The following is a 576,716-nucleotide window of genomic DNA, read 5'->3' on the forward strand; positions in this document are numbered from 1 at the left end:
TTTAACTACAAGTGCCTTCATAGCAGCTCTGAAGCGCTTTATAGGGAGAAGAGGTAAACCTACACACACACACATATATAGTGATTGTGGCACTACATTCGTAGGTGCAAATCGAGAGCTCAAAAACATGTTAAAGATAGCGCATCATACTGAACATCGAGATGAAGTTTCTAACTTTCTTAGTTCGTAAGGCATCTCATGGCATTTCAACCCCCCTAGTGCGCCGCATCATGGAGGTCTGTGGGAAGCAGGGGTCAGATCACTGAAACATCACTTATGTCGTATTGTGGGTAACGTGATCCTCAACTTTGAAGAACTTTGCACAGTCTTAGCACAAATTGAAGCCTGTTTAAATTCCCGCCCTCTCACAGCAGCATCAAGTGATCGAAGTGGTCTGTGTGCATTGACTCCTGGCCATTTCTTAATTGGCGGACCATTGGTTGCCTTTCCTGAACCTGACTTAACTAACGTGAAGTTGTCACCACTTGCTAAGTGGCAACTTGTGCAAAAATTAGTGCAGCATTTTTGGCGAAGTCCAGTGAATATCTCGACTCCAACAACGGCCAAAGTGGTGGTGTACTCAAACGAACATTAAGATTGGTGATATGGTAATTCTAAAGGACGACAAAACATCGCCATTACACTGGAAGCTGGCAAGAGTGGTAGACATTCATCCAGGTAGTGACAATCTTGTACGTGTGGCAACAGTGAAAACAACACAAGGACTCATGAAAAGACCAATTGTGAAATTGTGCCCACTTCCTTTCAATCAGTCATATTTTTATATATATATATATATATATATATATATATATATAACTTAATTTTGTTGTATGTGTTGAAATTCAGTGAATTTCAAGGTGGGCGGTATGTTTGGTTCTAGAAAAAAAAAACTGTCAATTCAAGTAGTTGTCGTTTGCCTCAATAGATGGCACGGGAGGTGTCTTCCCGCTGGAGGTTGTTGCCCTTGTAGTTTCTGTTTGAAATGTAGATCACATTCAGTGTGGCGCGCGGCTTTTCTGATCGGTGTAACGGTGTGTGTGTTCGTGTAAATTCAAGTGATCTTACCAAAACCACTAGAAAACATTATATTCTATTATAATCAACTTAAGTATACATCTCTCTTGTTGTCTTGATCCTTTGTAAATAAATTCTCATCGCTGTCTATCAATTATTATTGTGTGTAAGCCGACTCACTCCTCAGGTCGCAAATATATATTCCCACCAAAGTAGAACCCAGAACCATGCACGCAGAAAGCATCCACTTTAGCCAGATGACCACGAAGGGGTATTAAAAAACTGAAATGTACGTACATAGCTTTTACAAACAAATTCAATTTCCTCTAAATCTGAATCACTTTCAGTGTCAGAACTGGAGCTATCAGCTGTGTTGATGACGAAGCTGTCGACTACAGCGTCCACTTGGTCATCCATGTCCCACGTTTTCTTTTCTTCTTTATTTGACTCCATATGAGCTCAATAGGGTTTAGATTGCAATGATATGGAGGTAAACGAACTACAACATAGCCTGCCTCTTCAGCAAGGTCATCTATAATATATTTTTTAATGTTATTTTGAGCATCACCAGCCGCTTGGAGTAATTCAGCCTTAACATTATTTGCGTTAAAATTTGTTGTTCTTTTCCAACCAGAACACAATCTCTTGTTTTCGCCAGGCCTTCGTCGGAAATCTTTGAAGTTGTACACTATGATATGGTGCGTTATCCATTATAATAATACTCCCAGGATGCAATTTTGGGGGAGTACCATCTCAAACCATTGTTTGAAAACATCACCATTCATTTCTTCGTGGTAGTCCCCTGTCTTTTTTTGACTCAAATAGAAGCATACCACAGTCAACGAAACCATCATCACTTCCGATATGTAGAAGTATTAATCGTTTGCCGTTACCTGTGGGATTTCGGAGCCCTAAACTTTGCCCTGACAAAAAAGCCTTCTTTGCTGACGTAACCGTAGAGTCTGCCCACACTTTTTTAGTAGTGTGTCCCTCATTAACCCAAGTTTCATCTAAGTAATAAAACTTACATCCCTCTTCTCTGTAGCGACGCACTTTCTTTCGCCATAATGTAATATCATCTCTTTCAGTAATAATATTTTTGTTACTTCTCTTCACAAATTCGAAGCCGATATCTATTAAAATTTGGTACAAACTTGTTCTTTTCAAGTTAGGCAGATCTGAGTCACTGTTTACTGCTTCAAGAATTTTTGCTAACGTTGGGGGTTCATTAGCAAAGAAAAAACTATGCACTTTAGAACGAATAGCTTTTTTTTTTTTTTTTTTTTAAACAAAATTGTCACACTGATCTAACACAGGCCTAGCACGTTTCCTTTTCTTTCCGCGCACTTTGAACACTCCACCAAGATACTCCCGTCAATTCCGACGTAAGGTCATATAGATCTTTCACAGCTAACTCAGAATACTTTTCACTAAACTTGTTAAACACATTTAGCACTATCTGCTTTTCACCACTGCGTAAAGGCTTCCCTTGTTGGTGTTTCACTACAACACTCGCTGAACCGGGATTCATGTCAGCCATCTTTAAGATTTTAAAAGCAGAACACGCCTTCACAGTTGAATTGGCGCCATAATTACTGCGCATGCTTAGTGTTTATTTCTATTGTTTCATTAACCACACTCGATTGCAGTTTTATTAGATAATCCGTATTATATTTTTGTCATTTATAATAATGTAGCGGTTTTATATGGAGCTTCATAGTAAAAGTAATAACCGAATCATACGAACTATTTTGCGGAGGCGTATAAGCGTCGGTAGGCGAACAGCAAATGAGCGAGATTTAATTTCACGTGGCTTCGTTTATCGCAGTTTAGAGCTTAGGCCGAATAGGGTTTAGGGACATTTCTCGAGCACTACGCATGAGGGTTTATATTCACCCATATCATTTTGTATATGAACATTACGCAAAAATGATGAGAAACGACTGGAAGTTTTCGAAATGTGGATGTGGAAAAGAATAGAGAGAATTAGCTGGGTCAAGCGGCAAATGAAAGAGGGTGTTAGAAATGGTGGGAGGGAGAAAAGAAAATAACAATTTTAGATATTATTCAGAAAATTGTGAGAAACTGGTTGGGTTGGCTAAGAAGGAACTGTATCATAAGGAACGTGGTAGAGGGTATGGTAGCAGGAAAGAGAGGGAGAGGGCAAAGAAGACTACTATTAATAAACGATATCAAAACAGAAAAATCGCACGTGAAGACGAAGAGGTTAGCGGAAGACCATGGAGCATGGAAGTTTTTCGGTTGTGGCAAGTGGCCTGCCAATCACGGCAGAATACCTATGATGATGATGATGATGATGATATTTTGTTCATCTTAATGAAATTATCGATTGTTGTGTGTTTCATTTTTATTTATTTATTTTCATTAAATAGTAATAGCATTCGAGGATTTTACAAAGAAATCTAATTTTCCTGCTGCATGTTCCCTGCGGTACAACTTAAATTCATCAAAAAGCACGTGTGTAACGTGTGCCCTTCTCTCCGTAAGCGTAGAAGTACAGCATTACTAACGAACTCAATTCCTCAATTTTATTTACTGCCGCTTAAGAGTGGAAGAGAACAGAGTATAATGTGCACTACTAAAACTTACTTGTGAAAGACAAAAGTTAAAAACATTTGCTCGGCTGGGTACTATTTTACCAATACATATACAGGATGATTCAAAAAAACGCGGAATTTTCAAAATGAAATAATTTCATGAAAACAAATATTTAAAAGAAAATTATTTAAGCCATTTAGTAGTAAAAATAATGCCATTTTAGAACACATCAGTACAATTTATTTTTTGAAGATGACATCTAGCAGGTGAACTTCTCTACGCAAACATTTCGGCAGTTTGGTTTGATGTAACATCCCAACTGGAATTTCGGCAATTGCTTCTCGTATTTCGGCTTTCAATTATTCTACTGTATAGCAGGTCGACTAAGAAACGCTTGGCTTTTAAGATGACCCCACAAAAAGAAATCACAAGCTGATAAATCAGGGGATCTGGGAGGCCATTGAATGTCACCATTTTTCGAAATTTCACGTTCCCCAAACAATAGACGTACAGCAGCCGTAGATGTTCGTGCTGTGTGGGACGTTGATCCATCTTGTTGTAACCAGGCTGTATCACTAATGTGTGGAAATCTTTGTAGCTGTTGCAGCACAAAGGTTTCAAGCATGGCGACGTAAGGATTCGATGTGACTGTAATCGCATGGTCATCTTCGTCCTCAAAAAAATTAAGGGCCCATCAGAACGTGTGATGACATAGCACACCACACAGTAACTTTGTTGCTGTGCAATAGACACTGGTGTAGCTTCATAGGATTCTCTTGTGACCAATAGGGGCCGCGGTGGCTCAGTGGTAGAGCGTTCACCTCTGGTGCTTGGGGTCCCGGGTTCGATCCCAGCCCCCGCCAAGTGAACTTTGTGGTGGACAAACACCGTGTGCGTGGGTTTTCTCGGGGTTCTTCCGTTTCCTCCCACTTTCTTCATTCCACCATTTCATTCATTACTCATCATCACCGTCTCCTTTAGCCTAACCGGCATAACCGTGGGACGTAAAACAAAGATTTCATTTCTTGTGACCAATAGCTAAAATTTTGATCGCGAAAGTACGTGATAACTAAATGGCAGAGTGTCATTGACAGGCTGGCGTATGTTATTCAGTGTTACCCACTGTTGCCAACACAACTTTCAAAATTTCCCGCTTCTTGAATCACTCCGTCCCATTACATGTCACGTAAATTCCTCGTCTATCACAAACACACAATTTACGAAAAGAACAAATATATTTTTTAAAACAATAAATACAACTTTTACCAACGATTCACATATATAAAACCAGCTTCTGCAAGAAAGCTCCATTATTAATTTTAAAAAATCCTACTCATATATTATTTGTCTAAAATTTGGTTTCTGTATTTGCGTTCCGGCATTCGTATCAAGTGGGCCTTCATCCTTGCTTGCCTTTTCCGCTCCCGTTCCCTCGCTCGTTCTAAAGACGCATACGTTGCGTCTTGCCGTCGTTTCTGCATATTCAGTCGATTCGTCTTCCTTTCTTTCTCCCTGGAAAATACAGAAACCCAGAAAAAAAATCATTACTTATTATGAATATGATTAGAGTCCGAAACTCACAGTAAAATAAACTGTCAAAAAAAGAAAAAAATGGTACACAAAATAGTAATTTACAAAGAATAAAACTAAAACACTAAATATACAGAATAACAGGATAAAAACAGTCGAAAAGCCTTTTCAAAAGTATGTATATCTATATATCTATATCGTTGCACTTATATTTATAATTATAGATATAAGATTACAGGGTGTCTACTAAAATTCCAAAATGAAATTTCGTGACTTTTTCGTGACAGTTTCTTTACCAAATCTCACAATTTCCTAACATTCTCAAGAGCGAATTTGGGTGCAAATTAGGCCGAATTTTCATTCATGCGATAGAAACGTACTTTGCTAGTGATTTAGTAGCGTCTAAAGCCGACAATAGACATTTTTGGTGGTGAATTTTGACGTTTTATAAAACAAAATTTTCCAATATGTACTTACATTTGTACAGATAAAAAAAATCGTGACCCAAAAGCTAAATTTCATGACTTTTTCGTGACCGTTTTCTGATTTCGTGACTTTTTCGTGACTTTCGTGACCGATAGACACCCTGGATTATATCATCTTAAAGATTATATCACTGCACTAAACGTATGCTCTGTTCTGCATGTTCTATTTCTTATTTTGACTGTCTAGGGGCTGACCTAAAGTTATTTGAAAATAACGGCATTTTACTGAAAATCGGCCCAGTAGCAACAGTCTTACATTGTAAAAGGTGTTCGGTCTCCAAAAGGTTAAAGGTGATGTCATGCATTTTGGCGATTTACTGCCCAACGAGGATCTTCTTACAAAGAATGAGAATTTCAGATTACATCATTTTGTAAGAACTTACAAGTTACATATATTAAATTTTGGTAGCTTGCATGGCGTCATAGTTTCCCATCAAGCCGTGTGTCCGTTTTTGAACTTTATATTTCTCAAGAATGGCTTCACCGATTTGAATCAAAATTTGTATCAAGATAAATGCCACCCTGCCAAATGTGGCTGAGGTCGGTTAAGGCGAAAAGCTAAAACTGACAAATGTCTTTAAAATGACGCAAAAGTAGAAGTGATATACAGGGTGTTTCAAAACAGCACTGACAACGTTTGGGAGGTGATTCCTGACACTAAGATAAGACAAAAAGTATAGACTAACCTGGGTGCATAAATGTTTCCTTTCGGAGTTATAGGCTGCCGAAAATATGAATATATATATATGAATTTTAAAGGTCCATAGGTCCAAAATTATGGGATCTACCGTAGTCGGGTCAAGACCACTTAGGAACTAGTATGTGCCCTTTCAAAACATCCATCTTTCAGAATCCTGCCGTACTTCCGTAACAATATTTATAGAAGTAGTTGGTGAGTACTTCAAATTATATACCCGTAGCCAAACTCCCTCTATAAAAATTGTTGCGTGAGTATCTCAGGATTCTGAAACATGGATTTTTAGATGAGGTACATATTAATTCCAAAGTGAAGTCTGGACCCGATTACGGTAGAGCCCATAGTTTTGGAGCTATGGACCTTTAAAGTTAATTTTTTTTTCATATTTTCGGTAGCCTATAACTCCGAAAGGAAGCATTTGTGCACCCATGTTGGTCTTTTTGTCTTCTCTTGGTGTCAGAAATCACCTTCCAAAAATTGTCGGTGTTGTTTTGAAACACCCTATATATATATCTCCTTGGTTGGAGGGGGAGTAACAGGGAAGCCGGCCAAAAGTAGAATCCAACAAAACAAAGTCTACCACGCAAACACACTCAAAAGAATAACAAGCTATTAACCTTTTACGGTAATCGGATGATTACTTTTCTGGTATGAGTTCGGCAACCAATCCTGTTGCCTTCGACTGCCAGACACTAAATGAAGACTTTGGCTTCACGATGCTTCTTGTATTTGTTTAACTTAGTCTTTATCTCAAGAAAACATTGAAGTCAGCAATAACTTTTTAAAAATGATCGTAATCATTTACACCCACTAACCCACAACTTGACAGTACTAATCTATGCACGTAAAAATGAAAGTCACTATGTTTGTGTCTTAATAATTCTTGAACCACCCGACCCATCTCGATCAAATTTTCAACATAGATGAGGTTCGGATTTGGGATGGTCTTTTATCATTTCACTTTGATAGTGCAGCTTAGGGGAGATATATAAAAATGATCAGAAATGACCGATATTATTGGTTGAATCATAGTTTTAAGGGTCGCTGAGATGAACAGTGATACTTCCGATGCCGTTTAAATCCAAATTCAGCTCCCATCAGTACTTCCAAGGGGGGATGGTGACATGTAAAAAAAAAAAAAAAAAACTTCAAAACGACCGATATTAGTGTCAAATTCATAGTTTTTGTGGTCCCTATGTTGACTGGTGATAGTTTATGTCTAAAACAATACGTATTTTCCCCGTGCGAAGAACGAGAATTCTACTAGCGTATACTTAAATAAAACAATCTAAGATGGTTACTATTTACACATCCTTATTTTCTAGGCCACATTTAAGGTTAATGGTTTTGTGTTAACCTCAATAAAATTGTGGCAGACAGTATTTGAATCAATGCATAATTAAAAAAAAAAAAAAAAAGAAAAAGAAAACAAGTGATCAAGCCGAAAACAAATGACAAAATGCCGAATCACATGAACCTCTCTGAAGGAAATTGATAAAGGGTCCCACCGCGTAACCATGCGAAGGTCACTTGACAAGAAAGCTAATCACATAGCCATACTCAAAGAAAATTTGACAAATAAGCACGTCACTTTACCATGGCAAAAGGAAATTTGATAACGTAGCTAATCACGCCAACCTACTTGAAGGAAACTTGACAGAAAAAAAAAAAAAAAACTCTCCACGTGGCTATATACTTACAAGTAATCCCTCTTACAGAACCGTACCCCAAGAAAACTTGAGAAAAACTTCACCGCAGGACCATATCCGAAGAAAACTTTACAGAAAGAAAACCATATAACCATGCCCGGAGGAAAATTCACAGAACAACCCACATGTGATCATTCTCGAATTAAAAAAAAAAAATAAAATAAACTTGACAAGAAGAAATACGCACTGGTACTAGTTAGCATGGAGTAAAGCAACCTAGAGTGCAACGCATATTACCATTATCTTTTAATTTTGCAGCATTTAAAAAAAAAATAATAATTTATAAATTTGAATGAAAAAGATCTGTTACCTGTACGATTGGTTTTCCCTTTGCTTTCGCTTGTTGAGTTTTTCTCTTTCCCGTCTCAGTCTTTCGTCATAGTCTTTTCGGATCAATTTTAAAGTTGCCGAATCCACTGCCAGGAAGTTTAATTGGACAGGCTGGAAAATAACACAACAAAACTTAACAACAATAAAGTGCTATTAATAACACAGTACATAAAATTGTTACTGAATACGTAGCTGTTAAATAACTAAGTAGAATTTTAATTTAACGCTTTGTTAATATACTACCTGACTTAAAGGAGGCCACTGGAAGAGGAAACGAGCAATGATGGAATAACTGGTTAGAAAAGAATGAGAGAAAACGAAATCATTCCATGAAGACCCATAGGCACAATGCTGTCCATCAAGCTCACGTGACTGGATTAAACTATGCATATTCACACTACAGATACGACACCGAGTGAACCATAAAGTACGTTAATGAGCCACCGTGTGAACTATAAAGTACATTAATGAGCCACCGTGTGAACCATAAAGTACATTAATGAGTCACCGCGTCAACCATAAAGTACATTAATGAGCCACCGCGTGAACCATAAAGTACATTAATGAGTCACCGCGTCAACCATAAAGTACATTAATGAGCCACCGCGTGAACCATAAAGTACATTAATGAGTCACCGCGTCAACCATAAAGTACATTAATGAGCCACCGCGTGAACCATAAAGTACATTAATGAGCCACCGTGTGAACCGTGAAGTCCACCATTGGACTACTATGTGAACAAAGGAATACACCATTGAGCCACTGCATAAACCATGGAGTCCACCACTGAGTCACCATGTAAACCATGAAGTACACCATTATGCTACGTGTGAATTATGGAATCCACCACTGACCCACCGTATGAAACAAGGAGTCCACCATTGAGATATCGTGTGAACCATAAAGTCCACCATTGAGATACCATGTAAACCATAGAGTCCATCATTGAGCCACCGTATGAACCATAGAGTCCACTACTGAGCCGCCATGTGAGTCATGGAGATCACCACTGAGCCGCCATGTAAATCATGGAGTCCCCCGTTGATCTATCGTGTGAAACAAGGAGTACACCACTAAACTATCCTCCTTTTAACATAGTTTTAATTTTTGGTCACTGTAACTGTGTATCACTAGTAATGTGTGTGCCAAACAACAATAAATACAATCTGCTACGTAAAAGTGTATTTTTTTTACACAAATAAATCAATAAATAAACCATCTCTTCCACAGAATAAAATCTACAGGATGGTCTGGAAGTGGGCGTACCCCCCTTCAGTTTCAACAGTACAGTGTTAGTTTGGTAGAATGCCTGTACACAGTTACCTTGAAGTCTTAAGAGTCATAAACATCACCATCCATGTCGTAACACAGCTGAATTCGCGCCAAGTTCTCGCAGATGCTTTGCGGAGATACTCCGGAGTCACGAGGGTGACGGCGTGTTCCACAGCTGCTTGTAATTCCTGTGTTGTGTGATATCGAGTGTTTCTTACTTGTTGCTTTATGAAACTCCAGAGAGCATTGTCTGGTGTCGTCAGATCGGAACTTCTTGGAGGCCAGACAAAGGGAGCAGGTGAAGATGCACAACCTCCTCTAATCCAGCGGCCAGGAAACGTCTGATGAAAATGAAATGAAATCTTTGAGTTCTACGTCGCACGGTTATGTCGGTTAGGCTAAAGGAGACGGTGATGAGTAATGAATGAAATGATGGAATGAAGAAAGTGGAAGGGAATGGAAGAACCCCGAGAAAACCCACGCACACGTGTTTGTTTACCACAAAGTTCACTTGGCGGGGACTGGGATTGAACTCGGGACTCCAAGCACCAGAGGTGAATGCTCTACCACTGAGCCACTGCGGCCCCCGAAATGTTTGATAACTGTTACCAAACAGAAATAGAAGAAAACAAATGAACATGGATAGCAATGTTGCCAGATAATGTCAAGCAATGTTACCAAACAAATGTGGGTAAAACCTAAAACCATCAAAAAACACCAAATTAGGCGGACCACACTGTACGTATTACTAAACAACGAACGGCATACGTTTCAGCAGCCATAAAAATACGTTTTCCTCGATTTTTCAGAAACTACGCATTAGAATTTAGAGGCAAGCATGCCATTTTATTAAGCTCGATGTCATTTATCGATTGATATATCAATACGAGGATAACAAAACATGATAAATACATTTGTACACGCAAACAAATTACAATCTTATGAATTACAACTACATAGGTTGGATAAAAAGTAGTGGCAACACTGTTCTCACGTCAGGGGGCTGTCCATCTGCGCCTAGGTCTTCCTAATGGTCTTCTTCCGATTAACCGCTTGCATTCTAGTGACATCCACGTGGATGTCATTAAATGCTCCGCTGCAAAATACCAGTGACATCCATGGGGTGTCATGAAAACGAATCCTTTATTAAGAGTCATCTTAATCCTGGAGATGATGAAATTTTTTAGTGCATGAAAGGCATGAGTTAGTTCTACTATTTTTCGTTAGGTGACAGCACCTTACTGACAAAAAAAAGTCTCAGTAATAGCAGTATTACGGGAGTATTCAATTGCGACACACGTGTGTTTGTTTAGATGATAATCAATTGACAACTTCGAAATCTTATTTCGAGTTCGAAAAAAAAAACTTTGATCTCCGGTCAGTGTTGCCAACCTCAATCACCATAAAATCCCTTCAGAACATCAAAATTTCCCTTTTTTAGTCCAAATGTTCCACAATGCATTAAAAAAAAAAATCAGTAATGTGAATGTTTTCCTCGCGCGTCCACAATAAATATACCCTATCTAACGGTCTAGACAATCTTTTAACAGTAAACGAAAAACTGGTATTACAGCACGCTCATAGGAAAATGATACCTGAAATGCAAGGGGTTAAGTTTAGCTGAGCCCGCTACGCTTAATGACCCTAACGATATTGGGTAAACGGTATAAATTATGGAGTATCTCGTTATGAAGTTTCCGCCATTCCCCATTCCCGTTTCTCTTGGGTCCTAATACTCGTCTTAGGATTTTATTTTCAAATATCTTTAATCTGCATTCTTCCCTTAAAGTAAACGATCATGTTTTGCAACCATACAGTACAACAGGCACAATTATCGTTTTATATATTTTAAGCTTCAAATTCTTCGATAGGATTCGTGAACACCAAAAGATTTGGGACTGAATAACAAGGACGAATTCCCTGTTTTCACTCGATATTAATTTATACAAACTGTTGAATTGAGTTTAACGTCTCGTACAGCAGCGAGGCTATATGAGACGTGGACCTACTGATTAACGTGGAATCTGAACCACATGAGCTCCCGCCAGGAGTAGAACCCGGGTCTCCCACGTCAAAGGCGCGTATGCTAACCGCTTAGCCACGAAGGAGCTCTTATACAAACTGTTATATGATAATAATAATAATAAAATGATGATGTTTTAAGGTAACAGAATGCTTTTGCAGCAATCCACAAAAGTAGAAGTAAATATTCTATCAACTTACTCGCCATTTGTCAGTATCTCTTTTCCCAGTCACTAGCGTTTCCAAAGCAACATCTAATGGTATTCGTGATTCCATTTTGTTGTTTCGGTCCTTCTCATCCACGGAAACATTTCCTTCGAAGATAAGAAACAATTATTATTACAACTGAATTCTCAGGACTAATTATGCATGCTGATGCTAGGAACAAATGAATTCGTAATTTTGCCATTCTTGTAACAGGTGTTTTACTTCCCGTGCAATATATATCAAACGCTAAAATTTTATTTACTATTATTACGAGATTTCCACTTATTTGGGAACACGAATTCCCTGACTTTTCCAAGTTTTTCAGATCACGATTCACAACCTTCCAGGTCTATATATAATGTAAAAAAGCAACTATATTTCTCCCGACCAATGGGTTCCTCATCTACTACGTATGCATGTACACTCATGTCCAAAATTATTGTCGCATGTCTATAAATATGTTGTTATAGAATATAATTTGATGACGAATTCGCCCTGTATTTCTTATAATGCTAGTATGTGTATAATCGACAAAGACATGTATGTGCCAAATTTCATGTCAAAAGAGCAGTAAATAAGAACAATAAAACGAAAATAAAACTTTCTTGTCCATTTAGCAACATTTTGTTTTACTCATTCTAATTTTCGTATTTATAATTCTTTTTCTATGAAATTTATCACAAATATACCTTTCCCGATTATACACATAGTGTCAGTATTAAATGTACCCTGCACAATCATTACCAAATTATATTCTTACAAGAAGACAGTTATAGATATGCGGCAATCATTTTGGACATGAGTGTACATGTACCCAGTGTGTCTGTAAATAGAAAAGTTTTGCAAAACAAAGTAATTTATTTTATAAAATTTCCTCTATCTAATAGCACAGTACAGCATAACGAGAAATACATTCCGAAAAGTAAAAATCCGTACTTAAAATCTCCTGATTTCCGCAGATTTCTACAGCTTTTCATGAAATTCCCTGACCTTTCCAGGACTTTTTACAAATAACTTGAATCCAATAACTTTTCCAGAATTCCCAGGTTGGTAGCAATTTTGTTATTATTGTTGCAACATTCGCTTACAATGTCGCATTTTATTAGCAATTTCCCATATTTCCTAGATAAGACTGCAAGAGCAGATGCTTCAGTGTTACGATAAAGACTGTTGGAGCCTGAGAAAATATAAGCACAGAGGGTTAGAGTGCTATTCGCAGCCACTGTCATAGTAGAGCGTGTTCGGATTAACTTTACATTACTCACTTCTGTCAGTATCCTTACGCATACCGAAAATAGCACTACTACCAACCACGGGAACAAACAGTCTTATTAGCAAATGCTGAAACAAAGAATTCCTCCGTTCCATTCCTGCTCTGCTCAGTCCTCACGCTGTTTATAGATACAACATTAGCTTATAATGGTCACTTAACACATGTTGGTAGGTGTTTTCGTATTATTGCACCGAGGATACTTGATACACTACCATGATGGTGAAGATACAACACCATCCTCTCCATCTTCATCAAAACACTTATAAGCAGTACTACTTTTCGAGCGCATGAAGGCACACTGGAGCGTGTAATGAAAAAGCTTCAGTGTGTGCTATATTACATACTGACAGTCAGTGGTGTACGCATAAGTTCATCAAAGGTGAAGGGGGGTCAAGCTCACAAGTCCATACAATTTCAGGAGTATATATATATATATATATATATATATATATATATATATATATTTGATATGGTGAATGTTTATTTTTGCATATGCTATTGTTCAAGGGGGACACGGTTAAAACCCTAAAATGGTGCTATCCCATTTCAGGTATCCATAGATTTGTAAAAGTTAATTGAAGAAATATCCAATGTTATTTCAACAAAGTAATCAAAACATATGGGGATCTCATTTCTGACAACCTTAAAAATGTTAAAACAATGTAATCCAAACTGTATGCTTATAAGTACGTAATAGTCCAAAAGGAAGCCATAATGAACCGAATTCCTGTGCCAGTAAAGTATGTTAAGAACTAATTCGTAACAATAAAGCTCTGCGACAGGAAACGCATCTAGTAACATTACGAACATAGTGTCCACCATCCTCGTTTACGCGCATACCCACCATCATTAATACACCTACTCCCTATTCACGGATCTCAGCGTGGGCCCATCAGCTTCGCCTTCCCCTTATGCAGATACAATTCATGGCTTTTAAGAGGACACCTAAGAAGGTTCGTTTGTGTTTTCCCCATCGTCGCTTTTACGGCATACGTCATACAAAGTCAAGCCCTAATAAACTGAATCAACCCAGGAATGTACCTCATAACTAACAATTTATAAGGCAGTAGTAGTACATATCGTGGAGAAAAAAAGACCATAATGTATAAATTCAAGTATGGATACCTAAAATTTGATAGGACGCCTGATCCCTTAGGTAAGCCACTGATGGTAATGTTTGTCCAACATTATAGTGTGCTTTGTTTAAGAACTTAAAGTATACATGACCTCATAGACATTCTTTCTTATGAACATTTACACTTTAATCTAGAATTTTCATCTTCGTGCTAGCATATTCTTCATTACCACTGCTTACTAACTACAATATCAAAAATAAAAGGTGCCTTTTATCTTCTCCCCCAATCTTGCAGTTATAAGATCTCTAGTGTTACTTTTTGAAAATTATGTTGGACCCATACACTACTATAATCTAACCTAACTTAACCTAATGTGAACAGAAACTACCGAAATTGTAAAATTTTTAAGAAAAAATAATTGGACCCCTTCTGGTAAACATTGTCCTTACTCACTTTACAAAATATAGCTGAGCGAGTGACATGAGCGAAGGGGGTTAGAAGCCCCGCAGGGCTCGTTGTTTTCTACCTTTACCACAACTTAGGCAAAAACAAGGTAGTTGGTTCTGGAGCTATGAAACGAGTTGGAGAAGATTCTAAATACAAGGCAAAATAAATAAATAAAGTAACACCGTACGTGATACTTTGTTAACAGTCACTGTGTCGAAGGTTTGGTGCTTAGAAGTTTCGAAATGTTCACTTGAAATGTAATTTCGTTGTCCTGATATTGGGTGTGGGACTTGCAATATTTTCTTGTCCACACATTGTTTCAGCAACACGTAATTTGTTGTTCTTTTTTGATCACCAGAAAGCGTTCTGAAAGCTTCATTATGTAAATTAGGGACAATTGGTGTGCCTCGTGTCTTCTGCTGATCATTTATGTTACTATGTTTCTCGTAGTTTATGATCACTAGTGGATCTCGTTCATTGACTTCATTACCTTTTGAATCAACTGGATAAGGATTTGTTCTATTTACACAAGATGTTGGATCAATATATTTTGGTGATATTAAACAATAACCATTACTATTTGTTTCTGCGGAACACGGCACTTGAATAATCTTCACATGCAAGTCTTTTGGCTTTGACTTTACACAATTCATATTCTTTCGTCACTTATTCAAATAACACAAGAAATATTAACATTTAAAACCATGATCACACGTATTCGTTACAACCATTGCAATGCAAAATCAACTATATAATAATACACGTAGCTTGTTTACATTCTTCAGCTGAGGTGTCCAGTCGTCCAGTGATGCCAGTTTTGGAACAGCGAATTTTCCGTCCCAAGCCATAAAATTTCCCGATTAGACGCAAAAATTCCCGCCAACGCCTTATGCAGAGTTGCTTTGATGAATGATTAGCGTTATACTAAAGGCCTGATTACTACAGGAAACATGTTAGTCGAACTCTTTAGTGTGACACTAATCACGCGCCAGAACGACTCTGCATAAGGCCCATACAATTTAAAATACTTAGCGAGGGCCTATGACGTACAGTTGAATTCATTCTCATAGTATAAAAGCCACTATTTACCGTTATTCATGATAAAATTCCAAAGACGCTGGCACAATATTATATATATATATATATATATATATATATATACTTGTACTTATTATTTTCTGTTACTATTTTACTATCCGGACAGACTATCACTTAATATTGCAGCGATTATTCTCTTCAAGTAGCGTAGATTTTTTCTGAAGAAACTGGCACCACTTGAATCACACTATTGAGGATTCAGAAATGGCGGCAAATCGTGTTCGTCGATCGGATCGAATCAAAGGTGAATATCCATATTCCTATTCATATTCATATTTATTTGCCTGTTCAAAGCTTATAATATGAGGACAATCCCCTATTAAGCATTACAGTTGTCAGATATGGTTTACATTCTTTATATATTATCAGTAAGATAGGTTTCCACAGAGTAATAGCTTTTTTCTAACAATAATTCTAACAGAGTATTTCTGAATATCCGTTTTTCGTTAATGTCCTTATACTTTGTTGGTAATTTGTTATATAATTTTATACAATTCATTCTTTATACCTTTACTTGTTTTTCTTTATTTTAAACCAATAAAAATTTCATTTTCACAGATGTGACTTCCTTCATGATCAGGAGCGTCATTTCAGATTTTGCTTGGGGGGGAAAGACCCCTTGATATAAGTAAAATTTCGCGTTTTTCACTGATTTACTACTATTCTATTGATAAAATCTATATATACCTCAAACTCAGGGGGGCAAATGCCCCTCCCTGCCCCTCCCTAAATGACCCCCCTGTTCATGATCCACACCTTATGGCAGGGGCGGATCCAGGACGGACTTCTGGGGGGGCGGTCGGCGGTAATACTGCTACTTTTAAGAGCTCCAAACTTGTTATGGATGGGTTTATTTATATATAAAATAAGAAAGTTTCCTCTTGTGGGGGGGGCGATCGCCCCGATCGCCCCCCTCTGGATTCGCCCCTGCCTTATGGCCACCTAACCTAAGTTGTTGGTTCATGTTTTATGTACTGTAGTTTTTAATGTCATAGATCCACACGCTGTATTTAAACTCAGCCTTCCTAAAGCTAATTTGCACACGTTAATGCTACTACTCACTTAAGAAACATGTTCAAAGGCAATAAATTATAGTAGTTTCTCCCATAATACTACGAGTTTTTTTCAATATCCGTTGAGCCACCAGACGAGAACACATGAGATGACGAAATGGGGACATGACAAAACTGTTTATTGGACGTCCATTCCTTACACCAATAGACACACTGCCATTCAATCATTGTGGAGTACCGAGCATGAAAACATATCGTGTACAATCGAAGTGAACGCCATGTGTGAACCACGTAATATAGTTCCATTTCTCCAGAAGAAATGACATAACACAGCTACAATTTTCACAAATAAGGGCTGCGGAAGGAACTTTTATAAGTGATGACTGTGTGCACGACTGCTGTAGAGAGACTAAAGAAAGGCTTACCAAGGTACACAACGAGGGTAGGAAAATGGAAATCTGTATCGGCGGACAACCTTCATGAACGCATCAAACATGCAGTTCGTGAAAGTCGTAGATTATTTCTGAACTAGCTGAACTCAGCAGCTGCCTGGAGAAATCGAATTATATAATGTAGTTCACACTTGGCGGACGCTTCGATTGCAGTCAATATATTTCCATGGTCGTTACTCCACAATGATTGGACGACAGAGTTTGTGTATGTGTGTGGGAATATGAGCGAGGTCCAATGAACAACTTATCGTATCATAAAGATCCTACTACAGAGTCTGTCTATCGGTGTGGGATATGAGTGATGTTCAATGAACAACTTATCGTATCATAACGATTGAACGACGGAGTCTGTCTACCGGTGTGAGCACGGCGGGCACGCCGGGGGATGAGGGGTACACGTCCCCCAAAAAATTTCCAGGAGGGGATTGTCCCCCCTGAAAATTGGAGAGTGGGATTCTTCCTCAAATATTTCGGCAAAAAGGATGAAATACTGAAATGCGGACGTCGATTGTCAATTAATGATTCATGGAATGGGTAAAGAATTAAAATTTCTTTGAAGAAAATTCTGCAGCAATTACCATTAATTGAAGAACAGAACCTAGCGAGACTGTAGTAGATACATCGAAAATTACCATAAAGCGTGCACATATTCAATTGTAGCGAAAAGAGGGTTTTGAAATATACCTTTATAGAAATGGTAGATTCTAATTGAAGGTGCACAGTTCTTAGCGTGTCTTTTTATTTTGTACAGCTACCGATTTGTGAAAGACTTACAACTTGCTTCCAAACCAGATATATTTCGAATCCCTGTCCTAAAGAGACCTTTTTCTTTGTGTGCGGATGTGGAGATCCTTTGCGTGTTCCAGGCATATAGCCAGGATTTCGTAATTGAGGGGGGGGATCCTTGACATAAAATACTGTGGGTATCACACCAAGGGCTCGATCATTTTAAACTATTTTACTGGCAACGTATATTGGTTCGTTTAGCCTGGATTTCGTAATGGGGGAGGGGTGTGACATGAAACACTGTGATTATCACACCAGGGGCTCGATAAATCTATTCTAAACCATTTTACTTGCAAACTTTTTCTCGTGCTTTTTTGTTTAATTTTTTTTAATTTTTCATTTCTGGTTTCGAAGGGGGTCAGAGCCTTGGCTACGTACCTGCGTGTACTTTCTAACTTCTTCAACTGGGCTATGCGCGCGTGCGGCCCTGTTTTTGAGAGAACTTATTTTACAGCGTGTTTTCTCCGATAATAACGTTGTTTGGATTGCTGTGACAATGTGTGTGACTGTGAATATAACGTTGATCTGAATTTTTCTTATGTTGCTTGTGTTTAGTGTTGTTTTATTGTTCTAAATGGATAAATTTGTCAAAAAAATTGCACTGTGGGCCAAAGTACTGCCATTATTGAAGAAAAGAGGGGGAAAAATTAGTTCAAATGATAGTTCAAGTGACGGAAAACAACCTGAAACTTGCAATGGAATTTCGAATTTCCGTAACAGGTCACCATAACCATCAATGTCTATAGGAGAAACCCCTGAATCTCCATGTTTAGCAAGTAGTTCAGATTTTCTCCACAGTTTGAACTTTTAGAAACCCAATCAGCCTTTAGTGTTACTTACAAACTATTCACAACAGTCTCTGAAAGATCGAACATTGAAATCTGTGCCATCCTGATTCCAGACAGCTTCCTGGCGTCAAGCCAAGCAAAAGTAACGGCATTTTCTGTTTTACTGTATGGACTTCTTGAAAAACAATAAAGAACAAGTTCATTCTAGAAATATGGAAGACGTTTTCACGACTGTTGGATTTTGCAACTGGAAGAAGGCTAAAGAGAAATTCCGTATTCACGAAACTTCAGAATCCGCTACACGCAGACAAAAAATCAAATAGAATAGCAAGTAAACAGACAAATTTCAGATGATCAATTGAAAGCCAGGAAATGTCTCGAAAAAATAATTTCAAGTATACACTATCTTGCGAGCCAAGGACTCGCATTTAGAGGACATGACTCCAGGTCCGGGAATTTCTTTCAGTTGATGAGCTTTCGCTCTGAAGATTTTCCACAGTTGAAGAGCTGGATAGAGTTAAACATGAAGAGATATAATTTCAAAAATTATAAACTCTGGAACAAAATTCTGGAAATCATGGGTCAACAAATTCTTTTTTACATATGTAGCAAAATCAAATCTCAAAACCCTCGTCTGTTCTCTATCATGTGTGATAGTTCCCTGATGTGAGTGGTGAAGAACAATTAAGTATTTGTGCCAGGTGGGTTGATGAAGATCTCTGTCCTGGTATATAAAAAGCCACTAGTGAGTTTATAGCTTCAGTTATTCTAAATGCGATGGTGGGACTCCAGCTTCCCATTGCTCAACTCAGAGAACAAGCTTATGATGGTGCTCGAAATATGAATTGTGCAAATATTGGTGTTCAATCTATCATATATAAATAGCAATCTCTTTCCTTGTACGCACATTGTGGAGCTCACTGTGCTAATCTTGTGATTAAGAAAGCCTGTTGTGCGTCAGAAATACGGTACTGAGAAACACTTTGCAATGGGTTCATTAACTAGGAGTAGTGCTTTTGCAATCACTTACAGTGAGGCCATGATTTTCTGCTCTGATCGAGGCTAATGCCGGTGGTTCCGTGTCAAACATTGTAAACATTAAACCCTTGTGTCCCACTAGGTGGATTTGTAGACTCAATCAAATGACGTTGTTGAACATTATAAAGAAATTCTCTATATGTTAGAAAAGATGAAGATTGAAGGAAATGCCAACACATCTTCAAGATCAACAGCTGGGCTTTTGCGCTTTTTGAAGAAAGATCTACGTTCCTTGGGCTCATAATGGCTAAAGATATTATCAGTAGATTGGAGCTTCTTAACAGGACACTTCAAGGCACACTTTCAGTGTCAAAATGCGAAACAATCATCCCATAAATGAAGGCATGAACATAACTAATATGCTCAGTCACTGACCTTGAATTCAATATGCTGTCTCGAAACATACAGGTACAAGTCAATATCATCGCCCTGAAAACTCCATTAATTTTAATAAATGTTGTAAACAGTACCATAAATAGGATTTTTCGTGCAACTGGAATAGAGCTTATTACTCATTATTGATAGGATTTATCCCAACTTGCAGCACTTTAATTTGTCATGTGACATTTTGACAATTTTGAGGAGGGGTGCAGTGCCATCAGGCCTTCTTTAAATTGGGCTTTCAATGTTGAGTGAAAGGTACTGTCCCCCCAGAAAATTTTTGGTGTGCACGCCTATGGTGTGGGGTATGGGCGAGGTTCAATGAACAACTTATCGTATCATAATAATTTAAGACAGAGTTTGTCTATCGTGTGGAGAATGAACGACGTCCAATGAACAATTTATCCTATCACAATGATTGCGGGACAGAATCTATCTATCGGTGTGCGGAATACACCATGTGGCATTCCCGTTTCGCCATCGCGTGGTTCTCCACAGGTGGTTTAGCGAAAGTTGAAAAAAAATAACTTGTATTATATAAATATAGATGATTTTACGTTTCGTCACACTAGTGTCACCTGTACGAGAATTCTATCAAATACTACTGGCTTGATCTCGACTCTATCCCCCCGAAGTCAGATGAACTTGATATGCGAATGTGAACTTAGTGCCCAACATCGCAACAAGGCTTGTGGAACAATCTCCTAGACAAGTGGAACGCTATTCAACCAAAGGTGTTGCAAAAACTAGTGATGCGGATGCCAAGAATAGTGAAAGCAGTTGCATATGCAAAAGGCGGTTTCTTTGACAAAACGAAAGTGTGAGTAATTTTGTCACAGAATATTATTTCCCTGTAATTTACTTTTGTTCCATAGCTACAGCAATCAATACAGATATATAAATAGTTATATTAATATTTTGTCTCACAATACTTACGTTAAACATCTATTTCATATGTTTGTATCATTGTCCGAACTCCATGAGCGGTAGTGTATGTAAAGCAAACAGCTGCAGGAAGGAACTGAATATGAAGGAAGGAATTCAAATTTCATGATTAATGCAAAGTGTACTGCGAATATGTTATGGGTGAAAGCATTATACAAAGTATTTGAGAATGTCAGGAAAAATATTACAGTATGTTTTAGGTATACAGTAAAACTAAGAAATATTTTGCTTGTTATATTGTTAAATTCAGTTAACTATAAATTTAGCCATAATTTTAGAAGAATATAGCAACTTTTAGCTAGATTTTTAAAAGTCTTTTACATATTTTCTGGAGGCATCTGTTGGCAACACTGGGTACCAGAAACTTCTTCTTTTTTTTTAATTATAAACTCGCTTTCGGAGAGCAAGTCTCATCATGGCGCTTGGATGACTTAATCAACTTCAACTCTGTTTTAAAATTATTTAATGTATGGAAATCATTTTAATTTTTGACATATTTATTTTCGATGTGATTTTGTTTTATATGCGGTTTGTAAAGAAATCATCTAGTACCGCTACAGAAGTGTATTTAACAAATATTTAGCATTGATAAACTTTGTACAGAATCAGGCAATTCGGTTTATCCGTACCATTTTGATTTTGCAGTCTCCACTACAATGGAGAACACAATTTATGGTATTAAAACAATTTCTAGACAAAACAATTTTACAGGCATTGTCGACTAAAGCTCTAGAACAGCGACCGTGGTCAGGACCGGCTCTACCGTATGTGCAACACGTGCACTTGCACTAGGCGGCAAGTTTCGAGGGGCGGTAAAATCTGTCATGACTATATTATTTAAAATAATGTCTTGTTAGAAACAAACTTCATGATGATGGTAGTTACATTTACTAAGCTGACTTTTTATTTAAATACTACATTCGTAAATCATGTTTAGGTCGCATTAGTTTAATGTTACATGGTCAAACAAATCACAGCATAAATTGCTTGTTTGTTGTCAAAGACAAGAAGTCAATTCTCGAATAGTAGCAAACACCTGTTCCATTTAGTTAGATATTATAGTTTGATATGAAAACTATTTTTGTCTTTATCATAAACAAGTTCTTTATCATTGAAGATGGAAATTAGTTTTTATTTTTATTTTTTAACAGATGGAAACTGATATATTGAGATTGAAGCTCGATATTAAATTCTATAGAAAGGATTACAAGCTTTCCTCTGCAGGTGTGTTCGCTTTATCTTTCACTAACATAATAGATTATTATTTAAAGAAAAGAAAGAAAAAGGATACAACAAAATTATATTTGAAGTGTTTAGATCTTTCTGAGTGCGAGTGCTATTTCTCTCCCCTTCGTCGTTCATGCTGGGGTAGAATACTTAAAATTACGGCTTTTAAGATTTGTTCTTTCTGGAGAAAGAGGGGATGGTAGCAAATGATGCCACTGCACTGCGTGGCAAATTGCCTAGGACCGGCCCTGACTCACTGATCTTGAAAGAAGTAACTCACTTTTGGTTCCATGCCCAGAATAATCTTTTCAGAAAATTGGTTCCGGTTCCAGAACTGAAACCCAGAATAAACCAATTTACTTCTATCGGTTTCGTTATCATTAACAACTCTGATGAAGTTCCTTTGGCTTAACATTTTCTGATTTATATTACATAAGTTATTACCTAGTTCTTTAGTTTATTGCTAAATAAGAGAAGCAACGCCTTGATTTTTATTTTTTTAAAAAGAAAAGATGTTAGGCGAATGTATTATTTGCAAGATTTCAAGATTTCTCTGTTTTATTTTCCAATCTTTTGTTTACTTTAAGAAAAAATGTAATTTTTTGTCTTTTTTAAAAAATATACATCTACCTCACTCAAACAAAGAACAAACTTGCAAGTGGCTCATATATCTTCCAATGACAGAAACTTTCGCTATGCAAATTCCTCACTCCACTACTTAAAAAAAAAAACTTCAAACATCGATAAAAGAAAACAACGGGAAAACTTTCGCACTTTGAATTGAAGCATGATAATTCTTCTCGCAACTAGATGTCTGCACTTGAGTTGTAAAATATCACGTTCTTTGTATGCTTGTAGTGATTTATCCTTTTTCAGATGTTCAAACTTTGAAAGGAAGTAATCAATCTTTTAATAATGGCAGGGAAAAAATATATTACTAAAATATAATGATAAAAATCTACATTTTTACTGTTACTGAGGTTTTAAAAAATATATTTTTCTGTCTACGTTTCTTATGTATTTGTACTTTATTCGCACCCCCCATGTAGCGGACCGCCATCATTGGGAAAGGGGTGGAGCTGAGAGGGCGGCTTAATTTCTCATTTATGTATTATCCCTCATTCGCATCTGGTTGCATGCGCTCTCAGCTGCAAATATTGCTACCGGAGGGGCTTGTGGTTGGTGGAAGTAGACGATCCATCCCGGACTGCTGTTGTGTGTGCCGAGTGTTCGTGTTGTCCGATGTTCAAGTCTCTGAAAATATAAAATAAACACTCACAAAAAATCATTAACACATGCAAATTTTTTAAAAAAAATCGTACATTTTGTTCTCTTGTGGCCTGGTGAGGTTATCTTTATGGTTCAGGTTGTTTCTATTATATCCAATCTTGTTTACTTTTTTAGGTTGCTACTTTCTCCGGAACGATGTATTTGTGTTGATGGAAATAGTTTGCTTCAACTTCATTCCCCTTGACTCCGTCGGCCACACGATGATCCTACGGTGAGGGCGTGCTTATAGGATAGCTAGGGGAGTAGCAACCCTTGAACTTTTTTTATGTAAACTCATTGCTACTCCGTCACTAATTCTTACTTTCAGTTTGCCCACACTTCCGGACTACGTGAAGGCTGGTTATTATCGACTTAAGGTCCATACATGTATTTCCAGTCCCCCTGTTTTGCTTCAAATATCAACACTTCGGGCACACCAGCGTCGTGAAATGTGAGTGCTGCTCTGTGTGCGTATTTTGGATTTTTCCAATCATCTTTTCTATAATAAAATTCCTCATATGTGCAGTAATAAAGAATTACAGTTCAAATATTAAGTTCCTCTTAGATATTTGGTGGTAAGTTGTAGGAACCCAGAGACCTAGGGTGACAGGATCCAAGGCTCAGAGACTGAACATCCTAGAGAGGAGGATAAAACTCAGTCAGGCGTTCTAGAGAGTAGTGACGTGTTGCAAAGACCAGGCGTTCTAAAGAGTGATGAGGTGTTCAAAACCCAGGCATCCTAGCAAAGGAGCTTCGGGCCCTTTTGACGCGGGGCCGTTTTGACCGGAGCCCTTTTGACGCGGAGCCGTTTTGACCGGGGCCTTTTTGTCGCGGGGCCGTTTTGACCGGGGCCCTTTTGACGCGGGGCCGTTTTGACTCGGGCCTTTCTGTCCTCGCCCTTTTGTCCGGGCCATTCTGACATGGAATTCTCAGCGACTATGCGTTCTAGAAAGTGATAAAGATAATGCGAGTACGAGACGTCCAAACGAGGGAATTACTCTGAGACCAGGCGTCCTAGAGAGTGAACGTGATGATCAATAGATGAAGTTCGATGGCTTTTGCGGTGTCCTGGCTTCTTTTATCCAGAAATTTTGCTGGCTTCATTAATCTTGATTACTTGACGATCGTTGAAGATGGTTGACTATGTCGTGTTCGTCTGAAGTTGTTTATTGCCAGTAGTCGTGTTGAGAGCATGCATAAGACCTTGTGATATATATATATATATATATATATATATATATATATATATATATATATATATATATATATATATATATATATATATATTGGAGGGCGCCGAATTTCGTGTTTGCCCAAGTGACACAAATCCTAGCTGCGGGTCTGGTTAACACTAGTTGCTCCACTACAAGCGTTGCCTGCGTGCCTGAGATGAATAGACGGCACCACCGTGCAAATAATTTCCCAATTTAAAATTATTGTGACGACTTAATCGCAATTAGGGACTGCATTATTTGAATTTAATTATTTCAAAATAGAACAAGAGGCCTAATTATTACACTATTTATTTAAATTTGAACATGAACATTTGTGTAACTGCAAGTTACTTGATTGACAAACTTAAAAAAGAAGTTAACACAATTACAACTTTTAATTAACGGCGATTTTAATCTATAATATACAGAATTGTTCAAATTGATATTTTTCTCGGACGGGAGGAATGGGGGTATTCACTCACATACTCACCCAGTCATCGCACATACATGCTCTCTCAGTGTGTATATATGTTTATCAAACTTTTCTGAAACCCGTTCCCGGTAACGAAAAAGCTATTTTACGAAAGTTCATTCAGTGGCGTATTAACAAATGAATTGGGAAAATATCTTTCAAATCTTAAAAGCGGTTCAAGGAATTTTAATGAAATTCGATTAAAATCATTTTCGGGTATCAGTAAGCAATTGATATGGCTTTTTTTATATATAATTTATTTTATAAAATTTCTTCTCCAAAGGGGACGATACTTTCAGGGATACTTTTGTCAATCCGCACACCGGAGTACAGCTAGTCGAAGGCTTGCGGGAACAATCTATCTATCTACATAAATAAAAATGAAAGTGGCTGTGTTTGTGACTTAATAACTCTTAAACCACCCGACCGATCTCGGTCAAATTTTCAACATAGATGAGGTTCCCGTCTGAGATGTTTTTTTTTTTACCATTTCACTTTGACGGTGTAACTTAGGAGAGGGGGAGGGGGATATATATAAATGATCGAAAATGACCAATATTAGTGTCGAATCCATAGTTTTGCGGGATCGCTAAGATGAACAGTGACACTTCCAATGCGCTTTAAATCCAAATTCAGCTCCGCAACTTCTGGGAGAGGAGGTATATAAAAATGATCAAAAACAACCGCTATCGGAGAGCGCTTCAGTAGTAGTAAAAAGTGACTGACTAACGGAACATATTACTAATTATTCTTATTTTAATCCCAGCGAAGTGGGTAATTGACGCTAGTTATTGTATCAGACAGCGCTTCAGTAATAGTAAAAAGTGACTGACTAACGGAACATATTACTAATTTTTATTATTTTAATCCCAGCGAAGTGGGTAATTGACGCTAGTTATTGTATCAGACAGCGCTTCAGTAATAGTAAAAAGTGACTGACTAATGGAACATATTACTAATTTTTATTATTTTAATCCCAGCGAAGTGGGTAATTGACGCTAGTTATTGTATCAGACAGCGCTTCAGTAATAGTAAAAAGTGACTGACTAACGGAACATATTACTAATTTTTATTATTTTAATCCCAGCGAAGTGGGTAATTGACGCTAGTTATTGTATCAGACAGCGCTTCAGTAATAGTAAAAAGTGACTGACTAACGGAACATATTACTAATTTTTCTTATTTTAATCCCAGCGAAGTGGGTAATTGACGCTAGTTATTGTATCAGACAGCGCTTCAGTAATAGTAAAAAGTGACTGACTAACGGAACATATTACTAATTATTCTTACTTTAATCCCAGTAAAGCGGGTAATTGACGCTAGTTATTGTATCAGACAGCGCTTCAGTAATAGTAAAAAGTGACTGACTAACGTAACATATTACTAATTTTTATTATTTTAATCCCAGCGAAGTGGGTAATTGACGCTAGTTATTGTATCAGACAGCGCTTCAGTAATAGTAAAAAGTGACTGACTAACGGAACATATTACTAATTATTCTTATTTTAATCCCAGCGAAGTGGGTAATTGACGCTAGTTATTGTATCAGACAGCGCTTCAGTAATAGTAAAAAGTGACTGACTAACGGAACATATTACTAATTATTCTTATTTTAATCCCAGCGAAGCGGGTAATTGACGCTAGTTATTGTATCAGACAGCGCTTCAGTAATAGTAAAAAGTGACTGACTAACGGAACATATTACTAATTTTTATTATTTTAATCCCAGCGAAGTGGGTAATTGACGCTAGTTATTGTATCAGACAGCGCTTCAGTAATAGTAAAAAGTGACTGACTAACGGAACATATTACTAATTTTTCTTATTTTAATCCCAGCGAAGTGGGTAATTGACGCTAGTTATTGTATCAGACAGCACTTCAGTAATAGTAAAAAGTGACTGACTAACGGAACATATTACTTATTTTTATTATTTTAATCCCAGCGAAGTGGGTAATTGACGCTAATTATTGTATCAGACAGCGCTTCAGTAATAGTAAAAAGTGACTGACTAACGGAACATATTACTAATTTTTCTTATTTTAATCCCAGCGAAGTGGGTAATTGACGCTAGTTATTGTATCAGACAGCGCTTCAGTAATAGTAAAAAGTGACTGACTAACGGAACATATTACTAATTTTTATTATTTTAATCCCAGTGAAGTGGGTAATTGACGCTAGTTATTGTATCAGACAGCGCTTCAGTAATAGTAAAAAGTGACTGACTAACGGAACATATTACTAATTTTTATTATTTTAATCCCAGCGAAGTGGGTAATTGACGCTAGTTATTGTATCAGACAGCGCTTCAGTAATAGTAAAAAGTGACTGACTAACGGAACATATTACTAATTATTCTTATTTTAATCCCAGCGAAGTGGGTAATTGACGCTAGTTATTTATCAGACAGCGCTTCAGTAATAGTAAAAAGTGACTGACTAACGGAACATATTACTAATTATTCTTATTTTAATCCCAGTAAAGCGGGTAATTGACGCTAGTTATTGTATCAGACAGCGCTTCAGTAATAGTAAAAAGTGACTGACTAACGTAACATATTACTAATTTTTATTATTTTAATCCCAGCGAAGTGGGTAATTGACGCTAGTTATTGTATCAGACAGCGCTTCAGTAATAGTAAAAAGTGACTGACTAACGGAACATATTACTAATTATTCTTATTTTAATCCCAGCGAAGTGGGTAATTGACGCTAGTTATTGTATCAGACAGCGCTTCAGTAGTAGTAAAAAGTGACTGACTAACGGAACATATTACTAATTATTCTTATTTTAATCCCAGCGAAGCGGGTAATTGACGCTAGTTATTGTATCAGACAGCGCTTCAGTAATAGTAAAAAGTGACTGACTAACGGAACATATTACTAATTTTTATTATTTTAATCCCAGCGAAGTGGGTAATTGACGCTAGTTATTGTATCAGACAGCGCTTCAGTAATAGTAAAAAGTGACTGACTAACGGAACATATTACTAATTTTTCTTATTTTAATCCCAGCGAAGTGGGTAATTGACGCTAGTTATTGTATCAGACAGCACTTCAGTAATAGTAAAAAGTGACTGACTAACGGAACATATTACTAATTATACTTATTTTAATCCCAGTGAAGCGGGTAATTGACGCTAGTTATTGTATCAGACAGCGCTTCAGTAATAGTAAAAAGTGACTGACTAACGGAACATATTACTAATTTTTCTTATTTTAATCCCAGCGAAGTGGGTAATTGACGCTAGTTATTGTATCAGACAGCGCTTCAGTAATAGTAAAAAGTGACTGACTAACGGAACATATTACTAATTATACTTATTTTAATCCCAGTGAAGCGGGTAATTGACGCTAGTTATTGTATCAGACAGCGCTTCAGTAATAGTAAAAAGTGACTGACTAACGGAACATATTACTAATTTTTATTATTTTAATCCCAGCGAAGTGGGTAATTGACGCTAGTTATTGTATCAGACAGCGCTTCAGTAATAGTAAAAAGTGACTGACTAACGGAACATATTACTAATTTTTCTTATTTTAATCCCAGCGAAGTGGGTAATTGACGCTAGTTATTGTATCAGACAGCGCTTCAGTAATAGTAAAAAGTGACTGACTAACGGAACATATTACTAATTTTTCTTATTTTAATCCCAGCGAAGTGGGTAATTGACGCTAGTTATTGTATCAGACAGCGCTTCAGTAATAGTAAAAAGTGACTGACTAACGGAACATATTACTAATTTTTCTTATTATTTAAGCGGGTAATTCATGCTACTTACTAATTTTAGAGAAATATACACAAAGTTATTCATATTTCATGTGCACGTATGTGTTTTCTGAACAGTTGTACTCATGACTGAAACGATTTAATATTACTCATCCGATAGGAGAGAGAGAGAGAGAGAGACAGATAAAGAGAGAAATAGGATCATAATGCACTGGCAAAATGCAACATGAAGCGACGTAATCTCAGCTCCCGGGATGACGTCACCAAGGATGTGATTAATGCCGAAACTTCTTCCTGAATGAGGGCCACGGCAATCGATATATCGAATTCCTCTGATGAATGCTAGCTCTAAGGGGAAATGTTTCATGGCCCTTTTTCCGCAAAGCTTCCTTCGTTTATTTTTTTTAAGTGTAAAGAATGAAAGCAGAAGACGACGAGCTTTTAAAATACTTTATGAAAGAACGCTACATGTATTTGATGTAGATGGATATCGGTATTCGATAACAATACGGTCACTACATTTTCAGCAATTAAGTTATTTTTAGTGTCACAAAGACGATTCACTTTATTTATTTATTTTCCTGTCGGTAACTGTGAGTTCATAGCTTTAAGATACGACAAGTGAGTTTGGACGAGTTATTTATTTATTTATTTATGCCTTCAACAGGGTAAATAACTCTAATTAAAGAATGCTTACAAATACTGCTTACATAAATTAGATTATATCAATAATAAATACAATAAAATAACATACAAATATGATTTACATGTATAGTAAAAATAATAAAACCAAAAATGTAAAAATAAAACAAAGCAATAAAGAGAAACTATCTAAATAAATGGGTATTTACATACAAACAAAAATCTAGCATCGAGTGACCAATAGAGGAGCCAGCAATAGAACGTTTCTGACACTTCGCAACATCAAGGCTTTTTTCGGAAGATTACGTATGCTAAAAGAGACGGTGATAATGAGATAGATAAAATGACGAAAGTAGGAGGAAAGTGGTTAACCTCGAGAAATCCCACACACACGGTGTTTGTTCACCACAAAGCTCACTTCGCGGGAGCTGGGATCGAATCAAGGACTGTACGCACAAGATTTGAGTGATCTACCAGCAGAATTCCATTATCTATCTATCTATCTATCTATCTATCTATTTATCTATCTATCTATCTATCTATCTATCTATATATATATATATATATATATATATATATATATATATATATATATATATATATATATATATATATATATATATATAATGAAAGAATGAAAGTCACTATGTTTTTGATTTGGCACCGCTTGAACCATCCGACTGATCTCGATCAAATTTTCAAAATAGATGGGGTTCAGGCCTTGGATGTTTTTTTTTTTTTATCACTTCACTTTGAGTAGAATTTAGAGGAGGGAGATATTTCAGTGATAGAAAATGATCGAATATTAGTGTCGAATCCATAGTTTTCAGAGTCGCTCAGATGAACAGTGACACTTCCGATACGGTACCGTTTAAATCCAAATTCAGCCCTGTGTATCCAAAATGAAACGTATTCTATCCGTGCGAAGAACGAGTATTCTGCTAGTTTAGTTTATAAATATAGATATACACGTACATTGTTTATTTTTAAAATTGTTTATTATCTTATTTTTTAATGGGCAAATTCAGTTTAAACCTATTCTAAATATACCTCAAACAACACCGTTATTCATACGACGGAAGTTTCTTGTATCGTGTTAACCGCGTTATGCAAGTTACTTCTGTACCAGAATATAAAAAGTACACATGTATATGCAACCCAACTCTCACAGAAGTGTGATGAGGTTATCTACCCCTCAGGGGAAATAAGCTCAAAGAATGTAAAAATCAAATCTACGATCGGATGAAAATGTCAACACTTTCCGAAACATTTTGCCGTCGTGTTTCTGTTTGGGGCTTAAAAGAAAGCAAAAGCAATAGCTTAAGTCGATTTTCTGAAGGTTGAAGGAAAAGGATTCACTAAACAAAACAATATAACATTTCTCAAAGCTAGGAAGAGAGAACATTTTTTCCTGCATATCACTTGCGACCCTCTTTAAGGATGGTCTAAAGCCACAAAAAGTTTGTTTCTGTGATAAGAGATGGCGTTACTATCGCCCTATCTTTTCAATGTTAATTAATATTCACAAAAATGTCTAATAACTTTTACAAATACTGAACTATGTTCTTCACTGTCGGTCTGTTTGAAGATAATGACTATACGCAGCAATTGTTCCGTGCAGATTTTCGAATTGTTGACTCGTTCATTGTTGAGTTCAACTAATTGTTGCAGAGAAATTCAATGCCTCTCCCCTTACCATTTGTTCTAGGACTCTGGAATTTTGGTATTTAGTACAGCATGATGTAGTCTATAGGTTCCAAGGTGACAATTTTTCGACATTTTGTTCTTTCCATTGTTGCAAGCTTTTAATTGTTGCAGAGAAATCCTTTATTTCTCCCGTTATCATTTGTTCTAGGACACTGAAATTCTGGCATTTAGTATAGCGTGATGTAATGTATGAATCACAAGTTGACATTTTTTTAAAATTTTGTTCTTTCCATTGTTGTAAATTTTTAATTGTTGGAGAGTAATCCAATGCTTCTCGAGTTACTGCTTGTTCTAGGACTTTGAAATTCTGGCATTTAGCAAAGAATGTAGTAATGTATGAATATGAAGGCGAAAATTTTATTATGTATTTTCGTTCCCATTGTTGTAACCTTTTAATTGTTGTGGAGAAATCTGATCCCTTTCCCGTTATTGTTTGCACAAGGACAATGAAATTCTGTCACTGAGTACACAATGAAGTAATATATGAACCTCAAGGCGAAAATTTTACAGCATTTTGTTCTTTCCATTGTTGTAAGCTTTTGATTGTTGAAGGAATCCAATGCTTTTCCCGTTATCGTTTATTCTAAGATTCTGAAATTTCGGCATTTGTTATATCGTAATGTAGTGTATGATTCATAAGGTAATCATTTTTCGATATTGTGTTCTTTCCATTGTTGTAAGCTTTTAATTGTTGTAGAGGAATTAGATACCTCTCGCGTCATCGGTTGTTCTAGGTCTCTGAAATTCTGTCATTTAGTACAGGACCAAGTGTTCTATGAGTTTTTAAATGGAAATTTTACTACAATTTATTCTTTCCATTGTTGTAAGTTTGTAAACCAACCATTGTTGTGAACCAACTTAATTTATGCAAAATGTTTTGTTTATTCTGGCTATTATAATAATGGACATATTCAGTTTAACCGAACCCACAGTTTTCCCCCGCTTTCTTTCACATCTGTTTTCTTTCCAAGTGTCCAATTTCGTTTCTCCCTCCAATTCGTTTCACTGTCCTTGAGGGGAGGGATAACATCCTTCTGAAGACACTGGACACGACCGTCTTGTGAGTTTCTCTCTAAACACCAAACACACACACACACACACACAATGTAACTAACTATACAATCACACACATCTTTCTGTTACACATTATATGCGGAAACAAATACCAACCACTCAAAGGTTTCTCAGGAACATTTATGAACAATTTAGAATAATTATGCAACTCTGAAACTGCGATTAGAAAACTTTAGTTTCAAATTTGATAAATACAATCAATACGGTTTTCAAGCGAGCAAATGCAGCTACATGCTATGACAACTCGCCGCGTGTTATTGAGGGGAAACAATATTGTTTCAATGTCTTATTACTGCATCCATAAAACTCATGTAAATGGACTGGATTAGATTGGATAAACCGCTCACCGCTGACAGCAAAAAAACCTTAGAGTTATTTTGTCTTTACACCACTATACTGATCTTATGAAATTATGTAAAAATATTTAACTAAATAAATACATAAAACTAAACCAAGGATTGTTTACACTTGCTTGTTATCTTTAATTAAAAAAGTTATTAATTATATTTCTGAAATTTCCTCAAACACGATTATTTGTATTCAAAAGCCTCATCAGTTAATTTATTAATCTTCCCAAGATTACTCGCAATTAACAATGAATGAAATGCATTTATTTCTTGAAGTGCACTTAGCCTCATCAACTTTTTTTTTTTTTTTAATCGGCTCTTTTTATCGTAGTCCCTTTGTGCGCTGTATGTGCTCGTTTGAGGACACATGTCAAATTTGTGCATTTACTATCAAAAGACAAACTAAAATAAATGTTTTACTCTTCTCCCCTTTTGAATTTCCAAGCCCTTTCTTTGTTCGAGTATTGTTCGTATAAGAATCTGTACACTTTCCCAGCTATATAGACGCTTAGAGACTGAGATCATAAAATTTTAATAAGATAAGTAATCACCTCCAATTTCAATCAATCTTTGTCGCTTGGAGGACGATACGATGGGTCACTGGTAGAGCGCTCACTTCTAGTGTCAGGCGTCCCTGGTTTGATCCCGCCAACGCAAATTTGTGGTGGAAAACACTGTAGCCGCATTTTTCTCGGGGCTTTTCCATTTCCAAAAGCATTCTCATTCCGCCAATTCTATCATGATCATTTACTTCCATTACAGTCACCATGTTTTCTTCTCTTATCGTTACTGGAAAGTAAAAATTATCCAGAAAGCAACCAAACGTTGAATTAAAGCATTACTGAGAAATCGGACTGTTCGATTATGCATATAGCAGTGATGGAATGGGACATGGGCCACTTGGGTCTCGACTTTTGTCTGAGTCGTCCGGGTTCGCTTCTCAGACTCGGTCTGATTCGGTGACTGAACGAACCCGGAGACCCAATCATATCCGGAAACTCGGATACACCTGGTGACTGAGAATCAACCGAAATAGCTCTGCAGAATTACTGCAAAAAATTTATTTATACTTTATTAATGATGTTCACTGCTTGGGCTAGAACATTCATTTGCCCGATTCTTGATGTGTCATTTCTTAATCAATATACCATGTTTTGAATATTTCAAATATAATTTCATGTTTATTCGTCTTCAAGCATGTGGTTTTTGATTGTAGCCTATACAAAAAAAAAAAAAAAAAGAATTAACAAAAACTGATTAACCTCAGCGGTATTTTTTATGTTCTAAACAAGAAGCTTTACAGGTCGATTAATCATTAACGATCTCTCATAAGAGAAACATGTGACTTTTCTTTGCGATTTTCAATGTTGGTACCCTTATAAGCATTGTAGTTATCTTTCAGTGCAACGCTTGACACAAGGAAGCAAACAAGCGAAAAATAAAATTATATTTAGTGAAAAGGCGATAAGAGAGGAGAGAATCAGATTTGTTAGAACTGCATCAGTAGCCTCACACACACTTCTCATGTATATGACAACGTTCCATCTCTGGGTTCTATCGAATCATCGGGTCACTCCGGATGATTGGTTGTGGTTTCTCAGTCATGGGTCTTTCTGGGTCTGATTGCAGTGTGTCTTCCGAGTCACGTTACACGAAATTCGTGACCTATTCCATCAGTGGTAGACTATCTATATGGCAACATCAAACATGTTATAAGAAAAACGAAAAACAGAAATATGGAAAGATATTGAAATATTAAAAAAAAAAATCGAAAACATTGAATATTGAAAATATGAAATACCGAAAACATCGATTCGTAAATATTTCGGTATTGATGTTTAGATATTCGAAAATATCTTATGGATGGATCAATATATCGAAATATCGCACAGCCCTAGTTAGGATGCAGATAAGCATGTAGCCACACGTCTCATATAGACTCGTTCTCACATTTTCCAAACTAACTACAGTGAAACCTGTCAACTTGGCCACCTGCTTATCTTGGCCTAGTTCGTCTTGAACCTGCATTTTCTCATAAGATATTCGTTACTTACTACTCTATAAGTTGGCCACCTGTCTATCTTGGAAGTTGGCCACACTGAACCAATGTTTACCCTATGATGATAATGATAAATTTACCTGCGTATCTTGGCCACGAAAAATACACTTTTGTTATTTTTCTTAACTCTTTCGAATTCCAGAGCTCCCTCGTGGCTAAGCGGTTAGCGTACGCGCCTTTGGCGTGGGAGACCCGGGTTCGATTCCCGGCGGGAGCTCATGTGGTTCGGATTCCACGTTAATCAGTAGGTCCACGTCTCATATAGCCTCGCTGCTGAAAGGGACGCTAAACTAAAATCAACTCAACTCTTTCGAATTCCCATATGAGAGGCAGATGTTCTGTATTGGTTGGGTAATGGAATACACTGTGAGGATCGATCTTTCATGTTGATCTATGCACTAGCCCAGAATCTCAAACTTTCCGATAATGCGGACCCCCTTGCAATGCTAATTTGAAATTTCACATGCTATTAAAAATATACTAATTAGAATTATTACTGACAAGAAAAAGATCAAGAAAAATAATGCAATAAGTAATTTATTCTAAAGATACAAGATTGTTTCCTAGTGAAGGAAATTTCAATTGAAAATACAGTAACTTTCAAGACTAAAAATCATTTTTTTTTAAAAGGGAATTCACTTGATAAACAACGTTCTCAAATCTTTGGGGTCACTAATGTGAGAAATGAAATTCTTTGTTGTTTTTTTTTTCCGTAATTGCATTGAAATCAGTGATAAATTTTCCGATTCATAAAAACATACTCCACTTATTCCTACATCGTTGTTTAGCCGTGATGTGAGATGGAAATTTTTCTTCTATATTTTTCCGGAAAATTTTCCGTTCTTAACAAATGTCAGTGATCAAGTAACAATTCCTCAGTATTTATTGAATTCATGTATAGAAATGTTAAAAAGCGAAAGATTGTTTAAAGAATCTGATAATTTTTATGGCTCAGACAATTTTCAGTACTATGTAGGAACAAGTGAAATTTTTTCATGAATCGAAATATTTTTTGTCTTGTATGGAAAAATTGAAGAACTTTTTATGTCAGAAAATTTTCATAATTTTGAAGCAAAAAGTAAAATAACTTTTTGTGAATCGGAAAGTTTTATTGTTCTGTAGAAACAAGTGAAAAAACTTTTCATAATCGGGACAATTTTGGATATTATGTAAGTGATGTTTGGTGGAAAATTTTCCACTATATCGCTTTTAGAACGCAGCACTAATAGTGCAGCTTTTCATGTTTCTTTTATTGTTTTATTGGAAGAACATCTACACAAATCAGCTTCCTTATTAGTTATATTTCACTTTCTGTTCTGAATGAATATATGAATAAATAAATGTTTATTTCCAGAAAATGGTCAGTATTTGCTTTCATGAGTTACTTATACTCGAATTTCGGTAGTCAAAAATTTACAATAGGCACTTTATATTATTTCTACTTATTTCTAAATGTTGCAGCATGTAGATCTATAAAAGTAGTAAAGCTATGAGAATACCATCTTATGGGTATTAAACTGACGAAATCTAATATTGTAAGATCAAAGGTGGATTTTGAGGGAAGAACGCATTGAAGTTTTTGAAACATTCTTGAAATGAAAAATCGTTAGATTTTCACTTCATGAAACTTTTTAAGACAATATTTATTACTAATAAATTTTACGGCTAAACAACGAAGTAGGAATAAGTGCAGTATATTTTTATGAATCGGAAAATATTTATGACTTTTAATAAATTGGAATTTTAAATAATAAAATGGGATATTTGTACTCTACGAACTCGATGTATGTTCTCTGCACTTCGCACACACACACACACACTCACACATATACACACACACACACACACAAAGAGAGAGAGAGAGAGGAGTTGAATTGAGTTGATTTTGAGTTTAACGTCCCTTTCAGCAGGGAGACTATATAAGACGAGACCAACTGACTAACGTAGAATACGAACTACATGAGCTCCCGCTGGGAATCGAAGCCAGATCTTCCATGCCAAAGCCGTGTATGCTAAACGAATTAGCTCGCAGAGGAAGAGAGAGAGAGAAACAGTGTGTAAAATTTTACTTCCAACTTGAAATATTAGCAAATTTTCCGGTTCCCAAAAGCTAATTTTAAAATTATAATTTGTTGCTGACTACCTTTCCTCTACAGAAATTCAATTTTGTAGCTCTATGTGCAGTTAAATATAGTGGAAAGTTTTCCACCTAACATCACTATACATAATATCCAAAATTGTCTGGGTTAAGAAAAGTTTTTTCCACTTGTTTCTACATCGTGATGAAAATTTTCCGATCTATGAAAATTCCTTTCACTTGTTTCTACAGAGCAATAAAACTTTCCGATTGACAAAAAGTTGTTTTACTTTTTGGTTCAAAATGATGAAAATTTTCCGACATAAAAAGTTCTTCAATTTTTCAATATAAGACAGAAAATATTTCGATTCATGAAAAATTGTTTCACTTGTTCCTACATAGTACTAAAAATTGTCTGAGCCATGAAAATTTTCAAATTCTTTAAAGGATCTTTCACTTTTCAACGTTTCTATACATGAATTCAACCAATTTTATGATTGCTGAGGAATTGTTACTTGGTACTGATTTTTTTTCAAACGGCAAATTTTCCGGAAAAATATAGCAGAAAATTTTCCATCTCACATCACTATGTGGAATGATTTTTGTCACCACCAATCTTAGGTCCGATTCCACATTAAAACGATTTCGCTTTAAAGTTTTAATACTGCAAATAAGTTAAAAGGTCTGCTTGCGTAAGTAAGTGTTAGGGAAAGGCATCAAATGTTGCAATGCCTTTTCAGACAACTCTTCATACTGACAGCACACACACAAACCAATTTGAGTCAAAAGTTACTCGCAGTGGCGGACGTAGGAACATATTTTGGGAGAGGTTTCTCGTAGTTTTTTTTTAATACCTGAATTGGGGGAGGATTGATGTTTATAAGCATAGAAGTGACTAACATTTACTTTGCGAGCTTTCTGCCACTTGAAGATGAAATCCATGAAATTCCGAGGCATCGTACAGTTAATGTACAACTGCTCTTGAAAAAGTGCCCTAACAAAGAAGAAATTTCTCTCACTTGAAGTAGTCCTATATAACCGTTGACCAGCCTCAGGGCAGAAATTTAGTAAAGTAGGAAAACATTTAAATTTACACACGTAGGTATAATTTCTAATTGCTTTCTTTTTAGTAACTGTTTTAGTAACTGAAAAAAATACTTCTTGCCTAACAGGTGTGAGTTCCAATTTATTACAACACATTTCAATTTTTAGGCGTCGCGGACCCCCTGGCTAGATCCCATGACCCCCAGGGATCCGTGGACCCCACTTTGAGAACTACTGCACTAGCCAATCACGCAACACTCAAGCCCCGCTTGTGGTTCGAAATTAATAGTTGGTTCCGTCCTTTATAATTTCTAAGTTGCATTGTTGCATAAGAACGAAAAACACAAAACTTCAAACCCAAACCGATTTTTAAAATTAAATAAGGACATGCTGCATTTAATACTGGAATGTTACGTACAAAATATGAACAAAATCATAATAAACGTTTTCGGAAAATTATTAATACGTCAGAAGAAAACTCACCCCAAAGTGTATACTACTCCTTTCCATGGAAAATAACGTAATATTGTGGGGAAGCTAATAAAATATTTATTTACGAAGTGATTTGCTATAATTTATATATTGATATTTCGTAAATAAGATGCCACTCTAAAATGGACTAACAATTTAGCCACTTCTTTCATTAATTCCAAATATTTGATAATAATTATTGTATCTTCGTAAATACAACACTACTCCCTCTTGCTAATCTTGTCGTTAAAATTATTTTCCATTTCTCTCTCTTTTTCTTATATTGTCTTCATCGTTAAATAGCGTTATGACTCCACACCGATAGTACATGAAGGTTTAAAGGAGTAACGCATTTCAAAACTCCTATGCTGGATAAAGAATTCAAATTTTTGTACTTTACCCGTTAATATATTGTACAGATCAATGGTATACGATATGAACTTGTGTGCCTGAACTCCTCTTTATAACGTTGTGTGTACGCCACTGGGGGTTCTTGTGTTCAATTTGAGTTGTCGTTTATGACATCTTTGATTAAATCTGTGCTGAGCAAATGTATTTCATTGCAAGTCCAGTATCACGTGAAAAAAGACAAGCAATATACTGCAAATACCGAAAAAAAAGTGTTCTCAGCAATCGGCATTTTCGCTATTCAGCGTTCTTTACCAGAAATGGAACGATTAGCTTCAAACTCCTCTTCCGTACAAGCTGCAGTTTACTAGACAGTGGTCAGTGGTGTCAGGTTACTTAGAGGGATGGAAGTATCGAAAAAGAAAATTCCTACGAAGGTCGCAGACAAACGACATCCCACACCCTCTGCCCCATCCTTCGCGAGGGAAAAAAATAAAGAAGGGGAGGTAAACTTCTAACTAATTTTCCAAATTGGGTTCGACAACACTGCCATCTATTTTTGTAAGTTTCGTAAAAACTGAAAGCTATGCCCCCTGCGAACGTAAAATTGTACTTCTTTCTGACGACACTATTTTATCCCTTTAGACTAACCTTAAAATACCCTCCGTTCAATGTATCAGGTGTAAAGAATGTTGTCACATGTCACTTCGAAGAGTTTCAATGAGCCTGGTTATTTTGGGTAGTTATGGTGCACTCCCCTCAAGAAAATCCTGGACCCGACCTTACGTATAAGCTTACCATCATGAAGTGTTTCTGTTGCAACAAATAGGTCTCTTGAATGAAACTGAGTTCTTAATATGCTTTTTGATCTGAAGAAGAGAAAGAGTAGTAGGCAAATTTCAATAATACTTATGCACTAAAACATATAATTACTATTATTTAACATTCTAATATAGACACTTATAAACTTTATGTACATAATCCTATATGATTCAAATACATGTTTTCTAGTGCGACAGATTATCTATTACATACCAAATTAAAGTGACTATGTTTGTAACTTAATAACTCTTGAACCATTAGACTGACCTCGATAAAATCTTCAACATAGATGAGGTTCGGGATGTTTTTTATCATTTTACTTTGAAGGTGCAACTTGGAGGAAGGGGAGAGGGGAAATGACAGATCGGTCATGTCTAATCAATGATTTTCGGGATCGCTGAAATGAACAATGACACTTCCGATGCCGTTTAAAACAAAATTCAGCCCCACAATTTAGAGGAGGGAGGAGATATATAAAAATTATTGAAAATGACCGATATTAGGGTCGAATCGATAGTTTTCGGGGTCACTGAGATGAATAGTGACACTTCCAGCAGTTTAAATCCAAATTCATCCTCATTAGTACTCTAAGGGGGGATGGTGACATATAAAGATAATTGAAAATTACAGATATTAATGTCGAATTCATAGTTTTGGGGCTCCATAAGTTCATTGGTGACAGTTTCTGTGCCCTTTGTGTCCCAAATGAAACGTATTCTCCCCGTGCGAAGAACGGACATTCTGCTAGTCTGTAATAATAAGGAACGGAAGTTTCACATACTTAACACTTTAATATATTTCTCGCTGCTCAAATTTACTCACTTGTGCTGTATATGTGTGTATATGTAAATAAGATCGTATCTCTTTTTCAGTTATTCGAAAAATGTACAAAGAATAAAGACGGATTTTACCTAAAATCAGAAAACTGAAAAATAGAATTAAAACCTGTTGCTTTAAGTACTTTTTCCGTTGGCAAAATACACTTTATATATATATTGCAGACATTTTACAGCAAGTAAGATTACTAGCATCAGGCCAAGAAATAGTTTTTAAATTATATTTTCCAGTTTTTGCCAATATTTACGAACAAATGATTTTTTCTAGCGGATTCAAAATTTCTGGAAATTGTATATACATAACTCAAGGAAGATATCTCTATAAAATATATGTTTGATTTAACATGCATACATACTTGTATTAACTAAAATGATTCTAGTCCCGTTTTAACGCTTCCCTGTCATCAACGAGGAACTTCATAAGATTGCTCAAGATAATTTTAATGCGTCTGTACTAATTAAGCTATCTAGGATTATATTTTAATTTCTTTTGTAGCCATAACTCTATTCTATCACGGTGCTAACTTTAAAGTGTTTGGATGAGCTGTGCACAAAATTTCCTTATTCTAATACAAAAAACATAAGTATTCAGTTATCTTAACTCTAAACTAGTAAATATAAAATAGTTTTCATTTTGAAAGCATAATATAATAATATGTTCGAAAATTTCAATTTTTCCCAAATTTTCCGGTTTTTGCCAAGCTTGGGAAAAACCATAAAAACTGGATTTTTACCCAAAATTTCCGATTTCTTCCAGGCCTTCGCAACACTAGTCTGAACACATAGTGCACTGAACACTACTAACGATGAGCCTCAGCAGCCGACGAACCATCCATGTGCGAAAGTTAACACCAGGACATCGGCAACGACGATTGAAATGAACACGTGACTATCGCCACTGGACCTTGGCGCAGTGACAGAGCGTTGCATTGTCTGTTGAATCCCGATACCTTCTTCATCATGACTATGGGAGGTTGCAAATCCGTCGTGTTCCAAGGGAACAGCTCCTTGACACCTGTGCTGCGGGATGAAGACAAGCTGGCGGCGGCTTAATTATTATCTGAGGAACTTTCATGTGAGTATGCATGTGTCTAGTGGAGCTCGAGCAAGGCACCATGACATCCGAGGCGTATCGCACATTGCTTTCAGCCAACTTAACACCTTCATGACGATCATGTTTCCCAACGGTAGTGGAATTTTTCGACAAGATAATGCACCATGTCACAAGGCCAGGAGTGTGATGGAGTGGTTCGAAGAACACAGGACCAAATGATGTGCTGCTCCCCGACTCGCTGGATCTAAACCCAATCAAACACATCTGGGATGTGATTGAACGTGACGTTAGGGCTCATCGCACCCCTCCCCAGAATTTACAGGAATTAGGTGACCTGTGTGTGCACCTGTGGTGCCAACTCTCTCCAGCGACCTACCAAGGATCATTGCGTGCATGCAAAGGGGTCGTTGTTATCGGTTGGTCGTTGGTCGTTGTTGTCGCCGTTGTTATCCGTGCCAAAGGTCGACATACTGACAATTATGTAGGTAGTCATAAAGGTCTGGCTGATGTGTGTATATTTTGTCTCGACTCGAATTTCGAGACGTCTCGTCTCGAATTCGAGTCGAGTCGAGACAGAAACATGTTTTCGAGTCGAGACATTTTCTCGAGATGAGTCGAGACAGGATGAAATTTCGACTCGACTCGACTCGTGCGCATCCCTAAAGACGGTTATGTGTGCACCTTTCGAACTGCTCACAAACAGGGCAAAGTAACAACACTGATTGGTCCTTAATATGGCGTATGATCACCTCGAACAGCCAACACAGCCTCGCACCTGCGTGGCGTGGATTCAATCAGATTATCGATGAGTTCTGGGGGGATGTTGTGCCACTCATCCAGAAGAGCGATTTCCAGCTCTGAAATAGTTGTTGAAGGTACTGGCATAGCGGCAATTCGTTTGCCAAGCATATCCCAGACATGCTCAATTGGATTGAGATCCGGAGAGTACGCTGGCCAATTCATCCGAGCGATACCCTCAGCTTCCAGCATCTCATCCACTAACCGAGCTCTGTGAGGACAAGCATTGTCATCCATGAAAAGGAACAAATCACCATTGACACCAGCATAAGGAAGAACAAGAGGTTGCTCTCATCCCTATAACTGAGAGCCGTCAAAGAGCCATTTCGTATGATGTGGAGCTCAGTACGCCCACCAATGCAGATTCCTGCCCACACCATCAGTCCACCACCATGATACTGGGATCTTTCTCGCATAAACATGGGGTTGTGTCGTGTTCCACACTCTCTCCAGCTGAAAACACGTTGATTATCAGGTTCCACACTGAATCGAGACTCGTCAGAGAACAAAACATTGCCCCATTTATTGCGTCTCCACCTACGATGTTCCTCCGCCCACACACTTCGATCAACACGGTGTCGTGCAGTTAATGGAACACACAATAGGCCTACGTGCGTAGAGGCCACCTTCTCGAAGGCGATTGCGAACCGTTTGAGTGGATATTGTGCGTCCTGTTGCTGTTCGGATGGCTCGCTGGAGCAGAGTTGCATTTGACGCCGGTTTCTACGGGCTGTTAACAAGAAATAACGATCGTCTCTGGCTGTGGTTGCTCGTGGACGGCCCTGACTTGGTCTTCTTCGAACACTTCCAGTTGTTTGAAAACGATTCCACAATCGGGAAATCACACTTTGTGCCACTCCTATGGCATTTGCCACCTTCCGCTGTGACTGACCAGCTTCCAACCTGCCGATAGCTCGCCATGTCAGCGATTCTGGCAAATCACGTTGTTGCGCCATTTCACTATGTGGTTTTGTGTCGCACTAAACACTCACAACGAGAACAGAGGTATCCTGGAGCTGGAATGTGTAGGCAGCGTCACATTATAAAATGACCTTTGGTAGCGCCACGTCACCGATCACGTGCACAGGTGTTTCAAACGGTTTGTTTGCACGTTGTGCCTTCATGCTAGTCGATTTTAATCTCAACTGGATCAGATACAGTGTTGTCACATTATTTGTAAGAAGTTTTACATGAGTTTCCATCTGATCCCCTATTTTTTTTGACTAGTGTATATGGACAACAATTAATTTACCTTTGAATTCGAACTCTTTTTGAGTTACAGCTTTTCGGGAAAATCAATAATAAAAATTGGTATGCCATTTTAGACCGAATTCCTATACTAATTGTAGCATTATATGATTAATTTTAAGAAGTTGGAGTAAGAAAGTTTAGTGCAGTGGTCCGTATCTTGATTTGTTTTCGTTTTTACAAAAGAAGAGTTTTCAGACCTCTTTTTCTCTTCCTGAGGTTGGATCATGTGTAATGCTAGACCATGAAACACCACTTCTTTCTTTACGATGCAAATCAAGCCAAAACTTGACTACTATTGTAAAACAAAGATATAAAGGATAATATTGCCTGTGTTGGTCTTGAGAAATAACTTTCATGTGTGTGTGTCTTTGATAGATACTACATGTGCCAAGCAGAGTGTGCGCTATACATCTCGTGAAGTATTACCACCGTGTTCGATTGTGAAGAATTGCTGTTTCACACTCTTATGATTTCTGTCATTTACTGAGCGAAAACAACACGTTTCCAATTATTTTCTTACTTCACCCTGTGACTGAATCTTGCTTCTAACACATTAACAACTTCTGAACAAGTGTTGCCAATTTTGTCACTAGATTATTTCCCTGCATGAACTGTCAAAAGTTACTGTTATAAGTAATACGTGCGTAAAGGAATGTGTGTGTGTGTGTGTGTGTGTGTGTGTGTGTGTGTGTGTGTGTAGATGTGTGTGCGTGTGTGTGTGTTTGTCATTAGGAAAAGACGAACAACAATAGTTACAATTTGAAAGATAACAGTGGAATTTGGTAGATAACAGTGGAATCTGCTGTATAATAGTAGAATTTGTTAGACAATAATGGCATTTAGTAGATGACAGTGGAATTTGCTAGCTAACAATTGAATTTCCTAGATAACAGTGAAATTTGCTAGATAACAGCGGAATTTCCTAGATAACAGTCGGATTCTGGTAAACATCAGTGGAATTTGCTAGATAACAGTGGAATTTGATTACAAGTGAAATTTAATAGAAAACAGTGAAGTTTGCTAGATAACAGTGGAATTTGGTATATGACGTTTGAATTTAGTAGATAACAGCAGAATTGGTTATGTAACAATGGAATTTGGTAGATAACAGTGGCATTTCCTAGATAATAGCAAAATTTGCTAGATAATAGTGGAATTTGCTAGATAACCGTGGAATTTGTTAGAAAACAGTGAAATTTCCTAAACAATAGTGAAATTTGGTTGATAATAGTGGAATTTGCTACATAACAGTGGAATTTGCTAGATAACATTGGATTTGGTAGATTACAGTGGAATTTGCTAGAAAACAATGGAATTTGCTAAGTAACAGTGAAATTTGGTAGATAATAGTGAAGTTTCCTAGATAACAATGGAATTTGCTACAAAACCTGTGAAAAGAGTGAAAAGTAATGAAAAGATAGTAGACAACGATCGTCACTGATCCAAAATGCTAGAAGAGTAAAGAACAGTACAATAGAACTCTTTTATTTAATTCAATGTTACTTCAGGGTTCCCACAAGAAATTGAAGATCGATTTCCTTGATATTCCCTGACACAAATTTTTGTTTTCCCTGACATAAATTCTTAAATATAAATGGAAAGATATGTAGTAAGTTCTATACTACACTTTTTTAACGGCCTCCTCCATCCCCCGGGGGCGCGGTGGCTCAGTGGTAGAGCGTTCACCTCCGGTGCTTGGGGACCCTGGTTCGATCCCAGCTTGCACCGTTTGGACTTTATGGTGGACAAAAATCGTGCTCGTGGTTTTTCTCAGAGTTCTCCCGTTTCCTCCCACTTTCTTCATTCCACCATTTCATTCATTTCTCATAATCACCGTCTCCTTTAGCCTAACCAGCATAACCATGGGACATAAAACTCAAAGATTTCATTTCATTTTCCTCCATCCCCATAACCGTCCAACACACTCCTTTAATTATCATTTACATATTTGTTAAGTTCAATATGAATAATTGTTATTTATACAAAATTTATCATGTAAGTATACTCGTATAATAATATATATATGATATAGTACCACATATCTTGACATTGCAAATTAAGACTTTTTTTTTGCTTGAAAAAATAATAATAAGCCATATAATATGCAGTTAAGAATATATTGCCCTGAAACCTAATACTATCAGTCCTAAAATGAAATAAAATGAAACTTTACGTCCCACGATTATGCCGGTTAGGCTAAAGGAGACTGTGATGATGAGAAATGAAAGAAATGAAGAAAGTGGGAGGAAACGGGAGGATCCCGAGAAACCCCCCACACGGTGTTTGTCCACCATAAAGTTCATTTGGAACGAGCAGGGATCGACCCAAGGACCCCATGAACCAAAGATGAGCGCTCTACCGCTAAGCCACCCTGACCCACTATCAGTCCTAATATTTCCAAGTCTGAAACATGTTAATCCTCAAATTTACATTTTTAAACAGAATTTTGTTTTGCTTTCAGTTCTTGAATTTGTTCTACGAGAGCGTCTTGTTCTTGTTTGTAACATAATTCCATTTGTCTCTTCTTTGCTTCCAATTTCTTAACTTCAGCACTTAGTTTTCTTCTTTCACCTTTGATTTTACTTTCTTTTGCACTTTTGATTCGTTTCTGTTTAAAGTATTCGTCATAGCGTCTCCGAGCTGAACGACCTGGGAGAAGCATTCTTCGATCAAAAGGAACAGATTCTACGCCTCCATAGTACATAACTGCATCCAGGGCCGTCACATGGATTGTAAGCGCCCGGGGCGAGAATTATGAAAAACAATCCGAGTTTATTCTATACTCTTAGATTTAAATATGGAATGTAAGATCATAATGTAAGATAAAAGAAGTTGGTATTATGTCATTTTTTTAAAAAAAATGAATGGCTATTGTAGTTAAAACATAAAAGGTAATGAAAATATGTTTTTTTAATTATTGAAATCGAGTGCTATTCTTGCTTATTTTGAACTTGATACACAACAACATAGTAATAGCATAGAATATACAAATAACGATACAAATATTAAAGCCCAATGTGTAAGTGATAACAAAAACTTTGTAATTTTCTGACTTTTGCTAAATATATATATATATATAATATTTTTCTTTCCTTGCAAATAATACATAAATTTTTCAGTAAAGTTATCATAGCGTTGGAATACTAAAGTAACTTTTGCTGGTGACGTTTATAATTATTTGCATTTGCTTCAATTCAATCCTACAATTTTAATTTATATTCAAAATAAAAATGTACGGTTTGTTAATGTATATTCTGCAAGTCAATGTTAATGATACCTTGTTCCAAAGTACTACCATGTAGTATAAAGATCATATAATGATAACATAAAAATACTAATGAATTAAAATAGAAGTGAGCAAAATTAACTGCATAATGACATATCCATACTTGATTCAAACACTAAATGGTATTCTCCTGACTTTTCTGTGAGCAAATGTGGACAATGTCTCCTTGAAATCTAACTTTCTGGCTTCATCATTTTCAATAGCTACTATGGCCAATGAATTAAGTCTTTCCTGGGCCATTATTGTGTGTAAATACGTCTTTATCAGCTTTAACTTACTAAAATGTCAATGGGACAGGCATTCTTACATAAATAGAAAATTATTTTTAAAAAATATATATATTTGTTGGACACGACAACGATTTGTGTTGTTGACATTGTAATAGTTGATAAGGACCCAGTCAGGATTTCGATTCGGAGACACCGGAAAAAGGTGTCTGGGAATACCCCTCCCTTTAGTACACGAGGTCCGACAGTGCACTTCGAAACTTTTTGTAAATTGCATTGTAATGCCTTTTTAAAAACTGCTTTCAATTTAAACCAATATGGGATAGCCTAAATTTGAATTTTTATTCAGATTTCTTTTTCCATTTTAGTGGTGGAATCCTTGAGCCTCCTCCATGGCTACATCCCCGATAGTTAAGAAGCACAGTTGTTGTATGAGGTTAGTACAGAATTAAAGGACTGAAAAAATATTTATTCTGTTATTGGAGCATTTCTTGGACTGAATAGGAATAAAGAAATGTATTGAATTCTACTGAAGTATCTTCAGTTTACACCAAACTGTCATACGGATAAGAAGTAAGTAGTAGCAGATCTTGGTCAGTTTTCCAAAATAAAATCTCTTCTCGCAGAGGGCTGGAGAGAGTTCCCGTTGAATAATCCTAGACGATGTTTTACATTACCTGTAATTTTACTTCACCTTGGCCTGATTATTATTAAAATATCTGAATTAACATTAAATTGTACAAAAATAATTTTTCAACATAATATGAATTCCTTGAATTTTGTTGGTTTGTCGTCTCGGCGCCCCCTTGGTTGCGGCGCCCGGGGCAATCATGCACCCGCCTCTGCGCTACAACAGAACCTTAGATTTGTTTTTTTTTTTACAATATGTGCCTTATTGACTGGGAACTCGTCCTCCAGTGAAACATTGCCGTGGGATGAAATTAAACATATTTTCACAATATATATCACAAATCAGATTTTTTTTATTTCTTGGACATTACCTTTGAAAAGAAGTCATCTAACCTGATGCTGCCCATCTTTTCTTCGTATTCTCTGAAATCAAGAGACCCCTGAATTTCAGTACAGAAAGACATAAATTGACACTTTGCTTTCTCAGGTACAGAATCAGATATTCTGTTATGCACATGCAGTGTTTGTAGGATGCGTTTCATCCTAGTCTGTGAAAGTTCTGGATTGTTCTTTTGTAGCCTGGGGTCCAAAGTTGACAGAACATGTACCAGTTTGTACTTCAGAAGGCTCCTTTTCATAATCTTTTTGACTGTGCCTAGCAAAGAGTTTCGACAGTCAAGCCTGGAAGCTACAAAGATACTTTCAGTTCTTTTAGTAGTTTTTCTGTCTTAAAACCGATGTCCAAGAAGATGAGAAGCCATAGCTTACTTCGATTTCTGCTTTGACATGATTAATACCCCCCACTCTGTCTCACACACAAATACACACACACACACACACACACACACAGTACCTCACTGCCTCAGTACGAAATAGCAAGACTGCATTACTGTCATCATTTGGGAATGCTGTATCATTGTGGTCCTCTTCACATGTCAATCTGTACAATTGCTGGACGAAACAATTTTAGATTGAAAAAAGAATGTTGCACTTGCACATTTACGTTCCTGGACTTTCCATGACATTTTACGCAAAATGCATGATTTCCCTGACCTGTTTTCATTTCCCTGACTTTCCACGATTTTCCAGTATGTGGGAACCCTGTACTTATTTGTTTTTAATTAAAGCTAATTTCATACGTATTCTATGTTTTTAATCACAAAATTACTAAAACATGTAACAAAAGGCATAAAGTAAGATGATTCTGAGGCTTAATTATAATCAGTTTGTCAATGGTAGAAATAATTTCTGTCCTGAAGACAGTTACGAAACGAATTAAGTTCGTTAACTGTGTGTCTACTCAGTGGCGAATTTAGGTTGATGGGGCTCTAAACTATTGAAAAGGGGTCCTTTATACGTCAAGCTATCTTTTCCAGCGATATCACATGTCGCCGTTTTTAGGTTTGAACATATGCTATATGCAAGGGCGCCCATGTTGTGGTTTCCAAGGGGGGGCAAGTATAAGCGACGTTTCAAATAGTTTCAAATTTTGCTGTAACTAATGTAAAAATTCTATTGTGTTTTCGATATTCCCAAGTACAATTTCCTCTAAGGGGGAGGGGCAAGCGCCCCACCTTGCCCCCCTGATGGGCGCCCTTGGCTATATGCTAATTTATGGACCTAGTAGATATCTAAATGGAAACAAGGGCCCATTACAAGCAGGGCTGGGAAGCAGGGGCTCCATCTTTAAGCGGAGCTGGATAACAAGGGCCACATTACAAGTAGGGCTAAGAAATAGAGCCGTATTACTTGCTTCATAAAACCCTAGCACATAACAATACAAAACACCGTTGTTGCATGTGCGTTTTATCTTACTTGCTTTTTCTTGTCACTTGGAAATCAAATTACAATCAGTTTTTTCTTTAAATTTTTTGGGCTCCCAAGCTATATAACTTGTTTAGTTCATACGTAAATCCGGCACTGGGTCTATTGTATATCTTCTGTTCGAAATTTTATCAATTTTCTGACTATCACACTGTCCTTCATGAATTCCCTGTAATAAACACACTAACCGCAATTATAAATTTAATTCTAACCATTTGCAACAAAATTTACTCTCAATTGGCAACATTTGCAATACCCATCTTCCTCAACTTGACAGTAATCTTTTCTACACAGAATATTTTCAAAGAAAAAAGATCTTGTTACTTTTAATGGGACACACAAAAGACAAAACTTGAACACGGATGACAAATCCCTCTTGGGATTTGACAGAAGTTTACAGGAAAGACAAGTTATTAAAACATACAATAATGATGGGGAAGAAAACTTCCGCATTTACCACAAAGTTGTGCTAAGTGCAAAACATGTCGAAACTTTCTTTTTTCTTTCTTTCTTTCTTCACTTGATACTTATAAAACCGATGTCATAAAATATTAACCAAGCTAAAATGACTTTGCTACTATATACAGACACATTTACATTAACTGTGCACTTCCAATATCAGTGATTACTGTCTGCATTTTTTAACGACAAAATATGCAAGGCGTATCTCTGTTCACTGTTCTGAAAACACATGAAATCAATGTTTTCATAATGAACTAGCATCAATTACCCGCTTCGCTGCGTTAAAATAAGAAAAATTAGTAATATGTTCCGTTAGTCAGTCACTTTTTACTATTACTGAAGCGCTGTCTAATACAATAACTAGCGTCAATTACCCGCTTTGCTGGGTTAAAATAAGAAAAGTTAGTAATATGTTCCGTTAGTCAGTCACTTTTTACTATTACTGAAGCGCTGTCTAATACAATAACTAGCGTCAATTACCCGCTTCGCTGGGTTAAAATTAGAAAAATTAGTAATATGTTCCGTTAGTCAATCACTTTTTACTATTACTGAAGCGCTGTCTAATACAATAACTAGCGTCAATTATCCGCTTCGCTGGGTTAAAATAAGAAAAATTAGTAATATGTTCCGTTAGTCAGTCACTTTTTACTATTACTGAAGCGCTGTCGAATACAATAACTAGCGTCAATTACCCGCTTCGCTGGGTTAAAATTAGAAAAATTAGTAATATGTTCCGTTAGTCAATCACTTTTTACTATTACTGAAGCGCTGTCTAATACAATAACTAGCGTCAATTATCCGCTTCGCTGGGTTAAAATAAGAAAAATTAGTAATATATTCCGTTAGTGAATCACTTCTTACTATTACTGAAGCGCTGTCTGATGCAATAACTAGCGTCAATTACCCGCTTCGCTGGGTTAAATTAAGGAAAAATAGTAATACGTTCCGTTACTCAGTCACTTTCTACTATTACTGAAGCACTCTCTGATGTCTGTCATTTTCGATTATTTTTATATATCTTCCCCTAAGTTGCGAGGGTGAATTTGCATTTAAACGGCATCGGAAGTATCACTGCTCATCTCAGCGACCCCAAAAACTATGGATTCGGCACTAATATCGCTCATTTTCGATCATTTTTATATACCTCCCCATCCCCCCAAGTTGTGGGGCTGAATTTGTATTTAAAGACATCGGAAGTATCAGTCTTCATCTCAGCGACCCCGAAAACTATGGACTCGGCACTAATCGGTCATTTTTGGTCATTTTTATATAGCTCCACATCCCTGCAAGTTGTGGGGATGAATTTGTATTTACATGGCATCGAAAGTATCACTCTTCATCTCAGCGACCCTGACAACTATGGGTTCGGCACTAATATCGGTCATTTTAGGTCATTTTATATATCTCCCACTTGTGACCAAGGTGACCAGACGTTTTAGCCGGGACAGTCCCTTTTTTCCAACCGTTATCCCGTTTTTTTCTGATTCTCGAACGGGACGCCTAAATGTCCTGTTTTTAAGTAAAAATGACCTAGGTGTCCCGTACTTATTCAAAATATAAATCGTCAATGGAAATTCTACTCTCTTCCGCACCAATACTCGTTGCCAAGGTTCAGCCGTGTCTAGAACTTCTGAATTTTCAAATGGGAATTGAGTGTTCGTGGTTGAAGTGGGAATTGAGTGGGAATTCTGAGTGTTCTACTAGTTAAAAGAATTGTTGGGTAGAACTTGCAATCGGGACCATTATTTGTTGTGTGGTACACGTAAAGTTAGAAACGGTGTATTATCACTCTTACTTGTGTATTTTGTAAATTAAGAACACTGCTGAGTCCCAAAATGAAATCTGACTGTCAGATATCCTCCCCCCCCCCCGTAGCCGATTCGTATGCGTCCCGTTTTCGCAAATGAAAATTCTAGACACCTTGCACTTGTCCTCTCCTAAGCTGCACCGTCCAAAGTGAAATGATGAAAATCATCCCAGGCCCGAACCTCATCAATGTTGAAAATTTGATCGAGATCGGTCGAGTGGTTCAAGAGTTATTAAGTCACAAACCATAGTCACTTTCATTGTTATTTATATATATATATATATATTTGATTTTTTTTACTTTTGAAAGCGAAGATAAGAGAGAAGTGTGATCATGGTTAGAAAATAAAAATATAATTCAAGAATTTAATGGATTTAACGTTTATGACACCTACATACCGGAATAGTGATTTTGTATGTAAGTAAGTCTGTTTGTCACTCGGCTGGGGGCTATTCTGTTCCGGATCAAATTTTAAATAGAATGCCCCCCTTCTTAACAGCCTATCTTCCAAATTTCAGCAAGCTTTAGAACACGTGCGCGCCCGAAAGATATAAACCGACTTTATTTCTTGTTTTAGGGATCGTTCACGTAACGCGCCAACGGGGGGAGGGGGTTCGACCTCGCGTTACGAAGTGTGACAAGGGAGAGGAGGGGGTTACGTCTTCATTACGTAACGCGTTTTTTTTTTTTTTTTTTGCTGTCATTTTTATTTTTATTCTCACGTTTATATGCAATCTTTCAAACAAACAATTCTGTTCAATTCTTTTCTTTCTTATAAATAAATAACTATTTCTATTGTTTTGGGAAATTGCATACATATAGCCTATATAAATTGAATCATGTGGAAGGAATTCGAAGACGCTACTACACACCAGCGTAACTGGTGACGAACCCTGCGTGTACAATAAAAGTCTGTTTTGTGGCTATCGGAGCATTGCATTCACGGCACACGCTTTTCTGGAGTTAGTTGTTAGTGATCGTAACCATCACTTGAAAATGCCCTCACGTTCAAACTGGTATCGCTATTTCTGAGAATGTTATTTAAAACCTTTGATTTGAATCATTACCCACTCTATTCTTCCAAGGGGTTTCGCATGTGAAAGAGAAGAAATTCTTTTTCGTGAAATAATATTTTCCGCAACGGAACAATCCTCGATTTGCAGAGCAAAATAAGATATTATAAATCTAATTCGTCGGATATTCACCTCGTACTGATTTTTCATTTTTGTATTTGAGTATTTCTGGAGAAATCGAGTTTATTCGAATTCTGGCACTGATTTAGGACAAGAATAATTTGAAAAGGGGTAAACTGAAGTCCAAAGTCCAAAGAGAATGCTCAAAAGTTTGCTCACGAACGATATATCCCTGCTCTTTCACGTGTGCAGTCACTTCGAATCTGTGGTCAACGAGGAAGAGAACTTCTTTGCATCGTCTACGAACTTCAAATACAAGAGGTCAATATTAGATCTGTTTCACCTGCATCTTCCGGCAGCATTTCCTCCTTGCCGATCATCAGTGACCTAAAAGGATGGGTGCGAACTCTTTGGGAAAACGACAGTATCAGAATTAAGACTGATTAATTAAACAACCTAATGGGGTTAAAATATTATTACGGTACTACCATTTTCTATTTCTTTGATTTGTTGGGGAAAACATTATGAGTATATTCAATATACAGGCATTGTGTACCATTAAAAATAGTTTTTTCTCTCGTAATCACCCTCAAAATAAGCAAAATTGGTGAAAAAAGTAAAATCAAAATGTGTTACATAAGCTTTGCTTTACGAAGTGTGACAAGGGGAAGGGAGGGGGTAAAAATTGGTCAAAAATAGCGTTACGTAATATGTGGACGGCCCCTTACTCATCTTTTTAGTTTTCCTAAATTCGTAACTTTTGTGCGGTATTACGACTTAAAAGAAATTGATTTTTTCGGCCCATCCTAATATATATATATGTTTGGCTGCAAACCGGTGGCATTGGCAGCCCTGTCTTCCAACATTCGTTTTGCACAGTTCATTCAGGGTGTAACGAACGTAGTGCGTTTACTTTGAGAGTTCTATTTTTTGCAAAACAAACGTTCTTCTGAATAGTATTTGGACAATGCAGCATGTGTCCCAAAACACTTCCTTGTTGCTTTTTCTACGGCGGTAAAAATACGTTAAGAAATATTTGAGATTCCTTCTGTCTGTATTTCAAACAATTTCCTGTCTCCGCGAGTATTTCTATTTACTAGATATAATTTGTATTTTCTACTGTTAATACTTAAAGAGCTCAGCTTAGGAAGCCCTTCGCTCATATAATTATATTACCTTAAAAGAAATAACTCATCATTCTTTACCAGTGGCGTACGCAGAATTTCATCAAGGAGAGGGGGATTCAAACTCTCAGTTCCATATCCTTTGAAAATAAGCGTTTATATGATAAATAGTATTAGGGCAAAACAGCATTAGGGCTATCATGTACTTTAGTCTGCAAGACATGATAATACATACTTTTCCATCTTAAGATCTACCTATTTTTCCTAAATGGAAGTTTGAGTGATTTAATAATAAAGTTTGATGAAACATTTATAGTTCTTTTTTCCTTTTCTTAAAACCAAAAAGGATAATATATTGTCCCAGCGATTATTTTCTACTGGATAAAAACCTACAATTGTTTTATCTATTTAATTGATTATGGTGGCTCAGACCAACATCTGAATTGCCTGTTTTATACATATGTAATTGTCAGTGTCACTGATAGTACTGTAAAGTCTACACATGGTATCAAAATTCTTGATGTAGATCAGGGGTGTACAACTTGGAACACTGGGCGGGCCAATCACAGAGCACTAAGTGGCGTCGCGAGCCTCACTGTAGGTGTATCATTTTTACGACAGTTGAATGGTATAATATTAAATTATGGAACATGTTCATCGTAATTTACATCACAATAACACAAAACGACTGTTATACTGGTAACCAAAATATTTACTCACTAAAGAAGAGCAGAATGTATTTAGAACTTTGTCGGTACATCTAGCAATCCTTATACCGAGGGAAATTTCCCCCACGTACCTGCGCTTGTCTTCAGGGCGTTATCACGTTTCGCACTGTGTAATCGATGGAAAATTTCCAGTTCACTCATAACAGGTTTTGTAAAAAAAGAAAAATTATAATAATTATTGTTTTCAATAACTGACCAGCGGGCCGGAAGACAGGGTTAGGCGGTCCGCATATGGCCCGCGGGCCGGTTGTTGTACACGGCTGATGTAGATGGTTATCGAAAAAGTGAAGAAAAAATTGAAATAACTCTTGAATAATACTGGGCGCCATTATGGCGCTGAAGTCTCCATCTATGGATATAATGCACGACTAACAAGAAGAAAGCAGACTTTGGTAATTGAACTTCGGGGCCATTTTTTGCAAGGAGATAGTGCATATTTAAAGTGTTCGTATTACAAACTGGGAGAGCGCAATGGCCTAATACAGCAGAGAAACAGCGTCTTAAAGTTTTCGACTATCAACTTGCAAAATATGCACTATCAACTTGCAAAAAATGGCCCCGAAGTTCATTTACCAAAGTATGTTTTCTCCTTGTAAGTATAAAGGAAGTAATTTTCGTTACTTACTATTTAATATTTCTTCATTCGATTGTTTGTTTAAATAGTTAATTGCGTAGACTTATATTTAAGCAGAGAAACCCTTGCCTATCTCTGCAATGTAGGAAAGTAAAGCAATAAAATTCGATCCATTGATATTACGCTTATTTGTATGCATTCTACAATATGAGTATCTTGAAATGAATTTCACTATGCTAAAACGCTGCTGATACTTTTCATAAGGAAAGCAAGTTTTCATTAGCTTTGTTCTTGTTAAGGTGGATCATCAGGTGTTCTCGGTGCTATGCTAAATTCTGTTTGTATAGTGTGGCGTTGCCAGATAGTGTCCAGTGCTTACTTATGCCAGATAATAAAGGAAATTATCAAGGAATTCTGGTTGGATACTTACTGGAGAAATTAATTTTAGACCCTTACCGGAATTCACAGCTAAGTTTCGCTTCTCGAACTGCAACGCGAGAATCCAGAAATTAAACGTACAAGTTTGGCAACAACGCATTATGGCGTTCTGCGCAAGTTTCTTCTCAAAATCTATTTCCTTAAATGTAAATTAATATTAAAATGAAATGTGAAACATAACACGAGAAACGGTCAAACAATATATCTATTTCATAATAAGATTGTTACTTTAAGATACTTTACATATACAAATAAACATTTCATAAAAATGAGCACTTCTAGTAAGATCTAACAGCAAGTGCCATCTTGTGTGCTCATTGTGAAACGAATCTAATATTTTCTTTTATTTGTTACCTTTTTCGATATCAGAAGACACAACCAAATAAATCAGTGCCCTATGTTGTAGCTGAAACATAACTTTATCTTATAGTACAATATTTATAATATGTAACGTTTCATTGCACAGTAGTTAAGGAAATAAGCTAAAATATGTAATATACTGACTTCCGAGTGGTGATGTACCTTAAATGACCAGCCAACACTCGGATACTTCTGGATACAGATTAAGAATATGGACGCCACATTTTGGAAAATTTATAGGTAAAATCTGAGGCGGCCAATCAGCATCTCACATATTAACAGTGTTTTTTTTTATGTTTATATGTGTAGGTTTGCTAGTCTGAAACCATTTCAAGTACCATGTATGATGCGGACGGTTAAAATAAGTGAATACATATGAAAACGGATTGTATCGGATATTATTTCCTGTTGACGGAGTATTTCTGCACAGTATACAAGAGCTGTCTTTGTCTTTACATGTGTAGCGTTAAGGTGAAACAATTACAATTGCTTTAGGAACTCGTATCACTGGAAACCCAGCACTGACCTAACCTAATAATAAAGTTCGCCCGCACTACTCTATTCTATTAATCTAACCAAACCTTCTCTGCTAATTTAACCAAGCCTACTCTACTAACCTAGCCAAAAATTCTCTACTAACCTAATTCTTACTTGTAGTGTGACCATCTAGCACTGGTTTTGTAAATGTTTTTTGTATGGCTTATCTTTTTTTTATGAGATTTTAGTTTCCAAGCATATTATCAACCTGTGTGCAATTATTCGAGTAACGACAAGAAAATAAGTCTAGAGTGCAATAGGATATTATTTAAAATAAGAATAGTGTTTTTTTTAATTACAGTGGCGCCCATGTTCTTAATTCGAATGTAGGAACTAGTAGAATGTGATTAGAATGGATATTTTAATTCAGAAGTCATAGCTGAAGATATTAGTGCTACCACACTTTTTTTTTATTTTGAATGCTGAGTGGAAGGATAACATTGTATGCATGAAAATTTGCATACATCTGAGCATAATACACGTTCAATCGGATATAGTATACGTAAAGCCGCGTCAGTTCCCGAAGGAGCTGGACGCTCATACTTTCAGGGATTATTCATTGAGTATCTACGAACTTACCAAGGGGGTAACAAAGCGACTTTGATTTACTTATCGACTGATACGAAAATAAAAGAGAACGTACCTGTACTTCATATCTGCATGTGTAGTGCCCTTGTACTTTATCTATGACTATGTGTGTGTAAGGGGGGGGGGACTTAACGCATATCGCATGTCTTGTGCACATGGATACTTCTTACTATTGCACTACGTAGAAAATTTATGGTATTTCATGTAGAAGTGGTAATAGAACACAGAAGAAACGCAGATCACGACGTTCTCATGTATACTATTACCGTTCAATCTTTAATTGGAAAGAATCTTTGATACAATATAGAGAAAAGAAAGTACACTATACAAAATGTGATCGTATCTAAAATGACTTCTACATTTTCGTTGCTTTAGAAATACACATTGCATGTTTTCTTACGTGGCTCTTTACAACGTTGGCGACTCTAATGCTTTTCCAGCAAACACACAAAGGCTACACATGAGTGAAATTAAAGCAAGTTTACACTTTCTTCTGGTCATTATTACTATCTAAATGAGATGAAGCGTACCGCAACGAAGAGTCAGTTGGCATGATTCACTGCACACCTGTCACTTGGCTCCTTGCTCTTTGGAAGTTACGCAACCAGCGTTCTTCTTTGTCAGGTGAGAATGTTGTGGTAGGAGCCAACCGAATCTTGTCTCCTTATTAAAAGTTTATTTTATAACTTTTACCACCTGCTTCGTCCTCACTGCCTTAACGAAAAATGCAAGTCACTTTGTGTTGTGATGGGATTCGTTTTTTTTTTTTTGCCCCTTTTTGTTCTTTCTTCTTTTTCTTCTTTGATAAATACTCTATTATTTTAGTTGCTAGTGATGCTGTGCATCGATTCGCTTCTACTTGTAGCTGACCGAATAAGAGGAGAACGACGGAATAGTTTGAAATCAATATACAGGGTGGCCACAAAGTCCCGTTAACTCTGAAAATAAGTAACATACTGTAAAACACTAAATGTACGTAAATAACTAAACGGAAAGAACTGCATGACATGAAGAACAATGCTCTCGACAAGTTTTATTGAGATAGGAAACATTAAGTACTAGGCTAGTCGACAAAGCGTTACCCCCCACAGCGAACGCGGTCTAAGTGGCTGCGCGGTCTAAGTTTCACCAAAGTTGTAAATCATACTATGAGCCAGTCAGGGTTTCCAGGTCTTTTCTTTTCATTTCCCGCGCCAGAAGTGGTAGACCTGGATTCGATTCTAGGCAGGAGGTTATGTGGTTAGGGTCCCAGGTTGAGCTGTAGTTCACGTCTGATGTAGCCTCGCTGATATAGTCGAAAGAGACGAAGCAAGAGGCATTTTTTTTAAAGATATCCTCTGTATCGAAAACAAATATTAGACCCCAATCAATAAATTCCAACATTTACACTACTTTATACTTTACTAGCTATGCACGTGCCTTTGGAGAATGGGGTTCCGGATTCGAATCCTGTGGGAGATCATTGAAAAGTTTCAGCGCATAAAGGTAGTTTAGATTCCACCTTAAACTGTAGGTTCACATCTTGTATAACTTCGGTGCTGAAAGGACCGCTAAATTCCAAGCCACCAAGTATAAAATTTACATCATGATATTTTTAACCAATTCTCTGGTTTAATCTTTTAATTTTTTTCCTCTCATGATTTTGGCTTCTTCTGAAATTCCTACTCTCTACCAGTTTTAGCACCTTATTTTCAGTTTCAGAACAAAGTTGATAAAACACGAGCAGTTACAGTTAAAATAAATAAATAAAATAAAATAAACATATCTTTCCCAGGAATATTTCTAAGCTGCATGGAAAGAAATGTCTGGAAACTGAAACATTATGTGTTTGTTTTACAAAACTAAGTTTCGAAATAATTTGGCAACGTAGTTTTTCGGTCATTTCAAAGACTGGAATGAGAATAAGATGTATTGAATCCCAATTTAAAATTATGGTCTTTGCTGTTTAAAACATTTTCGATATACCTAAGTACCAAATTATTAGAGGTGGCATTTTCCGCCTTTCTACTGTGCACACATCTATGGCTTAGACCATCTAAGGGCAATTGTTCCATCATCCACCCCATAAAATGACGCATAGGCGACCCTGGCCCTTTCGGACTGTTGCGCCTTAAGGTTTGGTATATATTAGGTATATTGGAAGTTGGCACAACTTTAACAAAGTATTTATTATTATTATTACTATTATTATTATTATTATTATTATTATTATTATTATTATTATTATTATTATTATTATTATTATTATTATTATTATTATTCATAGTGAACATCAATTTGGCTCGATGTAGCTCTACTTAACAGTATTAAATGAAATCATAAAATAAGAATATTCTTACCTTCTTCATTCTGAGAATTCCGTTCCATTCCCTCCCAGTCTGGAAGAAATATCGCAGCCACTTCTCTCCACATTTTTATTTTTAAGTCACGATTCATGTAGTTCGGATCTCTTAAATCATATAGGCATTCCTATTTTGTATTTCGATTATAAACGCCTCTGTGTTAAACACACTAACCATGACTGGATATTACACAGGACACGTTTTCAAACACAACTGAAAATTTCTCTTTGTGATTACACTTGTGGTTATCTGTTTGGGGGTGGAGTTCGAGCTTCGGAGATAGGGGCTCAAATTAAAGTTATTTCGTTGTTTCATCTTTTGCCTAAAGCCAAATATTTTGCTTGTAGATTACCATGGCACCAGTTAACTGTCAATCAAGTGTATCACGAGAAATCACCCTATTGTGTTACATAGATTTTTCTGTGATTAGCTAATTTTTCGGAATTTCCTTCTATTTTTGTGAATTTTCTTTTGTTATACACACACATACTTTATAATAGCAGAGTTCCATTCTCTGCACAAAGCGTCTTCCAAGCAGCTGTTTCTTGCTACAATCCCCTTGCCTGGCAACACGTCTTTCTTTCCGTCCTTCCTTTTGAAATCTTTTAAACAGCAGGCGGTCTATTGTTCCGATCTGCACCAAATACGCTCGAGCCGACGTTTTTTCAGCGATTTTATTGCTTTCGCGTTCATGTTGAGCCGCTCAGATTTAAATACATGGTCAGCGTATTTCAAGCATACGCAGGAGCAATAAATGTGCTTTGCGATCGCTTCAAATAGCCGGGGACTAAGTGTCCAAAGGATCAGTCTGTTGACACTCATTCTCATGACAAAGGATAATTACGCCGCCACGTTCTGTGCGATACCGGTATTTTGCGGAGCATTGCAAGTGTAACTTGAGTGAAAGTGTGTTTTACAGCTTCTGTGAGTTTGGCAATGGTATCGTAACGGTGTTGTGCAACAATGTCCTTTATGAATCCCCCATAGCGCATTATCACAGGTGATGAGGTCTGGGTTTCGTGGTGACTAGGCAGGTGGTGAAGGTAGATCCGGACCATCACGGCCAATCCAACGCCCAGGAAAGACTTCCGTAAGATATTCACTTACGGCTAGGACATAGTAGGCAGGTGTTCCATCATGCTGGAACCAGCATGTCTCTTTGATTCCGTGCTCCTCTAAGAGGAGAACAAACCAGTTCTGCGACATGTCCAGGTATCGCTGGCGATTCACAACACTGTCGAAAAAGAAAGACCCAAACACGCTTCTGCCCATATCATCACATGCGGGGAATTCTGTTCCAACTCTTCATAAAAGTGTGGATTGTCCTTGGCAGTGAAGCCATATCTGGCATCTTGGTGCTAGATCTAGCATAATTTACATGCATTTAGCATCTAGCATCTTGACTTTAGCATCTTGGCCAAATCTAGCATAATTTCATTCTTTCCTCTGGAGAACAGAAAAAGAACGAAAATATAGATGGTTCAAGGACCGTCGGGAATTATTCTTTTTAGTTGAAGCGATGGTTGGAGCAATGAAAACCAGTCAGTATTTCCACAGTTGTAATTTATTGTTGAATTCAGAGAAATGTTCAAAAATAGCAAAATGTGACCCTGCAAAACATATTTACTTACCTATAGTTTTATTACTGTCAACTGAAACCTGAATGTGTGGTTATCTGGAATGCTTCTGTCCCTTTCAGTTTACGGCTTGAGAGGGGAGGGATATGAGCGACAGGGGACAGCTAGTAATACACTAAAAGAATGCTTCAGGGCTGTGTCCGAAGCGGCATGTTGTGCATATATTTCTTAAAATGTTACCCATTCATAAAATATAAATTCAACCTTCCTTCTCTATAATGTGTAATTTTCCAATTTATTTCATTATCATTCCTGACAGCGTCATATTAGCTTTGTACTCGAATACAGTTAAAACACTTCGTTAAAATAATGAAGATAAGTAGGGGGCGGGTCTTTAAAATTAGGCTAATTAGGAAAGATAATTTGAAAATCTGGCATAATTTACAAAAATCTAGCATAATTCAGACCCGTGTTTGGCATCATCGCGAGTCTCGAGTGTGGCAACCCTGGTCCTTGGTCGAAAATACCACATTCCATGCGCGAGAACTCCTGCAAATTGCACACTCATCGATAAAGATCACTTTGCCGCGTTTTTTGGTATTGCGTCTAACGTCTGAAGGAGCGCCTTCACTCCGCGATCCATGTCTACGTTTGATATAATTCTTGCACGGAGAAAGATCAATATGGGTGCAGGACTAAGTCTTGTTTCATATGCTTACATTAGAATTTATCAAGGGGTAACGGGTCTTTGTGGCCACCCTGTAGCTTAACAAGACGGTAAACCTAAGGATAATTTATAAAAGAGCACTTGAACAAGATATTATCATAAATAAGAAGAGGTAAAGAAAACAAACTTATTTAGCAGTAAACATTAGCACCGTTTTTTTTAAAATGTAGAATATCATGAGGAATATATATATATATATATATATATATATATATATAGAGAGAGAGAGAGAGAGAGAGAGAGAGAGAGAGAGAGAGAGAGAGAGAGAGAGAGAGAGAGAGAGTACATTCGACCTGGATATGGAAATGAATACAAAAAAGGGTCTTAAGTGTTCCATCAACTGTTGAATTTCTACTGATTCTGAACACGAAATGTGAGAAACACCGCAATGCAACACAAAGCATTGTTATCCCTTTCATTTTCTATTTATATACAGTATTTAGGAAGCTTTCGTGTCACACAGAGAACAAGAAAAAGGAATGTATACAGCCATAGCAGTAGAAACTATATTTTATAAATGTTTTTTATCACATAATTTTAGGTTAACTTTAAAAACATTATATACGTATATATTGATTGATATACAACGGGGATTGTTTTACTGCCAAAGATATATCTACAATGCTTGGCAATTGCTAAGGAACAAAGCTTATATTGATCATTGTCTTTTGTCCATAGGCCTCATAATCTGTATGTTGTTATAATTATAAATATACGGTAGAAGGCGCTATTGAGCCGTTGCGCCCATCAGCAAAGCCAAGCGTGTTTTGAGCATCATCAGGAAAAGATTGCTACATTGAGTCAGTGTTGCCAGGTCTACAGATTTATCTGTACATCTACAGGTTTTTTATAGTTGTTGATATGGGTAACAAGAATTTTTGGTATGATCTACAGATTTTTTTGGTAGTAATTTCTAGTTTTGTATTATTCTATACAACAGACAGCCATACGAAGCTAACGTTTGGTGGTCCTTTTATATTTCTCGTGTTTGTCCGAACAGACCTCAATGAATATCGCCAAGCTACAACATTTGGTATATGTAACGATTAATACATTGTGGTATTACTTTGATTTTCTGTAATAATATTTTAATATGTAACTTCTATGTACAGTATTTAATTAGGACAATGAACTAGAAAACAAAAACAAGTTAAAAAGATGAAACTAAAGCAAAAATGATAATACACTCTTTAAAAAATATCAATGCAAGCGAATGTGCATTTTGTAACGCAAAATGTTTTCTTTTTTAAATAACAGCCGACGTTGTAATTTACTTTTTTTTTTTTTTTTTTTTTTTTTTTTAAGCAACGCTTAGTAGAGTCCGCGAGTTATCAACTGACCTGCAGACGTTGAGCAAGCAATGAAGAACATTCATCTGATGACAAAATCATTTTTAAAAAATCAAAAATGAGAAAAAATAATGAAATAAGGAACCGTTATACTCATGTAAATATTCAGATTTAGATGATTCCGGATTCTTCGTCGATTTTTCGTCTATCTGACATTTGTCGTCATTCTTATTCAGAGACTAACATTTTTACATATGTTTGTTTCTCTGTTGTCAACGATCACGTTTTTAGTTCTACGTCTAAAGGTTCATCGTAATTAGTTTCTGTTTCAATCTCCGATTCGACTGAGTGTGTTTACGATTCAATTAGGTCGTCAGTTCGCATTTAGTTAAAAAAAAAAAAATCGAATCACAAATATCCAGTACCACCGAGGGCAGAGACGAGCAAGTTGCATCTTCGTTAATTAAATGGGGCGTTGCTAAACACACGGCAGAGGCTACAGGTTCATCGCCGCCGATCACGGAACTAATTGCAGAGAAGCTCCAAAAACTGTTAAAGAAACACGATAATAACAGGTTAGTCTTGGTCATATGTGATGTTTTATTCGTTGGCTACTTGTGGTTTTCTGTTAGGTCATACTCAAGAAACATACACTCATCCATTCAGATTAAAATTGACATTGAATCCTTTTAACATGAAAATGCTTGTTTTTATTTTAGTTGCAATGCACAGCAAATAAATGGCTTTTAAGCTGATTAAACTTAACTGCTCACAAAAGAGTAGAGTGGACATCCCTTCCACGCAATGCTATTAAAAGTAAATTTACTTTTCTCGCCCCCCCCCCCTAAACACTTACCGCAGAGAGGTAAGCGAAATATCAGTGGTAACCTACGACATTAACACCATCTATTAACCAGGATTCGAATTAATGGGGTGATTTTCCTCTCTCGTCACACTCGGCTCGTGACAAGTACAAAATGTGTGGGGATATATTTTTCTCTTGTATAAATATGTGAAGACAATTACTAATATTGCAATTAATTACTGCAAACACACTCTTGAAATAGTTCTTTAATGAAATTTCTAATGTGTTAACATGAAAATTTAAAACATTTTATTTCAACGCGTACTATCACCGTTAACTTTAGTATTGTGTTACTGTATAGACGAGTGAGATCAAACATGGCGTGGCGAGTTGTCACTTCCATTAATTACTACAGTAGTTAGTAATGTTGTTATTATTACTTAACTGGTATATGTTAAGAATTATTATTGTTTGCAGTGTAAAATTATAATACCGTATATTTGTATATATTATGCCATTTTTGTTTATATACCCCCTCGTCCGGAAGTTTAATTCGAACACTGCTATTAAAATAAGATAATAATTGTTTAACTATTGTCCATTAGGTGTAGTAGCACCGAATTCAAGCAACTACTTAATATTCGACATTGCATGAAACCAACTGCAAAAAGCATATCGTGCGTGACAACATCAGTAATGACACCAGACCCGTATTCACGTGGGGCTAGGGGGCCGGCTCCCCCTAAATTTTTGATGTCCCCTAAATTTTTCACGGTAGGCTTGCAAATGAACTATAATATGGTGATGAACCATAATATGATTGGATCGCCTCCCACAACTTCTACCGGCCCCCTCCTACATTTTTGGGCTGGTTACCGATCTGAATGACACTAAAGGGAACAGGAGTTCCATTAGTAACATCATTTGCCTCTCGACTGTCCCCACAGACATGTTACATTGTAAGGTAGGACAAGTAATATGTAATTATTATTTTCGGTATACATGAAATAACTGCTCCCCTAAACTGCCTATGCTCTACCGCTTGTCCACCCTAAGAAATTAAAGGTGGCGTCCTCACTGTTAGACATTGGAATGGAATGGGCAAGATTATCAAATTCCGCTCGACAAACGACCGGAAAGGGCAAAACTATCCAATTCATTAAAAAAAAAAAAAAATCGATTATTGCGTGTGTTGATTTGAGATTTATGATGTCTCTGAATGCTGCAAGAAGAAATTACTTCAATTCCTTTGTTTCGGCATTATCTATTAAGTAGGTCTACTGTCTTGAAGAAGTAGCTGAAAACTGTTGTAAGCACACAGACAGAAGAAATAATTTCAGACATTTTAATAAGAGTACGAATTTTAACATATTTTTACGGTAGACATACATATATTTTGGCTCTCTGACCTAGCAACACTGTATTGAGTAAGATTGTAGTACCAAAGAAGCACAATTAAATATAGTAAATGCTGTTATCACTGCAATTCTGTCTTGCAAAGTGAAGAGTCTGTTGGAAGATAGCAGGAAGTGTTCATCTAAGATAGTTCTTCCCAACTTTGTTTACTTGATGCCACCCTTCGTAATTGCCGCTCGTTGTTCCGACCTTTTTTGCGATTTCAAATGCAGCATAGGTATTCACCAGGTGGTAAAGGTCTAGACGGGCCGGAATTTTGAGCACGGGCCCGGACCGGACCGGTCCGTGAATTTATAATGTGAGGCCCGACCGGAGTCCGAAAGATGTTTTAGCATTTAAGCCCGAGCCCGCCCCGAGCTCGTGTGGTGATCAAATGAGCTCGAAATGAACCCGAATTACAGAAACTTAATCATTAATTCAAAATTATATTTTTATTTACAGCAATTAGAGATTTAATTTTGCAGATGTGCTTTAAAAGTTCTCCAGAAAGAACGGTGCAATATACAGTATATCGTTGTACAGTATATTTATAAAGTTAGGTCCGAAAAGGCCCGAGAAATAAGGTTGTATATTTAAAAATTTAGCCTACTGCCCGAGCCCAGCCCGGGCCCAAAGTGATATATGCTCTCTAAGCCCGAGCCCATGCAGACCTCTACCAGGTGGCGTATGCCGATGATCTAAATAGGGGATGATAGGAGAACAATCGAAAGAAATGCAGAGGTCTTATTAAACATACTGCAGGGACATGGGTTGCAGGGACATGGGTTTAGAAGTAAATGCAGAGAAAACGAAATACATGGAAGCTTGTCCAGATCGTATTACTGCACATTATAAATGAGTTAAAATAACAAATAATACTTTCGATAAAGTGAATAATTTCAAATACCTAGGATCAATATTAACAGGAGAAAACCATATTCACGAAGAAATTAAATGTCGACTAAAAGCAGGAAATTCATGTTATTATCCAGTTCAAAATCTTTTGTCATCGTGAATTCTGTCGAGGAATTTGAAGCTTAAAATATATAAAACGATAATCATGCTTGTTGTTCTGTATGGTTGCGAAACGTGATCGCTTACTCTGAGGAAGAACGCAGACTGAAAGTATTTGAGAACAAGATCCTGAGACGAATATCCGGACCCAGGAGGAAGGGGAATCGGGTATGGCTAAACTTCATAATTTATACCGTTTACCAAACATTGTTAGGGCCATCATATCTAGAAGGCACAGGTAAGCAGGTCATGTAGCCAGAATAGAAGAAACTAGGAACTCTTTCAAAGTTTAACTGGAAGTCCAATCGGAAGATGACCATTAGGAAGACCTAAGCGCAGATGGGAGGAAAATATTAAGCTGGATCTCGCAGAGACCTGGGTCCACAATTGCCACCGAGAGGCCATAAACTGGATCCAGTTGGCTAAGGATAGAAGTCAGTGAAGAGTTTTTTTTTTTTTTTTTTTTTTTTTTTTTTTTTTTTTTTTTGTGAACGCGGCATTGAATCTTCGGATTCCATTGGCCATAGAGTTAGTTGGTTAGAAAATAACAGCATAGAATTCTCAAAAAATGAAATGTTTGCGTTTTACATCCCACACCTATGTCGGCTGGGTTAAAGGTTACGATGATGATGAGAAATGAATAAAATGGTGGAATGAAGAAAGTGGGAGGAAACGGGAGAACCCCGAGAAAACCCACGCACACGGTGTTTGTTTACCACAAAGTTCACTTATTTATTTATTTAGAGAAATGTAGGTAACGATACCCATTTACAGTATTTACAAAAACAGATAATAGTAATAATATAAGCAAACAAGTGATAATTTTAATGACTGGTTAATCATCGATTCTGGAATTTAAAGAATTTACTGCTTCCTTAAATTTACTGAAGGACAATCTAAATATATCAATATTTGGATCAACCACACAAAGTTTGTGTGCAGAGGTCACACATGCTCCAACTAGGTGAACTTTTCATCATATTAGTTTTTAATGTTCTACAGTGAAATAAGACTTTAAATTTCAGAAGTTCAAGTAAATGCAACACTTGGATTTTGTTGTTTAAAATTTTATATAGAAGGCAGAGTTACCGAACTTTTCTTCTGCTGTTGGGGGATACAATGTTCAGTTATTTAATAAAACATTAATATGTTTCAAACATTGATACTTGGAGCGAGCTGGGATCGAATCAAGGACCCTATGCACTAGAGGTGATCACTCTACCACAGAACCACCACGGCCCTTATAATTCTCAATAATAATAATAATAATAATAATAATAATAATAATAATAATAATAATAATAATAATAATAATAATAATAATAATAATAATAATAATCTCACCAATTTGTGTTTATAACTAGCAAAACTTCTGCATCTACACATCATTGTAGTCCAGCAATAAGAGCTGGCGTTATAACTGTCAGGTATCTACAATATTCTTGTAACCATATTTAGTCCACTATTTAGTTACCTATTTATTAATACTGAAGAATCTTGAGCTCTTAAAAGGAAACAAATCCAGGACCTTCAGTAGATTCTGTAAAAAATTAACATCATTCTTTGCTTTTGTACTTCTTTTCTTTTTATCATGACTAATTCGAGGGCAGTTTCATAAATTCTAAGCTTTAGACATGTAATACTTTTAGGACATATTTATTGAACCTTCCTATGTTTTCATACCAAATTTGGTATTAATATCGACTTTTATTCTGTTGTTACTAGGGATGGCTACAAAGTTCCGGTTCCGGGGGAAGCGGTTTTCGGGGATCCGGTTTTCAGAACCGGTTCCAGACCTGGATCCGAAGAACCGGTTCCGGAACCGGATCTTCTATAACCGGATCCGTTCAGACCCGAAAACCGGTTCCACCAGGAACCGGTTCTGGCTATCCCTAGTTGTTACAGGTCCAGAAAGACAAAAGGGTAAGCAAAGTGTGACCAAATGAAGAAATTGAAGGCGAGAGATTTTATTGAAAATCTCCACAAGAAAGGTTTAAAGCCGAAAGAGATCCAGGCCGATATGATTGTTACTTTAGGTGATAGTGTCCCATCATACTACACGGTAAAGAAATGAGCAGCTGAATTTAAGTAGAGGAGAACCTTCATTGAAAATGACCCTCAATCAGGATCAGGAAGGACCGTGGAAGCACTAACTCAGGAGAACATTGGCAAAATGCATGAAATTATCATAAATGATCGGCGACTGACCATTAGGCAGATTGCTGAGACAGTAGACGTATTTACTGGAAGCGTTGATGGAATTATCACCCAGCATCTGGGAATGAGCAAGGTTTACGCGAAATAGGTGACAAAACTTTTGACACCTGATCAAAAGGTCACAAGATGCAACATTTCAAGGGACAATTTTCATCTCTTCCGGACAAATCCTGATGCCTTTCCCACTCGATTCATAACAGTAGATGAAACCTGAGTCCACAATTACCATCGGGAGTCCAACCAAAGTGCCAAGCAGTAAAAACATCCCTCATCTACCCCGCCTTCGAAGAAGGCCAAGTCAGTGCCCTCAGCTAAAAAATTAATGGTACAATTATCTGGGATTCGGAATGAACAGTGATGGTGGATTATCTTCCAAAGGGGCAGACAGTAACTGGGAAATACTACGCAAATTCTCTACAACAACTGCAGCATGATAATATTCGGCAGAAGCGTCGTGGGAAACTGTCAGTAGGTGTGCTTTTCCATCAAGACAATGCCCCTAACCACAAATCAGTCATCGTAATGGCAGCAATTCACGATTGTAGCTACGGGTTGGTCTACACTCACTTTATTCGCCTAATTTGACACCTTCTGACTTTCATCTCTTTGTAAAACTCAAAAAGAAGTTGGAAGGTACTCATTTTGACACTCATGATGACGTCATGCATGCCATAGATGAAATTTTACAAGCCTTCGACAAATCAATTTTTATCAGCGGTATTAACGCACTTAAACATCAATGGACAAAATGTGTTGATTTGTCAGGGGACTATGTTGAAAAGTAAAACCATCCATAAACTCTCTGCTGCTCCGTTTATAGGTGGGCGTAGAACTTTGATAACAACCCTCGTATGTAAGAGTGAAAGAGTGACCCAATACTAGACATTTAAAAATTGATGTAAGAAAAGTGATGATAAAGTTCTTTAACTGACACCAGACATGGAGTCATTTTGTACTTTTTCTCTCTCGAAAATGTTATTTTTTTAAAAAAACTAAAATTTCTCGATCGGTCTTCTCAGGTTTCATGTCGTTTATCTTCGTCATTTCTTCTGCTGAATTCTTTTTGGGTTTCTGTTACCGCTCTTCTTTTCTTTCTTTTTTTTATTATTTTTTTGCACTTTCCCTGGAGTGTTGTCAGTTTCAGAGGCAGCGAATTTCCCGTCCACAGCCATGAAATTTCCCGATCAAATGCAAAAAATTTCCTGCCAACTAAAATATAATATATATATATTTCTTCTTATCTTTGGAATAGCAGTGTCGTCTGTGTATGTGCTAAAAAAAAATAATAATAATAATAATAATAATAATAATAATAATAATAATAATAATAATAATAATAATAACTTTATTGTAAGTGTTGAGAACAGCTCATAAGCAAAAATATAGCACTATATTAAAAGCATTATATTATCATTTTAAACAGACCAGAAAATTTATAATATGAATGAATTTATATTAGAGCAAATCATGAATATTAGAATGAATATTACGAGAATGAATATTAGAGCAAATAAAGGCCCTTCTCACCTATTTAAATTATGTTTCAAACTGATTTATAAAACTAGATTAAAATTTAAAAAATAGTTAATTTCATAATATACCAATAACAAAACTATGCAAATTAAAGTTTCATTAAACTACCATTTAAAAGAATGGGTCAACCTTGCTTAAAATTGCATATTCGTCATTAAAAAAAAATCTTTGTCACTTATTGTCATATTTCAACATAAAAGATTGGTTCTTTGGATAAAAAATACACTGAAAATACATAATAACAGTAAAATCAGGATTGGCAGCTTGGATCCCTTGTCATAAAGTTAAAACAGTTTAATAATAATTGCTCTATTATTTCTCTTAACACATTTTAATTTTAAATTGCTGTAAAACGTTACTACTCTTCTTAAGTATTTCACGTATAGAATTTAGTGCTACAAATGTCGATCGATTCCTAACACTATAAATCGGAATTCTTATTCCAATATTTTCTAAGCAATATTCGCTACTATATTTGTTGTCCAATACCATTTAAATAAAGAATTTGAGCATAAATTTCCTCCTTTCCGATAAGGATTGAAGTCCCCGAAAGGTTAACCAATATTCATGACAATCCTTTTTCATTTTACAATAAAGTAATCTTATAAAACTTTATAGAGGGTGTTTCAAAACAACGCCGACAACGTTTGGAAGGTGATTCGTGACATCAAGATAAGGCAAAAAGTATAGACCAACCTGGGTGCACAAATGCTTCCTTTCGGAGTTATAGGCTGCCGAAATCATGAACAATTCAAATTTAAATATCCATAGCTCCAAAACTATGGGGCATAACCGTAGTCGGGTCAAGACTTCACTTAGGAACTACTATATGTCCTGGTTGGTGAGTAGTTCAAATTATATGCCCGTAGCCAAACTCCCTCTATAAAAACTGTTGCGGAAGTATTGCAGGATTTTGAAACATGGATTTTTTTATAGGGCACATATTAGTTCCTAAGTGAAATATTGACCCGACTACGGTAGGTCCCATAGTTTTGGACCTATGGACTTAGAATCCTTTTGGAGATATTTCCAGATGGACAGTTAAATCGCATAAATTTGGAAAATAGATCTTTCGTGGTGAAAACGAAAAAAAAAAAAGAAAGAATTTTCTTTGTGCTGAATGGTTTACTGTTAGAGTTCAGGAACGCTGTAAGAGAGGGAAATGTATAAGAAGTGGGGAGAACAAGTGGAAGAATATTATGTACAGCTCACAGATGACGAGAAGAACCCTAGCAGAAGTAGTGTGACGTAGGTATGGACTCGCCCACTTTTCGTACGGGGGTTTCAAATGACACCACGGAATAGCACACAGATAACTACCCGGAGTAGCAGACGACATCTAAGTATAGACCACACCTCAAAAACCGAAAATGGACTTGACCGTGTCGTTGACCTTTTCTTGCTACCCCTCTTTTAGGGTTCTTCTCGTCATCTGTGAGCTGTAGAGTGGAGGGATAACTTGTTATTCAGCCCGAATGGAGAATGCTCAGTCTAACTGTATGTAAGCTTAGAATTGTCTAGAGTTGCAAGCAGCGCCGCAATTCTGTCTTCAGCATTGGGGGAGGGGGGGTAAGACCGTTCTCATATATTTTTTTTTAAAAAAAAGCGATGTTCAAAATATGTATGAAGTTGAAAAACAATGTTGTGGAGGATCAGGGGAGCAGAGTTGTCTTCAACATTGGGAGGCGGGCAGATTTGAAGTTTATTCTGAAAGGGAGGGGAGGGTGAGACATATATTACGGTAGATGAATCTGATATCTGAGGTGAATCTATTGTATATTATATATTAGGCGATGTAAATGAAGTGGTGGTACATATCAGTATTACAAATCAGTGCCGTGAACACTTTCTGAAATCTGAGTTGAGTTGATTTGATTTTGAGTTTAACGTTCCGTTCAGCAGCGAGGCTATATGAGACGTGGACCTACTGATTAACGTGGAATCCGAACTACATGAGCTCCCTCCGGGAATCGAACCTGGGTCTCCCACGCCAAAGGCGCGTACGCTAACCACACTCTGAAATCTGAATACATGTATATTTATAATTGGTACGTTTCTACTTAGGCATCCACAATAATCCTCATCCACAATGGAGATGAAAATCACATTTCAAATCGAATTATTGGGGGGGGGGACAGTCCCCCGGTTCCAAGATTGAAGGGGACATATCCTCCTCCTCCTCCGGGATTTGCGCCAGTGGTTGCAAGATGTGTAAGTGCGCCACTCCTTAACATCAATCAGTTTTCAACCAACCCTTATAATTCCGTTATTTTGATATACAGTGACTGAACCCCCTAAGTTTGCCTACAAGACAGTGGTAATGCTGTCTTGGCTCGAAAAGTTACCAAGAAAGTCATGTCTCGTCTCGGCGTCTGTTGGAAGAGCTCTGTCACGTCTCATAGCTTGGCACAGAAGTTCTGTCTCGACATGTGGGCAACCCCCCCCCATGTTTTCTTTGCGTTCATGGTTTGGTACCTAGGGTCATTTTGCAGGAGTTAATGGTTACAGTTCTCTCTTGTTTCCTTTTGTGTTTTCCGAGTTTGATCTCAATGTCTTTCTTCCTTCATGATGTCGTTGGCTATGCCTGTTTAGATGAATTAATATATGTTTCTGTGCCGCTACAAATATCTTCTGAAGACCTGGTATTTGTGTGGTCCCCTAGTTAGCGAGAATATAAAAGTTGAAACTTGAACACGATAGATAAACCCTTATCATAACAAAGGGTCCAAAGCTATTTTTAGGAGAATCAAAATTCAACACGAGGGCAAATTATATTAAAATTTGTAGAATCATCCCTAAAATTAGACTAAATTTACAGAATAACTCGGGATACTGGAGAGGGAGAGGTCTAGATACCCAAAACCCGTCCCCTACATGCGTCCCTGGGAAACACCATTAAAACTAAACAAGCCTATTAGATCGTTCAATTTCTTCAATTTTAACAAAATCATAAAGATAGATACCGGTAACTATCATAATGATACGGTGCGTTTAGTGAACAAGGAAATCGTCTACTTTTATATATATATATATATATATATATATATATATATATATATATATATATATATATATATATGTGTGTGTGTTTTGGACATATTTCATCGTTAAGGAGTTTAAAGGAAGGGCTTTAACAATATTACCACACTAACAAAAATGTATTATTCCTATGTCCGATCAAAACTGGAATATGGTGCTGTGATCTGGAAGCCATCGCAACAGCAATACCAACACCGACTGGAAAAGTCCAATCTAAATTTATCAAATACTTGGTATACAATAGAACTGGAATTTATCCATCTTAAGAAAACTATCTAACATTAACAGACAACTTCTGTATCCCTACAGTTGAACACAGGCGAAACGTGATAGATATGATGTTTCTCCGTAAAACGAGTTTAATTGTGCGGATTTGATATCGACACTAAATGTTCATGTTTTGACACTTAAAACTCGTGTTAAAAACTCTGGTATATTTTATTACAATAAAGCAAGGACCAACGTATTTTTTAATCATCAATCTAAAGAATATGTTCTTCTTATAACAAATCATGTATCGAACACAAAGAAATTAACATTTGTAATATAATATGTTCAACAAAATATTGTAAATTTATTTTGTAATACACTGACCTATAATTGGGTTTCTCTCTGTCGTGTTGATGACAAATAAATAAATAAATGAAGATCTCTGTGTGAAGCCCCTTTCAGAATTTAAGAGATTCTGTCCAAATATTACAATTACTCTGATAATTAAAAAAAAAAAAACAATATTAATTCTTCCATGTATTCAACCGTACCGTGCAAATTTATGTCCCTTTTCCCCCAGAAGTTTGGTAATTGACTTTGATTTACTTGTGCTCTTAGAGACCCACATGTTGATATTCGGTTTCGCCGTGTTTCCAGTGATTTTTTTTTTTTTTTTGCGTTCAGTGACCCAAACTAATCTGGCTATCTGCAAGATATTGCCTATTGTACTGTACAATTCCAGTTGCTTTAAACGTTTCAATATTTAAATGATTTGTATAGTTTAAACATTATTTGAACTTGGAAATTCTATAATGGGAGGGAAGATCTAAAGACGTTTGCTACTGATATTAAACTTTATAATGTACACTCATGTCCAAAATGATTGTCGCATATCTATAACAGTCTATTTGTAAGAATATAATTTGATAATGATTCTGCAGGGCATTTTTAATACTGATTATGTGTATAATCGGGAAATGTATATTTGTGGTAAATTTCACAGGAAAAGAATTATAAATACAAAAATTAGAATGAGTAAAACAAAATGTTGCTAAATGGAGAAGAAAGTTTAATCGTCTTATCATTCTTATTTACTGCTCTTTTGACATGAAATTTGCCACATACATGTCTTTACCGATTATACAAATAGGGCCTACTAACATTATAAGAAATACCGGGCGAATTCGTTATCAAATTATATTCATGCAACAACATATTTATAGACATGCGATAATAATTTTGAACATGAGTGTACATATCTGACATACAATAGATTATACAAAATTAATTACACGGTAATTTCACTATTTGGTAATAAGTAATATGATTTTTAAACAGAGTGCGCGTGGGCCCTTTCGTCCAGGAGCCCCGGTGCGTTGCACAGCTTGTTCCACTGACTAGTAAGTGTTACGCTGATATACTTGTGTGTATATAGTGAGTGGAAGAAGATATTGAACGAAACAGAAACCAGGGCTGGCTTTACCATATGTGCAACACTTTCATTTAAACGGGGCGGCAAAATCTGTCATAACTATATTATTTAAAATAAATATTTCTTGTTGAAAACAGTCTTAATGATTATGGTAGTTAAATTTACTAAGCTGACTTTCTATTTGAATACTACATTCATAAATCATGTTTTAGGTCGCATTAGTTTAAGATCACATGGACAGTGCTAAAGCAAATGATCAAACAAATCCCCAAATGTTGCTTGATTGTTGTCAAATACAAGAACTCAATTCTCGAACACTAGTGAATTGCTGTTCCATTTAGGCCTAGTTAGTTATCACGGTTTTGATATGAAAACTAGTCTCGTCTTTGTCATAAACAAGTTCCATATCATAGAAGATGGAAGCATTTTTTTAAAAAATTAACAGATATAGAAGGAAAATCAAGAAATAAAGATAAAAAAGCTAGTTGCATTAGGATTGAAAGCTGATATATTGAGATTGAAGCTCGATATTAAATTTTCCTTTTTTTAAAAAAAAAAAAAGAGATTATCATGTTTCCTCTGCAAATGTGTTTGCTTTATCCTTCACTAACATAATATATTATTATTTAAAGATAAAACAGACACAACAAAATTGTATTTGTAGTGTTTAGGCCTTTCTGAGTGCCAGTGCTCTTTCCTTCCAGTTTGTTGTTCATGATCGGGTAGCATATTTAAAATCTTGGTTCTTTCTGGGAAAGGGGGGCAAATGATACCATTATACGGGGCGGCAAATTGTCTAGGCTCGGCCCTGCCACAAACATACCAGAAAAGTTAAGAATGTCTCAAAAAATGTGCAGCTTATTTTAAAGAAAAATACCCGCCAGTATTCAAAAATTCCCGTTTTGCGAAAAAAATCCCCTACCTGACAGCACTGTTTCCCGTTTCCTCTTTTTCTCTGTTTTCCTCCCTACTCCTATCTTCTCGGTTTGACACTTGCCATCTCGTTGACAGCTTCAGTAAATCGATTATGTTCCACAAACAAACAATCTTTGAAGGTATTTCTTTCCGCTATTGGCTTCTCTATAGATACGAAAGCAAACATTTCAACCGACATTTTAACGATCTGCTCCACCACTCATATCTTTCACAGTAGATTTAAGAGAAAGTAAAATTTATTTACTAACATTTCTTGCTTTGAAACTAAATTAATATAGTTTTACTTTCCTAGTTTGAAAGTCAATTTAAAGAGGGTATATCTATGCTAACTGAAGTCATTATTGTCAAATCGAATTGACGTCTGCTTCGTTGGCGGATGCTTACTCTTTAATGGTAGTTTTAATCAGGGGTAAAAGTGGATCTGAAAAGGTATGGGGATGGTAGGTAGCGGTATGACGTCACGCCGTCCTCCTGCCTATCTTTGCCCATTGTAATTTTTAAGAACTGGGGATACGCCGAACATATTTTTTGGAGGTGGGGGAAGCCGTCCCCGCGTTCCCCGTACTTTTGTCCCTGGTTTCAATACGTTATACCAGCGTTTCCCAACCGGCGTGCCATGGCACACTGGTGTGCCGCGAGGAAATCGAAATAAAATTATTAATTGATGGCAATCAAATTGCAAAACATAGGGGAAAATGTATGTGTTTCACATACTATGAACCTCTACTATGAATCTACAATTTTAATTTTCATACTCAGTTACTTTTCTGTACATTTTTAATGTTGAAAAAAGTATTTGTTATCATTGTTATGACCATTATTGCTTCTTTATTGTTGCAGACTATTCCGTAATATTATTCAATCTTTTCTACAAATTAAACATGCATACAAATGTGTTTTAAAAGTAAAAGAAATTTGTTTGTTCGTTCGTTATTTAGTGATCTTCCTTCTTAGTGAAAGGTTGGATACAGTTTTCGAAAAAGAAAGTGTATTTTTAAAAACTTGAGTCTCATATATCTCATTGCAATTGTTTTGTATTTTTAAATTAGAATGAAAAATAAGCATAATAATTTACCGAAAACCAGTCATCGAGCTTTCTTCTCTGTGAGGAGATCAGTAATCACAGAAATAAATTACCACGGTATTTTATATTTACAAATAATAATAATAATAAATATATCTACATGAGTGTGCCGCGAGAATTCAAGTTATACTTGTAGTGTGCCGCAAGTTGAAAAAGGTTGCGAAACGCTGCTTTATACAATGATTGACTTGTATTTATGCTTGTTTGTCAACAGCGAAGCTGTATAGGACAAGGTCTAATAGAGGTCTGAACGAGCTCGGGCCGTACTCGGCCCTATAAAACATATCTATATCAGTTTGGGCCGGAGCCAGGCTCGGGTAGTGAATTTTAATTATACAACCATATTTCTCGGGCCTAACTTTTGTAAATATACTGACAACGATAGTTATGGGACCGTTGTTTCTAGAGAACTTTTAAAGCACATCTGCAAAATTAAACCTCTAATTGTTGTAAATAAAAATATAATTTTGAGTTAGTTATTAAGTTTCTGTAAATCGGGCTTATTTCGGGCTCATTTGATTATCACACGAACTCGGGTCGGGGTCAAACTGAAAGGCTAAAACATATTTCGGACCCCGGTCAGGCGTCACATAATAAATTAATGGGCCTGGCTAGACTGGGCTGGGCTAAAAATTCCGGTCCGTGCAGACCTCTAGTCTGTAGTTTAAAGTGGGATCCTAGAATTTTCTAAATCCAACAAATTACTTGCAATAATTACTAATTACAAGGTTAGGATCTCGATGATTTTGCGTCTTTTGCACTGGGAAACGTTGCTCATTACAATATAATTTTGTTTCATTAAAGGAGCAGTTCGACTTAGAAAGATGTTTGGGGCAATAGAAAAAGTAAATAATAATAATAATAATAATAATAATAATAATAATAATAATAATAATAATAATAATAATAATAATAATAATAATAATAATAATAATAATAATAATAAAAGAGAGAGAGAGAGAGACGTATTTTTTAAAAATCTTGATAAGCCGTCTTGATCTGATTCTATAGGCGATTGTTTTTGATGAATCGCAAATGATGACGTTACACGTGGGCTACCGAGGAGTCAGCACCCACTCCCTTGTCCGCAGCTGATAAACCTTTAATAGTGCAGTGGATTTTATAAATTATTTTGAGCTCGTTAGCAGTTTTGCTTTGTGTTGAATTCTTGAGGGATGTTTATGTTAGTTGTTTTTTCCTTCAGCAGTAGTATAAAAATATAGAGAGAGCAGTAATTCCGTAATGTTGTGCGAAGTAGAAAATATGCATTAGTACAGTGCGTGCTGTCTGTGAAGTAAGATAGAAATGCCCGACACGTGCTGTGTTTCCGATTGTAATTGTCGAGCGATTAAAGCTGAGAGACATAATTTTATTTATTTATTTATTTATTTATTTATTTATTTATTTATTTATTTATTGTTTTTGTTTTTTACGTTTTCAAGTTGTGAGAAATCACCAAATCGACATAAATTATAGCTCAAGAAAATCAATAGGAAAATTTTTGTGCCAAATAAAAACACTCGTGTTTGTTCCAAACATTTTGAAGAGTCCGATTTCGAGCAGTCATATTTACTGAGAGAGAGAAAAAAACTAATGCCAGGAGAATCATTTACACGTGAAGTGAGAAAGAATGCTGTTCCAAGTAAGGTTTAAGATTCGAGCCATTGAGCAAGGGAAGATGTATGTCCAGTAACCACCATAAAAAAAAAAAAAAAAAAAAAAGTATAAGACGCGATTGCCGATTGTAGTCAAGACGAGGTATTAGAGGGTAATAGCGATGGTGTCACTCATGATTCTGAAGGTACTGCTTTAGAAATAAATGTAAATAGAACTGTTATACAGCTTGAATTGGGGAGTGAAATATACCGGCTTGTAGAAGGAATCAGTGACGATGACAGTGTTCCCCAGGATATTGATTCATCGTTTAATTTTTCTGTATCAGGTGACAATGATTATGAAACGGCTGACAAGGGTTGTTCCGTGGAGAGCGATGCGAATAAAACAAATTTAACCGGTAACTTTTCGTATTCTGGCAAAGTTTACAGATGTTAGACATATTTCATTTTCGCCACATTTCCTCCTCCTGTACATACCTTTAAGCACAAAATTATAGGGTCATCATTAAAAATTGTAACAACATCTGAAAATGAACATACTCATATTTGGGAATAAAGATTAAAGAAAAGGTACTTAGGTGTTGTAGCAATCTCGTCCGCCATCTATTTAAATTGTATTGCTTTCGAAACTTTGTTAGTTAGTTTTGTACAACTCTGAACTTATACTTTGTAGGAAAAACTACGTTTTATAATATAAAAACTTTTGTGCAGCCCATCATCAAAATTAATTTTTATATGCAGATGACATTTCTAAATCTTCGCACGGTTCCGATGTCTGGTTGTCAAAAAATGGACAATACGACTTCTCAGGATTCTCGGTAAAATGTTTTAACACACAGTGTAATGTTTCACGGATTTTCTTTACCACACAAGCTGATATCACTTTTCGTACATTTTTCCTTAGGCATTCCATGAATTGATCCAGTACACGAACTACCTGTAAGCTACAAATCGCCACATAGCATTTGTGTACGATGTCAGCTTATCTTTCACAATTCTGCCTTTTGAGTTTATCATGAATTCTGGCGGTATTTAAAGAATCAATATTTACAATAACACTAGTAAAGTTTTCGTGCAATTTTATACACTCAGTACTTTCTCTGATATTATTTATACCCTATTGTCTCGCTCTCAACACGTATTTTCTTCTTCGGTAGCCATGTAAGAGCAACATCTGCAACCGCACCAGTCAAAGTTTTCGCAAAGACCACGAAAAGAATTATTTTCATTTGTTGTTCTTCCTCCGCTGCACTAGTTCGAGGTTCGAACTGATAAGGCCTGAAGTTGTCAGTCATTGCAATCAGTTCTGGAAAAGGAAATCGCACTTTAGAACACGCCACCGAACCACTCACAAACGAAATGCTTGGCATTGTATGTACGGAATCCTGCTCTCGCAGCTTGACCACGGATCGCGTCTCTTACTCGCTAGCGACTCAACGTATCAAACAAACACCATTCCTTTTAGAATTTTCTCTGGCATTCTGGCATTCTCGTGTAGGAGAATTGGTCCAGACTCCAGGAGGTGTGGACCTTTGCGCCGCAATGCAAGTCGCAAATGGTGTCTGAGGTATGAAGCATAGTATACAGCATTGTCAGTAACGGCCGGTGGAAGTTGATGTTACAGAATAATGCCTTTGTGGTCGTATGACATTATCATCACCTTCATGTTTGCTGGCTCTTGCCTAAGCTTTTTCGGTCGTGGAAATTCTGGGCGGCGCCATTCACTCGACTGACGTTTAATTCAGGCTCGTAGGATCTTCCCCACGATTTGTCACTTGCAATAATGCGTTGGAAGAAGTCATTACCTTCCTCATTCTAACGCTGAAGATATAGGCGCTCACATTGCCACCTATACCACTCTTGAACCTCTGTCAGAGCATGGGGTACCCATCTGGCTGCAATTTTCCGCATGTCAAGATCTTGTGTTAGCATGCGGAACACTGATCCGAAAGAAATGTTCAGCTCCTGCATCAATTCACTACAAGTCCAGCGCCGATCACCGTCAGGCAGTGTACGTAGTCTTGCAAGATGAATTTCGTTCGTAACCGTTCGCATATGCCCTCCACCGTGCATTTTGTCTGTTGACTGTCGTCCCGCCTGAAATGCTGCAACCCATCTCGCCACTATTGGATGCGGCATTGCAGCTTCACAACAGGCCTCTATTAATCCTCTGTGAATCGTCCTAGCATTTCGCTCTCGTGCCATCTGGAATTTGATAAACACGCTGTTCTGCACGCGTGAACGTCGCGTTAGGGCGGTATTTCACACAACAAACACTTTAACAATGTCTACTCGCCACACACACCGTAATATGGGACCGCAGCAGCGTTGAACTGACTCGCACACATCCCCGGAACACACTACGTTCGTAATTTGTCTCCTGCCCACACGACATTCCAATCGTAGCAGTGTTGCCAATTCGAGTTAAATGACCCTCGTATAAAGGAGTTTTGATTAGAAAACCATCAAGACAGATAGGGTAAATATATAAAGAGTTTTGGTTAGTAAACCACAGAGACAGATGAGGTAAATGTATAAAAGAGTTTTGGTTAGAAAACCACAGAGAGAAACAGGGTAAATATATAAAAGAATTTTGGTTAGAAAACCACAGAGACAGACAGAGTAAATACTGTATATAAAGGAGTTTTGGTTGGTAATCAAATTTCCTATTAAACCTTGGAATCAGTGGCGGCGATTGGACGTTAAAAGTGGGGGGGCAAGACACTGATCTGAATATTTGTATATCAATGTTAGTTTACCTGGTTGATGCTAACACTTTGTTTGACAGAAGGTTGTATAACTAATAGGATAATATCCTTTTCAGTTAAAATACTGTATATCTTATTTCATATTCTATTAAGTAGATTGACAAGAGCAACGCAAATAGGTACTAGTCCTTTGTATTGTTAAACAACTAAAGTGTAAGAAGAGGTTTGATTTCTTGATCATGAACATCTTAAAATTATGTCTGGAAAATTTGTGATCAGATTAAATAATTATTTAATAACAAATTTGCAAAACAAATAAATAGAAAGGATAATATTAATCATAGTAATAAATAATGATGCTTGTTTTGCAAAAGTTACATTGAAACCGGGGATTAATGAACAACTTATATTTTTAATTCCACACATGCTATTAAATGTATGTTATTACTCTTAGAAAGACAGTAAGTACTACGAGGGTATGCTACGACATTTAAAGAAATACTTTTGCAACTTCCCGAAATATGTTTGTTTCCATTAAGTGCAGTTTTCACTTTCTTGGAATACATCTAAACTTAGCAATACTTAGAATCACTCCACACTCCAGTTATACAAAATAATTCTGAAACCTAGAATTATGTTCAACTGTAAATTTAATTGTATATACACTCGTACACTCCTAAACACCACTTCACTCGTATATTACACTGCAAAACAGTGGAAAGGTAGAAGTTGTTTCTTATTACTCTGTTTTAATCAATATTCCTTACTATTAGAAAAAAGAAAATACATTTTAGGAACTGTCAAATTTTGTACAACTTGTGAATAACTTGTGAATGACTGTTTTTTTGCGAAATATTATCTCAATTAATTTCAATGTGGCTGAATAACATTAAAGTAAGTACGCTGGAATTATTGCGTTCCAATAGGTTAAATTTTGGACAATTTTCCGTGGCAATTAAAACGCAATTCCTGTAGCTTTCTTCAGGGGGATGTCGTGTTTTGCCTGCATACTAGAAATTTGCCAACCAACACTTTGCTATTACTCGCAGAAGTTTAATTTTTGGTCGGTGAACGTGTATAGTAGTTCTGCGTCTCGGTGTTAATTTTCTCCTCTGAATCTTGTCTTTTACGCATATGCACTGAGAAAAAAAGAATGTAGGTGGCGTACCTAAAAAAGATAGGATACATGCGTAATTCCTGTAGTTTTTGGACTTAACGTAAAGCAGACGTATAACTGAAAACGCATTTTTATAATACTTTCTGTATAAGTGTTTCATCTATACGTACTTTCTGTATGAAACAATGTAGGCGGTCAGGATCTCACATATAAATGGATGTATGTAACATATAGCTGACGAAGGTAACATAAGTATATGCATGTGATATGTGGAAAACTGTTAAATGTCAGACATCCTACAACGGCATGATGTAACATCTAAGTGCAGTGCCTATGTAGCATACTGATAACGTATGCTCCGTACTGATTTCTATAGTAAGCAAGAGGATATCGTATATTTGTACGTACAATATACCGCTGTCCGGATAACGGATTTTTCTCTGTGTGGCATGGGCTCAAATTTTTAGCAGAGCCCTAAAATATTTGTATTTTTTCTTGGAAATTACTGAAGGGATTCTTTTAATTTTTATACCACGCACCCTAGACTAGCTAGTGATGCTACAGAACTCGGATTATTTTTGTAGGTTACATATAAAGCTAATATTTTTTTTTAATTTGAAGAATTTAATTAATGTGATTTTTTTATATTCATCAAACAGTAATTGATGGAAATTAAGGACTATGCTATAATTTTCGTTCCGGAAATAGAGGTACATATGAGTAAGATTTGTGCAAAATTTGGCTACTTTAGCGTTAATAGTTTTTGAGAAAATGATATATGAATGTCCAAATATGCAATTTTGAGAAATTAGAAGTTTAAAATTTACAATAGATTTTCATCAATAAGGAGGATGACAACATTCAGAAAGCACGATAACCATATTCTTCGTCTTCGGCCGTGTCTTCTTCACCCTTCTTACACCTTCTTTTCCTCATTCTTGATTCCTTGGTAAGCTTCCTTGAAATTCACATCTTTTTCAGAACACTTTTTCTTGCTTCACGGCTACTATTAAAACACAGAACAGCATCATATACTGCAGTTTGTACGATTTTTGAACCCGCAAATGTAGTTTTTGGGTATCGTTGCCATATCAGTGCATTGAAACTTTCATTGGGGTTCTGTGTCTTTCCCATGCAAAAAATTTGCAAAAGAGCGGGATCCGGAAGGTTTGATAGCATCCATTACTGCAGCATACAAAGAATGCTTATGTTTATAATGTTCTTTAGTTGCTTGAGATCTGTTATACTCACAGCATTTTTTTTTTTCCTTTGGGACATAGCATATCCGTTGATTTCTCGTCAGTTGAGTATTTATTAAAGTAAGTTGCCCATACTGTTTTCTTCATCTTCTGCGGTTTGTCAACGTCTTCCCTGATTGCTTTCCCATAATATATCTCTAAGTTATCAATTTCGTTGGCACTAAGTTTACTAACACAGGCCAATAACCAGAACAAAGAACTGTGAATGCAGAAAAGTAAACAACAATAAAGTGATCTGTATATTCTTTCCGGAACGACAAAGTAAGCATATATTTACTACATCATTACAGAAGATTGTGATGATAAGACAACCTGAAGGGAACGTCAAAACGGAAAATACATATATTTAAGCCCGACAATACAAAGGAAGCACACAATAATTTGCATTTCTCGAAGGGAATCTCATGTCGTATGAACACGAAACTTCCCGCAATAAAACTTCAAAGAATGTAGATTCCGAAAATACTACTTTTCAAAAATAAAAAAAAATCAACCCCAAACACGGACATCCTCCCTTAACACCACGATAAGAGAAATAACCAATACGTACGGTACTCATGCAACGGCAAATATATGGCGTCATTCTTTTAATAACCAGTAATATATACAATAATTTTACATTCACAAATGAAACTATATACATCAATGGTTCACTTCAAAAAAGTGGGGGGGCAACTGCCCCCCTTTGCCCCCCCTAATCGCCGCCCATGCTTGGAATTATAGGGGAAATGAAGTGATATCTATTGTCGATTAGCATACTTTATAGTGGAATATGGCATACGTCTGAGAAGGAATTATTCATTAGACCCTGGTAATTATTAACCCATTAGTGCCCAGAATTTCCCACTGGTATTTTGAAAAGTTTTTTCGCCTATTTGGTCTTACTAGTACTCGAAAATATATATTAGAATATTTTTGAAAAATATTTATGTTTTTTTCTTGATTTTTTTAGCCCGGCAACTTAAGTTCCCAACAGGCAACATATTCAAAAAAAGGGAACATTTTGAAAAGTTACAATTTTCAAGGAGAAAATACACGGGAAAATCATAACTATCAAAATCAAATCAATCTTTCCTTTACAGACCCTCAATCCTTCCTTCTGGAGTCCTTCAAATCAATCCAGTTGCGTCTTTCTCTTCTAAACACATTGTACCCAAAAAACAGCGCTAATCCCGCATCAATATATTATACAAAGAAAATGCAACAATTCTATAACGAAACAGACTCCAAAGTTACTTTACGGTTACAACTAGCAATGCCAATCCATGAGTTTTTGCGCTATGACGAAAAATTGCCATGGCAACTTAAGTTGCCAAGGGGCAGTAATGGGTTAATGTCTATTAGAAGACCATTTCTGATCCTAGGTTGGATACTCTTCAATTACGCTTATTTGTAGATCTTTAATTAAATAATTAATCAGTTTTCAATTACCGCTTATTAATATCAATTAATTTACATAAACCCTTCTTATTAAGCGACAAGCGAAACATTATTTGGCGCGTAACCAAGCGAGATAACAGTTTTATCAGACCTTGCTGCCACTTTGTAACTCAATGACCTCATCAAAGTTTTATAAGTCATAATTATCTCTACACCATATAAATTAGACTTAAATAAATACTTGCAGTGTGGCAGGGTGCAAGGAGCTTTTATTACGCGGAGGAAATAAAAATGAAGTAATTATAGAAGATAGCAGACAGTGGCGTATTTAAGGGGGCTTCCGGGCTTAAGTTCCCCCCGAAATCTTACTTACTATAGTAAAGTATATGGAATATGTTGCAGAATTTTCACATTTTCAGGCAAAGCTTGCCCCCCGAAAGTTAGCAAAGCCTCCCAAACAAAATCGTAAATACGCCACTGATAGCAGGTAATTCTGTGGCATTTCTATTGTGTTCGCCAAGTAGCTTGGTCAGTCGTCATGCAGAAAGAGGAATAAGAAATACTTCAAGTAGCGTTGCCAACAATATTTTAGCTACGTCCCTACAACTAAATTAAAATGTCCCTACTTTTCACCGAAAAGTCCTTACAGATAATTTTATCTTAAATATTATCATACCAAATACATAATAATGCAATACAAATGTCTTTATATACAATCTTATCATCATCGTAGGTATTGTGCCATTATTGGTAAATCACTTGCAGCAACTGAGAATCTTTCATGTTCTACGGATTTCAGCTAACTTCCTGGTTTTCACTATGATTTTTCTGTTTTGAATCATTCATCAACTTTATTGTGCTGCCAAAATGTCTTGAGCCGTGGCAAAAATGAGAACTAAAGCTCACACCATCACACACCCACGCGTTAAGCCAATAAGGGCTCAGCTGTTGCTAAGCGAGAGAAAGCGAGTGGAATTCCTTCAGCCGATAGCAGCGCTTGCAACGGAAGACTAGGGATCAAGTCAATGTGGCATTTGTATAGCCTCCTTCGCCCCCTCCCTTTCTTTCCTGCCACCAAACCTTGTAGCATATCTCTCATGATACAATTTCTCCTTGCCAATGTCCCAACGAGTTTCTCTTCCTCTTCTCAATAATAACTAAAACTTGTCTTTTCTCCCCCACCACTTTTAACACTCTCGTTTTCTGTTCGATTCAGCTAATTCTCTCCGTTCTTCTTTACACCTATTTCACCGACCTTCCAGTCGTTTTTCATCATTTTTGTGTAATGTCAATGTTTCTGCCCCGTACGCAATGTTTCTGCCAATTCTCAACATGAAGTATTTAAGAGTTTTTTTCTTAACTCTTTATTCAAGGTCCCACAAAATAGACTTCTCTTCCACCTAAAGGCTTCTTTCGCAATTCCTATCCTTGCTTTTATTTCACCTTCACACTTCCTATCACTAATAATACTACCCAGGTATCGAGTGCTAGTTATCCTTTCTATTTTCCCCTCCTACTTCTATATTTAACATCGACCGTTTCGTTCTAACCACTATAGCTTTTGCTTTTCTAACATTTATTTTCATCCTATATTATTCAACGCTCTTCCTCAGATTTTCTAATATCTTATTGATTTTCTCTTGAGATACCACTAAAGCGCCATATCATCTGCAAACCATATACACCTAATGAGTCTATCACCTCCCGAAATGCCATCTTCATTATGTGGGCTCTTTCCCACTATCTCTTTTAGATAGATACTAAATAATGTTGCCGACAGCATTCATGTCGAGCTCCCCTTCTAATTGCACTATCCTTTGTCATTTCCTATAGTATTTTAATTCTTACTTGTTGGTTCATATATAGGTTCCTTGTGAATTTTCGATCTACGCATTCCAATCCATTCTTTAGAGCTCCCAATAATAATTCCCAATTCACGTAGTGAAAAGCCTTTTTGTAGACTTATAAATACAACATATACCTCTTTCCATTTTTTCATACAAAATTTTAACCGATTTCCTATAATAATCCAGTTGCTTCTCTTGTATCCTTACTTCTTCTGAACCCAAACTGTTCCTCCTCAGCTTTTATATTTGTTCTTCCACGTGACTTTCTGTTTAGAATTCGCAGCAAGTTTTTTGCTACATGCGATATGAGACTAATAGTTCAATAATCTTCATATCTCTCTGGGTTTGGTTTCTTCCGGGAGTCTTTAGTACTACACTTCTCTTACTGACTACCTTACCATTCTTATTTTCTCCTGCCATCATAATACCCTCTTGTTTCCTCCGAAGTAGGCCTACCACAGATTTCACATTTCTTCATATTTCCCAACTTTTTCTAATTCTTCTGGCATTTTCTATTGTTAAAAACTCTTTTCTTGCTCTGTCTGTTTTCCTTTGTAACTCGCTTATTTTCCTGTATATCTTTCTGCACTCTGCTGTATCAATCTGTTACCATATCTTGCTTTTCCTCATTTCCTGCAACATCTGTTTTCTGATCCATGGTTTCTTAGCCGTTTCGTGTGAGCGGTTATCTACTACTTCTCCTGCAGCCTTCTGTATGTAACGTTCAGTGGCGTATTTAGGGGGGTGGCTTCCGGGCTTAAGCCCCACCCGAAATCTTACTTACTATAGTAAAGTATATGAAATATCTTGCAGAATTTTCACATTTTCAGGCAAAGCCCCCCCGAAAATTAGCAAAGCCCTCCCCGAAACAAAATCGTAAATACGCCACTGGTAACGTTTAATATGCTTCCCATCGTATATCACTACCTGTACTTACCCTTTTCTCGTTTGGGTATTTCTCTTTATTTCTTACTTCCTTGTTTCTCAACTTTTCAGCATTCAACATCTTGTTGCCTACTTTTCTTCTGCCTACATTTTTCAGTTGAATATCCACTATAATGATGCATTTAGATGCTTAATTGTCACGCTTTAAGAAATTAAAATATCATAGAAAATGCATTACCCACGTAGGGTGTGAATTATTGTTTAAGGAATAATATAGCGTTTATATAAAAGTACATTTATTGAATAATTGCAACGATCACTTTGGATAACTCAAAAAAGGAATAATACAAATGGTATGTACAAAGTTACAATAGAAAATTTGTGTAGTAAAGTGATAGGAGTTTGATTATTAAGGAGGCAGTCCTTGAGCTCCCTCGTGTGTTCATAAATCATGCGTTTTCTTCACACAGCGTTATGCCATGTAATAAGAAGCGCAAAGCACACTTACAGTCCATAGTGTCCTCCTATAATTGTCAGCATTGGACGGGATATCTTAAAGTTTCAAAGATGGCTGTAGTAACCAAACGATGCACTTCGAGTAATCATTGACTGTTCAGATGACGAACGAATGATTGAATAATCCCGAATGATGATGACTGTTTAGAATTACCAGTTTTTATACTAGATCTTAAGTTATTTTGAAGCACACCAAAAGAAAAAAAATATGTTTTTCTTTTTTGTTAAAATAGTCACTCAGAAACTGTTTATGTAATGTTTTTGGTTATTTTGAAAATTCCACTTGCACTCTCGATTCTGATAACAAGGTCAGGGGACTTGTTTTTTTTTAATTTTGTTTTTGGATCAGTTTTAAAGTTACCTTCACGCCAGAAACACAGAATTCACGTAAGTATAACAATTCTTTAACTTTTTTTTATATATATTGCTTATGCCATTGGAACATAATACCGCTTTGGCCAACACAAGGTCACGATCAGGAAAAATGTCAGCCCCGCGAAGCGTTTTCACATTCTTCAAGCTATTCCGATAAGTGTCTTGAATCATAACCAAGTCTATTTCTTATGTTAGCTTCTTTCCTAGTGCTGATTGGGAAACACGGTGGCTCAGAGGTAGAGAGCTTACCTCCGGTGTGTAGAGTCAGGGACGTACGCAGGGGGTGGGTCCTGGGGGTCCGGACCCCCCACGAAATTTCGACTTTTGTGAAAATTTAGAGTAATCTTAGGGGCAATTTTAGAAATTTTAATATAAAATACCCTCATATTGAGTTTGGACTCCCCCCCCGGAAATAAATTCCTACGTACGCTATTGTGTGGAGTCCCTGGTTGCATCTCCAACTAGGTAAGTTTGTGATGGAAAATATTTTGTCCCTAGGTTTTCTTGGGGTACTCCCTTTCCTCCCACTTTCTCATTCCACCAATTCTTCCATCATCATTCACTTCCCTTAACCACCCGTCTCCCTTAGCCTAAAGAGCATAATCGTTAAGCTGACCGATTTCATTAATTTCCGAACCATGAGATTCAACTGGGAATCGAACCATAACCACGAGGAAGTTCATCTATCTTTCTTTTCTATCCGCGTAGTTATCATTAAAGTGTTCTTCTTGTCGTCACCCCTCCCCCTATTACTTAGTTCAACATTGTTCCAAAAGAGAGCACCACTTGCAGCAATCTGCGCCACCTTGCGACTAGGATGTGCAACTAAAGTTGATGGGGATAATGTCAGTGAATGTGCAAAGAGACAAGACTTAAGGCTGTCTCATCTCGAAAAAAAAAATGTATTTATTTATATTGGAAGAGCTTCGTCTCGTCATGAAAATTGTTTTGTCTCGTCTCGTATGAAACGCTATCAATGCCTAGCCGATTAGTACTCGCATATATTAGACGTATGCGGTTAAGTACTTGAAGAAAGCTAGAAGAGCCTTAACTTCACCACATAAAAGATATCAATAAATAAATAATAAACCAGGAGAAGAAATAGAAATTTTATATCCGTGTAGCTGGAAACACTTAACATTCGTAACTGTCAAAGGCAAAATTATTCTGACGTAAGCAATGAAATGTTACTATTTCTAATCACTCATATTGCGAAAACAAATTATAATGAAATTAATACTAAAGAAATATTTATTGCTGTCTTTCAATTCTCAGAAGGCATTTATGTTTAGAGTGGAAAATATTTAATACTACTATTAAAGATTGATTACTACCAAACATATATTTAAACGCAATGTACAGTATTGTTTTAAAAGCACACTTAAACGTATTTCACTAGAAGTCAACTAACGTAACACTGATAAATATCTGCTTTTGTTATTATCTAGGGTGTTTCAATTTCAAAACAACACCGACAACGTTTGGGAGGTGATTCCAGACACCAAGATAAGACAAAGTATAGACCAACCCGGGTGGCACAAATGCTTCCTTTCGTAGTTATAGGCTGCCGAAAATATAAAAAAGTGAACTTTAAAAGTCCATAGCTCCAAAACTATGCGACCTATCGTAGTCGGGTCAAGACTTCACTTAGGAACTAATATGTGCCCTATCCAAAAGTGCATGTTTCAGAATCCTAAAGTACTCACGCAACATTTTTTTATAGAGGGAGTTTGGTTACGGGCATATAATTTGAAATATTCACCAACTACCTCTATAAAAATTGTTGCGGAAGTACCGCAGGATCGTGAAACGTTCATATTTGGATAGACCACATACTGTTCCTAAGTGAAGTCTTGATTCGATTACGGTAGGTCCCATAGTTTTGGAGCTATGGACCCTTAAAGTTATTTTTTTCATATTTTCGGCAGCTTATAACTCCGAAAAGAAGGATTTGTGCACCCAGGTTGGTCTATAATTTTTGTCTCATCTTGGTGTCATGAATCACCTCCCAAATGTTGTCGGTGTTGTTTTGAAACACCCTGTAAAAAATCCACGCTCGCTCACTTCTTGTTCTCAGAAATATACTCGTCAGTATAACTAACTCTATGTCTTATGGAATCCGGAGATTCAATGCCACGTTCACAAAAGCTATCTTTAGCCATCTGCACCTAGTTTCTACTTTGCATTCCTATTTCTGCAAAATCCATCTTAATATATATTGTCCTCCCATTTGCGCCTAGGTCTTCCTAGTGTGTATAGCCACGAACTCACTGACACACACATATTATAAACCTTCGAAACCGCTATACCTAGGAACTTGAAACAGGGGCGGATCCAGGACCGACTTCTTGGGAGGGCGGTGGGTTGTCATAATGCTACTTTTAAGAGCTCCAAACTTTGGGATGGGTTATATATATATATATATATATATATATCAGTGGCGTATTTAGGGGGGGGCTTCCGGGCTTAAGCCCCCCCGAAATCTTACTTACTATAGTAAAGTATATGAAATATCTTGCAGAATTTTCACATTTTCAGGCAAAGCCCTCCCCGAAAGTTAGCAAAGCCCCCCCCCCGAAACAAAATCGTAAATACGCCACTGATATATATTATTGACTTGACTTGAAATTTTATATGAGGGGGGCGCGGTGGCTCAGTGGTAGAGCGTTCACCTCCGGTGCTTGGGGTCCCTGGTTCGATCCCAGCTCGCGCCGTGTGGACTTTGTGGTGGACAAACACCGTGCTCGTGGGTTTTCTCGGGGTTCTCCCGTTTCCTCCCACTTTCTTCATTCCACCATTTCATTCATTTCTCATAATCACCGTCTCCTTTAGCCTAACCGGCATAACCGTGGGACGTAAAACTTAAAGATTTCATTTCATTTTTCATTTGAAATTTTATATGAAATGAAGCGAAATCTTTCGGTTTAACGTCCCACGATTATGCTCTTTAGGTTAAGGGAGACGATGATTAAAGCAAGTGAATAATGATGAAAAAATTGGTGGAATGAGAATGGAAGAGGAAACAAGAGTACCTCGAGAAAATCCACGAACACGCTGTTGTCCACCACAAACTTACTTGATCTGAATCGAACTAAATATCCCATGCGCTAGTGGTAAGAGCTTCGCCACTGAGCCACCGTGGCCCCTGCAATTTTATAAATGTTTTTTTCACATCCTAAGCTGCAGGTAAGGTCTGGTTTCTTGACTCCTAAGAAGAACAAGAGGCATTAAATTTTTGTCTTGCCCTTCATCGATATTCGAAAATATTCAGCCCAAGAACTTGAAATTTTGACTGAACTCTTTTAAACCTGTGACTAAGACGGAAGTTTTCCACCGTAGATTTGTAGTATTCTTGTGTTTCCATACAACATAATTTTTTGCTTGTTTTCCATTCAATTATTGTGCGAAATAATGCTTCTATTGTAACACTATGATTGGCAACATTCGAGCCAAACCTGCTGGTCCAATTTGAAAAATTCCAACACTTTAGATCAAAAACCTATCATGTCCAAGAATTTTGCTCCCTACATTTTTTCGTATCTGCACTCATAACAAAGTTATTCCATGACAGGGGTGTAAATAATGGCCCCGCAGACCCCTCATTGCGGGGGGCCTTAAGCCATCAAGGGGCCCCCAAATCGTGAAGTGGGACTTAGAGAAGGGGCCCCACTCCACACTATCTGCGGGAGGGCCCCCACGCCTTTAGTTACGCCGCTGTTCCATGACTTTTGTTACATACTGTATATAATGTATGTATGAATATAAAAAAGTATATGTGTGCATAATCAACGGGACACAGTAGCCTTTAGGGCAGGGATGCAAATAACCAACAAAATTTTACTAGCCCAAGAAAAAAGCTACTAACTCACATCCTACAACCAATAGAAATCATTTACTTACCTTCGGCATTTTAATAATGAAATTAAAAACTTGTCCGCACCGATGAACCACTTGCTTCGGGCATTCCTGCTTTAGAGGCAGTGGCACTCCCGACCCTCCTTAAATCCATCACTGCTTGAGGCTTGAATTCGCTCTTATTTGGGCTCACTATATTGAGTAGGGCTCCCAGTCACTCGTCCATGAGCTCACTAATTTCGTTGGGGCTAGCACTTGTTCAGTTCGGATTCTGTGCTCTCTGTTCACTTACAGAATTTGCGCTCACAGAACTCGCTGACAATTATTGAACTCGAGTTAAGCCTGCGACTTCCAAGGATGATCGTTTTGAAATCATGGCCTCATGGCATCATTAAAAACTTGTCCGCACCGATGAACCACTTGCTTCGGGCATTCCTGCTTTAGAGGCAGTGGCACTCCCGACCCTCCTTAAATCCATCACTGCTTGAGGCTTGAATTCGCTCTTATTTGGGCTCACTATATTGAGTAGGGCTCCCAGTCACTCGTCCATGAGCTCACTAATTTCGTTGGGGCTAGCACTTGTTCAGTTCGGATTCTGTGCTCTCTGTTCACTTACAGAATTTGCGCTCACAGAACTCGCTGACTCGTTAGACTGAAAAACGAAAGCCATGAGAAATGTAAGTAGTAATGTGGAATACTTTTAGTGTTGCTCACGAGATGGGACACTGCTCGCATCTCGACTCAACTCGATAGCGAGACGACCATAGATTTTTATAACAAGACAGTCTCGAATGCCGTGTGGACTAATATAAGTATATACTGTAGTCCTTACGATCAAGGCTGAAATTTGCATGGTCGAATTTTTGAGCCTAAGTAGAAGCCCAACCCAGGTAATGATATCAACCGGCTCGGTTCAGATCAACTGAGCGGAAAGCTCGAGCCGGCTTGGTTGGGATGAGCCATCGGTTCGAGCCGGCTCGGTTGGGTGAGCTGTTGACTCGGCTCACTTCTCGGTTCGGCTCGATAGCAAATGAGTTGTGAACCGAGCCGTTGACATCACTATACACTGAGAAAAATCCATTATCCGGACAGCGGTATATTGTACAAATACAAGGATTCGTTATGTTTACTAAGGAAATCTGTACGGAGCGTACTTTATCCATATACTACACAGGTACTGCCTTTTACCCGCTTAGATATTACATCATTTCGCTGCAGAATGTCTGACATCTAACAATCTTCTGTATTTTACATACATATACGTATGTTAAGTACTTCAGTTATACGTTATATACGTCCATCTGTACGTGAGATCCAGACCGCCTATAGACACTCTTTCTTTCGCCATGGCTGACGTCATTGAACTACCGTCTTTTGCTTGCGAAACGAGGTTGTTACAATCGGAAAAGAACAGAGGAAGGAAACAAAAACCTGGGTAAGTGCACTAGTTAACTATTACTTTAGTTAAATATTCCATTAATTATATATTCTTTTAGTGTAACTTGCTTTAGTATAGTACTAAGTAAGTAATATAGTTTATGACTACAACTCGTTAATGATTGAGGAGAATGGAATGGGTGAATCTGAATTTTGAGAAATCTTTGAATATTAATGTTTTGAAACATTTTACGTTACAAGGTAGCAAAATGAATGTTATGTGTTTATTCATTCCGTTTTATATGTGACGATTTATTACGTGGTGCAGAGTTACTACAGGACTGCTTAACATAATTGCTAAGAAACCGTTTTCAGCGCGAAAATTCCCTTGTGTAGTGAAGATTTAGGCTTTAGGTCTCTGGGCTTTCGGCATCAATGGCCTTGTTAGCCCGTCACATATGAGGGATGACGTCCCTCGATGAGCACACTATCCGGGTAAAGGAAGGGAAGAAAGGATTGGGGAAGGAAGAAAACGGCCTGGGACCTATATGTTAGGTACCACTCCGGCATTTTCCTGCTGTGAATGAGGAAAACCCAAGGAAATCTCATTCAGGATGGCTGGACTTAAAATCTTTTGATACTTTTTCGACTGAGGAAATCGATCCCCAACGGGATCGAACCCGGGACCGTTCGCACCGAAGGCGAGAGCGTTAGCAACTACGCTACGCGGGGCCACTTGTGTAGTCTAGAAAACTCATTTTTATTAGGATATTTGCATTTTTTTTTTTTACTTTTAGTTTAACGCCCCATGATTGTACATAAACGTAAGTGAGAAGGTGACGATGAGATACATGATAATGGTGGAATCAAGAAAATGTAAGGAAACTGGAAAGTCTTAAGAATAACCACACCTACAGTGTTCACCAAAAGGCTATTTGTCGGGAGCAGGAATCGAACCAGGGACCTAACAGGTCAGAGGTAAGCGCTCTACTACAGAGCTTTCTTTTGTTTAAAGAACTTGTTTACATTGAAATATATATATTTGACGAAGATATTGATATATTTTACAGCCTCACTGAAATTTTAAAAAAAAGTAGTCAGGGAGAGCTTACTTGTCAGGTTTTTATTTTTTAAATTAAATTTGATTTGATTTCTATTTATTTATTTTTGCTTGTTATGTTCCCTAGTTAATTAATGTTTGGGTTACTGAGAATTAAAACCTTTTTAGTATTATTGTTATGGCATCACTTTGGAACCAAAAAGTTTGAATTTTTTTTTTCTTGTGTTTTCATATAGGAAGTTGGTAAGTTTGTGCCTTAGCATTGGTTTGGTTTCTACTGTAGAACGTAATTGAAGGTCATGTTGAGTTGAGTCTTGGCGGGTTTCAGTTCGTGAAGTGTCAGGCACTGATTGTGCCCCTGTCTTCTGTCTGTGATGTTTCCTGGTTTTGGGCAGTGACGTATTTATGTTGAGGAGTACCAACGCAGGCCGCGTAACTACAACACAGCTTCAACACCTACGAGTGCCAGGCGTTTGAATTTCACCCTTCGTTCCGGCGTGACTAATGCAGTATAGTACTAGGTTCAAATTCTATGGCTGGTAAAAACGGTATGGTAAGAAACACAACGTAATAGTTATTAGTTTAATTAGTGTTTCTTCATAGTATTGTTTCACTATTTCTAGAAGGAATTAACTATTAACGAAGTAATGAATAAGCAAAAACACACTTTGATTGACGTTTACGATTTCTCATACTCCATTGAGGATGTTTTGATCCTCAGTTGCGCAAACATCCAGTGTGAGTTTTTTTTTTTTTTTTTTAATTTTTTGTTGCTTACACTGCCTTACAGATGAGGGTTATAGTTAAGGAGCCGTACTTCCCATTTAGGGAAGGACGAGAAACGCCATACTTTCAGGAATTATTCATTGACTATCTAGGACAGCGTTTCCCAACCGGTGCGCCGCGGCACACTGGTGTGCCGTGAATGGGCCGCTAGTGTGCCGCGAGGAAGTCGAAGCAAATTATTAATTCTATAGCAATCAAATTGCAAGACGAAGGAAAAATGTATATTTTTATTTCACATTACTATGAACCTCTACTATGAATCTACAACTTTAAGTTTCATACCGTGTTACTTTTCTGTACATTTTTAATGTTGAAAATATATATTGGTTATCATTGTTGTAACTATTATTGCTTCTTTATTGTTGCAGACTATTTTGTAACTTGAAAATTTAAAATAACATTCAATCCTTTCGACAAATTAAATACATTTGTATTTTAAAAGTAAAAAAGATTTGTTTGTTCGTTCGTTATTTAGTGATCTTACTTCTTAGTGAAAGGTTGGATACAGTTTTCGAACAAGAAAGCTTAGTTTTAAAAACCTGAGTCCAATATTTCATTGCAATTGTTTTATATTTTTAAATTAGAATGAAAAATAAGCATAATAATTTACCACGGGGAAAAAAACAGTGATTGAGCTTTCTTCTCTGTGAGAAGGAGATCAATAATCGCAGAAAAAATACTAGTTTTATATTTACAAATAATAATATCTATGAGTGCGCCGCGAGAATTCAAGTTACATCCCCCCGTAGTGTGCCGCAAGTTGAAAAAGGTTAGGAAACGCTGATCTAGGATGTTAAAAAGCAGGTAATAGACTGAGTTCTTGCCCTTGTACTTAGGGTGTTTAGGTAGTGCAACAATAAGATGTATCCTCGTGCACGGGAGATGAGAAGTACCTGTTCTTAACTATTACCCAGATGGGTTCCCTCGTGGCTAAGTGGTTAGTGTACACGCCTTTGGCGTGGGACACCCGGGTTCGATTCCCGGCCGGAGCTTATGTGGTTCGGATTTCACGTTAATCTGTAAGTCCATGTCTCATACAGCCTTGCTGCTGAAAGGAACGTTAAAATCAACTCAGCACTGCTTTACAGATGCAATTGTTCGATTCCGAGTTTGAATGGAGCTTTTTACGGGCAGGGGGTGACTTTTATATATACAATCCAAGCATTTTAGTTATCAGTCAGTGATGTAATATATATATACAGTAATATATACTGTAATATATATATATACAGTATATATATATATATTACAAAATTGAAAGTGACTAAGTTTATGACTCTCAATCTCTTAGGGCCGCGGTGGCTCAATGGTAGAGCGTTCACCTCTGGTGCTTGGGGTCCCGGGTTCGATCCCAGCTCCCGCCAAATGAACTTTGTGGTGAACAAACACTGCGTGCGTGGGTTTCCTCGGGATTTTCCCGTTTCCTCCCACTTTCTTCATTCCACCATTTCATTCATTGCTCATCATCACCGTCTCCTTTAGCCTAACCGGCATAACCGTGAGACATAAAACTCAAAGATTTCATTTCATTTTCATTTCCATTGTAGCTCTCCCCGCAACCAGTGTTGCCAAAATGTTGACAATAAGTTTGCGAAACGAGAGGTGGCGACTCGAATTTTGGGTGAAAAGTCGCTATAAAAAATAATCGAGAAATTCATTGTCTATAAGCATTGTTTTAAAGTTGTAGATGTAAACTAAACAATATGTTCTACTCACTGCCGCAAATCCCGGGGGGGGATGACGGATACATGTCCCCTCCAATCTTGGAACTGAGGGGGAGTTTTCCCCAATAATCCGATTTGAAATGTGTTTTTTGGGAGAAATTTGATGATTTTTGTCCAATTGCTACAAAGGAACGTGAGATAAAATAGACGTCTCCCAGAATAAGCCTCAAATCTGCAGCTTCCCAATGCTGAAGACAACTCTGATACTCCACAACATTGTTTTTCAACTTCATAACTATTTTGGACGTCGCAAAATAAAAAGTATGGTAACGGTCTTACCCTTCCCCCCCAATGTTGAAGACAGATTTGCGCCGCTGGTTCTACTCACATCTTTGTAAACAGGGCGCAACCAATCCTTGAATTCAGGGATCATTTCAGATTGTTTCGGGTACTTTTGTTCATATTGTGGAGTCAAAATAGTTCCGAAATAATTAACACTACAGTACTTACGTTAAGCAATTTTTTGTAAAAGAAAAACTGCAGAATAATTAAAAGACCCCAAAGAACAAATATAACAAACATCCACATCGCCTTTATTCACGCATCTATAGCTAATCTTTTTGCTATCGGTAAAGATGTATTACGTGTGTCTCTCAACGGAAACTGCGAACTAAAGGACATCAAGTTTGTAGTTCTTCTTCGTTAGAGGACAAGGGCAACATAACAATGCAGGATTGTGGGCCAGTGGGTACGCTGTATTTCCAAACTCTTCATCACTTGCGCTGATTAAAACAAACAAACAGAAAAAAGAACAAACAGAAGCATTATTAGTTCAAAAACTGTTTTGAACTAATAATGCTTCTCTACAGATGAAAATTTTGTTTGCAGCAAAAAGTCGCTAAATGTATAAGTAGCTGAATCGTCATTTAAAAATCACCCATAAAAGTCTCCAATCGGAAAAATTATTCGTAGGGCGACCATACGTCCCGTTTTGACCGGGACAGTCCCGTTTTAGGGGCGTTTCCCGGCCTTCCCGTCAGTAGATGGAAAAAAGTAGTATTCGTCCCATTTTATGTAAATGAAAGAAGTAAATAACAAACCCAGTACCTTTACTCCTTTTAAAAGTATTAATAACAACAAAGAGGCAAAAATTGAACTGAAATTCCCTATATTAAACATACTCTATAGTTCGTAGTACTGCTCGAAAGACAGCAGAGATTTAGCAGTTGGTTGTGTGTTGAACAAACTTCAACGTGTCTTTCCTTTTTCATAAGTACCCGCTCAGTAACAAAGAGAGAGAGAGGGGGAACTCTGATATCAAGGCACTGATAAATGAAATGAAATGAAATTTTTGAGTTTTACGTCCCACGGTTATGCCGATTAGGCTAAAGGAGACGGTGATGATGAGAGATGAATGAAATGGTGGAATGAAGAAAGTGGGAGGAAACGGGAGAACCCCGAGAAAACCCACGCACACGGTGTTTGTACACCACAAAGTTCACTTGGCGGGAGCAGGGTTTGAACCCGGAACCCCAAGCACCAGAGGTGAACGCTCTACCACTGAGCCACCGCGGCCCCAAGGTACTGGTAAGAACAAAGGTAGATCTAAAAGCCAGAACCTATCCCGTTATTAACTGAAAATTTTATGGTCACCCTACGCTATCGTTGAGGTCGAATTCCCCTGATTTAGTGACTTTTCCCAAAATTGGCAACATTGACCCCCACCGAACAACACCAAGTCATCTGTAGCCTAGCAAGCATAATAGTGGGACGTAAAACTTAAAGATTTTATTTCATTTCGAACAACACCCCCAGAAACCTACTGTTATACCATTCCCAAAACACCCTTTTGTACAATTCTCCCTATTCGAAAAAAATTGTAAATAGCAGGGTTCATACATAAATATGGAACTCAATTTCCCTGAATTTTCCAGGTTTTCCAGGTATTAATTTTGCAATTTCCAGGTCTAGTGGAAGAAACTAATAATACGAGAAGACATAAATTTTAAGAATACTATATTTATATATTTGAGAATGGCCACCCTTCTCCCCAATGAACGATTGCAATTAAATATTGAGTCACAAGAAAATAAATAATCAAAACAAATAAAATTTAAGTTGAAAAATATTAAGTTGAGAAGCCTACTAAGGGAATTAATTAAACACTTTTGTTCCATACTTGAATACATTCAAAATATATAAAAATATTGGGTTGGGAAAGAAAAAAGGGCCCGCGAGATTTTAACTGATTCTTGTAGTACTCGACGACAGAAATCGATTACTGAAAGAATTTTCAAAATCGGCGCAGGCAAATATGGAGAAAATCATATTTTCATGTACCTGTTCAAAATGGGGAAGGAAAAAGGGCCCGCGAGATTTTAACTGATTCTTGTAGTACTCAACGAGAGAAATCGACTAGTGAGGGAATTTTCAAAATCGGCGCAGGCAAGCATGAAGAAAAACCCATTTTCATGTACCGGATCAAAATGGGGAAGAGAAAGGGCCGCGAAATTTTAACTGATTCTTGTAGTACTCAACGAGAGAAATCGACTAGTGAAGAAATTTTCAAAATCGGCGCAGGCAAACATGAAGAAAAACGCATTTTCATGTACCGGTTCAAAATGGGGAAGAAAAAAGGGCCCGTGCGATTTTAACTGATTCTTGTAGTACTCGTCGAGAGAAATCGATTAGTGAAGGAATTTTCAAAATCGGCGCAGGCAAACATAGAGAAAATGGCATTTTCATGTACCGGTTCAAAATGGGGAAGGAAAAAGGGCCCGCGAGTTTGAACCGTTACGATGTATGTTCACGAATGTGCTCGTCTTCTCAAATTTAGTTAATTACTATAGCACTGAAACATGTGACACAGAGTCACATTGTGGATGACTCTGCAATCGGCAACCACTGCACATATACTCCTCCAGTCCCACAGTTTTATTATTTCGATCCATTCCTCACGTGCTAACGGCATGGTTTAACATCTGCAAGAAAGAGGTAAATGTAACGTTCAATTGGCAATAGCTTTTCACCAAATTAAGCTGCATGAAATCTGATTGCATATTTGACATACTGAGAAAATTCTAGCCCGTGGCCATATGTATCACATATCCCACCAGTTGATAAAAATTTTGAACACAAAATTACGGTCGTCCGTGTGACGTACTCCCAAAAGGCCTCATGTGTATCACCCACCTCACATTCAATGAAACCACATCCGTGTAGAATTAAGAAAGGAACCTCTTATGATGTATACAGGATGTCTCAAACGTTCCCTGACATAGGGTAACTCTGTTATTATCAGAGTTACGACAAAATGTAAGAGGAAAAACATCTCGAAATATGACGTTTTCAATCTAAAGTGAACACTTTTTTAAAAAATCGGACAAGATGAATGTGCTGTATACTCTTTATGCACCCAATTTTAAATGAAAATGCAACGTTGTCATTTACCTGGACCCACGACATAAGTGAATGAAGTTACTGTTTGAAACGGGGGCTGGCCATCGACATGTTAGCGTAAAAGACAGTAACTTCACTCACTTCTGTTGTGGGTCCAGGTAAATGGCAACGTTGCATTTTCATTTCACATTGGGCGCATAGAGAGTGTACAGCGCAAACGGGTCATCCGATTTTAAAAATTCCTTCACTTTAGATTGAAAACATCATAATTGGATATGCTTTTCCCTCCTACATTCTGTTGTAACTCTGATAATAACAGAGTTACCCTATGTCAGGGGACTTTTGAGACACCCTGTATACCTTATTTAATGTATGTTTGATGTCACTATAACTGTAGTATAATTTAGTTTGTTTAAATTTACAATTTAATACAAGTAGATTCGGATTTACATGCGTAGGATTTTGTATGCATCTAACTAATGAATTCTTTTATTTTTATGCTTAACTTAGTGACTTGGCTTTGGACTGCAACTGATTATTGTAACCCATTATTGCTTGAGAAGAAACAAGATATCCGAATCTTCATTTGGAGAAATCAAAGGTCTATTGGAAAGCTGGGGATTACAATCATTAATTTCTACATTTCAAGGTGCGTAGTAAATTATATATTGTGTTTATTGTTAAATTACTATTATTGGGTTTAGAATCAATGAAGCACTTCATGATATTTTATGGGGATCAAGATGGGTGCCGGATAGATAAGTATTTGAGCGTCAGGCTCTTATTTCTTTTCAATTTAATATTTAATCAATGATTATTTTTCTCCCTCATTATTCCACCAAATCGTATTCCAAGATCATATATCCATTTTTGTTCGATATATCCATATTTTTGATCTCTTTCATATTTCTATATTTTCGATTTTTGATATTGTTTATATTTCGATATTGCTGTATTTTTCGATATTTCGAACAAGTTTCGATAGTTTGTCGACATCGATTATCTATATCTAAATTCGGATATCCCAAAGCCCTATCGAGCACCCTCCGAAATGAAGTTTTTGGCTATGGACCTGATTAGGGATGCGCACGAGACAAGACGAGACAATTTTTGTTACGAAATTCGAGACAAGATAGAGCTTTTCCAATAGAAACGGATCCAGTTTTCGAGACGAGACAACTTTCGCGGCACCTTTTCGAGAGGAGACAACCTCAAATCTTTTCTCTTGCGCATCCCTAGACTTGATCATGAGTTATCAAAAAAAAAAAAAAAAAAAATGTTAATGAGAAATAACATGTAAATACAATATAGGTAGCTAAAACATTTTTGTTTTCATTCTTCAGTAATGCATTGTTATTAATCTCAGGGGGGGGGCGGTGGCTCAGTGGTAGAGCGTTCACCTCCGGTGCTTAGGGTCCCTGGTTCGATCCCAACTCGCGCCGTGTGGACTTTGTGGTGGACAAACACCTTGCTCGTGGGTTTTCTCGGGGTTCTCCCGTTTCCTCCCACTTTGTTCATTCCACCATTTCACTCATTTCTCATTATCACCGTCTCCTTATCCTAACCGGCATAACCGTGGGACGTTAAACTTAAAGATTTCATTTTTTATTAATCTCTGCATTTTATAGTGTATTCTTAAGCTTAAGGTGATGTATAATTAAATTTTGAATTCAGTTAACTTATTTTGTTTCTCAGATTGTTTTTAAAATGTATGTACAATTGTTTATGTTCATTCTCGAGAGTTTAAAGTGACGTATAGTTATTAAACATAGTATTTAATATTGTACTCTTAACGTGGAAGTGATATACAGTTAACTTTTGTATTCAGTTAACATTTTTCTTTCTGAAATTGCTTTAAAAAGTATGTAAAAACGTTTTTATTTTCTTTCTTGAGTGCTAAAAGTGATGCAAAGTTATTAAGCTTACTACTTTATATTGTATTCTCAACCCTAAACTGATACACAGTGCGTTTTTGAATAAATTGTCAAGTTATTTGAGTGATGAACACTGGTAGAAAATCCTGACTACTACTGGAACATTTTGATTTTAAGGTGACGACTACTGGTGCAAGGATTTTAAAATATTGTTTTTCCTTCAAGGGCTACTCCTTTTTGAATTCTGACTACATGGTCACTATAGGAAGGATCAGTGAGTCTTTCCAACTATGGTACAGCTCCGACAGATTCACGATGCTCAGAGAAGAGACAAAATAGTATGTTTTCAAACTTAAAGTGAGAACCACTGGCGTTTTTACCTTGCTATGCAAAAGTAAGTGAGTACTCCAATGGGGTTCCAATGCGGTACCTAATTTCTGCATTTTAGATATATGGAAATACATGTCTCTAAAATGTAAAGAACTGATTTTTTTAGGGGGGGGGGAATAAACTATAGGTATGTGGGGCTTGCATACTTGACGCTACAATTCGGAAATTGAATTAAAATATGACTAACGGCTATCAAGATGTTGTCAAATAAAGGGAGGACCAACACAGTTAAGGGGTTTTCGTGTTAGATGCTAAAATTTCCGAAATCGGTCATGGAAAGTTAATAAACACCAGTAGCAATTTCATCTTAAAGTAATTAGATATCTTCATGGGGTGTTAGAACATCATGGAGTCTACCAAAATTAAATTTTAAAAGCTTTTGAAAATATAATCTGACATTTGTAAACAGTATTTGAAATATGTATTTACCCAAAACTTCCAGCTAGTACATCTAACATCTGGAGAAACACTGTGAAATAAAAGCTTGAAATTTCGGAAACAATTATTGGTCGCAACAAAATTAAATAAGATGGTACTTCTATGGGTTAAATCAGTACCTCAGTACAATTTCGATCGAAAGATTAGTTCAGTCCTAGGTTTTCTTCAGGCAATTCCAAGGGTTCATCGAGCTGTGCAAAAGAATGAAAATTCGCTGTCAATATCTAAGATAGTAAATAAGATATAAGGAATTATATATTTTATGACGTGAAAATAGAGATCTTTATGGATTTGTACTTTTGGGTCTTTCCTAAAAGAAAAAAATTCAGAAAACTACTGTATATACCTTAATAGACAATTCAGTGGGCGGGGACACAGTAGCTTAGTGGTAGGGTATTTAACTAATTTTTTTTTTTTTTTTTTTTTTGCAGAAACTATTGGAGTATTCACTTAACCCATAGAAATACGATCATACTTAACTCCCTATTTAATTTTAAAATTAAATAAAAGGAAATATTTCAGTGTAGCGACCCACGATTATGCATTTTAGTCTCAGGGAGATTATGATTAAAGCAAGTGAATGTTGTTGACAGAATTGATGGAATGCAAAGGTGGGAGGAGAGTACCCCGAGAAAACCCACGAATACGATGTCCACTACAAACTGACTTGGCCGTGGATCGAACCAAGAACCCAATACACCAGAGGTAAGCACTCTACCACTAAGCCACTGTGCCCCCGCCCATTTAATTGTCTATTAAGGTATATACGGTTGTTTTCTGAAATTTCTTCTTCTTACAGCAAATACTCAAAAGTACAAATCCATGTGGGTCTCTATTTTTACGACGTCATAAAATACATAATTCCTTATATCTCGCTTGCTATATTAGATATTGACAAAAAATGTTCACTTTATTTCAGAGCCCGATGAACGCTTGGAATTGTCCAAAGAAAATTTAGAGCTGAATTAATCTTTCGATCGAAATTGTACTGACGAGTCTGAGGTTCTCACTTAACCCATATAAGTACCATCTTATTTAACTTTTGTTAGGATCAATAATTGTTTTCTGAAATTTCAAGATCTAATACGCTTTTATTGTATGGTGTCTCTCTAGCTGCTAGATGTACTAGCTGGAACTTTTAGGTAAATACATATTTCTAATACTCTTTACAAATGTCAAAATATATTTTACAAAACTTTTAAAATTTAATCTTGGTAGACCCCATGATGTTCTTAAACTCCATGGAAATACCTAATTATTTTAAGATGAAATTGCTACTGATGCTTATTAACTTTACATGACCGGTTTCGGAAATTTTACCACCTAACAAGAAAACCCCATAACTATATGGATCCTCCCTTTATTTGACAATATCTTGATAGTCATATTTTAATTAATTTTCTAAATTGTACTGTCTAATATGCAAGCTCCACGTACCTATGGTGTCGCTTTTTATTTCACCATATTTCGGTAACTGTTAGGCGTACCGACTTGCGGTTTCGGTAAACACACACCTCTAACGTTCTTTAAAACGTTATTAAGACATATTTTAGAATATTTAGAAATGAGAGTTCTGGGAATATCATGGTACCCGAAAACCCCCATCAGGGCGTGTGTGTAGTGTATTTAATTGAAACTACTTTTGAGGTTGTTGTAAGCCCTCGTAATTACGTTTCCGAAACTGCACCATCTAGTACGCAAACTCCACAGTTCTGTAGTGTCGCTCTTTATTTTCCCATATCTCGATATCCATAAGGCTTACCGAGTTGAGGTTTTCGGTAAACAGATGTCAGTTCCTTACATTTTAGAGACATATATTTTCATATATCTAAAAAATACAGACATTAGGTACCCCATGGTAGCCCGAACACCATTGAGGTACCCACTTACTTTTGAATGGTAATACATTTTGAGTTGTTGTTCAGCATCAATAAACACTTCATAGTTTTTCTACGTGCAACCCAAAAGTCCATACCTGACCGAACAGATTTTGTCCATTTAATCTCAAAAATGTTAAGATACTTTGTATTGTTAAGTACAACCAAATTAAGCACACTGAATATAACATTTTAAATATTTTCCGATTTTTGTTGCAGGTATTTCGTGCATCAAACCAGGATTCTGCTTGAAAGACAGTCAAAAGAAGCAGTGTAGGTTGTGGCTAAAAGTACGCCCTTTCTGAAGACAGACTCAGTTGTACTTACATTATTTTGTACGAATATATAACCCTAATAAAGATACTGTACTACAAATTATTTCTTTCTTCCATAAATTATAATAAAATATTATCTCTGTTTAAAGAAAATGATTGTTAATGTTAAGTCATTTTAATTCTTTTTCTCTGTAATAAGAACATTATCCCTAGCAATATTTTTTATCTTTGTGCTATTGCGATTGGATGAAGTAAAATTCTATACGAAGCACTATTATTTCAGACATGCATTAATAACTAATGTATTGTTCTGTATGTAAGACAATGTGTATACTGAACATGTCTAGCGAAGGTGTTGTTTTAATACAGAATCTATAACTCAGCTTTTCAGTAGTCAACTTTATTGGGAATCCGAAGAAAGAAGTTAAAAAAAAAAAAAAAAAAAAAAAATGTTGGACTTACCAGCGTGTGTGTGTTCGAATTCTGGACTAATCCAAATTATCCAGAGAAATCATTATATATTTCTTTGTTGCTATTTCAGATGTATCCTTTATCCAAGTCGTATGAAACGGAGACTTCATACATCGCTATACTTTGTATGAACTATGTTCCGTATTTACTTAATCACTTTGTAACTTTCTCTAGTGTTGACAAGGCCGCAGGTGTCAATCGAATAGTTTAGTGTTTCACTCATGTCACCTTGTGACTAAGGTACGTCCTGTCGGTATATATATGGTACTGGGTTCAATTAGCGATAAAATACATTTTTAGCGTTAAACAAATGCAAAAATCTACACGAAATGAGATACCGTGATCTCTGACTTACGGATAACACCAAGCAACTAATGGTACTGAGTGTGATTGAGTTTACTAATTACTATTTGGCTAAAATCAGTGTTCCTTTATCTATAGTTCTTTTCGTGCTTTGAATTGCAAAGTTTGAAATAACCGTTTTAAATTATTGTGTATATATACAAGTATCTTCCGAGTAATTCTGAGAATCATTGCTCTTTCTTTAAGCAATGTATGAGACTGTTAAATTGCTCTTTCCTTAAAATGTTGCACTAAGAAGGATGCATCCAGGAAAGTCCAAATTTGCAGAATGTCTATAGCAGGGAAGAATAAATATGTTTAGTCGATGGCTGCACAACGCCTCCGCTGTCACCACGTTGTCACACAGCGAATACAGCGAACGTTTAAGAGTATTCTGCACTTACTATTAGGTATCGGCCTGGGAACTTTGGCGCATCTACCCAGTCTCCTTCTTGGTGTTTCATTTTTAATGGCGAGTACTGAGTAGGAATAATATTGTAAGCGAATGCGTTTCCGGCTGACACCACACTTTTAATTATTGCGACATTTAAAAAAAAAAAAAACTGTTAATTAAAATGTACAGAGAAGTTATTTCTGGAAAATTCTATTCAGGCCTCTTGTGGTAACAACTGCACTTTAGTAGAAGATACTATTAAGGAAAAGAATGAGGTAAAATAATCTTTATATCGTACAAGCAATGGATGATAACAGCTTAATAAATGATTGTACGTAAATCTTGTTTGAGTTTGAATATAGGATTGTATAAGGCTGTGCATTTTGCATTATTATTGAGGTGCTGCAACTAACTAACTGCAAACCATATGATAAATTCTTACAGTAATATATCACATATTGATTTACTCTGTATGGAAACGAAAATAGTTTAATATATGGTTAACCTCCTTTGTGCCAGGGGCGGATCCAGAGGGGGGCGATCGGGGCGATCGCCCCCTCCCCACAAGAGGAAACTTTCTTATTTTATATATAAATAAACCCATCCATAACAAGTTTGGAGCTCTTAAAAGTAGCAGTATTACCGCCGACCGCCCCCCCCCAGAAGTCCGTCCTGGATCCGCCCCTGCTTTGTGCCCATAATTTTAAAATTAACGCTTGTGTCACTTTTCAACACTTGACTTTGCAGTAGCTTTCCAACGAATTAGCAGGAAGCCCAAACTTATAGGACACCCTGCAGGTAAATACATTTCTTTGGACAGTTTCACTGCTCCAAACTAAGATTTGAAAAGTGTAGTATTGTTAATTTTATTATTATTGGCACAAAGGAGATCAACCATATTTTAAGCTATTTTTGTTTTCATACAGAGTAAAACAATATTTGACAACATTACAGTAAGAATGTATCATGCACTTTGCAGTATGTTGCAGCACTTTAATAATGGTGCACTATACGTACACTCTAGATCCTGCATATGTCCGATCCATACATTACAAGAAGGCAATACGTATTCGATACAGGTAAAATCTGTATATTTCATATGGACAACCTATTAGCTATATACATCCAATCTATACATTACATATGGCCAACCTGTACGCGACATACGTATAATCTATATGCTGCATGCAGACAGTCTGTAAGCTACATATATGCACTCTGTATGGTGCATACGGATATTCTGTATGCTGTATCTGGACAAGCTGTGTGCGACATAAGGAAAATCTGTATAATACATACGTACAATACGTATACTGTATCTAGTCGTACGTATGGGGCACAAGTACAATATAGATGCTGTCTCGGGGTTGAACGCAAGAAACATACGTACAGAACGTATATTGCATACTTCTTGAAATCATGCTCCGTCCTGATAGTCAGTGTATGTCGTCATTATTAACCCACATGCTACATACGACCCTGACGTCACAAAGCTAGATATTACCTCCGTATATACTTGTTACTGCAGATAACGTCACACGAATGACGTCATTGCACTTGTGCAGACAGTACGTATAATACATACTTTTTCAGCTATACGTTTGCTGCAGGATGTTATATACGGTTGTACGTTAAGTCCAGAAACTACAGGAATTACGAATGTAACCTACGTTTTTAAGTATGCCACCTACATTTTTTTTTCTCAGTGTACCCGGGCCGAGTAGTTTTGAACATGTTTGGCTGGCGTTCTATAACTTTTAACAATTTTGGGCTCGAGCCCGAATGCTTGCTCCTTCGGAACTCAAACCCACAACCTCGTAAATGATGTCTTTGCCTCCTGCAGACTTCTCGACGACTGAGGTCGGCAGTCAACTAGTTTTTAGTATTCAGATACAAGCCGCCTATCCTTCATGTTTATACACGGAATTGTTATTAATAATAATAATAATAATAATAATAATAATAATAATAATAATAATAATAATAATAATAATAATAATAATAATAATAATAATAAAGTAGTAGTAGTATCATTGATAATAATTATCTTGTCTATGTAGGATACTTGAAGAGAATACTTGAAACTACACACAGGATTTGGCTCGTTTCGGCTCGACTCGACTCGAAACTCGACCTGAATTCAAGTCTAGTTGGAGGAAAATCTTTGAGCCGAATTCTCGAGTCGAGCTTAAAGATGTCTGTTTCAAGTCGAGTCGAGTTTCAAAGAAAACTCGCTCGTGTTTATCCCCAGTGACTTCGAACATTTTTGACTCATGCTTACTCCGGAACAAAATAGAAACTTACTGGAAGTATTAGAAAACTTCATGAATATGTTTTAACAAAAAAAAAAAAAAAAAAAAAAAAGAAAAGAAAGAAAGAAAAGAAAGAAAATGAAAAAAGAAAAGGGAAAATGATACTGCAATGTTCTTGTGCTGAAAGCATGGAGAGAACTAATGGACGTAGTGTCTTTACCGAGGTATTGGTAATGAATACTTGCTTGACATAACTCATCTGTTCACAGAGAGACCAACCATGGCATATTTAGTGAGCTAGAAAAATTAAAACGTATTGATGTTTCCCGTCATGTCACGTTGTGTAGCTTTTTTGTTTAACAATAACGTGTATCCCACTTGCTACTTTACACCGACATTTTGTACTTGAAAAAACTACTTGAATATTAATGAAGATATCCTAACTGAATTTAGAGATTTCGAGATATAGATATCTTATTATATCAAATAATTTCAATCCTTCCTCCTTTTTCTTCCCATCTCTTTCCTTAGTTTCTAGGACAAATATCAGAAAACACTTAAAAACGTGTTTATTTGTTCGTATTTTAAATCACAAGCCCAAATACAATCGACTCCCGACTATGCAACTCAATGTGGCTGAAGAGCAGCCTAGATAACAAAAAAGCCGGATAGACCGGAGTTCTATAATTACTTACTTTTTGGCTATACCCATACAATTACGAGTTTTGCTGAAAAAGTTTCTGCAATCAATACAATAAAAGACATGAGAAATTCTGGAAATGACTTCAATTTTTTTTTCAAAGTACTATTTAGCTTTTAAGATCGATACACTTTTGCATACTTTCAAACTAGTTTTTAAATCACTTTTTTTTTTTCACTCTGAGAGTACTATCTCAGAAACTGGTGTTCGGAATGCGTCAACAACTACTTCAGTGATTTTTCGCACTTTCAGCAGTTTACAGCTCTGAAAGGAGGCGTTTATCTACTCCTGTTTGTTAGAACATTTTTCTTTCATTTGATATCAGGGGTCACCTGCCAAAATTTTCCGGTGAAGTTACTTTCGACCCTCTATAGGGAATAGTAAAGACTCCACTACATACAGTAACACCAATAGACAGAAACACATCTTAAAAACCGTATCACTTCCTTCGAAGAATATCAAGGTGTGGTTTTACTTTGGCGTTTAATTACAGAAGACAGCCGCGATTTCTCTGCAATATAACTGTAACTTTAGATTAGAGCATTACTGTTAAAATATTTAGTTTGCTTTTATGGTTGAACCATGTCTTCCTGATCAGAATTTCGTAATTTTTAAAGTATTTTTGTACTTTAGTTACAAAATATAGGGTGTTTATTTCGAAGCAAGATTGCCATAAAGTAGGTCTTATGTGTAGCTACTGAGTAGCATTGCCCTGTTATGGTAAAATATCATAAGTATACTCTCAGTAATTACCAACAGTATCGTTGAAATATTTTCCTACAGAGGAAGAAACCGCAAATTAAAAAAATGAAGAAAGAACTTTCGCGGAACGTAGGAGATAAAGTTTCTACAACACTAAATTTGACTGTCCCCTGTTGACGAAGATTAGAAGTATCTAAAGAAGCTACCTGCAAATCATGTATATGAATATTGTATGAAAGCAATAATGTCAATTAAATTATCACTTTAGTTATAATTCGTGCAGATAACGCAATAGAATGCGATTTCATGCAAGCATCCGTTACGTTCGTTGCTTGCGATTTCTACGTGTAGCCAACAGAAAGTTGCGTTACACGTAGAACCGTACTTAAGAGGCCATATTACGGCGAAATTAAAATACCGCTAATTTTACAGTAATTATGTGATATCTTCAAATAGATAACATATAATCGAAAAGTGGAACAAGAGCTCGCTAGACAATATGATTTTACATGAGATACCCTTATCACGACTTACTTACCTGCTTTCGGTTTCCAGCCATTTAGAAAATCGGAATTTATTTTCGCGTTTCTAAATGGTTAGAAACGGAAAGCTACTAGGTGACTCGTGATAATGGTACCTCATGCAAAATAATATTGTCTAGAGCGCTCTTGTTTCACATTTCAATTATCTTTTTTTTTTATTTGAAGATATCACATAATTATTGTAAAATTAGCGGTGGCTGTTCAGCCACATCGCAAGCAAAGAACGCAACGGACGTTAGATCCACATAGATGCGCGAATTACTACTCGTATTTTGTGGTCTTATTCCAGTAAATATTTTTGGAACTTTTATTTATTATAGTTTCGTTACTAAATAGATTTCTTGAGACGGGGATCCTTAAAGATGAGGGAACTCAGTGTATTTGCCCGTTTGCTTCCAGGGCCAGTCAATCCTGCATACAGATTAGGGACACATCCACGAGGAACCAGTTCTGACATCCCCAAAATTCTCAATTCTTTTTAAATAATATACTTGTGTTTTATCTGCAGCAGACGTTTACTCATGAGATCTTTTTTCGTACTACCGTTCCGCAACAAAATTTTTTTACTACACGCCTGTAGACATTGTTTACAGTTGCATGAAAATATTGGACAGATTTATCAAGTTCTCACCTAAATATACTGAATAATCGTTGATAAATGAATTCAATATTTTTTTTAGGAGGAAATTTCTCAACGATATATTAATAAATCACTGCAACTTACTTAGGCTTGAGGGAAGACATGATCACTAGGGTGGAGCGAAAAAATCAAATCTTAGAGTAAATCAAATCAAATGTTTTGGCACCTTCAATAAATTTTGATGTCACGGACTACAGTGAGCTGATATATTGGAAGAAAATGTAAGCTATCTCCCCTTCGAGTGCTCGAAATCTTATCATTTATGTATGACAAGTCTGGTCATGAGTTTGACTTCTTAAATTTTCCATGCCATACTCAGGAAGTTGAAATATGTGTCAAACTTGCCACGGAATCTGCAGGAAAAGTATGTGCACAAGAAAACAGAGATGACTACATTAGAGTAACTTTGCTCTCAAGACTTACAATGCCAAAATTTATTTAAAAAAAAAATCTGAATTTAAGGCAACGTCCTTGACTAAATCAACATAATTTAGCATACCCTAATTGATAGGATGGTTGGGTAATGTGTGGGTGGAACTCGAATTGTAGCCCCCACCTTGTGGCGAGTTCTGGGCCATTTCATGAAGAAAGAACGTTGAGAAATGAGCGAAAAGCTGCAAACTCATTATGAAAATAAAATGTATAAAATCACTCACATTAACGAATTAACAAACACGACTTCACACATCTAAAATAAAGTACTTAGACGCTATAGAAATGAAAAAAACGTAATCTGTATATTTCTTGCGTAAAGGTAAATTTTGGTGTTTTTTAATATTATTTTTTTTTTTCAAAATTTAGGTCGTTTGCACGAACTGAAGATCCAAATTGTGATATTCTCGTTATTTTTCCATTGATTAACACGCGAATACGCAATTTTTGAGCCTTATTAGATTTCAACACTCAAAAATCTGATTTTTTTGTGCGTGTAAAGGCAAATTTTTATGTTTTTTGTCATTTTTTTCAAACTTTAGGCCGTTTGCGCGATCTGAAGATCCAACGTGTGATTTTTCTCTCATTATTTTCCCATTGATTAGCATGCAAATACGCCCTATTAGAATTCGGTACTTGAAAATTTGATTTTTTTTCGCTCCACTCTAATGATCACTTTCTTACTAGTCACATAATAAGGTAGATGTGCACAATTTCGCTACCCACAACTGTTGTGGAAATGTGATGGACGATAACAAAAGGCGTCATTATTTAGACAATCATAGTTAGGGCATGCTACCTACATCGGAGAACTTGACCAAGAGAAGGGACTAAGCAGGAATGTAAGGAAAACATTGTTTGTATTTATGTAACGAACATCTAATAATATAATTTCATTTTTTTTTAAATGTGGTGTATCTTATAAGTTCGTTAGGGTAATTAAAGCCTAGTCAAAGCAGGGGCGGATTCAGGGGGGGGGGCGATCTGTTGAATATTTTAAGGTCATCAGCAAAGAGTAGATTTTTAGAAAATTGAAAGCACTCAGGAAGATCATTTATCGCCAAAATGAAAAGTAGAAGTCCCAGATTCGAGCCTTGAGGGACTCCAGATAGGCCTATTGCGTGGAAGATTTGAGATTTGTGATTTCGATACAGTACAGCTTGTTTACGATTTTGAAGATAGGAACCAAAGTATTGCAGAGTTGATTTCGAGAAGTTAAAGGATCAGTGGTGGACCCAGGGGGTGGCGATCACCCCTCCCCACAGAAGAAGAAACTTTCTTATTTTATATATATATAAATAAAACCCATTCCAGAGTTTGGAGCTCTTAAAAGTAGTTCTAAGTATCAGTATTACAACCCACCGCCCCAAAGAAGTCCGTCCTGGATCCGCACCTAAGTCAAAGTCTAACCTTTCTGTATACAATGCTAAAGTAACAACAATAATTAGATATGCTTGCACTTGACTCGAATGTCTACCGAAAGTCTTTAATATATTTCCACGTCTGTCCTTCCAAGAGGCAAGAAAATCTCAAAACTACTTTATGGATCACCATCAATTTTGGGAAGAACGTAGAAGGTTAAAAGGTAGTAATCGAGTTTGTTTATGGCAAGATATAAACAATCAAAAATCAGTTCTTCATATATTCCTATAGCAGTGATTATGGATAAGCATCCTTGTTTGCTAGACTACCCACGGTACTGTTCAGATTAGCGGGTTCGTATAATGTTCAGGATACAACATACTAATCTGTCCGTGGAATATAGCGCTAAAATTAAAATTGTGAACCGCGTCCAAAAGTAAGTTTTCCTAGGGTGGTAAACAAAGAAGACACAGTGACGTTAAAACATGTATTGTCACAGATAGCACAGGTGGCGCTACTTTTCAAAATATCGGATCAGCCGCCTGTGAGTAGAACCAATTTATGACAGCTGTCTGGCATTGTCCACCTCTATCAAAATGCTTACTGGACAGGTAGGCTACGTCTTAAGGTGTAAGAAGACATGAAAATCGCTCGGAGCAACATTCAGACTATAAGGATGGGTAATCAAACACGTCCAAGTGGAATGACTACCGAAGATTGGTTGTCACTTGCTGCATCTCCCTAGGCAAATTTATTTTCTGGACATTCCTCGTACAAAAGTTTACCAAATCGGGATATGTATTATGTTGACTCTACGGTATAAGAAGAGCCTGAATTCCGTTGATGAATATGTTGAAAAAATAGTGTCACCTGTACTGTATCTGTGGTAATAAATGTTTCAAGGTCACTGTGTCTTTTTTGTATTCATCAGGGAAACTTACTTTCTGAACATGCCTCGTATGGACTTTCAATCAAACTTCTTTACACGCTATACACTCTGATACTGTTATTTGATTTTGATTTTTTAAAAATGCAATGGTTTTAGAATTAAAGAGCCGATGAGGAATTCTCATAACTCATAAGTTTTCTGACGTTTGCTGTCAAGAGCAATTAATTAACTGAAGTATCGGATACAACCTTTATTATGCTGCAGAAGTATGAGAATAATCTCGTCTTTTCCCTAATGAAGTACTTTGCATGCTGTGATGATAGGCGTTGCTTTTAGACAATTTGTGGTTTGTAGGTCAGTGTCAAGTAAAATAATATCAGAAGCAAAAATTGTGGACACAACAAGATTGCGTCCTACTTTTAACACTTGACAAATGATCGACTATAATCCAATCTTTATAAAACAGAAAATAGCTCTGCATCTTTTTAACTTATGCTGTGCGTTCTATATTTACTGTTTCTCAAACGCCTACTTGTTAACAGATCTCAACAAGAATTTAGTTCAAGGTTGAAATTACTCGCTTCTGAGTTTTCTTAATAAAACGTAATGATGATGATGATGATGATAGAAAGAAATGATCTACATATAGAAGACAGTACACAAAGCGCCGCATTAAAGGTAAGTTTTTACACACTAGTTTCTATCAACTGATATTGTCTGCCAAGTAAAACACTTTATTTTTTATTTTATTTTTTTTTTTTTTTTTTAGGTTTAGCGTGCTTTTGACTTAAGTAATAGAGCTAGTCTGGATTGATGTCACAAACATTTTGATTAGGCTCTTTGGTGGATTTAAAGTTTGCCGTTCTGTTCAGCACCAAGGCTGCATGAGACATGAACCTACTGCTTAATGCAGGGGCGGATCCAGGACGGACTTCTGGGGATGACGGTGGGTTGTAATACTGCTACTTAGAGCTACTTTTAAGAGCTCCAAACTCTGTTTTATTTATAAATAAAATAAGAAAGTTCCCTCTTCTGGAGGGGGGAAGTGATTGGGGCGATGGCCCCCCTGGATCCGCCACTGGCTTAATGTGGATATCGTTACCCACAGGCAGGGGTGCCCATCCCCCCCAAAGCTGATGGCGCACTTCCCCCCAAAACTAATAATCTCTTCTCTCCTCAAAACTCAAGTCCTCTAAAAACAATTGCCCAATGTAGCAGTAGTTTTTATAGTACTAGTAATTGTTATTTTTGTTGTTTTTATTTCCTGTAGTAGTATTATAGAATGCTTATAGTAGTAGTAGGGGCAGTTGTAATTATAAAAATGGCATTACTTTTATTAGTAGTCTTGGTAGTGTACAATACTAAATATGTTCTATAAGGATATTGAAGGGTATAAAAACTTCTACACACTGTGTATGGCACAGGTATTCTTTTTTTAAATTAGTAGTATTATTTTTTTCTTTACAAAATATTGATATAATTCCCTTGTACATGAAAAGTAAGACGCAAGTTACAAGTTATTGAGTTTGATACCAAAAGAAAATGTTATCCTCGAAATTAGCCTACAAAAAGAAGTGATATCCAACAAAAAACATTCGTGTAAAAGAGCCAAGTACGAGTGGCCAAGTTCTGATGGACAACAGTTACAAACACTCACTGACTCACTTCAAATTTAGATTTGAAACTTGGCTGTTGTCTGTATGGTTACCACTAGCTCACAATTATGTCAAACTACATTATAATTTTCAACAAACAACATAGGCAGGTTTCAAAGCTAAATTTGAAAGTGATTCCTTGAGTGTTTGTAACTGTTGTTCACCAGAACTTGGCGCCATCCTTTCATATAGCAACTTGCGCGGTACTTTATTCATAGAGTTTCTAAGCAGGGGGTAGGGGGATTCATTCTCGAGATTTAAAAAAAAAAATCGCATCGTGTTCCAATGTTATTCTGACGACAGCAAAATTACTTATTCGACATTAGAGTAAAATTCTTCCCCAATTTTTTTTTATTCCCCCCAATTTTTTTCTCGATGGCACAACTTGTGCCATTAATCCCTCCTGTGTGTGGCCCTTCTCTCTTAAAACGAACCAACCTTTCCTTTCATACGGCTACTTGCGCGGTACTTCATTCATCGAGTATCGAAGCAGGGGGTACGGGGGTTCACCCCGGAAAATTTTTGAAAATTAGCTTCTCAAAATCGTGTTTTAATGCTATTCCGACAGTAAAATTGCTAGTTCGAAAGTAGAGTAAAATCCCTCCCAAAATTTTTCTCAATGGCGCAGCTTGCGCCATACATCCCCCCTGTGGGCGGCCCTGCCCACAGGCAAGAAATTTCTCGCCTTGTTTCGAAAACGAGTTGAGAATCGATACGAAAAGTATCTTTTAAATTCGAGGTTAAATTAGAAACATGAGCAGTGTTGTCTCATTTTGCGTCTAGCGTTACATGATTTACATTATAAATACTGTGAATTGATTGATACAGTGAGTATCCAAACACAATAAAGAGTATTTTTCAAATAGTGGCTAATTTAGGCTGGTGCAGGGGAGACAAGGCCCTCCGTCTTTTAAGGGAAAAAATAATTGAAGTTATTATTTATATGGTTTTGAAAGTTTATAGTAAACAATGCCTTTACTAGCGTCAATTACCCGATTACAAAATTAGTAATATCTTCCGTTAGTCAGTCACTTTTTACTATTACTGAAGCGTTGTATGATGTCGGTCATTTTCGATCATTTTTATATATATATCTCCCTCCTCCCCCTCCCCAAGTTGCGAGGGTGAATTAGGATTTAAACTGCATCGGAAGTGTCACTGTTCATCTCAGTGACCACCAAAACTATGGATTCCACACTAATGTCAGTCATTTTCGATCATTTTTGTATATCTACCCTTCCTCTTCCCCAAGTTGCTGGGTTGAATTTGGATTTAAGTTGCATCGGAAGTGTCACTGTTCATCTGAGCAACCGCAAAAACTATGGATTCGACACAAATATCGGTCATTTTCGATCACTTTATATATATCACGTAAAAAGAGAGAGAGAGAGAGAGAGAGAAAGGTAGATAGATAGACAGATGTACGTTTCGCGTCAAGCTAGTATGTAAACTTCGAAACATTTAAGAGTTACGGGTTTGCGTAAGCATTTAGACGAAAATATTATGACATTCTTTATCCATGTTATAAATGCAAGCCAATTCATTTATAAAATATATATTTCGCTTGATTTTCTCTACGGTATTTAGCAGAGGTTTTATTTTGATTATGTCATTGGTTAAAGTCGGAACCACGCCAGAAAATGAATCAGTTAAATGAATGAATAAGCAATTTCTTATGTTTTCTTTCAGTCGCTGAGGCTGGATGGATGAGTACTTTTATTTCTTCATCAATATGCAAAAGAAGATAATTTGCCAAAAGAAACTTCCAAAATGCCAATCACAGAAGAATCTTTGCTTTATTTCTCTCTCTCTCTCTCTTTTTTTTTTTTTACGTATGTTTGTTTTGATGAATCTCTCTTTTTTTCTATATAGAAAAAGCAAACAAACGAGGCAGAATTATTAAAAGGTTCAGAACAGGGCAGACGGAATTGCGTTTACTTTATGGTGTTGACCGTTTGGCCACAAGAGTAAATCGTGAGATGGATCTCTGAATTGGTTGCCACATATTAAAAGAGCAAGCGTTGATTGACCGAAAACACGTTCGACTTTTGGTTTTCAAAAACTAAAAAGAAAAAAGAAAAAGAAAAGAAAAGAAAAAAAGTACAAACAGAAACATAAATCCTTAAAAAGTTAATTTCGTGTCACATTATAAAAGTAGGGTAGACTTCCAGCATATAAAGATTCAATCCTGAAACCTAAAGTGATAAACTTAGGGTAACCCACGAGACGAGACGAGACGAGATTCCGTCTCCTAAATTTTGTAGAAATCTGGTCTCGTCTCGTTTTGAAAATTTATGAATAAAACTTAAACCCTGATTTTTTTCTTAATTTCATATGGAAGTTTTGAGAATTCTTCCGGTTACGGGAAGTCCGTTGTCGCTATGTGGATACCGTAAGAACCTTTGGCATTAGAATTCCGAATTTGATTTCCGATCGAAGCTCATGTGGATCAGATTCCACGTTAAGCTGTAGGTCCCCCGTCTAATATAGCCTTGCTGCTGAATCGGGTGCTAAACCCAAAATCCAATCCAATCCAATGAGAAGTTTGGGGGTTGCGATGGCTCAGTGGTACAGCGTTCACCTCTGGAGCATGGGACCCTTGCTTCAATCCCAAGTCGCGCCAAGTGAGGTTTGTGATGGACAAACACGGAGTGCGTGGGTTTTCTCGTTTCCTCCCATTTTCTTTATTCCACCATTTCATTCATTTCTCATCACCACCGTCTCCTTTAGAATAGTCGGCATAACCGTGAGACATGCAGATTTCATTTCATTTCATTTCCAAGTTGTTCACAAAAATGTATGATATAGCAACTTTTAAAGACTGTATTTATTATTGGAATGTGTTGTGTAATGGTTTACGAATCTTTAAATGTTGATAAATATTCTTCATTGTGTTCGTATAATCGCTTTATCTATTTATAGTTTAACACCATGAATCATATAAGACTAAAATTGTGCGTGAGATCTGAGACTAGGATGAACTAGTTTTGAGACGAGACTCGTGAAGTTTATCATCTCGTCTCGAAAATGAGACGAGAAATGTATCGTCTCCTAGGTAGCCCTAAAATAGAGGACGTACATAGCTGTATTGTACGACTTTCTGTAACATAACATAGTTTCGAAGTAAAAAAGAACAACACAAACAACATTTAAGATGTTTTACAACGAAAAACAATAACATAATCAAAAGCAAATGGATTTCGTTTCACAGTGTAAAATTGCCGGAAACTTCCAAAACTATGGGGGATTCAATGCTGAAACGAGTGAAACCTGAAAAAGTATATCTTTCGTTTCTGGTTTCAGTTCAGCAGTGAAGTCGCAGACACGATATTCAGTCCATATAAAAACAATTTCTGACTGCCTATTACCGCTTCTGATCTACGGGCTTTAGGATTTTAATTTTGGGTAGGCTCGCTCCCTCGTTTATGGATACATATACACATTTGATTGATTAATGACAGTAGGAAATTACTTTTACCTTAGTGGTTGATGCTATTTATTAAACAAGAATTTTAGGAATGATCCAAAAAAATGGATCAAAAGATTGCGATCTTGGCCAATAATTAGATTTTGGGTCAGGGGTCAAAAAATTTTTAAACGGCTTCTAAATCGGGTTTCCTCATATTTTACGGAATAAGCACAACATACTGAGTTACGTGATAGTTTGTGTTTGGCTACACTATATGTAGTTCTCGAGATATGAAGCATACAAGAAAATCTTTGATTCAATGAAATATATTGGATTTTTTGGATCAGGGGCCACAAAATTTTTTGAATGGACCCTAAATCGAGATTCATATTTTTTACGGAATAAGCACACCATACTGAGTTAAGTGGTAGTTTTTGCTTTTGCTACAGTATATGTAGTGATTGAGATATAAGGCGTACAAGAAAATTTGTAATTGAATGAAAAACATTGGACTTTTTGGATCAGGGACCATAAAAATTTTGGATGTCCCCTAAATCGAGTTTTCGTATCTTTTACGGAATAAGGATATCATAATGAGGTAAGTGGTAGTTTTGGTTTAGATACACTATCTGCAGTTCTCCAGATATAAGACGTACAAGAAAACGTTTGGTTGAATGAAATAGACTATTATTGATTTTTTGGATCAGGGTCCATAAAATTTTTGAATGGCCCTTAAATCGAAATTTTGTATTTTTTTACGGAATAAGGACATCATACTGAGTTAAGTGGTAGTTCTGGTTTGGCTGCCGTAGTTCTCCAGATATAAGGCGTACAAGAAAATTTTTTGATCCAATAATTATTTACCATTAATAATAAATAGTGGGCAGTACATTTACTCTTTATTGTATCTTTTAGCGTTACTCTTTATTGTATCTTTTAGCGTTTATATATTGTTCAAAAAATTTTTTGTAGACCCTGCCTACCCGGCATACTCGCTAAAGCCGCCACTGGATCTACGAGTGGTAGTAGGTTTCTACCACTTCCAATTTCGGTACAGAAATAAGTGAACAGTTGGAGCACTAATATATATTGTAAACACTAACACATGCTTGCTATTTGTAAACGAAACCACATGCTCTCTTACTACAACTACTATGCAGGCAGAGGACAGACATTCTCATTGTCATCACTCATCAGGTCATACAACGTAAGAAGAACACTAGTGCCACCGATGTCCAGAAGAGGGTATAAAACAAGCTGTAAGTCCTTCATCGACATCAGTTCACACTGGCCATTTCTGCTGTCTTAGCTTGTCTGTGACAGATTTAACCTAACCCAAGCCTCTTAGCTTGCCTGGAGCTCGGTAAGACTTTCGATGCTTACGCGTAGCATAGTTTGGAAGTCTAACGAATGGTCAGAACCTTTCTATAAGACTATCCATACTTATACATAGCATAGTTTGGAAGTTTAAGGGTTGAACAGAGTACTTCCATAAGACTTTCCAAGTTCCTTTCGTATGATTTTTGTAAACACACATCAATAACAACAAACAATGTGAAATTTTTGAGACTTCGCCCAAATTTAACAAAAAGGGGGGCAGAATTCCCGAAATTTTTCTGCGTTGATTGTTCGTGTCATATACGAATAGTGTCTGAGAATGAAATGAAATCTTTCAATTTAACGTCCCACGTTTATGCCCTTTAGGATAAGGAACACAATGATTAGGTGACATGAATGGTTGTGAAAGAATTGGTGGAATGATAATGGGAAGGAAACGGGAATTCTCCGCGAAAATCCATGGACAAAGGACGAATAGTAACAATGGTACCTTACATACAGGTCCCAGGCCGCTTCTTTCCCTGGATAGTGTGCACGCCGAGGGACATCTCATCCCTCATACGTGACGGACTTAAGGCCATAGATGCTGATAATGTCCAGAAATGTGTATGAATAAATAAGTGATTGAAAGTGAAATGGGAATGTGGGAAGAAACGAAAGAACCTCGAAAATCTTGAAATCGTCCAATTTAACGTTCCACGTGTTATGAGACACGGATAATTAAGACAAGTGAATGATAATGAAAGAATCGGTGGAAATAAAATGTGGGAGGAAACGGGAGTACCCCAAGAAAATCCATGGACACCACGTTGTCCATCACAAACTTGCTTGGCGGGGATCGAACCAAGGACCCCACGTACCAGAAGTAAACACTCGACTTCTGAGTTTAACGTCCCTTTCAGCAGCGAGGTTACATGTGACGTGGACCTGAACGTGGAATCCGAACCACATGAGCTCCCGCCAGGAATCGAGCCCTGGCCTCCCACGCCAAAGGCGCGTACACTAACCGCTTAGCCACGAACGAGCTCAGAGGTAAACACTCTACCACTGAGTCACCATGCTCCCCGAAAGAACCTGGAGAAAATGTACGGACAGGAAATTATCTACCACAAAGTCGCGTGACCAGGGTTCGAACTAGGAATACCTCTCAAGAGGTGAGCGCTATATAGTAGCAACTAAAGTAGTCAGGGTATGGACAGCAGCTTATTGGGTAAAAGTATAATTTCCTTAAAAATAACGCGCGATATTTTAAAGAAAAAGTGCGAGGGAAGTTCAGGGACGTGCGACCATTCTCATTGTTTCGTGAATAGTAGCATCGTTAATAAAGGAATGTTTGAGTCACCCGACTAGTTTATTTTGTGTTTCTTGTAGGATAAGAGCATGCGTATAAACCAAAGGGCATTCTAAATATGCAAGAGTGAGAGAGCAATTTCTATGACCTTATAGCCTTGCTTCTCTCTCTCTCTCTCTCCGTTCGCGCTTAGAAAACTCTCACTCTCGGCTTGCGTGCTGTTGATGGTACGGCTAGCGTCGGCAGTGTGCCGCGATGCCTCGGCCTTGCCTGTTCCTCGTCAACTGCGCTCTCCTTGTTGTAGGTTCTCGGTGGCTGCCGACAGCTGTTGGCGAGGAGCACGATCCCACCGTCGTGACGACGAAGTCGGGGGCGCTTCGGGGTCAAGTTCACACACTGCCCACAGGCGAACAGGTGAAACAATTTCTGGGAGTTCCTTACGCAGAGCCGCCTATTGGAGACAATCGATTTCGAGTGAGTACCAGCATTTTTTAAAAAGTAAATTATTATTCTAATACAGAACTTATTTAATCAATTGTTTTGTAAACTATAACATAAAGTACCGAAAAAATGTTTAATAAACAGTTTTTACATTTAATAGGCAGTTAAAGAGGCCTAAGTCGATTCTTTTTGGGGAGACACGGTGGCTTAATAGTAAAGAGTTCAATCCTGGCGCGTGAGATTTTTGGTTCGATTCCAGCTAGCGCTAAGTGAACTTGACGGTGGACAAACATCGGGTGAGTGGAATTTCTCGGGCAGTGGCGCATCTAGCCCGAGGCCGTGAGGCTTAGGCCCCCCAGTTTATTGAGTGACAAAACTAATTTAAGCTATTATTTACATATTTTTGAAAGTTTATAGTAAACTCATGGTACATCTATCATAATCTGGGTTCTGGTTGCCCTTCCCCAGTTTTTACTTTCTAGATCCGCCACTGTTCTCGGCGTTCTTCCACTTTCATCATTTTCATTCATTTTCACCGTCATTCTCTTCTTTAGGTTACAGGTCATAACGATAGAAGTGAAAGATTTTTTCATTTTTATTTTTTCTTCTAATTTTTAAAAATAAAAGAATATATGAACAAAATATGAGAAAATATAATCAAACAGTCTTGAGCATGTTTTCTTTTTTCTTTTTTTACTTTAACGTCTTTAGATTATGCTCCAAGGCTAACGGAGACGGTGAGATTATAATGAATGGAATAGTTGAATGGTAAAAGTGGGAGGAACAGAAAATCCTTGAGAAAAAAAAAACCAACACATGGTGTTCGTCCACCACAAAATCCACTTGGTGCGAGTTGGGATCGAACTTGGGAACTCAGACACAAGAGATGAGCATTATACAGTGAAACCTGTCTTCAGCGGAATCGAGCGGGACTTGCAAAAGTTTCCGTTAAAGACAGGTTTCCGCTTAATGGAGATAAACCTTTCCGTTAAAAAATATATATATGCTTATAACGGATATAATGAGAAAATATATTGATGTACGCAACTTGTTCAATTACAGTACTTTTTCCTTCTACGGATTAATACCCCCAAAAAACTTAAACACAAAATATGCTGTGCACACTTTCCTTTATTTTTCCCAATAGTCAAGCAGGATTTTTTGCATATATTGCTACTACTTGGCTGCGGTGTACTTCAGGACACAGAAAAGCTTTCTCTGGAATTTTGAAAGTCCTCTGAACTCTTTCCTCCTTGTTTTCACGACACGTGATGGAGATATATAACTTCTGCTTTACCTCAATTCCTTTTTTCCAGAAGTTTGTTTTGTCAGTTTTCTTCTCATTTTTGTTGGCTGTCGCTAGTTGCTACACAAGCGGAACAGAAGTACGCCTATAAAGAAGACTGACAGCTGACATGCTACGTAGGACCAGCGAAAAATTGTGGGAGCTGAATATGAGTAGTGATTGACGAAGGTCAACACTGCCCATAAAGATTTAACAAAAGAACGAAGTATTTATCGCAGACAGTATATGTTTACCCTCTCACATGATGTGTAAAACTTTTCTAAACGATATAGTCTGAAACTCAGAATTTTCCGTTAAAGGTTTATTTTGCTTTCCGTTGTCCGCATAACACAGTTTCCGCTTAATGAAGGGACTTTTACATGTCTTTTACTCCAAAATCCATGGGACCATGAAATATTTCCCTTTAAGACAGTTTTCCGTTTACTAAAGGGTCCGTTGAAGGCAGGTTTTACTGTACCACATCTTTTGTTTTTCTAAAAACTCCCTCGCTCTTATTTTTCTATCTTTTGCACTGTTTAGGACTACCAGACTCAACAGAGACATGAACACAGAAACATCAAGTACAGTTTAAAAAATCCGACCATGTTCTACAGAAAGTCTCAAACGCTTACTAGGTTATGCTTTATGATCCTCAGGCTAACGGCTCAAACCGTCTGATTACACAAGAACAACCATTGAGCCACCTCGGTCCTAAGGTATAAGATGCTATACTTTATTTATTTATTTACTTTTACCTACGTCGCTGCTTGTAACCCTAAAAAATGTTACCTTGTTTCTTTAGCAACCACAATCGTTCGTGACATCCAGAGTTTTTAAGGCCACATGCAGGGTGCGAAATTATGACAGCCGAAGTATGTGTATTGGGTGGGGGAGAGAGTGTAAAGCAAAGAAAAGACAACTCTTTGCCCTGAAATGTTACGACATGCAAATTTCACATATTTGAACACGCATAATTATTCGACTACGTAAAATTAGGGATAACGCTAATCACTAGTATATTCATTAATTACTTGTGAAATGTATGTTAATTACATAGGTAGAATATTACTATAGTTAATTTGCAAACTTGATCCCGGGTTCGATTCCCGATGGGAACACTCGGTCGAAAAGGTGTAAGAGCTTTTTTAGACCAGTCATCCTGAGAGGGTTTGTTTCCTCCTTCACACCAGGCAAATGCTGGGATGGTATCTAACATAATGATTCCATGTCGCTTCCTTCGTTCTTCTTTGCTTTCTTCCTTTCCAATTCCCCGGATAGTGTGATGGCCGAGGAACGTCATCCCTCATACGAAGACAGGCTAACATGCGACCATAGATACCGAAAGTCCAGAAATCTAATTCCTAATCCTAACTTGCAAACTTCTATCAATAGTGTCATTTTATTCACTCCCAGTAAGTTATTAGTAGAAAGGATTTTTTTTCCCAAAAGCACAAAGTGAGGGAATTCCCTAGTAGCGGATTTAGAAGGTAAAAACTGGTGGTCGGGGGGAGCAGCCAGAACTAAACTATGATAGGTATATCATGAGTTTACTATATACTTCCAAAAATATATAAATATGAGCTTAAATTATTTTTGACACTAAAAAGATGGGGGGCCTACGCTCCTCCGGTCCCGGCCTAGATACACCATTCAAATTCCAATCTAATCCTCCAAGATTTCACACTGGTTACATGCAACATTATTTTTCAGTAGTCGTTTTAGTAAAGAAAAAACAACAAAAACGTATATATATATATATATATATATATATATATATATATATATATATATATATATATATATATATATATATATATATATATATATATATATATATATATATATATATATTTACAGTAGACTGCAAGGACGTACGCAGGGGTTGATCGTGGTGGTCCGACACCCGAAATCCCGACTTTTCTGTGAATTTAGTTTAATTTTAGGGGTAATTTTTACAAATTTTAATGTAATTTATCCGCATATTGAATTTGGACCCTCCTTCCTAAAATAAATTCCTGTGTACGTGTCTGGTAGGTTACATTGCTCTTGCGGTTTTTTTACTCCTTTTAGCAGGTTTCACTCATCTTATATAGCAAACGTTAAGAGAACGAACAAGGATCTCACTTTGTAACAGTGCTTTGTGCTGTGGGGTGAGCGGGGCGACGGCCCCGGACGCCGAAGTAAAAGGGCGCAAAATTCGGGAGGAAAAAATAAAAGAAATAAAGAAGAGAAAGGAAAAATTACTTAGAATATTTTAGATCAACAGCAGTATTTTTCAATCTAATATTTAAATGAAAATGAAATGAAGTCTTTAAGTTTTATGTTCCACGTTTATGCCGGTTAGGCTAAAGGAGAGAGGCTAAAGGTGATGATGAGAAATGAACGAAACGGTGGAATGAAGAAAGTGGGAGGAAACGTAGAATCCCGAGAAAACCCACGAGCACGGTGTTTGTCCACCACAAAGTTCACACGGCGCGAGCTGGGATCGAACCAAGGATCCCAAGCACCGGAGGTGAAGCTCTACCACTGAGCCACCGCGCCCCCTTGAATTTAATATTTATATTGAAAAGTGTCCAACGGCGCCCATCAGGGAGGCAAGGTGGAGCGCTCGCCCCCTTAAGAGTAAATTATACTTGGGAATATCGAAAAAAAAAAGCATAATAGAATTTTTACGTTAGTTACAGCAAAATTTCAAACTATATTTGAAATGTCGCTCACACTTGCCCCCCTTGGAAACCAGAACATGGGCGCCCTTGCAAGTGTCAGATTTATACTTCAGGAAGTAGTCCTATAATGTTACTCATGTTAGGAAGATGCATGTGCACATATAAAAAATGGAAGGAAAAAAGTAATAAGAGGTGCTCAAAATAAAGAAAAAGCAGGATTTATTGTTAAAAAATTTCTTACATTTCCCGCCAACCAAGGTGGCGCTTCGCGACTGATCTGTCGACTTCACTCATATGTGTGGAGACGCCCTCCTATACTCTCGCCCCGGGCGCTGATTTTGCACGACACGGCATTGCTTTGTAATCCGGGAAACCATGGTTCCGAATTTTGTTGTATCTGACTATTCTAACAATAGTAATCCAAAGCTTTCACTCAGTCACACAGACACGCTGGGAGAATGCCGGGATCATAATTTTAAGTAGACCTTGATAGGCTTACGTCGAAAAATTTTTTTTTACTCCTCATGGTATATGGTGTCTAAAGGGCTGGTTTCAGAAATACAGGGATAAATAAATGAACTCGTATGATCAATGTCGTCAAAGGTTCTTCGTCGTTAAGAAACTGTCATTTGAAAACCGGTAAGTAAAAATGAAGCTTTTCAGTTTAACAGTTTAACATACTACGTTATGCCCTTTAGGCTAAGGGAGACGATGAATAACGTAAATTAATGAATGATGGAAAAGTTGGTGGAATGAGAATGTGGGAGGAAATAGGAATATCCAGGAAAACTATATGGTCCACCACAAACTTACTTGGTCGGGGTTCGAACCACAGTCACTACGGAATGAGATAAGCGTTCTACCACTGAGTCACCATATTTCCCTTTATTAAATGACAAGTTCCATTAATTTTCTTTCGCCTTGGGTCAGAATCCTCAAATACTGATTTATTACGCAAAATACACCAACAAAATAACCATTTATTCTAAGGTTCATGTTTGAAAATAAATGGTAGAAAATATACTTTTCTAATCAATCAATCTTCATGTGTGTGTTTTTTTTAAATTCTTTATTCAACGACTCATACAATACACATTTCTTCTTTGTAAAGGAATTATCTTCCGCATTCTTCTTACTTTTTCTGGAGAAAGCGAGAGAGAGAGGAGAGAGAGAGAGAGAGAGAGATAGTACACTGCATATACGAACAACTCAATTTGTCTACAACTCTTAGCGTATTATTTTAACACGAAGGCCATCACCTTCCTAGGATATCAGAAATATCTAGTAATACGCATTGAGATTTTGTATAAGTTATATTTTTTCTATGAGCAAAACTTTACGTTTGACATTTATAACAAATAACGAGCAGTGAATGATATTTCCTGCAATATTTCACGAATATAGTTTCGAGAGCGTATGAATTTCCTGACATTTAAATGAGTAGCAGTCCTGGTATCTGGTTTTCAAATGTGTGCTAGGAACGTAGGCCTAATCATCCACAGTAACGTCACTTCAGATTTCGCCAGGGGAAGGGGCAAGATTGCTCACCGATATAAAGATTTCACGTTTTTTTTTTAGTATATTAGTATAGAATTAATTAAAAAGTGGCCGCGGTGGCTCAGTGGTAGAGCGTTCACCTCTGGTGCTTGGGGCCCCGGGTTCAACCCCAGCCCCCGCCAACTGAACTTTGTGGTGGACAAACACCGTGTGCGTGGGTTTTCTCGGGGTTCTCCCGTTTCCTCCCACTTTCTTCATTCCACCATTTCATTCATCACTCATCATCACCGTCTCCTTTAGCCTAGCCAGCATAACCGTGGGATGGAAAACTTAAAGATTTCATTTCATTTTTTTTTTCACTTTTACAGCACATTTGCGAGACGATAAGTCATAAATCTTGTCTCGTGCGCATCCCTAGTGGATACTGGATTACCAAGAAATAAAGATATCAAATTTTAGTCATGAATCGTAGTAGAAACACGAAAACATCGTTTCTCAAACTCAATGGGTCATTGCATCTGCATTCCCAAAATGACGCCACTGGTCATCCAGTTACTAGATATTTAGATACTTTAGGTAGTGATAGTCTTGGTGTTGAAATGACGCACTTAGAGTAATTGCATTTTTTTTTTTTTTTTTTTTTTTTTTTTACCACTTGCATTTAGTTCCTGTTCATCTCTTACGAAAATGCGTTACTGCTCCTATGGTCACAAGAAACAAATACTGTGTATCAAATTTTAGGCGTAAATCGTAGTACAAAGTGACAAACATGAAAACAAAGTATACTAGATACTTCAAGAAAGAAAGGAAATGAAGCTGGGCTAAGGACCACGTTCCGCAATGGTTTGCGTCAACGCAATGCAAATTTTGCGTTATAGTTTGCGATAATATGCATAGCAGTTATAATAGATTTTAGCATATTTTGCGTTTCTTTACAATCCACAATTTTTGCAAAGTCTTGCACCGAATAAGGCTCTTCGTTAAGTGTATGGAAATAGTTGAAAATTCTTTCAGAGTGGGATTATGTAATTCTCACTCTTCTAAATACGTACAATGTTTGAAATGGAATGGAAAGAAAGAGGAAAAATTCTCATCGCATACCACATGCAACAAGTGTTGAAATAATTAGCTGTTCATTCTTTTTTTATTATTGGTATTATTATCTTATAATTGTAGCGTGAGTATAATTATCATACACAGTGAACCATTGCTCTGTAATTACAGAATCAAGCATTGCTTTAAAAAAAATAAAGGAAAAAAAGTTTCGTTTAGTAATACTGTATTTGTGTCAATCTCATCGCTTCTGTTTGGATCTTCATACACGCCTTTAAACTACTAAAAATCTATAAAATGAGATGCGTGTGAAATTATTATCCTGTTCCCTCATTTACATAAGATATTTATATATCTCTTTTTTTCTGAAGAAAATTTCATACTTTATATGTCTGGCAATGGCGTGGTAAAGGAGATTGATACGAGAAAAATATAAAATCTTTGTAGTTTAATGTCCCATGACTAAAAGTGATGTGTGATGAACGCAAGTGAGTGGCAAAAATAAAAGCTTCAATTTAACGTCTCACGCCTAGGCTAAAAGATACGGATGATACGTAAATTATAATGAATGATAAAGAATTGATGGAATGAACATGTCGGGAGACGTAAGAATGTTGATTATGCCCCGGCGGACGCCATATTATCCATGACAAACTTTTATGGCCTAGAGTCGAACAAGGTATTTCTCCAGCCAGTGGTGAGCGTTCTAGCTTAGAAAAGAAAAGTTCGCCACAAACGGACATTTTCCACGTAACAATAAATAACAAAAGCTGCTTCAGTTATATGTAACTAGCAGCGTTCACCCCGCTTCGCTGCGGTCACCCCGGAACGCAATAAACTTTGTTACTTAGATAATTTTTACTTTTTCGCTTTCAAGTGATATGATAAAAACCATAGAAGATTGCAGTAAATGTTAACATTATATCGCCTGTCATTTATGTTAACCCGCCCCGCTTCGCTGCGGTCACCCCCGAACGCAATAAACTTTGTTACTTAGATAATTTTTACTTTTTCGCTTTCAAGTGATATGATAAAAACCATTATAACGCCTGTCATTTATGTTAACCCGCCGAGTGACACGGTCATGCGGGTTGCATATAAATACGTTTATTTTTATACCTATGATGAACTAACAAAGGATTTGTACGTAATGGACACCTGAATGGTCAATTATCTCAAGACACTGGTAATTGAAAATTAAAGTGATATGATAAAAACCATCTAGGGTCCAAATCCTAATAACCCCCCAAAAATAAAAGAAATTGGTTCAGCCGTATTAGCGTGATGAGCGGACAAAGGATTTGTACGTTCTCTTTTATATATATAGATAGATAAACAAATAAATAAAATAAGTAAATAAAGCATGGTAAGGTGAGTATAAAGGGCGCAGAATTCTACTTCGTCCCGGGCGCCGAAATCTACCTACGGCTCTGGTTTTTACTTTCTTCGAATTTGGTTGCTTGCCTTTCTAGTGCCAAATTTTTGTGGAAGCAACTTTCTATTGCATGTTTTTGAGTACGTGGACGAATATTATATATTTAATGGTGAAAAAGATAATATAGGGATATTCTTTACGTGGATTTGGCTGTACAGACACGTATGGTATAATAGAAACTTAAATTTTGGAAATAATATTGCAAGATGGTGTGGTGAACTTGGGTACATGTGTACATATTTATTTTTACGTGTATTCGTTCCTTTTTTCATACAATACAATGCTTTTTTTTTTCGTTTTGTTTGTTTATGCATGCGTGTGTGTAATTAATATGCCTTTTTGTACTATAGGGACGTGCAGCAGTTATTATATGTTGATCAAGTTTGATCAAGTTTTCAACAGATGAGGTTGGAGCCTGAGATTTTTATTATTATTATTATTTCATTTTGATAGTACAACGTAGGGGAGTGGAAGTAGGTATATATATATATATATATATATATAAATGATTGAAAGTCGGTATTAATGTCAAAACCATAGTTTTCGTTGTTGAGATGAACAATGCCGTTTAAACCCAAATTCAGTCCCCATTAGTATATTTAATGGGGGTGACATGTAAAAATAATTGAAAATGACCGATATCAGTATCGAATTCATAGTTTTTGAGATCCTTAAGTTGATTGATGAACGAGTATTCTGCTAGTGATAAAACAAACTTTAAAAACGCGACAACTTGTAGTGTGCATTTCACACAACATTACTTGCAAGACCTCAAATCTGAACTTCCAGATTTTGAAACCAAATTCAGTTCCCCAGGGGTAAAAGTGAGGGGAGAATGAGGGCGGACGTCGTTTTCCGCTTCCAGAAAATATATTTGGCGTCACCCACATTCTACAAAAATTACAACGGGCAAAGATAGGCACGGGGGACGGCGTGACGTGAAGCGTCCCCCTACCTTTTCAGATACACTTTTACCCCTGCAGTTTCTTCAGTTCAATTGGGTATTCAAACACCAATTCCTACACAACACGAAACAAGTTATGTTGAAGCTTATCTTTCATCTTCAAGTGTTCCGCATGATAGAACATTAGGAGATATGAATCGCACGATGTCAGAAAACGGGTTCTGAAAAACTTATCTACGATTTCTCCGCAAAAGAGAAGGTTAGATAAGGAAACAGAAACAAAATTTTTAAATTCTAATACTGAAATGGAACAACTAAAAAACAACTATGGAACAATCGAACAAAAACCTCGAAATAGAAATGATCAATTTTAACTCTGAAAAAAAATTTTAATTATAACGTGAAACATGGTGTCAAACATGTTACAAGAAGTATTTTAACTCCTACGCAAATAGAGTGTGTTAGACTGCCTTCACATTAGGATGTTGTGAGCTGTTCGCGTGAGCCGCTCATGTGCACCTGTAGTGAGAAGTAGAGACCTGCACGGGCCGAATTTTTCGGCCCGAGCCCGATCCAGCCCGGGCCCGAAAAGTTTTGAAGATTTTCGGCCCGAGCCCGGCCCGGCCCGACAAGTTTTCTAAAATTCGTGGCCCAAGCCCGGCCCCGGGCCCGATAAATTTTAAAAGTTTCATTTTGTAACATTTTTCACGAGCACACCTTCAACGTTTGTCTTTAGTCTAATTATCGTTTAACGAAAGTCAATAATTATTGCAATTAATCGGCCCCAGCCCAGCCCGACCTGAAGAGAAATCAGTGTCGGGCCGGCCCAAAGAAATAACAGAGTCGGCCCGCCCAAGCCCGGCCCGCGGGCCGGGCCGGGTTTCGGGCCTCGGGCCGAGCCCGGCCCGTGCAGGTCTCTAGTGCGAAGGCATTGAATACTTCTTAGCCGCTCAAAAGATCGTGGTGCCAAAATAGCAGTCATGCAGGAGTCAGAAGAAGCTGCCGCTTTAATCTTGGCGATAAATTGCAAGGAAAAAGGAAAATCAGATATAGAACAATGTGGATTGATCTTATTAATGGATCAAGACTTGAAGAATGATCATTTAACTGTCTGTTTCCTAATCTGAGAGAAGATGAAAGCAATTTTTCAATTACTTCAGGATGTTTATATCTTCGTTTGTCGAACTGTATAATAGTATAAAATGTGAATTTCGTCAGAGTAACACCAAAACGAGAAAAATTTCAACATGAAATATTTTTATCCTTTCTCCATTCCAGCTGAAATGAAATCTTTGAGTTTTACGTCCCACGGTTATGCCGGTTAGGCTAAAGGAGACGGTGATGATGAGTAATGAATGAAATGGTGGAATGAAGAAAGTGGGAGGAAACGGGAGAACCCCGAGAAAACCCACGCACACGGTGTTTGTCCACCCCAAAGTTCACTTGGCGGGGGCTGGGATCTCCATTCCAGCTGAGTTCATGCTTACGTGTGAAGGGCTTTCATAAGACTGAGTGTTATTTTCTTCCCCGCCAACAGCCTTCTCGAGCCAGCTGCTGGCAGGGTGATCTTCATAGCAGCTCAAAGCCACAGCTCGCTTCCACCGAAGTGCATGTGTGAACGCGTACATTTAAGACAATGTAAAGCTAGTAGCTCCAGCTCACGTGAGCGGCTCAAAGGATACTAGTGTGAAGGCTACCTTATAAGTAACAAGGGCGTCGCGGTAGCTCAGTGCAGCGTTCACCACTGGTTCATGGAATCTCTCGTTCGATCCCAGCTCGCGTCAAGTGGACTTTGAAGTGGATAAATACCTTGTGCGTGGGTTTTCTCGGGTTTCCTCCCACTTTCTTCATCCCACTATTGCACTTATTTCTCATCATCACCGTCTTTAGCCTAGCCGGCATAATCGTGGGACGTAAAAAATTCCATTTCATTTCATAAGTAACAAGGAAAGAGCGTGTTGCAAGAAAGATAATGTAAGTAAAACTCTGTCGATACCCGCTTTATTAAGAAAGTGCTATGTATGGATCCGTAACACCATGGATTTAGCACTTTCAGGACTATCAACTTTGAAAAAGTGGGTCTCCCATTCATTTGATTGTAGCCCTGTGATTTTGAAGAAGGCATTAGAGTTAATGAATCATCAAGCGCAGCATTTCAATGACAGAGAATTAATGTGCGTGTTAAGTTTTGAAGAAATGAACATAGATTCACACATTTGCTATTGAAATGAAATTAAATCTTTTTAAGTTTTACGTTCCACGATTACGCCGGCTCGGCTAAAGGAGACGGTGATGATAAATGAAGGAAATTGTATAATGAAGAAAGTGGGAGAAAACGGGTGAACCCTGAGAAAACCCACGCACACGGTGTTTGTTTACCATAAAGTTCACTTGGCGCTAGCTGGAATCGAACCAAGGACCCCATGCGCCAGAGGTGAACGCTCTACCACTGAGCCACCGCGGTCAACATTTGCTATTATTTAAATCTTTAATGAGATATCCTTTGCAAGATCATTAAGTAATTTATTTATGCCGGGTATGAACTCACCTCTTCATTGGCTCCGCAATTTACTTTAGCTCCAGGCCCCGCAAATTGCAGGCTCTGGTAACCCACACATATTTATTTGTAACGTTGCATAAATACCTTTACAGTAATATTTCAGATATGAATAAATTTAAAACGTAATTACGATTCATGAATTATCTATCACACTAAAATAAAATCTTTCAGTGTAACGTCACACGATTTAACGCCCTCTTACGTTAAGGGAGACGATGATTGAAGTGAATGATGATGGAAAAATTTCTGGAATGAGAGAGTGGGAGGAAACGAGAGTGCTTCGAGAAAACTCAGAGACACGATGTTGTCTACCACAAACTTATTTGGTCGGGGATCGAACTAAGGACCTCATGTACCAGAGGTAAGCGCTCTACCACTGAGCCACCGTGCCCCCTCTGTCACATTAAAAACCAAGTAGATGATCATGTAATAAACATTGTTAATTTCCCATAATGTAAATTGCATTTAGAAAATGTATTTATTGTTGGTTTATTTTATCCTAATTTGTGGGTAGGGGAGTTACGACAGTAACAAGAATTTTAGCATGAAAATATGGATCAAAAGATTGTGATATTGGCCAATATCTAATTATTTTCTGATCAGGGGCTACAAGATTTTTGAACGGCCCCCAAATCGAGTTTTCGTATTTTCTATGGAATAAGCACATCATACTGAGAGTTAAGTGATTGTTTGGGTTTGGCTACACTATATGTCCACGCATAAGGCCTACAACAAAATTTTTGATTGAAATATATTGGATCTTTCGATTCAAAAATGTTACACATAAAGAAATAATATATTCTGTCTTCAATCCCAACTTACTTGCCGGTACTGACGTCACGCAAAACAAAGAGCGAAGTCTAAAACCACATTTTCTTGTAATCTTGTATTGCATTGAATATCCAGGAGCTACCGAAGTAACTCACCCAAAGATAGTAAGTTAATCCTTTTATTAATGATTTAATGCTTTTTTAGGAAAAGAGAAAATACAAATAATGTGTTTCTGGAAAATTATATATTTCTCCAGCCTCTCAGAGGGTTACGCCCGCTCTCTGGCAAGTGATTTTCTACACAAAAATATAATTTTGAAAAGAATGGGATGATCTAAGAAAAATTTGGTTATTAACAGCGATATTTGGGCATCAGTTTTGGAAGGGTGTTATGTCATCATTTTATTGTTCTTTATTATTTTAGTCATATATTTATTATAAATTACATAAAAAGAGACAGTGCAATGAAGGTGCCAAATGTGAATATATAACAAAGTATATATAACTTACATAAGGCAAGAAAATGACAAATAAAGGTTATTATGTGAATTGCGAAATATAAAATGAAGAATACATAAGTATATATGTGCAAGAATATAAAAAAATGTATATATAATGCGAGGTAGTATTTGAAGTGAGTGAAAATGTAAGATAATGTAAATGAAAGATGAGATGAAGTGCCAGCACATCACAAACAAATAGAAATTAGTCAGACAGATGCAGGTTAAATCTTCTGTCCCGGGGCGACTCGGGACTAATGATCACAGGAGGAAGCCCTTGTTAGTTGTGAGGATGTCTGTGCGAAGATGGAAAAACATGAGGAATATGATCATGAATGATATAAATGGCATAGATGTCACGTTCGTCCTCTGTGAGGTTTGCATGTTGGACATATAAGGAAATGAGTATATTTAAAGGAGAATGCTTGTAGCGGTATGCGGCATCAGTGACAGCATCGGACTGAAGAATGTTCAGGAATAGCGGATGACCCTTTTCAATGCGAGAAGTGATGTACCGAATACGGAGTTGTGCAAGATGTTCTATGAGCTTTGGAAAGTTGATGTACTCATACGTGAGCCACGTAGGATATGTCAGTTTCAGTCGGTGAGCTAGTCGAATAGCATGACGCTCCAATATGCGAAGTTTTACGTAGAAGGAAGCAGAAGAATTGCACCAGGCAGGATGTCCGAAAGTGAATATAGGTGGAGAAACATCTTATAGGTGTGAAATAAAACATTGGCTTTGAGGCCCAAAGTGGTGCCTGTGAGACGACGCAAAAGATTTAATCGAATAGTAGCCTTAGCTCTTAGTTTTTACAAATGTGCATTCCAAGTCAGTTTGGAATCGAAGACGATGCCCAAGTAGGTAGCAGTGTTGGCTTCTCAGTGGGAGAGCCCAGATTCACCAAGACCAAATAAAGCGCGACGAAGTCGGTCGAATGTGAATACAATGTTGGTGTTTTTTTTTTTTTTTTTTTTGATTCTAAGGGTATCATGCATCATCAATTTAAACAGTAAACATGCATGACAGTAAACCAGGAATATTACAAAAGTGTCCTTCAGCGTCTGCGCGAAAATGTGCGGCGGAAAAGGCCTGCCCTCTGGAAAGAAAAGAATTGGATTCTCCACCACGACAATGCGCAAGCGCATTGTGCGTTCTCGATCCAGGAATTTTGGCCAAATTCAACATTCCTGTGCATTCCTAACCCCCGTATTCCCCAGATATGGCCCTGGCCGACTTCTACCTCTTTCCTAAATTTAAATTGTCATTGGAAGGGAAGAGATTTGACTCAATTGAGGACATTCAAGCAAATACGGAGGGAGTGCTTCACACCATCACGGGAAATAATTTTCAGCAATGCTTCCAGAAGTGGAAACACCGTTGGAATCGGTGTGTTAATTCAGCAGGGGACCACTTTGAAGGAGATCCATCACAATAGCCTGTAAGTACTGCCATTTTTAAATTACAAGCCCAGTCTTAAAACTTTTCAATCACACCTCGTACTCAACTTGTATTATTTCTTATCCCATGCAATAGTGATGCCATATTTTTAAAAAATGAAAATCCGGGTCGCTACTGAATTACGAGAATCTTTGAAATGCTTAAAATGAAAAAATGTGTTACAAACTAATTTACTTTCTTCCATTAGATGGAGTTGTTCAAGTATTTCGTAATCACGTTTTTAATAATTTTTTAAAGACTTTTTCCTTCCTAGTTAAGCAAATTTAAGCAGATGATTTACCTCCTTTCCCCTGGTAAGCGATTTTTTTTTTGAAAATTTCTCAGGATCTGTTATGTTTCGTGGCTTCCAGAGTCTGTTTTCCTCCACTTGATAAGTTTCTATTTTTTAAAGAAATACTCCACCATTTTCCCATTCTTGTCTGTTCAGTTCTATTAACTAAAACATATTTTTCTTCTTGAATGGTCAGCGGAAAATTACTAAAAATATCAATTAGGGATTATTGATTAAAATATTTCAGATCCAAGATGCAGATTGAAACAGAGTACTAAAGATAATAAGAATGAGCAGTAAAACCTTTTGTCCCTGGCCCGACGAAACGAATGCTTCCTTCAAAGTAGTTAAGTCGTGAACTTAATTAAATCCGTGTTTTACGTATTCAAGTTTCTTTTCAACTTTTGATACTTAGAAGTTGATAATGATTATATACTTAATCCTGTGAAAACAGTAAACTATAACATTTCCTTGTTTTTTTCCCCGCTTAAATCCGGAACATTTAAGCGTCCCGAGAAATGTTTTCGGGACGCCGGGACGCAGATCTCGATTCTGTGACGGTCCCGGATTTTTTAGGACGAATGCCAACCCTATATGCAGATTCAGCCTGACTGTTACGGCGGAAACATGGAACCTTTCTGCTAGTTCATCATACGTTAGTCCACTGTCCTTCTCAATGGCTGCTTTCAGGGCCTCGTCATTCAACACATGTGGTTGTGCACTGCGAGGTTCATCCAAAAGGCTTCCATCTCTCGAATTTCTGGGAACAATGCCTGGCGTGTTCACGACCTTCTCCCCTAAGCCCTAGGCTAGTCGAGAAAGCGTTACCCCCTGTAGCGAACGCGGCCAAAGTGACAATTCAGTAATTTTACTTTCACCAGATGTGTACGTAAATCATACTGTGAGCCAGTCAGGGTTTCCAGGTCTTTTTGACAGGTCCAGATGTGTAATAGCAGAGCTCCAATACTCTGCACAAACCATCTTCCAAGCAGCTGTTTATTGCTACAATTCCTTTGCCTGGCAACACGTCTTTCCTTTTTTTACTTCCTTTTGAAATCTTTTAAACAGTAGGCGGTCTCTTGTTCCTGCCCGCACCAAATACGCTCGAGCTGACGTTTTCTCAGCGATTTTATTGCTTTCGCGTTTATGATTAGCAATCTACATTTAAATACATGGTCAGCGTATTCCAAGAGTACGCATGAGCAATAAATACGCTTTGCGATCGCCTCAAATAGCCGGATACTAAAGCCTAACGTATGCGACGACTTAATGCGGCAGCTGATGGGTCCACTTTAAAGTTATACAACAAATACACGCTAACAGGCTGCTTCGATACCTCCAATTCTCTTAGATACTAAACGAGCTATGCTTGCTGTATGTGCGCAACGTGCCTGTATTAATAAAGATCGATGATCAGATTAACTCTCGATCGCTTGGCAGCCATATGCGACATTCCATTTCCTCTCTATGAACGCATGATTAATGGGATGTCAAAAACGGTAGGAACTTTTTTGGTTACCTTGTAGGATAGGTGAAAGAGTTGACAATATCAAAGAAAAATATACAGACAATGATGGTTTTATTATAAGAGACGTGTACGGCCGAATGTTTCGGCCCAAGCCCAGCCCAGCCCGGGCCGTTTTGGAGATTATTGGCCCGAGCCAGGCCCGGCTCAATAAGTCAGCTGCCAATCAAAATCGGCCGTAAATATTGCATTGTTTGTAGTACCTATCAGTGTACTTTCGTGCCCTCGTGAGGTAATCTTACTGATCAGTTCGTTGCTGAGCAAAATAAGTGAAAGGCAAACTTGAATTGTAGTTCGCTATTGATATCCGGTGCCATTTCAGTTGCGCGCGCAACGAGTTTCTTTGTTGATGAAGAAATTCTCCCCCCATTGGCGTCTCTGGCGGGGGGCAGATGGGACACGTCCCCCCAATATTTTGTGCAGTTATGAAATGGATCAATGTTGAAGGTATTTAGTCTTAGTAGTATACGGCTACGGCTATACTCGTAGCATTCTCGTCGTCCCGCCCCCAATTTTAACATGCCAGAGATGCCCATGTTCTCCCCTCAACCCACTCTAATAGCCCAAAATATTGGTAAATATCATCACTAGCAAACCAGGCGAGCTATTGTTTCCAACGAATTAATTCAGAATGAACGGCTCGTTAAAACGCTCAGTTACTTTCTCTTGGGCTGAGACGTCTAAATGAACACCACCACTTGATAATCTATAAATAATTTGTATGAAGTACGTGAGCTACTGTAGCAGCTCTCCCAAAAATAACTCTTTTCCTCTCATTGACTAATTCTTTCTTTCTTGGCGGTTATTTTGCTCTAAGTACCGGGTCGGAACGGAACACTTGCCTTACATTGGTGTTAAAGTTTGACTAATGACGTGTTGGTTTGCGAAGGTCTTTTTTTTGTACAGCTAGGCGACGCTAGCTACTACCCGAAGAGGGTTACGCCCTCTGTAGGGGAATAGATGTGAGAAAACTTAGTATGTTGAGCAGGAAGCAGTGATGGAAATATGGGCAGATTCAAAAAAACTTTATTGTACATACTTTGACGGTCATTATGGCCTTTAAGCATAAACATGAGATAAGGTAGATACATAAACTTCAGTGAAGGAAGTAATAACTGTTAATGATATCATGTGAGATGATGAAATGAAGTACGAAACTCGTAACAACACATAGGTTCTGTTAGTGGAACAAATGCAGGTTATCTTCTCCCCTACGGGTGACGCTAGGCATTAATGAAGACACAGGAGCCCCATTAGTACAGAAGGTGTTACTGTGCGTATGATGGCCATATGTGAGGTAGATGAGCGGTTGTAATGTATAGCTCGTAATAGACGGCGTCAGGGTGGTCTGGAGGTAGAGTGTAACGGTACAAAGTGAATAGTAATGAGAACGGAGGGAATAGAGCAGCAACGGAGGAGCTACTTCGAGCGTAGTCGGCAAAAGTTTGCTGAAGGAGTGGATGATTGTTTTGCAAGCGCTGGGTAATATATTTAGTGCGTAGTGTTACTAGATGATAGATGATATAAGATGTGCGGAAATGTAAGTATCATAGAGATCTTGAGTGGGACTAGGTAATTTGATACGAAAAGCGATTCGCAAGGCATGATGTTCCAGGATGCGTAATTCTCATAGTATGAGGTCGGAGCAGATATCCAAGCTGTAAATCCATACGTGAGAATAGGGCTGAGAAAAACTTTGTATTTGTTAAGAATTGTATGAGTATGGAGTCCCCAGGTAGTTCCAGCAAGTCTTTTGAGAAGATTGAGGCGAGAGTACGCCTTCTAGGAGATATCTTTCAGATGTTGTCCAGGTTAGATGATGATCCAAGGTTACTCCTAAATATTTGACACTGCGAGTAGGTTTTAAAGGTGCATCTTGTACAGAGAAGTTTAAGAGTGTTGGGTGGCGGTATACACGGGAACGATGCTTCGGAGCAAGAAATACAATAGATTGAGTTTTTGTTGGGTTTATTATCAGTCTCCAGTGGGTGCACCAATCAACAAAGACATTGACAGCATCCTGGGAGAGCCAGATTGAGCTGATGAATTGTTTTTCCCGTGGCAAAAAGTGCAGTGTCGTCGGCATACAGAAATAGCTTAACAGTATCTGGGACTGCTGGGAAGTCGGAAACGAATAGAATATATAGTAAGGGCGACAAAATCGATCCTTGAGGAACTCCAGAATGAAGAAAAATAGGAAATGAAAACCTCGTGTTGATACAGACGTAAGCTAGTCAACAGCAGTGTTGCCAGATCGATCACTTGGGAAAGCAGGAGACTTGAAGATAAAAAAAGAAAAAAAAAACAGGAGAAATCAGTAGACACTTACAGTGGCGGCGTTTGAGTGTAAATCTAGTGGAGGGCAAAAAAATTGCTGTTATAAAGGGGGCAGTGGCCAAAACAAGCAGTCCAGAATTCATTATTACTTTGATTTCAAAGTAAAGCAGTACATTCAAAACATAAATTTGAATGTGTTTACTTCAAAATAAGTTTCATAAAGAAAATGTTTCCCATGATTAGGTAATCTATCGGAGGTAGAAAGACCCTCATGCCGCGTAATAGCTATAGAGTGCCTATGTGCCTCCCATGCTTTCTAAGAACTATAGAGTGAATGCATTTTCCGCCGAACCACGCTGAGCAAATGAAAGGGAAAAGTCCCGATTTATATTAATAATGTTTGATACATACGTGTGTGAAGTAAGTCGTAGTGAAAGAGCAAAATCGGGTAGGAAAATGTATTATCATGCACATAGCGATAGCATAGTTATATGATACAGTTACACGTGATCGTGTCGTAAGACGATTTCTTGCTGACGAACGTGGAGAGGTGATCTAAGCTACTGTTCCAACCCAAATCCCAATCTAAACAACTTGTAGGGGAGAGGAAGGGAATGGCGATCAGCCCACTTTGCCCTCTTGTGTGACCCGAGGAGAAGTCAAACTAGTGCTGCCATCTGCATCTTGTAGCAAGGTTTCTTGTGTATTGTCGAAGAAGTGGTCAGAGAAGACTAAAGTCTACAGCGTGCTTAAACTTGTTTTTGTTGATTTTCTTATAAGGATCTGCATATTTCAACTCACGATACGTACAATTTTAAGTTGTAAGATCTTGAAGTTACTGAGACTCATAAAAAGTTATATTTACGTCTAATGCACGACACATAGTTATATTTCAAATAAACTACGTTTTACAGTATAACCAGCTCAATTTTAAAAATGGCGCAGTGTTGGAAATGCCAATCAACGTGATCGGTTTACCATCATGGTGATCGACATTTCTAACAAACATTTGGAATACTCCCCAGCCAAAGATTATAAAAGAGTCTAGACCTAAGATAGGTAACACGCCTACTTGAGTCAAACTCGGTATCGGTGTAACCTTTGTGGATCGTGGATGCATGTTGATTGTACTGCTGTAGACTCACCACGTGGACATATTTGTGACGTGTCTTTGAAAAAACGTCAATAAAACATGCAGTTGACGTTTCTCAGTCTTCCGAAGGCGCGGTTTAGAAAAAAAAATTGCCTATGGAACTATGTGTGTTTATTAAGTTGGTACTGTGATCGCCATTGCCAACATGTGATGGGAATGGCGATCAAAGTAGCAATTTGAGTTTTTTCCGTCGTGTTCTCGAACTGAAAGAATGATCCTCTTTTTATTTTAAACACTTATTGTAGAAGGATTGGAATACGTATTTACAAATTTGTTTCAATATATGTTGCAAATGAAACTACGTAATAACCCATTTTTCTTAGGTGATCGCCATTGCCCACCTCTCCCCTACTGTTAAATCTTACAGTAAGTCATAAAGATAGGGCCTCGGTGGCTCAGTGGTAGAGCGTTCACCTCTGGTGCTTGGGGTTCCCGGTTCGATCCCAACCCCCGCCAAGTGAACTTTGTGGTGGACAAACACCGTGTGCGTGGGTTTTCTCGGGGTTCTCCCGTTTCCTCCCACTTTCTTCATTCCACCATTTCATTCATTTCTCATCTTCACCGTCTCCTTTAGCCTAACTGGCATAACCGTGGGACGTAAAACTCAAAAATTTCATTTCATTTTCAAGTCATAAAGATCTCAACCAGAATCATGATGCATATAGAATATGACGGACGGTTGTATTCTTGTATTCGTATTATATACAGCAAAGCTCTATAACTATATGCTCTACAGAGCTTTGTATAAGTATATAGAGAAATTTCCTCTTTTTATGTGAGGGAAAAAAATGAAAATTCAAAATTTATAATAATATACGGTGTACATCTTTAACTTCTCGAAGTAAGGAAAAAACAGGAAATTATTCAGAGTTTTCATTTATTTTTTTCGCAAATCGCAATTGATCAGTAGAACGTAGATAAAGCAGATCTGCAAAACCATTAGACCTGGCACGGCCAATAGCTAACTAAATTGGGGTAAGCAATAATCAGGCGGAGCTGCTCGAATTTATAGACGAGTTCGGTTTTTTTTTTTTAAGGGTTAAGCCGGTCAAAGGGTTATGCCCTTTCTTCGGGACGAGAGTTATAGGTATGGGGAATTTTCTTTATTTATAGGGGGGCATTGAGGGTTAGGAGCATTATTTTATTTTATTCCATTTCATTCTTATTTGTGGGCATCTTTTTTTATTATTTTATTTTATTTTATTTTATTTTATTTTTTTTATTTTATTTTATTTTTTATTTTTTTTATTTTTTTTATTTTTTATTTATTTATTTTTTTTATGAGAGATGAGGTGAAGTGCTGATGGACGTCACAAACACGAGGGTAATGTTAGTATGGACGAGTGAATGGTTATCTTCTGCCCTGGGGCGTCACAGGGCTGATGAGGACAGATGAAGCCCGCTGCTAGCAACATTGATGGAACACTAGTGCAGAGATGGATAAATGCATGGACTAAGATGAGGTGGACGGTATATAGCAAAATCGGCCTTGTGGGGGTCATTATCGTCTAAAGTCGTATGGAACAGAGTAAGAAGATGTTGAAGAGGTGTGGCTTGATGTTGAGGAGGGGTATCATGAATGATGTCCTGGTGAAAGGTGTCGAGGAAGAGCGGATTACCTTCGGCAATGACTTTTGTTATGTATTTTGTGCGGAGTGTTTCCAAGTGTTGTAAGATGGTGGGAAAGTTGATACGGCGATAGAGATCGGCAGTTGGTGCTGGTAGTCTTATGCGATAGGCAAGGCGGAGGGCATGACGTTCGGATATTGCAAGTCTAGTATATAGTGTGTCAGGGGCAGAGATCCAGCATATATGGCCATGTGTGAGAGCAGGTCGAAGGAAAACTTTATAAGTCTTAATAACAGTGTCAGTATGTAAGCCCCAAGTGGTGCCCACTAGCCGCCGGAGAAGGTTTAATCGATTTGTAGCCTGTGATCGGATTTTCTGTAAGTGAGGTTTCCAGCTGAGTTTGGAGTCAAAGATGATTCCGAGGTATGTTACTTGTGATGATGGGCGTATGAAAGTGCCATTGACGTGAATATGAAGAAGAGCAGGGTTGCGATAAATTCGTGATCGGCAGCGAGGTGGAAGAAAAATGATAGCCTGTGTTTTGAGGGGATTTATTGTTAGGCGCCACTTGTCACACCAGGAAGTGAAGGCATCAATTGCTTGTTGAAGTGTTCGATTAATCTGTTGAACAGTGTTGGCTGTGGTGAAAAAAGCTGTATCGTCGGCATATTGATATAATGAGACATTTGGTGGTAGAGGGGGCATGTCTGCTACGTATAATACATAAAGAAGGGGTGAAAGAACAGAGCCTTGAGGAACACCACAGTGAAGAAAGATCGGATGTGAAAGTGATTGGTTGACGGTAATGTAAGTCATACGATTTGAAAGGAAAGAATGGATACATCTGATGTAGGAGAAAGGAAGATGAAAAGAGAGAAGTTTTGCGATGAGGCCGGCATGCCAAACTTTGTCAAAAGCCTTTTCAAGATCGAACAATAACAGGCAGGAACGTTTGGAGGTATTGTAATGATTAGTTATGGCAGTCGTGAGGCGTAATAGTTGATCGGAAATACTGATGTTTGGGCGAAAACCAGCTTGATGAAGAGGAATGAGGTTTCGTTCAGAAAGATGGTTATGAAGGCGACTGACAAGAATGCGTTCAAAGATTTTGCTGAGTACTGATGTCAGTTGTATAGGACGGTATGATGAGAGTTCTGTAGGAGATTTATTGGGTTTGGTGAAAAGTAGAGTTTTTGAGATTTTCCATTGTGGTGGATAAAAGCCGGTGCGGAGAATGAAGTTGTATATGGCTGCAAGAAGTGTATATAAGACGGGAGGAGAGGCTTTTATGAGTTTATAAGTTATATGGTCAAAGCCAGGCGCCGTGGTACGTTTCGATTTGATGGAGGCTGAGATATCTGCAGGAGTAATGGGATCATTAAGAGGTGAATCGGTGAGTTGATGGTGAATGTTGGGTTGTAGGAGGGGGGAGTGCGGATTTGCAAGGCGTTCGACACGTCGGGTGATAGTTGGATGTGGTAGTTGTACGGTAGGGGTAAATATTTCTTGGAAGAAGGAGGCAAAAGCATTTGCTTTATCAGTATCGGTTTGGAGAGGATGATGATGAGAGATGATAGGGTATGATGTATGTACGAGTTCGGTAAAAAGGGCTGTATATGTAACTTGATTAATATTGTTTACCTGTGTCTGTTTATATTTTTTGTAATATTACAATAACATGCGTGGCGATTGAATGTGAAGATGTTAACGAAGTAAAAACATAATTTTATATAATTTTATATAGTAAGATTATAGATGTTCGACTATCTTGGTTTCTACAATTCGTCCATAATATTTATAAGGCAATAATACTGACATCTAGCATGCATATCTGTACTACAGTATATTTCATTTCATTTCATTTCATTTATTTGCCTGCTTCATTAGCTTACAAAGCATGAGAAATTCTCATGTAAGCGTTACAGTTGTCAGAAAGAAAAGAAAGGGAAAAAAACATACAATATTGTCAAGTACCAGAGGTATACATCATGCATCTTTCCAAAACCACATAATAGGATATATTAAGTATAAAAACATGGCAATTTACATTTAATTAGGTAACTGTTTGTACCACACCAGGCATGTACTCACGGGTAAGTATCTGTAACCAACTCTTCAGTTAATGAGTAATTTAAATATTCTTTAATTGTATAATAGCACTTTTCAGTGAGTAGATTATATAAAATCTTACCAAGAATGGAAACATTCGTCATATTTTTCAAGTACAGAGGAAGTTTATGATACAATCTGACACAATTCATGTACACGGTTTTGCTTATATTAGCATATTTTTGATGCATCACAAACATGTCACTACCTTGTCTTGTATTATGGCTATGAACATTTTTGTTAAAGATAAAAAGATGCTTGTTTTTCACAGTAAAAAGAATAGATTTATAGATATATAAGCTGGGGAGTGTTAAAATTTTTGTTTCTATGAAAACCTTTTTACATGTCGATTTTGTGGGTAATCCAAAAATTATTCTAATCGCTTTCTTTTGCAATCGGAAAGTGCTTAAACTATTTTCAGCAGATCCCCAGTGTATTATGCCGAAGTTAATTAATGAATTAAACTTGGCATAGTAAAAGCTAAGAAGTGCTTCTCTCGACACAGTACCTTGAAGTTTGTATAAGGCAAAACACACGCTACTTAGTTTCTTGTTTAAAGTGGAGATATGAGCAGACCATGAAAGATCATCACTTATGATTATACCTAAAAGCTTTGTTATGCAAGAATATTGGAGTAAGTTAGAAGATATTTTTATTCTAGGTGATATACGCGGTTTTCCTGGAAAATGAAAATGTAAGAGAATCGATTTATCATGATTTATAATTAATCTATTCGCTGTTAACCATTTTACTAATTTCTCCGTAAAAATGTCGGATTTCCTCTCAACTTCTTCTATTGATTTTCCTGATATTATCATACTGATGTCATCAGCATATAGAATACATTTTGCTGGATGCATATATTCTAACGAGTCATTTATATATATCAGGAAGAGATTAGGACCCAAAATGGAACCTTGAGGAACACCTCTGATTACAGTTGATAAAGACGAACAAGTTGTTTGAAACCCATTTGCAACTAATTTTGATATTTGTACCGCTTGTTGCCTACTGGATAAATAAGAGAGAAACCAGCTGTGAGCTACTCCTCTAATACCATAAGCATACAACTTGCTTAAAAGAATAGCATGATCAATTGTATCAAAAGCTTTGGATAAGTCGATGAATAGGCCAACAACATATTTACTGTTTTTTTTTTATTCAAGAGCTATATTGGACAAGTAATCAAACAAGGCTGTTTCAATACTTCTTATTTTGAAAGCCATGTTGTGATGGTGATAGTAAGTTACATGACTTCAAAAAGTTGCAGAGTCGTGACTTCATCACATATTCAAAAAATTTTGAAAATTTTGAAAACGTGGAAAGAATGGAGACTGGGCGATAATTTCTTACATCATGCATACTCCCCTTTTTACGGAGAGGAATTACTTTTGCCACTTTTAACACTGATGGAAAATATCCTTTCTCAAGAGATAGGTTTACTAAATAACAGAGATGATTTACAATGAAAGGAAAACAAAATTTAATAACAGACACTGGAGCTTCATCAAAACCTGAAGATCCGGAATTAGACATCCTACTCAATATTTTCCATAACTCCTCTACTATTGCTGGAATTTAAAAATCGTATGTGAATGCATTGGAAATTTCATCGAGTCGTCATAACTCGCTTGTATGGGGTCAGGTAATGGTACACTATCTAGAAAATGATCATTGAAGACATCTGCAATCCGCTTAGGTTCTTTAATAATTTCGTCCCCAACTTTAACATACTCAAAGTCGCTCTTTTTGTTGTTTGTTCCACCATTTAAGATTTTCCACACAGTTTTAGCTTTATTAGTAGAATTAAGTATTGTGGAGCTATTTGATAGTAATTTAGCTGTTTTAATTGCTCTTCTGTATATTTTCCTGTACTTAAAAATATAATTTCGAAACCTGTGAGGAAGTGATGTATTTATTTTGAGTAATCTATTATATCTAAATAGATTACTTTTAGAAATTTTAATGCCTTTAGTTAACCACGATTTAGTGGACGACGTCCGGATTTTACGAGTAACTTTTGGAAACGCCATATTGAAGTAATGTAAGAAAGTTTCAAAGAAGTATTTAAACTTATATTCAGTGTTAGGCGTATTATATATGCCATTCCAAGACTCGTGAGAAAGCAAGAAATTTAGATATTCCATATTATGACTGGAGAAAATTCTCTTTGTAACTGTGTATACTTTAGACTTAAGAACAGTGGTATTGTTTAAAGTGATTTTTAAAATAATCGCATCATGATCAGAAAAACCGGGATCAAATACTTCAAGGTTATAGGCAAATTGGTTTTTACTAATGATGAACTGATCTAGCGCACTTTTATTATGACGTGTCGGTACATCCACTAGCGCTTGGAGATTGTACACATTCAGCAGATCTCGTAGATCGGATTTCTTTTTTGCTTCCACTATCCAATTTACATTAATATCACCACAGATGATCATTTTTTCAAAGTCTTTTCGTATAAAGTCCAAAAGACTTTCGAGTTTCTTTAAGAAAACAGTAAATATGCCGGATGGCGACCTATAAATGCATATAATACAAATGTTAACACTTGGTAATTTAATGGCTACAGCTTCAAAGTCAAATTCACAGGTGAATTTTGTAATATCTGTTTCAGAAGCTTTTAGACTATTGTGAACAAAGACGCATACACCTCCACGTTCGTGTGAAACACGAGAGAATTTAGTGATAAGATTAAAGTTTTCAAAATTGACCTCCTTAATAAGTGTATCATTTAGCCAATGTTCACCAAGACAAATAATCTTACATTCTTTCAAATCATCAGCTAAAAGTACATCAAAGTATTCGAGTTTATTCTGGGTCCCTTGTACATTCTGATAAAAAATACTTGTTGTATTAGCTATCTTGGGTTCGGATTTTTCATCTGGTGTGCTAAAAAAGTTACATTTTTTACGTTATTTTGTCCGGCTGCAAACGATACTGTATTATCGTTGCTAAGACCTGTACGGGGGAAAGTAAGAGGAATGGGATCCCTGTTCCTGTTCTGAGCCTTAATCATATTACTTGAATTTTCACATACATGACGCTTTCCTAGATTATTCAAATGTATATAAAGAGGCTAGCAATTCGAAAGATATGAATATCCATTCAAGGTCTGCCCTTACGTCTGTTGATGTGCACAGAATAGGCGCTCTCGTTTTGGTTCTATATATAGCTGAATTGATGGTTGTATCTCACGCAATCAGGTATTGAGTTTAACCCACAGCCAAGGTTTCAACACAACTCAAAAATTCAGAGCCCAATTTCTAGAGCTTCGGGGCCCATATCCTTTTTCTAACGGACCTTTCCAACGTCACCAGCACTGACGAAACCCATGGGAATGCTGCAACAAACACTACACAACTTAACTTCTGACATCACTGATGTGATAAGGGAATCCAGATCTTTCCAACGCCACCACCCGCGTCCATCAACTTCATGTCTAAAACGTTTTCCCAACCATAGAAGCATCTGTTCCATGCTCTTTTGATACTGCTTGGCGCTAATTCAACTCCATGGGGTTTTTGGAGCAAAATGTTAAAATGGTAGTGGTTGAATAAACTGGTTGACATGGTATTTACTGGTTGAAGTACATCAATAACAGGTGTAAGAACATGGAAAACTTATAGCAGCTCTTCTGTTCACGTAAATTTTGTCAGAAAATACTCACAAAACTGCATTCGCAGAAGATCACAGGAAATATATTACATTGTTCATTACTTGTGAAATGTAACGAAATGTATTTTGTGAAATGTAACGAAAATTCAGAAGGAGACTTCTTTGGAAATTTTTCAATATAGATCAATGGAGGTGAAGAATATGTTTAATGTTTGTTTATAAAATCCAATCCAAAATAGTTTTCTACTGCATATGTTTGAAATTAAAGGAATTACTTAATTTCTCAACAGGATATATATAGCGTCTTTCAAAATAAGAATAACAATGTTTGGGAGGTAATTCCTGCCACCAAGATAGGACACAAAATATAAACCAACCTGGGTGTGCACAAATGCTTCCTTTCGGAGTTATAGGCTGCCGAAAACATGAAAAAATGAACTTTAAAGGTCTATAGCTCTAAAACTATGGGACCTACCGCAGTCGGGTGAAGACTTCACTTAGGAAATAATATGTGTCCTATCCAAATTTCCATGTTTCAGAATCCTAAGGTACTCATCCAACAATTTTTATAGATGGAGTTTGGCTACGGGCATATAGCTAATTTGAAGTACTCACGAACTACTATAAAAATTGTATCAGAAGTACCGCAGGATTCTGAAACATGGAAATTTGGTTAGAGCACCTATTAGTTCCAAAGTAAAGTCTTGATCCGACTACGGTAGGTCCCATAGTTTTAGAGCTATAGACCTTTAAAGTTCATTTTTTCATGTTTTCGGCACCTACAACTCCAAAATGGTAGAGTTCTGCACCCAGGTTGGTTTATACTTTTTGTATCATCTTGGTGTCAGAGATCACCTCCCAAACGTTGTCGGTGTTCTTTTGAAACACCCTGTTGTGTGTGTGGGGGGGTGGGTGGGTGGGTGTAATGTGTGTATATGTTTTGTGTGTACATAGATAGATAAAAAAAATATCACGCAACTAGATACCGGTACATGTGCACAAAAAAATATCCTGGCGATACAAATAGTTGATGGAGAAATGATCCCAATAAATTCATTTTGAATTGGAAACATTTCATATGTCAATGGAATAAGAAAAATCATTGGCAGTGATCAGTCTTTGGAAAAGATAAAATTCGTTCGGTTAAGTTCTGACCCCTTAAGCCCCTATTCTTTTATTCTCGGCGGGAGCTCATGTGGTTCGGATTCCACGTTAATCAGTAGGTCCACGTCTCATATAACCTCGCTGCTGAAAGGGACGCTAAACTAAAATCAATTCAACTACAACTGCTTTAAGTTCGAAAATGTTATTATTCCCCTGGTTTACCTTCATTTTTAATATTCCCGCGTAAACAGTAGCTTGCGTGAATCCTCGTGACGAATCCGATTGGTTAGAGAAGCGTGATTAATTAAGCAAACCCATAACCATCAAAACGCCGAATAGGTACTCGTATTTCAGACTTTGAACATTTCTGATTTTGAAAATACTCCTGCGTACACTACATGTCATTACTCGGCATCTTATATATCACATCGTCATTAGCAAAACCATAATAACAAGGTTCTTAAGTAATAAGTAAAAACTTGGTGTGATTCTTATTGACGAGCGGAGCAAGCATGACTTTTTTAAAAACAAATCTATTTCTTTCAAACCGACAACAATGCTCATTTAATAGGGCGCCAATACTTTTTTCAAGACGACACGTCGTTTACTCATTTTCAACACTTTTCCTTTGTTCTTGCTCGTTCGGCGCCCCCTTACTGTCAGTGCCCGAGGCAACCGCCCCAGTCGTCCCCACTAGCTACGGCTCTGTAAATGTTGCATTGTTTTTAGTACCTTTCAGTCTACCTTCGTACCCTCGTGGAGTAATCTTACTGATCAGTTCGTTCCTGAACAAAACGAACGAAACTTGTATTGTAAGTGAAAGACAAACTTGTATTGTAGTTCGCTATTGAACTATTCCGGTGCCCCTTTCTTTGCGTGGGCCAGTAAGATAGCAAGACAAAAAATGTAAGGGGGGGGGCGGCTGAAGTTAGGGTGGGCCCGATCTAACCATATTATAGTTCATTTGCAAGCCTACCGTCAAAATTTTAGGGAGGCCAGCAAAAATTTAGCCTCCCGCTAGACCCCTCTGGGTATGGGCCTGGTGCGCGCATCGAGATTTTATTTTGATGGAGAAATTCTTCCCCCGATCTACTCTAATAGTCCAAAATGCTAGTAAATGTCACCACTAGACAACAGCTCATTAAAGCGCTCAGACACCCAGCAAAAACATTTCGTACTAACCTATGCAAAAAAGGACTAAATATGGGGGGGGGGGTAAAATTTTATCTGCTCCCGTTTCACCCTATTTATGACATTTTACGATTTTAATATGTTATTAGAAGGTTTCCGGCAGCTATCTCTTCTCTGTGGGTGGAGAATTGACTCCCCACATTCTTGAAAGAACACCAACTTTAATTTTTTTTTTACAGTCAAAATTCAATACAAACCGTGAAAACCACTTACACCCTCCCGATTTTGACTTTACACCACCCAAACTAAAAATTCTGACGGAATTCCTGCTTAATTGTCGTGTTAGAACTCACTGTAAAACCACTAAAGTAACACATGTATGACAAATATAGCGGATGTCAGAAGAAAACAAGAGATATCGTAAAATGAGCTTACTGTATAAACAGATCACCAAATATGTAATATTATTTACTTGTGGTCATTTATTAGTTGGAGTAGGCGACCGGACGGTACCTATGTTCCACTTCCGCTTTTGCAAATACTACTGCTGAAAAATAAAGACAGAAAAAAAGTTACTAGGAAAGGTGAAATTTTCGTACATTGCCAAATTTTCATGAGATTCCTTTTTCTCTCCCAAATGTATTTTTGAGAAAAGGAGAAAGGTACTAGATTTGTTGGTAAACGTACTACAACACTAAAATATTATAAAAGGTACTAGATCTAGTACGAAAGTACTAGTAGTGATCACACTGGAACTGAGACGTCTAAATGAACACCACGACTTTATAACCCATTAGTAACTTCGTAAGAAGTACGTGAGCTGCTGAATCAACTCTCCCAAAAATATCTAATATCCTTAACTCTCATGTAGTCCGTTTATTTATTTATTTTTGGAAAAATTGGTGGAATGAGAATGCGGAAGTTAACGGGAGTACCCTGAGAAAACCCACGAACACGATGAAGGTGTATATTGCAAGAACACCATAACATTGTTAATATATTTGCTTTTATTCACTTAGTTATTTAACAACTCCATTACTTAGCTAGTGTGTTATTTTCACACCGTTCAACACCTGCTGTGAGTCAAACCGGTAATATCAGGCCTGTGTTAACCGTAATACCGGGCCCTTGGTGTTAAAATAGACACAACAACTAGCGTGTGTTAAAATTGGCTCTTATCAACACTGTAATTTTTTTGTTCTGTAGAAGCTATGAAACGTGTGAAGATATTGAAATTTCGAAATTCGATTTGTTCCGTGATCAGCATATTTTCTTCGCTTTGATCAAGGTAAGTTAAAAAAAATAATCAAAAGACTATCATATTTAAGTTTCAGTTTGTGGTGTCGAAACAATATGATATTGCTGTTCATGTATCTAATGATGACAATAATAAAAATATCATGTCTAGAACACCAAAGTAAAAAATGCGAATGGAAGTTCAGCATCCGAGAGTGAAATTTTTTTGTGTTGGTCACGCTTCTTGGCTTAAAAAAAAAAACAACCTCTGCTAACAGTAAAGGCTATTGACCTACGTTCATTTCTTACAACTCTTGTATCACAACAGTTTTGAAGATAAGGTTATTTATGCTAAATATATTGGATAGTCTAACTTTATTTGCTATGCTTATTACTACATGCTTTTCATGTTTAGATACGCGTATTACAAAAGTCCGAAAATATTCCGTTTTTTTTTTAACATGAAATTTGCTTGATTCAGTTCAGCGATTAATTTATTCCGTTCAAAATCTTTTGTTGTCGCGAATTCTGCCGACATATTTGAAGCTTAGTATATGTAAAACAATAATCATGCGTGTTATGCTGTATGGTTGGAAAACATGGTCGCTTACTCTGATGAAAAATTCTATACAAATTGAGGTAGAAACATGGGGTTAACGGCAATCGTTAGTGCATCATTAGTACACTTTAACACATTAAGCACTAACGTTAGTGCTACCATATTTTGGAATTTATTCAAGATTTCCGGTGGAGGGGGCAACTTCAGATATATCAAATTCTATTCAAATAGAGGTAGAAACTTGGGGTTAACGGCAACCGTTAGTGTACTTAAAAGCACTAAGCACTAACGTTAGTGCAAATTGAAAATATTTGAGAATAAAATCCTGAAGCGAATACTCGGACTCAAGAGGAACGGGATGGAGAATGACGGAAATTTCATAACTAGCAACTATATATATATTTTATACAGTTTACCAAATGTAGGAGGCTCAGATGGGCAGGTCATGTAGCCAGAATGGAAGAAAGTATAGGAACGCCTTCAAAATTTTTACTGGAAATCCAAACTGAAAGCAGTCATTAGGAAGACCTATTCGTGGGTGGGAGGGCACTATTAAGATGGATGTCGCAGAAATAGGAATACAAAGTAGAAACTGGATCCAATGGGCTAAGGATAGAAGTCAGTGGAGAGTTTACGTGAACACGGCATTCAACCTCCGAGTTCCATTGGCCATAGTGTTACTTAGTTGATTACATATTGAATCATATACGTGTATGTATCGTGATATCCAAAGACCACTGTAAATTATTAATAAAACTAATTATAAAATAAAGCTATGGACCACCAGGGGCGCCAACTCTAGGGGGTCTTCCTGTTCTTGATCACCCCAAATCCCCTCCATTGAATTGTGTCCTTAGCCAAATGGATCCAGTTTCTACTTTGTATTCATATTTCTGCGAGATCCAACTTAATATTGTCCTCTCATCTGCGCGTACGTCTTTCTAATGGTCGTTTTTCGATTGGACTTCCAGTTAAAACTTTAAAGCGTTCTACTTTCTTCCATCCTGGCTACATGAGCTGTCCACTTGAGCCTTCTAGACTTGATGACTCTAACAATGTTTGGTAAACGGTATAAATTACGCAGTTCCTCGTTATGAAGTTAGTTCCCCTATTCCCCATTCCCATTCCTCTTCTCTTGGGTCCTAATATTCGTTTCATGATTTTATTCTTAAATTCTTTCAGTCTTCGTTCTTCTCTCATAATAAGCGACCATGTTTCGCAACCATTCAGCACATCAGGCACGATTATCGTTTTATAAGCTTCAAATTCCTTGGCAGAACTCGCGACGACAAAAGATTTTTAAACAATAATATTAGGCGTTCCCTGTTTTTAGCTGAGCTTTAATTTCTTTGTGGATATGGTTTTGGTCTGTTAACATTAATTTTAGATATTTGAAAGTATTTACTTTGTCGAAAATATTATTTTGATATTTTGACGCATTCATAATCTGTAGTATTACGATTCTTGCGAACTTCCATGTATTTAGTTCTGTGGTTCATTCCTCCTTGCTGAGAACAGACGTAAATATAAATCAAATAATAATAATAGTAATAAAGTAGTAAGGTCTAATATATCTTGAAATATTGTCCCTTCCTTACATTCCTTATTTAATAGTTCATATTCCTGCAATTTGTTCTCTTGTTAAATTTTATGCTTAATTGCCATCTTTGCAGCACGTTCTATGTTTGTACTTATGAAATAATAATGCCAACAACGGGTTTGAAACAAAAGAAAAGCCAGGTGGCGCTGCAGATATCTGTATATAACAAGGTGACAGGACGAATCAAATTATACATCTCTTGCGCTTTTACAGAATGCATAATTAACACTGTTTCATCTGTTCAAGTGTGCATACATAATTTATTGGACACTCTTTCTTTGTTAGGTGTTCCATTTATGGACCATTTTGACCACACTTACAGAAGAATAGAAAAATGAACCACACACACACAAAAATATCTCTGTATTTCCTTTCCTTACGCAGTGTTGCTAGCTACTATTACAGATAACCACAGGTAAAGGACGCATATTTGGACAATGACTTATTTCGTACAATTGAGGGCTTGAATTGAAAAATAGTACAAGTTTTTTTTTCTTACTTGTGGTATGCATGTTAAAGGAGACACCGATGATGAGAATGAATATCATTCAGTTTTAAGTCCCACGATCAGTGGCGTATTTACGATTTTGTTTCGGGGGGCTTTGCATGAAAATGTGAAAATTCTGCAAGATATTTCATATACTTTACTATAGTAAGTAAGATTTCGGGAAGCTTAAGCCCGGAAGCCCCCTAAATACGCCACTGCCCACGATTATGCCCGTTAGGCTCAGGGTGACAATATTAAGTCAAGTGAATGATGATGGAAGAATTGGTGGAATGAGAATTGGGAGGAAACAGGAATACCTCGAGAAAACCCAAGGACACGATGTTGTTAATCACAATCTTACTTAGCTGGAGATCGAACTAGGGACCCCATACACCAGAGGTAAGCGTTCTTCACACTGAGCTACCATGCCTCCATGAAAGTTTTTTTTTTTTTTTTTAAATTGGCTCAGGCCCGTCTTTCAGATCCGGTATCTGAAAATTAAAACCGGAACGGGTTTGTCATCATTACCATTTCTTTTCTTTATTCATTGCCCATTATGGTTCAGGAAAAGGGAAAAGGGAAAAGGAAAACAAACTACATGACACAACACACAAACATTGAACAAACGGCAGTAAAATATGAAAAAATAACAATAATTTCCCTAAGTACTATATCTATTGAGCTTGACTCTTTATCTAACTACTTAGTTCCTAATTATATCCTATTACTATCCTAACAATTTATCAAAAATGTTTACTATTTATTACTTAGTGAATGAAAATGCCCCCATGAAAGTGAATGAAAGTGGAAGGGGATACGAACAAACCCTCGCGGGCCAATATGTCGCCTGACAGAATACATCACGTGCCCAAAACCTCGCCACCCAAAACCCTGCATGCCAAAAATCTTGCGTAGTCAGAATCTAGCATTGCCAATACCTCACTCACACAAAACCATATGGGCCGAAAACTCTCCGTCCAAAACCTGGACGACCGATATCTCGCCTGACTAAAACATCACGTGCCCAAAACCTCGCGTACTCAAAACCTCGTCTCCCAAAACCCTGTGGACCAAAATTTTGCCTAATTAGAATCTTGTGTGACCAAAATCTTGCTTAGTCAGAATCAGGCCCGTATCCACGGGGGGCAAGGCCCCCCCTAAACTTTGGCTGGCCCCCATAAAATTTCACGGTAGGCTTGCAAATGAACTATAATATGGTGATGAAGTATAATATGATTGGGTCGGGCCCCCCCTAACTTCTACCGGGTCCCCTCTAAATTTTTGGGCTGGCTACGGGCTTGGTCAGAATCTCGCGTGGCCAAAACCTCGCGAACCAAAATCTCACTTGGCCAAAACTGCGAGATGAAACCTCTCCATAAAATTTACCCAACGAGTTTGTTATTGTGCAATTCCATATTACAAATAATAATAGACTAATAATAATAATAATAATAATAATAATAATAATAATAATAATAATAATAATAATAATAATAATAATAATAATAATAATAATAATAATAATAATAATAATAGAAGAAGAAGAAGAAGAAGAAGAAGAAGAAGAAGAAGAAGAGTTTGGAGGAAAAAATGCTAACCCTCGTTTTAAAACTAAGTGAGTTAATTACAGAAAAACAATGATAATACTCATGTAAGCTGAATTGTCGAAAGAGTTCAGATTTGAAACAACAGCATTTTCAGTATGCTATTTTTACTATCTTGAATTGTTTCCGCAATTCAGCTCACATGAGTGTTATTATTGGTTTTCTGTAACCAACTCACGCGGTTTTAAAATGAGGGTTTATCATTGTTTTCCCCCGAACTCCTCAATTAGACTTAAGTAACATATTTACTTTAGAAATTATAAGCGTAAAAATATTGACGGGTTAAAAATGAATGGATATATACATATCGCCGCATGAGAACGTAACTCCAAAAATGCGGTTTTCGTTTTCTTCATGTGTGGACATCATTTTGGACGCCCCACTTGCTGTAAATGGAACGTAACGCCATATGTTCTCCTTGTCATCATCTGTTGTAATGTAGCTCAATTACCATCTTATTAAAAACACATCTTTGTAAGAAAATATTATTTTTGTCCTCTCGCCTGTAAACCTACGAAAATGGAGTTACGTTCCTCTGATTCTCACGCGAGGTTTTGCACCCAAACAGTGGGAGGAAACGGAAAAACCCCGAGGAAACCTTTGCACACGGCGTTTGACGAGATTTTGCTCCACGAGGATTTGTACCCAACCCCGGCTGCTCTAGTATTTTTATTTTATTTTATTCAATTTAGCGCACTTAAAAGCATCATTATGATATAATTGAAGTTCGATTGCACCATTTTCAATAAAAAATGCCCCCTCCCCATGGACGTAACTTGCACCTTAAAATCCACGTACGGGTCCACCTACGTCCACAAACACTGAATAATATATTAATGGTTCTTAACTAGTTACTCAAAGCTGGCTGACTTAAAAAATATATATTGTCTTTATTTGTGTGTGTTCTGTGTATGGAGAAGTATTCATACACTAACGTACCGCTAGATGGCGCAACTGCAGTTGGCTAGTGTGAAAGAGACTTACGTACTTGTGACTGCGCGGAAGGGATTCAAGGGTGAAGGGGAAAGACAAAACAGCGTAATAATTCAGTTGTTCTCGTGATAATTTATGAGCCTTCAGAGCAAACAATTGGCGCGTAAACCACAATAGACGGAAGAAAAGAACATTTTCCAGGTGAAAATGGCATTCTCTCTATCTGCATGTGTATTTATACACGTACGTATGCACAGGGACGTACGGAAGGGGGGGGACACGGGGGTCCGGACCCCCCCCCCCGAAATTTCGACTTTTTAAAAATGTAGCCTAATTTTAGGGGCAATTTTAGCAATTTTAATATAAAATAGCTTCATATTTAGTTTGAACCCCCCCCCCCGAAATAAATTCCTGGGTACGCTACTGCGTATGCATACATAACTCACAACTACTTCGGCGATGAAATACGTGTATGGAAGAGTTGACGAAGTATTTGCATTTTGCTAGAAACAAGGACAGGCAATAAATGGTAAGGAAATTCAAAGGCCTATAAACTGGTTTTACTTTCTTTCCAGACTTCTTCAATAAGCTATTCAAGCGCAAAATTATATATCAGGTTGCCACACTTAGGTATGTTCAAAATTCACCAGATAATTTCTCTATGAGCAGTCAACAATAAAGTCTATATCAATATACAGGGTGTTAATGAACTCCGTGTCATAAAGTTAGGAGATGATTTTGAGCACCAAAATTCGAAAAAAAAAATGTTCATATGGACATACAGAGTTATAAATGATTGAAGCAATTTCATAAATTCACTGTAGCTCTAGTAATTGAGATATTGTAACAAAACTCAACAGTAACGTAGGAAAACTCAAAAAGTTTTATTTGTTGCTGGTGTAGTTCAAGTTTCTCCCACGAGAGCGCAGCAGTGAGCAGTGAGGCAAGATGACGAAGGTGACGACAGGCGCCGAGAAAGCATTTCATGTCATGACCTCCACGCTCTCCTGACCTAACCCCATGCGTAGACCTTTTCTTTTTGTTTTTTTGTGGGGTTATTTGAAAGATTCAGTGTTCACACCTTCTCTACCTCATTGATGCGAAGTGTGTGGGAAGAACTTGATTTTCGGCTTGATGTCTGTCGAATCACTGAGGGGGCACAAATCGAACATTTGCAATTGGTAACAAAAAACTTTTTGAGTTTTCCTATGTGTGTGAAAAAAAATCGCACAATATACAGTAATACAATTATTATAGAGCTGTGAAATCGCTCTAATCATATATAATAACCCTGTATATCCTAAATGACATTGTTTTCGGGATGCCGGAAACAGGAGAAATATACTCAATAATATCACAAAGGAATTCTCCAAAAGTTTCAGAAAGTAAAGTTGGGTGGAAATAAATATGGAGTGAAAGGAACATCACTTAAGAAGCAGAAATTTGTTGTTGACAAGTGAATATTGCAATCGGATTCAACATGGCGGAAGATTTTTAAATGTTATGCGTGGTTGCGTAACGACATAGGGAGAGCTGACTATGTAGACATGCAACGAAATTCGCAGATAGAAATCGTTTATTAGCTACGGTATAATTACAAATCCTAGTAACAAGAAAGCTTTCGACAAGTTGGCGCGAACCTGGCTTTCAGCTTTCTACACTTGCACTTGAAACGCATGCTTTGATACAATCTGCCTTTTATATGTGCTTGCAAGCGATGCTTTAGACCTTTCGCATAGCGTCATCGCATCACTGGCCGTTCGTTGGCTATTTACTTGACTTGTAAAACGCTTGCGTCAAGCTTGAAAGGAACACTGAATGCAAGGTTGCCCCCATGTAACTTCGTTATAGGAATCCAGCTTGCGGCATGCTTGCACATTTTCCAATCTAACTGGATGCAAGCTTGGCCGACTTGCAACTCAAGCTTACAGCAAACGTTTTGCAAGTTGTTTTTGCTACACCGTTTTGGAGGTATACAGTTTGTTCTACCAGAGGTGACCACAGGCAAGTTTTAGGGTATAGGTTGAGCCCATGAGTTTTTTCCTACGGTATCGGAAGTGGGATAAATTGACAATTTCCGGTTTCAATGTAAAACTTCCTGTTTCAATAGTATACAACTTCTATTTTCAGTGTTATTCCTTAAAGCGCAAAAATGGTAATATGCAGCTAGTATATTTTTTGGGGGGAGGGGGTGGGTAGAGATTTGGAAACACAAGAATAGTTTATGTCTCAGTTGTAATTCCTCTATTCGGACCGGAAGTACTAAATACCTATTACTGCACCACCACTTCTGATCAACGAACTTAAAAAGTTCGTTACTGCTGTCTGAGTGTTTATGTTATTTGCGAATTTTACAATTTTGTGTCGTCCTTTCGATAGAGCATCAAAAAGTATCTGAGAAAGTGATGGAGTTTTCCGCGTCACTCTTGCCGTTCCGAGATATTGGCCAAAAAGTCCCGATTTCGGGAGATTCAAGGAGCCATATCTCGGGAACCGTAAGTCATAGAGAGATGATATTGGTGTTGATCAATCAATGCTTTAGAGGATGGTGAAAATTTTGGCCAGTGGCCACCGGCTACTATCTGGTACCAAAATGTTCCTCTTAGGTATTGATCAACATTAATATAATCTCTCTCTGACTTACCGTTCCCGAGATATTGGCCAAAAAATTCCAATTTCGGGAGATTTAAGGAGCTATATCTCAGGAACCGTAAGTTATAGAGAGACGATATTGGTGTTGATCAATTTCTAAGAGGATAGTGAACATTTTGGTACCAAATAGTAACTGGTGGCCAGCGTTCCTCAGATATTGGCCAAAAAAGTTCCGATTTCAGAAAATTTAAGGAGCCATATCTCGGGAACGATAAGTCATATAGAGAGATGACATTTTGCGAATTTTTCAATTTTGAAATCTCCATTTTGAGCATGTGTCTTCGTAAAACAACATATCGTACAACGTTTTAACAGAACTCGTAAACAAAACGTATGGAAAAAATTTAATACTCAAGGAAGTTATAAATGGATAGATATATTACAAGAATTGTTTAATAAGTATAATAATAAAGTTCATAGAACAATCGGTATAAAGTCTGTAGAAGTTAATAAGAAAAGAATAATTCTTTTTAAGTTCGTTGAGGCAATGCCTTATTCTCAACTGGTTTTAAATTGTATTTTCATAGATTAAAAACGGAAAAGAGCTTAGCGATGAGATGTTTACAATATTCGCACATATTTCCACTAGTGGTGGGCGCAAAAACTATTTTTTTTTTCAGCACGTTTCAATTTTCTATCAAAATAGATTTCGGTTTTATAGCAAAAACTTTTTACTTATGCGTTAATTTGTTTGGAAATGAATACTATAAGAAAAAGAACGAATACAATCGGTGAAAATCACAGTGGTTTCAGTAAAAATTCAAAATTCTACAGAAAAAATAAAATTAGAAACGGTTTCGGTGAAAAATCAAATCGGTGTTGGATAAAAACGAAACATGTTTTTGATGAAAACCGAAACCGATTTTGGAGATTTTTAGATCGACTTTTGGTGGAGATTTTTAGAAACCAGTTTTCGTTTTTTATGAAAGATCTGTTTCGCCCATCCATAGCGTCCACCTATATGTTGAAACCGGAACAGATATATCTATTGGCTTTGATTGGAATATTCGACGCCTATAGGTTGGAATTTACAAATAAGATTTCGCAATGAATATCTCTACAGGAACCGCAACGCGTTTAAATCCGTTAATACTTCGATTTCATCCCTCCCCCTTTCCCTCCCCGTCAATACAACAGATTTCTTCACTCGTATCGTTGTTTGAAACTGAGAAAGAGAGGACCTAAAATGGCGTCTCCCCACACCAGAAGATTAAATGAATGATTCTCGTTCCAAATAATCGATTTTAGGTTTCATTGGCCTTGCAGCTGATGGGGGAACAAGTCATAATTATTAGAAACAGCTTGTCATAAACACTCTTCTCGTAAAATTCACGTTTTCAGCAGAACACCCTAAAGAACGTCTTTTTCATACTTTTCTAGGAAGAAATTATTTTTTTCTGTTTTAAAGAAGAAAAAAAAACAACAATCGTTCCCTAAAGAGTTAAAGTGTTTTTTAAAAAATCTTAGGTGCACGGAAGCTCTGTTGGATGTCACGTGCAATCGGGACCTAACCACAAGGGAATTTTTTACTTAAGTAGGTCTGTTTTATTGTGTATGAATAGAGTGAAATTGCCACTATAAATAAACTTTTAAATTGCACTATGAATTTTTCTTATTGGGAAGAAGATAAAATGAAAAAAATAATGAAATCTTTAAGCTTAGTCCCACAGTAAAGCTGGCTAGGCTAAAGGAGACGGTGATGAGAAATGAATGAAATTATGGAATGAAGAAAGTGGGAAGAAACGGGAGAACTCCGAGAAAACCCACGCATACGGTGTTTGTCCACCAGAAAGCTCACTTGATGCAAGCTGGGATCGAACCAAGGACTCCAGGCACCAGAAGTGAACTCTTTACCACTGAGCCACCGCAGCTTCAAGGATAAAATGCAGAAATTCAATTAAGACTAAATGCAATGGACATAATTTAAAGTTCTAGCCCTTAACCACAGGAAAAGTGGTAAAGTTCCTTTTTGTATAGCCTATACTCTCATTTCGTATCCGGACAGGAGAAAGTGTCATTTAGTACGCTGAACGCATTTGAACACCTAGAGCAGTGTCAGTTCATTTACTTTTCACCTGTGGCTGCACAATTAATTAATTTATATATTTAACAATCATCAGATACAGCTCAGAGGCCATTTTACACTGGATATCTAACAACAACAATAAAAATGGAAAGGATTTGGGAAGGTATCGGCCAGGACCTGTTTGGTAGGTACCATCCCGGCATTTGCCTAGTAGGACTGAGGAAAATCCAGTCAGGTTGGTTGGCAGCGGGAATCGAACTCACTATCTCCCAAACACAAAGCCAACGCTCTATCAATTTAGCTATGGACAAAATAGACCGTAACTCTGTACCATGCAAATTTCAGCAGAATGGCATTGTTAACACTCTGTGATACCTCAAGGTTCACAGTGTTGCCAACCCAACATAAAGTTGTATATTTTCTAGACACTACGTCAGGTTTTTATATATTTCAAGTCTACGGAATAAACAAAAACATTCAATACCACATTTGTTATGCAGTGTTGTAAACTCAGGACGCTGTAAACTGTGTTGTAAACATCATAAACATGCAAATTTTTGTACCCTTTACATCAGCAATGATACAATTAAAAAAATACGGAGCAATGTACATTTAAACTACTTGAAAAGCCTTTATTTCGAAAAACTATTTAGATAAATACCGTATCAAATTTCATATATGGATATCAATGAAAGTGATGATAACAATGCCGTTTAAAACAATTTGTTTTCATAAACCATTCTGGCAGTGGCGGATCCAGGGGTGCTCCAAAGAGGAAAGTTTTTTTTTTTATTTTATATAAAAATAAAACCCATCCCAGAGTTTGGAGCTCTTAAAAGTAGCTCTGAGTAAAGTCACAACTCGCCGACCCCCTCAAAATCCTGGATTCGCCCCTTTATAACACTAAAATTTTGTAGTTCCGAGAACTTATTGTAATTACAGCAACCAATTAGAATTGTAACGTTATAGAAGTAAATCAAAAATTGTTTTAGAATTCCCAGACTTGAAAATAGCTCAAATATGAATTGAGCGTGTGGTTTTGCGCTGAAGCTCGTGTACTTCGAGTTAACTCACGCTCACATTTTTTAAGTGCGCTAGCTCATGATAAAACTCACGAAAAACGAGTGCGCCTACGTGAGCGTGCTTATTTTCAACTCTGTAATGAATCCATATTAAGAAAGTACTTCTTGTTAACGAGCACATGACTTGTTTTTCAGTATGGCGATCAGTGTTAACACCATAACTTGGAGATTTGCGACACTTCCGGGTTGAATATGGGTATACAAGCGAAAGTGCAACATATTCTTGGGACGATGTAGCCATATCAAAGGGCCATTAGCCGCCCTTACATGGATTTCTACCACTTCTAGTTGTAGAAGATAGAGATGGACATGAAACCTATTTGTTGGGGATTTTCGTAATTTCCTGTTAATATTTTTACATTGATCTGGCAGCAGTGTTATACAGTAGTGATCGATCTGGCATCATTGAAAAGAGTAGTAAGTAAGTGAGAGTGTTGAAGCATCAACATGATGAACAATTTCTATCAGGCTCATCAGAGCAATTATTTAGTGCAGTGTTGAACATTTATTACCTTTGTGCAGTGTATACAGCTATAATCTTAAATGTTGTAGTGCAGTAGAAATAAATTGTGTTTTATTTTCAATGTGGATTTCAGTTCACTATTGCACGTATTAAAGCATTTTATACTCAAACACTATTCTTGGGACGTTTATCCGATTGCAGGAATCAGCTTCTTGCTGTCTATTACATTGACTGCCCTACATTAATCACCCAATATTATGTACCAGATCGAGGCCGTTTTCACGTGTATATAATTTTTTTTGTTACACATAGCCTGTGAAATTAATTTCTTCAATATCATTTCTGCTAGGCCATGTGTATAAGAATGCTCTTTTTGATATATTTTCACTGCCTCTCATATCCGAAAAAGAAACAAAAGAAGTTGAAATCGAAAACAGCAAGTGGTCCAGACAGGCTCCCTACGTAGATTGTGAAAGGCTGTACAGATATATTTTTACATCATCTGAATATTATATTTAATTTATCTATAAAAACATGTACCTTTCCTGAAAAATGGAAGGAGTCAGTTGTGTGTCTTATACCCAAAACGAACATAGCTGGTAACACTGAACAGTTCCGACCAGTTTCTATTTTATCTGCGTTTGCCAAGGTATATGAATATATATTGCATAAGCGAATATTGGATCATGTTAAACCTGCATTGTCTCTCAGTCAACATGGATTTCTGAAGGACAGATCTACTGTATCAAATCTAGCACTAATAGCAGACTACATTTCGAAGGAACTTGACAAGCAAGGATAAGTAGATGTCATATATACTTATTTTTCTAAAGCATTTGGCGTCATTGACCATGACATTCTCTTAACTAGCATCCTTTACAGGGGCGGATCCAGGGCGGACTTCTAGGGATGAGGTGGGTTGTAATACTGCTACTTAGAGCTACTTTTAAGAGCTCCAAATACTGGAATGGGTTTCATTTATATATATAAAATAAGAAAGGTTCCTCTTCTGAAGGAAGGAGGGGCAATTGCCACCCCCTGGATCCGCCACTGATCCTTTAACTTTTCGAAATCAACTCTGCAATACTTTGCTTCCTATCTTCAAAGTCGAAAACAAACTACTGTATCGAAATCACAAATCTCAAATCAAATAGTATAGTTTGGAAGTCTAAAATTGATAAGACTAGGAAAACGTATAGCCATTTGGCGCTTTCTCGCTCCAGTCCTAAATCTCGATTCTGCTGCCACCTATGAATACTTTCGATCTAACTTCGTAAACTTGTTTTTGATGACAAATCTGCACGTGTTGTTATTATAAGTTCTCTCTCTCTCTCTCTCTTTACAACCGAAAGACATTTTGCGTACGTTCGTCGCTGGAGTAAAAATTTGTTTTTGATACGTTTCCAAGGCGACTTCCTTTTTCCGCGTTGAGCTTTGTTTTTGACATGAAAAACGAAGAAGAGCAGAAACGACGCCGAAAGATAAATAGAAAAATAAAGAAAAAATCTTTAACAGGAGGGAAGAACAAAGGAAAAAAATAATAGATAACATGTTAACGTGACTGGTATTGACATTCAATAACAAATAATGAAACAAAACACAGCTTTGAAGATGACACCAAATCTTGCACGTAACAAAATAGATGGCAATATAGTAATTGATAAGCAATGATACTGTCCATTGTTGAAAACAGCAAAAGTTGTTTTATTTATTTATTTATTTACAATTCGATATTTTCATTGCCTTGTACCTCGACAATTTTAATCCCACCTAACACGAGTAATTGTATATTTCTGAAAATCAGATTTTACAAAAAGTAAGTTACACTGAGACAGGAGCACATCCACAGGGACAGTCCAGCCTGTCCGGACCCTTCCCAAAAAACTTCTTAACTCAACATACATTTGTTCCAGCGTTGCCAACCTCGGAGAACAAAATTATCGATTTTCGTTTTTAAAATTATCGTATATTCGTTATAGGCGTGATAATTGAATAAACAAGTAGCTATAATACTACTAATAATAGCAATAATATATAATAAACTTACCTAGTAATTTTCAGTTTCAAAATCCACATCGGTGTCACTATCCTTATCATACCTAATTACGCCAAGTAATTACGCGATACGTAATTCCACTTGCCACAGAACGATTATAACTTCTTTGTTTTTCACATCCAAACAAAGGCGCTAACATTCACGTGAGCGAATAATAGAGCCATCTATCATGAACAAACAATATTGCCACCTCCACGTAAATGTGATAGATGCAGGGTTACCAACTCTGAAATCGTTATTCATTTATTTTTGGCGAGAATGACTGTTAAAAATGTGTTTTTATAATTCTTTATTTCACACCTACAATTTATTTGCACATTCAAAAACTGCTAAAAAAAAGTGTATGTTCTAAAATTATCGTATATTCACCTATTATTGCAAGGGCATTATCGTATATCGTATTAAGGCTTAAATTATCGTATATCACGATAAATTATCGTATGGTTGGCAACCCTGATTTGTTCACTTTCTCAATAAACCTATACTTGTTTAACAAGGAAATGATTGATGTAGCATGAAAATTTGATCTTACACATCATCTGTGCCCTTTCTCCTATAAAAATAATCTAGTTCTATCACATTTTTCTGAAAATATAGGTGGAATTTTTTTACAATTACTTATCGTCTTTTCGGGTGCAGAATAATACCCGTTCAATACTATATAATAGACGTAGTGGCTTGTAATATTGGATTCCCTCCAAAGTTTGGCCCCTCCCAACAAAAATTTCTTTGTGCGCGCCTGAGCAGGGGGGGGGCAATCAGGGCCAGCGCAAGGGGAGATCGAACCATGCCACCGCCCAGGGCGGCAAGTCTAATGGGCGGAAAAAATTTAAAAAGAAAAGAATGCAGGAGCGGCAAAATTTGAGAAAGAAAATATTAAAGGGGCGGCATGTGAAAGTACCGCCCAGGGCAGCAAAACTTCTAACGCCGGCCCTGGAGGCAATAGAAACATTTTGGATGTAATTAAAAGAGGAAAGGGAGGGAAACTAGTTCGGTCAGTGTCTGACAAAGAACTGTATCATGAGGGACGTACTAGAAGTTACGGTGGGAGGTAAACGAGGGAGAGGGGGAAAGAGGCTACAGTTAATGGACAGGATTTAAAACAGAATAGTGCTACGTGAAGACGTTACTTAAGGACTGTGACGCGTGAAAAGCTTCTCAGTTTTTGCGGCAAGCAAACTAATATGAATGTTCATGATGAATAACATTCCTCTTGCGGTTCAAGAAAACACAACTTGTATTGTCTGCAATGACTCACTTCTAAATATGCATGCACGCAGTCAAAAATTAAAAAAAAAAAAATTCAGAAAGAGAAGAGAGGAAGAAAGAAAAAACTAAGAATGTTAGATAAAAAAAAAAGCGGCAGAGATTTTAATCTTAAAATTACGTCACTCTCAGAATTTCAACAGTAGTATTCTCATACGGGCATTAACAAAATAAGGAATTCGGAAGTGGTCGGAGCAGTGTGTCTGTAATCCACATGCAAAATTTAGTCACGGTACGTGCTTTTCGCTTACAAGGAAAAAAATTCAGTATTAACATGCATCTTTCTTTTCCAACTAATAAAAGTTTTCGCTTTCTTTAACTGTATATATATATATATATATATATATATATATATATATATATATATATATATATATATATATATATATATGTCTTAAGAACAGCAATTTACAATTCGTATAATATTTCATATTTATTGCTTGATATCTGATCTTAATCGTTATAAAGCCCAAGATGGGGTAAAACTATATATTTTTTGTTCAAAATATCTTTATTTGCTTCTGTTGTCTGTTGTTTCAATGCCAAATTGAACATAATATTTGATTGGTGCATCTCATTATCCAAATATTTTAAAACTATATTTTACTGTTTCTTTTTCTGTATAGGTTCTTCTTGTACTTTGATTACTGAAATGAAGGCATTCATTTCAACAGACCTTCTAGAAAAGAAATTTGAAACAAAAGGGAACACGTCACATGCTATTATAGAACACCATTATTGAAACAGAACAATGTCTCAAGTCAGCCAATTTCTTTTAACTCTCATCATCATCATCATCATCAATGTATTCTACCAGTAGCGTATTTAGGGGGGACTTCCGGGCTTAAGCATCCCCTAAATCTTACTTACTATAGTAAAGTATAGGAAATATCTTGCAGAATTTTCACATTTTCAGGCAAATCCCCCCTTCCCCGAAAGTTAGCAAAGCCCTCCGAAACAAAATCGTTAATGCGCCAGTGTATTCTACCATTATTGGCATGTAACTTGCTGCAGCTGAGAAGCTTTCATGCTCCACGTTCTTCCGCTAACCTCTTCGTCTTCACGTACGATTCCTCTGCTTTAGTATCTTCCATTAATTGTAGTCTATTTCACCCTTTCCCTCTCTTTCCTGCCACCATATCTTCTAGCACGTCCCTCATGATACAGTTCCTTCTTAACTAATATTCCAACCAGTTTCTCTTACTCTTCTTAGTAATATTTAAAATTGTTATTTTCTCTATTTCTTCAGTAATTCATTACTAAATATTTGAAGAAAAAAACAGACACAACAATATTGTATTTGTAGTGTTTAGGCTTTTCTGAATCCGAGTGTCTTTTCCGTCCCCTTCTTTATTCGTGATCGGGTAGTATACTTTAAAATCATGGCTTTATTTGTTCTTTCTGGAGAAAGAGGGACGGAAAATGATTCCTTTACACGGGGCGGCAAACTGCCTAGGGCCGGCCATATTTATGAGTATATCTAATCGTGAGGATAATTTTAGGGATTTAGGATTTAGATTTCTGGGCTTTCGGCATCTATGGCCATTTAACCTGTCACGTATGAGGGATGACTTCCCTCGGCGAGCACACTATTAGTGGAAAGGAAAGGAAGGAAGCGGCCTGGGACCTATCCCGGAAGTTAGGTACCACCCTGGCATTTGCCTGGTGTGAATGAAGAAAACTCGGGAAAACCTCATTCAGGATGGCTGGCCTGAAAAAGCGTTTTACAGTTTTTCGACCGAGTGACCCCACCGGGAATCGAATCCGGGACCGCTTGCACCGAAGACGAGAGTGTTAGCGACCACGCTACGCGGGGCCACGTGAGGATAGTTTTGATAACCCTGTATTTGATAGTTGAAAAGAGAGAGAAAAAATAGGAAAATAAAAATAAAATCGTGAAGAAAGGAACACAACATGTCATCTTGGCTTTTAAAAGCATCAAATTGAAAATTGGTTTTCCTCAGAGAATGCGGCTTTGAGTTAACGTAGGTAATCAACATATCCACGCCTGGAGTATTTGTTTGTACGACTTTTATTTATTTACTCTTTAAGCCTCATTAGAGGTTCGTGTTTTTTTTATCAGAAGGCATAAATTTAACTATTTTTATCTTCTCCTGACCTTCAACAAGACTTGTACTTTGTGCCCACTTGAACAGAAACCTCGTTGATGAAAGAAATTAAACAAAAGGAACATTTCCGTCGCAATACATAAAACAAAATGTTTGTTATTCAAAAGTCTGTTTTGTTTCCCATTTGTCCTGCAAATTACATCATTAAACTCTTTTTCACTCCATAAATGAGTTAATTACTTGGCAAACTTAATTAATTACATTAAATTAATAAAATTCCAAATAATTCATTTCTGTGGGAAGAATGCAAAAAAACAGGAATCAATAGGTGAATTGTGCGTTTTTGATTCTGTCCCGTGTCTCAGGGCGTACAAAGATTTATCTTCGAGGGTTGGTAAAAAATTATAAGCAATTTTGACATAACTCTTATTACATTGCCCATACTGACCTCTGTCCTCGTTTATTTTATTGTTATGCTGTTCTGGTCCTAAGTTTGATCCTAATTCTCCATTTGTCTTCCTTTTATTGTAGATAGATCATGGGCGCTCTATTAGAAGAAGTTTGCACCAAAGAAAAACAATGAGCAGAGATCCGGTTTTTGTGGTTGGAAAGTATATCAGGGGTCGCAATCTATCAAAGACTCGGCACAATACGGGAACAGTGTTTTGCCGCAACGGAGTGTCTACGAATGGATTAAAAAAAAAAGAAAAAAAAAAAAGATCGCACAAGTGTTCAGGGACCTTGTCACGTTACAAGAACTTGTGGCTGCCATAAAAAAAAAAAAAAAAATCTTGAAACCCTACCATATTTCACCGTGTACACACAGTCTTGAAAGGGTCATAAAACATTTTTTTCATCTTGCAAGGAGTCGAACAGTGTCCGACTCTCTGGGACGTCTTGCTTTCTACCTGCTATCGCCCTCCCGCTGACATAAAGGAAAAAAACAGTTTCGCCGCTTCGGAAACAACGGATTCTTTTGGACAGGGAGGGAGAGTGCGCTAGAATACACGTTTTTAATGAGGAGGTTAATTGTTTGTCCACTAGACTGCAGTGCTGCATGGGTGGTGATACCTTTCTTGCTTACAAGAAGTTGTAAAATCTAAACAGTGGATAGAATGATCGGGTATCAAGGTCTTTTTTTATTTTTTTATGACAGCTACAAGATTCATGTAAAATGGAAACGTGGTCTCGCATGAGGAAGGACCCGGACGACCATCTGAGGAAACGATTACAAATGATGGCAACATTGATTGTGCACGTGACAAATGACTATTGATGACGTGGCACATCATCTGGAAATTAGTCATGGTTCCTGATACACCTTCCGACTACAAAAACTGAATCATGGTCGTTGTTCCTCTTTGGTGCAAATTTCTAATGGAGCGGCCATGATCTATCTGCAACAAAAGGAAGACAAATGGAGGAATTAGAATCAAACTTTCACAGCATGACCACAACAATATAACAACAAAATAAACAAGGACAGAGGCCAATCTGAACAATATAAGAAGAGCTATGTGAAAATTGCGGATAATTTTTAACTTATCCTCGTATTTATTTATTTATTTTTTTAACACATTTTACCCTTGGAACTACGTATAACCTAAAATAAAAACAGCAAATATCTGAGACAAAATAACGTACCTAATGAAATCAGTGTTATATTACCGAAATTGTAACGTAGGTTATTGAGTGTTGATCCCGAGCATTTGGCCCGCTGTACACTAATGTTGTCCGCACACTGATTTTGATTTGATTTGGACTTCAGAGTTCCGTTCAGTAGCAGCGAGACTATATGAGACGTTGACCTACAACTTAAATGTAGAATCCAAATCACATGAGCTCCAGCCGACAATCGAACCCGGTCTCCCACACTGAACAGCGTATTGTCATAGTGAAAACTTAATACAAATGTTGTGAAGCGCTCCATTCCTACCTGTACAGAAAACAGGTGACGATCGTACATTATTTTACCACTTTGTGACCACTAACCACACAGAGAACAGATGAGAATCGTTAACATTCAGTGTTGCCAACTTATTAGAACAGAAATGACGAACACTTCAAAAGTTCCATTCTTTGTGAGACATCTTTTATAGTCTTGTGAAGGAAACACTAACTCTTTTAAAAGTCTCACTCATAAAAAAAATGAAGCCCCTAATCCTGCCCCTGCTAAGTGTTAAAAGGCAATGTAAAAATTCAAATTGAAATATAATTACAAATCTTGTATTCTGAAATGCTAGCGGCTTCTCCCTTACTGGAGTTAATAACGACATAATAATGATTATAAGCAGATGGATTGTCAAATTATCGTAGTTTGCCAAGTGTTTTTTTTTTTTTAATTTTCTAAATCTGGGCGTCCTAATATAAGTTCACATTTGTTTCTGGGTTCAAATTGCATCCGCAAGGGTTTAATCTAGGATTACCTATGACAAGAGTTTAGACTGTCTCGTCTGGAAAAGGTATAATAAATGTAATATCTGGAAATGATATCGTAAAAGTAATATTTCGTGTGGAAATGATATCGTAAAAGTAATATCCCGTCTGGAAATAACGTAAAAGTAATATCTCGTCTGGAAATGATATCGTAAAAGTAATATCTCTACTGGAAATGACATCGTAAAAGTAATATATTGTGTGGAAATAATATAGCAAAAGTAATTAATACCTTGTCTGGAAACGATATAGCAAAAGTAATATCCCGTCTGGAAATGATATTGTAAAAGTAGTATCTTCGTCTGGAAATATCGTAAAAGTAATATCCTGTCTGAAAATGATATCGTTCGTGTGGAAATGATATCGTGAAAGTAATATCTCTTTTGAAAATAATATCGTAAAAGCAATATCTCGTTTTAAAATGATATCGTAAAAGTAATATCCCATCTGGAAATCATATCGTGAAACTAATACCTCATCTGGAAATGACATCGTAAAAGTAATATCTCGTCTCGGAAGTAATATCGTAAAATTAATATTTCGTTTGCAAATGATATCATAAAAGTAATATCTCGTCTGAAAGTGATATCGTAAAAATAATATCTCGTCTAGAAATGATATCGTAAAAGTAATATCCCGTCTGGAAGTGATATCGTAAAAGTCATATCTCGTTTGGAAATGGTATTGTAAAACTAATATCTCATCTGAAAATTATATTGTAAAATAAAAATGTCATCTGGAAATGATGTCGTAAAAGTAATATTTTGTCTCGGAAAATACATCTATTTCGATAGGAAGAATCCTGTTTCGTCTCTGTCCTTCACGAGCAACGACAGCTGTACAGTACGTGAAGGAGTTTGATTTGCATTGCGTGCCATTTTCTTGATTAGTAACAAGACCAGAAGTGGTGGTAGGTTTATATCACTTCCAGTTTTAGTTGAGAGATTAGAGTGAAAATGAAATATATATTCTTGGGACGTTTAATTGGTTGCAGGAGACTCTTCTCGCTATCTATTACAATTTTTACTCTATAGCAATCAACATTAAACACGGAAGTAGTTGATGAAATGTCGACTGAAAGCAGGGAATTCGTGTTATTATTCAGTTCCAAATCTCTTATCGCGATTTCTGTCGAGGAATTTAAAGCTTAAAATATAAAAAACGATAATCACGTCTGCTGTTGTTCTGTATGGTTGCGAAACATGGTCGCTTACTCTGGGGGAAGATCGTAGACTGGAACTATTTGGGAACAAGATCCTGTGACGAGTATTCGGACTCAAGAGGAACGGAAATGAGGAATGGCGGCAACTTCAGAACGAGAAACTACATAATTAAAACCGTTTACCAAACATAGTTAGGATCATCAAGTGTAGGAGGCTCCGGTGGGCAGGTCATGTAGGAACGCTTTCAAAGTTTTAACTGGAAATCCAATCGGGAAACGACCATTAGGAAGACCTAGGCGCAGATGAGAGGACAATATTAAGACGGATCTCGCAGAAATAGGAATACAAAGTAGAAACTGGATCCAATTGGCTAAGGATAGAAGTCAATGGATAGCTTTTGTGAACGCGGCATTGAACCTCTGGGTTCCATCCGCCATAGAGTGAGTTAGTGAGTTAGTTAGTAGTTAGTTTCTGCCACTTTCGCTTTGAATAGAAGGTTAAAATAGAAAATGATAGTGTTCTTAGAATGCTAAATCGATTTAAGAAGGAGAACTCTTCTCGCTATCTCTTTATTATTATTGTTCTATATAGATCAATATTGGCACCGGAAGTTATAGTGGACTTCTATCACTTCCGGTTCTAGTAGAGAGTTAAACATGGAAATGTAGTGTATTCTTGGAGCGCTGAAATCGATTGCAGCAAACTGGTTCTCGCTATCTATTTCCATTTCTGTTCTATACTCAGAGCTCCTTTGGACCTAATCAATAAGCGTACGCGTCTTCGTGGAGGGAGACCCGGGTTCGATTCATGGTAGGATCTTATGTGGTTCGGATTCCACGTTGATCAGTAGGTCCACGTCTCATATAGCATCGTTGCTGAAAGGGACGCTAAACTAAAACTTAACTCAACTGTTCTATACTAATCAACGTTTAAACCGTAAATGGTTGATTTCTACTATTTCCGGTCAGGGGCGGATCCAGGACGGACTTCTCTGGGGGCGGTGGGTTGTAATACTGCTACTTAGAGCTACTTTTAAGAGCTCCAAGCTCTGGGATGGGTTTTATTTATATATAAAATAAGAAAGTTCCCTCTTCTGGGGGGGTGGGCGATCGCCTCCTGGATCCGCCCCTGCTTGCGGTGTAGAGATTAGGGATGGTCACAAAGATCCGGTTCCGCGGAGGAACCAGTTCTCGGAGATCCGGTTTTCAGAACCGGTTCCATTATTTCATCTAGCACACTGTTCAGTCTGCCAGCAGCTCGGATTTAGCGTAGGGATGGATATCGCGAGAAACCGGATATTGGAGATCCGGTTCCAGACCTGGATCCGAAAATCCGGTTCCAGAACTGAATCTTGGGAACCGGTTCCAAAACTGGATCCGAAGAACCGGTTCCAGACCTGGATCCGAAAATCACGTTCCAGAACTGAATCTTGGGAACCGGTTCCAAAACTGGATCTTGGGAACCGATTCCAAAACTGGATCCGAAGAACCGGTTCCAGACCTGGATCCGAAGAACCAGTTCCAGACCTGGATCAGAAAAACCGATTCCGGAACTGGATCCGTTCAGACCCGAAAACCGGTTCTGGCCATCCCTAGATCAACGAACTCTATTTCTAACTTGTGACCCTCGACACGCTAACCAGATTTGGGGGTGATCCGTCAATTAGTTCTTGAGGTTGTTTTTGTCTTCTGGACAGACGGACACACGGACAAACAGAGAAAATATACAGGGTGGCCCAAAAGTAGATAAAGAGACCAGCATCGATCATGTATGACATTTTAATTGATTAAGATAATGCACTTATTTGTTTCAGGCTCTTCCGAGCTTCAGGTATAAGTGAAAAGAAATTAAGAACAAATAATGAAGAAACAAAGTTAACCTGTATAAATAATAATTAATAAATGATATAAAATGTTTTGACCCGATCAATACGCGACTGCATACCTACTTTTGGGCCTCCCTGTATAAAGGAGTTTTGGTAAATTAAAATCCATCCAAGCCTTGCATTTGCAAATTATAAGCTCAGACTAACTACCAGGTGCCTAATTTAGATATCCAACTATAGACAAAAGGAGAGAGTAACTTTTATTTTTGTAAAAAACTCTTTGAACTAATTTTCGTTTGGGAAACTTCGATGGCATTCATTAATTCCTTAGAAATAAAAAAAAGAAAAGGAAAAAAGTTTGCTCTCATTCAGCCCGTAATAGTTATAATAGAAGAGAATAAAATCTTTTGTGAAGTTATTCAGAAATAGAACGAAATTTTCCACTTGTGTTCCCGCGAATAGTGATAGTGATGTCTATTGGAGGAACTCAAAAGTTGTCATGAGAATCCTAGCAGCTGTTGTTTGTGTTCCACCAAACGTAATAAGCCTCTTATAAGCGTTATAGAGGGCACCAGTAGCGCCACAAGCTGGCTAACGAGATAGAACACAAGGACCCATACAGCGTATACGGTTATAAATACAATTGTAGGAAAAACAAACTGAACGCTCGTCATTCCAGCGTTAATAGTGACAATTATAAACATTAACAGTTCCGTACAATTTAGATGCTCTTTGAAGTTTCCCCATAAACACATTCACTCAAAAGGGACCACTAGCAGAGTTATTATAATTTACTACGGATGCACCAACCGTGTGAAGTGCGCCAACAGAGAACTTCATTATCTAAAATAAAATGTCATGAATGTTATTGTGCAGTGTTGCCAATTTCGTACTTTTCTTCCTAAATGTTGGGGAAAACTTGCTGCAAAAGTACATTTGAGTAAGAAGCAAGTTTTAGAAGAGGATTACCTGGGGACAGAGGCGGCGGAACCGCCCGGACAATATTTAGGGAAGTATCAGGGGTAGAAGTGGATCTGCAAAGATGGGGGGACGGTAGCGGCATGATTTCATGCCGTTCTCCCTGCCTACCTTTGCCCATTTTAATGTTTTAGGAACTGGGGGAACGCTGTAAATATTTTTCGAGGTAGGGGACGGCGTGTCCCCGCGTTATCCTGCACTTTTACCCCTGTAAGTATCAATTAAAAAATTCACGACGTATTAAAAATTATGGTTTACCCAACATTGTTAGGGTCATTAAGTTTAGGAGGCTCAGGTGGGCAAGTCATGTATCCAGGATGGTAGAAAGTAGGAACGTTTTCAAAATCTTAACTGGAAGACCAACCGGAAAACGACCATTAGGAAGACCTAGGCGTAGGTAGGAGGACAACATTAAGATGGATCACGCAGAAATAAGAATACAAAGTAGAAACTGGATCCAATTGGCTTAGGATAGAAGTCAGTGGAGAGCTTTTGTGAACGCTGTATTGAACTTCCGGGTTCCATAGGCCATAGAATTAGTTAGTTATTAAAAGTGATAATAGAAGTCAAGTAATGAATAACCACTCTCAGTTTTCCGTGAAATCAATTATTGACAACGATGTAATAATAAAAATAACGTACTACTTCCAAAGACTGTGTTGTATGCTGCTTTTTTGTGCATCCCTACCACCCAATAGTTTTGTTTTTCTGTCTTTCTTCCATGGACAGCATTATAATACGTGTTTCGTGTTCGCTTTGTTGCTTCTCTGCTTCTCACCCAGCCCTGTTGAACTCAGTGTCCATTGAGTGAGTGAAAACGAACAGATACAGTACATAAATGGACAAGAAAGAGAAAGAATCGTGATTTCTCGACACCCTAGAATCAAGTATAGTCGAACAGACTTCTTGCTTGTTCCACAAACTTCTGCTCTTCTCTCCTGCACTTTGTTCAGGTTGATTAGAGAACCTCCTACTTTGAAAACAAAATGGAGAACACTAAAAAGTATAGATCTTCTTTGCTGGTGAAATACCTTATTATTATTTCTAACGTTACTCATGGTGTATATAAAACGAAAGAACGAGTACGAGAAAAAGGGAATGAACCAAGGAAATAACAAGTACATGTGTAATAGTATATATTTTTACATTTTCCTTGACAGAACATTCTTCCAAACACTTACAGAAAAGTAATATCAGTGCTGAAGCTGAAGTGATGAGTAGACGAGCAGAAGTAACGAAGCATTCCTTTCAGTCGAAACCTAATAACTTCATTGAAGTTTATGATAAAGTTTTGTAGAACGTGGAAAATTTAACTTTGAGTCCTACACAGGCCCGTATCCACGGAGGGCTAGAGGGGGCCGGCCCCCCTAAACTTTCGCTGGCCCCCTAAAAGTTTCACGGTAGGCTTGCAAATGAACTATAATATGATGATGAAGTATAATATGATTGGGTCGCCCCCCCAAACTTATACCGGGCCACCCTAAATTTTTGGGCTGGCTACGGGCCTGGTCCTACATTACCACGGCAGAGAAGAATCCGTTAAAAAAAAATGATACGGTAAAATACGATATTGGTCATGTTCAGCACTGAAAGAATATTACCGTGAAAATTACTTTGAAGCCTACGACTTCATTAGACTCACTATAGATGTACTTGCTTACTGGGAATTTTGTTCAGCTCAAAAAAAAAAAAAAAGCCATTTTTCTTTTGTTAGACGCTAAAATATTGTAGAATTCAAGATAAATGGCTCATCCTATATATATATATATATATATATATATATATATATATATATATATATATATATATATATATATATATATATATAAACATATAGGCGAAAAATGATCAGAATTCACGCAAATCTAATGCCAACACCCATCATAAAGAGTATTCTGTATTTTTGGTCGTAAGAAAGAAAGAAAGAAAGAAAAACGGTGCATCTGAAATGCAGACTGCAATAGCGGCCCAAATTTTTTCTTGTGAAAGAAAGCTGCGAGTTTCTGGTTATTATTAATTCATAAAATTACGTACATACAAGAACCTCAATATATACGCTTCCTGCATTGCAACTGCCTAGACTTGCTGCATTGTTTTACTAATACGGAAGGTGGAAGGAAATTACACTTCGGAAATAGTGGAAACAAGACAGTGGAAAATTGTATCATTAATTATTCCGTTTGTTTTGTTTTGTTTTGTTCTCTTTTTTACTTACTGCAATATTTACGAACTTATTCTTTCATCTGACTTATAACGAAATGTTTTTTAAGGACATTTCGGGTAAATATTTATGTTATTGGTATATACTGTAAAGAAAGTATACTATTCTTTTCCATTGAAGATTCTGGTGACTATCTACAAAAGAGAATGAATTTAGCTGCACAATCAGGTATGTAGGTATAATGTTTGTGCGTAGTGGGTATCATGGGCGCCAGAAGAAAATTTTCTAGGGGGTCATCTCCCTGGTTCCTATATTACGTTTGGTATTTTTTTAAATTTGTATTAAGAAAATCTTGAGAGATTTAATATATTTTCGTGAGCCAGGAGGGGTTGGCACCCTTGCCCCTACCCCTTCGGGTGCCCATGGTAGGTATCAAGGTACACCACACCTGACAGCTACTAAAGCATAACCTCTTGTTCCTTCCGTTGATTAACAAGGAAAGTACTAGAAGTGGTACACTGGGATCCGCATGTGTTATATATTGATGGAAAGGTCACACCGAGCACACCTCACATGTGAAATATTTCAGTTGAATAGTGCCTGTACGGGGCGTGGTGATCATGTGAAGATTCACACAAGGCACGCTCCGAAACACCAGAAAACGTTTACAAAATAGGAAACCGTGAAGTAATTGTTTTGAGACGTGGCATATATAGGTTTAAAAGGTAGCTGAATACGAATCTGACAACAATTGTTTACAAATCAAAATGGCAGATCGAACATGGCGAGCATAGATTACAAAAATAAGCTATGGATCTGAAATTGGGTATATAGAGATATTCAACGTCGCTATATATGAATCGGATACCAAAAGTGTAAAATTCAAAATGGCGGATCCAAGATGGTGGTCAAAATGCAAAACACTGCTGTAGAACTGAAAGCGGGTAGGTACAGGTTTTTATGGTCGCAGAGTACGAATCCAATGTTAAAAATGCAAAATGCAATATGACGGATGCAATATGGCGAACAAAAAGTGCAAAAATATGTATAGAGCGCACATGTGAGGTTACTACAAATGTAGCAGAAAAATACGTATAGTACATAACGGAGCAAGTAGGAGCAGGTGATGTTTTACAATAAACAGTGAGCGTGTTTAGCTATACAATCATGCCAAAATTGAGGCACGGAATGCAGGAAACTTTTTGTAGCGCACATGAACTTATTGTGATACGAACAGATTCACTGTCGTTGCAATGTTTCAGTTTCGTAGTAGTTTTTTTTTTTCATTTTGAATCCGCCATTTTGAATTTTACACTTTTGGTATCCGATTTATACATAGTGACTTCGAATATCTCTATATACCCAATTTCAGATCCATAGCTTGTTTTTTTGTTTTGGTAATTTGTGTCCGCCATGTTGCACTCGTCATTTTGATTTGTAAACATTTGATGTCAGATTCGTATTCAGCTACCTTTTAAACATATAAGGCCTTATGCAGAGTCGTTTTGACGTATGCTTAGCGCCATACTAAAGGCCGGACTATTGCAGGAAATATATGTTAATCGAACTTTTTAGTATGGTACTAATCACGCGTCAGAACGACTCTTCATAAGGCCCATATATACCATGTCTCAAAACCAAAGCTTCCTATTTTGCCCACGTTTTCTGGTGTTTCGGAGCGTGCCTTTTTCGGATCTTCACATGATCGCCACGCCCCCTACAGGCACTATTCAAGAGAGATGTTTCACATGTGAGGTGTCCCCGGTGTGACCTTTCGAACGATATACAACACATGCGGATCCCCTCGTACCACTTCACCCACTTGCCTAGTAAGCTAGTCGAAACGTTGCACAGCAATTAGGAAATTATACAAAACTGGAGTTTGTGTAGTTTCATTCCATTCTTGTGTATCAAGAGGAAGAAACCGGCATAAAACATCGAGACCGAGAGAAAATATGATTCATAGAAACAGATGTATGAGTGGTGTAACGTGTTTTCCAACAGTAGAACAGATGTAACGGATGAGCAAAGAAGTTGAAAATCCTCGAGCATCCTACATACAATCCTGATCTATCCCCTTTTAACTACTCTCCCAACTACTGAAGAAACATCTCCATGGACAACATTTTGACATCTTGCTTCGATTTTGGACCAAGAATCTTTTGCAACCAATGTGAGCGATTTGTTCTTCCAATGTAATAAATATTCGAGCCCTAGTGTCGACTACGTGTGATAACATATACATAGCACACTATACCGTTTAATATGTGTACTCCTTTCAGTTCAGGAAAGTTCCATGTTCACCTAAACTTTTTGGTTTTTCTTTGTACCTATAGTGCAAAATGTTTAGTTTCTTAAGATGCATCCCCACTACAGAGCATTGAGAGGAAACACATTTTGGTCCATGATTCTGTTGAACAATTTAATGGCACATTGTTGATCAAATATATACACGCTATTTTATTAAACTTTCTATTCCACCAAAACATGTATTAAAAAACGTAGCTTCTGAAGTATTAACAAAATATAAATAAAATAATCACTAACATAAATCGTACCACTTAAAATTCTCCAAAAATTAGTTTTTAAAATGTGTCATAAACTACAGCAAAATTTCCTCGTCAAACTGTCCTTTCTGTTATTGACATAATCATTTTATACTTTTTATGTCACTCCACCAATTTACCAGTTTATTATCTAACGAACTCTTTTTACAAGATTTGCCAACTTTATTTCTGCAATTCCCAAACTGTGCCAACTGTTAAACTACCAAGTGTGCTGTTGGGATAACGTTGCTCCGTTATTCGGCACTCAGAACTTTGTCTTTTGCTCAAGTGTTTCTCCGTTATTTGATTCATAAAACTCTTTTGCTCCGTGTTCCTCCGTTATTCGACTTACAGAATTTTCTTTGCTCAGTGTTTCTCCATTATTTGACTCACAGAATATTCTTTTCCTCAATGTAGTCTTACGAATTATTTGCCAAAGTTTCCACATCTACTTTTGACTCTAAAATTACACTAAATTCTTGATTCAAGAACCGTTAGGTGGCGTTCAGGGTCTACCAACCGGCTTGTGACACTCACGCCTTTGTGTTTATGTGTAGTCAACACATCGGTTTCATTAGCCATTAAGGCTGGCTTTTTAGACCATAGTTTGCTATTTCTTTCTTTCAAGTAGCTTCCGAGTTGTTCTCACGGCTCTGAGTGCACACTGAAATGGCAACGCTTTCTGGTGTGTACGGACTTTCAATCATTTTTCCTTTGATCAGACCCGCACTACTTCCCTAGTAGCAGAGACAATTTGCAAATCTCGTGCTGTAAGCTTGCATTGCAAATTGGCCAAGCTTGTATCCAGCTTGATTGGAAAGCGTGCAAGCGTGCCGCAAGCTGGATTCCAGTAACGAAGTTACATGGGGGCAACCTTGCCTTCAGTGTTCCATTCAAGCTTGATGCAAACCTTTTACGCTGGAGGCAAGTCAATAGCCAATGAACGACCAATGATGATATGACTCTTTGCGGAGTGTCTCGCTTGCAAGTACAACAAAGTATGAAAGCACGCGTTGAAAGTGCAAGCGTAGAAAGTCAAAAGCCAAGCACGGGCCAACTAGCCGAAAGGTTTCTTGGTACTTGGTTGGCTCACGGCAAGCGTTATTTCAGTACGACTTGAGCGTTGTCTCTACAGAAGCGCTATTCTATTACGGCTAGAGCGTTGGCTCTCTAGAAGCGCTATTTCTGTACTATAAGGCTGGACCATTGAATTTCCAGAAACGCTATCCCAGTACGGCTAGAACGTTAGATTTCCAGAAGTGCTATTTTAGTACGGCTAGAACGTTAGATTTCCAGAAGTGCTATTTTAGTACGGCTAGAGCGCAGGCTCTCCACTTTTGACACACCCTGTATATATATATATATATATATATATATATATATATATATATATATATATATATATATATATATATATATATATATAATGGTGACATTTGAAGGAAATTTCTTTTTTCTTATTAAATCTTAACCGGAACAAAGTGTAACGTTCCTCTTTGAGCGTTACATTTTCTCAAAGAGAATATTTGCGGAAATGTTCAATCAGCTCTCAGCTAATATTATTTCTTTTTATTTTCTCAATTCTCGACTCTCATGAAGGATACAAGATGGTCAACAATTGGACTAGTGCGTGTAGATGTAGTATGCTACTTTCCTTTGTACGTCTATGGTTTGCGTTGAGCGGCTTTTGAGAGTAGCTCGGATCGTTTGAAATAATTTTAATTTTTGTGTTTCATGTAAAACGGAAGGATTATTATGAATCTGCATATATATAAATGCCCGTTTATATAATTTTTATTCTCCTTTAGTTATATTTGTTTTATTATAAAATCTGTTATTTCCATTCTACGCTCTGATGCGTAGTATGGAATGACCAATCCGGAAGTGAGAGGGCTGCGGAGAGCCCCCTCTGGTTCACCTTTTCTTTGTACTACGAACTGCGAATATGGCCGTGGTGTGGTGAGAAGCACGATTGTCCATTTTGTGGATATTAATTTACAGTGAGCTATGCAGTGAGTGGCTGTTATTTAATATAAATATTTAAAGAAGCTGTTTTAGTCGAACGGTATGCTAGGCTAGCGGGTATAAACAAGAATCACAAGAGAACTTACTCAAATATTCGACCTGTGCGTTTTGAAGCATGGCTGAGATTGGTTGGATATTTCCTAACTGTTAATGTGATGAAAGCTGAAGTTCAGGAATCCCTTTTGTGCTGTCTCCGGGACTGAACTCGATTGATGTATGGCCTCCTTCTCTTGACGTGGTGAATTTCCGTCCACCATTACTACATTTTCTTGGCAAGGGACTTCGTCCTATATTACTTGTCGTCAGCTCAGCCTGCCTCTCTGGAATTTAATGTGTCTAACTGTGGTCGCTGTTGTGAGGATGAACATTGCAGCAGCTTTGCAGTAATTGTTTGTCTACCTGGTGGAGATAGTAGCGGAACGTATGCTTTTGCTATTAACCCAGGAGGGGTCGTCGTGTGATCAATCCACGCCGAGGTTATGGCTGTACACATGGTGAGATGTTGGAGGAGTCATCAGGACCGGTCGCCACCCTGGAGTGCTGTTTCACAGTGTTTCCACAGTGTCCCTATTCGTAAAGTGAAACCACGGTCGGGTGAGCTTTGGTAACTGTCTACTAGGTAAATATGTCTATTTCTTTTTATTCCGTCTTGTGAAGAAACTGGTATCATCCGGGAAGTTGCGGAAGAAATTGTCCACCGTTTATAGTTGTCCAAATTATTTAAAATATAACATCTAACATCATATTAATGTCTTCGTGTGTTCATTATCTTACTACAGATTACTTATGAACAAACAATAATATACGTTCAATAATTCTCAGTTTTCTTGGTGTATACATATATATATATATATATATATATATATATATATATTATCCGAGTCAGTTTATAATGTCCATAATATTGTCCGAAATGAGTTTTGTCCGTAATATGTCCGAGTAAACGAGAGTGAGTCTCTATCCAGTAAGTTGAATCATACGCCAGCGGGGTAGTCTGATATCAAAGCCGTTTCTCTCTTGCTCTGAATAAGATCATCTCTTAGAGTTGTCTAGATGTATAATATATTACTCGCTGCCATCTAGCACATGTATGTGAGCAACAGGTATTCCGTATTGTTTATTCTCTCAGGTATTCTATTTGATAAATTAAGGATTGATTAGCGATGGCTAGTTTACGTCTGTCTAGCAGCGGGCATTCCGTATTGTTCATCAATAACTATATACGTAAGTATATCTATATAATTTACAATCTAAGCATCAAGTCGCCGCACCCCAAGTTTGCATTCTCGAATTGTCCTGTTACGTTTGATTGTGATGTTGCTCACTAGATCAGTGAGGCACGTTAAGACGGTGGGTGTACGATACCACTCGTACTTCAATGCGGGAGTGTCAGAAGTCGAGTCTAATTTCATTGGCTGGTTTTGTGTTCCCCATAATGTGCTACAGAGTTTAATGTTATTACCGCCGCTGCTAATAGTAAATGTCGAGGGAAATGCCCTCTTAGCAGTTGGATGCGGGTGAAGTGGAGAAGTTATGTGCTAAAAGGGGGAAGGTTAATCGACGCAGCCGTAGGTCTTTCTCTCTTTGCAAGGAGATGTTTACGAGTGGTAATGTAATCGGTAAATTTCCTTTGGTGAAGTAGCCTACCAAGGACTTTATGCTATTGTTTAGAAATGTAAACAACTCTCTTACTGTTAGTACAGTGTGGCTTAATTTATATTGTTATTTACCTTTGAGTGGTGTTGGCGTTAAAAGGTTTGAGGAACTTAACGGAATATAAAGATTTTTTTTTCCTGAATCTAGCTATCCACGACCATAAATGTCAATGAGAGTCTTTTGTTATGCGTTTATTACAAGGAAGGTTAAATAAACAGAGATGCAAGATATATGGTGTTATCCTAAATGATTTTTTTTCTTTCTTTTCCTCGTCTTTTCCTTAGCATTGACAACGCAAGTAGTGTACAAGAATCTGGAGTAAGTAGCGTTGTGTTTACTGGTCTATAAATTATAGTGTAAGAAGGAATAACGGCGACCCAATGTTTTTTTCTTTTTTTTTTCCTTCGTTTCCTTAATGTCAGCTACGGATACAAATTCAAGGTAATATAAGACGCAAGGTAGCGCTTTTCAGGTTTGGTTCCCATAGCCAAAATTCTAATTATTGGAAAAGGTGACGCCGCAAGTTTGGCTACCCAGCCATAGAATCGAACTAGCGTAACCAGCGCTCTTCAAAAGTTTGAGTTTTTGAAATAACCTTTCTCTCTGCAATACAAACTCACAGCGATGATCTGAAATGTCATTAAATTGGAGACGAATCAAAAATGTGTTACATTCTTTTTCCTTTCTTCACAACATAACACATACACACATAAAAAGAAACAAATACACACATAGATGACTGCTAAAAGAGCTTTTGAGTACAACCATCACAATCACTTCCTACAAGTAATCGGATAAACTGTTTATAGAATGGTTCGCCTTTAGCATAGCACAAAAGGTATATTTTTGTTCCCAACTACAAAGAGATGTTTTATATGTGTGGGTGGACCCACTGACCAAGCCAATAGAGTCTTATTTTCTGCAACTCACGCCGATATTTTCATCGCGGTTTCATTAAAGAAGAAGGGCGTTTACGCTTCAAAAGACACCGCGTGTGTAATAGTGTGGCGAAGAAGAAAAAAGGTGTTCTGAGAAACTGTATGAGTATATTCAAACGTGTTTCTTCTCTATTCTTACATACACTGCTTTACTGTAATAAACTAACAAGATGTATGTCTCTGTGATCTACTCATAAACGTACGAAACGTACGATACTGAACTTGAACTAATGACGTCACCAGTGGCGTATTTAGATTTTGTTTTGGGAGGGGGGCTATTCACAACAAGTGAATAACCACTTTTATTTTTCCTTTTGACCCTTTAAAACTCAAACACAAAAGGGCATCACTGGGGAAACAGGGGGGGGGGGACAATTGCCGACCTGAGTTGAGAATTAAATATATATTTTAGATCGATTGTCTACTAATATACTAGGAAAGAACGTGTAACTCGTATGTCCGTGGAGGATCTTACCCCCCCTCCAGGCAAATCTGAAATGACGCTCCTGCAAACACATGTTGAGTATTTCATTTCAACTTAATTGATTTCATTGTAGAAAAAAAATGGAAATATTCCATTTTATTTGTGTACGTTTTCACCTGAAAGAAAATGTTGACAAGTTGAAAGTCAAATATACTGATTGCAGTTTTAATGGCAAGAATTGCAGACTGGTGAATCTTATGTGATATGATACACACAAAAATTTAACAGTGAATCTAACCTTTTATTCTATTCATAGAGGGGTGGGGGCGCGGTGGCTCAGTGGTAGAGCGTTCACCTCCGTTGCTTGGGGTCCCTGGTTCGATTACAGCTCGCATCGTGTGGACCTTGTGGTGGACGAACACCGTGCTCGTGGGTTTTCTCCGGGTTCTCCTGTTTCCTCCCACTTTCTTCATTCCACCATTTCACTCATCTCTCATCATCACCGTCTCCTTTAGAATAACCGACATAACCGTGGGACGTAAAACTTAAAGATTTCATTTCATTTTTTCTTTTTCCTAGAGGAAAAACCTAATTTCCCGGGCTACTTATCCCCCCCTCTTAATTTCTTCGAATTCAAACATCTACCTTTCTTTATAACTGGACGATGTAAATATTCTTTTGCTATAATAACAAAAGTCCCGTTATGTTGATGTCCGTGCAAGTTGGTGTGGAACACAAGTTTCGCTTATCAGTTGTGGTGTCACTGACGACGGTCGACTTGAATCACAACTATAATGAAACCACGAACTAAGAATGAAAAAAAAAAAAAACATTATCATTAATTTTATTCATAAAAATCATAATGTCAATTCTGTGGGTGTCAAATTTTTGTAATAACTTAAATTTTGGATGCGCACATAACATAACTTTTAAAATCACAAGAACAGGATTTGTAATCAAGAAATCGTTGGAAGGAGTCAAGAATCATCTGCGGCAGTGGCGTATTTACGATTTTGTTTCGGGAGGGGCTTTACTAACTTTCGGGGGGACTTTGCCTGAAAATGTGAAACTTCTGCAAGATATTTCATATACTTTACTATAGTAAGCAAGATTTCGGGGGGGGGCTTAAGCCCGGAAGCCCCCCCCCTAAATACGCCACTGATCTGCGGTAAAGTAACATACTGTTTAACATTTCGGATAAAATCATGAAAAAAAATGAAAGCAAATTTCAGGGTAAATTAAAGTTCAAAATACTTTTAACTTTTTTTTTACCTCATTAAATAAGAACAATATTTTTCAGAAAATGTAATTAGGACTTTCCTAAAATTTCGTAAATTTTAAAATACAATTTGTTGGCTTTTGACAAATTAGAAAGAAAAAATAATTAATACAAACAAATACAATTACCTCATTTAAAATGATCAGGTTTACAATTAAAGAATCATCCTGCATCCAGCACCAAAATAGAAAAGTCTCTAAGAAACTACAAATACAGAAAAAAAGATCACTGTCTGGTCAAAACTAAGCAGAATCTGCAATAAGGTCAAGTATAACGTGAGATAACTTCAACTGTCTAATTTGCATGTGACATGATATTAGGAAGTCTCTAAAAGTGACAGGCAAATTTGAACACTTAAATATTTAACTGATTTCTGTTATAATTGGCTTAGTATTGAATGATTTTATTATCTGTTATGCAGTTAAGCTAATATGCTACATCTGGTTTTGAACTCAACACTCTTGAATGTTCACATTTAAATAATTATATTGTTACAACAAGTATCCACTATACTACCGTTCTAAGCCAATTGGGTCATCAACAAAATATAGCCACTCATGACAATAAGAAATTGTACAGCGTGGTCCGGAAGTGGACGTACCAACGGTGTTTTCTGATGGTTTTAGGTTTTACCCATGTTTGTTTGGTAACATTGCTTGGCATTGTCTGGCAACATTGTTGTCCATGTTCACTTGTTTTCTGCTGTTTTCTGCTCGTGACTCCGGAGTATCTCCACAAAACATCTGCGAGAACTTGGCGCAGAATTCAGCTGTGTTACGACATGGGTGGTGATCATACCGATGTTTATGACTCTTAAAGACTCTTAAGACTTCAAGATAACTGTGTACAGACATTCTAACATAACTAACACTATACTGTTGAAACTAAAGGGGGGTACGCCCACTTCCGGACCACCCTGTATACACCACTAGTTTAATTTGACTTTTTAATGTAATCACTAATTCACTATTCCTTTTTGTTATTGATATAGTTGGACCTTATTTATTTTTAAATATTTTCTTGGTCTTACGCTACACAACAAACAACGGTCGAAAGTATGATAGGAGAAACGAAAGAAAGAAACAATTAAGAAAAAGAAACAGAGGAGTAAGATGGACGAAAAAAAGAACGCAGTTCTTACATTGGAATGAAATTTGACAAATACAAATGTTTTTTTTTTCTGAACAAAGAGCATAAGTAAATAAAAAGTCAATGAAATTCTTAGAAATGATAAGAAAGATTATTGTTATGCGTGGAATGAAAAAAAATAAACAAATTTATTTCAGGGGGGAATAAGCCCGATATGCCCCCTAAATACGCCACTGGACGTCACCATATTTTTTAAGGGGGAAGGCGCTGTTAATCTCTTGTAAACCTAGTTGAAATTTTAGTTAGCGGTAATCAAGTTCTCAATTAGCTGGTAAACTAAACGGGAGTTTTGTTTCGTACGCTGGAGGTCTCAGGTTCGAAAGAAAATAAAATGAAATCTTCAGTTATCTCCATTATGAGTTAATGCACCTTCAGATCTCTGTGTTCTGTTGGATCTAATTTTATCTCTCCCCTCCATACCTCCCTCAAAGATCAATAGCCTAATTCGCATACTACTTGTAACAGAAGCTTTCACAACATTTAAATTGAAGTCGATTACAATTTAGAGTGTTATGTAAATCTTAAAAACATGAAACTAGAAAAAGAATCTAACAGCTGGTTAAAAAAAGAACAACTCCTGGATACTTGCCAAAATTAGGAATCAAATGCTTTAATTCTTCTGCCGTGCCGCTTTGATTTTTTCGTTTTTTTTTTTTTTTTTTTTAATTCTGCTACGAAATGCTTTGTTAGTTGAAGCGTACACACACTAACACATGCACACACTCAAGTTTGATAAGCACGTGACACAGCTTTGTTTCCCTTTCCCCACCTCCCCCTTCTTGTTCTCGCAATGCAGTTTGTTATACGAAATTTCTGGTTCAATCACTTGAGGTTCTTACACCATTATCTACCAGACGCTTAGCGGAGTTGTCGGGGTTAGTTGGAATGGGTTGAGGTTGGAGCGAAAAACCCGGACCTGCATCAAGATGATATCTCCTCGGGTTCTACTTTTTTTTTCTTTTCTTTTCTAACTCAGCTGAATAATAGTAGATTAAAAACGACACAACAGCATTAATCGAATTTTCAGTGCTGCCAACAGCCACCAAAATATTGGAAGCAATGTTACTTTCGAGCGACGATAGGACTAAATGAATGTAAACTGGTAACCATAGGCGCCTACAGCGAGGGAAAGGGGGGCAGTTTTACCCCTGGATTTTCCAAGGCTGTTCTGTACTTGGAAATACATTTCAAAACACACAAATTTGCTCTCACATAATACAATACTTATTATATTTATATTAAAACCGAACTTGAGATTTCAATTGATTTATTAAATAGTCCCTACACATAGCAAATATATATATTTGAATATCTGTCATGGCCTATGTTCGTTCGCCAACCTTACACGAGGATAGTTTACTACAGAGCGACAATCGAAAATTGTGCAATTTCTCGTCTTCGAAGTCGAAATCGAGCAACAATCGAAAATATGAAATGAAATCTTTGTTTTACACCCCACGCTTGTGCCAGTTAGGCTGAAGGAGACTGTGATGATGAGAGATGAGTGAAATGGTGGAATGAAGGAAATGGGAGGAAACGGGAGAACATCGAGAAAACCCACGAGCACGGCGTTTGTCCACCACAAAGTCCACACGGCGTGAGCTGGGATCAAACCAGAGACCCCAAGCACCGGAGGTGAACGCTCTACCACTGAGCCACCGCATCCCCTCGAGCGACAATCGAAATCGTCTTCAATAGTATCGCTCACAAAACGAGAAACATGGCAATTTTCATCTCATTGTCGACACTAGACGAGAAAGTTCTCGATTGTAGTCGGCAACACTAGTTCACTCCAACCTTAAATGTCAAACACTGTTTTGATGTTACACAATTCATGGTAAAAATAAATAAATAAATAAATAAATAAACAACTATAATTTGATAAAGTAATTGTACGAACACAATGAAGAGCACTTATCAAGATACACAACTGATAACACAATATACTTTTATAATGAATATCGTTTGAATTTCGTTATATGACACTGTTCCTGGGCCTCTCGTGACGCGGAAGAATTCTCTTAATTTCTAGATCAAATCAAGAAGAAAATTAAGGTATCAGTTTTGTACATAAGTTTACGAAACTAGAGAAGAAAAAATCGAGACGAGACAAGAAGAGACGGAAAATCCTTCAGAGAATCGAGACGAGACGAAAAAGAAGTATTTTTGTGGATGGAAACGAGATTATCTAATGGGCAACATTCAGTGTTTCTTTCAGAAACAATGTTCCGGGGGAGCACACAGTATTCCGGGGGGATACTGCTGGTACTATTTTATTTACTATTATATTATATACTTATTATTTTGGTCTCTTTCGGGGGGCACACTCAGAGCTCCTGGGGGGCAGTACCCCCAAAAAATATCTGGAAGAAACACTGTCAACATTATTCTTCAACGATTTAGTTTATACTTGATAAGTCAAAAAGTCATTAACTATTCTATAATGTGATACAAATCTTTTTTTGTGAGAAAAATCCAGACGGGTGGCTTAAAAGTAATTTGGACAATTTGTAAACGATCACGACAGTGATTGGATGTTTGACCAAAATCCAGGACGATTGCCAAAACCCGTAGAAGGCGTTGTTGCTGGTATAGTGATCTATGGTGGAAATAATTCATCGCGTTTTTCTCCGTGAATATTACAAATCGCTAAACGACTGAACTCCATAAAATGCACCGCAACAGTTAGTAGAGAAATTCGAGCCGAGATGGAATATAGTGTAATGTATGGTAGACAAGCGTTTCATGGGTTTTTGTCACCTTTTTATTACAAAAGTCTCTATAGAAGTTTTGTTCACTTAGCTACAAATAAGTAATGCCTCTAATTAGCCTTTCTCATTAAATTGACCTCTTTCCCAGAGCAGCGCGGAGGTCTTTGTGATTGTTGGTTAGGAATTTCCTACCCAGCACAGCGCGGAGATTGGTAAGGAATCTCTTTCCCGATGCAGCGCTTAGGTGGACCCCACCTCTTACTCTCAAGCTGGTTTATAACGTCATTGTTTATAAGGGCTATAAGAAATCTCTAGGTAGGTAGTGAAAAGAGCACAATTTATGCATTATTTATTACGTACAAGGGAAAATGAATTATTTTCATCTTATTTTAATGAAAAAAGTGTTATGAATATTTAAAAAAAATAAAAAACTGGGCCGGGTTTGAACCCACGCTAGAAGTAATTTTCATTAGTACCCTGCTCGCGTGCACGTTTGGCTACGAGGGCCGACAGCGTTTAGTGTTTGCTTTTTGCTATATGTGTGTATGCTACGTGCGAGCAACGGATAACTCCAACCAATCAAAACCGTGCATTTCAAGGATGTTATAAAATAGAGGATCTGCCCATACAACAAAATCGTGAAGCCATACGTCACAGTTCCGCCACACCTACTCTGCTCGCTCCGCGCCACTAAGATCGCAATGTTTTTAGCCAACAAACATGGCGGAAACGAGAGTAGCCAATCAGACGTACCAGCTCAAACAATGCTAAGTTGTTTTTCGGCTTCACTGAGTTCATAGGATGAAGATACGTATGGGGGAGATCCTCTATTTTATAACATCCTTGGTGTATTTAGTTCCTATGCGTAGGGTCAAGCCTAATTAAAATATATGCATTTGATTGATCGCATTGATTGCTTTTTCCAACCACTTAATCCCATTCAAATAATGGCGCTTTCTTGTAATTGTTGAAAGAGAGAAAAGACCCCTAAAAATAATCAGCTGTCCATTGAGATCTGCATTTTTTTTAACAGTAGTACACAGTGACCTTTCATTAGTGAGTTTTGAAAACGGCACCTCAGAATTTATTTGTTTAATTAAGAAAGAAAAAAAAAAACGCGCTTCGAGTTTGGGATATTGCTCGTACGATAGTGAATTACGTTTACTTAATGCAGAACTCTGTCCCCACCTCACCTTTCTGCAGAGCTGTTAACACGGCTAATTTTGTTTGGGCACACACAAAATCCTTTATGTAAACAAAAGGCAATTTGCAAAATGGCTTCGTCAGACACTTTAAAAAAAAAAAAAAAAAAAAAAAAAAACTACTACTACTACTACTAAAAATACATCCAGAAATTCTATCACCTGAAGATATACGAGATTTTCAAGCTACAAATATGTAGTTAACTTCCGTTATTCGTAAAGTAATTTCTTGTATTTCTTAGTATAATTTATTATATTTGCAAGTAACAAAAATTCCTGTATTCGAATGAATTCCGTTGTCACTGTACGTCAAATGAGGACAAATTACCGCATGTAAACAAAACAAAACAAACAAAAAAAAAAAAACTGTACATGCTGTACATTAATTACGAGAAAATACAAAGTAATTCCGGCTGTTGATACTAGAACTGTTTTTTTTTTTTTTTTAATATAGGTGGAAGTATTTTACGTGTTTTCAGGTGCTGAATAGCTAATACCCGTTCAATACTACGTAGACGTAATGGCTTGTAGTATTTGATCCTTCCCTTAAAAAAAAAAGAAAGAAACCTCCCGACAAAAAATTCTGGGTGCGCTCCTGCTATCCAGGGTAATAAAGGAAGTTTTTTTTAAGTTTTTGAGTTTTTGTGTCTTTACGAAGGAAGGGACCCAGGGCCATCCTTAACCGTTATACGATCCGTGGTACGTTTTCCTACCATAATGCAGAGAAATCCCGACAAATGTCGTCAGACGGAGGGGGCCCGCCTCAAAAAAAAATATCTTTTTATAAAATGTCTCCATTCAATTCTTATTTTTCCAAGTTTGGTTGCCTACACACACACACACAAATATCTGGGGATCCATTAAATCTATGAACGATGTTGATGCGAATCTCTTCAAACACCAGTGGAATTTGCTTCCAGTTTAGTTCGCTGTTACACAGACCAACATTCAACATCTCTCGCAGTCAATGTTCCTTACCACTTACCTCGCTTCCAAATAATCTTACATAAAATTTCGTCTACCCCGGGGCCAGGGGACCTAGGTCCCTCAGTTTGTTTTAGTGACAAAAATAATGGAAGCTATTAATTTATACATTTTAGATAATTTTTAGTTCTTAGTTTAGTTTATAGTTTATAGTTGAGTTTTAGAAATTCATGATATAGGCCTGATATGATGCCTTGCAACTTGCACTCACTCACTTACTCTCTCTCTCTCTCTCTCTCTCTCTCTCACACACACACACACACATAGGCCTACACACAAAATGAATTCTTTGAGTTGTATGTCCCACGGTTATGTCGGCTAGGCTAAAGGAAATGGCGATGACGAGAAATGAATGAAAGTGGTGGAAGGAATAAAGTCGGAGGAAACGGGAGAACCTCGAGAAAACCTACAAACCGTGAAGCCATTATATACGAAAATATGAAATTTTAAAATGCGAATCCATATTTATACAATAAAACAATGCAATTCACGTGAAACTAGGTCACGGAGAATCACGTGTGCTGTGCACCGCAACAATATAAATAGGAAGATAACAATGAAGCAAGAAGCATGGAGTCTTGGGGAAGTATCCTATAATACATTTCTTGGTGGAATCGCTTGAGAGAGTGAATTGGAGAGAAAAAGAGAGCGCTGTAACTTCATGATATCCACGGAGACGCTTTTGACATCTTGACAGCTTCATTAATTTTTTACACTGCGAGAGAGTGGATACGAAGGACGAAGGCCTGCTATCCTAGGAGGTACTTGAACGAACGTGTGAAGCTTCTTTTTTTCCAAAAAAAAAAAAAAAAAACATATATACGAGAAGTACAATACCTAAACGGAAGAAAAAAGTGGATAAAAGGTTACAGAGAACTCAACAGGGACAGAGAAGAAATTTCTCCCAAGTTCAATCCTCCGTAAAAATCTTAGTAATTTTATTTTACAGCGAATCCCTGCCAAATATCCTGTGATAAAAGCATTGTAAAATTATGGTATATCGTAACAGAAACAATGTTTTGATATTAAAGGATGTTTAATTTTCAACGAGCTTAAAAAGTTCGTAACTGGATTTTCTGTGATCTGTCTGTCAGTTATTTGTGATTTTTTTTTCAATTTTGAGGCCTCCATTCGATAGAGCATCAAAAAATATCTGAGAAAGTAATGAAATTTTTCGCATCATGGCAAAAAAAAAAAAAAAAAAAAAAAATGATTTCGGGTGGTTTAAGGAGCCATATCTTGGGAACGGCAAGGAGCCATATATCGTTATCATATTAGTGTTGGTCAATTCCTAACAGGATAGTGGACATTTTCATACCAAATAGTAAGCGGTGGCCACTGGCCAACTGGCCACCGCTCCCCACATATTGGCCGAAAAAGTTCCGATTTCGGGAGATTTAAGGAGCCATATCTCGGCAACCGTAAGTGAAAAACAGATGACTTTTGCGAATTTTCCCGAGAAACAGAAGGTGCGGATAAAAAGATTTACTTTTACATCTAGAAACAATGACAGTTATCCTTCCCACTCCATCTCTCCATTCTTTTTAAGTTCGTTCTAGCAATGCTCGTGGAGCATTCTCAGCTGGTTTTTATTATTGTTTCATTAATATAAAACGCCATTATTTTAATACCAACGGCATTATGAGAGTCGTAACCCGTACCCAGTTTTAAAGTTCATTACTTATTACTCAATATTTAAATTACGTGAAATAAAAACTTCAGAATAATAGGAAACTTTCGTTGATCTCCTCCCCATAATTAAAAAGCAAGTAAAGTTCCAAATTGTAAAATTAATCAATCGTTTAAATCAGGTGTTATTTCTTACGTGCTTTATCTTTGAAATTGAAAGTGTGAATAGATTTCCTCATCTGACAGGTCTCTTAGAACAAGACGTAAGTAGAACCTATTCTTGGGATACTGAACCCACACGAGAACATTGTTTCTCGTTATCTCATACCCTGTTTTGCCTTGGAACACTGAACCCACACTAGAACACCGTTTCTCGTTATCTCATACTGTTTTGCCCTGGAATACTGAACCCACACTGGAATACTGTTTCTCGTTACCTCTTACCCTGTTTTGCCCTGGAACACTGAACTCACACTGGAATGCCATTTTGGTTATCTCTTACCCTGTTTTGCCCTGGAATATCGAACTCACACTAGAACACCGTTTCTCGTTATATCTTACCTGTTTTGCTATGGAATACTGAACCCACACTAGAATACCGTTTCTCGTTACCTCTTACCCTGTTTCGCCCTGGAACACTGAACCCACACTAGAATGCCGTTTCTTATTATCTCTTACCTGTTTTGCAGTGTCGAATCTAGCAGGGGGCCTAGGCCCCAGTTTTTTAGTGACAAAGATAATATAAGCTTATTATTTGTATAATTTTGGTAGTTTATAGTAATATCATAATATAACTACCATAGTCTGGATCCTGGCAGGCCCCCCTCAGTTTTCACCTTCTTGATTCACCTGTTGTTTTGCCCTTGAAAGTGAAAGAGTGAACAGATTTTCTCAGCTGACGGGTCTCTTAGAAAAAACAAGACGGAAATAGAACCTATTTTTGGGACATTGAAAGCGCACAAGAACACCGTTTTCTCGTTATCTTTGCCCTGTCTTTGCTCTTGCAACCGCAAGTGAGAATATATTTTCAGCTACTATCAGTTTCAGCAAAAGAAGATATAAGGATCAAGATACAACCCATATTTTTTAGGACGCTGAATCAATTTCTGAGTTGATTCAGAAATTGCCGTTCGCTATCTATTATATACTATTTCCACGCTATGGGAATAAGTCTTCAAACTGAAAGTGGTTGATTTTTATAATGTTCAAGGTGGAAATGAAACTAATTCTTGCAATAATGAACCTGACGACGTACCAGCTGATTTGCTCAACGGACTAGGAGACACTGCAATAAAAGTACTGACTTCACTTATTAACAAGATCTACCTGAGTGGAGAATGGCCAAAACATTTTCTTGATGTTACAATGATTGTGTTACCAACGAAAAAGCAAGCAAAGAAGTGCAGATCAGAGAACCATTAGCCTTATTCCCCACACTGGGAAGATTATTGTACGCATACTGAATAGGCGACTGGAAAGTAAATTAGAAGAGATGTTAGAAGATCAATTTGGATTCCGGAAGGGAAAAGGCACCAGAGATGCTATTGGGTTGATGAGAATTATATCAGAACGTGTTCTTGATGTAAAGGAAGATTTGTGTTTGTGCTTCATCGACTGGGAGAAAGCTTTTGATCGAGTCAATTGGACGAAACTTCTGAAAGTACTTAAAGAAATCGGAGTCAACTTGAGAGACCGACGTCTCATTCGCAATCTGTACATAGGACAACGAGCCAAATTGCGCTTGAATGAAGGAGAAATTAACAGTGTGCAGATCGAAAGAGGAGTAAGTAAGACAAGGATGTAGTATGTCGCTCTAATTACTCAACATTTTCAGTGAATGTTTAATGAAGGAAGCATTGATAGGAATTTGGAATTTCAAGATTGGAGAGCGTATCATTAACAAGATCAGACGTGCAGATGATAAGCTTATTATAGCTAGAACCGAAGATGGACTACAGGAGATGATTGACAAAATAGTTGACACCGGAAAACTATATGGAATGGAAATCAACATCGAAAACTCGAAAATCATGAGAATATCTCGTGGAAACGCGCCCTTACGGGTCAGAGTAGAACAAAGAGAACTTGAAGAGGTCTATCATTTCAAATATCTGGGAAGTATTTTGACAAGAGACGCTTACTGCATCAGAGAGATTAGGTCAAGAATTGCTATATCCAAAGAGGCATTCAGCAAGAAAAGATCACTCTTAACTAGCAGTCTCAATATTGGATTAATGAAAACGTTGGTCAAGTTCAATATATGGTGCATTGGACTATATGGTTCAGAGGCTTAGACATTACAAAAGTTAGAGAAGAAATATATAAAGAGCTTCAAAATGTGGTTGGAGGAAGATGCAGAAGATAAAATGGACAGAGAGAGAAAGAGAGCAACAAACGAAGGTGTTTTAAAACGAATAGGAGAGAAGAGGACATTTCTAGCCAACATTCTTCGTAGGAAGGCCAATCTGATTGGATACATCTTGCAAAGGAATTGTCTTCTTCATACCGTCATAGAAGGAAAGCGAGGAATAGGAAGAAGAAGACTATGTAACGAGTCGCCACCCGACCATTTCCAACCGAGTCGCCACTCGACCGTTACGGATGGAATCGCCTCTGGATCATCGCTTATACCCCGTTGGAACAATGGACTCGTTCCAAGATGATTTGAAAAATAGAAGAAAATATTGGGAGATAAAATAGGAAGCTGAAGATCGAGAAACATGGAAGAAACATTTCCAGATTCAATCCTAAAGTTAAAATTTAATAATAATAATAATAATAATAATAATAATAATAATAATAATAATAATAATAATAATAATAATAAACGTTAGTCCCAGGAGCAGCCAAAAGACTTACTAATAACAGTGGCGGATCCAGGGGGACGATCGGGGCAATCGCCCCCCCCAAATCTCAGAGTTTGGAGCTCTTAAAAGTAGCTCTTAGTAGCAATATTACAACCCACCGCCCCCCTAGAAGTCCGTCCTGGATCCGCCCCTGACTAATAATAATAATCATATATATATATATATATATATATATATATATATATATATATATATATATATATATATATATTGGCGGATCCAAGAGGGAGCTATAGGGGCTATAGCCCCCCCTTGACACTCAAGTATACACTGGATAAAATGGGCTTCAATTCTTCTTTACACTGAATGAAACAGCAAACTATGGTTTAGCCCCTCCCTTGATCATATTCTGGATCCGCCACTGTATATATATATATATATATATATATATATATATATATATATATATATATATATATATATAAAATGCTCTTCTATCTGTTGACATGCAGACGTACATACATAACCGTCCCATACGACTTCGTTTATTTCTGGATAGTACTTCAGAAGTCTAAAAAAAAAAAAACGGAAAAACAATGAAAATTCTATGAAAACAGATAACAATAGCGAGAATTGTAAAAGAAAAAGAAAAGAAAAGGAAAGAACAATTACAAACGACAGAAAGAAAGAATCGTAAAGTCTGGTTGAAAATTGGAAGGAAATGACGTCATATATTGTGTTTTGAAGCGGAAATTACAATTCCACATGAGTAAGTCATTATCCCTTCGTTGCCGTAGTATCATCTTCAGCTTTGGCAAGACTTTCTTTTCTCGTTTTTGCGTCTGATTTTTTTTAAATAACCAGTTTCCTTTCGAGTTCACAAATACCTCTTCATTAGTTTTTCACGTGAGTATATATATTGAGATAACAAGCATCCTACTAAAGGGGCACACGTGACTAGTTTTTCTTTTCTTGATACTTTGAAAACTTCCTAAGTAACACGTCCTCGTTCATGGAAATTATATCACTTTTCCGGGTAACAAGTCAAATAATGTTTTTTTTTAAAAAAATCCTAATAGATGTCAATATATTATTATTATTATTATTATTATTATTATTATTATTATTATTATTATTATTATTATTATTATTATTATTATTATTATTATTATTATTATTGCTCAAATATATGGAACAGAAGTACATATTTATATATCAACTACCTTGGAGACAATTTAAATTTTTTTTTCGCCTTGCTACGTTGGAAATTCAAGTGTTATAAAGGTATACCTTTAGACAGCGGCGCAAATCTGTCTTCAACATTGGGGAGACGGGTAAGACCGTTCCCATAATTCTTTTTTTTAAATCAAAATATCTATGAAGTTGAAAAACAATTTGTGGAGGATCAGGGTAACAGAGTTGTCTTCAACATTGGGAGGGGACAGATTTGATTGAGGCTTATTCTGAGGGGACATAAATTTCATCTCACTTTCCTTTGTGACAATCGAACACAAATCATCCCATTTCTCCCCAAAAAACACACTTAAAGTCGAATTATAGAGGGGACAGTCCCTTCAGTTCCAAGATTAGAGGGGACAAGTCCTCGTACCAGCCGGGATTTGCGTCAGTGCCTTTAGATGAAGTTAGATTATCATAGAGTATGTTGAAGTTATCTAAAAAAAAATAAATAAAAAAAAATAAAAAAAGGATTATTGTCGATGTCAAAGTGTTGCAGTCAATTCTTCATGCTTATTTGAATTTATTGTCAATGCTAACTTTGCATATAACTAGCTATCATACCAGAAATCCCAAAGCTTTTAGACCTATTCACTGGCTCAATGACGTACCCATATATAAAACTCTGTCAATGGCCAATGATCTTGCTAATATTATTGAAATTTTTGAACAGAATTTCAGTACTATTCAAAGGCATTTGCAATAATTTCTGTATCCTCTTTTTGTGCATGTGTTTTATTTTTACCATTTGTATGTTTTTATTTTTATTCTACAGAAATTGTAATTGGACAAATAAGTCTCTAATTTCCAGTTTAATAATAAAATATTATTATTATTATTATTATTATTATTATTATTATTATTATTATTATTATTATTATTATTATTATTATTATTATTATTATTATTATTATTATTATTATTGTTAGCCTACAGTGAAACTTTTATATAACTTACAGTATGAGAAATGTCCATTATTCAGGAGAAAAATCCTAACACTAATATGACCCCAAAGCTATGAGTGTTACATTTCGACTTGTAAGCAAGGGCGGATCCAAGAGGAGAGCGATTGGGGCAATCGCCCCCCAGAAGAGGTAACTTTCCTATTTTATATATAAATAAAATCCATCCCAGAGTTTGGAGCTCTTAGAAGTAGCTCTAAGTAGCAGTATTACAACCCACTGCCCCCCGCAGAAGTCCGTCCTAAATCTGCCTCTACTTGTAAGACCTGGCCCTCCTAAGGACTGTTGAACCAAGAGCCTTTTTGTCGAAAAAGTTGATGCACTGAAATACATGGACATACCTTCTTTCAAGAAGATGATGAGGAAAATGACTTTCGAAGTGAACGTTGATGAGGGAAAGATTGACGGAGAATTGCAAAAATGAAATGACATCTTTTAGCTTAACGTCCGACGATTATACCCTTTAGGCTAAGGGAGACGGGTGGTTAAGGGAAGTGAATGATGATAGAAGAATTGGTGGAATGAGAAAGTGGGAGGAAACGGTTGAACCCCAAGAAAACCTACGAACACGATGTTGTCCAACACAAATTTACTGGGCCAAGAATCGAACCAGCAGCCTCACGCACAAGAGGTTAAGCGCTCTACCACTACACCACCGTGCTTCCTTTCTATACTGAAAATATTAATCACTGGAAATTAGTTAGGCATCAATTTACCTGCCGTTACACCGAGATTTCCCAAAGTGACTGTTGATAAAGTTGCATTTAGAGATGAAACAGGGAAAACAGCAACACACAAAAAATGTTGATCTTTTATGTAAAAACTATAGACAGTTTTAAAGATGTAAAACTATGTACTGTTAAGTGGCCAGATTAATAAAAAGAATTGTGAGCTAAGTAACTACATATCAATGTTCTAAATGAAAGTGTTAAAAAGACGTTTAAATGTCTTGTTGAAAACAAATACTATAATTCACAATAGAACAATAAGGACGTGTAAACTTAAGGACAGGAAAATTATTTAATCCACAATTAAGTTTAAAGCTTCAAAATGCTAGATCGCAAAATGAAAGATCATTACAGAATTGGATGGTGACTCATCATACACGAAGTTTCTATCACTTATATGAGGAATAGTGTTACTAAAGAGACGAGACGAGACGAGAAAATGACGTTTCCTCGTCTCATTCTTGTAAATTTTTGTAGAAGTATTGTCTCGTTTCGATTCTTGTCGTTTGATCTCGTCTCAATTCTCAGAAAGCCTTTCTGGACTCATTTTTGTTAATTTATATCTATGCAAAAAAAACTTACGACCTGATTTCTTTTCTTAATTTAATCTGGAATTTATCAGAAGAATCCATGGACGCCCGAAGGTGGGGGAAGGGTGGGGCCCGGGCCCCCCTTTGGCTCAGGAAAACATAGCAATAGGAAAATGTATATGTATACGTATATTAAATACCAGACATAATATGGCAAACATGGAGATGAGCCCCCCTCTAGAAAATTTTCTTTGGGCACCCCTAAAAGAATCCTTTCGTGTCACGAGAGTTTCACAAAGAACATGACATAACGAAATTTAGACCATATTTATTAGTGGAGTGTAATGACTTAATCTTTTAAACGTTGATAAGTGTTTTTTTTTTTTCTATTCGTACAATTGCTTTATCGATTTATAGTTTCTATATTATGAATCGTAACTCTAAAACAGCGTTTGGGACTTAAGACTTGGGTGAATTGGTGTTGCCTACGTGATTCGTAAAAGTATCTCGTCTTGTACCGAAGACGAGACGAGAATGGTCATATTTCTTTTCCGTCTCGTCTCGAATTAAAAATTGCGCTTCTCGTCTCGAATCTCGACTTGAAGGGTAAAACTAATGAGAATATTTTGCTTTGTGCAGAAAGTTCACATCAAGTACAACAATACTCAAAAATACAGTGTATGCAGTGGCGGATCCAGCCCGGGGCCGGGGAGCGTACCCCCCCCAGTTTTCTGAGTGACTAAAATAATTTAAGTTATTATTTATGTATTTTTGGAAGTTTATAGTAAACTCATGATATACCTATCATAGTCTGGGGTCTGGCTGTACTCCCCCCAAGTTTTTACTTTCTAGATTCGCCACTGATTGTATGCTAACAAAAAGGTACTCTTGTGGATGCACTTTAAAATATCATTCTGGTCCAACAACCGGAGAATTTTTGGTATTGTTTCAAAAATTCGTAGTAGATAACTCGTTTAAGTTATTTCAATTTTAGAGGCATTTCTGGGCGCAACAAAATAATAACGAGTATACGATAATGTTTTTTTTTTTTTTTTTGATAATTTTAAAGACAAAAATCGTTGTTTTTGTTCTCTGAAGTTGGCAACTCTGTTGTTAACTATAAGAATTATCATGACGGACTGACGTGTTTCTCTTTCATAATAATAATGATTTTTTTTGGGGGGGGGGGGGCGAAAGCTACTGCAAAATGATTCGTTTCACTATCTCATGTTTATGTTAAATTTTTTCAGCTTTCAAAATGGCCATGGTGACACTAGTATATCTTCTGAAATGTAGTTTCATTCCGTTAATCAATGACGATGGTAGAGGGGAGCAAGGGTGCGGGTGTCCCCACTGGCTTCGTCTCATCTACATCCTCCGACTGCTTCCCCCCCAGGCATGTTGAACTGTAATGTAGGTCAAATAATATAATACTCTTATTTTCAATATAGAGAAAAAGTAGCCGCCCCCTTAAATGTCTTCGTCTATCCTCTTGTCTTCCTCCCAAGATATAAAAGTTGCCGAGGCTTTCCCAACAGTAAAAGCAAACTCACGAAGTACTTGTCTTACGCTCTTGAACCAGGGATGAGCATGAGACGAAAGGAGACAGAATTTTCCTGATAAAATTCGTGTCCAGACATAACTCTTTCAATAGAGAAATATACATTTTTCGAGTCGAGACATCATTCTCACAGTACATTTTCGAGATGAGACCGGCAAATCTTATCTCGTGCGTATCCCTACTGAATTGTCAAAATAAACGCCTATTTTCTAAAAATTGTATTTCCTAAGGGAAAGAAGAAAGCCCTCCACAAACACTGGCTGCCATAGGGCAGATTGATATTATTACTTGAATACCTCAAAGGTAATTTCTGAGCGTTCAGATTGCACGTAATTTTTATTGTTTCTCCTTACATCCTGGAAATGCTTCATATGGTCCTATTTCTTCCAGCCGTTTTGACATTACAACGATATAGAAAATTTTTGCTCCAGCTTACACTATAAAAGCACAGATATATGTATACACACGGCTATATTTTCGATATCACATCATCTTGGCACCCGCGGTTTGTTGGCGAATTCCGAGTCCGAAGTTACTTCAATCAATTTTGTTTCGTTTGCCAATTTTATTCAAGACATCCTACCTTCCTTTATTAACAGTTTTGAATCGACTTCGAAACAAGGAGAAAGTTGTAATTTTAACCCGTTTGTATAAATGTCAGGATTTTGTTCACGCATAACTTCAATATAGGTGCACCGATTTTTTTTTGAAAGAGTATACCTTCCTGGTTATCCCACATAAATTTCTTTCGAGTCTGATGGTTTATCTTTGGAGCTAGACTATGAAACACCTGAACGGATGCTGGGTTATTTTACGGCAAAGTAACATGCTTATAGGCAACCATACGTTCTTTAGCGTGATGTTGGTTGCATAAAGCATAAGGGTTTTACTGCAAATTTTCGGAGCACTTTCGTAGTATATTATATTGTCTGTTGTTTCGTAACATTTTGAACAACTAGGTTACGTGAGTGAAGTCAGTTAAATTTCTTTACTTATGTTGAAAAGTTTTACAATTATTAAGAGATGCCAAGTTTGATAAGCACATTTACTCCTTATTATATGATTGAGTGAAGCAAAATCCAAGAATATTCATATTGATATTTCCTTTCCTGCGTAGACAATTCTGGGTTCTCTACTTTCTACAGGAATCTCTTTTATTAGTGTTCTGAAGATCGAAATTGAATTTTATGAGTTAGCACAAACGCAATTTTTCCTCTTAAAAGTTCCTCAAAGTCACAGTATTTGTGATATGTGCTCTCAAGAGCGTTGTAACTGACAAATGAAGTCGATTCCAAGCTATTTCACATCAAAGTCTTGCCTTGTTTCCTTCAGTAAAATCACCTAATAGACAATGTAACAGAAATTTCGAAACACTCTGTATAATCATGGAATCGAAAAAAAAATGTGTACTACTACTATTATTGTTACTACACTAGTAGTAGTAGTAGTAGTAAAGTTGATTTATTTTTTCTAACTTTCAATAACCAGCAGGAAATCACCTGAAGAAGACCCAACTCGACGGTAAAGTAAGTAGTGCGGATGTGATGAATATGCATAAGCTAATGGACAAGGTGACAGTATTAGTATTGTGTCTCTTAAGATAAGGAACCGTAGAAGGAAAGCTATCCATGAAAGACAAGGAAGGGGGACCGCAATTAACTTTGTACGTCGGTGATCACAACTAGCGTATTCATAGACAGAGCAAAAGATGTGCTCCACTGACGGTGGAAATTCTAAAGGAAAGCTTACAGGGAACGAGATGGCTTAGCATATAGTTATATGCAGTATCTATACACTAAGAGGATTAAATGCCTCTTTGAAACTCATTGTGCAAGGCATTTTACTCTTAGTTGGAACTGATGACGTAATGAAGATAATTTCTGTTGGAATATATTGATTATATTAAAGTAGTGGATGAAATAGACTTATAATACTCAAGAAACTTTTCATTCGTTGTACAGAGGCTCGGAACTGAAGAATGCTTTTCTATTAAAGCTTGGAGTCGCATATTCCAGTCCTGTTTACTTTGTGCACTGCAAAACTTTGTAGTAAATTTACAATAAAAAAAATTCACCTATATAAAATCTATCAAGTATAACTTTGTTAGTTATCACGCCAAAATATCGCAACTGATTTTGATGAAATTTAACTAACGCCGGTACAAATTTCTGCTCAGAAAAGGTTTGTATTGTTTCACTTGGATGATAAAACAATTAACATAATCAGGAGGGATGTAATGGGCCCAGACGCAGACTCAAAAATTTTTGTTGGGCGGCGGGTCCAATACAGGGCCGGCGCTAGTAGATTTGCCGCCCTGGGCGATATTATCACATGCCGCCCCTTTAATTATAATTATTCTGTCCCCTATTTTGACTAAAGACGTTCAAGTGTCATGAAAAAGTCCCATTTAAAAATACGTATGAAATGGAAAAGTAAACAAAAAATTGAACTACCTCTCTCGAATGCTAGCGTAATATTTAAACGACTCCGTACATGACACAATATTCAGTATGCTCGATTTTGCTGTATATATGTCATATACAGAAATTCATACAAAAAATTAAATTTAAAAGAATATTCTTTAGGCACTAATAAGTTTTAATTTTTAAACTTATTTTATACCAAAAGGTGTTTCTAATAAAGTATTGGAGCATGAAGATAATATAGTAAATTAGATATTACGGCAAAACTATAGCCTAAGACTTATAATGCACTAAAACACAATAGAAATACATGCATTTAACATCCCTTAATTGAAAGAAACTTTTCTTGCTTTGATATGAGGAATTTCCTTTACCACATTCGCGTAGTCCAATGTTTCAGTCAATTCGTGTTCTATTGATATCATCGCTAGACCACTCAAGCGTGTTTCAGACATGGAAGAATGCATGTAGCTTTTAATAAGCTTAAGTTTCAAAAATCTTTCTCCACTTGTCACTGTTGCTAATAAGGTTAACAAAATCCTAAGTGCAACACTGACATTGGGAGAAAAATCATGTTCCTTAATTAAAATATATTTTGGTGAAGTTTTAGGTTTAATTATAGCGGATAACATTTTCAGTTTGTCTTTTAAATCACTGGGGTTAATATCTTTCGATTCTTCGCGTATTAAAATGCAGGCACTTTTCAGACAAAAGTTCAGGTGGCATATCTTTCAGATTACTCGTAAAGAAATCTGATCGTAAAGAAAATCGAAATACTCGCTGTGATGTTTAAGTTGCTCAAACCTTTCTCTTAAAGCTAACAGAATCATGTCTAGAACTTTGTAATAAAAATCGATCTTGTATCTTGTTTGTGGATCTTCAACAGCTTCATCCTCTGTCTCGTACTGAAACTGTCTCTTCTTCTTTCGACTTCGAGCCTGCACTATAATACCTATCCGTGGATCATCCATATCTAATGTTGATGCCAACTCCATTGCATCAACTAAGTAAAATTGAAACTTTGCATCATTTCTGCTTCTCTCAAAGTACTCAGATATATTTTCAAGAAACCCGACTGCTTCCAACACATAGGAATCAATGCTTTGGAGACTTTTGCTTACTATGTTTATGTGGAGTAAAAAGTCATACCAGATAACGAGTGAGCAAAGGAAAGTAAAGTCATGCAGCTGGTTTGCTGTACAATCAGCTCTTGTCGTTACTTATTTGAAGTAAGGCATCATAAGCCTCCCCTATTTGTTGTCTAAGTGGAGTCCCATAGCTGAAAATCTTATCTACGCTGCTGCAAGAATATTGAACGAGATACCTGTGACTAGTAGTTTGATAATTGAAAATGAGGGGGAATGTTTTGAATTTCCTGAATATGAGTAAAGTAAGTTCAATTATATTCTCTGGTGACCATAATTATATTTTTCCATATGGTTTATTATGAAGCATTATATTTTGATGGTATTATTTTCTTTTTCAAATTTTGCCGCCCATTAGACTTGCCGCCCTGGGCGGTGGCACGGCTCGACCCCCCCTCGCGCCGGCCCTGGTCCAATACTGCAATCCATTACGTCTATGTAGTATTATTCTGCTCCCGAAAGGACGATAAGTAATTGTAAAATTCTTCCATCTATATTGTCAATGAAAAAAATGATAGAACTAGATTGTTTTTATACGAGTAAGAGTACAGATGAAGTGTAAGATCAAATTTTCATGCTACATCAATCATTTCCCTGTTAAACAAGTAGAGTTTTATTGAAAAATTGTACAAACAGGGCCGGATCCAGAATTCTCTGAGGGGCGTGCACCAATAACTACCAGTACATTTGAACTAAATTTAATTTTTTAAAAAAAATGCCTTTTAGGCATCCGTGATGTGAATGAGAAATTCCTTTGGAAATGCTAAGTGTGTGCTCTCGATGAATGCTTTTCCTTTAACCTTCAGAAAATTGACTTAAACCATTGATTTTGCAACATTCATTGCTAACTTCTCGCTTTAGCTAGTGTATATTTAAAACGAAGGGGGGGGGAGTGCACGTGCATCTTTGCACCCCCCCCTAAATCCGGCCCTGTGTACAAATATATGCTGAGTTAGGAAGTTTGGGTGGGATGCGGACCCAGTAGACCCCCGTGAGTGTGTGGCTGAATGCACCTTTGACGGCGTACAGCATACACCAACCTAATATTTTCTATAGTCCAGAGCATACTTACCTTAAGTTTACGAAAGAACGATTGTGTATGGGGCTTGGTATACGGTATAAGTTTGAAAACTGTCGAGTGTATACTTACCAAAAATCCTAGCATTCTACATCACTAGTCGGACGCCGCGGTGGCTAGTGGTAGAGCACTCACTTCTGGTGCGTGAGGTCTCTGGTTTGATACCAACTTGCGCTAAATAAACGTTGTGGTAGACAAACACCGTGTATGTGGGTTTTCTAAAGGTTCTCCCGTTTCCTCTCACTTTCTTCATTCTACCATTGCCATCCAACTCATAATCACCGTTTCTCTTAGCCTCGGTACATAATCGTGGGACGTTGAACTAAAAAAAGAACTCATGAGTTGCGATACTTGATCATCTAAATGTCCATAATGTTCGACCGTTTAATACTTTAAAGTGTTATAACGGACATATAGGCAACTCGAGGTATAAAAGTGAACTGTCAGTTGCCTATTCTAAGTGAAGTTAGCATTGTACGGACGTACCACTGAAAGATTTGCAACAAGCTACTTACTGAACAGTGGACGTATTTTCTACTGATTATTCGAGTAAAAAATAATTCATTTCGGTAATGAGAATTTGTTTGACTAAAACAGGATTATTATTTGAAAAGCGAGCATTTACCCGATTAACTGAATTGCAAGTGACTATTTTTCGATACCTGGGTAGTTTTATTAGTGATGATATGAAGTGTTCGTGAAATAAAAGTAATGGCAAAATAAGCCTTTAGGACAGCGTTTCCCAACCGGTGTACCGCGGCACACTAGTGTGCCGTGGATGGGCCGCTGGTGTGCCGCAAGGAATCGAAACAAAATTATTAATTTTATAGCAATCAAAATGCAAAACGTAGGGAAAAATGTATATTTGTATTTCACATTACTATGAACCTCTTCTATGAATCTACAATTTTAAGTTTTATACCAGGTTACTGTTCTGTACATTTCTAATGTCGAAAAAAAAATGGTTATCATTGTTATGAGCATTATTGCTTCTTTATTATTGCAGACTATTTCGTAACTTGAAAATTTAAAATATCATTCAATCCTTTGCACAAATTGCCTACATTTGTGTTTTAAACGTAAAAGAGATGTGTTTGTTCGTTCGTTATTTAGTGATCTTCCTTCTTAGTCAAAGGTTGGACACAGTTTTTAAAAAGAAAGCGTATTTTTAAAAACCTGAGTCCAATATTTCATTGCAATTGTTTTCTATTTTTAAATTAGAATGAAAAATAAGCATAATGATTTACCACGGGGAAAAAACAGTGATCGAGTTTTCTTCTCTGTAAGAAGGAGATCAGTAATCAGAGAAAAAAATACCACTGTGTTTTATATTTACAAATAATAATATCTATAAGTGTGCCACGAGAATCCAAGTAACACCCGTAGTGTGCCGCAAGTTGAAAAAGGTTGGGAAACGCTGCTTTAGGAGGAAGAAAATGCTATTTTGTGGGACCTTGAATAAAGAGTTGAGAAAGTGACTCATAAAATGCTACATGTAGAGTAATGTACTGTATGGGGCAGAAATATGGACATTACGCAAAAATGGAAAAGGATTGGAAGCTTCCGAAGTGTAGTTATGGAGCAGAATGGAGAAAAAGTAGGTGGAACGAGATGAAAACGAATGAGAGGGTGTTAGAAATGGTGGGGAGGAAACAACAATTTCAAACATTATTGAGGAGAGGGGGGAGAAAGTGTGTTGAGACATTGGCTAAGAAGGAACTGTATCACGAAGGATGGGCTAGAAGGTATGGTAGCAGGAAAGAGAGGGAGAGGGCGAAGGAGACTAGAATTGATGGACGATATCAAAACAGAGAAATTGTACGTGAAGACGAAGAAGCTAACGGAAAATTGTTGAGCATGGAAGCTTCTCAGTTGCAGCAAGTGACCTGCCAATAATGGCAGACTACCTAAGATGATGATGATACTGAGTAACGAAAATTTGTTCAAAATATTTAAAATACGAACAGTTGTTTTAATAATAATTTATTTTGAATACCGAACATTTGCCTGAACATATATATATAAATCAAGATTTGTTAGAAGGGTATCAGTTTAAGCCTTTCAAAATTACAACAAAACACCCTTTAACAAAAATCATAGTATTTTGCTTGCTAATACAATACCAAATTCCCACCTATTTCAATACAGCCATTCTTCTAATTCATTTCAATAGCTCGAGGACAGTTGTTTTCTAAAAATGTTTAAAGAAAGTGATTGTATCATAAAATTGGACTGATGCCCTTTTACAAAACTCCATTTATTTGTTCAAGTGACTACTAGTTACTTAAAAACGAACAATTTGTTTAAATATTTATTCGAATAACTGACATTTGTTTCAATACTTATTCGAATAAAGAACAATTTGTTTGACTAAGGGAAATTTATTCGAATAAAAATGAATTATTGTTTGAACAACGAATATTTCTCTGAACAATCATTTGAATATTGAAAATTTGTTTAAACAATTATTTACGAGGGGTGATCAGAAAGTAAGGTTACAAAACCTCTAGTGAAACGTGTATATATTAATAACCATTACAGCCAACAGATATATAGGTTATTTTTCGACATGCTCTCCATATCGGTTGAAGCACTTGCCGCATCGTGGGATGACTTTGAAGATTCCCTCCTGGTAAAAATCCTGTCCTTGCGTGTTCAGTCACGTTATCACGAATTATTTCACCTTCTCGTCTGAAGCGAAGAGACGGTCTCCTAGGTGCTCCTTCAGGTGCGGGAACAGGTGAAACGCGAGTCCTCCTCGCGAGCTGTGTTCAAATCTGTTGATGCCGTACTGGATCGGCCACTGCGATCCTCGTCGGTGACGTTTTCTCTACCAGCCACAAACTTTCAACACTATTCTATGACATGCTGACGAGACATTACAATCTCTCCGTAAACTTCTACCAGCTGCCGTTGAATTGCAGCCGCGGTTACATGTTTCGCCCACAGAAATCGAATAACTGAGCAGACTTCTCCGCGAGACTAGTTTTCCAAACAAGTCGCCACTTGTGTTTAACTACAACTAGCGCCGATGGTGGCGAGTGGCTGAAACTCTGCACAGTTGCCAACTCCATGTACTATAATTACTACACACTCCTCATTCCTCTATAACAGATCAAATTCCAGAAATATCGACCTTGCAACCTTAGTTTCTGTTCCTCCCTCGTAACGAAAATTTGTTTGAATAATGAATATTTGTTTCGAATATTTCTGTTTGAATAACGAACATTTGATCAAGCAATCATTTGAATAATGAACACCTGTTTATGTAATCATTAACGCATGTTCGAATATATTTTTTTTTCTGACAACGAACACATGTTCAAAAAATATTTTAATAACAAACATTTGTTCCAATAACTATTGAAATGACGAACAAGTGTTTTAATACGAGTATATAAGGTCTGTACAAAAAGTGTCGGTACCACGAAAAGTAAATTATTATAGATATATATAGAACGCAGGGCCGTAACTTGTGGGGGCAGGGGGCAACTGCTCCTCCAGGGAAGCTCCCTGTCGTTCGCGGGGGGCTCACTTTAAGACAAAATATTCTTACTACATATACGATACAAACATGAAATTATAAATAAAGCATCAAACAGGTTCACTATATTACATAAACAAAACAGCACACAAAAGGTAAATAAAACAAAATTGAGTCGTGGGCCCATTTCAATAAAAAAAATGTCTACTATTAGGGGCCCTAGAAATAAAATTTATTCGTATAGGTTTGAGATTTTTCAATATTGTCCTTATAATTAATTTGCCATATATAGAACGGGTCCAGGAGCGTGCGAGAGGACCCACAGACTCCGGGGGCCCACAAAGAGTAAGAGAAAGATGGAAAGAACGGGCCTATTTCCAAAATTTGCGGGAGGGACCAAAACAACTGTTTTCTAAGAGCCCAAATATTAATACTTGCCCCACCCCCAGAAAAACGTCTAAATTACGGCGCTGATAGAACAGTTTAAAAACAGTTTAAAATGTTTCCTTAGAAGGAAATCTTATTTTTAAGATGAGTGTGATTTGAGTGAGCTATTGCGATTCTAGAAACAAATGTTAGCTTTGGACTTCCGTTTGCAACCTTCATTTGTTGTTTTTGAGTTTTAAAACAAAAGATGTCATGATAAGTCAATTTCATTTTTGATTTCAAATTTTTTTCTTCTGCTTTCCTGTTTTTTTTTTTTTTTTTTTAAACTTTTTCTTGTCGTTCGAAATGTTTCCCAATGTACGTATATGTGTGTGAGGTTGAAAAAAAAGAAAGAAAGGGCGATAATCGCTGCTAACATATGCAAAAGCGACAGCTGTAGCGACGATATTCTCACATGACAAGAGACGGCCTTGGGAATACGTGAGCTGCATCAACACAAGAACTTGTTAACTTTCAGCGTGCGAACCTGGTGCTGCCATCTGCAGAATTACAGTTGAAAAACATCGATCTTATTCCGATTTTTCTTTTTCTTTTTTTCTGTTTTTTTTCTTTTACAAGAGAGGGGAAAAAAGTAGACGTGAATATGGTTGGCGGGAAAAATAAATTAGATTTATTGCAGAAGCAAAGTACGAAAACTGTGCAAGTAATTTGAATATAACGGGAAAAGAATAGAAATAAAATAAGGTCAAATAGTGGAATTATGATAAATCTTTGCTTTTGGTGGATTTTTTCCCCGAATGAAAAATATACATAATTCTATGCTGAATCCACTACACGTACACAGTGTCTCCAGTGGTGAGATTTACAATTCAGCATGGAGTTTTATGTTAATATAAACTGTCATGAAAAGAAAATAAGAAATTCAGCACGTCAAGATCCACTTAAGGATGAATGCAAGAGTTCTTCCGTTATATGAGCCTTTACCACGAAATTTCTCAAACCTTATTTTAAGGGACAGAACAATGCCGAGTTGGATCAATTGGTAAATTTTGCCTTGTAGAAACGGAGGAAATAAATACGAGGTGTGATTTGAAAGTTTTAAGACTGGGCTTGTAATTTAAAAATGGCAGTACTTATAGGCTACTGCTCCTTGCTGCCTGAATATGCCGATTCCAACGGTGTCTCCACTTGTGAAAGGATTCCTGAAAATTATTTTTCGTAAGGGTGTAAAGAACTCTCTGTATTTGCCTAGATGTCTTCAATTGAGTCAAATCTCGTTCCTTTCAGCGACAATTTTAATTAGGAAACAGGTAGAAGTTGGGAGGACGCAAATCAGAGGAATGGGGGTTTCGGAAGCACAAGAATGTTGAATTTGGCCAGAAATTCCTAGATCGATAACGCACAATGCGCTAGTGTGTTGTTGTGGTGGTAGACCCGATTCTTATCTTTCTAGAGGGCAGGCATTTTCCTCCGCAAATTTTCGAGCAAACGCTGAAGGACACTTTTGTAGTATTCCTGGTTGACTGTCTGCCCCCTAGGGGAAAATTCATGATGCACGATACCCGTAGAATTGAAAGAAAAAGCACCAACATTGTCTTCACATTCGACCGACCTTCCCTTCCTTTCTTCAGTCGTGGTGAATCTGGTCTCTTCCACTAAGATTCGGCCTTTGTTTCTGGCTCATACCCGTAACCCATTTCAAGTCGGTGTTGTTTCTGCTCGTCTCACACACAACAGGTTTGGAATGAATTTCTCGGACAGTCGATGCATGGTGAAATCGTCAGTTAAGATTGACCGACCCACGTAGAAACTTAAATTCAGGTCATCAGCCATCTCCCTAATCGTAAGTCTACGGTCCGAGCGCACTAAATCGCGAACTTTCACAATGTTTTCCTTCATGTTTTACGTAGAAGGCCAGCTGGATCGGGGGTCATCTTCGACTGAGTCGCGGCCATCTTTAAATCTGTTAAACCAGATAAACACGTTTGACCGGCTCAGACATTTATCTCCAAAAGCTGTTTTTAAGTTCATAAGTCTCCGAAGCAGACTTCCTCTTTCTTCCTTTTTTTTTTTTTTTTAACAAAATTTAACACAAACACATTGTTCCAGTTTTTCATATATTTTGCGTAATTAATAAACCGTTACGACACACACACTCTCGCACTGAACTTGTTGCTACACTGTACTCAACAAAGATATCGCAGTGATTCTTGCAGCACGTTTTTAAGTTTACACGAAGCCATCGCTTGTACGCTAACGGGCAATTATATCTACTACTCTTGAGCAGTGGCGCCTCCTGTCTTAAAGCTCTCTAATCACACCTCGTACAACACAGTGAACGTTTTCTGCTTTTAGAACTAGATATTATGGACTTCATTTCGTCTCCATTTGCATGAGTACAATGCAAAATTTGCATTTTATTTTGCGACTACCTGAAATGCTCGTTCTACGCATGGGAAAAATATGTTTTGGAAAATATTTGAACCCTTTTTCCTATTTGAAAACCTAAGTTGGACCATGATCCACTCATTAGGATTAGGAATTAGATTTCTGGACTTCCGGCATGTATGGCTATGTTAGCCCGTCACGTTTTAAGGGATGACGTCCCTCAGCGATTACACTATCCGAGGAAAGGGAAGAAAGAAAGAATTGAGGAAGGAAACAAGCGTCTTAGAACCTCTCTATTAGGTATCATCCTGACATTTGCCTGGTATCAATGAGGAAACCCGAGAAAATCTCTCTCAGGATAGCTGGCCTGAAAAAGCCTTTACACGTTTTCGACTTAGTGTCCCCCACCGGCAATCGAACTCGGGACCACTCACACCAGAAACAAGAGAGTTAGCGTCTATGCTACACGGTGACACATGATCCACTCATGTATCAAAAAATTATTAAATAGGATGCACCAGTGTAGCAGAAGTTGGCTGTTAAACATTCTCGCTTTTAATTTCTATTTATATAGAAAAAAAATCCCTCCTCTTTCACCTTTAAACGGGATTTTAAAAAACGCTGAGACATGTTTAATTTTATTTTTAATGAGTTTATATATTGAGTTTCATCTTCCTAACTCGATGGGCTTGTGAGATTTTCATTTTTCCGCATAAATTATGATCCCCACTCTCCTTTTAGGATACTCATTGTAATCAAAGTAGCATGATAACAACTTAATTGAGGTAGTTGATAATTATATCGAAAATATTCATTTCAAACGGTTTAGTCGTTTTCCCGTGATTCGGCTGTAGGTGGTAACTATATTCAAAAATTCGTTTCAAACGGTTTAGCTATTTTCCCGTGATTCTCCCGTAGCTGATAACTACATCCAAAAACTCGTTTCAAACAGTTTAGACATTTTCCCATGATTGGGCCGTAGTTAATAACTATGTTCAATTTCTTTTCGAATAATTTCGTCATTTTTCCGTAATGCAGTCGTAGCTGATGACTATATTCAAAAATTCGTTTCAAACAGTTTACCTTACCCGTTTTCCCGTTACTCGGCTCTAGTTGATAACTATATCCAAAAATTTGTTTAAAACGGTTTAGCCGTTCGCCGTGATTCGGCCGTAGTTGTTAACTATATCCAAAAATTCGTTACAAATAGTTTCGCCGTCTTGCCATGATTCGGCCGTAGTTGATAACTATATCCAAAAATTCGTTACAAATAGTTTCGCCGTGTTGCCGTGATTCGACCACACACAAAATGACTTTCTCTTTCATATAATGTATAGATAACATATAATAGTTATACGTTAATTACTTGCTGTATTATTTGCGTAGCATTGAAATTCGTAAGTTTTGCGAAGACCGCTACAAAATGAGGCCCTACAATTTATTTAAAGTAAACGAGAATTGCTTTGTTGACATCATATGTATTTAGAAAAGACCACAGTTTCTGATTTTTGAAGAAAAAAATGCATAACGACTTGGACGATATGACACCGATTTATTAACATGCCAAGCTACCAGATCGTTTACAGAGAATCTTGGTTATGTAATGGAAATTAAAATAAGTACCAGCTGTAGATCCAGAAATCAAGTAAATATATATTTCGTACGGGACGTGTTTGTCATTTTTTTAAAAAAGAAAAAATAAAGGAAATGGAAGCCCTGGAGAAAAGAGTGCTTCTCTTTTTACTTCTTTTAATAAGATATTTCAACAGCACCTCCGTGCCTTTAGATCTGATACCCGAACGACGATAAATTCTTGAGGAAATCTTCGTATGCTATGATCTTTCTCTCTCGCTTTCTCTTCCCTTCTCTCTTTTCCTGGTTGCCTCGTAAACTATCGAATCATCTTGTCACAAACTGCCTTTGCCCAGAAAGAGATAGAGACGGAAATTTCGGAGCAAGTGGGACGCATAGTTGCCAACCAAATTATTGCAAAATATCAGGATTGTTCAAAGGTAATTTAACTCCGATTTTTTTAAAGTTAGGTGAAAGTAAGGTGTGTTGTTACTTATCGCCGTTATTTTTGGTTTTCGAAATCGTCAGGGTTATCTTCATTAACATGTAAATGTTTAAATATTTATTACGAAAACACTAGTTACTTCTAATGTTCACTAGACGGGAATTAAGGGTCCGTAAATTTTGTAGAAGTCTTGTTTCGTTTCTCGAAAAGCTTTTCTAGATCGTCGTGTTTTGTGACGAGAAGTCCATAAGGGATGTGGTAAAACAACATTTAAACCATATTCATTACTGGAGTATGACTTGCGTATCTTTAAATGTTGTATAGGTCTGCACGGGCCGGCATCTTTAGCCCGGGCCCGACCTGGTCCGGCCCGTAAATTTATAATGTGAGGCCCAATCCAAGTCCGAAATTTGTTTTAGCATTTAGGCCTGAGCCCGGCCCGAGCTCGCGTGATAATCAAATGAGCCCGAAATAGGCCCGAATCACAGAAACTTAATAATTCACGGAAAATTGTATTTTTATTTACAGCAACTAGAGGTATAATTTTGCAGTTGTGCTTTAAAAGTTCTCCAGAAAGAACGGTGTAATATATATATCGTTGTATAGTATATTTACAAAGTTAGGCCCGGAAAGAAATATGGTTGTATATTTAAAAATTTACGGCTCGAGCCCGGCCCGGGCCCGAGGTGATATATGATTTGTAAGCCTGAGTGTGGCTCGCGGGCCGGATCGGTCTTACGCCCGCGGGCTCGGCCCGAGCCCGTGCAGACCTCTAGAGCACGAGCCTCTGGATCCTCACTAGGCGATACTCGGATAATCGTCACGGCAATGTTTGTCTAGCTAGCTGCCTATTGAAAGTTTTGCATAATAAGTCATTGTAATCACCGTGCCGCGCCCCCTCCCGGGTTCCACCCTCACCCGGGAATAAAACAATTTTTTATTAAGTTGGATTAAGTACAGTAAACCATTTTAAATTCAATTTACGATGAACATAATTCATATTAAGTATGTAGTGATAACTTAGGAAAAAGATAAGTAAAAACTTTAGGTTTCTTAATAAAAATAACATTTATAATATGACGCAGCAGCTGAAATGTGTGGGGTAGGGGGCGGGTATGAGTAAATCAATGATCTTAAGAGTTTATACGAAAACTTATAGAAAGTTGTACTAAATCTTACTACAAGACATAGTCCGCTTTATGCAGAGTCGTTTTGACGTGTGATTAGTGTCATACTAAAGCTTTGACTACTGCAGGAAGCATATGTAATTTGGACGCTTTAGTATGTTACTAATCACGCGTCAGAATGACTCTGCATAAGGCCCAGTACGTCTAACGTTCATTACAGTGACCACGATGGCTCATGAAGTCTGGACTGTACTTAACGTATACCAATCATCCCAATGCTTTACCTCACCTGTGATGCACCGGAAGAATTCGGTACGATTCGTGGAGCTGCCTTCCGAACGCACACTAAAGAAAACGTGAAACAGTAGACGTGCACCAACAGTGTTGCCAAACTTAAAATACATGGCGAACGAGCGACAGAAAATAGCTGTTAAAGAACTATAATACAAAAACTAACAATTACTGGAATTAAAAGGTAATAATAGTAGCAAAAATATAAAACAACGACAACAATGAAAATAAAGAAAACGAAATTTAGTAGTAATCCGACAACACTTTACCTTCAAGAGATGCTCTCCGTATACATAGAGAGAGACGACATTGGCAAAATTTCATTGGAAGAGGTTGTCGGCTGGGACACAACCTCGCGTTTTACTGGGTGGAATTGCCTCATCTATGTCAGATTTCATATGATTCCTTGCGATCACTATAAGGACACGTTTAATTGATTACAAGTTTCGCAAAATATATGTTCAGACGTTAACTAAGAAAACTTTCTATTATTTGCCTGTCGTTATACACTTTGAACACATCCAAAGTGAGCAGTTACCACTGTTAACCTTTAAAACTTCAATCTTTGAAACGTTTAGGCGTTCTTCTAAGAAAAATCGTTTTGCAAAAGGTTTAATTAACTAAACATTATAATGCCAAACATTTAAAGACCTGTGTTTTTGCTAAACATTTTGAAAAACGTTTAATTAACTAAATGTTCTTTCAGTAAACTTTCGATCATTTATATGTTAATGTGGTCTAAAATCCAAAATATTATAACTTTTGTCATAAGGGTATTTTCTTGTAATTTGCAAAAAGTCTTGGACCGATGCCCTTTTAAGAAAACTCGATTCAAATGTTCGCCATAAAAAAATTCGAACAAACGTTCGATATTCAAAATAAATTATTCAAACAACTGTTCGTATTTTAAATACTATTTTCAACAAATTTTCGTTAATCAAATAAATTGTACTTTATTCGAATAACCATTTGAAAAAAAAATGTTTACTGTCCAATATTAGCTTGCAGCAGTACGTCCGTACAATTCTTCACTTAGAATGTTACGCAACCGACAGTTCACTTTTATATCTCGAGTTACCTGCATCTCCGTTATAATACGTTTAAAATATTAAACGTTCGAACTTTATGGATATTTTGGTGATCAATTATCTCAACTTATGAAAGAAAGTTTTTCAGCTTAACGTCCCACGACTACGCACCGAGGCTAGGGGAGATGGTGATAATGGGATGAATGATAATGATGACATGAAGAAAGTGGGAAGAAACGAGAGGACCCCGAGGAAAACCCCACACACGCTGATTGTCCACCACAATGTTTATTTGGTGCAGATTGGGATCGAACCACAGATTCCACACAACAGATGTGAGCTCTCTACCACTAGCCACCGCGACGTCCGATCAGTGATGTAAAATGTTAGGATGTTTAGTAGCTATACACTTGACACTAGTAACTATACACTCGTTCGATCTTACCTTTAAAATGAGTATACGCTGCACTGTAGAAAATATTAAATTGGTGTACGCCATCTACTGCCATGAAAGGCCCATTACATCCTTCCAACTCATGATAATTATTTTATCATCAAAGTGAAATGATGCAAACCTTTCCTGAGCAGAAGTTTGTAGAGTATTAAATTTCATCAACATCATTTGCAATATTTGGGAGTGATAACTAACCAACAAAGTTATACTTGACAGATTTTATATAGGTGAAATTTTGATTGTAAATTTACTGCAAAGTCTTGCAGTGCACAAGGTAAACAGGACTGAAATATGCGACTCCAAGCTTCAATAGAAAAGCATTCTTCAATTCTGAGCCTCTGTACAACTGAAAAGTTTCTTGAGTATTATAAATCTATTTCATCCACTACTATAATGTAATCAATATATTCCAACAGAAATTATCTTCATTACATCATCAGTTCCAACTAAGAGTAAAATACCTTATACAATGAGTTTCAAAGAGGCAATTAATCCTCTTAGTGTATAGATACTGCATATAACTATATGCTAAGCCATCTCGTTCACTGTAAGCTTTCCTTTAGAATTTCCACCGTCAGTGGAGCACATCTTTTGCTCTGTCTATGAATACGCTAGTTGGGATCACCGACGTAAAGTTAATTGCTGTTTGACCTTGTCTTTCATGGTAACTTTTCTTCTACGGTTCCTTATCTTGAGAGACACAATACTAATACTGTCATCTTGCACATTAGCTTATGCATATTCATCACATCCACACTACTTACTTTACCTTTGAGTTGGGTTTTCCGTAACAATTTTCTTTTTCAGGTGATTTCCTGCTGGTTTCTGAGAGTTACAAAAATATGTTAACTTTACTACTACTACTACTACTACTTACGTTAGTAGTAGTAATAGTAGTAATACAAAGTGATGTTTACATAAGGCAAAATGTTTTTAACAATAATTCTTTTGTAGTGATTTTTTTTTTTTTTGGTTCCATGATTATACAGAGTATTACGAAATTTCTATTACATCGTCTGTGAGGTGACTCTACTAAAGGAAAACAAGACAAGACGTTGATGAGACGATGGCTTGGAATCTGCTCTATTTCTCACTTACAGATCTCTTGAGACCACATAACACAAACACTACGACTTTGAAGTAAGCAAAGCAGGAACTTTTAAGGGAAAGATGACGTTTGTATTAACTAGTAAAATCCAATTTTCATCTTCGGAACACTAATAAAGGAGATCCTTGTAGAAAGTAGAGAACCCAGAAAAGGAGAAACTATTATTGAATATTCTTAGATTTTGTGTCACTCAATCATATAGTGAGGAGTAAATGTTCCTCTTAAATTTCAGAATGTCTCTTGTTAATTTTATTCCCCAGTAATTCTAAAACTTTCCAAAATAAGAAAATAAGATTCATACACGTAATTCACAGTTCAAAATATACAAAACCTCAGACAGTATAATATACTCCGAAAGTGTTCCAAAAATTTGCTGTAAAACTCCTGCACTTTATGCAACCAACATCACTCTAAAGAACGTATAGTTGCCTATACGCATGTTGTTTTCCGTAAAATAGCTCAGCATCTTTTCAGGTGTTTCATACTCTAACTCCAAAGATAACCATCAGACCAAAAGAAATTTGTGGCATAACCCGGAAAATATACTCTTTCAAATATATATATATATATATATATATATATATATAATATCGTCAAAATCGGTGCACCTACATCGAAGTTATGCGTGAACAAAGTCGTAACATTTATATAAACGAGTTGAATTGAGATTTTTTTATTTTGCAGTCGGTTAAAAATTGTTAATAAAAGAAGGTATGTCTTGAATAAAATTGGCGGACGAAACAAGAATTCCTTCAAGTACTGTAGCTTCGGACTCTGACTTCTCCAGCTAAACATGAGCGCAATGATGATTTGGTATCGAAAATACAGCCATATCTACACGTATATTTTTGGTTTTATATTGTGAGCTGAGGCAAAAAGCTTATATACTGTTGTAATATCAAACCGACAAGAAGAAATAGGATCATATGAAGCGTTTGAGGTATTAAGGTCAAACTCAATACAAGTTAGTATCAATATGATCTATGGCAGCCAGTTCTCCAGTATTTGTATGTCTTTCCTCTTTTGCCTTAGAAAAGACAGTTTAGAAATATATAGGCTATTATCTTGATAGTTCAGAGCGCATTTTCAAGAAACAAGCCTTTCTTGAGTTTGCTTTTACTATTGCGAACACCTCATACCTTGGGTAGGGTTAAGAGCAATTATGACATCAGTTTTGATCTTTTGGGGAGGGGGTGGACTAGCGGATGGTCAGAGACATTTAAACGTGGCTACTTTTTGTATATACCAAAAATAAGAATTTTATATTATTTGACCTACATTACAATTCAACATGTATGGGGGGAGGGCAGTCGGAAATGGTGGACGAGACGATCCCACCGATAGCATTCGGCCCCTTGCTGTCCTCTAGCGTCGTCACTAGTTAAGAGCCTGCCTTACTAAAAATAATACAAAATTACCATTTTTCTTTTGTTTCATTTTCATAAATGAATGGAGATAATGAAATGTAACTTACCACGATCATAGATAATATTCTATACAACAGAAAATATGAACCTGAAGAATTTTCACTGTTGCCATCCATAGAAATTACAGTGTTGCCAGAATAACAACGCTCCTAAAATCTAAGTTAAGGCAGCGACTAGAGGAACGATCTCAACTGCATTTGGTTACGCATAATATTGTTTCGGTTTCCTGTGAACTACTTTTTAAACAACATTATTATTTAGTTTTAATAACAGTATGTTAAAACAATTTTGTTTATTACAAACTAAATACAATTATTATTTTAAAAAGTAGTTAACAAGAAACCAAAACAACGTGATACGTAACCAACTGCAGTTGAGTTCGTTTCTCTAGTCGCTGCTTTAACTTAGATTTTAGGGGCGTTGTTATTCTAGCAACACTGAAAATTCTTCAGTTGCATATTTTCTGTTGTAGAATAACATTATCTATGATTGTGGTAAGTTGCGTTTCATTATCTCCTTTCACTTATGAAAAACAAACAAAAGAAAAATGGTAAATTTTGTATTATTTTTAGTAAGGCAGGCTCTTAATGGGATAGAACTGCACTTCACAAGGTGTACTAGTGTCATGGCCATCTTAAAAGCCACTATATTGGATTCTATATAAAATTTTAACATACTAAGGAGATAGTGCAATGAATCATTTTGGAGTAGTTTTCGCCGAAAATACAAATCCTTATTATAAAGGAGAAATATATCAGTTTGTCACGATAATTACCTATAGTTAACAGTCATTCTAGTAGTTGCAAACTGCGCTCTCTGCTTACCTGACGCTATTAGGAGGCACTAAATCATTTGCATATTTCCATCAGCTCCACGAGTTCCATAAACTTTCCCACCCTTTCTACTTTGGGACATCCCTTTATTTCTTTGAGTATCCCTAGAGGAAGAGGCCTGCAGCACTTAGATCGGGATGTTTGGCAGACCACTGAATGACACCAAAACGCGAAATGATGTGACCAGGAAAGAGTTCCCCATAATGTTTTCAAGATGAGACGGCACGCGTGATTGTTGCATCCGTCCTGATGGTAATTAAAGTCACTAAGCTTTGGGCACAAGTCTTTCACTGTTGTTCGTCCATGCAGTGTAGCCAACTTTCCATTTCTAAAAATATTATCAGTGTGGCTCAATGTTTCACAAATTACTGTACCAAATGCACACAAAGCGTAATAGTAAAGTGTACGTGGCATATATATAAACAGATAAGTGTAGCGAAAAAGATAAAATATTTAGTCACATTGTCTCTAAGGCCTAGTATATTTCAAAATGGGCAAGGTAATCGAAAATGCTCCACCCTGTATATCCATTACTATTAAGTTTCAAACATAATGAACAATCAGTCTACTGTTCAATGTAAGTTTAAGACAGTGGACCGCGTTGGCTCAGTAGCAGAGCGTTCACCTCTGGTGCAAGAGGTTCTTAGTTCGATCCCAGCTCGCGCCAAGTTAACTTTGTGGTGGACAAACACCGTGTGCGTGGGTTTCCTCGGAGTTCTCCCAACTATACCCACTTTGTTCATTCTACCACTTCATACATTTCTCATCATTACTATCTTCTTTAGCCTAGCCGGCATAATCGTGGGACGTAAAACTTAGATTTCATTTCATTTCATATAAGTTTAAGACTTATTTCTGTACAAAACTACTATATCGATCTTATTAAGTTTTGTTTTGGTTACGTAAAATATAGCATATATTGGAAGGCTTGCACTAGTATATTGTAACAATTACATATGCGTATGTTCCATTTCATTTATGTATGTTAAAAGCAAACAACTACCACGTTCTCCAGTCGCATTTACAATAAAATAAGACAAGAATCCATGGTATGCAAATTTCTAAATATGATTAGAAACTGACACTAACAGTTTGTAAAACTGCCTCTGCTGTCGTGAAAAGAACTTGAATTGTCACCAAAATGTTCATATTTGTCTTGAAAACTATTTGTGAGTTTCATCAATAATTCATTTCCTCCACTCCTCCGTCACTTATCCATAAAAGGATAAAAATAAGTTGATATAAGCCTACCAAATGGAGAAATTTCCAACTGTTATGGAAGTATGAACTGACAGTAGTTGTATGGCTGAAACTGCATATTTGTCAACGACAAGATAGCAGCAACGCAGGTATAAATTTGTTTTCCCATGTCAAGAAATATAAACTTCATGGTATATAGTCAATGTTAAACTCTACTGGATGCGGCAGCAGTGCTCAAACAAGGACAAACGTGAACTGATCTTTTTTTCTTTCGATATAGAGACTGTTCTATACTTTTTAGACATTTATGCAAAATAACCTAGATCCCTTTCAATTATGTTCAATAATTCTAGGCTGTAGAGTTGCAGAAAGGACGTACGTACACTGATATATCTGAAGGACAACGGCTAAACGCGTCCTCCTCAAAATAAATAAATAGTTTGCGATTCAAATCCTAATATCAAGATAGATCAGGTGAAGAAATGATAGTGAAATAGTGTATTAGACACTAAAGTAGACGGTCAAATATTATATCTGAAAGTGTTTATGTTCTTTATAGGGAAAGTTCGTGGAATTCACGTTAGGTGAATGTAGTGTATGTTCTTCTTATAAGAAAGTCTATGGAATTCAGGTTAGGTGAATGTAGTGTATGTTCTTCATATAAGAAAGTCTATGGAATTTACGTTAGAAGACTTTAGTGTATGTTTTTCATAAGAGAAAGTCCATGGAATTCACGTTAACCGACTGTAGTGTATGTTCTTCACATAAGGAAGTTCATGGAATTCACGTTAGGTTAATGCAGTATATATTCTTCATGTAAGAAATCAAATGGAATTCACGTTAGGTGACTATAGTGTATGGGAAAGTGTTCTTCATATGGGAAAGTGTAGTTTCTTCATATGGGAAAGTCCAGAAAATTCACGTGAGGTGAATGTAGTATATGTTCTTCATATAAGAAAGTTTATGGAATTCACGTTAGGTGAGTGTAATGTATCTTTTCCACACGAGAAAGACCATGGAATTTACGTAAGGCAACTGTAGCGTATGTTTATCATAATGAAATTCCATGGAATTCACATTAGGTGACTGTAGTATATGTTTTCCGCATGAGAAAGTCAATGAACTCACGTTAGCCAACTGTAGTGTACTTCTTCATGTGCGAAAGGTTTTGGAACTCACGTTAAGTGATTGTAGTGCACTTCTTCATATAGGAAAGGCCATGGAATTTATATTAGACGAATGTAGTGTATATTTTTTCGCATGAGAAAGTCCATGGAATTCACATTAGTCGACTGCAGTGAATGTTCTTCATATAAGAAAATCCATGAGATTCACAGTAGGTGACTGCAGAGTACGAAAATCTATTCCTTATAGAACGAATGCTCTTAAAGTAGCAGTTTAACAATTTAGAAGCCATGTTGGCAACCCTGAGTACGACTTTAAAAGAGCAAACACACTCACTCAGTCACATGAGCACAGGCAGAAAAAGAGAGAGATGCGAAAAGCAGAGAAAATTGGTGCTTCCGATGTGACTTATGGCCCTGCTAAATCTTTCTTCTTCTTCTCTTTTCCTCTGTGGAACAGCTGGGATCCAACTTCCGTCCTACCCCATCATTTTAGTCGTTAAGTGAGCAACTTAATTGATCTTTTACTGCAAATACTAAATCACCATTTTTGGTTTCCGTCTGTGTACTTGAGAGGGGTGGGTGTGGGAGGGAACACGGAATCATATTTAGTTTTATCAAGGTCGTTCCTGCTTCCATTTTTTTCTCCGTTATCCTTCAGGACTAATGACAGAAATTTAGACTTTTTCCTCTTTCTCCATAACCTTGTCATTTATAATTGAAACACAACGATTTTAATGGCCAGCCCTTAGCGAACTTACTTTCAAGATAATTTCTTTTTTTTTCTTTTTTTTTTTAAGACACAGACGAAAGCATAGAAATTGTTGTACTTATATTTGAATCAAGTCACCACTGATTATTAATGTAAACTAGCAACGATTACCCGCTTCACTGAGTTAAAATAAAAAACAAATAAATGCACAACTCCTTATGTGTTTGGTACCCGCGAAATATGCTATTTTTGTTTTTAGTGGCATGGATTTAAACAGTATCGGAAGTGTCATTGTTCATCTCAGAGATACCAAAAACTATGGATTCGACACTAATATTGGTAATTCTTGATCATTTTTATGTATCTTCCCCTCCCCCTTCGTCAAGTTGCGGATTTGAATTTGGATGTAAACAGAATCGGAAGTGTCACTGTTCAACTCAGCGACACCGAAAACTACGGATTCGGCACTAATATATGTCATTTTCGATCATTTAAAAATATTTCCCCCTCCCCTAAGTTCCACCATCCCAGTTCCGAACCTCATCTACGTTGTAAATTTGATCGAGATCGTTCGAGTATTTCAAGTGTTATTGTTACAAAGACAGATACTTTCATTTTCAATTTTGTAAATATTTATCATCCACTTCGCCCTCCCCCATGTTGCACCGTCAAAGTAAAATGATGAAAACCATCCCAGGCCCGAACTTTATCAATGTTGAAAGTATGATCAAGATCGGTCGGGTGTTCAAGAGTTATTAAGTTTTATTTATTTTTATATATCTTCTTCCCTTCCCCTAAGTTCTACCGTCAAAGTGAATAGATAAAAACACTTCCAGGCCTCATCTATGAGTTGAAAATTTGATCGAGGTTGGTAGGGTGGTTCAAAAGATTAAAAGTAACAAACTTGATATGTATCCATTTTATGATACAGATTACCAATAGAGAAAAGCTGCTGAGTAGCTGTGTATGCCCTTGATACATGTATTCTTGTGTTCCACTAGGTTTTTCGTCATCATATAATATTGACGGCACTTGTACTTCAATCTAGATACACAAAACATTTTCCCAACCAGATTGGAACCAGTTCAGTGAAAGTAAGGTCTACTCTATGAAACCTACTTACTGTCTTTTGGACAATTGGCAGACATACAATCGCCGAGATAAAGTGATCCTAGCTCGACTATCTATCGTACAGTTCTCATCTCACACATTCGTATCTAGAGTGCGTAGGTTTGATTGACCATATTGTGAAGATGATGTTGCCACACCGAGTATTCGGAACATTCTTGTGGAATATCCGGAATATTCAGACCTCAGAGAACGTTTAGAACTGCCTAAAAATCTCTACCAGTTTTCCGCGAATAAGGAGTCGTTCACATATTACGTAACGTGGCAAGACGGGGGTAAGGGTTCGGCCTTGCGTTACGAATGTGACAAGGGGTTTTACGTCTTCGGTACGTAACGTAATGTTTTGCTGTTTTTTTATTGAACATTTTATTAATTTTTATGGTTAACGTATGAATGTATCACTTGAGATATTATAACAGAACATTTATTACTTTTAACCGGATATACATTAATTTCTTCACACAGAAACACATTGAAAATATTTGAACCCTCGCAGATTACACTACCTTAACTTGAATAAAGGGATTGATAACTCCGCTGAATTAGCACACTCTGTATTGTCAGATGAAAATACAAGGTATTAATTCATATAATTTCGTTCATCCAAATTTTTCCTATTGTTGAGAAATCCCATTTCTCCAAATTAAACAACCTTCCCAAAAAGGCAACTTTTAGAACTTATATATCTGTCTATACATGGTGTTTCAAAACAACACCAACAACGTTTGGGACGTGATTCCTGACACCAAGATAAGATGAAAGTATAGACCAACCTGGGTGCACAAATACTTCCTTTCAGAGTTATAGGCTGCCAAAAAAAAAAAAAAAAAAAAAAAAAGATTTAAAGATCCATAGCTCCAATGCAATGAGACCTACCGTAGTCGGGTTAAGACTTCACTTAGGACCTAGTATGTGAACTATCCAAATATCCATGTTTCAGAATCCTACTGTACTCCTGCAACAATTTTTATAGAGGTACGTGGTGAGTACTTCAAATTATATGCCCGTAGCCAAACTGCCTCTATAAAAATTGTTGCGTGAGTAACTTAGGATTCTGAAACATGCATTTTTGGATAGGTCATATATTAGTTCCTAAGTGGAGTCTTGACCCGACTACGGTAGGTCTCATTATATTGGAGCTATGGACCTTACTTTTTCATGTCGGCAGCCTATAACTCCGAAAGGAAGCATTTGTACACCCAGGTTGGTCTATACTTTTTGTCTTATCTTGGTGTCAGGAATCACTTTCCAAACTTTGTCGGTGTTGTTTTGAAACACCCTGTATAAAAGAAGCCCTGAGTGAGTGAGTGACCAACGCCCAGTCCAAACCGCTTTAGTAACTTGGAATCCTCACAATGCACAAGATTTATGACGTAAAGTACCACTAAGTAAGAATTTGATATTTAGATTTTTCATTTAAAATAATTAAAGATGTATTTAAACGTTTCTTGATATTTCTCTTGGAAGGACGAAAAAATTCAAGGAAAAAGTATGGGAGTTACAATTATTGCACCAAGATGGCCATATCTGGAAATCTTTTTAAGTTAGAGACATGAAAATTTGTATTTATTCTTTTCATTTAAAATAATTAAAAGTGAGTTTCGGCGTTTTTTTTTTTTTTTTTTGATGTTTTCATTAGAAGCAAATAAAAATGGCGGGAAGGAAAAAAGGTACAAGTTGCAATTATTAGGCCTATAATCAAATGGCCATATCTCGAAATTCCATAAAACTTGGCATATGAACCTTTTGTTCGAAATAATTGGGCATATGCTACAGTGTTTCCGAAAATTACGTTTTTAACGAGAAAAGTGGGGTAATTTCTAGTTTTCCCTCAATATATAAAAATGACTTGGAAGTTATTAGTCTCACAACTAGAACAAAATATAGGGCGAACCAGTTGAAATTAATTTTTGAACACAGGGGTCTAATACTCGGGCCGAGATGAGTTTCTATTGTTTCACTTTGATATTGCGTATTCTAAGGGAGAAGGGGGTTTGATTTTTCGCAAAGAGTAATGCCATAAAGACATTCTTGCCGTGCGAAGATCGGAAGGAAAAGCTAAAATACGAGGTACAGGACTGTAGACCGAGCAAATACGAAGGTGTCTGGGGGGCAAAATCCCCAGCTAGCCGAAGGCTAATACAGATATATAAAAGTTCTTATTTTGATGTGAGAAATTACCTCTTACAATTCGTCAGTCTAGTTCATTACACACCCTGTGTATAGACCTCACTGCAATTTATGGAATCAGATACAAGTTAATGAACAATATGATTTCCTTATTATTTGTTTCAGTATCATTCGCCAAAATTTCCTCAGAACACTAATATACTATATATAACGTTCTCGTCTAATTTGTTCTCCTATTCCCCAAAACCCGGTTAGTCCATGTTCGTTGTTGAAATCTATATATCAGCAGAGCAACAGCCTCTTGTGACAACTTGGAATTGATAGCTTTTGTGTCTGTGACGGGGTAAATTCAAGGGTAACATACGTGACCAGAATTGCAATGAGCTACCCAAGCGACTTTACTAAAGCGGGTCAGGTCGTTTTGTTATCGTTACTATTACGTGTATATAAGCCGTAAAAGCAAGCAAACAAACAAACAAAAAATAGTAGTCTGGCCACCCATAAATCTCGAAATAAAATGAAAAGAGACGAAAGACACATACAAGCTTAAAAAAAAAAAAAAAGATTTAAAGATCCATAGCTCCAATGCAATGAGACCTACCGTAGTCGGGTTAAGACTTCACTTAGGACCTAGTATGTGAACTATCCAAATATCCATGTTTCAGAATCCTACTGTACTCCTGCAACAATTTTTATAGAGGTACGTGGTGAGTACTTCAAATTATATGCCCGTAGCCAAACTGCCTCTATAAAAATTGTTGCGTGAGTAACTTAGGATTCTGAAACATGCATTTTTGGATAGGTCATATATTAGTTCCTAAGTGGAGTCTTGACCCGACTACGGTAGGTCTCATTATATTGGAGCTATGGACCTTACTTTTTCATGTCGGCAGCCTATAACTCCGAAAGGAAGCATTTGTACACCCAGGTTGGTCTATACTTTTTGTCTTATCTTGGTGTCAGGAATCACTTTCCAAACTTTGTCGGTGTTGTTTTGAAACACCCTGTATAAAAGAAGCCCTGAGTGAGTGAGTGACCAACGCCCAGTCCAAACCGCTTTAGTAACTTGGAATCCTCACAATGCACAAGATTTATGACGTAAAGTACCACTAAGTAAGAATTTGATATTTAGATTTTTCATTTAAAATAATTAAAGATGTATTTAAACGTTTCTTGATATTTCTCTTGGAAGGACGAAAAAATTCAAGGAAAAAGTATGGGAGTTACAATTATTGCACCAAGATGGCCATATCTGGAAATCTTTTTAAGTTAGAGACATGAAAATTTGTATTTATTCTTTTCATTTAAAATAATTAAAAGTGAGTTTCGGCGTTTTTTTTTTTTTTTTGATGTTTTCATTAGAAGCAAATAAAAATGGCGGGAAGGAAAAAAGGTACAAGTTGCAATTATTAGGCCTATAATCAAATGGCCATATCTCGAAATTCCATAAAACTTGGCATATGAACCTTTTGTTCGAAATAATTGGGCATATGCTACAGTGTTTCCGAAAATTACGTTTTTAACGAGAAAAGTGGGGTAATTTCTAGTTTTCCCTCAATATATAAAAATGACTTGGAAGTTATTAGTCTCACAACTAGAACAAAATATAGGGCGAACCAGTTGAAATTAATTTTTGAACACAGGGGTCTAATACTCGGGCCGAGATGAGTTTCTATTGTTTCACTTTGATATTGCGTATTCTAAGGGAGAAGGGGGTTTGATTTTTCGCAAAGAGTAATGCCATAAAGACATTCTTGCCGTGCGAAGATCGGAAGGAAAAGCTAAAATACGAGGTACAGGACTGTAGACCGAGCAAATACGAAGGTGTCTGGGGGGCAAAATCCCCAGCTAGCCGAAGGCTAATACAGATATATAAAAGTTCTTATTTTGATGTGAGAAATTACCTCTTACAATTCGTCAGTCTAGTTCATTACACACCCTGTGTATAGACCTCACTGCAATTTATGGAATCAGATACAAGTTAATGAACAATATGATTTCCTTATTATTTGTTTCAGTATCATTCGCCAAAATTTCCTCAGAACACTAATATACTATATATAACGTTCTCGTCTAATTTGTTCTCCTATTCCCCAAAACCCGGTTAGTCCATGTTCGTTGTTGAAATCTATATATCAGCAGAGCAACAGCCTCTTGTGACAACTTGGAATTGATAGCTTTTGTGTCTGTGACGGGGTAAATTCAAGGGTAACATACGTGACCAGAATTGCAATGAGCTACCCAAGCGACTTTACTAAAGCGGGTCAGGTCGTTTTGTTATCGTTACTATTACGTGTATATAAGCCGTAAAAGCAAGCAAACAAACAAACAAAAAATAGTAGTCTGGCCACCCATAAATCTCGAAATAAAATGAAAAGAGACGAAAGACACATACAAGCTTTTGATATAGATACAGGACGATATATTTATCAAAAAGTACAGTACTTTATGTTTTGTTTTGTTTTATGTTTTTGCTTCTGACCAAGGATTGATTTAGTTCATACGTGTCTAGCCCGAAGTATGCAAGAAAAGAAGTACTGCAAGCATATGTACTTGCAAGGAATGATTCCCAACTGTAAAATTTGTTTAGAAAATTTGCAAGCTGAGTTTAGTACCTCTTGATAAGATGAAACGTCCTCCAAAGTTGTAATTCCTAATTGTCATAAATTACTAAGTTATGACATAATAACAGATTTCAAATATCGAAATAGTATGGAAGTAAATTAATATATATATATATATGGGTATGTCTCAACATTTGCAATACTTCGATCACTTACTTGCTTTATTGGTCAAGTCATAACGAAGCTCGCTTGGGCTTCAAAGTAGAGACCATCATGTTCACCGTTTGAAGCCATCTTTGAGACAGATACCAGTTCATGTCCTTGAGGCCAAGAATTCCTGCACCGCAGTTTTTGCCTTCTTTTAATTGTTAAACCATTGTGAATGGAGGAAGTAAACCACGGTTCAGAGAAAATAATAAATCGAGGGTGCAAATTCCGTATTATATGCTGGTTGTGGCATGAATTTAATTTCTTCAAGTTCCTGGAGTTTATTCCGAATCATTCGAGAGCTTTTAGGTTTTGCGTTTTCTTGCTACAAAAGGGATCACTTTCTGTTTACTATTAATTAGCTTTTGTTTCACACAATGACTTACATCCGCTCCAATTGTCAACCATATGGAGTGCAAATTAGCGTTGTTAATTCGATCATCCGGAAGGAACTCACAATGAACTGTCCCATCATAATTCACAAATGCAAGACACTAAGTTTGTCTAATAACTTCCGAGCGCTAGTCGTTGGAAGTGCCTCTATAGTCTGGCGCATGACACCTGAATCCATGGTTTTCGGCCTTCCTGACTTCGGTTGATCAACAAGATTCTTGCAAACTGAGCTGTAATCCACGTCTTCTTGATTTATGTATTTTGCACTGTTCTTGATCGGACTCCCGCTTACTTCTTTCAGCTGAACTCGCGCTCACTCGCGGTCGCACTCACTCCTGAGCTCGCGCTCGGGCTCAGTTCCCTCAATTGGGCTTGTTCTCATTTATTTCATTTGGGCTCGGGCTCACTCAGGCTCGCAAGTTTGGATACCTATGGTGCATGCACACTTCGGATTGGTTCAGCTTCGTTATAAACCAGTTGGACCTTATAAAGTTAAAAAAAAAATAGACTCTATTGCATCTTCCTCTTTGTGGCTCTTACGTGGAATATGGAATAGAACTGCATGATGTTTCGGGACACAAACTACTACAATATCTTTACTTAGCCTCCGAGGAGTTGATCTGATTCGGTTACATGCCTAGTGTTGCTTACGAGATGAGAAATACGGTTTTTTCCATCTCATATTGTAAATTTTATATAAGTTCGTCTAGAAATTCTCTCGACTCGTTATGTAAACTAGGAACAAAATTTAATGTTTTTTGTTCTTAATTTCATCTAACAGTGATCAAAATCTTTGAGCGTCACGTGAAATACATCAAGGGTGTGATATAACAACATTTAAATCATTTTTATTTATTGAAGTATATTATGAAATGACTTGTATCTTTAAATGATGATAAATGTTCCTCATTGTACTCCTACAATCACTGTATTTATTTGTAAGTTTTATACTATAGTGTTTCAGATCTAAGACTTGGATGAACTCAGTAAATTTCTAGTCTCGTCTCGAAAGCGAGACGAGATTTGTCATGTTTGTTGTCTCGTGTCGAGTTTAGAAATGTTTTTTTCTCGTCTCGTACACAACACTACATGTGACACCTACACCTGTAAATGATGTACGCGTATGTATGCCAATATTGAAAAACTTACAATTTGTTCTTGTATCTTAAAATTCTCGTAAGCTATCTTCAAGATACTTCGGTAATACAGTGTAATGGACCTGTTTGATCCATTACAGCATTTTGTGTGATTTTGTCTGTGTGCGCCCTTTTTCCTCATATTAACCAAATTTAAATGTTATTAATTATTGTTAATGTTGAATTTGAGTCATTATATCAATCTAATCTCCAAAGTAAATGATGACATTAAATTTATCTGTACCATTGAAATATTGGCAACATTGTTAGTGAAATTAATGTCTGTTTTTATTCTTTTTTGACATTTGAAGTTTGATCTTTGTATGTTAGAAAAGAAATAGTTTTGATATGTACAGATTGGTATCGGTGTATAAAATGGGTGATTGAAGTGTATGATACATACGTTTACGTCTAAAGTAGTAATTTTTATATATTGTTTCTGGACGTAATGTAGCTTAAATAATGTCCAGCTAAATCTAAACGTCCTGAATCCGTAAGGATTCCGTGAATGGAATATATCCCTTTCCTCTTATAACCACGTTTAATGCATGTCATATCAGGAACTTTATACCAAATTCTGAATTAGCTCAAACATGTGGCGATAGCAGTCTGTAATGTCGATTCTCAGGTGCGGATTGTATTGTACGAGTATAATGCGGAGGCTTTAAATTGATATCTAATGTGCTTTATGTTGTCAAGGGAGATCATCTATGAGATATTTTGCGATGAAGATTATTAATTATAATTGATATAAATATTGATGAAGTGAATAATTGATATAAATATTTGATGAAGTGAATAATTGAATAAAGATATGAAATAATATTGAGTACGTAAATGATGATTCTCCTTAGGCAATTGATAGCCAATGACGAATGTAAACATGAGTTGTACGTCACTTATTTCTTAAACGTATCTTTAACGTCTCACTTGTTATGGAATCATATGTCACATCAGAAACTGCACTTGCCCCTTAACCTAATTGAAGCTAAATAAAGAGTGATCCGTTGTGTCAAAAGTTAGTTGAAGTATTTTATTTCATCTTTAGTAGGTTTGCAACCATAAGTATTCCTGATATGTTATAATCCTTTGTGTTTTCTTCTCCTGGTGTGGCTTTCCTGCGTGGTGCAACGTATCTGCAGTCTACAGTCCGATGCTTCCAGCTGATGAAAATAATCACTTTGTGATCTGATATATCATCAGCCAAGAAATATAAGCACTATAGAAAGAGTAACAGTACAACAGTATGCACGAGTTGTAGTGTATTTCTTTCACTTCCGGTCTTACAAGATTAGTAGAGAGCCTACGATGGAGATATGTTGTATTCTTGGAACGGTTAATCGATTACAGGAAACCGCTTCTCGCTATATTGTTTTTTTTTTTTTTTTTCTATAATGCTCAACGTGAAAATCGGAGATAGTTGATTGCTACCACTTCCATCGATGAACTCTATTCCTAATGCTCTACATCAGCGTTTCCCAACCGGTGTGCCGCGGCACACTGGTGTGCCGCGAATGGGCCGCTGGTGTGCCGCGAAAAAATCGAAACAAATTATTAATTCTATACGAACCAAATTGCAAGACAGGGGAAAATGTATATTTGTATTTCACATTACTATGAACCTCTACTATAAATCTACAATTTTAAATTTCATACTGTGTTACTTTTCTGTACATTTTTAATGTTGAAAAACGTATTTATCATTGTCATGACCATTATTACTTCTTTATTGTTGCAGACTATTTCGTAACTTGAAATTTTAACATATCTTTCAATAAATTCAACAAAGCAAGCATGCATACAAATTACCTACATTTGTGTTTTAAAAGTATAGGAGATTTGTTTATTTGTTCGTTATTTAGTGATCTTCTCTTTTAGTTAGAGGTTAGATACAGCTTTCGAAAGAGAAAGTGGATTTTTAAAAACCCGAGTCCTATATTTCATTGCTATTGTTTTCTATTTTAAAATTAGAATGAAAAATAAGTATAATGATTTAGCACGGGAGAAAATCAGTGATCGAGCTTTCTTCTCTGTAAGAAGGAAATTAGTAATCACATTAAAATACCACGGTAATTATATATATATATATATATGGGTGTGCCGCGAGAATTCAAGTTACACCTGTAGTGTGCCGCAAGTTGAAAAAGGTTGGGAAACGCTGCTCTACATCCTGGGCAAAATTGACGGTGATCCATAAAGTGTTTAAGTTTTATTTTATTTATTTATTTATTTATTTGTCTGCCGAACAGGTACACAGAGTAAATATTGCCCATCGTTCAATGTAGTATTCCTTCAAGCACATGTACGGAACACGTGCTATTATTTATAGCCATCAAATCAAGCACACAACAAATGGAGTAAACAGGAAGACATGAAACCTGCACAACGGAACCCAATGAGGAACGAGCTACCCAGATATCACATACAAAAGAAGCTCAGAAGAGGAACCAAATAATCGGTGGTGCACTGATTAAATAACCTACGCCATCTGCTCCCGAGGTCGCCTTGGACAAGGGAGATCCCATCGCACTTAATCTCTGTTAGCTGCGTTGGGCGAAGGAGATTTCTAGGTACAACCTACTCCTGGAGGCTGCATTGAGCAAAAGGGAATACCCTCGTAAGATAAGCCTTTACAACACATTGGAGGCCGCATTGGGCAAAGGGGTCCGTACAAAACCTAATCTCTACCTTAATTAAAACCAAAGCCACTTTACGTGTGCTGAGGTTCTATATTGGAAACGGTTATTTATATTACAAAAACTTTGTAATTATTTTATAGAAAAATATTTTATAATAAAATTGGTGAAGGGAAAACTCCCAGACCATTATTGACTCTACCATATAGACATTACAGTGCACAGTCAAACCTGGATAAGTGTAACTTGGAAACCTCCTATTACTGGAAATCTTGTACCCTTCAACATTACCTGCATAAGTGAGACATAAGGGGCCTTATGCAGAGTCGTTTTGAAATCTGATTAATGACATACTACGAGTTTGATTAAAGGATGGTTTTCAAAATTGTATTCAGAGTCTCTGATTAGGACGTAGTATTTGACGAAGTTAATCACATGTGACTAGTTAATCTACAGCAGAGGCTAATCTTTTACCCATGGTTTAGCTTGCGACACAACATTTCGTATTTCGTAATTCATGTGTTTTCATTTTTACAGACTACGCATGCGCTCATCTACTTTTCCGTAGTTGCCACATTTATTTTACTTACCGATGCATTGGGGTTCTATAAGTTAATCATACCCAAATCATCATTTTAGTTGTAGTCAAAGTAGACTCTGAGTACCAAAAACTTAGTATGCTTACTAGCTAGTCTTTGACTAACTTTCGATTAACGAATTCTCTCTGAATACCGCCCATATTATTTAACCTGATAAGGAACTCGGTAAGTGAGATACCTCAAAAAAGGAATTAAATTGGCGGTTCCTTGCTATTCCACTTATCCATTTGACTATATAATGAGATGAAATCTTTCAGTTTTATGTCCCATGGTTGCGCCGGTTAGGGTAAAGGAGACGGTAATAATGAGAAATGTATGGAATAGTGGAATGAATAAAGTGGAAGGAAACGGGAGAACCTCAAGAAAACCCATGTGCATGGTATTTGTCCACCACAAAGTTCACTTGGCGCGAGCTGAGACCGAACCACGGACCTCACGCACCAGAGGTCAACGCTCTACCACTGAGCCATCGTGGCCTGTTTGACTATAAAAGAAGTTTAGTATACCAGACTCCTTAAAAACACACTGTATATTGCAGAAAATACTGCGTCCAATATAACTTCTGAGGAATATTTTTACATTCATACGATCCACCTTCCCCCTTTCACCTCTCCGTTTTGACCTTTTTGTGTCTGAAATTAGTTGGTACATGTGTAAAGTTAGACTTATGGAGCAGACAATTAAGAACAGTTAAGTTGGCATTTGCAAACGTACTCCATTCCGTCATAAAAACATTATTCATTCATTCATTTTTCATCCCATCAACCTTGCGTCCTTCTGTAGCTATCTAAATGTCAAAATACTACTAAGTTTTTGTACACGATGGGAAGTTAACACGCATGAAAGAAGTTATAGCTGTCAGCTACTCCAGACAACTTTCTTTTATGTCTTAATATTTTATTAATTTCTCTGATGCTTTCAATTCATTTCAAAGAACATAAAGGGAGGGAGATGGTTTTTAAATGGTATAGGGCCATATGCAGAGTCATTTTTAACTCTGTATTAAGACCTTGACTAACGCGTCATGCTAACTTCCCTATTCAGAAACACGTTATTGAAGATAACAATGATTTATAAACAAAAGCCACCTTCAACTTATTCGGAGGGTTGTCCAATCACAACAGGAGAGATCAACGTAGGAGATAATAGGCCTAGGTCTTGCTTAAGTTAATTTGTCCTCTTGTGTTTGGATAACCCTCCGAATAAGTCGTAGCTGGCCTTTATTTTATATACAGATCGTTGTTATCTTCACTAACGTGTTTCTGAATAGGAAAGTTAGTATGACGTGTTAGTCAAGGTCTTAATACAGCGCTAAAACACGACTCTGCAAAAGCCAGTATTCAAAGAGTATTCGTTAATCAAGCGTTAGTCGCGCGATTGGTTAGTGTCGTATTAGTTCTGTACTAAAGAGGGTGTACTTTTTGATATTTAGAGTCTGCTTGGAGTTCAGCTAATAAGTTAATTTGAGTATGATTAATTAATATTACTCCAATACATCGGGTGATAAAATAGATGTGGCAACTACGGAAATCTAAACGTGCGCATGCTGACGCAGTTAGACAGTTGAAACTTATACATTATTTCTTCAGCAGATGCTATGAACGCTTTACAGTGGCGTGATAATTCAGGATCAAGGCGGAAAGCTTTGAAAATACCCTCGTAGATTCAGCATACAAAGAATAGGTTACATTTCCGTCTTTATTTCTTTATTGAAACCGGAAGATGTATAAATTAAACCACTTCCGATATCAATATAGGTCCCTATGGAAGAGAAAGCGAGAATTGTTTCTTCCATATAGATTTAGGTCCCAAGAGCTCTTAATACCTATTCTGAAACTGGAAATGGTAGAAATATACTACCTTTGGTTCCAATACTTAAGTTCCTAAGAGGGACGCGGTGGCTCAGTGGTAGAGCGTTCACCTCCGGTGCTTGGAGTCCCTGGTTCGATACCAGCTCGCGCCGTGTAGACTTTGTGGTGGGCAAACACCGTGCTCGTGGGTGTTCTCGGCGTTCTCCCGTTTCACTTTCTTCATTCCACCATTTCATTCATTTCTCATCATCACCGTCTCCTTTAGCCTAACCGGCATAGCCGTGGGAGGTAAAACTCAAAAATTTCTTTCTTCCTTTCTTTAAATTCCTATAAAGCAAAACTGGTTTTAAAAATTAGCGAGAAACTGTTTTCTTTCTGTATGGATTTAGCGTCCCAAGAACAGATTCTTCCTGTGCTCTTATATCTTTACTAAAACCGAAGGCACTACCACTAGCGGTTTCAATATTGATTTTTCGTAGAGTGAAAACGGTAGGAGATAGTAGGACGTGTCTTTCTGATATGGGTTCAGGCTCTCTAGAATAGGTTCCATCCCCGGCCTTTTTACTTTATTGAAACCAGAAGTTGTAAATGTATTTACTTGGGGTTTGAATACTGAACCTGCGTAGTGTCAAAGCGTTCCATAGTTTCATAATATGAAACGAAAGGGCCTATGCAGTTTGCCATAAGGAGCAAGACTGTGTCACGTGATCAGGTCAGAAGTCACGTTGCGTGCTGAATCGAGCCTGGAGATTTCAAATCAAGCTGTGAAATATTTCAAGCACGTAATCTCCGCGTGGAGTGTACTGGGTAATTCGCAGAAGATGCATACACTTTACCATTATTATTGATTTTACTCAGCTTGACTTTTGACATGTTCTGTCCATATTTACCTTACATGCTATACATTGTTTTTAAGCTCTTTATTATGTCTTTGTAATAAGCTTTTAATTAGCCATCTCATTATAGTTTTTGAGAATATTGGACGATTTCAATGATTTTTCCATTCACTTTCATGTTAAAGTTTCGTGATGTTTTACTATGTTCCATCCATTGTACGACAATTTCTTTTTTGAATGTAAAATTTACATAATCTGTTCTATATTAAAGCTGAATTTCAGCCATCTCCCTTTTTTGGGTTTTGAGATAAGTGGAGGAATTATATGTTTTTTCATTAATTTTCCATTCACATTAATGCTTCATGCCTTTTTTTTTTTTTTTTTTGACTATGTTTCGTCCATTTAAGGACAAGTTACTTTCGGAATATAGAATCTACAGAGTCTCTTCTACATTTGAGCTAAATTTCCCGAAAGTCTGTTCACATCATTGCAACCGGATAGGTCATTTTTCTTAAGAGTCTTCATCCCGGCGAAATTAAAATACCGCTAATTTTACAGTAATTATGTGATATCTTCAAATAGATAAAAGATAATCGAAATGTGGAACAAGAGCGCCTTAGACAATATTATTTTACATTAGAAACCGTTATCACGACTCACTTATCTGCTTTCGATTTCGAGCCATTTTGAAAATCGGCATTTATTTTCGCGTTTCTAAACAGCTGAAAACGGAAAGCCACTATGTGACTTGTGATAACGGTACCTCACGCAAAAAAATATTGTCTAGGGCGCTCTTGTTCCATATTTCATTTATCTTTTATCTATTTGAAGATATCATATAATTACTGTAAAATTAGCGGTATTTTTATTTCGCCGGGATGAACACACTTAATTTGATTTTATGCCTTTGAAAGTTACTTTCTTCTTTACTACCAAACTCTTTACATATCCCCAGATGTGTATTAATTAGCTATGCAGTTATTACGTACAAGAAGTTTGTCTAGTTTCAACCCTCTTCTGACATGGCGATATGACATTCACTGACAGGTCTATCAAGAAGTTTTTCATAAAATTAACCTTCTCTATTCATCAGTCTGACCTTTCCCTTGATAAAAAATGATGCGTTTGATTTACTCTTCACTGACCTTATGCGCCATTTATAGGTTAAAAAAAAACTTTCTTAGCAATGTGATCTTTCCGTTAAAGTTGTGTTCCGTTAGAGATTTGTTTGTTTTGTGCAACCTTTAGCTCCGTAATCATAGCATTAACCAACTGTTCAAATATTTGAACACCCGTGTTCTTTCAGCCTTTAGGTTAAACGTTGGACGGGAGAAGTAGATAATTATTGATTGTATTTACAACAGAAGAATTGGATTCATTTAGTGGTAGAGGATATACGTATTATTGTTAAGATGGACAATTGATTGATCGATCCATTGATTGGATTTTGACGTCCATTTTTATCACCGGGGTTATAAGACACAATACTTATTTTTTTCTTTTCACCAAAACTCCTTTATACTGCATATCTATTTTAGTAAGAAGCAATTTTCGGTTTCCAGTTTTTAGAAATACCGAAACCGGTTTTTGAAAATTAAATAAACGGCTTTTCGTCGAAACCGGTTTCAGTTTTCTTCAAAACCTGTTCAGTTTTCACCGAATCCGGTTTCGGCTTTCTTCAAAAACGATTCCAGTTTTCTCCAAAAATCGGTTTGTTTTTTTACCGAAACCGGTTCAGATTTTCATCGAAATCAGTTTCAGTTTTTCCACTGACCAGAATAGTGTTTCGTTGTACTCCGGAAACCGATTCCGTTTTCACAGAAATAGTTTTGTGTGTTTCAAAACAAAGTTTTGGGTTTTTAGTTTTCGGTTAAAATCGAATCTTTTTTTTTTGAGAAAACCGAATCTGTTTTCAAGAAAACCGAAACCGGTTTCAATGAAAAACCGAACCAGTTTTGGAGAAAACCAAAATGTCAGATTTTCGGGTTTCGGTTTTTCTAGAAACCGGTTTCTGGTTTTAATAAAAAGACGGTTTTTCCCATCCCTAATATTTACCCGTTCCGTCCGGGAGGCAAAAAATGTGTGTCCATCCGTCCAGGAAACAAAAAATCTGAAAACTATTTGATGGTAGAGCGTCGAGCGTTAGGACGTTGATGCGGGTTATATTAAAACCGGAAGTGGTTATAAAGTTATTCAATATAGAGCAGAAACAGTTGTATATAGAGTGAAGTAGTTTTCTGTAATCAATTAACCGTCTCCAAAGATATATTGCATTTCTATCCTAATCTGTCTACTACAACCGGAAGTGGTAGCATAAATGTTATCTGGGCCCTGCTTCAGTAAATTTTCAAATTGGGATCTATGAAAGCAATTAAAATGTTTATTTAGGTTTAAAATTCTAGTGGGTTCCAATATTTCATATTTTTCCAGGAGCCCAACTTTATATTTTTCTAATGGAGCCCGATATTAATGTTGTCCCTTTACTATAAGTTCCAAGTTACACAAATAACTACGGAATTATTTAATGTAAAGTCATATGAAGGGTATTCCATCCTATCACAGAAGTACTGCAATAGAGGATTTAGCCAACGTGGCTGCCTCCGAGAATAATAAAACCCGAGACAGGGTTGATGTTTGAATATGGTCGAAGTTACGGTACGTATATACAATACGTCCAGCTAAAGCGCGAAAGGAAAAAGTATAATATGTTCATAATCAATATTGTAAAAGTTTAGTTGTATAAATTATATTTTCACGACATGCCATTAAGAAATATGCCAATTACCATAAATCTTTTTTTTTTTTTTTTTTGTCTGGAATATAAAAATGTTTTCTTTTTTTAAAAAGTCTGTTGCTCTGGTTGCTGATCGTTCTATCTCATCTTTAGTGAAAGATCATTTCTGTGATGTCACAGGAGTTTTATTTTTTTAAAAAAGGAAAAAAAGGATATATACGAGAGATGTTATCAGCGAAGTGAAATGTCCTCGCGGCTCCCTCAGTAGTTGACTGCAGACGTACTGCACAAGTACGCATCACGAGACATGTTGAGAATGACAGAGAGCGAGACAGATGGCGCTGGTGTATGCCAATGAGACAGGCGCCAGATTTTTGCGATTTTGGGGAGTACTCTACTCGGAAGAGGACGGGAGGCATAAGAGATCACGTGACTTACGCGTGATGAGGACTAAGACTGAAAGATTTCATTTTTCCTACGGAGACAAGAAAGCTTCTCACTGTCTTTAAAAGTGACGATATCATTAAATCGAAAGAAAATGGAGACCAACGCAGGAATGAACTGTCATTATGAGGAGACGTCGGAACCATAGGTCACTGACTTTTTTTTATTAAATAAAACCTACATGAAAGCAAATAATGCATTATTTATACAGGGTGTTACTCGAAGATTGGTTGATTAATTGATTTTCATTTACCGGTACGTGCTTTGTTAGCATCGATCTTACATAGAGTCGAAATATGCAGTTTAAAGTTTGACTTGCACCACTGTAAAGCGTTCTATGGACTCGTACCGAGAATCGCACCAAAATCCCGCTTTGTAATCCAGTTACGAGGGGGCACAGTGACTCAGTTGTAGAGCGCTTATTTCTTATCTCCTACATGTGAATCAGCCTTAAGAGTGTTCATCCCGGCGAAATTAAAATACCGCTAATTTTACAGCAATTATGTGATATCTTCAAATAGATAAAAGATAATCGAAATGTGGAACAAGAGCGCCCTAGACAATATCATTTTACATGAGAAACCATTATCACGACTCACTTATCTGCTTTCGATTTCGAGCCATTTTGAAAATCGGCATTTATTTTCGCGTTTCTAAACAGCTGAAAACATAAAGCCACTAGGTGACTTGTGATAACGATACCTCACGCAAAATAATATTGTCTAGGGCGCTCTTGTTCCATATTTCAATTATCTTTTATCTATTTGAAGATATCACATAATTATTGTAAAATTAGCGGTATTTTAATTTCGCCGGGATGAAGACTCTTAATGTCATATGTTGCCGTGACTCAAGTTAGCCGATGACTCGTATTATCACAGATTCTGGTCATCGTATTCCTAGGGCTTTCTGGTGGTTTTTGCCTTTTCTCCCACATCATCATTCCACCAGTTGATTCATAATCATTCATTTTCATTATCCACTTTCTCAGAAACTACGAATGAAGATTTACATACCCCTAAATAATTTTATTTCACAGATCTATCCGGGTCGCGGTGACTCAGTGGTAGAGCGTTCACCTCTGGTGTATGGGGTCTCTGGTTCGATCCCAGCCTGCGCCAAGTAAACTTTGTGGTGGACAAACACCGTGTGCGTGGGTTTCCTCGGGGTTCTCCCGTTTCCTCCCACTTTCTTCATTCCACCATTTCATTCATTTCTCATCATCACCGTCTCCTTTAGCCTAACCGGCATAACCGTGGGACGCAAAACTGAAAGATTTCATTTTTCCACAGATCTCTCAATTACTCCAGTAGTATATCCCATTATATGCTAGTAGTATTATAAAGAATTTAACAATCAATATATTTATTTATTTTAGGCCCCCCAACCTGTGAAACCTTGGTCTGGAATTCGTGAGGCTCTGGAGTTTGGACCGATGTGCATTCAACCTTCAAAGCAGAAAGTATGGGCTGCAGTTCGAGCCCGGGGGAAGATCATTATGAGAGAGAGGAAGATAGAGAACTACCCAATGGATGAGGATTGTCTTAATCTTAATATTTATGTACCAGTGGTAAGTAGCTTTGACAAAAATATTTAGAAGAAAAAATAGTAAGTTTTCTATCAGATATTGTTGAAGCACTATAATAAGATACTCGTATATAGGCCTACAGATGATTATGAAAATAATCGGAACACCTGGAGTTAGAAACATGTCAGTTGTCTGGGATCAATGGGCTGGCAATGGTCAGGCGGCCACCGCTGCGCTGAGCTGTTAATGGTGATATTGTGTTACCGCCAGAGATGGAGTGGGTCAATTGGATCAAGATTTGTGAGTGGGTCAACCACCCTGATCCACCATCCACCCAGAGGTATCATTTTGAGGGCAGGAGGGGGCCATTGCCCTTCAGGAGTTTGAGGAATACTGTAAGTGGACATTTTCATTCCACTTACTTGATATTTGATATATGATAATTGTATAAGGATATCTGAGTTTTATATATATATAATCTAATAAGTGAAGGTTCATTAATTCCAGTCCTGGATTATTATTTAAATGTATATATATATATTTATATAGTTTCATTAATTTGTATAATGAACATTATAGGCTTCCAAATTATTCTTTGCTTAAGTATAAGAAGTACTACAGAAATACTCACTTTGTTTGTCCGTCCAGACCAAAACAGTTACAGATAGTAAGAAATAATATGATATGGCTTCACCACCCAAAAAGTAGATTCCATCTCCGCCTTTATTTATCGATTTAACCAGAAGTGAAACAGATCTACTTAGATTTCCAGTTTCAATGTAGATCTCATATACCATAAGTAAACAACAATAGCAATAAATAAACACAATAAAAAAAATGGTTTTCTGATAAGCAGTAGCGTACTCACCGGGGTGGTCCACCGGGTCCGGAATTCCAAATTTCGTAACTCGATAGACATTTCTTCACTTTCTTGAGAAAACTGTGATTGCTCCAGAAGAGAAATGGTTGATGTAACTTAAAAATTTGATCTTATACTACATCGGAACTCTTTTTTTTTTTCTTATAAAAAGAATTTAGTTTTATTATTTTTTGCTGAGAATGTAAGGAGCAGTACTTTAAAATTATTTATAGTTTTATCGAATGTTAAATAATAACTAGACATAGTAATTACTACTGGCAGACCTCCCCGAAAAAAAAGTAAATAAAAAAACTTCGGACGCCCCGAACATACATTTCTGGGTATGCATTTTTTTTATAAGGATTCTGTGTCTCAAGAATAGGGCATTTTTGAAAAATAAATGGAAAGAAAAAAACCACATGGGACGTTTTCGGTTTGAAAAATAGAGACAATTTTCTATCACAGTTACGTGGTGTCATAAAGAGATATTTAGTCTTTAGATTTTCTGTCACAAGCACATTCTCTTCGGCATTTTAAAGGCTAATCCTTATCCTTATGCTTACTACCTATTAATACGAGGCGCATCCAGAAAGTAAGTTTCCCACGCGTCCCATAGCTATGAAACCGTATGTTGCACGAAGCGACTGCGTGTACATGAAAGAGGAAGATCCTAACATGGCGATGCGCCAGCAGAAATTCCCTAATTCTCTCAGTAGCGTCGTGGCAGTGATTGAGGATTGGCGTTCCTATTCCAACTCCCACCGCGTGTGAAGTGCGAGCAGTGATAGTTTTTGAATGCACAGGACATAGCACCGATTGAAATCCATCGCCAGCTGTATCGCTGCAAAAATGTCAAATGCTGGCCCTGTGCGCCTTGCTTTGTGCTCTAGGGTCAGTTGCTTCAACACAAAACTTCTTGATCAACAGGCACGCCGTGACGTTGGTGTGCAATAAGGAGCGGAAAATCTGCAGGAACTGCTTGCTCATGCTGTTAGGCCCATGGACCTGGCACAACTAACGATGGATTTCGATTGGTGCTATGCCCTGTGCATTCAAAACCTTTATCACTGCTCGCACTTCACACGCGGCGGGAGCTGGAATAGGGACGTCCATCTTCAACCACTGCCACGACGCTACTGAGAGCACTAGGGAAGTTCCGCTAGTGCATGTGCCATGCTAGGACCTTACTCTCTTACGTACACGTAGTCGCTTCGCGCAACATGCCATTTCCTAGCTATGGGACGCGTGGGAAACTTACTTTCTGGATGCGCCTGGTATATAAAAGAATGTGTCTATATCAGCGACGAAACTACGCTAGTTGTTGCCCGGGGCAAGAACTCGCCTTACCGCCCTCTTGACCAACCAAACCAAAACGGTGCCCCAAATATTTGCTCATTTGCGCCCTCCCAATCCGGCGCCAGGAGCAAAAGCCCCGTTTGCCCCCTAGTTACGTCACTGGTCTATACGTATCTGTGTGTCATCAGATGTTAGCTTAGAAAGAAGTCGCCAGGAACCACCAAATTTTGTCCACACACATAGACCTTCATCAGATCTAATCGGGTAGGATGCCATTTTCTTTTTCGATTTTTAACTCAGGGGAAGCCTAGGTGGGTTCACGTTCTGGAGGTTCACAACATATAGAGTATCTCAGAAGCCACAGACAACCCACACTACTCTTACACGTTGCGGGTTGCGTATTGTTCAGTTAATACAAAGACTGGGCGCTTTTGCAAGTGAACTATTATTAAAACTAATTTTGATTCGTATAGCCCAATCAATCAAACGGTCAAAAACGAGACTATGTCGGAAGAAATTTGTAAGAAGCTGAATTATTTATTCCACTTAAAGGTGTAATTTCTCAAAAGTGTTGTGATTTATCTCCGATGTTTATCCCGCTAGCAAATCTTCAACCCCTTTGGAAGCGTTTATACCTACTGCATCACTCATATCTTCTTTACCATACATCCTAGCCTGTTCATTCTTTTTTTTTTCATTTTTAATTCCTTAAATTATGTTTAACATGAAAGCGAGGGCAAGGCGTGATATCTGTCCTATCTCCTCCCGCCCTCTGACGTAACCCTTGTCCCACTTTTAGGGGTCATTCAATTAACTACTATAATAGGAATGCTCGTAATGCAATGGCATGCTTGAATATTATAATATCCTTTCTAAAAGAGTTATATGTAAGTAGGTTTATCCTCCAGAAAGAAGTTCATATTTAATTGCATTGCCAGTTTTGGTTCGGGGAAAATTACCCCTAATCCTTGTGGGGATTTCCTATTATTCACCACTTATGGATTCTCTCTGTTCCACCGACAGCTGTGAAATTTATGTTGTTTATTGACAACATAACAGCAAGTGTTAATAACTAATTAGCATTTTGCATAGCATCATGGATCTCCCACTCACTATTTCGTTTAAGGTGTATCATATTTTAAGTTATCGACCAATTTCTTCTTCAGCGACAATATACAGTGTTTTACAGTACATAATATTATTTACGGTATTGTACAATCTATATATATAAAAGAGAACGCACAAAATCCTTTGTCCGCTCATCACGCTAATACGGCTGAACCGATTTCTTTCATTTTTGGGGGGTTGTTAGGATTTGGACCCTAGATGGTTTTTATCATATCACTTTAATTTTCAATTACCAGTGTCTTGAGATAATTGACCAATCAGGTGTCAATACGTACAAAAAATCCTTTGTCCGCTCATCACGCTAATACGGCTGAACCGATTTCTTTCATTTTTGGGGGGTTGTTAGGATGTGGACCCTAGATGTTTTTTATCATATCACTTTAATTTTCAATTACCAGTGTCTTGAGATAATTGACCATTCAGGTGTCCATACGTACAAATCCTTTGTTATTAGTTCATCATAGGTATAAAAATAAACGTATTTATATGCAACCCGCATGACCCTGTGACTCGGCGGGTTAACATAACTGACAGGCGCTATAAATCACTTGAAAGCGAGAAAGTAAAAATTATCTAAGTAACAAAGTTTATTGCGTTCCGGGATGACCGCAGCGAAGCGGGGCGGGTTGGGGTGACCGCAGCGAAGCGGGGCGGGTTAACATAAATGACAGGCGATATAATGTTAACATTAGTGCAATCTTCTATGGTTTTTATCATATCACTTGAAAGCGAAAAAGTAAAAATTATCTAAGTAACAAAGTTTATTGCGTTCCGGGGTGACCGCAGCGAAGCGGGGTGAACGCTGCTAGTATTTACTGTAATAAAAATTTCTATGTCTTCGTAAATGAAAACAGGCAAAAAAAAATGCACAAGACTTTAATGTTGTAACTGGCTTAAGAACTCTCCTTTTCGCTCCACTTTCTTGTACTGATTCCTTCTTCCATCTGCATTCACCTGGCGACGAACTATTTCCGAACCATCTCTGAACTTCTAACTACAAATTGAGTAGCAATTGACTTCTATTGTGTGAATCAATTTGGCCAGGTACAAATTAGATCTGAGGGTAGATTTTTTTGTCATCAAAATAAATTTGAAATATCATGCTTAATTTAGATTGACGTAGCGACTCAACCCGTACAAACTTAAGATAAACCTCTCTCCACCGATCTACTATTCTGACTTACATTAACTTGTGTTTGTGTATATTATATGAAGTCTCGTGTACAGCTTCTTCCGAAATTTGTAGACTATCTACAGCTTTTAATTTCCTTATCCACAGAAACAAGACGTTATGTCACATCCAGTTAGTGCGTGTGCAGAAAGAAGAGCAGTTCTCTTCGTTGTAGTCATCAACCAAGAATTTAACATACTACTACTACTACTACTACTACTACTACTACTACTACTACTACTACTACTACTACTACTACTACTACTACTACTACTACTACTACTACTACTACTACTACTACTACTACTACTACTACTACTACTACTACTACTACTACTACTACTACTACTACTACTACTACTACTACTAATAATAATAATAATAATAATAATAATAATAATAATAAACTTTGATCTGGTTCTTACTACTTTTCGATTTACAAAAATACACTTTCTTGTTATGTGAATAAGAGCTACTAATAACACGAGCAAATCTCTATCGGAACCGACAACCAATACCTTCGGGCTCTAATCATTGGTAACTCGTACAGTACCGGATTTAGGTGTTCTATCGCCTATAGGCTAGGGTTGATTTGCCGCTCTCTTCCGGGGTTTGCTCCCCTTCGGAGAATTTTAAAAACATAACACTACGGAACGAGATTTTGTTACATTTAAATCCTCAGAAGTATGTTTCAAAATCTAGTATTTTACGAGCAACTAGATAAAGCAAAGATGAACACTTAAATTTAATTACAGTATAGTGGAGACATTTTCTATAGCAGGCTCAAGGACATGACGCAGACGACAAGCCACTCTTAGTTTTCGCATATAAACCTACATAGAAATCAAGTGGTCTATGGAGTGAAGTAATATTTTGACACTCAATAAGAAATACACCGACAATTTGTTATTCTTGTAGCTCAAATTATTATTAGTTTACTAGTATTGCAGTCTTAACTAAAACTAACTAACTAACTAACTCTATGACCTATGGAACCCGCAAGTTCAGTGCCGCGTTCACAAAAGCTCTCCACTGACTTCTATCCTTAGCTAACTGCATCCAGTTTCTACTTTGTATTCATATCTCTGCGAGATCGATCTCAATATTGTCCTCCCATCTGCGCCTAGGTCTTCCTAATGGTCGTTTTCCGATTGGTATTCCAGTCAAGACTTTGAAAGCGTTTCTACTTTCTTCCATTCTAGCTACATGACCCGCCCACCTAAGCCTCCTAGACTTGACGACCCTAACAATGTTGGGAAAACCATATAACTTGTGTAGTTCCTCGTTATGAAGTTTCCGCCATTCCCCATTCCCCTTCCTCTTGGGTCCGAATACTCTTCTCAGGATCTTGTTTTCAAATACTTTCAGTCTATGTTCTTCCCTCAGAGTAAGCGACCATGTTTCGCAGCCATACAGAATAAGATATATTTATCATTTCATATATTTTAAGCTTCAAATTCGTCGACAGAATTCGCGACGACAAGAGATTTTGAACCGAATAATAACACGAATTCCCTGCTTTTAGTCGACATTTAATTTCTTCGTGAATATGATTTTCCTCTGTTAATATTGATCCTAAATATTTGAAACTATCCACTTTATCAAAAGCATTATTTAATATTTTAATGCATCCATAATTTGCTGTATTACGGTCCCGACGCACTTCCATGTATTTAGTTTTCTCTGCATTTACTTTTAAACCCATGTCCCTGCAAGCGTTTAATAATATCTCTGCATTTATTTCTACTGTTCTCCTATCATCCCCTATTAAATTTACATCATCAGCATATGATATAACCTGGTGCATACCGTTCAACTGTAGGCCCTGGTTGCTATCTTTGATTTTCCTTATACCGTATCCCAGAACAAAATTAAATAATAATGGCGACAACGCATCTCCTTTCTTCAGGCCATTTTCGACGTGAAAGCTCATGGACAAAAATTTTCCCACCCGGACTTTACTTTGGGATTCATTTAAACATATCTTAATTAGCTTTCTCGGTATTCCAAGTTCTGTAAGAACGTTGTATAATGTTTCTCTCCTAACCGAGTCGTACGCTTTTCTAAAATCAATAAATAGTTGATGTACCGGGGTATTGTATCCCCACTTTTTTTTTTCGAGTATTTGGCGAATGGTAAATATTTGGTCGACAGTTGATCGATTTCGTCTAAATCCGCACTGATAATCTCCAATAATTTCATCTGCGTATGGGGTCAATCTTGCTAATAGAATATTTGAAAGGATTTTATAGGATGTTAACAGAAGAGAAATGCCTCGATAATTATTACAGACAGTTTTGTCAGTTGTCAGTTTGAGGATACCTGGATTGAAATTATAGATAGCATTAAAAGTTCAGCAAAAGAAAAATTGGGACACGCGGAAATACATAGGAACAAACCATGGTTCGACCAGGAATGCATAATACTAGCAGAGAAGAGAAAACAGGCAAAATTACGCTGGCTACAAAATCCGAATGAAATAACTACACAAAAGTTCGCAGATATCAGGCGGGAAACTTCCAACATTTTTAGAACAAAGAAATGCGATTTTCTGAAAGCTAAAATTAAGGAACTTGAAGATAATAGTAAAAATAAAAACATCCGGGACATGTACAGATGGTGATCAGAAAAATGGAAACACCTGTAGTTGGCAACACGTCACATGTATGGGTCGGCAGTGGTGTCGTGGCGCCCGCAGCGCCGGACCGCTGGTAGTGGTGTGTTAGGTCGGTCTCCATACTACGTCAGGCGCAGTGGAACAGCAGTGTCCAGTGGCTGCAGCAGACGGAGGTAGTGTAAAATGGGAGACCTCTCAGATTTTCAAAGAGGGCAAATTGTTGGTGTGCAGTTATGTGGAGTGAGTGTGACGGCAGTGGCTACTGTGTTAAGTGTGTCGCGTGGGACAGTGTCGAAGGTGATGACGGCCTACACAACACATGGGAAAACCACATCGGGGAAGCGGAACAGTGGGCGGAAGAAAATCACGAGTGACAGGTCACGCCGGGTATTAAAGCGCATTGTCACGCAGAACCGTCTTGCCACTGCGGAGCAAGTGACGGAGGAACTCAATCAGCACCTCCACCACCCTGTTTCGGCAATCACAGTCCGCCGCGAATTACATGACATGAACTTACGGGATCGTGTTGCACGGGACAAACCGCTCATCAGGGACCATAACGCTTTCGCACGCCGCAAATGGTGCCGCGACCATGCAACTTTGACCGTTGAGGATGGAAACGTGTGATATGGTCGGATGAGTCATTCTTCACCCTATTCCCAACCACGGGCCGTGTTTATGTGTGGAGAACGCCCAAAGAAGCTTACTGCCAATTTGGAGGATACCCGGCCCACTTGATGAAAAAAAAAAAAATGGAGACCAAAAGAGGAGAGCAGCATAAAACCTGTTGCGATGTTCAATTTGACGTCAACACCAAAAGATTCATACCAAAAGAAAACTTTTTAGGAAACAAAATAAATAAATAAATAAATAAATAAAACTAGCTTATTGAAACCATTGTGTCAGAAATAGAAAGAGAGAGTTTGTTTACTTTTACGGCACAAGATGATGTTGACGTCGATATAGCACGAGTTCAGGGCCGGATTTCTAAGTAGGCTGCAACGTAGAAATGGCAGGTTTTAAAGAAGGGGCAAATTTTAACTTTTAAAAAAGAAGAATTTGAAGTTACAAGTTTCGTAAAACAAAATTAGACATAACCGGACGAAAAAACACATAATCAAATTGATCACGTGTTAGTAGATAGAAGAAGGCAATCTAGCATAATTGATGTCCGGTCGTTTAAAGGGGCTGACTGTGACACTGATCACTACCTGGTAGCAGCGATAATACTAGAGAGACTATCGTTGAATAAACTTAATATTCATTGTCCGAAAATGGAGAAAAGGAGATACACTCTGCAGAACCGTATATTCCAGAACCCAACCGAATAGAAGTAGAAACCGCTATAAAGAAATTAAAGAAACACAAATCTCCGGGTGTAGATGAAATTCCGGCTGAGTTAATTTTAGCTGGAGGCGAAAAATTGTGGAACAAGATACTCAAACTCATTCTCCTTATCTGGAACAAGGAAGAATTGCCACAAGAGAGGAAAGAATCAATCATTATTCCAATTCACAAGAAAGGCGACAAAACTAGTGCACTCCGAATCTTCTAAGTCGGGAATCTATTCGAAACTTCAATTTGGTATTCCTCTCTTACCTGGCTCTCTTCAATTTTTTTTTTAAATTAAGTCTCTCCGTTTTCGGACAATGAATATTACCTTTATTCAACGATAATCTCTCTCGTATTATCGCTGCTCTGCTACCAGGTAGTGATCAGTGTCACAATCAGCCCCTTTAAACGACCGGACATCAATTATGCTAGATTGCCTTCTTCTATCTACTAACACGTGATCAATTTGATTATGTGTTTTTCCGTCCGGTGATGTCTAATTTTGTTTTACGAAACTTGTAACTTCAAATTCTTCTTTTTTAAAAGTTAAAATTTGCCGCTTCTTTAAAATCTGCCATTTCTACGTTGCAGCCTACTTAGAAATCCGGCCCTGATCTCGTCCTATATCGACGTCAAGATCATCTTCTGCCGTAAAAGTAAACAAGTTATCTCTTTCTATTTCTGATACAACTGCTTTCAATAAGCTAGTTTTATTTATTTTTTCTGTTTCCTAAATATTTTCTTTTGGTATGAATCATTTGGTGTTGACGTCAAATTGAACGTCGCAACAGTTTTTGTGCTGTTCTCCTTTTCGGTTTCAATTTTTTTGTCGTCGAGTGGGCCGGGTATCCTCCAAATATTACAAATGTATTTTGTACATATTTAAATATTACACTAGCTGAACTAGCGCTTTCTACACAGCGCATCCTTCACATATGAGCATGAATCTCCTTGTTATTCCTTACAATATCTGTACCTGTCCCTTTACAGACACAAGTGAAAGACGTATTGATAAAATCAGCAAGGGGTACCATAAACGAGAGATTTTTTTTCGATTGTTTTTTCAATATCTCGCACCGTGTGCAAGATTTGAGCCTAATTCCGGTTGGAGTTTCTAATTCATGTATGATCAGTGTTTTCTTTCTTCTTGCATGCAGTATGTAATAAGCAAATGCATTACACACACAAATTATTATAATGTCAGTGATATATGGTCTTCATCGCGCAAAACAGTCCAAACAATAAAGATTCATCATAGACTGGAGAAATGGTTATCCTTTGTTTTCCATTATCATTTGGACTTGAAACAAACGCCTGATAGATATACTACCCCCGTATATAATTATGTGGTGTTGGAATGCATAACTCGTAGGATATGACGCTTTACTTTTTTAAAAATTCAACGCTTCCAGTGCACCCCTTAAAAATACAATAAAGAAATAACGTCCATGTTTTTTTTAATATTCAATTAGAACTAAACAATCTACACAAAATTTGCAATCGATCAGTGAAAGCGCATCTAGAGCTTGTGATTTCCGAGATATTATTGTCAATAGAATTGGCCCACAAACATATAAACTTTTTTTGACCACAAACATATAAACGTAGCATTTTAATATATAGATATTCACACTGTGTTATATCTCACTGTACGTTGAGTTATAAGACCAACTTAGAGAAAGTCTTCATGAAGCATATTTGTTACTTATGTGAGATCAACATCTTGAAGCGAACTTCCAAAAGCTTTCCTCAATGTGCCTTTTTCTAAGTGAGGCATCAATATGTCATCGGGCCCTTACTGAGATACCACGTTTCATCACCTAGGTTTTTATTGAACTAATTAGAGAAAAGAATTGGATTGTAAATAATGTATGTAGATGTTATCTTCATTTCGAAAAGCAAACGGATTGTTATTCCAGTAAATATATTTCAAAATTACTGTAAATACTGTATAGTATTGATGACAAAAATAATCGATAATTGAAATGTCGTGAGGAGTCGCTGAAGTAAGACGTGTTTGTAGGTGCTCCAGGAATCGGTGAAGCGTGAAATCATGGGGGTGTCGCTTGAATATTGGAGAGTTAGTATTGGACTCTTCAACGCGAGGTTGCGTGTGAAGTGTTGCCATCCCCATAGCATACATTTCCGAAGTAACGTTAATTTATTCTTCGTAGGAGTAGTTGTCTCAATTCTGCTAGTCATAGCTGGTTTAGAGACCAACCCTGGGCCCCGAACCTTGGAGGATGTGTTCGCAAAATTGGAGACAATGGAAAGGAAGATGAATGGCCTGTGCGAGAGCAATGCTGAATTTTGTAAACGGTTAGAAGGTGTGCTGAGTGAGTTAAGAGAGGTGAAAGAGGAGAATAAAAGACTTAGGGCAGAAATTGTAATGAATCGAAATACAATAGATAGGCTTGAGAATTTTTCGCGACGGAACAATCTAATTTTTACAAACTTACAAGGGAAGAACAATGAAACTTGGGAGGATTGTGAGAATGCAGTGAGACAGTTTGTTCAAGAACGCCTCGGAATTGAACTCTCGGAACACGATATTGAGCGAGCGCATAGACTAGGCAGAGGCAGGAACAGGCCCATTATTGTGAAATTTCTCTCATATAAACGGAAGTTAGAGATTTTAAGAAGTGCGTATAAGGCAAAAGGGACTCCCACTATAATATTTGAGGACTTTTCCGCGCGTGTTCGTGAAGTGAGAAAGAAACTGACGGTACACATGAAAACAGCCAAAGAAGGTAAACGCGCTTTCTTAAGATTTGATAAAGTGTACATTGATAATAAACCATTTGTGTTAGAAGAGCTGGGAAGTGTTAGTGATGTGTGTGATCAGAGTGAACTTTCTTCACAAGGTGGTTCAAGTGAGTTGGAAACAATGCAAATGGATCACTGTTCAAGGACAGGTGATGATGCGTCATTTCCTCAACTATGTAGGAGAAACACAAGATTGACAGCTACAAGAGGTCGAGGGGGGAAGGTGATGCCCTGACATAGAGAGGACTTAAGCAAAGGTAAGGAAGTGAAGCATGAAAAATCTGGTCATTTGCAAGAAGTGAAAGTTGAAAATACCAAGGGACAAAGAAAAGACACCAACACACTCCTAAATATCTTTTATCAAAATGCTAGGGGGGTGAGGACCAAAACGTACAATTTCTATTGTAATATCTTGTCATCAAACTATGATATAATTGGAATAAGTGAAACGTGGCTGAAAAGCGACAACTATGACACAGAACTCTTTGATGACAGATATTCAGTGTTTAGATGTGATAGAAATCTAAAAGAAACAAGGAAACAAAGGGGAGGGGGAGTGTTACTAGCTGTGCTGAAAAAATATAAGATATTTGCTATAGACTGCACTGAAATAAGTACAGATTGTATATTAACAAAGATTACAACTGATAAAATGACCATATATGTTTGTATTGTATATTTTGTACCTAATTCAAAGATAGAGCAGTATGAAGAGGTTTTTCAAGGTATAGAGTCAAAATGTCAGCCAGGTTGCACTATCCTCTTATTTGGTGATTTTAACTTACCAGAAATCACAGGCACAGATTTTAATTTTCTGAATACCTCAGCCAAATATCAATGCTTACATAATTTTATGTCGTTGTACAATATAGCATCTTTTAATAATATTAGGAATAATCTTGGTAAAACTTTAGATTTAGTACTTTCGAACTTAGACAGCGTAACAGTCACTAGGGACATATTTCCTTTAGTAAAGGAGGATGTGTACCACCCAGCATTATCCATAACAGTAAAATTAAGCAAATTATTAGGTATAAACAAAAAAAGTAATATCAGCACATATAATTTTAGAAAAGCTAATTTTAGGCAACTCTATTCTGAACTTCAAAATATTGACTGGACATTCCTTAGCTGTTATTCTGAGGTTGATACGGCTACAGAATCATTTTATAATATAATATGTAATATTTTTGATAAGTGCATTCCTCTCAAAAAAGAGGTAAATAGAAAGTACCCGTTTTGGTTTACTAAGAATATAATTAGGAAAATAAAAACAAAAGCCCATCACCACAGGGCAATTAAGCACAATAGCAGAAATATAGCTTATCACTTACTAGAATTTAAGAAGTTACGAAATGAACTTAAAAAAGAAATTAGAACAGAATATAGTAACTTTGTTGCGAATACAGAAAACACGTTACAAACTGATCCTTCCCAGCTCTGGACTTTTGTTAAAACTAAGACCCAACACCTTAATTGTAACACGCTGACATACAATAGCCAAGAATTAGTTAGTAATGACGAGATTGCACATTCATTTGCTACATATTTTCAGTCAGTCTATAATAACGAAGATATCATGGATAGCAGTAGTAATAGTAACAGCTCATATGAGACACTGGACAAATTAAGGATTCTAAAAATTGAGATGACTGAAATTAAAAAAGCAATAAGAAAACTGAAGGGGAAAGGAACGATAGGACCTGACGGTATTCCAGATTATATAGTAAAGGGATGTGAAGAACACTTTCTACTTCCACTCTATATTTTATTCAACCTAATTATTTCTACTTGTAAATTCCCCAGTAAATGGAAAATAACAAAAGTCTGTCCCATTCCTAAGTCTAATAATGGTAAAGATATTCAAAATTATAGGCCTGTATCAATATTGAGTACTTTTGCTAAAGTGTTTGAATCTATTCTTTATAAACGGATTGAAAATCATATAAAACTATCAATTTCAGAATACCAGCATGGCTTCGTCCAGGGTAGATCGACAGTCACAAATCTCAGTATTCTTAACAATTTTGTAGCAAGAACCCTAGATCAGGGTGGTCAAGTAGATATTATCTACACCGATTTTGCGAAAGCATTTGATAGAGTAAATCACAAGGTACTAATAGAGAAACTTCGTCAATTTAACTTTTCCGCAGAGTTAATTGGGCTCTTCGAGTCGTATTTGAGAGACCGAAGGCAGTTCGTTGTATATAAGGGATACAAGTCAACCGAATACTTGCAACTATCTGGTGTTCCACAAGGATCAAATTTGGGTCCACTACTATTTGTAATATTTATAAATGATCTTCCTAGATGTATAACGTATTCCCACAAACTGTTGTATGCCGATGATCTCAAACTTTTTAGATGTATAAATTCCATAAATGACTGTAATCAACTTCAACAAGACATAAATTCAGTGGTGCAATGGTGTCAAAGTAATTTATTGAATGTAAATATTAGTAAATGTAAAATCATGAGTATTACAAAACGTAAAAAACCAGTGCAATTTAAATATTCAATTAATGAGACTCAACTACCCGTTGTAAGTACTGTCAATGATTTAGGAGTAATGTATGATACGAAATTTACATTTGAACCGCATATTGATAACATAATAAATGAAGCGAACAGAAATCTTGGGTTTATTCTAAGAATTAGTAGGGAGTTTCGTAAACCTGCCACACTTCATAAATTATATCAAACTTACGTTCGATCCAAACTCGAATACGCGACGCTTGTATGGAACCCAGATACAAAAATTAACTCACTAAAAATAGAAAAAATCCAGTCCAAATTTCTTAGATATCTTGTATATAAGGAAACAAACATTTTCCCAAGAACTGAAAACACTAATTCATTGAATAGGAATTTTGAAACTCTAACCCTCAAACAAAGAAGAACGTTATCTGACATGATATTTTTGTACAAGGTACTTAATAATAAGCTAGACTGCAACGAATTGCTTTCGAGCTTTCAAATAAACGTTCCAGGTAGAAAAACACGTCCAGAAAACTATAACTTATTTTATTGTGCAAAAGCAAGGACTAATATCCTAAATAAGTCGCCAACATGGAGGATTAGTGCAACCTACAACAGACTCTTAAAAATGACAAATAATATAGATATTTACGCTGATTGCCTCACAAGGTTTAAAAGGGAAATTGTAAATATATTATTTCATGAAAGATGAACACTGTAATTGGGTATAATACCTGTTGTGTTCTGTTTCAATAAATAAATAAATAAATAAATAAATAAATAAATAAAAATATGATAGAGTTTTAACCAAATTTATTTATGGAGTGGTGGGTGGGAGGTCCATGACGCTATGAAAAATGTCAATTATTTATTAACAGAATTTAATTAAGTTGCAGTTAAATCTGCGAGTTGTGTGCATGCTAGCGCCCTCTATTGCCATCAAGCAGTCAGGAAGCGTACATAGTGACATCTATTAGGGCGACTGTGAACTATTAGAAGCGTCACACACAAGATTGAAACTTCCTTCTATTAAATCAGTCAAGGATGTTATAAAATAGAGGATCTGCCCATACAACAAAATTGTGAAGCCATACGTCACAGCTTCGCCACACATACTCTGCCCACTCCGCACCACTAAGATCGCAATGTTTCGAGACAACAATCATGGCGGAAACGAGAGTAGCCAATCAGACTTGCCGGCTCAGGCGACACTCAATTGTTTCTCGGCTTCATTGAGTTCATATGATGAAGATACGTATGGGCAGATCCTCTATTTTATAACATCCTTGAAGTCAGTGGTGTCATTCAAATCGTTTAAAAACCGGTTGTGTGATTAGTACAAGTATGTAACAACCACTTCTATGATTAGAATTTAACAACCGGTTCTATGATTAGTAGAGTGTGCCCACGAGGTCTCGTTACCCATGAAAATATCTAACATAAACTACTAAACGTATATAAATAGTACTCGGAAAGAAATGAATGTAATGAAAGAAAGCTTTCGAGAAGTTTTATTGAGATAGGAAACATTAAGTGTCCAAAGGATCAGTTTGTCGACCGTCATTCTCATAACAAAGGATAATACGCCGCCAGGTTCTGTGCGACATTTTGCGGAACATTGCAGGTGTAACTTAAGTGAAAGCTTGTTTCACAGCTTCTGTCAGTTCGGTAGCGGTATCATAACGGTTTTGTGCAACGATGTCCTTTATGAACCCTCATAGCGCATTATCACAAATTGTGAGATCTGGGCTTCGTGGTGGCCAGGCAAATGGTACGGACATATCTGGACTACCACGACCAATCCAACGTTCAAAAAAAACTTCCGTAAGACATTCGCATACGAAAAAGACATAATGGGCAGGTGCTCCATCATGCTGAAATCAGCATGTCTCTCTGATTCCGTGCTCCTCCAAAGGAGGAACAAACTAATTCTGGAACATGTCTAGATATCACTGGTGATTCACAACATCGTCGAAAGAGAACGGCCCAAACGTGCGTCTACTATCCACGGCTGCCCATATCATCACATACAGGGGGATTCTGTTCCAACTCTTCATAAAAATGTGGATTCTCGTTTTTACCATTTATCAAGAGGTAACGGGAGTTTGTGGCCACTCTGTATATTTAACAAACGGTTGTATGATTAGCACAGATATAGTAATTTGACTAAGTATTAATATTATTACTATTTGATTATACTATTTTGTAGTACCCAGGGGCGGATCCAGGACGGACTTCTGGGGGGGCGGTGGGTTGTAATACTGCTACTTAGAGCTACTTTTGAGAGCTCCAAACTCTGGGATTGGTTTTATTTATATATAAAATAAGAAAGTTTCCTCTTCTGGGGGGCAATCGCTCTGATCGCCCCTCTGGATCCGCCCCTGGTAGTACCTAGTAATAGTAACTAGGATTAAGTCAGGCAGGATCTTTATATTGACATTTTGTACCTTTATATTTATTCTCAAAAATTGTACTAGAAAATTATTATTTTTTGGAACTGGAGTAGAATTGGAGTCGAGAAAGGAGGTAGCGAAGTAGTAGAGATGGAGCGACTTCTACACTTGAATAGATTTTATTGCCCCCTTAATTGCTTTTATTGCTTTTATGACTGTGTAGATTTGATGTCAATATGGCCGTGTCGGCCTTGGGGAGACCGGCCCCGGGCTTGGGGGAAGTTTCTGGGGGAAGTGGTTTTATTACTTGTGCAATAGAGGTTGTTTGGAAAAGTGGAATGACCTCCTTTCTTGTTGAAACACGCTCCTATACGATTCTTGAATCGAAATTATAATCAAATTAGAATTAAAAACATGATTTAGATAATTAGAGCATTGGTATACGGCTTTGAACGCGATCCAACACGATTTTTGATTGAGGATACGGCTTTGAACGCTGTTTCTAGCTTTAAACATGATTTAATACGTTTCTTGAATCGAAATTATATTCAAATTAGAATTAAAACTACGATTTAGATAATTAGAACTTCAGTATATGGCTTAAAACGCAATCCCTAGCTTCAAACGCGATCCAACACGATTTTGATTGAGGATACGACTTTGAACGCTGTTCCTAGCTTTAAACATGCTTTAATACGTTTTTTGAATCGAAATTATAATCAAATTAGAATTAAAACTATGATTTAGATAATTAGAACTTCAGTATATGGCTTAAAACGCGGTCCTTAGTTCCCACAAGGTTTTTCCCCATTAATTTAATTATGATCTGACTTGTAAAGCTCGTAACTAATTGAACACTCTTATTTGAACTAGAAAATTATGAATAATGAATATGATTACACCCTTTAAGCTCCAATGTTTAGCAACGATTTTTAATGGTGCTTTGTTTTACGGCGTAAAGTATTAAGATGGGAGGGAAAAAGGAAGGATAGGAAGAAATATTTATTTATTTTCATCTATTTTTTCTTGTTGCGAACTGCACTTCTTTCGTTTAGCTTGTATGGTTCTTAAATGACAGACTTAACTCTGCTATTTTTCAGCGTTGCTCAGTACGAAATTCGCAGATACGCAAGGTTCTGTGTTCTCTCCAAGCGCCATTGTAATACTGAGGGTGAAGATTGACGTTCAGTTTCTCACACCCTATGCAAACAACCTTGCGATATGATTGGCCATGAAAAACCAGTTTGCTCCACCTCCAATGTTTAACCATGGGGGCCAATCACTCCCTCTAGTTTGAGTGAACGGGAGAACCAACCCTTCCCCCGCTTCTCTTTCCATCATCAATGTCTTGTGTGAACAAGTTTCTACCCGCTCCCCACCCTTCCCCCGCATCTCTTGACCGCATTCTGTGTGATCAGGTTTCTACCCTGCGACACGTGACACACATTTTTTCCCCACCCCTCACTGCCACTCTTTGGCTGCATCCTGTGTGAACATGCTTATACCTTCTCTCCCCCCAACGGCGATAACTGACACATTTTTCCTCACAAAGGGTGTTTTTCAAACCAGTTCTGGTGGATGGTTTGCGGACAACAACCTATTCCCCGCCCACTAACCTGATGGACAAACAAGCAGGATGTCCTTGTACTCATTGCCAATAACCTGATGAATAAATGGTTGTCCTTCATTTTGACTACTGCAAAACAACACACACACACAAAAAAGAACCTGTAGAATTACAACATACAATAATTGTCCTGTTCTTTTCGGCAAGATACAAGTTATTGAAACAGTTGTTGAAATGATAGCTATCTAGCTTACTGAATAAAGCCGGAATTTTAAAATTTAGGAACATTGTTGCCTGAACCCAACTAACGAATTTTATTGCTTGGTAAACAACTATTTGCTGTGAAAAATACGACAATTTGGCGTCTTTAAGGTATGAATTCAGACATGATGGCGATGTTTTTCAAACTTTAGGCATTGTGTGAAAATTCCTTGGTATTACCTCTATAGAAAAGAAATATTTGCTTCGATTCGGCAAGAGACCGACAAAGGAATTCTTTTCTGCTTCTTTGCAGACTGAGGCAATGCTGTATTACAAGGCAAATTCATTTACTTTATTTTTTTCTCCCCCTATTCCATTCCCCTTATGTTAATGAATAAATAAAAAAATATATTATATAAATGGAGTACACATTTCCTGTATTAACAATTTTGCTCGTGAAGTCTTCTGCCTTGCTTCTGCATTGTTTCTTTAAAGTGATTTTCTGGATTTTTCTGTGTTTGTTCAAAGAAGAAGATAATATATTCAAGTAAGTTTTATATCATTATAATTGATTAGATATATTTGCATAAGTATCGAATGGTGGGACTCCTCCTAGAAAATTAACACATATTGTTTTTCTTATGAAAATAATTAACACGGTGTAGAAACGAGCTATGAGTTTGCCAATATGTTTCAATTTGTGGGGAGCATAACGCCCCGAACCTTAGGGATTCGCGTCTGACTTACATTCCCTTACGTGTTTACCGAAAATCGGGGAACTGTGCATGAGGGATAGTCCCCCCCAAACCTGAGGGAACCGCGTTTGACTTATAACAGCTTCTGTGTTTGCCAAACAGGGGAAACCATACATGGGGGCATAGCCCCCCAAACCTGAGGGAACCGTGTGTGACTTATAACAGCTTCTGTGTTTGCCAAACAGGGGAAACCATACATGGGGGCATAGCCCCCCAAACCTGTGGGAACCGCGTTTGACTTATAACAGCTTCTGTGTTTGCCAAACAGGGGAAACCATACATGGGGGGCATAGCCCCCCAAACCTGAGGGAATCGCGTCCGACTTATATCGCCTTTTGTGTTGCCAAACAGTGGGTTTACCAACACCGGAAAAGCTAGCTTCCTGAACGGTCACCACGAAGGAACGAAATATATATATATATATTTTTTTTTTAAAATTTGTTTGAAGACTATGTTTGAGTTTTGATTCCGTTTCGGTTGTGTTTTTGGACAAGTTAACCACAGGAAAGAGTGAAGAATGGAATTAGCATTATTATATTATAGTTAAGAATATGTGGGGGGACACGAGAAATATCTTGGCAGTGTTAATTTTTTAGAGAAAAAATGCGCGGTGACATCCCTTAAGAAAACGCCAATGACGGATGGACTTATAGTTTTAGAAATGCGTGGTGACATCCCTTAAGAACCGCCAATGAGATACTTTACATATTAGTTGGTATTTTAGAAATGCGTGGTGACATCCCTTAAGAACCGCCAATGACGGTTGGACTTATAGTTTTAGAAATGCGTGGTGACGTCCCTTAAGAACCGCCAATGACGGTTGGACTTATAGTTTTAGAAATGCATGGTGATGTCCCTTAAGACCCGTCAATGAGATACTTTACATAATAGCTGGTATTTTAGAAATGTTTGACAATCTACCTTAAGACCCGCCACTGACGGACTTTACGGCAAAATCAAGTGTGCAATTTCTTTGAATCTTTATAACTGAAATTGTGATTAAACTGAACTGCGTACTGTCCAATATTTTTGATGGTAGATTTTATATAAATACATTGTGTCTGAATGATTTGTCATGAATCTGTATTCATATTGGATTGTCTTTTCGGAAAATAAGCAGTTTACACATAAAGAACACTTTAGAACAGATACATATTTAATATTTACTACAGATAATGTTCAAAATATATTGTTTAGTGTAAAATAATTAAGTTCAACAGAAAAGATAGACATTTGTTTGCTTGTATCCCTAATATTTTAGAAAATCAGTCAGTATTAAGTGTTTTATATAAAGAGTTCTTAGATGTAGTGGATGCAATTTTCCAAGATACATGTGAATATTGCAATTTTACGTAAATGTGTAGACTTTTCTTTCCCACAGTTAGACTCGAAAGAAAAGAAGTACGTTCATTGATTCATTTTGGATCATAACAGTAGACTTCTCCCTTTGATTTCGTATTAGAATGGGTTGTTCATCACGAAACGTAGTGAATACTCAAACGGTTCTCTTTTCCAAGACATGACAAATGAAAGAATGTAATTAAGTGAGAGAAATTTAAGGTTCTTTATTTCTGAATAAGTGATGGGAATATGAACTTGCGTATTTTTAACATGTGTTGCAATATTCAGAATCTTAATCATATGGTAGTCACATGGTTTTTGTACATACTAACTCTATATTAAGCAAGGTAATGAGTGAGAAAAAATAAATATTGGCTTTGTAAAAATGAAATGAAATACGAAATATCTTGTTAGGGATGCAGAAAGAGAATCCAATGCAGTGTGAACGCGCTCTTTTTGCGTGGAGGAAGAGGGACTATACCCGGAGTGAATTCCCCCTCACAACTTTTCAATTACTGAATGCCGTCTTTTGCAGTGAGAGATTTTGGTTTTATCCCGTCTTTTTTGGCACTAGGATTTCAATGTAAATGTATGCAGCAATACTAGTAGAGGGGATCCCTCACTGAAAGACTGGGACTTCATACCCCAGAAATGATGTGGTACCGCACCACTTAAGTAAATATTTGCTCTGTCACTGAAAGACTTGGGTTTATATTCCTTATTTAATCCAATAGTTTTACTTATACGCGTTTGATTTTCAATACTTTGATAGAATATTAAGACCAACAGAATATACAAACATGTGCTATAATTTATTACACATTGAAAACATATATACTATACTCACCTGAGAAATATACGGAACTTTGTCGCACACGCGTCAGCACTGCGGGACTTTCAACGCACAACTAATCTTTAATTATGACTTTTACCGATAGGTGTCACTACTAGTTCTATTAAAATAGTATTAAATCGCTATTGCTAATGTACTGGTTCTGATTTTTTTTCCTGGAAACATATTGGTAGTAGTAGTATAAAAAGTATAAGGAATCCGCAGACATAGTGTTTGTTCAGTTGGCATGACCTAGAATTGAACTACAGACCCCCTAAACATATAAAGTGAACACCTTACCACTTTTTAAATAAATAAATAATTTGTATAAATGCCGTTTTATAACATCAAAATTTTGATTGTTATGTTGTTGAAGTGGATTCATATAAGTTTTTTTTATCGGGATTGAGATATAGGATTTTACAAGTGCAAGAGTTTTTGCGGATGAATTAGATTTATCTTTTATACGATGAAAAAAAGATTGATTTGATTTTATATTTCCGATCTCTAAACATTTTAACCTGTGAGATCAGACAATTTTCAGCGTGCACACTATTCGGGAAAAGAGGGAAATTAGGTATCATGCATGACATTTGTTGGTGTAAATGAGAAAATCATTATTATTATTATTTTGACTAAATGCCCCGCCGGTAATTGGACCAGAACCGTTTGCTTTGAATACGTTTTCGGGTACGTCCGCGTCGCGACACCTTTATACCGGGAATCGGGCCCGGGGCCCGCTCACACTGAACGCAAAAGCGAAAGCAAGTACGCTACGCGGAACCACCCGCATTAAAGCCAAAACGCGTTAGCGACTACGCTGTGAGGGAACACTACTTCCCCTACCGGGAATTGAACCCGGTGGTGCTCGCACTGAATGCAAGAGTGTTAGCGAGTACGCTGTGAGGGGAACACTAGTTCCCCTACCGGGAATTGAACCCGAGGGTGCTTGCACCGAATGCAAGAGCGTTAACGATTATATTGTGAGGGAACACCAAATTTGATCTTAAGTTATCGGTACGTTTAGCTTTGGGTCTTACACAACACAGATAGTTTGCTTGTACAGATTTATTGAGAATTCGAAAATGTATAAAGTACTTTGCCAGAATCCTACATAGCTCTTGCAAACTAAAGATAGTTTTTATAGGCTAAAAGAAACTGATTTTCGTACGTGGATAGAATAACAGAATTTTTATTTCTATTAAGTATAATTTGCACTATTTCGGTGAAATTATGTTGTACTAATAATTTTTATTTTTTATTATTTTGCAGAAGAAATGGAGTCCCAACACCAACCAACAACATCATCACTGAATTTGTGGGAATGCCGAAGAAAATTAAGAACATTTCTTCTAAAAAGAATTAAACCAGCCCCATGCAGCGCACCCATGACGTGCATTGAATATTGTACACAAAAAAATACGTGAGAGAGGGGAGAGAAAATCATATTATTTATCATCAGCATGCCCTCTAAATATTGAAAAACAAAGATGGCACACATGCTCGAACTGCGTAAATAATGTAATATTAGAACATTATGAATCAGAAAAACAAAAAGAGTCAAGTGTAAAGGAGATTTTGGGGATTAAGTGGGATTTGGAGGGGAGGGTGTGTAAAGTGTGGGGGCAAAAACTAGAAGAAGAACTGATGGAAGAGGAAGTGAAGGAAGTGGAGGAAGAAGGGGGTGAAGTAATTGTTGGCATGTAAATATTTGTATATATGTGTATATATATTTGTAAATAAATCCTGTGTTCTTGCTGGATGGGTGCTGGGAAATTTGTGTTTTCTTTCCTCTGAATTTTTAAAACCTTTCTAACTTTTTAACAGTGCTGAGGTATTTTGATAATAGTCTCAATAACTAATGTGCAAACATATAAGGTTTCTTCTGTTATATATACTTGAAATTAATGCAGGTTCTATTTTGATGAATGGTTGAATTTTGAGTTTATTTTTTTTTCACCAAGAAGTCTCTATTTTTCAGCAAGAAGTCTCTTTTTTTTTTCTAAATTCTTAGAACATTCCTTGTAAGAATTAATCTGATGTCACTTGACCTGTCTTCGGGAATCGAACCCTCGATGCGTGATATTAGAAAATGTTTTCGTACAAATAAAAATATGAAATGTCCAACGCTGATGTACTATTCAGTTAGCCAAGACGATCATACTAACCACTTGGCCATGAAACAATTTTAGTTGGTACAGTAGAAAACAAACTGTTCAGGGAACTATACTGTACAAACCTTGAAGATTTCAAAACAATTGAAAAGAGAGAAAGAAAATTGAAGTAGTATTTTCTTATTGGTAATTGCTTATTTTATTTTTTTTCACCAGTAATATTTCTCTTTGTCTTGTGGTAAACTAATCAAAGTTTAAACTTGGATAGGCTAAAGGAGATAGTAATTATGAGAAATGAATGATTTAATGTTGTTTCGTCTTGAAAAAACTCCAAGAGAGTTCACTACAAGTCTAACTGTTGGTACTACCACTGACCCACGGCTGTCTTATATTGAAATTTGAAATCAGATTCTTTACTAGTTAAATAAATAAATAATTACTGGTCTCTCTTCGCTATGTATTGAAATGATTTCCCCTTGACTGTGTATTAAAATGAAATGTGACACCTCACAATTATTTTGTCTAGGATAAAGCAATTGGTAAAATGAAGAAACTCTGAGGGGAACGCTTGGAAAAGTTACAGACCCAATATGTTCAGCCATAATTTTAGTTGGTCAACCCGGGATCTCAACCATCTAAGGTGAAGTTTGGTTCAACAATTAGTTTGAAAATATGTATTCGTGAAGATAGTACAGTAAGCATGTTGTATGTCAAGTCTCATTCTAACATTTAATTGGTGTAAACCTCCCCTGCTTTTGAATTTGTGAGCGTAATGTGAAAACAATCTTATTTTATTTGACATCACATTTGCGTGGTAGGATTAAGGAAAACTTCACGTAAGATAGTCATGATTTGTATGAATTTGTTTGGAGTTCGCCATCATCAAAGCTATTTTCTTTGTAGTCCTTAGACAGTAAACTGATAGACTTTGAAGTTCTTTTAAACATTCTACTTGGGAATCGAATCCTCTTATTACTTATTTCTTATTCTTTTGAGTATTTCTTTTATTGGATTATCTGCTTTGCGGTATGTATTTTGACTTACCAATTACAATTTTTTAAGAGTTCAAGCTCTGCTTTTGTGTTATTTCGTTTTTATTAAAACTCAGCTTTTGAATTCGTGTTATTTAATTTACATTGGATTATTTGCTTTTGCAAATTCAGAACACTCTTTGAGTGTGAACGTTAAAAAATAGTTGTTAAATGTTTCGAAACACTAAAGTCTATGAACATATTAAGAGCTACTTGTGAAATAAATGGAAAATGATATTAGAAAACTATAAGTACGAATAAAGTTTAGTTGTCAAAGACATGTACGCTATCCGCTTAACCATACAAACTTTTGTTTCATCTCGTCTCATATCATAGGCAAGCTAGAACAAAGAGAAAAACTATTCTTATTACTTTTAGTGTGAAATCGATACATTGATCATTTAGTGTAATCTCCTTTCCTTATGCTCTGTAAGCTAAGAGAAATGAATAATGCTGACAATCAAAACAAAACAAAATGTACATTTAGAGGAAGAGAGAGATGAATAGAGAAAGGTATAGAGATGGAGGGAGAGAAGTTCAGAGAGAGAAGTACAGAGGGAGGTCCAGAGAGGAAGGGGGAGAGAGAGGTCCAGAGATGGAGAGAAAGGTGCAGATAGGGAGATAGGGAGAGAGAGAGAAGTTCAGAGAGAGAAGTACAGAGGGAGGTCCAGAGAGGAAGGGGGAGAGAGAGGTCCAGAGATGTAGAGAAAGGTGCAGATAGGGAGATAGGGAGAGAGAGAGAAGTTCAGAGGGAGGTCCAGAGAGGAAGGGGGAGAGAGAGGTCCAGAGATGGAGAGAAAGGTGCAGATAGGGAGATAGGGAGAGAGAAGTTCAGAGAGAGAAGTACAGAGGGAGGTCCAGAGAGGAAGGGGGAGAGAGAGGTCCAGAGATGGAGAGAAAGGTGCAGATAGGGAGATAAGGAGAGAGAGAGAAGTTCAGAGAGAGAAGTACAGAGGGAGGTCCAGAGAGGAAGGGGGAGAGAGAGGTCCAGAGATGGAGAGAAAGGTGCAGATAGGGAGATAAGGAGAGAGAGAGGAAGAGAAAGAGGATGAACACTACAAGAAGTTTGTATTCAATAATCTTCATGGTTTTGCGAAATATGTTCCTATCTTTCTTCCCAACATTACGATCTTCAGAGTGAACTGAATTTCTCATAAGCAATACGAAGCTAGAACTAACCTAATGATGGATTTGTCAACAATTTCATAGTTCTCACTGTAATTTTTCGTATTATTTTAGAGTGCATATGCGTAGCAGACTCCTTGTTAAGTAAGCACTTCAAAATTAGACCTGATATATAGCTGAAGCTATTAAATACCAATAAGTTGAATAGGCTCAAGTCAGAAAGTATACTTGAACTGAAATCTTTATTTCTAGTGGGTATGAAGAACACCTCTTAAGACATGTGTGTGAATAAATGAAGGAAAACATGGGTGATGGGAATCGAATCACAAACTACCACATCAGAGATGTGTACCCTATTACATATAAAGCTATTTGATTGTACAACAGATAAATAGGCGATATACTACACTTTATCCGTAAAATAAATTCCAATTTCATGAAACGTGAGAAGGAAAGGGTGCAGAGGCCGATGTTGGAAACTTTTATAATTTGCTCAGTTTACTTTAAATATTATTAGGAATTAGATTTTTTTTCTTTCTTTGTTTGAGCTTATCAGTATTTAAGGACATGTTAGCTATGAAGGTCTCAGTATCTATTTATCTATAAAAAAGTGTACTGCGCTGTGATCAATATCGTCACTCGGAGATTTATCAACTGAATATGAGAATTTGTATAAGTTTGTAGCAAAATAGCTGATTTGGACAGCGAGTACATCTGCAACATATATTCGCAACCTACACTAAACAATGCTGACAAACATTCTCGTTCTCCTTAAACAATGAAATAAATGAAATCTTTGAGTATTACGTACCACATTTATGTCGGTTAGGCTAAAGGAAATGAATAAAACTATGAGGGAAAACGGGGAAAATTCCCAAGAAAAGTTACGAACACAATATTGTTCGGCACAAAGTTCACTTCTCAGATCCTTAAACAATTTATTACTCCCATTTGATCTTTCCTATGACCAATATTATTTTAGATATTGTTTGTTGTACTTATCTGCCCACATACTTTTCTGCATTAGTAGAGCAACTACCCACATCCGGTTGACAACTCTGATGAATTTTACGCTGGAACCAAGTCAAAAGCAATACCGAATGCAAATAGAAATGGGGAGTAAACCGCTAAGGCTTCAATGGGTAATAGGATAGGACGACTGTGGACAAAGTAGGAAACTCAGCATGAGAGAGAGACTGGTCAAAAGTAAGAAAATGATAATTAGATACAGCTTAAGAAAATTAGATACAGCTTAAGATAATCAATATTGGAAAATAACAAGAGCAAAGGACTACTTAAGAATCGGAAAATCTAGTAGACATTGTTAAAATCTTCCCTTTAACTTTTAAAGGGATTATTTATGGATCAAATCAAACTGTCACATTGCGTTGGAATCCAATAGTCTAATTAAAACAAACACATGCAAAGGATCTATTGGTGTTCAGGTATCGTGATTTCTAATTATTAATTTAAATGTTAGTATATAGAAATTCAAGCAAGCGCGGGTAAACGGGATGGGTGACTTTGTCAGTTATAAGAAAACTGTTGCAAAGATGTGATATTCAAGCAAGCGCGGGTAAATGGCATGGGTGACTTTATCTGTTTTAAAAAACTGTTGCAAAGATGAAATATTCAAGTTAATTTGAATATAAGAATCACTTCATAATCATAAAAGAATAGCAGTTAAAACTAATGGGTGTGGAAACTATGAGTTTCAGGTCTACTTTAAACTTGTTCAAACCTGTTTTCATTGGTTAATCCAGATAATACAATACATCCTACGGCGAAACGTATAAATACCAGAGTTAACAAAGGTACATATAATAATCTTGTGCCGTTGTAGTCGATGAAAAAGATTTCTTCTCCGTATGGTGGGCAGTGAAAATATTTGTGCCTAGTGTTTTAGAAATACATAAAAACAATATTTTCAAACTGTTGAAAATTTGAACTGAAAAATGTCTAATGCTGAAAACGTATGGTTTTGTTTCTGCGATAACATTCGCATAACCACGCAGTGCTTAATAAATGCGTTTCAAGTGTGGGAATCTAAAAGAAGAAGTATGCTTCTTTGCAGTGGATGTGCACGCGGATTAAAAGACGCAATAAACCATGACTGTATTCTGTTAGATAAAAATATATTGAAAACAAAAGTACTAAGCATTGTTATGGATATTGACATACAAGATGAAATTTGGTATGAGTTTCAAAAGATGCACGGCAATACTTTTAATAAATTAGAACAGTTTTTTCATATATATGATGATGCCATTCATAATGATACATTTCTTAATCAACTGATAGAAATATTCTTGCAGAAAGATTTTAAGAAATTCTTAATTTGGAATAAAAACCATAGTGATAGTGATAGTGTTTGTGATTGAAAAATATGAAGAAATATAAAGAAATAATAGACGTATGGATGAAAATGTTACTCCTCTGTAGACGTATTACACATACAAAGTGTAAAAAAAAAAGGATTTGGTATGACTTGATTTCTTCTGTGAGCGTAAAACTGATAACAAATGAATCTAACTGCTGTAATTCTCTAAGAAAGTTGACAATAGTTACTGCATAGTTCGGTATAGTGGAATAATTTTAAAGATATGTTTTGATAATGATGAAAAGAATGTGGTAAATGCTGCAAAGAACTGATTAACACCAATACAAATGAAAACTATGTACAAGTCAATTTAAAATAATGAAAGATACGCTTCTGCTAGAATTATTTGGGAAATAAGTAATAGTAAGATATTCACTATAATACATGTAAGATCCTACAAACAATAACCACAAAAACATTGGGTTACAAACGTTTATGTATGTTAGTTATCAATTGGTTCTCATACAAGGTGTAAATTTTGTTTGCCATCTTTAATTCACGGGTATATTATACTCTTAACTCATTTGTTCTTCTCATAAATAATAATTATCTGGTGTTCAGAGGCTAGTTTGTTTTCGAACTTCTTCGCATCTGCATTAGTACAACCATGTTAATGGTCAATACTAACATTGGGATCAATGCACAAATCCTTAGTCTGTTTTAATACTAGCTCAGGATAATTCTTTAGTTTGTACATGTAGTTACAACGTTGATCAGTCTTACCCATTTCAAGGATGACAATATACATTGTTTCTCCAATGGGATGGAACACTTTTTCCGAAGCGCTGCATAATCTTCTTATTTGACCGAACCACGGGTTCAACCTTTTCCCTTGCATGGATCTCCCTTCTTTCCAAAAATGTTCATTAGTATTTAAAACATTTTCAACTATATGGAACGATATATCGGGATTCAATTCCTTTTTAGGATGTCATGTCATGTACATCGTTTGTTTAATTTTGACGCGAACTTTCAATAGTAATACCGATAAAAATATCATCATCATTGACGTCATTTAGTGTATGTTCTTGTACAAATTCGAATAATGAACGAACATATGTTTGCGGTTCTTCGATACCACTAGTGTGCATACATTCAATGGTAACTTCCTTTCCACGCAGACCAAAATAAGGATATTGCATAGTTTTACTATTAACAATGCGAAAGTATTCCCGACTGCCTGTACCATACAATGTAGAACATATACTATGTTCTGGTGCAAAACTCGTGCTAACCTCCCGAAAAACACCCATTAACTAGTCGGAATCATCGGTAGTTAAGCCAGTAGTCTTCCCTACAGACACAAATTCACTAATTTTTTCACACGTAGCTTTCAACATATTATCTTGACGAAAGAAGCCTACACAGTACAGATCAATAATATCTTTTGCGGACTTGCAACTTTTCAACACAATAGTCGGTACACAGCCAAAATGCAGGAATGCTGCCTGCAGTAAGTTTACATATGTTTACCCTCAGACCCGTAGCATAGCGTTGCGTTAACACCAAGTAAAACAAAATCTTTTGTTTTGCAATAAGTGTGATCGTTATGTCCATTTTCCGTGCAATGAAGTGTAGATTGTTTCATGCATGGGTTCATCCTAATGTTATCTTCCATTAATTCTATTCCTTCATATACATGATACTCTTTCATGTATTTTTCTTTGTCTCCTTTGATTTGACATGAGGTAAAAATCTTAAAGCTTCCTGATATATTTAAATGACTAAGCTCAGAACCAACAGTTCAAATTCCCATACTTCAATCATTTGCAGAATTTTATATCCAGTCTTTAACGCTTTATGAAGTACTGGGGTACAATATGTATCTGTTAAGACATGTTGAGTGTCACAATGTGTGCATTCAATGATACCTTCTTCCTTACATGTGCAACATAAGCCAAACATAAGTTAACCGTTACACGTATATGTCCACTGTTACATGCATATTTCTTTACTTTGTGTATATGTTCTGTATCATGAAACATTACAAGTGGATATAGTACTGTAACATTCAAATACTGAATTGTCATCCATTAAATCTGTATGAATAAAATCATACTTTCTCACACTATATTTTCATAAGATCATGTATATAATTAATGTTATTCTTAAGTTAATATTCAATCAAAATAAAAGTGGAGTTAGTCTGACGTATCAAATTAAATATTTTTTGATATTTAAAATACACAGAATCTAATTCAATACGTAAACAAATATTGTAATGGGGAAAAACTTTTAAAATATTCATACTTATTTTCTGCGCATTTGTTTCGCGCATCCCCTACCTTTGCACTATAAATCCTGCGCATGCGTGTACTTGTACTAACACAAATAAAGTGGATGATACGTTGTTAAGATGTATAGTCAAAAGGTAGATGTTTCAGCAGTTGCAAAGCGAAAAATAAATAAAGACCTGCATAATGTTAAACAATTAAGAACATATTCTTCTTTTCATAATAAGAAAAGGAAAGGTGAAATTGAAACCAATCTTTCCTTATCGCAAAGTAAACATGTAAAGTACATTTCACCACGTGAAAAACGTTTTGAACTTGAAAAACAAAAGAAAATTATTGTTGTACATCCAAATGATCCTGACATTCCTGAAGAAGACGCTGAAAAATATAGGATTATTTATCCAACACAAGAAATTAGCATAGACGATACTGTGTATAGACGAAATTTCAGATACCCAAATGAAATACCGTTTGAAGAGGAAGTAGTAGTGGTAGATCAAAATACAATTTCTAAGGACATTCTGATATTCAATGATGTGAAGTGTGGTTGTACTCCTAATGAAGTAAATGAAGTTTGTGTAAAACAGTTACTAGAAAAATATAAACTTTCTGAACCATTACTTTGTGAAAGTTGTGCAATTCGTAGTGAGAAAGAAACTGAGCATAAATGTGTAAGTGAAAGTGATGAAGAATTAAATACTACTGTGTGGAATTTCCTAATTAAGAAATCAACACGCGAAGAAATATTAAAACAATATCTAAAAATTCATGTGAAATATATAGACGTAAACATTATTCCGCATCTTATAAACAAATTTAACTATACATATCAGGAGATTACATTCAATGATTATCACATTTCTGATTTAAGAGAAACATATCTTGAACACGATAAAAATGTGTATCAACAATCCATACTGTGAATACCAATGTCGTTTCCTAAATACATACAATTATTGCGAATATCGGTGTTCTTCTTTTTCTATAGATGAACAGTGTTTGTTATTATGTATTGACCGTTGGAAACCACAGCGAGAACTTTTGTGTTACGGGTGTTTTCAAAATCGCGCAAATTTAAATGAACATGAGTGTATTACTTTAGACTATGATATGTTATGCTATAATGCATGGCGTAGAATGGTAAGCACACAAAGTTTTGATGACTTATATAAAGATTTTGCAACAGTACATTGTGATACTGAAATTGATGATTGGACATTTACATATACATTATATAACATTTTGTTAAACAAAGATAACATTCAGTTAATTACAGAGTTATTCTTACAAAAAGATTAAATTATAATATGCACAAAAAGTAATAATGGAAAATAAAAACTTTTCTGCTAATCAATTACAAAATAATAATAATAACAATGTGTATAAATTAACAAAAAGAAGTGATAAAAGACTTTCAGCAAAAAATTGGCCAATATGTAATTGTACATATACTAATATAAATATAGATTGTATTAAACAATATATCAAGGAATGTTAAAATCACAAATGTATCTGTATGTAAACTATGTATATCTATATCTTATTGTAATTTGTAAATAAAATTTTATCACTGTATATTACTTGTTTTCATTTATATTATTTCCTTAGATGTATGATTTTAAAACTTTCTTTTGTGTAAATGCGTTTTACATTATCGTACTTAAAATTATTTCATGCAACTAAAAACTTTAACATGTGCATATGAAACTTTAACATATGCATATAACAAAAATCCGTATGTTATGATCCACGTGCCTAAAATTTGTTTGTACACTTTTATATTGCATGCATGTGAAAAACTTCACATTTTCATTTTGACAAGTTGTATTTTCATTTTGACAAGTTGCATTTTTATTTTGACAAGTTGCATTTTAGTTTTGACAACTTGCATTTTCATTTTGACAAGTTGCATTTTTAATTTTGAAATTACATTTTCATTTTGACAAGTTGCATTTTAGTTTTGACAACTTGCATTTTCATTTTGACAAGTTGCATTTTTAATTTTGAAATTACATTTTCATTTTTCACAAGTTGCATTTTATTTTGACAACTTGCATTTTCATTTTGACAACTTGCATTTTCATTTTGACAAGTTACATTTTTATTTTGACAAGTTGCATTTTAGTTTTGACAACTTGCATTTTCATTTTGACAAGTTGCATTTTAGTTTTGACAACTTGCATTTTTATTTTGACAAGTTGCATTTTTATTTTGACAAGTTGCATTTTAGTTTTGACAACTTGCATTTTTATTTTGACAAGTTGCATTTTAGTTTTGACAAGTTGCATTTTAGTTTTGACAACTTGCATTTTCATTTTGACAAGTTGCATTTTTAATTTTGAAATTACATTTTCATTTTTTGACAAGTTACATTTTATTTTGACAACTTGCATTTTCATTTTGACAACTTGCATTTTCATTTTGACAAGTTGCATTTTAGTTTTCGTAAGTTACATTTTTTAATTTTAATTTTGTTCAATCACTTCATATTTTTACGGATCGTATGTTATACATACTCTGAACAAATTTATTTGTGAACGTTTTAAAATTGGTGTTAATTATTTGTTTTTGAAAAACACTTTTCGACATTTATACCACATGTATGTGAAAAACTTTTTGCATGTTATGATTTGCGTTTGTAAAACAATTTCTGCATGTTATGATGCTTGTATGAAAAACACTTTCTGCATGTTATGATTCGCGTTTGTAAAAACACTTTCTGCATGTTGTGATTCACTTTGTAAAAACATTTTCTGCATGTTATGATTCGCGTTTGTAAAAACATTTTCTGCATGTTGTGATTCACTTTGTAAAAAACATTTTCTGCATGTTATGATTCGCGTTTGTAAAAACATTTTCTGCATGTTGTGATTCACTTTGTAAAAAAACATTTTCTGCATGTTATGATTCGCGTTTGTAAAAACATTTTCTGCATGTTATGATTCGCATTTGTAAAACACTTTCTGCATGTTATGAATCGCGTTTGTAAAATTAGTTTCTGCATTTTTATATTACATGTATGTATGTAAAAAGTTGTTGCATTTTGTAAGGTAAGTATATAAATCATACTATAATATTACTTCATAGTATGCATATTTAAATTCATTATTAGATCAGTTTCTGTTTTTATATGTATTCTTTTTTCCCATTGCAAAGTCGGTGTTAATTTTTTTTTGTTGTTGTTGTATTATTTAATATATCGTAATTATTTAATCGAACACTTTGTGTGAACGTATTAAGAATGCGATGAACAATCTTCTTATTTCGTTTTACTTACCGTAATACTCTTACATCAACATAGTTATGTAGTGTTAAATAATTACTATGTAAAATACTAAGGGCAGTTAAGTGTGAACTTAGAAAATCCTTTCTCATTGCAAAGTCAGTGTTAATTTTTTTATTGTAAATATATTAAAAAGTTTCTGTGGAACTCTGAACAATCTATGATTGTGAATATAATAAAAATTCTTGCAGAAACTCTGCTTACTTTTCTTAACACAATACTCATAAAGTGTAATTCATCAAATATTTGTTGCACAAATTCGTTCTTATTTATTTATGTGGATCTTTCGTTACATAAACTCTTCTTATTCAGGGTATGTTTTGTTTGTTACACAAACTTTGAGGATCTATGTTTCAAATCGCAAACTTGTAAAATACTCACCAAACTTTTAAATACTTCAAAGTATTAGTAAAATCAAGAAAAATATAAAACACTCATCAAATACCAATTTTAAACAATAGAGACCATAAATGAGTTTCACCTTGTAAAATGTCAATGATAGCTTTTATTTAGGAAAGTTTCTTTTATTAAATAAAAATCAAGAAATGAAATTCGTATATATTTATTTGGAGATAAAGATATATACAAGCAAACAAGTATAGAAAATAATATACATGTACAAACACACACACACACACAGAAATAATATATACAGATTATATTACATACAAAAAAGAAATCACTTTGTCGCGTTTCTATCTTTTTCTAATAAAATGTTCACTAGTCCTTCAATATAATTTGGGTTCTTTAATAAGTTGTCATAGGTTTCATGAAATAAATGTTCACTTCTTTTGTTAGCAGAATGCGATTTCACATAATTTGAATACACATTGTCTCTCACATTTTTGCTTGCCATAATTTTCCATGCTTCTGCTTCGAGAGTTAATATATTCACAAGAAGGCACCTGTGCCCGAACTGGTTGAAAAAATTTAGGGTACAACCAGGGCATAGTAAAACTGTATCTGGTTCCCACTTTAAAATACTATCTTTAACACAGGTTTCACTTACAAAGTCACTATTACACTCGCACTGGTACTGCACACGCAAATCCAATGGAACCTTTTGGGGTGAAGATGGATAGTCCAACGGTGAAACACTTGGTGATGGCGTGCTGGGTTTGCACTCTTCTATCTCGTTGAATAACTTACAAATTTCTTCCTCCTCTTCCTCATTAAATAAATCAGGAGATGTTGATCTTCCTTCTTCTGCAAGTGTCCACTTTATCGTTGGAACTTGAAACTTTTGCTCCGGTGTTCCTGGTACTGGTACTGGTGAAGTTGTTCTTGATCCAACTGGCGAAGTTGGAATTAATATTGGCTCTTCTCTTAAATCAATGATTTCTTCCTCTATAATGACATCTGGAGAAGCCGGTGAGCAAGTTTCTTCCTCTATAATGACATCTGGAGAAGCCGGTGAGCTAGTTTCTTCCTCTATAATGACATCTGGAGAAGCCGGTGAAAAATAGCAAGTTTCTTCATCAATAAACAAGTCCGGAGATTCTCTATGCAATTTAAACTTTTTGTTGGGAGATTCAACATAGTCAAATGTAGAATCCCAATCTACTTCGTTGCAAAGTTGAATTTCTCGCTGTACTATACTGGTAGACGAATCCATGATGATACTATGTCAGTCTTCTCATCATACCCGGTATATAAGGAAAACTTATGTCGACGTCACATCACGTGGTACTTTAAAACACGCCCCCCTTACATCATTTAAAATATTTTCAAATGTACTTTCCCAATTCTCTATACAACTTTCAATAGGTATAAGGGACGGAAAAACATGCTTACATTGCGTTTATGTGCTCATGTATCATTTATTGATCAAACATTCTTTTGAAACAACATCATCAATATTATTTACATTGTGCCACGATCATTCACATCTTTCAACTGTATTCCATCCTGTACTAATCACTTAAAATGTTATCTACGTACAAAGAAAAGTGTCAACACAATTCATACTGCAAAACTTCTTTTGTGTTTTCATTCGGTATCATATCAATGTGACAATCTTCTATTGTATTCAATGCCGCTTCATGTTTCAACAGGATCAACAGTTCTTTTGTATTTCCGTTCACTATCGCGTCATGTACCACCATTCGTGGTACCAAACTTCTTTTGTATTCTTCGTCAACAATGTTTTATTTTCATTTCCTATACAATTAAAGTTGTTTTTTATTACTCTGTCGGTATTCTGCAATGTTTATCTACCGCAACCTTAATCTTCTTTGTATTCACCATCGACATTGTTTTGTGTTCACCTAACGCGGTACCAAACTTCTTTTTTTTATTACGCTGTCGGCACTCTGTGATGTTTACCTGCCACGACCTCAATCTTCTTTGTATTCACCGTCAACATTATCTTGTGTTCAACTACCCTGACGCCAAACTTGTTTTCTATTACCAATTAGCAAAGGGGCATGATTCAACATGTTTACCTCCCACAACCTCAATCTTCTTTGTATTCACCGTCAACATTATCTTGTGTTCAGCTACCCTGGCGCGAAACTTGTTTTTATTACCAATTAGCAAAGGGGCATAATTCAACATGTTTACCTCCCACAACCTCAATCTTCTTTGTATTCTTCGCCGACAACGTCTTGTGTTCACCTACCCTGGCGCCAAATTTGTTTTTATTACTCTGTCGGCACTCTGTGATGTGTACTAAACATGTCGTCGGTTTTCCTTTGTATTTGTCTTCATGTTTTAACACGCACCTGTTACCCAACAACGCCATCTTTCCCTCTTGCCCAACCAGTTTCCAAAAGCGCGCGAAAAGTTCAGTTCATGTCTTAAGTTCACCAGCGAAAGACGTACGAGAACCACGGTCTGTATATGTACCAGCAATGCTTATCGTACCGAAGTATACATATTCTATACACGAAATTTCTAGTATGCTCACCGAGTATGCTATGCATACGATCCGTCAAATTAAGAAGTCCCGCATGAATAAAGTTTATTCCCTCCACCATTTTAATATGAATGCAAATGGTCAAATTAATTAATATATAATCACAATCAAATTTAACAACAAGCGTTTCTAGTATGCTCACATATTGTTCGAACATAATATTTTTATAATAAGCTTCTAATGAAGCGATCCAATAAATAAGGAGCTTGCAGTGCAAGCAATCCGTAAAATAAGATGTTCCAATTAATTTATTAGTAGAATTAATTAATATAATCACAATCAGAGATTGTTCTATGGAGTATGCTTTAGCATATGATTCAATAAATAAGGAGTTTGCACAGCAAACGATCCAATAAATAAGCAGAGTATGCTTTAGCAAACGATCCAATACAAATTGTTCCAATTAATTTATTAGGAAAATACAAATAAAAAATGAGCTTCTAATGAAGCGATCCAATAAAAAAAAAGTTTGCAGGGCAAGCGAACCAGTACAAATTGCTCCGACTAATTTATTAAGAAAATACAAATAAAAGAATAATTAATTTGATCATAGCATAGCTGATAGGAACAACCCTATCAAAATCATGTCCTTCAACCTCTTTTCTAGAAACTACTCCATCCCTCCTAACACCCAACTTTTTCCAGGAACCCGTCTAACCACCTAACAAACAGGGTAATAAAACAACCTCCCCCTAAAACCTCCCCAAGGCCGACACGGCCATATTGACATCAAATCTACACAGTCATAAAAGCAATAAAAGCAATTAAGAGGGCAATAAAATCTATTCAAGTGTAGAAGTCGCTCCATCTCTACTTAGCGATACCTATTGGATTTAAAGGTGAAGATGCAATGTTAGTCTAACAACTGATTCCGAAAACCTGAAAAATATTAATAACTGGTTCGGGCAAACCGATGCGAACCGGTTGCATTACACTACTGAATTGTAGTAATGATAAATATGTGCATTATATGAATGTTATACTAATATCGTTGCTAAATGAAGCAGTCTTTTGTTTGTTTCAGAGAAACCATACCGAGGATAAGCTTCTACCGGTCCTTGTGTTTATTCACGGAGGATCTTTCTACATGAATGGAGGAAGACTTTATCCAGGAGAGAAGCTGGCTACACTGAACGTCGTCGTGATCACCTTCAACTACCGCTTGGGACCATTTGGCAAGTTCTGTAAATACGTAATACTTTATCAACATTCTAAAGGCTCTATGATTTAATATATATAGAGAACACGTAGCAGTGTGGTCAGGTGTTTTGCAATTTCGTTGTAAACCAAGCAGTATTAGAGTAACAGCATAAATTTTATGTGAGAAATATTAGGTCGTATACACACGATCATATTTTCGCTCAGATAGTCTATCAAAGGTAGTATTGCCCACGCGACGAGAAATTTATCATTTCGTCTCAACTGTAGTTTTGGAAATGAGACGAGAAGTATATTGTTTCGTCTCTTATTAATATGTTAATGAACAGGATGGATGATTTGTTAACAGATTTATTTAATAAACAATAAATAATGTCACTTCTTGCAATTTGCTATTACATGGCACTGTATTGGAATATTTTTATTCTATTAGAGTAATGTGTGCCGTTAGCTTGTGCAGATATATTTAAACAACAAACACAATAGTTAATGGGGGCATATATGAAATTTAAAACCCAAATATACCAAGTTAAATGATTTTAAATTAAAATTATAAGTTTGAATGATCGGTAGTATCAATGAGTAGTTAGCCTGTTGTTGGAAAACCTCCAACAATCTGACATAGCCAAAGTTATCATAACAATGAATGGTAAAGGAAAAGAAAAGGACAACTTACTGACCAGGAGAGTGTGCTGCCATTGTAGTAGAATTTTTGAAGAGCCTTTCAAGATTTGGTAGTCGAATCTCCCACTTGTTGTCAAAAGAGAGGCTTTTTATATTGTTGTGGCAGGACACTTTCCCTTTCACCAAAAGTTGTTTACAATGTTTCGTAAGGCTGATGAAATACCGTGCTTCGAAAGAATATTGCTATTGCCTTTTTTATGTTTAAAAGTGAATTTTAAAAGTTTTAATTATACTCAAATAATATTCTGAATTTTATATTAAACAACACAATATTTTTAATAATAAGACAAGACGAGAACATGACATTTTTCGTCTTAGTTTCGAGACGAGGTGAGACATCTTATGAGTCTCGTAGGTAATACACTGACACTATTTCTTCCAAATCTTCAGGGCCGGCTCTACCATATATGTAACACGTGCATTTGCATGGAGCGGCAAGTTTTGAGAGATATTTCTTGATGGAAACAGACTTCATGGCGATAGTAGTTAAATTTTCTAAGCTGACCTAGTTGAATACTACATTCATAAATCATGTTTAGGTATCATTAGTTTGTCACATGGGCAAATGGTCAAACAAATCCCCGCATGAATTGCTTGATTGTTGTCAAATACTAGGACTTAATTATCGAACAGTAGCGAACACCTGTTCCATTTATTTAGTTATCACAATTTTGATATGAAAACTAGTCTTGTCTTTGTCACAAACAAGTTCTTTATCATCGAAGGTGGAAACAAGTTTTTTAAATATAATTTTCTAACGCATGTAGAAGGAAAATCAAGAAATGAAGATAAAAGAGCCAGTTGCACTGGAATTGTAAAATAAAATGTTGAGATTGAAGCTGGATATTGCATTCTATAAAAGGGATTAGTATCTTTCCTCTGCTTTATCTTTCAGTAACATAATAGATCAGGGGCGGATCCAGGGGGGCGATCGCGGCAATCGCCCCCCCCCCAGAAGAGGAAAACTTTCTTATTTTATATATATAAATAAAACCCATTCCAAAGTTTGATGCCCTTAAAAGTAGCAGTATGACAACCCACCGCCCCCCCCCTCAGAAGTCGGTCCTGGATCCGCCCCTGTAATAGATTATTATTTAAAGAAAAGAAAACGGACACAACGAAATTGTATTTGTAGTATTTAAGCCTTCTCAATTCGAGTGCTCTTTCCCTCCGCTTCGTTGTTTATGATGAGTTAGTATAGGCTACTTAAAATCATGATTTTCAAGATTTGTTCTTTTTGGAGATCAGGGGAGGGGGCGGCAAATAATGCAACTGCACGGGGCAGCAAATTGCCTAAGGCCGGCCCTGTATTGTATGGTCACCGGAGACGAAACATGGGAGTCCTGCGTCACCGCGCCATACAGCCCCGACCTCGCGCCCATTGACTTCCTCCACCTGTTCCCCCACCTGAAGCGATTTCTTGCCGGGCTACATTTCAACACTAAGACTATGACTATTCGAGAATGCGTTTTCGATGCGTTAACCCCCGCAGTGATGGGACCTAGGTGGCTACTCAGTAACTTTACTTGCGCCAGTGTTATAAATCATACTGTGAGCCATTCAGGGTTTCCAGATCTTACTACTAGGGATATGCATGAGTCGAGCCAAAGGTAATTTTCTCGAGTCGAGTTCTGAGCCGAGTCACTGTTTTTGAGATCAAGTTTCGAGTCGAGCCGAGTTTGATAAATGGTTCGCTCGTTCAGCTCGTTTTAGCTTGTTTTGAAATCATGGTCTGATTAGACTGGAAAGCGAAAGGTATGAGAAATGTAAGCAGTAATGTGGAATACTTTTGGTGTTGCTCACGAGAGGGGACACTGCATAGATTTTTATAACGAGACAGCCTCAAATACCGCGAGCACCAATATAATAGTATATACTGTAGTTCTTACCACCAAGGCTGAGACCTACACGGTCGATGTTTTGAGTCCAAGCAGAAACCAACCCAGATAAGTCATGTTAACCGGCTCGACTCGGTTCAACTGAGTGAACAGCTCGAGCCGGCTCGGCTGGGATGAGTCATCGGCTCGGCTCAATTTAGCCGATGGCTTCAGCTGGTTCGGTTGGGATGAGTCTTCAACTTGACTCAACTGAGCCGATAGCTCGAGCCAGCTCGATAGGTGATCCACCAACTCAGTTTGACTCGGCTCAGGTGAGCTTTCGGCTCGAGAAGACTCGGTTGAAACGAGTCCATCGGCTCAGCTCGAGTCGGCTCAACTTAGCCAATGGCTCCAGTGGGCTTGGTTAGGGTAAACCATGAACTCGGATCGGTTTCACTGAGGTGAGCCACCGGCTCAAGCCGACTCGATTGGGATGAGCCATCGGCTCGAGCCGGCTCGGTTGGGTGAGGTGTTGACTCGGATCACTTCTCGTTTCGGCTCGATAGTGAATGAGCTGCCACTTAACCCGAGCCGAGCAGTTTTGAAATTGTTTGGCCGGCGCCCTATAACTTATTTTACAAATTTTACAAGAGTTGGAGGAAATTTTTCGAGCCGAGTTCTCGAGTCGAGCTAAAATATGTATGTTTCGAGTCGAGTCGAGTTTCGAAGAAAACTCGTTACCACACCATCCACATCCTTATTCTCATTCATGCGAATCACGAGAAATAAGCCTATTGTGTTACATAGATTTTTCTGTGACTAGCTAATTTTTCAAAATTTCCTTGTATTTTTGTGAATTTTCTTTTGTTATACACGCACATACTTGATAATAGCATAGTTCCAATACTCTGCACAAAGCATCTTCCAAGCAATTGTTTCTTTCTAATATCCCCTTGCCTAGGAACACATCTTTCCTTTTCTTTTCCCATTCCTGTAGACATTTTTTACTGATTCCGAAACAGCAGGCGGTCTGTTGTTCCGAAACGCACCAAATACGCTCAAGCCGACGTATTCTGCTCGTTTTCATTGCTTTCGCGTTTGTAGCGTATTGTGATTAGCCATCCACATTTAAATACGTGGTCAGCGTATTCAAAGCTTACGCATTTCAGCCATAAAAACGCGTTGCGAACGCATAGACAAGCCATGCACTAAGACCTGAGTTGCAGACAGTTGTGACCAAGGATCCTTGGTTGTGACAAACTGGGTCCAGTCTTTGACGGCAGAATTCTTCGCCACGCACATACAGAAGCTTGTAACGCGTTACGACAAACGCCTCAATAAGTATGGTGCATATGCTGAACAAGAATTTTCGGAATGATCCAAACAATGGATTAAAAGATTGCGATCTTGACGAAGAATTTTCGGAATGATAAAAAAAAAAAAGCATCAAAAGATTGCAAACTTGGCCAATAATTAGTTTTTGAATCATGGACCACAACATTTTCGAACGGCCCCTAAATCGAGTTTTCATACTTTTTTACTATATAAGCACATCATACTGAGTTAAGCGATAGTTTGGGTTTGACTACACTATATGCAGTTCTTGAGATATGAGACATACAATAAAATTTTTTGATCAGGGACCACAAAATTTTTTAACAGCCGCTAAATCGAGTTTTCATATTTTTACGGAATAAGCACGTCATACTGAGTAAATTGTTAGTTTTGGTTTGGCTACACTATATGTAGTTCTAAAACTATAGAGCGTACAAGAATACGGCATGTTTGATTAAATGAAATATATTGAATTTTGTGGATCAGGGGCCACAAAATTTTTGAACGGCTCTTAAATCGAGTTTTCATATTTTTTTTACGGAATAAGCACATCACACTGAGTAAATCGTTAGTTTTGGTTTGGCTACACTATATGTAGTTCTCGAGATATAAGGCCTAGAAGAAAATTTTTGCCTGAAATACATTGGATCTTTTGATCCAAAAATAGGTTATTTATCACGAAATTCACAATAATAAAATCATTTTCTCATGTTCGTCTTTCATTTGAGAATCAATGGGAATTTACTTTCTGAATGGACCTCGTAGTAGAGATTAAAGGTATTTTATAGGTGTTATATGAATTATTGAGTTATGAAAAAAATAGTGCAAATTGTAGTGAACTCGCTTAAATAAATAAATTTTAGAAGCTTGCAACAATATTTTAAATAATGTTCGATATGAAGTGTGACGATTGTTTTAAACATTCTTACTGAAACGGAACAGACAATACCAGTAATCAAACAAACATAAAAGTGATCACTCATCCTTGCAAGCAGTCCATTAGGAACGAAAGCTACAAAATATACAATAAGTAATGTTACTGGTAGCTTTTCTTCCTTACAGTAAAAGGAAACCAGTTTATCTTCCGTGTTCCCAGCGAAATAAAACATTTCCAAATTTATTGTTCCATTTTTCTCCGCTCTCTTGCATTTGATAAATTTCTTCTCATGTCAGCAGCAGAATTGCGCTCTTATTGCAAGACTCACAACAGAGATCCGTTCCTTTTTCTTCTCTTTTCTTTTTTGACATTTAAAAAAAAAGTTTCCTTTTTATTTGCTGCTAAAACAAATGGTTTTTAAAGCACACATCTGCTTTCCACAACAACGGTCACGGAAAACTTAAGCTGGTCAACTTTAAATTTTTGTACTGAATTACTGTTTCTCTATTAGATGGCAGCACAATGTACCGCTCTGCTTCCATCTATTAGTCTCAAGTGAAAGTATCCAGGCATTAGCTCTGTAAACCAACTGGCGATCCGTGTGCGATATATTGTCATTCTAACAAAGTTAAATTTAGCTTAATTTATATGCAGTTGTGTCACCGGTTCGCCTGAACATGTTAATTACGAAGATAAAATCCGCGCCCCCTTAAGAGGACTTCATACCTCCACAAAAACGCGCAGAACAGACCTTCCGCTTTGAACATTTTTCTCAGTTACGACTAAAGATAGAACTATGGAGTCTTTTTTATATTCTTCACAAAACATGTCGGCACAAATCCTTCAGAACAAAAATTTTAAAATTTTCATCCTTAATGAGTAAATTTGGTATAAAAATGGGGAATAAACGTCATTTTCGCATGCAATTATCTCCAGAACCCCACATGCTAATAAAAATCCGTTTTGAAGGAATTGTGCATTGATCCTTGCACTTGACACTCGCACTATAACTTGTAAAGTCAGTTTTGATATATCGATACTGTACGTGGAAAACGAAACCCTTGTAACAGCGTAAAGTTTCTCTGCACTGTAGCGACATCTTGTGCTTAAAGTTCGACAGGGCCTAAGCCCCACCCACAGTAGAATTCGGAGGGATACAATAAAGTAGTTCGCGAGGGAAGATCCCATGCGACGTCTGCTGGCAAGGAAAAGCAGCATTATTGTGTGTATTGTGTGACAGGTGTAATATTTTTTGACGTGTGCATTTCAAGAGTTTACTGAAGTCCCCAGCATGAAGCCAAGGAAAAAAGTAGGGATGTATCTACATGAGCGCAGAAGCAAGGCCAAAATAAGAAAGATTTTTGCTTATACATTTGCTTTTTGCTCATTGCAACAGAGATTCTACTCAAAGATTTTTGCCCTACACCAACTCTACTAGCAATTTGTCGTTGTGTATATCTTCCTTCCGCCAGAAGCGTTTTGATAACTTCCACTTTACGTGGAGAAAGATCTCTGGTTTTCACATTATGCAGCGATTACAGGACTTCACAGACTAAAATTTTAATACACAAAACACGTCACGATCACTTTAAACTGGCCCATTCGAACTGTTGAACGCTTTGAATGTTGTGACTGCTTACGACTGCAACCACAACACTTCAGACTGTAACTTGTTGATAGAAACCACAATCGCTGTATTAGAGACCTGCACGGGCCGGGCTCGGACTCTGTTATTTCTTTGGGCCGGGCCGGGCTGGGGCCGATTATTGCATTTCTTTAATAGTTATTGACTTTCGTTAAACAATAATTAGAATAAAGGCAAACGCTGAAGAAGTGTGCCCGTGAAAAATGTTACAAAAATAAAACTTTTAAAATTTATCGGGCCCGGGCCGAAAAATTCGGTTCGTGCAGGTCTCTGCGCTGTATACAACTGAAACACCACTTTCAGAACTTTCTCCTCCACTAATGTCATCTGCTGTTCAACGGTGATATCATCACTTCAACTGTACAGTAAACAAATGAAGGATCCTCTATTGGTGGTTTAACCCTTAACTCACATGTTTTAGAACTCCTAAATTAGGGCTGCAACATCAGCTTTGCATTTTACGGGCGTGAGTCTAATAATTTGAACACGTCTGTACACATTTGATTGATTAATGACAGTAGGAAATTACTTTTGCAGTAGTGGTTGATACTATTTGTTAAATAATTATCTACCATTAATATAAATAATGGAAAATATATTAAACTCTTTATTGTAACTTCTTGCGTTTATATATTTTTCAAAATTTTTGGGTGGGTCCGTCCCTACCCGGCCTACCCGCTAAAGCCGCCACTGATTGTAACACCCTGTACATGTAAATATACTGTAGATTTATGAAACGAAATGTGGAGAAAGATAGGAACACTTGAAATGTATTAATATTGTATTGCATAATGAAAGTTTCCTGTATATGAATTTCAAGAGTATATATATATTGTGTGTGTGTGTTCCCGTGTATGTGTTTATTTCATTGTTCACGTACTAATTCAGGTGTTTTTATTATTGTAGTAGAATAGCATATTTTGCGGTTTGTTAGAATTGTCTCCTTTCTAAGTGATTTGTTCTTAGGAAGTTATAATTTGTAATAATATGTGTTACAAGACCTATGCGACAATTTTCGGAAGATTATTCCGGACACGAAAGAAAGACTTTTTGAACATTAGTGCAACTAGTTTCGGAGCTGCAAGATGCCGAATGCGTAGGAAATTGAATTTCAAGGGAATATAATTTTAAAACTACTCAATGTAGAGAGTGCGGCTTCCTAAATTACTGTCGAAGTCATATCTTTTCTATTTACAAATGTTTGTTTCAAAATTATGTATTGTGTCCGGAATAACCTCCCGAAGTTTGTCGCATACGTTTTGGAACACCCTGTACATGTACATATAGCTTTATTAAGTTTTTTAAAGTATTATGGAGCTTACAAAACGAAATGTGAGGAAAGATAGGAACACTTTAAACTTATTAATATTGTATTACATAGTGAACGTTTCCTACGAATTTTAAAAACGTATGTTTTTTTTTTTTTTTTCCTTTTTCACCTAATGATTCAAATGTTTTTGTTGTTTAGTGTAATATATTTTGCCTCTTGGAACTCGCATTTCTATTGCATTTGTACTTGACGTAAGCTAAATTAGTAATAATACACAGAGTGTTACAAGATCTATACGGCAAATTTTGGGAGGTTATTCCTCTCTCACATACAAAAAGTTCTTTTGAACTTTTGTTTAGTCACATTGACACCCGTTTAGTGACACGTTGAAAGGATTGTCACTCCGTTTGACATTTCAGTTTTGTAAACTTGACATTCCAGAAGGGTGAAATTTGACGTCATTCTGGAGTTTTCTGCAATCTGTTATTTTTTTTGGTAGCTAAGCATACCTTTCCTTTTCTTTCCTCCCCCCTCCTTTTTTTTTTTTTTTGAATTTTCTGTCATTTGTACTTCAAGGAAACCAAATTAATAATAACACTATTATGTACTGTATATATGGAACTATTACTTACACAAGTAAAATAAATCAGTATATTCTGTACCCCGAATTATTATTAAATATTTAAAATTTGACGAATTCTGTTATTACTTTTATTCCAGATATGGAGATAATTGGTTAAAATCTTGTACCTAGAATAGTACCTTAGGTACTTTGATTAGTCAGTACATGTACAGTACCTATCTTGGGTAGTACTTTGGCTATCTATTACCTGATACCTGTTACCGATACAAATTTGAGTCAGTGCCTTGTACCTGTACTAAGTTATAAGAAATCGTGCCTAACCCAATAGTGATTATCTTCTGCAGATATTTCTGCGTCTGGGTTCTTCGGCGATTACACAACCCGCGAAAGTGGAGGTGGAAAGAATATAAAAGAAGAGAGCCCTCTCGTGGCTAAGCGGTTAGGGTACGCGCCTTTGGCGTGGGAGACCCGGGTTCGATTCCCGGCGGGAGCTCATGTGGTTCGGATTCCACGTTAATCAGTAGGTCCACGTCTCATATAGCCTCGCTGCTGAACGGGACGCTAAATTAAAATCAAATCAAAAATATAAAAGAAGAGATCCGTGTCCCCCAAATGATTCCCTGGATCCAACAAATGACCGACTTCTAAAACATTATCCTAAGATTACTTCGCTTCAGTTATTAAAAAATAACAAAGTGTACATATAATTAATAATTTACGGAAGTTGCAGCTTCTTTAACCCAAATGAAAAAAAAACTTGTGCTTCAATTATATCCAAATTTAAAGGAAAAGGTTTAGATAATGGAACTATATTATTGCATACCATTTATAATTTTTCGAGTGTGTAATTCTTCTTTAGATTTGTGTCAACATAAACTGCATAATAAACATATGGACTTTGAAAAATACTTTTTTTGACAACAGATTACACAATTTATTTGACTTATTGACAGTTTGAAGACAAACGTTTTAACAAGGTACTATAAATACTGCCATAAAACAATGGTACTAAACTGCTTTATAAGTACTTTATATTTTTATATGCTATAACTAGTGTTTTAAAAAACATATTTTTTGTTGGATGGAAAATTTGATGAAAAACGCTTTTATTCTGTTTTGCATTTTTTTTTTTTTTTTTGCTACTTGGTGTAAAACAGGAAGTGAGATATAGCTGTTAATAAAAAAAAATATGGTGTTTTTTAATCACGAATAATAAATAAATATTTTTGTCAGTAAATCTTAGTCTTATGTAGATAGGTTCTGTGTACAAGGGCTTAAATTGAAATAGTTATACACAAATTTATGTTTTTTCCGGGGTAGTAGTTCTTGGTTAAGCATAATAAAAAATTACCTGGTACATAATATTTATGGAGAGAAAAAAAAGAAAAAAGCTAAAAAATATAGATTTTTTCGGCCGGAAACTAAAATTTTCCGTTTTTTCAGGCCTCAATTTTTTTAACCTTTGTATATTGTAGCTGCCCCTCCTAGATAAACCTGCTGGCTACACCCCTGTTCTAGTGTAATGTAATCCGATCTACATTCATCCCCCACCCATGGGCATAACTACTATGGCACAAAACTAAAGGGACCCATAGACGATCCATGGTTTGTACAAACATTAAGTTTGTGCAAACACTGTGTTTGCGCAAACTCTCTGCCATACACGATTCTACTGTTTGTACAAACTTCAGTTCAATTTTGAGTTTGATCACGTAAATATGTCCACTGAAGCAGTTTGTTTAGCTATAATAATGGCTTGTGCATGGAAGGGGAAAAACCCGCGAAACCAAAAAGGAAGAACAGGTTGTGGATGAGAGAGTGGTTCAAGAAACGGTCTAGTTTAGTCATCAAAATTTAATTGCCGACAGGCACGTAGCCAGGATTTCGTAATGGGGGAGGGCCATGATATGAAATACGGTGGTCGATCATTTTAAACTTTTTTACTGGAACATATATTGGTTTGTTTAGCAAGGATTTCGTAACGGGGGCGTGACTTGAAGGCCCAGGAGCCCGATCAATCTAAAGTACTTTACTATCAACATATATCGGTTTGTTAGGACAATAAAATGAGGTTATGTTGTCAAGTATTTAATAACAAACTATGAAGAAATCTCGAGTAAAATAATAATAATAATAATAATAATAATAATAATAATAATAATAATAATAATAATAATAATAATAATAATAATAAAACGTATTGAAGATTTTACAATATTTACGTCCTTCCTCAGTTTATTCAAATATAACAATTTTGCTTTCATTATGACCTCAACTATTATAAGAAGTACATATTCACTATTATAAACAGTACATACTCAATAATGTCTTGTAAAGTATTTTACAATATTTGCGTTCCTTCGTTTCCCGGCGGGAGCTCATGTGGTTCGGATTCCACGTTAATCAGTAGGTCCACGTCTCATATAGCCTTGCTGCTGAAAGGGACGATAAACTAAACTCAACTCAACTATATTTGCGTTCCTTTCTCTGTTGAATCAAATGTTAACAGAACTTTCTTTCCACATAAATTTTTGTTTTTATTATTCCGTCAACCACACTCTGTTCCAAATAACATGTCAAAAGAGCAGTAGAAAATTGTTTTTGAAATAACATGTTTGATACTGTAAGGATGCGATGAAAAATTATGATTTAAAAAAAATGTACACGCAATTACACAACGGCACTATGCTTTCGGAAGCTTGAAATCTCCCTGACTAGTAGCAGAAATTCTGACAATTCCGTAACTTTTATAGAAATTGCAAATTCCCTGTCTCTTCCAGGATATCTCGCTCACCTCGCCACCATGTATTGCAAGTAATACAAATTTCCTCATGAGAAAGAGTAACCAAAAGCTTCCTGTAGTTTATTTTTAACGCTGATACTTTTTTTTTCTCATTTCATTTTGTTTAATCTTCCCTTTTTTTTCATTTCTGGACTCAAAGGAGGGATCCTGACCCCCCTAAACCCCCCTTGGCTACATGGTTGTTGCCGAGCTTGAGATAAGTTCGACTGTGGTCTTATTTACGAATGGATTCAACTATATTTGGTGAAATATTGGAAATGGGTACTCCTCTTATTCGAGAACAGGATACAAATATGAAAGATGCAGTATCTCGCGAGCAGAGGTTCTTTGACACTTTGCATTATCTTGCGTGCGGAAACACGTACGAGGACTTAAATTTGAAACAGCCATTGCATCTCAGACGCTTGGACAAATTATTATAGAAACGTGTGAGGCCGCATTTTTCAGATTCCTGTTTTTATAATCTTCACTCTTTACCTTCCACAGTTCAGGTAAATTTCGATAAAGTTCAATAAATTCTTGCCAGAATTCTTGAATCCTATTCATTAACGCCACAGCGCGAGAAATAATCGTTTCTACATAAGGTCTCCTACCTATAGGGCCCATACACGGTCCACGGTTTGTGCAAACAAGGCTGTTTGTGCAAACAATTTGACCGTGTATGGTGCTGTATGAACTGTTTGCTCAAACATTTGTACAAACTTTTTCCACATCGAACTCGTTCAAAAATTGTTTACACAAACATGATGTTTGCGCAAACACGTGGACCGTGTATGGGCATGTTTGTGCAAACACGAGCTTTATTTCCGAGTAAGAGGCCTAGTGTACAGACGCTTATTTCTTGCGTTATAGCGTCAATGAATAGGAATCAACAATTCTGGAGAGAATTTATTGAACTTTATCGAAATTTACCTGAACTGTGGAAGGTAAAGAGTGAAGATTATAAAAACAGGAATCTGAAAAATGCGGCGTATGAGGAATTGGTGGCTAAAATGAAGAAAATAGATTAGAAGGCGGATAGATAGTCAGTGAGGAATACAATCAATTTTCCAGTATTTCACCACATGTAGTTGAATCCATTCGTAAATAATTTTTATAGTCCACAGTCGAACTTATCTCAAGTTCGGATATTACCTAAGTAAATTTTGATGATTAAACTTAGACCGTTTCTTGAACCACTCTTTCATCCACATCCTCTTCTTCTGTTTTGGTTTCGCAGGTCTTTCCGCTTCCAAAGCACAAGCAATTACTATCGCTAAACGAGCTGCTTCAGTGGACATGTTTACGCGATCAAACTCAAAATTGAACTGAAGTTTGTGCAAACAGTTGAACCGTGTATGGCCGAATGTTTGCGCAAACACAGTGTTTGCACAAACATGATGTTTGCACAAACCGTGGATCATCTATGGGCCTCTTTAGAAATAAACCTCGTGTTTGCACAAACATGCCCATACACAGTCCACGTGATTGCGCAAATATCATGTTCGTGTAAACAGTTTTCGAACGAGTTCGATGTGGAAAATGTTTGCACAAACGTTTGCGCAAACAGTTCATACAGCTCCATACACGGTTAAACTGTTTGCACAAACCGTGGACCGTGTATGAACCCTATAAGAGTTGAATCCTAAGTTTTCGGAAACGCAACCATTGCACGTACTGAATAAAGTGTGTAACACAGTGGTTTCCATTTCATGAATTTTTGGTGATTGTATGCATTTACACATTATTCACAGATATAGCAGTCTTTTTTGTAATTAGAGCTCAGATATTTGCTATAATTACGACTCGCTCTTTAAGAAATACGATAAACTAAAAACGTGTAAAAAAATGCTTGTCATAAACGTGGAAAATGCACTGAAAGAGCCTTAAAATATATTATGACGTCAAATATTATTCTAAAATATGCTATTTTCACTGTACCTTAGCTGAGATTTACTACAAATATTTGAATTAAAGTACGTCAAAATAAGTTTGAATTAAAGTACGTCTCCTTGCAACGTAAAATTATACCTACGCAATACTTTTATGATATGTTTGATACAGCGAAACAAAATTATAGGTTCACACGAGAGGTCATTGTTGAACTGTAGTGCAGTTTTTATATAGTGCGAATGTTATATCGACTTGTGGAAAAACAATAGGGAAACTGTAGTCGCGTTCTTCTCTTCTTCTTAGTAATAATAATAATAATAATAATAATAATAATAATAATAATAATAATAATAATAATAATAAACTGAAAAGCGCGAAAAATGTGCAGAAAAGTTCTAAAAAGGCAAACAGCAAGAATGCCAAAAATACTTTTACGATGAAAGTCAAGAGCGTTATTTTTCTCATTATATGGACAGCTAATGTATTTTGTTTTGTTCCCGACATATATATATATATATACAGGGGCGGATCCAGAATATGATCAAGGGAGGGGCTAAACCACATTTTGCCGTTTTATCCAGTGTAAAGCAGGATTGAAGCCCATTTTATCCAGTGTATACCTGAGCGTCAAGGGGGGGGCTATAGCCCCTATAGCTCCCCCTTAGATCCGCCACTGTATATATATATATATATATATATATATATATATATATATATATATATATATACACTTGCCCTAGTTATAATTAAATTATCTACCATTCTGCTACGGAGAATGTTGATTATGAGTCGTCAGAAAGTCTTCGGTATTATCTTGCAGGGGGCTGCCCTCACCCTTCTTTTCTCTTCGCATACTTTGAACAATTCGAACTGGCTCTTCTATGCACCACGGCAATCATGTCGTATGGATGGATTTGTTGGCTGATGGGCACTTGATGCTTCTATGTTCGAGCCAAACAGGTTTTCAGCATTACCCCCTGCAAGCAAGTGTCAACTTCTCCCTCCCCTGCCTGTTGCATTTCGAAGCAGATATATGCGAGCACACAGGACAAAAGAGGTCTTTGCCGGGATTTCACGGATTCTCGTCCACACCACTCCGCAGCACTCGCCCTACACAGAATAGTTTGTTTCACCCCCAAGTCCAAGACTTTCGCGTCAGCTGAGCCGTTGGCTTCAACGTGTAGAATGTACGGACTATTTCCTGACTCGGATTCTGACCATTGCGGCGGTGCAAGGGATTTTGGCTTGAGAGAATCTGTCAATCACGTGACGTATGTGCTACGTCAGTGGTAAAAGCCACGCAAATAACATCTCAAAAATCACGCCCTTTTTACCCCTGTTCCTCGGTTTTAAGTTTTCTCGCTTGTATGACGGAGCCTTAATGGATCCCCACTGGGCGATACACGGACAATCGCCACTGCAGTGTTTGTCTAGCTAGCTGCCTATAATAGTGAAAGTTTTACATAATGAGTCATTGCAATGAGCGCGCCGCTCCCGCTCCCGGGTTCCACTCCCACCTGGGAATAAAACGAAAGATTGGCATGTTTGAAACCTAGTCGACACTTATGAAACTATCCTGTATTCCGTACTTAAATTAAGAATATAAAATGAAAAATTATCTTCAGAAAAATTTAATTCAGATTATATACAGTGGTGGATTAATTCAGATTATATATACATACAGATTATATATATATACAGTGGTGGATCCAGGATATAATCAAGGGAGGGGCTAAACCACAATTTGCCATTTTATCCAGCGTATAGCTGAATTGAAGCCCATTTTATCCGGTGTAAACCTGAGCGTCAAGGGGGGGCGTATAGCCCCTTAGCCCCCTTGGATCCGCCCTTATATATATATATATATATATATATATATATATATATATATATATATATATATATATATATATGTGTGTGTGTGTGTGTGTGTGTGTGCCTTTTTCCTGGTAACTTAGGAAAAAGATGTTAAAAGTTTATGTTCCTTAATAAAAATAACTTTGTATACTGCTAGTGTGTACCGTATGTATATCTTAGTGTATAGTGTTAGCAGTTGGAATGCGTGGAGCAGGGGACAGGTATGAGTAAATCGATTATTGATGATTGATCGATGCAGGGCGCAGTAAAACTAGTTACACCACTGGTCATTACTGTTTATATCTTTGTATTTTAGATAGTGATATATAGTATTTTTTAAATAAAAAAATTCTGTGAATAGAATAATTATTTTTTTCAACACAATAATGACGATAGTTCAAAGTAAATATTATATGGTAGAGTAACGTTGTTCACTGTGCCTAGTGCACAAAAATACAGTGTTTACAATTTAGTGACTGAAACCCGATTGCTGACATTTTGACACATGACTCAAACAAATAATCCCATTGGAAGTTGATAAACAAATTTGATTGGCTCTTTTTTTTCTATAATGGACATCTTTTTCGTATATTTATTTTATTTGTTCTAATGAAGTTGATGTAAATGAAAACAAATTCTGCATAATACATTTGAATTGAAAATAATACGTCTATCTATTTATCAATTCAGTAAATCAAACATTGCTGCACTAGGATAGAATACAATATTTTAAAGAGCTCTTATGTTCAACGCAAAGGAAACGAGTTTCTTCCTTTCTTTCTTTGAGACGCGAATAGGGATGCGCGCGAGACGAGTCGAGACAGGATTTTCCTGACACGGCTCTTCCAATAGAAAAATATACAGTTTTCGAGTCGAGACATCACTTTTACAGCACATTTTCGAGACGAGACAGCCACAAATCTTGTCTCGTGCGCATCCCTAGACGCGAAATGAGTGATGATTTCAAAAGATTTTCTTCCGGGGGGAATTTCAACAGAACCCTCTACACTGGGGGTAAAAAGCAGCATTACGAAAGTACTGGGAATTTACGTTGAGCATGATAGGATATTTAGCCCTCGGGGGCGGGGATTTAGCGGCTCCACGATGGAAATCCCCCAGACCACCCCCGAATTCATCACTGTGAGGAAGTAATTTAAATTCGTCTGCTGCTATTGGGTTAAATTATAAGTTGGTTTTACGCAGGGGTAAAAGTGGATCTGAAAAGGTAGGGGGACGCATGACGTCACGAAGTCCCACTGGCTATCTTTGACCAGTGTATTTTTTTTAGAAAATGGGGGACGACGTCCCCTCACGTTCCCCCTCACTTTTATCCGTGATTTTACGGCGAAAAATATATTCTTTGGTAAAATTAGATTAATGTTTCAAAAATTGCGTAAATCAGTTAATATTTTCAGAAAGTATCGCAACATGTGTATAATACAGTTGTAAAAGTGAGGGGGAACGCGGGGGACGCCCTCCTCCGTCTCCAAAAAATATGTGCGGCGTTCCCCCAGTTCCTAAAAATTACAATGGGCAAAAATAGGCAGGAGGACGGCGTGACGTCATGCCACTACCTACTGTCCCCCTACTTTTCAGATCCACTTTGACCCCTGGTACAATATATTAGTATTTCCTAACCACCACTTCTAAATAATGTTTCTTGGCATTTTGTGTTCAATGTTTAGAAATATTCAAGCGTAAATATTCATATATTAAAAGTTAATTATTTGTATTAAGGTTAAAAGAATTCTAAACAAACAATGTTATAAAGTTGATAAGGTCTTATTTTAGCATTTTGGAACTTGTCCCTTTCTTTCTTGATGATAAATTCTCTTGTTTTTGATTGCAGTAGATGATTATTGAAAATTTTGATAGATTGTGTTAGTATCAGGGGTGGATCCAGGACGGAATTCTGGGGGGCGATGGGTTGTAATATTGCTACTTAGAGCTACTTTTAAGAGCTTCAAACTCTGGAATGGGTTTTATTTGTAAATAAAATAAGAAAGTTTCCTCTTCTGGGGGGGGGGGGAATTGCCTCGATCGCCCCCTGGATTCCCCTGGTTAGTATTGATTGTTAAGTAGATTACTTATAATAAGATTGGGCGATAAAAAATATCCAGAACTATGTAAAAATACTTTAAAAAAAAAGGGCCCACTTCACAAACTAGATCTTCACATCATTTTGTAATCTCTAACCCCTGAGATAAACTCACAGAAGGCTGTTCGCTTTATGTCCGACCATTTTTGATGGGTACTCACCTTAAGAGATACCACGCCACCAGTAGCAATCATATTCTATTGGACCTTCAGGGGAGCGCGGTGGCTCAGTCGTAGAGCGTTCATCTCCGGTGTTTGGGGTCCCTGGCTCGATTCCAGCTCGCGCCGTGTGAACTTTGTGGTGGACAAACATCATGCTCGTGGGTTTTCTCAGAATTCTCCCGTTTCTTCCCACTTTCTTCAGTCCACCATTTCATTTATTTCTCATAATCACCGTCTCCTTTAGCCTAACCAGCATAATCGTGGGATGTAAAACTCAAAGATTTCATTTTTTCATTCTGAACCTCTAGTATTATGGATTATCACACGACATCGCAATTTTGATTGCAGCTAGCTCCAGCGTAGGGCAGGCATAGGAATTCTCTCCCTTCTCCCTCCAAGCTTTCCATGGACATCCAGGGTGCGCAAGTGGTGATGTTGAAGACGTCGTTTCAACAGTCCAAATGTGCAAATATCTATGGACTGGCATCTGGGCTTTTTACAGGAATGTCTTCAAACGGAATGAGACGAATTCCTAATTCCTCTGCATTTCTCAATAAAATCGTAGTGATGTTCTTGTGGTATGACTCGAAGCCTTCTCCAAATGGGTATTCACCTGGTTCGCGTCTATTACGTACAATTGTGGGATGTCTGTCCGATAGATGAGTGTCAGAATGGATTCTTGGAAGTATCTTACATTCACCTTTATGTTTTTGTCCACCTTGCGTATCATCTATTTACCTTCGTAACCAAATCCCGTAACAATAATAAAGTCAAGAGGGAAACTTTTCCTGCACTGACGAACAAAGTTGCTGTGCCCCTTGCCGTCAATGTCACGGTATGTGATCGCCCGAATGTGACCACCAACAGTGAGATCCACATTCATCCATTGTGCAAGACATTCATCCATTGTGATAACTTTCTTCCATTTGGAAACCACCAGGTACTTTTCATACTGTTTCCTGTAGTTCGTCTTACGCTCGGCAGTGTGACGAAATAGCAAGTGTTGTACATAGGCCTTCCCCACACACTTCAACTTGAGGCAGTTGCGAATTGTTTTGTTCACAGTTGACAGTGCAAAGTGAAATCTGTGGCCCATATCACGTTGCGTCGGGGGATTTTCTTGGTACGACAATCAAAGGATATCCTTTAGCACTACGGGTGTCACTTTGCTTGTAGCCCCTCCCCTAGTGGTTTTCGTGGGTGAATGTTTCACAGGGGAGCATATTGTGTGTAACGGGCTACAATAGCTTTCACAGTAGTCACTCCGTGTGTTAATCTGTTCTCCCACCACTGTTTCACAATACGTATGTACGAAAACTAAGCATGAAATAGGAGGACTTGGTTACATAACCCTCCCAGTACAAGTTTATTTTCGCCGCCATTTGATAACACTCACGCACATACAAGGTTAGACACAACACTGCTCCCACCAGCAACCCCCCCAGCATGATACGCCAGCTGGCGGCATTGAATCGAAAATGGTCGCGAGCGAACAACCTTCTGTATTGTCAAAGAGGAATTGGGCATAAAGATGCCGCTGGTGTCGATAGAAAACGCAAATAGTCCGGGATGTATGTTCCCGTTCTATTGCCTGGTTGAAACTTTAACTATAATAGACTTAACTACAAAAATAAATAAATAAATAAATAAATAAAACAAATTAACGATCTTTTTATCTTTCCAGGATTTTTGAGCACTGAAGACATGTCGTCGCCAGGAAATTATGGGCTGATGGATCAAACAGAAGCTTTGAAGTGGATTAAAACAAATGTCAAATATTTCGGAGGAGACCCTGACAAGATTGTGATATTTGGCAACAGTGCTGGTGGGGCCAGTGTTGTTCTTCAAATGATGTCTCCGATGAGCACAGGTTTTAAATAATTTACTTTTTTTAAATCTTTTACACTGTTTTTGTTTTAGAATTGAGAAGATAGTTTTGCCATCATTTTTGTTCAAAGATAAAAATTTGAATATATATATATATATATATATATATATATATATATATATATATATATACAGGGTGTCTCATAAGTCGGTTTACATAGACCATCTAGATAACTATTGAGGATACGGAAAAGTTATAAGAGAGCAATGTTATTGAAAAGCACGTGTTTTCAATCTAAAATGTTGGAATTTATGTAATTAGACCCACCGTTTGGGCTCTACACTTGTATAGCGCCCAATGTTAAAGAAAAATGCAACGTTGCCACGTCTTTGTTGAACAACAATAAAGGTAAGTATGTGTGGTTCTGGACCAAGTGTGTGTGGTGGAAGTATTCTGGACCAAGGAGAATAGAAGGGACTGCCACAATGAAGGATATGAAGAAGGAACACACGCAACGTCAATCCTATTCAGTGGCGTCACCATGAGAAGGGGAGAGGGCAGGTACGAAAAAGAAATTGAATTTATTCACGGCAAACTGGTATTACTTGCTTATTGATGTCAACGAGATGAGACAAGAGGACAATTGAATAAAATTAGAAAGGGTCTATATGCCAAAACTCAAAAACCAGAGAAATGTCGATAAGCATGAGTTATCGCAATACAAGTTAAACGGGTACTCTGACCATGTGAGTGCTTTAAAACAGAAGCAACAACTTTTAAGCTACAAACTCCTTACGAATGTATTCTGCTTGGTACTAAGACCACTTTGCACGTTACAACTTAGTTCTACTTACCGGTATTACGGCACTTAGATCCTGTCTCATTATTCAATTATTGTCTCGTCTAGAAACAGAAGCACCTGTATCGTCACGTTTCCAGACGAGTTGAAACGAGACATTAATTACCTCGTACCCAGCCGGTGGTGTAGGATATCGTGCCTGCCTGCCACACGGCATTTGGGTAGGTTGAACGTGGACACGAAACCAGCTTCGACGGACCATCCTGACTAAGGTTGTTCCTTGTTTTTCTCAGTCTCCTCGGGTGCATGCTGTCATTCCTTCACTCCTAAGTACCTATTCCTACAGTATGTCTCCTTCAAGGAATACGAACTCCTTCACTCACACAAAAAGTAAGAAAAAAATAATTTTAAGAACATAGGAGTCCCCGCTGAAAAATATTGTTTTATAATTCCATTAATTGTAAATCACGTGAGGTATACTTATTTTATAGTTAAATTTTAAAAATGTAAGGATTACGTGTAGTAAGTTTTATTTATTTATTTAATAATCTAATAGTAATTTCAGAATTGCATTCCTTTCTAATAATCTAACCATTTTGCAAATGTTATGTTAATTTTCAGGACTATTTTCCGCCGCAATCGCAATGTCGGGTTGCAGTTCAGCTCCCTGGGCGATTCAGGAGCGACCTAGGGAGCGTGCTGAAGACCTGGCGTCGAAGCTTGGATGTCCAACAGATCCTAGTCCAGACATCGTGGATTGCATACGATCATTCACTACAGACTCCATTATGAAGGTAACAAAATAGTAACAGTACTACCATACGCTATATTTCTAATCTTATTTGTGCATAAAGTCGTATGCCTTTCACCATAACATGTACTACAACCTTTAAAGAAAGTTAGCTTATAGATAAAATTTGGCATATTTTTGAAATTGGGGGAGCCAGAACTTTTTGCTTAAAATTCGTGCTTTCTTGCCATATTTTCTGCATTTTTGATGGTTTAGGTTAGATTAGGATTTTTAGATTTGGAGGGGCCAGAATTCTTTGCTTCCAATTTGTACTTTCTTCTCAGATTTTCTGTGTTTTTGATGCTTTAGCTATTTTAGATTAGTTTGTTCGTACTTAGTAATTACCCTTACCTAACATCAACTCATTTCTCCTATAAACGGTGTTTTTTTAAAACCTGATTTTGTCACCCCAGTTTCAAAATTATCCCTAAAATTTATACTCATACATGCTATTTAGTATTTACGGAAGTTCAATAAAGTTTTTCAGGGCTCATTTTGCCACTTCTTTAGGCCCTTATTCCAGGAGAAAGGTAAGAATATTTTTTTTCCTAATATTAAATGTATTTTATTATGAAATGTCTATTAAAATCAGAAGTAATTAAACTGTAAGAATTAAGCATATCTTATTTTAAATTTGTAACCCAACTAAAAAAACCCGACAGAAAAAATATCATTAAAATGCTAATAATTTAAAAGTAAACCTAACTAACTAACTCTACGGCCGATGGAACCCGGAGTTTCAATGCTGCCTTCACAAAAGCTCTCCACTGATTTCTGTTCTTAGCCAACTGGATTAAGTTTCTACTTTGTATTTCTATTTCTGCGAGATGCATCTTAATATTGTCCTCCCATCTGCGCCTAAGTCTTCCTAATGGTCGTTTTCCTATTGGTTACGACTTTGAAAGCATTTCTACTTTCTACACGACCTGCCCACCTGAGCCTCCTTAGACTTGATGACCCTAACAATGTTTGGTAAACGGTATAAATTATGTAGTTCTTCGTTATAAAGTTTCCGCCATTTCCCATTCCCATTCCTCTTGGGTCCGAATATTCGTCTCAAGATTTCGTTCTCAGATACTTTCAGTCTACGTTCTTCCCTCAGACTAAGTGAATATGCTTCGCAACCATACAGAACAACAGATATGATTATAATTATATATATATATATATATATATATATATATATATATATATATATATATATATATATAATAATTTTAGATATTTTTATTTATATAAAATAAAACTAATTAATATTTTAAAAACGTACAAACATTATTTTACTATTATATTAAGCTCTAATTAATTACAGTTATTTCAAGCTATTATAAGTTTAGAAATGTACAAACTCAACTATTGATATTTTTCTCAACAAAAGTAAAAGTAGAAAAGTACTTTTTCTAATTGTTACTACATCTTTTACTTATACTTTGTTCTATTTTGTCATTTGTTTTAGCTCTCCCAGTCAACCTCTCAAGGTTCTTAAGTTACCTTCTTCCTAAAACACTTAACCTCTGCATAATTATTTACTTGCCTAAATCTTTTTATTAAATAACATATATTTTTAAACAAAATACTTTTTATACTTATAATGTAATACATATGTTTATGTTTTATTTTCATAAACAAAAATACTATTACATTATATAGTAAAATAAAGTTTAAAAATAATTATAAATTTTACTTTAAGTGCCATATAGTACTATGGTTGTTGTGTATAACAATGAAAATACAGGGTTCTTTATTAGTCTGGAAACATGAGAGAAAATGTTTGGTCTACGGTTTATTGTAAAAAGGTGCAAAACTTACTTATTGTTTTTATCATTGAGTGAAACTAATGTAAAGCTGCATAAAATAAATACTTTTCGCTTTATGAAAAATATAAAAAAAACCTCGGGCTTGAGGTCGAAAGAGTTAAGATTCCTAAATTTTACGCAAAATCAGCAATTTTTTTCTTCATCGTTTTATTGTTTTCTTTTGTTACCTTTGCTTACTACTTCTTGACCGAGAAAAAACAAAGTCGTTATTTTGGCTACTTACATCATCAACATCAGTAACAGTCAACTAACAACGGACCTATATTCTCTAGAAATAAAGGATGAAAATGATTAATTTATTTTCAAACTATTATGCCTCCCATTATGAAATACACATCCTATTTAAACTCTGTTTGTCGAGGAACAAACATTCCATTTCTGCGAAATCCATCTTAATGTTGTCTTCCCATCTGCACCTAGATCCCTTTAATGATCTTTTGCGATTTGGTTTCCAATTAAAACTTCAAAAGCATTGCTACTTTGTTCAATTCTGGCTACGTGGAGTACCTGCCTGGGACTCCTAGACTTACTCACCCTAACCATGTCAGGTAAACGTAGTTTCTCGTTATGAAGTTTCTGCCATTTACCATTCCTGCCTCTCTTGGGTTCGAATATTCGGCCCAGAATTTTATTTTCAAATATTTTCAGTCTGCCTTGGGGTCGAATGTCTCGATCTTGGACATTCTTCTTAGTTAAACGCTAATCTTACCTATTCGATTGATCTATTTTCGAGAATTTGATCTCCTACTTCAGTGCATGTTTTATTCTTTTTAGAAAGCCGATGTAGCAGATGGCCTTGGAATAGCTTTTGCTCCAGTTGTGGATGGAGAATATGGAGGGAAATTTCTTCCCAAAAAACCTCAGGATCTTCTTCTGGAGGGAAATTTTCAACACGTTCCTTTTATCTCTGGCGTCACAAGGGATGAAGTTTCCATATGGTTCAAAAGATGTAAGTAACATATTACTAGTATTCTTTACATAATTATTAATTTTAGTTTACAATTTATAGAACTAACTACTTTCATTTCCGTGTGTAAGTTAGTGGTCGAATATCCACATGTTAAATCCTTATCTATTTTACCATCATTTCGTGTAATTTAACTGTTATCTTAATGGTATTCACTATAGTGGTATTTTACCTTTTTTCTCCGAATTAGTAAATAAGTTTTATTCCTATTTAGAGTTTTATTCCCTCGAATTAAATTGTGTGATTGGGTTTTGTTAGCCATACATCTTGATAAGATGTAAATGTGTAAATATTCTGGTACTGTCCAAGTGAAAATCTGTTATTTTGTTATGTATGTAATTACAATTATAAATAAATGTAATTTATATAATACTATAGTGATATAACACAAATACATTTTTTTTAAAAGAAAGCAAGTGAGATATAAATAGTCTTGAAGAGGTTTTGAAGTACTAAAATTAAGTCATTAAAACTTCTGGAAAAGAAGAAGAAAAAAAAACTTTCCCCACATGAACCAATAAATTGGAAACCAAAATGGCGCAGGTGCTCAAACAGTCTTAAGTTGAATATTGAATACTTAGATTTTTACTGTTGCTTTTTTCTTTTCTTTTCTTTTCTTTTTTCTTTTTTTGTTTAACATGAAAACAAAAAGTAATGTCAAAATTGGTATTTCATATACACGTTATATAGTAGAGACTATGTAATATGATTCATAGTTGGAAAATTATGCGCAACTTATTTAAATTATAAATTAAACATATGAACATGTAATTAATTAAACTAATAATTGATGTTAGAAAAAAAGTAACAGTTAAAATTAAAATTAACTAAAAAAATAATTGTTTAAAATTAATCAGCCCAAAAACATAGTCAGGCTTTATACTAATTGTTGTATGTGTTTTACTATTATACTCATTGGACAGTTCTTGTAATATATCTATCCATTTATAATTTCCTGAAGTACTAAATTTTTTCCACATGTTTTCTTTAAGAGTTTTGTTAAAACGTTCTATGATATGAAGTTTTATGAAGACACATGCTTAAAATGAAGGACTCAAAATTGCAAAAAATTGCAAAATATCATTTTTCTGTGACTTACGGTTCCTGTGATATGGCTTCTTAAATCTCCCGAAATCCGAACTTTTTGGGGTCGATATCTGGAAAATGGTGGTCAGTTGGCCAGTGGCCACTGGTTACTATTTGGTACCAAAATGTTCACCATTCTCTTAGGTATTGATCAACACCAATATTGTCTTTGTATGACTTACGGTTCCCGTGATATAGCTTCTTAAATCTCCCGAAATCTGAACTTTTTGGGGACAATATCTGGAAAATGGTGGTCAGTTGGCCAGTGGCCACTGGTTACTATTTGGTACCAAAATGTTCACCGTCCTCTTAGGTATTGATCAACACCAATATCGTCTCTCTATGACTTACGGTTCCCGTGATATAGCTTCTTAAATCTCCCGAAATCCGAAGTATTTTGGCTAATATCTCGGAAACGGTAACAATGACCCGAAAAATTCCATCATTTCTTTAGATAGCTTTTGATGCCCTATCGAATGGAGGGCTCAAAATTGAAAAATTCGCAAATTACGAATTCGCAAATAACGTACAGACACACACACACACACAGACATAGAGCATTCAGTAACGAACTTTGTAACTTCGTTGAAAATGACAATTTTCATTACTACGCAATATGCGAAGTATCTTGAGCTGTAAAAGTTCATACATACAGTTAAGAATGTAAGAAAATTAATCTACTGTTTTCAAAAATGATAATTAATAAAGAGTAAAATTATATAAACCTCAGAGATATAAATTTTATATGCTTATTGAAAAAAAAAAGTAACTACTACTTTTTTAATCGTTACAAATTTTTTAACGAACACCAATTAAAAAGTAACGCCTGAAAGAGTTAATTGATTAAATTACAAATCAACAAAAATTTTAACTGACCAATTTAATCGTTAGTTTTTCTAACGGATTAATTACAAGCTTGGTATTATGTAAAACGTGATTACTGACCTTGAAAGTATTTATTAGCACATGTGCAATGTGTAGAGTTGATTAACCTCACTATTTTAAGCGAGCTTAGTTTAACAGTTTAGTTCATATATCAAATTTTAATAATAATAATAAAAAAAAGTAAAATTTCTCCATAAACTTGAAAAAGAAACTCAGTTCAACTCATACTAAGCATTTTCATGACGTACACCGACTCCTTTAGATATTACACATATTATTCGTTGGTGTGATACGAGCTTTGAACTGGTGACATGATACTGAGCATGAAAGCAAGAAAAAACGAGTGAGTTGCAAATCAATTTAAGAAAATCAAAATATCACAAACATATTTTTGCTTACTACATATCATAAAATTATATTTCTGTTTGTGAATTTGTACATATAAACAATACTCACAATAAATAACGAAATTTCCCTTTCTGATTTTTTTTTTTAATGATACTGACAGTTGATTTTATGCTTACTAGAAACTGATACTCAACGCCTCTAAATGAATATTCATCCAACTTAAATGAATACAATGCCTGATTGTTAGGCTTAACGTTGTATTTTAAAATGATAATTTTTTCAGGTGAGCGTGAGTTTAAGCTCAAAACTCAATTATTTAGAGTTTTTTTTTTTTTTTTTTTTTTGTTCGTGTCTCAATCAAGACTACTTACATATTTGTGATTTTGTTGTAGGTGAGAGGGAGAATAGTTTGCTACTAGTTTGTAAATTATAGTATTAAATGTACCGATACTTTCTTCGAAGGTTGAGCAAAATAATCTTAACTGTTTTAACGATTAGGTAACGTGATCATAAAACATCATAAAAGCGACTATGTTTCTGACTTCATTCCTCTGAATCACCCGACCGATCTCGATCACATTTTCAACATAGATGAGGTTCGGGCCTGGGATGGTTTTTACCATTTCACTTTGTCAGTACAACTTAGTGGAGGGGAAGATATTTAAAAAGGATCGATAATACCGATATTAGTGTCGAATCTATAGTTTTCGGGGGCACTGAGATGAACAGTGATACTTCCAATGCCATCTAAATCCAAATTCAGCCTTTATATCCAAAATGAAACGTATTCTCCCCATGCAAAAAACCTGTATTCTACTACGACAATATAAAAATGAGAATTTTCTTTGTTTTCATAAAAAATAGTTACCCGAAAATACTATCGAAATGTGGTGTTTCGCCAAAACATTGTTGTCTTTTTCAACACATGTCTCTTTCATAAACTAACGTCGGCGGAACTACACTCCACAGACCTGTTGATTATCTTCTTCCTAATAGGTTTAGTTTTCTCTTCCGTAAATTTTCCTTGTACTTAAATATTCTTGTTCATGAGTATTAACCCGTATTTTAAATAGCTGATTATTATTATTAAGTATTCTTGCTGTTCGCAGGTCCTATGACTAATGATTCTTTTTAAGGGGGGTGGGTGGGGTTGAGCCTGGAAATGTTTCTTCCATATTTCTCGTTCTTCTGCTTCCTCTTTTAACTTCCAATATTTTCTTCTAATTTTTATATCATCAACCAACAATTGTGTTCTTTTTCCTATTCCTCGCTTTCCTTCCATCTTTCCTTCTATACTGGTATGAAGAAGACAATTTCTTCGCAAGATATATCCAATCCAATTGGCCTTTCTACGAAGGATAGTAAAAACATCTTCGTTTGTTACTCTTTCTGTTCATTTTATATTCTCCATCTTCCTCTAACACCACATTTCGAAGCTCTTTACATATTTCTTCCCTGACTTCCGTAGTGTCCAAGTCTCTGAACCACACAGTCCAATGCTCCATATATAATCCTTATATAAACACTTGAGCAACTTTTTCCTTAGTCCAATGTTAAGCCTGGTAGTTAAGAGTCATCTTTTCTTGTTGAATGCTTCTTTAGCTATGGCAATTCTTGACCTGATCTCTTTGGTGCAGTAAGCGTCTCTCATCAAAATACTTCCCATATACTTGAAATTATCGACCTCTTCAATTGCTCTTTGTTCTACTCTGACTCATAAGGGTGCATGCGGGATATTCTCATGGCTTTCGATTTTTCAATGTTGATTTCCTTTCATATAGTTTTTGGGTGTTAACTATTTTGTCAATCATCTCCTTTAGTCCTTCTTCTGTTCTAGCTATAATAACCGTATCATCCGCATACCTGATCTTGTTAATGATCTGCCTTCCAATCTTAAAATCTTTACTTCCTAGTAATGCTTCCTTCATCAAACATTCACTGTAAATGTTGAATAATTGGGGCGACAAACTACATCCTTGTCTAACTCCTCTTCCAATCTCTACACTGTTGGTTTCTCCTTCATTCAAGCGCAACTTCATTCGTTGTCCTATGTACGGGTTACGAACGAGTCGACGGTCTAAAATAGCTGATTAATAAAGATTAATGAAACATTGCTTTGCAATCTTACTTGTATCGCCTGTTTCGAATCACTTTACTAATATGTAATTGGTAGAAAAAAGCGTTAAGATTACATGCGACACAATACTCTTTTATACTACTGGTACTAGTAAGTAAGTATTTTTCAATGAATATTGATTATGCATTTTATTAAAATCAAGTAATTTTCTTCGTTCTTTTTCCAGTTGGTCCCACAACAGAAGTGCGAATAATGAAGATGTTTCTGGAGAGCGATGTGAGTAAACTAATGAAGACTTCGGGACTCCCACAGTCAAACGTCGCAGCCCTCACCCACGCTACAATAGCTTCGTACCTGTACAAGCGCGGCATTGGCACCGACAGCAAAGAGCGAGGCGACACACTGGCCGTCTCCGATGTAAGTCGTCAATAGAGTAAGTGTGGATGCACTCTTTGTTTTAAATTAGGCTCACATGGGGGGAGGGGCAGTCGTTTTCTCACAAAAAAATTTCCGGGGTGTGAACACTTAGTATTCCAGGGGGAGCATTGCTGGTACTGCTCTATTTATTATTATATGATAGACGTATTATTTTAGTCTCCTCCGGGTTGCTCTCTCAGAACCCCGGGGGGCAGTGCCCTCCAAAAAACATATCTATAAGAAACACTGCTGGGGACTTGTATTTATAATGACATTTTTACCAGTCGCATCATGCTATAGTGTAAAACAGCAAATACTGTATCATTTCGTATGTAATGCATATATTTCATGCATTTCCATTTTTTTTTTTTTAAATCTCAGATTGAAGACCAACTTTACGGTCGGAAGCGCCAACAAAATTTAATTTGACTACATACAATTTCAAAGCTCATACTAATAGTACTATCACATATATATTTGATAAAATTGTGCTTTTGCCAATCCCTTTCAAAATTCTAGAGAATCCATTTCTTATATACGATTAAGGATACCCTAGTTAAGATATACCAACTTAAGAATATTTTAAATTTCAAGAGGACTGTGTTCAGTTCTCAAATAATCGAATATCCTAATGATCAGAATATCCGAATGATTTTTCAGTGAGGAAAGATCGATGCACGTATTTAGCAAAGTGAAAGAAGTTTAGAAGTCTTATCGACATGATTTCCAGCCAAGTGTTCTGGTTTGTGAATCTGAAAAGACCATTCACAAGGCTACACGTCCTGAAACTTTCACCAAGTTCTAGAATTTGTACATGCATTTTTCATTTTTACCAGTTTCGGCTATCAAATATAATTAAATTGAGTTGACTTTGAGTTTAACGTCCCGTTCAGCAACGAGGCTATATGAGACGTGGACCTACTGATTAACGTGGAATCCGAACCACATGAGCTCCCGCCGGGAATCGAACCCGGGTCTCCCACGCCAAAGACGCGTACGCTAACCGCTTAGCCACGAACGAGCACTATAATTAAATTGAGTTTGACAAAAACAGTTGAACTGAATACGTTAATTATTTGGAGCGAAGTTTTTTTTTCCCTTTTCATGCCAACGAGTGACATTAAAGATTAACATAGCATTCGATAAGACTTAGTCTACAGAAACCTAACAGAAGGTTAAATCCATTTCCAGCGTGCATTTTATCTGATGACAAGTTTCTGCCTCCAATATAAAATTTTGGATTGGTTGCTATGATGATACGGCTGGATATTTACAACACATACATCACTTATATTTTCCATATTACAATCCAGCTTTTGCGATCTAGAACATATTTTAGAATTAACACAACTTCACATTCTTAAGCAATCTCTAGATGGTTTGATTTAGTTCTCCGTACTTCCGTATCGTGAGCTAGAGTGTTCGTTTTCTTGTAGTTTCCTTTACTACGTCTGACTTCATTTGGTCCGCATATTTTAATTATTACTTCTGTCATACTCTCCGTAGCCATTATTGTGATACCTCCATGTCCCATAATGTATCTAATCATTCATTCTTTTTCTTCTTTCCGAAATAGTCCTCGTATACTCTTTTTATCCCCTAATATTTCCGTTTGATATCTTATCCAGCCATCTACCTCCATGTCTCATAATGTGTCTAATCATTCATTCTTTTTCTTTTTTTTCGTGATAATCTTCAGTATATTCATTATACCTCCTACCATTTCCGTTTGATACCTTATTCACTAATCTGATTTTCAGCATACAGTACTTCTATAGTACCAAATTGTGTTTTTCTTTGTTTCATAGAGTCCAAGGTTGAATCCATACAAAGCCACCTTTATACAACATTTTTTATACAAATAGCTATATTTTTAACCACACCAGTGAAATTTTAAAATTATTTTAAAATAGTTTTCGTACTTAATAACAAATAGCACAGGGTGGTCCTGAAGTGAGCGTATCCCTAATTGGTGTTATCTGACGGTTTCTGGCGCAGAATTCAGCTGTGTTACGTCATGGATGGTGATCATACCGATGTGTATGACTCTTAAGACTTCAAGGTAATTCTGCACAGACATTCTACCATAACTAACACGATACTGTTGAAACTAAAGGAGGAGTACGCCCACTTGCGGATCACCCTGTATGGGCGGCGATTAGAAGGATCAAAGAGGGGCAGTTGCCCCACCAGTTTTTTGAAGTATCCCATTAATATATATAGTTTCATTTGGAAATGTAAAGTTTTTGTATGTATTACTGGTTCATTAAAAAAATGGTGCCATATAATATTTCCTGTTCCGTGAGTACGTATTGATTGTCTTTTCGTGGATTTAAGAAAGCTACAGGAAGTGCTTTTTAATTGCAATTCAAAGCAATTAATATTGCAATTGCGTATTTTTTTAAATGTCGTAGCATATGCTTGCAATATTTACTGTCTTTCATTTTCTAACAAGGTACATTCGCAAAGTGTACGCTCGGGATTCATGTAAAATTGATCCAAATGCAAAGTTCTTCGCTTCTCAATGTGTATTGTACTAATTTTAGCGGCCCATACTGGTAATTTGCATATTTATGGGCCTTCATATATCTGGAATTCAATCATACACTAGTATAACGTTCGGACACAAAATTGCTTTTAGTTTTTTTTTTTTTTAATGTAAATGGACATCAGTGTGGGCATATGCACAACAAATTCGTTCAAGTACTGTTTCTCTGACACATGTTACCCACCTTGGCTGCCATCTTGCATCCGCCGTATTGGATTCGACTTCCGGTTTTTCAATTGGGAATAGATGCAAGTGATATATCAAATTCATGTAGGCCTACAATTTTCTCGGAAACTCACTGATGTAGAGGATATTACTGTAGCTTGTACCGTTTACAAGGTATTGCCTATTAAATCCTTCTAGGCACTTCGCGAATAGGCATTGCGAGTAATATCAGTTGCATATATATTTTAGATGTTGACAAATCAAAACAATTTCTAACTGGAAAAATACTGTAGGTATAAACAAACTTTTTACAACATTAGTGTCATAATTTTATTACATTTCTTTGAGTGATTGTTATTTCTTCCATGTTATAATATAACAAGGAAGTATTGCATTAGGTTGAAAATGCCTAATGTAAATCCAGATACGACCAGATTTGGGTGAAGACCTACCATTTCCGTATTGACATCTGTATGTACATATGTACGTTCAGAGAATATTTCGTCAACGATAAATCACGTAAAACATGTAAAATTGATCTATACGCACGGGACCCTGCACAACTTTGTATTTGCTTCAATATTCGTGAAGTGCCTGACATTTAACATGCAATAGCAACGGTAAAACTCACTACATTAGTGAATTTCCGAGAAAATTGTACATTAATTTGATGTATCACTTGCACCTATTCCCATTTGGAAAACCGGAAGTTGAATCCAATATGGCGAATCCAATATGGCAACCAAGGTTGGTAACATGCGTCAGAGAAGCAGTACGTGATCAAATTTGTTTTGCATACGCCCACATTCATGTTCAGTTACATCTAAAGAAACTAAAAGCAATTTTGTGACCGAGCGTTATACCAGTATATGATTGAGTTCTGGATATATGAGGGTTCATAAATATGCAACTTATCGATATGAGCCGCTAAAATTAGTGCAATACATATTATGACAATGAGAACTTTGCATTTGAATCAATTTTACACGAATCCCGAGGGGATACTTCGCGAATGTACCTTGTAACAGTAATAGCATACATTTAATGGCATGTATGGAATTAAAAATATGTTGTTCATTAATCTCTAGTTTCAATATAACTTTTGCAAAACAAGACTCATTATTCATTACTATAATTAATATTATCCTTTCTATTTACTTGTTTTGTACATTTGTTATTATATAATCTGATCACACAATTTTCCAGACAGAATTTTAAGATGTTCATGAGCAAGGAATCAAATCTATTCTTACACTTTCGTTGTTTAAAAGTACGAAGGGCTAGTACCTACTTCCGTTGCTCTTGTCAATTTATGATACTTAAGAAAATATGAAATACGATATTCGGTATTTTAACCGAAAAAGATAATATCCTAGTAGTTATACAACCCTTCGTAAAACAAAGTTAGAAACAACCACGGAAACTAAAATTGATATACAAAGATTCAGATCATGCCTTGCCCCCTTTACTTTTAACGTCCAATCGCCACCACTGAGTGTTGTGTTACATGTGTGAAATTTACGTAGTAAATCTGTCTACGTCATAAGACATTATATAATCTTTCATGTTTCTACCAGAGGCTCCAAGTTATGACATCTGGAAAGAGTGAAAGTATTGAACTGTGCTCACTCTTTTCCAGAAACGAAAATGAGTTGATTGTGCATCTGAAGTGTCGGTCCTCTGTGTACCCAATAAGAATGATTTTAAAAATCGTCTTGTGACCATGGACAAATATTCGATAACCATAATTCAGAGATTAAAGTTATGAATAACCAGTGAAAGTATTAACATTACCTCGAAAGGCCCATGTTCAGTCTTTGCCCCCCCCCCCCCCCTTCAGAAAAGCCATGTTTGCTATTCTCTGTGCATAATCCTCACTGATTATCTAACCTACGGTCATAGCGTGACAGGATCTGCTATAAAATGTTCATGATGCTCTGAAAGTAAAACGCTGAGGCATATTCAGCACAGATATCTGCAAATGCTCCCCGTACAAAGTTCAGGAAATCTTGAATGTTGTGCAAATCCCCGGCAGCTAGTTAACTTTCCATCCGCCGTATTATCCAGATTACACGCAGCCAGACTTCTTCTGTCCGTAAGTGAACCAGTTGTTGAAATGATTGTGCTTTGCTTCAGATGATGAGGTCATTTCCACTGTGAAGCACTTATATATGTGTATAGCTAAAGTGACACTTTCTACAAAGAATGGCTATGGAATTTGAAGAAGTGTGCTACTTTGCACAATTAGTATGTGGAAAATGACAAATAACATATGACAGTTTCAAAATTCTCTCTATGCGAGAGCAAAAGCTTATTGATCGCTACAGGTAGGTCCTCTGGTTTCAGGATCATGAACTAGTCGATTCGCATTCGAATTCACTAGAACTCTGGAATTACGTTCCCGCACCTTTAAAGTTCATCTTAAAATGAATTTTTCGTAATTGGAACATAGTCAAATCACTTAGGGAACATTGCTGTTTCATTTTAAATATTTTTTTTTCAAAATTTTCTTTTTTTTTTTCAAAACTGTCTTTAAGTAATGCACAACTACGTTCAGGAATTCTAACTATCATTCTACTCACAGATTCCTGTAATTTCCGAATTTTCTTTAAACTTCCAAGCTTTCGACTCTCTCCTGGAGTCTTGGTCACGGAGGTTAAAAACACGAAGAAGAAGAATAGTCTTGGTCAAGAAGTAAATGTGGAAGTCTTAAAACTCCCTAAAACTTTGAAAAAGAACATTACCCAATTTAAAAGTTATTACACGGATCCCAATGAAAAATCGGATATTTATAAAATAAAATGGAGTAGGTAAAATGAAAATAAATCTGATAGTCCGAGTAAAGGAGCATATTAGAGACTAAAATTTGGTGTCAGATTTATCAAAATATTTAAAAGAAAGGCAACATGGAGTGGAAGATTCAAAAATTTTATTTAGAGCTAGTAATGAAGTAGAGAGACTGGTTTTTGAACATTTATTTATTCATTTAAAAGAACCAAAATTAAATTTAGACAATGGATGTTTGAGTAACGAATGAAAGACGGTAATCACAAAATTTTCACAGCATTGGCATGACAATAAAAATGATAACATGAAATGGCACCCTTCCAACAAGGAACAAGAAAGGCGCATAAATGGACTCCGCCATATTTAAGTTTGCATCATCTTCATCTGAAGATAACTGACGTACTTGACAACGTGTTTCCGTACAACACTGCTCTTCCCTTGGTAAGCCCATTTCATTTTTATTTCTTGATGTTTCTATTCTTTTGCTTCCTGCTTTTGATTTCCGTGACCAAGACTTCAGGGGAGAATCGAAAGTTTGGAAGCATGAAGAAAATACAGAATTACAGAAATCTGTAAGTATAAACGTAACCAAGAAAATTTAGTCGCTTTTTCACCCACCACCTTCGAACATCGATAAGTCACTTAAGACGTACCTGGAATATCAAATATAATCTCCATCAGCATTGACGACCGTCTGCCAATGTTCTTGAAGGCCATGGAGTCCATCGCGGTAGAACTTGGTGGGCCGTAAACCGAAGAAGGTATTAAGTGGAATTTGCACCCCTATTAGGGATTTGAAATAGCTTCGTCTAAGGTGATTGTCCAAGGAATGGAACAGGGATAATTGGACGGTGCAATGTCCGCGGAGTATGGTAAATGCAATAGTGTTCTCCATCCAAGGCGTAGAAGGTGTCCTGGGTCATCCTAGCCACATTGTCCTGTAACAGGAGGCACCCTTGGGATTCAGAAGTGCTGCCTTCAGAGCTTTGAGTTTTTCTTGAACACGGCTCAACTGCTGACAGTACACAGTTGCATTGATGCTGTGACCATCAGCTGGTAGCGGTTCCCGATGCACGATGCCACTAACAGTCCACCAAACACACAGGAGGATCTTCTTCTAGTGCAGTGCTGGTTTCGTCTGTTTTGGAACCGGTTCATGGGATGCTAACCAATGATGACGGCGCCGTGGAGCTTCGTACAGGACCCATTTCTCATCACATTTCAACACCCTGCCCAGAAATTGCTCTTTCCTCAAACGAGACAACAAAGAAACACAGGTGTCTGCTCGCGTTGCCTTCTGGCCCGGAGTCAGATCATGTAGGAGCCATCGACCCAACTTGTACTGCTTCTTAAGTTGATGAAGATGTTGTCGAATGGTTTCTCCACTCACACTAAATTGTAGTCCCAGTTTCTCACATGTCTGGCCATTGTTCGCCTCAATTGCTGCCTGGAGATCTTCATTTTGTACATGTGTTGATTTTCCGGCACGTGATGTGTTTTCGAGTGTTTTGTCACCATCCTTAAACTTGTTAAACTACCGTTGCATTGTCCGCGTAGTTACGACACTCTCACCAAAGGCCTTGCATATCTTCCGCCCCGCTGCAGCGGCGTTTGACCCAAGTTTGAACTCGTACAGCATACATGCCCTTATGACGCTCTGTGGAGGTCCCATGTTCATTCTGTCCTTACACAAGTTCACGTTATAACTGAATAACCACAACCAGGTAGTATGTTGGATATATCCACAACTGACCTTCGCCTTATCTCCATTCGCATTCAACTCACGGTGTGAGGGCGAATTGAGCACAGACCTCCACAAAAAGCAACAGAACTTCTTTGTTAGCTTTATAGAATAATATGTTTAAATAACTGTTTCTAAAGTCGAGACATTTTAATTATTTTCTCTAAGTCACTAGGTCGGAATAATTAAACATATAATACAAAAATACAAAACTTTTCATAATATTATGTATTAATGGAAGAAATATAAGCAAACTTGTGCAATTTGAAATAAAAATAAAATGCAAGTTTTTATTTTACCGCGAAGATTGTCATTTTAGGCTATTATTGACAAGAAAAGAGAAACTCAAAAGAACAGGTAAAAAGCACATTTGCTTGAAAAAACCAAGGTGAATGCCTGAAGGCGCCCGAAGGAAATTTGATGGATGAAATATAAAGCTAATTAACGAAGTAGCGCAGCAAAAGACAAGCTTTTATTTTTATTTTACACATGCACAAGTTGCATAAAAATAAACTCTGTGATAGTTTGTACAATTTGATTTAACATAAACTTGTGTATTTGTCAGTCTTTTCAACGATAACTTTGGTAAAATTTATCAGATATTCTAGTGATACTTGATGTGTTCCTTCGTTCAGGCCTTGGAAATATGCCGGATGAATAGAATTCAAGTTTGTGAAGAATTAAGTCAAATCAAAGCAAAGTTTAAAACTTGTACAGATTCATAACGTGTTATCAAATTAATATTTTAGAATAACTTTTGTAAAAATTATATTTGATTTTAGTCCAATATTGCGAACTGTTTATATAATTTCTTCATTACTTGGGTAGAAAACTGTCAATGATAAAAATGGAAGGGGGTGGGATGTGAGGAGACTAAGAGGCAGTTAATTAAATTCCAAGTTGGGAGTTTTTGCATATGCACAATGTAATAAAAATTTGCTATGACAACTTCCGTAAAAGTTATTTTTCTTTTACGAAATATGATGTAGGCTCTATATTTTCTTCGGAGCTCTTCAAATGTCTTATTCTTAGGGTTGAAATCGATCAAGAATAAGGAGTTTTGTATTTACACCCCATCATACATGATTATTTTGTAATTATGATAAAAAGACCTTGTGTCCATCTTAAACACAAACTAAATACAACTTTCTTACAAGGCTGTCTATAACCTTTATTATACATTAATTAGAAATCTTACAGTTTCGGAAGTATATCACTTCAAGAATTTAAATGTCACGATAATGGACATATATATTGAATTTTAAAGAAAAGTGATTCCTGATTGGTAGAGATAACTAATGATGTAATATTATTTATGATTTCAGCTGGAATAGTAGTCTGAAGAAGGAAGTAATCTACTTCCGAAACTGTAACATTTCTAATTAATTTATAATAAAGATTATAGACAGCCTTGTAAGAAAGTTGTATTTAGTTTGTGATTATTTTGTAATAAATTTTGTAAAATATCTGATTTTCATGAAATATAGCTTGCGATTTCTTGGAAACTTAAAAATTATCTTTATTATTGCAGCTGAAATTAGTCAGAGACAAAGTGTGAAGTCATCAAATCATCTCCATCTTAAAAAACACGTTTAAGGAAAATATTTATTTAAAAAAAAAATGATTTTGACAAAACATTTAGTGTGCTTTCCTTTTGTCTTCCTAATTGAGGCCACAGCCTGAGGTCGAAAACAATAAATCAGCATTAAGGAGGTGAATTTAACCCATCTTTTAGCAAGTGGCAGTACCACGTGTATACCTCGTGAAGGAGTTTGGTTTGTATGGCGTGATATTTTCTCAATTCATATTGAAACCAGAAACTGTGATAGCTTCCTACCACTCCCGGTTTTAGTGGAGAGATTAAAATAAAGATTAAACACATTCTTGGGACGCTTAATTAATTGCAGAAAACTGCTTCTCGTTATCTATTACCGTTTTTACTATATAATAATCAATGTTGAATCTGGAAATGGTTGATTTTCCTCATTTCCAGTTTGAATATAGGATTAAGAGAGAATATTGTACATATTTAAGAACGCTACATCAATTTAAAAAAAAACTCTTCTCGGTTTCTTTCATTGTGTTTTCTCTATGTAGATCAATTTTGAAAACAAAAGTCGTGGATTTCAATCACTTCTAGTCTTGGTAGAGAGTTAAGGATGGAAATTAAGTGTATTCTTGAGAGCTCTAATCAATTACGGGAAGGAAATCAAATGTATCCTTGGGAGGTCTAATCAATTACAGGAAGGAAATCAAATGTATTCTTGGGAGTTCTAATAAATTACAGGAAGGAAATCAAGTGTATTGTTAGGAGTTCTAATCAATTACAGGAAGGAAATCAAATGTATTCTTAGGAGTTCTAATCAATTACAGGAAGGAAATCAAATGTATTCTTAGGAGTTCTAATTAATTACAGGCAGGAAATGAAATGTATTCTTGGGAGTTCTAATCAATTACAGGAAACAACTTCTCCTTATCTATGATCGTTTTCGCTCTATAATAATGAACGTTAAAATCGGAATTGGTTGATTTCTATCACTTTCGGTTTGGATATCACCTCTATCTGGTATTGTTTTTTTGTATTTTGCTTCTTCATCAATGAATACCTTATTATTTAATGCACTGTAGAGTTTGTCAGGTGCCTTTATTTGTAATTTCTTTAATAGTTTTCACTCGTTTTTGTTTATTCATTCTAAACACCTAATTAATATAATCGTACCGATCGTGTCCACTTTCGTGAAACAGGAGAAATCGAAAACTTATACGAGCACTTAAAATTGTTATACTTTTAGTGTGGTAGACATGTAAGAACACAGTAGTAGCCCGATATATCAGTTTCGAAAGCAGACATGCCAGAAAACACGGTAAAACAGGATTATCTCAATTGTTGTCGTAAACATGTCAGAATAAAGCATTCCCACCAATAAGACATAATTAACTCGATCTCGGTTAGACATGTCAGAGTATATCTCAAAATAAATTAACTTAATTTTGGTTAGACATATTAGAACACCGTAAAATAAGATTTCTTATTTTGGTTACGTTAAGGTACACCCATGTCTATATGTTGTTGAAGGAATATACTTTGATAACGAATTCGCCAGGTATTTCTTATAATGTTAGTATGCGTATAATCGGCAAAGATATGTATCTGGCAAATTTTATGTCAAAAGATCAGTAAATAAGAACAATAAAACGAAAATAAAACTTTCTTGTCCATTTAGCAACATTTTGGTTTACTCATTGTAATTTTCGTATTTATAATACTTTTCCTATGAAATTGACCACAAATATACATTTCCCGATTATACACATAGTTTTAAAAGTACCCTGCAAAAACATTATTAAATTATATTCTTACAAGAAGACAGTTATAGATATGCGACAATCATTTTGGACATGAGTTTGGACATACAATATTTCATCAAAAAGACATTATTATCTCAGCTCAGTGGTAGAGCGTTCCCCTCTGGTACATGGGGTCCTTCGTTTGATCCCAGCTCACGCCAGGTGAGTTTTGTGGACGACAAACACCATGTGCGTGAGTTTTCTCGTGGTTCTCCCGTTTCCTTTCACTTTATTCCACCATTTCCTTCACTTATCATCATCATCATCTCCTTTAGTCTAGCCGGCGTAATCGTGGGACATAAAAATTAAAGATTTCATTTTATTATTATTTCAATTTTAGTTAGACATGTCAGAATACATAAGTAAGACACGATGGTCAGTCTTAATTTCGGTCGAAGTAGGTGATAGGTCATAACAATTCATTCTGACTATCAATTCATCAACTATAAATTCGTCTAGAATACATGCTATGAAGTAAGAAAGCAACTAGTAATAGTCACAACACATTTTTTCAATTGTATTTTTTTCTGTTTTGATTTTAGATTTTTTATTTCTAGTTCATCTCCGACGTAGGCCTAAAAGCTCCATGTGTTCGTGAGTTAGACTTGATAGCCAAAAAGAATACACAGCCATCTTTTTTCTACGAATTTAATTATTATAGTGTGGATGACGTGAAAACAGGACGAGCAGAGTGGATTGGTAAGTATATAATATATAAAGGAAAATTATTACCAATAACATTTTTCTAAATATAAAATACAGTAATATATCAAGTGATCAAAGGTGTCAGTTATTACAATTATTAAAATATTTTATAAATATTACCTCCAAATGTTGGAAATAATATTTGTTTGAAATTTATACATAGATACTAATAAATTACAAAGAAATACTCAAAATTGTGCTCTTGAAACAGGTTCCCTTTAAGAGCCTGACATACTAAAAATAATACAAAATTTTTCATTTTTCTTTGGCTTGTTTTTCATAAGTGAAAGGAGATAATGAAATGCAATTAACCACAATCATAGATAATGTTATTCTACAACAGAAAATATGAACCTGAAGAATTTTCAGTGTTGCCATCAATAAAAATTACAATGTTGCCAGAATAACATTTCCTCCAAAATGTAAGTTAAGGTAGAGACTTGAGGAACGAACAGTTCTAATTTAAACATTTAAATAATAGTTGCATTTGGTTTGTAATAAACAAAATAGTTTTAACATACAGTTATTAAAATTAAATAATAATGTTATTTAAAAAGTAATTCACAAGATTCCAAGACAACATGATACGTAATCAAATGCAGTTGAGTTCGTTCCTCTAAATCACTACCTTAACTTAGATTTTGGGGGAAATGTTATTCTGGCAACACTGTAATTTCTATAGATGGCAACACTGAAAATTCTTCAGGTTCATAGTTTCTGTTGTAGAATAACATTATCTATGACTGTGGTAAGTTTCATTTCATTATCTCCTTTCACTTATGAGAAACAAGTAAAAGAAAAATGGTATATTTTGTATTACTTTTAGTGTCAGGCTCTTAAACGAAACACTTTTAGGATTTCTTAACTATTTCATTTTCCGAAATTTTTCTTATTTTGGCATTAGGATAAATATTAAATATACTTATCTCAATGACAGTTTTGTCTTTATTCAAACAAAAGTATCAATGAGAATATGACAAGAGGTTCTCAGTATATTCTATGATTTTATTTCATTTCATTTAATTAAGTTTTCGATTTTTGAAATAACAGAAAAACAATTAATATAAAAATGTAAGCTCTATAGTAATCTAGCTCTTACTAGGTATTATTTTAGAAATTCTTTGAAAGAGGATCTATGAAAGATTCTTTTCATTGTGTAATTTGACTACCTGCTTAAAGACGTAATGTAAATAAAGCCAAGTTACGAAATAATGAACAATATTGTGATGACACTGGCCGTTTCGTTCCATAATACTTTCAAAAATATTAGACCACCATACTGCTTGTACTAGACCACAGTAATTTGATACCGGTACATAAACCAGTTACGTGGGTCAGTCAGAAAGTTTGTTGCACTCCATCGTGATATTTTCGGGCAAAAACTATTTTGATGAAACTGTGTGGCAACACTGCAGACATGTAGCTGTATCGTGTGACGTAGCTGCTTTCACGAAGCAAGTGGAGGTCTTGTGATAATATACGTCTTGACAGCTGCAAGTGGCGTCCAAATTGAAAATGCGTGCAGTGATTCGTTTTTGTGGGCGATACGCTGTAACGTCACGTCAAGCTATCGCGAAGTGGTGCAACATGTTTGAGAACGGAACTGCAGATATTGACGATGCTGAGGCGAGAGAAGACCATCAATTGCGACAAATCTGGAAATCACTGCTCGCGCGAATGAATGCATTCTTGCAAACACACACATAATAATAGACGAAATCCCAAATTAACTAGGTATTTCTGATGGTAGTGTAGTTATCGGGCATTGGATGGGATTTCTTTGCAGAGGGCATAGAAAAACTTGTATCATATCTCAACAAATGCTTAAATAACGGAGGTAATTATGTTGAAAAGTAGATTGCGAATGGAACTTTCACGATACAAATAAAGTTATTGTAAAATTTCTATCCTGTTTTATTTTCTTAAGCAGTGCAACTAACTTTTTGATGGACCCTCGTAGTTACTTGATTTCCTGTCTTATTTTCTTAAGCAGTGCAACTAAGTTTTTGACGGACCCTCGTAGTTACTTCATTTCCTGTCTTATTTTCTTAAGCAGTGCAACTAACTTTTTGACGGACCCTCGTAGTTACTTGGTTTATTTATTATACATACAAGATTCCTCTATTAGAAATCCAATGTTGTCACTTTAAGAACATTACTTTAAAGGATATTTGATAAAGAAGCTATTGGATAGATATTAATACATGAATTGGATGTAAGTATTAATCTTGCATCTCAAAAGAATATTCTTCTTTTTGTCAGTCTGACTCTTTCTGGGGTCTTCCTAACTAACCCTTCATTTGCTGCTACTTCTTCTTTTAAATTTTCGTGCAAGAGAGGGACATCCTTGAAAGTCTCAAAGTACAAACTCCAAAATTTTGCAAACTGTACAAAAATTATTAGATTTCGTCAAATTCTTAATGTTTCAAGAATGTTTTTTTCTCATGAATAAAAATTTAAAAAACGGACTAGCAGTAAAAGGGGAATTACTTAGAAAGACCCCAGAAAAGGTCGAAATAATATAAAAAAGAAGTTAGTGCTTATTTAATTTATTTTTAAAACCATTGATGTCATTTAGTGTATCTTCTAGCCAGTGTGCGAATTAGATAATCTATATTGGGGGGGATAAAATTAGGCCAAAGGACATAGTCTGAAGGTTCAAATTTCAAAATGAGACAATAAATGCCTTACCCCCCATATATATATATATATATATATATATATATATATATATATATATATATATATATATATATATATATATATATGTGTGTGTGTGTGTGTGTGTGACATCTGTAATAAATAAAAGATTTATTAATTTAATAAATCTACCGACAATAACTATGCACATATATATTGTCTGACATACACACCCCACTAAACCTTTCTGAACGTGTTTTAATGTTGTACTCACTCTTGTCCCCGTAGCTCTCTAAGGTTTATTTAGTTAATAATTCGGCTCGAGCGATAGCCATGATCACAAGCATATGTTAATTTTTCCACTCATATTGAAAGCTTCCACTTTGCATTAATACATACAGGTTGCGAAAAGAAACCTACTTCAGTCTTGTGAAAACCACTAAAATTATCAGTTAAACCGGACTTTTTTTTTTTTTTAAGAAAATCTAGATATTAGCCTATCAAATAAGAAATAGATTGTTGCTGGTCCCGATTTCTCACATCAAGGTCAAATCGAAGGCCAAATATTTAAAATCTCTCAATTCAAATTTCGAGCTTGTGCTTCTACTTCCCGCTAAAGCTGTGCTCATCACTACTTTTTTTCTCCAAACATCGATTCCGTGATGGGCACAGAAAGTCAACACTTAAAAATTACTTTACTGTTAGGTTGAAGATGAGTTGATTCACAATGGGCTACGTTATTCAAATAAAGTAAAACATTACACTGAAGTTTTTCAGACAACATTAATTGCGTGGACAGCAAACTGTACAGCGAAAAGATGGAAAAATGAAGGGTTAACTTTAAAAAAAACCCGCTCCAGTTGAAATGCTTATACAGACACGGACAATGACACGGAGAACCAGTCGTATTAACAAATGCTGAAACAAATCTTGAATTATTCGCTTATTCACCTAAAAATCACCTTCATTAACATGTCTGCTCACTAGGAGCATATCCCCCAGCGTGTACGTTAACATATACTTACGAGAGAGTACCTATATCTCAGATTTTGAGTACAGTTTCAAAAGTTCATTTCCGTAAACTGTAAAAGCAGTGATTACTATGGTAATTATCACAAATTAAATGCAACTTTTGAGTTGCATACACAACCTACTAGGGAATGAAGACCATGTGCTAACAAAGAGTACACTGGAAAATGAAATAACATGTTATAACAAAAATTAAAATAAGATGATAATCGATACAAATATAGAGGATGAATATGACATATCCGAACTTCGCCAAGTATGGTAGAAGAAGCTATTTGTTTACTTCTTCTTGGCCAACCGCTAAGAACATTTATAAATCTATATGTGGCTTTGTTATACGCAATTAGTACATTCAAATTCACAAACGATGACGAACTGAAGGGTACGAAGGTACAGTTGCAAGTAACAACCGTAGTCATAATAATATAGTTCTACTAAACAACGTTGAAAATAGTGGGTAATTAGGTGGTAAGTAGAAATGACCAAAACTGAACAGTTTACATCGATCATTTCGAAATACAGCTAGAAGATTAAATTTACAAGAAATAACAAAAATCAGTGACATTTGGAGTTATACTAAGCATAGTTTGAGGGGGAAAGCGAGCATCCCCGGTGGGGATACTTCAGCTGACTTCTTTGGGGGGGAACAAAATGTGATTGAGGGGGGAAATCCCCCTCATCCCCCCCGGTAATTCGCACCCTGCTTCTAGCCATACTTTCTATAAAACATTTGCACACAAACTGTGTTACTTAATATTGAAATACGAAATAACTTGCAAAATTGTTTTGTTATATGCAATTCTCATTTTCGTAATGTATTGCATAACTAAGACTCTAGCTTTATCAGCATTTCTGAATTTTACTGCATGCATATTGTGACTGAAAGTATATTTTGTTGCCACGAGAAATTTTCAATCCTATATTTCAACAACTTATCAGCTAAAATAGTTGTATTACTCACACGAATGTGCTCAAATGTGCTCTCTCTATATACAAATCGAAGTAAAAGGGTTAATAATGTAGTGCATAAAAACTCACGGTACTTAATATGATATACACACTTAGCTTTCAACCCTTGAACGCCTTGTTAACTAGAAGACTTGAAAGCTAGTACATTCAATGTCTTCCATGTGTTTGTGTTTAGAACTACCATATAGGTACCGGTCAGTTTGATTTTCATGTGGTTATTGTGATATTTCTTTGTTTAGCATAATTTGTGTTATTAACCTTTGTAATGATAAGAAAATGAATTTCAAGACAAACAATATTTCCTTTTTACTTTATTTTCAAGGGGCATATCATGAGAGTGAACTTCAGTTTTTCTTTGGAGAACCATTTCTCAACTACAGCAATCACCTGCGAGCTGTGAATGATAGAAACATGAGTCAAATAGCCATGCAGCTATGGGCTAATTTCGCAGAATATGGGTAAATATATTATTGTTAATATTTTTAGTTTCCTTGAATTAAAGTTTTTTTTTCCTTTCCTTTGACCTTTCTAGTATATTTCTGTAATTAATACCATACGTAAAGATTGACTATACCTAATCAAGGATTGTAAATGGCTCTTTCGTAAGTTAATGGCTGTAAATAAAGGGTAAATGTAAGATTGCGAACTGCATTTCCACAAATAGTAACACACTCAAAGACTAAGTTCAGTTAACATATAATTTTAAATCACGCTTTTATACGTAATACCTATACTAGATTTATCTTATCTAGTATAAAATTGCAAACTACACTTTTATAGGTAATACTGTAAAAAGACTCATCTTACCTAATACAAGCTTGTAAACGGTATTTTAAAATAAGAAATAATGTAAATAAAGATTGGGTTTAGCTATTATACTTCATAAGATAGCAAGGATTCTTTCATATAGGTAATAACGTATGTAAAAGTATTGCAAGTATTATATTTTTATCCCTACATTAAGGCTGAATTCAGCTTAAAACAGTTGAGAAAGCTCCAAAAGCATTGCCAGAACGAACTTAAAAAGAATTAAATTTTCTTATTAATTTCTACTATGTACTTCATTATTATACTCATTAAACAATTCTTATAATATATTTATCTATTTATAATTTCCTTGAGTACTGGCAATTTTTTCCACATGTTTTGTTTAAGAGTTCTGTTAAAACGTTCTACGATATGTTGTTTTACGAAGACACATGCTCAAAATGGACGGCTCAAAATTGAAAAATTCGAAAAATATCATCTCTCTATGACTTACAGTTCAAGAGATATGGCTCTTTAAATTTCCCGAAAACTAACATTTTTTGGGGGCCAATATCTGGGGAACGGTGACTAGTTGGAAAGTGGTCACCGGTTACTATTTAGTACCAAAATGTTCACCATCCTCTTAGGTATTTTACCACAGACTTTTTTACCACACCCTGTATACTACCGCTATGATTGTCTTTAGCATGTATGAGGTTACTAACAAATAAGGAATATATAACTTACAGTAATGGAAAATTTATAACGTGGTAACAAGATACTTGGTTTAAGTTGCAAAATTAATAGTAATTATTATTACTTAGCAAAATGAGAAAGAACATTCTTATTTACATTTTCTCCCCAAATATGATTAAATTTTCTTTAGTCGAACTTTAAATGAATTTGTAAAAATGAAAATGAAATCTATAAATATAATATATTACGGTTATGCTCTTTGGAAGAGGACACAGATGGTTAATAAGTAAATGATTATGAAAGAATTGGTGCAACAAGAATAGGGAAGGAAACGGAAGAACCCCGAGAATGCCCGTGGACTTGGGGTTCACTACAAACTTATTACATCGCCTGAGATCGGACTAGGAAGTTGGGCGCTTTGCCACTGGGAAACCGTGCCTCAATATGATTTTGTATAATAATAATAATAAACTCTACAAACTCTACTGGGATCGAGAAATAAGAACGGATATCACGGTACTTGCAAATAGATCCGACATCACTGTTATCAATATATATAATAATATTTTCGGATCTAACAAAAGCCTTTTATTTAGTAAATCATAATATATTGCTAGAAAAACTTAGTCGCTACGGTATTAGAGGCCTAGCAAATAAATGGTTTCAATCATACCTTAAAGATCAGAGGAAAGTAACTGTAATAACAGGAATAATTAATAATAAAAATCCAAAATGTGTATGAAGTGAAGAAATTATTAATCGTGGAGTACCACAGAGATCAATTCTAGGGCCACTTCTCTTTCTTTTTTTGTACAAAAGATCCTTCTGAAAATATTAATAGTTCTGTGTAATTTTATATGCAGATGATACAAATATAATACAGTAGTTAGTGGGAAAGATGAAAGTGAATTAACTTCAAGTTTCCAAACGGCAATGAGCCAACTTTCAAATTAGATGAATAAAACTGACCTAATTATTAATGCAAATAAAATATATGCCTTACATTTTCATAATGTTAAAAGTAATCAAACCAATACAACAATAAGAACCGATAATAAAGCAGTTAAATATGTAGAAACTGCTACCTTTCTTGGAGTTAAAATATTCAACTAGAAACTACATGTAGAACATGTTAAGAAGTAAGTTAAGCAAACTGTGTTATGCAATTAGATCTATAAGAGATAAGATTAATGTACAAACAGCTAAGTATATATATTACTCAAAATTCCATTCTATAATAAAATACGGATTGAAGTTCTGGGGAAATGCAGCTAAAAGTCTTGTCATCTTTAAGCTACAGAAGAAAGTGGTAAGTATACTAGCAAGAGTAGAATGTAACTCTCCTTGTAGAAACGTTTTTAAGGAACTTGAAATAATGAATCTTCCCTCAAAGTATTTTTTCGAAATATTAATATATTTGAAAAAACAGTAGTGAATTTATTGTTAACAAAGATATTCACAGATGCAACACAACAAGTAAAGAAGACAGTCACTTGCATACACATAGAACAAATATATACAGTAAATCAGTTGCTCACAAAGGTTCTCTATTATACAATCTACTTAAATCAGGTCTCTGTAAACAACTTTAGAATCTTATTTAAAAGGTACTTGATAGAATAATGCTCTTACTCTGTTGAAGAATATGTACAAAATAATTCGTATGCGTAAAATTAAATGTACATTAACTGAATTAGTGAATCTACAAGAATCCATATGTAACACAATAGTATATATGTTTATGTATAACGGTATATATAATATAACTGATCAATTCCGTTGTATGACGATGAACGGATGCAATAAACTATGATTATGAATAAAATTGACCAAGAAGTAATCCTCATAGATATAGCAGTACCATAGACTCACAACATTCAGTACAAAAATAAGCGAATGTAAAGACCTGACAGACAAATCAAGAAGCTATGGAAATGCCAGAACATTGCAGTAAGACTAATCATTATCTCAGCCATTGCAATTGTCCCTTAAAGTACTGTGACACAACTTGAACAGATAAACGCAAAACATCTAACAAATCTACAGAAATCAGTAATACTAGACACCTGTCATATGATCAGGAAGTTCTTTGGAGAAGAAGAACTCTTCAAATAATTCGCACTTGCCAGAGATGGCCGTCAGAGTATTAAGCTGAAACTGGTTTTAACCGATATAAAATAATATGAGGATATACATTCTGAGGCCAATTCATCATCTAGAGCTCTGCTTCCACAAGAGGCCGATTCCCAAGCATATAATATTACTTATAATTAATACAAAACAAATTGTAGAATTTCATAACTCAATTAATTATTTTTATATAATAGTATTTCATATATTCTCTGTTTTGTCGTACACTGGGATGTCATTAGTCAGCAGTACAGAATCATATTACAAATATGGTTGAAAGCCTATTAAAGTACACACCATTTGTCTGGACATATAAATGCAGAATAGTAATAACGAGTATTGTTTTTAATATATTAAGCCATCGTATCCTGACATGTTTATTATAGATCTAGTGGAAGAAAGAATATAGATCCAGTCGCAGAATTATCATGGATTTTGGATTATAATGATTAGTACATCATATCTACAATTACATTTCACACACAGAAAACCAATATTTATACTTCTAACATTTCACCAAATTATGATATTAAAGTTACATGTTGACTACTTAATTTACATCGAATGTATTTGTAGATGTTACATATTGAAACTTTTATCTTAATCTAAAATCGTTATATATATATATCATGTCGAAGAAAAACTGGCTGTAAATTCCGAGCCGTTAGCGCCAGTACATTGTAGTGCGCAGATTCAGAATGTCCCGATTCTAACTAAACAGTAAGCTACTGTTAGCGGATGAACGAGTTAAATAACAGCAACATATAATAATAGAATTATTACCTGTAAACACATAAAATAAAGACTCACAAAAGATAACATTAAAGGAAACTGTAATGGAGACAAATGGGTCTATTACACATTTTGTAAAGATAATTTAATCCTTGGCTAGATACGTTATACATACGATAAAACATAGTAATTCAACTTTTGAAGCCTCTTTATTCCTGATAAAAACAATATATCCAGAATTTATTATTATTATTATTATTATTATTATTATTATTATTATTATTATTATTATTATTATTATTATTATTATTATTATTATTATTATTATTATTATTATCAGGAAACAGACAATCTGTCCACTTACAATTTCCAGTACACAAAGTTGCATTAAGTTATAAATGGACATACATAATATAAAAATGTAAATTAAATGACAAACCAAAGAACATAAAATAAATTAGACATGCAAAACATTAAAAGAAATATCCTCAACCTGTCATAGATAAAGAGTTAGCCGAAATATACAAAATGATGTACAAAGAATCAATGCATTACATAATATACGAAATTCCAGGCAACACTGTGCTGTGCAATGTGATATAATTGAACCTTCATATAACAGTACTTGATGGTAGATGTGGCTAGCGTGGAACGGATTAACTATTTAAGATAAAAAAAATTCTTCCATAATAGGAACAGAGGGGAATGATTTAAAAATACAAGCTGCGTTTCTCCGCTGAATTGCTAAACTGAGTCTCTATTAAAAATTGTTTGCTCCGCGGATCTCCTGTTTTCATAACCAGCTGTGAACCTATTTGTTTCACTAGATTCTTTGCCTCTCTGCTGAAAACACCCATTGTTTCAACAGCAAAGGGAATGAAAAAATGGTCCTCTTTTAAGCATTTATATTTTAAATGTTTTCGTCTGCACGCTGTTTCTGTCGCACTTCCAGCTTCCTTAGATGTTGATACGATATGAGAAGCTGCAAAAGTATCAACACAAGTGACATCCCATACTAGACATTGCCCATTTTCCCAGGGGATTAACGTGATGCCATCTGGCCTTTTCCCATCATCCCTTGATAAACCTGATGGTTCTAAAGTTGTTTATTGAATTTAGTAATTCAACTTGTAATTGTTTATTGACTTGTTCTGTATATGAGCCCAACAGGTGAGTTAACTTGATGTACTGGGGAACATCTTTATCATTGTCTGTGATATTTCATCACATGATTTATTCACATAACTTTGTGATAATGTACAACTAATCTATTGTAAAATATGTTTTATATACTATACCAAGTATATTGTAAATTACTGTTATTCCATGGTTTGCGCAATTAAACAATTGTGACTGCTAGCAAAAACAAAATAAGCTTGACGATTTAAACACATTTTGTGTTTAGTAATTACATATATATAATTATTATATTAAGCCTATTATACATGGTCATAGTTTTCTATCAAATGTTGTATTACTTATGTTTAATAGTCATTTGGTCAAATAAATTGGCTAAAACTTTTACAAGCACTATAAACGATCAAATACAAATCCGAATTTTGTTGCTCATTTGTTTATATTTCTTCAGTCAATTGTTACATTAGAGGGCGCGGTGGCTCAGTGGACCTCCGGTGCTTGGGGTCCTTGGTTCGATCCAGCTCGCGCCGTGTGGACTTTGTGGTAGACAAACACCATGCTCGTGAGTTTTCTCGGTGTTCTTGCATTTCCTCCCACTTTCTTCATTCCACCATTTCATTCATTTCTCACAATCACCGTCTCCTTTAGCCTAACCGGCATAATCGTGGGACGTAAAACTTGAAAGATTCCATTTCATTTCATTTTTCAATTGTTACATTTATTGGTAGGCATACAGTGCAACGCAGTACTCGCTTGAGGCATTTATTTAAAAGTAAGCTGTTTAAATCGTAAATCTTAAAATAAACGAGCAATTGAAAATATGATCATGCATGTGAAATGTGAACGTTTATTAACCTGTAGTCTCTGGTCTTGCCAGCCGAACTTCAGAAACATTTTTTTTCAAGGCTTCTTTGCGTTTGTATTTATTATAATTTTCTTTAAATTTACAGTTATTTAAAACAGGATGCTGCTTGTAGGCATAAATAAGCATTTCAATTGGTTCCTGTGTTCAGATTTAGCGCCACCGCACAGTGATTTTCGTTTGTTCACTTTGATTCAATGTTGGATAGGAATAGAACATGTTTTATTTTAGAACAGTTGTATCAAATGTTGTAACCAATCCAAAAGTTACATACAACTTAGTGTCGCATACATTCAAATTCCACTTTGCTGAAACATTTGATACAATGTTTGATGGTATATTTGATGATGTATAACCAAGCTTTACAGTAATATATATATATAGTAAACAAATTGCATTTCTTTCTCTTGTAGACATCCAACTCCTCAATTGCCTGCAAATCCTCTTCCTTGGATTTGGCGGCCTTACACGACAATGCATCATTCGTATTTGAGTTTAGGACAACGACCACGAATTGCAGAAAATTATTTAACAGAGAGGTAATAGTCAACCATCAACTACTTTAATATGTTATGATAATTGTTATGCATGCACACAATGTAATTCTATGACATCGGTTTCTAAACTATATTTTAAGTTTCTGTCTCTTTTTCTATTTTCTTTTAATTATCTCTCTCTCTCTCTGTATATATATCAGAAAGTAAGGTTATAAAGCCTGCAGTGAAACGTGTATTATAGGGATCTAGCTTGTTTACCAGCGGGGGCTGAGGTAGAGGGGGGGGGGGAATTTCAACATTTTTTCTGCCTGACTCTTGCGACACTCCGTTACCCTTCTTCTATATGTCAGCATTGCCAGGGGTAGAAAACTATCACATGAATGTCATTCTGAAGAGTTAGTGTGAGTTGGTTATTTGTTGTGTGCTGTTGTGGTTGCGGTTTTGTTGCTTATTATTCATTTGACAATGGCTTCACAGCGTAAGAAAGGGCAAACTATACACAGCGAAGCTACAGAAGTAATGCTTGACCGCTCCGCCACGCGGGTGGTTATAAAATATAGAAGGTGAGTAATATACAAAATGTACCCAAATACGGTAACTGCTTATGCAAATTTGTAAATGACGAGTTTTAAAAGAATCTTTCGATAGGGATTGCATAATTTGCATAAACTCTTTGAATTAAGTGAGTATTAGCTGATTTTTTTTGCCAACGCACTGGCAAGCCTGCTCAGGACCGTCGAGTGACCGTTTCTTGGTGACGGAGGTGGGGCACCTATCAATCAAATTTGAATTCCTCAGCCTCGCATTAAAGCCAGCTGCCTATAATATATAATATTTCATGCAATCAATACAGCAAACATAATTCATACGTTATGTTGTTTTCCGACATAGTCTCCATATCGGTTGAGGCAATTGTCGCATCGTGGGATGAGTTTCAGGATTCTCTCCTGGTAAAAATCCTGTCCTTGCGTGTGGTAAAAATCCTGTCCTTGCGTGTTGAGCCACGTTGTCACTAAATGTCTCATCTCCTCGTCTGGCGAAGCGACGGCCTGCTAGGTGCTCCTTCAAGTGCGGGAACAGGATGTAATACGAAATCAATAATATAAATAGTTCACTAATACTAAGTAAAGAGAAGTATGCCAAGGCCCGAGCAGCCTAGTGAATGATCTCCACAGAGCTCTGAGCAAGCTAGGTGGAGTGGATTCAGGATCCTTAATACTTCACGAAAACCACGAAGCTCCACACAAGCTGGGTAGCTGAAATTAGAAGTTCCACAGAGTTCCGAACAAACTAAGTGGGCAGGAAAGGAGATTTAGTACTCCGAACAAGCTAAAGGCTTTGGGTTAGGTAGTCCTAGAGCTCCAAGCAAGCTAAAGGAGTTGAAATGATCAGCCAAAGACTGATAATAGTTGATGAGTTCTTCCTGGTTTTATAACTGCTCCAGTGTGGCGGTTTCGCTAGTGGTCTTTTCTTATTACGTGACTAGTGTCGCTAGTGTCTTTGTTGTCTGCTACCGTAGTAATCCGTGGTAGGACGCACATGTTTAATGTTTACAAATATGAGAACGTGTTGGTTGTTAGTAAACAGAGCTATCTGCAGGATATTACTATATGTTTTATTAGCAGAACTTTAATAATTTGAAGGGGCCGCGGTGACTCAGTGGTAGAGCGTTCACCTCTGGTGCTTGGGGTTCCGGGTTCGATCTCAGCCCCTGCCAAGTGAACTTTGTGGTGGACAAACACCGTGTGCATGGGTTTTCTCGGGGTTCTCCCGTTTCCTCCCACTTTTTTCATTCCACCATTTCATTCATTACTCATCATCATCGTCTCCTTTAGCCTAACCGGCATAACCATGGGGCGTAAAACTCAAAGATTTCATTTCATTTTAATAATTTGAAGACTCATTTAGCTAAATTTCTAAGTATATAACGATCAATCCTAATAGATCTATTCTCTTAATGTAACTTTAGATAGTGATTGTCCATATGTTAAATTTAACGAGATCTACATAATTCATTACACTTTATCTCTGGTACTTACTCATAGATTAATTCTACAGTTAACATTACCGCATTCACATTTCATTTTTTTTAAAATTATATGACTGATATTTTCTACGTGAAAGAAATTGGTTATCATTACTCTAGTCCAGCGTTTCTCAAACTTTTTTTTCTTTGGGGCACACCAAAGTACGTTTCAAACTTCCGCAATATCCCTGCATGTCATTTATTTCCTAGATGCATATATATATAATTATGGAATGACTATGAGATACAGAGCACACAAGCAAATTACGTATGACTCTTGAATAGAAACATATTAACATAAAAGAAACTTATGACTCTTAAGCTTATGATTGAACAGCGTTGAAAGCAAACTTCCCGCCTTTAAACCTAGAAGACAAGTCGATTGGCGACAAATGTTTGTTTTCTTCTAAAGACAATTTCTTTGGGAGGAAGACCTTAGAAGACAAAAAATATCGTGACACACCTGACATGTATTCGCGACATACCAACGTGTCGCGACATAGCGGTTGAGAAACGCTGTTCTAGCTACTTTTGTAACACAATAGCCTTGTGTATTATACACGGTGTCCCAAAAGTAATGGAGAAAAATGAAACCACAGATTTCTGGTACAAAAACAAGCAGAAAAGTTTATATGACACATAGTCCTAAATTTTACTGCTTGTTTTGGCGCCAGGAATCTGTGGCCAAATTGGTTTCATTTTGTAGAGGTATATTTTGTGAATACAATTTTTACATAAAAGAGAAAATTAATAAAGTTGATTTGACTTGAATTATAAACGGAAACTGAAATAATATGTTGTATTTATTGTTACAGAATGGAATTTTGGAACTCTTTCGCTGAAATATTCACCAAATACCCATTCCAGTATGCACAAAACACAACATGCCCCGAAGAACGAGGCTTTCATACCTCCTGGATATTTTGGCTGTTACTAACTATCAATATAGTTTTAATAGTTCTATTATCAGCTTTGTTATTTCATAAGATAGCAACTCATCGACAGCACCACATGCGCTTGAGATCGTCTGCAGCTGCCAGCGATACAGTGGAAGATTGACATCCACCATCGATGATAGTGGAACTTAGAACTGTTGTAAACGCAAAAATGTGACGCTTCAGGTGGAAGTTAGCGCAGAGGATGCATTCGGGGAGCTCAGGAGTTATATAATCGTGGTTTGCTTTTGAAAAACAAAAAAGAAAAAAAAAAAAAACGTTTCATCAACTGTTGATTCTTATTGGTTTTGCGTCAATTACGAAAGTTTGTTCGCTTAAGATTCAGTAATACTTTGGTCAGAATTCCAATAAGAAAAGAGCATATTATAGTCTTTCATATAATTCTTTCTTTTCTTTCTTTTTTTTTCAGAAAAGAAAATCACAAGGATACGAGAGCGCCGATTTCTCTGTAACTTTTGGGGAGGGGGGACATTCAGATGTGTTTGGTTGCAGACAAGGGTCTAAAAAGAGCCATATATTGAATTCAAATTATGCCAAATATTGTATATTCATAAAAAATACATATAACAATAAAAATACATATTTATGAAAACATGGGTAGCAATTGAGCATTAGTAGGGATGCGCACGAGACAAGTCGAGACAGGATTTTCCTGACAAAATTCGAGTCGAGACACAGCTCTTCCAATAGAGAAATACACATTTTTCGAGTCGAGACATCACTTTTACAGCACATTTTCGAGACAGCCACAAATTTTGTCTCGTGCGCATCCCTAAGCATTAGGGAGGGCTTAGGATCGGCACCCTTGCAAGGATAGTGTATATCGTACATAATTGACAAAACTTAGGTGATTTTGACCAAATTTGGAATGATAGTAGTCCTTCACACAGTGGCGGATTTAGAAGGTAAAAACTAGGGGATCAGGTAAAATCCTTACTATGATAAGTATATCATCAATTTAGTATAAACTTTAAAATATAAATAGTAGCTTAAATTATTTTTGTCACTCAAGAAACTAGCTGGCCTAGACCTCCCTGGCCCCGGACTAGATCCGCCACTGTCTTCACGTGCTTAATAAGCGTATAAAATGTTAGAGTGTGCAGGCCTTTTATTCCTTTAGCTATCGGCCATTAAAATTGAGGAGTGGGCTTATTTTTTCACTAAGCCTAAACCGGAAATTTAATGGCCAATAACTCGGATACCATAATATTCCAAATACCTACAGAGTTTATCAAAGTCTACCACCATTTGAAATTTGATTAAGTAAACCACACTTTTGATTCTCGACTTATAGGTTATCAAAATTTGGATTTGAACTTTGCAAACCCTTTAAATGTTAAGAGGAAAACCTGCTACTTAACAGAAATTAAAATATTTTTATTGATAACAATAGAACCCCAAAATCTATATAAGATATTAAGAAAGTTAGTTTACATGAATAGCACGTGTTACGTAATTAAGTTGATGATGCACATTATGGTATGGTATATACGAGGACGGTTTGATAAGTAACTCAATTTGTTATTAAAGAAAACAATTTGAGTTTTATAATGTACTTTATTTTTTTAACATAGTCCCTTCGAAGGTCAACACACTTGCTCCAACGTTTCTCCAGCTTCACGATTTCTTCGCGGAAATTAAGTTTCTTCGAGGCTTTCAAAATACTCGTTTACTTCCTGTGTGACCACTTCATTTGACTCAAATTTTCGTCCTGCCAGGGGAATTTTGAGTTTCAAGAATAGACGGTAGCCGAAGAAAGTTAGATGTGATGAACATGCAGGATGCGGAAGCAGTTCAAATCGCAGCTTGGCCAGTTTCTGCTCAGCGACACGTTTTTTTTTTCTTTGGTCTGGAGTGAGTAAACGCGGCACCCATCTTGCGAAAAGGTTTCTCTTTTTCTTTTCAAAATGTGCAGTTTGTTATGCAAAATGAACTGACCTCATTCAAATGAGATGTTTATGGCTTCTTAATAACTCGCGCACTTTCACTCGTCTATCAGGTAAAATCAAATAATAGACTCTATCGATGATTTCGGGTGTCAGTTGATTTTGGAGTTTCAAAATGTGGTGCATCGCCAATGTTTGTTCTGCCACGCTTCAACTCATTTACGAAGGTAAGTCAAAAATTATCCGCAATGTAGCTATAACTTTTCATTTTATTGTCATGCTGTCCTCGTTCATTTTATTGTCATGCTGTTGTGCTCATGCTATAAAAGTTTGATCCTAATGCTTCCATTAGTCTTCCTTCTGTTGTAGATAGATTATAGCCACTCCATTAGAAGTTTGCACCAAAGAGAAACGTGACTTTATGAAACCCAAGTCTCTTGTGGATGATTTTGAACGCAGAACCAGTTCCAGACAATGTGCCACTTCATCAATAGTCACTTGTCTGTCTAACAGAACCATGTTACGTGCACGATCAATGTTGTCATCATTTGTGGCTGTAGATGGTTGTCTGGCTCCTTCCTCGTGCGTAACACTTGCGCGACCATTTTTGAATTTTTATAATCCATTCGTAGTCACTATTCACGCTATTCTGTGCCGAAAGTCTTTGATGAATTGCGGCCGCTGGCACAACGAGCAGTAATCCAGTTTTTGTGGCCGGAAGGTGTACCAGGGAAAGTCACGTTCCACTTTGGTGCAAACTTCTAATGGAGTGGCCATAATCTATCTGCAACAAAAGGAAGACAAATGCAGGAATTAGGATCAAACTTTCATAGCATGACCACAACAGCATGACAATAAAATACGCGAGGACAGAGGTCAGCATGAACTATGTAAGAAAAGTTATATACCTACATTGTGGATAATTCTTGACTTACCCTCGTACAAAATGTCGAGCAGTTTCGTAGGAAGGTCATGAATCAACCAATGTAGGCAAAATCCTCTCAGGCTTTTCCTTCGCTGCTTTCCCTTTCTGTTTAAGCAACTGCAGTGGCGGATCCAGGGGGGCGATCGCTCCGATCGCCCCCCCCCCATAAGAGTAAACTTTCTTATTTTATATATAAATAAAACCCATCCTAGAATTTGGAGGTCTTAAAAGTAGCTCTAAGTTGCAGTATTACAACGCACCGCCCCCCCATAAGTCCGTCCTGGATCTGCCCCTGAGCAACTGCCAATAAATTATTGTCAGAATAACTATATATACTGTGTACGTATGTAAATATCATCATCTATTAGTATGCGAACCAAGCTACTTATCAAACCACTCTAGGACGTCAGTGTATTTTTTTAAAAATGTTCTTTATCTTATTGCTATCAAGAAAGAAAATATTGAATCTAATTTGAAAAATTAGGCTTTTATCTTGGAATTCTCTCCAAAGCATAGTTTTCTTGGATGCTAAATGTATCGCCAAGAATATTGGAAAGTATCGTTTCATGATTTACCTACTTAATTCTGAGACTAAAAATAATTATTTGTCTATCTAAAGATGAGAATATGGAGTTTACATTTCAAGCTTTTTATTAAAAACTAAGAAAGTAACTGGTAAACCCATTTCTTATGGTAGCGTTTATCGTAGAACGTAATTTATCAAAAACTCTCTAAATTATATATGAAACTATGATACTTGCCATCAGTTTGTATTTTAATGATCTTCTAACCGAAGAAGCGGACGCTACGCATAAAAGTTAGGAAAATAGAATATGTCCTTAAGTTAAACAAATACAATAACGTTTTGTCATGACACGAGAATTGCTATCATATTGCTCGTGCAATAAGGCATAATATTGATGGTAACACATACCTACAATAGATGACAACATTAATGCTATCGTGACAAATATGGATGTATTTTGCATCTTATCTCGGGAACTAGGTATAAGATAATTCAACATATGCCAAAATTACTGGATAAATTACCTTTATTGTGTGTGTGTTTTTATTACTAAAACCCGAAGTAAAAGAAGACAATATACTGTACAATTATCCAAATCAGGAATTCTAATAAATCTCAATTTTGCTTTATAATTTAGAAATTTCTCTAAAAGGATTAATTACACACCACAATAAGTAAATAAATAAATGAAAAAAATAAAAAAATAAAAGTTTCGTGCAGCCAACCCAGGGTATGGATTCAATCTATTTTGTTACATAGAATCCAAATTTCAAAACCCCAGGACTTTTGACCGGGTCAATTTCTTTTCATGGGTGAAAAACTTGAGCGATTTTGGATAAGGGGGGATACGTGCAGCGGACCCCAGGGGCACGGATTCAATGTACTTTGTTACACACAATCCAGATTTCGAAATCCTAGTACGATTGATTGTGTCAACTTTGTTTTATGGTCGAAAAGCGTGTGTCATCCCTATCCCAAATCGCTCATATTTTTCGCCAAAAAAAAAAAAAAAAAAAAAATCGACACGGTTAATCGTCCTGGGGTTTCAGAATTTGGATTCTGTGTAACAAAGTACATAGAAACCATACCCTGGAAAACGTATGGGCTTATTTGGGGAAGTAACAAAAGAAAAAAGGTTACGTTAAGCGAGGATCGAACTCAGGACCTCTGAATCCGCAATTCAATATGTTAATCGTATGACCACAGAATATGGGACTGACAATTTCCATTTTCATAACGTTCTTGCACCCCCTTCGATATGTGTTGGTTCAGGCGCCATCTATGAAGGCAGTTTTCAATTCTAGGTCAAATTATTGTCACTTTTTCTGGAGAATCCAAATATGCAATAAGGAATCGGAGTTCACATTTAAAATTTTAAAGTTACTCCCCCATACCTCCGAAGGGGGTAGGGATAGGGGCTTTCGTTTGGTGTCATTGGATAGCTTTTTCAAAACTATTTAACACGTGTTATTTTTTGTTTTGCTTATATGTATATTTCGCGAAATATTGGACCGTTCCGGGACTTTTTCCGCACTTTGTATATATAATATATTGAAATTGATTATTCAAATATAATTTTATGAAACAAATTCATTTCATTGAAGATAATGCAAAAGTTAGTTCATGTAATACTTTCAAGGTACGTTCCAAATAGTTAATCAAACTAAATTATCGAATATTTATGGGAAAAAAATAACTTAACTGACAGCAATATGAAAACCAGTTTTGGTAATTTGATCAATGAATGTTCAAAATATTTAAATCTAATAATTTGGATATGATTTTTATTCAATTAGTTGTTTCGGCTAAAAGTTACTCGAAACCTTTTGTTTATTTTTGTCAACCATGTTCAACTAATGTACTGTACTAAAATGGACAATCATTAATATTTAGTTTCTTAATGTGTAGTTATACGAGGAGTATTCAATAAGTTATCTACCTAGACAGGAAGGTAGGGGCAGAGCATAATAACGTCTGATAAGCACGCCAAGGCCACTATGGAAAACCTCGCTGCGCAATTGGAGGCCTGACAAGCACGCCAAGGCCACTATGGAAAACCTCGCTGCGCAATTGGAGGCCTGACAAGCACGCCAAGGCCACTATGGAAAACCTCGCTGCGCAATTGGAGGCCTGACAAGCACACCAAGGTCAGTATGGAAAACCTCGCTGCGCAATTGGAGGACAGCCAGGGCAACGCAATGACTGTGAGCAGAGATTTTGTGTTATGCCGCGTAGCGAATGTTTGTCGGATGCAGCTGTCCCAACACTTGTTGGGCTTCTTTGAGGAGGACCAAGATAATTTCTTGGCTCAACTGGTGACAAAGGACGAAACCTGGATCCACCATTGGGATCCTGAGAACAAGCAGGTGCCCATCCAGGTGCAACAGGCTGTTTCCCAGTAGTTTGTAGGCCATGACAAAGAGTTTTTTTTTTGTCTGGAATTTCTTCACTGCCCACGAAGTAGCGACGGTACATAGACCTCCCCGGGGACTACATCGGAAAACGGTGATAACGAGGTGAGCCTATTTGTATTCCTTCTTGTCTAGGTAGATAACTTATTAGACGCTCCTCGTATATAGTTTAATGATTAGTAGATTCTTCAAATGTTACATACATATTTTGGTGCCTAGAAATTTTAACTCAAATTAAACATGGTCACTTAACTTCTGAGTTCCTCGAATGCATCTATTGAGAAAATCTCCCAGCAGAGGTGGAGTTAAAAAAAAGTCTTCAACTGAATTAAATGACTAGAGACGGGTATTATTCTACTGTGTATGAATGATGAAATAGTTTCATCTTTACTTGTTTATAGTTATTGAAGTTGTAAATTTTCTACATAGTTAATAGTTTATTCAAGGTTTTACATAATCTTGTGTTTTCTTTAGCTATGCGAGGTATTCATCAATATAAACTGAAATAACGTTTCTTTTCTTAAAAAAAAAATAATAACAGTGGCGGCTTTAGCGGGTAGGCCGGGTAGGCACGTGCCTACCCAAAAATTTGAAAAATATATAAACTCTAAAAGATACAATAAAGAGTAAATAGATTTTCCATTATATATATATACATACATATTAATGGTAGATAATTATTTAACAAATAGCATCGACCACTACTGTAAAAGTAATTTCGTACTATCATTAATCAATGAAATGTGTATATGTATTCATAAGCGAAGGAGCGGTCCTACCCAAAATTAAAATCCTAAAGCCACCCCTGATAATAACATATCATAATATTTCTCTACAAGATAATCCCATGTAAGTTTGCGGGAAAGTAGATTTTAATGGATTCTATTATCATAATAATATTTTCGAGTATGTTTCATCATAACATTTTAAAAGAAGTGCGCCTCATTCAACAAAATAATAAAACATTACTTATTACTAACTTATTGACATTAAAGATTCTACATAACGTGACAACTGTAAGCCTGTTGAACAAATATAACTATACGTAATGTTTTCTTGTAAATGTAGAGAGATTTTTTTTTTTAATTTTTTGAAGAAAGTACACGAAAGTAAACGCAGTGACTTTTTTTTTTTAAACTTTTAGGTTGAAAACAAGTCCTTAGTCGCATAGTGAACCCAAAAGTGCCACTGTTGGTCTTACAAAAAGAAATTTAAAAAAGTTGAACTTTCAGAAAAATGTGTTTTTATATTAAATAAGTACAGTCTTGTTCAGCAGTGTGTTTATTTTTCTGATTTCATTCGCAAGACGTTGACTATGTTTGTGTGTCAGGTTGCACTTTCATATACAGTCTTTTTATGATATAACAATATCACTTATCTATCCTTACATTTCCATAGATAAATGACAAACTTAAATAGATATCCAATCCAACGTAGAAGGGAGATTAACTTAACAATTTGTACTGAATATTGTCAACCCCACTCAACGTTTCGAATATGCACACAGTCTTTTTTAATGTATCTATTTATCTTCTTCTATTATATCACTTGTTCAAAGTAGGAATAGTTAAGTACTCTAAAGAATAGAAAATAAGTTGATACTTAAAAGTATGAAATTCCTAAGCGAAAAATTCAATAGTAATATTAAGTACTGAAGTCAACATTTATTTGAAAAGGAATATTTTGGATGTACGAGGGTAAATCAAATATTATCCGCAATGTAGATATAACTCTTCTGACATTATTCATACTGAGGTCTGTCCTCGTTCATTTTATTGTTATGCTGTTTTGGTCATGCTATGAAAGTTTGATCCTAATTCCTCCACTTGTCTTCCTTTCGTTGCAGATAGATCATGACCGCTCCATTTGAAGTTTGCATCAAAGAGGAAACAACGAGCAGTGATCCGGTTTTTGTGGTCGGACGGTGTGTCAGGAGCCACGAATAATTTCCAGACGATGTGCCACTTCATTAATATGTTTCGTAACTTTTAAAATACGGTGATTTGTTGCTAATTGAACTAATGATTATAGGATATTACTTATTGTTTACCTTCGGTAGAAAGACAATACTACTTTAGATACATTTTCATTATTATTGAACAAGTTACATAGAGAAGAAAGTTATAAAATAATAAATATAGAAGTTACATAGAGAAGAAGGTTACAAACTAATAAATATAGAAATTATAAATTTTAACAATTTACGCCTGACATGGAGGAAGACCTCCATGCACGAACTTCTTATGTGTTGCTTCTTAGCATAATTAATGAAGTACTTACAGGAAAATTTGATGGTATATGCTGAGGTCCGTTACTGACAAGCATTTAAGCTAAAGGTTGACTCACGACACCCGTTCTGACTGATCAGTTAACTGATTTAATGACTCCTCCTTTGTTTATTATCTTTTTTTAGTTTATATACCCTGTTTTTGGCTTTTTACATGTATCAGTTCCTTATTTTGTTTTTGTATTTTGACATTTTTCACTTTTATTTTTAAATTTTACTTTTTTGAAAGCGTGTTTACGGAACCTCAGCCTGCTTTTTTTATTTTTAATTTTAAAAGTTTTTAATATACATTGGTGAGTTGAAATTACATTACAAATAGTCACTCATCTGTCTAACAGAACCTTGTCACGTGCACGATCAATGTTGTCATCATTTGTGACCGTAGATGGTCGTCCGGCTAACTTCCTCGTGCGTAACACTTGTGCGATCATTTTTGAATTTTTCAATCCATTCGTAGACACTCCGTTGCGGCAAGACACTGTTCCCGTATTGTGTCGAAAGTTTTTGATGGATTGCAGCCTTCCGGCACTAAAACCAGTTCACTACTCCTTGTTCCGTTTTGGTGCAAACTTCTAATGGAACGGCTATGATCTATCTGCAAGAAAAGGAAGACAAATGGAGGAATTAAGATCAAACTTTCATAGCATGACCACAACAGCATAACAATAAAATAAACGAGGACAGAGGTTAGCATGAACTATGTAAGAAAAGTTATAGCTACATTGATTATAATTTTTGAGTACCTTCGTAAATTAAACTTATTAAAATTTCTACTAAAATGGCTGGTTAGTAGTACTGATTTTAAATGGGGTATAATACATTTTACCCCTTTTAATATAAATATTAGTTATTTTTCGCCTCTTCAATATATTTGAAGAATATATTGGTTCTACTATGTCTCAGTAATGAGTAATTACGAATAATATTGGTACAAATTAATATTACATAAATAGAATGTACAATACTGGTGCTAAATTATGTCATTGTTTTGGTAAACACAAGAAATAAAATATTAAAAAAAAATGTAATGCGCTTTCGCGCACAACACAAGAATATTCGAAAAGCATTAAAAAATCTAGTTTTTGAATTTAGTAGTAAAGAGGATATTGTTCGGTATTCGATTTATTTGATCAATTTTTGCTTTCTTAACGTTAAATTTTAAGTCGATGTCACTGTAATTTGGTATCTGTTTCGTGGTAATTATTTTATGAGAAATATGTAATTTCAAAATTATAAATAAAAGAAATCCTTCATTTGAGTCGTCCAGTTCCGAAACGGCTCTTGTACATTTACAGAAAATCCCAGAAAACTTAGAAAAAAATATAGTATCTGCATGTTTTGTAGAACTGGAAATACTTCAGTGTGTTCATGTAAAAAACTTGAATATCCTCAAATATTTCCAGTTCTACAAAGTGCATCGATCCTACAATTTTCCTTGTAACATTTTCCATAAGTAGAAGCTTTGGTTTGTATATAATTAAACACAAACAAACTATTTGATGAGCAAAACAATATATTCACATTAAAAAAATAAAAAAAAAACTCCATACGTGTGACAGTTTCGCCAACTAACACTTTGGCTTCATCAGACACTATATGTCTGACACTATAAGATAGTGTCTAATGAAGCCAAAATGTTAGTTGGCGAAACTGTCACATGTATGGAGTTTTTTAATGTGAATATATTGTTTTTCTCAGCAAATAGTTTGTTTGTATTCAGTTTTTGTTGGTTTTCTAGGATTTGATATAAACGGACAAGAGCCGTTTCGGAACTGGATTACTCATTTAAAATTTTCTCAGCTACTATTGTTTAGAATAAACATTATATATTTATCTAATACTGACGACCTCTCTTATATTGTTTGGCAGATATTCTAAGAAAGACATTAAGTAATAAGGGTTCAGGTTCTGAAGAGTTTCCGGTTATTGCATATTTTAACACAAAAAGAAGTTGAAACTTATATATACACTTCAGAATTTGGGAAATTCTTGATCCTGTACATACGAAATAATACGTCTGCTAGCAAGTAAGGTTAGGTGTGTTTCGTAAGGTTTCTTCAATAATAATAACGTTAGAGTGATAACAAATATGAATAATCAGATAAGTCTCCAACTGCAAGCTGTAATTATCAAAATAGAACATTGCAAAGAAAATATACTCGTAAATTTCGAGCAAAAAACCCAACATAAGTATAACATATAATACAAACTTGACTATTTGTGGCTGGATAATACCTATATTACTTCACTAACTCCTTTACTATGGCCAACAATATAATTGAATAATACATGCACACAAGATATACGGTGGACATTTAGTGTATTGATATACGAAATTAATTTCGTGATTTTAATTGAAAATGGTTCAGACTTTAGACTATTTGTTTACTTGTCTTATATAAATTGAAGAATTTGAGCATACAAATAAGGGGACTGGTCTTTCTAAATTGGATCCCTTTTCTTTGAATTGGTGACAGAAGTTAAATATTCGGACTCACATTTTCGGTTCTAAACAATCCGTCTGCTAGATACGGAAATCATGCGCTAGTATATGTTTCACTTTATTTTCATGTAAATAAGTTTCCATCCCTTACTCATCTTTGATCTATTTGTTCTTTAAAGTTCCTTCGTTCAGAAACTTACACAAAATATTTCAAATTCTCTCTTTCATTATAATCTTTATAAATCAATGCAAAACATAAACATTGTAAGCTCTGTATGCAGCTCACGATTTTGGAACCCACCGAAAATAAATTAACAATAAATACAAATACATCATGCTTAACTTGTCCATTGATGAGTTAAGCATAATGTACTTTCGACAGCATTTGTTTCCGATGAATTCCAAAGAAACGTGGTATATTCAGTACTTAGTACGGTTGTGTTTCGTGTTGACCAACAAAAAATTTATGATAAAAGAGAGAAACAAATGATTTCTCGAAACAAGAAGCACGAGAACAAATAGATTAAAATTAACAAAGATACGGAAACGTATTACACAAAAAATACATTTGAAACATACCTTTCTTTACCGCTGTTTGGAATCGAAAATGCGAGTTTTGAAACCCTCAGTTTTCGTTGTCATCGTAAGTGACGTAACTACTTGAATCATCCTCATTTCATAGAAAATATGAGGCGAAACTAAAATGCTAGAAATAGTTATATATATATTTTTTTAATTGAAGGATTGGAATACTCAGAGGTGTACTTAAAGAAAAATCCAAATATATTATGTATTAATATAAATTTAACTGAATAGAGTAAATATACCCATTGTACTGTACAGAGTGAGCTGAAAGTCCCAATATTCCATATATGTGTTATGAATATGGATATTGAAATTGAAGTGAACACAAATACGGAGAACACATTATCTGAGAAGCCTATTGATATGTTATTCCAGAGTGTCTGTGTACGCCATCATTTTCATAACTGAAAATTCACTCCCAGGTACGTTGTGAAATTTTTCGCAGCGGTGGAACTTGTTTCAAAAAAAGCTTCTTCAACATCGTAATGTTGTTTGTTTCGGTGGGAGAGGGCTGTTAAACCTTTCTCAAAATTCCTTTGGATGTTTGCCCTTGATTTGTCTGTGTAGTTTGCTTATGGGCTCCGTGCTCTTTACAATGTGTTCCTCAACGGTATGCGATGACTCATCGGCCATGGATCTCACTATCTGAAAAAATGAAATGAAATCTTTGAGTTTTACGTCCCACGATTATGCCGGCTAGGCTAAAGGAGACGGTGATGATGATAAATGAATGAAATGATGGAATGAAGAAAATGGGAGGAAACGAGAAATCCCCGAGGAAACCCACGCACGCGGTGTTTGTCTACCACAAAGTTCACTTGGCGGGGGTTGGGATCGAACCCGGGACTCCAAGCACCAGAGATGAACGCTCTACCACTGAGCCACCGCGGCCCCTCACTATCTGAAGAAACAATAAAATACACAAAATGCAAATAATCCAATTCAACAATGAAAGTTACATGCAATAAAACATATACAATAGTCAGATCACTATATCTACAAAGAAACATACGATAGCTGCAAAGAAACACGTACTAGTTGAGCGCTTATATCTCACATACGTAAGGGGTAAAAGGACTTTTGTTTCAGCCTGTACAGTACATGAAAATAAGTAAATTAACAAAAGTTTTTTCCACCTCGATCAAGTTACAATTGGAATTAAAGAAAATACCCTTTGTATCTCGTCTTAGTTACATTATCTAAAAGAGTGTATTTTGTTTATGATGTAATGTTTTGTACAGTATGGTTTAAAAAATCGAAATATTGTTCAAATATTTGTGTTGCTGCTCACTCTAATATTCATTATTCTAACATTTGTTGGAACAAGTGTTCATTATTCGAGCCAAACTCTAAAAATTTATTCTGATAATTATTTTGTTGGGATTTCTAGAACTGATTTTAAGTTTTAACAGCACAAGTGAAGTTTGTCGAGCGAACATAATAATTTGGTATTATTTATATAATGTTAATGTTTTATATTTTTTAAATACATTTTGATGGTGAAAGGAGTGGCTGCTTTTTACCATCGAAACAAAGAAAGAATTATTGTCATGTTTATGTTAAATCTAACATTTTGAAAAGGCATGTACCTGTAGAGTTTGAAGCATGTTACATAGAAGTGTAGTTTGATTAATGAAGCGAACGAAATAGACTTGCGGGTCTTTGTTTAGCTTACTCCGTACTTAATTGAATTTTAATGTAAAAAGTTAAAGAAATTGGAGAACATAAAAAGTGCAAAAGTGAGCAAGGCAGTATCTACAAAATGCTATTAAATAAGAAAGTGAACCAGGTAGTATCTACAAAGTGATATTAAATAAGAAAGTGAGCCAGGTAGTATCTACAAATTGCTATTAAATAAAAAAGTGAGCCAGGTGATATCTACAAAATGCTATTAAATAAGAATGTGAATAAGGCAGTATCTACAAAATGATATTAAATAGGAAAGTAAGCCAGGTAGTATTTACAAAATGCTATTAAATAAGAAAGTGAGCAAGATAGTATCTACAAAATGTTAAGAAAGTGAGCAAGATAGTATCTACAAAATGTTATTAAATAAGAAAGTGAGCCAGGTGATATCTACAAAATGCTATTAAATAAGAAAGTGAATCAGGTAGTATCTACAAAATGATATTAAATAAGAAAGTGAGCCAGATAGTATCTTCGAAACACTATTAAATAAGAAAGTGAGCCAGCTAGTATCTACGAAACACTATTAAATAAGAAAGTGAGTCAGTTAGTATCTACGAAACACTATTAAATAAGAAAGTCAGGCAGATAGTATCTTCAAAATAATATTAAATATACTAATTTCTGTTTCCAAATCTTTTCTTAGAGACTAGAAATTTTGATGGGCAGTTTATGAAATATTAGTTCGGCGCCCAAATTTCAACAATATACGGAAGATTTTTTAAAACAATTATTAGGTCATATTAATTGCATTTTGCAAATACCGTCTGGCTCACTTACCAAATTTTTAATGTCCTACATTGATTTTAAGTTATTCAATTTTTATATTTCACCCCCCAACGATAGACTTCAGAAATATTAAGATAAGAAAAGGTAGCTTTTAGGATTAGTTATAAGAAAAACGAAAGAGCTTTGACCAAGTTGAAAGTAAGATTGCCGCAAAACAAAACCTTCACTTAACTTCATCCTATTTCTTTCTTTTATCTAATTAACCTATACTGTTCTCTTGAAGAAGTTTATAGCTACAGCTGAAATATAAAATTGAAATGTGTAATGATTTTACTTACTTTAAGTTCTTATTCCTGAAAATTCCTGGTATTCCCAAGATTTCGGTTCTTCTTTTTATAGTCATATTCACAAAAGATGAAACTAGGAGTAAAAATAGTAGAAAATATTACGTTAATATAAAGAAACAAACTTACCATGATAGAGCACTGCATAACATATCTTTCCGATTGCTGTCGGTCAACATCAAATGGAAGTGCAGCGTGTGTTTTCTGTACTGTTTGTCTGTTAACATGGCTCCAGGAGAGAGTCAAAAGTTTCAATTTCTGTCTTTTACAAGTCATATGATAGTGCAGCATGAGATTACTGCACCGCATCTCAGTGAACATGGCTCCTGAAGAGGATCGAAAGCTTCAATTTCTGTCGTTTACACGTCACATGATAGTGTGTAAACGTATGTGTTTTCTGTCACAGCGTGTGTTTTCTGTACTTATTCTCTGTGAACATGGCTCCAGAAGAAAGTTAAAAGTCTCGATTTCTGTCGTTTACACGTCACGTAGTAGTGCAGCACGGGTTTTCTGTATCGCTCTCTGTGAACATGGCTCCAGGAGAGAGTCGAAAGCTTGAGAATGTGAGGAATTTTCAGGAATCAGAATTTCACGTAAGCGAAATGATTGTCGAAATTCATGAGCGTGTTAATATGTTGTCTGATGCTGTAACGTATCGTTTCTTTCAACCTGACAGTCTTTGTACTAGATAAGTATCATTTCGGGTTCTTTGAGTCTATAGGAAAATTTATGATTATCAAGATGGTTTTGTTCTGTTTGACTTTATAACTGCCATTTCTGCTACTAGTATTTCCCTTCTACTTAAAACATATATATATATATGCATCTAGATATTCCATAAACCTAACTGGTTATATTAGCTTTGCTATCATAAATAACTTGAAGTAGAAAATCAAATCACTGAAGAAAGCAACACTTTATTTTAAAATAATAACTGTGTGCCAGTTTCGCCAACTAACTTAGATTTGTTTTTGTAGTTCTGTACAAAAAAGTGCTCCAAATTATTACATTTAGTGGTAAGGTATATAATAGAATAAATGAAAGCTAATAGATCTGAGCAAGTCTAAACAAGAGAAACAATTCTGTTAATGTCTTCTTTAATCAGAAAGGAGAAAGCAATGTGTAAGGAAGGGCAGAAGAGGTCAGACTGTTGTTTCAAAGAAAAGTAATAATTCTATATGAGGTATACATTTCTCTTCGATCTATATAAAAATTGAGTAGAGAAATTTGTGATATTTTGTGGCTGGATTTGCTGGTCATCTCTTTTGTTTGTTTTAGGTTTAACACTATACCAACCAAGGATGTTATAAATAGAGGATCTGCGCATATGTATCTTCATCCTATTAAATCGGTGAAGCCAAAAAGCAATCGAGCATCGGCACGTCTGATTGGCTACTCTCATTTCTACCATCGTCTGATTGGCTGCTTTCATTTCCGCCATGATTGTTGGCTCAAAACATTGCGATCCTATTGGGCGGAGTGGGCAGAGTAGGGGTGGCGAAACTGTAACGTATGGCTTCAAGATTTTGTTGTAAGGGCAGATCCTCTATTTTATAAGATCCTTGATACCAACATCCTATTTGTTTCGTACGTCTCACTATTTAATAATCGTATCCTAAACTGCCCGATCGATACAAATGGATACTTGGAGCGTTAAGGCATAGCTCCTTCCCCTGTCTTTTTGTGCTAAAATTTCAAACCGGCAATTCATTTTGAATTATTTATAAACACTCAAATAGAACTAATATTTGAAATTATACAGGGCGACTCTCAATGGTAGGCTGAAGAAAATGCAAATATTTCAGCAACTTATGAACATAATATACGTACGTAATTATGAAATTTACGTCAAAGAAACCTTGCGACATTAGCAAAGGAAGGGGAAAAAGTCCTGGTATCGTCTAGAGAATAACTGATGTTTATTACTATGTCACATACTGTTATGTTTACATTGTCGTGTCATCGTGTTGTGCGGTAATAAATAAGAATATTGTACACAACGGAGCATGTGTTTATCACCCGTAACTACTGGTTAGTAGGTTCCTTTAAACTATCAGATTGCATTAAAAAATTAAGGTAGAAAGACATCACTGAAACAGGCTACTTGCAAATTTGGTGAAGAAATTCGAAACGACTTTCACAAACACGAAGCGTTGCGTTCAGCTCTTTACCTGGATAGTGATGACAGAGGAGATTTTGAACATTCCCAGCATCTCTTCTAGCATGAGCATGCTTTTTGTGTAAGCAAGACATGTAATCATATATGAATATTATAACATTTTAGGTTATATGATATTCCAGAGTTCGTTATATTAAAATAAAGGAAATATTGCAAATATACCAACTGTTCAAATAATAACACAAGAAATCGAATTTATTTGAACTACTGTATTTTTCGTGGATTTTCTGCATGTAACTTATTTTTTTTATAATTAATCTTCTTTAGAAACGAACTTACATACATCCGCTATAGCTTCCTCCTATCCAGAAAGAACAAGTTTTTACATGTTTTGCCACAAGAAAAAGTAACTGACATAGACCATAGAAACGTGAATGATACAGACCATACAGAACATAGGAAATGAGACTATAAGATACAGACCATAAGAAATGAGACCATAAGATACAGACCATAAGAAATGAGACCATACGGTACAGACCATAGGAAATAAGACCATAAGATATAGACCATAGAAATGATACCATAAGGTACAGACCATAGGAAATAATACCATACGATACAGACCATAGAAATGAAACTATATGATACAGACCATAGAAATAAGACCATAGGAAATGACACCATAAGGTGCAGACCATAGAAATGATATCATAAGGTACAGACCATAGAAATGAGACCATAAGATACAGAGCATAGGAAATGAGATAATGAAATACAAACCATAGAAACGAGACTGTAAGATATAGACCATAGGAAATGATACCATACGATACAGTCAATAGAAATGAGATCACATGATACAGACCATTATCCTTAGTAACATATACATATTTCAACAAGTTATCGTCACAAGATTCAAAATCTAATGAATAATCTTTGGAATATTCACATATTTTTAAGTTTAACACTGGAACAATCATCCTGAATTTGAATTGCAATTTCTTGTAAATGATAAGTTAGAAATTTGTACAAGAAATTGACAAATACAGTATAAACAGGCGATTGAATTAAGATGACAATAGAAGTAGGTGCTAATGTAATATGAGATGACTATATACCATCAACCTTAATATACTTTACATACAATAACTTCTATGAACATGCTTCAAACTCTTAAATGGTAGATAATTTATTGTGGTGCTTAAAGTATTTAAGTAAAATTTAAAGTTTTGATTTGTTTAAAGTAAGATTGTTCTTGAAGTGTTTAATTCTTTTTGTTTAGTCTGATATGAGAAAGGGTAAATACATACTTACATTGTAAAAAAATATGGAATTGTTATTTAAAATATAATCTTCAAGATATTTTTTACGATCTTCTTTTGTTCCTTACTTTGTTTACTCTCAAAGTACAAATTATACTCTACTATAGATATTTCATATTACATGTTTCTTCACCAAAGAGAATATTACTTACCAAATGTTTTCATTTATTTAGGTATCACAACGTTATTGTATAGTGTAATTTAAAAGAAATTAAACTAATATTTTACAAACGCTATTGTATTATTTCTTTCAATAGTATTAATATTAAACCCGTTCTTCACACGGGGAGAATACGTTACATTTTGGACATAAAGTATTAATGGCGGCTGAATTTGGTTTTAAACGGCATCCGAAGTGTCACTGTTGATCTCAGCGAGCCTGAAAACTATAGATTCGACAGTAATATCGTTCTTTTCGATCATTTATATGTATACCTCCTCCTCTTCCAAGTTACGGGGCTGAGTTTGGATTTAAACGCCATCGAAAGTGTCACTGTTCGTTACAGCGATTCCGAAAACTTTAGATTCGACACTAATATCGGTCATTTTCGATCATTTTTAAATATCTCCCTCCTTCCTCTCCCTTAAGTTACATCGTCTAAGTGAAATGATAGAAATCATCTTAGACTAGAACTTCATCTAAGTTGAAAATTTGATCGAGATTGGTCAGATGGTTCAAGAGTTAAGTCACAAACATAGAGACTTTCATATATATATGTGTGTGCCCAGCCCCCGTCAAGTGAGCTTTCTGGTGGACAAACACCGTGTCCGTGGGTTTTCTCGGGGTTCTCTCGTTTCCTCCCACTTTCTTCATTCCACCATTTCATCCATTACTCATCATCACCGTCTCCTTTAGCCTAACCGGCATAACCGTGGTACGTAAACTCAAAGATTTCATTTAATTTTTTCATATATATATATATATAAATATAATATATATATATATATATATATATATATATATATATATATATATATATATATGTGTGTGTGGATTGTAAAACGCAGATTTAAGAGCATATTGTATACCTTGTTTACTCTAAATATACACTATACAGATATTTTTCACACTTTCTTGAAGGCCTTTCGTAGAAGTAATGTTTAGTAGGACGACCGACGGTCAAAGATTGCCCTGTGCTTTACGCTTTCATTACGAATAAACTGGCGGCCTCGTATTCTCAGCGTGTTTCTCCTTCACACTTATTTGAACCATTTTGTTCAAATTTAAGCCACTAGATGGCACGAGTACATTCTTTTATCACAGAATAAGTTTACTTGAACACTTATTGTGTTCACGTTTATAGTGTTGAGAATGGAGTCGAGCAATTCTGATGATCATATTTTGGAACTCTCTTTACGAGGATTCCGGTTCTAATAATTTTCTAATAATTCATTTTAGAGAAAGATATAGGCCATTTTATTTTTGGATAAAAAGATCCAATATATTTCGGCCAAAAAATTTTCTTCTAGGCCTTATATCTGGAGAACTACATATAATGCAGCCAAACTCAAACTATCACTTAACTCAGTTATGATGTACTTATTGCGTAAAAAAAATACGAAAACTCTATTTAGGGGCCGTTCAAAACTTTTGTGGCCCCTGATCCAAAAATGCGTTAAAAGATCCAATATCTTTCAACCAAAAAATTTTTTGTAAGCCTTATATCTGGAGAACTACACATAGTGTAGCCAAACTCAAACTATCACTTCACTCAGTATGATGTGCTTATTCCGTAAAAAAAAAAAAAAAAAAAAAAAAAAAAAAAAAAAAAAAAGATTTAGGGCTGTTTAAAAATTTTGTGGCACCTGATTCAAAAACTATGGTCAAAATCGCAATCTTTTGATGCATTTTTTGGATCATTCCTAAAATTCTTGGCCAAGATCGTAATTTTCGGATCCATTTCTTAGGATTATTCCTAAAATTTTTGTTAAAGATATTTTCCATCAATTATTTCTGTATTATTTATTGTCATTACCTGTACAATAGGCTTTAATACAATGTCGTATTTTTGTCTGTCTGTCCCAAAAAATGTTAACAAAAAGGATTTCCAACTGTTAGAACAATTATTGTAAGCATAACGAATGCCTTTAAAATTAAAGTAACTAAAGCTACTGATTAGCTACGAAGTTTTGAAAAAAAAACACCAAATATTCGCCGGTTGCTGGCAAAAATGGTATTTTACAGTTTGTCTGGAAAGAATTAATACTAACAAAAGGTAGAGGAACGCTTCTAATAACATTCTTATCATGCAGACGCAAGAGATATATGCAGAGAAAGATATTTAAAAAGCTTGGTGCATATCGTACCGACTTTAAGTATAGTTCTTTATAAGAACTTTGAGCAGTATCATTATATTTAAGCATTAGAACTATGTTTAAGGCGCTATTTGCACTACATATGGTGTCTAAGCACTTATTTTTGAGATTATATTTCCCAAAAATACCTTATCTGTATTATTATAAGTCAGTACATTTTTCTGACTGTCCAGACGATCAGGATATGTTTTAGATACCAAAAAGAAATCATTATCTAGGTACTTAACGAAATAATAGGGTGCATATCAACTACTAGTAATAGAAGTTTATCATCTAAGCATCCGAAGAGCACGTCAATTGCAGATGTTTCAAAAAATAATTTTGAAACAGTGAGTGAATTGCAGATGATATGGTGCTTGTTGCGGAATCTGAAGAGAAAATCAATAAAATGTTAGAAAACTAGAGGAAAGGCAGTGAAGAATATGGAATGAAAATAAATGTTAAAAAGACAAAAGCAATGATGATAGGAACGAAGGGGTCGGTGTCAGATATAGAAGTAGGAAGAGATAGAGTAGGACAGATAACTAGTTTTCGATATCTGGGCAGTGTTATTAGTAATGATATGAACTGAGAACGTGAAATAAAAGCAAGAACAGGAATGGCGAAAGAAGCATTTAGGAGGAAGAAAAGACTATTTTGTGGTACCTTCAATAAAGAGTTGAGAAAAAGACTCATAAAATGCTTCGTGTGGAGTATTGTTCTAATGGGTGAGAAACATAGACATTACACAAAAGTGATGAGAAACAACTCGAAGCTTTCGAAATGCGGGTGTGCAAAAGAATGGAGCGAATTAGCTGGGTTGAGCGAAAAACGAATGAGAAGATGTTAGAGGGGAGGAAAGAACAATTTTAGATATTATTAAGAAGAGGAAGAGAAACTGGTTGGGACGTTGGATAAGAAGGAACTGTACCATGAGGGACGTGCTAGAGGGTATGGTGGCAGGAAAGAGAGGGAGGGAGCGAAGGAGACTACAATTAATGGACGATGTGAGAAATCGTACGCGAAAACGAAGAGGTTAGCAGAAGGCCGTAAAACATGGAAGCTTATCAGCTGCGGCAAATGTCCTGCCAATGCTGGCAGAATACTTATGATGATGATAAGTGCGTGAATAAAAAAAATGTTGCTCGACAAGCTAACCTTCGATTTAAATACTACATTTATAAATAATATTTAGATCGTATTAGTTTAAGTTCACATAGACAGTGCTAAAGCAAATGGTCAAACAAATTCCAGCATGAATTGTTTGATTGTTGTTAAATACTACAACGATAACATCATGTATATTTGGGCAGAAAGTGCTTTAATGTATGCACTGTCCCAAGAAAGGAAGAAAAAGAAAAGAAATAGTTAATAAGGTATGACTTACTTGTATATACGGATACTTAAGAAGGAAAGCTTGAGATGGTGATGGAAAATAAACGTTTCCTGTTTACAAAATGAGGTTTGATTAATTTAGATAATACGAACCAGGTAAATAAAACGAACATTACCAATTGTTTTCGTTTTATATGGTGCCGAAACCCGGGAATTGGATAATCTGAAGTTTAGTATAGATTACCAATATAACTTTGTGTGATTTCTTTAAATAAACTCTGTCAACACGGATTATATATTATTAAGAAATAAAAAGAAAATATATGTTAAAATGGATGGTAATCGTCAATCTGCGCCAACAGGTGCTGAATGTGTAGGAAATCTAACCCCTGCTATTACCGGATCTGAGATTATGGAAACTCAATTGCAGATGATGTTGCAAACTATAACAAGGCAAATTGAAACACAATTTAAGCAGATGGATAATAAAATGGATCAGTATAATGCGAGGCTAAAGGATGGGAGGTTCGATTCCCGGCCGATGCACCATATACAACGATAACATCATGTATATTTGGGCAGAAAGTGCTTTAATGTATGCACTGTCCCAAGAAAGGAAGAAAAAGAAAAGAAATAGTTAATAAGGTATGACTTACTGGTTTATACAGATACCAGATACTTAACTATGTGATCGGTGTACTTAAGAAGGAAAGCTGAATTGGAGATGGAAAATAAACGTTTCCTGTTTCAAAAAATGAGGTTTGATTAACTAAATGATACGAACCAGGTAAAATAAAACGAACATTAGCAATTGTTTTCGTTTTAATACAAGAACTGAATTCTCGAACAGTAGCGAACACCTGTTCCATTTAGTTAGTTAACACAGTTTTGATATGAAAATTAGTCTTGTATCTGTCATAAACAAGTTCCTTATCATTGAAGGCGGAAACTAGTTTCTATAAAACATAACAAATGTAGAAGGAAAATCAAGAAATAAATATGAAAGAGTTAGTTGCTTCTGGAATTGCAAACTGATATATTGAGATTGAAGCTCAATACCGGTACTGAATTCTATAAAAAGGATGAGCATCTTTCCTCTGCAGGTGTGTTTGCTTTATCTTTCATCAACATAATAGATTATTATTTGAAGAAAAAGACTGGTACAAAGAGATTGTAGTGTTTAGGTTTTTCTGAGTGTGAGTGCTCTTTCGTTCCTCTTCTTTGTTCATGATGGAGTAGCATACTTAACATCGTTGCTCTTAAGATTTGTTCTTTCTGGAGAAAAGGGCCTGCAAATAATGCCATTGCACGGGGCAGCAAATTGCCTAAGGCCGGCTCTGGTTCCAAGTTCCTGGTACGTCCCTCCCTGGAATGAGCGACTGACCCTACTCATCGATTATATTTAATTTTTGAATCAACGAAAATTCTATGGATGCCAACTGTCCCACTTTACTGTCTCATCCATGAATCAAGGATGAAAAATACTGAAATTAATTAGACAAAGAATATGGAAGAACAAATTACCTTGTGACACACTGTAATTACAGTTTAAAACAAAATGAAATGTCTGTGTCAATAGCAGCACGTGTTGTCTCATGACCTAAAGGTCATTATTAAAAATTCCTATTGCGTGTCATATGATATCAAGATAAGTACTGTATAATGTAAGGAGAATAAAAAATAATACTGTATGTTTAAAAGTCGCTTCTTATTGTCACTACTTCAAGCACGAGTTTTGCCATACTGCGATCCTAATAGAAGACTACCTCTCTTTTTTTAAATTTACGACAAAAATTAAGAAATTGTCTGTGGTTATTCCCACCAGATATGGAGCATCCTTGGAAGTTAGATACGCTTTAAAAAAAGTGATATCTGCCGGAATAAAGATCTTTTTCCTCCCTTTGTCTCAAAGAAACAATTGATTACAGCTCAGCTTTTTCTCATACGCACACACAAAAACATGTAGCGTACATGGTATCTTCCCAGCATTAGTGGATAAAAAAGAAGTGGAGTGAGAATATTCCTGCAAACGCGGGAGTCAATTTGGAAACAGCGAATAATACAAACAATGCGTTATACACATTGTAGAGCGGAAAAGGATTTTAACTTGTCATCAGGGCCGTAACTTGTGGGTGAAGGAGGGACAACTGCCCCCACCACCAAGGAAGCTCCCCGCCGTTTGAGGGGAGCCCACTTTAAGACAAAATTTTCTTACTCCATATACGATACGAACATGAAATTATAAATGGAGCATCAAACAGGTTCACTACATTACTTAAACAAAACAACACACAAAAGGTAAATAAAACAAAAATGAGTCGTGGGTCCATTTCAGTAAAAAAAAAAAAGTTTAGTATTAGGGGCCCTAGAAATAATATTTATTCGTATAGCTTTGAGATTTGTCAATATTGTCCCCTTAATTAATTTGTGTATGGAACGGGCCCAGCGCCGTAACTAACCACCCTGCAGGGTGGGAAGGCCCACAGGCTCCGGGGGACACATAAAGAGTAAGTGAAAGATGGAAAGAGGGGGGGGGCAAGAATTAGAAAAACAACTTTTTCTAAGGGGCCCAAATACCCGTATTAATGCTTGTCCCCCAGAAAAAATCTAAGTTACGGCTCTATTTGTCATTTTGTATGCTTAGATCGAAAGATTCAGTACCATAGTTTCAAATTCCACAGGGTGGTTGGAAAGTCAGTACCTATTTGTAACAATGAATATTTCAAAAAGAAAACAATCTAAATATGATCACAGTTTTATTTCCATTGAATACATTATTAGGGTGCACCGTATGGTTACTAACTTACATGTCAACGTATACTAGGTACACCCGCATTTTCCACACGATTATGGAATCTTTTAGGAACAGAATCCACGGCTCATCTTAGCATCTCAACTGGAACATTTGCAAACACTTCACGAATATTTTGTTCAAGATTGTTAATATCTCTTAGTTTTAACTTGTGCACTTGCTCCTTAGCCCAGACTCAAAGGAAGAAGTCGTATGGGATTAAATCGAAACTGCATGCAGGCCATTCTGTCGGTCCCCTGCGATCCATCTGGCGGCAAAATTGTCATCAAGCCATGCTCTCACTGGAATTGCGTAATGAGGTGGAGCTCCATCTACCAGTTGTCATTAATTTCTTATGGTAGTTTTATTATTATTATTGTCTTAGGGTTAAGCGTTGCATTCCTACCTCGCACTTGCCTCTACCATGTTTGCACTTGCACCATCGACGTTCAAACTTCATACCTGGGGCAATCTTCGCTCTGTTGCTACGCTGTATACACAAATCATTTTGCGGTTTCCACTGGATCAACTTCTGAAATCATAAATGGTAAACCTCACATTAGTAAACAGTATTACACGCCAGGTAGAGCTGATGCTAGTTTCTAGGTTAATCTAAATGAAAATAAGTATTGAATTTACAACCACTCTGTATATCTCTACTCTTAAAAAACAATTATCAATAATTGATAGGCGTCAACTACGTGGGTACTCTGAGGGTCAAGCATCCATTGAATTTTTGCGTTGGAATTAACTTCAAAATTACACTTCCATGCGCTGAATAATAAAAAGGAACTATAGAGTATGAGATCCCAGGTTAATTTTAGATAGGGATGCATATTATTGAATAATCATTTATCAATCAATACCTATTTTAGACTCTTCGGGCGGTATTCAGAGAGAATTAGTCTCAGACTAGTTAGTAAGCATACTAACTCTTACTAAGGAAGGTGCACATTAAGGCAGGTCTACTATAAGTACAACTAAAATGATGATTTGGGTATGATTAACTTATATAACCCCAATGCATCAGTTAGGAAAAATAAATGTGGCAACTACGGAAAAGTAGATGAGCGCATGCGTGGTCTGTAAAAATGAAAATATATGAAATACGAAATACGAAATGCTGTGTCGCACGCTAAACCGTGGGTAAAAGATTAGCCTCTGCTCTAGATTAATTAGTCACACGTGATTAACTTCGTTCAATACTACGTCCTAATCAGAGACTCTGAATACAATTTTGATAACCATCTGTTAGTCAACCCCGTAGTATAGCTTTAATCAGACTTCAAAACGACTCTGCATAAGGCCCTTCAGGTTTACATCATATCGAGGATCGAACGATAAAACATTACAACCATAACAATAATCCTTGGGTGTCATTTTGTATGATTATTTCTTTAAAGAACTTAGTGTTTGATGTTGTTAATTTATGTTTATAAAATGTAAAATGCTTTATGTAAATTACAAGACAGTTGAATCATTTTCTATTTTCACTCAAATTACCCGAAGAAGTTCTAAAGGTTTGACTGTAATTTTATTATATTATATGTTAATACATTTTTTGTCTCCTTATTTTCGCTAATATTGTTAAACACGTTTGAAATTCACAAATAAAATCTTAATATTTAGGAATTTTGTTCAATATAAAGTTTAGGAAATCGTGCATTCTTTTAAGCCTTTGTCAGATACAAATAATTTCAAGAGTTAATTTTATTTCAGCAGCTCTTGATAGTCTTTCTTGCTTCTCAGAAAGAATTTGGGAACCACTGCGCTATTGGATCTACTAAAGACAGATAATAAGAATAATATTTGACGTTAGTGCCGACGCCTGAGCATCCATTGAGACAGGGGCGGATTCAGGACTGACTTCTGGGGGGGGGGCAGTGGGCTATAATACTGCTACTTAGAGCTACTTTTAAGAGCTCTAAACTCTTGGATGCGTTTTATTTATATATAAAATAAGAAAGTTTCCTCTTCTGAGGAGGAAATCTCCCCGCTCGTCCCCCCCCCCCCCGTGGATCCGTCCCTGCATTGAAAAACTTAAAAAGTCGATACCCATGACCAGTTGTCGATCTCTGTTAAAGAAAGTCTCTCCAACTCTTTTCCAGAACCATCTATACTGGACATTTCTTCTTCGTGTTGTCCGTGAGGCGAGACGAGACGACAAATAAGGTTTTCTCTTGTTACTTTGTAAATTTTGTAGAAGCCTCGTCTCGATTCTCGTAAAGTTTTTCTTCAGTCTTTTTTTAAACTTATGTAAAAAATTATGTCTTAATTTTTTATTCACTTCATTTAGAAATTGTTTGAATCCTTGTACGTTACGAGAGGTTCACGAAGGGTGTAATCCAACAACATTTAAACCATATTTATTATTGGAGTTAATGATTTGAATCAGGCCCGTATCCAAGGGTGGTCTAGGGGGACCGGCCCCCCGTAAATTTTTGCTGGCCCCCCTAGAATTTTTACGGTAGTGTTGCAAATGAACTATAACATAGTGATGAACTATAATATGGTTGGATCGGGCCCCTCCTAACTTCAGCCGCCCACCCCCCTACATTTTTGGGCTGGCTACCGGCCTGATTTGAATATGTCAAAATGTTGACAAATGCTCTTCGTTGTGTTCGTACAATCACTTTTATCAATTTATAATGTCTATATTATGAACCATGAAACACTACAGCAGTGTTCAAGATCTAAAACTTGTGTGAATTAGTGTTGTCCACAAAGACACTTGAAATTGGCCGTAGAAATTCAAACTCCGATTAGTGATAATTTCTCAGCCTTGTTTTTACTACAAGTGTAAACTCTTTAGTCAGTGCAGAAGAGGGCGTGGATCATGAGTCTCAGTTGCTGACGATGGGTTTTGGTGGGTGGTGGATCATAGTATGTCATGGTGGCTGGTGAGTCGTGGGTTGCAGTGATTCATGGGTCCAATGGGTCGTGGGTCAGTTGGTCAATGGTTAAGTTCTATTGACCAACGCCGTCACTGGCCATCATCCGCATATGGCGGTCCCTGCGGAACATCGACAAATATTGACGTATTGTAACACTGATGGTGTTCAGCGCCTTCCACATGTGTGGCAGAAGATGATAGAGATGGGAGACGATTGCCTTGAAAGAATGTAACTGATTTTCTTCTATGCATAGAAGCCAAGCACGAATTATAACAGTTCCCATTACTTTTTTCCACCTCTTGTGTATTAGTATGCAAATGATTAATGCATATGTATTCCTAAAACTCAAGAGGGGGCAATTACCTCCCCAAATGTAGCCCGTGCTCAAGAGCCGCCATTGCAGTATGTACAGATTGGCTACTACTTATGAGCTAAAAATATACTACGAGCTAAAAAAAAAAAAAAAAAAGATGGATTTTGCATTTTAAAAGAAATAATTTGATGCAGTCTAAATGAAAATTAGACGTAGAATATAATAAGGAATTGAATCATCACTGGTGTACAAGATTTTGTTTATTATTATTATTATTTGGTGAATATTTATGCACTTTAAACCGCTGAACACGAATCTGGCATCGATTTCATTCTAATATCAATATTTTCTGTGATATTAGCATGTTTTTTTTCCCTTGTGCTACAGGATTTCCCAAAGAAATTTTACATTTTCTTTCATATCGCCAGAAAAGAAGTAATTTCTATTCTAAAACACACAATGTGATAAATACAGTTTTAGTGCCCAGAGAAGATATTTTCTTTCCAACACTATCTATACACTGAGATTAGCAAAACGATTTCTAAAACATTTGGATCGAGAATTAGTTACTTTTCGGTAAAAAAATTTTTTTTAAAAAAAAGTTTCCTGCTTTTGTCTGATGCAACAATTCCGGGTGGTATTTTCACAGGATCACAGAGTTGTTTGATACTAAATAGCGGTAAACAAACAAACAAAATAAAATAAAATAAAATAAAATAAAATAAAATAAAATAAAATAAAATAAAATAAAATAAAATAAAATAAAATAAACTGAGTTGGAAAAAAATCCTTGGAACGCTTTTCACAATTTAGCGACAGGTTTTCTTGTGCACAACAGACAGTGCCGGATTTACATATAAGCTAAACAAGCTATAGCTTAGGGCCCCAAAAATTCAAGGAAAAAAAATGAATGTACATTTCTAAAATAAAAGAAAACCAAGAAATAAAGTAACATCTACATACAGCAACAGTGCTTCGTTTGTGTAGGCCCCTATGATGTAAGTAATGGGGCCCCTTCTGCTAGTCCGCTTCCTAAAATATCACTGGTTTCTCACTCATTTCTGTATATAGGGTCCTACGTTCATCTGGACACATAAAGGCCCACATTATCTTCAGTAGCTTATGGCCCCGGCAAACCTAAATCCAGCTCTGACTCAGAAGTAAAGCATTTAATTAAAAAGTTAAAACACTCATTGATCGATATAGATATAACTCCCCCCCCCCCTAGACTGTAGAATGTTTCTAAAATTGCATATGCTTCATTCACGCCTGGATTTATTTAGGTAGACCTTGGGAGACGTTAGCAAGGAACACAAATAACCTTTTCATAGAGACATTCAAGTAATGGAAAGTAGATACTACGGAAGATGGTACTATGAAATGATGGGGGGTTACATTTGGGGATTAGTCCGCGACGAAATGAATGCTTTCCACCACAAAAGAAGAACCACTAACCTTCACTTTTAATTATGAAATTCGTGTACTCCAGGCAGTAGCGTACGCAGGAACTAATTTCGGAGGGGGGGGGGGGGTCAAACTCAATATGAGGGTATTTTAAATTAAAATTCCTAAATTACCCCTAAAATTAGGTTAAATTTACACAAAAGTCGAACCCCCAGGACCACCCCCTGCGTACGTTCCTGACTCCAGGAACACTGCATTCAATCTTATCGCATATCGATTTTAGCATTAGGTATTCAACAAATGGAAGTGAAATATTCATATTTTCAGTATATTTAAATCGTATTCATGTATTGGTTTATGTATAAATTACTTTATGAGCGAACTGTTTCTGCTTTATTTGTAGTCAAATATTCCCATATGATATACTTATAAATTATTACTGCTTCAATATAAAATAAAATGCTGTTAATCAGTGAATCGCTGACACTGTGGCAAAACCAATGTGAAATTCGTGATCAGAGAGTGAAAATAATTTAGAAACCACTGAAAAATCAACATAAGCAGAAACTCGAAAAAAAAAAAAAAATGCAGACCATTGAATCTTTTGGGGGACAAGTTTGGACTTTTGTGGAAAGCAGGGTAGGAAATTCCCTGCTTCTTACAAATAAATATCTGAACCTCTGCCAAAAGCTGTCAGGATTCTTCTTATTCTTTTTCAAGATCTAAATTAAGAGGTAGTTAAAAAAATAAAACTAGTTTATCCTGATTGACAAGCAAAAGAAAACAAACAGAAAAGAAAACTTGAATAGTTACGAAGAAAAAGGCAACTGCAGTTTAGAGTTAACGATACTTCTTTCTTGAACTGCCCAATCAACTACTATAGCTACCTTCCTGTTTACTGTTTCTTTTCTTTTTTTCTTTTAATTGGTATTGTCAGATCCTGCAAGAAAGTGCACTGACATGTTTCCACGTGAAGAACAAAACCAGCTGACCATTATTACAACGGCAGTTTTGAGATATGTCGAGTCATACATTTTGTGTATTCTTCAACATCAAAGAGTATTATTTCTTTGTTGTACCGTTAAATTAGCTTTAGGTATTGGAAAAGTATTGGTACTCGTATACAACTTTGGCACAACCATAGAAGGATCCAAAGGGGCTTGTTCTCCTCCTAAAAACAAAGATACCTTTATTTTTGTAATTCCATGGGCATAGTTTACAGAACAATTGTAATGGTTGGTGTATGGCTTTCAACAATAATTTATAACAGTGTATTTAATAATTTAAAAGCTTACAGAGGACTAGCATCGATTGGACTGAAATAGTTGCTTACGTGTCAAATAAAAAAAGAAAAGTAAAAAAGAACCAAAGTCATGAAAGAGATGCAAAGGCTCGAAGAAACGGTTTTGATATACCGGAGTTTTCTCCACTGCTTTCTTGCCTGGAAAAGTTTGAGCTTTAAAAAGATATTTCGGTTTTATGAAAAAAAAATGACAGTGCGTTCCACTTTCCTTTCCCCATTATAACACAAAAAAGACTGTATTCTAAACAAAAATATTAAAAAAAAATCCTTAGTCTCGGTGCATAATCGTGGGACGTTAAACTCTATATAAAAAAAAAGGTGTTAGCAATAAGTGATCTGAAAATGCAATAAATTTAGTGAAACAGTTACCACTTAAAAGTAATGAATAAATTAAAACTTTATTTATTGTTTATGAATAAACTGAAACTTTATTTATTATTTATGAATAAATTAAGACTTCATTTATTATAAATAAACCAAAACAATTTATTATTTATGAATAAACTAAAACTTCATTTATTATTTATGAATAAGCTGAAATTTTATTTATTATTTAGGAATAAACTGAAACTTCATTTATTATTTATCAATGAATTAAAACTTCATTTATTATTTAGGAATAAACTAAAACTTCATTTATTATTTATGAATAAATTAAAACTACATTTATTATTTATGAATGAACTAAAACTTCATTTATTATTTATGAATAAATTAAAACTTCATTTATTATTTATGAATAAACTGAAACTTCATTTATTATTTATGAATAAAATAAAACTTCATTTATTATTTATGAATGAACTAAAACTTCATTTATTATTTATGAATAAATTAAAACTTCATTTATTGTTTATGAATAAACTGAAACTTCATTTATTATTTATGAATAAATTAAGACCATTTATTATTTACAAATAAACTAAAACAATTTATTATTTATGATTAAACTGAAACTTCATTTATTATTTATGAATAAACTGAAACTTCATTTATTATTTAGGAATAAACTGAAACTTCATTTATTATTTATGAATACGTTAAAGCTTCATTTATTATTTATGAATAAACTAACACTTCATTTATTATTTATGAATAAACTAAAACTTCATTTATTATTTATGAATAAATTTAAACTACATTTATTATTTATGAATGAACTAAAACTTCATTTATTATTTATGAATAAATTAAAACTTCATTTATTATTTATGAATAAACTAACACTTCATTTATTATTTATGAATAAATTAAAACTTCATTTATTATTTATGAATAAATTAAAACTACATTTATTATTTATGAATAAACTAAAACTTCATTTATTATTTATGAATAAATTAAAACTACATTTATTATTTATGAATAAATTAAAACTACATTTATTATTTATGAATGAACTAAAACTTCATTTATTATTTATGAATAAATTAAAACTTCATTTATTATTTATGAATACGTTAAAACTTCATTTTTTACTTAAGAATAAATTATAACTTCATTTATTATTTATGAATGAACTAAAACTTCATTTATTATTTATGAGTAAACTAAAACTTCATTTATTATTTATGAATAAACTGAAACTGTATTTATTATTTATGAATAAACTAAAACTTCAATTGTTATTTGTGAATAAATTAAAATTTCGTTAAAATTTGAAGGTACGAAAGCTAAAGCCGCTATCGAAAAGTTGAAACAGGGTGACCTCTGGTGCATGGGGTTCCTTGTTCGACCTCAAGCCAATTAAGGTTGTGGTGGACAACATGGTGGGGTTCGTGGGGTTTCTCAGTGTTTGTTTCATAACGCATGTTCATTCCACCAATTTTTCATCAACATTCACTTGCCTTAATCATCAATCTCCCTTAGTCTAAGAGGAATAATCATGGAACGTCAAAACTAAAATATTTCATTTCATTTCATTTTGCTACCCAAAAATTTCTTATTTGAAATATTTTGACACCATATATAACAATAAAGAAAGTAAGATTTCTCTCCAAGTTTTACTACGGCGTTAAAACTAACATGATACACAAAATAGCCGTTTACTGCTTTAATTTTATAAACTGAACTCGTATTGGGCTCTAATAGAATATCTGAAACTCACAATATGTATATCTCCCGAATGAAGAATGAACGTAATGTAATTGAAAATTTATACCAAATCAAAAATGGTGGTGTTTTTGTTTCGTGGTCTGAATTTAGGCAACCAGTAGAACACGTCTGACAAGTTGTATAACTTCCAGCCGCTAGGTAAGATGGTTAGGCAACCAACACGACAATTTTGATATGATGGGTTGCAGAACTTACAGTTGCTAACAACGATACAATGCCTGTTTGAGAATAATGAAGATACCGAAACCTTCACTAAACATAAAACTCACACGTGTTGTAAGCGCACTTTTTTCAGTTGTAGAATTCACTACAGGGAACTTGATTAAGAAAATAAGCCCCCAACTGTCACCCAAAAAGCTAAAATTTCAAGTTCTTCCTAAAAAAAAATCTGACTTATGAAAAAACTTCATTTCGAAAAAACGGGTATTTTTTTTTTTTTTTTTACTTTTAGGTCACCCACCATCTTTCAAGTATACTTAGCAAACTTTCATCATTCGCTATGGAAAAAATATATCATCTTAGCGGACCAAAAAAAAAAAAAAAAAATGGATTCATGTTTGATTTAATTATATATACGAGGGGAGATCAGAAAATAAGGTTACAAGGCCGATATTTCTAGAGCTTTGTCTTATAAAGGAATGATGAACGTGTAGTAATTTTAATACATAGAATTGAAACTGTGCAGATTTTCAGCCACCCGCTAGGTACAATGCTAGTTGGCGACTTGTTTGGAAGACTGGTCTCGCGAAAAAATCCGCTAAGTTATTCGATTTTTGGTGTCCGAAACTTGTAACCGCGGCTGAAATTCACCGGCAGCTGGTAGAGGTCTACGGAGAGACTGTAATGTCTCGCCAGCATGGTGCAGAATAGTGTCGAAAGTTTGCAGGTGGTAGAAAAAAACGTGAACGAGGAGGAACCGACCTAGCACGGCATCATCAGATTTGAATACAGCTGAGGCATCATCGGCCACCCTTTTTACAGCCCGGACCTCGCTCAAAGCGACTTTCACCTATTCTTACACTTGAAGGAGCATCTAGGAGGCCGTCGTCGCTTCGATTCAGACGAGGTGTAAAACACTTCGTTACAACATTGGTGATCACGCAAGGACATTTTTTTTTTAACAGGAGGGAATCTTCAAACTCGTTCCACGATGTGACATGTGCAATATGAAGACTATGTCGGAAAATAACCTAATGTATGTACTATCTGTGGGTTGTATTGGCTGTATGAAATAATATATAATATAATGGCTTTGTAACCTTACTTTATGATTACTCCTCGTATAAAGGTAGAAAACTTTTCAAGGTAAGATGCGTAGCCATTTATAACCGACTTCACAAAAGTACGATGTTCTCAATTCGGTCACTTCACATATACGTTTGTTCACGTATAACTTCGAGATAGATGGACATAGATTTTGATGAATTGGTAGTCAGTAGAGTGATTACCTTAAATTGGTCCAATCTATGTAACTAGGCGTTTTTGACCAAAATTTCAGATTTTTTTCTTGTATTGCGATTCTTAACAAATATGAGAAGTTTCTGAATTGTTTTATTCAATTTAGCCATCCTCCTACCCAAGGGCGCCGATTCCAGGGGGGGGGGGCAAAGCTCATGTGGACCCCCGCATTGTATTAATGAATATACACAATATTTGACATAATTTGAATCAATAGTTTGTCTTAAAATCCTTATATATGCCTTCTGCATCTGAATGACCCCCCTTAAATTTAAAGAAATCGGCTCCTTTGCTCCTACCAATACCTCTAATTACCTTATATTGACGCCATCTTCGTAATTAGACGTTTCCATTCAGTCACAAATACAGTATAATAGAAGGTGTGATCAAAAAGTACAGTGAACTTAGTTACCCAGTGCCATCTATCGATATTTAGCCTAAACCTTTGGTACAATCAGTGTCGAGTTTGAACGAGTTGTGACATGTTAGTTGTGTTCCAGGGGCAGAACAGTGAGGACGTGTTAAAACATTAAGTTTTGTTCTAAACTGAAAAAAAAAAGACCCCAAAGAAGCTCACGAAATGTCAAAATCAGTATATTTCGATGAAACGGGGACATTGAAGACTGTTTACAAGTGGTATGAGCGATTCAAAAGCGGCAAAGAGTCGGTTAAATGATTTGTTCAAATAGGCGATTAACCACTTGAGAGCTTTCCCAAGATCTAAGCATTTCGTGTAGGACCGTTAAAAGCATTTTGTCTGCCGATTAAAGGGGTAAATGGGTTCCTTCGTCACCACGAAAACGCGCCGTGCCATACCTTGGTCCTTATCCGCGAGTTTTGGGCGGAAAAATATTCCTGTTTGTCTACATTCGCTGTGCTCTCCAGATATAGCACCATGCGATTTCTGGTCTTCCCAAAAGTTTCTAGAGAGTGCTTAAAGGAAAACGTTTTGCCACTATTCCTGACGTTAAGAGGGCCACGACACAATAGCTGAACGCCCTTCTAAAAGAAGCCTTCCAGAAATGCTTCCAGTCATGGATGGATTCAATGTTGGGATAACTATATTACTAGCCAAGGGCAGTACTTTGAAGGAGATTTTATTTATTTTTATTTATTTACTTTATTTTTATTTATTTTATTTAACAATCACCAGATACAGCTCACAGGCCATTTTATACTGGATATCTAACAACAACAATAACAATGGAAAGGATTTGGGAAGGTATCGGCCAGGGGTTGTTTAGTAGGTACCATCCCGGAATTTGCGTGGTAGGACTAAGGAAAACCCTGAAAAACCTCAGTCAGGATGGTCGGCAGCGGGAATCGAACCCGCGACCTCCCGAATAAGAAGCCAACACTCTACCACTTGAGCTACTTCACTCGGAGATTAAATCAAATTCCAGGTAAGCTTCTTACTTTCTTTCTAATAGAATGATTCAACGTATTTTTTGATTACACTTGGTATTTCTTATATTGAGGTTCTTAATATGTATGGGAAGTGTAACGATTTACTCTTGGATCACTCTTATATGAATCGATATATCACATCGAGCTAAACAAAATAATTTGCTTCTGAGTAAATTTTTATGCGTAGTTTTCGAGAAAATCGAGAAAATCAAATTTTGAGATGCTAAAAGTAAAAATCGTCAGATACCAAAAAGAATGTAGTTTTAATTTTTGTGGGAAGAAATTGTTAATAATTTATGTTCTGCACATATAGCAAAAGACACCGTTAGCTAGCCATTGTATCCATTGTTGCGTATTTTTCGTAACGGTGATACGTAAACTCTTTACGCACACACTACTTGTAACTAACAAACAAAATTTCAAACGTCAATTACAGTAATATTATGCTCATAAGAAATATAGTATATTTAAAATGTTGGGAGAAGCAAGACTACCTTATAATTACAAGACATAAAGAACACTTTCTCCCAAGATTGTGTTGTGCTGAAGGCAATCACGGGAAAGAAAGTGACACTTCATTTGAAAAAAAAGAAGAAGAAGAAGAAGAAGAAGAAGAAAAATCTTGGTCAAGTTATTATTCCACTGTCCACACACCATCTCTATTTGAATATATACTATATGCAGGCTGTCCTATTAATGCGTACAAAAAAATTACGGGTAGATAGCTGATGCCACCAAATCAAGAAAAAAAAGTCCTCTTCAACTTTGGACAAAAGTCCATAGTTTCGGAGATTTAAGGTACCGAAAGTGTTCGAAAATGAACTTAAAGAGATCTATATCTTCACTATCCTAAACGATAGAGCAAAGGCGGTATGGTCAAGTCAAATACATCGAATGTGCTCTATCCAAAAATGCTTATGCCTCAATCGTGAAACCTGTGCGCAACGGATTCCCCAAAGAAAGTGGGGAATCCTCGTCAGTTCTCTTGCGAAAGAGAGGTTTACATTAGCGTGGTTCGAAGACTATAAAAACAGCAAGCTGTAATTGGTTGTCGGCAATGTGATATCTTCAACGAATTCAACATGGCGCGGGAATTTTGTAATTAGCTATGTGGGGTTGTATAACTGCAACATCAGTAAGAGGTAAAAACATATGCTTTAGCAGTGGCGTATTTAGGGGGGGGCTTCCGGGCTTAAGCCCCCCCCGAAATCTTACTTACTATAGTAAAATATATTAAATATCTTGCAGAATTTTCACATTTTCAGGCAAAGCCCCCCCCGAATGTTAGAAAAGCCCCTCCCGAAACAAAATCGTAAATACGCCACTGTGCTTTAGTTACCATAAATGAGAGAGGCGAGCCATTTGAGGTAAATAGCAGCAGCACAGTGTGTGTATACCTGCAATAGGAATTGGCGTGGGAACGAGAATGAAAAGAGGGTGCAGGAACCAAAAACATAGGGAATGTGAGAAACTACTAAAAAGAACATGCACATGAACACCGTAGTAAATACAAAAATGAAAACAAATGTGTATCCAGTATGTGGCAAAATAAATGAAATAAATGGGGATAGACTATAGCTGCATTGTACTCACCATAAGCAGGTTCTATTTGCCAAATTGCTGTTCCATGTTTCCAATATCCGCCTTAGTCATTCCTGTGTACTCGTGGTATGTTCTCAATATGTCCTCCACCAACTCGCTCACACTCATGAGCACGACACAGCAATGACTGTCGAACATTATCGAGTACTTCGGCTGTATAACGAATCGACTGGAAAGTAGCCTGGATACGTTGTTTCAGATCGTCTATATCATTAATTTCTCTTGCGTAAACTACTTCCTTAACATGTCCCCACAAATAAAAATCCAATGGATTTAAATCGATAGAACGAGCAGGCCATGCATAGTGACTACCCCTTCCTATCCATGTGTTTGCAAATGCAATTCACTTTTGTTGTAGGTCCGGGTAAATGGCACACATTTCATTTTCATTTAACATTGGGCCCATGAAGAGTGTACAACCCAAATGGCTCGTCCGATTTTTTTAAAAAAAAAATCCTTTACTTTAGATTGAAAACTCATATTTGGAGAAGGTTTTTCCTTTTACATTTTGTTGTAGCTGTGATAATAACAGTTACCACCATGTCAGGGGACTTTTGAGACACTCTGTACATTTCCAAAGACCTTTCGTGCACTTGAAACCAACAAAAGAGAACATCATCTGGATTTGATGACGGAAACATTTATTGTAAGATGGTTTTATTAATCTCCTACGTATGTTTATCTGAGTACATTTCAAGTCGATTTCATGAAAGCGTATTAGTTACTTAATTTAATCATTACTCTTTTTGTTATATATATATATATATATATATATATATATATATATATATATATATATATATATATATTCATCATATCATGGCCCACTTTACTACCAAAGTGCTAGTCATATTCTCTGAAAGGAAAAATAAATATTAAGGTAAGAAAAATAACTTTGTAACTCGTAACCTTAATTTCTTCTTTGTCACTTGATTTGAAGTAGTAAATAGTAAGTCAGTCACATCTTTGCAATGTGAAGAAATGTAGAAGAAATCGGAAGTAGTTCTGTGGGTATCAGAGACGGCTCATGAGGGAAGTCAAAATGATAAAAATTTCAGTTTTTTCCCGCTTGAAACTAAAATAAGCAATACTTTTCAACGAACTTAAAAAGTTCGTTAGTTAATTCTCTCTCTCTCTCTCTCTCTCTCTCTCTCTCTCTCTCTCTCTGTGTGTGTGTGTGTGTGTATGTGTGTTATTTACGATTTTTTTTTTTCAATTTTGAACCCTTCATTCGATAAAGCATCTAAAGGTATCTGAAAAGAGTGACGGAAATTTTCGCGCTACTCTTACTGCTCCCGAGATATTGGCCCAAAAGTTCCGATTTCGGGAGATTTATGGAGCCATATCTAGGAAATCGTAAGTCATAGAGAAATCATATTGGTGTTGATCAATACCTAAGAGGATGGCGAACATTTTGGTACCAAATAGTAACCGGTGGCCACTGGTCAACTGGCGACCGTTCTTCAGATATTGGCCAAAAAAGTTCGGATTTCGGGAGATTGAAGGAGCTATGGAACCGTAAGTCATAGAGAGATGATATTTTGCAATTTTTTCCAATTTTGAGCCCTCTATTTTGAGCATGTGTCCTCGTAAAACAACATATCGCAGAACGTTTTAACAGAAATGTTACACAAAACATGTGGAAAAAATTTAGTACTCAAGAAAATTATAAATGAATAGGTATATTACAAGAATTGTTTAATGAGTATAATAATAAAGTATATAGAACAATTGGTATAAAGCCTGTAGAAGTTAATAAGAAAATTTAATTCTTTTTAAGTTCGCTCTGGCCATGCTCTTGAGGCATTCTCAACTGGTTTTAAAGTTCTAATTGTTGTATACAACCACTAATACGTTAAATAACGCTTATTCCCCTAGTTTCAAGCGATAAAACGTGAACTTTTATCAGTATGATCCCTGACGAGTAACGCTCCTCATAAGGCGAAAAGTTTTCCGTCTCATCTCGCTTCGATTCTCATTTTTAAATTCGAGACGAGATGCATGTCAATTCTTACCTTATTTCCGAGACGAGACGAGTCATTTGTAGAGTCTTCTAAGCAACAATGACTTTCTCCACAGTTTTCACCTAACCTTTTCTGTTCTGATATCGTTCATGAATTTTAATCTCCTTCTCGCTCTCCTCCTCTTTCCTGCCACCATGCCTTCTATCATGTCCATCATAATACCTTTCATTCTTAGCCAATGTTCCAACCACTTTCTCTTTCTCTTCCCCCCAAAAAATATCTAAAAGTGTTATTTTCTCCTGTACCATTTCTTACACCCTCTCATTCGTTTCCCGCTTGACGAGGCTAATTCTTTCCATTCTTCTCCAAACCCTCATTTCATCTCCACTACCCCATTAATTTCCCATCTAATTTCACACCTACCAAATCTAGATTATTTTGTTTCATTTCCTCTTTAAGATTTCTAACTTTCCTTCCTGTCACTTAGTACGTACGTTTCATGTCCCTATCTTAAACTTTTTGCTTTTACTTGTCTTTCTCTATCTTCCTCACATTGTTACTTTCTCGTCCAATAGATCTTTCCAAGACATGCCCCTCCTGGAAATCCGAATGGGGGGATAGTTTACCTCTGGAACTATACTTTGACCTGGGAAAGACCATTGTGTATATATGTTCTTTGTCTGCTGACAGGAAACTAGGGAAAAATAGAATGGTGGCTTCCCGTTGCCTTCCACCCCGCAGTATACGAGTTCATAATATCCAAGTATTATGCTGCCAATATGTCTTGAGCCGTGGCAAAAATGCGAACTAAAGCTCACACCCTCGACACACCCACGCGTTGAGCCAATAAGGGTTGAGCTGTTGCTGAGCGAGAGAACCTTGCAGTCGTCTACGCTATTGCCAGATTTAAAAACAAGAAACTATCGTATAGAATTCGCACGTTCTGTACTGACCGCAAGATTCGTGTTCCGAAGTGCGGCAACATTGCTCTACGGATGACGAAAGAGAGTGGAATTCCTTCAGCCGATAGCAGCGCTTGGAAAGGAAGACTAAGTATCAAGACAATGTGGCATCTCTATAACCGTACAAATCATTATGATTTCCGCCAATTGGGCTACTGGAGAATTGCTGCCTTCTTCCAGAACACTCTTCGTTTGGCTACTCCATTCAGACCAACTTTCTAGTAATGATCTTCCGCCGATATAGCTCTAAATTTCACTGTAGCACGCACCCCCCCCCTACGCTACACATACAGATGGTGATCAGAAAAATGGAAACACCTGTAGTTGGCAACACGTCAGATGTATGGGTTGGCAGTGGTGTCGTGGCCCCCGCAGCGCCGGACCGCTGGCGGTGGTGTGTTAGGTCGGTCTCCATACTATGTGAGGCGCAGTGGAACAGCAGTGTCCAGTGGCTGCAGCAAACGGAGGTAGTGTAAAATGGGAGACCTCTCAGATTTTCAAAGAGGGCAAATTGTTGGTGCGCGGTTATGTGGAGTGAGTGTGACGGCAGTGGCTACTGTGTTAGGTGTGTCGCGTGGGACAGTGTCGAAGATGATGACGGCCTACACAACACACGGGAAAACCATATCGGGGAAGCGGAACAATGGGCGGAAGAAAATCATGAGTGACAGGTCACGCCGGGTATTAAAGTGCATTGTCACGCAGAACCGTCGTGCCACTGCGGAGCAAGTGACGGAGGAACTCAATCAGCACCTCCCCCACCCTGTTTCGACAATCACATTCCGCCGCGAATTACATGACATGAACTTACGGGGTCGTGTTGCACGGGCCAAACCGATCATCAGGGACCATAACGCTTTCGCACGCCGCAAATGGTGCCGCGACCATGTAACTTGGACCGTTGAGGACTGGAAACGTGTGATATGGTCGGATGAGTAATTCTTCACCCTATTCCCAACCACGGGCCGTGTTTATGTGTGGAGAACGCCCAAAGAAGCTTATGATCTGCAGTGTGTCCGCCCAACTGTGAAACATGTCGGCGGCTCGGTGATGCTGTGGGCCGCCATATCATGGTTTTCATTAGGTCCTGTGGTCACACTTAACGGACGAATCACTGGCAACGATTATGTTGCAATTTTAGGAGACCGCTTGCATCCTATGGTCCGGATGTTGTTCCCGGACAATGACGCCATCTTCCAGGATGATAATGCACCCATTCACACAGCTGGCGTTGTTGCAGCGTGGTTTGAGGAAAATCGGGATGAAGTTCAACACCTCCCCTGGCCCGCCCAATCCCCAGATCTTAACATAATTGAACATCTGTGGTCCGTCTTGGAAACACGACTCCGGCGACGATTTCCACCTCCATCCTCTCTCACAGAACTGGCCAACGCCCTGCACGAGGAATGGTGTAAAATTCCACTTGCTACCATTCACGACCTCTATGCTTCCATCCCACGTCGCATCAAGGCTGTTGTGAAGACGAAAGGTGGCTCGACACCATATTAATCTGGTAAGTTGCAATTTCGTTCAGGTGTTTCCATTTTTCTGATCACCATCTGTAAGTGTCTTCGTAAAGATAGTGTTTATTGGGAAGGAATCTAATATAATAATACACATACCGGACAAAAAATTAGTCACCCCTCAAGAATTCGTGAACAGCAGTAATTAATAGCGTGTAACACCACCTCTGGCTTTGTTAACTGCCTGGATTCGGTTTGGAAGCGAGTCCACAAGGTTTTGCAGGTATGTCACATCCAGTTGAAGCCACTCGTTCAGGATTTGATCGCGCAAATCCGCCAAACTGCGTGGATGCCGATTTCGGCGTTTTACCCGCTGTTCCAACATATCCCACAGATTCTCGATGGGGTTCAAGTCTGGTGACTTTGCAGGGCAATCTAGATGGAAGAGGATTCGGAAGTGTTCATCATACCACGCACAAATTGTTCCAGCCCTATGAACTTTGCTGTTGTCGTCTTGAAAAATAGGAGTCTCCACAGCATACTCATCATGAAGATGTTGACTGAAAGGCAACACTTGCTCATCCAGAATGTTCAAATACACATGCTGGTTCATTGTAGTGGTGACCTCAGTAAGTAGGCCCAATTGATGATAAGAAAACCACCCCCAAAACATCGCAGACCCACCTTCGACTTGAACATGCCCTTGCACACATTCAGGATGAAAGGTTTCATGTGGCCTTCGGTGCACTCGACGACGTGCGTCATTGGAATACAAGCTAAAACGTGATTCGTCAGACCACATTACCTTCCACCAGTCAGCTATTGTCCACGTTTGGTGATTTCTCGCCCATTGAAGACGCGCAGCTTTATGTGCCTGTGTGAGCAATGGCCTCTTGCGAGGTGCCAGACTCCAAATGTTCAATGTATGCAGTTCCCGTCGTAATGTTCTTTCGCTAACAGGTTGGGATGGACCTGCATTTAGTGTCTGCAGCAATTCCTGTCGGGTTTGGAACCGATTTCCATTCACAAGCCGAGAAACGCGTCTCCGGTCCCTTTCAGTCATGATCTTCTTCCGACCACAATTCTGACACCGTGTTTCGTGGCCACGTGTATGACACCACTGCTTGTACACGCGCTGAAGAGTTCGCTGCGAAACACCAACAAATCCAGCAACTTCAATCACCGTATGGCCATGGGCACGACCAAACACGATTCCCCTTTTTGCCACTCTGTTACATCGTTACTTTTACCCATTTTGACGGACACTGTCCACTTGCAACACACTTGTCTCACTGACTGAAGTTGCCTTATGGTTTCGTAGAGGCAGTGCGCGCACAGTTGTGCACGTTACTCGACTGCTGCGCCATCTGTACAGTCTTTACGATTCATCTCTCCTTCTGCACAAGGGTGACTAATTTTTTGTCCAGTGAATGTATATTAAAACAAATATTTTACAAGACCCACTCAAAGACATACTCGAAGTTTCTTCATTTGAGCTTACAGCTGAATGTGTTGTGTTTTCTTGGAAACCGAAGATTGCAAGAGTGTTAATATTAATAATTATCTTTCCTTTCAAGCGGTTGTCCCTACATTTGATAATTTTCCTTAAAAATAATTAAAAAACACATCTCGGATCATTATTAAGCCCCGGAAAAAAGGACCTAGTAAAAGTTGACGTCTGGTAACCCTGTAAGGGAAATACTTCTGAAATCAAAAGAAAGTAATCTTTTAGTTTGATGTTTGATTAAAGAAGGCAGCCGGACCCAGGGCCGGCTCTGCCATATGTGTAACACCCGCGTTTGCACGGGGCGGCAAATTTTGGGGGCGACAAAATTTAAAATAAATATTTGTTGTTGGAAACAGACTTCATTATGTTCGTAATTAAATTTACTAAGTTGAACTTCTTTTTGAATGCTACATTCATAAATCATCTTTAGGTCACATGGGCAGTGCTAAAGCAAATAGTCAAATAAATTCTAGAATAAATTGCATAAATTGCAAGAACTCAATTCTCAAACAATAGCGAACACCTGTTCCATTTAGTTAGTTATCACAGTTTTGATATGAAAACTAGTCTTGTCTTTGTCACAAACAAGTTCCTTATCATTGAAGGTGGAAACAAGTTTTTTTTTAAAAAAAAAATAATAACAGATGTAGAAGAAAAATCAAGAAATAAAGATGAAAGAGCTAGTTGCACTGGAATTGCAAACTGATATATTGAGATTAAAGCATGATATTGAATTCTATAAAACGGATTGCGATCTTTCCTCTGCATGTGTGTTTGCTTTATCTTTCACTAATATAGTAGATTATTATTTAAAGAAATAAGACTCAAGGATAGATTGTAGTGTTTATACCTTTCTGAGTGCGAGTGCTCTTTCCCTTCTCTTCGTTCTACTTGATGGAGGAGCATACATAAAATCGTGGCTTTTAAGGTTTATTCTTTCTGGAGACAGAGGAGGGGCTACAAATGATGCCATTGCATGGGGCAGAAAATTGCCTAGGGCCAGCCCTGGATCTAACAAGACATCAATAAGGATTTTAAAACAAACACAGCGGCTAAAGCAGAATTACATTTGCTAATTTGAACTACGAAGAAAAAAGAAAAAGAAAAACAAAAGAACTTTTAGTCTTGTAGTCCTCAACATTATCACACCCATGAAACGAACCCAAGATCTCTTCAATGAAGAGGCAGGAACAGTAACTGTTATTCCAATAACCTGTTCAGCAAATACAACGGAAACTATTCCGTTATACAATAAAACCACAAGTATTAGTGCTCATATCAATGTCTGCCGATAAGACATATTATGAGAAATGTCGAAGAAAGTTACCGTAACATTGGTAGGCTTATATTGTCTTAAGTTGGAGTTATACAAGAGCGTGGGAACACCAATATTACACCACTATTTTTGTTTTGTTTTAATTGCACCATTTTTTCTTTCTCTTTTCTCAATAAATGTAAATACAGTTTAGTAGTCATGGATGTAAATGACCTTTGATGACAGCCGGGCTAACGTACCGGTTGCCTCTCTGATTGGCTTGTTTCTCTTGCATTATAATCAGTGTTGCTAGTACATGACGAAAAAAAATTCACTTCCCGAAATAGAAAACTTTCCTTTTTCATCGAATATTTCCCATTCATTAGGAGCAGATCATAGGTTCTTCAGCGTATGTGTCTTTTTTTTTATTTTTTGATTTCCAAACAGGAACGGAAAGAGATGCCGAGAAACGGTGCATCGATATGATATGGTTCCTTAACACTCTATACTAGTGGCTAGTAACCTGGGGGCGCGCACAATGGTGATGTGTGAAGAGCGAACACGGGGTTGGGCGCAAGTTATTGTCAAAAATAAACCACATTCGTAATTAAAACTGTTACGAATATTGTAACAAATAGTCATCAAATTAAATACCGTACAAATACAAAATAACTATCAGGTAAAAACTATGTTTCCATTAAGAATAAAGTGAGTAAAAATACAATACTGCATTACAACGTATGCAGAAGTTTTGCTGAAAATAAATTAATTGATGAGTATTATTATTATTGCTAAAATCGTAAAAGGGCTCAGACGAACCAGCGGCAAAGAGGAAAACTTAAAGGATACAGGGTTCAAGAAGGGGGCGCTAGGTAAACAAGGTTTGTAATTACTGTATACAGGCCGGGGGTGTGGATTCACGGTGGGTCAGTGATCAAGTGTTCACCTCTGGTGCGAAGGATCTCTGGTTCGTTCCCAGGCTAAGTAAGTTTGTCATGGCCAATATTGTGTTCCTGGGTTTCCTTCAGGTTCTCTCGTTTCCTTCCACTTTATCATTGTACCAAGTCTTTCAGAATGATTCACTTTAATTATCCGCCATACTTATTATTGAAACATATTGTGTAAGTGACTTGCGTATCTTTAAATGCTGATAAATGCTCTTCGTTGTGTTCGTACAAATACCTTATGAATTAATATTTTTTTATACTATGAAAAATGTAACACTAAAACTGTGTTTAAGATCTAAGACATCGGTGAATTAGTGTTGCTTACGAACGTCCAAGTTTAAGTAGTTCATGATAGTATTTTGTTACGAACGTCCAAGTTTAAGTAGTTCATGATATTATTTTGTATTACTGAAATGCAAATCTCAAGTAGGAGACTGTTCGCAGGGCTGGATTAACCCATCTCGAGGCCCGGGGCGAGAAAAAATATGTGGCCCCTGTTGACTTCACTTAATACATTTCTTTAAAGTACAGTAGCAAAGTTAAGAGCCTGCCTTACTAAAAATAATACAAAATTTACCATTTGTCTTTTCTTTGTTTATTCATAAGTGAAAGGAGATAATGAAATGCAACTTACCACAATCATAGATAACGTTATTCTACAACGGAACATATAAACCTGAAGAACATTCAGTGTTGCCATCTATAGAAATTACAGTGTTGAAAGAATAACAATTCCCCTAAAATCTAAGTTAAGGCAGCGACTAGAGGAACGATCCCAACTTCATTTGATTACGTATCATGTTGTTTTGGTTTGCTGTGAATTACTTTTTAAATAATAGTTGTATTTAGTTTGTAGTAAACAAAATAGTTTTAACATACAGTTATTAAAATTAAATAATAATGTTATTTTAAAAGTAGCTCACAGCAAACCAAAACAACATGATACGTAATAAAATACAGTTGAGTACGCTCTTCTAGCCGCTACCTTAACTTACATTTTAGGGAAATTGTTAATCTGGCAACACTGTAATTTCTATGAATGGCAACACTGAACATCTTTCAGGTTCATATTTTCTGTTTTTTTATTATCTCCTTTCACTTATGAATAAACAAGCAAAAGAAAAATGGTAAATTTTGTATTATTTTTAGTAAGGCAGGCTCTTAAGAGAATATTTCGTATTTTTGGTCATATTTTATTTTATGATGATGATTGTAACTTCATGATTCTGTTTAGTTAGCCAGTTGAGATTTTCATCAGAGTGGAGGCCTCTGTGCACTTGGAGGCTCGGGGCTATAGCCCCCGTAAGCCCCTCCCTTAATCGGGTCCTGACGGTTCGCCAAATAACAAGGGAAAAGCAGAAATTGGAGCACTCAACGTCAGATTTTGGCTCAAAAAAGTGTTTGTATGTTGGCAGATCCTACATACTCCTCAGATCTGTGCCTCCTGATAATTTTGTTTTCTTCAATTTAAAAACAGCACTGAGGGATTGCATTTTTGACGATGTTTCCAGTATCTAGAATGCAGTGACAAAGACCTTAAACAGCATTATAATACAGATTTCCAGAAGTCATTCCATGATTCACTTGATTGTGCAAATCTAGTATGAACACAAAGGAGGTTCCTACTTTAAATATATTGAGAAGTTTGGTTCCACTTGATAATATTTGATTTCACAGTGACCAGCGGGATCCAGCCTCATTTCTCCCAGTGGCCATCAGTCAGAGTCCGCCGATACGACTACTAAACAAACACCGAGCCCTCACAGAAAGAGAACACCGGCTAGCAGAGTAAGTTATGGACCAAGACACAGATATCAGAAAAAAACAATAACGTAGAATAGGTGCTCTCTCAACTAAGAACCATGTCACATAAACAGAGTTAAAAAAAAAAAAAAACTGCTGCACCAAACATACACACAAACCATCCTGTAATCCACTTCCATCTTGGAATAATGTTCATTTCTCCTTATTTATGGACAAAAACAACTTCAAGGATTCTCTGAAAAGACACCATGGCTTCATTCGATTGATACATGTAGCCTCCATCAACGACGACAGCAGTTAGTCATGAATTTCCCATCCAGAGAAGCACTGACTTCGTAGGCGACATTAATTATGAAGAAATGGAAGTTGGAGCATATTATCCGCTATGAATGCCTCAAGTGGAACAGCTGCCGTGATAAGCTGAGAGAACTACTACACCTGACAGAAGAAGATGAAAGACCAAAAAGAAGAAATGCTACCCTTTCCAGGACCAGAAAGAATGGAACTTCAAAGAGAATAATGAAATGATATGAAATCTTTCAGTTTTAGGTCCCATGGTTATGCCCTGTAGGTAAGGAGAACTGTGATGATGAGAAATGAATGAAATGGTGGAACAAAGAAAGTAGGAGGAAACGGGAGAATAGCGAGAAAACCCATGCACACAAATACATTTTGAAATATTATATACCTGTTCAATCTGACAAATTTGGGACACTAGTAGCGTTTACAAGGGCTGCAGGAGCTTATTATTGTGAGCCGCAGGAGATGTAAAAGAGAAGAATCTCCAAGGCAGCTTCTGAAGCGATTCTTTACAATTTTCATGGTGGAAAATGCACTTTACACAAATAAGTACTATCAAAACATTGACACTCTTTTCCGACCAAACTCCAAGATTTAGGGAAATGTGTTGCCGTGGATTACCGCGCCTTTTTGTTGTACAGCCTTATTTCGAATGGATGCCTTATTTTGAAAGAAGAGTGGAAACATTAAAAGAATGAATAAATATAAATGAAAATAATATCACTAATAACAATCGTAAATCCTGAGAGCTTTGTGGGCCGCAGAAAGTGGTTTGGCGGGCAGCATGCGGCCCGCGAGCCACCATTTGAACAACACTGATATAGATTAAATAGAATACGATAATGGTGCGTCGACGAAATAACAGATGTGGTATTTTCACTCTGGGTTTAGATCCGCATCAACCTTGTCGCTTCAGCGGCGTTGAATCTTGATGAAGACTTCCAATAGTTCCTCCCTCTGGTGGGAGACAACCTCTTATCTCCAGTAGCGGAAGCATGGACCTGTGCACGACTGCTTTAGTCGGTTGTTTTTGTTCGGGCTCAATCGATGATTATGTCAAACGTTCAATTACCTCTTAAGGTTCGTGCTCGGTTAGAATAGACGTGTGTCTTAATGGAATGCAACAACGAAGAAAAGGACTAAGTCTACCATTTTATTTCTAGTAATATACAGACTGATAAAATAGTGAAGGTGATTTAACAAATACTTGACTTTGAATACAATCTTGAAAAAAAAATCAAAGAACGAAGCGTTCGTTTTAAATTGAATGAATAATTCTCTGCAGTCTCCTTAAAAATCAATATCCAAAATTATGTAGATTGCGGGGGCAATCGGGTATCCTTCACAATACAATCTACCAATCTTTCTTCACGAGAAAATCTTTCTTCACGTAATGGGGTTTATTCCTCAATATGGCAACACTGAACGAAACTGAAAGATAAAACAAGTGACGTCATATGACGTTATCAGCAAACAACCTCAAAACACAAGAAGATGACTACTCGCACACTTTCATGGTTTTTAGCATTGTCCACGGGACGAGAGGAAGATGTCTGGTTTCTTCGAGTAAATTTTTGTCGAAATCTCGTCTCGACTCGATTTCCGGAATCCCTTTTCTCGTCTCGTCTCTTTATGTAAATTTCTGTACAAAATTTATGTCCTGGTTTTCTTCTTAATTCCATCTAGAAGATATGAGAATCCTTCCGCGCCACGATAAGTCCATATGAAGCGTGTGATATAACAACAGTTAAATCTATTTATTATTGGAGTAGGCTATACTGCGTAATAGTTTGGTACAATACGCCTGCCAGGAATTTGAAGGAACTCGCAGACTCTCACGTTGGGGGACCTGGTGATCCCCATAATTATCACAGAATCATGATTAATACATCGTTGGTAAACTTATTGTACACAAATTCCAACGAGGTAACATTTATGCTATTCCCGTCAAATTCGTACAAGAAGAAGAAGAAACTAAAATGTAACTTACGTAAAAAAAAAAAAAAAAAAGAAAAAAAGAAAGAAAAAAGAAAAAAAATTCGACAAGTTTGCACTCCCACATATAAGCAAGAAGTATTTTTGCAGGGTATCGGTGTGTAGTGGACTACTTCATTGCTTCGTATACGAAATTTTAAAGAGTGTGCCCCAAGGGAGAAATAAGCCCCCCAAAATACCTGAAACAGAAGAATAGAAAAAAACACGAAATTTACCCTTTCTCTTCGACATGGTACCTCCCAACATACATAAAATGCATATTGGTGGAAAGCTTCATCAGGCCCGTATCGAGGGGAGTCTAGGGGGAACCAGCCCCCCTAAATTTTTGCTACCCCCCCTAAATTTTCACGGTAGGCTTGCAAATGAACTATAATATGGTTGGATTGGGTCCCCTCTACATTTTTGAGCTGGCTACTCGCCTGAGTTTCATCCTTCAGGAACACATTGATACCAAAATTGTCTTCCAAGCTTAATTGGGGGCTGAGCCATTCAGGTTTAAATTCTCGACGCAACAGTTGCGCCAATGGGCGTTTAAGGATTAAACATTGATAAATGCTCTTCGCTTTGTTCGTACAGACATTTTATCAATTTATAACTTTTATACTATGAACACTAGAACACTGTAACACTAGAACACTGTTCGAGATCTAACACTTGGGTTAACTAGTGTTACCCACGAGACTTGAGAGAAATTTCTTGTCCTGAAAACAGGACGTGAATTGATATGTTATGCTGTCTCGTTTCAAATTTAAAAATGCACTTATCGTCCCGTTTTAGAGACGAAAATCGAGATAAAACTTCTCGTGAGCAAAATTAGGGGCATTTATTCAGTTGAAAGGAGCCAGCCGTTTCTTTTTCGAAAAATATTACAATTTCACAAATTTCTATTAACATTCGGTTAGGTTAATTTAGATTAGGTTAGGGGTAACTACTTGCATCATTGCATTCATAGGTTAAAAGGGAGTTACCATAGCATCGTATTTTGTAACATTTTCTTTGGCACCACTGTTGATTTCCGGTACCGACCTCTTCAAGGTCAAATTAGGAGTCAAAAATAAAAAGTGGGGCCACTTGAACAATGCGGGTATCATTCAATTCGTATTCACACGTACATGAATAATTATTATGCCATTTTCCCGAAAATTCTATTTTGACCCCGAAAATTAAGGAAAATTCGGGATTCTTAGCAATGCGGACCAATGACCAACTGAGACTAAATGGATGTCATTCGATTTGTATTCACGCGTACACGAATAATTGATATGCTATTTCCCCCGAAAATTCAATTTTGATCCGGACGAAGAAATTAAATGTCGACTAAAAGCAGGGAATTCGTGTTACTATTCGGTTCAAAATCTCTTGTCGTCGAGAATTCTGTCGAGGAATTTGAAGCTTAAAATATATAAAACGATAATCGTGCCTGTTGTTCTGTATGGTTGCGAAAAATGGTCGCTTATTCTGAGGGAAGAACATAGACTGAAAATATTTGAGAACAAGATCCCAAGACGAATATTCGGACCCAAGAGTAAGGGGAATGGGGAATGGCAGAAACTTCATAGCGAGGAACTATATAATTTATACGGTATACCCAACATTGTTAGGGTCTATCAAGTCTAGGAGGCTCAGGTGGGCAGGCCATGTAACTAGGATGGAAGAAAGTAGAAACGCTTTCAAAGACAAAGACGAATCGGAAAACGACCATTAGGAAGACCTGGGCCCAGATGGGACGACAATATTAAGATGAATCTCGCAGAGATAGGAATACAAAGTAGAAACTGGATCCAATTGGCTAAGGATAGAAGTCAGTGGAGAGCTTTTGTGAACGCGGCATTGAACCCAGGGCCGGATTTAGCATTTAGGCGCCCCCAGGCCCAATAATTTTTTCCGCCCTCTAGTCTGGTTAAAGTTACTTTCTTAAAAACCTTCATTAAAAAATTATATCAGGCCTATATGTTAATTGCTTAAACACCACTCCACGATGCAATTTTATCTTTAACTTTACCAACTATTATTTGCTCCAATGAACTTCAAAATCAGAATGCTTTATTAGCCTGATTTTTTAATCAATTCAAAAAATATGTTAAGTTATGGCTATTTAATTTTATTTCTAGATATTTTTTAATTTTTTTCTCTCGGCCGTGCGCCCCCTGGGAGCTTGCGCCCATAGGCCCAGGCCTACCGGGCCTATTGGGAAATCCGGCCCTGATTGAACCTCGGGTTCCATAGGCCATAGAGTGAAGAGTTTTTAAAATTAACGAAAATCCAAGATCCAAAATTCCATATTTTCCTTAATTTTCGGGGGTCAAAATAGAATTTTCGGAAAAGTAATATATCAATTATTCGTGTACGTGTGAATACAAATCGAATGACGTCTATTTAGTCCCAGTCAATCGCTCGTCCGCATTGCCAAATGGTTCCAATTTTTATTTTTGACTCCTAATTTGACCTTGAGACGTTCGGTTCCAGAAATCAAAAGTTGAGTTGAGTTGATCTAGAGTTTAACATCTCTTTCAGCAGCGAGGCTATATAAGACTGGACCTACTGATTAACGGGGCAGCGAGGTTATACAAGACTGGACCTACTGATTAACGGGAAATTCGAACAACATGAGCTCGTACTGGGAATCAGAAATCAACAGCTCATCGAAATCTACATTTTAAACCCAAAAAAGTTTTTAAAAATGCGGAGCCACAGACATACAGTCTCTATAGCATTTCGCATTTCTCATTTCTACAAGACGTACTTTTATTCCATTCTTCTTAAATGAGACACAAATCAATCACGTTTCCTTTACTTATCTCATTTCTCCTGTAAATCTATTTTTTTTTTTTTTTTTTTTTTTTTTACCTACTTTTGGTTCTCATCATCTAAACATTCCCTTAATTAGATATAATACTTACTGTATTTGTGATAGCTATTTATGTTTAGACTTTCGTAATTGAAAATGAAATCTTGGTTGTATAAGGTAAGTAAGTAAATTAGTAACGTAAACACCTACTTCTATTAACGATTGTCGTATAATCAATGTGTCTCCAAATAATATTATTGTTTAAAAAGAAAACAAACTAAATTCCCTGGCAAAAGTAAATTTCTCTCTACCTGGCAACATTGCCATCGTCTGCAACAGAAGAGAGAAGAGAATGGTGGGAAGCATTGTTGTGATGACCCGGGGCAGTAGGGTAGTGGGGCGACTTATAAGAGAGCAAAGCACTCTGCGCGGGTTCAGTCGCCATGATAGTAGTGTTGTTTGTGTTACTCGCTGGAGCTTGTGCCGTCTCAGGATATAACTACAACAATGGTGAGTAACCGCTTTCATTGTTTAAATAATGTCCGAACGTTTAGTTATCTAAAGGAGAGGAGGTAGGGGGAAAGCATCCTTAGGTTACAACAATGAATAGTGCAGTAATATGATAAGAAGGATCACAATCACATATGAAACGTTTTAATAAAAGATACTTATTAGAAGACTTGAAAAGAGACCGCTATAAAGCAGAAAATTCTCCAATATTACGCTACTATCCCGTTTAACCGAAGCTCGATTAACCAAACTTCCGGGTTAACCGAATCGCCCAAAAAAAAAAAAAAAAAAAAAAGGTCTTTACCGAGGAAATATGCTACAGGAAAATATCAAATTTTTACTAAAGCTCAATTAAACTTCATTGTTCTAGTCCTACGGCTTTAGTTTAGCAATGCTCAATTCTGATGTTCAGTTTTGAAGTTTTGTAACGCTGAAAATATATTAAACTATATTTTCACTATGGAAACGCCAAAAGCTATGGATTTGACGCTGATATCGGCCATTTTCGATCATTTTAAAATATTTCCCGTCCCCCAAGTTGCGGGCTGAATTTGGATTTAAGCGACATTGGAAGGGTCACTGTTTATAACTCAGCGACCCCGAAAACTATGGATTCGACACTGATATCAGTGACTTTCGATATTTTTTTAAAATTTATATCTCCCTCCCCTACGTTGTACCGTTAAAGTAAAATGATAAAAACCATCCCAGGCTGGAACCTCATCTATGTTGAAAATTTGATCGAGATCGGTCGGGTGGTTTAGGAGTTATTATGTCATAAAGGATTTAGGATTTAGATTTCTGGGCTTTCAGTATCTCTGGCCATTTAGTTCGTCACGTATGAGGAGGGATGACGTCCCTCGGTGAGTACACTATCCAAGGAGAGGGAAAGAAAAAAAGAACTGAGGAAGTAAGGAAGCGTTCTGGGACCTATAAGTTAGGTACCACCCCGGCATTTCCCTAGTGTGAATGAGAAAATCCCCAAACCTCATTCAGGATAGCTGGCCTGAGAAGCTTTTTACACTGAATTGGACCCATCAAATTCAGTCCAACGGGACTGCAGTGTATTAGCGTTCAGCGAAAAAGAAAAAATGTCCGAAGACGTGACCTCATTGAGTAGGAAAAATGAAATGCCTCACTGTAAACGACCATGCATAATTTTCAAGAAAGCTGACAAACAAATAAACTTTATGACCAATGGAACCCGGAGGTTCAATGCCGCGTTCATAAAACCTCTCTACTGACTTCTGTCCTTACCCAATTGGATCCAGTTTCTGCTTTGTATTCCTACTTTTTGCGAGATCCGTCTTAATATTGTCCCCCCGTCTTCGCCTGGCTATTCCTAATGGTCATTTTCCAACCAAAAGCATTCCTACTTTTTTCCATTCTGGCTGCATGAACTAGACCTATCTGAGACTCCTAGACTTGATGACCCTAACAATGTTTGGTAAAATGTATAAATTAAGCAGTTCCTCGTTATGATGTTTCTACCATTCCCCATTCCCGTTCCTCTTGTGTCCGAATATTCGCCTCAGGATTTTATTCTAAAATACTTTCAGTTAAGAGCGCACACACGGGGGTTCAGCGCGTCCGGAATAGTGTTGTAAAATTTCCGGAAATTTTGAAACGGCTGGTAAAAACGGTTTTTCCGGTTTCTTTCCGGAAATTTTGGAAAAATTAAAAAAAATAAGAATCTTTGTATTAGGTTAGTTTTACTAGTAATGGAACCGTTTTTTTTTTCGAAGGCGTCAAAAATGTAAATTGAGAAATTTCAATATAGTGAATATTTAAAAAAAGAAGTATTCAAAAATAAAACTGTTGTGATTATTCTTGAAAATTAATAGTCTGCGCTCATTTCCTTTATGTGCCTTTTAATCGTTTACTCCTGGTTGTGTATTAATTACAGAAATTTTACAATTGCATACACATCTACCATCATGAAGCGTTTCTGTTGCAACAAATAGAACTCTTGAATGAAACTGAGTTCTTAATGTGCTCTCTGATCTGGTGAAATTTTGTTAATTTTAACCAAATTACTTCTTAAAACAAAGAGCAGTAGGCAAATTTTACTAATATTCATGTAGGGCCTACTAAGACATATAATTACTATTACTTAATATTCAAATACAGAATTTAATATAAACTTTATGTACAAAATTTTGTATGTAAATAAATACCTGTTTTCGAATACGACAATTTATCTACATATATAAAATGAAAGTGACTATATTTGTAACTTAACAACTCTTGAGCCACCAGATTGATCTCGATAAAAATTTGCAATATAGATGCGGTTCGGGTCTGAGGTGGATTTTACCATTTCACTTTGAAAGTGCAACTTGGAGGAAGGAAGTGTGGATATATACTGAAAATTACCCATCTTAGTGTCGAACTCGTGGTTTTCGGAGTTGCTGAGATGAACAGTGACATTTCCGATGAAGCTTAAATTCAAATTCAGCACTACAACTTGGAGGAAGGGGAAGGGAGATATATAAAATGATGGAAAATGACCGATATTAGTGTCAAATTCATAGTTTTCGGGGTTGCTGAGATGAACAGTAACACTTCCAATGCTGTTAAATAAAATTTCAGGCCTGCAACTTAGGGGAGGGGGAGAACAGATATATAAAAATATAATTGAAAATAGCCGATATCAGTGTCGAACCCATAGTTTTCGGGGTTGCTGAGATGAACAGTGATATTTCCGATTAAGCTTAAATTCGATTTCAGCACTACAACTTGGGGGGAGGGGAGGGAGATACATAAAATGATCGGAAATGATCGATATTAGTGTCAAATTCATAGTTTTCGGGGTTGATGAGTACAACAGTAACACTTCCGATGCTGTTTAAATAAAAATTCAGGCGCGCAACTTAGGAAAGGGAAGATATATAAAAATGATTGAAAATAGCCGATATCAGTGTCGAATCCATAGTTTTCGGGGTCGCTGAGGTGAACAGGGACACTTTCGATCAAGTTTAAATCCAAATTCAACGCCCAAACTTTAGGGACGGGGAAGGGGGTGATATAGAAAAATGATCGGAAATGACTGATATTGGTGTCGAATCCAAAGTTTTCGGAATCGCTGAGATGAACAGTGACACTTCTAATGCCGTTTAAATCCAAGTTCAGAGCCATGACCTAGGGGCGGGGGAGAGGGGAGATAACAAATGATCGAAAATGACCAATAGTAGTGTCGAATTCACAGTTTTTGGGGTTGCTGTGATGAACAGTAACACTTCCTATTCTGTTAAATCCAAATTTATCCACGCAACTTGGGGGCGGGGAGATATATAAATATGATCGAAAATTACTGATATTAGTGTCAATCCATAGTTTTTGGGGTCGCTGAAATAAATAGTACCACTTCCGATGCCATTTAAATCAAAATTCATCCTCGTGACTTGGGGCGGGGGAGAGGGGAAATATATTTTTAAAAACGATGGAAAATGACCAATATTAGTGTCGAATCCATGGTTTTGCAGGTGGATGAGATGAACAGTGACATTTTCGATGCCGTTTAAATCCAAATTCAGCCCCCATTAGTTATCCCTTAAGGAGGGAAAGTGACATGTAAAAGTAAATAAAAATGACTGATACTAGTGTCGAATTCATAGTTTTTGGGGTCCGTAAGTTCATTGGTGACAGTTTTGGTCCCCTTTATACCCAAAATAAAACTATTCTCCCCGTGCGAAGAACGGGTATTCTGTTAGTCTTTAATAATAACGAATGGAAATTTCACACGTTAAGTTCTTTAATATATTTGTCGCTGCTCAAACTTACGCACTTGTGCGGTGTATATGTAAATATATATGTAAATAAGATCATCTCTCTTTTTGAGTTGTTCGAAAAGTATACAAATAATAAAGAGGGATTTTTGCCATAAATCAGAAAACTAAAAAAGTAAAATTAAAACCTGATGCTTTAAGTATTTTTCCTGCTAGCGAAATATGCTGGAGACACGTTACAGCAAATAAGATTAGTGTCAGGCGAAAAAATAGTTCTTAAATTATATTTTCCAGGTTTTGCCAATATTTCCGAACAAAAGATTTTTCCTAATGGGTTCAAAATTTCCGGAAATTTTACAGAGCACAAGGACAATACGTATCTCTATAAAATATATACTGTATTTGATTTTAACATACTGGTATTAACTAAAATGATTCTGGGCCTGTTATTTAACACTTCCCTGCCATAAAATGCTAACTTTATAAGATTACTTAAGATAATTTAAATGCGTCTATATTAATTAATCTAACCAGGATTATATTTTAGGATCGTTTGTAGTCATAACTCCATACTATCATGGTGCTAACATTAAAGAAGTGGTACAAACATATTTGTTGCCACAAAATTTGCCTATTCTAATAGAAGAAACATAACTACTCAATGATCTAAACGGTAAACTAGTAAATATAAAATAGTTTTCATTTTAAAAGCATAATGTAGTAAAATATTCGAAAATTTCAATTTTCCCCAATATTTCCGTTTTTTTCCCAAGCTCGGCTAAAAAACGGTAAAAAACTGATTTTTAACCTAAAATTTCCGTTTTTCCCCAGACCTTTACAGCACTAGTCCGGACATCCCCCCCCAAAAAAAACAACTCGACATACATTTATATACTTTCTTAATAAAAGTATAGTTGTTTAGCAGAAAAATACTTGATATAGACTAACGATTTGACCTTACTCATCATTTGAACAATTTCTTTTCTGATAAAAACAATTGAATTTTGTAATTTTTCATGGGATATGGATGTTAGTACTTAAAAATTACTTATCATTTTTTCTCCCCTTCGGTTGTAGAATAACATCCGTTCAATATTATATAAACATAGTTTCTTGTGCTAATTAGACCCGTTCCAACAAAAATTTCTGGGTGCTCGTCTGCATTCTTTCCTCAGAGTAAGCGATCATGTTTCTTAACCATACAGCACAACAGGCAAAGACTAATACAGTATAAGCTTTAAATTCCTTGACAGAACTTGCGAAAACGAAAGAATTGAAACTGGATAATAAGACGTATTTCTTGCTTTCAGTCGACATTTAATTTGTCTGTGAATATAGTTTTGGTCTCGTAATATTGATGCTGGTCGTTTATTAGTACAATTGACAGAAACGAATTAGACCCTAATTTGTTAACCTTAAAACTGATGGTGGATGAGAACCATGACACCTATTAGAGTGAGATTGATACTGAAGCATACCTTGATGGAGCTTTTCATCGAGACAGTAGCAAAATGACAACACACAGTATAGTTAACAGATACAATCCTAAAGTATAATTACGTCTTAACCAGTAGCGTACGCAGAAATTTATTTCGGTGGAGGGGTGTGTGTCCAAACTCAATATGAAGGTATTTTATATTGTAATTTCTAAAACTGCCTCTAAATTTAGGCTAAATTTACACAATTATACAAAGGTAAGAATACATCAATCGAAATGATCACACGAAGTTTGGCAAAATGGCACGTTCAAGAGTGAATTCGGATGTGTAGTTTCCGAGAAAATCGACCAAAATGAATTTTTATGGCACTAAAAATTGTTATTCGTCCCCAATAATAATAATAATAATAATAATAATAATAATAATAATAATAATAATAATAATAATAATAATAATAATAATAATAATAATAATAATAATAATAATAATAAATAGTTCTGCTATAATGCATTGTTTATATACGTATGTACTATATATGTTAGAGAGGCGCGATGGTTCAGTGGTAGAGCGTTCACCTTTGATTGCATGGGATCCCTGGTTCGATCCCAGCTCGCGCCCAGTGAACTTTGTGATGGTCAAACACTGTGTGCGTCGGTTTCTTTGGGGTTCTTCCGTTTCCTCCAATTTTCTTCATTCTACTATTCCATTCATTTCTCATCATCACCGTCTCCTTTAGTCTAGCCGGTATAACAGTGGGACGTAAAACTCAAAGAGTTATGTATATGTAAGAAAAAAATGTACTCGGAACTAATGTTTCGTCCTAACAATGACGCACACACTTCTAGCTGTGACATACGCGTACATTCCTTATAGTAGCACACGCACTACTTATAAATTTAGAAACTGCTAAACCAAAACAGCATACAATTTTAAAACGCGCTGAATCGTTACTATTATCAATTAAAAAAGACTTGAAGTTCGTGCGAAGCTAAACAAATTATTGTCTAATACATAAAATTATTATTTCAATGACAATTTCACTAAGCATTAATTTATTTCACTTGGCACAGACTTCAACATTTTGTTTTTACTGATTATGGTAGCGCTTTAGAGCCTTTTCTTTTAAAAACAAATATTTTATTTTATTTTAGCGCTTTTTAATTTATTTTCTGGTTTTAGTGTTTTAAAAAGCCAATTAAAATTTCTTCTTCTTCTTCTTTTTAAAAAATGTTTTGTCACTTTATCGTCATCCTAGTAGTTTAGGTATGCACCTAAAGTAAAGATAAAGGGAACTGACTTCATTTAAAATGGATGGGCCTATGAATCATGCATAAACATGTATTTTCTTTGCTTTACGGAATTACACGTGAACTTAACTACACTCAATTACAGTAAGTAATAACAGTGCAAAATGTCAAGAAGTTTCATGGCCTCAATCCGAAGGCTAACATCAGATCCTATTTAGACGAGACCTCGCGTAAGCATACGCAGAAAAAGATGCCCCTATTTCAAAGTTGCCCCTACTCATAAACATACACCCAATGAAGTCAGTTTATTACGGTAGAGACTTTTTATTTTTATTTTAAGTGTGCCCTCGGAAAATATGTGAAACATACTTCAGCACCACCCCTGCCACCCTCTTATGGAGAGGAGAAAGAAGTGAATGGCCTTGGCTGTGTTGCCAACTTGTCATTCAGTCGTTTGGTCTTAGCGAGGGAAGATCGGAAGTTACTTAGAATGACTAACGAGGCAGTGCACAGGGAAACCCGTCAATCTGGTAACCCTGTCCACATCCAACAATTGAAAGATCTCGGCCGCAGCAACTTGTCTCTCCTCTTTAGAGGGTGGTATGGGAAAACACACATCAACAGCAGCACCAGAAGGGCACACTTTAAATAGAAATGCTCTAGTCACATCTAGGCCATAGATTTTCAATTAAACGTTTATTTACATTTTGACCCGCCACAATTTTGCATAGGGTTGTCGTAGAAAGTCGAGACTTGCTCCATCTACTTACATTTAACAAGAGCTTTCAAACGATGTGCTACTTAACCCCTCTTGCCATTTGAAACTTTCTATTTGGACCCCACCTAGGACAAGACGTTTTAACTTAAATCGTTGTACTTTAAAAATAATGCCACTCGTTCTTTCCTATTTTCACATTTGTCTCACCGTTTCCGATTTATAGGGGTGACCATGAACTTTTCAATTAAGTTTTTGTTTAGCTTTTGACCCATCGCCATTTTGCACAGGGCTGTCGTAGAGAGTCGAGACTTGCTGCATTTTCTTTCATTTCTTAACAGCTTTCAAACGATGTGCCACTTAACCCCCCTTGTTTGAAAATTTTGAATTGGACCCCGTCTGGGATCCTGCGTGGGACCCTGGAACCAAGTTTTTTATCCGAAAAAGTTTGTCCTTGAAACTGATGGGATACATGTTCGCCGAGTTTTCCATTTACTTAACCGTTTCCGAACAAATGACTCGGTTCAAACTATCCTGCCAGCTTTTGTAGCTTTTACATTACAAAATATGTTGTAACTCACGATATTCTGCCCGGTGGCACGTATAACTTTGGGATTCGTCTAGTTATAACATATCAAATGCAAACACAATTGTCTCGTTCGGATCTCAGAGGAGCCACTGCGTTACCCTCCTTTGTAAGATGGATGTCGCAGAAATAGGAATACAAAATAGAAACCACAACCGTTAAGTCTAGAGAGCGTTTGTGAACGCGGCATTGAACCTCCAGGTTCTATAGGACATTGCGTTATTTAGTGTGTAACAGTTTTGGCAACTAACTAAATCTAATAACGTCTGTAATGAAGTCAAAATTTTTGGGGTAGTTGGCGAAACTGTTGGACATCGATATTCTAATTGAAACATTATGATTTTGCTCAGGGGCTGTGTATTAGTTCTATTTTGAATTGCTAAAAGCAAAGCTTATCATGAACAAGGTATAGTTATTCATATTGCCATAAGGTTCTCATACCTTTATTCAAGTATTTTGACATTATTTTAATAAACAAATTGGTGATTTAAATTGATCTAATAACAACACAACTTGTCAATTTTTTAAAAGTAATAATGGCATTAATTATGGCACTTACATGTCACTTTATTTCATGAAGACGACATCGAAGGGATGTGCCCCATCTTGGCGTACACTCATGTCCAAAATTATTGTAGCATGTCTATAAATATGTTGTTGTAGGAATATAATTTGATAACGAATTCACCCGGTATTTCTTATAATGTTAGTATGTGTATAATCGGCAAAGACATGAATGTGGCAAATTTCATGTCAAAAGAGCAGTAAAGAAGAACAATAAAACGAAAATAAAACTTTCTTGTCCATTTAGCAACATTTTATTTTACTCATTCTAATTTTCGTATTTACAATTCTTTTCCTATGAAATTTACCACAAATATACATTTTCTGATTATACACATAGTATCACCATTAAAAGTACCCTGCAAAATCATTATCAAATTATATTAGGATACTTACAAGAAGACAGTTATAGATATGCGACAATCATTTTGGACATTAGTGTACATATTATGATACTACTATGTTTTGTAAATTCGCTGGAACGCTCAATTTGAACACCAGCGAGTTCTTTAACCCTCAATTTCAGTTCAATGATGTTTTCAGGATATGTATGTACAATTTGCTTTCAAGATGTCCCCATAGATTTGCCACAGACAGAAATCGAACAAACTGAATTCAGGGGATCTCGGAGGCCATACAGTGTCACCGTTCTTATCAAATGCTTTCACAGCAAACACATGTTCCGTACAATTACAATCTTTCATTACTACTAAATGGCAAAGTCCTTTGAATGTTGTGTTATCGGTCCCAAACAAATGCCGGTCATACAGTGTTGCTAATTCTAGATTCAAAATTTCCCGTTTCCCAGCCCCATCCTGATGTAAAATGTATATTGTTGTTTTCAATAAATTATATTGGCCAGCGAAAGTTTTTCTTTTTCTTTGGCCCTTTCCTAGAAAAAAAAATCCCCAATTCTGCCTTTGACAATCGGCTACTTGCCCACTAAATTTCGTTCAAATCTGGCTAATAGTTACCTACGAATATAGTACTATGTAGAAGTAGAGGCAAGCCTATCTGTGGCCCAGCTTGGCCAACAATAATAGCGATCTTTATTTCTTACATGGTGGGCTACTTTCGCCCACCAAATTTGGTGTAGATCCAGTTAGTGATTACCGATTTTTTAAAAGTGCAATTTTCATTCCCATCCAAAGATGTGCGGGCTGCAGAAGGTAACGCCTTCTCTGAGGCCGTGAGCATTCATTTATTGTCACTATAGTTTTATTGGGTTGACTTGTATCAGGATATATTTATTTATTGATATGTTTATCTGGCTAGGCATACAAAAGAAGGAGACCTGAGCATGGTACGTAATATATATGTAGGCCTAATGAAATGAACTGCAGGTAACAGAACACAAGGATATATGTTAGTTGCGACGATAGTGTTAATCTTCTGCTCTGGGGCTACTCAGAACGCGTTTAGACCCTTGGAACCCTGGTGAATATGCGTAACGTGGCAGAACTAGGGATGGCCACAAAGTTCCGGTTCCGACGAAGCCCGGTTCCAGAACCGGATCTTAGGAACCGGTTCCAGACCTGGATCCGAAAGACCCCAAAGACCCGTAAAGGAGGCACAAAGTTCACCTTCAAAAAAGGTGCAAAGAGGACCATGCGCTTGTGCCTTCCCCGCCCAGACCCGCTTGTGCCCCCCCAAAAATGTTGGTCCACCAGTGGGTGTTTAGCCAAATGAGTTTGCCAGTTTGCCTGTTTAGCCAATGAGTTTGCCAGTTACCCAGTTTATTTAGCCAAATGACACAAGCGGCCGCCGCCTGGGCGCCTGCCTGTCGCTTCCACTATTTCATCTAGCACACTGTTCACAGCCTGCTCGGGTTTAGCGTAGGGATGGTCACAACGTTTCGGTTCCAGACCTGGATCCGAAAAACCGGTTCCAGACCTGGATCCGAAGAACCGGTTCCAGACCTGGATCTGAAGAACCGGTTCCAGACCTGGATCCGAAGAACCGGTTCTAGATCTGGATCCAAAAAATCGGTTCCGGAACCGGATCTTCTAGAACCGGATCCATTCAGACCCGAAAACCGGTTCCACCAGGAACCGGTTCTGGCCGTCCCTAGGCAGAACTGGAGTTTGGTCTAAGGCTAGTTTTACACGGAAGCATTTATCATAGCATTTCTCGTAGCAGATATGCTGCCAAAAATCTCGTATAATATTCTATGGCATCAAAAGTATATGGTGCAGGCTTGGACTGGCCCAGGCAGGGACCAAATCAAAAGGGGGCCAAATGAAAATTTTATTAAAGAGAGAAGGTCAGGAGGAAGAGGAAAAATGTGGAAAATGTGTTCGAGAACTAATATTGTTGTGAACAGTTACGGTGGCAATCTGCATACATGACGGTTTTATTAAAATTTTGCTACGACTCACGTCTCCTTAAAGTAAGAATGGGCCATGCCAGTTTCAGGTCATTTCGATGCAAGCAAAAACAATAGTAAAATCCAACACGCTTCCTATCGCGGAATATAAAAGGGAGCGGAAAGTGTACTTGGCCTGACAATACAATTCTTGAGAGGTTAGTTTCTTGGCTTAGGTAAAATAACAATTTGAAACCCAACAAAAAGAGATCTGAAATCAATTTCAAGATTCATAATATCACGACGTCGCGCCGTCGCCTCTGTAACAAGATCCCGTGGTTTAGACATTGTTGAACCACTACTTCGAAAGTGCAAAACCTCATAACTCATCAAAACCAAAATTTTCAGGAGAGCAAACAAACCATTCTACTTTCATATTACCTTATGTGAGATACGAAGTTTTAAAAATTACTTTGTTACTTTTTCTATTGGGTTTTCGTTTACGAGCTTTTACACACACTTAGATTCAGATGTGGGTAATTGAATGCAATCAAAATCTAAAATTCCATTTAAAAAATGGAGATACGAGCAGTGTTCGAAGTGGAAAAAAGGCAGAAGCGGTATGTTTTATTATGTTTTTGACTCAACGTACCGGCTATTTAAATATTATCTTGATCACTGAAAAACCAGAGACGGTATGTCCTCATTACTGAAAAACCAGAGGCGGTATGGCATACCACCGCATACCGTCCCACTTCGACCACTGGATACGAGGTTTTGCACTTTCGCCTTTCTTTCAGTAGTTGCCAATTTTATCAGCCAAAAAGTGAGCCCCGGTCAATTATGAAAGTCACATTGTTAGGTAGTGTATGTCCTTATCGTGTCGTTTCGAAAATTACCGTGGAAACGGAGGGTAGAGCTATTGTAATAAGTGGATTATAAATTCGGACTTCTTGAATCTACAGCATTGATAACTGAAATGTTAGCAAATTCTTTAGGTGTCTTTTTAAAAATAAAACTGGCTGCTGTTGAATCCGGCTTCACGGTTGTCATTGTGTATTCTTATATTAAGATTTACTATTAAGGTGGATCACCAGGTGTTCTCAGTGCTACGCTAAATTCTGTTTGTATAGTGTGGCGTTGCCAGATGGTATCAAGTGCTTACTTATGCCAGATAATAAAGGAAGTTATCATGGAATTCTGGTTAGATACTTACTGGAGAAATTAATTATAGACCCTTACCGGAATTCACAGCTAAGTTTCGCTTCTCGAACTGCAACGCTAGAATAGGGAATTAAACGTACAAATTTGGCAACAACACATTATGGCATTCTGCGCAAGTTTCTTCTCAAAATCTATTTCCTTAAATGTAAATTAATATTAAAATGAAATGTGAAACATAACACGAGAAACGGTCAAACAATATATCTATTTCATAATAAGATTGTTACTTTAAGATACTTTACATATACAAATAAACATTTCATAAAAATGAGCACTTCTAGTAAGATCTAACAGCAAGTGCCATCTTGTGTGCTCATTGTGAAACGAATCCAATACTTTCTTTTGTTTGTTACATTTTTCGATATCAGAAGACACAACCAAATAAATCAGTGTCCTATGTTGTAGCTGAAACATAACTTTATCTTATAGTACAATATTTATAATATGTAACGTTTCATTGCACAGTAGTTAAGGAAATAAGCTAAAATATGTACTGACTTCCGGGTGATGATCCACCTTAACAATTTCTTTCCTGGTCTTTTATCACGTCCCAACTATGGCAGATAATTCCATTACGACCACCTTGTAAGCCTATATGTTCACACGATTGGCATAAATCCTCCCAATCTGGTTACTTGACATAGTTCGTGGACTACAAGTGCTTACTGAGATTTCGTTGTGCTTGTTCCATAGGGTATATCCCCCGAAAAATATTTCAGACTATGTGCAGGGGGCTTTGTTTTGCAGCTTATCGTCTCCCTTCTGCACGAATACTGAAACCGCCAATGCTGACTTTAAATTAACTTGTCCGTAGTTCTTCATCAACAAATTACAAATCTCAGCCATCCTAAGGCTAATGATTACTGTCTGTGTTGTTCTCAGAAATACTGTTACATAACATATACCCTGATTCTATATTATGATATTTATGGTATATACAATGTATGATGTGGCTACTTAAACAAATGTGTGCTTTAACTAAGATAATAGTGTGCTATTAATGTGGAAAAATAGTGGGCAATTGGGTAGTGGTGGTTGGGAGGATTGAGAATTCGGGGCCAACACAATATGTCATCCGCCGGGGCCAACTAGTAGCCAGTCCGGCCCTAATATGGCGCTTTTACGCGGTAGCATTTTGATAAGCATCTTGTTGTGATGTACCAAACAAATCACTGGAGATGAGCGCAATTATGGCTCCGAAAAAAGAAACAGAGGTTTCAATCGCTATTTCTTCTAAAGCCCTTTGTCGCATATGCTCATTATGATACAAAGGACTTTTAACTTTGTACAAACAAGGATGCTCCTCATATTTTTCCATCAGCATAATAATAGCATCCTTGCTCAAACTCATTTATCTTTACTACAATTCAATTTCCCACACAAAACAAAGGGCATGGATATTTGGCACAAAATCTTTCGCTTCTTTTTAACACACCACGGCGCTGCAATCGGACCAGAAATGCTAGGAGCGAAGAGTATACAGAGTGTTGTATAGATGTGCTACTGTAGATATCTTGTGTTGACGTTCGAGTGATTACCGAGAAATAAAATACCACATATACCTACCAAGTTAACACATGTCCCGAGAGATAATAATAATAATAATAATAATAATAATAATAATAATAATAATAATAATATAAGGGGCAATCAACTGAAACCCATTCAGTGGTCATAATTCATGAAATAAATGTTATTTCGAGCGGAAATTTGTACACTATCTAGAGGCGTTTATGGTTAGCGTGCAGTAAAAGTATTGTTCAGAAGAAGTCACCATGAGCGTTGAGACACTTGTCCCCCTGTGTCAGTAACTTACAAATGGCGTCCATGTAAAATTTGGACGGCTGACTATCAAACCAATCACGCACAGCGTCAGACTGAAATCTCTGCACTTCCAATGCCTTTTTTTGAGGCCCAAAGATGTGAAAGTCACAAGGTGAAAAATCAGGGCTGTAGGGCGAGTGTCGCAACATTTTCCACTTGAATCGTTGAAACAAGTCCTGCAACGTGTGGAATTTGCAACGTGTGGACGCGCATTGTCATGCAACACAATGACTCCAGCGGTCAATAAACAGCGGCCTTTTGTTTGTAATGGCTCTCCGTAACTGTGTCAAGGTCTGACAGTAGCGTGCGGCGTTGATAGACTGTCCTGGTTCCTTGAAGTCGAGTAATAATGGTCCATGGCAATCAAAGAACACAGACACCATAACTTTCCCCGCAGACGGTTGCGTCTTGAACTTTTTGGGACGTGGAGATGAGGGGTGTTTCCACTGCAAACTGGAAGACTTTGAACTCGGTTCAAAATGATGGGACCAAGTTTCATCCTCAGCAACAATGCGCAGCAAGAAGTCGTTACCTTCCAAATGGTAGCGTAACAAAAATGTTCAATGGCGCAACCCATACGCTCCAACTTTTGGTCTTCTGTCAACACCCTGAGGATCCGCTGCGTGTATACTTATGGTGCCCCACATCTTTCACAATTATCTGAGCAGTACCATAACTCATGTTTAACCCGTTCGCTATGGATTGAATACTAATGCGTCTATCCGCAGCTATAGCCATATTCACCTTTTCACGCATGTCTCCTGTGGCAACAACATGGGCTTGACCAGAACAGGAATCAGTGGTTTGATCACACTCCTTCCGAAACATTCTGGCCCAGTCCACCACTGTTGTTTTGGAGACGCATGCATCACCATACATGTCTTTCATACGCCGGAACACTTCAACTGGTTGACAACCTTCGGCACTTAGAAACTGGATGACGGCTTGCTGGTCCTGTTTGGACGGATTGGGGATCTTGAACGCCATCTTTCACTCGTTATACCAGCAAAACGGAAACACGTATCAACAACATTCCTACACCCAACACACAATGACATTAGCCATTACACACCATTAAACAAACAATATCCTCCTACACACTATACCAATAATACATGGAACGAATGGGTTTCAGTTGATCGCCCCTTATAACAATAATAATAATGTGGTGGATACATTAATAATTGACAGGTTAGACAGTATAAGAGTATACGAAAATATAATAATAATAATAATAATAATAATAATAATAATAATAATAATAATAATAATAATAATAATAATAATAATAATAATAATAATAATAATAATAATAATTTGAAATTAAATTGAATGAGAACTTTGCATTGTGACAGGAAAGATCACTCTCATTTACTTTAGTCAAAACTCTTTCTGCAAAATGAATTTTGGCGATACTATTGGTTTGAATGTATACTTCTAATCCCATATTCTTTCTTAATGCAGAAAAAGACACGATAAAAAAAAATCAACCAAGAAGGTAAAAGAAAAAAAAATATGGTTTGCTTCCTCAAGACTTTCTCTACCGTGTTGTGTCTTGAAGACAAACCATCTACCAGTTGCACAATGTAGCTCATTGTTTCTTTTTTGGATGTGTTCTATGTTATATTGTATACTATATAAGTGAGCGAGTAGATACTCCAGATAATTTATTTCTCATGAGAAAACATCACAATTGCACGAGTCTCGCACTGGGAAAAGCAAAAAGAAAGATAGTTTTATCTTCCTCAACGTAATAATAAGTTGTTCCTGTTTGGAGCGAAATACCACAGCTTCACATACATGTACTAGCTGTTTTCTCAGTTATTTCCATGAAACTATCTTACGTCACTTGTTGATCCAGTGATTTATTCCGCATACCCCTAACATTTAGAATTATTCCAAAATTTTCTAACCTTCTAATTTACACATCAAAAATAGGCCTTCTGTGTGGGTAAATATGCAGTTAATTTCTGGGCTTTACTCGCCCAAAAAACTTGCCTTACACCCCTAAATTTATTCACTAACAACCTGAAATACCCGTTCTGTGTGCGGGAATAATAGGTTTGTAGAAAGTATTTGAACCCTCCTCACCACTTTCCCTTAAGAGTCCCTATCACTGCAAAATTAAAATACCGCTAATTTTACAGTAATTACGTGATATCTTCAAACAGATAAAAGATAATAGAAAAGTGGAACAAGACCTCCCTAGACAATGTTATTTTGCCTGATGTACCGTTATCTAGTAGCTTGTCACTGAGTGAGTCACCTAGTAGCTTTCCGTTTGCAGTTATTTAGAAACGCGAAAATAAATGCCGATTTTCTAAATGGCTGGAAATCGAAAGCAGATAATGGTATGTCATGATAACGGTATGTCACGTAAAATAATATTGTCTAGGAAGGTCTTGTTCCACTTTTCGATTATCTTTTATCAATTTGAAGATACCACATAATTACTGTAAAATTGGCGGTATTTTAATTTCGCAGTGATGGGACCTCTTAAGGATACACATTTCTGTGTAAGTGTAATGATAAAAACCCATATTTTGGACAATTTTCAAGTTACCCTATCCATGTAGGATATGCTCTTCAATCAAGGTAGCACGATAAAAAAAAAAAAAAAAAGCAGCTTTAGGTATATTTCAAAAGGGATTTTAAACGGGTTAGCCGTTTTCCTGAATCTGAAAACTGTGGATCCAACACTATTCTCGGTCATTTTGGATATTTTACTATTTTTTTTTACCCCTTCCGACCTCTAGGGCCGATGGGGTCTGAACTTGGATTAAACGGCATCAGAAATGTCACTATTTATCTTTTAATCCCGTAAACTATGAATTAAACACTAATATCGGTTGATTTGAATTAGTTTTACAAGTCTCTCTTCCCACCACCCCTAGCGGTAGTATATGTGTTATAACCTAATTATAACCTAATAGAATTTTTTTTCCAAGCTGTAAATTATATATCCATTTTTATTTGCAGGCTTTGTAATCTGATTTTCTAACGAATCCTCGTACTTAAAGTGTTTGATGAGTCAAGTTGAAAATTGTCTAAAATATGTAGGTCTAGTATAGTGTTATTTCTTTCATTATTTTAATAATAACTGTTCTTATAAGATGGCACTCGTTGATAGCTTTTGCAAAAGTTAAGATAAACAAATTCAACGCACATAAAGAGAAGGTTTGCTGCTTGTGCTCTCGTTTCTTGTTAATGGAAATCCTCTTAAATCATAAGAAAGATTTCCAGAAAGAGAAACACCAGCCAAGAAATGGTTATTAATTGGGTCCTCGAGAGAAAGCTGTTATTTGCATAAACTCTCAAGTGGTCAGCTATTTTAATGTATCTTTATCTGTGTTTCTTAATTTACAACATAACATCTTGCTTTCCGTTTTAAACTCTTGGACCAATGTTAATGGGCACCTCATTGCAGTCTTCTCAGAGGATTTTTTTTTTCTTTTCGTCTAAACTTGGTATATTTGATTTTTATAGCTCACTTTTCTAGTTTGATGGCTAGAGAGAATGTTTTTGATGCATGAGGCCCCGGATTGGATCTCCTCCCCCTCTCGTAGCTACGGCTCTGCCTCAGAAGGATCGTGAACGGTTGACATGAGATTTACCCCTTTCTTATCTTTCGATCTGTAAATAGATACTCCTTGAATGCAAACCCATGCATCAAACTCCCCTCTTTCTATGAATTTTTTGGCTTCGAGTCTGGGCAGTTTCTTTCTACTAGAATTTACAGCATACAATATGTTTTGTGCTTTCTATAGCATAAAGAAATCAACACAAGGGGAAAAAAAGTGTTCATATACACGGTGTGGTTTTAGTTAGAATGATTACAATGATTAGTTTTAGTTACATGTAAATGTTCTGTGAACACAATGATTACACTTGCATCAAGCCCCATTTCCCCTATTAACTCTGATTTTCGACAGTATGTTTGGAATTTTGAGTTGTAATGCGGTTGGTTGCACAAGTTCCAAATTTTGTATTTTCTCTTGTGGTTCGGATTCCACATTAATCAGTAGGTGTCGCCTCATATAGCCTGGCTGCTGAAAAGAACGTTAACACTGGAGTAGTCGCGTGGAAGACAATAGTCCTCCAGACGGTTTGTTTTGTCACCATTTCAGTAAATTCTGTTGTTATTACAATGTAATATTTCTTTTCTCTTAATATTTCATTTAAAACTAGTTAAATAATCCACTGACATGGAATTCATACACAATAAACGTTAATTCTGTTAAAAAAAAAAAACAAAAAAAAAACAGTAAAATGTATTTTATTTTAACTGTCTTCCACGCGACTAATTCCGATCCAGTGGGCAACGTGACCGCTGCAGTGTTAAATTCGAAATCAACTCAACTTTTTTGGTTTGTCTTTCATATATTGTTTGAGCGAACTTCTACCACTGAATTTCACCACTGGTTCATCGACAGCCATGTTTCTGTGAGGTGTATAAAATTCTGCAAAATAATTTTTCTACATTTCAAGCAATGTCGAATTTTGTGTAATTTGTCAAGGACCGGTTCTCCTGTTTTTGGCATTAGGTTATATTATCACTCAGATGAATGTGACTCAAAAAACAAACCAAATCTTTTTTACTCTCATTAGAGAAGAAATGTATGAATCACGCAAATCAGGATCGTATGATCATTAGTCCTTATAACTCGGCCATTTCTCATCGTCCACTGGTGTAAGTGATTTTCTCGCCTGTGTTGCATAGAGATTAGTCCGAAAAGCAATATTACTAACCAACTCCTCTGTGAAATGCATTCTGGATATACACACGGTGTGGGATTCTCCAATTCTTGAATACACTGTATTATTTCTCCTTCTGTATGGAAATTTGGAATTTGTGGCACTGTATCACTTTTATTTCATGAAGGGTCTTGTGGCAAGGTACCAGGTAGCTGAACTTGCACAGGCTTTAGGGTCATTATCAATAGTCAAAGTGGGTACACTTTCATCATTAGCCGCATCAGGATGACTATCAGTATACAAAATCAGAGTCACTGATGTAATCTCCTATATCACTTTCGATTTCAGAGTAGTCAGTAAGACTTCAATGTGACTGACTGCGTAATAAAACTGTTTCAGAACGCTCGGTGCTATGGTCACTTACACTAGCCACCAAGTTTGCGTGAATCGCGTTTTGCAGCAGGAAACACATGCAAAATTTTTCTTGCAGAACATGACTCACAGTAGTTCTATGAAAACGCATAAACTATAAAAAGCAACAATACAAATGTGTTTTATATATGCAAATCTAATATTTGTACGATCTGATGGTAACGTACTGAATACGACACGGACTCCCTTCATATCAATCACATTGTTCTAATATAAAGCGTCAATAATGCTCCAAGTTACTGTCATACTAGGGATGGTCAATTCCGGAATTTTTACTTTCGGGAAAGTAAAATCGGGAAAATTACGGATTTCGGATTCCGATGTCGGAAAAAATTCGGAATTCAGAAAAAATCTGGAATTTTAAGAATTCCGATTTCGAGAAAAATCCGGATTTTTTTTCGAATTCCGGATTTTTTCGGACATCGGAATTCTTCCGAAATCGCGAAAGTGAAATTCCCGATTCCGGAAAATATTGGCCATACCTAGCTCATACATTGTATTGGGAAATACGGAAACGACTTAAGTGGTTTTCATGTCTAACCATCAGCACCAAAGCTTACGGGAGATATGAGAAATGTGGTTAATGTAAGTAACCAGTGACTTTCAAAGAGCTAATAATTGCCATAACGAAGAAATGTCGTTACACATACACCAAGCATTATGCGAATTCGCCGGTTGAAATATGAGCCGTATGGTCGGCCAAAGTACTTCATGGGCTCTTGTGACATGAAGTTTAGTATTTTATTTCAATACACAGAGGTGAGGCGAATTGAAGGTGAGATAAATAAACAAGTTACATTCTTCTTTTTCTTTTTAGTTACACACTGTTGAGATGAAATTTGATACGAAGTACAAGTTTAGTAACTTCCTGATGCTACAGCCATAAAAAGACTGTGGCCCTTCACGTTCAACTAGATGATGATTGGCAAGCGCATCAGTTCTCAGATCTCTGGCTTTCTGGATCGGAATTCACTACCTCTTAATTCAGGCAGCTTCCTAATTGCCTCATAATGGCGGGTCATTACTAGAAAATTTTAGTGCTCCCACCGAGAATAGAACCAGGGACCACGCACACTGAGATCGCACACGCTAATAATAATAATAATAATAATAATAATAATAATAATAATAATAATAATAATAATAATAATAATAATAATAATAATAATAATAATGAGCTCTGTTCGCAACCGCAGATGGTAAATTTTGGTGGCTATGGTAACGAAAAAGAGTTGAAAAAGATTAAGAATACAGTGTATAATAGGGATGGCCAGAACTGGTTCCTGGTGGAACCGGTTTCAGGGTCTGAACGGATCCAGTTCTCGCGGACCGGAACCGGAACTTTGTGGCCATCCCGAGTATATAACTAATCCGCTGGAATTTTTTGTAGGGTTAAAGATAGAACTTACGGTTAGTAAAATTTTCTTTAAACATGTCTGTGTAAAGCATGTTTTTCATAACAAATTATCCGTATAAAAGAGTCGTAATATGCCTATATAAAAGAGTCACAACATACTACACGAAAACAGAATCCATTTCTGTACCACTGTACTACAGGGGGGAGAACTTGAACCGTGTCAGCCCTCTGTCTACGCCATTGGTACTGATTAATCATCAACTTTGTTAAGAGTGACCTTTTCTTGTTGAATGCTTCTTTGGCTATTGCAATTCTCGACCTGATCTCTTTGGTCCAGTAAGCGTCTCTAATTAAATACTTTCGAGATACTTGAAGTGATCAACCCCTTTAAGTTCTCTTTGTTCTACTTTGCCTCGTAACGGCGCGTTTCCACAGGATATTCTCATGATTCTCGATTTTCCGATGTTGATTTCCATTCCATGTAGTTTCCCAGTGTTAACTATTTTGTCAATCATCTCCTGTAGCCCTTTCTCGTTCTAGCTACAACAACCGTATCATCTGCATACTTGATCTTATTAATAATGCTCTCCACCCTTGGAATCCCCAATTCATGAATGTTTCATTATCAACCTTATAATACAGCATAAGTCATTTTTCTAGGAAAAATCCGCAAGTAGTAGTTTATTCTTGGGATTGAGCTTTTCCCGGACGATTTTCTCATAAATGATTCAGGTGATTTTGTTGATATCTCACAAACAAACGTTTTACAAATAACCCTAATACATGATAGTCATTAGTCATTTTAAAATCCACAAACGGTAGTTTACTTCTCGAGGCTGAGTTTTCTTCAAACGAACTTCTCCGAAAACAATTTTGTTCGTGTTTCTTAAATAAATATCTAAGTAATAAAAACAACATAACATGGTTTAGTTTAAGAAATTAGAGCGAGAAATTTCAATGCGGTGGATCCGTACCTTTTATTTACACCACACACACACACACACACACACACACACACACACACACACACACACACACACACACACACACACACACACACACACACACACACACGCGCGCGCGCGCGCGCGCGCAGAGTCAAAGTTAAACAAATAGTCAGTGTACGCGCTTTTGGCATGGGAGACTCGATTTTATTTTCCCGGCGGGAGCTCATGCGATTTATACCTCACGTTAAGCTGTAGGTCCACGTCTCATATAGCCTCGCTGCTGAAAGGGACACTAAGCTGAAAATCAAACTAAATCGAATGAAATGAACTTCTCAAAATATTTTCTTTTTCCATGAATAATTTATTGGCACATTTCCTACCACCTGTGATTCTAATTTCGTACAGTGTTAAAACCTATGTTTCAACTGATAATAATAATAATAATAATAATAATAATAATAATAATAATAATAATAATAATAATAATAATAATAATAATAATAATAAGATTAATATATATGTTTCCTAGTACCAGAGACAACTTGCAAAACGCTTGCTGTAAGCTTGAATTGGAAGTCGTCCAAGCTTGCATCCAGCTTGATTGGAAAACGTGCAAGCATGCCGCAAGCTGGATTCCAGTAACGAAGTTACATGTGGGCAACCTTGCATTCAGTGTTCCTTTCAAGCTTGACGCAAGCGTTTTACAAATCAAGTAAATAGCCAATGAACGGCCAGTGATGCGATGACGCTATGCGAAAGCTCTAAAGCATCGCTTGCAAATACAATAAAAGAGAGATTTAATAAAAGCATGCGTTGCAAGTGCAAGCGTAGAAAGCCATAAGCCAAGCACGCGCCAACTGTCCGAGAGCTTTCTTGCTACTAGGGTTGTCTATTCATAGTGAACAATTAATGATTTCACATTCTGAAACAAGATTCTCGGTTCATTTTTAGTACGTAAAAATCTGGCCCCCTGAAAATGTTTTGGGCCTTCTGAAGAAAAAGTTGCTGGGTACACACCCCTGGTGAGAGCACACAGTTGCAGGAACAGACACGTGTATCAGTATAACCTTTACATACGGTAGTGATTCTTTCAGGGCTAGCTCGGGGAAAATCCCTCCCAGGGCAAATCTCTAATTGCGCGAATAAGCATTCTCAGTATCTTTGCAGAATTACTTTAACCTATTGCGTATTTAAGTTCCTTTCGGGAGAAACGATTTCATATCATCACTGCCTTTACAGAGCTGTATCACTACAGTTGTGTGTCTCTCAGAAACGTTCATAATTAACTTTTTTTCTTGTTTTAATGTGAAAATATGTGTATTTAGTTAGATGATTTCTTCCCGGTTCGTTTTCCGTGCTTGGCTGACAAGAGTATTCAAGCCCGCAGGTCTACAACGAAGCATTCCTCGTCAAAGTGCAAGTTAAACTTTCTTTTCGTTTTGGTATGACGAATATTGGTACATATTTTCCGGTTTCTTGTGTGCATATATAGAGGACGTAACACCAAAGATATAAAATATCCATAAAACTCAATTTTGTTTGCCTCAAACACGAAACAACGCACATTATTCTTGAGTGATCCCATCAAAGCTCGAGTACATTGCCCTCTGATTTTTTTTTTTTTTTTTTTTAAATATGAAACTGCTTCTCGCGTGATTCTTTAGCACCATTCCGTAGCGGCTTTCACTGAAAGCTCTATTACCGGCTGACTGAAGTGAATTTGAGGGCGGGTCCATCTTGGATTCATTCATCTGCTTACTTATTTTGCTCTTTGCCATGGTCTGATGGATGACCACACATCGCGCAAGTAACCTTGCGACCCACATCTTTGAGATCCTCGCGGCAGTCCACGATCTACAAACCCAAAAGCTAAAACAGCGAAATGGAATAAGTGAAAACTTTCAAATCTTCATAATAAAAACAAGAAAAGTACAATGTGTATGGATGTGATAACCTAGTATAATAAGATTCTATGGTTTGAACTTAAAACAATCAGATCGTCAGTGGAATACAAATCAACATAACAATACTGTTAAACAGAGTTGGATTTCACGGAAGAGCATCACAAATCACCGCTAATTCCCTCGAATTAGTATTATGATTATTGTTCGAACATTTATTTAAGCATCCTTTATTCATTATTGCATTATTTCTTTGAGATCGTGTGTGGCTATGAGGTTAGCGAAATGCCTTGGGCGCGGCAGACCCCAGTTCGATACCCAGTGAGAGCTCACATGGTTCGACGCTCACGTTAAGCTGTAGGTTCAAGCTTCGTACAATTTGGTCCTGAAATGAACAGATCTCCCTCGTGGCTATATAGTTTGTATATGCATTTTAGCCTTGACAGACCCGGCCAGTGGCGGATTCTCTGAGAAAATCATGGGCCTCCCTAGAACAACTTGCTGGCTACGCTTTTGATTTAATCCTACTACATGTGCATCATTTCTATCTCCAGTCCTGCTGCTTATTATACAATTTTCCATATATACATGAAAGTGACTATGCTGGTGTTTAATAACTCTTGAACTACGCGACTGATCTCGATCAAATTTCCAACGTAGATGAGGTTCGGGACTGGGATGGTTTTTTATCATTTCACTTTGACGGTGCAGGTTATCGGAAGGTAAAATATATAAAAAATGCCCGATATTAGTGCCGAATCCACAGTTTTCGGAGTTGCTGAGATGAACAGTGACACTTCCGATGCCGTTTAAATCGAAATTCAGCCCCGCAGCTTAGGGGGAGGGATATAAAAGTGATCGAAAATGACCAGCAAGACAAGAAACGTCGTTTATCAGAGAGTGCTTCAGTAATAGTAAAAAGTGTCTGACTAACGGAATATATTACAAATTGTTTTAAACCCAGGTAATGGGCGCTATATTAGTGTCAAAATGGGTTCAAAAATTTATATATACTCATACCTTCAACATTGCAGAAAAGTGTCTAACAACCCTGATGCACTTGGTTCTCTCAGTAAATTTACAGTGGCTTTTGTTTCGCTTAGTAATAAAACAGTGATAGTCACAGCGTTGGGACATATACGAGGGTCATTTAACTCGAACTGGCAACACTGCTACGATTGGACTGTCGTGTGGCAGGAGACAAACCACGAACGTAGTGTGTTCCGTGGATATGTAGAGTCAGTTCAACGCTGCTGCGGTCCCATATTACTATGTGTGTGGCGAGTAGACATTGTTAGTGATTGCTGTGTGAAATACCGCCCTAACGCAATGTTCACGCGTTCAGAAAAGCGTGTGTTTATGTATTTCCAGGTGGCACGAGGGACGATTCACAGAGGATTAGTAGAGGCCTGTGGTGAAGCTGCTCTACTGTATCAGACAGTGAAGAGATGGGTTGCAGCATTTCAGGCGGGACGACAGTCAACAGACAAAATGCACGGTGGAGGGCATATGCGAACGGCTACGGACGAAATTCATCTTGCAAGACTACGGACACTGCTTGACCGTGAACGGCTCTGGACTTGTAGCGAATTGGCGCAGAAGCTGAACATTTCTTCCGGATCAGTGTTCCGCATGCTAACACAAGAGAATTGCAGCCAGATGGATACTCCATGTTCTGACTGAGGTTCAAAAGTCGCATAGGTGGGAATGTGAGCGCCTACACCTTCAACGTTACAATGAAGAAGGTGATGACTTCTTGCACCGCACTATTGCAAGTGACGAAACATGGGAAAGATCCTACGAGCCTGAATTGAAACGTCAGTCGAGAGAATAGCGCCACCTAGGATCTTGCGACCGAAAAAGTTTAGGCAAGAGAAAGCAAATGTGAAGGTGATAATGTCATACGACCACGAAGGCATTATCCGGTCACATCAAGTTTCACTGGGCGTTACCGTCAATCTTGCATACTATGCTTCATACCTCAGTCACTATTTTCGACCAGCATTGCGGCGCAAACGTCCACACTTCCTGGAGTCTGGACCAATTCTCCTACACGACAATGCCAGATGCTATAGAGCCAATGCAGTACAGAGTCTGTTACGACGATGGGGTTGGAAGGTACTGAAGCACCCGCCATACTCTCGGGATATGAGCCCCTGCGATTTTGATCTTTTCCCAAAATGAGAGAACCTCTCAGGGGCAAATGTTTCAGAGACATTCCCAGCATTGTTCGTGCCTTAGGGTGCACTATAACACCTTCTCATGAAGTGAGGCTTTGACAGATATTCAACGGTTACCAGACATCTAGCGAAGGGCTTCAACAGGCTAGCGGAGCCTACATCGAAGGTCTGTAAACTTCTTGAGGTGAGTGATTCACTACATTCCATTTCACAACTATGTTGCCACTTCGAGTTAAATGACTCTCGTATTTTAACAAACATGAAATCGAAAGCACACCTTACAACACCCAATAAGTTCGGCAACAAGTTAACCGATGATGAACTAACAGAACATTTTGAACAATAGTGGTAACTTATCAGTAGGATTAGGATTTTTCAGGTTGACTTTTTTTTTTTTTTTTTTTTTTTTTTAAGGCAAAGGACGAGTGCTCCGAAATTGACCAATGTGTCAATTGTTGCTTCCAGTTGGATATAGAGGAAATTTTCCACCACTTTCACACTTCTTGGGTCCTTTATTCCTTTAATTTGCCCCTTTTCTTTCTCTTTCATATTGTTTTTCTTCTATTTCTTATTTTTTCATCTACATTTCACGGTCATCGTGGATAGCTTGTGCAAAGGGCGCCAATTTCTCTGTGAATTTTGGGGGGGGGCATTCAGATGCAGAAGGTATATATATGTTGCACTGACATGTTGCACTGAAATTATGCCAAATATCGTATACTCATAAATACAATAGGGAGCCCACATGAGCTTTGGGGGTGTCAGGCCCCCCATGATCGGCGCCCTTGGTTTGTGCTGCTTTGTGCAAGAATTTGGACATGACCAAGCAATTTGTGCTTTCTTTGGATTCAAGCGCCACAGGTACAATTTCCAAGGCTCACCAACCAATAGAGTTGAGTTGATTTGAGTTTAACGTCCCGTTCAGCAGCGAGGCTTATATGAGACGTGGAGTCACTTCAAGTTGAGCCAGAAGGTTGAAAGAGGGGGCAAGAGTATGTACCGACATAAAAATTTCACATTTTTAAAATAGTATATTAGTTGTTTGTCCAACTCAAGGGTGAGAACAATTGCTACTAACGCCTTTAGTCAAGAAAAGGTCTTCATGACTCGCAGATAAAATTGTTTTGTATTTGTAGTTACAAATAAGTGACGGCTATCTCTAGAAACTTGGAACAACAACGCTTAGAAAATCAAGAGTGAAATATCTCCTTCCGTGAGACAAGTTATGTAGTTTCCCCAAAGAAAGACTTTTAAGATAGTCTTCAGAATTATCCAAATGTTATTGAATTTGCAACGTTTACATCCAGTGCCGGATTTCCAACTACTATTCGTAGGTTTCTGTAAGAAAATTTCCCTCGATTCACATAAAATTTTCCCTTTTCTTATCAAATTTTTCCCTAGTTTGCTGGGTGTCCAATTCTTATGACAAGTTATGTGATAAGTTAATTTAGCTTTATCAAAGGAAGTGCCAACAACATTTGTTTTAGGGAGCGCGGAGGCTCAGTGGCAGAGCGTTCACCTCCGGTGCTGGGGTCCATGGCTCGATCCCAGCTCGCCCCGTGTGGACTTTGTGGTGGACAAACACCGTGCTCGTTGGTTTTGTAGGGACTCTCGCGTTTCCTCCCACTTTCTTCATTCCACCATTTCATTCATTACTCATCATCACGGTCTCCTTTAGCCTAACCGGCATAATCGTGGGACGTAAAACTAAAAAGATTTCATTTCATTTTCATTTTCATATTTGTTTTATTCATTTTGTTTTTGCTTCTCTTTTTGTATCAAAAGATCCAATATATTTCAATCAAAAATTTTCTTGTACGCCTTACATCTGGAGAACTACATGCAGTGTAGCCAAATCTAAACTAACACTTAACTCAGTATGATGTGCTTATTCCATAAAAAATACGAAAACTCGATTTAGGGCCCGTTCAAAGATTTTGTGGTCCCTGATGCAAGATGCAATACATTTCAATCAAATATTTTCTTGTACGCCTTATATCTGGAGAACTACATGCAGTGTAGCCAAATCTAAACTATCACTTAACTCAGTATGATGTGCTAATTCCATAAAAAAAATGCAAAAACTCGATTTTGGGGCCGTTCAAAAATGTTGTGGCCCTTGATCCAAAAACATTATTGGCCAAGATTGCAATCTTTTGATGCATTTCTTTGGATCATTCCTAAAATTTTTGTTTTTACGTTTCCTTCATCTTTTTTTTTTTTTTTTTTTTTTATAAAAAGGAAAAAAAAACTTCTAATACACAGAGCCAGCAATGAATAATTATGCTACTTTGAACACACACACACGCACATACACAAACACCTAGACACATCCACACACAATTCCTATTGCATTGAAGAACAAAGAAAAATTTAAGCATTTATATTGGTTAATCAGTCAGCGCGACAATTTCTCTGGATTTTCACGTTTTATTGAAAAATTCTCCTTTTTCCCGTTTTGCTAAATTTACCTACGAAATTTCCCTAGATTAAGGAAACTTACCTGAAACTATGAATACTGTTTCCGACTAGGTAAATAAGGCAAGCTGACAAGGGCCGCAGAATTCAGAGATGCAGCAAAAGAAAGGAAATAAATATTTTGAATAACTCTTTTTCTTTCTTCTAAATTTACGTTTCGTTGTGTTTGATAATGAAAATGAAATGAAATCTTTGAGTTTAACGTCCCACGAGTATGCCGGTTAGGCTAAAGGAGACGGTGATGATGAGAGATGAGTGAAATGGTGGAATGAAGACAGTGGGAGGAAACGGGAGAACCCCGAGAAAACCCACGCACACGGTGTTTGTCCACCACAAAGTTCACTTGGCGGAGGCTGGGATCGAACCCGGGACCCAAAGCACCAGAGACGAACGCTCTACCACTGAGCCACCGCGGCCCCTGTTTGATAATTGCACATTTCATTATTACCTTAAAATAACAGTTCTAAATTTTATGTCAAAACGATTTAAAGTTTACACTCAACATAAAGCACAGAAAGCGTTGGGTATCATAATTTACTAAAGCACTAACAACAAAAGTATAGTAATTACTTATACACTAACAAGAAAATATACTGTAAAATAGTCTGTATCTGAAGCAACACTGCCAAAGATATGCTACAACGATTTCATTAAGAAACAGCTTATCACGGGGTGAATATAATGGTGGGTCAGTAACCGCGCCAGAGGCGGATCCAGGGGGGGGGGCGATCGCTCCGATCGCCCCCAGAAGAGGAAACTTTCTTATTTTATATATATATATATATATATATATATATATATATATATATATATATATATATATAAAACCCATCCCAAAGTTTGGAACTCTTAAAAGTAGCAGTATGATAACCCACCACCCTCCCAGAAGTCGGTCCTGGATCCACCCCTGGACCGCACGATGTTTTAAGTCCGCCACTGTCTACAATTACGAAGTTTGCCTAACTGGTTTCTGTAGCACAAAGACGATTTTATCTACAAATAGAAATAAATTTACATTTAACATCTTCGAGATGCTATTTTTTTTTTTTCGTAAAGCACAACGACTTTATGCCTTTCTTTAGTAAGGTTCATAGTTTTGTATTAAGTTGTTTTCTGTTAGATAATAGGGCAGTTGTCAAATTATTTGAGAGAGATTCACTTTTTTTTCTTCACCATAATTTAGCTATTTCCTTCTTGTTTTGGTATAAAAAAACTGCCCACACTTTAATTGTAAGCAAAACAGAGTTGAGTTGAATTGAGTTGAGTTTAACGTCCTTTTCAGCAGCGAGGCTATATGAGACGAGACCTAATGATTAACGTGGAATCCGAACCACATGAGCTCCCGCCGTGAATCGAACCCAGGTCTCCCACGCCAAAGGAGCGTACGCTAACCGCTTAGCCACGAAGGAGCTCAGAAAGAAAGAAAGAAGCCAAGCATCTAAAAAAAAAAAAAAAAAAAAAAAAAAAACTGCCGGCAAAATCTCCTGATTCAACGTTACTTAGTTTCTAGGTTTGGAGATTCGTCAATATGATATGGCGGTTGTTGCAGAATCTGAAGAGAGAATCAATAAGATGTTAGAAAACTTGAGGAAGTGAAGAGTATGGGATAAAAATAAATGTTAGAAAGACAAAAGCCATGGTGATTGGAACGAAGCGGTCGTTTTCAAATATAGAAGTAGGAGGGGAGAAAACAGAACAGGTGACTAGTTTTCGATACCTTGGTAGTGTTATTAGTAATGATATCAAATGTGAACGTGAAATAAAAGCAAGGATAGGAATGGCGGAAGAACCTTTTAGGGGGCAGAAAATGCTATTTTGTGGGATCTTGAATAAAGAGCTGAGAAAAAGACTCATAAAATGCTTCGTGTGGAGCATTGTACTGTATGAGTCAGAAAGATGGACATTACGCAAAAATGATTAAAAACGACTCGAAGCCTTTGAAATGTGGGTGTGGAGAAGAATGGAGATAATTAGCTGGATCAAGCGGGAAATGATTGAGAGGGTGTTAGAAATGGTAGAGAAAAAGGACAATTTTAGATATTACTAAGAAGAGGAAGACAAACTGGTTGAGACGTTGGTTGAGAAAGAACTGTATCTTGAGGGACGTGCTAGAGGGTATGGTGGCAGGAAAGAGAAGGGGCGAAAGAGGCTACAAATAATGGACAACATCAAAACAGAGAAGTCTTACGTGAAGACGAAGACCGTATAGCATGGGAGCTTCTCAGTTGCAGCAAGTGTGCCGACGTCTTGTATCAATTTAGACGCCGTGTTGCAGGGTATAAAGACCCACACAAATTTATTAAAAAAAAAAAAGAAGTCATTATAATGGAATTTGGGTGAGTGCGTTAGAAATACGAAAAACGTGGTGTCGATAGAGATATCAAAATTTTTAATGTAATTTGCTTAAAATTCACTAATTCCATTTGTACACTAAAACTTATAATGATTTTGTTCAAAAATTTACTAGAGTATACAATATAGTCGTAACTCATACAGCAAAATCTGGTTATATAATCCATCGATGAATCATGATAATTACTGTTAAATGTTCCCTTGGATCAGACGTTGCCATATCTTTTTCCACATAATTTCGTAATATTAAAAGTTCATTCAGATAATACTTTTGGCTTTTAGTAAAAATCTTCACTATCACTAGGATATTATATAGTCAGTCAAAATAGGAATAGAAATTGCAAACTACACTCGTAGATTTTATAACACAAAAAATGCCTCGTAAGAGTATTCAGATAAGACTCCTATTCAACTCCAATTGATTTCACTAATCACTTTTCAGAAAATAGTATAAATACTTATCCAGATTATGTCGAATATATCACAAATCAACAAATTACAAAGACGTTGAAGACAATGTTCTGAAGTTTCTATAAAAATTGCACCATTTTCGACGCTTAACAAGAGCATGTGCTCTCCGTCTGTTATTCAATTTTCCAATGACCACAAGGCGGTCAGTTGACTACGTCCAAAACAATACTATAGTACTCGCGCCGAGTCGTGAAGCTTGGGCTCTAAACCAATCATTGCTTGAGCTCTGATACATGGGAAAACTTCGGTACAATTCGTGGAGCCGCTTCCCGAGCGCACACTTGGGGAAACGTCAAACAGCTGAAATTCGCCAACAATGTTGCCAAATTTTGAAGACAGTGTAAAAGAGTATTAAAAAGAACATTTAAAAATTGCCAATAATAACACTGCACAACAATAACAACAGTAACAATTATTCTAAAACTGTAACAAAAACACGAATAGTAATAATGAGAATATAATGCAACAAAAAACAATAAACAAAACGGAACTTGGCGCCAATCCGACAACACTGTCCTCTCGGGAGATGTTTTCCGTGTAGTGCGAGAGACGACACTGACAAAGTGTGATGGGTGGGGGTTGGCGGCCGGAACACACCCTCGCGTTCTATTGGGTGGTGGAATCGGTAGATCTAGGTCAAGCATCACGACTCGGCGCGAATACTATAGTTCGTACTCTTACCACCCATTAGAAGTGGCGCTAGTTTTAAATGACTTTTTTTTTTTTTCTAATAGAATGTGAATCTTACAACATGCTACACAAGTGACCTGCAAATAATGGCAGAATACCTATGATTATGATGATCAAGGATAAATGTTCAAAAATAAGTTACACACAGCCTAGATTTTGCAGAAAGGCCAATGAATTGAAAACGTAATATTAGGAATATTAGGAAAATGATATTAATTAAGGAAACGTATTCCAGAATTTGGAGAGACAATCACGAATATGTTTGAATGTGGAAGAAGACATCGGCTATAAGCAAGCTCTGTTACACAAGGTTCAACGTTAAGCTGAGATAAATCTTTTAAGTACAAGGACTCAATAAAAAGTAATGGGAACATTGCTATAATTCGTATCTGATTTTATGCACAGAAGAACACTTGCCACATTCTTTCAGTGTAATCGCCTCTCATCTCTACCACCTTCTGCCAAACGTGTGCAAAACTGTCAGCATGTCAATCTTTGTTGATATCCCACAAGTAACACTGACTTCTCTTCTGTCGTGATGATTCTCGTGAAGTAATCCCTTCATTTTGATGAAAAGATCGTCACCAAGTCCCTAAAAAACAGTGTGCACTGCGCCCTCGTGCCACTTCAATCTTGGTTCATAGACGTTTTTAGTATTTTCGAAACATATTGTTATGGCGTTTCCACTTTCCTCCTCTGCTTTACGACACTTCTGCTTTTGACTGAATAATACACAGACATTAATACTCGTCACACTTCATCACCTCACATCCTACGGATATCTCGTAATGCTGGTACACAGCTCTCTGACGTAAAAAATCGTGTTGCCATTACTTTTTAAACAACCTATATAATTTCGTTACAAACATAACGGCAAAGACAAAAGTTTGGTACCTTAAATGAGATAATTATTTTGTCCAATAATATTAAATGTTCTATTCAAAATTTCGATATTTTGGCTTCCAAGAATGTTTTAGCTTTATAGTACGGGACAACAGAAATTGTCACTACAATACATTTTCACCTGGCATTGTTTTCTCATTACCCAGGTGTTGATACATCTCTAAAACGCTATTGTTGTGATATTAATAATAACAGAAATCTTTGACTTTAATTCAAACATTACTAATCTTTCAATGATTAATATACGTTGTATTCTCCCTTTGATTGATGGATACTAACAATCACACTGAACAGGACATGAAACCCGAAAAATCTTCATGTTCGTCACCGACGACGGTCTATTTTGCAGCGGCGGAAACCTCTTCTTATTATAAGATACCAGCACCAGGAAGACAAAGAAGCACAAATGGAATTTCTTTAAAACATCATCCAGAAATTTTAGAGCTGGTTTTCCAATATTTGGACTTACCAGAATTGATCCAAATGCGATTGGTGTGTAAATCTTTCTTAGCAGTGAGTAATCAGGTATTGAACTCAGAATTTTTCAATCTCCAATCTCAGATTGAGAATCAAATGTTAGAAGCTGAAGTGGAGTATGAGCAGATCAAACATCGACTTGATAAAATGCATCGATTACTCTTGGCTATGAACATTTTAGAAAATATTAATACAGAATTTAAAATGTTGAAAGCTATAGTGTGGCGATATCTTACTTTAAACATTTGTGGCTTTTTTGCGTGGCAGATCCTGGAAGAATTTAATCATATTTTACTGATAGTGAGGAGCAAGTGGAGTTTGTTTTGTTTTCTTGACGCGTGTAACTTGGATAAACTTATTCAGTTAATTGGGCGGTTCACAGACTTCTTTGAGTCTCACGTGGAATGTTATTACCGAGAAGTGGTTCTTTATGGAACAGAAATTGTTGATATCCTAAATTGTCTTTTGGATACGAATTATAACTTAGTTGTTATTCAGGATAAAAGCTCCTTCTTTATGAGTGGTACCTACTTTTTGCCTAATTGTTATTTGATGCGTAATCCACCAATTGTTAAAGACGGCCAGAATCCAAGGAAGCAAGAACTAACACAATATCGGCGATATTTGAGGCATGTCGTCCGGTGGAACAACAGATATCTTTTGAAAAGTAGGTTACTTGTTAAGTATGCTGAAATACGGAAGAATGGTGAGTGTCCACAGTTGAAACATGCTTTTCTGCCTAACTTTAAAGAATATACCGAGATTTCCTTAGCGTGTCCTGACAGCGCGAAACAGAGGAAGTTTTACAGAATGATCGAACGAGATGAAGTACAAGTGAACAGAGGGCTGGAATATGAGATTGAATTACGCTGTCCCAGATGTCAAATACCGTTAGATCTACAAATGATTGACTCCGATCAGTCTCTGAGAACACTATCTCCCCTCAAGAGTACATCTTCTGGAACCAGCGCTAAATACCAATATTCTCAGTTGGACTTATCAGGTGGCAAGTACTATTTTTCAGTGACAACCAAAGTGAATTTTCCATCGTCAATAACAGCTACTTTAGAATTGAGACATGAGCAACAATTAGATCATGAACATCTACCTCCGCATAGGCCTAGCTTGTGAAATTATAGTCAGCGACGATAGATGAACACAAACTATCAAGAGTCTTTCTTGTGTGTATTGGCAATGTAGTCATGTTAATTTTTGTGTATTTCTTTTATATAAAATAAATGTTGCAAATGGACACGTGTTTCTTTATGTAATATTTGCATTTAGCTGGAAAACGAAACATCTACAGGTTTGTCCAGGTAGTGTTAGGACTGATTTTCCCCCGCCAAAACGTGGTGAAGGAGGGGGATGTTACTGCGCTGGTTGGGTGGAGTGGGATCTTATCTACCAGCGAACCAGTCGCCAGTCGTCTCCAAGCCTTCACGAAGTGTAGATCGAGTTTAAGGTGAACCCCTTTCAAGGTGTCTTATCATCTCCACAATGAATCGTTTGTTAGAGCAATGTTACGCGGTGAAATTTTGCGTCAAACTGGGTAAAACTGCGAGTGAGACCCATGACATGATCAAGACCAGTATTTCTTTCAGAAACAACGTTCCGGGGGCCACACTTAGTATTCCGGGAGGGCACTGCTGATACTATTCTATTTATTATTATATTATAGACGTATTATTTTGGTCTCATCCGAGGGGGACTCTCAGAGCTCGGGGGGAGGCAGTGCCCCAAAAACAGGTCTCGGAGAAACGCTGATCAAGACTGCTGATGGGAGTGATGCTATGGATTGATCTTGGGTCAAAAGCCTGCATTTTACGTGAAAGTACTTGAAAGATTCAGAAAATGAGTCGCAAGCATCCGTCGAGCAATCGCTGGATCATGGAAGCTTCATCACGACAATGCGCCGAGCCACACCACCTTTGCTGTCATGAACTTCCTGACCAAATATGGCATCACACAACTTCCCCATCCACCATTCTACAGCCCAGATGTGGCTCCTGCAGACTTCTTTCTCTTCTCCCGACTGAAAAGGACGGCACCACGGCTAGGTTTGGGCCATTCAAGAGGCTGTAACGAGGGAGCTGACGAACATTCCAGTTTCTGCGTTCCGGGGATTCTTCAGTGATTGGCAGAGTCACTGGAACTGCTGTGTTAATGCAGAAGGGGCATATTTTGGAAACTGTTAAGTCGCTTTGTCAACATTGTGAATACATTTTTTTGAAATAAATTCAGTCCTACTACTTTTCGGACCAACTATGTATAATTTCTTCATATGTATACGTGTCATCTAGAAAGTTATGTTGACCAATTAAAATAAAGCTAAATGTAATGGAACTAAACACTTTATTGTATACTGGAGTAGGATAAAGGCCTTGGATTATGTTTCAATATAATTCCATCCGTGTCGAGACGTTTATCCTAACGAGACTCAATGTTTTGTGTTCCCTTGTCACCTGTGATGATATTCTAATAGTAAAACTTCGTTTGGCCTCATCATTACAGAAATTGTGACCAACGAGGAAAGCTTTTAGGTTCAAATAAAGATGAAAATCAGACTGGGTGAGGTGCGGTCTATTCAGATTATGAGAAAATGTTTCCCTCGCAAAGTCTGTAAATGCTCCTAATCATGCACATTGTTTCGTGCTTTATTAAACTGTCGCAACCATATCCGTTCCATTGAGGCACTCATTCACCATCAGTACACTATACACTTCTACAGTTCGAAAGTGAATTACTACCGCTGATATACAGGGTTTTCATAAAGTCTGGACGGATTTAATTTGCTTATAATTTTTATAAAAAATGCTCATAATGAAATCAAATAAAGTGCAAACGGTAGCGGAAGGATTAAATGTTTAGTTGGCAACACTGTTAGATAAGCGGCAACTCTGAACACGTTGAGAGAGGGAGAGGGAGGGCAAGAGTCAGTTTCTTTTTTGAAGAGGAGACCGTGAATGGAGATTCGTACCTGGGTATGTTGCAGAAATACCTCATTCCGGAGCTAGAGGCACGTGGAATCCAGAATGACATCGTGTTCCAACAGGACGGGGCACCCCCTCACTATGCAATCAAGGTGAGACAGTTCCTTGACGAGAAATTCCCTAACCGATGGATTGGCCGCGGTGGCCCGACCGCTTGGCTGCCAAGATCACCCAACCTTACCCCCTGCGACTTCTGGCTTTGGGGTCATGTAAAAACGGAAGTTTATGCAAAGAAGCCAAGTGGTTTGGAGAACTTAAAGGACAAAATCAGGGCGTCTGTGGCTGGTATTTCGGATCAAACACGGCGGAACGCTGTGAGTGGATTCCAGTGCTGCCTACGCGAATGTGTGGACGTAAATTGCGCCCAGTTGGAGGTGTGGCGGTGAATAAACTGAGTTGGTGCAGATTACAGGTAAAAATTTAATCCTTCCGCTACCGTTTGCACTTTATTTGATTTCAATATGAGCATTTTTATGTAAATTATAAGCGAATTAAATCCGTCCATACTTTATGAAAACCCTGTATTAAGTGCTGTAACGGGCTATCGTTACAACAATGAACGCTTTTATTTAGTCTTTTGTAATTTATTATTTTGTTATCTTATTCCAGAGTATTATTAGAACCTTCTGTTTACTCTATTCACTTGTAATTCATTTATGAATTAATATAAAACTTGTAGTTTACTGAACATCTGTTTTAATTATATATCAGTTGCTAAATCACATTCAAAGGCACTCTGCAACGTAACAACTGGATCGTATTTTTCTTGTATGCAGAGCGTCTTCTGTTGCGGTAGCTTGAAACAGCATATATTTTAATCACGCTCAACTCTAGCTATAGGAGCTAAATACATGGTTCTGATTGGTTGAAGTTATCCGTTTCTCGTCGCGTAGCATACATATAGCACAAATCAAACATCAGCTGCTATCAGTCCTTGTGACCGAGCATACTAGTGAACGTGCTGGTAATAAAAATCGCCTCTGGCGTGGGTTCAAACCGACCCGAAAGAATTTTTTTTTTTAATTTTCATAACACTTATATCATTAAAACAAGATAAAAAATAAGGCCTATGTTTAGCAGAAGGGGTCCAGCTCTTTTCTCTAAAAAAGTTACAATTTTGGTAATTTCTGTTCACATTCGGTTACTTTTGGGTAGGTTAGGATAGGTTAGTTTAGGTTAGTTTAGTTTGGGTTAGTTTAGTTTATGTTATATTATTGTAGGGGTCCCGCATAATTTTCCAAAAAAAAAAAATAATAGAATTTCGCTTATTTCTACTAATATTAGGTTAGTTTAGGTTAGTTCAAGTTAGTTTAGGTTAGTTTATGTTAGGTTAGATTTGGTTACGTTATGTTACGTCTGAGTACTTGCATCATTCAATTCTCCTGTAAATTTTGCGTTTTTACGTGCTTCTGGACCCCTTGTACTAAACATACTCCAAAAACAATACTAATTTGGCATTGTACGTAATATATAAAGCATAAAAAGTGATTTACTTACGTTAGGAAACATAGCTGGGCGAGTGTGAGCGAGCGAAGGGGTTAGGAGCCCCGCAGGGATCGTTTTGTTCCACCTTGTTCCCCATGATAATACCACCTGACTACGGATGGCGAGACTTCGATGTAAATCTACTCTCACCTGCTTCATTGTGACCAACTTGAAACAGTTGGCCAGGTTACCGCGTGAAAAAAAATATGCGCTTAAACAAACAACTGAGCATTGATAAGAAACGAGACGTCCAGAACGCGACAAAACATTCTAACAGCTATTCAAAACTGATCGAAATACAAATGAATTTAGAAATACCTATAATACTCTTCTTCGGTTATTTTTAATGTGAATATTCTTGCTACGCACCTTCTCAATATCTGTTCCGACTTTCATGTAATTCAAGGCTTTATGATTAAGCAAGGCTTTATGATATTATTTTTGAAGTCAATAAATCAATATTACCAACACAGTTATTATTATTATTTTAAAATTCTATATAATGCTACCTTATTCCAAAATCAACAATAGTCTTCTGTATAAATTCTAATAGTTATATAAAAAACGACAGATATGGTAAGTCAGCTCAGTGCGATATATAACAATGAAATTTAATAACAAGAAAAAGTGAGACTGGACCATTGGTCGGACCCAAATCTCCCGTTGACTGTGTCGATGTGCTAATTAGTACTGTACACAATTCTTTTGCTTAAAAAAAATAACATGTTTCAGTCAGGTTAGTGTGTATTCATTTAAACTATCTGGGCTGTATACGACATTTTTTAACTGTTGTAGTCGGACAGCAAACAGTTTAAATAATGTGGTTAGCCGAAAAACTGGATTCGATCCGTGACCCAGTTGCAATTTATCACTCTTTCAATTTAGTTGAATATTTACAATAGAAAATTTAGTGTTTGAAAGATATCGATTATTTCCTTCACTTTTCAATGAAATTAGGTTACTCAAATACAGTAGTGACAAAATTTGGGCCTCATGTAGACCGAAGGATGCTGAGTTTGTGAAAAATGCCAGGTTATCGTGAATGGGGTTAAAAAAGAATAAGTACAAGTGTTTCCTCAGAAAATACAGTACTGTACTTGTATGTATGGGTTGCTTGAGAATACAACATAAAATAAACTTCCCAAATACCCTTAAGAAATCGACTAACCCTGGCAAAGGTTGTAGGTGTATTGAATAGCTGAGCGCGCGCCTGCGCCAGGCACATGGTGGAGAAGTGGGAGTGTAACGCGAGAAAAAGGAATGCGAGAAGAGGGGACATGCGCACACGGGCAATGCTCGTGACCAGGTCTACGCACGGATTTTTTTTTTATCCTGTAAGTGTGTGACCAAGTTATCCGGACTGCCGGGTAATCGAGTGCCGAGTTTTACGGACTCTACTGTAATACGTTGTGTTAGAGTTTGTACAGTCTAAATGGATGTACTACATCAATATAATGAGTCAAAATATATGACCGTGCTTTGAAAAGATTGGGCAGTGTAATACTTTGTATACCGGTACAGTAAATTAGAGATCTGGGTTTTGTCCTCAACCCAGTCACACTTTTCCGTTCTCTCATTTCAATGAATTTTTCTTCTTTTTTTCGTATAACTGTGGTTGACAATCACTGGGAACTGATCTTTTGGAAAGTTTATCTAATGTACAAGGGGCATAAATAACTTGATAACGTAATACATCACACAATGTGCTGATCCACAATGTCAGTTATGAGTAAATTGACCCCAATTAATAACTTCTTTGTCCAATGTAATAATTGATTATTTACTAAGATGTCATGTTCAGTTTTAAGAAGCATGAAAAACAGCCAATGTGTCGACTCACAATTTATTGTAAGTGAAACAATAAGGAGAAAGGGGGAGGGAAATAGTGCATGATTTTGAGTTATATATTCGTCACCTTGATATGCCAGTTTCAAAGTAAACGAATGTAGTAACAGTGGTATATCTGTGTATTTGTAACCATGTTTTTTTTAGTTTTCTTCAACTACACTGTCATTCTGATATAACCCCATATGCACATAACTGTAGGATATATAACGATGTACAGTGAAACCTGTCAACTTGGCCACCTCTCTAAGTTGGCCATCTGCTTATCTTGGCCTAGTTCGTCTTGAACCTGCATTTTCCCATAAGACATTCGTTACTCACTACTCTATAAGTTGGCCACCTGTCTATCTTGGAAGTTGGCCACACTGAAGCAATGTTTACCCTATGATGATAATGATAAATTTACCTGTGTATCTTGGCCACGAAAAATATAGGTTTGTTATTTTTCTTAACTCTTTTGAATTCCCATATGAGAGGCAGATGTTCTGTATTGTGACTGGACACAAAGAAGCATAGATTCGCACGATTTGTTCTTGGAGGTCAATGGCCAGAACACTACCCTCATAAAAGGGTGATGAAGGAAGATGTGAATAAGAAAAAGCACATACAGGAATTCAGGAAATGGTTGTACGTATTTGTTTACCCTGTCTGTTTTGGTAAAACCATTAGCTATATCGGCTCCTTTCATCAGTGGGAAGCTTTAGTAATTCCGGAAAATTCTCAAGGTTAAAGCTCAATTGTCATTTATTGGCACCTGACTGCATGTCAAAAGGTAGCGGAGGTTTTAAGATATGAATTCCCTCAAGATTTTCTCAAAACATATTTTGCCCCTACAATATTTGCATATCTGCCAAATGTGCATATCTGCCAAAAAGAATAAAGCAAATATGTCTAGAATGAACCACCATTCAGTAACAACTGAAAAGAAGTCATATAAATTGCATATGAATTTCTCAATTTATAACTTAGCTTTTCTTGTTTTCAATCTGAATAGCTCAGTGTGCTATAATATCAATTTCAATAAACTGCGTACATACACTTCTATTTCATGGTTGTTTGTGTTTTTGTGTTTTCAATCCGAATAATCCAATGTACCAGACTAGTTTTCAGGAAGAGAAAGGTATGCTTATATATTAAACATACTATCAAGAACGCCAATCCTGGGGGGACCGAGGGGGCCCGGGCCCCCCATAGCTCATGTGGCCCCTATTTTATTTACGAGTATACAATATTTGGTATAATTTGAGTGCAATTTGTCTTAATATCTTCATATATATACTTTCTGCATCTGAATGCCCCCCCCCCCAAATTTACAGAGAAATCGGCGCTCTTGCATACTATAGTAATATTTTCTAATACTGTATATTTTTATCATTACTCTATATACATTATTTATGAGTAGCTGTCGTGCCACTGCTTATTAAAATTTTACAATCAAGTAATACTAGAAATCCTATTCTAAAAATACACAAATCACACTTATTTTCTGTAAGTTGGCCACCTGTCTAAGTTGGCCACTTTTCGATAGAACCTATGGTGGCCAACATAGACAGGTTTCACTGTATTTCACTTTCTTTTTCCTTTATTAATAATAGACATTTCTTACTTTTTGTTGTAGGAACAATCGAAGAAGCGCATCGTGCTGCGAGGGCCTTAAGACCGTTCGTTCCATGCATTGAAGATGGGAAATTCTATCGAAATCCGGAAAGACCAAAAGAAAAGATTTGGAGTAACAGCGAATGCGCTAGGTATTACTTGTGTTTAGGTAAGTAACATATGTAGATTTATAATAATGTTTCAAGTTTGGTTTACAAGGGTACCCCCAATGGAAGTCATTAAAATTTTAAAGGAGACGAGAAAATTGAGGGCATGAACCAGATAGTAAGATGTATTAACGTGTCGGCTCAGTGGTATCAGTGTGAAACCAGAGTTTTAACTCTTTTTTTTTTTTTTCGTTCAGCCTAGTGGATTTGGAAGGAAACCATATTTTAATATGAACTTTGCAAGCCATCTAAGAACAGGAGTTTAAATTATTTCTAGGATTTTCATTCGCGCTGAAACTGTATAACCAATTGACGTTGAAAGTTTGTTGTTTTCTTTCTCTTTATAAATTAATTCTTTGGGAAACAAAGGGTTAATGAAAGATACTCAAGGTCAGAATTATTTAAGAAAATGGAAAAGTAGATAGTGCTTTGTGGGGGAGAAATTAAGGGGACTTTCTTGGACCTTGGGGCAGGACTTGCAACCCTATTTTATATATAAGGGTGATTCAGAGAGTTAGCTAATCTTCTCTCACAGGTGTCATATTACTTCTATTTCCCGAATTTATCTGTAGGGGATCTTTTTCTCAAAGCAACAAATCTTGTAGTATGTATTTTACAAGTCATAAACTTTCATGAAATAGAAACACTATAAGAATAGTGAAAGCCATTTTTAATACTAATGCTATTATCTCTAATCTATCATTATTTCATAGTACAAACGATTGTAGAATATTTGATTCTAGATACGGTAGTATTACAAGACTATAGCCAATCTTGTCACCCGAATTGGCGTGTGTCATCAGCCAATAAGCTAGCAGTGCGCTGTTATTAAACCTTCAGGGAAGAATCTAATCATTCATAATTGTTCACAAATACGAACAAAAAATTATGAATGATTAGATTCCTCCCTAAAGGTTTAGTAACAGGGCACTACGAGCTTATTGGCTGATGCCACACGCCAATTCCTGTGACGAGGGCTATAATGGTTTTAGGAAATAGGCCCCAGGTCGGAGCAGTAACAGAGCAGGTCCAGATCATCTGGGTCATGAATTTTGTCCGAGTCATTTGAATCTATGTGTCAGTTCAGAACCAGTCTGATTCGGAGACTCAAACAGACCCTGTGACCGGGAAGCAGGCCAAAGTATCCGTTACATAGCATTACTACAGAATTTTTATATTGGGTTAATGATATCCACTTTTCGAGCTTGAACATTTATATTAGATTGCCGGTGAGAATTTACTTAATCAAGATATTGTGACTTGAATATTTCAAACATAATTCCTAAACTGAAAAATAGTAAGTTAGTTTATGAACATAGATTATACAAAAATATTTACTGAAGCACTGTTTATGCTCAGATACATTTTATATTCTAAACGACAAGTTTTATAGGTTCTCAAACTTTGACCAAAAAAAAAAAAAAAAAAAAACAATATAGGGTTGTTAATGAAATATTCATATGAGAAATATAAACAAAATCTTTATAGTCGTTTTTGAGAAAACCCCATTTTTTAAAAAAAATATATCATTCACTAAACTACCATAATTTTTTGGGATAGGAAGAAGATCATAAAGACTCTTCTGGTTAACTTTATAAAAAGCTTACGTTTCAAATTTGCTGCTGATGGATTAAACAATAAGGCATGTAGGCAAATGTACCGTACATAAATAGAAAGGAACGAACGGACAAATGAACATTGTAAAGAGCAATATTTAGGTATGTACAGACCATGAAGCGTGTAAATTTGTTGAAATCTCTGATCACCATAGATTTTTCTCTCCTATCGCCCTTCGAAAGTAAGTAAAAAAAAAAAAAAATCCTACAAATGCATAATTTATTTCCTGCAAAAGATATATAATTTAGTCTAGAAGACGCTAAAAGTTGACAGTGGAAACAAAAGAAAAAAATGTCAAACATCTCCTCCTACTACTTACATTGTGTTATTGCATGGAGAAATTCAAAAAATAAATGATATTTTAAAGTACTGATATCAGGGATAAAAGTGGATCTGAAAAAGGTAGGGGGTGCTAGACGTCACGCCGTTCCCCAAGCCTATCTTTGCCCATTGTATTTTTTTTTTTTTTAAATGGTGGATGCCATAGATTTTTTGGAACTGGGGAAACGACGTCTATGTGTGTTCCCACTCACTTTTACCACTGACTGAGATGATTTTTATATTTCAAAAAATATGATATTTTCCGCCAACTAATCAAATATCACTTCGAATAGATGCACTTTCAGTCGCCTCGAGCTATTTCTAGCGCTAACCTCCCTAACCTACATCATTTGTTTGATGAGAAATTAGTATTTAAAGTCTCTTCTCAGAGGTTGGACAACAGCAAATGTATAAATGGACAATTACATTAGTTTGTGAAAATAACAGTATCTGGTGTTGACCGTGAAATTGAGCGTGCTTTACGCTCAAACTCACCTTTCGAGTTAAACTCAACGGTCAAGTTTTCAAAACGAGTTAGCTCATGATAAAACTCATGAAAAACGAGCGTGCTCTAGTAAGCTAGCTCAAATGAGGGTACTCATTTACAACCATGGTTAAGACCTATGCTTTAATTAAAAAAAAATGATTTTAAAATCAAAATCAAATACACATGGTCAATGCTTTTAAAACACCATTTCTGAAAATGTACTTAAAGTTATTTTCATTTGAAATAAATCAGTTGAACTTTTCTTCAAAGTTTCATGCCTATCAAGCTAAATTATATAACATTGTTATATTGGTTAAGCCTAGGTATACTGGAGAGAAATATAACAAATTTATTATTAAAGATTGGCAGATAATTATCATAAACTGAATATATTTATTAATCTTTGTAATAAATACTTTGAGTTGTTTTTATAATATATAATTTTATGTTCACTTGTCAGTTTAAATTTAATTTCTTAGTTTCGCTGATTTCGAATTCAATGGAACCAATGTGGATTGATCTCTTATTCTATAATTTAATACTCTCACACCTATATTCTCTGAAAAGTACTTGAGCAGCACAGTGGCTCAGTGATAGAGCATTTACCTCTGGTACAATCACGAAAGAAAGTATTCTTCAGTTGATAAAATTTCCTTTCCTAATAACTCAACAATAAATTAACCTATTAGAGTACCGACTTTGGCAAATTGTCAAGTTATAACTATTCTAAGCATAACAACAAAAAGATCCAAATTAATTAATTTATTTCTGAGTTATTGGCAAAAAAAAAAAAAAAAAAAAAACTGTCAACTAAGGATGCGCACGAGTCGAGTCGAGATAGAAATTTCCTGAGAAAATTCGAGTCGAGACACAGCTTTTCTAATAGAAAAATATACGTTTTTCGAGTCGAGACATCATTTTTACATCACATTTTCGAGACAAGACAGCCTTAAATGTTGTCTCGTGCGCATCCCTATTGTCAACTGTCAAATATTTTCTTTTCCGTGTGTACGCAGGGTCCTTAGTTCGATCTCCGGCCAAATAAGGTTATGGTGGACAACATTGTGTCCGTGGGTTTTCTCGTGGTCCTCCCATTTCCTCCCATATTCTCATTCCACCAATTTTTTCATCAGTATTCAATTGCTTTAATCATCCGTCTCCCTTAGCCTAGCGAGCATAATCGTGGGACGTTAAACTGAAAATATTACGTTTTGTAAACAACATTTGCTACAGTACTAAGGTGACCAGGGTCTCGTTTTAGCCAAGATGCGGATGGTCCCTTTTTTCAAACTACTGTCCCGTTTCTTTCTGATTCTCAACCTAGGACGCCTAAATGTCCCGTTTTTAAGCAAGAATGAACAAAGTATCTTGCAATTGTTATTCAAAATACAAATTTATCAGAGAAAATTTATAAACTATCTCGTTAAAATGACTGTATGTAGAATTACTTTTGGTACAAACACTCATTGAGAATTTTTAGATCGTGCCTGCAACCTTTGAATGGTTTTGATTGTATGAAGCATTTGAATGCTCTTTGTATGCGTTATCACTTCTATTTGAGTGTATTGTAACTTGAAACTACAGCTGGTGACCAAAATGTAATCTTGGAATCATAGGCTTAACCTCCTTCCTGATCCATTATTACTATTAAGTATTCTACCTTTTGACAGATCTTGGGACTAATTAATTTTTATCATTATTATTATTAATAATTTTTAGGCTTGAGCCTAGAAATGTTTCTTCCGCATTTCTCGATCTTCAGCTTCCTCTTTTAACTCCCGATATTTTTTTATATTTTTCAAATCATCGATCACTTGTGTTCTTCTTTCTACTCCTCTCTTTTCTTCCATCTTTCTTTGTATGGTGGTATGAAGAAGACAGGTTTTTCCCAAGATGTGTCCAATCCAATTACTCTTTCTACGAAGGATGTCGGCTAAAAGCGTCCTCTTCTCTCCTATCCATTTCAAAACATCCTCATTTGTTACTCTATCTGCCTATTTTATTTTTTCCATCTTCCTCCTACACCACATTTCGAAGATCTCTAAATATTTCTTCTCTAAGTTTCTGAACCATACAGTCCAATGCTTCATATATGGAACTTCACCAGCTTCTTCCTTGGTCCAATATTAAGCCTGCCAGTTAAGAGTGATCTTTTTTTGTTGAATGCTTCTTTCGCTATGGCAATTCTTGACCTGATCTTTATTGGTGCAGTAAGCGTCTCTTGTTAAAATACTTCCCAGATACTTGAAGTGATCGACACCTTTAAGTTGTCTTTGTTCTATTCTGAGCCGTCAGGGTACGTTTCCAAGGGATATTCTCATGATCAGGGGCGCCGATCCTGGGGAAGGGGGGAGGCGAGGGGGCCCGGGTCTCCCTTATTGTATTTAAGAATATATAATATTCGGCATAATATGCATGCAATTTGTCTTAAAATCCTCATAAATGCCTTCTGCATCTGATTGCCCCTCCCAATTTACACAGAAATCGGCGCCCTTGCTCATGACTTTCGATTTTCCAATGTTGATTTCCATTCGATACACTTTTCCAGAGCTCCTCCGTGGCTAAGCGGTAGTGTTGCCACGAGACGAGACGGGACGAGACTTCAGGTTGTCTCGTCTCGTCTCGTGCAAAGCATGTCTCGTCTCGTGTCTCGTCTCGAAAAAATGTGCTCGTCCCGTCTCGTGTCTCGTCTCGAGAGGTTCTGTCCCGTCTCGTCTCGTCTCGTCTCGTTTGTCTCGTTTTGTCTCGTCTTGTCTCGTAAAAATATAGCAGCATACCATGGGAACGAAAGTAAAATGTAGCAGGCTGCACCATGCTAATCAAGATACAACTAACAAGGGAAGAGAGGGTATATCGAAGTGAAAGATGGTTTATACACCAATCGAAAGCACTAATGACGCCTATTACAAAACTGTAATAAAAATTTTCCGAATGCATATACTATGCGAGTTATATGAATATACAGGGTGTCCAGAAAATCCGTTTCCACCCCTTGAAATCGCAAACGATGAGAAAGATGCCAAAACTGGAAAACACGTTTTTGATCATTATAAAAGTACAATGTATCAAAACAAACATTGTTGTCCCAGGGCCACCCGCAGAGTCCCAGGCGGGATCCAACTCAAAAATTACAAAAGGTAAGGGGGTCAAGTAGTATATCGTTCGAAACTTCTTGGGAAATGAAAGAAAACGAACAAGTCCCAACTCTCTAAAATTACCCTGTGCAAAATGGCGGCCGGTCACACTGTCAGCAAAAACGTCATTGTAGAGTCTATGGCCACCCTCCAAAGAAAGAAAAAAAACTGAAACGGTAAGACAGATGTCAAAAAAGAAAAAGATGTGTGTCATCTTTTCAAAAGTACAATGATTGAAAGTAAAAATGTTTGTCCCAGGGTCCTCCACAAGGTTCCAGACGGGGTCCTACTCAAAATTTTCAAATGGCAAATATGGTCAAATAAAGCTGTTGAGAAATAAAAGAACACGGAACAAGTCTCGATCCTCTAAAATTACCCTGTGTAAAATGGCGGCCGGTCAAAATGTACATCTTCATTTCGATTTTCTGAGCACGTTCACTTTCCATTTTGCAATCGGCACTTGTTTTCATTCTGAGACATTTGTACGTATTTACTCTTCCTGGTGCAAGGAATTCTTTCGTTTGAATCATTTTATAATTGATAAACCAGATTACGAGCATAAGTACCACTGTTGTGCAGTCATAAACATAAATAAGTAGAGGTAAGAGTCTTTACTTCTGATGGCTCCAACCTCTACTTATTTATGTTTGTGGAAGTACATTATATGTTAACTAGTCAGTTCTATACTCAAAGATGTCAAATGTTGTCGTTTCTTTTCTTTATGTGTTAATTTGCTTTTTTATTTTTTTTCTTTATTTAGATATTATTGGGCTCAAAGAGCAGAATCTCACAGTAGGGGCATTTCCTTTCTTTCCGTTGAGTACAAGAATTAAAGTGAAAATAAACTAAAAACCCGGTTACAGAAAGAACAACTAAAATGCAAGATGTTTGCACAGTATTATCGTAGAGCGTCCATACTTGTTCTTTCTGCTTTCATTTAATAACAGCTTTAAACGATGTGCTACTTGACCTCCCTTGCCATTTGAACAATTTGAACATGACCCCGCCTGGGACATTGTGGAGGACCCTGAGACAAATATTTTTACTTCCAATCATGTACTTTTGAAATGATGACACACATGTTTTCCTGTTTTGACATCTGCCTCACCGTTTCAGGATTTTTTTGGGGGTGGCCATCGATTTTACAATGACGTTTTTGCTGACAGTTTGACCGGACGCCATTTTGCACAAGGTAATTTTAGAGTATTGAGACTTGTTCCGTCTTCTTTCATTTCCCAAGAAGTTTCGAACGATATGCTACTTGACCCCCTTACCTTTTGTAATTTTTGAGTTGGACCCCGCCCAGTACACTGCGGGTGGCCTTGTGACAAGAATTTTTGCTTTGATACGTTGTACTTTTAAAATAATCAAACACATGTTTTCGAGTTTTGGCATCTGTTTTATCGTTTGCGATTTCAAGGGGTGGTAACGGATTATCTGGACACTCTATATATCCATATAACTCGCATAGTATATGCATTCGGAAAATTTTTATTACAGTTTTGTAATAGGCTTCATTAGTGCTTTCGATTGGTATATAAACCATCTTCCACTTCGATATATAATCTCCCTCTCTTCCCTTGTAAGTTACAAGTATTACCCAGAACACACAAGACAAGAAATGTCACGGTAGCTACACCGTGAAGCCTTTACCTCTGGTGTATGTGGTAGTCGGTTCGATCCCGGTTAGTGCCATGTGAGCTTTGTGGTGGACAAAGATTGAATGTGTGTGGGGACCGCGGTGGCTCAGTGGTAGAGCGTTCACCTCTGGTGCTTGGGGTCTCGGGTTCGATCCCAGCCCCGCCAAGTGAACTTTGTGGTGGAAAAACACCGTGTGCGTGGGTTTTCTCGGGGTTCTCCCGTTTCCTCCCACTTTCTTCATTCCACCATTTCATTCATTACTCATCATCACTGTCTCCTGTAGCCTAACCGGCATAACGTGGGACGTAAAACTCAAAGATTTCATTTCATTTCATTTCATTTTTCGAATGTGTGTGTTTTCTCGAAGTTGTCTAGTATCCTACCACTTTCTTCATTCCACTAATTTTCCCATCATCATCCATTCGGCCAAAGTTGCCTAAAGGTCTTAAAAATAAATTCAAATAACCTCACAAGGCAAGGACAAATAGTTTACAAGATAATATATCTCTGCTGTTAGTTGTCTGAGGCTTCTCGACCCTGACTTCATTCTAAAACATTGAAATTTGTTTCACCAGTTTCAATACACGAATATACAGTAAATTGCTCATAGGTACGTCGAAGATGAAGACACTAATGTTAAATATTGTTTACACGACAAGCAAAGTTCGATGTAAAGGTGTCATCATCCCCGACACTATCGTATACTATGAGCCCACTTGCTTTATAGTGTCTCTCTCTCTCTCTCTCTCTCTATATATATATATATATATATATATATACAGTGAGAGAGAGAGAGAGAGAGATGGAAAGATATATAGATAAATATGGAGATAGATATGTATGTACACTTTGATTTCATATATTCCAGCCTATAGTTTTCACAGTGTTAACCCATAACAATCCAAAAACTACTTTCCATTTTAGCATATATAGATTTGTTGCAATTATTTTTTTTAAAGCTCGGAACCAAATAATTTTATTGAGTAATGGAAAGTATTTGATTGAAATTTTATATGTTACTGCACACTAAGCTCTACTTAAAGTGCCATAGTAATGGGAGCTGAACGACACATCGGACGAAAGAATGCTTGGGGCCAGTCTTCATCTCCATGGTTCAAATCTGTTCCCATAACCGCGGGGTGTGTGCTACTATGTGGTGCTTGCCCCGTTTGTGTAACAAACTCATGACAGTACACCCAGATTAGCTAATGGCTTAAAAAAAAGTTGATTTTTGGGTGGCCATTTTGGATTAAAGTTCCTTATATTGTCGGGATCTATTCGCAATCATACAACGTACATCTTCATACCAAGCCGAGCGGTCTGCGGCGATAGACCATCGGCTTGAAGGTCCCGGGTTGAGTCCCGGAAGGGTCATGTGTATGGATTTTAACAACATTTGTTTTTTCGTACTGTCAGGGGGGGGGGAATCGTACGGGATAAAAGGATTTCAGTCTGAAAAAAAAGGAGAGAATATCCTCCCCAGGATACTTTCATGGGAGTAAGGAATTAGTAAAAATATAGGATATACATTTTATAGCAAGTTTAAAAACATGGTTTGGGTATCCTATTTCTTTTCTGTTAATTATATTCTTCAATGTTCGAATTTTGATCATTCTCATGATATTTTCTGCTTTCAACGGAGTTCCATGAATATTATACCAAATGTTCTTCACGCTTATCAAGTTCGAGAGGTTTAGTGCGCCTGTAAGAAACAATTTCTGAAGATAATTCAGGTCCTAATGAATATTATTCACTAGGAAAGGGAAGTATTACCCTCCTCTCAACATGAAAGCAGAGGGCAATTTCGCACTCTGGTCAGATCAAACATTTTCGCGTAACAAAACGAAGGTCCCCCTGTAAAACCTCTTCACCTAAAGTGTTATTGTTAGTATCATAAATTTGCTGAAAGCAAACAATTTGAAGGGTTCGTCGATAATATCTTTGCTTCTTTTGTCGTCCGCCCGCCTTCCAAACGAAGAGGTGCATTTTACAACATGACTGCTGTATAATAAGCGAGCGATTGGTAAAATGGTAAAAGTGTGTTTTTATGTGTGTGTGTATGTGTGTGTGAGAGAGAGAGAGAGAGAGAGAAGACAAAATTTTAGTTGCAAGATGACATACTTCAATTGCCGTTTTCGGTTCATATAGCAAAAAGAATACCGCCACCAGAGAATAAAGACAAGTGTAGACCTTACCCAGTTTTCAAATTGAATAGATGGTGGTGGTAGTTCGGTTTCTTGACCTTGTAAAAATCTTCCCTGTCTTTGATTTTGTTTGTCATCATTCCAGCCAGAAATAAAAAAATGAGAATTCCTCAGTTTACAGCAAGGGGAATTGGGGACAAGACATTAAGGATGATATTCCTGGAAGCTCATGTATCAAGATTGTTTCATTCAATAGACAGAGGACACTTTTCTTTCAAGGCTTTTCAACATGTTTTCTCACAAAGGGGATTTTCCTTTTGCAATCTATATATATGACCACTGGCAATTTCAATCTTGGCTATTCCCGCCAGCGTTTTCATTTTCGAGACACGAGACGAGACGAGACGAGACATTTCACGAGACGTACCGTCTCGTCTCGTGTCTCGTCTCGTTTTCGAGACGGGACAAGTAGTCTGTCTCGTCTCGTGTCTCGTTTAAGAGGGTTCTGTCCCGTCTCGTGTCCCGTCTCGTTTACGAGACGAGACGAGACGAGACGAGACACGAGAAATGTCTCGTCTCGTGGCAACACTACTAAGCGGTCAGCGTACGCGCCTTTGGCGCGGGAGACCTGGGTTCGATTCCCTGCGGGAGCTCATGTGGTTCGGATTCCACGTTAATCAGTAGGTCCACGTCTCATATAGCCTCGCTGCTGAAAGGGACGCTAAACTTAAGTTCAACTCAACTCGACTCGATACAGTTTTCCAGTGTTAACTATTTTGTCAATCATCTCCTGTAGTCCTTTTTCGGTTTTAGCTATAATAACTGTATTCAGCTTCGGTGCTTGGGGTCCCATGATTCGATCCCAGCTCGCGCCGTGTGGACTTTGTGGTGGACAAACACCGTGCTCGTGGGTTTCCTCGGGGTTCTCCCGTTTCCTCCCACTTTCTTCATTCCACCATTTCACTCATCTCTCATCATCACGGTCTCCTTTAGCCAAACCGGAATAATCGTGGGACGTAAAACTTAAAGATTTCATTTCATTTTTTATAATAACTGTATCATCCGCATATCAAATCTTGTCCTCCAATCTTGAAATCCCCAATTCCCATTAGTACTTCCTTCATTAAATATTCACTGTGAATGTTGAATATAATTGGGGTGAATGAAATACAATCCATATGCGCCTCGTTTTTAAAGTTAAAATACCGGTACTGCTCATCTTCTACAGTACCTATAGTCTAGAACCACAATAATAATAATAATAATAATAATAATAATAATAATAATAATAATAATAATAATAATAATAATAATAATAATACACCACAAAATGAAATAAAATGATACATTTAAAGTAAGCTTCTTAAGCACCAATACGGAATCCATGCTCTTGTTTTCTTGCTGCATGACTAAACAAACTTAAAAAATATGATGACATGTTCTTAGAACTAGCAAAATCAGTCTGTAAAGGAAGACATGTATGTCGGCAATATTTCTTAACTCAAGATGTCGTTATAGCTTGGATGTGATACTTATCTTTCAAACGGACTTTTAAAAGCAGAGTTTAGCATTAAAACAAGAAAAGAACCATTGTATGTATATTTTTGTTGCTAATATAACTTAGCGGTATTTTACTGCCCGGCTTCATTCTCACGATTTCACCATAGTGTTTGTTGATGGCGCAACTTGTTTTTTTGTGTGGACAATTCTAAATAAATTGAAACCATGAGAACATTCGAGCCTTTAAGGAGAGTCGTGTACCGTTTACGAACGCACAAGTAAATAATAAAAAAAATTATGTGTAGATGCGTGAAATGTAAATTCTTTTGTTTATACAATCGTTAAGATTTCAGACAAGTAGGAATACCACATCGTTGTATTCATACTGTAAATCCAACCAGAAACACATACATTAAAAAAAGTTTCGTTATTTTTTTTTCTCATAACATAAAATTGCCAACTTCATCATTTGCAATATACAATTCCTGTTTGGTAAATTATTACAAAGACAAAAATCAGTTTGGTTTCCATGAACTTTTTCTTAATGTTCAAGTGATGTCGTGAAACCAGCGATTTTATATCTCTGCAAAATCTGTAAAAAATATACATTTCCAATGTTTTTCTTGGTTTTCATAATTTATTTATTTACCTGACCGGCGAACGAGTGCGGGCGGCCGGTTTTGGAACTAAAATGCAAGCAGCAGTGTTTCTAACCAGATTACTTGTAATCAATCTATCACAGTTCTTTTTGTCCTATGCGTAATAAACCACTTTACGCATATGCTCAAGTCAGGGACAGATGCAGGGGGCGGGGCGATCGGGACGATTGCCCCCCGCTCAGAATAGGGTATTTTTTATTTTAAAAGTAAAACCTAAGAATTTTCACCTTTGTATTATAAATGTAAAATAAAACCTAAAATAGCTAGACCTTACTTTTTTTTTTTGTTTTACGTTGCAGAAGAAGCATAAAGCAAGCAAATAAAGCAAGAAATTGCAAAAAAAAAAAAAAAAAAACTTACATTGGTGTTCTTGCTCAAAAAAATGTCCAGCTTCGAAATCACAGGTGGCCATTTCTGTTCTAGAAATTGCAGACAATAGCTACTCTCCTTTTCTAAAGTTGTTTTACTTTTTTTTTTTAATATACTCTTACCTTGATTTCACTTCGAACGACCGCCCTCCAAGCATTCAGCCTGGATCCGCCCCTCAAGTTAAGACAAACAGTTTCAAAAGTCATTGAAGTTATTTGCAGAACATCTTAAGTAACAAGCAAACAACAATAAAAAATACACCCTCCATATTAACTTGCGAACAAACCAGCGAGCAGCGTTTTCCAGGCTGCTCTTCTTTTACAATGACACCGAATAAAACGTAATCAATTTTTATACAATCTGCTTAATATACGGTAGAAGCTCACTGAATTGTCAATTATGCTATGTTGTTCTTAAATTGGTAATTTCCATTCATATATTACTATTCACAATACATCTGCATTACTGCAGGAATGATTTTACTACAACCACATAACTTACGGCGTTCTTTTTATTAAGTGGAAATAAATTACGCTATGCATAACATCCAAACTGTAACTTTTAAAAACCGTTGCATACACTGCAGAGTGAAACTCTCCGCTCCCACCGTGCTTGCCAAGAAACTGATGTAAACACAGCAGCAGCGCCATCCTTCCAAAACCGCACTAGGCCTATCTTATTAATACTTTGTTGGCCCACCATACCTTTTGCGTTACAGCACTCTTTATACCAGCCATACACTGACGTATTTTTCCGCCGTAGCCATAAAATTTCATGCGCTAGTCTTGTTAGCAGCTGTCAATACGTTAGTGTATGGGACCTGGCGTACGTTTACGTACCGAATTTTTATACGCTGGAAAAGTCTGGCTGCTTTTAACTTCGAGCGTAAATACGGCGCGTAAAAACGGCTCAGATGAAAAGGTTTTCGAGCAGCAGGTGGTCTCTTGCCTTCTCCCTGGTCTGGTCTTATTGTTTTCAGAAGAGAAAACCTGTTCTTGTGTTGTCCTCGCGAATCGTTGCTGAGGTTTGCTGGTAGACTCACCAGAAATCATCATTCCAATCTAGTTTCAGTCTTTCCATACAAGATACGATTTCGGCTAAACTAATATTTCCTATTGCACGAAACGATACATTATTTCCTAATTAAAATTCATAATTAATTTTGAGTGCACGAGAAAAAGGTAAATCCAATACTTTCTAATTAGAATTCGCAAATGATGAGAGCTCCTCCGTGGCTATATGATCAGCGTAAGCTTCTCCGGCGCAAGACATCCTGTTCGATTCTCGGCAGAAGCTCACGCAGTTTGGATCTCACTTCTCATATAGCCTCGCTGTCTGAGAGGTCGCTAAATTCCAACCCAATCCAATCGAACATATCTTTCGACTACGAATTTAACATTAAATTTAATATTTGACAATTAGCCCCCTCCCCATATACACAGAGCTCAAGATGCTTATAAAAACGAAGTCACACCTTTAGAGTTGCTTATATTCTGATATTAAAAAAAGAAGTATAACATGACTTTTAATAGCATGTGACCAATTCCCGCCAAACTAAAAATGCCATGCTATTTAGAAAAGAGAGAGAAAGCAAGAGAAGGGAAAGAAGGTTAGGTCAACCAACAGTAGCGTACGCAGGAATTTATTTCGGGAGCGGTCCAAACTCAATATGAGGGTATTTTATATTAAAATTCCTAAAATTAGGCTAACCGCCCCCCAGGATTCCCAGGACCCACTTCCTGTGTACGTCCCTAGCAACCAACATAAAATATTACTTCCAGACATACTTTCTCGTTCACTTGGTTCTTTCCGGTCGAATATGAATAAAAATGTCCCCAGTAGCAAAGATAAATTATATTTCACTCTTATGAAGAACACTCCTTCACCAAATAATGTTCAAATTCAGCTTTCTGATATTTTGTTTTGTCCCACGCTACCCGTACAATATTTTTGAAAGAAATCACTACCAGCATAGAGGCTACAGGTACCTACTAGGTATATTTAAGAATAAAAACTAATAATCCTGACCTTCAACAAGATATTATCTCGATATCTGCCTGATAAAACAGCAAAAAATTGCGTTTGACTATCGAAATTCGGTGAAATTTTTTTTGCTATTTTGACCACCTGCTGCTTGTTATTTTAAGTACCTTCTCAATTTTACAAGAACTTGTAACAAAATAGGTTCAGAAAGTCACTATTTTTTCCTGTGATCTTAACATTACTCGTGAAAAAGAAAATGTGAGAAACCGCAATACATGGCCTAATGTTTCTTTCTTTGTGAATTATTTCAAACCTCAGATTGTACAATCCGCGGCAAAAAACCTGCAACATGAGGATGTAAGTGTATTGTGAAACTACGCCTAACAGCACAGGGAATGAACATAACGTCTAAGTGGAACGAATCACGCCAGGATAAACCTCGGCCTCTTCCCGTGCACACTTATTTTGGAGCAAAATAATTCTTCATTTCACAATAAACTTATATGCTCATGTTGCAGGTTTTTTGCCGCGGATTGTACATATATTTAATAGACCTAATAATCCTATTTCACCATTAACGCTCACATACTAAGTCTAAATAGCACAATCATTGTACTGCTCGCTTTAGTGTGCTTGCTTTTCAGCCTAAAAGTTCTAGTTCAATCCAGGGTACCAGCTATGTTGAATATTTTTCAACATTTTATTATATCTCGTCATGATGGGGACTGTACCAACACTTATTTGAAAAGCTTAAGTAGACTCAAAACAGAATATACCTAACACCAAAATTGAAATGACACCCATTTGCAGGAAATAGGATTACACTCATAATAGTTCATGTTAACTTGTAGTATGCCATTAAAGCATTTCTCAACTTTTGTGGTGTGGTTACTATCAATTCTTCCCAGATAAACGTTAACTTAAGGTCTATTACCACAAAATATTAAATAACAATGAATATCTAACACTTAAATAATTTCTTTCACGAACAACTCAATCATTTTACTGAGCTCCTCTGTGGCTAAACGGTTAGCGTGCGTGTCTTTGGCGTGGGAGCTCATGTGGTTCGGATTCCACGTTAATCAGTAGGCCTCGTCTCATATAGCCTCGCTGCTGAAAGGGGGGCCGTTAAATTCAAAATCAACTCAACTTAATCGTTTTATTATGTTTATAAGTAGCATGTACATCAGTGTCAGGAGAATTTATATAATAATTGACACAACTTCTTACTTAATAGTGTTATTTTAGCTGTCTAGTGCTTCTACTACTAGAGCTTCGAAATTAATTGATATTTAATTGTTTTCAGTTTCGTATAACATACAAGTTTGTTTACATTTTTCTTTTTACTTTCTGCTTAATTCCTTATAACTACGCTTTCTTACAGTGAAATATGTCTTATTCAATGAATACAAGAACTATGAGTATTAAAAACATACAATTCGACGGATCTTTACACTGAGAAAAATGAAAATCTATATATATAAAAGAGAACGCACAAATCCTTTGTGAACTCATCACGCTAATACGGCTGAACCAATTTCTTTCATTTTTGGGGGGTTATTAGGATTTGGACCCTAGATGGTTTTTATCATATCACTTTAATTTTTAATTACCAGTGTCTTGAGATAATTGACCATTCAAGTGTCCATACGTACAAATCCTTTGTTATTAGTTCATCATAGGTAAAAATAAACGTATTTATATGCAACCCGCACGACCATGTGACTCGGCGGGTTAACATAAATGACAGGCGCTATAATTTTAACATTTACTGCAATTTGAAAGCGAAAAAGTAAAAATTATCTAAGTAACAAAGTTTATTGCGTTCCGGGGTGACCGCAGCGAAGCGGGGTGAACGCTGCTAGTTTAAAATAAAACAAATCTGTTTATTTTCTGAACCAGTAAATGGAAACTCTTCCGACATAGATTGGTTCAAATCATTGGTTCATAAGTTGTGAAACAAACGTAATAATAATAATAATAATAATAATAATAATAATAATAATAATAATAAATTTAAATGAACGAATGGATTTGGTTCAAAGTGTCTTTAATGAGTTAACAGTTTAAACTTCATTTGAAAAAGAAATCTGAACTAAGATTGGGTAGCTCAGTTAATTTTAATAAGCAGTTGGATGTTTGTACCAACATGTAGTGAAATTTAAACAAACCAGTCGTTCAGAATAGTTTGACTTTGTTTGAAAATAACCTAATCTGAGTTGAAGTGGAGAATAGAGTGTTGTGAATAGCTAATGTTTGGACCGAATTTGACTAAGTTCGAAATTAAATAAATTAAGGTCTATATTGTGGTAAAGCTTCGTGATAATATGCTAAATATCATAGCTACGCCAAATTCATGAAACAGCTACAATCATTTGTAACAACCCCACATTTTATTATTTGCAGTTTCTTATGTTCCCATATAACATACACGTGCAAACCTTTTTTTTAAAGACAAATTTAATATTTAGTATACTAAATAACTATAATAATTTTAATCAAGCGTTAGATAAATTTATCTTACTTTCCGTAATCAATTGTAGTTGCGCAAAAACACAGATCTATTCACTTGCAATGGAAAGTACCAGTGACGGCAATTGGGTATGAACACTAAAAAGGGGGACAAAACACTACTATTAGTAAGGGGGCATGTAATTAGGTTATAGTGTGAAGTCAAAAATGTGGGGGCAGCAATTACCTTCACGCCCTTAATCGCCGATGGACAGCACATTTGTTAATAATATTCCTAATTTAAGTGAATTTTAAGACTTTGTTGAGGAATAATTTTAGTAGTATTTAATTATATCCATACGCTTTTATTTGAATCACTTCACTTCAGATTTACAATTAGTTTCATTATATTTTCATTAACTGTTAATCATCCAACGATGCGTTCAAACGTAGAATATTCACTAATAGTCACTACATTGGCCTACAACTTAAATTAATTTGTTTACAATTAACTAAATTATTTTTTAAAAAACACCAAATTTGTTATATTTAATTTGAACATGTGGCTTGGTCCAGTCATTTGGATCAATCATTTTTTAATTTAAAAGTTGGTTTACATCGATCAAAAGTGTCTGCTTACTGTGTCACAAGGTTTTCAGTAGGCCTTACATTGAATGCTGTAAATTTCTTATATACTAACATAAGAGGCGGACATAGGGCGTATTGTGAAATTATATACTCAGAAAAAATTATGTGGCGTACTTAAAAACGTAGGTTACATGTGTAAATCATGTAGTTTTAGGACTTAACGTACAGCAAATGTATAACTGAAAAAAGTACATTTTATATATACTTTCCGCATACATGTTTCGAATAAACGTACTTTCTGTACGAACGAAAGAACTGTATATAGGTGGTCAGGATCTTACATACAGATATACGCATGTAACATACAACTGGCGTATGTAACATACACATACGTATGTGATATATGGAAGACTGTTAGATGTCATACATCCTGCAACGGCATGATGTAACATCTAAGCGGGGAAAGTCTGTAGCATATGGATAACGTATGCTCCGTGCAGGTTTCTGTAGTAAACATAATGATTCCGTATAATTGTACAATATACCGCTGTCCGGATAACAGACTTTTCTCAGTGTATTAATTAATAAGAATTTGCGTCCGGTGAAGGAGAATATTAAAAGTTCGAAAAATTATATATATATTACAATAATGAGGAATATCACAGTCGAATCGATAAGTGTTAGTAAACAATACAAATGTTTAGAAAGTGGATGAAAAACAGAGCCGTAGCTAGAGATTTCGGCGCCAGGGGCGAAGTAGAATTCGGCGCCCCTACACTCACCTTATCAAGCTTCCTTCCTTTATTTATTTATTTACAAATAAGAGAAACAGCTGTTCTTGTCATGCCACGTTGAATTTTTATCATGCTGCTTGCACAGACTATTGCAACACCCGAAAGTGATCATTCTCTATTCTTTTACAAATAAGAGCTGTTTTCAAGAGGCTTATTTTGGACTTTTTGTTAAACTTACAAAACTGCCTTTGCTGTACACAAATCCACTTTGAAAAAAGTTATAAAAATTTACAACTTTTTACGTTTCATACTATATATAAGAAATGAAATTTTAATACGTCAGAAACTATGTGATTTAAAAATGTTCGAAATGGGTAACAGCATCAATTTCCAGTAATAATTGTAAACTTTTGTAATTTTATTTTGTATGTGACCACATAAAGAAGATTTTAATTTTGATCGTTTTACGGTCAAAAATATTTTGTGAAATGTAACGGAAACTCTGAAGAGACCTTCTTTGCTAATTTCTTAATATTGATCGATGGAGGTAAAGAATATGTTTAATGTTCGTACTTGAAATCCAAAATGTAGTTTGGCTACTACATACACTATGTGATCAAAAGTATTCGGACACCCAAAAAACATACGTTTATCATATTAGGTACATTGTGCTGCCACCTACTGCCAGGTACTCATTATCAGCGACCTCAGTAGTCATTAGACATCGTGAGAAAGGAGCGCTCCGCGGAACTAACAGACTTCGAACGTGGTCAGGTGATTGGGTGTCACTTGTGTCAGAAGTCTGTACGCGAGATTTCCACACTCCTAAACATCCGTAGGTCCACTGTGTCTGATATGATAGTGAAGTAGAAACATGAAGGGTCACGTACAGCACAAAAGCGTACAGGCCGACCTCGTCTGTTGACTGACAGAGACCGTCGTCTGTTGAGGAGAGTCGTAAAGCGTAATAGACAGACATCTATCCAGACCATCACACAGGAATTCCAAACTGCATCAGGATCCACTCCAAGTACTATGACAGTTAGGCGTGAGGTGAGAAAACTTGGATTTCATGGTCGAGAGGCTGCTCATAAGCCACACATCACGCAGGTAAATACCTCGCTTGGTGTAAGGAGCGTAAACATTGGACGATTGAACAGTGGAAAAACGTTGTGTGGAGTGACGAATCACGGTACACAATGTGGCCATCCGATGGCAGGGTGTGGGTATGGCGAATGCCCGGTAAACGTCATCTGTCAGCACGTGTAGTGCCAACAGTAAAATTCGGAGGTGATGATGTTATTGTGTGGTCGTGTTTTTCTTGGAGGGGGCTTACACCCCTTGTGTTTTGCGTGGTACCATCACAGCGTAGACCTACATTGATGTTTTAAGCACCTTCTTGCATCCCACTGTTGAAGAGCAATTCGGGGATGGCGATTGCATCTTTCAACACGATCGAGCACCTCTTCATACTGCATGGCCTGTGGCGGAGTGGTTACAAAACCACAACATCCCTGTGATGGACTGGCCTGCACAGAGTCCTGACTTGAATCCTACAGAACACCTTTGGGATGTTTTGGGACGCCGACTGTGCCAGGCCTCACCAACCTACATCGATACCTCTCCTCAGTTCAGTACTCCGTGAAGAATGGGCTGCCATTCCCCAAGAAACCTTCCAGCACTGATTGAAAGTATGCCTGCAAGGGTGGAAGCTGTTATCAAGGCTAAGGGTGGGCCAACACCATATTGAATTCCAGCAGTACCGATGGAGGACATCACGAACTTCTAAGTCATTTTCAGCCGGTTGTCCGGATACTTTTGATCACATAGTGTATGTTTAAAATTATAGTACTTACTTAATTTCTTAATGACTGAAAATTCTGAATTTAAGGTTACTTTTATTAATAAAAATATTAAAATACACACACACACACACACACACACACACACACACACACACACACACACACACATATATATATATATATATATATATATATATATATATATATATAATGTGTGTGTGTATTTTGCATGTATGTAGAAAAATAAAAAAAATCACACAACTAGATACGTAAGCACAAAGAAGAATCCTGGCGATACAAGTAGTTAATGGAGAAATGATCCCAATAAATTTCTTTAAATTGGAAGCATTTCATATGTCAATGAAATAAAAAAAAAAAAAAAAAAAAAAAAACACTGGTAGCGATCAGTCTTTGAAAAAGACGAAATTCGTGGAGTAAAGTTCTGACCCATTAAGCCCCTATTCTTCAACTGTTTCAAATTTAAGAACGTTATTATTCTCCTTGTTTACCTTCATTTTTAATATTCCCGCGCAAACAACAACTTGTGTGTCTCTTCACTCCTTTCATTTTTCATACCTTTATTCTCACCGTCATGATTAAAACGATTGGTTAGAAAAACGTGATTAACTAACCAAACTATCATCATCAAAATGCCGAATACGTACGTATTTAAGACTGTGACCGTTTCTGATTTTGAAAAACGCTCTTGTTTACACTGTAAGTCATTACTTGGCAGCATGTATGTCACATCGTCATTAAGAAATCATATATAATAGCTTTTTTTTTTTTTTTTTTTAAGTAATAAGTAAAAACTTGTTCTAACTCTTATTGAAACATTTGGATTGCGGACGTAGCGAGCAAGAAAATTTTTAACAAATCTATTTTCATTTCCAATACTTTCCTTTCTTCTTGCTTCTTCGGCACTCTCTTGCTATCAGCGCCCGAGGCGGACCGCCCCGCTGGCCCCCCAACTTAGCTACGACTCTGATGAGAACTATTCTAAATATAAAGCAATCTATTATACAGTTGCTAAATGGATAAGGAATAACACAAGCACCTATATATTTAAAAATTAGTTGTATTTAAGGTAAAGTATATTTTATCTTAAAAAGATATTTTACCTTCCAAAAACTTCTTATTATGAGCAAATGTACTATCCAATGTAATGTAGCATGGTGCATTAATATCGTTACTGTTAGAACAAATGCTATGCTTCAATGATTGTGAAAGAAAACAGGAGAGTGAATTAGTTGCCGCCTTTCATATTAGTAAAGTACAACAATACAATTGATATTGTTTTCATTTTGTTATGTTATATCCCAGATTAAGTGTTAATTCGTTTTCTAAATATAACATTTTAATTATTCTAGATATTCTTTGTAACTTTTAAATAACTTGTCAAGTCACACTTCGAATTTAAAACTTGGTTTGTTTGTACTTGGAGACGGTTGACTTTCCTTCTTTTTGTTGACCCTTTCATTAAGGACTAGATTCTACAAGAGCAGCAGATGTGCTGAGCATATATTACCCAAAAGCAGTGCGCGAATTAGGTTGTGTATATTTGAAGGGGGATAAAATAGTTCCTAACAGGAGATAGTTGATTGCTTTGTGAGCGATCAATGTTTCAATTTGTTGCTTTTGGAAGGGATTAAAACAAAATAGAAGGAAATTCCGCCCCGGGATTCGCATCGTGCCCTAAAGGCATGAGTAGCACAAGCTGGATGGTAGGCCCTGGTTACATGAGATATGTTACGCCACAGAGGATAGATTTATTTATTTATTTATTTATTCGAGAAATCTAACAAATTTAGTGAGAAAATTTATTAAATTGAATTACTGCTTTCGCAAAATCATGGATTTAGCTTTTGTTTTTCTTTCTTTCTTTCTTTTTTAAAATCTGTCTGATTTAACTTTGTTAAAACATTCTATGGGAATTTTCACATTCCGATACTATGAAAAGAAATAAAAAATACTCCTACATTGAATATCACTTGCTAGTCCAAATGTTTCTATTGTTTTGTTCTTTCTTTTTATTCGTTTCCTTAATAGCATAATGTTTATAGGACCTGAATTTAAAACATAGATCTGTCCTGTTCAAACAACTTGAGCAAACTGGAAAACGACCGCGTGCTGAAACAACAGGCAAAAGGAAGAGCGAAAACTGACCGCTTCTTTTCCTTCTTCTTTTACGCGCCTATTTTTACGCTAGGTGTATGGGCCAACTTACGGACCGAAATTTACGACATCATTTTACGGACCGAAAATGCGCGCTGAAAATACGCTAGTGTATGTTGGCCTTTACACGTTCTGGCGTTGACCCGTAAAGGTTTCTTGCGGTCCTGAAGCTTTCCCACATTTCAGCAATCGCTGCCCGGAGCTCTAACACGGAATCAATTTCCTTTTTGCTAATTCTCAGTTCATTAAGTCCCATAACTCTTCAGTTGGGTTCAACGGCGCCGACTTTCCAAAATTTATGTGAGTGTATATCAATGGCGGAACGTTGAGTGATTGATTTTTGAGTTTAACGTCCGGTTCAGCAGCGAGGCTATGTGAGCGAGGACCTACTGATTAACGTGGAATCCGAACCACATGAGCTCCCGGCGGGAATCGAACTTGGGTCTCCCACACAAACGGTGCGTACGCTATCCGCTTAGCAACGAAGGAGCTCATGGCGGGACGTGTTAGCCTATATGTTCTCAGGGTAGTCTCGATATTTGATTCATTTACTTTTAATTAAAATATTTTACGAACACTGTCATAAAGGACTGTGCTGTGATAAAGTAAAATATACCAGTACTACAAGAATTAATTGGGGCTGCCCTAGATCAGTTGGTAACACGGCTGACTTAAAAGCAAGAGAAACGGGTTCAAATCCGGATCCAGACTAAAAGTCTTGTGGATGCGCCGCACCCAGAAGATTATTTGTGTGGGTGCTGGAGACCCGGAGCACCCATGTAGTTGGCTCGTGTGGTTGGGTTCACATCTGGCGATCGTGCTGGATCCTCCAGCAGAAGACGTTTCATCTCGTTGAACCACTTCTTAGCGTTTCGGAAGACATGACAAATGCATTATTTTGTTGGTATAAGTCTTTCCTCTTCTCAGCAATTTCATTTTTAAAGGAATCATATTAAATCCTTCAATCTAAGTATTTATTCGTATTTATTTACAGAACCATCATCCATCATGGCTATCTAACAGCGCGATTGTCAAGAACGCCTTTTGTGCCGCGACTCATATTCGGACACTGGTTTCATGCCTTCATATCGCTTAATGGTCTGGTGAACACACGATTTATTAACATTCAAGATGTCAGCTATCTCTCTCACTTTTTCCACCTTTTCTTAAACCAATTAATTGACATTCGCCATTTGGAAAGAAGCACTGCTCCTATCTCCGATCAAACCCAGTTGTCGCATGTAAACACAAGTGTAAATCGACTGACGGTGTGTTGGTCTGCAGTTTTGTGTTGTCGATAACAGATAGTAGTGTCAAGTTTATCATATTTTCCGACAGATAGTATTTTTATAGATTACTATAGTGTTGCCAAATGAACTTTGGCAAAAATGCGAACTAAAGCTCACATCCTCGACACATCCATGTGTTGAGCCAATAAGGGTTCAATTGTTGCTAAGCAAGAGAGCCCTAGCGAAAGGGAGTGGAATTCCTTCAGCCGATAACAGCGTTTGGAACGTAATACTAGGCGTCAAGTCAATGTGTTATATCTATAGTAAAAACCCGTGAAAATTAGAATTTTATGAGAGAATTTGAAGCTTAAAAAATCGTTGTATGATATAATCCCTTGCACATGGATATATTCTGACAGAAAATGAATGTTTTTCTATTTTGTCTCACCTTCATACTTAGGTATTGCTTATTTTTGTTTGATATTAATCCTTTACTTCGGCATGAATATATTCATTTTAGGCAACTTATATTCAAAAGTAAAAAAATCCCGCTTAAAGTCGAGGAAACCACCAAAATCAATTCAAATCAGTGTTTCCTTATCTAAAAGATTTGTTCTTTCAGAATATGTAATTATGTTTTCAATAAAATAACAAATTTAAATGCAACAGTCGAAAAACATGTTTTAGAAGGGTGGTCTTATATTTATGAGCGCTACAGTAGTAGACTAAAGTTATATGAGCATCAACACAGCAGCCACTTAGAGGTTTTCTGGAAATTGTTTTATAAGATAACTCGGGGTAATATGGGCACCAGAGTGATAAATGTGTCTCTACAGGTAAAAGATAACACACAATTCACAAACACTTTATAATACATAAAAGGATACTTCTTGTCTAATAATGTAAAGTAATATTTGGGAGACTTCTGTGAAGCAGTGAAAGAATACAATACGTAATGTAAGAGACATAGAATTACCCATAGTACCCCAAGTGATGGAGGTAAAATGGGCAATAAAACGAGAAATATGGGCAAATACAAAGTACTCGTAATTTTAAAATTTATTGAAAGAACTTATATAATCGTGCAAAATACATGTTATAAACCGGTTCAATAAATCAGGATAAAGTAAGTAGCATAATTTTGTAGCTAATACAAGACCTATGTATATGTCAATTACTTCTTTTAACAGAAAAATATAATAAGTCGAAACAGTGCAACGTGTCCTCCATCAAAACCATAGAACATTAATCATCATCTTTCACAGAAGGGTCCTTTACTAAATCCACTTTTTAGGGACATTAATCATCATCTTTTACAGAAGGAGCCTTTACTGAATCCTCTTTTTAGGGACATTAATCATCATCTTTTACAAAAGGAGCCTTTACTGAATTTGTCTTTTTAGGGACATTAATCATCATCTTTTACAAAAGGAGCCTTTACTGAATTCTCTTTTTAGGGACACTAATCACCATCTTTTACAGAAGGGTCCTTTACTAAATCCGCTTTTTAGGGACATTAATCATCATCTTTTACAGAAGGAGCCTTTACTGAATCCTCTTTTTAGGGACATTAATCACCATCTTTTACAGAAGGGTCCTTTATTAAATCCACTTTTTAGAGACATTAATCATCATCTTTTACAGAAGGAGCCTTTACTGAATTTGTCTTTTTAGGGACATTAATCATCATCTTTTACAGAAGGGTCCTTTACTAAATCCACTTTTTAGGGACATTAATCATCATCTTTTACAGAAGGGTCCTTTACTTAATCCACTTTTTAGGGACATTAATCATCATCTTTTACAGAAGGAGCCTTTACTGAATTTGTCTTTTTAGGGACATTAATCAGCATCTTTTACAGAAGGAGCCTTTACTGAATTCTCTTTTTAGGGACATTAATCACCATCTTTTACAGAAGGGGCCTTTACTGAATTCGCATTTTAGGGACATTAATCACCATCTTTTACAGAAGGAGCCTTTACTGAATTCTCTTTTTAGGGACATTAATCACCATCTTTTACAGAAAGGGCCTTTACTGAATCCTCTTTCTAGGGACATTAATCATCATCTTTTACAGAAGGAGCGTTTACTGAATTCTCTTTTTAGGGACATTAATCATCATCTTTTACAGAAGGAGCCTTTACTGAATTCTGTTTTTAGGGACATTAATCATCATCTTTTACAGAAGGAGCCTTTACTAATTTGTCTTTTTAGGGATATTAATCATCATCTTTTTACAGAAGGGGCCTTTATTGAATCCTCTTTTCAAGGACATTAATCATCATCTTTTACAGAACGGGCCTTTACTGAATCCTCTTTTTAGGGACGGAATAGTCTTGTCTTATCCAAGTGTCAATTGGTTCTTGTCGTAACTTGTGAAATCTGTTGCAACTTAATCAAAATGTTGCAAATTTTCCTATAGTTTTATTATACATTTTAACTCGTACATTTTCTCTAGACACGAAATTTGAGACGTCTTGTCTCGAATTTCGATACGAGTCGAGACAGGAATATATTTTCAAGTTGAGACAGCATTTTCTCGAGACGAGTCGGGACACACTTAAATCTCGATTTGACTTCACTCGTGCGCATCCCTAAGTAAATCCATGTTCTATCTGAAGTGATTCCAACAATTGAAATGCCCCGATGATTTATGTCCCATGCAATTTTAACGTTGGTTTGGAACTATGTTGAAACGAGTAACACCACCACAATACACCTTAACAACTCTTTGTTTGACTTGATACACCTTGCCTCGTCCTTTTCATTCAGCTGCTTCATGTCGGAGGACCAGATTCATTCGGTGCTACGGTCACGCTGAAGTCACGCCATAAACGTCTTGCTTGCTGTGCACGTGAGAGAAATCTCTGGGAACATGCTGTCGGATTTCCATTCATTTCTAACGACTATGCGTTGTCGGACTTCCATTCATTTCTAACGACTATGCAATATTTTGTTACTTTACCTATCTCCTTCTTAACTTTTGAACACCATGTTTAACACAACTGAAATTTTACTAAAAGTGAAAGTACTTAAATTCATTGCATGGGAAGCCACCTGAGTCGTACTTCCTCCGGGCATCATCTGTCGGCCACCTGCCCTGACTTAATTACCCTCCCACATGTGTTTATCTTTTCCAAACATCTGTAACACACCTGTTGTTTATACTTGACCAATTGCCTTAAAACTTTCTCTTAATCTTTCTTTGATGCCTTTTAGGTATAATTTAAAAGTAACAAACTATACTAAATACAACTGATTATACACTGTTCAACAAATTTTGATCGAAAGTATGTAAATTCTTTGAAATTGCGATTTTTACATTCATTTAAGCATAATATGAAAGGAAATGATAATAGAAAAATTTTCTTAGCTCAGGTTGTGAAAAAAAGCCCTTGTACAACAGTAGCTGTATATATACAAATGTATTAATATTTATAGAACATTTAAGCAAAATCCTTAGAAAAACCTAAATTTAATTTTTTTTTATCTATGTCACTCTGATGTGATAAGCTGGGGAGTTAAGAAGTACCCTAACCTATAGCTTTCTATACCCTTGTACTTCCTTTTTCAAAATTGCGCAAATACCAGTTTCACAGCGATACAGAAAATAAAGTAATCGTGGTCAAGTTAAACATTAACAATTCCGTGATAAAAATCAGTATTAACATCAAAACATGAAAAATATGTACAAACACCTTTTTGTGCAAGAACTACACTGCAATGTAGACAAAAGTTTCAAGTGATCCCTTGTACAGGATTATGTTTATTTTATTTTGAGCGTCTTCGCTTGGCTTGCCTTTTGTAGGCTACATCTGGAGCATCCCTTGCAATAGTCCAACAGTAGTCGGCCAATATGTTAGAACTCCACTTTCCCTCATATCTCTTCTCCATGGTTGCAATATCTTGATCGAAACGCTCACCATGTTCGTCACTTACTGCTCCACAATCTTCGGGAAAGAAGTCTAGATGTGAATGAAGAAAGTGGAGTTTCAGAGACATATTGCAACCAAGATTTTCGTAGCACAATAACAACTTTGCTACCAGTTGTTTGTAATTTGTTGCTCGGTGTCTTCCCAAGAACTGTGAACAAACACTCTTCAAGCTTTCCCACGCAGCTTTCTCCTCACCTTGGAGAACTTCGTCGAACTTGTGATCTTTGATAGTTGCCTAATCTGTGGCCCTATGAAAACACCCTCTTTAACTTTGGCATCACTTAATCGAGGGAATTGTCCTCTTAGGTACTTATAGGCCTCATCCTCTTAACAAAACTTTTCATAAGACCTAATTTAATATGTAGAGGGGGAAGCAAAATTCGGTTACGATCTACCAGTGGTTCATGCTGCACATTTTTCACTCCCGGCTGAAGAGTTTCTCTGGTACTCCAATCACTTTTGCGGTAATGAGATCCACGATCTCTACTGTCCCATTCACATATAAAGCAACAATACTTTTTATACCCTAACTGCATACTTAGCAACAGTGCTATTACTTTAAGGTAACCACAAATGAGCCACTGAAAATCGTAATATTTAATGGCTTGAAGTAAACGTTTCAAGTTTTCATAAGATTCCTTCATATGAACTGCGTAGCCTACAGGAATTGAAGGAAGTTCATTTCCAATATGTAAAAGCACCGCCTTTAAACTCACCTTGGACGAATCTATAAAGAGCCTCCACTCCGTAGGTTCGTAATTAATTTTAAGTGCCCTCATGAGACCATTTACATCTATACATGCCACAAGTATGTCTTCCATAGTAAAAAATGAAGTGAACATCTCCCTATTCCGATACACTGAAATATTTACTTTTTCCTGCAATAAATTCCATTGCTTTAAGCGTGACGCTAAAATTTCGGCTTTGCTTTTCGAGAGGTCCAAGTCTCTGATTAGATCACTTAGTTCCTCTTGAGTAAGTCTATGTGGTTCACATGGAGGTTCTTCTACAACAAACCTAGGGTCCTTCGAAGTACTTGATTCAGGAGCTTCAACTTCTTGATCATCATCAGAAAAAAGATCGTATTCTTTAGGTGGGTCAGGAACAGGTAGTCCTTCTCCATGTGGAACAGGGCGCATTGCAGAAGGAATGTTAGGATAGACCAAGGCCCGCTTCTTCTTCGTGGAAATTCCCTTCTTGACGGAAGGAACCATACAAAAATAACAGTTTCTGATGTGGTCGCTTGGCTCCCTCCAAATCATGGACATTGCAAAAGGCATTGAGCGCCCCTTCCCATTAATCCAATTTCTTAGATTGCTGGCACAAGTGTTACACACAATGTGGGGTGCCCGAGATTTATCTTGGTCTCCAATTTTACAACAAAAGTAATATTGATAGGCTTTTCTTATTAGTGGTGTTATAGTCTGCTTTTGTGAGGAAAATGTCACTTCCCCACACACGTAGCAGAAGCTATCCGCACTGTTTACACAATTTCGCGGCATTTTTGTTTATTGAAATCCTCAAAATGTCACTGGAAATAGTTCCGACAACTATTTAAAAATATACATTCGAAATACTGTACCAGTATTTTTGAGTACTTGTCAGCGGCGTAGCGTAAAGGAACGCCGGTATGCCCGGCATCCCCTGTTAATAAGAAAAAGTACGCATTTCATTATATATAAATTGTTTGCATGTAATTATCACAATTATTTCCACTGCAATCTTCTGGCGCGCTCTCTCGACTTACTTTGACAAGAGAAACCTACGCATGCGCGTCGCTCAGATGCACATTTTCTGTCTTTCCTCCTGTCGTATGCTATTTTCCTCGGGCTTCCAGGCCTACTGAAAGCATCGGGGTTTTCGTCTGCTTTCTGTTGAATGCGCATGCGCAATACTTCCCTTCTCACTCCTCCTCATCCTTTGCAACCCCACATTTGCTTTAGATATACGCCGGCATATTCAAGTATTTCCAACTGTATATATTTTGAACTAAGCTGTAGTTTCTGAACAGAACGTACGAGCCCTAATATAAAGGAAATAGAACAAAACGGAAATGGTTAGTTCAACGCATTTTTGAAGCATGCCGGTTATGTAAATAATAGTATTAAAATAGTTATGCCTTAATTGTAACTAAATGCATCGCAATTGTAATCTTCATCGTAAAGGAGCTCAAAGACACAGGCATAAATTTAAAGCATTCTGTAGAATTACGGTCACCGATCTGGTAGGACAAGAGAGCCACCACTCCCCGTCACTCGCAAAGATTGTGCCCTTCAGTAACTGGCACAAATCTCGGGGACATAAGGGGAACATGTTCCCTACAATCTTGTCCACCCCCCCAATAATCCGATTTGAGATTGAGATGATGATGTTTTCTATCCGACTGCCACAAAGGAAACTGATGTCCTTTGACTTGTTTCATTTTTAAAAAAGAATCGTATTCTTTAATATTTCATTGTCATTAATTATTAGTAGTCTATTTTCAACTATTTGTTTAATTCCTGTAACAATTCCTATAATGCTATTGTGGTAATCATAATTTTGCTCAGATAAGAGTATTGTTGCGCCAAATATAGGCCTGATTGATTTTCTTTCATAGTTTTGGGGAAGTCATTATTTGTATTGTTATAAAACAAATGTCCTAAAATTTTAATGTGGACCATTGTGGATGCGTAAGTAGAAACATGTCAATTATTATTATGCATATATTCAAATTTCAGAATGTGCTCACGGCACTGAGTTGTAATAATGATATGTACCACTATTTCATCTACATCATTTGGTATATAATATACGAGTACAACAGGTTTACCTCAGAAATCTGATTCATCTACTGTAATATAAGTCTCTTCTCCCCTCTCCCCACAATAAGCTTTAAAATGTACCCTCCTGCGGATGTTATAGACAACTCTGCTTCCCTAATCCTCCACAGCATTTTTTTTCAACTTCATAAATATTTTGAACATCGTTAAAAAAGGAAAGGATTATGGGAACAGTCTTACCCATCCCACGAACGTTGAAGACAGATTTGCGCCCTTGACTTCAGTATCTGGATACAGAAACAGGCCCCCAGAGTTGGTTTAAGTGCTTTGTATTTACATCTTCAAATGATATATACAATCAGTCCCATATTCATGAACGAGCGTCTGAGTTCCGGACCCAAAATGACAAATTTCTAGGGGCGATATTTTTTTTTTTTTGAAAGAACGAGATTGACGTGTGGTATGTGGAGAAAAAAGCCGCCCACGAGAAAGAAATGAAGGGAACGATACTGGAAACAATTAGGGATGCATTCGAGTCGAGTCGAGTCGAGATTTAAGCCTGTCTCGACTCGTCTCGAGAAAATGTTGTCTCGACTCGTGTCTCGACTCGAAAATATGTTTCTGTCTCGACTCGTGTCTCGACTCGACAGTCTCTGTCTCGACTCGACTCGTTAAAATATACGCACACATCAGCCAGACCATCATGACTACCTACCTAATTGTCAGTATGTCGACTTTTGGCATGGATAAAAACGGCGACACGTCTTGGCATACACGCAATGATCCTTGATAGGTCGCTGGACAGAGCTGGCACCACATGTGCTCACTCAGGTCACCTAATTCCCGCAAATTCCGGGAAGGGGGGCGATGTGTTCTGACGTCACGTTCAATCACATCCCACAAGGGACATCACTCAAATGTCCGGCTCCAATTTCAATGAAACTTTTTTTGCTGATAGAAGGCATGTATGCATCATTACTTGTGATGACAAATTTTTGCCATGGTGCATGTTTTCTATTTTTTTTAATAACTTTTAAGAGTTGTGATGTGGTTATTAGAGATTACTACAGAAGTCCCTTACTACCCTTTGTAAACGGAGCGTTAATGAAGAAAAGTGAAGAAAAATCATGTGGATACATATAAGTCCTGGGGGGAAGTCGTATGGTAGATATGACCTTGATGGCAGCCATCTTGAAATCCGCCATTTTGAATTAAGGTCAAGTTTTCAAAATGGGAATAGGGTAATATGATACATAATTTCGGGCTAGAATTTAATTAGAAAAATAATGGTGAGGTTAGTTTTAAGATACACCCATTTGGGGGAAAGTTACAGGCATATTAATTGTTTTTACTTACTGTGTGCGTAAGTCCCTTCTTACTTTCGTCTCAAGACCTGTAAATCGATCGCAACGGCAGAGCCCGGTTTCGCACTAGTGTTTAGAAATCTTTAAACTCACTTGAGGCAATATTTGTGGATTATTGTATTGTATTTTGCCTTTAATTAAATTTGAACCCACTTCATGATCTTGTGTAAAGTATCACTAAAAGAGAATTTCTGTTTTTATGGAGAACGTAAGCATAGCAATTATAAAAGGTGAGTAAGGTCCGTATGTATTTATAAGAAAGTTTATTTTACGAGTCTTTTGTGGTTCCGCCAACCTATTCTTTAGTTGTTTTTTTTTCAAAATACTCATATCTCATAAATAAAAGAGCTATTATAAAATCTCTTACCACTATTCTTTAATACTTATAAAATTTTATTTATTGTAAAAGCACTGGCGAGATATTTCTTATCGCCCACTAAAATTATGGTGGAGCTCCTTCGTGGCTAACTCTTAGCATACTTGCCTTTGGCGTGGGAAACCTGGGCTTGATTCCCGGTGGGAGTTCATGTGGTTCGGATTCCACGTTAATCAGTAGGTCCACGTCTCACATAGCCTCGCTGCTGAACGGGACGTTAAACTCAGAATCAATTCAACTCAAAATTATGGTTTTGACTTTATTATGATGTCATTACTTTAAACGCCCAACTGCCCACTAATTATAAACATTGACTACATTATAAAATTGTAATTTGTGACGACTAAAATATCAAAAATTAAAGATTATTCTTTGGGTTTTGGAACATTTTGAAAAACGTGAAAAACTGGTACTGCACCGATACAACACACCTTTTGGATTTGTCATTGTGTAAAGTGATACAAACTAAAGAAGAATTACAACTTTATGAAATTGTATTAGGACTTATTATTTAGAAATAAACACCAAATAAGTGTAATAGTTCATATCCGTATCAAATACCAAGTTTATGATGAATCAACTACACAAAGTAGGTTTCAAAAACACTCATTACAATTTGTTCCATCCTTCAGTAGAACCAGGAACTGAAACATAAAGAGTGACATTTTCTTTTTAAAGATACTTTGTCCAGCTAAGTATTGTGAAGGTTTATGTCAGTAGAAGGAATTGCATTCCATTATACAAGCGCAATTTCACAACTTTATGTACACATTACTAAATATCGAACACCCTTGTCCATATGATTAGCGTACGCGTCTTTGGTGCGGGAGACCTAGGTTCGATTTCCGATGGGAACTCCTGTGGTTCTGAACCCACGTTAATTTGTAAGTTCACGTCTCATATAGCCTTGATGCTGAAAGGGACACTAAACTCTAATCTAATACTAAATACAAATATTTAAAGAAAAATGATGACGCACCAAGATGACGTGAATTTGGCTATCAAATCCATTTTGTGTTTTCAGTTATTTTCTAGTAGTATTTTTTCTAGGCATCCTTTCAAAAGACAGTGATGCAAATTTCGTAACTGCGAATTCCTGTTAGAAGCCATGAAATTATCCGATTAGATGCAAAATTTCCCGTCCACTAAAATAGATACCGTAAATTTACAATATCTAACAATAAATAATTTTGAAAGATATCGCTTTGGAGGGAAAAAATGAAGTGAAATCTTTGAGTTTTACGTCCCACGATTATGCCGGTCAGGCTAAGGGAGAGGGGTGATGATGAGAAATTAGTGAAATCGTGGAATGAAGGAAGTGGGAGGAACGGAAGAACCCCGAGGAAACCCACGCACACGGTGTTTGTCCACCACAAAGTTCACTTGGTGCGAGCTGGGATCGAACCAGGGTCCCCAAGCACCAGAGGTGAACGATCTACCACTGAGCCACCGCGGCCCCGCTTTAGAGGGGCCATGACGTACAGCTGAACTCATTCTCGTAGTATGAAAGGCATTATTTATAATTATGCATGATAGGATCACAAACAAAATTTAAAAATATTATGTGCACTTTCTTTTAACAAACATTATATTGTCTTTTATGGTGTGGAAGGGAATGTTATGTTCGAAAAAAAAGTCCTTAACACGATTCTTGTTGCTACACACTGCATGTTCCTAGCCACAGAAAAGATGCAGCGATAGGTAGGCTATTTTTCAATTGCTTTACATTAGCTTGATGTTTCAAGTTTTTTGTGTGTTTCTGAAGTTCACTTTTACCACAAAAGAGCTCAATATTAACATGTCTTACATAGCTTTGGTTCGATTCTCAACACGGACTGCAACTACCCGTTAAATTGTGCATCCGAAAGGCACCCTTTGTTAAACCTCGCTTATCACCGCTCATCTTAATAATATATATAACTTCACCGCGAAGCAAATGTTGCATTTCTCTCTTTCATCCTAACACAAAACAAAACTAACCACAGCTGTGACACGAAGGAGCTATTTCGAAAAGAAACAAGCTGTGCTTCATAGAGATGTGTACCAAATGATAGAAGTATAAAGTATTGTTTTCTTTCCTGTTTATTGATATCAGTTGGTGTTCTTAATGAGTTTACTCATTAGTTTAGAAAGAGTATATATGGAATTTGGACATATGTTGTACGTATTCTCCTGAGAAATTGATGAGACCAGAAAAATTATAAGGACAGATGGAATAGGTTTAAGCGCATCTACGTGACTTTATCAAATATTTATTCTCCATAATGGTACCACGCGGAAAACTTGGTATAGGCCTACTTTTATCTTTGCCCCCCTCTGTTAGCTGTTTTGTATCATATATATCGGATGGTTTTGATATTTCTTCTGATCATTAAAACAGCAATGGTACCTGTGTGCGTGCAGAAATGCAAAAGCACAAGGTAACTTCCTATTTGTTTTGGAAACAACAAACCCATTTCACGTGTGCGAGAGAAATTGAGCACAGCGAGATCGGGTGTTTACTCACGGTCAGTTCGCAGCAGGAGTCCATGGTAAAAGATTTGGCTATCTCGAAAACACCCGCAAAACCTTACAAATACAAAAGACTGCGCTTCAAACAAAGTTTAGACACAGATGTTTCAATTTTCTTTTAGCATCTTTCTTCAGCAAAAGAGTCGGTTCATTGTATTCGAAAAAGGGAAGGGAGAAAGGGTGAATTTATATTTTATGTGGGGGATAACGTTGTAAGTAGTATAAACAATACATATCGCTTCCGACTCTGTACTGAAGCACTTCCTTTAGCGGTATATCACTAGATCTATCCTGACCCTCATCCCACCTCAAGTTGTAAAGTAGAAAGGGACAGAAGTATTCAACATGACTGCGCACTTGAGTTTCAGTTCACAATACTAAAACCAGTGAGCAAGTAAACAGTCTTTTGTAGGATCGTGTTTTACTTCTTGAATTTATTTTTGAACATTTCTGTGAATTCAACAACAGAACACAGTAGAAATACGGACTAGTTTTTACTCCAACCATTACTTTCGCTCCAACCCAGGGATGCCACATTTATGATCTCGTACTAGATTTAGTGATTTTACTATTGAACTAGTGATCTAGTACGTACTTTGGGTAAATAGGCACATTCTAGTAATTTTTTTGCATTTTTTTCTGATGCAGACAAATGAGAAGGAAATGGTTCTTAAAATAAAAGGAAGAAGTATATTGCAGTTCAAAACAAATGTAGAAACCTTAAATTATTTTTTACTTTTCCCTCTGACTGAATGAAACCCCTGCTGTGTAACGACCTTAGGTAAAGAACGGCTATCTTTGGTCCGCTACCTCCTTTTGTTAGCCGACATGAGATGGGTTACTTTTTTTTCTGGAAGAAAGTGAAGAAATAATTATCCAGTACATTTACGTTTGTCAGGCACACAGGCGCAGTCTGTACTTGTTTCCTAACGAATTTTAGCAACATAACATAAATGAAACATATGTACCAGAAAATAGAGGCAGTACAAACGGAAATTTTCATCTGTGACACATTTGATGAGAAATATAGTTAGATGTCACGTGCAAGCACTCTAAACATGTCCTATCCTGTAATTCTATTCGTATGTTTATGTAGGTGAGACTGAGAAATCAAGAAACAATAATAACTGATTTTCTTCCAGGGGAAAAATCCAAATGTGAAGGGGTGTTACACTGGGACTTTAATTGCGTCCTTTGTACAAGATTAACAAGTAATAGCAATTTTTTAATTTATTTTAGTTCTTGGGGAGAGGAAGATGGAAGCGAACCCTCGTAAGGACCTCTGCAAGGAAACATGAATACTATCCGCCACTGTTTGTTACATTACACAAAATAGTTATATATATATATATATATATATTGAGTTTTAGTCAGGGTTTTCATTCTGCAGGAGAGGGGGGGGATAGTAATACCTGACGAACATTTTCTATTCTCAGAGTGTTGCAATGATAGCATTTCCTCCATTATAACTTGGCCAAGCTAGTTGCGTTATATGTAAGGATTAAGTTAGCCTAAAAAGCTTAAATTTCTATGGCTGTTTTACTCTGTACCCATGTTTCTCATTTTCGGTCTACGGGACTCTGTGTCCGGAAATTTTCGATGGCTTCCAAGTCGGAAAATAAGTGTATCAAAGGCATATATATTATATCTATGGTTATATGAGGCATGGATCTACAGTTTAAAGTGGGATACCGGTAACAACTTCATGAGCTTCCACCGTAAATCGAACCAGTCTCTCCCGCGATCAAGGCGTATGTGTTAACCATACAGCCACGAGGAAACTCACATAAGCACACACACATATATATTGTTGAGTTGATTTTGACTTTACCGTCTCTTTCAGCAGCGAGGATATATGAAATGTAGACCTACTGATTAACGTGGAATCCGAACTACATGAGCTCGCGCCGGGAATTGAACCCGAGTCTTCCACGGAAAAGACGCATACACTAGCCGCGGAGTTCACACACACACACAGAATCAGAGTCCTCACACACCAAGGGTGAGAGCTGTACCACTGAGTCACAGCGGCCACGGGGCTAGGTCGAGTCCACTTTACGTTCGTAGTTTCTTAGTACATAAATGTTACGATTATGAAATAGATTTTCCTTAATGAGCTGCATAAAAACAAAATCTTTCGAAATGCATTAAACAATTAGCTCGATTTGAGTGTGAACTTAAAGTTATATCAGAGTGTAAATACGGATACGCACCAAAGCTCGAAAACTTAATACACTATTTCTCCTATATAGTCAACATGTATCAAGCAATCGTTCAGCTTTCATTTGAGAGGATGGAAATCGAAGGCTCCTGAACAACTATGTTACTAATGTGCGGAATGTATTTATCTTACAGTGAACTGCTTTGATTCCAAGTGGCCTAACTCCAAAATTGAAATTTTTCAGGAGTGAAAGTTGAAGTTCAATATCTCATGAACAATCCATATTTCTTTTATGTTGGGAACCAAAACCATAACTACTGTATGTAGTTCATTGTTTTATAACTTAGTGTTTACAAAAATCCTTTTAAAAAATACCTATTCATAGAAGTGAATGGTTCTTATCTGTACTAGTTCTTGGCATCCAAGCAGTCCATTTATTGTAATACTAGCTTAATATACCCATTCTTCGCATGGGGGCTGTATTTGGAAGTCAACACCTGTGGAAGTATCACCATTCATTTCAGTGACCGCGAAAACTATGGATTTGACACTAGTATCAATCAATATGGGCTATTTATACATGTCTCGGTATTCCTCACCCGCTGACACCCGGCCCGCATACAGTAGTAGCTGAATTTGCAAGTCATCGCTGATGGAAGTGTCACCGTTGATCTCAGCGACCGTGAAAACTATGGATTTGACACTAATGTCGATCAATTTGGATTACTTTTACTACATGTCTCGCTAAACGCCCCCCTGAGACCCCCTGGTTCCAATTTTGACAAAAACGCTTCGCCTTAGACTGGGACCTGGACCAAGGTATCCGTGACCAAAATTTGGTAACTCTCGGTCAACTTGTCTGGTCCCCAGGTCGGTCCCAGTAAAAGTCCCCCCCGAGACCCCCCTGGTTCGAAATTAAAAAAAAAAAACGCTTCGTCTTGATCTGGGGCCTGGACTAAGGTACCCGTGACCAAATTTTGGGAACTCTCGGTCCACTCGTCTGGTCCCCAGGTCGCACACAGACAGACAGACAAACACACAAACAAACTCTATTTTATTTATATTAGATAAGATATACTATGTAAAATAGTCTCGTATCATAATATGTGATGTACAGTACAACAAATGTTACATTATATATTATCCGTAGCTCGTGATATGCTGCAACATATTAAAGCCTCAGAATAGTTGGGCAAGCGAATAATCCAGAAGTTACGTAACCCTATTGCGTTCATGGGAACGAAAACACAATAATTATAACCAGTGGCGGCGATTGGACGTTAAAAGTGGGGGGGCAAGATATTATCTGAATATGTGTATATCAATGTTAGTGTTCCTGGTTGTTTGTAACACTTTGTTTGACGACAGGTTGTATAACTAATAGGATACTATCTTTTTCGGTTAAAATACCGTATAGAGTGTTTCATATTTAATTAAGAAATTGACAAGAGCAAAGCACATAAGTACTAACCCTTGATTCCTTGCTCATGAACATCTTAAAATTCTGTCTGGAAAAGTGTGTGATCAGATTATCTAATAACATATTTGTAAAACAAATAAATAGAAAGGATATTATTAATCATAGTAATGATAATGAGGCTTGTTTTGCAGAAGTTACATTAAACTGGGGATTAATGAACAACTTACATTGTTAATTCCACACTTGTCATTAAATGTATGTTATTACTCTTAGAAAATGAAAGACAGTAAATACTACAAGCATATGCTACGACGTAATTGTAATATTAATTCCTTTGAATTGCAATTAAAACGCAATTCCTGTAGCTGTCTTAACTCCACGGGAAGATAAATAACCAATACACATTTACGCAACGACAAATATTATATGGTACCATTCTTTTTTCTATGAACCATTAATATGTGCAAAAACTTTACATTTCCAAATGAAACTATATACGTTAACCATTTTAAATTATGGCTTTTTAAAGACAAATTATTGAACTTCAGTCAATCAGCTACAGCATCATCCCTATTTATCCTAGGATCATGGTTAGTACCTCATCCTCTTCACAATAGAACAACCTTTCAAACGGTTCCATTTACGTTTTCCTATCATGTCACTAAGACGGGAAATTTTGAGGGAAATTGCATTTTTTTCTGATTTTTTTCAAACTTTGATCCCCTCTGGACCCCCTTTGTTAAAGCACAGATCTCAAAATCAACTGAAAAATACGAAGGGGTATATAAAATGTGTATAAAAAATTTCAAGCTTCTATCTTGGAAACTAAATGCGGGAAAATGTTTACCAATGAGCTAAGAACATTCCCACAATGCTCCAAATGACCCGGATGTAATATAAAATTTTCCTGAGACATTCCTATTTATCCTAGGATCATTGTTCGTACATCATTCCCTTCAGAATAGAACATACTTTCAAACGGCACCACTCACATGTCTCCATCATGTACCTGAATGGGAAAATCATAAAAAAAATGGATTATTTGTTTTAAAAAATATTATTTCTTTGTACTTTTTTGCCTCTCTGTACTCCCCTCTTTTAACGCAGAAATCTGAAACAAATCTGAAAAATACTAAGAAGTGTACTAAATGTGTGTGCAAAATTTCAATTTTCTAGGTGCAAAAGTAAGCCCGCCAAAAATAATATTTCTACAATACTCCAGATTCCCGTATAAAATGGGATCTCAGGTAAAAATTTTCTGAGACATCTCTATTTATACTAGGATCATGGTTCGTACAGCATTCTTTTTAGAACAGAACAGCCTTTCAACGGTACCATTCACATGTCTCAATCATGTATCTGAGGAGGGAAAATCGCGAAAAAAAGGGATCTTTGTTAAAAAGATATCCTTTTCCCCCACCTTTTTGCTCCTCTGGATCCCCTATTTTATCGCAGAAATCTGAAAAGAATCTGGAAAATATTAAGGGGTGCACTGAATGTGTGTGCAAAATGTCAATCTTCTAGGTGCAAAAGTAATAAAAAAAAGTCATAAAAAATATTTTTATTTATAACGTCATCACACTCTACGTCTCCACGCAGAAAGGTATGAAAGCATATGTAACGTGTTCTACAATGCCTCCAGGCTCGAGAAAGAAAACGGGCCGCGGTGGCTCAGTGGTAGAGCGTTCACCTCTTGTGCTTGGGGTCCCGGGTTGGATCCCAGCCCCCGCCAAGTAAACTTTGTAGTAGACAAAGACCGTGTGTGTGGGTTTTCTGGGGGTTCTCCCGTTTCCTCCCACTTTCTTCATTCCACCATTTCATTCATTACTCATCATCACCGTATCCTTTAGCCTAACCGGCATAAACGTGGGACGTAAAACTCAAAGATTTTTTGAGAAAGAAAACAGAAAGAAAAGGCTTTTTTGGTACTTTTTAAAATCGAATAATGAAGATTCTAGCCTAGCACCGAAAAATAGATGATATAATTTAAAAGAGTTCAGTGATCACTTCAAAAAAGTGGGGGGCAACTGCCCCCTCTTGCCCCCCCTAATCGCCGCCCATGATTATAACTATGCTAAATTACTATAGACTACCAACTGCTCATTCAGAGAATTTATGAAGTTCACTTTATCGCAATAGTTTTATACAAACTAGATTTAGACTACGGATAATAGTTTTATACAAACTAGATAATCAATTATTATTATTATTATTATCATTATATTTGCAGTACAACCAAATACAACGACATTAACTATTAGTTCTAATTAACTGAGTTGAGCTGAAAATTAAATCTTGATCTTTAAAGATTAACTATTAATTTTATGCGTTCTGTACCTTTCTGAAGGAATAAAAGCTGGAATTGGTTTCAAGGCTGTTTCTGAGTGAATACTTTTTTCAAAATAATATTAAAAATTATAGAAAGATTTTCGAGACATTCGAGTCGAGTCGAGATTTTTAAGAGCCATCTCGACTCGACTCGTGTCTCGACTCGAAAATTCGAGTCGAGAAATACGTTTGTCTCGACTCGTCTCGAATTTTACAAAGTGTGTCTCGACTCGAATTCGAGTCGAGTCGAGTCGAGATTCGAGACATGTCTCGACTCGAGCGCATCCCTAGAAAGTGGGGCCTAGTTTTCTCGTCACAACGGTAGTAGCAAGAAGGAGCTGAGACAATTGGTTATTAAATTCTAACGTAATCCACGCATTCGCTTCTTTATGCCCCACTAGACCTCCAATTAGGGGGGCTTCCTCCTAAATTTTGTATAACCCTATATTTCTATTCGGAATAGCTATGTATTGCTGCTTGCAGTAGTACTATATCGCACAAATGACTAACTGGCATCCCCCTTTCGGAATATCACGCTACGCTACTGGTACTTGTAGTTGTATTTTTATGTCCTGCACTACACAAACGTCACACCTAAAACGCTGATAACTGCACTAAACCTGTCTTTTCTAACAATAGCAGAACACTACTGAGATAAGGAACACAATGAAACCAAGCGTTTATATAGTTTCTCCAGTGTTGCCAGATCAGTGTAACATTTTACCCCAAACGAAGCGAATATATTTATTTTTAAAGCGTTATTATTAGACATGCCTGTAAAACGAAAAGTAGAGCTAATATTCGAAAATAACTTTCAAATTCGTGATCAACACCACAAAATCAATAAGAATTAGCTGATTTTGTTCAATTTACATTTTCGTTGTTGAACAGTGTTATAAATACAACAATATAAACATATATGTATATAGACATAAAAGTTGAATATAAAATATAACAATATATAAAAACTATATATAACTACATACAATATTTAACTATATATAATATTAAATATATGGATATAAATTACATATAAATCTGTCTAGTCTTGTTCTTTTTTTTTCAATTTGATAATTTATCCCATAGCTCGTGTATTAACAGTCCACTTGTCCAGTTCATTAATTTGTTACTTTTTTCTTTCTTTATCCCTTGTGCCTCCTTCCATTTCCTTATTATTGATCTATTCTCCCTTTCTAGCCCCTGCACACCTTCCCAATCTATATCATGCCCCGTTTCTTTAACATGTTTATATATGGCATTATTTTCCCTCTTAAGTCTCACATCATCCCTATGTTGTTTTATTCTCTCCTTAAGTTTTTTTCCGTTTCACCTAGGTATACCATATCACAATCCTTACACTTCACTTTATACACTACACCTTCATCTTTCTCACATATTTCCTTCGTTCTACTTTTCACTTTCTTATCCTCTTCCAAAATTCTTTGCCCTCCTTTTCTGTACGTCTTTACACCACCTTTTTTAGTAAGTTCTTTAGTACTTCTGTCTTCTCAGCAATGCTCTCTATCCCGTGCCATCTCTTCTCCTCCTCTACCTTTCTTCTTCCTTTCCTTCTTTCCTCTTCTATTCTGTTCTTCCTTAACTTCTCTTTCTTGTATCCTTTCTGCTCTAGTAAGTTATGGAACTTCTCTATGTTCTCCTTTTTCTCTTCTTCAGTATCTATTTCTTCTATTCTCCTCTCCATATTTCTTATGAAGTTTCTTTTGGTGCTGTAATCCACATCACTCCCTCCGCACATTCCTTCCTATATCATCTTGTTGTCAATCGTCCATCTTTTCTCTCTTTAGTCATGTCCAGGAAGTTTATAATATTGTTCTCCAATTCCATTTCCAGTCTTATCCTCTTCTCTTCATCTTCAGTCTTCTTTAAGAATTTTTCCAGTTGTCTCTTTGTTCCTCTCCATACCCCAAACAGTCATCCACGTATCTGCAAAACAATATTAGGTTGTTTCCACCTTCATCTATCACTTTCTGCTCCCATCTGTTCATCACCAGTTCTGACAACACCGGACTTAATCTTGAATCTATACTCACTCAGTCTTTCCTTAATTTTGACTAGTTTGTTCCCTATTGTACGAAAACTATTGTCCCATATTATTCTCAAGGCTTTCACTATTTCCTCTTTCTTCCAATCTCTTATTTATTTCCCTTTCACTTCCTTTTCTATGACTTTCACTACGTAATTCCTCTTTATACTTGGAAACATTGCCTTAACGTCAATACTAAACATAATTGTCTTCTCCTTCTTATTCTCTATACGCTCTAACATTCTTTTCACTTCCTCCGTATTCTTTATCCGGTGACTCTCTTGACGTATCCGTATCTCTTCTGCTACTTTTCTTAATTATTCTTCTAATGGTTCCAGACAGTTTCCCCTGCAGTCCAATACTGGCCTTAGCTTAATATCTTCCTTCTGGATCTTCGGGAATCCTTTCATCTTTGGAACCCTTCCTTCTTCTTTCACCCACTTTTTAAGTCCTTTTCTTCTTCCGTTTTCAACTACTTCTTTGAGTATCTCAGCCTTTGATCTTTTCTCCTATGACTTCGTACGTTTCATCACAAAGATCATCCAATTTTCTTTCATACCATTCTTTCTGCATCACTACCACTGCACCTCCTTTGTCTGCTTGTTCAATAACCTCGTCTTTCCTCTTCCTCACTTTTTTTAAGCCTTCCCTTTCTTCTTTTCTAATGTTCCCCTTTCTAACGTAAGCATTCTGTCTCACTATTGGAATTAATACTCCCTATATTAGAAATGGTGGTACGTGAATGGAAAAGGTTGAGAATCCCTTTTTTTAGAGTAAGAATGGTATGCTTAATAATAGATTGGGAGTTTTTTCAATGGATGCAGCGTCTGAAGAGTAGGCTCTATCTCAGACCTCATCTATTGCCATCGGAAGTTATACATCTATCACTCCAATTTCATCTATCACATTTCAATTATCACAGTTTCACAATATGGTACTCAACTCTCTGTCCTTTTTATTAATTAATTTGTAAAGTCAATCGACCGAGTTATTCATGGACGCTTCTGTGCACACTTTTAGAAATAGTTTGATCGATCATATATTATATATATAATGTACAGTAGTCAACCATGAAGAATAATTTATATTATCTCTTTCTTTACAGATGGAGAAGTATTCGAGTTCAAATGTTCGACGGGTTTACTTTTCGATGTCAACCGACAGATCTGCGATTTCAAACTGAAAGTGGACAACTGTGATGTAGATTTAGGTAAGTGAATTGTACTATAGTACTCATAGTTATATTTCCCCAAGCTTTAGGCTCGTTTGCAAATTTGTCTGCATCTTAAATGACAATCTTTGACGTCAAGCAGGTGACAACGCAGCTAGTGATATATATTTTTTTTTAGCTTGATTGTGAACAAATTAGGAGTTTGATTGAGATACTAAGATTATCAATCCTGCTTTTAATAATATGTCATTTGTAGCTGATCAAGAACACACTTTCCACCAAATAATTTTACTCGGATTTCTATCCAAAACAAATATTTCTACTTGGGAATCGAAAATGGGCCCACACACACACAGAATGCACGCATGTTAGCCTCTGAGCTGTTAAAATATTCACATCAACCTAAAGTTCAACGTGGAATCCGAATTAAGATATATTCTCACACAATGAAACCCATCCCTGATATCAGCAATTGAGCAGTAGTGTGAATGCAGATTTTAGGCCATTTTTCCTCCTTCAAACTTAATTGGTTAATTATTTGATTTGTACTAGGAATGTTCAATTAATTTTGCATAGATGGTCATAATATTGTTATTAGTTGCAATAAATATTATGATGAAATTTTAGGTGAACATATTTTTATACTTTGGCCACAAGACCATGTCACTCAATGTAACCTCCTGAGCGACTAAGCGGCTAGCGTACGCGCCTTTGGCGTGGGTGACCAGGGTTCGATTCCCGGTGGGAACTCACGTATTTCAGATTCCACGTTAATCCGGAGGTTCACGTTTCATAGCCTAGCTGCTGAGCGGGACGTTAAACTCAACTCAATGTAACCTCCATCTTCTGTGACGCATTTCGTCCAACGTTCTTTCCATGTCTTGAATGCACTTTGGTAAAATTCAGTTGGCTGACTTTTACACCATTATTTTACACAAGAAATGAGGCCCTTTTCACTGTCCAATATTTTCTGTCGCAGGTGGCCTTTCAGACGACCAAACGGAGAGAAATCTCAAGGAGCCAAATAAAGATTATATGTAGGCTGAGGGTCGACTTACCGTCCCATTTTCATGATTTTCTGCTGTGTTATCATGCCTGTGTGACGCTTCGCACTGTCATGATGGAGTTTGATGACCTTAGCTTGCAGCTCCGTTCTCTTGATCTGGAGAGCAGTGATAAACAATAACACTCCTAGCTAATTGTGGAGACATGTTCCAAGAAGTCTATGAAAATGACACCGCACTGATCCAGAAATAAGAAACCATAATTTTCTCCCCTAATCTGGAAAGTTTAGGTTTTTTTAAACCGCTGCAACCGACATTCGATATTAGCACAATCCAATATGTGATCCCCATAAGCCAGAAGCCATTTTCTATGAGTTAATGTGGCTGATTCATTAATGGTTTCGAACAGGCATTTCATTCCTGACCGTTGTCGAGTCCTAAAGTCTACTTCAGTATCCAATGTGATTTACATGTGAACAATAGGAAAGAATAATTATCACCATTTTGAAACCAAAGGGATCAAAGTATATTCGCCTCAAATTTCATCATCATATTACAAGTAATAAAAAAAATATTACTGTTTTACTATTATCCTGCTTTACTCTTCCAGTTCATAATGATTCGGGACATTTGCTTTAGCATTCCATACATTCCAGCTACTTTACATGTGTCACAAGTGTTGAATTATCAACACTGATGTTAGAATGCTATTCGATACGTTCAGAGTACAAGGAAATCAAAGTTTGTGTGGTACGTTCAAGTACATGGAAAAGTTTATGTTTCTACATTATAAGTACGGTGCATTTACATTTAAGTACATGGGAAAATTTACAAAGTGTATACATTATTAGAGTTTTTTAAAAGATAATATCTGGACATGGGTCTTGTAAGCTCTGAAAGGAGTCTTAGATAGAGATCTTAAGGATAAAATATTTTTAAAATGTCAAAAAGTGGATTTGATTCCTTTGTGTGTTGAACGCGCCATTTTTCTCATAGATTCCCTGAACAAATTGGCTCACGAACGAACGGTCGACGAGTGGAATTCTGGTGGAGTATGCTGCTCTTTTTCTGTGAAGTAATAGATCTTTCACTTAGAATTTCCAGCTTTATGTTGTCTATTGTACATCTGTATTCAGCTTATTATCTGTGTTATTATAAATCTGTATTAATTTTCTATATATTGGTGTTTTTTGTTGCGCAGAGGTGAAGGCGCCTCGACCGATGCTTGATGCTGCTGACTGTGATAACCCTGCTCATTTGGGCTGTGCCGATGGCTCCTGCATTCCCCGAGAATTCTTTTGCGATGGCAGTGTAGATTGTCCAGATGAATCAGATGAAGGATGGTGCGGTAAGTAAAGGCATTATTTTCTGGTTTCTTTTACTATAAAATACCTTTTATTTTGCAGCGTAATTTATTCAACGAATTTTAAATTTACTCAACTGTACACAATATTTATAGAGATACATCAAAACAAATAATAACTTGTGTACTTTTGTGTATTGTGTTTTCCAACTTGAAATTCTCAACAGAAGACTTATGAATAATTAAGTTTACAACAGTGGCGTATTTACGAATTTGTTTCGGGGGGGGGGCTTGCTAACTTTTTGGGGGGGACTTTGCCTGAAAATGTGAAAATTCTGCAAGATATTTCATATACTTTACTATAGTAAATAAGATTTCGGGGGGGGGGTTAAGCCCGGAAGCTTCCCCTTCTAAATACGCCACTGGTTTACAATATAGTAAAAACTATTTGGATTTTAACATAAATAAAAAAAGCTCTATATCTTACACTTACAATCATTAAATGCGTCAATATTAGGATAAATCAAACAAAATATATAGAGAATGTTCCAAAATTCACGCAAGATATGAATTTTGTGCTATTTGTTTGATATGTTGTTGCCAACGAAATAATAATAATAAAAAAAAAAAAAACAACAGTGTGACAGCTGATAGTTCAGGGTTATTAAAAATGAAGCGCTACAGGAAAGAACAACGCGTTTTCATTGTTGAGCAATATTTTTTAAAATAATGAAGGTTTGTCAGCTACAATTCGCAATTTTCGTTCAAATACTATCGGAATAGTGATTATCAACTATGAAGAGATTAATTTAAAATATTAGGGAGACTGGATCAATTTGTGATCTTAAACACTCTAACCGTCCTTCAACAAGTTGTTCAACACAAAACATCAAAACATGTACGTGAGAGTGTTGCTGATAGTCCACGAACATCAATTCGGCACCATAGTCAAGAATTGAACATTTCGAGAAGCTCTCTACAGCGTATTCTCACGAAAGATCTGCATCTTCATGCTTACAAAGTTCAATTGACTCAAGACAGTGACGGATCTAGGACGGGCTTCTTGGGAGGGGGTTGTAATACTGCTACTTAGAGCTACATTTAAGAGCTCCAAACTCTGAGATGGGTTTTATTTATATAGAGGAGAAGGTGGGAATACAAAACAGGATTGCAATTTGAAATTCGTTATAATTCTTTTCGTTCTGGTGCGATCCAGTGTTGGGGACTGCTAACACTTGCTATACATTCACCAGTTCGCAATGGAGCGCTTGGAATGCAGTTGAGTTACCAACGCCATGACAGGCAAGAGCGTAAGGTTTTCGACCATTAAACAATTGTTAGAAGGTAAGAATTTTGCATGTTTTTGACACACTGTTAGTTTTATTCGCAAAGCAAAGTACCGTGTTTTTAAAAGTACTCAGATGAGACCTTCATATAAATATAGTAAGTAAAGTGTAAATGATTATCGTACCAAAGTTTTTGACGGTGCTTGGAAAAATGGCTGCTGGTTGTAATATGGAACACCTTGCATTTGAAAAATTACTTGTTCCATATTACAACCACCATTTCAATTGTTGCAGGTACAAGATGCCACGCACACGATTTGGACCTACGAAGAAAAACTTGAGACAACAATGTAATTCTGAAGATATGGAGAATGCTATACGTGCAGTTAGGGTAAATAAAAAGTGTAGAAAAGTTAGTGACAATGAGCAGGAGTTTGCAAATACAAAACTGGGTCGAAAACCACGGTTACCTGCCGATCTAGAAAAGGATCTCAAGGTCTCACGAAGAGTAGATTCAGTGCGTAAAGTGTCAGTCTTGGGCTCATCTCGAATGTTCAGCATGTGAAAACGATTACTACATATGTGATGTTTGTTCTTACTATCCTTCAGCATTTGCAGACAGTTGGCATATTTTGGTTCAGAATGACATGCAGAATGCATTTCTTTCTGTCCAAATTTAGGTCTAAAGTACCAGTAAACAGGCCTCTTGTTTGTAATTCACTATTAGTTTCTGCACACTCAACGTTGCAGTACACCGTAATGTAGATAATATAAGTTTATGAAACTTCACTAGACAATTAATCCCTCAGTTGGCTTTTATTTTTAACTATCCCACTATTTCTTATTACATTTTCCAAGCCCTAAATTTGGGAAAGGTTGTTTTATAATTTTATATTTCCTAAATGAGTGCACAATTCTGCATATTCATTCGGTAATACATGTATCAAACACCAAATTTTGCTCTTCTATACGTGAAAGCAGTAAGACACAGAAACTTGTCAAAGGGCAGTGCAAAACAAAAAAAGTGTTCTATATTCTCACCTTCTCCTCTATAAAATAAAGTTTCCTCTTCTGGGGTGGGTGGGGGGCGATTGCCCCGGTCGTCCCCCTCGATCCGCCCCTACTGACCATACACAATGAAGAGAATTCGTTGAATGGATTGTAGAACAACAAGTGGATACTGATTTTTCGAACAAAATCATTTTAAACGATGAGGCTGATTTTCATTGAGATTCTTCACGGACGACATTTTTAAAACACAACTGTACACAATATTTATAGAAATACAGCAAAACAAATGATAATTGGTGTACTTTTTGTATGTAATAAAAATTCATTCCTCTTGATTTTGTCGAAAACTATGTTCTCAAATATGTTATTTGGTTTATTTCGATATGATCTACAGTTAAAGTCTAGATGAAAGGGTCCATGCTAAATGAAAATACGAAACCTAACGTAATCTAATCTAACCTAATATTAATAGATATTAGCGAAATTGTAACACGAAGAAAAAAAGATTTGCTTCCTTCAACTAAACATTGCCTGATCTACGATTGATAGAGCCTATCTTCTCCATTGTGCAAGCTTCACTTTTAATCGACGTAAATTTGATTTAAGCTATTTGTTAAACAAAACAATACGTTTAATGTAAAAAAATAATGTGTAACAGTCTTGCCAACTATCTACTTTGATTTCATCAAACACTATAAATATAAAGATAGGGACAGATTTAATATAAGAGACAGCGAAAAAAATTCTAAATCCTGATTGGTTACTGTAGACCACTACAGCCAATCCCATTACATCATACACCAACGACAATAATAAGAGAAACAAAAGTTGCTATTCCCCTTGCCCTCCTGTTGACACCATATGCATTCATTCGTAATAACTAGCCCTAAACTAGTTCACAAAATAAGCTTTACAATTAACTTCTTTAAATATGGATACTCATTAAATAATAAGTAAAAATATAAAAAAGTATTTTTTGTGTCTGATGTAATGGGATTGGCTGTAGTAGCCTACAGTAACCAATAAGGATTCATGGTCTTTCCGCTGTCTCTTATATAAAATCTGCTACTACCTGTGTATTCATAGTGTCTGATGAAACTATAGCGGATATTGGCGAAACTATTACATGTTAATAATTTTTACAAGAAACATATTGATATCTCTGAACAATATCATAGTTAAACAAAAATTAGAGTTTAAAAGTTAACAATAATTTTGTTCTATATCTCATACCTAATACTGAGCTATATCTCATTAACCATACCGTATACTGGGTTGTATCTTATTAACCATACCGTATGCTGGGCTATATCTTATTAACCATACCGTATGCTGGGCTATATCTCATTAACCATACCATATGCTAGGCTATACATCATTACCCATACCGTATGCTGGACTATATCTCATTAATCATACCATATACTGGGCTATATTTCATTAACCGTTTCGTATACTGTGCAATATCTAATTAACCGTACTACACACTGCCTTCTTGATAATGTCATAAGGAAGAGGTTCATGAAAGTATACTTCAGTATTAGGTTCACTTTAATAGATGGCGTTATTTCTATTCAGTATCAACTTAAATGTTTACAAAATAATTTCTCCAATTTTCTCAACAACTATCCGTGAGATTTTACACAGAGTCATACCATTTTGTTCTACACTGAGATTATCGATCGGTATATGTCTGATCTTTGGATTTTTTTTGTTAAATGCCAATAGTATTGTGCCATCTTGAAACTGCTGTCAAAATTCGCTTGTTTAATATAGCTTACTTATAATTTTTTTAAATTGAATTTTATATTATGTTACTAATAATGTAAACAATACTGTATGTTTCAAATCTCAGTTAGTTTCGAACAAAACACAGACGCAATAATAAAGAAGTATTCAAAGTTATCAAAGTTTTCAAAGTAAATCTCAATATACAAGGTGTGATCAAAAAAATATGGCGAATGTAGTTGGTACAGTGCCATCTATCGATGCTATAAGCATTTCAACTAGTAAGCCCGTTAGCCCAAACCGTACAATCAGTGTCGAGTTTGTTCGAGTTGTGACATGGTGTTTGGCTTCCAATTCCAGCAGAGTGAGGACGATTTGCGTGTCTGTCGCGCGCCAACTTTAAGTTTTGTTCTAAGCTGCAAAATAAGTGCAAAAGATGTTCCCAAAATGCCAGTGTATGGCGATGAAGTGGTGGCATCGAGACTATTTACAAGTGGTATGAGCGGTACAAAAGGGGCAAGGAGTCGGTTGAAAACGAACAACGACTGAGGCGTCCTTCGACGTGAAAAACAGATGAAAACGTGCAAAAAGTGGCACAAATGATTTGTTCAAACAGGCAAATGACTATTCAAGAGCTTTCTGAAAAACTAAACATCTCGTATGGGTCCCTGAAAAGCATTTTAACCACTCGTTAAATAGGCAAATTGCTTCCTTCTTCACAACGAAAACACGCCATGACACATCTTGCTTTCAATCCGTGAGTTTTGGGCCGAAAAAGTATTCCTGTCTGTCCAAGTTCACTGTGCTCTCTAGATATAGCACGGTGCGAGTTGCCTCTTCCATACATTATAACCATGCATAAATATTAGGACACCATTCCTGACATTGAAAGGGCCACAACAGAGCAGCTGAACGCCCTTCCAAAAGAAGCCTTCCAGAAGTGTTTTCAGTCATAGATTCAACATTGGGATAAGTACATTGCCATTCAAGGACAGTACTTTGAAGGAAATTAAATCAAATTCCATGAAAGCTCATTAGTTTGTTTCTAATAAAAGTATTCGACGTTTTTTTAATCACAACTCGTACATTCAACTATGTTCAATATATCAAGCAGGGTATACATAAGAGATAGTAATTGACAGTCATTGGTAACATTAGCACGCTGCACTAAACTTTCGTGTCACGAGTCGCCACTGTATTTGCAATAATTCGCATAAAGAGAATTTAACTGCATTATTAAACATTGTTTTCAATTGGATATTGTTATTTCAGATCCAGATCATGATCCTAATGCAGCATCGCCGTGCGATCCTACCACATGTAAGCTGCCTGATTGTTTCTGTTCACGAGATGGAACACTGACGCCAGGAAACATGGAGCCAAATCAAGTAAGTTTTCCAACAAAGTATGCAATTTTATCTGTGCAATTGTCAAAACCTTAACCCATTAGTGCCCAGAATTCCCCAGTGGTTTTTTGAAAAGTTTCTTTTCGCCTATTTGGTCTTAATAGGCCTAGTACTCTAAAATAGAAATTAGAATATTAAAAAAAAAATATTTATTTTTTCTTGTTTTTTAGGCCGGCAACTTAAGTTGCCAAATGGCACATACATATTCAAAAAAGGGAACATTTCGGAAAGTTACAATTTTGAGGGAGAAAATACACTGCGAAAACATGACTATTAAAATCAAGTTAATCCTTCCTTTACAGACCTTCAATCCTTCCTTCTGGAGTCTGAAATCAATCCAGTTGAGTCTTTCTCCTCAAAACACATTGCAGCCAAAAACAGTGCTAACCTTACGTCAATATATCATACAAAGAAAATGCAACGATGCTATGACGAAACAGACTCCAAAGTAACTTGATGGTTAAAACCTGCAACGTCAATCCATGAATTTCTGCGCTATAACGAAAAATTGCCGTGGCAACTTAAGTTGCCAAGGGGACACAAACAAGAAATCAAAAGCATCGAAGGGAAGTGTCAATAGCGTACCGTAAAGTTTTATTTCGAAGAAGGTGGAGGGCAAAGTGACCAGAACTTTTACTTTCAAAAACGGGACGCATACGAATCGGCGACTAGGGGGGGGGGGGAGGTGACTTCCACATTGCATTTTGGGACTCAGCAGTGTTTTCAATTTACAAAATACACAAACAAGAATGATAACACAGCGTTTCTAACTTAAGTACTACCCAACAATACTACTTCAACACTCAGAATTCCCCCTCAATTCCCACTTGAATCACAGAACATCCAATTCTCATTTAAATATTCAAAAGTTCTAGGCACGGCTGAACCTTCTCAATGAGTGTTGGTATGAAAGAGTGCAGAATTAGAATTGACCATTTATATTTTGAATAATAATTACGGGACACCTGGGTCTTGTTTGCTTAAAAACGGGACATTTAGGCGTCCCGTTTGAGAATCAGAAAAAAACGGGACAACGGTTGGAAATAAGGGACTTTCCCGGGTAAAACGGGACGTCTGGTCACCTTGGTGGAGGGGGGGAAAGACGTAGATATTGAAAATTAACGTTTAAGAATTTATTTCTTGAATACAAAGTGTATCACTTACTATCACATTTTCTGGAGGCACTGGTACCGGTAATTTCTCACTGTGGCGTACAGGTCTCATAGCAAATGGTAAATTCAGGTATGGCACACTCTTTTTTTTTGTTTTCGACGTGATTCTAGCTATTTTTGTTAGACAAAAATAACAGTGTGTTGGATGATCTGTTGGTTCCCGCCAAATCATGGAAACAGCAAACGGCGTATGCCATGAACCTTTTGCCCAGCCTGTCAAGAGTCTAACACATGTCAAGCATCATATGTGGGGCCCATTTTTTTTGTCTTGGTCGCCAACCTTACACCCAAAATAAAGTTCGTAGCACTTTTTTTACAAGCGAGGTCAATCATCGTTTTTGCGACTTAAGAGTCACCTCTCCACAGATATAACAAAAATAATTTTCACTATTAACACAGGTGCGAGGCATTTTCTTCTTCTGAATAACCACTCAAATTTCACTAACGTAGAACAACATGCAACCACTTCCCACGCTATCAGAACTCACAATGCTGCAACACATGTGGCAATAATCACAATGCAATTCTATGTGATTGAATATGACTCATCGGCAATGTTGCCAAATGTCACTCATTTGCTGGAGTGTGTTCCTTGGCTTCAGGAGCATGCATCGAAATTCCTTGCGATTTTCTAGATTTTATCTCACTTTCTCTCAACTTTATTTCAATCAATAAATCTGCAAGTTACTTAAATTCGGCCATGGCAAAATAAACCATATGCAGCATTTCTACCTATTTTCAAGGATTTCAATAAAAAGGGGTAGCATACAACAAGAATACTGAACCCGATAGAGAAAATCTGATTTCGCTTTTGAATTTAACACCCTCGACTTACCTTAGAACGCTATTCAGATTCATTGTGACAAAACCCTTGTTGACCAGTGTTACCTAAATTATGTTTATAAAGAGGATAACTAACTTAATTTTACAAGGGGGATATTTTGCATATAAAAAAAGCATTAAACAAATATTTTATAAGCAAATACTGTACAAGCTTATTCAAACAAAACTAGTGCAAAACTAAAAAGTTGTAGTGAATCAACATGTATATGCAAAATTGATCGGAAAGAAGAAAGGAAGGTTGTAAGTTTATAATCTGTGTTTGTAGTTTACGTCAAAGCCGTTAAAGGAGCTAGTTGTTGTGCAAATAGTTATGTTGCAGAAAGTGCGTATTGTGTTTTGGAATTTGCACGAACAAGGTCTGTTGGAACAGAGCAGTTTGAAGGATTTTTTGTAGGTTCTCCCAGTGTCACAGGATCTGGAAGATTTGAGCCATCGCATCTACAGTGCAGAGGAGCAGATAGCCAAGAATATGTTGGATCGCGTCTGCTTAGAAATGAATTCTCGGTGGGATATCTGCCATGTTATCCAGGGTGTTCATAGCCAAAACTTGTAATATTCACAGAAACTAATAACCTTTAATTTTTCATTCCAACCAATTTTGCGAGTTCACTCGAGCAGACGGCTCTACCAAAAAACAAAATTTATAGGTAAAATACGATGTCAAATACTTTTCGTAAAACAAGAAGAGTGGGAATATAAGTAATTTCTGTCAGTGGATATCATATTGAAATATATTTTGAATGGTAATGAACGTATTCTAAGTGTAACTATTTACTGAAGCGGAAGGCGGAAGAGTACAAGGGCGCGAAAAAGGTGGAAATAAACGGCGGGAATATTCTGTTCGTGTTAGCAATGGACGTTTGCGATGCATGTAATGCTATATACGATTCTATTACAAAGAATTGTGCGATAAAGAGCGTAATATTATCGTGGTTTATGCATTAGCTCCTCATTTAGTGCATGCTGTGCAAGAAGAATCCGAAAAATGCAATAGATGTGTGAAAATTTGGTAGAGCCGTTTGCTCGAGTAATGCCAATTTTGCTTTTATATATTGTTTCAATACAAAAATAAATACGCTTTAATTTCCGACCATTTTTTCACTAACGCTGTATTTTATCTTATCCAGAAATATCTGAAGAGTGTTCTATTTTTTTTTCTGATCAAACTTTGCCTCAAATACAAAAGTAAAAATTTACTTTGCTTATACTTTTTTTTTCTTTCTTCATAGATTCCACAAATGATAATTCTGACGTTTGACGATGCTATCAATCCAGAGAATTGGGAACTGTATACCAAGAAATTATTTACCCAAGAACGAAAGAATTCCAATGGCTGTCCAATTCGCGCAACGTTCTTTGTGTCGCATGAATACACCAATTATCAACAAGTACAAAAGCTATGGAATGAAGGACATGAAATAGCTGTGCATTCCATTACGTAAGTTCTCATTATCTGTTGATTATTTTTTATTAAATATTGAAAAGTTGATTGGTTTAGGCTATATCCGGCTAATTTGGCAACGTTACTGTCGACTGTAGAGTTACGCGCCAGATACATAAGATCTTCATCATTATCAGTCAGGGCTGCCAACTCTTCAAACCTGCTCACCCATACATTCACAGCTTGAGTTCAGTTGATTTTGAGTTTATATGCGAAGCTATATGAGACTTGACCTACTGATTAACATGGAATCCGAACCACATGAGCTCCCGCCGGGAATCAAACCCGGGTCTCAAGACATTCACAGCTTGAGTCCTCCAAATTCAATTTCGTTAAATTAGATCCTTATTTCAGTTAAACAGATCCATGTTATTTTTTTCAAGTCTATGTTTAGATATATTTGTTGAAGAAACAAATTAAGGGTGATTTGAAACCGTAATTAGCATTTATTTCTGAACAGACTGAAACATATACTTGTTTTCAATTTTAGGACTTTTCAATACAGCAGGATTCTTTTTTTCTCAGTTCAAGCATTTTCTATCATACGTAGTAAACACTCTTGCACAAAGCGCACTGCTTGCAATTATTGATAATACAAATGCAGCTAAATTAAACAACTCTGTTGGGTCAGGTATAGGGATGCGCACGAGACAAGATTTATGGCTGTCTCAACTTGAAAATGTGCTGTAAAAGTGATGTCTCGACTCGAAAAATATATATTTTTCTATTGGAAGAACCGTGTCTCGACTCGAATTTTGTCACGAAAATCCTCTTGACTCGTCTCGTGCGCATCCCTAGTCAGGTATAGCTTCAAAAATTTTGAACCATTTACAACTAACGGAAGAAGACTGATCAATTTCGCTTTGCATTTTTTTTTAAAGTAGTGAATTCTGAATACAGCTTGTCAATGATTACGTTAACATGATTCAAACTATCAGTAACATCTGACCAATTGATGTTTCTCCAAATTCAATGGTTCACAATATTTGTATACGGAATTTTCTTAATCATATAATTCCTTTAAGTACGAAAATGCCTGAACGAAGAAAGCGTCAAAATTATTAGTTAACTCGTACATTTTGAATAGCAACCTGTACACCCATATCTTGAGTTGTTAAACCCGTGCAATACGGGTGAAACCCGTACAGTTGGTAGCCTTGTTATCAGTTTGGCGTCTCGGCTTACAGGTGCAGTACTGTCGTGTATGGGCGCTTCTAAGAATCGTTATTGAAAAAGGTACATAATGGGTCTTTTCCACGCACAATTTTTGTACAACCAAATAGTGAAATTGTGTCTGGAAAATGGTTTAACCATAGCAGTGACCCAAGTTAAAGATACCGTGGTCAGTCAAACATGCAGAAACAAATCACCAACAAAATCAGTGTTTAGATTAAATTCTTAATTAACCCAAAGACGCATATTGTTTGGTTTAAAGTTTGGAAATCGCTTGACTAAATTCAAAGTTCCAAGAGAGTTTCTTCCAAGGTTTGAAGAAAGGATATAATATAATGGATTGATTAAGTAAGTCGTTGGACAGTTGAATATTTAAGAGTATATCGTACCATTCTGTAGACAGTTTTCTTTGCTGTATTGTTGTCAATTAAAAATACGAGGGTGATTCAGAAAGTAATGTTTCCACGATGATACCTTTATTTGTGTTTGACAGATAGCACCGATACAGGTATCAACGGACATCTTGGAATGTCAGCTACAAATGGTTACATAATTTTTAAACATAGTCCCCATTATGGGTAACACACTTGCGCCAACGCGAAACAAGTTTCTTCATGTCATCGGCGAAGAATTGTGGTGGCTGCTGGCGATACCATTGCCGAACTACTGCTTCCACCTCCTCGTCACAACTGTAGCATTGATCCTTAAGCTGATCCTTAAGTTTGGGGAAGAGCCAAGAGTAGCAGGACCAATGATTCGGACTATAGGCAGGATGAGGCAGAACGTCAATAACACTTTGCCAGCAGATGAGACACTTTGATTTTTTCTGGCGGAGGAGAGGACGTGTGACGGTACTCCATCGACTGAAGTTTCGTTTCCGGGTCGTAATGATGTATCCATCACTCGTCGCCGGCGATGAGTGTTCCTGGGCTCGTAACCTTCAGCAGTCAGAAATTTAATGACAGACCGCTGTTTCAACCGGACGTCACCGCTGAATGCCATGGATTGCTCCATTATTCTGGAACGAGAAGAGATAGGAAGGTGAAACAAATGACATTCTATAGCTTAAACATCAGTGCATTAATTATAAACAGTTCAGAATGTTTGCAGTACTATTGGCCAAGTAGTGGGCTTGGAGGCATTACTTTCTAAAACACCCTCGTATTTAAATTAGAAGTTAAAAAGTGTTGTGTACGTACTTCACGTTGGTCTCTCGATCAGTTATTTTACGTGTTTTTAATATTTACAAATTAAATTTAAGTACTCTTAAATTTATATATATATATATATATATATATATATATATATATATATATATATATATATATATTATTTGAAACTATTGTAACGATTTAATTGCAACTTAAACTATATACAAAGCATCTTCATTTCAGTTTCATCACTGTCTATTTTGAAATAATTAAATTGAAGGAATACAGTTTGTTCCAATTAAATCGTCACAATAGTTTTAAACCGGCTTACACAATATAGCTTAAGTTGCAATTAAATCGTCACAATAGTTTTAAACCGGCTTAGACAATATAGCTTAAGTTGCAATTAAATCGTCATAATGGTTTTAAACCGGATTACACAATATAGCTTAAGTTGCAATTAAATTGTCACAATAGTTTTAAACCTGCTTACACAATATAGCTTAAGTTGCAATTAAATCGTCATAATAGTTTTAAACCTGCTTACACAATATAGCTTAAGTTGCAATTAAAATCGTCATAATAGTTTTAAACCTGCTTGCACAATATAGCTTAAGTTGCAATTAAATCGTCACAATAGTTTTAAACCTGCTTACACAATATAGCTTAAGTTGCAATTAAATTGTCATAATAGTTTTAAACCGGCTTAGACAATATAGCTTAAGTTGCAATTAAATCGGCATAATAGTTTTAAACTGGCTTACACAATATAGCTTACGTTTCAATTAAATCGTCACAATAGTTTTAAACCGGCTTACACAATATAGCTTAAGTTGCTGTTAAATCGTCAGAATAGTTTTAAACCGGCTCACACAATATGGCTTAAGTTGCAATTAAATCGTCATAATAGTTTTAAACCGTCTTACACAATATAGCTTAAGTTGCAGATAAATCGTCACAATAGTTTTAAACCAGCTTACACAATATAGCTTAAGTTACAATTAAATCGTCATAATAGTTTTAAACTGGCTTACACAATATAGCTTAAGTTGCAATTAAATCGTCATAATAGTTTTAAACTAGCTTACACAATATAGCTTACGTTGCAATTAAATCGTCATAGTAGTTTTAAACCGGCTTACACAATATAGCTTAAGTTGCAGTTAAATCGTCACAATAGTTTTAAACCCGCTTACACAATATAGCTTAAGTTGCAATTAAATCGCCATAAGAGTTTTAAAACGGCTCACACAATATAGCTTAAGTTGCAAATAAATCGCCATAAGAGTTTTAAAACGGCTTACACAATATAGCTTAAGTTGCAATTAAACCGCCATAATAGTTTTAAGTCGGCAAACTGCCTGGCTGTAGGCAGGAGGCATTGCAAGTAGTGTCACATGTTAGGGTAACTGGTCACTACTAGGAATTAACATTAGGCAGAGACTGATAAGTTTTTCCTTGATAATTAGTATATTGGAACACTGGTAAGAGTCTAGAAACATATATATTCTACACTATTGATATATGAAGCTTGATTTGGGATTAATACTGTACAGGGTGCTTGAAAAAGAACTCGCTAGTTTTAAGTATAAATTTAATTGGGAAATGAATGGAAACTTACATCAATGAGTACATATCATGAATGAGAATTCCTTCAAGTTTTGTTTAATTTTGGTAGACTTCAACGTGGGATTCATTTGTGGACCTGCACACGTCGAGACGATATTCTACTTGAAAGACTTATTTCCTTGAAAGACAGCCAATGACGGATAGTTTTTGCTGTAGGTGGTTCACCACCATACTGACGTCTAAAATTACGTTGCACTGTTATAACTGACTCAGTTTCTAGAAGCCAAATAACACATTGCGCTTTCTGTTGCGGAGTACATATTGTTGCTGAGTTGCTCTGCACTGCACGCCTGCCTGGACTGAATTGAGGAAACAGAGAAAAAAAACAGCATTGGTGCCGTCTCAAGGTCAAGCAGACCTGCCAACTGCAGGGGAGCCAAACTTGGAGAGTTGACGAATCAAACATAACAAACTAGAATAGTGTATGTCACTTTGTACAAATTCTAAGACACATTGAAACTAGGGAGTTCTTTTTCAAACACACTGTATGTTAGATTAAGTTTTGAATCAAGTATAGTTTTAATTGTAACGACAACTTTAATTTTTCAGCCACCGAGGACCTGAAGACTGGTGGAGTAGAAATGCAACCATTGAAGATTGGTTTGATGAAATGGTTGGACAGGCAAACATCATTAATCGCTTTGGAGGTGTTCGCATGGAAGATATAAGAGGTATGCATTTACGCAGAGATATTTGTGTATGTATTGTGTAAATTATCGACATGGTCCTCTATACGTATATGAGAAAATGAATATGTTCTAAAGAACGTAAAAACTCCGTAACTTTATTCTAGTTCTAGTAACATGAAGTTCAAGGATACGCTTTTTGGAACAATTCCTGTCGATTAAAGGAATTAGTGAGGTACATGATATTAATCGGCAATTTTAAGAAGGAAATGAAGACCGAAAACTTCAAAGTGAGTTTTTGAACTCCACAATGTTTCCTACATTATTTCCAAGCTTTGCTTTACCATAAGTGGTATAGTGTATAGTTCTCAAGTCCCAGTTCAAACTTGGAGATAATTGAATGAAAACCACTTGTATAGTGTTTTCTTCGATTTCTCAACACTTTGGTGTTTGGACTTATTCTCTTCTTAAATCTGACGATTTATATAAAAGGGAGCCGCGTTGTCGTAGTGGGTCCAACTATCAACCTCGGGTTTGATTCAAGATGGATGAGGAAATTATTTTCTGATCATACCTTCTTCCATTCAGGCTGAGAGGTACACTCAATCTCTGTAAAAATAGTGCCTGGCAGTTACGACAGCCACATCTGACTACATCACTTCCTCAACAGTATTATTACCAGCCAGCCCTTGAGTCTCGTATTATTTACTCTAAATGGGACACCCTTTTCCTTACCTTTTTCATGATAAAAAAAGGTTGAAAAGAATCTCGATGTTTTCTTAGCTTTATATACTGCGATATTTTATTGGTAATCTGTTTCGTCTGATCTACTTACCTACAGTATGATTGTACTTGTAACTAAATGAACGGTCTACAGCAACCCAGGAACTACAGATGATCATATCACATGAAGCAAGGAATAATGTTTACTTGTCATCTAAAATTCAATAGGGTAAGAACCCCTAATATGAGGATAGACACCTAAATTGAGACCCTTACCTATCTTGTGAAATAAGAGCTGCAATGTAGTGAAGCGAGCTAAAACAAAAGGAAATAGCCCATCACACACCGGAAGTCACGTAAGCTCGTTATGGGAGGGTTGTTAGTATAGTGGAGACTGGAAGAAATTGCGCCCCTACAAAGTTTTCTGAACATGCACACATCAGGTGCTGAAAATGAAGAAGGTAAATTGATATTCATTTTATCTTTAATTTTTTTTATACCAGTGAATATGCGTATTGCAACATGTAATGAGTTACAGGTTTTCTTCCACTTATATTTGAGATGGCGTTAGTCATTTGTTTATCGATCGAATGTCTTATTATGAGACCCTTAACGGGTTCAGTATATGAGACCAGTCTCATAATGTGACCCGTATAGTAATATTGGGTCTTAGGAGTTCATTTCTATCGACATTTCTGTATTCACAAAGTAGTCTCTTTAGTCTCTTAGACTTACAAGGGAACATCTTATATTGATAGTAGCATTGCCAATGAAACAAAGTGCAATTGATAGAGGAATGAAGAAAAGTGAGAAATCCAAAGTTTTACGGACCGACACCCAGAAACACAGGAGATACAGAGGAAAGAAGGATATAGAATCATGTGAAGATAGCAATGCAAAAGATACACTGACACAGAAATAACTTCAAAATGATGAAAGTAATCAAAATGGCATTTACACAACAGTATAGTAAGGAAACACTGTACCCCAAGATATGCTCAATAACATCATATGTAATGCAGTGTTGCCAACTGAGCAGAAAATGAAGATTTGTTAAATGGCACGGAACACAAATTATAACATCCAGAAAATCTAATTATGAGTAGAACCCTACCTGTGGCGTCTTGATGTACAGTGTTGTCAACGTTTGAAGCTAGGCCTACATGAATTCTTATATGAATCTTGGATGTAGAAGAGTACATACAGTACACGATTCGAACTAGTTGAAACCAAAATATGATACGACAAACAAGAATATAATCACTGAAGTACGAAAATAAAGGACGAAGCACAGTGTCGAAGCAGGTTTTCCCAAGTGGAAATCAGAATAATATTAAACACAACACACAAAACTTTATATAGGAATTCATATAGGCCTATCTTCAAACGTTTACAACACTGTACATCAAAACATCACAGGTATGGTTCTACTCATAATTAGATTTTCTAGATGATATAATTTGTGTTCCGTGCCATTTAACAAATCTTCATTTTCTGCTCAGTTGGCAACACTGCATTACATATGATGTTATTGAGCATGTCTGTGGTTACAATGTTTGCTTACTATACTGTTGTGTAAATGCCATTTTGATTACTTTCATCATTTTGAAGTTATTTCCGTGTCAGTGTATCTTTTGCATTGCTATCTTCATATGATTCTAGATTCTTCTTTCCTCTGTATCTCCTGTGTTTTTGAGTGTCGGCCAGTAAAACTTTGGATCTCTCACTTTTCTTCACTTCTCTGTCGATTGCGCATTAGGCAATGGTTTGATTAGGCAATGCTACTATCAATATAAGATGTTCCCTTGTTAGTCCTGTGTATATAGAGCCAGTGATTTCGTTGGCATTGTACTGTCGTTTGGGACATATCTTCTCATTTGGTACATATTTGAACATTAAAAGAAGTGATCAAAAGTCGTTGCAGTTTATGCACAAAAAAGTGTAAAATTATACAGTGCGTATACTCTAAAGTTGAAGAAAGTGCGTTAGATTGAAAGATTTATATTTTTAGGATTTGGCTTAAAGACAGTGTTGAATGATGAATTAATAAAATAACTCTTTTAAGAGTACACAAAAAGCCGGGGTCTCTTTAGATACCCTTCATAAAAATGACAGTGTAGCAACTTTGGTCAAATTTTTCAATATCTTTTTTTTATTGTTATATTTTTATGTATTCCAATAGTTTGTATCAAAAATTAGACATTTCACAGAATATATTAAAGTCACAACAGTGTTCGTTTATGCTATAATTAAACAGTATATAGCATCTTAACTTTTAGGGTCTCATATTTGAGGTTCTTACCCTATTAGTATATGGGATAAATGAAAGATATTAATTCTTAGTCACATTGGCAAGACCTTTTCATACGGCTTTACATTACTTATTAATAATGTTGGTTTGGTTGTTCTTAAACAGAGACAGTCAAGTAGCCAAAATAGCATTTACTTCTAGAATTTCTTCTATTAACCAGTAAATTACTATATACTGCAATGTGATTTATCGCAGGATTTCTTCTAGAAAATTTACGTTATGTATAATGGAGTGTATTGGAAAATCGCAAGTATGGATCTCATTGTGTGATTTCTTGATTGACAGTTAAATAGTGAAAATCAATAGTGGCTCTTGAAGGAAATAATATAATGCATTCGCTACAAGCTAAGAAATGAAATAAGAGTATAAAGTGGATTATTAATTTAAGTTGTTTTAGTTATTTTAACGTATTGATATGACTTATTTACTTTTTAATTTTGTTTTTCACATTATATTATAAACATTCTTTATATGCTGTAAGTAATAAAGAACTTTAATAAGCATATAACAGATACATCTCTTTTGGTGTGGGGGAGAAGGTTGCTTGGGGGAACAGTCACCCATTTGTCCCCTCCTCAACGACTCCTCTGGTGATACCACAATAATTTTGTTTAATTTTTGGTGGGGAGAAGTCGTTGGTGAACTCAGTGTGAAGGGAGGAGGAGAAATCATGTGTGGAAGAAACACTGATTTGTTGACAATCCGATTATCATTGTTTGGAGAACAGGAGCCTTTTTACAAAGTAGAAGCCATTATATGTATTTTAAGAATTGAAGAATCTCTAATGCTTTTCTTAAGGTTGAACTACATAAGCGGCAAGAGTAATAAAGTAAAGTAACTGGCTCGTCTGTGAGGTAGCTGCATTGCTAAGGAGAAAAGGATCATCTAGGTATGTTTTACCACTGCGCTATCGCCTAGAGAACTTGATTAATGGACCATTATTATTTTTCATAACTAAATTGAATTGTAATTAACATAAACCACATGTATTAAGAATAATTTTGTTGTTTTCAGGATTGAGAGTTCCATTCTTGAGAGTTGGCTGGAACAGACAGTTTCTGATGATGAGAGAATTTGGGTTCATCTACGATTCTTCAATGGCAGCACCATTCTCTGATCCTCCTCTTTGGCCTTATACTTTGGATCATAAAATCCCGCACACTTGCACAGGCAATAACCAACGATGCCCATCAAGATCTTATCCTGGAATCTGGGAAATGGTCATGAATCAGTTGTCAGTTGAGGTGAGTTCTTTGTTAATTAATTATTCTGTTAATATGCATTATAGACTAACTATCTTGTGCAGTTAAAAATATTTGTTATCAAACACTATTTCTAATCTCAAAGAACATTACGTGAGTCACGAGTTTATAGTAAACGGTTTCTATGCGTTTAATCAAAAGTTCCGACGTAGCTTGCATGACATTTGCACGATCAGAACATCAGAATAGCATTCAAGAGTCCTTTGATATAATTGCGGTCATGGTTGACCAGAAACCTGTAGAGTCAATAGAGGAAATTTTTTTCACATACATTCTGGGCCTTATGCAAAGTCGTTCTGAAGCGTGATTAGCGCCATACTAATGAGCTCGGCTACCATATGTTTCATGCAGTAGTCAGACCTATAGTAAGACTCTAATCATATGTCAAAACGACTCTGCATAAGGCGGCCGAGCCTAGAAGATATTTCGAACAATAAAGCAGTTTCAGTGACATCGCAAAACTATCCTCAAAGCTCTGATAGAATACTTTCATAATACATGACCCACTATACAATCTATATATACGTTTTACCGCAATAAGAGAATCCCTGCAGATGTGAAATTCAGATCTGGCTTCTGCATCTGTCTGATATGACTAGAGAGCGGATTTTAAGGTGCAGCACCTTTTCTAAAATTGTAGTTGTTATAACAGCCAAAGTTCAAAATATGCATTTTCGGGCATAAAACGAACTGAAATAAACGCACTTTTTTGCATCTTTTTCGTGAATGTTGCACTTTTTTTTTTACTAGATCAATAACATTTTCCCTTTTTCACTTCTTTTAGCCTTCAGCGCCTTTATTGTCTTTTTTTTCTGTCTTTTTTTTTAATGGACAGAATAATATGTTTTATTTTTGGTCTGGTTTACACATAATACACTATAAATTTAGACACAATCTTGACGGATTTGCTAGGGACAAATTTGAACTGAATTTGAGAAACAATTAGGACGTAGAAACCGTTGCAACAAGTGAATTTCTTATCAATGTGCTTATAAGATATGCCCCACTGATTTCCGATCGATGTCGAGCAAAGTTTCTCCACATACAAGGATCTCCTGAGCTCCAAGCGGCAGAAACTATCATTAGAAAATATAGAAATGTGCGTAATGAAGTATAACCCGTTTCTGGAAACCCAGTAGTATGTAACGGTTTCTAAAGCTACAATATTGCAAAATTAATGTTTTCTTTTTTAAAATACCGAGTTGGTTTTAACCACAAATTTTATTAACAGGAATGTTGAATATTGTACAAGTTTATGAGATAAAACAATTTTGCAATTTATGTAAAATATTTAGAGTCAAGATTTTAACAATATTTGCTAGTGTAATGAATAAAATATGTTCATGTAACTGTACACTATAGCACTTAATAAAGATATCTTATTAGCACCTTTTTGCACATTTTAGAGTGATTTTTCAGCACCTTTGATTCCCTTTTTCCTACCACATTTTTGCACCTTAAAATCCGCTCCCTAGTAATGACTCTCGTTGCAGGGCGGTGGCTTGCCTCCTATCTGTATACCATTGCATTTATTGGGTGTGACTGTATAATATTTAGACTCGAGAGCAATACCTTTCTTCGTTCATGAGATATTCGATATTATATCAACGCCTTTACCACTTTCAAAAGCGTTTCACGTAAAAACGATCACATTTTTTGGCCAATGTTCATTAGACATTTTTTGCTTAAGTTCATGTCTACTATTATCACCAGTTTGTCGGGGTACCACCAGGGGTAAAAGTGAGGGGAACGCTTGGGATGCCGTCCCTTCACCTGTAAGAAATATGTACGGCGTCCCACCAGTTCCTAAAAATTACAATGGGCAAAGATTAGTGATGGGCAGTGGGAATATTCCCAGTGGGAAGGAATTTAAAAAATGGGAATATTCCCGGGTTTTTTCCCTGGCCTATAAATTCCCGGGAAGGAATTTATTTCAATTTATTTACTTGATCTTCCAAATTATAAGAACCATATGACTAATTACTTTATTTTAATATATTATGATTTACCTCTAGGTTTTAAAGAATTTGGAGGTTAAAAAATTAAAAATTATTTGACGGTACTTTATATAACTAATAATATGATTTGTTAAGTTCCATTTCTATTTGCACTAAAAAGTAAGATAATTGTTTAGAATTGGGGGGCCAAAACTAGCAAAAAGTAGGATGATTTATGGAAGAAATGAGTTGATAGTGATGTTCAAGTAGTCAAAAAAGTATCGAAAACATTTTTTTAGGGCAGTAGGGTATTTATACAAAACGGAAAGGTAAGTGGAAGCGATTTATGTGAGAAAAGGAAGTGAATTGTTGGTAACGAAGATAGAAAACAACGTGCCATGCGGGGATCTAACCCGCCTTCATTCGCTAACGCTCGCTCTGCAACGCTGTCTGAATTTAATGTTGGTAACGTAATTTAACGCTTCAAACCATAAAACAAACGCATCGGAATAGAATATCGGAAAAAAGTAGGTGCAAAAGCTGGCCTCCAATGCTAAAGAACAGCCAAAATTAGCAAAGTACTAATTTACAAATGATAAAATGGAATCATTTTGTAAAGTAATTTAGAATTATGTAGAAATAGAAGTGAAGTACTATTAATAAACCCTGAACCACCATTAGTAATAGACGTCGGGCTATCTACTCTCTTTGACTCGAATTTCTGAAGAAGTACTCGGACTTCTTTTACATGTGAATTAACGTATGGAATTTCGAGAAATAGGTAGAATGAAAGGTCGTGTATGGCAATGTTACGGCTAAAATATAAAGATAAGTAAGTATCTTGCAAATTTTGTGAACATAAATATGTATGCGCAAATGTTGATAAATTGGTGAGACATGTATCTTCTAGCATTTACCCAATCTAACTGGTTTATAACATTTATAAATTTAATGTGTTTATAATACCAGTAAAAGAGTCAAGTTGAGCAAATCCACTTACATATAAATTTAAACTGTTACTGTATAATTTACTATATAATTTTTTCACACATATTTAATTGATAGAACATATTGTAAATAAATATATATTTATGCGTACTTTCTAAATATAATAAAGTGTTAATAAAGTAACATAGTACCGTTCAGAATATACATTTTAAAGAATCCTCTGTGGACAACAGTAATAATATGCTGTGATATAAAAATTAATTCAACTTTGAAATCATAATATAGTAATAGAATGCAATTTTCTTTCTGATTGAACATAAATTCCCGGATAAATTCCCATTTTGGGAATCTTCCCGGGAATATTCCCGAAAAATATCTTCCCGGGAATTTACTCATCACTAGCAAAGATAGGTAGGGGGATGGCGTGACGTCCCGCTACCTACCTTTTCAAATCCACTTTTCCCCTACTTATCACCCTCGTATTATAAACACTCCCATCTGCAATAGAACATTTTTCAATTAGCACAAGACAAGCATTAACCTCTGCTTCTAGCAACCCCACTTCTTACTGACATTGTACTTGTCCAGCTTTCAGAATACTTTAATATATTCTATTAAATATATTTCAGAATATTTGAACAGAGGTAACCAACTTTAGAAATGGAGGCTAATTATCGTAGCGTTGCAAAATTCTTTTATGTCTGTGTGTTAATTATTTTATGTGCAGTAACCACATCAGCTTATGCTAATAACATATCAAAGTAAGAAATATCTTTATCATTCAGTTTTCAGTATTTGAAAGTATTGTTTCTATCAAAGTACATAAGATTAAAAACATAATGCTTGACTACTTAGTTGTAGGAAGGTTAGTTGTTATTAAACTATAATTGTAAACATAATTCTTTCGTTCCTTTCAGGGTTATACATGTGCCATGGTTGACAGCTGTCCTCCTCACCTGTCTGGAGATGAGATCTACAAAATGTTGATACACAATTTCAAGCGTCATTACGACAGCAACCGAGCACCTTACGGATTATATTTCCATACAACGTGGTTTAAAAGATTAGAAAATGTTAACGCTTTTATAGTAAGTTAATCTCTAGAAATATTTATAATCTGTAAAAATACAAATAAACAATAGTTCTCTACAAATAGTTAAGAAAATTAGAAAATTAAAATGGTAACTCACTTATATAGTAATCGTCATGGACACTCTTCCATTACCGCCAGTGTCTTTCTTCAAAGATTCTATACCGGGGTGCACAGTGGTTTAGTGGTAGAGCGCTTACTTCTGGTGCCCTAGTTCGATCCCCGGCCAAGTAATGATGGACAACACCGTGTCCGTGGGTTTTCTTGGTTTACTCCTGTTTCTTCCCACTTTTTCATTCTACCAATTGTTCCATCATCATTCAGTTGCTATCATCAATGTCTCCCTTATCTTAAAGGGCATAATTGTGGGACGTTAAACTGAAAGATTTCATTTCATTTCAAAGGTTATATGAGTTTCTGTCCCCAACAGTTTGTTCGATTTGCTATAAGAACTATCATCTTGAATGCTTTTTCAGCATGATGAATATAAAACCTATTTCTCAAAATACTCATTCTGAATATGAAAACTATTTCTCAAAATACTAATGCTGAATATGAATGTTATTTCTTACAATACTCATGCTGAATATGAAAGCTATTTCCCAAAATACTCATGCTGAATATGAAAGCTATTTCTCACATTACTCATGCTGAATATCAAAGCTATTTCTCAAAATACTCATGCTGAATATGAAAGTTATTTCTTAAAACAGTCATGCTAAATATGAAAGTTATTTCTCACAATACTCATGCTGAATATGAAAGCTATTTCCCAAAATACTCATGCTGAATATGAAAGCTATTTCCCAAAATACTCATGCTGAATATGAAAGATGTCTTTCAGAATATTGATGCCCAATATCAAAGCTTTTCCTCAAAGTACACATGCTGAATATCAAAGCTATTTCTCAAAATACTCATGCTGAATATGAAAGCTATTTCTCAAAATACTCATGCTGAATATGAAAGCTATTTCTCACATTACTCATGCTGAATATCAAAGCTATTTCTCAAAATGTCCAGGCTGAATGTGAAAGCTATTTCTCAAAATACTCATGCTGAATATGAAAGCTATTTCTCACATTACTCATGCTGAATATCAAAGCTATTTCTCAAAATGTCGAGGCTGAATGTGAAAGCTATTTCTCAAAATACTAATGCTGAATATCAAAGCTATTTGTTAAAATGCACATGCTGAATATGAAAGCTATTTCTCAAAATACTCATGCTCAATATGAAAGTTATTTCTTAAAACACTCATGCTAAATATGAAAGTTATTTCTCAAAATACTCACGCTGAATATGAAAACTATTCTGAAAATACTCATACTGAATATGAAAATTATTTCTTAAAACATCTTCAGCTCGAATGACCTTGGTTCCATTTCTAATATGACTTCTTAACCGCATGTGGTTCGGTTCCCAATTTAAGCTGTAGGTTTACCGTTAAACTTCAAAACAACCTTTCTGAAATATTGTTATAGACAACTGTTTTCTTATATTTACGCCCAGTATATCTACGTCTTCTAGGACTTTTGCTAAGATTCCTTCGTTGCTTTTTTGTTTCCTCCGTCAAAGTCTCTTCTCTCTCCATACTTACGTTACAAATGCTTCAGTTGTTTTTTCGTAGATGTTTCCTGATATATATATGCTACGTACATTACAATAGTCAACCCTAAACCCTCTACTGAGCCTTTTCTTTAAATCTTACTTTGTGAAGTAGGCCACAAAATATTATTGTTTGACAATATCTATCCTTACTTTTGTTTTTTCTGCTTACGTATGACAACACGGGGTATCTACAAGTAGTCATTTGTTCTATTTTCCCCCTCCAAATTGTTCAGTTGACACAGTTCCTTTTTCTCAGTCTAATAAAGTTGTTTTGTATAATCTTAGTAACATAAATTTAGGTTGACAAGTGTTACCAGATTCATTTTAAAAATCTACTGTAATAATCTTACTCTAACACACAATTCAGAACATGGATATTAGAAAAAAAAGTTAATGCATAGCAAGACAATTCATAAGACTGTGTACGAACTATATTTTCATATATCATGATTCAAAGGTTTTCCTTTTAAAATAATATTAATGCATTTCTGGTAAGATTATATGTAATTTTAGTACCCTGTAAGGACTAAAGATGTCATAAATATTTAAAGTTTTCTTATTAGCATTTCGTACATAATAATATGCTTCGCTTTTTTCATTTTGTTGTAGAAATTTTTGGATGAAATGGTGAAGATGCCGGACGTATGGTTTGTTACCAATTGGCAAGCCATTCAGTGGATGAGAGAGCCTGTTGCTAGCAACCAATTGAACACTTTTGAGCCTTGGAATTGTAAACGACAGGTGAGTGTGTATGTAAAATAAAGACTCTACAAGGAAACAATATATGCTTACTTTATCCTTTTATTATCCATTTTTAGTTTATTCCGCAAATGTGATAGACAAGCAAAATTGGTTTTAATTGACTATTCTTGCAGAAGTTATGTGAGTAACCATCTTGCGATGTAACAGTAACAGGACGATCACGATGGTTTTAGAACATGCAACTAAATTTATGAAAGTGATCAAGTTAGGGAAGTGGCCATTGTTTAATTGTACTGGTATTATAATATTAACTTCATTTGATTATTTCTTTTTCAAAACAACTGTGAAATAGAAGATAAAACATAGCATTCAAATCTTAAAAAGTGGTATAACATAAAGTTTAGAAGAGTACTATGAAAGAAAGCTTAGAAAGCGCTTTCAAATAAAGTTTAGAAAGTATTATGAAATAAACTTTAAAAAGTGCTGTGAAATAAATCTTATAAAGTAGTATGACAAAGCTTAGAAAGAACTATGAAATAAAGCTTAGTAATTGCTTTGAAATAAAGTTTAGAACGTATTCTGAAATACAGCTTAGAAAATGCTGTGAAATAAATCTTAAAAAGTGCTATTGACATAAAGCTTAGAAAGTAACTTACTATCAGATAAAGCTTAAAAGTAGTTATGAAAAAATGTTAGAAAGTGTTACGAAGTAAAGATTAGAAAATATTTACGAAACTTAACAAGTGTTATGAAATAAAGCTTTAATTTCATGTTACAATTTTCACCTGACAAATACAACATGATTAATTTGTCACAATATGATTATATCGTATTTCTAAGCTAAAACATGACCTGTATTTAAGCTAAAACACGATTGTAATATTTTTAACATTAAATATGATTTGATAAATTTCTAAGATAACCGTCATAGTGATGTACTGGGTATTAGGGTAAAGATTGTTACCAACGGAACAAGATTTGATATTGTCCAAACTTGAAAAGGTATCTTGAAAGTAACGTCTTGTCTTGGAAAGTGAATTTTTCGAACATGATAATACTATATTCTCAGCCATTAACATTTTTATAAAAAATTTTTCATCTGTAAACATGGTTATAAATTGTCTCTCAGCTGTAACCAGATTATGGCGTATTGGCAATCTGTATATCTGAATATATAAACAGGCTTAAGGGATAGTATTTCTCAGCTGTAAAGATGATTATGACATATCTCTCAGCTGTAAACAGTGTTATAATATTCCTCAGCTGTAACATGATAAGGACGAGTTTTTGGCTGTGGACATGATTATGATCAGCGTCTCAGTTGTAAACCTGATTTTGATACATTCCTTATCTGCTACCCTGATTACATCCCAGTTGTAATCCTGATGGATATATATTTCTAAATTGTTAGCATATTCACAATTTATTTCTCAACTTCAAATACCATTATGTCTAATTCCTCGGCTTTAAACTTTGTTGTGGAGAATATCCTAACTGTAAATTAGATTAACAGATTGCAACTTTAGCCTATGGTATCAATAATCATGTCATAAACTCAGGTGTTGGTTGATCCCATATACTAAAGTTTGCTACTTCTTAATTTACGTATGTATGTCTATAATTGCATCTCTCTATATAAGCTCTGTATCCTCATGTGAAGTCGAAAACTTGACTACGTGTAGTAATCATTCGGTCACAATATAATTTATTATAATCAATTATTGAAATTAATTTTCCAACTTCATGATTCATTAGATTTAAGTATACCTAGGTATATATACACCTTACCTTAATCTTTAACAATAATAATAGGTTATTTTGCAATTTTTTTCAGTTTGATCCTCAAGAAAGAGCTTGCAATATCCCGAAGGCCTGTAAATTACATAGTCGAGTTTTAAGAACTGATCGTTATCTCCACACATGCTACGAATGTCCTCAACAATATCCATGGATAAGGAATGAATTTGGACTTGATATTTAACTGATGTTTACAGACTCTTCAACACAATGATTATTTCTAGTATTATTATAATTAAATTTAAATTGGAATGAGTTTAAACAAAAATCGAAAATGTTTCCTTTCTTCAATGGTTACAAAAATGTTGAGAAGTTATTTGAATGTAAGTTTTTTTCCAAAAGGAAATAAGTCATTACTTTTGTTGATAAATTAAGCTCTGTGTTGTATGTAATTCTCAATCGTATCCATATTATGTCCGCTGCATTAATTCCAGATAGATTATGTTAGATTCATGCAGCTTACTTTTTCTATAATCATGATTTCCGAACCTTATCTGACTCCTATTATTTTCCAAAGAATTTTGAAATGTTCTTAAGTCAAAACGCTTTTAATGATCTTACTGCCACCGTAATCCATTTCAGAATTTCTCTCCAATCGGCAAATGTTTTAGGTTCATACTTTTATATATAATCAACAAAGAAACTAAAAATATATAGACGTGGATATCCGTAACCGCGGTGACCACTACTGATACATCTCAAAGTCATCACAATTCTAGACTGCACGGGAGAAACCGTATACTTTAAAAAAAAAAAAAAATACAGGTTTCCAGGAAACGATTTTTTATTTTACCAAGCATAAGTGTGAATCACCTATACTAACAGTACCAAGACGCGATTATTCAACTCACGTTTAGAATTGATTTATTCCAAGTTAACCGGAGGTAGAGCATGACACATAGAACTCCAAGTTTGACTTACCTCCTTTTGGCCAATTTCTGACACACTATTTCTCCCGCCCAGTCTAGAATTGTAACCTTCATTTCATTTTTAGATTGGTTGTGTTTTAAGAGTGTTAAGTATGTATTGTAATATAAGCTATTTTAGAAGAATCACGCGGAAACAATAGTGTAGGATCATTGACAGGTGACAATACTATAAATTCACTTATCAGATAATCTATGTTCTATGCTCTATCTGAAATTTGACTATAATTTTCACGTTCCGAGCAAATATACAACAAAATACACAATCCTGAGATTTTTTCACACTTCTCTCATTTTGTAAGTTTGTTTTTCTCAAACTTTTACTTTTTATTTTCCTTGGTTTTGTTTATCATCTTCTATTAATTTAATTTTTGTTAGATTTCGCTTTCGCTTTTACTTGCGACGACAATATTACACTTCCAAGTAATGTCCTATACGTTAATTATCACAAACTTTTCAGACAGTTCTTATGTCAACAATCATTATTACCAACACAAAATGTCGGAACTAGTTCTAGCTTCAATAGTCGTCATCAGTCAAGGATGTTATAAAATAGAGGACCTGCCCATACGTATCTTCAACCTATGAGCTCAGTGAAGCCAAAAAACAACTGAGCATCGTCTGAGCCGGCACGTCTGATTGGCCACTCTCGTTTCCGCCATGTTTGTTGGCTCGAAACATTGCTATCTTAGTGGCGCGGAGCGGGCAGAGTAGGTGTGGCGAAGCTGTGACGTATGGCTTCACGATTTTGTTGTATCGGCAGATCCTCTATTTTAAAACATCCTTGTCATCAGTGCTCATAGGTTTCCTTTAAGTAAATTTCCCTTCACTGACACAAAATTTCTGTTTTCTTATGAAATTTTCCCTAGTCTGTTGAGCGTTCAATTCCTATGACAAGTTGTGTGATAAGGTTAATTTAGATATATTGAAGGAACTGCCAATCACATTTGCTTTTGGCTTCTATTTCTTTTAAGTTTTCCTTCACTTTACAAAGTACGAACAATGGGCAGCTAAAAGGAATACACTATTCTTAATTCTGAAATTTAATTCTTTTAGTTTTTTTTTGTTTGACTGGATTTAAGTCCTAAGTGACAAACAAACACTTAAAAACCCTTTATTAAAAAAAAAAATTAAAAATAGGGGCTATTACATTTGAGAAATTGCAAACTGTACCTTCTACCCAGCAAAATAACTAGGCTAGTTGTCTCCCGGAGCAAGAATTCCGTCCCCTGATCAACCAAATCAAGACATTCCATCAAATATTTGCAAAATTTTGCGCCCTCCCAATCCGGCACTTGAGGCACAAGTGTCATTTGCATTTGCCCCCCACTAGTTACGTCACTGCTTCTACCTATTATAAATGCCTATTATTTAATGAGAGTATAATCTGTGGTCTCCTTTCTTGAATTCTTCTGTGTAATCGGGACTCATATCTTCATTATTAAGCACGTTTCTACAGGGATAAAACAGACCAAAGAGTGCCTATTAGGCTCCTAGGAAATCAGGCAATCCTATTAACATCCAATAATACCTTTAATATTTCTTCGTACAGTGTTCTAACGTTTTTTTTAATGAGCGCAAAGAAGTTCTGTATACGTTTCATTTGTCAACTCGTGACCAATATTTTCCCTATGTCGTTGGTTTCAATGTATTTACAAGAGGTGAAACACTACAATACTGTGTTCTATATGGGTGAGGTTAGATTTACATCAAAGTTGCACCACCCGAGTGTGACGTAATGTCACATGGTATTATCATTCGGGCAAAGGTGTGGAATAAAACGAGCCGTGCGGGACTTCTCACCCTCTTCGCTTGCTGATGCTCGCTCAGCTATGTTTCATAACGTAAGTAAACCACTTTTTTTTTAATCAATAAAGTTTTGTGTGAAAAGTGGACTCATTACCACGTGACATTATGTCACGACTGGATGGTGCAACTTCAGTGTAAATTTAACTACAGCTGTTCTTTACGTTGCTATTTGATTGCGCTAGTATTTTGTTTTTCTTCTAAGTGGAAACACAATGCATTTACTTCTTCGGTTTATAACTACAGAGCACATGTTGAATAGTTTAATACGTAACTTTTTCACAGACATCCTTTGGTTTAAAAACACAAATAGATTGTGCTTATCAGGGATAAGTGATGTTATTAATTTCAAGACTTTTAACACCGTTTATCATACACGTAGTTAGAAACTAAAACAATCCGAAGCCTATTTGTTCCGTTCGTTGAATTATTTTTTTCCCAAGGTGTTTCACGATTTTACTTTTAGTTATGACACAATTAATGAAATGCAGTTGAACAATATGGATTTAGAAAATTTATGGGTAAAATATATTGACTTCAAAAAGAGTGACGTCAAAGAAACTTACTTATAGGCGACATACCTTTACCTAAAACAATGATGTAGAAGTAATCAAATAGACCCTGTTACTATTAAATAAAGATATCCTCTATTTTTATTGTCTCAGGTTTAGTTGACGGACTTTATATATTAACCACACCCACGTAGCAGCAACTTTTTAGTACAAAAATGGGAATATTTCATTGCGTATTTGGCCAAAGCTTATAGTCTCTTTTGGTTCAAAGCCATGTGGAGATGGTAACTTAATATTACCACAACCATGTGTGCTTCTGACAGACACCAACGAATTTTCAAGACTAGTATGTAATTTTATTATAACTTTGTAACTAAGTATAAAAGAAGTCATTTTAAAGCTATTAAGGACAAAATAAAAATTATAACCTTATAGTATTTTTAAACAATATTTTGCTTGAGTATTGAAAAGTGTATACAAAAAAAATTTTACATGATGTGTTGAAAGAGCTATGTTAAGTCTCCTATGATTCTCTAGGTTTCAATTCAGTTCATTTGTACGTACAGTACGTACATTTAGGCTACTGCAGAGAAATTAAATTCCTTAATTCAACACTGAACTACTTGTGTTCCAATCTTGTAAATTTTTTGTCTTCTGTAGAAACCAGCTGTGAAATTATGTGTTTTGTGTAAAATACAACATGGCATTGTCTTGGAACTTATCTGTAATGATATTATGATCTCTTTTTCCAGTAATGTTGTTATAGAAATAAATTATTATGATTATTTCAATTGTTGTATCTTTATTATAAAAAGAAAATGTCTTTCTGTGAGTAGGCAATTAAACAGACGATTTTTTTTTTTTTTAATCATTTTGAGGTAGACACTATGTTTCGAAAGTTATTTCAAACAGGACAGCTGTTTTCCCGACCCCTAAGACAATCGATCCGACACGATTATCGGTCATTTTAGATATTTTATTTTTCATCCCTTCTCACGTACCAAGCTGATGGGGCCAGAATGTACCATTACAGTCAGTGTAATGATTTTTTTTGGAGGGGTCCAATCTTTTCTGAACGTAGTGTACTATACAATTTTTCAAAATATATTTTTCGGTCCATGTAGTATATTCACTAGTTCTTTATTCAAACCAAAATTAATGTGGAAGCTTGGAATAACCCAGTTGGAATTATATTTTGGGGAATAATATCTTTATTTATACATTATTTTATTATAAACCCTGTATATAGGCATTTCAAATGGATGAATATTGAAATTATACACCTTAACGCTATACGACAAGATAGGCCCGCAATTGGACAGACTCTTGAAATTATCCACCAATCTGATATTTTGCAGGATAATTTAGACCCCCTTCGTCCCTCTGAGATACCCATATCCTCCGAAAATACGGTTTCATCCAGTTTTTACCACTTTCTATTAGTTTTATATTTTACCCGCCGCCAAAACCCTCTGTTATGTTTGGAAATATTTCCGAAGAGCTAGTATTAAGGCGCGATTTTTTTTATTCTCTACTGGGAACTGAACTGAACCAGACCACGTCTATTATCGCTTGCAGAACGTTCAGGATTTTCGGATAAAAACACAGTTAATCCAGGTAAAATTAGTTCTATTTACAAAATGAACCACCCAGGAAGCTCTTGAGTCTAAAATTATTGAAATTCCATCTCAAACAGTTTAAAAATTAGTGAAATATAGACTTGAATTCAAGTGACGTTCGTCAAGATAGCAATTATGGACAAGATTCATCGTAGTGTGTGATCTTTTCAAAGCTGTTTGAAGATTAATGTTTTCCCTTGATAACTTCCGTTATCCTAAAAAAAATCCTGTTAGGTTGCGATAGGCCTGTCCTAATATAGCTTTTGTTTGCATATGTAGTAAATGTGATTTTTTTTTCTACTATTAACATGGCGGTTGGTGTAGGTTTATTTAGAGTTAAGTTAAATTTCACAATTTCAGTGTAAACGCTATCAGGGACTCTCATTTATTCCTGAGTTGATCAATCTTTCGACAGAGATGGGTTGAACGATTTTTGTTAGGGCTCTTTTCCCTTCAGGAAAAGGATCCTTACCATTAGTAGTTTTAATATGTCCTTCCTGGGTAGGGTGACCAAATCGTCAACAAGAAAAAACGGGACACCTTTTATTTCTGGATAGGTTGCTCCCATAAATATATTTTTTAGCCGCTCCGTTCTCTCTCTTTCCCTTTTTGTATCTCACCAAAAAGGGCAAATTTACACTTTTTCGTTTTAAAACCTATTGAAAAGGTTGTGCAATTAATTAAATAACAAGTAACTATCAGCAACTAACAATACATGAAATATTTAAAAATATTACTAAAAATATATGAGCGCTCAAATCTGTCACCCAGAAGATTTATAATTACTGTCAGCATCTGATTCCAACACCTTATACTTGCATTTTCTTACTATTAAACATTATTTTACTTACAACTAGTTTTCTTTTTACTTTCACTTTATAGTCCTGTACCTTTGTTCCCCTTTCGTAATGTGTTACACAGCGGCGCAAATCTGTCTTCAACATGGGGGGTAAGGGGGTAAGATCGTTCCCACAATCTTTTTTTTTTTTTTTTTAGCGATGTTCAACAATGCTGTGGAGAATCAGGAGAGCAGTTGTCTTCAACATTGGGAGGCGGGCAAATTTGAGGCTTATTCTGGGGAACATCAATTTCCTCTCACTTTCCTTTGTGGCAATCGGATACAAATCGTCACATTTCTTTAAAAAAAAAAAACTAATTATTGGAGGTGACAGTCCCCTTCAGTTCCAAGATTGGAGGGGACATGTCCCCCTCATTCCCCGGGTTTTGCGCCAGTGGTGTTACATCTTAGCCAAATCACGGAAACACTGTACTGTACTGATGACAGCGCCTCAACCTTCTACCGCCCGAAACAGAGAGTAAAACAGTTTGATTTTATGAAACTTTCAGCCCCTTGCACTGTCGTCTGCGAAGTGGGAGTCTTAGAGGTGGAGGCCTAGGAGGGAAAACAGTGCAGCTACCACATCCAATATCGCAAACGTTGTAATGATGTTGCTCAGTAATTAGACATATTCCAATATAATTACATAGCTTAGAGAATACTAATATAAATTAGGAAATTTTAGCGATTCGAAAGATTTTTCGTACTCAATGTATGTAAATACGGGACATTTTGGCGTCCCGGGAGAATTTTTCGGGACACTGGGAATGGTAGTGAAAAAACGGGACAATCCTGTTTTTACGGGACGGTTGGTCACCCTATTCCTGGGGCATTGAAAGTATTTGGAAAATCATGATTTAAATTAGTAGTAGGGCCATTGGGCTCTGTTTATTTCGTTTCTTTTCCCCCAGTTTAATAGAGCCGATTTAGAATGGTGGAAACAGTGATTCGTTCAGTGTACATATAGTGAATTCGTGTGGTAACCTGATTTAACATATGTAGTGATGCGTATTGATATTTGTTTTCCTAGTTTATGTGGTATGTAGCGTGCATATGTGTGTATAATTTAGTATTTTGATCGTAGTAATATGTGAGTGAGAGTATCATTTATTTATTTACGGACAGTCTATTGTTGATAACACTAGTTAACAAATTTAAACTTTTTGTTTGTTACATGAGAAAAATCACCTGATCTTAAAGGAACTTTTTGCGCTGAATTCGAATATGCACTCGGTTTCTCTCCATCACGTACAGTTTTCCCGTAACAGAGGGATTTTCGGGAAATTCCCTCAAAAATTTCCCTTTTTCAGATATTTTATTCCCCTAGCTCCTGTCCCCTTACATATAGTAACATAGAAATTATACCTAAGTATACCTTGATTTATATTTAATAAACCCTAAAAGTTTCGTAAAAATCGCTTTGTTCTTTCTAGAGAAATAAATATATTTGTATGTATACTGTGTGCACTGTTTATTGCACCTGATAGTAATGCTTTCAGATCTCCTGAGTTGGGGTAAAAACGATTTGCTTTATTACTACAAACACAGACATAAAAATGAATATTTACAATAGTCAACAACACACTTGTATTGCTCTCTGTAAATACTTCCAACGTATATTTTTTTTTAAACGTACAGTATATGTATATCTTAATACATATATATATATATATATACAATTCTTCAAGTTTTTTCGTTTTGTTCATGAAATGGTTATCAATATTTGTTATCAAATGTAACAGAATGCAAAAGAAAGAAAGAATGGAATACAGACTCATTGTTGACAACAATGAACTAATGCAGTCTGAATTTTCCACTACGGTATCGTTTCCCCCCTCCCCCCGCGCATTTCTTTCTTTCTTGTGTTCTTGACACCTGGTGAGGGAGTTTTGTACATTTTTATATTGACGTGTGGTTTAACACTACTTCACTTTCAAAGTTGTCTTTGCTGCTAAGAGTGCTTTCATGTTTGATCTTAACGGCATTATACCCAACTAAGACCAGAAGTTTAGTTTGTGATCAGTACAATGGCGTCAAGAGGACGGCGTTCGTGTGTTAACTCACCAAATAGTTTTTGTTATGTGTGTGGCCAGTTTGTAGTTAAAGAACAGTGTAGATCCATTACGTCATCGGTGAAACTAGCATATTATATATATTTCGGATGTCGTGTGCGAGATCAGGACAAAACTTGGGCACCCAACATAATTTGTGCGTCGTGCTACGTCACTTTACTTGCATGGGCCAAACGGAAACGGAGGTTCATGAAATTTGCTGTACCAATGGTGTGGAGAGAACCCACCAACCATCTGGATGATTGTTATTTTTGTCTCACAGTAGTTAAGGGACATTCTAAAAAAAGCAAATACACAATAAGTTATCCCAACGTTAAATCCGCAATTAGACCTATTCCGCACGGGGATGAACTTCCACTTCCCGAGCCCCCTACCAACTGGGAAGAGATATGGCCAAAAGACTCTGATGATGATCATGACCTTGATGAACCATCGACATCAACATGTACATCCAAGGATCCAACGTCCATCCCTGACTGTGTTCGCGAGCCACATTTCATCCGGCAATGTGAACTTAATGACCTAGTCCGTGATTTGCACCTGACAAAACAAGAGGCGGAACTTCTGGGATCAAGGCTCCAGCAGTGGAACTTATTGGATGCAGAAACGAACATATCAGTGTACAGGAAAAGGCATGTTCAATTTTCAAGCTATTTCTCAATGCAAGATAATGTGTGCGTATGTACGGATATAAATGGGTTGATGGCGGAGCTAGGAATTCCTTACGATCCAGAAGAATGGAGGTTATTTATCGACGCGTCAAAGGTCAGCCTTAAAGCTGTCCTTTTACATAATGGAAATAAAAAAACCTTCTATACCACTTGCGCACTCAGTGAAGATTAAGGAATCCTATGACACCATGTCAACTTTGCTAAATCTTATAAATTACAAGGACCATTGTTGGCAAATATGTTGTGATCTCAAGGTAGTTGGTATTTTATTAGGACTGCAGTGCGGTTACACGAAGTACCAACGTTTTTTATGTTTATGGGATAGCCGAGCTGATGACAAACATTATGAAGTGAAGGAATGGGAACCTAGAGTGAATTACGTACCTGGAGAATGCAACGTCAAATACGCTCCTTTGGTAGATCCTAATAAGATATTACTACCGCCACTTCATATCAAGTTAGGACTTATGAAAAACTTTGTCAAAGCCATGGACACATCTGGTGAAGGTTTCAAGTATTTGCGAGATAAGTTCCCTAACATGAGTGATGCTAAGATTTCAGCGGGAGTGTTTATTGGTCCCCAAATTAGGAAATTAATGCTTGATGATAGCTTTGACAGCAAGTTAAACAGTGCTGAGCTAGCTGCCTGGACAGCATTTAAGTGTGTTTTGCGCAACTTTCTGGGCAATAACAAAGCTGAGAGTTACACAAAAATCGTACAGGACATGATACAGAAATACGAAGAGTTGGGTTGTAGGATGTCTTTAAAAATCCACTTTTTGCACTCCCACCTCAGCTTCTTTCCTGCTAACCTAGGTGCTCTCAGCGACGAACAGGGGGAAAGATTCCACCAAGATATAATGGCAATGGAGAAAAGGTACCAGGGACGATGGGATCCTTCAATGATGGGGGACTATTGTTGGGGTCTTGTTAGAGAATGCAACATTTCTTACAAAAGAAGGAAGTAGTGTACGTTTTTGTAACCCAATGGAAGTTTCATATATTGTGATAGTTTTGATTGTCTTTTCATGACCTTTTGGTACATTTGTATTATTGTTTATTGTAAATTGTCACACTTGTAAATTATATTGTATTATATTTTATATATGTGTTTGTGGTAATAAAGCAAAACGTTTTACCTCAACTTAAGAGATCTGAAAGCATTACTATAAGGTGCAATAAACAATACACACAGTATACATACAAACATATTTATTTCTCTAGAAAGAATAAAGCGATTATTACGAAACTTAGAGGGTTTGTTAAATATGAATCAAAGTATACTTAGGTATAATTTCTATGTTAGTATATGCAAGGGGACAAGATCTTGGGGTGTAAAATAAACGAAAAGGGAAATTTTTGAGGGATTTTCCCGAAAATCCCTCTGTTACGGGAAAATCGTACGTGATGGAGAAAAACCGAGTGCATATTCGAATTCAGCGCAAAAAGTTCCTTTAAGAACAGGTATTTCCTTTTATGTAAGAAAACCTTTGTTAACTAGTGTAATTAATTATTCAACTTCTTGAGCCCTTGTAGTAAGTACAACGATCCATAATTAAAATTTATAGTTAATTCTGTACCGTATACTACTTATAGCTAGACGATAACAGAGTGCAAAGAATATTTAATCGTACACAGGTTGTTTTCATACTACTAATGCCATCTCGTCCGAGTTGAGAATTATTCACTGCTAGTGTTTTGTTACTCGAATGCTTAGTAAACTGGTCAACACGAAAATGACCCTTTTTTTTTACTATAAATGATGTGTAAATATTACTTCTGACCCATAAGAATGGATTTCTAGATAATTCGCATTGTAAATTAACTTTCCGGAAAAGCACTATCATTTATATGGTCTAGTAGTCAAATTATTAATAGTAGTCAACTTCGCCTTTCCCCTTAACTTGAAGTTTACCTATATGGCATTATTTTTGTTGCCAGGCTGCAGTTACGAATTCTCTTTCCGTTGCTTTCTGTGAACGATTTCATTGTTGACATTTTCAGAAATATAATTGCATGTAATCAATAATGTTGAATTCTCGTTGTATACAGAATAAATTCGAAGCCGTGAAGTGATATATACAGTAGTTTGCTGTGAAAGAGATCCATATTCAGTTCGTATAAAGTCACGCGTGTTAGTTAATGTGCTATAATAATTTGCTAATTTTAATATAAATAGTAAGACTGCTTTGAATAATCTTTAGCGTATTGATAAAGTATAGGGTGTCTGAAAATAAATCTACGTTATAGAGAAAAAATAAATATATAAATGAATAAGTGAGTAATAATAATATAAATTATATGTAGATGTGTACGCTAGAAAGTATGAATAAATAATAGGATACCCACGTATATATGTGCCCAGTGGTAAAGTTTGCTACAAGGTATTGATTGTATGTATACATTGATAAAATTTTATTACATTAACTATTACGTTAGAGTTTTATATGATAATAGTGTGTTACGTAAAAATGATGGTTGGTATATTCACTTCGTGGCTTGACATTCAAGAGTAAACATACCAGTTAACTGATCAACCGGCCTGACAATACTAGTAATAGTCATATAGCAAATGATTCTGGATATTTTGCAGTTAATTACAAACTAGAATAACTGTTTACAGAATTGATACAATTTAAAAGAAATACTCGTACAGTTCACTTTTGCGATATCACTCTGCAACTTCGATTTTTTCCACGTCACTTGTTTAAGCTAAATTCATTATTGTACGCAGAGTTGACAAAGTGGATAAGATTGAATAATATAAAAATATTACAGTAGACTCTCATATTTCCGTACCCAGTTGTCGATCCTCCCTCCCCTTTAAACATTTTCATTTTTTCCTTAGTTTTAAACTAGGTAGCTATTGAAATTAAACGCCATCTCAAGGTTGGCACTCTTGCGGATGTGGGAGCCACTAGTAAGATTTGGCAGATAACTTAGTAGTAGAAAATTTATTTTATTTAATTTTTTGTTAATTTTGGCAAGTCTCTGTTAGGATTTCTACTGTTTAATCTACTTTAGTCTATTTTTCCATACTCTCCTCGAAACTCTTCTCAGTTTCTGAGATGTGGGATAATTTTTTTAGAAATTCTAAATTAGAGACCACACTGACACTCCCGGCTAGACCGACTTTAATCTGAGTGAATTGGTACCGGAAACGGTTAATAGTCAATTATTCTACAGGGCTTATTCTTTGTGAGATGGTTGGCTAGAAGGCACGGACTCGTACTTAGGCACTCAGAGACCCCGATGGGAAACGCATTTTAGTAGGCCACTTTTTCGTCATATGAAAGTATATTTGGCTGTGGATTATTGTATGTCTAAATTCGACCACGTATCTTTGTAGTTTTAGTGTCCTAGCTTATTCCTTTCGCGCAGCTTTTGCCTTTTCCCTCTCTTTTCTATCTATCCCTTTATTCTCATCTTCAAGATTTTATTTTTAACCTTCCCCAACCCTGGTATTGAATTTGATAAATATCAACCATTCAACATAATATCATGTGAACCTGAATTACCAGCTGAGATGTTGCGAGACACGATTTGTAGAGGTATTCGTAAGGGAACGTTTTACCATCATATTTCGACCCACCATAATAGTGAGCGATGATTCAATACACAAAACATTTTTTCACTATTCGTTCAGAATTCCCGTCGGTTGTCATTTTCTATTTTTGTTTCATTGATAATCACCGGTGTAAATGTTGTTGTAGTTGTATTGGGCCAAAAATAGTGTTAATATTTTAGAACCATATATTTTTACATATGTGTTTACGTGCCTGCCATGCTAGTTAAATGTTTTCCTAGTTTAAATAAAATATTTTAGAATTCTAATTTTATCATTATGCGCGTGTAATTAGTTGAATTTGTATATATGCGATATGTCGGATTTTTTATGTAAAGTGTTGCAACCTACAAACTCAATTTGTGGGTTATTAATTTGGAAGATTAAATAATTATTGAAGATATATATATATATATATTGAAAGATGAATATGTGTGGAATATGAATATAATATTGAAGTAAAATGTATAATGTTGAAGTGAGTAGATAAATATTGTAAAGGGTCTTACCGATCCCGAAATATCCGACAAATATAAAATGGAAAAGTTGTACAATACCGTACCATGTTAGATATTCTCTTCAAACTTTGTAATGTAATTAAGTAATCTATGTAACAACTAACATCGTATGTAATATACTAACTGCATGTAGCATGGAATTTAGGCAGGTCATCATAACCCTAATGTGTCCTTAAATCAACCATCAAATTAGTAAACTATAATCCTTCTCTAGAATTACACTTCAATTTTTCTTTTAAGATATCTGTTAATATATACAGTATATATACAGTATATGTATATAAGTGTATATAATATTACGTTAGCAGTATTCAATTCTATGTATAAATTGATACGTTTATATGTATACTTATTGCATGTTTATAAAATTCTGTGTCTTAATTTCTCAGTAAATGTGATAAATGTTCACCAAATTGTAGAAGCTGTCCTATATGTATGTGAGTGTGTGTGTGAATGAATGGTAAATTTAGTTTAGAGTGGTAGCATTTAATATTGATTTACTGTGATAACGTTCATAATAACATAAGTATATAATAGCACATTATATGTATTAGTATATGACGGAGGTCATGAAAGATCACCAATTCTAGAGTAGTTTAAATCGTCTCTGGGAGGAAGGCCAAAATAACAGGATGAGCCAGAAAACGACAGTCTTTTCAGAAATTACAAAACATCTATTTGTGGAAAATATACACTTTTTTCTTTCCTTGGCTGATTCAAATATGTGTTCGATCTCCATTATAGAAGTTCAAATACTAGATACAGATTATTCAACATTTCGAAACAATAGACAAACAATTAAATTAAAACTTCTCGTCACCTGAACTGGGTTAGGGCAACTCCCAGTTGTGCAGTTGCCTGGATCCAGGTCGGGATAGTATGAGGGAACTTGTGTCTCTACGGGATCACTTCAGAGTTGATCCTCAAGTAATAACTTTCAAATATGAATCAGCTTTTAATAACTATACAAGTTCCTTTACCATATTTACATAATTATCCAGTAATCATTTATCCTTAGTTTCTCCTTTTCCTCTTTCTCTTTCCTTCCTTTCTTCTACCCTCTCTTATTTCTCACTTTTTCTTTTCTTCTTTCTAATAAAACTGAAGAGGAGTCGTGATTGGGAGTTGTCAGTACAGACACGGTCATTAAATTGGTTTTATGTCCCTCTTCGGAAGCCCGATATGAAGTAGTTAATCATGAAAGGTAAGTATGAAGCAAGAATTCATTAATTTATTTTAATTTCATATTTGACTAAATTATTGAGTTACAAGATTACAAAAAGCTAGCGACTACACTTATCCATTCACGAGATTTTTCTCTTTTTCGGGGCGATCGCCCCCCCCCCCCCAGAAGAGGAATTTTTTCTTATTTTATATATAAGCAGAACCCATCCCAGAGTTTGGAACTCTTAAAAGTAGCTCTAACGAGGAAACCTATCCAAGTGCAACTCTGACTTCGAGTCGAGACTATGGTCGTTGGATACCTTGTCCCAAAAGAACATAACACGAAAAGTGATACATCCTCGTTCGCAACCGTTGCAGAGATATAAGCGTGAAAAGTTAGAAATTGAGCTCCATACTATACATTACAAAGTCAGCTTCCGGGTCAGATTTTTTGGAAACGGTCAGGTAAGGAACCTCAGCGAATACATATCAAATTAGTGTTGGGAGCCTACGACCTTTTGAATGAAAAAAATGTTCCCCTCGGGGCACTCGCAGGCTCCTAGGCGGGGTCCAACTCAAAATTGGCAAATGGAACCGGGGGTCAAGTAGCAAATTGTATGAAAGCTATTGTTAAATAAAAGAAGATAGAACAAATCTCAACTTAACGCATTTAGAAGAGTGGCCATATATTGTCTGATGTAGGTTGTATTGACATTTTGACCAGTTTTTTTTTGCACAGGGTCATCATAGAGAGTTGAGATTTGTTCTATCTTCTTTTATTTAACAATAGCTTTCATACAATATGCTACTTGAGTTGGACCCCGCCTGGAACCCTGCGAGTGCCCCGGGGGCAACATTTTTTTTTCATTCAAAAGGTGGTGGGCTCCCAACACTAATTTGATATGTATTCGCTGAGGATCTGACCGTTTCCGAAACATCTGACCCGGAAGCTGACTTTGTAATGTATAGTATGGAGCTCAATTTCTAACTTTTCACGCTTATATCTCTGCAACGGTTGCGAACGAGGATGTATCACTTTTCGTGTTATGTTCTTTTGGGACAAGGTATCCAACGACCATAGTCTCGACTCGAAGTCAGAGTTGCACTTGGATAGGTTCCCTCGTAAGTGGCAGTATTACATTTCACCGCCCCCAGAAGTCCGTCCTGGATCTGGCCCTGGATAAGGCAGAATGTAGACTTAAACAACATAGGGACAGTCAGTATTTATTTCAGCGATTCCGCAAACTATACATTCGATATTACTGTAGGTTGTTTTCGATATTTTCACATGTCACCTTCTTCCAACCCTACTCTGGAAATGTTATGAGGTATCTAAGCCCACTGGATTTTGAAGTTGGTATTAATGGCATACGGAGTGTCAGTATTCATGACAGTGACCTCGAAAACTATACATTAATATCTGGGCCAATCCAAATGAAATCGACCAATGATGGTTGCTGACAAAATTCAGTTTTTTATTAACTTTTTACCTAAGTTTGTACCACATTTAGGGAGTTGAAAACGGGTATTCATTTATTTTCTTTAGCCGCTTAGGTTTTGTCATAGCGGCCATATTGTATAGGCGCCTCAGCACATTTTGAACTTTTTAGTGCATTCCGTTAAACGATGTAGCTTTCTAGGTTTTTAAAGATAATGAGTTCAAAGCAAAACCATATGAAAGATAATGGAATGAACAATATTATATGTTCTGTGCACACTGAGCCGTGCTTCAGAACGTCGAGAAAGGAAACTCTGAACATCGAGGTTGGAAACCTAGAAATTGCAATTTTGGAATGTATATTTTGAAACGAAATAAATGAGACTCACCTTAAATTCTTTGTCTACATACAGACTAGATAATAGGCAACGTTCTAAACAAGTTTCAGATCTGAGAACTATATACTTGATTTTTTGAAAATTTTGAAACATTGCAAATTTTCGAAAATCGTGTATTTTCACCATCAAATATCTCAGGAAGAACAGAAGTAAAAATCTCAAATTTGCACAAAATAGACGATAGTTGTGCAGTAACAAATGGGTAAAATTGCATCACCGAGACTCGAGTAGTTTCTGAATTATAAGGTTTTTCTTCGCTGGGACTTAATATCATGAAGCGCCATTGGAATGAATATAAACTTTGTAGCAAAAGTCAAAATAACACGACAGTGATGTTAAATGGGTGAAGTATGCATAATTTATGAATCATATCTTGTACAAAAAACAAAAGTTGTCTGTTGTTTCTTTTCTGCCTAGAGCGCTGATGTTAAGACATGAGTGAGGTAAATAGTCGACTAATTTGTGTACAGAGTTTGGCCTTGATAATTGAAAGTACGACCTGTAGGAGTTGTGAACTCTGTGGGTGTGAGTTTCCGGCGAACCTTAGTGATTGGCATCCACACTTTGTCATTCGTACATAGTTTAAAAGGGGTTCTTGGGCCATGGGGATGAAAAAAGTGATCAGAAAAGATCGTTGTTTTCATGACTGATGTCTTCAATTCCCCAATTCACCATTTATGTGATAAATACAGGCTATGGTATCATTAGGTGCAAATGACAACATGCTTTGTTCTGGAAGTACTGCAATCAGTAAATACATCTGATTGTGAGTATTCATAACATCTAATTTGTGTTTTCGTCAGAGGTACAAATCTATGATGTGATCTGGTATTAATAATTCTTTTACAAGTAGCAAATCTCCAACTTCTTGCTGTTTGACTGATCTTCTGATGAAACATAGATAAATTGTATGTCTGAGATACTATATCAACACAAAACCTGCACATCTGTTCAGTTTTTAAAATCGTGAATTTCGCATAACAGCAAAAAACTTATTTTCTCGGGGTTCTCCCGTTCCCTTCCACTTTCTTCATTCCATCATTTCATTCAACTCTTATCATCACCGTCTCCTTTAGCCTAACCGGCATAACGGTAGGACCTAAAACTCAAATATTTCATTTCATTTTCTTACATGTACTGATTCAACGCGACCCACCACCCACCATCATCCACTACATACTACCGACCCCGTCTGATTAATGCACTGCAGACAGTATCTTCTGAACACTGATGAATTTGTCTATGTTTTACTTTCAAGGCCTCCATTTTTCTTCATTTCTTATTTGGTTCTATTTACTTACTTGAGATAAATATACATATCTAAATGAGAAAAGAACTTCAGGCACTTTTGGATATTGATATTTGTAATTGTAATAATAGCAATAGGACTTACTACTTGGCTTTCGAGACGTAGTCGATTTTTTCCTGTATCTTGATTTGAGACTTTTGAAATTTAATTTATTTTCCACTTAAAAGTATTTATAATTCAACAAGGAAATAATTATATATGATAATTCAATTGAAATTAATCGTACCATGAAAAACACTTTACCGTGTTTATCGTCAAGGTTAGATTTGCTGGTATTGTAACAGAGCGGTGCTTTAGCGATTTACCATAGAAATTCGAACACAGATTAGTGATGATTTTACAGCCTTGTTTTATTGCAAGTGTAAACCCTTTAGTCAGTGGAGAGGAGAGCGTGAATCATGGGTCATGGTGATGACGATGGGTTTTTATTGATCAGAGTGGGAAATCGTGGGTCAGAGTAGGTCATGATAGGTCAGAAGAGTGGGTCGTGTGTCACGGGTCCAGTTTTCATTGACCCACATCATCTCTGGTTGTGGCGGTCGGCAAGAGAGATTACCGCCGTCGACGGTGGCACGACGATCTTCTTGTAAAAGTTGCTGACCTTTTGCCGAGGCGGCAAGCGGTCGAAAATCGTCAAAAATAATGCCCTTTTCCGACTGTGTGTGTGTGTAAAATTCAGCCCGGGGAAAGGTTTACATCTTCTGCCGCCACTGGAAAAAACTATTATCGCAAACTCAAATGCAAATGTTGCGTTTCACTGACACAAACCATTACGAAGAGCTGTTTAAAATATTTCTTTACGAGGGGCAGGTGCAGATCCAAAGGGGGGCGATCGCCCCCCCCCCAGAAGAGGAAACTTTCTTATTTTATATATATAAATAAAACCCATCCCAAAGTTTGGAGCACTTAAAAGTAGCAGTATGACAACCCACCGCCCCCCCAGAAGTCGGTCCTGGATCCGCCCCTCCGCAGGGGTACCCAAAAAAGGGGGGCTATGACGCAAACTGCGTCATTGAAATATTTGGGTGGGGGTTAAAATCTATATAAATATGTTTCATGCGGTGTAAAAATTAATCGAAAAGATTTTTTTTTTCATGGAAGAACACCTACGGATAAACAATTGAGGCTGGTGCGTCATGGATATGAGGGTGGGTGGGCATCACTGCTTTACGCATGCGCAGCATCAAGTTCCAAGTAATTTGATGTGTAATACACGCACACCTCTATTAAAACGAAACTCTTCTAACGCGTGAATGAGAAAATATAAATTGAAGTAAATAATTGTAGCTTTAAAAGTCGACTATCACAATTAGAAATGCAACTTTGTGTTGCTTTAACTGAAATGTGTAATGTGGGCTCTATTGGAGGATAGAAAATGGGACATATGTAAACCTATTCTTTAAAATATTTTAGATAGAAGCAAAACATGTAAAAAGTACTATGTATCTATGTTTTAATTATTCAATATACTCGAACTCTTCAATATTAGTAGTCAAGTTAGTGATTTTATTACACAAAAAAGATATTAGAAAATTAAGTACAAATATGTCCGGTAGATGTCAGAAGAGTTCTCCTTTCTGTTTTGCCACAATGTTTGCAATCATAACTAAATAATACTATGTTTGGTTTCAAGAACAATATTAAAGTATAATTATATCCGACATTGTTTAGACTTTTATCTCCTAGCATTCATTGTCAAACAAGTATACAATTTAAAATTTCAAGAAACGGAGGAAATAAGGTTGGTTTTCGGTATGTAAACAATTATTAAAGCGGCAGTAAACTGTATGATTACACCTTGTGGTAATTATTTTTGGAAGAAGTATTGGTTGTAGTTACTATGGTAATTCCCAATACTTTTTAGAATTTGTTTTCCAGTAATCCCAAAGTAGTGTGTTAAAGTACATCACGTGAAGCAAAACTTTCCATTGTGTACTGCAAATTCCTCGTGAAGTAAATATCCGTGTTGACGTTGCGTACCTTTCTCAATGTAAGTCTCGGTTCAAATTCTTCCGTAGTTATAACAGATCATTATCGAGGGAACATACTTCTTCAATCCCACCATCAAACATCCAATAACAGCTGCTTATGAGAATATATTGATGATCACTACTATGATCTAAAGTCTTAAGCTTAGTTTCATTTATACAAAAATTAGTCAATGAATTCGTAGCATCATTATATAAACCTAAACCTCTATTTTCACACTCTTGCGAATTAGTTGCTGACGTGGCTTTAACCCGTTCCACGTCAGCCATATCTAGTTTAAAGTAACATTGTCAAACGATTTCATCAAATTGCATTGAATGGCACTATCTTGGGTACGGTTCTGAACGTTGTTTGCTTCACAAGTTCTTTGATTCCTGTCCGGAAACGTCTGCCATCTATGTGATTACTGCGGAATCTAGAAGAAGGTGGATAATTAGATCGATTCTTTCCATTGTTCCTAATAATTGTATGATTACCATTCTATTTCTTCTAAAATTAAGTTTGATCATATTACCATTACAATTAGGTTTAGTTATATTACCGGTACGAGAAAATCCAAAATTGTCTTTTGTATTACAATTACGATTTTCCTTAAGATTAATATTACGAATAGGAGAATGATTAGCTTGACTTCGGTTAAAATTGCTTTGCAACTTTGTCTGAAGTTTAAAATTTTGAACTATCGCAAGTACCGGTAAATGAATAAAAATGAATACACTGTGACGATATTAAGATTTGTTGTAGCCTGAAAGGTCGTATTGACGCGGTTGATAAAAGGTTGATTGACGCGATAACAGTTGATTCCTGTTGATGAAAGTTGATCAGTTTTAATTCATTATATGTAGTGATTACAAAATCGGTGAGACTTCTGTCTACTTTAGGATTATAATGCCTATTTCTAATCTGCGCATCACGATTTGCCATTAAGAAGTCATTTTCAAAATTAGCTAACAGCTTTTTGAAATCTAGATAAGTACGTAAATTACTTCTAATAGCATTGAACCATGCCGAGCAAGGTGGCAATAAAATATGTGGCAAAATTTTTAGAAAACTATACTCATCTACACCAATCAATTCACACTCTTGTTCAATTTTTTCTAAAAATATGCTAGCCAGAATATCCTCGGATCTACTACTGAATTTAGCCAAAGACTTAATTTCGCTAATTTTGAAACGTGTATCTGAATGTTTTAGATTTCTAAATTTTACGTGAGTACCTGTATTCCGTCGCAATCTTCTTTCTTCGTTTTCAGAATTGGAAGCTACGTCCTCCTCTTTGGAATAACATTCAGGTGGGATGTTGTCCTCTTCACGTAGTCTGCTTCCGTCAGGATTATGTTCTACGCAAGTCATCTTGACGACTGGATCAACAGATCTATTTGCTGTCCCAAGTTTTTCCTTGATACTTTGTACTTCTTCTTGCAATTTTGATTATCTGTTTTTGGTGAGTGTTGACCCGTGTTTCTACCGCTTCGACTGAACTTTGAACTATCGCCAAACTGTGGATAATTTGCTCTATTCTATTATCGGTTATTTCCAGTTTGGTATTAATTTCTTTTGATATTTGTTCGATATTGGCATCTGATCGTTGTATCAATTGTTCCATCTTGGAATCTACCTGTTCCTCGTTGTTATTCAACTGCTGGTTACTTATTCGTTGTTGGTATTCAACTGTTGCGTAACTCGTTCCATTTTGCCATTTAACTGTTACCCTAACTGTCTCAAAAGGTCAGTCACATTCATTGACGAATGGACGTCTTCAACTCCATTACTGGTGTCTTCATCGCTGTGAATATTCATTTTTGAATTTCGGTATATTCTTCTCTTATTCCGTAACAAAATATAATCCGTGATGATCAAAACATATGAGACTATTTACTTTAAACTTTTAATTAGTCTGAAGGTCCTGGCGGAATAACACCATTTATAATGAAACGATATCTTCTTAAGTATATTCGTAACCTTACCCAGTTCGAAAATTACTATGTATATATGATATGAAGTAAAAATGAAGTCACACAACATAATCAAACACACGTACTTTTATATCTATGTATTCCGCAAGAAATATCGATTGCACTACATTGAAATAATACACACCAATGTTGTGCAATGTCAGCTTTCATTATCTATATTCTCTTAGTCACTTAATCAAGAAGAACCGTTTGTCATAGCAACCCCAAAAATCGATGAATGTGTTGTTACAGTAACAGCGGTTACAAATCACATATCAACATATTTTTCTATAAATTTTTCTCTTCTTCGTAATCACAGCCTGTGCACTTTTAAGTAGCACTTTTTGCCCAAAATAATTAAAATACAAAATGGAAGTGACTTACAAATATACAATATCGTTGTAATGTTGAGGAGTAAACCCACCACAAAGTGTAAGAGTTTTTTACGTAGTGAGAGGTAGCAGGAAGTAGTTAAAGGATTTATGATTTTTTCTGGTAACCAATTCCTCTGAATCCGTTGAGTATAAAGATAACCAACAAAGTTCTGTCGCCTATTCACCCATCACCTTCTAACATCGATATATCATCTAAGACGTACCTGGAAGATCTAAAATAGTCCTCATCAGCATCGACAACCTTCTGCTAACGTTTTGGACTGTGTTTCAGAAACAGTATTTCGGGTTGGCATACTTAGTATTTAGGGGGTGCACTACTGTTACTATTCAATTTATTATTATATTATAGACGTATTATTTTGGTCTTCTCCGGGGGGGGAGCACTCTCAGAGCACGGGGGCAGTGTTGCCCCAAAACAGGTCTGAAAGAAACACTGGTTCTGGAAGGCAATGGATTCCGTCGTGGTAGAGCTTGGTGGACCTTGAAGCGAAGAAGGTATCAAGTGCATTTTGCGTCCTGTAAAGTGATTGTCGAATGAATGGAACAGGTGATAATCGGACGGTGCAAATTATTTCCGGGAGTACGGGAGATGCAATAGTGTCTCGCATCCAAGACGTAGAATTATGTCCCGGGTCATCCTAACCACGTGGGGCTTGCATTGTTCTGTAACAGAAGGAACCCTTAGGATTCAGAAGTAATTTCTCCAGAGTTTTGAATTTTTCTTGAACACGGCTCAACTGCTGACAGTAACACAGTTGCATTGATGCTCTGACCAGCTGATTTTAATTCCTGATACACGATGCCACGAGCAGTTCATCAAACACTCAGGGGGACCTTCTGGTGCAGTGTTATTTTCGGATGTTTTGGAACCGATTAATGGGATGCTAACCAATGACGATGGTACTGTGGAGCTTCGTAGAGGACCCACTTCTCATCACATTTCAACATCCTGTCTACATATGGCTTCTTCCTCAGACGAGACAGGAGAGAAACGTAGGTATCTGTTTGTGTTGCCTTCCGCTCCGGAGTCAAATCATGTTGGACCCATCGACGCAACTTGTAGTGCTTCCCAAGTTGATGGAGTTGCTGGCGAATGGTTTCTCCACTCACACAGAATTGTAGTCCCATTTCATCATATATCTGGCCACTGTTCGCCTCAATTTCTGCCTTAATATCTTCATTTTATACATGTGTTGGTCCTCCGTCACGTGTGCGTCTTTCAGTGTTTCGTCAACGTTCTTAAACTTGCTAAACCACGGTTGCACTGTTCGCGTAATCACGACACCTTCACCAAAGGCCTGGCGTATCTTCTGCTCCGCTGCAGCGGCGTCTGGTCTCAGTTCAAACTCGTACAACATACACGCACTTATGACACTCTGTGGAGGTCTCATGTTCACTATGCCCTACGCAAGTTCACTGTATAACTGAACTGCCACAACCAAGTAGTATGCTGGATATACCCACACCAACAACTGACCTTCGCTTTATCTCCATTCGCATTCAACCTACGGTGTGAGAGCCAATGGAACACAGCCCTCCTGAAAAAGCGATAGATCTTTCTTGGTTACCTTGATAAAACGAATCACAAAAAGTAACCACTACTTTCGTTACTTTGATTGTAAAAACTCATGTGTCCCTTTGAAGCTCTGATTCACTGAGTTGCCGTTTGGGTCTTTCCATCATTCCTATGATTTTGAATACTCGTAGTCAAACACGTTTCAAAAGGTTGTTCCTCGCTTTCGTCAATATATTTAGTTTGACTTCGTGGCAGTTCGCAAATCGTCGGCAGCATTCTATTCATATAGCAATCATACAAATAGAATTCTACTCCGGAGGAATGAGAAGAAGAAAAGAAAAGAACTTTTTAGGCAACTGGCGGTAAAACAAAAAAGTTGATTTCGTTCTCTCTTCCTTGAAAGCAACGGAAAGCGCTAAGTGGATGGTTCTTTTATTCATAATTGCATGCGCATTATAAAAGCGCATATACTTCCAACGTGTTTTTTGTCTACAATTTCGTGTGAGTTTTCGTTACCAAGTCTTCTTAATCTGTTTAATGCAGTTGTGATTTGCTTCCAGGAATTGTAAGTGTAACTTTACATCCGAATCCAAACGAATACTTTTTGAGTCCTTAGACATCCAAGATTCCGAAATGAATCCGAGTACTTTGAGCTGTTCTTAATATTCGTTTCTTTGAGTACTCAAGAAGAGTCGTTACTTTGTAACGACTTCGTAATTAGAGACTAGTAGGAAGTCAGTGACCTGAAACCTAGAATAAATATATGTAAATTCGGCGCGGCTTTGAATTAACCTACATATTTCTTTGTTACATGATATTTATATTTCAAAATAGTCCTTGTTTAGGAAGGTCTTCTGGTTGAGCTAGTGATGTTGCAATTATATTACCCTCTTGTTCGGAAAGTTATGTGGAAACTAATGAACACGTGTTTTGTCTTCATAACCCATATTAACCCTCGAACTATACCAACGGGGGAGTACTTTGTGTCTACCACGGCATGTTTCCCGTAAACACTCTTCTAATCGTTTCCTTTAAAGTGTAAAACAATGTTGATAGTCAGCGGGTTTAACTACAACATATAACTTACCGTTGTGAAAACTAAACGTTAGTCTCCTGATAGATTTGCTCTATGAAGTTGGTAGACACGCCCTTCTGTTAGTAGGGGATGTGACTGACATTTAGAATTGTCATTCCTAGATGGCAATATAATAAATAGCTATATATTACCTTTTCTTAATTTGGCAGTTAGTCTTATGCCGTGCTTTGTTCACTTCAGTCACTGCAGATTTTTTTACAACTTTTTTTTTTTTTTTTTTGCGAGACATCTTAACAAGTGGATACAAAATGACCTCCCTTTGGTAGTCCGGGTTACAGAAAATTCCTAGGTAGTGCCTGGGTTAATATGTTGGATTATTTTAAAATTACTACTCTACTGTTTTCCATGTTACTGACACTATTATTATTATTATTATTATTATTATTATTATTATTATTATTATTGATACTTGCCCAAAATGTATCCATTTTTAACTTAAGTATTGCGATAGCAACAGCGTGTCCCGTTGACACCATCCTCGTGCCGTGTATAAGAAGCTTGTTTGGAATGTTATTCATGAAAGCGTTAAGGGCAAATTTTCTGCTTTACTACATTGGAAGCTTGTTGGGGACTTTGTCTGTGGGGCAGGTAAAGCAATTAGTTACGACTGCCGCTGGCAGGGACGCTGATATAATTTTCGTTGCATTGTGGGAAAAGTTTGAATTTTCAATGGGTGTATAGGGAGCGGTGCTTCAAGTGATCAGTGTTTTAAAATGTAGGGATTTTTTCGCTTGAAGCATATGGTTACTTCAAGGAGTAGAACACGTCTTTCGTTCTGCCTTTCTAGGTGTTTTCGCACTGAACAGCACGGCTCGAGTCAAGTCGCATTGGTCCAGTACGACTCAGCACTTTTTGGCACGGATAGAGAAAGCACAGACAAGAATACACAGACCACAAACATTGCGAAAAACTGGAAACATGACGAATCGTAGCGCCTCTAATATACGACAACGGAACTAACCAGTTGATTTGTCGTTACCGGCGTTGAAAGCTCGAAAATAACTGTCTCTATTAGCACATGGTGTGAGAAAGTGTGGTGTACTTTTCCATCTGTTTTATGTTTGACCGTTAGTTTGTGTATATTATTTTAACATAGTGTTCGATAGGGATATACGAAAATGTCAACAAAGCAATCCAGGCACAAGACAAGATGCTTTTATAAAAGGTACCAAAAAATGATGATAGTTATAACACGGGTTATTACTAATCTGATTTTCTTGCACTGCCCTCACGTTGACATGCGAAACAGACTGAAAGGATGCGCTGGTTCAAGTGCAACCCGTGACATCATCTTCGAAAACCGATGGCAGTGCCATTCCACTTACGACGAAACACCATTCTTCCTTAAACGAGTATTGGCTCTTTCGCCGTGCAGGTGACACAAACTAATTTCAATAGCTAGAGGCATGAGTTTTTCGAAATGCACGATAAAACGAGATGGATCAGAATTAAGTAATTTTGACAGACAAGTGAATCGTCTGGAAAATGCAGTGTAGTGAATGGTTTGAATGGACAAAAGTTCCGAAGTGATGATTGTTTGAAGTATGTTGTAAGTGCACTTAAAAATGTGTGGCTTCCAACAAGCGATGCCAATTGTGAGTTTTTCTTCAAGTATGGACTGCTAATAAATGAAAAACGTACAACAATGAATTAGGAGAATGTGGAAACATGTAACATGCTTATGTTTAATGCTTAAATGTAACTTGTGACTATGTGTTTCAGAAGACAGCAAAACTTTCCTACTCATAGTAGGATTTTCCTTCTGTTTGATTTTTTTAAAATGTAATTTTCTATAAGTAAAGTTTACAATGTCAAGTGAAATATTCATTGTGGTTTGTTTTTAGGTAATCGTTTATTTGTGTAGTCATCTGTGAATAGAAGGAAGAATTATTTAAAAAAAAAAGGAATATCTTTTCCACAAGAGCTACAAAATGTGAAACTTTATTTGCAAAATGCGACAAAACGCGAAATATGAAGAACGAAACGCGAAATTTTGAATTTCTTCGTGCGAAAAACAAGTACCCCTTTCAATAGCGCATATAGGGAGTTAGTCTTTGGTTCATTTACACTTTCGTTTGATCTTTGACTGTCGCTTGGGGTCCGCCTTCACTGGATCAAAATGCAATTGCGAATAGCAAAGACCAATGAAGACAGAGTTGACTCTACTATGTCAGCGTCAACACTGTACTTTTCTAATGTGTTTGTTACGGCGAGTGAAGTAAGTGTTTTGACATTTTCTGTGCCTCGTCTTTGTGATTCGTGCTTTTCTACCTTGAATTGTGTGTACTGCTGTAATTTCTTATTTCTACTTTAGTACTACGCCTTTATCGCAACCATTTCCAATGGCTATGTGCCTTCTGAAACTACATTGACCACGGCTATAACTAAATCTTCTGATACCATGGTTACTGATTCTCCCCCTACAATTTCAACTCCTGTTCTTACTAATGTTTATGTCCCCCATCATTTAGATCCTTATATTATTCACGTGACTTCTTTGGTACTATAAGCGAGGAACATTTCATGAAATTGGGCCGCTTACTTTATACGAACCATGTTGAAGATATTATGGACATTACACAATTCGGTGAAGATTTCACAAAAGTTTACTTTCGTACAGGTTTCGCTGGGAACAGATTTCTTACTAATTCCTTACTCCACGAACATAATGGGAAAGCCAATGTCCTAAATACCAAGTTTCCCATAAAGAAGTGATGCGTAATGTGGATACGTCTCTCAGTGACGATGAACTTTAGTCGCATATGAAAAGCACACCAAAATAACCCATCTACGTCATATATTTCGCAGTATTTCTTCCTCTTCTTCTGTTGCTCAGGCTTCCACTGCAGCGGGCGAGGGGGCCCTTTCAACCCTCCGACAACACCTATCCAAGTAGCAAGAAAGCTTTCGGCCAGTTTGCGTGTCTTTGGCTTTTGGCTTTCCACGCTTGCACTTTAAACGTGTGCTTTCATACAATCTGCCTTTCGTTGTACTTGCAAGCGATGCTCTAGGCCCTTCGCAGAGTGTTATAGCATCACTGGCCTTTCATTGGCTACTGACTTGCCGCCAGCATAAAACGCTTGCGTCAAGCTTGAATGTAACAGTGAGTGCAAGGTTGACCCAATGTAACTTTGCTACTGGAATCCACCTTGCGACATGCTTACACGCTTTCTAATCAAGCTGAATCTAAGCCTGCCGACTTGCAATGCAAGCTTACAGTAATCGGTTTGCAAGTTGTCTCTGGTACTAGGATACTGGCACTATCGTCAAAACTTTTAATACTAATATTTTGCAAGAATATTGTACACTTTTTATATGCACCTTCATGTGGCCACTTATATACCCCAATTAAAACAACGTTTCCAATGTTTCCATTAATGATATTTCTCCCAAAATTGTAATGTGCGCCCCTACTGATCCAATTTTGGCGTGGAAGTGCATATTTCCTTTCCTGTAACGCTAATCCTCATTACCTGCATTGTTCCGGCGATCATGTGGCTATGTTACACACTTGTTCTGAGCGATCCTTCGAAACCCAATTGAATCAGCATATGACCCTCAAAAATTTTTTGCTCCAAGAAGCGAACTGCTGCGTGCGTACAACTACACCCTCTACTCTTTCTTGGTCGACATTCCCTTCGCAAATTTCTTTTTCTATTCCACTTGTTACCAGCCCCGTTTTGGCTTGTGCGGACATGGCTTAACTTCCTTCCCCAGTTTTTAAAGACGGATCTATTTCTCCTAACACACCACGTAAAAAGCATCCTTTCTTTGACGTTTCTGCCCGTTCTAAGGATTTGGTTCAGTCTCTTCCTCGGTCTTCGTCGCGCATGCACTCTTCTCTTAAATCGGTTCTTTCTTCACATTAACCTTTTCGCGTTACTTCCTTCTCTCCTTCAGGTACTGAAAACCTGTCTGTAATTCATCCTGATTTTTCTCCTGCAATTAAGACTATTTTTCAAGATCTGGAAACACGTCGAACTCAGTTCACTCCTTAGGACTTGAAAAGCTGTTTACATGTACTGAAATCTCTTCCTTTCATGTCATACATTTCTTAACTCCTTTTATTCAAACAATATTTTAATGATACTTGCAAAGTTACACCCAAAAAGTTTTTGCTCTTCATAAACTGTACATATTTTCAGCTGGTTCTAATTTTCTTGCAGGAAACCTGGCCTAAATCTCCCTCACTTCTCTACTTTTTCCTATGAACAGATTCACGAACTTCGTGTTGATTTCAATGTTGGTTGTTACATCGGAATCCGTAAATCCCTTACTTATATTCTCCTTCCCTACCCATTTACCCACTACAATATCTATTATCTCGCTATTCGTATTGTTTCTGTTACATTCGTTAACATGTATTAAATATGTACTCATTGATCTTTATGAGCTTCCCACTCTTTTTCAAAATTTACCCTCTTCTTGGTTTCTTGCTGGCAATCTTAACAGATTCCGAACGGAGTCTAATGCTCGCAGTGAAGGTTTTGTACCATTAGACGGGCTGCGAGCATTAGACTGCACTTTCCTTTTTTATTGATATGGAACGATGGGCGACGCTCGCACCTCGTTTCGTTTATTTGTGAATTGTGACTACGTAGTTCAGACTCCAAGCTCTAGATGGCGTGGGTGTTCAGTTATAGTCGCAAAGGAGCTTTAATTGTACCGCTGAAGGAATGCGCGGCTTGTTCTTTAGCTTGTGGTATTGATCGGAATGACCAACAGGTGAGTTACTACCCTTTCAAAGGGAAGACATTGAAATGGTGGAAGAGGTTGTTTTTTCAACTCTTAATCAGGTCAGTGGTGAATGCATACATAAGTGTCAAGAAACTTAAACTAGAATACAGTAGCATGCGTCTGGAAGAATTCATCGTTGAAGTGAGTGAACCACCTTCGGGGAACAAATCAAGACCATGAAAATCGTGAAAAGTTAGGGGAGACAGACATGAAAAAGAAACAGGCAAGTGGGCCCTCGACGGCGAATTATTTAGTGAGCCCTCCGCCTCGTATCGTAAGTAGCGATATATGTACAAAAAGGCCACGTCACACACTCGTCGCATACGGGAGTAACAGATCGAAGGACATAACACTTCGAGTACCGGCAGTAGAGTCACATCAGGCAGCTAGTCCCAGACTAGCGTTGCCTGCCCATGCGAAAACAGCCTATTACATTTTTGCTAATTCAACCTTTCAGAGGCTCCTGATTTCCCATTCTGCTTTATAATTTTGCCAATACTGAAGCATTTAGCTAAATTGAAATATCAAATGACGCCATAACTTGAATCTAAATAATAATTTACATTTTATACCACCGCTATTTCCCATGTAGAAAAATGCAAAGCCGGGTTAAGACTATTGGAGGCCTCAAGCGGGAAAATAGAAAAGGGGCACTATTAAAAACTTGTGCATATGATTGTACAGTTGCAAGAGAAAAATGGAGATTGGGCTTTACGTCAGATCAGTCAGTGTCAGGGGAGAAATTACTGCCTAAAAAAGTTTTAAATCTGTATTTTAAGACTTTTCAGCATACTTGATCTGAGTGACACTTCCGGACTCCCTTTTTTTGTTGGAGGAGGCGATGTAGGCCTATATGTGAGTTGGCCCCCTAGAAGGTATATCTTGCTGGCATCTGGGTTGCAGTACGTCTCTGATTTCTTCTCTTTAAAACGTTATAGATAAAGGCCTAATTTCTTAAAATTCAAGTCATTTGATTTAATTAATATATTCGAGCTCTCCATCGATGAAAATGGCTTTCTGGTAAAAGATGTTTCTATTTTGGTCATTAGATTATTTTATTAATGTCAATTTGAAAGACATGAAAAAGTAATACAAATACACTCGGCAGATATCAGAATAACTTCATATTTGACAGTGTATCAAAAATTTTGTAAAGTCCACTCAATACTCTACTAACTGCGGTACTGACATCGCTCACCAAATAAAATTCTGTTTGAGATTGCTAGAAGATTTATGTTCTAATGTTAAATTTCTAACGAAGATACTATATATAATCTGAACATACACATGTAATGAATTTCCCATTAGGCATGTAAACGACATTTTGAACACCCTTGGCCCCAAATACTTTTCCTGAGTTTTTGCCTCTGAAGCGCCACCTATTTAGAACGGTGGCGATTTTTGAAAAACCTTTCTATTCCCGATCCTGGACTTTCCTCTGCGTTTTTACAGGACACTGTTCATCAGACTTATCTGAGCCAAGGGTGTACAGTGTCACTGCATTAATAGGGGGACTGTCTTACCTGGACTACCCTCCAAATGGATAGTCCAACCTTGCTATCAGATCATTTTATGTCATCAAATACACACACTATCGTCTTGTCTTTGTTATCTGGGCATTGGCCCACTGGATAGACTTCATTATGGCAGATCATGGCATGAAATATCGGTCGACATCAAAATCTACCTTTTGTTGTTGTTGTACCTTCAGTTTGTCCCACGAATGTGGGGCTAGGGAAGGGGGTCGTCAAAATCACAACCAAGCTCTTCAGGCTCTCGCCAAAGAAGAGATTCTCATACTTCTAGAGCATCTATTGAATAATATATTTCTGTTACATCCAGGTCGCCTGAATCTAAGCCCAGTTACGCTGCTCGCATGCAAGACTCGCCGCCAAAGAAAAAGCTACATACTGAACATTCTGATACTGACACTATGGATACAGGCGCGCCAACAGTGCGCGTATCTTCCGCAACTACGATACTAAGTTCTCCAATGAGAAATTCATTACACTACAGCTAAGAAAATATCTTTCCCGTGCTTCCATAAAGAAAATTGTGCACACCAGAAATGGGTACATCTTCCTGACCTCTACAAAACAACTGATCCTGATCTCTACAAGACTATCCGAAACAAAGTTCCGGTAGATATATTTGGGGCACAAACACGAGATCAACCATGTCACACCTTCAACACACAAGCAACCCCTCCACCTCGGAGGCCAGCTCTTCTCTCTGTTATCATCCGTGGAGTAGACCAGTCTTACACAGACGAGGAAGGTTTCGTGCCATGATCCGCTATAATGAAGTCTATCCGGTGGGCCAATGCCCAGATAACATAGACAAAACGATAGTGTGTGTATTTGATGTTAAACTTAATGAGAATGATGAATAAGATTATCCACATCTTGCCAGTGTGGTACGTATACTTAGTACACAAAAATTTCTTTTGAAAGATCAAAAGATTTAACATCAACAAATAGACAGATCCAAAATTCACACCAATGATCTGCTTTCTGTGAAGTTACATCCACAAAGTGACGCATCATTGAAGAGAATTTATAAGTTCTGTGATTTATATGCTGGACATTATTTATGTACCAGACGAAATAACCCTAAAGTTTTTGAATTAAGAGATGTAAAGACTGATAAACTTTTAGGTTTACGCAATATTGACGAGTTGAAGTTATGGCATCCGTCAAAACACACCAAAGGTAAATGGTGCAACTAGTCGAAAAGTTAGTTCCTACGAAAGTTTTGTCCAAGATTAACATTGATAATATCAGGTTTTAAGATTGATCCTTAATATAATAATCTCTTTATAATATTATTCTTTAATATAATAATGATTAGTTCTTCTTTCGTTTAGCCTTGAATCTTGTTACGATTTCTTTATAATTTGCTCTTGTTCTATGTTATAAGCAATCACATACTTACTTACAACGATAAAGTGTATTAATCAAAGTTTCGCTAACTATCCCGAAATGGAAGAAGTAGGTTATGTTGTATTTGTAACTTACACTAATTTATTTTGTCAACAAGCATCAATGTAGTCGAAATAAAGAATCTGTTTTGGACTAGACAGCAACTTATCATATTTTGAATGTCTTTCATATTAGTAATTTTATAAAATTGGAATTAAAATTCGTTAATATAATAATAATAATGAGATAAGATAAGAATAATGTATTGTTCCATGGATTAAATTTTTCATGTGTAAGGACTATTCGAAAAGTAATGTAACCTGGTATTTGAAATGTCTAACGGTCCAGGGGGTCTTTCTGTAATTGTGGGCAATTTAAGAAGTATTATTCGGGAGCCATATATACAACGATATTGTATATTTGTAAGTCACTTCCATTTTTATTTTAACTATTTTGAGTAAAATGTGCTACTTAAAAGTGCACAGGCTGTCATTATAAACAAGAGAAAAACATATAGAAAAATATGGTGAAGTTGTATGATTTTTAATCGCTGCTACTGTAAGAACAGATTCGTCGTTTTTTGGGTTGCTATGACAACCGGTTTTTTTTTGATTAAGTGAGTAAGAGAATATAGATAATGAAAGTCGACTTTGCATAAAATTGGTGTATATTATTTGAAAGTAGTGTAATCGTTATTTCTTGCGGAATACATATATATAAAGCTACGAGTATTTGATTATGTTGTATGACTCCATTTCTACTTGTATTATATACGAATAATAAGTTTCGAACTGGGTAATATAACGAATATACTTAAGAAAATATCGTTAGAACATGGCAATATTAAACACTTTCAAGGATGCCAGTGGAAAAATCCTATTTCATGGGATTTTTTAGCCTTATTTTTTAAGAGCGAGGTAAAGAGATTTGATCATTAAATTGGCTACATATATGGGATTTTTCCCTTCACCCACAACAAATTTCTCAAAGTATGGGAAACATCAAAAAATGAGATTCTTCCTTGTATTGTTCCATTTTCGCAATATCTTTCACTAGCTGTTTCAACCACACGCTGTCTCAATTCGCCGCCAAAACACTTTCACAGATGACGCATTTGTTCTGGAGCACAGAGATCGGGGATAAAAAGTGAAGGGAGGTAATGCCATGTTCAAGCGCGTTCGTGAATTACTGAACATGGGCGCCCATCAGGGGGGCAAGGTGGATCCCTAACCCCCATCTAGATGAAACTGTACTTCATTAGATCGTAAACCCAATAGAACTTTTATAGTTACCGCAAAATTTTGGACTACACTTGTAACCATATGGTCCAACTCATCGAATATTAATGAAGAAAATTTTAACTTTTTCAGTGAACCTCGTATAAAAGCACTCTTAAGAATTTTTTCCTTAGCAAACAGAGAAATATGCATATGTGTGTATGCGTCACGTCTGCGACGAAAGTCTTGACAGACCCTCTCGTCTCTCCAAATATGGTGTTAAAATTCAACACAGGGAGGAAACTTCGTCTCCAAAAATTCCTGCTTATAGGTTGTCATAGTTATTTTTTAGCTCTGACATCAATAGTTTGCATCGCAAGTCTCTCTGTTGAGTAGAAAGATGAAGAGGTGGGGAAAAAGCCATATCAGTGTGACTGGTTCAACTAACATGACAACAGCGTGTAACCACACAGTGCCGAAAAATAATGTTTTATTTTAACTAGTGCAGCGTAGTATTCTAAATAAGAAATGGAAAGTCAAAGAGGAACAGACAAATTAGCAACAAACCAATTTACGTTTGAATAATGAAAATGTTGCCGAGAGAAAGAAAATCAAAGTTTTGAACGTTTATGTGTCATTACTGATCGTAAAGTCGTCTTGACGACAAGGAGTGGAAGCGCAATGAAAAATCTTTAAGACCACCCAAAAGAAGATAAAATGGAAAGTAAGGGAATTCACCCCCAACCTTAAGTACATCCCTCTGAAACCACCAGAAATATTTTTTCTTCAGCATCAAACAGTGTGAAATTGCGGAAATTAACGATGTAGTGAAGTTCAACCGGTAACCCGCGACTACCGCGTCTCCCGCGTCTCCCGCGATTGTAATAATAAAAATAATTGGGCCAATGTTAAATTCTATCATATCCATTATTTGAATTAAAGTGCCAAATTTAATGTAATATGTGTTTGTGCAGTTTCAGTGTTGTTTATTAAAGTGAAAAGTGAAATTTCGTATATCCTTTATCAAAATAATTATCATGGTGAGAGAGGATCTTATTTACATATACACACATATACCGCACAAGCGAGTAAATTTGGGCAGCGAGAAATATATTAAAGGATTAAGCATGTGAAACTTCCGTTCGTTATTATTACAGACTAGCAGAATACCCGTTTTTCGCACGGGGAGAATACGTTACATTTTAGACACAGAGGGCACTAAAACTGTCACCAATGAAATTATGGAGCTCCAAAACTATGAATTCGACCTTCATATCCGTAATTTTCAATTATCTTTACATGACACCATTCCCGCTTAGAGTACTTATAGGACTGAATTTGGATCTAAACGACCGGAAGTGTCACTGTTCATCTCAGTGACAACGAACACTATAGATTCGACACTAATATTTGTCATTTTCTCCTTTAAACTTCCCTCAAGTTGCACCTTTAAAGTGATATAATAAAAACCATCCCGAACCTCATCTATGTTGAAAATTTTATCGAGATCGGTAAAACTTCCAAAAATTTTGAAGCTATTAATAAAAAAATAATTTGTTCGGAAATATTAGCAAAAACCGGAAACTGTAATTAAAAAACTATTTCTTCGTGTGATGCTAGTAATTTTACTTGCTGTAACATGTTTGCCCTATTATACAATGCATTTTGCTAACAGGAAAAATACTTAAAACAACAGGTTTCAATTTTACCTTTTAGTTTTCGGATTTCTTGTAAATACCCCCTCTTTATTATTTTTATGTTTTTCGAATAACTCAAAAAGAGATATGATCTTATTTACGCATACACACATATACCGCACAAATGAGTAAATTTGAGCAGTGAGAACTATGTTAAAGGGTTGAATATGTGAAACTTCCGTTCGTTATTATTACAGACTAGCCGAATAGCTTGCAGGGTGATAATACTTTTCATTTTGGACATAAAGGGCACCAAAACTGTCACCAATTAACTTATCGAGCCCCAAAACTATTAATTCGACACTAATGTCGGTAATTTTCAATTACCTTTACCTGTTCCCGTCCCCTCTTAGGAGTACTACTGGGAATGAATTTAAGGTTTAAACGACATCTTCTGCTCACCTCAGGGACCCCGAAAATTATGGATTGGTCCGCCATTTTCGATCATGTATATATGTATATCTATCTTCCTTTCTCTTTCTCTCTCTCTCTGTCCCTCTCTCTCTCTCTCTCTCTCTCTCTCTCTCTCTCTCTCTCTCTCTATATATATATATATATATATATATATATATATATATATATATATATATATATATATATATATATGTGTGTGTGTGTGTGTGTGTTTGTGTGTATAGGTTATATATATATATATATAGTGTTTTTTAATAATAAAGGTGCCTGTACGCTGGACCTCACGTTCACAATAGTTAAAAAGTTGGAAAGTTGGTTGCATACCTTTCAGGGAAATAATAGTAATAATAATAATAATAATAATAATAATAATAATAATAATAATAATAATAATAATAATAATAATAATAATAATAATAATAAAGAGCACAAGATATAGCACAATTAGCTCAAAATGTTCACTCTTCAAACCATACACTTTTGAGTAGAAGAGCATTTTCGTAAAAGATAATTGAAATATAAGCACGTACGCAGCATTTTTTTCGAAAAAAAAATGAAATGAAATCTTTAAGTTTTACGACCCAAGTTTATGCTGGTTAGGCTAAAGGAGACGGTGATGAGAAATTTTCATAATTCGAAAATATTTACAGCTTTCTTGTCTGCCACACCACGCAAAAATCACAGGACCAACTAAATGAAAGATACTTCATTGGGGAAAATTCATCCCACGACGTTTTAGTGTCTCCGGAGCCGAAGCCGCTTGCAAAATGTTCAGATTCACAGAATCTCTTGAGCCACTCTGGTCGGAACTTCAATCTTTTCCACCTGTAATTGAGCACAAACTAGAGAGCGCGACGAGTTGAAGTTGCTTTTCGATGTAAAAAAAACTTAAGATTTTACACTGGGTTGCCACGTTAGAAGAACTTGTGGCTGTCATAAAAAAATCTTGAAACCCTACCATATTTCACCGTGTACACATACTCTTGGTTTACTAAATTGCTTTTCTCAACGTGTCCGCAAGTAATAAAAGTGAGCGGGCTTCGATATCCAAAGAAGTTTCTGCCTAAGCATACAAAGAAACAATAGCACAATAGTTTCGATAACATCTGTGTGGTCCTTCGGTAGGTTACACATCCCGAAAGAAGCTAAATCCTAAATTGTAAAACTGGAGGAAAGGGTAGTTTGGACTGCACCCGTGGGCAAAACAAAAGACTCGTAGCCGGCTTGTATAGATAATTGAATGCTGCATCTTGAATGCACATTTCCATTTACCGAATGTCCATTTGTGAAAGAGAGAGAGAGTCTGACTTTTGCTCACCGTCCACATTTGCCTTATTGCTTTAGTTACCTCAGGAATTCAACCCTCAACTTTCCATCTCTAATAGCCATTGAATTAGCGATAGACAAATTTGTTGTGAGACATTAGTCTTTTCAGAAAAATATCTGGTCGGTTCAGAGCCTTTATTGTTTATATTACTGTGCGAAAAAGAATGAACAAAGGGAAGCGCGAGAAAAAGATAAAATGAATATTATTAACTGGCTTTAAGAAGGAACAAAGATTGGCAGCTCTTTCTCCTGAAAGAAAAAAGGAAAACGAAAACAAACAAACAACAACAATCACAAGAACAAAAACTGTTTTTCAATAAACCTATACATTTACTATTTGGTATTTTTTAAAGTTTCTTGTCAACCCATTTTTAAGACAGAAAAGGAAATATTCCGCTACCATTAAAAGGTGCCAGTATGCCGTACCGTTGGCTACCGAAAGAAAAATCGACATATATATTCAAAATCAAATCAAAGCAAGGAAAAATCAACATATTCTTCCTTCCGCCAAGTTGCGGACCTGAATTTTGATTTAAATGGTATCGGAAGTGTTATTGTTAATTTCAGCGACCCCGAAAATTGTGGATTCGACACTAATATGTTATTTTCCCATCTCTCCTTCCCTCAAGTTGCACTTTCAAAGTAAAATGATAAAACCATTCCGAATCTCATCTATGTTGAAAATTTTATCGAGATCGGTCTGATGATTCAAGAGTTATTAAGTTAGAAACATACTGACTTTCATTTTGATTGTAAATAGATAATTTGTCGCACTAGAGAACATGTATTTGTTTACATACAGGATTTTGTACATAAAGTTTATATAAGTGTCTGTATTAAAATATTAAGTAATAGTAATTATATGTTTTAGTGCATGAGTATTAGTAAAATTTGTCTACTGCTCTTTCTCTTAAGAAGTAATTTGCTTAAAATTAACAAAACTTCACCAGACCAAGGAGCACATTCAGAACTCAGTTTTATTCAAGAGACCTATTTGTTGCAACAGAACACTTCATGTTGGTAGGCTTGTATGTAACTGTAATTAATGCATGCAACTGTATGTAACTGTAACTCTAACTTCTGTAATTAATGCACATCCACGAATAAAGGACATAACAGAAATGAGTGCAGATTATTAATTTTCAACTAGCTGAACCTTCGCTCTCTACACAGCGCATCACTCACACATAAGCATGAATCTCCTTGTCATTCCTCATATCTGTACATATCCGTTTACAATACATGTGAAGAACGCCTTCATAAAAATCGGCAAGGAGTATCATAAAGGGGAATTGTTTTTGACTATTTTTTCAATATCTCGCACCATTTGCAAGATTTGAACCTACTTCTGGTTTGAGTTTCTAATTCATATACGACCAGTATTTTCCTTCTCTTTGCATGCATTATATATTAAGTAAATAAATTACATAATTAATTATGTCAGTTATATACGGAGTTCATTTAAAAAATCTCCAAATAATGAAGATTCATCTTAGACTGGAGAAATGGTTATCCTTCGTTTCCTTATCATTTGGGCATGAAAGAAAAACCTGAGATATACAACCCCTATATACAGCTATGTGATGTTTGAATATATAACTCGTAGGGTATGAAGCTTTACTTTTAAAAATGTTCAATACTTCTTGTGTACCCCTAAAAATTTAATAAATAACTAATGACCATGTTTTTTTAAATATTCATTAGAACTGTACAATTTTCACAAAATTTGGAATCGACCAATGAAAACGGCACGTTTCTAGCACTTATGGGTTTAATATCTCATTGTCGAAAGGACTGAAGACAAACATATAAACTTTTCTGTGGGGACAAACATATACGCGTAAATCTAGTATTTTAATACAGATAATAATTGGAATAGTTTTATTTTCGAGTGCTATATTTTAATATTCGCAATATTGAAATTTTTGAACTTACTTCTTTCACCCGTTTGATAAAAAAGGATATCATTACTAGTAAATTAACTTAATACAAACATTTTTTAGTTTTCAAAGTTTCTAATTTTTCCGGAAAGGAATCGAAAAAAAAACGGCTTTTTACAAACAGGTTCAAAATTTCCGGAAATTTTACAACACTAGTTCAGACACATTTGTACTTGGCCCAGCATTAAACTCTGATGTTAGATCCGACGCAGTTCGCTGCCTTTCCTGTTTTACCAGTCCGCTCAGCCTACAACATCCGACATATGAATGAGGTGGGGGGCCCCCAACACCTCGACGTTTGGTGTCGTTTCCCCTTGGTTTCGCCACCTGTTCGAGACACTGACCACAGCACTCCTTGAACACCTGACAAGTCCTGCAGTTTCCGAAATTCTAGTGCCGAGTGTTTCTGAATGAGTACTTTTTTCACAATAATATTAAAAATTATAGAAATATTTTCTAGATATTCGAGTCGAGTCGAGAAATGCGTTTGTCTCGACTCGTCTCGAATTTTACAAAGTGCGTCTCGACTCGACTTCGAGTCGAGATTCTAGACATGTCTCGACTCGTGCGCACCCCTACTAGGGAACCACAAGACACGAACCACATACACATATACTTGAAATGTCCTTATATTTACCACCCCTGGAAACCACAACATAGGCGCCCTTGTTACTGACTGCTCAATTTTTGTGTAATCTGTTATTACTACGGGAGAATTTGAACCTAAAGTTACATTCAAAAAGGTAAGTGATATATGTATTGAAAACGCAACGTCAACTCGGAAATTTTCTTCACGAAGAATTTCCAGTACCAAATGGAAGGTGTTATTTCATGGTAAGATATATTTGAATATACTAGTTGGGATTACTGGAAAGCAATTTCTGAAAAGTATTGGGAACTACCGTGGTAACTACAACCAATACTTCTTCCAAAAAGAATTCAGAAACTTTCAGTTTCGAATGAGGAGTCTGCAGCTGCAAACGTAGTGAGTGCTGCCTCTATAATTGTTTACATACCCAAAACGAAATATACTTTTTACGTTTGTTGAAATTTTAAATAGTATTCTTGTTTGACATTGAATGCTAAGAGATAAAAGTCTTAACAATATCGGGTATAAATATACTGTAATTTTGTTCTTGAAACCAAATGTAATATTATTTAGTTATCGTTGGAAACGGTGTGGCATAAGGGAAAGGAGAACTGTCCTGACATCTACCGAGCATATTTGTACTTAATTTTCTAATATCTTTTTTTTGTACAATAAAATCACGAAATTAACTACATACTTTACTTCAAACTGACTACTTATTTTGAAGAGCTCGAGTATATTAAATAATTAAAACATAGATACAGAGTACTTTTTACATATTTAGCTTCTATCTAAAATATTTTAAAGAATATTTTGATATATGTCCCATTTCTATCCCCAATAGAGCCCTCATTACATATTTGAGTCAAAGCAACGCAAAATTTGCGTTTCCCTTTGTGATAGTCGACATTTAAACTACAATTATTTACTTCGATTTATATTTTCTCATTCACGCGTCAGAAGAGTTTCGTTTTAATAGAGGTATGCATGTATTGCGCCCCAAATTACTTGGAACTTGATGCTGCGCGTGCGTAAATAAATATTTTAAAGACAATTCTTCATAGCGGTTTGAGTCATTGAAATGCAAAATTTGCATTTGAGTTTGCGTTAATAATTTCTCGCAGTGGCGGCAAAGATGAAAACCTTTCCCCGAGCTGAATTTTACACACATACACACAAAGGTTTTTTTTATTGAAGAGAAAGCAAAGTCCATCGTACGCTGTAATCTCTCCCGCTCTTCAATACACACTGTATGAGATTTAAATTGTAGATTCTAGTGAGTTACAGGAAAGAATTTTTTTTTTAAAGTGATGTTATCAAATAAGAATTGACCATTATCAATATACAGTAAAACCTGTCTTCAACGGACCCTTTATTAAACGGAAAACTGTCTTAAACGGAAATATTTCACGGTCCCATGAATTTTGGAGAACAAAACGTGTAAAACTCCCTTCATTAAGCGGAAACTGTGTTACGCGGACAACGGAAAGAAAAATAAACATTTAACGGAAAATTCTGAGTTCCGGACTACAGCGTTTAAAAGATGTTTAGACATTCTGTGCGACATATACATTACACTGACTGCGATAAAATGTTCGTTCTTTTGTTAAATATATCTGGACAGTGTTGACCTTCCCCAACTACTACTCATATTCACCCCCACAAATTGTCCTTAATCCCCGAAACTTAATCAAGAATCATGCGGAATATCGGAAAGAAGAAAACGAGATAGAGGAAGAAGAGGAATACGATAGCGAGTTCGAAGAAGAGTCTAGAATAAATACATATCAAGATGCTCTCAGAAGTTTAAAGGAACTGCAAAAATTTGCCTTACGGAAAAATGATTCTGATTCACAGTATAATTTCTCAGGTTAAAGTGTATGCGGAAAGTCAAGCAGCCAAGCAGCAATGTACACAGAAAACCCTGCTTGGCTGTTAAAAAATAAAGAAAACGTATGCATAGCAAATTTTGTATTCATTTTAATTCTTTTGTGTATTTATTCGTAGAAGAAAGAAGTACCGTAATCGAACAATGTACGTACACCAATATATTTTCTCAGTATGTCCCTTTATAAGCATGTATTAAAAAAAAAGGAAGGAAAGAAGGAAAGGTCTACCTCCACTAAGCGGAAACCTGACTTTAACGGAAATTTTTGCAAGTCCCGCTCGATTCCGCTAAAGACAGGTTTCACTGTATATTCAAAATGAAAAATATTCATTCACCAGTCATGGTAAGCCTACTTAGTTGTCTGCACTGAAATTCCCATAATACACCTTCTTCTTCACTAATATGAGGTCCTCGGTGTTGGTACTGTCATAACTTTCTCGAGAAGACCTTTGTGGGAAGAAGAATCATCAAGCAGTTTATTCTTTGTTCGGTCATGGTACTTCGAAGATAAGATTTCGTTCTTCATAGAGCTGAAAATAGTTTCTTTTGCCGTCACTGATGTCATATGTAAAGTATTGTTAGCTTATTAACTTCCGAAAGCTAATCGTGAGTTATCTCTTTTGGTTCAGATTTCAATAAGACAACCAGATCTTGAAACATTAAATGATGTTTAAAGGATCATTTTTGCTTCGGTGAAGCGAGGAAAGCATCTCTTACTGTGCTTTTAAGCTATTAAATTGTATGTCCTTTGAATAGACCTACATTTCGATTAAAATGGGATATGTGAACAGATTTTCCATTAGTATTACTGATCGATAACTATTCAATATCCTACAACACAGAGAAATTAGTCCTCAATTCTTCTGCCGAACATGACCAAAGTCGTATTTTGCCGTATCAACTTTTTTTTTAAGAGGTTCTTCTATGCCGTGGTAATGTAGGACTCAACGTTAATTTTCCACGTTCTCCAAAACTTTATCATAAACTTTAACGAAGTTGTTAGGTTTCGACTGAAAGGAATACTACGTTACTTCTGTTCGTCTATTCACTTCAGCTTCAGCACTGATATTACTTTTCTGTAGCTTAATTGTATGGAACAATGTTTTTTCAAGGAAAATGTGAAAATATATACTATTACACACGTACTTTTTATCTCCTCGGTTCATTACCTTTTTTCATACTCTTCGTTCGCAGGATGAGTGATATTGACTACTTGATTCTAAGGTGTCGAAAAATAAAGTTCTGTTTTCTTGTTCGTTTATGTATCTGTTCGTTGACACTCACTCGATGGACACTCAGTTCAACAGGGTAGGGTGAGGAGCAGAGAAGCAACAAAGCGAAACCGAAATAATGCTGTCCATGGAAGAAAGAGGGAAAAACAAAACTTTTGGGAGGTAGGGATGATGGATGAAAAGCAGAAGCAGCACATACAGTCTTTGGAAGTGGAACGTTTAATAATAATAATAATAATAATAATAATAATAATAATAATAATAATAATAATAATAATAATAATAATAATAATAATAATAATAATAATAATAATAATAATTATTATTATTATTATTATTATTATTATTATTATTATTATTATTATTATTAAATCGTAGTCAATAATTGATTCCACGGGAAAACTAAGAGTGGTTATTCATTACTTGATTTCTATTATCATCTTTAATACGTCGCGAATTTTTTATTGATGCTTTCCTAAATATTGACCGAGGGATTCCACTGCATCTGGAATCTTGTAATTTCTGAGTTGCGTAGGAATGTTCACGTTTTGCGAAAAGCGATATGGAATGACGCGCCGTCTCGATATATGTTATCATTTAAGCCAAATACTTCTCTTTATTTCCACTGGAATATTAATTTCTAGGTTCTATTAATTGGTTAAAATTGTCCCACTTTGGTTCACCTATTTTTGGACAACCTGCAGAATTAGTGCGCTCAAATGGGTCGGATCAGGTCAGCTCGGGTCAGATTGTCAGGTGAGATCAGTCGGGTCGGGTTGTCGGTTCAGATCACTCGGGTCGGGTCAGTCGGTCAGCTCGGGTCGGGTCACGTTTCAGTTCTAGTCGGGTCAGATCACTTTGGTCAACTGAGTTTAGGTTGAGCTGAAACTCGGCTGGAGTCGAAAGCTGTTGTTTTACACTAGCTGCCTAATTAAAAATAGCAATTTTAAATTGATTTTGTAAACCATAAATCTATTTTGAACACTTGCGGCTAGAGTTTTTATGGTAAGTGATTATTTTTGTACTTGTATGTACTTTAATTTTTAAATGTGGAAGATTGATTTTGCCAATCGACTGTAATATTAATATCTACGCCAATATCGAGTCTGGATTTAGAACAAAACTAGAAGTTGTTTAAGCAAGGCCAAAAGAACGATTGGATATGGACGACCAAGCCCAAGCAGGGCCGCGGTGGCTCAGTGGTAGAGAATTCCTCTCTGGTGCATGTTATCCATGGTTCGATTCCAGCTTGTGCTAAGTAGGCATTGTGGTGGAGAAACGTCGTGTAGTGGGTTTTCTCGGTTTTCTCCTGTTTCCTCCCACTTTCTTCATTCCAGCATTTGATTCATTTCTCAAGGTCACCATATCCCTTAGCCTCGTTGCAGAATCGAGGGAACTTAAACTGAATATTTCATTTTATTTCACCAAGCCCAACAACATCGATACAAGACTAAGATAAAGATTGGATATGCAAGACGAAGTGCATAGTAATCTTGCTCTTGGCCTTGTTTTGGCGATCACCAAGTAGCGATGAGCATATTTTCTTCTTTCCGTATAGTATCATATCCATAATCAAAATCACACTTGGTCTTCATTTGTACCGATGAGGCTAGCATTCTTGGCTCTTGTATAACATGAAAAACCACCAAGACTACGAAATGCAGGACCAAGACTCGACTGTGCAAGGCAAAGAATAAGACGCAGTATTGATGACCAAGACCCAGGGTGCGAATTGTTAGAATTTTAATTGTTGGGCTGAAAGTGATGAAATAAAATTAGTACTTTATAATTAATTATCATACTGTATTTTTAAATTTTCAATTACAAAATTCATATTATGTATCTTCTTACTTGCAACTATATATACTGTAAAATACGTTTTAAATAGCGAGAAAGAAAATCAAAGTGGCGCGGGTCCCGTAATCATAAAAACCTATTTTGGAATGAAAGCTGATGGGTTGGAAAAAATCACAGGTGTTCTCTCGTTTCCTCAACCCTTATCATTGTAGTTAAACGATTTCCTTTTGTCTCCACCAACAGACTCTTGCTACTGCTTCCGAGAAGACTCCCTGCCTTCCGAGCAGCTGAGAACACTGACCTTGAAGAAAAATTTCGTCACATAGAACTAAAGCAAGAAAGAAAAGATACATTTCTCCCACATCGGACATTGGTATCAGTTATAAAAAGAAATAACCAAACCTCAAAGGTGCCAAGTATTCCCTAAGATGCATATATAAATTCCCCGCTTGTTCTAGCTAGTGATTAACGTGTAAGACTTTGGTACACGTGGTCCGGGTTTAATTATGGGAGTGTATTTTGGCGACCCAGTGTCGTGACCGTAGTGCTCTCAAACGGGTCGGGTCGGGTCAGCTCGGTTCAATCGGGTCGGATCACGGGTCGGGTCGGGTCAGTCAATTCGGGTCACTAGCTACGAAGTTACAGAGCACGCCGTAAACCCCTTCTTATAGAAAATCATCGTAAAAAATGCCTGGCTTTTTGTAAAAAAATTAGTACCTGGACTGTTAATGACTGGAAAAAAGTGTTGTGGACTAAGGAAGCCACGTTTTTTGTCAGTGGCAATGATTGCCAGCGTATGTACCGTCCTCCTAGTGCTGATCCCACCCTTTCTCTGTACACCTGTCCATCTGTAAAACACCCTGCCAGCATCATGGTCTGGGGTTCCTTTATTTATGGTGGTGTAGGGGAGTTAGTTATTCACCCTAGAAACAAGACCATGAATCAGTTTGTTATTTCGAGCTATAAAACGATATATTGGAATCGTCATTTGCAAAAAAAATGGAGCATCCTTTTTTATGCAATATGAGCTCCTTGTCATACAACCAAAAGTGTGGTATCTTATATTTAATTTATCTATAATTATATTTAATTTATATATAAAAACATGTACCTTTGCTGAAAAATGGAAGGAGTCAGTTGTGTGTCCAATACCCAAAACGAACTCAACTTCCGACCAATTTCTATCTTATCTGCGTTTCCCGAGGTGCATGAATATATACTGCATAAGTGAATAATGGACCATGTTAAACCTGCATTAACTGTCAGTCAACATGGATTTCTGAAGGGCAGATCTACTGTATCAAATCTAGCATTAATAGCAGACTACATTTCGAAGGAACTTGACAAGCAAGGACAAGTAGATGTCACATATACCGATTTTTCTAAAGCATTTGACGTCATTGACCATGACATTCTCTTAAACTGGCATCCCTTAACTTCTCGAAATCAACTCTGCAATACTTTGCTTCCTACCTTCAAAATTGTAAACAGACTGTACTGTATCGTAATCATAAATCTCAAATCTTTAATGCAACATCTGGAGTCCCTCAAGGCTCGAATCTGGGACCTCTACTTTTCATTTTGGCGGTAAATGATCTTCCCGAGTGCTTTCAATTTTCTAGAAATCTACTCTTTGCTGATGACCTTAAAATATTCAACAGAATTAAAACAATTCAGGACTGTTTAGAACTTCACAGTGACTTGCAAAATCTTGAAATTTGGTGTAAAAGCAATAAATTTAATTTAAATGTTCATAAATGGAGTTATGTAACATTTGCTGGAAAAGAAAAATATATTCAATACAATTATTCAATATTAGAGGGAAAATTGAAAAAGCTCGATTTTATATGGGATTTGAGAGTTATTTTTGATTAAAAATTACCCTTTATTCATCATTTTGAAACTTTGCAAAGAAGCCTACAAAAATCTTGGATATATTTATCGAGTCAGTAAAGATTTCCAAAATGACCAAACTTTAATTGTGCTGTATTATGCATACGTCAGGTCGAAATTAGAATATTGTAGTAATATATGGAACCCTAATATACAGAAATACTCATTCTTGATTGAGTGTACTCAAAATAAGTTTTTAAGACTTCTTACACTGAAGAAAACAAGATTCTATCCAAAATTTGAAATATACATTAACCTTGTTGAAAATTTTAAATTTGAAACCTTAGAACTCAGGGCAAGAAATATTGATTTATTATTTTTACACAAACTCTTTCATGGCAAAATGGACTGTCCTGATCTTAACGAACAAATATGTATCCAAGTATCATCCACTAAATTGCGCACTGCTTCGAAAAACACATTTTTTTTTCTGTATGACAGCGAAAACAAACGTCTTAAGCAGATCTCCTATATGGACAGTTAGTGCAACCCACAACAGGTTAGTTAGAGAAAATTTCAACCTGGATGTACTGGTAATGGATGTAAGTAGTTTTAAGAAGTCTATTAATTCTGTAAGACAAATGTAATTATTACCAATAGCTTTATTAACCTATATAATCTGTATAACGTATATACTACGTAACACTGTAATTAGGCCTGTGCCTGTTGTGTTATATGTCAATAAATCAAATAAATCAAATCTTGGCTTAAAGACGCTTCTGTCCCATTTTTTGAAGATTGGCCAGGGCAACGTCCAGACTTGAACCCCATAGAAAACCTATGGTCTATAATGAAGAGACGTTTACAGGGTAGGACATCTCTACATTGCCTCTGCTGAAAGCTGCCATCAGGCAGGTTTGGGACAATTTACCACTCGTTACCCTCCAAAATCTCGCCTTGAGTGTTCCACAACGACTGAAACTATGCAAGAAGAGGAAAGGAGGTTCAACAAAATACTGACCATTCGGTAAACATTCTAACTTTAATTTGTAGTATGTTCGGTGTCTTTTTATTTTTTTTATTTTGCTAGCCCACAGGCTAGCTACCCTGTAGAGGGCTACACCCTCTTGGAGGGAAGTGGTGCAAAGGAAACTATTTTGGATGCGGTAGGACTGGCGTTGGGCTATGGGATGTTCCTTTATTAATAAATACTGCAGTTGGAAGGTCATTATGGGCTTTGCGTCCATAATCATTATTGAGGAAGGTAATACATAACACATATATGAACATATTATTAATCATATATAAATATCATATAAATACAAAAAATAACAACAACATTTAAGAATGCAGGATAGGTTGATTAGAAGGTTTATATGGGCAAGGATGAAGATGAGGGATGGAATGAGGTGCAGATAACGTCACAACACATAGGAGATGTTAGCAAGGACAAATGCAGGTTATCTTCTGCCTAGGGGCGACGCTAGGCCAATGAAGACGGGGGGAGGCCCTGTTAGAGACAGAGGTTGATCACTGTGCTTGATGCGATGGATATATATGCGGAAGATGAACATGCAATCGATGGTCCTGCAAGAGTTCTAAGTCTGGATGATTGGGTGGCAAAGTATAACAATACAATGTAAACAGTAAATTTAGAGGGAGATGGTAATATCGAGGGCGTGCCGATGAAAGTGCAAGGTAGTGCATGGTGGCGAACAGGATTGGTTGTTGCTGCATATAGCGTATAGTGATGAACTTGAGGCGAAGAGACTCAAGGTGATAAAGGAGTGTGGGAAAAGTAATGAGTGAATATAAGTGTCGAGTAGGGCTGGGAAGAGAAATGCGATGAGCATTACAGAAGGCATGGCGTTCAAAGGTGGCAAGTTTGTAGTAGTAGGAGACGGGAGCTGATATCCAAGCAGTGAAACCGTATGTAAGGACGGAGCGGAGAAAAGCTTTGTACGTGTTGAGGATAATTGTGGAGCTGGTACTCCATGTGGTGCCAGTGAGACGTTTGAGAAGATTCAGACGGTTGTAAACTTTGGTTTTAATGTAATTGAGATGAGGAAGCCAGGTGAGATGGTGGTCATAAACAATACCTAGGTAAGTGACTGTTTTAGATGGACGGATCGGTGTACCTTGAACTGACAGAGAAAGAAGCGAAGGATTCCGGTGAGTCTTGGAACGTTGGCGTGGTTGTAGAAATACAATGGCCTGTGTCTTGGAAGCATTAATATTGATATGTCATTTGCTAACCATTGCGAGAAACGATTTAAAGATTCCTGTAAGATGATGTTGATATGTCTGATGGTGCGACCAAGGGCAAGGAAGGCTGTATCATCTGCATATTGAAATGGATACACATCGTCCAGAAGAGAAGGAAAGTCGGAAACAAAGAGTAAATAGAGCAAAGGGGATAGAGCTGAGCCTTGAGGGACGGCAGAGTTCAGGAAGACGGGATGTGATAGATGATGGTTGATATTAACATATGTGTTACGGCAGGCCAAAAAGTGAAAAATAAACCGTATGTAGGACATGGGGAATCTACATTTGATAAGTTTGAAAATGAGTGCAAGATGCCAGACTTTATCAAATGCTTTTTCTAGGTCGAATAGAACAAGGCAGGAGGGGCGGACTGAATTATAGTGATTGGTAATGAGGGTGGTTAGATGTTGAAGCTGATCGTTAATGGAATATGATGGGCGAAATCCAGTTTGAAAAGATGGTATGAGATGGCGGGCACGAAGATATGGATGAAGTCTGTTGACAAGGATTTTGCTAAATGTGGAAGTAAGTTGTATAGGTCGATATGAAGAGACGTCGCTGAGAGGTTTATTTGGTTTTGGAAACATGAGGGTTTTGGACATTTTTCATTGAGCAGGAAAGAAGCCAGTTCTAAGAATAAAGGTGTAAATAGAGACAAGGAGAAGAAGTAGAGAAATAGGACTTTCTTTAATATGGCGATATGTGATGGAATCAAAGCTAGGAGCAGAGTTACGTTTATGTTGAACAACTGTTGTTATGTCAGTAACGGAGATGGGAGATGGGAGTTCATGTGGCTGTAAAAGATGATTATGATTTGGTTGGAAGAAAGGATTTGCAGGGTTGACACGGTCGACTGGATGACCAAAGATGTGGGTATGAGAAGATGGTGTCAAAATGCCTTGCAGATAATCGGCAAAGGCGTTGGCTTTATCTTGATCAGAAGGTGCGTGGCTGTTGTTGATGATGATAGGGTATGAGGTTTTGCTGTACTTGCCACAGAGTGCGTTAAGACGTTTCCAATAACATGAAGGATGTGCACTTTCAGCAAGGTTATTGCAAGTTTTGATCCATTGGCGGCGTTTGTATGCTTGGATGTAATTTACTGAACGTTGCAGCTGACGGTAAAGACGAAGAGCTTCGGGATTTTGTGTTCTCACGTAGTCTCGATAAGCTTGTCGGGAGCGTTCGACTTGAGCAAGGTAATTCGGAGGTAATTTAGGCTGATATGGTATTCAACTAGTAGTAGGGATATACAGCTCTGATGCATGGGTAATTTCTGAAGTGATAGTTGCAACATGGGTGTAGAGCTCCTCTGATGTAGTGGGAGGATGCAGATGTGCTATGACAGTTGTAAGATAGGTGCGATAATGTTCCCAGTCGGCTTTGTCAAAACGTGGCGATTGAATAGGCGGAGGGACTGCATGGGGTCGAGCAGTGCTCATACGATAGGAAAGCTTGAGTGGAGCATGATCACTGCCAAGGAGGTCCAGAACTGTAAGGGTGATGTTAGCAGCAAGCGTATTGGAAGTGATAGCTACATCGGGGGTGGTATTTGTTATTAGCCTAGTAGGAGCTGGAGGAATATGAAGAATGCCAGTGGTATGAGTGGAAAATTGGTATGGTCGGAAAATTGTGTGCGTTCTCTAGGAGTGCGACTATGGTAGTTGATATCAGCGAGGATGATATAATGTTTATAGCTATGAGATATGTGAGTGAAAAAAGCAAGAGGAATAGGGTGACCTGGTCGAACGTAGATAGTGACAAAGGTGATCATGATAGACTTGAAGTACACTGTAGAGATGAGATGTTCGGGGAGATGAGGAATGGGACAAATTTGTAGGCGATGAGGAATATGATTGCGAAAGCCGATCGCTACGCCGCCATTAGCCCGTAATGCTGGTATTGTGTTGTCCTGACGTAGAAGTGTATATCGAGGTATGTTACAGTGAATGGTTTTCGTTGGAAACGTTTCATTTAATAGGAAGACTGATACGTGTTCCTCAAGTAGAAGTGCTTCGAATAGAGTTTTGTTCGTTGGTAGAGAGCGAATATTAAGAAAAAGGAAGACTAAATCCATGATAAGCATATCTGAACGGCTGTTTCTTATGGTGATGTATGGAAATGGACATAGTAGTTTATGTATGTAGCGTAAAAGTTGACATTGAAAACAAATTTTGCGGCCTTAGTGAGTTGTTGGAGAATGTGAGTACGGTGAAAAGGATGGATGTTCTGTAAAGTGAGAATTAGAAATTGAATGAGTTGTTGAATGGTAACGGGATCTGTAGTTTGTTGGGCAGGAAGAGGTAAAGGGTCTGGGATACGAAGTGGAACTACTAAATCTGGGTGTTGTTGGTCAGGTTACGGTTTATTTTTGCACTTATAGCTGTATGCCGGATGTTGGTCATGACAAGTTGGACATTCAGGTGGTCGTTGGAGATTCTGACAAGTGCGTGTTTGATGAGATGCTGCGCAATACCCACAAACTGGTGCATTCTTGCAATGACTAGTACTGTGATCATTATAAGTCTGGCAATTTTCACATCTCATAGGAAGAGGAGCAGGCGAGCGTGAGGGTTCGACTCTGTGGCGATGATGATATATGTAAGCGCCAGTAGTAAGCAAGGAATCGATGGTATGTTGTGAAGAAGTAAGTACACGAACCATTTATATGGCACCATTATTGTTACGTGTACGTATTGCTTTGTTAATGGTATGGCAGCGAGTTGAAGTTCCTCTTGGATTTCGTCATCAGAGTAGGATGGATCAACCCCACGGATGACGACTGATAGAAATGGCGGGCGTTTAGGGGGTGGCAATTGTTTCTGGCGTGCGGAAGAAAGAGATGACATCGTGGCATTCTTGCCAAATATTTCAAAGGAAGCTTTTTTCCGAACTGTGGTGAGAAACTGCGGATCTGTGGATTTGAAGATATAGCCATTTCAAGATTTGATTACTTCTGTGATCGGTATACTTGGAAGATATTTCCAAATTTGGAGAGTTATAAACTTCTCATTGCTATACTTAGTGTCGTAGTGTTGTAGTAGAAATGAATGAAGTACAGGTTTATCAGAAAGTGTGTTGATAAGCGAATGTTGAGATTGATGGTTTCCAGAAGAGTTCATGTCACCGGTTTCCATGTCAGAAGTTTCTGAAGCATTATCTTTGTGCGGTTTCTTGGCTTGATGGCGAGGCGGTTTGATAGTGTCAGCATAGAGTTGCTGCTGTCTTGGAGACCTGGATCTTGTGGAGACATTTGAGGCATTGGATGCTGTGGAACTGCCCGATTGGGTTCTCTGCCTATTGCCCTTATCCTTCCGCTTGACCACCTTCGCGGTCGAAGCGGACGGAGTGACAAAGACAGGAGGTAAGCCAGAGTGGCGTCCATCCACTAAGGACCCAGAATGAGTATCTGAATCTCCCATCGCAAAAAAACGATGTGTGCTGGAAAACCGTGACGGTTAACAATGAAGAGTGAATGATGGAGTGGAAGTTGATGATGATAATGAAGGTAGGACAACCCGTTTGGATAGTTGTCCAGGGGGAGCAGGTCCCCTGCCTCGATCTGTAGAACCGGCTGCCCTTGGCTTTATCAGTCTGACAGACGGTTTGCGCAAAAGAGACAGAGAAAAAGCTCAGGGGTAGGAAAAGGAAGGATTTCTCAAAACTCGTCACTGTTCACTCAGTGGCGCTTCAGAGCGAAGCTCTGGGAAAGTGTGTCTTTTTATTTGTGGTTGTAGCTTTCACTTGTGTCGCGTCAATACTTTCCACGCGAACTGTATATCAATACAAAATCTGCACATCTGTCCAGTTTTTAAAATCGTGAATTTCCCATAACTGCAAAAAACCTATAACTCAGAAACTAATCAAATCTCCGTGATGTAATTTTACTCACCTGTTACTGCACAACTATCGCCTATTTTATGCAAATTTGGAATTTTCACTTCTTTTCTCCCTGAGATATTTGATGGTAAAAATACACGATTTTCGAAAATTCGCAAAGTTTAAAAATTTCCAAAAATCAAGTATACTATTCTCAGATCTGAAACTTGTATGGGACATTGTTTACAATCTAGTCTGTATGTAGACAAAGAACTGAAGGCGAGTCCTATTTATTTCGTTTCAAAATGTACACTCCAAAATAGCAATTTCTAGGTTTCCAACCTTAATGTTCAGAGCTGCTTTCTTCGATGCTCTAAAGTACGTCTCAAAGGGCACAGGATACAAAATGTGGCCCATTCCATTATCTCTCATATGGTTTTGGTTTGATCTCATTATCTTTAAAACCTAAAAAGTTACAGCGTTTAACGGAATCCTCTGAATAGTGCAAAATACGCTCAGGCGCCTATACAAAATGGCCGCCACAAACAAACCCACACGGCTAAAAAGAAATGACTACCCGTTTTCAACTCCTTGAATATGGTACAATCTTAGGTAAAAAAATAAAAAATAATTAAATTTTGTTAGCAATCTTTGACGTGGAAATTGTTCGATTTCATATCGATTGTTCCATCTGTCGTTTTCGATTATTCTTACGTGTACTGATTCAACACGACATGACCACGGCGACCGACCACCCACCATGATCCATATGTAATAATAACAATAGGGCTTACTACTTGGCTTTCGAGACGTAGTCGATTTCTTTCCTTTTACCTAGATTTGGGACTTTTAAATTTAATCTATTTTCTACCTAAAGATATCTGTAATTCAACAAGGAAATAATTATATATGATAATTAAATTCGAACTCATCGTAACATGACCCATGACAAACACTTTACCATATTTATCGTCAAGGTTAGATCTACTGGTACTGTAACAGAGCGGTGCTTGAGCGATTTACCATAGAAATTCGAACACAGATTAGTGATGATTTTACAGTCTTGTTTTATTGCAAGTGTAAACCCTTTAGTCAGTGGAGAGGAGGGCGTGAATCATGGGTCATGGTGATGACGATGGGTTTTGATTGATCAGAGTGGGTAATCGTGGGTCAGAGTAGGTCATGATGGGTCAGAAGGGTGGGTCGTGTGTCACGGGTCCAGTTTCCATTGACCCACAACATCTCTGGTTGTGGCGGTCGGCAAGAGAGATTGCCGCCGTCGACGGTGGCACGACGATCTTCTCGTACAAACTTGCTGACCTTTCGCCGAGGCGGCAAGCGGTCGAAAATTGTCAAAAATAATGTCCTTTGCCGACTATGTGGTGTGTGTGTGTGTGTGTGTTAAATTCAGCCCGGGGAAAGGTTTTCATCTTCTGCCGCCCCTGCAAAAAACTATTATCGCAAACTCAAATGCAAATTTGTCGTTTCACTGACACAAACCGCTACGAAGAGCTGTCTTTAAAATATTTCTTAACGCATGCGCAGCATTAAATTACAAGTAATTTGATGCGCAATACAAGCATACCTCTATTAAAACGAAACCCTTCTAACGCGTGAATTAGAAAATATAAATCGAAGTAAATAATTCTAGCTTTAAAAATCGACTATCACAAATAGAAACGCAAATTTTGCGTTGCTTTGACCCAAATGTGTAATGTGGGCTCTATTGGAGGACAGAAAGTGGAATATATAAACCTATTCTTTAAAATATTTTAGATAGAAGCTAAACATGTAAAAAGTACTATGTATCTGTGTTTAATTATTATTCGATATACTCGAACTGTTCAATATTAGTAGTCAAGTTAGTGATTTTATTGTACAAAAAATATTAGAAAATTAAGTACAAATATGTCCAGTAGATGTCAGAATAGTTCTCCTTTATGTCTCAATGTTTGCAATCATAACTAAATAATATTACATTTGGTTTCAAGAACAATATTAAAGTATAATTGCATCCGACATTGTTCAGACTTTTATCTCCTAGCGTTCAGTGTCAAACAAGTATACAATTTAAAATTTCAAGAAACGGAAGAAATAAGGTTGGTGCGACACAACGCTTCCGAGCCCTCCTTCCGCTCTTCCTGAGCCCCCAAATCACCCATGAAACCAAGCTTCACGTCTACAAGATGTGCATCAGATCGGTGCTGCTGTACGCCCACCAAGCTTGGGGCCACGTCCCACACACACATCTCCGCCAGCTGCAAGTGGTTCAGAACAAAACTGTGAGAGCAATCACAGGACACTCGTGGGACACCAGGGTGGCTCAACTTCATGAAGATCTCAACTTGGCGACGCTGAATGAGGTCAGACAACAACAATCAGCTTCCTTCTGGCGCCAGGTCAGAAGTTCTGCATACACACACATTGAGCACATCGCCACCAAAGAACCAAGAAGACATATGTACAGGATGCCTCGCCCCTGAACACCCCAGATGACCAGCACGGAGCCAGCGACAGTTGCGGCCACGAAGAACAGTTACGCCACTCACAAACAAGCGACGCCGCAACAAACATGGAAGGCAAGGGCTCAAGCCCGTCACTTCACCACTCAACAACAGCCACGACAATGACTGACTGACTGACTGACTGACAATAAACAGTACGGCGTCTCACAGGAACCACTTGGGGATTACACCCACCTATCTTAATTAATACATATAAAATGTTCCTCAGGCCCATTTTAACTTTTGGCCATATTGCTTGGTGCAATGCTCCAACAAAGTTCTACGACAGATTATCCATACTAGAACGACATGCCATTAGAACTGCATATCGCATAAAGTTGCCATATCCGAACTTCCTAACTTATGAACACATAAATTTTCCTTACCTTATTCATCACCTTGCCGACATTCGCTTGAAATACATAGTCTCTCGCCTGCCAGTCTCTCATCCATTACTTCTTGATACCTTACAAGCTGATGCCGAAACTGACGAACCGTATAAATATTTGCATACAACGTTAAACGTTCTTATCACGTTATATATCAAAAACGCAAATCCTACAGCTGAAGAACACGACATCTTTCATATATATCATATACCTGATCACCTTCCTCATTTATTTCCATTTTAGCACAATGTCTCAGTTCAATACTAACTTTGGGCTTTCCCCTTGTTGCCATCAGTCTCGAGTCGCCCCGAGACAGAAGAACTAAACTGCATTCGTTTATCTAACACTATGTTTGTGACTGTGGCGTGTAAGCACTGCATTTCATTTGACATCATCATGTTTATTTCATAAAGCACAACACACTCCATCTATACCAGTTCCCTTTATATTTGCACTATTTAGATTTGTATTTTGTTTTCTTGTATGCATATGTATATTTATTTACTCACCTGATATTTTTTGTTGTTATTGTTTGTTACTTTTCAGCACTATTTGTTCATAAAACTGCACTTAGACCATCATATATAATTTAAAACAACAATATCTACAATTCTGTGCCAAAGAGAGGGCGTAACCCTCTAATGGCTAGGGCTAGGAGTCATATACCGAATCATCTAATTTTGAAAATGAAAATGAAAATTGATGAATAAAGTACCACCTGGAACTCCCTGACCCTTTACCCTTAAAAAAAAAAAAAGACAATAAACAGTATGATTACAACTCACCACCTTGTGGTAATTCTTTTTGGAAGAAGTATTGGTTGTAGTTACTATGGTAATTCCCAATACTTTTTAGAATTTGTTTTGCAGTAATCCCAACCTAAAATGTTAAGAAACCTTTTCTCGTGAAGCAAAAGTTTCCATTTTCTACCGAAAATTTCCGTGTTGCACTGCTTACGTAATTTGCGTTAATATATCACTTACCTTTTTCAATGTAAGTGTGAGTGTACCAGAAGGTTCAAATTCTTCCGTAGTAATAACAGATTACACAAAAATTGAGCAGTCAGTAACAAGGGCGCCTATGTTGTGGTTTTCAGGGGGGGGGGGTAAGTATAAGCGACATTTCAAATGTAGTCTCAAATTTTGCGGCAACTATAAACATTCTATTCGGTTTTCGATCTTATGAAGTACAATTTCATGTAGATGGGGGTAAGCGCTCCACCTTGCCCCCCTGATGGGTGCCCACGGTCAGTAATTCACGAACGCGCTTGAACATGGCATTACCTCCCTTCACTTTTCATCTCCGATCTCTGTGCTTCAGAACAAATGCGTCATCTGTGAAAGTGTTTTGGCGGCGAATTGAGAAAGCGTGTGGTTGCAACAGCTAGTCAAAGCTGTTGCGAAAATGGGACAATACATGGAAGAATCTCATTTTTTGGTGTTTCCCATAATTTGAGAAATTTGTTGTGGATGAAGGGAAAATCCCATATATGTAGTCAATTTCATGAAAAAATCTCTTTATCTCGCTCTTAGAAATTAAGGCTCAAAAATCCCATGAAATAGGATTTTTTCCACTGGCATCATTGGAAGTGTTTAATATTGCCATATTGTAGCGATATCTTCTTAAGTATATTCGTTACCTTACCCAGTTCGAAAATTACTCTGCATATATGCTATCAAGTAAAAATGAAGTCACAAAACCTAAACAAACACGCGTAGTTTATATCTATGTTTTCCGCAAAAAATATCGATTGTACTATTTGAAATAATGTACACAAATTTTATGCAATATCGACGTTCATTTTCTATATTCTCTAGTTGCTTTATCAACAAGAACCGGTTGTCATAGCAATCCTAAAAAACGATGAATCTGTTGTTACAGTAACAGCGATTAAAAATCATACATCAACATATTTTTCTATATATTTTTCTTTTCTTCGTAATCACAGCTGTGTTCTTTTTAAGTAGCATTTTTGCCCAAAATAGTTAAAATAAGAAATGGAAGTGACTTACAAATGTACAATATCGTTGTATAGGGGAAGTGCGCACAGTACCGGACACCTAAGATTTTTTTCGAATCCACGAGATAAGTAAGAAGTACATCATGAAAGTAATGCAATCATATTAAAGTTGGACATGTATTATAAGAGCTGACATAAAAGAAACTACAACAATGGAAAGCATATATTTTTAAAATGAAAATCAGGTTCAAATTCACACACACACAAAAACGTTACCCAGTACCGGACACAACATAAAATACATTTGTTTCCTTTTATGTGCAACGAATAGAATGGTATATGAACGTAAAAATGTCTGAAGACACTTCTATAAATATTTAAGTAAATAAAACACATCTCGTGTTATCGTTGCAGAAACAATAACAATACAAGCAAAGAAATGTCAAGCCAATATCCCAGTACTGAACAAGGAGTGTGAAAATGTGAATATTAGTCTTACCTCACCTGAACATAAACAAACACTAAAAAAAATGCACCGATCATATATGTAATAGTAAAGATTCTCTTGACTTGTGCATGCAACATGAGCCCATTTGTGACACAAAATACACTGCACCCACTCTCGTCGGCTTTACGCGAGCAACAAACATTTCAAGATATTTCCGGAAACCTACAGCTGTCATCCATCCACTTTCTTCAGCAATGAAAACACTATTTGTTGGCGCATCTTTCTTCAGTTCCTCAGATATCCTTTTCCGCGGAAAGACAAACAACGGGGGAAGAAACTGATCACCAGTTGCATTAATCGTGAGTAGTACTGTGATGTTTCTGCCTCTTTCTCCTGAAGTAATTTTTCCGACCTGTTTCTTTCCTTTCTGCGACACAACTTTAGTTGCATTATCGTGAACCACCGACACTCCAGTCTCACCACAGTTAAATATATTAGAAGGTTTAAAGTTGTATTTTGCAAGTAACTCTTCATATTTGACAAAAAATAAATCAACGTGTTTTTTACTAAATCCCACAGCTCTCTGCATTCTCGTCGACTGAGAAATACGCAACGACAGTTCAGGATGACGTTTCATGAAACTGTAGTAGAAGGTCTGTCCCGCACATTTTTTGTCTATTAAACTGATGATTAATTTTGAGCTGCTCTGCTAAATCGAAAACAAATTTCAAAAACTCCTTTTTGTTCATTGGCAGCAATTGGTTGTCCAAGTCCTTTAGATGATTAGCAAGCTGCGTCTCCATTTCTTCTGAAAAAGTTGTATCAAAACGGCCCATTTGAGGAGTCATTTCTATTGTGTTTCCAATTTTCAAGTCTTTCACTCTATCCTCTAAAGTGCTCTTAGGTACCAGAAAGTTACGTGCTGCTATCCTCAGACTCATTTGCCCTTCCATTACTGCTTGCGTTGCCTTCTTCATATCCTCTTCCATCCACTTCCTCTTTTTCTTGTTTGCCACCTTGCCTGGAAAAAACAAGAACGAGAAACGCTACTATTATAAAATTTCCGTAAGGACGACATTGTGTCCTTGTCCGATACTGGGAACATACATACTGTCCGGTACCGGGAAATTAACATGTTAGCATATAATGTCGGATCACGTAGTAACAGTTTCCTAAATTCAATATTTATTATCATACTTGGGTACATTATACAATAAGAGAAGTCATATATGTAACAAAATGTTCACGTACTTACCCATACAGTCGACACAGTAGACAAAACTTAACACACAGCACCAACATAAACAGCAATTCAGCTATACACGCCAATATTTCGCTCCACACTGGCGTGACACAAGCCACAACTTGCTCACCTACACCTTGGGCTTACACAATGATGATGATAACCAGCAAACGTCTGTCATGTATCAGATACGGACTCTACTACTACTATCCGATACTGGGTAACATCCGGTTCTGTGCGCACTTCCCCTATATGGCTCCCGAATAAGACTTTTTTAACTCTCCACAATTAAAGAAAGAACCGCTGGATCGTTAGTCAGCGGATGAAATTGTACTTCATAAGATCGAAAACCCAATAGGATTTTTATAGTTGCCGCAAAGTTTGAGACTACACTTGTAACCATATCTCGAACTCATCGAATATTAATGAAGAAAATGTTAACTTTTTCAGTGAACCTCGTATAAAAGCACTCTTAAGAACATTTCCCTTAGCAAACAGACAAATATGCATATGTGTGTATGCGTCGCGTCTTCGACTGAAGTCTTGACAGACCCTCTTGTCTGACCAAATATGGTGCTAAAATTCAACATAGGGAGAAAACTTCGTCTCCAAAAATTCCTGCTTATAGGTTGTCATAGTTATTTTTAGCTCTGACATCAATAGTTTGCATCGCAAGTCTCTCTGTTGAGTAGAAAGACGAAGAGGTCGGGAAAAATCCATATCAGTGTGACGGGTGCAACTAACATGACAACAACATGTAACCACACAGTGCCGAAAAATAATGTTTTATTTTAACTAATGCAGCGTAGTATTCTAAATAAGAAAATGTAAAGTCAAATACGAACAGGCAAATTAGCAACAAACCAATTTACGTTTGAAAATGTTGCCGAGAGAAATAAAATCAACGTTTTAAACGTTTATGTGTCATTACTGATCGTAAAATCGTCTTGACGACAAGGACTGGAAGCGCAATGAAAAAACTTTAAGACCACCCAAAAGAAGATAAAATGGAATGTAAAGGAATTCACCCCCAACATTAAGGACATACCCTAGAACCGCCAGAAATCATTTTTCTCCAGCATCAAACAGTGCAAAATTGCGGAAATTAACGATTTAGTGAAGTTCAACTGGTAACCCGCGACTACCGCGCCTCCCGCGATTGTAATAATAATTGGGCCAAGTGTTAAATTTTTTTATCATATCCATTATTTGAATTAAAGTGCCAAAATGTAATGTAATATGTGTTTGTGTAGTTTCAGTGTTGTTTATTGAAGTGAAAAGTGAAATTTTGTATATCCTTTATCAAAATAATTATCATGATATAAATTTATATTTTCTAGTTTAAGAGATTTTAATTAGTTTTCTTTCCAGCATAAATAACTAATGCTTGTACAACACAATAATTTCCGGATTATTAAATTGTATCGGCATTGAGAATACGATTAGAATCAACTTTTATGTCAGTTTCCCAGAATGTTCTCACCCGAAATCTGAACCGTGTTGTCCAGTGGTTATATGATCGGTTTTGGTTAAAACTCCGAACTGCTATTGAAGTCTAATGGAGACGTCCAAGACATAGAGGATCGAATCCCCGACTGTTATAAATGTCTAAGCCTTCCTAGGGAACCACAGGAAACGAACAACATACACTTATACACTTGAAATGTCCTTATACTTGCCACCCCTGGAAACCACAACATAGGTGTCCTTGTTACTGACTGCTCAATTTTTGTGTAATCTGTTCTTACTACGGAAGAATTTGAACCTAGAATTACAATGAAAAGACGCAAATTGTAAGCAGGTCAATACAGAAAATTTTCTCACGGGAAATTCCCGATCCAAAATGGAAAGTTTTGCTTCAAGAGAAAAGGTACTTTGACATTGTACGTTAAGATTACTGCAAAACAAACTCCAAAAAGCATTGGGAATTACCATAGTAACTACCACCAATACTTTTTCAAAAAAGAATTCCAACTTCTACGAAATTGGGTAACATTCATTCCATTCTAGTGCCTCTTAAATTGTTTATATACCAAAAGCAAACTATTCTTCTTTCGCTTGTTTGAATTTTGAATAGTATATTTCTTTGACAATGAAAGATAAGAGATAAAAATCTAAACAACATAGGGTACAATTATACTTTAATATTGTTTCTAAAACCAATTTAATATTGTTTTGTTGTCGTTGCAAACATTGCGGCATATCAGAAAGGAGAACTATTCTGACATCTATCGGACATATTTGTACTTAATTTTTGTAATAATTTTTTTTTCTTTGTACAATAAAATCACGAAAGTAACTAAAATACTTTACTTCAAATTGACTACTCATTTTGAAGAGCTCGAGTAATTTAATAATTGAAACATAGATTAAAACAGAGTACTTTTTACATATTTAGCTTCTGTCTAAAATATTTTAGAGAATAGTTTTATATATGTCCCATTTCTATCCCCAATAGAGCCCTCATTACAAATTTGAGTCAAAGCAATGCAAAAGTGGCGTTTCACTTAGTGATATTCGACATTTACAGCTACAATTATTTACTTCGATTTATATTTTCTCATTCACGCGTCAGAAGAGTTTCGTTTTAATAGAGATGTACATGTATTACGACCCAAGTTACTTGGAACTTGATGCTGCGCATGCGTAAAGAAATATTTTAAAAACAAATCTTCGTAGCGGTTTGTGTCAGTGAAACGTAAAATTTGCATTTGAGTTTGCGTTTATAGTTTCACGCAGTGGCGGTGTAGATGAAAACCTTTCCCCGGGCTGAATTTTACACACATACACACACAAAGGTTTTGTTTATTGAATAGGAAGCAAAGTCCGTCGTATGTTGTAATCTCTCCCGCTCTTCAATACACACTGTGTGAGATTTAACTTTTAGAATCTAGTGAGTTACAGGAAAGAGAATTTTATTTTTTTAAAAGTGACGTTATCAAATAAGAATTGACCATTATCAATATATGTTCAAAATGAAAAATATTCATTCACCAGTCATCGTAAGCCTACTTAGTTGTCTGCACCATAGATGTTCATTTTACTTCGACCTCACTCACCCTCCAACTCGCAGTAGCTGTTGGCCCTCGCCCTCGTTCACCCTCGCCCTCGCGAATGAAATTGTCCATCGCCCTCGCGCGCCCTCACCCTCGCTGTCGAAACTTGTCCTCGCCCTCGCGCACCCTCGCCCTCGCCGTCGAAGCTTGTCCTCGCCCTCGCGCACCCTCGCCGCCAAAACTTGTCCTCGCCCTCGCGCACCCTCACCCTCGCCATCGAAGCTTGTCCTCACCCTCGCGCACCCTTACCCTCGCTGTCGAAGCTTTTCCTCGCCCTCGCACACCCTCGCCCTTTTCGTCGAAGCTTTTCCTCGCCCTCGCGCACCCTCACCCTCGCAATCGAAGCTTGTCCTCGCCCTCGCGATAGGTGTTGTCCATTATCCTCGCTCGCCCTCGCCTTCGTGCTCAAAACTTTTCCTCGCCCTCGCGCAATGATATGAGGGCGAGGGTAATTGAGGGTGAGGAGGCCTCGAGAGGGCCTCCTTCGTGAGGATCAGAGCATCAATTATTCAACCTATTTGGTGAATTATTTCCTTATCGCCAGTGGCGGATCCAGGGGGGCGCAATCGGGGCGATCGCTCCCCCCCAGAAGAGCAAACTTCTTTATTTTATATATACAAATAAAACGCATCCCAGAGTTGGGAGCTCTTAAAAGTAGCTCTAAGTAGCAGTATTACGACCCACCACCCCCACCAGAAGTCCGTCCTGGATCCGCCCTTGCTTAACATACGTCCTAAAGAAAGGAAACTAAACATATCATCGTATAACTTACTGTGGAACACCTAAAATGGAACAACTGTTACAATGGAGATCTCGGTCGATAGTGACGTTTACATCATTTATCAACAGTCTGAAGAGTGTTTCTTCCAGACATGTTTTTTTGGGGGGTACTGCCCCCCGAAGCTCTGAGAGCCTCCCCCCGAAGAAGACCAAAATAATACGTCTATAATATAATAATGAATAGAATAGTACCTGCAGTGCCGCCCCGGGATACTAAGTGTGCCCCCCTCCCCCCAGAACATTGTTTCTGAAAGAAACACTGCTTATGAAGGACTTCTTTTTCTGCGAAATGTTATCTCAATTAGTTCCAAAGCGGCTGACTAACATATCGAGCCCTTGTAAGAAGAAATGAATATGAAAGTACACTCGGATAGGTTAATTTTTGAGCCATTTTTCGAGGCAATTAAAACGCAACTCCTGTAGCTTTCTTAACTGCACGGGAAGACAACTAATACGTACTCACGGAACGGCAAACATTTTATGGCACCATTTTCATTCTATGAACCTTAATACATACAAAAACTTTATATTTCCAAATGAAACTATATAGCGACATTAATGGGTCATTTCAAAAGAATGGGGGGTAACTGTCCCCCTTTGCCCCCCTAATCGCCGCCCATGCTATGATGTGTGGCACATTTGTGCGAAATTAATAATAATATGATTAAACTGTTTACCCACAACAAAATCCTGCTCGTTTTGCTGAAGTGGGTTTTCCTAAGTTTTATGTTTTTCATATATCCTACAGTTTTTTTCAGACCTTTTTTTTTTTTTAATTTGTCCAAATTTATATTTCTCCTTTTACCACACAATCGTTCAATACTTGCACTATAATATTTACAATCAGTATATCATCCTGTAACGTATTTTATTCCTAATAAAAATCATTGAACAACACAACATACAAACCCTATCTCACTGGCTTGCACGCGAACCTTTGGTGCATGGGGTCCTGGGGACAATTCCGAGTGGGAGAACATTGAACGACAGTGGATCGAATTCCGCGTTAAACCTATAGGTTCACTTCTCATAGCCTCGCCGACGAAAGAGGACGCTAAACGGCAATCAGTCAACAGTTGCAAATTTCGGCTGCATAAACAACTTATGTCTTGTGGAACTTATTAAATTTATTTTGTTAAAGCAGCTCTTTTAACAAAATTTCAGTGTTAACGTGTCAGATATTTCTATTTAAGGACAAGAAAAAACATATTATTTATTTTGTAACTAAATGATAACTCTACCCACGTAGATTATAAAAGCAGAAACAATGAAAATCGATACAATAGTGACTGACATTATTTTAACAAATATCGATTCAGATAATAGTTTGGGCTGTCACAAAACTATGAAAAGTTAAAAATTCCGATTAATTGTAACAACTTCATCAATGATGGACATTGGAGGAGGATGTATGCTATTAATCAGCCCATTTCATGAGCATCCAAACACACGAGCCCAACGCTCGCTAGCTCGGCATTCGCGCTCGACCGTTCTCGGGCTCAATAATTAAGCGCTACCCCGAGCGCCAATGAAATAAGTCAGCGCGAGTCCAACTGAGGGAAGTGAGCCCGAGCACGAAAGGAATAAATGAGCGAGAGCCCAGTTGAAAAAAATGAGCCCGAGTCCGAGAGAGTCCAGAGCAAAATGGCCATCTATGAACCAAAGTCATTCCATCAAGTCTTTTTCCATCTGATCTACTGCATTCTGATGGTTCTCTCATTGATTGTGTTTGTTCAGATATCAGCGCTCTTGTCATTTACAGCTGAATGACGTGAGTAACTGTCTGTCTGTCTACCAACACTCTTTAAACATGACAGTGTAGTAGACACTTCTTATCTAAAACGTCTCCAGCACAGGGAAGGCAACAATGAGGCACACTTACTTTTTAATGTAGCGCTATTTCTACCCGGAAACTTTTATGGGAAAAATCAAATATTATTCTTATTTGCATTATTATTTTTAATAATTATGTACGTACACACGAGAAATTGTCTACTGCAATTAATTGAAAGGAAAAATACGATTAATGTATAACCTTGCTATGACACTAACTTTTCATCTAGGGGACATGGCAGATGATATTTTAAATTTTGCCTCTCTCCAAAAGAGGTCAAACAGCAAACTCCAAAACAGTTGCTTTTAAGGAAGCTTGTCCTCCTCCCTCGCGTGCCCTCGTTCTCCTGAAGGAAGTTGTCTCTAGCCATCGTGCACCCTCGTTCCCGCAGTAACACTTGGCCCTCACCCTCGTTCACCCTCGCCCTCTTCGTCGAAGCTTTTCCTCGCCCTCGCGCACCCTCACCCCCGCCATCGAAGCTTGTCCTCGCCCTCGCGCATCCTCACCCTCGCTGCCGAAACTTGTCCTCGCCCTCGCGCACCCTCGCCCTCTCCGTCGAAGCTTTTCCTCGCCCTCGCGCACTCTCACCCTCGCCATCGAAACTTGTCCTCGCCCTCGCGCACCCTCGCCCTCTTCGTCGAAGCTTTTCCTCGCCCTCGCCATCGAAGCTTGTCCTCGCCCTCGCGCACCCTCACCCTCTTCGTCGAAGCTTTTTCTCGCCCTCGCGCACCCTCACCCTCGCCATCGAAGCTTGTCCTCGCCCTCGCGCACCCTCGCCCTCGCGACTAAAACTTGTCCTCGCCCTCGCGCTCCCTCGCCCTCGCGTCACTGTGGGCGAGGGAACTTGAGGGTGAGGATGCCCTCGAGAGCGCAACCCTCGCGAGGGTGAACATCTCTGGTCTGCACTGAAATTCCCATAATACTCTTTCTTTTTCACTAATATGAGCTGCTCGGTGTTGGTACTGGATTATTTCATAAGTTTCTCGAGAAGACCTTTGTGGGAATGAAGAATCATCAAGCAGTTTATTCTTTGTTGGGTCATGGTACTTCGAAGATAAGATTTCATTCTTTACAGAGCCGAAAATAGTTTCTTTTGCCGTCACTGATGTCATAGAAACAGTAAGGTATTATTAGCTTATTAACTTCCGAAATATAATCGTGAGTTATCTCTTTTGGCTCAGATTTCAATAAAACAACCAGATCTTGAAACCTTCAATGATGTTTAAGGAATCATTTTTGCTTCGATGAAGCGAGGAAAGCATCTTTAACTGTGCTTTCAAGCTATTAAACTGTATGTCCTTCGAATAGACCTACATTTCGATTAAAACGGGATATGTGAACAGATTTTCCATGAGTATTACTGATTGCTAACTATTCAATATCCTACAGCAGAGAGAAAGCAGAGTTCTCAAATCTTCTGACCATGGTGTTTAAAACCAAGTCGTAGTCTTCAAAGTATTTTAAGGTAATATCCTCTCGGTGCCGAACATGACCAGTGTCGTATTTTGCCGTATCAACTCTTTTTCTTTTTTAAGAGGGTCTTCTCTGCCATGGTAACGTAGGACTTCCACTTTTTCCAAAACTTTATCATAAACTTCAACGAAGTTGTTAGGTTTCGACTGAAAGAAATGCTTCGTTACTTCTGTTCGTCTATTCACTTCAACTTCAGTACTGATATTACTTTTCTGTAATTGTTTGGAACAATGTTCTGTCATGGAAAATGTGAAAAAATATACTATTACACACGTATTTTTTATCTCCTTGGTTCATTACCTTTTTCTCATACTCTTCGTTCGCGGGATGAGTGATGTTAGAGGTAATTAAAAGAGGTATTTCACCAGCAAAGGGGATCTATAGTTTTTGAGTGTTCTCCATTTCTCCAAAGCAGGAGGTTATGTAATCAACCTAAACAAAGTACAGGGGAGAAGAGCAGAAGCTTGTGGAGTAAGCAAGAGCTCTGTTCGACTACTTGATTCGAAGCTGTCGAAAAATCAAGTTCTGTTTTCTTCTTCTCTTATGTATCTGTTCGTTGTCACTCACTCGATGGACACTGAGTTCAACAGGGTTGGGTGAGGAGAAGAGAAGCAACAAAGCGAAACAGAAATAATGCTGTCCATGGAAGAAAGAAGGAAAAACAAAACTTTTGGGAGGTAGGGATGATGAATGAAAAGCAACAGCAGCACACACAGTCTTTGGAAGTAGAACGTTTTATTATTATTATTATTATTATTATTATTATTATTATTATTATTATTATTATTATTATTATTATTATTATTATTATTATTAAATCGTAGTCAATAATAGATTCCACGGGGAAACTGAGAGTGGTTGTTCATTACTTGATTTCTATTATCATTTTTAATTGATGCTTCCCTGAATATTGAGCGGGGGATTACGTCGCATCTGGCATCGTGCAATTTCTGAATTGCGTAGCAATGTTCATATTTTGCGAAGACCGATATGGAATGACGTGCCGTCTCGGTATATGTTATAATTTAAGCCAAATACTCACTTCATTTCCACTGGAATATTAATTTCTAGTGTTCTATTAATTGGTTAAAATTTTCCCAATTTGGTTTACCTATTTTTGGACAACCTGCAGAATTAGTGCTCTCAAATGGATCGGGTTGTCGGATCGGGTCACTCGGGTAGATCGGGTCAGGTTGTTGGGTGAGGTTCGTCGGGTTAGTCTGTCAGCTCGGGTCGGGTCACGGTTCAGTTCTAGTCGGGTCAGATCACTTTGGTCAGCTGAGTTTAGATTGAGCTTAAACTCGGCTGGAGTCGAAAGCTGCTGTTTTTCACTAGCTGCCTAATTAAAAATAGCAATTTTAAATTGATTTTGTAGAAACCATAAATGTATTTTGAACACTTGCGGCTAGTGCTTTTATGGTAAGTGCTTATTTTTGTACTTGTATGTACTTTAATTTTTAAATGTGGAAGATTGATTTTGCCAATTGACTGTAATATTATTATCTACGCCAATATGGAGTCTGGATTTAGAACAAAGCTAGAAGTTGTTTTAGCGAGGCCAAAAGAAAGATTGGATATGGAAGCCCAAGCGCGACCGTGGTGGCTCAGTGATAGAGAATTCACCTCTGGTGCGTGATGTCCATTGTTCGATCCCAGCTTGTGCTAAGAGGGCTTTGTGGTGGAGAAACGCCGTGCAGTGTGTTTCCTCGGGGTTCTCCTGTTTCCTCCCACTTTCTTCGTTTCACCATTTCAATCATTTCTCATCATCACCATCTCCCTTAGCCTCGCTGCAGAATCGAGGGACCTTAGACTGAATATTTCATTTCATTTCACCAAGCCCAAGAATATCGATACAAGACCAAGATAAGGTTAGATATGCAAGTCGAAGTGCATAGTAATCTTGCTCTTGGCCTTGTTTCGGTGATCACCAAGTAGCGATGAGCATATTTTCTTGCTTTCCGTATAGTGTGAAAGATAATAATAAAAATCACACTTGGACTTCATTTCTACCGATGAGGCTAGCATTCCACCAAGACTACCAAGACTACGTAATGCAAGACCAAGAGTTGACTGTGCAAGACAAAGAATAAGACGCATTATTAATGACCAAGATCCAGGGTGCGAATTGTTTGAATTTTATTTGTTGGGCTGAAAGTGATGAAATAAAATTAGTACTTTATAATTAATTATCATACTGTATTTTTAAATTTTCAATTACAAAATTCATATTATGTATCTTCTTACTTGCAACTATATATACTGTAAGGCCGCGCCTCCATTGCATCCGAATGCGATTGCGAATGCGAATGCGAATTTCCCAGCACGTGTAAATAAATTGGAGTGCCTCGACTAGTTCCGACGTGCGGATTGCGAAAACCGACGAAAAGATGCGAATGCGAACGATCCCAACATGCTGGGATTGTTCGTCCGAATTCGTGCGAATGGAGAGTCGTCTGAAGAGAAATTGAGCGCTACGTGAGAGAAGAAAGTTCGTTTTGCGTGAAAGTAGACAACGTTGCGAGGTGCTGAGATAAAAATGAAAATAAACATGGAAATAGATGTTGATGTTTTAATAAATTGTGTTTTTGATGAAGTTCCATTGTGGATCCAAGCTCATCCAGAATACCACAAACGACACGTCGTGAACAAATTATGGGCAGATGTAAGTAAAGAACTTGGAGTGGAAGATATTTATAATTTTCTTTGTTTCCTCTTTAAAATATGAAGATTTAATTAATACACGAACCGCAACTTTTTATTCAATTTATATTTCTTCTTTGTTCCTCAAATAATGATTTTACGAATACATGTAATTATTGACTAATATGTTTGAAATAGCAAAAACGGGTTTTTTACTCATGGAGAAAATTTTCTTAGAAAGTTGGTTGATTTTGCAATCTCTAATTTTATTTAGTTTATTTATTTTAAAGCGAAAACAGCGGTTACCACAGAAGCATAATAATAACAGGAGCGACATTCACTCTATTTTACACACAAAGGAAATTAATATATTATTATTATTATTATTATTATTATTATTATTATTATTATTATTATTATTATTATTATTATTATTATTATTATTATTATTATTATTATTATTATTGCTCTGAAAACTTTAAGATATGAATTTTCAAGCAAAAGTATTTCACATTGAAGGTTTGAAAGAGATATTACAACTTGATTCGCATTCACAAAACTTCGGATGTAGTAGAAGCACATGAATTCGCATTCGCGTTCGCAGTCGCATTCGGATGCAATGGAGGCGCGGCCTAAGACATAGGCGCCGACACGAAGAAAACATTGGTGGGGGGGGATCAACTACTGTAAACAGGAACAAGAGATGTAGGGCTTTGGATTTAGACACCTTCCAGCGTAAGACTCCCCCCGTTTTTCTTAACAGTTTTCATTTTTTTCTCTATTTACGTTCCGCGTTTCTACGCACCAATAATTAACTACTACATTGACAACTCGACACAATGCAGTTGCAGCTCTCTGCGCTGACTAGTAGTTAGTGCGTATGACTTTGGTGCACAGAGTGCCGGATTCACGGTGGGAGAGCATTGAACGATAGTGGGTCGGATTTTATCTTAAATTGTAGGTCCTCGTCTCATAGAGCCTCGCTGCTCAAAATATACCCTAAATGATAATCAACTCAACAATATAGTTCCAATAATTCAGAAACGACAATGAATAAGAATTCATTAGTATAACCAATAAACTGTTTAGCCTTCCATTGCTCAATAGGTTCAGTTAATTGCTCCAAATACAATAAAACCTCTCAATAACGGACATCAATGGGATATGAATATTTTCCGTAAATGATGGATGTCCGTAAAAGGGAGTGTTCTTTCCCATAACAACACAGGTATTTTTACTGGGAGGGACAAACATAGTTTGTTTACATTATGGAGATGTCCGTTAAGAGAGGTTACAATGTATAAATATTTCCAATATTTGAATGATACAATAAGACTTTCTTTGGCCTATATTAACTTGTAAAATAGATGTAAGATTAAGATATGACTACCAAATTTTAAATTTCTCATTAAATTGTGATATTATGTTACTTGTATCTAGTTGACTTTCTTCCATCTAGGTTCAGATTTGTAGGCGGTAAAGGTTGAATTACTTCTTTTTCATAGCAAAAGTTTGCCCGCGGATTTCGGTGCGCATTATAAATTCGTCTGCAATAATATCAACATCGAGTCTTGCAGAAAGTTCTTGGTGACAATTTAAAATTAGTAACGCGTTGAACTATTTTTGGCCCATGTTAGATCGTAGATAGATGCCCGTGGTGGATGGTAGCGTCAAAAATAAACGAACGATGGAATGTCTCCCTCTTGTCAGTCACTGACATAGAAGATTCATTCTGCACTTTTCCGTTCTTACTACAAAATGATCCATTTTTCAAATATGCAATTAACACTATTCGCCAGCAAATAATGACTAAATAAATAAATAAAACTAAAACACTTCACTAAAACTCATACTCCTCTTCTTCCATTAAACTGAAACGATAACAAGGCACTACAATAACGTTTTCGTTTTTCTGTCAACACTAGCAATAAACTAAAACACCGAAATCTTTGAAGCAAATAACAACGGAGTATACGTTGTTACTCAGTACGTTTTCTCCACTCGCACAAAACGACCAAAACCCAGTATTTGAAAAATATGGAAAGAAAGAAAATCAGAAGAAAGAAAGGAACGAAGGCAGCGTTGATTTTCTGCAACCAAGGGTCATAAACCCCTATATAAAGTACCATGTGTGGCGAGGGCAAGGAGCGGAAATTTCAGGGCCTTCCAGAATTCCTAGAAAAAAGGCCCACGATACTTGTCCTTTACATCCGCTCATATATTAACCCCCACATTACATCCGTGCGATATGAATACTTGTACGGCAATTCTCTCTCTCCCTCTCTCTCTCGGTGTTTGTTTTGATACTTCAGGACGACAGTGCTCACCAGTCACCAGTAAAGAATTGAAGCTGGGAGCGGGAGGAGAAAAAAGTAAGAACAATATCATCTGTTTCCTTCTTTCAATAAAAATTCTGAAACATAAAAATAGATGTTTGGCGATACTAGTTTACTAAAAAAAAAAAAAACAATACTAGTATATTCTGAAAATGAAAATGTATCTGAGTAGTCATTTTTTTAAAACTAAGTCTGGGAAATGTATTTTAAAGAGATAAGAATACTAAAACAGGACTGAAACATTGGGGGGCTCAGCCCCCTCATCGGTAATATTAGGGGGGCTGAAGAGGTCTGAGCCCCCAGGTTCCGGCGCCTATGCTGTAAGATATGTTTTAATTACCGAGAAAGAAGAATCAAAGAGGCGCAGGTCACGGAATTATAAGAACCAGGCACGTAGCCAGGATTTCGTAAAAGGGGGGGGGGGTCAGTGGTATGAAGTACTGTGGTCATCACACCAGGGGCTGGATAATTCTAAACTATTTTACTGGAACATATATTGGTTCGTTTAGCCAGGATTTCGTAATGTGGGGGAGGGGGAAGGGTAACATGAAATACTGAAGGCCCAGGAGCTCCATCAATCTAAACTACTTTCCTGGCAACGTAATATTGGTTTGTTAGAAGAATAAAATGAGAATATGTTAGTAAGTATTTTAATAAGAAACTATGAAGAAATCTCAAGTAAAGGAATGAAAAAAGTATTGAAAAAGATTTTAGAATATTTACGTTCCTTAATCTGTTCATTCAACAATTTTCCTTTCATTATGACCTCAACTATTATAAAAAGCACACATTCACTATTATAAAAAGTACATATTCAATAATGTCTTGCAAGATATTTTAAATTTTTTGTGTTCTCTTCTCTGCTGAATCAAATGTTAACAGAAGTTTCTTTTCACATAACTTTTTGGTTTTCATTATTCCGTCAACCACTGTCTGCTCCAAATGACAGGTTATCATCATCATCATCATAGGTATTCTGCCTTTATTGGCAGGTCACTTGCCGCAGCTGAGAAGCTTCCATGCTCCACAATCCTCTGCTAACTTCTTCGTCTTCGCGTATGATCTTTCTGTTTTTATATCATCCATTAATTGTAGTCTCCTTGGAACCCTCCCTCTCTTTCCCGCCACCATACCCTCTAGGACGTCCCTCATGATACAATCTCTTCTTAGGCAATGTCCCAACCAGTTTCTCTTCCTCTTCCTAATAATATCTAAAAGTGTTCTTTTCTCACCCACCATTCTAACACTCTCTCATTCGTTTTCCGCTCCACACAACTAATTCTTTCCATTCTTCTCCACACCCACATTTCGAACGCTTCCAGTCGATTTTCATCACCTTTACGTAGTGTCCACGTTTCCGCCCCATACAGTACAACACTCCACACGAAGCATTTTATGAGTCTTTTTCTCAACTCTTTATTCAAGGTCCCACAAAACAGACTTTTCTTCCTCCTAAAGGCTTCTTTCGCCATTCCTATCCTTGCTTTTATTTCACGTTCGCACTTCATGTTATTACTAAGAATACTACCCAGATATCGAAAACTATTCACTTGTTCTATTTTCTCCCCTCCTACTTTTATTTTTGACATAGACCGATTTCTTCCAATCACCATGGCTTTTGTCTTTTTAACATTTATTTTCATCCCATATTCTTCAAAGCCCTTCCTAATTTTTTCTAACATTTTATTGATTTTTTTTTTTTGCAGATTCTGCAACAAGCGCCATATCGTCTGCAAATTTTATGCATCTAATCATTCTACCTCCTACCGACATGCCATCATCATCATGTAAACTCTTTTTCACTATGTCTTCTAGATAGACATTAAATAGTGTTGGCGAGAGGCAGCATCCTTGTCGAACTCCCCTTCCAATTGCACTCTCTTCCGTCAGTTCTTCCCTTATCCTAACACTTACTTCTTGCTTCATGTATAAGTTTCTTATGAGTCTTCTATCTTTCCATTCCAACCCTATCTTCGTTAGAACTCCCAACAACAATTCCCTATTCACGCGGTAAAAAGCGTTTTCTAGATCACTAAATATAACATACACCTCTTACCATTTTTCTATAAATCTTTCACCGATCGTCCTTAATAATCCAATTGCATCTCTTGTGCCCTTGCCTCCTAAATGACATGTTAAGGGAGCAGTAAAAAACCGTTTCTGAAATAACATGTTTGATACTGTAGAGAAGCAATGACGAAAAATTATGATAAAAAAACGTCTACGCTGTTACAGAATGGCACTATGCTTTGCAAAGCTTGAAATTTCCCTGACTAGTAGCAGAAATTCTGAAAATTCCGTAACTTTTCTAGAAATTTCAAATTCCCTGACTTTTCCAGGATATCCCGCTCATTCACCACCATGTATTGCAAATAATACAAATCTCCTCATAAGAAAAAGTAAATAAATGCTTGCTCTATCTTCCTATTTTTAACGCTGATTCTTCTTTTTCTCATTTCTTTTTGTTTCATCCTTCTTTATTTTTTTTTCATTTCTGGTCATGAAGGGAGTCCAGACCCCCCGCACCACCCTTGGCTACGTGCCTGTAAGAACCTATTTTGGAATGAAAGTACAAGGGCTGGAAGAAATCACAGGTGTTCTCCTGTTTCCTCAACTCTTATTATTGTAGTTAAACGATTTCCTTTTGTCTCCGTCAAGAGACTCTTGCTACTGCCTTCCGAGAAGACCTCCTGTCTAGTGATGTGTAAATTCCCGGTAAGATATTTCTCGGGAATATTCCCTGGGAAAATTTCCGGGAAGATTCCCCAAAATGGGAATATTCCGGGAATTTATGTACAAACACAAAGAAAAGTGAATTCTATTACTATATTACGATTTCAAAGGTAAAATAGTTTCTTACCACCGTATATTATTATTGTTATGTCCAGAGGATTTTCAAAATGTATATTCTGAACGGTAATATGTTATTTTATTAATATTTTATTATATATCTTAACCGGACCCGACTCGACCTGTTGAGAGCACTATGTAGAATGTTCGTGGCTGATCTCTTTAGATATAAGTTGCAAGGGTAATGTTTGTATAAAGTCTGTGTATAACCAGGTTTGGAGCGAAAGTACCTTTAAATATTACACTAACTAGAAGAAGAAGATGAAGAAAAAGAAAAAGAAAGTTATTTTAAAATGTACTGATTTATATAGATTTTTTTGTTGATAATTCCAAGTTTGTATGTTGTGTTCTGTATTTTACTCGTTGTTGTGGCAACGAATGGTATCTAGGTATTTGTTTAGTTATTATAGCGATGATATAACGATTTAGAACGACGAACTACAAGGACCTACGTAAGTTTGCAAATATATTTAAGGCAAATATTGATAATATATTGAATACAAAAACGAGTATAGCTAATACATAAATTATTCATTCAATAGTAAATATTGACTATTCAGAAAGTGAAGATAACGAACTATATACGCAAATATCAAATATATATATATATATATATATATATATATATATATATATATATATATATATATATATATATATATATATATATATATATATATAGTTCTAAACTCGTGGATAGAGCTCCCTCGTGACTACGCGCCTAGCTCACGCGCCTTCGGCATGAGAGATCTGGGCTCGATTCCCTGCGTAAGCTCATGTGGTTCCGATTCCACGTTAACTGTAGGTCAACGTCACATATATTCCTGCTGCTGAAAGTGACGCTAAAGTCAAAGTCAAATAATAATTATTAAATCGTGGGTAACATCCGCTAATGTGTTTCTCTAAACGGAAATTTAAATCTCGCATTAGTCGAGCTCTTAATACAACGCTAAGAATTAATTTGAACAAGACCCTTTAGGCCTTATGTAGAGTCGTTCTGACGTGTGATTAGTGCCATACTAAAGAGTTCGACTAACATATATGCTGTAGTAGTCAGGCCTTTAGTATGACGTTTTCCATACGCGAAAACGACTCTGCATAAGGATCCCCTATGATGAAGAATTTCCTCTAAATAACCGGGGCTGAATATATCAATGATTTCTTGAAGAAAATATGTGCTGGACAGTTGCTTTGTGCGCAAACTTAGCATGATTCTAACTTGAAAGCAATACGAGTAACTATGCTGCTTTGACGTTCTAATTAATATCTTAAAGAATGATATTCTGCAGTAGTTGGTGATATGCGAAAAATAGTATTTACAATGCATAACAAAGTACTAAAAGTAATATATACATATATATATTTCATTTTATAAACAGCTAAGTTTATATGTTGGGCAAAAGCTAGTGAGAGTCCACGCACGGAAAATACTGTTGGGTTGGGGGTTCAAAATTTCCATTGATTACGATTGCATTTGCGTGAGGTGGCAAAACCACTTTCTTAGCAATAAAACTTTTTCCCGCCAGGATATAGTGTCGACTTTGTGTTAATTAGTGCCCGATTCTCAGAATTAATGCTGGTTTCGAAGAGAACTAAAGACATTGTCAAAGTGAATGGAACAATTTCACACATACCTAATGATTATCATCTACGCAGCAAACTTTTGTGTCAGAAATTAGTGGCGAATTAGTGCTAATTAGTGTCTGACTTCCGGAAATAGCCTGATCTTGTTGAAAAGTTACAACACAACGAAAGTGACTTCACACTCGCCAAACCACTTTCTCCGATATTTTCTCAGTTAATGGAGTATCCTTTAGTTTCAGTTGGGGATTAAGAAAAAATAAATTCGCACAACTTCTTATCTGTTTAGCTTTCATCGCTTTTGTTCTTGACGTACCCCCATGCTTAAAGAAATGTGCGTATACTATCACACACGATTTTTCGCATTTATTCCATTTTTCTTACATTTATGGATAAAATTAAGTTACTAGTAAGTGGAGATAATAGAAAGAAATCCATCTATGGAGATATTTCCAAAACATATAATAAAATAATAAAAAAATATAACCAAAAATACAAAATAATGGTTGTTTTTGTGTATCCTGGCAATCATGTTTTCGAGGGACTTTTGCAGTAGTAGAGCACGATTGGGAAGGGAATTTGACAACTTCCAGTAAAGGATTTGGATAAAGAAACTGGAAAGTGGAACAAAATTTGCATTTATTGGTTTAAACCTAGTCAGTAGATTGTCTGCCAAGTGTTAAATAGCTTCTGTAAGCAAAAGGTCGTACGAGAAAAACAAGAAACCTTTTGTCTTGAGGTAGGAAGTGACACGCGTCATGGTTAGAAAAGCTAATATATTAATAAAAAGGGGTGAAATGGAACTGCTTTCCTTATCTGCTCCTGTCGTTCAACCATTTCATGCTATTGAAAATTCTTACCTTACCTGGTTAAGACTTCGAAGAACATCTCCAAAAAGAATTAAAGAACTCTTCCCTGGTCGTTCTCGGTCTCGACAATGCAATGAGTATGAAACATCGAGAGGTTCGGATGTCACGTCTCAAAATCCCCGTGCACATCCAAAGAATCGGTTAGACCGCAACACGTAGAAACAATATGAACACATTACACGAAAAATCATTAAATAAAATAATAATATACTTATTTATTAGAAGCACTATATATAAAAATATGTAGAAGAAAATAATCACAACACGAATCACTGATATAGGAGTGAATTACTTGCTACATTGATAAACACAAAAAATTACACTTCACATCTCAACAACACATATTTATCAGATATATGTAGACTACGAATATAGTTTTATACTTTGAAGATCACTATAGGAACTTTTCTCACACCACTAAATGATGCATATTGGGGTGAACACCGTGGAATGGCACTGGGAGTAACCCCACGACGTAAATTCCAGACTACTACTATACTGATTTAACAAAATTCTACAGTGGTATTCTACTAGAGTCAATACTTACAGTTGCAGTGTAAAACTCCAGAGTTGATGTTAACCGGTGACTATCTATACGCACATGGTCAAAAGACCGGGAAATTAACTAAGTGGGGCTAGTCGCTAATAAAGTCCTTTGGCGACTATATAATGACGTATACCCCTTCACATAACTATATAACAAATAGCGCACGTACAGTTTCTACGTTGGTATCTAGACAGACTCCTGAGTTGAGGTACTTCGAATAGAAATTGGACTGACCAACTGTAAAAGATTAGCAGTTCATTTTAAAATGCAATCTGATTTAAACAAGCTGTATGAACATGCAAATTAAATGTTGAAAGAATTTGCGTTAATTCACAATTCACTGGCCAGAATGTATTTGGTCTAGGAATTAATTCGTGCGGGTGGACAAGAGATGGCGCAACGAACGGAGCGTCCCACAGTTCCGTGTATCCACACATGTGTTGCAAACCCCTGTCATCGCGTATCGTTCGTAGTATAGGGCAGTGGATTAAAGCGTCAACAACACCAGTTTGTAGTTAAGTGAACATGGCGCAATTTGTGCCTGATAAAGTGTTTTTGCGGGGTGTCCTGCTGCATTACTTTAACATGCAGAAAAGTGCGACTGAAAGTAATCGTATTTTGGTGGAAGTGTATGGTGACCATGCTCTAGCTGAGCGAACGTGTCAGAAGTGGTTTGCACGGTTTAGAAGTGGTGATTTCGGCTTGGCAGACCAAGAGCGAGCTGGACAGCCAAAAAAATTTCAAGACGAAGAATTGACAGCATTGCTCGAGCAGGATTCGTGTCAAACGCAGCAGCATTAGGCGTTGATCAAACAACAGTCTCCAAACGCTTGAAAGCCATGGGAATCATTCAAAAGATGTCACATTGGGTTCCACATGAATTGAAAGACAGAGACGTTGAAAGACGAAAAACCATTTGCGAATTGCTGCTTCAACGACAGAGCAGAAAGGGGTTTCTGCATCGAATTATTACGGGTGATGAGAAGTGTGAGAAGTGGATCCATTACGAGAACCCTAAACGAAAAAAGGCCTGGGTGAAACCAGGTGAACCAGGTCCATCACAACCAAAACGAGATATTCACTGTGCAAAGGTTATGCTGTGCATATGGTGGGATATGAAAGGTGTACTATGAGCTGCTGCAACCGGGTGAAACTATGAATGGAGAACGTTATCGACGACAATTAATGCGTTTGAAGCAAGCTCTGGCCAGAACACGACCAGAATGGGAGAACAGACATGATAAACTTATTGTTCAAAATGATAACGCTCGCCCACATGTCGCAAAACCGGTCAAAACCTATTTAGAAAATGTCGGATGGGAAGTTTTACCCCACTAGCCGTATTCACCAGACGTTGCTCCTTCGGACTACTACTTGTTCGATTGCATGAACAACGATTTGATTGGACAGCGGTTTACTTCTTCAGAAGATATCGAAACATGGGTCTCTGACTGGATCGCTTCCAAGGATGAGGACTTCTTTCGCCACGGAATTCTACATTGCCTGACAGATGGGCGAAAGTGGTGGCTAGCGATGGACAATATTTTTCTTAAGGTATTTATGTATTTTGTGTTTGTACTATAGCTTCAATGTGTGCGTACCAACCGCACGAATTAATTCCTAGACCAAATAGAAGAAGAGGAGATTAGTTTAAACGCGAGAACTTTGAGATAAGAAGGTATTTGCCAATATTGTCAGGTGCCTAACTGACATTCAATGCACCTGGACTATTAGTATTTCCATAAGTGATCAAAGAAAACACTTAATTGCATTCCAAAGAATTATATAACATAGTCTATGCGCAATAATGAGTAAGAGAGCAACACTGCATTGTCTAGCAATTCGAAGTGCGATTCTCACACACATAGTTCATAAAATGAATAACACTTTTGTTAGTCACCAAAATCTTTTCACTTTTCGGATATATGTATTGGTGAACGATGAAAAGTTCTTTCATTTTTACTCATGAGAAAAGGTCAAGTCGTTAGCTGTTCCCATCGAAGAAATGAAATGAATTTTGTTTCAAGAATAAAATATAAATTGAAAAATAGCTTCTGTCCCTCACAAATATACAGAGCATCCAAATTTACTTAAATACCTGATGAAAGTTATACAAACATAAGATACTCTGCGTAGCTAGGGGTTAGAGTGATGGACTAGAAGTTTTTATACCATTTTGACACCAGATCGAATCCTATCAATGTTTTTACAAAACGTTATAGGAACTCCATAAAATTTAATAAAACTATGTAAAATAAGGCCTTAACATTATAAGAGAGGTCGGTCACCGCATTTATTTATCGTCAGAAGACGCTAGAGGAACCTTTTTTCTACTGCAACGCATCAGTATGGCAGTACAAAGACGGAACGTTGCATCAGTTTTGGGAACGCTACCCTCTGGTAAGGAATTTGAGGAGATCTTTTTTCTGTAATCATCTCGGCGAAAGTTTGAAAGTGCTGTTGCAAAGCTTTAATATATATTTTGCATAATGAACTGTAAATAGAACTGTCGGTATAGTGTGTATATAGTAGAGAAAATTCACACTTAAAATATTTATGTCTATAAGAACCGAAACAATATAATGAAATAACTTGTTGATATTTCATGTCGAGAATGGCCTGAAACAAGGAGATGCGTTGTCGCCATTATTATTATTGTAGACCTCGGAACACAAAACACAGTACTTTTACGATATAATCTTTGGCAAATGTATAACCATATGCCAACATTAATCAACTCAGACCTGAGGGCAAGCCCGTAGCCAGCCAAAAAATGTTGGGGGTCCGGTAAAAGTTAGGAGGAGGGCCCAATCCAATCATATTATACTTATCACCATATTATTGTTTATTTGCAAGCCTACCGTAAAAATTTTAGGGATCAGTAAAAATTTAGGGGAGCAGCTCGCCGTGCCCCCTGGATATGGGCCTGGGTGAAAGAGAGAAAGAATATAAAGAAACTTATATTTGTATACTTAGTACACTGTTTCGTGTGAGGTTAGTGAAAAAAATGATGGTTCAAAGTAACAACATATGTAATACATAAGGAATTTGTCAATATTCCTCTTGTTCAGCCTCGAAAAATCCTGGACGGCAGGTAGTCAAGGCGATTGGAAATTTAGGTCTGACTACTAAATAAGTTAAATCCAAAATAAAATTATGTAAGCCTATGTATGAAATTGTATGATTATGGTTCCTAGATTTGAGAACCGGCGCCTCGAACACAAGAAAAATTTCAGTAGTAAGGCTTTAATCAGACGTCAAACCGACTCTGCATAAAGCCCATCTTGTTTATTATGATGCCCTTTCGGCAACCTAACCATTTGTCTGCCTCTATTCGCTACAGATTTCTTCAGCTTCACACCACCGCGCTGGCCACAAAAGCATTTTCCATGTAGAAATATAATAAAAAAGTGAAAAAAAGTGCTTATTTGTTGCCGTAGTATAACAGCATGGAGATTCACGACTAATTTTCAAAGTAAAGGAAAGCTATAATACGGTGGCCTATGTATTCTCAATCTGCGCATGACTTAATTTGAATTGATATAGTACTTAGACTCCTATGCCTTATGCAGAGTCGTTTTGACGTATGATTAGCGTCATACTAAAAGCCTGAGTACTGCAGTAAATATGCTAGTCGGACTCTTTAGTATCCTAGTAATCACGCGTCAGAACGAGTCTGCAAGGTCCCTAATGTTTTTGGTTTAATACAATAGTAAAATAATCCTGTTTAAGTGTACAAGTATCTAAAATATCTGTAATTATAGAATATTACGAAAGACCTTTATTTTATTTCAAGCTAGGAAAACAGGTCCTACTAACTCCTTTCGTTTAGATGCAGTATAGAAGTGTATTAATTATTTTGAGCCTTTTCCTTTCACTATTCCACTAAATTTATCCGTAGTTTGCAGTAAGAAACTGCAATATGAAAAGATTCCCTGAAACTTGCAATGCAATTAACAGAGCGATACAAACCTGTGACGTCCGCCAAAACCCCTATTTTTGTTGCCGTGACGTATTAAGCAGCTGATTTTTGCCTTGTTTGAAGCATTGTATCTCTGTAACGA

The 576,716-nt window shown here is 36.6% G+C and overlaps 4 protein-coding genes and 1 long non-coding RNA gene across 6 annotated transcripts in view; 2 read left to right on the top strand and 3 right to left on the bottom strand.

The window, feature by feature from the left end:
* The window catches only part of LOC145684239 (uncharacterized), a 20,468-nt gene extending 5,073 nt beyond the window's left edge, over positions 1-15,395 (bottom strand). Inside the window, exons 1-4 of one of the 2 annotated variants that reach the window (XM_081756345.1) lie at positions 15,116-15,395; positions 11,824-11,936; positions 8,308-8,438; positions 1-5,088 (exon numbers count right to left, since the gene is read on the bottom strand). The exon at positions 1-5,088 is cut by the window's left edge and continues 5,073 nt beyond it. In XM_081756345.1, coding sequence (XP_081612471.1) covers positions 4,917-5,088; positions 8,308-8,438; positions 11,824-11,936; positions 15,116-15,278 — 579 coding nt within the window. In that variant the 5' untranslated portion in view covers positions 15,279-15,395 and the 3' untranslated portion in view covers positions 1-4,916. Of the gene's footprint in view, positions 5,089-8,307; positions 8,439-11,823; positions 11,937-14,812 lie in introns of both variants that reach the window. The other variant, XM_081756343.1, reaches the window with a different exon arrangement.
* A 64,919-nt stretch (positions 15,396-80,314) lies between these two features.
* Positions 80,315-80,704, bottom strand: LOC145683183 (histone-lysine N-methyltransferase SETMAR-like). Its single transcript, XM_081754547.1, has one exon. It carries the CDS (start codon positions 80,702-80,704, stop codon positions 80,315-80,317), a length of 390 nt encoding a protein of 129 aa, XP_081610673.1.
* A 41,527-nt stretch (positions 80,705-122,231) lies between these two features.
* On the top strand, positions 122,232-342,988 carry LOC145684240 (fatty acyl-CoA hydrolase precursor, medium chain-like). The gene is made up of 11 exons (XM_081756346.1): positions 122,232-122,474; positions 242,522-242,713; positions 279,516-279,666; positions 298,336-298,521; positions 299,900-300,072; positions 302,660-302,834; positions 307,475-307,665; positions 318,812-318,953; positions 323,920-324,055; positions 330,315-330,440; positions 333,240-342,988. Exons 1-11 carry the CDS (start codon positions 122,256-122,258, stop codon positions 333,481-333,483), a joined length of 1,935 nt encoding a protein of 644 aa, XP_081612472.1. The 5' UTR covers positions 122,232-122,255; the 3' UTR covers positions 333,484-342,988.
* A 1,724-nt stretch (positions 342,989-344,712) lies between these two features.
* LOC145684241 (uncharacterized) lies at positions 344,713-349,766 on the bottom strand. Its single transcript, XR_014131258.1, has 3 exons — positions 349,661-349,766; positions 347,197-347,278; positions 344,713-345,088 (listed from the first exon to the last, which is right to left on the bottom strand). It is a non-coding gene; the product is annotated as an uncharacterized LOC145684241 (long non-coding RNA).
* Positions 349,767-384,905: 35,139 nt separating this feature from the next.
* Positions 384,906-500,715, top strand: ChLD3 (Chitin and LDLR binding deacetylase 3). The gene is made up of 11 exons (XM_081756347.1): positions 384,906-385,018; positions 425,472-425,618; positions 468,461-468,565; positions 470,732-470,878; positions 476,131-476,246; positions 479,509-479,717; positions 484,223-484,344; positions 488,348-488,577; positions 492,398-492,568; positions 494,791-494,922; positions 496,718-500,715. Exons 1-11 carry the CDS (start codon positions 384,952-384,954, stop codon positions 496,862-496,864), a joined length of 1,593 nt encoding a protein of 530 aa, XP_081612473.1. The 5' UTR covers positions 384,906-384,951; the 3' UTR covers positions 496,865-500,715.
* Positions 500,716-576,716: the final 76,001 nt, after the last annotated feature.

This window comes from Thermobia domestica, chromosome 4 (genome assembly GCF_964235325.1).
Source record: "Thermobia domestica chromosome 4, izTheDome1.hap1.1, whole genome shotgun sequence".
In the NCBI taxonomy this organism is placed as follows: Eukaryota; Metazoa; Arthropoda; class Insecta; order Zygentoma; family Lepismatidae; genus Thermobia; species Thermobia domestica.

Coding starts and splice junctions, on each gene's coding strand:
- LOC145683183 (XM_081754547.1), bottom strand. CDS start 80,704: ATGGCACGAGAGCGAAATGCTAGGACGATTCACAGAGGATTAATAGAG.
- LOC145684240 (XM_081756346.1), top strand. CDS start 122,256: ATGCCTCGGCCTTGCCTGTTCCTCGTCAACTGCGCTCTCCTTGTTGTA. Junction 122,475..242,521: donor TTGGAGACAATCGATTTCGA/GTGAGTACCAGC, acceptor TATTTATTTTAG/GCCCCCCAACCTGTGAAACC. Junction 279,667..298,335: donor CTACCGCTTGGGACCATTTG/GCAAGTTCTGTA, acceptor TTATCTTTCCAG/GATTTTTGAGCACTGAAGAC.
- ChLD3 (XM_081756347.1), top strand. CDS start 384,952: ATGATAGTAGTGTTGTTTGTGTTACTCGCTGGAGCTTGTGCCGTCTCA. Junction 385,019..425,471: donor AGGATATAACTACAACAATG/GTGAGTAACCGC, acceptor TTTTTGTTGTAG/GAACAATCGAAGAAGCGCAT. Junction 470,879..476,130: donor ATCAGATGAAGGATGGTGCG/GTAAGTAAAGGC, acceptor TTGTTATTTCAG/ATCCAGATCATGATCCTAAT.